The 576,716-nt window shown below is 38.6% G+C and overlaps 6 protein-coding genes and 1 pseudogene across 14 annotated transcripts; 6 read left to right on the plus strand and 1 right to left on the minus strand.

The window, feature by feature from the left end:
• Positions 1–3,158: 3,158 nt before the first annotated feature.
• ZFC3H1 (zinc finger C3H1-type containing) lies at positions 3,159–52,640 on the minus strand. 2 transcript variants are annotated; one of them, XM_022571511.3, is made up of 35 exons: positions 51,839–52,640; positions 46,545–46,961; positions 39,915–39,979; positions 36,582–36,777; positions 36,110–36,333; positions 34,183–34,306; positions 31,957–32,054; positions 30,297–30,506; positions 29,932–30,096; positions 28,863–29,000; positions 28,097–28,218; positions 27,532–27,681; positions 25,579–25,753; positions 25,206–25,337; positions 23,844–24,386; positions 23,649–23,758; positions 22,665–22,796; positions 22,437–22,558; positions 21,377–21,478; positions 21,053–21,172; positions 19,965–20,148; positions 18,449–18,635; positions 16,920–17,108; positions 16,039–16,276; positions 13,640–13,745; positions 13,359–13,557; positions 12,672–12,766; positions 9,329–9,439; positions 8,955–9,059; positions 8,658–8,823; positions 7,437–7,537; positions 5,174–5,275; positions 4,498–4,537; positions 4,170–4,232; positions 3,159–4,040 (listed from the first exon to the last, which is right to left on the minus strand). In XM_022571511.3, the coding sequence occupies exons 1-35, from the start codon at positions 52,434–52,436 to the stop codon at positions 3,903–3,905; spliced, it is 5,967 nt and encodes a 1,988-aa protein (XP_022427219.2). In that variant the 5' UTR covers positions 52,437–52,640; the 3' UTR covers positions 3,159–3,902. The 2 variants fall into 2 exon arrangements, with proteins under 2 accessions (XP_022427219.2, XP_022427218.2); XM_022571510.3 differs by having other exon boundaries at positions 36,582–36,780.
• Positions 51,526–66,494, plus strand: THAP2 (THAP domain containing 2). Of its 2 annotated transcripts, XM_022571514.3 has the most exons (3): positions 51,699–53,399; positions 59,435–59,630; positions 62,702–66,494. In XM_022571514.3, exons 1-3 carry the CDS (start codon positions 53,329–53,331, stop codon positions 63,089–63,091), a joined length of 657 nt encoding a protein of 218 aa, XP_022427222.1. In that variant the 5' UTR covers positions 51,699–53,328; the 3' UTR covers positions 63,092–66,494. The 2 variants fall into 2 exon arrangements, 1 of the variants encoding a protein (XP_022427222.1); XR_016394977.1 differs by lacking the exon at positions 62,702–66,494 and having other exon boundaries at positions 51,526–53,399; positions 54,031–59,551.
• A 3,237-nt stretch (positions 66,495–69,731) lies between these two features.
• FAABTP (fatty acid amide binding transmembrane protein) lies at positions 69,732–115,070 on the plus strand. 5 transcript variants are annotated; one of them, XM_089921044.1, is made up of 8 exons: positions 69,732–70,048; positions 70,413–70,451; positions 72,675–72,788; positions 80,111–80,248; positions 80,624–80,878; positions 81,876–82,085; positions 84,065–84,111; positions 114,857–115,070. In XM_089921044.1, exons 2-8 carry the CDS (start codon positions 70,424–70,426, stop codon positions 115,064–115,066), a joined length of 1,002 nt encoding a protein of 333 aa, XP_089777170.1. In that variant the 5' UTR covers positions 69,732–70,048; positions 70,413–70,423; the 3' UTR covers positions 115,067–115,070. The 5 variants fall into 5 exon arrangements, with proteins under 5 accessions (XP_089777170.1, XP_089777169.1, XP_089777168.1 ...); XM_089921042.1 differs by lacking the exon at positions 69,732–70,048 and having other exon boundaries at positions 70,058–70,451; XM_022571507.3 differs by lacking the exons at positions 69,732–70,048; positions 114,857–115,070 and adding an exon at positions 89,333–90,339 and having other exon boundaries at positions 70,060–70,451.
• A 238-nt stretch (positions 115,071–115,308) lies between these two features.
• On the plus strand, positions 115,309–158,850 carry RAB21 (RAB21, member RAS oncogene family). The gene is made up of 7 exons (XM_022571508.3): positions 115,309–115,459; positions 128,535–128,594; positions 129,560–129,667; positions 132,882–132,945; positions 139,257–139,311; positions 139,816–139,904; positions 142,636–158,850. Exons 1-7 carry the CDS (start codon positions 115,310–115,312, stop codon positions 142,776–142,778), a joined length of 669 nt encoding a protein of 222 aa, XP_022427216.1. The 5' UTR covers position 115,309; the 3' UTR covers positions 142,779–158,850.
• Positions 158,851–172,381: 13,531 nt separating this feature from the next.
• TBC1D15 (TBC1 domain family member 15) lies at positions 172,382–238,313 on the plus strand. Of its 3 annotated transcripts, none has more exons than XM_022571505.2 (17): positions 172,382–172,479; positions 193,854–193,952; positions 194,414–194,488; positions 198,749–198,887; positions 203,663–203,873; positions 211,262–211,364; positions 212,688–212,885; positions 213,942–214,070; positions 215,046–215,149; positions 216,125–216,219; positions 220,928–221,044; positions 226,511–226,611; positions 230,424–230,523; positions 231,273–231,370; positions 233,388–233,504; positions 234,018–234,104; positions 235,392–238,313. In XM_022571505.2, exons 1-17 carry the CDS (start codon positions 172,450–172,452, stop codon positions 235,611–235,613), a joined length of 2,025 nt encoding a protein of 674 aa, XP_022427213.2. In that variant the 5' UTR covers positions 172,382–172,449; the 3' UTR covers positions 235,614–238,313. The 3 variants fall into 3 exon arrangements, with proteins under 3 accessions (XP_022427213.2, XP_089777166.1, XP_089777167.1); XM_089921040.1 differs by having other exon boundaries at positions 226,571–226,611; XM_089921041.1 differs by having other exon boundaries at positions 226,574–226,611.
• Positions 238,314–238,420: 107 nt separating this feature from the next.
• On the plus strand, positions 238,421–249,199 carry LOC149748031 (E3 ubiquitin-protein ligase RNF114 pseudogene; annotated as a pseudogene).
• A 4,398-nt stretch (positions 249,200–253,597) lies between these two features.
• Positions 253,598–354,894, plus strand: TPH2 (tryptophan hydroxylase 2). Its single transcript, XM_089921046.1, has 11 exons — positions 253,598–254,225; positions 256,558–256,710; positions 259,266–259,449; positions 259,560–259,660; positions 264,429–264,496; positions 283,938–284,134; positions 289,310–289,445; positions 305,233–305,359; positions 333,360–333,455; positions 342,282–342,415; positions 342,541–354,894. Exons 1-11 carry the CDS (start codon positions 254,121–254,123, stop codon positions 342,713–342,715), a joined length of 1,476 nt encoding a protein of 491 aa, XP_089777172.1. The 5' UTR covers positions 253,598–254,120; the 3' UTR covers positions 342,716–354,894.
• Positions 354,895–576,716: the final 221,822 nt, after the last annotated feature.

Here is a 576,716-nt window from a genome sequence, read left to right on the forward strand (position 1 = left end):
ACAAATTGTCAGTTGTGCATAATTAGCACAAAGCCAGAGAAGGTTTTTAGGAAAGGAGCTTCAAGATGGCGGAAGAGTAAGACATCAAGATCACCTTCCTCCCCACAAATACATTAGGTTTTTAAATATTCACAGGTTTTTAAACAGTGCAAATCATCCTCCAACATTTAGGTGTAAGTGCCACATAATTTTTGAAAACAGTATTACCTGCCTCAAGTTTTCATCCATTTTATGACTTAGCCAATAATCCACTTCTATCTGGGAAGACTTTCCCAACCTCCAACCCCAAATTTGGAGCCCCCCTTGGAAATGCTTCCTTGGCATATACTCTTCTGTTCTGTTAGACTAAGGGACCTCTATTCATCCTTGTGTTGAGAGTGTCTTAGCACAGTGCTCAAATTGATTCTGGAATGAAAAAATGCCTGACTCTCCACTATGGGGCCTCTGAAAACATGTTGTTGGGTCCCTCTTGTCAAGGTCACTGAATGAAAAGTGGAGACAAATTCAATAGCCGTTTCACCATCTATGAAAGACAGACACAGCTTTCTAATATCTACCTCAAAGATGTCAGAGAGAAAAAAATGAAAAGCTCTTTACACATTTAATGCAGATATCTCAATCAAGTAGTACTCAAAAAGTATCACCTAACGATCACTGAGGAAGGCTATGTGAGTGGTGGTGGAAGATGGGAATGAGAGTAGGGTGGGGCCACACACCCTTAGGTGGCTGTTCACTGGCCCCTGAAACAGTGAGCACACAACTGAAGAACACCTGCAGAAAGTGAGGACATATTTTGGTGGTATATGGAATAGAGCCCTAAAAAAATTTCTTTTAATTAACAAAAACAAACTCTTTTTCAGCTCAGCTCTATGACCTACATTAAAAAGTACCATGACTTGGAAAGATAGAGACCCAATTGTGAAATTGTGAGGGACAAAAAAGAATATAAAAAATGTTCCTTAGAAGCCTACCTTTTCTTGAAAAGCTCTTGTTCCAAAATGCTCTGTATGATGGCTGTTAATTTGTACTGAGGGGCAATGATACATTTGCAGGCATAATCCCCAAACCTGCAAGGTCACTAAAATCATATTTCCCCATTCTTCCCTCGCACTAATGTTAACAGAGAGATATGAAAGCAGACTTAAGGGAATTATGACCTATCTGTGAAAACATGACAGCTTTCAGCAAGAATATTGGTCCTGCTTTGTATTATAGCCACATGTTCCTACTTTTTCAACAACCTTGAAAAATAAATATTTAAACTCCAATCTTCAATAAAGTCCCTCAACATTTGTTGTCAGCTTTTGCTTGTCTGCTTAGTGCCTTTGGTTCTTAGATGTTGCACCTGGAGATTCTTGCTTGCTTTATGATGTAGGTTTATAAGCCCTTTAATTGAAAGCAAACCGCCTTAGATAAGCCAGTGACAACAATGTTACAAGGTCCACTTTCCGTTAAAAGGCAAATAGAAATATTAGGCTGTTCTCTAAAATGAAGAAAAACACATAAAAATACACTGCAATCTGCCACACCACTTCCTTTATTGGAGATAAAACCCCATGGCCTAAAATGCCTCTTTTGTGTTTTTCCCCCCCTGACAGGAGTGGGAGAGTGTAAGGAACTACAGTTCTCAATGACTAATCTTTTCTCACTGTATAACATTTCTTTGCCCAAAGAAAGACTTTAGTCATAATGTTAAATATTATATTCATGTTACTATAATAACTATCAACTTTCACCCCAAGTTTTGTTTAATATTCCAATTATTACTTGTTCAAAGCACTTCATTAAAAAGAAAGTAAAAGTGAATATGGAAGGATGACAGGAACATATACCTCACTCATAAGCAGTGCTTGCTATTCTTTTGTGGAGGTTAAAGTGAGTCTGTAAAATGACAGGAAGAAAAGGTGACATTATCTTTAAGGCAATATAATTTCTATAAGATAGCTTCATGATTTTAAGTAGCAATACGACAACTGATCAAAAAGGAAACAGCTGCTTAACATATGCTAAGGCCTCTGCCTGCATGACTGTGAGCATGTGAACTGGGACCTCTGGAGCTGTCACAATTTACAGCCTGCATGGCTGGATCTTGCAGTTGCATTCTTTTTTTAAAAAAAGAGACAAACGTTACTGCTGATGGAATTGTTAATGCAACAAATGGTAGGTTTTAGTTAGAATTTACAAAAATTCAGCAGTCTCCAAAAAACTATTGAGACATTTCAATTAATACCAAAAATATTACACTATGGGGAGACAGACTGGAAATATTTTTCCAAGCACCTAACAGTGGTTTTCAAATAATCAGGGAAGGAAAAGCTTTCAAGGTTGAATAGTTAAATGCATACAATGGGGGAATACCCCTCTGGGATTACTATCTTCCACCCAAGTTTCTTTGGTTTTAGATAGAAACCATATAGCCTCTTTTTGGTTTAATGAAAGACGCTAGACAAATGGGTTCTGTTCTTGACCTCACCAAACAGCACTTACTAGCTAAATATGCACCGTCTGGTAGGCACATTAGTAGAGCATCAAAACATGGCTTTATTTTAACTAAGCATTATAAAAATGTACAGATGTACAAATGTGCCTAGTATTTCATGGGGCTGTTGCTCTGTCTTCAACAATTAGATTGCATTGTAGCTGTAAGACCAGATTTGTGGCAGTGTGTGTCATTAACAATTTTTCTACCAAGCACAAATAACCCACTACAGACTGAAAACAAAACAAAGCAAAATAAAAACAAAGTCACCTTTACATTTGGTCATATTGATATTCAACGTAAGACCGCATGTCACTAAGCAAATCATTCAAACTATAGTTGGGAGATACTTTCTAAACCCCGTGGTCGTAAGAACAAGGAATTGAATGATAGTGCAAGCCTATCTGTTCACTGTCCTCAAAATAGAACAGGACCCATCTTCTCGTGAATTTAAAAAGACACTGAAATGTTTTTATGGGAAAGCAGTTCAAAATAAGAAGTACTGATATAGTTATAGTGAATATCCATATCTCCTACTTCAACCCTTTCCCACCGGAATGTGAAAAGTGAATAAAGACAGCAACATTTTTCAAAAAGTTAACTTATATTAAAAATATTTTTATAAACAATTTTAATACTACAAAGTAGTATTGCAATACAAAGCAGTTCAAATATTAACTGTTCTTTAAACTGTTAAACTTTATTATAAATTAAAATTTCTTTACAAAAAAAATTGCACATAATATTTGACCACTCTTAGGTTCTGATGCACTGGCATTTGCAATAGTTTCTTTAATCTTCAAGTTAAACAGTCTCGGCAAGGAGTCCAGAACGTAGAAAGGGCAATAAACAACCCTGTTAGAGCATTCAAGTGCAACTAGCAGACTTGTGGCCATGGCAGTTACACTTTCCTTAAGATGGACTGCTTAAGTTTTAAATCCTGAAATGAAGAATCTCAAAAGGTTTAAAGAGGAAAAACTAAAAGGGACTGCCGGCTTTTTACTGTAAACACAGCCCTGGAAATTAAATCCCAAACAAGAATCTCTCAGGCATCAGAGAGTGTCAAGTGAATCAGGAATAGCACAACATAAAGGAAGGGGGAAAAGTAAAAAATAAAAACAAAAACAAAGCAAAATGAAAATAAATGTCAGTCACTTTGAGGAACTATACTTACGTACATGATGTTATGAGAATCTGGCAGGGCCTAGAAGCAGGCCAAACAGGAAGTTCATTTATCCAAGCGAAGAGGGTCATGTTCATTGCTTCCGGTTTTGAGGATAGGATATTGTAGGGGACTTGATATGATCAGTAATGCTTGTCTGCCTTACACAGACCTTAGCCAGGGATCAGCCTAATCTTGAAGGATCATTCAAATAATTTTTGGCAATTATTATAAGGACTTAGAACTGACTGCACCCAGTGTTCAGTGATTCTTGCTTTCTGTTTTGTAACTGTTTAAATTTAAGAGCTCATTTAGGCTGACTCCAATCTCTTGGCACTTGGAAACTAGTTTTCTCAGGTTATCAGTTTTACCTCCTTCTGACGCTTCAAACAAGAGTTGCTGTAAAAGACAGGGAAGCATAGAAGTAAGACTTAGCTAGATTTTGAGCATTACCACATCAATGGATATGGCACATGCAGAAAATTTATAGGAAAACTTCAAGATGAAATAAAAGATAAAAAGCATTACATCTTTCCACAGTGATGCACAAAGAGGTAACTTCTGTAAGGCTCTCTGATATAAACGGTGGACCTATAAGATAGATATATATACAATTCCATCAGGAAATGTGGTGGAAAACACCTTCATAATCCTAACTATTTGAATGGTACTTCATAATATAACAACATTCAAGACAACATGGTTATGCTGGATTTTGGAGTTTCCAAACATTTAGAGTTCTTAGGATGTTAACGTCTATGCTTTAATCCTTTTAAATTGAGAAGTCAACAAAAAGGGCAGAATAGCTATTTAAAAAAAAAAAAAGCAACCCATCTGATAGTCAATCACGGCTTACCTCTCTTTGTCCCTTTAGAACAATCTCAGCAGCAATGGCTCTAAGAAAAAAAAAAGGAATATAGAAAAGGGAAAAGAAAAATTTATATATCTTTGAACAAAATGAGATACTACCACTGGCAGAATACTGACTGTGGGAATCTGAGTACAAAACTTCCTGAAAGTAACAGGCTAAATTTCCAAGGAGGGTAACCTATAGTGAAAAGAAAAATTCAACAATTTTTATCAACTTTACAATAATAAAGCAGACCAGTGTTTTGAACATAAATAACGTTCATGAAAAATACTCATAATTACTAGTAAAAAAAAAAATACTTGGCACTAACACCTTTAAAAGAAAGAAGACATCAGATTATAATAGGGGGAAACCCCGCATTTCAAAAGAGATAGTCTTAATATGTGTATAGCAGATCTGTTTGTTTGGTGACAGTATTGTTATCTATATGTTCTCCTTCAAGGAAAATTAAAACTATCCATTTTGCTTCTAGAGGCAATTGTTAATGAGCACGCCTTCACTCTTGGTATAAAACCTCGGCAAGTGCCAAAAACAAATCTAAATTAGAAGAGAGATCTCTCCGGGGGGAAAAAATAGATGTCATTTCAGATTTACCTGTCTGGAGCAAACCTTATAAATAAAAGCAATAGCTATAAAAACATGTACATGATTGTTGCATTACATTTTCCAGGTGGCCAGGCATGTTGGGATATTATATGTAAACATCTTGGCTTGAAGTTTCAGAATCTGAACATTGCTTTCTTCCCATTCATGTTGAAGTAGCCTGTAAAGTACATTCAGGAAAATGAACAAAAGCATTGCAAGTATAGGGAACTCCAAATGAGCTCTATGAGCAGAATGTTTGATGAAGCATAATTTTTGGTCAGTTAAATTCTATCAAGGCTATTCAGCAAGTATTTGTAGAATGCCTCTTACAAAACTTACCCTGGGAAAGAAACATGCAAACTAGCAAAAGGTCTAGTCAAGACCCATACCATCTTCAACAAACTAAAATAAGGCTGATGTATTCCTACAGGATACTAAAGCATTCTCTCCAAATTACACTCCACATTCTCCCTCCCTGTAAATTTTCTAAAATAATGAATTGATATATTAGAGCAATTTCTTGGTATTTTTCTTTCTTTATTAAACACAGTATACTTAATTGTGAATGTTTCTTGAGCTAAAATGTAATAAGTACAGTGATTAATTATTAAGTTCTCTATTCTGAAAAAAAAAGGACAAGGATGACCTTAAGAAAATAAGAAGTATCAAAAGTAGAACTTTACCAACAAAACCAACAATTAAACTACCTATATTCCAAAATGCCTATCATTATAGAAACTACTCAAAACATCAGCACATTTTCTATTTCACATGTTTTATCAAAGGTGATGTTTTATAATACAAATTTCTATAATTAACTTTGGCAGATTAGCATGCTTATTACTAAGAATCTTTATTATAAAACGCTATGGCGTTATTTTGTTACTCTTATCACAGTCTTAAGCCTTTGAATTTTTTTCAATCTCTTATATCATTTTCCTACATACATGCTAAGTGGAATGTAAATGCTCTAGAACACAAAGGGATATTTGATAACTATTTTAGGCACCTTATAATCCATAAAACAAGCTTAGAAACATAAGACACAACTGATGCAGTGGAAATGACAGCACAAGTAGAAGCCAAAGCTTTAGTATGCAGTGTACGTTTTTGAATCAAAAAGCACAATTCCTGAGGGTTGAAATGGGTTTTACTCTATCAGAGCAGAAAAACTACAAAGAAATGCTCTAAAAAAATCTTGTAATTGAATGTATGAAATCCCTGGATAAGTGTTTCTCAAATGTGGTTTGAGGGCTCTAGCTCAGGAATCTGCATTTTAAATAACCATCCCAGGAGATTCTGATACATGCTAATATTTGAGAATGACTGACGTATATGAAAAGAAGTCATAGTCAGACTTCCCTGGTGGCGCCTGCCAATGCAGGGGAAACGGGTTCGAGCCCTGGTCCGGGAAGATCCCACATGCCACAGAGCAACTAAGCCCGTGCGCCACAGCTACTGAGCCTGCACTCTAGAGCTCGCGAAGCACAACTACTGAGCCCACGTGCCACAACTACTGAAGCCTGCGCACCTAGAGCCCATGCTCTGCAACAAGAGAAACCACCGCAATGAGAAGCCCGCACACCACAAGGAAGAGTAGCCCCCGATCGCCGCAACTAGAGAAACCCCACGCACAGCAATGACGACCCAATGCAGCCAAGAATAAATAAAAAATAAAATAAATTAATTTAAAAAAATAAGTCGAGACTTCCCTGGTGGCACAGTGGTTAAGAATCCACCTACCAATGTAGGGGACACGGGTTCGAGCCCTGGTCCGGGAAGATCCCACATGCGGCGGAGCAACTAAGCCCATGCGCCACAACTGTTGAGCCTGCACTCAAGAGCCCGCAAGCCACAACTATGGAGCCCGCGTGCCGCAACTACTGAAGCCCACGTGCCTAGAGTCTGTACTCCGCAACAAGAGAAGTCACCGCAATGAGAAGCCCGCGCACCGAAATTAAGAGTAGCCCCCGCTCGCCGCAACTAGGGAAAGCCCGCGTGCAGCTTATCTCTTTAACACTTAAAAACCTCTTAAGTAATACTCCTTTGCTGCATAAAACATGCTTTGTGCTTATAATGCATGTACTATGGACAGATGGTATGTGCTTAGGAGACACAGGTGAACTTTACTTGAATTATATGCCCCCTTATAATCTGCAGTTTTCTGAAGTGACTAGATCTCCACATTGACTTTTACACGAAGTTACATATTGCTTAACAACTCTGAAATTAAAGTGGAAATGAGGCAATAGCCAAAGAGCAGACTATTAGCAAGTTTTCAAGAATAATTTTATATGAAGAGCCTATACAATTGAGCTAAGAATTTTATTTTTTCTTACCTCAGTGCAAGTCCAGAATTAGTTGGCATAATTGAGCAAAACCGTTCCAAGGTTTTGGAATGCTGGATCTTTGGAATACAGCTCAAATAAAAGAAAATAACCTGTGAAGGTTGGGGAGGTGGGGAAAGGAATACAACAAAATGTGAAATCCAGTTACCTATGTGTTTTAATGAGAAAACCAAAATGGTCTTTAAGACATGAATGTATAAATTATAACAATGTATGATGCTGTGAGTTACAGTTCCTACCATTAATTATATTAGTGACTTTCCGAATATGAATTAGGAAATATGGTCTAGTGATGAGAGCCATGGACTGAGAACACTGACAAGAAGCCAGGAGTCCGGGTTTTCATTCCTGAGTCTACCTTTACTTGCTGTATAGCTGGGCAAGTCATAGGGCTAATAATACCTGCCACATCTTGCTCATGGAATGCCCGTGTGTAAATGACTTAATGTCCATAAAGTGGTTTGAGATCCTGGGATAAAGAATGGCATAGAAGTACAAAGCATAATAATTGGTTATCCCGGTAACAACAAAACCACCCCACCAAAAAAATAAATAAATAAAACACAGAGATGTTTTAGTCTATACTGAGCTTTGGTAGCTTTTAGCTTACACGCACTGAATAAAAGGGGTCTCTGAAAATAAACCAATTTTTAAAAAACCCTTTGCTTCACTGCCTATAAGAAGATGACCTTATAAATATATCAATATCCAGACTCTACTCTTAAAATTCCAAACAGCATCTGATTTCAGCTTTCTTATGTCCTATGTATAGCTATATCTGCTTGACAAAATACTGATAAAAAGAGCAGCTACAACATGTAAGCACATTCTTACTTATTTTGAAGTTATAGAATTTTTCATTCAGTAAAATTTCCAATTACTCAAGCAAAACATTACTGACATTATTACAATTACTTCTTTTGATCTCTCTTCTTTAATACGTATTAAACCTTAACATCTCTTCACTTTTGCTTCAATGCTAAATTTTCTTAAATAGAAGATAATCAATATGCACATTTTGTCTTAACTGAAATTTAAAGGGCTCTGTGCCTAGATTTTGAAGAGATAAATAGAAAACATGGTCAAGAACAACAGTAAATGCTAGTAAAGTGGTCCTAGGAAAATCTCTCGATATTAAACACGAGTTTTGCTATCATTTAAGTCCCCTACTTTTGTATAAATATCTAAAGAAAATAAGTTTTAAATTCTTACCCTATTATGAAATTCATAGTTGGACCAGTAATCAGCACTGCTAAAAGGAATGGGGTATCGGGCAGGGACTGTAACCAAACATCTATTCACTAAATCAGTAAAAAATCTGAATTCCTGGACTTTGTTTCTGGATCCAGCAGCTCTATTATTGGCAAAGACAAGATAACTGCCAAAAGAAAAACATCATAATTTAGAATAATTAAGCCAGTAATTCTCTAACAAGAAAGCTCATCAACCCTTCCCCAACCATATCCCCTTATTTCAAATCCCATTCTTATTAAGAGGAATTAAACTTACTCCAGCCAAATCTTCTGCACTATATCAGACTTCATGGCCACCCCTAACGCTGCCTCATATGCCTCCACTGTCTCTTTAATACTTGATTGAAGAGGATGACAAAGGCTGTTTAAAAAATGAAGGAAAACATTGTATGTCTACAGCTCAATTCGATCAGGTAAAGGAATGACAAAGTATAAACATTACAGATATTATTACAATAGAATCCTTCTTTTGATCTTTCTTTTTTTAACAACGTATAAACCTTAGCATCCCTTAAATTTTGCTTCAATGACTTTAGCAACAGGTTAATTTTAACACAGTGTAATTCAGTAATAAATAACAGATGCAAGCCTAGTATGCAACATTTCTCTCCACAGTAGATAATGTCTCACCAGTATATCAGCCACAAATAAGGAACTTGGTGGTTAAACATTTCATCATCAAAATTTCCTTTACGTAAACGGGCTGGAATATCAAGTGGTCCTGGGATATTTAAGAGATACCTGAGGAAAAATATCATGTTTGAAATTATGCCTATGTACACATGGATTACTATTGTTTTAAAAAAAATCCTGTTTCAACTAAAACTTCCTTGTTTATACAGTAATGAGACTTTATTTTCATGTGTATACCATACCGCTTTGGTCACATCTCTAGCATCATATATTTATTATCTTATACCTACTTGAATAATTCTTCTATAATGATTTTTTAAAATTTTATAGCCCAAATTAAACAAACCACCATAATCATCTAATGAAACCTAATTAAAAACAGAGAAGAACAAATGAGACTACCAAGTATCTAAAATTTTCCCACAAAATCTGTACTTTCTTGAAAAAAAAAAATCTTTGAGTTATAAAACTTGATATCTGAAAACAATTTCTCTCTCACATACACACAAATACCACTCTACATTTAATTTTAGACATGATATAAAAGCGTATTCTATAACATATTGGCCCATAAGGCACTTGTCAAAAAGAGGTCTATGATCAAATAAGATTGAGAAATACCACAAATTAAAGCCCCCTCTTAAAAAGCCACAAAACATATTAGGATATTAAAGGCTCTAAGAAGCCAATCAGTAAAAAAATCTATTTTACTTTGGTAATTCAGGTTTCCCCCCAATATATTTGAATCTGTGTGTATAACATTACCAGCATCTTCAGGAACAATGTTTTTAAAGGCAATATGTTGATTTCAACAATGACAACCTAGTATTAACTGTTCACAGTGAATTTAGCAATTATTTCAAGGAACTAAGTTTTAATGGATTAGAGAGGCTGTATGGCGGCTGGGGTGGGGGAGGTTGTGTGCTGGGGGCCGTAAGAAAGGGAAGAAATGGTACTTCTAGAAGACAGATTATCATCCTGACTTGGCCGTAACTAGCTGTATTACCATGAGTTAATCACTTAACTTCTAAGAATATTGACTTTTCTCAACTGAAAACTGCAATAAGTAAGAAGAGATAACTTTAAATCTAATCTATGTAAGACTACCCCTATGCCAACTTCAGTAAGGTGAATGAAATCCCCAAGTTAACTTTTATGGTTATCTACTAGTCTTCAAAATGATTTGAAACACACGAAAATTACTCCATCTCAATCTTTCTGTCTGTCCTTATACTAAATTTTACACATAAAATTTTCCAGTATAAAATTTATACTAAATGTTATATAGAAAGAGAAATGACAGACTCTAATTCTAAATAAATATTACAGTTCTACGTACTTTGCTTTACAATTTCTACTCATGAAATGAAAAAGTATTTTGAACTTATGAAGAGCAGACTTCTCCTATTAATAAGCTTCGGCTCTTTTATAAATTTTAAAAATTTCTATCAATACCAAGTAAGTGTGGCAATGCTGAAAACTCTCTCACTTACTGCCATTCTCTTAATATTTGATTTTTGTATAAATATCTAAAAAATAGATAGGCTCTCATCTGTGCAAGCTTTCACCGCATCTACCCAAAATAAGGACTTCAAATTGTCTAAATTAAGCACAGGATACCTTTTCCTCATAATTCTTGGCGAATTATGAATTATAACTTTACACAAAAAAAATAATAAAGCAAGATGACTTAGCAAATAATGAGAAGATTATTTGGAGGTAGCCCACTTTCACATTCTTATTGTCACTTATTTATTCTGCTTCATTAAGCTGACATCAAGAAGATCTGAAGATCTTTGACCATGGCACAAACTGGCAGCATCTTCTTCAAAGCTAAAGCAATTACCTCCATGCTGAAGGGAAGATCAGAACCAGCAAGTCTTTAAAAGTCTGGTTCAGCCTTGAATTTATCCTGTGCTTAAGTCTGAGATGTTAAAGCAATCTAATTTAAACAGGGAGAAAGTCAGCATGGGGAAGCTAAACAATCTCTAAATTTCTCATACAATAGTTCAATTTTTCTCTATTAATTTGCATTTCAAATTATTCTTTTGTAATTAATTATAAGATGTTAATCTATATGTAGCAAAGCAGAAAGACTTTCAGGAAGAGTACTAAAATCACTATGTCAATAAACTGGCTATCTACCGTAAGAGGACAGATGTAAAGACTCAAGTTTGGTAAAGAATGGTGACCCCAAACTTTTTGCCATATCTCAAATAAAACTGCCATGTTCACAAAATATTCTAGGGTGGATAGACCACTGACTTAACAAAATGTGGGTTATTTTTAAAAATATTTTTTTATATAACACTGCTATACTGTGGGTGGGTGCAGGGAGGGAGCACCTAAGAAAAGAAAAATATATGCAAACATTAGACTTGCATATATAAATCTAAGACTCTATCTTCACTTAGTATTTTCCACAAGAATATTTTTTTAGGAGATATCCAGCTTAGACCTATCTTCTCTCAGTTCTTCCTAACATACAATAAAAAAGTATGTCATGACAAATATCTTCCTTTTGATGCTGTTTTACTTAGGATCAGCAAACTACACCTACCTTCATAAATAAACTTTTATTGGAACATAGCCATGCCTATTCATTTATATACTGTCTATGGCTGCTTTCTTGCTACAAAAGCAAGGTTGACTAGTAGTGACAGGCCATATGGCTTGCAAGCCTAAAATATTTACTATCTGGCCCTTAAGGAAAAAAGTTCGCTGATCCCTACAGAGAGATGAGGAAGAAGGAAAGAGAATGTTAAAAGCCTCCAAAAAACCCCACTCTTTAGGATCTGAACAAGAACTCACAGGGAAGCAAATAAAGGTAGTAAATACAGAACTCTATATAAGCTACTGAGAAAGTGATGGTTGAGAAAAGAATTCTCCAAAGTTTCTTACTCAACAACTTTCAGAAGTTAAAGCAGTTCTCTTTAGAATTTTTTCTTAAAAAGGCATATTATTTACATTCACTTTAAAATCACCAATCCAATAAATTAAAACTCATTTTTTCGAAAATCACTGAGATTGTCTCAGGATAATTTGTTGCTACAGTATTAATTGCTAAAATTAACAATGACAGTAATTAAAAGAAGCATGAATCACCATGGTGTTAACATAAATTTAGTGTTCTTAATCCAAAGAATGCAAAACGTTTTACATCTTGTGTCTATTTTTATTAAATTCTACTGCCCTTATAACAATTCTGTAAGAGGGTATTCAAGTGTCTTAAAAAAAAAATCAGTCTAAAATATAATCAATCCACCAAGAAATTGGTAATCTTTCCACTGAGCTACACTATTTCTCATTGCTCTACAAATCAAGAGTTCTACAAACTTACCGAAACAGATCCAAGTTACTATACTTCTCAAACCCAGGTTTAAAGAAGGATGCGATAAATTTCCGCAAAAATGGAAGAAGATTATCTCCTCGATTCTATTTTTAAAAGAAAGAGGAGGGATACACATTAGGCTTACAATGTTTAATTAAAATCTTTCAAGGGAGGAAAAGCCCTCCCCCGCCCCCCCAACCACTGATTAGATTAGGTTTTTTGAGTAGGTGGAGGTAGAGATGACTTTTGTATTCTGATCTCCAAATTGAACTAAACATTAAACAGTTTAACACCCAATATACCACAAGCTCAAGTTTCACTCACCAATTTCACCAATTAGCCATTAAGCTCTATTTACATGTTTGGCACTGTGCTAGGTGTTGAGAGTAGGGGAGCTCTAAATCAGAATAAGACATGGTCCCTGCCCTCTGGGAGTTCTTAGAGTAGTATACAAAGTAGCTATAAGCAAAATTACAATGTAATGTAATTAAGTGCAATGGTAGAACTATGCATGAGGTATTATGGCAGAAAGAGAAGGAATACCTAACAGTATTGCAAAGGGCAAAAGGATCAGTAAAAGCATCCTGGAGAGGCTGATGCCTGAAACATCTTAAAGGATGAATAAACGTGAAACATAAAAATATCATATTTAAGAATTATGAAAAACAAAGAATTATGAGTCTTTTTTTTTTTTACCTGCGAGATGAAGAATTTGCACGTATGATAAAAAACCTCTGCATTCTGAAGATTTTTTTCAAATGCAGTAAGCCACACTGCCCTAGCTTTGTCGTGCTGATTTGTTTCCAAATATAAAGCAACAAGGGATTCCAACAACTGACAGTTCATGGGACATGATTCCAATAAATATTTACAAAGCTTCACTGCAGCCTCATACCTTCACAAGAAAAACACACATTTAAACACATGAAAAAATCAATTTTTAATATGAGGTTAACTGCTTGTCAATTAAGTTTTACCTCTCAAGAAGCTGGTGCAGAACAATCATGTTTGTGTAAAGTGGAACACAAGCCTCTACTCTTTCCTCAACAGTAAGGCTCTCATCTGTGCAAGCTTTCACCGCATCTATCCAAAAACACCACAATAACATGAATCAAACATAAAATGAATTATGTGACTGTGTTATTTAAACTCTAAGGTAGCCTATTCTTTTGTTTGACTACATCTTATTCACCTTTACTAAAACTCCTGGTTTTCACCCAAAGGAGGTATTTCAGATATCTCCAAACTCCTAAAATTGAATCTTTCACCCTCACTTTCCTGTTAAGAATAAAACACCCAATATGAGCTCTTGCATCTTTGCATTTATACTAAATTCCTGAAAAATTATGTCAAAGAAATTAAAGAATGAATTATCTTTTCATATTTCTCCAACCCACTTCAAGAGGCCTTGCTCTGCTGATCTACAGCCATTTAAACGTCTCCCCCTAAACTTGATCTTTTCCTTACTCCTTCAAAACACTTTTCCCTTTACTCGATCTTGCTACTTCTTAGAGAAAAGTCCTCCACTGTTTCACTTTGCCCAACTGTCACCATTTCCTCCTTGCCCAAGGTGGTATGACTTCCCAGAACTGCTGAGTTTAAAAATGAATGCCATTCTGAAACAGCACTTTTGAAGTTCACTTATAAGGATCCTATCTAAACAAATCTATCTCTACATTCATTTTATCTGATTAGCATTTGATAATGTTCTTCCTCTTCTTTTTAATTTCTTCTTGCCTCTGCTTCCAAGAGATTGTTTATATTTTCTCTTGGTCTCATTCACTGACTCAATTCTCCCTTTTACCCCTTACAGCTATACTTTAAAATCTCCATTTCCTCAAAGAAAGTATCTCATAGCTTCAGCTGGTGAATAACTTACTGGGAGTGCACATTAAAAACTGTAAAGCACTATATAATACAATAATTTCTATGTTGATAACTTTCAAATCCATTTCTCTATCCATAATTGTCCATTTAAGGTGCACTTCCTTATTTCCTTCTGCCAACAAGCATTTCCACTTGGGTGACCAATTATCATTCATAAATACCACTCCTACTACCAAAATCAGTCTTCCCAATTCACCAGTTTTCTATTAGTACCCTTTCCTTTTCCTGGTCTCAAAACCCTGAAATCATCTTTGACTATTTTTTCTCTTCTTCCCTGACATTTAATCCGTCCCTAATCTCTATATGGTAACTTAAAATGTCTCCAATAAATACTCTCTCTTTCCCAGGTTACTTTTTTTAATGCCTCAGTTATGGCTGTCAGCTTCTGGTTGGTTTTCCTACCTTTGGTATCATTTCTCTCCAGCATATTCTTTCTTTCTTAAAGAATTTCTATTGCCATCAAGCCTACCATACTTAAAAGTTCTTGAAAATCGGGTATCATTTCCACTTATCAAGCTTAATTCCTACTGTTCTCCAGCACAAAAAGTCTCACTTTGATAAGGACTCTCCCTTCTTCTAATCTCCCTTTAAATCCATTGCACCAATTCCTATCTACTTGTTGCTTTTTGTTTACTTAGCTCCCCTAACAGGAATGTCCTTTTACTTCCTTTCTTCCCTAGTTTATTCAATGAACATTTACTAAGCGCTCAGTATACTGCCAGACATTATAGGCCCTTGAGAAATATAAAAATAAGACAAGAGTCCCATCTTTGAGGAGGAGGCCCACCATGTCAGTCACATTACAGGTAAGCTTCAAAGTCCAGCTCCAAGTCCTATTTCGTCTGTGAAGACATACTTGATCATGCCAACCTGCAATAATCTCTTCCCTTCAGGTTTATGGCCTGTACCATGTAATTCTCTAAATCACAGATCCCAGTCTCTTCTCTAAGCACAGAATTTAGACTATATACTAATAGACAGTTATGTGGCCTCATATATTTATTAATTATTCAGATGTATAGATTTTATCTTCTGACTAGGCTATATACTTCTTATTAGAAGGGAACAGGCTTTATATCTTATATATGTTCCAAAGCAGATACTTCGGTTAGTACATAAAGGAATCAAACTCACTGATTGATGGAAAAAATATTAATTACTTGAAAAAATAAGATATTATCTTTTAACTTTCACCTTGATAGATTGCTTTACAAAAATTTACCTGGTTCTATGATTCAATCAACTCATTAAACCTATGTAAATATGCTATATTATGTACATATTTAGCTGATATCTTTTGCCATAATCAGAAAAACGTAGCTTTCATAGATGCCAATGCCCATCTTATCTGATTCAATCCTTAATTTTTTAAGCATTTATATAATAAAGTGTAAAACTTGCAATACATAAATTTGTTTCATTTAATTTTGAAGAATCATAATAAGCGATAAGTTGATGTTCTAAATAATTTATAAGCATTTATACTTACCTTCAAATACTGCTAACAACATGTCAGGATTAGTCTTTACATCTTGAACTGCTTGCCACGGCATTAGAAATGGTTCTATATTAACAATTCTTGAAGGATTGGCATTAGACGGATCATAAAATTTTGAAGGGAGAACGTTGAATTCAATAAGATGTATGTAGGCCAGCCATGCCAAACATCGATCACTTGTTTTAAGGTATTCAGCTACTATTCCATCATTAGCCAATTTCAATGCGTTCTAGGTAAAATGGAAAAATAATCTGAAGGTGTTTTTAAAAATATTCCTAATAAGATTCAACTGTGAAGGCAAAGAAGATTAAAAGTGTTTTATTTCTTTGGCATGGTTCTTAAATGCCTAAGTCAAAATTCTGATACTCACCAATTTTTTGAATGGAGAAACTCTTTAGAGCTATCAATACCAGATTAACATAATTTTTACTATGCTACGGTTTATGACATAATTAATGAAAAGGTTAAATTTATTTGTATATTTTAAGTATCTTGATATTCAAAATCTAATAAGATAAAGAGAAAAGAGTAAAAATAAACAAAAAACCTCACCACACCCATATAGAAGATTTTCACTATGGACTAATTTTTTCCCCTTATGGTTTGAATATTGAAGTTTATTCTGGTGGGTACTCAGCAAATATTATTTTCATTTAAACCTCATAAACACTCTAAATAAGGTATTATCCCTACTAAATAAGCAAAGGAGGAAACAGCTGTAAACTTACCCAAATTCACACAACTTACCAGTAAGTGGCAAAGATTCAAATCTAAAGCCTGTGTCCTTATCTTTCAACAATGCTACCTGTACTGTTTTAAACCTTTAAAAAATTCTCTACAGAATGTCATTAAATACTATAATAAATGTTTACCTGTAAAACTGCAAGTGCACTTTGGCATCTTCCAGTAAATATGTGTAGCTGAACTCTAAACAAAAGAGCCTCTAAAAGCTGAAAGGACAGAATATCTGATGTTTCCCGCTTGGCTGCTCCCATCAGGAACTCCACCATTCTCTCACATACGTAATCCTTTTCTTCAAAGGTGCTTTCTAGGTGCAGAAACTGCCCAAATGGATTTCATATGATTACTCCTGCTTCATAAGAATATCTAAAACTACAGATTTCTCACATTTCATTAAGAAACTATCACATATTAAAAATTCAATTTCCATAAAAAGGATAATTACAAATACGTATAAACCCATTGTACAGTACTATAACCTAGATTTCCCCTTCTACCACAAGTTGGAAAGTGGAATCAGATGAAAACTAAAACAATACAGATACACTCTCAGAATTATCACTAAAGCAATTTCACGTCTCCTTTCCTTGAATCAATAAATGGCAGCAAGACCATGATGGATCTCCAAAAGCTCACGTTTATGATCACATACAATCTGAATTGCTCAGGTGTGTGACTGTATAAAAATTTTGAGAATAGCATTCATATAAGAAATATGTGACAAAATAATTAAAAGATTTAATCTTTTAAAGAAATTAAGAGGTCCTTTAAAGACCAAACAACTTAAGGAAAAACATTACACCCTATAATTTGTGGTGATCAATAGCATTAATTTTGGTACAAGGCTGCAGGTTAAAAGCCAAGCATTTTTCATTGTCTAAATCTATTCAGTGAGTTAGGAGAGTAACAAAGTGGCAAGTTCCTTCATTAAGGGATACCATGTTATCCAAATCTGTCTGTTCTGAATTTCAGTTAGCAAGTAAATGACAGATCTGATAGTAACAGTTTATATGAAAGTTTATCTGAATCTAATAATTCCTGAGTTCAGCTGGTAAAAGTTCACATATTAATGAATATTTATTTTATAAGTGAATTAATCATAATTTTAAGTTTAAGCCTGGGTAAGAAACACCCCATTTCCTCAGAGAATGAGGAAAAACCCACTTTTTCACCAAATCTTTTAAACTTAGCAAGGTTCGATATTAGTATGATTTACAGATAAAGTTTTTTCCATAAGTAACAAGGGCATATAATAAAAAGACCAAATTATTTCCTGGCTTTCATGAAAATGTTATATAAGCATAAAAAGAATATTATTAAATTACTTTCAGGTGCTTAGCAAAAAATTCATTTAACTTTGCCCAAACCAAAACTACTTAAGAATAGGTTAGTGTAAAATGTTTTAAAATGTTTGTTTCCTCATTACCAATAAAGTAAACAACAACAAAAATCACCTCTTCACTAAATACTGTCTTGTTTAGTCTAAGTTAATCCTGACCCAGAGAAGTGGTTTTGAGGTTACTGGACAGTGAAAGTAAGGTTATTATTATATCTATATGCAGATAAAACATATGATCTATTAACCTACACATCAATATTTAAGATGACCTAAAGAATTATTGATAACAAACACACACACAACTTTATCTTTTCTACTCACAGTCCAAAAACTTTGATAATCAGGAGCATATTCAACAGCTGTTTCACACATTTCCTGCACCTCCTCCTTGGTTCCTCTTTTTGAGAACAATCTGAGGTAATGACACCAAATTTCTGGATTGTCTTTGTTGTTTTCCAAAGCTCGAGCCAGAACATTTAAAGCAGAATCCAAGGACTCGGAACATAGCCTACATGTTTGAAAGAAAAAGCAGGACCATTTTTTTTAACACTTGAAGATACTTTTTAAATCAGTCTAGTTCTAATAAGTCAACTTTTAAATTCCATTTTCTATTAGAACCTACCAAGAAGTTAGAATCACCAATGACAAAGGGAGGTAGATTAAGATTTTAAATCACATCCATCCAAAACAGGTCCCGATTTCCCACAGACCCAACAATTCCCTTTTAAGTGGATGTTCAATGCGCATTTACCAGATAAAAATACAGTATTATAAAACCACTAGATTATCAACTTCAAATGTGCTTTATGTCCATATTCAGCAATACCTTTTATGATTTACACTGGTCTGGGAATGGGAAAAGTTAAACAATTCTCCCTCAAGGCCAGCTACTACCAGCACAAAATAATCAAAGCTTTCAATATAATAGTTCTTTTCAACAGTCAAGGGCTCGCTATCTCTTGGAGGAGAAAACTGTCTCTCATGATCCTATTCATAAAATAATGTACAGTTTTTTGGCCTTCACTCAGTAAATGAGTCAGAAAAGAAAACATTGTAACTTATCCTATCAACATGAAAATGACACACAAGGTAAGTTAAATAAGCACCATATTCAGGTATGTGTGATGTATTAGCATTCTGCAGTGCTACCTTAAAAAAGTTTTTATACCAAGTTTTAAGACAGAGCAGCCTGTTTAAAAAAAAAACAAAAACACCTTACTATTGTAATTCTAAAATTACAGTAATAAATATTACTCCTGGTAATAAGAGATTATTCCTGGCAATCCTATCAACAAGTAGGAGTCAAAAAACACAATTATTTAATAGGAGCTGTCATTTTTGAGATAAATTACTATTTATCTTATTTGAATACACATAATATAACACCACACACAGAAAAAAGTCAATTCACCAGAATTTAGAGGTTCTTAGACAAGCTTTAAATCTCCAAATTAAAATTAACATAAAATTTAACCTGTTCCACTGTGACTTTATCACAATTTTATTGAGAACATGACTACCTGACGTATTAAAAACTCCAATGATTAATTCTTGGACCACTCAGAATTTACTGTTTTAACTGACACTACTTTGAAATAAGAGCCTATTAAAAACTGTAGCTAATTTATTACCCATACACTAAGCCATGCACATAACTCAAGATCTAATCTTACACTTTTTCTAATAGCTTTAAAACAATTAAGTGCTTTTGGCTTTGTCAAAAAAACAAAGACTCCATTGATAGCAGCAAGGAAACCTGATTACCAGAGATGAAATAAACTTCAAACATAAAAATATAAATGTGCACCAGTTTATACAAAGATAGAAGGGGACGTACCCCTCATTTTGATTCAAGTACTTGTATGCAAGCTTGAGCCAAAGTTGTACATGAGAAGGATTTTCAAGCACACTTGCTTCTAAATTAGCAATGTCATCAGTCTCATTTGTAAAGTATCTGACATCATCTGGAGTGACAACTGTATCCAAAGCTGGAACATTTATTCGGTTCTCTGGCTGGAAGACTATAAGAAAAAGCACTATTAGCTTCACAATTTCTCTAAATCCACAAACCCAAGAAAAAACGATTGGCCTTACCTTTAAAATAATCTAAAAATCTAAAGCTCATAGCTTTAAGGTAGAGCAATCATATAGTTTATTGTCCAAACCAGGACACTTCTAAGAGTAAAAAGGGATGTTAATACAAATTACACCAGGATGACAGGTATAAACTAGGACTCTGCTGGGCAAACCAGAAGTATGACCTCTCTACTCTAAGCGTAAATGACATCAACTGATAATTCACATTCAATAAGTTTTAAGAGAAAGTTATAATAATTTATGAAAATGATTTATTCCAAATTCCACTACATCTAAATTAGAGAAAAAGTGTTAATGTAAATAAGTACAGGAGAGCATATTTGCTAATCCACAAATAGTAGGCAATTAAATTATGCAAACTTGAGAATATAATGTAAGATGTACTCGACATAAGGCACTCATTTATACATTTCTTTGTTCACTCATTTAATTCATTCATTCTGTGAGCCTACTGCATGTCAGAAAACAAAGACTCAAAGATAAAACAAACAGAACTCCTGCTCTCAAGAAGGACACAGGCCAGGCAGTAGTTCTCAAATGGGAGCAGCACTGCTCCCCTCTCCCCACTCAAGTAATATTTAAAGCTGTCACATTTACTAAAGGGTGATCCATGCATTTACTGGGCAGGGGTCATGAAAACGAAACATCCTGCAATATAAGGCACAGTCTTCCCCAAGGAAGAACGAATTGCCTTAAATGCCAAGCAGCATCACTTTTTTGAAAACAGAAACTTTTAAAAGGCTAGTAGATTACACCAAAAGATTAGCAAAGTGTTAGCAAAGTATAACACGACAATTTAATGATTCTGGATCTTAAATTACTTCTTACCATACTTAATAGGTCCTGTAGACTGTTCCTCATCACTACTGAAATTATTCTCTGAAATAGGTTTTCTCCAAAACTTTGGCTTCCACTTTCTTTTATCTTTGTAGGTTGTAAATGGAGGTGCTAAAGTAGACAGGAGAAGACTGCTGGTTAACAGAACTAGTCTTTTATTGTTTTGAAGGATACCCAAATAGTACTCAAAAAGAGCTGAATTTATTCTATCATGTTACTCAGACATGGTATATATATATTTCTACATAATGCCAAAAAAATTGTTCTCATAAACTCTAAGGTCCTTTTGTGTGAGAGAAAGATACATATACTCACTATGGCCTTTACTTTCATTGACATTGCTCACAAGGAGAACAGCCATCTGGTCCATTGACATTCGATCTTTGTTTACTCCAAAAAGTTTCTCAACGTATTTTTCTGAAATTAGAGCAATGCTATCTTCATAAAAAGTATAAAAAATATGGATTACAGAGATGAGGCTAATTAAAGAGTATGAAGTAAAGAATAGTTTAAAAATTAAAGGTACTAGTCAAAAACACCTATGGCCTTCTAAAGGGCAGGGTCTACATTATCTTAACTACTACAGCAAATCCTACCATATCATGCACCCCAATGTGGACTGAAAAAAAGTATTTCCTAAAACAACCTAAACAAGTGAAAATTAAAGTCCCTAATTAGGAATGACTAAATAGATTCAGTGATGTTACAATCACTCTGAGTTGTGATAATACTGAATTTAACAAACACTAATTCCCCTACTTCGAAAAGACTTGTAGTTTAAGGTTTAATATTTGGCACTCAATCTGGGGAAAAGCTTAACAACATTTATTCACAATGTCTGGCAGTAATCTATGCTTTCTACAGTGTCAAAGTGTATAAAGTCCTTTTTTATTTCATTGTAGAATCTGAAACTATAGTCACCTCAACTTCTAATCCCCCTCTATTTTTGAAAATTAAATAGGGTCTATTTTTAAATCATTGGTAATATTTCTATACTATGTTAACATATTCTTCTAAATAAAGTGAAATATTTAGATGAGCTCCATCAAAAGAACTGTCTGCAATAATGGAAATGTCTTACATCTGCACTGTCTTACCGGTAAGCACTTACCAATACTGAGCTCAATAGTGCCTACTGAGCACCTGAAATGTGGCTAGAGTGACTGAGGAATCCAAATTTTTATTTTAATTAACTTAGATTTAAATAGCAACACATGGCTAGTGACTACTGTACTGGACAGAGCAGATCTAGATAAAGTGTCATAGATGAATGTATTGAATTATTATGGCTATTTAAAGATGTCAACAACTGAATATAAAACTTTTAAATTGCCTAAATTCAATTTTCACTTGGGAAACAAGAGGTCTTTAAAACCTGCTGCAGCAGCAATTTCTTCATCAGTGCTTGTCTCTGAACAACCAATCAAAGACAGATTATATGACAGAATGTCCTGGAATAGCTGTTTTCGGCTAAGCGTATAGTCTTGTGTATGCTGCCTAAAATAAAATAACAACACAGAAAAGATAATCATGTATATATCAAAGCTACATAACCAAGACTGCCTTTTAAATTATAAAATGTTAACAAATAAAAACTACTCACCACTGACAATCATCATCATTACATGTTCCTGTTAAATCAAAACGGCAGAAACACTGATCTGGTTCGATCATATTACTATATGATACTGAGCTTAGGGGAAGTTTTTCCTTGGTTCGATAGTATGGACTAAATCTAAGAAGAGAGGTAGAGAGGCACATTACGATGCTCCATAAACATTCCTCAGAAATTTTTTCATTTTTTCTTTCTCAATTAAAGTTTCTATACTTTGAGCTTACTATTTATCTAATTACTTAATGCCAAAATTAACTCTAGAAAACAACCAGAATATCAAGTCATAGGGACAAACTACTTTTATACCCAGACATAAAGTATCTGAAATAGAAAACAAAGAACAACAATATCCTGTATTCTAAACGTAGTGTTTTCCTACCACATAATAAAGTGCTGTATAACACTGGTATTTCTTCCACACATTACCAGCCAACCAAAAAGCTAGAGAAAAAGTCTATACTACCTGGTAGGTGTTGTACGATTTTACGATTAAATCATACCAATTTAATAGTCTCACAGCTTCTAAAGAGTCTTTAAAAAAAAAAGAGACAACCTCCCAAAGTTAATCATTGGAAAGTGTCAAATCAATTTTATGAAAGCTAGCCAATGCATTCCTTAGAATAACAATAAAATTAAAAAGCAAAAATTTTAAATTCTCATAAGACTCCAGTTATTTTTCCTAAAATCCTTAATAGATATAGTAATTCAGAATTCTCCACAATTTCACCAGTAGCCAGAAATTAGGATTTGATAAGAATTAGTAAACCCAAGTGTGAGTTAAATCTTAATTCCTATTTGGTTCAAGTTTGACAACAAGGCACTTAAATTTTTATATTCCCTAAAAGGACAGGTTCATTTCTAAGCAGCCATGATTCAATTTTTTTTCATGGTCATCACACATTCCAGATTAAGATATCATCAAGAACAAGGAGCAATCCTGAACCTCAAGTTTACTGAATCTTTCTTCTATACCTGTAAGACTTAAAAACTAGAAGGGGACTATGGTAGGGTCTAAACGGATATGGCTTCACTTCTGTTGTTTTACTCTGTCCTGTCACGAAATCCACATCCACAGAAATCTCCTGCAAAAGAAAAGAGAAATTTCATAAGGTAATAAAGGCTAGGGTGAATTCTAGATTTTATAAAGAATATGAAATGTTCAGTTACCTGACCATGCAAAACCTTGTCTGTAATGCCTGTGGTAGTTTTTAAAATCAGTTGTTTTAAGCTATCAGCTTTTGAATATAATTTCTGCAATTCACCAATTTTTAACCCTAGAAAAAGTTCTGGTTTTTCTACTGTATTCTTAGTAGGTTTGTTTATACATTCTTTGTTAGGTGTATCAGTGTGCTTAAGGTTAGGTTTAGTAAAAGAATTGGATTCTAAGAAGGATCTTCTTCTTTCTCTGTTTGACCCAGACAAAATCTCATCATCAACATCATTTTCCTCAGTGTCCAGACTTAATTTATCTTGAGTCAGATCGTGAAGTGAGGGTTGAGGCAAAGAAAATTCAGGTTCCTCTTCCACAAGTGGACCAATATTTTGCTGTTCCTTTGCTTTAAGGGCCCTGGCTTCTTTTAGTTTCTGAATTTTCAGGGCATATTCATATTCTAGCTTTTGCAATCGTCTTTTTTCCATAGCAATTAGTTCTGCTGAATGCTTTCTTGGACTTGATATTGGAGAATTGTCCAGTCTCATCATTTTGTTAGGCTGGGGGGAAAAATGATATCAATATTTTATACTGTTATGACTTTATAAACAATTTTGGTAAGATAATTGTGCTATCCCTACAATACAATGCCAACATTATAAAACTAAGTCAATAATGAGACTAAAACAGTTTTACAAAAGCCTCCAACAGATTTGCTAATCTATGAGGTACAACAAACAAACAAACAAAACAAGTCAAAATAAACCAAAAAAAAAGTTTCCAAATATGTGGGTGCCATTTAAAAACAAAACTTTAGGGCTTCCCTGGTGGCGCAGTGGTTGAGAGTCCGCCTGCCGATGCAGGGGACACGGGATCGTGCCCCAGTCCGGGAGGATCCCACGTGCCGCGGAGCAGCTGGGCCCGTGAGCCATGGCCGCTGGGCCTGCGCGTCCGGAGCCTGTGCTCCGCAGTGCGAGAGGCCACAGCAGTGAGACGCCCGTGTACAGCAAAAAAAACAAAAAACAAAAAAACTTTAATCTTGGGCTTCCCCGGTGGCGCAGTGGTTGAGAGTCCGCCTGCCGATGCAGGGGACACGGGTTCGTGCCCTGGTCCAGAAAGATCCCACGTGCCGCAGAGCGGCTGGGCCTGTGAGCCATGGCCGCTGGGCCTGCGTGTCCAGAGGCTGTGCTCCGCAACGGGAGAAGCCACAACAGTGAGAGGCCCGCATACCGCAAAAAAAAAAAACAAAAAAAACCTTTAATCTTATTCTCTTTAAATCTGCAGGGAAAAGCTTGAACTTTTTATGCATCTCTTACCCTCAAAAGAATAATTAAAACCTTCTCCTTTTCAAACATTAAATATTTCTACAAACAACTTACTCCAAGGTGATCTTGTTCCAGTTTACGTTTTCCTATTTCTTTACTAGCCACTGCTTTTGCACGAGCAAGTTCTTCTCCATACTTCAGAGTCAAAGCTTTCTTAACTGTAACACGCTGTTGAACTCTGTGAATCTGAAATATAGGGTAATTCTGAATATGTAAATCTTAGGAGAGGAAATACATTCTTAAACATAATTTCTTTAGGGTATTCAAATGAAAATTTAAAATATGCTAATATTACATCTCAGTGGAGAACAATGTACAGGTTACACATTTTGAGGGCTTTGGTTTATGGTTTTATTAAAAATTTGGCCCATAAAAATGTGTAGTAAACACGGGAATACAATATTTGAATTTAAGAAAAGAACATTACTTGTTCCTGAAGCTTCTTCAAAAACATTCTGTTGACACTGAGAATTTTCTCTGTTGCCTGAAGCTGCTCTGTAAGTTTTGTAATTTTTGTTTCAGCATTTCGAACAGATTCTTTCTTCTTAGCTTCTTGCTGTACTAGATTCTTTAAAACAGATTCATCTTTCATCAAGAGAATCCTAATTGGGAAATAACAAAAGTCTTATGAACGTTTTTCTAAACTAGTGGACTGACACCATCAGAATAAAAAACTTACGAAGTAATAGCTCATTTTTAAAAATATGTTTATGATACACAGAGGTGAATATTTAGAAGAATAAAATAAGTATTCAGATAGACACTGTTAAATTTTATGAAAGCAAATATGGGTTGGCCGTTTTTTTTTTTTTTGGCAGCACCACGCGGTTTGCGGGATCTTAGTTCCCCGACCAGATACTGAACCCAGGCCCTCAGCAATGAAAGTGCAGAGTCCTAACCACTGGACCACCAGAGAATTCCCTGGGTCTGATCTTTAAAAAAACAAAACAAAACATGCGTCTGAGTAATGTGAATTACAGTTGAAAAGCTATTAATAGTAACCTTCAATGTAGCCCTAAATAACTCCTGAAAAATGAGGACTTAAGAGGGCTTCCCTGGTGGCACAGTGGTTAAGAATCCGCCCGCCAATGCAGGGGTCACAAGTTCAAGCTCTGGTCCAGGAAGATCCCAAAGGCCGTGGAGCAACCAAGCCCGTGCACCACAACTACTGAGCCTGCGCTATAGAGCCCATGAGCCACAACTACTGAAGCCCGTGCGCCGCAACTGCTGAAGCCCACGCGCCACAACTACTGAAGCCCACATGCCACAATGAAGAGAAGCCCCGCTCACCGCAACTAAAGAACCCCCGCATGCAGCAACGAAGACCCAACACCCCCCCGCAAAAAATTAAAAACATAAAGAAAAAAAACCTCAAATAAAAAAAGAAAAATGAAGACTTAAGACAGAAAATCACTATGTTTAGTTTCATTTATAACGCTCCTAATAATAAACACACAAATAAACATCTAATAAACATAATCAAGCACATTTAATTAATTTACAAACCTCTAACTCATTTTATCTAAAGCAAAGCAAAGGAGAGAAAAAGAAGTCTAATTTTTAAACAACAGACGGATGTAAAGACTGGAACTGAGAAGTAAAAATCAGGACAAAAAGACAAATTTACAGATTTTCATCTTTTCAACTACTGAACATTATGATAAAAAAAAAAATGAAGCATCTTTCCCAGAAAGATACCATATTTCAAACAGTCACAACACATGACATCTAGAATGAATCATAAAAACAGAGAATATGTGATAAAGAGAATGGGGAATAGAAAGACAAAGAATTTTTAAAAATCTTTTCATTTGTTATAAAAGTTATTAAAGAAATGGAATCTAAATGAATTTATTTTCTTTTAAAACATACACAGTACCATTTCTCGTTGATAATTTTGGAGATTTATGGTCACCACAATATTTCATCTATGAGTAACATTTTTCAGATCTCTAACATCAGGGTACATCTTAATGTTACTGCATATCATAGTTTTTGTAATAACACAATATTTGACCATGTGTCTTACTTAACAGACTAAGTAATGACTATTTCCAACAATCAAGTCTACCAATTTTAACAATAAAAATATGCTTCCAATAAAGGTCTTTAAAAAACATGCCAGAGGTTTTAAAGCCATACATAAATCTGAAGGGGAAAACTTTCTTTTGAAGTCTTGGTATTTTTATTTAAACATTAATACTATTACTTCACGTAAATGTATAATTCGACAAAATGATAGCCTTCCCTAGGCCTATCAAGTATGAAAGAATTAGTAATCACACAGTATACTTATTACTGACATACACCACAAAAATATATCCCTCTAATATAGGAACACTTAGATACATGCAGTATTTAATCAGATAATGAGACTCACCTATGTTTTTTAAGTTTTGCTTCTGCATCTGTAACCTGCTTAGTAACCATTGCTATCCTGCCAATCCCATCAATTTCTACATCAGAGTTTGCTGGGGATGATGAACTTGTCTTCAGCTGATCTGATTTAATCAAACGCTGTTTCTCACGACTAAAACAATCAATAAAGATTAATAAATTACACCAAAAAATAAACTGAAATTATTTTTTAAGATGTATTCTATTTCATAAAATAAAGTAAAAATATTAACTAAGTGACTAACATATTGACTAATAACAATGATGACCAATATGCATGACCCAAGTTGGCATTCAGAACTGATAGTGTAGTTCTCCTTTGTAACAGCTTTTATCTTTTTCTAAGCTGTTTATACCTCGGTGCATCACTGCCTTCAAGCTTATAGATGATTATCTGGCTCCCCCTCCTGTGCAAGTTCTAAAAACATTAACTCTTCATCTTGGATAAAAATCATCATCTTCACTTCCCAATGCCAATAAACTGTATACAGATTAAGCACCGAAAATAGTACACATCTTTACAGCTAATTACATAAAATGCCACTTACTTGGCAATCTCTTCCTTTAACAATCTATATTCAATCTTCTTTTCTTCAGGCAAAGCTTCAGGTGTTCGCATGGGATCATTTTCTTTTTCAGATTTTGGAGGTACTTTCGGTTTTGAAGCTTGCTAGAAAACATTTGAAGTCAACCAGATCAAAAGCTTTTATAATCCCACACTAAGATCTATATTTTACATTATCCAGTGCACATTTATATATTTAGAAATAAATATCTTCATCATTATTTTCTATTCCGTTTAAAAAAACACAATGCTGGCCATTAACCACCAAATTAATTGTACAATCCCAGTAAGTAGTCAAGACTTATGGTTTGAAACTAATTGAACTATTTCATATCTAAGCAACTGTTGCAATTAGGAATAGGGATAAAAGTTGTATTTAGGTGATACACTTTGATAAAAACACTATTTTCTGGTAATATAACAAAATTCCAAAACAATAAATTTCCTTAGTACAGAGGACAATTATCCACACAATTTTACTATTTTGAAGAAAGGGACAGTCAACTGGAAACAAAAATAAAAGGAGTTTTTTAATAGTTAAACCTATCTAAATTTATACACACTTCATTATATAAACTCCTAATAATACAAATACTTATTTGTATTATTTATAATTTCCATAATTCTTATTTATATTTCCACAATTCGATATATTAAAAATCTAAACCTCTAAGGTCTAATTTCCAGGAAAAACAAACAAACTTTAATGATTGTCAATAAATCTTTTCATCTTTCATTACTGCACTTACCTCAGCAGTTCGTCTTGCTTCTTTAATCATGGACTCCAATCCACCAAAAACACTATTGGTTGACTTGGATGCCTCTCCATCAGATTCACTATCATCGGAATCATTTAGGGTTACAACCACTGATTTATGCTTTGGAAGCTGCAAAGACAGTATATTTGTTACTCTTGATGACAGAAGTATCTCTATCCTTTTCTTGGCTCTACCACAATTAGCTTCATGACCTTGAACAAGTCACTTTATCTGTACGAATTTAAATTCATAAAAATAACGGGTTTCAAGCAGACAGTCTATGGTTCCTCCTGTTTATATTGTATTAATTGACTTACTTTGTCCCACTCCACAGATACTGGTTATATCCAAAAACATAAAAATATTCTATTGATTATATTCTCAGTCTCTCTAGATACTACTATCATCATTTTCTTCATTAAGTTTTATTTTCTCCAACTTTCTATAAAGAAGCATAATGCAATCTAAATTAACCTTTTAAAGCAAAAGAAAAAAATTAATAATTCTACATTATTATTAATAAAACTTTTTGGCTTTTGTGCTTATATATGGAGAATAAGTTTACCAAACAGAGGCAAGATTTCAACTTGGCTTTGCTCCATTTATTTTACTTTAAACCCATTAGAAAACAAGGTAGAAATAAATTGTCATTTCAATCTCCTTAATAAACATTGAAAAACATCATAAGTTCTTCCATTATAGTACAGTCATTAACTGAAAAATTATGAGCCAAGATGGGAGAAATAAAAAATATATATAATTTGCTAAAACTGACTAGACAGAAAATCTAAATGTACCAAGTTATATGGAACAAAAACTGAGGAAATGGCAAAAAATACCACTCTGAGGAAAATAATGCTTCCCAAAAAATATTATCATGAACTCTACCAGTTTACAAGTGAAGAAGCTGCTCCCATTTCACTATTAATAAATAAAAAATAATACATATATGTTTGTATATAATAAACTAGGAGTTAGGGAATAGGACAGCAAAACTGCAGACAAATTTCTCACAAGCTGTTTAAATAACAATAAGACTAATTATTTTGTTTGTTTTTACCGAGATCACAGTTCGTGGAAGACGAGGTCCTCTGTGAAACTTTGGGTTCTGTATCCTAGGCTGAGATACTGTATTAATACTGACTATCGATAGATTGCTTCTTGGCACAGGCTGTGAATTGTTCAGAACTGGAGGTGAAGGTGGGTCACTATTACTGGATGTTTCCTAAAGAAGAAAGAGACAGATATGAAGCAATTTTAAATGAAAATAAATTTCTGTCACCTTTAAAGGTCTTGAGCAAAGTACTATCAGACTTATCCCCACTTTACTGAAAAGCCCAATGAATCCCAAACTAGCAGAGAAAAGTAGGGCTACCTAAAACTAAGCTCAATAGCACCACCTAGAGGTTCAGGTACCTAAATTACCTCTGGCTTGAAAGCTCTTTTATTCGCTAGAGATTTAAGTAGCTCTTCTCGAAGCAGCATTTCTTCCTCTTCTTCCTCATCTGCAAAAGGTGGTTTTGGAGGCTGTTCTGGATCTTCAGGTGGAAGAGGTGGTAAAGGTGGTAGAGGAGGTAGAGGTTCAAGAGAAACACACAAGCCTTCCACATAAGGCTGGCTCAAAGGTGGTATTGACTAGTTGTTTTTAAAAAAGAAGAAATAATAATTACTATGCAAATTTTACCCATTCCAAGTGTTTATCATTAGAGTAACATTAAATTAGAAAAAGGTATACAGGTTATTACTTTACTGTAAGCATAAGTGAACTAAGAATACTGGAAATCTCAAAACTAACCAAATCCAATATTCAGCCATGAAAAAGTATAATTTTTACAAAAAATCAACAATATTTGAAACATTTAATTTATAAACTTCAAGATAGAGAAATCAAACTTTACAGTGTCTATCTGCCTAGATGACTACCTGAAAACAAACAGATAACAAAAAATCAGATACATACGACACTTAAGTAAAAATCAAAACTTAGGAACCAAAGGGATTCTGGGTGGGCGTAGTCTAGAGTATCTCAAGAATTAATTGTAAAGAGTCACCACTACCCTCATAAAATCCTTGTGAAATGGCTTCTTCGAGATTATCTATAAAGACAATTTTACCCAAATCCTTGAATTTGCACATATTTTTGCTTCAAAGACCTTCCAGTATTTCCCTTGGCATATAAAACAATTCAAGGAAGAAAGAAAAAATAAAAATGTTTCTCCCTCACTCTCTGCTCTAATATTCCCCTCATCTTCAACTTCCTAGGAGGACACCAGATATCTACCTAGGAACTGTGAAATGGCAAGGTCCCCACTAACCTATTATGAGAGATCCAGTGTGACCTCTAGGTTCTCTCATCTGAAATAACTTCAGAAATTTTACTTTGTGATCCCCCACTTCCTTTTTTTTTCTTTCTTTTTTTTTTTAACGGGGGACTGGCAGTTCTTTCAAAAGGTAGGGAAAAGAAATTAACTTGCATAGACAATGCTTTTCTTTTACTGAATTTTCAAATTAAAAGTAACTATTTAATCAAAAGAGGAGAAAGGAAAAAAGTTTCTAGAAGCACCTTAATGCACTTAAATCCCAATTCCCCCTAAAAAAATCCAAAACAATAGATAATTCTTACTCTGCTTCGGAATACATTTTCTGAGGAACAAAGAGAAGAAAGAAGGAAACATACTAAGTACTGAAAGAAAGTCAACATGAGATTAAAAATTAGCTACGACCGCCTGGAAGGGTGGGAGGGAGGGAGACGCAAGAGGGAAGAGATATGGGAACATATGTATATGTATAACTGATTCACTTTGTTATAAAGCAGAAACTAACACACCATTGTAAAGCAATTATACCCCAATAAAGATGTTAAAAAAAAAAATTAGCTACGAAAAAAATCTACCAAATGGATAGTCTGCCAATAACTAATCAACTGTTTATTCCATACATTTCATAGCTATTAATTCTGATAAGCAATTTTGATTTTACGCTCTCTTCAAACCTAACAATTAATTACAGGCCAGCTTTTCAAAACAAATTAGAAAAGACATAAGGCTACAAAATTTTCGTAGAAATCATATCAATTCTCACTTACAGAAACCTGAGGTGGTGGAGGCAAAGAAACAGATGGTGCCGGAGAAAAATACCCCAATGAACATTCAGAGAAGAATGGTGGTTGCACTGGTGAAGGAGCTGTAAAAAAAATTTTTATAAGAGTTTAATAATAGATATATTTCAATAGGAATAAATTAAATTTATGATATTTTTGAAGAAATACAATTGCATCTAAGTAGAGTACAAGTGAGATTTTATTAATCTCCAATAAAATATTTGACCTCCATGAGACCACCTCCACCTATTTAAAATTGTCCTTATATCATTACAAAATCAGCCATCCACTTACGCTGATATTTAGTCCCTCAAAACTCTCTACTTTGTTCTACTTTTCACCTAGTGGTGGTAACAGGGAATAGAGCAGGAAAGGCTAGAAACACACTTTTTTTTTTTTGGAAATAAACATACTTTTTAAGAAACAGTAAAACAAAAAATTCCCCTGAATCTGCCAAAGTGTCCTAACCAAAGGAAAACAGTGATGTGGTGACTCCATTCCTCCCTTCATGTGGAGAAAAGTGAAGAAATGGACTATTTAAATTGGATAGAAAGCAAACAGGACTAGGAATGAAAAGAATTACCCACTGTATTTAATTATTAAAGTGTACACTTTTTCACATTTTAATAATTCTGGGGAATTCGCTGGTGGTCCAGCGGCTAAGACTCCCAATGCAGGGGGCCCAGGTTTGGTCCCTGGTGAGGGAACTAGATCTCACATGCCACAACTAAGAGTTTGCATGCTGCAACTAGAAGATCCCACATGCTGCAACTAAGACCCCAACGCAGCCAAATAAATAAACATTAATAATTCTGAAATAGTTACTGATGCATCTCAGTTAAATTGTTAGCATTTCTTCCTTGGCAGCAGCTAAAAATATTGATAATTGCACTTTTTACTGTCAGTGGTTTCTTTAGACTCACTGAAATCTGGCCGATTCAAAGACTACTCTTGCTACTCAATAACCATACAACCTTAGGGAAAACTAAAATTTCTTCTTTGTCCCCGTTGTCTCTCAAGTCAATATGGATATTAACCACATGCCTTATATGGGGCTGACCTGTGGCCCAAATGATGCCATTTGACTATACACTGACCTTTAGAACACTTTACTTCTTAAAAACATAAATATTTGTAATGAATATGGCAAAAAGTTAAAATTTACAAAATTGAGTAGAGTACATTCTCTGTATAATAATTTTTTACAAAATTCTTTTAAGAGGGTAGATCATAAAATTATTTTATAGAAAGAGTAATAATAATATTGTCAATACTTGGGAACTACAATGAATCATCTCCAAGAACCTGGAAATATGAAAATTAAAGATTGACCAAAGAGAATTAAACTATGAAATCAAAATACAAGATTATTAAATATGAACCGAAACACAGTAACCTGAAAATGAGCACTTTTATTAACATTACCAAATCATACAGATTTTGCCTTCTCTCTAGGCACACTAAAGTAGAATTCTAGTTTAATTTGGTCTCACAATATGACCACTGGAAGAAAAACACTGATCATGTGGCCTTGCAGGTAAGTATTCTAGTTCCTAGAACACCAACTGCATTTGGTTGTCTGCCTCAGTCTTATGTGTGTTAATTAGTAAGAGAACAGGTCTCTCACAGCTGATCACCACTGAATATCAACTAAAGCGAGCCTCCAGCCCGCAAGGATGGTCATACCCTAAAATGTGCAATCTAACTGAGGTACAGCCCTAACAGTTCTAACCAGCTGATCCTAAGACACCACTAGTATCACTTTCCATCTCCCTATTCCTACAGAGTATCATCAGTGGAAGGAGGAAGGAAGCCTAAAATCAAAAAAGATCCCCCCCTTTTTTTTAACTAAAGCGAAGAATGCCTTAGATACAAAGATATTAAGAAAGCAAAGGTTTGTTTATTTGTTTTTTAAAACAGTGTTCTCACCTTTCCCACAATCTTCACTTTTTAGATCACATAGTTAACAGTAAAACACTGCCTTCTTATTAAAATGCTATATAGAAAGAAATACTTAGAAATAAAGGTTAATATTACACATTTGAGGTTTGCTCTTGAATTATTTATAACACCAAATAATGTCTATGGTTGTACAGCCCACCAGCAAATCTCACTTTCATTACACATTTCTTTCAAGGTTTTGGGTAGCTTTGTGACCATTTTCTACTTAATAATTGTGAATATGCAAATGTTTTAAGGTTTAGCTCATACCTGGAGAATTGGTTTCACTATCTGTATCCATAGCAACTTCTTCATAGTTATCATATTGATAAATGCCTCCTCCACTATCAGTAGGTTGCTTATCTAAGGATCGTCTCAGGTCAGGATCTGAGGACTAATTACACAAGATTTTTTTTTAGTTTCACAGTATTTTCTGTCTTAATCTATTCTTAGGCTAGAAATTACAAAACAATTAATAGTTATATTTTATGTAGAACAGTATCAAAAATCATGATGATCCAGTTAGAAATGCCTATCACATCTGATTGGGGAAATTCAACATACATGACAGGTACACTGTGGTTGACATTTTACAACTGTCAGAAAATGAAACTAGCAAGTACTATATATACAGATGAAATCTCCCAGACTGAGCTGAGCCACTAAATAATCAGCTATTCCTCTAGAAAATAAGATGACCCCAAGCTCATAAATACTAATGGCCTCTCTCTGTAAGCTAAGAAATCAGATAAATGAATTCAAGTTTTATGTAATCAAAACTATATTTAGAATATTGCCCAAATAATCCATTAACATTTTAGTTATGAATAAACTAATGATAACTGAAGACTAAAAACTCTTGTCATATGCTCGTATGTTTTCTTTTTGTTTTTTTACTTCTTAAAATGTTCCACTCGGAGACAGTTTATAACAAATTGAAAACTAGCAAAAACTATCTGGGGCTTCCCTGGTGGTGCAGTGGTTGACAGTCCGCCTGCCGATGCAGGGGACACTGGTTCGTGCCCCGGTCCGGGAGGATCCCACATGCCACAGAGCAGCTGGGCCCGTAAGCCATGACCGCTGAGCCTGCGCGTCCAGAGCCTGTGCTCCGCAACGGGAGAGGCCACAACAGTGAGAGGCCCGCGTACCACAAAATAAAAAAAAACTATCCAGATGGATATAAGAGTAACATACAACTATTAATACAATACTTCTCTAAAAAAAGATTCTATCAAAGTGCTTTCTGGAAGTTCAAAGTATGAATACTTATATATTCCTTACTTAAGCAAACCTAACTCTTGACTTGCTACAATTAAATAGCTCTTATTCTTTAATATCCTTCTATTCTTTAATAATACACCCACGAGTGTATGGGACTACACTCGTGAGTGTATTATTAAAGCTCAGAATTCTGAAATTTGTCACTGCTAATAGCAGTAGATCAGTATTAAATCTCCAGTTTACTTCCTAACACCATCCATAAAAGACAATGATTTAGTCATTATCAATGACTTATACATAATAAAGGCTCACAAATGCTTGATAGCTAAAGTCACATGCACTAACGCTATTACTATATGACGATTTAACTTTCTTTAAAATAGTCCATATCGGGCTTCCCTAGTGGCGCAGTGGTTGGGAGTCCGCCTGCCGATGCAGGGGACACGGGTTCAAGCCCTGGTCCGGGAAGATCCCACATGCCACGGAGTGGCTGGGCCCGTGAGCCATGGCCACTGAGCCTGCGCGTCCGGAGCCTGTGCTCCGCGACGGGAGAGGCCTGCGTACCGCCCCCCCAAAAAAAAAAGTCCATATCAATTAATCATGACACACTTCTAATTCTACATTACTAAAAAATGGAAAACTAATAGGGAACAGTCATTTTAAGAATAAGTCCTCACTACAACTCAGTAATGCTACTTTCTTCTAAACAGAAAATGACAAAAAAGTCAAAAGGAAGCTTTTCTAACCATAATATATTAGCCTTTCATTTCTTTTATTTCTAATATCTATAACTATAAAAACGACTCATTCTCAATTATAACCTACCTTCCCTTCTTACCAAGAGTTATTTATATAATGAGCTCTATCAAACAAAAGAACGTAATACTTTTTCTTAGTTGACTGAATTTATGAAATAAGACTATAAGGACAGTTAAATTTGAGTAATATTTTGATTTTGTATTTTTGAACTCCTTACTTTACTCCTTGATCGCCTCTTTCCACCAACCAATTTCATGAATCGATTGTATTGCTCTTCCTGATTTGAGAGATCTCGAATTTTTCTGATTTCTTCTTCTCGTTTCCTTCTCTCTTCTTCTTCAGCTTGTTTCCGTTGATCCTCTTCTTTCTGTCTTTCCTGTTCTTTTTGTTGTTGTAGTTTCTTCCATGCCTTTGTTTGCTGCTTCCTCAATGCTTGTTTAGCTTTAAATAAAAAATACAGAAACATCAGTATCTATTAGAGTTAGAATTTTCGAGAAGATAAAAGAAAATAAGAGCTTTAACAATTTTTTTCATTATTAAGTCATATATACAGCTGCTCCTCTAACTTCATTTATATACGATTATACTTTAGTCAGGATATAATTCTCAGCTCAAAACTTTCTGAATTAAAATCTAAAAAACATACTGATATAGGAAATCAATTAAAAGAATTTAACAGAAATGATCACCTGTAGTGCTAACTTTTTTGGCCGAATGTGTTTTTGTACTGGTTTTAACTTTTTGCTGTACAGTTTTCATCTTAGTCAGCTTTTCTTTGCTTTCTTTCATCACCTGCTGTTCTTTCTGTTGCCATTTTTTACTGGCTGACTGAAGAGCCAAAAGACGAAGCTGCAATTCAGATAGCTCCTCTTCATCTTCACCAAGCTTCTTTAAAAAAAGAAACAGTTGCCATTTAAAAATTCTATTATTTGACTTTAAACATATTACAAAGTCAAATCTTTTATAAGATCAGTTAGTTAGTTTTAAGGCAAATACTTAAATGGTAAATATTAACACAAATAAAATAAGGAAACTGAATAACTTACCATAGCCCTATACTCTAATTCAGTCCCTGTAATACAAACAGAAGATCAATCTGTAGAGAGTATGTATGTATATGTAAGTGTGAAGGGTTAGAAGGGGAGAGTACAACTGATGACGAAAAAAAAAAGTTAAGGGTTAGAGATTGGCATTTAACTGCCTCCCAAACAGGAGTAGAAATCTGATGGCAGTGAATGCAAGAAGAAATCAACCCAGGGGAGGTAAGGAATGAAGAACGAAGTGGTTCCATAATCATGTGTACTTGTACTAGCCTTACAAGTACTACACAGAACAGGCACAGTGAATGTCAAGATACAAATTTGCAAACTTTTTAAAATATGTATTTTATAAATCTTTTATAAATCTTTAAATCAGTTTGTTTTTTTTAAGAAGACATTGATGAAGCATGGTGTTTTTTTTTTTAAGATGTTGGGGGTAGGAGTTTATCAATTAATTAATTTATTTTTGCTGTGTTGGGTCTTCGTTTCTGTGCGAGGGCTTTCTCTAGCTGTAGCAAGCGGGGGCCACTCTTCATCACGGTGCGTGGGCCTCTCACTATCGCAGCCTCTCTTGTTGCGGAGCACAGGCTCCAGACTCGCAGGCTCAGTAGTTGTGGCTCACAGGCCTAGTTGCTCCGCAGCATGTGGGATCCTCCCAGACCAGGGCGCGAACCCGTGTCCCCTGCATTAGCAGGCAGATTCTCAACCACTGCACCACCAGGGAAGCCCCCTTTAAATCAGTTTTAAAGGAAAAAATATGTAAAGATTTGCTTATATTAGAGCATTCCATGTTCTAAAGCTACAGATATTTATCTGAATATTGAAAATATTTTGAACACCCAAGACTTCTTCAGGGAAGCTAAAACAGGAAAACAGTTTAGGAACAAATGTATGAGAACTTTTTTTCAATTGAAGTAACTTCTTAATTTTTTCACTCTACTTTTTTTGAGTTAATTTTTAAAATTATTCTATTCTGTACATTTTAGCTAAAACATAACTGAAAATGTCAGGCAACCTAAGCAGAGGTTCTAATTTGGAGTCCATGAGACTTTAGTGGGAGGGAGATAAGGAGTCCTTTGGCATCCCCACTCCTTGAAGTTAAATACAAAGCTGTATATGTTTTTCCTTTATGTGCATATATGGAAAAGGAGGGGCGACTCAAAAGAGGCTAAGACTCAAGAAGGTTAAGGCCCGCTTACCTAGTAACTTTCCCTTATAGGTGAATTGTAATTACATTTTTAAAATCCAATAAATTACTTAATTCTTAAACATAAAAAAAAAACCAGTGGATCCTACCTAGTAGTTTAACCTTATATAGACTATTATAAATCTCTAATTAAACTACCAACACATATTTCAGTACTTCAGTTTACCCAAGCCAGGATACAGTTACTCTTTCCTTTTTTGGGAAATATATGTAACAAATGAGCTTAAAAATTATCATGAGTCTTTTTTACTCCAAGTCACTTAAACATATCAAATTCTACTGCTTGGTACTGAAGACCTACAGCCATGCTATCCAAAAATGGGACCAACAAGCCATGTATGGCTATTTAAATTTAGCTAAAATTGAATAACAACTTTATTTCCTCAGCCACACTAGTCACATTCCAAGTGCTTAATAGCCACATGTAGCTAATAGCTACCATATTGGAGAGTGCAGGTATAGAACATTTCCATTATTGGAGAAAATTCTATTGGACAGTGCTGATCCAGAGTTTAAGTAAAATAAAGCTATCATTACTGTTCCACTGAGACTTAAAAGTCTTTGATTATCTTTTGCTACTAACCCTTCTGGAATGAAAGAGACCACTGATTCTGTCATTCAACTATATGCTACTTAAAGCAGCTACTTGATCAGCAAGAGCACTGAGCCTCATTCAAACTCCTTGTTCTGACGTCTAAGTCCTATGTAACTTTAGGCAAGTCACTTAATCTACGCACATGGATCTTAGTTCATCTGTAAAAGAGATGTCAACCTACCTTACAGAGTTATTCAAAACCATACACATATAAATGCACGCACGTGTATGTGCACATGCATGTGTATCTATTATATTATCATCCTTAAATTCAGGACCCTCTCTTTCCTAAAGCTTCTAGGCTCTTTGCATCATTTCAGTTTACCCATAAAAAGCATAAAAAACTGAAATCTTAACAGAAGAAACTGCAGATATTTCAGATCTCTAATTCAACAAACAAAAGGCTTGGGCCAGTGAGTACCTATTACACGTCGAACACAGTGCTTGATGCTTTTGTACTTTATCCTGCTGAACCTCACAACAACCCAGAGAACAGATGACATTAAACTCATTTTGTAGAAAAGAAAACAGAGGCAAGCAAAGGCTAAACAGCTTACACAAGGATCACTCAGCTAATAAGAGGAGCTAGAATTGGATACCAGGTCAAGGTTTGTCTAACTCCAAAGCTTTCTCACACAGCATAATCCCCCAAAATTAGGAAAAGAAAATCTGTGGAAGAAAATGAGAAGTTTCAAAATCCAAAAAAGCAGGGCTTCCCTGGTGGCGCAGTGGTTGAGAGTCCGCCTGCCGATGCAGGGGACACGGGTTCGTGCCCCGGTCCAGAAAGATCCCACATGCCGCGGAGCGCCTGGACCCGTGAGCCATGGCCGCTGAGCCTGCGTCCGGAGCCTGTGCTCTGCAACAGGAGGGGCCACAACAGTGAAAGGCCCGCATACCGCAAAAAAAAAAAACAAAACAAAAAAGCAAAAACATTATCTATAGATACATATAACATTTCAATTAAATTAAGTGTAATCTAATTGAACCCAGTGGAGATACTCCAAGATGTCTCTCCAGATTTTCTTATCTTTAAGGCTTATATCCAAATGAAGGTATAGCAATGATGAAAAACAAAAAATGAGTGAAAAACAAGACAGAATTTCCCTTTCAAAAGAACAGAGTAAAGCACTGCAAGAATCAGTCTTACAGAGATATCCAATCTCACAAAGCAGTATCTTACCTTTTCAGATAGAATATCTGAGGCACTAATTCTTCTCGTTAAATTTTGTTCCTTATCTTCTAATCCTTTAAAATAAAACAGCATACTCTGAATGCTTTAAAAGGTTGCCACAATCAATTTAAAACAAAATGCTACATGATATTTACTAGTATTTATTTTAAACGGTCTCATTCAAGGGTCTCATTTTCTCACTCTCAACCAAAAGGAAAGAATGTTGTTAGAGAGAATGAAAATCTGAACAAACTTCCCACATCAGCCTCATTTCTGAAAGTTATAATGCAAAAACAATTCAAAATATTAAATTATAAATTAAAACTGCACTATGGTAAGAATGACTTCTGAACTAAAAATAATTATTTCAAATAAGAACAGAATTTACACAGCAGATAGACAAGAAACAAAGCTTCATTACTGAATAGATAATACACAGAAAAGAATATGTGATGATTAATTCAGACCTCAAAAGTTGAAATGAATTCAACATTTAGAGATTGTATTGGATTTACTCATTAAAGAAATGTCTTCGGGACTTGGCCAAAAAGTAGAAAAAAAAAGAAATGTTCTCTATTTATGCAGAAAAGCATCAACAGAAGTAGATTAAGTATCAACCAAATTAAGTCCTTCCACACATTTTCCAGAATTCTAGCCTTGGGCCCAGATTTCTGATTAAGCTATTACAAAATCTTATTTATATATTATCTAATCTATGACAGCTCTACAAATTACACAGTAAAGTTACAGTACATATATAATAGAAATGAGAGAGGCACTTTCATAGCTAAAACAGATTAAGTTAAAAACTAAGAAAATCTTTTCTCAAGATGACACAAATAAATTTGCAAAGCTAGGATTCAAACTAAGTCTAAACTCCAAGCCTAGTTTTTTTTTCCCATAATACCACTACCAGTATTCCAAATATCCTAATTTGATTGCTCAAGACCTACTGATAAAAGAATAGGCAACTTATTCAATACACAGAAAAATTATTATATCAAGTACCTAGAAAAAGTAAATGGAAGGCAATCACCAAACTTTGAGTTAGGTCAGTTCTGCCATAAGGCTTGTTTTGGAAATATGAATTTGTTGCAACATGATTGATATATTAGAAAATAATCTGAGGACAACACAAATTTCACATTTGCTTATGTACAATTTGCGTCCAAGAAACACTAAGAGAATGCAGAAAGCTGCACCCAGGTGATCCATGTAGGAATATACAAATCCTACACATGGTGATCAATTTACCAACTACTTCAGTTCACTGTATATGCACACCCATCCCCATCTGGTGTTGCAACTTACTGTCCAATTTCAAATAACCTTCCTTGTTCTACTTCACAGTAACTCATAAGCTGCAGATCTACTTCCACAAGCTCATTTTAGGTCTTTTCCAAGGTAAAGTGACATATTTATTGTAGTATTTCAAGCATTTTTACCCATTTAATGTGTAAACCTGCATTACCGTTTTTATTAGATTCCAATCTTTTTTCATGTGCCACTGACAAGGTTTTTGAGTGTTGTTTTCCCTAACACCATTTGCCCCTAGCCCTGTGCCTTTTATTGTGCAATTCTGCAGTGTAGTGATTTCCAGGAATGCATGTCACCTTATAACAAAACTGACCATACTTCAAAGAATAAGAGAATAGTAATAACTATTAGACAAAAATGAACAAGGAAAAAAATTAAGACAGACTTTCCACAATAAATGTACAAAGAACTTTTCTCCTATACTATGAGTCATCAGTCATGAGAGTTTATTAGTTGATGAGGCTCTCTTTCGTCTATAAAAGATGGCAGCACCTCCCTTTAAGGGAGCATAGAGGCAACTATCCACTAAGCTGGCAGCTACCTAATGAGCACAATGTCACCTGAAAAACAAGCACAAACCGTAAATTTCAGACCATAAATCTAACTTTACACAAAGATTAATAAAAGCAGGTTATGATTTAATTGACCAAACATGTAGTTTGGTCCTTCTGTCGTACCACTATCATGGATCTCTATAAAAATATTTCTATTTCAATTCTTACTCAATACTTCCGAAATGAAAATTGGTCTTGTGCAGTCATGCAGTATTTTTAAAATTATTACCTGAAATTCTAAACTGAGCTAGAGACAGTCAGGATATAGGTGGTAGCTAAAACCGTAATAACTGAGAACACCCAAGGAGAAGAGAACAGTGAGGACATCAACAGTTAAGAAGTTACATAGGAAAAGTATTTTTTTTAAAAAAAGGAAAATCAGAAAGTTGCAAGAAACTACTGATGTGTACAGTAGCACAGAAATCCCCAAATTTCAGGATTAGTGAGAAAAACATCACTGAATATAACAGATGTGTCTACTCCCTACAGGATACTCTCAACATAGCAGCAGTGATCCTTTGAGAATTTAAAACAAATTATGCCAATCCTTTGCTCAAAACCCTGCAACAGCTATTTCACTCAGAATAAAAACCATCTTACAAAATACTACATGATCTGTCCCAACTCGTTATCTCTGACCTCTTCTCTCCCAATACTCATTCCCCATCACTCTCTCTTCTTTAGTGGCACTGGTTTTCCTGTTATTCCACAAATATGCCAGTACCCTTCTGCCTGAGGGTCATTACTGTAGTTCAGTGATTCTCAAACTTTATCAAGTATCAGAATCAACAAGAGGGCTTCTTAAATACAGATTGCTGGGCCCCATTTCCAGAGTTTCCAATTTAGTAGATCTGGGGTAGGGCTTAAGAATTTGCATTTCTATCAAGTTCCCAGGTAAAGAAGGTCCAAGGACCACAGTTAGAAAATCAATGCTCTAGCTATTTATTCTCTTTGCCTAGAAACCTATTTCCCCCATTTGGCTATTCCCCCACCGTCTTCAAAGCCTTTGTTTAAATCTCACCTTCAAATTCAGGCCTCTCCTGATCACCCATTAATACTGCAGCCTATACCCACTATCTCCATCCTAACTTACTTACTGCTATGCTTTTTCTCTCTCTACAACTGTTATTTACTCATCATATTTACTGTCTCCTCTTCTTAAAATGCAAGCCCATGAAGGCATAAATGACTGTCTATTTTCCACTGATGTACTTCCAAGAGGCTGGAATAAAGTGCTCAACTAAATTTTGCATAAATGGAAGAATGAAATAAAAAAGGAATGAAAATGAAAAATGAATTTTGCCATTAGGTCAAAGTAACTGTGCCATGAGTAGTTTCAGTATTCTGGTAGGGTCAGAAAAGCAAACTACATTGAGTTAAGAAGGAATGACAGGCGAACTGAAAGGAGTCAGCGTAGATTAGCCTTTCCGGAAGTCTAGTTGAAAAGACAGAAGTTGGGCTTCCCTGGTGGCAGAGTGGTTAAGAATCCCCTGCCAATGCAGGGGACACGGGTTCAATCCCTGGTCTGGGAAGATCCCACATGCCGCAGAGCAACTAAGCCCGTGCGCCACAACTACTGAGCCTGCGCTCTAGAGCCCACAAGCCACAACTACTGAGCCCGCATGCTGCAACTACTGAAGCCCGCGCGCCTAGAGCCTGTGTCCTGCAACAAGAGAAGCCACCGCAAGGAGAAGCCCACACACTGCAACGAAGAGTAGCCCCCTCTCGCCAACTAGAGAAAGCCTGCGCACAGCAACAAAGACCCAACACAGCCAAAAATAAATAAATAAAATTTAAAAAATGTTTTATTAAAAAAAAAAGATTGATAGCTGACTTTTCAAAATCAACAATGGAAGCCAGAAAATATCTTCAATATACTGAGAATATAATTAACTAATCTAGAATTCTAAACCTAAGAAAATTGTCTTTAAAATAGGATAAACAGAAATAAGTTTTTCATATAGCAGACACAAACTAAAGGAAATTCTTAAAAATGTATTTTAAGCATAAGTGATTCTAGACATAGAAGGAAGAGTGAGCCAAGAAAGTGTTAAATACATGGGCAAAGGTAGGCAAATACTGGTCCTTGTATATCAAGGAAAGGGTAAATAACTTGATTAACTTTAAACACTGATAAGAATTCATGTTACAATTCCTAAAGGAATCAATGAGACCAAAAACTTTGTATCTAACTTCCAAACGAGTAAAAGAAAAAAAAATAGTTGTATTAAAAAAAAGTCAAAAGAGGCAAGACAGAAAAAAAAGAAAAGGAAATAAATACAAATATCAGTAATCATGAAAAAATGTGAACTATATGTTCTTGTTAAAAGACAAAGATCGTCAGGTTAAACTACAAATGAAATCCAGCTCCATACAATGTACAAGTAACATTTGGGACATGAAGATACAGAAAGACTGAAAGGATGGAAAGTGATATACAAAGCATATATACTTAACAAGAGAAAGATGGTGTGTTTATTAACATGAGACAAAATAGTCTTTTAGGCAAAAACATTACTAGAGATAGAGATCACTACATAATAATGAGAATAATAAGTCAATTCCCCAGCCTCAAAGTATTTAAAGCAAAAACTGAAAACTAGAAATCCACTACCATACTGGCAGATTTTAGCAAGCCTCTCAGCAATTGACAGATCAAGCAGATCAAAAAATGTTCATATCTTAGAAGGAAGATGTGAACATAAAAGCTTGATCTAGGGGCTTCCCTGGTGGCACAGTGGTTGAGAGTCCACCTCTCAATGCAGGGGACACGGGTTCGTGCCCCGGTCCGGGAAGATCCCACATGCCGCGGAGCGGCTGGGCCCGTGAGCCATGGCCGCTGAGCCTGCGTGTCCGGAGCCTGTGCTCCGCAATGGGAGAGGCCACAACAGTGAGAGGCCCGCATACCGCAAAAAAAAAAAAAAAAAAGCTTGATCTAACAATCCAAACATTCCTTTCAAACACACAACAGTTATGAAAATCAATCACATACTAGACAATAAAGCAAGTCTCTACAAATATATCAAAAGATTGCTACTATATAGATCTCATTCTCTGACAATGTGATTGACTTAGAATTCAATGACAAAATATACACCTAAAAAACCTACGTGTTTTGGAACACACTTCTAAACAGCCTACAGGCCAAAGAATAACAAAAATTAGAAAACACTTAGAACTGAATGAAAAAAATTTACAAATGACAAACTGAGATGCAGCTAAAGTAGAAGTTTCATAGCCCCAAATGATGTTAATAGTAGAGAGGCTAAAAATTAATGAGTTTTAAAAGCTGTGGACTTATTTCTGGGGAAATTTTTAAAAGATGACGGGAGACACAATTAATAACTGCTGTGGATAATAAAAAGGTAAGATTCTTCAGAATAACTTAGTATAAACTGTACAACTTACAGGAAACGAGCACATTACGAGAAAAATAGTTTACCTAAACTGCCTTAACCAGAAATAGAAAACATAAACAGTCAGTAGTTTAAAACCTTCCCAGAAAAAAAGCCATCCTGGCCCAGATAATTTTATCAGCAAGATCTACCAAATATCCCAGGAATGATTCCAACCTTAAAACTATCCCACAGAACAAAGAGGAAACCACTCCCCAACTCATTCTGAGCACCATAACCTTATAGTAAAACTTGTAAGGAAAAAGAAGGAACAAAATACAGACTATGAACCTACGTGAAAAACCCTAAACAAAACATTAGCAAACCTTTATCTATGAAGGTTTTGTAACTGCCCCAAACTGGAAGAACCAAATGTCCCTGAAGTGGGAAATGGATAAACAAACTGTAGCATAGCCATACAATGGGACATTCAGCAATAAAACAGAAATGAACTACTGACATAAGCAACCACATGGATCAATCTCAAATACACTATGCTAAGGGAAAGAAGCTAGGGTTAAAAGGCAATGTTCTACAAGACTCCATTTATATGACATTCTGGAAAAGGCAAAAGTATAGGGTCAGAAAACAGACCAGTGGTTACCAAGTAGGGTTGGTGGCATGAGGGAATCAGTGGGAGTTAATGAAACTGTTCTATGATAGTGATGGCTGGCAATGGTTACCCAACTGCTTGCATTTGTCAAAACTCAAAGAACTATACAGTTAAATGGGTAAAATTTTACTGTATATAAATCATACATTCATAAAAAAGAGGAAAAGAAAAAATTAACAAACCAAATCCATGATGTATAAAAATGATATATCATGAACTAACTGGATTTATCCCAATCATACAAGGGTGGTTTAACACTACAAAAATCAATTAATATAATCCATTACACTAATAAATTAAAGGAGAAAAATTAGATGCTCTTCTCCATAAATGAAGAAAAAAGATTTGATAAACTTCAAAATTCATTCATGCTGAAAATTTCAAACAAGGAATGGGGGCTGGGGTGGGGGTGAACACCTCCTTTACCCAATAAAGGACTCCTACAAAAAACTTAGCCAACATCATATCTAAAAGTAAATGGCAAAAGTATCCCCCGTAAGTTAGGGAACAAAGGTGCCCACTACCACTTATGTTAAAAACTGTATTATTAGTCCTGACCAGCACTTAAGGCCAAAAGTGGTGAAAGATCAGAATGAAACAAAACTTGTCATCACCCAACAATACGACTATCTACTATCTGAAAAAAAATTCACAGATAAAACACCAGAATCATTTCAATGAAGTACACTACCAAAATAACTAGTTACCCCTTTAGAGGAAGAAGCATATCATCACTAATTGAAATTTTAAATTCCATTACCTTGACTAGATTCAGTAGTGTCAGATTTCAGGGCAAGCTGTTTTGTTCCATCTTTAACTTTTTTCAACCGGTTCTTATCTCCTGGTAAAGTCAATTTTTGCCTGAGTGGTTTTAATTCAAATGCCTGAAAAGTTTTGACCTGTGTTTTCTCCTCAGGAGCTACTTCTTTACTTGAGTCCTTTATAATACTGACATTATCAGTGCTTGTTTGGTCCTCAAAGTTCAGTGTTTTAGGATCTTCTTGCACATTCTCCTCTTTGCTACTCAAAGCTAGTTTTTCATCCTTATTGATGCACTCTAGTTCCAACTGTATTTGCTTATACTTCAAAAGTAAATCTTCAAAAGTTTCTTCCCCACAGTTTTCACTTTTTGATGAATAATTCTGTTTTCTTGATGGAGATCTTCCAAAACTTTTAGCTGAACAGCGTATTAAGGAAACCAGTTTCCAAAATTTTTCCAGTTAATTTAACAAAAACACATTAGACTATAGATGAATTGTCTCCCTTTTTCATGTTTTTCAAGGAAGATGAATTGATATTTTAAAATTACTAAATGCCATTTAACATATGTGCTGCTAATGCCCACTTTCATTATGTGCCCATACTTTAAAATTAACAAGTATGCATATAAATAGTCCACTTACAAAATCACTCGTGTCACTTACTACCTGTTGTATCCACAGGTATTACACCTAGTTAGGTTATAGCATCCTTCCTTCTGCAGGTTATCAGGAAAGCCCATAATGAGCTGGATGTTAGAGATTCCTTTCTGAAGGAAGAGGGGAGAAACTGAATGGTTTGTCACAGATGTGGATAATTTACACTTCAGATAATCAGAAGAAAACGTTTCTTCTTTCTAATTAGTTTCTTGTCATGTCTCAAATTTTTAAAAAGATATAAAAAATTAACACTGACAATAGTTAAGACTAAGTTATGAATAAGAAACACTGTATTAAAAACCTAACAGATAACAAGTGCAGAGCTCATCAAGTACACTAACATCCAACATATATATAACTAAGACAATGAAGGCAGTTAAATAATTAAAAAAAAACACTTAAGTTGTATTCAAAATGTATCTTCTAATTTTCCCCTGAAGAAAAGGATATCTAAAACCAATTACTTTTTTTTTTTTTCTTCTCTAACATAGTGATACATAAAACTTAACTTCTTGGTTGGAAATGGCTACAAGGTTCCAAACTACAATTTTTATTCAAATTAATTCATACATATGAGAACTGTTCCACCTCACTTCTCCAGCCTAGAAATTAACAAAAGACAAGTAGTGGTTTTAATATGTCATTTACAGATCATTAAATTCGCTAAGATATAACATTACAGTTCCCTAAATAGTTTCTTATCTGTGTAACAACTTAACGGAAAAGCAATCTACAAAGATTTTTTTTTTTTTTTGCGGTACGCAGGCCTCTCACTGTTGTGGCCTCTCCCGCCGCGGAGCACAGGCTCCGGACGCGCAGGCTCCGCGGCCACGGCTCACGGGCCCAGACGCTCCGCGGCATGTTGGATTCTCCCGGACCTGGGCACGACGCCGCGTCCCCTGCATCGGCAGGCGGACTCCCAACCACTGCGCCACCAGGGAAGCCCCAAATATTTTTAAACTTCCCTAATGACCAATTTAAGAATGGGAATTACCACCAAATATTTTAGAAACTAAATGAGCACTACAACTGAAAATCTTTAACAGTTCTGCAGCAAAACTGTTCTAGTAAATCTGTTTCTCTGATCTCTTCAGAGCTTAGTTTCTTGAAACAATACTAGTTTCTCATTACCTGTCTTACTCCTCCACCAAATGGAATCTGGCTTCTGCTGGCTGAGTTTATCCACACTGACTTCTCTGCAGCACTAAACACTGTAAACTACTTCTCTCTTAGCTTCCGTAATTCTACTCTCCCTTTGTTTCCTTTTTTTTTTTTTGCCTGTAAGTCTTCATGACTCCTTTCTCTTCCAACTACTGCAAAAATGGTGCTCACCAGTGAGCTCTACTTAGTCTCTCTCTTTCAATTTTGAGCGTTCTAATGCACTCCCATAGTTTTGGCTGGTGATAGCCATTTAGGGTTCTATCTCCCACAAGCCATTCTCCATCCTATTGGTAGACTAATCTTTCTAGAACACAAATCTGATCAGATCTCATCCCTTGTTTTAATCTAAGAATAGAGTCCAAAATCCTTAAAATGGCATATAATGCTTTCATGATTCCTTTCCAATCTCACCTCTTCCATGTTTATCACAATTTATGCATAGCTTTGTGTCTAGGTTCTTCTGTTCTTCAAATTGACCCCAATTCAAATATCACCCACTATGTGAAGTCCGGCAATTACTTGCTCCCCCACCCCACCATTACATACTCTCTGTACATAAACTATGTAATTATCTACATTTACATCTCACTTTTCCAATGTAGCTACAGTAAATTAAATAAATATATATGACTAGAGTCCTTGGAAACATTCACAAAGGGAAAAGATTCAATACGCTAACAAAAAAATAAAATAACTAAAGGACAGAAAAATGAGAAGCAACTGAGCTATGACTAATTAATCTCCTTCAAGGCTAAATGAAATCTCCTACTTCTGTGTATGCAGAACAGCTATGATGATACCAGCACTTAAAAGATTTAATTTGAAATTGGTCAAGATGCAATTTCTAACTGAAACCTGGTTTAAAAAAAGAACAGCCATTCAACCTTTACAATTGCAGGTGAAACTGGAATGACTTTCTACTGATGAGACACTGGACTCATTATGTTAGCTTTGATCAGATTTGAAAGTTTAAATCAACAGCCATCCAAAGGAGATATATGCTAAGATTGACTGACAAAGTGTCTCTCACTAAGGAAAATTAAAAATGAATGAGAATGAAAATAACTACTGCAATAGAATCTATTTGGTGTATTAGATTCTGATAGAATCTAATATCTAAATAGAATATGGATCTAAGTAAAATAGAATCTAAATAGAATCTAAATAGAATAATGGTTATTCTATTTCTTTAAAGCTGCATCCAGCATACCTTAATTATTACAGAAAAAAAAAAGTTTTAAAAAACAAAAACCCACCTGCATTCATGCTACCTCACTTCTAGATTATGGAAGTGAGTCACAGAATAATCCTTATTCTTTCTTAATGCAGTATTTGTAAAATGTCATTATTACAATCATACAGTGGAAATATGAATTAAACTTAGTACAATCATGGTATTAAAGGAATTTGAATTAACAAAATTTTGTATTACAAATTTTGTTTGCTCACATTACACAACAGTGGCTGGGAGCTATGTTTTCCTTCACAGATTCTTATAAAGAATACCACCTCTAGGATGGATTAGTGATACTTCACAAGGAAAACAATGAGCAGAAGATCAAAACAATCATCCTTAAGTGCAGCATCTGTGAAAAGAAAAACAGCAAGAGAGCTCATTTCTGATAAGTTACTACAGAAATCAAACTGGATATTTTCCCGTACTTGTTTCACAACATCATGTGCCTGTTCATTAAAAAGAACATATAAGATTAACAATTAATAAAGGTATGTGGTAGAGGTATTGAATGAATGGACAGAAAGAAGGCAAAGGCAGGAGGTAGGCAAGTCCACGTACCACTTCCTTCTCTAATATAAAATAAGAAAAAACTTTAAGCTCCCATAGTACTTTTTACATACCTGAATTTGAACTTTTTACACTGAACTATAATTATTTACATTTGCCTCTCCAACACAAATTAGAAGTTACATCTTTGTATTCTTAAAAAATTTACATATTTGTACTTAAATAGCCTTTCCATTTTTAGGCTCAGAATTGACAACAAATCCTTGGTTAAAAAAGTATCTTGGGCAGAGGTTTTCTAACTTTATTGAAAGAGCATTCCTCTTTTTAAAAGTTAAATACCTACATGATTTTTTTTCTGAAACAATCCTGGAGTGCTCCTAACCCAACTTTTGATTGTAGAAGTTTTTTCAGAGCAGTAGCACCAGAAGCTCCTACTTCTTACCTAAACCTACATTTCTGGTCCCCTTCCAATCCCGACATCTGGGAAAGACAGTTTGGTCCTAAGTATTCTGTGAAAAAAATGTTGAGTGTCTCCCAAACTAATGTCTTTATATATAAGTTTCATATATAATGAATATATTAAAAAATCATTACACCATGGAAATTACAACCAGTAATAAATGTTCTAAGTAAACTATTTTTATGCAGTTATCATGGAATATGTCAAGACACAGTTCTACAAAAAATCTGAAAAAGTATATATTACATTACTACAATAAATTATAATATTATATATATAACTGAATCACTTTTCTGTACACTTGAAACACACGTTGTAAATTAACTATATTTCAATTAAAAAAAAAAGTTTTTTAAGACATAGTTCTACAAACACGTCTTAAAATGGCAAACCCTCAGATGAGTAAACTCAGGAATGTTTACGATAACTATGAATAAGATTAGAGGGGACAAAAACCAGATTATTTTGCTATTTTCCTTCTTAACCTCTCCATAGACTCCACCTTCCCATAAACCCCACAGTTTCCAGTATATTAAAATAAAAATGCTGTTAAGTTTCATTTTCTATCTAGCCCACATTTGTCAGCAGTAAGAGTTATAAAATGTCCAAAATGTGAACATAATAAATAGAAAAGTTAAGGAGGTAAAGTTTCCCCCAAAGATATGTGAATTTCAAACCTCTGAATTTGAGTTGGCGAGTAAGATACCAGTTCTTTTTTTTTTTTTAACTTTAAAAAAGCGGCAGTGTGTAAGAGTAAATCAAGAAAGGTAGAAACAGAATCACAAATAAAACCAGTAGGATTATGAACGATGAAACCTCACAATTTTCAATGTGACACTGCAATATGAAATAAGCAACAGTATTCCACAAACTTTTTATGGCCAATATTTTTTTTCTCCCTCTTAACAATCTAAGGCAACTTCACATAACAAAGTTCCTGTACTAGCAAAAACAAAGGCTAATGAAACTTGGGCTTCTGATGTAATACTGCAAATCTGATTTTACACTGTCTCAGATTCCACCAGTTTGGCCCCCATCCATAACACGTTCATGTTAAAAAGCAATACACCCAATAAAGCAATTTTAAGAAATAACGCTACAGTTTGACACATGGGTGGGGATTACCAAAGAACCGCCTACGTTAAGTATACTGACACAGTGAAAACAAGCGGTTCTGACGGTTCCGAAAAGTTACTCATCTCACAGATCTGAGAAGACGCTAAAGGGAACTTCAGTGACACACCCAGGGCAGACCGCCACGTTAAGGATACAACTCTTCCGAGGTGGAGAGGGCTCTCGCCAGCTCTGACTGCTGCCGAATCCGGATCCAGCTCCTCCTCCCAGAGGAGGTCTGCCCCCCGGCTTGCCTCCTCGCTCACCCCCTCCTCGCCCCCGACTCCAGCGACTCCCACCCCGGTAAGGCCTGCCTCGAAAACGGAAACGGTCCAAGGCGATGTGGCTCCGTTCCCAAAAGGACGGTCGGGGGCTGCTTTCGGACAGTGAGCTCGAAGGCATCCGCACGGAGGGCGGGTGAGACCGGAACGGCTCTTTGGGTCGGTAGCTGCTGTGTCCCCTGAGGTGGCCCCGCTCCGACGCGTGCCGCGAGCGTGAAAAATTCCTCAGCTGCTGCTGAGAAGAGGACGATGACGAGGAGGAGCCACCGCCTCCGCCGGATCCACCGCCCCGGGCCGGGTGAGGAGGCCTTCGCCGCGGGTACGGTAACAGCCCGCCGCCACTGCTGGTGCTGCTGCTCCGGCTCCGTACCTGGCTGTTATTATCGTCGTCGCTGATCTCCCCATCTTCAAGCTCCCCTTCTTCCTTGGGCGAGAGGCCACTGGAGGCCGGGGCCGGAGTATCTGCAGTCGCCATCCCGGGAGCAGCGCGTTCCACACAACCTTAGCGCTCTGTCCGGGGATCCGCCCGTCAGCTGCCTTCCTGCTCAGTTTCCTTCTTTCTCAACGGACCCGGTCGGTGCGGCCTTACCCTACTTGCTCACCTAGCGGGCTCTGCTCCCCAACTTCCCCGCACCCCAGCTCTTTCTCGCCGGACCGTCGCAACCCACTTCCCTGCCCTAGCGCCCCCTTGCTCCTCCGCGGTCTGGGCTCTTCCGCCTCGCGAGAAGAGAGCTCTGGAAGTGGCTCTGCTCGTGACGTCACTTCCTGCGGCACGCAGGAAACAAGGCTCCCAGTTCACGCGATAATAATTAGGACAACGTGATTCTCACTGGGAGTTGTAGTCTTTTTTTTTTGGCTCTCGCTTAGAGTTTGTCCTTCCAGTCTGAGGCCCGTCCCCACTCCAGACGCTGCTTTGGGGTTTTTGGGTGCGTGGCGGGGTAGGCGGGCCCGTTCTTAATCTCGGCCGTGAGAGTTTCAGAGTGATGGGGGGATGGGAGGGACACACGTCTTTTTTTTAATTGCTCGGAGGACAGTTGCTGAAGAGAAGCAGTAGTCCTACTCCCTTTTGGGAACCTGAGAGAGGACGGGGTGCGTCCGCCATGTTGGTGAAGGCAAACGAAGGGAACTAGAGCTCCAGGACTGTCGGCTCCTGTGGCTCAAGTCCGCCATATTAATAAAGAGAAAGGGAAGGCTGACACCCCCGCTCCCCGCACACATACGTACACCCTTTCTTCCCACCTAGCTCCCTCAGCTTAGCTGGGTGGGCCCTTCCCCAGCCTCGCTTGCCCAGTCTCTTCCCGAAGGAAGCGTAGCAGCCCGCGCCTCAGATTAGGCTTAAGACAGCGCCGAATGAGGGCGAAAGGGAAATGCCGACCAATTGCGCCGCGGCGGGTTGTGCTACTACCTACAACAAGCACATTAACATCAGCTTCCACAGGTAACCTGGGCAGGGAGTGGGGGTGACGGAAACGGGAGTTCCTAGGCTGGGTCTCGCTTGTGTGGAAAGAACAGGATTCTACTAATTCTAATAACTTCGCTAGCTAGTAGCAGGGACGCATCATTTTTGCCCTTTGTGTGTGTTTCTCAAATCTGTCCAATTTTTCGCTCCCTTCGGGGAAGGTTTACTCACTTTGTAAAAGAGAGTCAAGTTCTCTCCGTAATTACTCCTTCTCTAGAAAGTGACAGGAGGATACCTTAATTTTCTATTCTTTTACTCCCTATGTGTTAGACCAAGTTTTGATATTAATGACGCCATAAGAGGAAGCAAGATCTGCCTTTTCAAGTCAGCAATCACCTAAAAAGCCTGCTGTGTTCCCGTATAATTAGTCAATTCTCACTAGCTGGATTGACATGGGAAGCATTTAAATTTCAAATAGTCACGCACAGTAACTCTGCGGAAAAATTGAGTCATCATCGTAAGTAGCCGTGGAATTAAGCGATGTTAATGAAAGTGGAAAAAATAAGCTTTCTATTCTTACTAGAACAGAGTAGTATAAAAAGAACCCAGGTTATGTTTTGCCTTCGTTTGCTGGAAGAGCAATCAAAATTCTTTATTTCTGTCAAATCAGAACTCTGGAAAGCGCTTTGAACCCTACATGAAACATAATAAGTACTTGGTAAATGTTTACCTTCTCTGCAAGTGCCTGCCATATGCCTGAAGAAAAGAAGCATTCAAAAAGTTAAGTACAAACAGTTCCGATTTTATATACCTCACAACTTAAGATCTTAGAATGTAGAAAATGATATCCTTGACCTTTCTTCCTACTTCATTATGACAAAATGTACCCACTTATTAAAAGTTACCACTTAAAAAAAAAATCCTTGTGATGTTTCTGTTTTTCATCTACTTCATGCAAATGTAGTGCTTTATTCATTCATCCATCAAATGTGTACCAAGCTCTTATTTCCCCGACATGGTGTTAGGGATCCAGAGAATTCTTAACCTTCCTGGAGTTGGAATGAGAAAGACCAACATAAATAATTGTGGTCAAGTGCCAAAGAAGAGACCTTCAGGGTCTCTAACTTAGCCTTGGAAAGTCAAAGAACACTTCTCAAAGGATGTGAAATTTCAAACGAGACCAAAAGATGACATAGATTTGGTCCTGTACGATACTTAAAGGATTTTCTATTTTATCCAATGAGTACTTGAGAAGCTATGGAGGGCTTAAAAAGAATGGCGTGATTAGATTTGTATATTAAAAAGCCCTCAGGCTGCAGTGCAGAGAATTACAGTGTTACTTAAAGTGCTGGTCAAGCATCATCAAGAGATGAATTTGACAGAAAGGAGCTTATTACAGAATGTTGATGCACCTGCTATTTCACAAGGATATCCTGCTACAGCATCAACTGAACTAAATGTACTTCTGTTGCTGGCACAATCAGCACTAGATTAGAAGAGGTGAGCGTTGATAGAGAAAAAAGTTGGGAACCTGTAGTAAAACAATGGAGAGTCCACCCAGTGGCCTAGACTACAGTGGTACTGACAGTAGAGAAGGAAAGTGGACAGACTTGAGAAATGTTTGAGGAGAAACTACCGTATATGGTCATTTGATTTGGAAGATGAGGGGGAGGGAGGATTCAAGGGACCAATAATGACTGTTTAGGAGATGCACAGTGGTACCCTAACATACATACCTCCTCTCCGTGTTTGACTGTTTGCTATGAAATTAACATTTTCATGTGTAACCCCGGAAGTTTAGGTGTTAAAATAACATTATTTATAATAAAATTAATCCCTATTTCATAATTAACACTATTCACTCCTTTCCTAGGACATTGGTAGACTTCTTTATCCCCATGTACAGCTTATATTGCCTAAACTTACTGTCACCATTTTTCTTTTACTCAGCCCATTCCAGTCTAAGTGTTGCCAATAATAATCTTTTGAAACTGTTCTTGCTAACATAAATTGTCACTCCAGCGTCCTTTTTTCATGGCATATGATCATTTCCTCCTTGAAATACTCTCTACTTTGAATTATTTGATACTAATTTTGTGATTTTCATCTTACTTTTTTGGCCTAACTTCAGTCTCCTCTGCCACTCCACCCCCTGACCAAGGTCTTCCCACTCTTATCAGAAGGATTGCAATGGTTCCTGTGGTCTTGGTTAACATTTACCTGTTAATGCCTCCCAAATCAATACCTCTGGTCCAACTCTCTCTAATGAGTTTTAGACCTATCGGTAAAGTGTCTCAGTTATTTCCCTGGTCTCTTCAGTTCCTCACATTCAGCGTACTAAAACTGTACTACTGAACTTGCCCTTCCCCCAAACCTACACCACTTCCCATATTCCCTTTCTCAGTAAATGGAAACACCATCCACCCAGAAACCAGGAGGTCATCCTCCCTTGACTTCTCACCATTCCCTCTCAGTTGTATTATTACAACAACCTTTTAACTGGTTCACTGCTTCCATTCATGCACTCCTAACCGCTCTTCTATAATCAATAGTGTGTTGCTAAATTTTTAACAACAGGATTTCCAGGAAAGGGGGAAAGCCCTGATTTGTAATGTTTGTCCAATTTCCATGATATAAATACTCCCACCATAACTGGTTATAAGCTACGAATATGACATCACTGATCATGGAGTTGGGAAGAAACATGCAATACTACCCTATTCTATAGCATTTATTCCATACAGGTGTAACAGACATAAGTAACCTGAAGAGTATAGACAACAGTAAAATAATTAGGAAGTGATGGGTTTTTAGTATTTATTACCTTTGTTTTTAATTTATTTAAATGCAAACTTACATAATTTAATTTTTAATAATGGCTGTGTTTAACAACCAGTTAAAACATTTTCTGTTGACAGCTCTAAATTAGGCCTCTTAATGGCTTACCAATGCCATTTTGGATAAAGTTCAAAATTACTCTTTAACTTGGAAAGTCCTCCATCTTCGTTTCATGTCATAACACTCTTCCTGTCCCCAAGATACTCTTTAACACTCTTCACTACTACCATCCTAATTTCCCTAGCTAATTCGTACTGTCTTAAGGCCTCTTGACGAGATTAGCTCTTCCTGTTTTATGGTTCCGTGCAATCCTGTACTTACACTTTTATAAACTCATGACACTTGTAATTACTTTTATAATAATAATAAACAGCATTTATTTAGTATTTACCACATACTATGCATTGGGCTGAGCATTTACTCACAATGTCTCATTTAATCCCTAGAACCACACTAGGTACCATTATCACTCCACTTTATGGATGATGAAACTGAGGCCTAAAAAGATTAAACAACATTCTTAAAGTCACCCAGCTATTACATGAAGGAGCTGGGATTGATACCTGGTTTGATTACAGAGACTATTTTCAGCCACTCTTTTCTACTACATCAAGCTATTTGATTCTCTACCTTCCCCATTACAGTATACCCACATAGAAGGTAGACATCATAAAGGTAGATCAATTTTGTTTACTACTATGTCTTCAGTGCCTAGGACAGTGCTTGGAATGTAAGAGGCATTCAGCTGTTAAAGACCCAAGCAAAATAGCATTGTTAAAATACTGAGTGATTTTCCAAAACTACTAATGTTTCTGAAAGCCTGGTTCTATTATTGTGTAAACAAGAATATATCCATCTATTAATACCACGTTAATTTTTTAAAATTAATATTTACATGATTTATTATTACTTAAATTCAGTTTATGGGCTGCTTCTCCCACCCTTTGAATTTGCTGAGAAAAATCCAAACAACACGTGCAAAAACATGATTAAGGTTAATACTGTATAAAACATTATCTAAAATCAAATATAAAATTGTTGATTATTCTTATTTCAACACAGGTAATCTAAAGATTATTTAGTAATGCCAAACTAACTCCATTACTTTGTATATTCATTGATTCACTCAAAAAGTTCATTGAATGCTTACTAACAGGACAAAGTAGTGAAAAAACAGCTCCTAACCAGGAGAAACCTGTGATCTAGTGGTGGAGATAGAAAAGTAAACAATTAGAATACAGTTATATTAGAGCTATATGATATAGGAACATCTGACCAAGTCTTCTGATCATAAAAAAACTTGTTAGGAACATGGGATTCCTAAACTGAGTCTTAAAAGAAAGAAGTAGAATTTGATCATGTTAAGGTCCAATTGGAGACGTTGGTTTCATAATTTAAAACTTTTTTTTACCTTAAAAACGAGCTAAAAGGGGAGGGGGTGAAAGATAATATTTGAAAGAAAGTCTTCATATATCTGAAGAGTCTTATACAAATGCTAATACAATAGTGCTGATAGTACTTATTTGTGCTTGAAGTCCCAAGAAGAAGTGTGCTTATAAACTAAAGCTTAATTTTTAGCTTAATCCTCAGGAAACATTTTCAGATCACTTTGAGATGAGAAAGTGATCAGAAAGCTTTGAGATGAGAATACATTACTATTAAGAGGTGAGGGCTAGGCCGAGTAGATAAAGTCTCCATTAGAGAGACTTGTATTTCTAGTGAAATGCAAAACAACGTACATATATGAAAACATGTGAACTGCAGAGTGACACACGAATGTTATCCTCAGGTGAGGGTGTGTTTGGGGCAGTGGGGGTGGGGACATGAGATGGCAGGGTGTCTAAGTAAGTAAGTCTGGGCCTTCACCTCTGTGGCCCTCCCTGCTGGTAATTGAGCAAGCCTAGTATATCTGACACAGCCAAAGCTGTTACCTAATGAAGCTTCAGTTGGGGGCTTTTGAGCCACATGATCTTCTAACAAATTTAATGGTTCTTTTTAGGTACTAGTGAGTTCATATTTAATACTTCAAGGATAAGGTAGTCAAACTAAAGAAGAGTTCAGTTCAAACTTATTACATGTGAATGTTGATTCCTCTATTTGCAAGTCAGTCAACACAGTTACCATTTGAATTTTTAGACAGTCCCTTATATTTTTCTCTTCCTTAACAGGTGTACACTGGGTGCATATCAGTATATTTTATATCTGAAATAAATATAAAAGGAAAAACATTCCTGCTGGGCTTGTCATCAGCATTTTACTTTTTGTAGTAATTAATTATGCCTTCTACTGTACAACATAGCTTAAGAGGTCATTTTTTAAAAATATATGCAGTTTAACTTCATGCAAGTAATATAGTGAATTATAAATTCATATATTCTGTATTTATATTAATTAAGCAAATTTTTGTTGAGTCCCAACTGTTTGCAAGGCACTACATAAGTGTTAAAGTTAGATAAAAAGATAAAATGAGGGCTTTCCTGGTGGCGCAGTGGTTGAGAGTCCGCCTGCCGATGCAGGAGACATGGGTTCGTGCTCCAGTCCGGGAAGATCCCACATGCCGTGGAGCGGCTGGGCCCGTGAGCCATCGCCGCTGAGCCTGCGCGTCCGGAGCCTGTGCTCCACAACGGAAGAGGCCCCAATAGTGAGAGGCCCGCGTACTGCCAAAAAAAAAAAAAAAAAGATAAAATGATCCATGTCCTCGAGAAACTTATAATCTTCTTTGATTTCACTGGAAATTTATTAAAATGGAAAATTACAAAGCAATGTAGTAAGTATCATAATGAACACAGAGGAAGGAATACCAGAATCTGTCTTGATAAAATTTAATCTGTAGATGATCTGATTTGTCTTGACCACGTACATGAGCAGCAGATCAAAGCACTGTAAAATTATTCCTGCTTATAATGGATCTACATAAATTTAATCTAGATCAGTTTAGTCTTGTTTATTTTACTGCCCTTGTTAAGGACTAGTTTGGGAAGAAAGGTCTCTTTTTAAAACCCTGAAAAATTAAACCACTTAAGTTAGTTTTTTATTAACTTTTTTACAACTTATAAAAATGAGCATGAATTGGTTTCTGTTCCAGTATCTGGATACCGGAAATTGTTAAATTTTTATGTAAATGGAAGACACTTTAAATTGTTACCTTTCAAATTTTCTTTTAACCATTGAGGTACAACCAGAATTGTGATAGTTGGAATTTGAGTTGCCTTTTTTTTCTTTTTTTTTTTTTAAAGGTTTCCTTTGGATCCTAAAAGAAGAAAAGAATGGGTTCGCCTGGTTAGGCGCAAAAATTTTGTGCCAGGAAAACATACTTTTCTTTGTTCAAAGCACTTTGAAGCCTCCTGTTTTGACCTAACAGGACAAACTAGACGACTTAAAATGGATGCTGTTCCAACCATTTTTGATTTTTGTACCCACATAAAGTCCATGGTAAGTAATACTACTTTTACGCCATTTTAACCATTTTTAGAATCCATCCCTTTTTGTTTGTAACATGGAACAATTAAGAATATATTGAGGGCTTCCCTGGTGGCGCAGTGGTTGAGAGGCTGCCTGCCGATGCAGGGGACACGGGTTCGTGCCCCGGTCCGGGAAGATCCCACATGCCGCGGAGCGGCTAGGCCCGTGAGCCATGGCCGCTGAGCCTGCGCGTCCGGAGCCTGTGCTCCGCAACGGGAGAGGCCGCAACAGTGAGAAGAGGCCTGCGTACCGCAAAAAAAAAAAAAAAAAAAAAAAAAAGAATATATTGAAATTCATATATAATGCTGTGCCTCAAGAAAACAGCAAAACTGAAGTAAAGATGCAGGCTAGAATTAGTGCTCAGCACTCCTGACTCCAATATTCTTTCCCCAACCTAAACTGTTTTATTATATTGGAATTTTACATCATTGTTTATTATTATCAATAATTGACCCATTGGTAAAACTGAGAAATGGTAATGAAACCTCCAGCATCACTCTGCTCTGATTTTAAGATGATATGCAAATAATGTGTGTTAAGTGCTTTCAGGGCAGCACACCCAAAGAATACCAGAGTTACACCAAAGAATATAAGTTCAGAGGGAGGCATAACAGAAAACCTCATAGAGCCCAGGCATTTCGGCTGGGCTTGAGCTTGGAGTTTGGAACGTAGGAGAGGGTTCTTGACTTTGCACAGCACAGCTGCAATAGCATGATGAGAACAAAAGATAATGAGTTGAGGAGTGAATGGAAAATAAGTGTTAGCAAGTGATATTTAAAAGGAAGGAGACATTTAAGGTATAGTATGAATGTATTAAAACAATGTTTTATCTAGTTAGGGAAGATCTGATCAGAGGGGAAAAAGCTAGCTGAGAAAGACAGGGTCACTGAAAGGTTCAGAAGGGAGGTTGTCAGAGTGGAAATTGAAAAGTGCCTTTCCCTCATGTAAGAATCCTCAAAGAAATGTCAACAAAATAAAGAGTTTAGCTTTGAAAAGGAGGATAGACATCTTTTCCTCTCAGAGAGGAAAATCACTGCTTTTCTTGAGTTATTTTTGACAGTTAAATTTGTAAATCTACATGAGTTACTATCTGAATGGAAGAGAAGGGAGAGGAGATTGTGGTAAACCAATTATCACAGATATTAGAAAAGCTCCAGGAGGGCAAGCATTTCATTTCTGAATCCTCAGAACCTCAAATAGTGCCTGGTACATAGTACAAACTCATATATTTATTGAATTTGAAGTATACCTTGTTTTTGACATTTTGGTCATTTATTCATTCAACAGATGTTTACTAAACTTTACATTATGTCAAAATCCAAGTTAGATGCTGGGAATATACAGATCAAAAAAGAGTCCCTGCCGATTCCCCTAGACAGAAGGAATGCCAGTTGTAGGTTTCATGAAGACAGGAACCATATTTATCTTACTTGTTCACTGTTGTGTCCCCAGGAATTCATAAATGAATTCCTGTGTTTCAATAAATGTTTGTTGAATGAAAGACACAAAGCTATGAAATTAATCAAATAATCTGGGAACTATAAGTGGTTTAATATTATTGGAGTAAAAATTAAGATGGTGAATGGCAGCACTTCCCTGGTGGTGCAGCGATTAAGAATCCGCCTGCCTGCCAATGCAGGGGACACGGGTTCGAGCCCTGGTCTGGGAAGATCCCACATGCTGTGGAGCAACTAAGCCCATGTGCCACAACTACCGAGCCTGCGCTCTAGAGCCCACGCGCCCCAGTTACTGAAGCCTGCACGCCTAGAGCCCGTGCTCTGCAACAAGAGAAGCCACCGCAATGAGAAGCCCGAGCACCGCAACAAAGAGTAGCCCCCGCTCGCCGCAACTAGAGAAAGCCCATACACAGCAATGAAGACCCAACTCAGCCAAAAATTAATTAATTAATTTTTAAAAAGATGGTGAATGGCAGAATGGGGTGAGATCCTAAATGGTACAGTATGCCATGTAGATATTTTGGCATATAAAAAAGATATTTTTTTCTTTAAATAATAGGAAGGCAAAGAAGAATTTAGCCAGTATTAAATCATCAAATCTGTTAGAAAAAATTATTGTGTGGCAGAAAATAGACTAGTGAGGATCAGAATGAGCCAGAGATCAATAAAGAAGTTTTTAATATATTCAAGCCAGACATGAATGATATGGGCTTGATATGGATAGTAGCATTAAGAATGATGGAGAGGAGGGACTTCCCTGGTGGTTCAGTGGTTAAGACACCGCGATTCCACTGCAGGGGGCATGGATTCGATCCCAGGTCGGGGAAGATCCCACATGCTGCACAGTGTTGCAAAATAAATAAATAAAAATAAAAAATAAAAGAAATGAAGAGAGTGAAAAAAAAAAGAATGATGAAGAGGAGAGGATTTGTGATACAGATATTTAGGAGATAGAATTAATAGGACTTGATGACTAATTGAATGAAAGAGATAAAGGGAAAAAAGGGTCCTCAGGTTTCTGATTTGGAAAGAAAGTTTCTAGCCAGATTTTAAAACCTTGAGTGTATCAATAAGATATAACTGTGCATAATTAATAGGTAAATCTATTCAGGAGCTTGATACTTTGGAATATGTTTGTATTAAGTAGGACCACAGGTCTGAAATATTAATCAAATTGAGAGGATAGTATTTACCTAAAAAAGAGATCAAATCAGTATCACAAATAAACCAAATGTCTAAATGCATTCTATACTGGCCTTAGAATATTGCAAAGAATATTTTTAAGTCTCTACAGAATCATATTCAATAATTTGGAAGAGACCTAGGAAGTCCATTCTCTATTTCCAGACCAATGCTTTTATCTCTCTGAAGAGAAAAGACAAAAGGAAATAGGTGGCTGGAGTTAATTCAACCAGTTGAGAAACTTGAATCCATGACTACATGAGATAGGCTGCTGATGTTTCCTATCAAATTTTTAAAATCAGTTTTTAAAAGAGCAGTTTAAATACTGTTATCCAAAACAAAATTTACTTATTTGTGATATTCCATAATTTATGTTCAACCCTCTAATTTTATTCTGCTCAGAAACTCAAGTCAAGGAATCTTCTGAAGAAAAACAACAGTTGTACTCCAAATGGACCACCTAATTTAAAATCAAACATTAGTAGTCAGCAAGTACTACTTGAACACAGTTATGCCTTTAGGAACCCTATGGAAGCAAAAAAGAGGATAATTAAACTGGAAAAGGAAATAGCAAGTTTAAGAAGGAAAATGAAAACTTGCCTACAGAAGGAACGCAGAGCAACTCGAAGATGGATCAAAGCCACGTGCTTGGTGAAGAATCTAGAAGCAAATAATATATTACTTAAGGGCACATCAGAACACATTTTACCAACTGCCTTAAACAGTCTTCCTTTGGAAGATTTCAAGATTCTTGAACAAGATCAACAAGGTAAAACGTTACCAATTCTCTAACTGCAAAACAGACTAAAAGTACCTTCAGTTAGGATTTGATGCTTGAACTTCATTCTGTTCAAAGGTAAAGATATTTAAGGAAATTATTCCAAAATTGGGTATTTAATAAAGTTTTACCTGAAGTAACAACGTTACTGCATAATTTATTTATGAAGACTTGGTTGCAAAAAAAAATGGAGAACTTCTTATGAAACTTATTTGAACGAGAATGGAAGTGCCTTATGTGAGAATCATGTACTTAAAATTTTTTCTAGGAAATTGTATGTTTGTAAAGTGTTTTGTGTTTTTAAAAAAATTTTTTCCTGTACCAAAGTTGGGATATTACATTCTAAGTAATTTGCCTAGTAGGAGTTAACCAACATGAAATAAAACTTTAAAACTGCTGGATTTTGTATTAATTAAATTATTATTTTTGGCACTGTGATTGGGAAAAATTTTAGGAAAAAACCTGAAGTACAGGGCAAGTTCTTTTATTTAAACTTTTCATATCTTTTTATCAGTAAAACTGAGCTAATCATGGCCTCCCTCATAACAAAATTAGCTTTTGCAATAACTTGTAAAATATTTTGAAAATAGTATTTTCAAATGTGAAGTACCTTTGCATCATCCAAGTAACTCAGACTACTAAAAACAGGTAGCTGATTATATTCACCTTCTAAGAAAGTATGTTATGAAATAACAGAGATTGAGATCTAGCTTTTACTTTAAACAAAAAGATAAATGTATACCACATTTATTCTCATAATAAAAATATTACATATTCTATTTCAAAACTGATACATTAATAGGCAAACATGCTACACAGTTCCATGTTAGGAATACTCCCTCTGTCCCCATGTGTGTTGATACCAAAATTCTTAAGCTTTCTTTTTTTCCCATAAACCCACAATAGAATTGAATTATAGAAAAGTACTTACCATATTATATCTTTACAACTTATAACCTAAAATGAAGTCAATTTATCTTACACATCAGCTTGATTTTTGTCTCCTCTTTTAGTGAGAGTCAAATAGAGCAACCATACTGCATAACAGAAATAGAATGTAGATCTTTTTAAAAATACATGTGTCTCTGATAAAGCTATGCAAGTGCTAATTATTTTACAAAATAGAATATCAGAACTATTCTTATAGTTTCCATTTGAACAATTAAAGGGTTTGCCTTATTTTACCAGATAAATGTTTAATAAGAACCCTTTCCTTCAAACAGCTTTGGTCAAATCATGTAAAAATTTATTAATGTACAATCAGGTTACCCAGGCCTGATTTGAGCTTCTGACACCGCCATATGAAAGTAGCATATACATAATCACATATTACTGTAAATCCTTCCCATAAGGTAATGGCTACTTGGTGATAAAAATTTTTTTTTTTGTAACATTTGCTGAGATCCTAGCAAAAAGTCTTTTTATATTATTAGCACCCTTTCTTTTAATAAGGAATGCTTCCCAAGCAACTAGATGCACAAAGGCAGGAAACGTCTCTTTTAGTTATCATCAGGCACTTAAAATAAATATTTATGAAAATTCTTTTGTGTATAATGTAAACCTTGTTAGTCATGTTATCTTTTTTTTTTTTAAGTCATGTTATCTTTAATATTGGATGTAGCTCCTTGGAATTTGTCATTACATGTTTTCAACTATCTTTATGGTTTCAAACATACACATCAGCAAACACTTACTGACCATTTCTATTTTATACCTCAAAATAAGTTGGGCAAATAATCATTTAAACATAAACTATGTTTCCCAAGTATAAACTCTCACATGGTTCACCGCCCCTCCCCAATACAAAACAAAACACTAATGCGGGCTGATTCCCATCTACAATAATACTCTGATATCTTAATATAACATTTTTTAAATCACAAAAATAAAGCATTATAAAATACAACAAGCTTTTGGCAAAGTTACTTAGACTTCATTTATTAATATTTGAGAATACTGAATAAACTACCACTCAGTAATTCTAAAGTAAAAATTTTTGCTGGTTTTTCCATGTCATTTTCATGTTACTGTTCCAATAATATGCTCCAAACTCTCCCTGCATCAAATTATTTTAACATACATCTGTCTACCTTAAAACTACTTTCATTCACAGAGAAAAACATAAAAGGAATCTTTTAAAAATCGTGTTTTCAGTCTGTTGATAAACTTATGACTTAGCTCGTAGACCATAAAACTAATCAAAATTATAACAGTTCTTTGTCCTCTGCTTTGACACAATACATATTCTCTGTTTTATGCCTGTCATTCATTCTATGTCTACCAGGCACTAACCCCTACAAAGGACCAGCCAAAGGCTAGGATTTGATATAAAGATGAATATGACATGATTTTCTGCCGTTAAGTTGCTCAAAGTCTCTTGTGAGAAACAAATATTCATAATACAATATGATAAATGCTATGAAAGACGTATGTGTGAAGCTCTTTGAATTGGAATTTAATGAGAACGTGTAAACTTTAGACCTTTTTACAATGAACCAGTTTTCTTTTGAAACAAACAGATTTTCTTCTTATAATGACTTACCAAAGGAGATTTTCTAGAAGGACATGGGTGTTGACCTGAATCACATACAGTGTTTATTTAATGAATTGTAAGACTTTTTTTTCCCCGTTAAAATGAACACTGAACAAATTTGTTGTTAATGATACCTTGTTAAAAGGAAAACATAAGTAAGTAAAATATTATATCAAAGCCAAGACTGGAGTTTGACATTTGATGTTTTTACTAAACAACAAACCCTACTATCACGAATTTTTAAAAATAATTTTAACTCAGAGTCTTAAAGTGAACAAAGCACTATGGCACCAATTAGTTCTCTTACTTGCTCTTCACATATATTCTGTGCGGTAGGTGGTATTATCTCAATTTATAGATGAAGAAATCCTTGTTAATGTAATTTATTTATTCATTCAGACATTTATAATGTGTCAGCTGGCACAAGGGATAGAAATGCAGTAATCTAGGAAGTTCTAGATTGAATACTGGTCTTCAGCCTCCAAATCCTCTTCTCTGACCTCTACATTATAACCTTCTGTCAAATATATGAATCATTAAAATAGGACAGGTTATGTGTCTCAAAAAACTAAAATAAAAAATATTGTGTGTATATATACAGTAAAGACAGTCTGTGAAGTCATTGTTGATCTCTTCTAGGTAGACTTTATAATGTTGGATTTTTCTAATCTCATTTCTCAATGTTAGAATACGGGTAAATTTTAATTTTGGAATAATATAGAAAGTGGTTCCTCTTTATGTCGGAATATGGGATTCTTTTAGTATTTAGACAGTTGGAAACTTCATAAAATTAATGATTTTATAATGTATATTAAACAATTGCATATTGTTTTCACAGAAAATGTATTCTGAGTATGTTGATATTAAAAACTTTTCCAAGGAAATTACTGTCATGCCTATTATTTCTAAAATATGTACATAAACATTTCTGTGGAAATCCATCCCCTAAATTGATCCCCTAAAATACTTCTGTAGAAGTCTGCCTCCTTAAATTGAAGCAAACTGTAAGCAAAATAAAGATATGTAAAGCCTAGAAGAGGAATTATCATTTTCATTTTATGGCTCAAATTAAATCTAAACATACATTATAGTTTATTTGCACTGTTTTGAATACTGGTTATACAATCTACACCAGATATATGAAGGGCTATAAAAATGTTCTGTTTACCCTGACAGTAATTTGAGGCTCACACAGAGATTTATTTGTAGATATGCTTACCAAAGCATTATTTTAATAGCAAGGAAATAAGATGATTTTTTCTTATTAATTTTTTCTAAGTATTAAAATATTATTTAGTACTTTAATTTAAAAAACACTTTTAACATTCACTAAGAGACACTGAGCAAACTAGAATGAACCAGATGGAAATGGTTCCTGTCCTCAAGTCTACGGGGGGGGGGGGGTGGAAAGAAAATTCCATTTGTTTATTCCTGCCCTCACTGCCCCCTACCGTCTTCCTAATGCCCTTTCAGAATAAGTTGAATCTAAAACAACATACCAGTCTTCAAATTTCTGCCTAGGCTTTTAAAATTTGTGCTCCAAAAGCTTAAAAAAATAAAAACTTTGGGTTCAATGCCAAGAAAGCAGATACGTGCCTATCTCTCAGATGAATTTTCAGTTTAATTATTTAGCTAGTATTTCAGACCTTTTTATGTCTAAATCCTCCATTCTCATGAATTTCTATTTTCACTCTCTTAACCACCACATCTTTACATATTGCCCTTACTTTAGCTTGGTCATTTAGCAATCTCCCTGTCATCTTTTAAGTATTAGCTCTGATGCTCCCTCTCTCTCTGTGGCACTTTTCCTTAACGTACCAAAGTGACATAAGTGCTTCTTTCCTTGAGTCCTGTTTTATACATAACTTGGATAAAGTCATCATCTCATTATAATGTTATTGTCTACACATCTGTCTTCATTTTCTGTGTTCCTTCAAGGCAGTGTGTGTTTGTGTGTATGTTTTTTTCTTTTTGGGACTCAGGGGTCTGGCATGTATATATTAGCCATTCTAATATTAGCACATTTCTCTTTAGATTTCACAAAATCTAAATCACTCCTTTGGCTTAGATTCAAAGTGACTGTACATAGAACCCACTGATATTTTCCTAGCATCAGTAAGTGCTTTTTGCCATTGGGATGATTTGTACAATTGATATTATGTATCAAATGTCTATCCCAGAAAACGTTTATGTCAAAGAACACTTAAACATAAATAGGTATTTATATTGTGAAATTTAAAGATTATTACTCCAACAATGAATTTTCAGTCTGTTGCTCTGATTACAATAACAACTCTCAAACTGTAATGTTTTCTGAGGGAAAGTAATCTGTGGTAAAACAATTAACTCTGTTGGAAAGATTTAACAAAAGTGTTCAAAGTTTCTTAACTTCTCAGAGCCTTTAGTGCACTCTCACAGTCCTTTGAGGAAACAAAATTTCTGAACCTTAAATTTGATCAGAGGTATTTTGGAGGGGAGGTGGTGGTGGAGGGTAGCGTACCTACCAATATCTTGAGGAATATAGTTTAGAAAATGCTTAACCATAAAATTCTCTGTTGCTAGAAAGTGGCTTTTAAAGCAAATAGAAAAAGACTTTGTTGAAATGTTTTCAGATTAAGTCTCTAAACATTATCAGATTGTAAAATCATTGTTTCTTTTTAAAGAATATTTTAACTACATTAATTCCCCCAAATTGTTTCAGCCTTAAGCTCAAATAACTTGTTTTATGAAGAACGACAGCAATAATTGGACACCGGGAAAAAATGGAAGAGAAATATTCATTTGAAGAGTCAGTCACCAACACTGTTACTATTTAATATGCAATTTTAGCTACGTATTCATGAGAGAGAAAATCATCCGTGACATTCAGGAACTAGCCAGACAAAGCTAGCCTTCATTGTTGTTAGAAGATGGCCTGCACAGCCCATGGTTTCCTATTAGACACAAAAATCTAATAGAACACCAAAATCAGGCAAGATAACCCTGTAACTGTACTAAAGTGAAGGGGGGGAAAAAAGCAATACCAGTTCATAATTTTGTCTAAGCAAAGACAAAAATAAGGTCACTATGCAAACCACAAAAATATTAGGTTTTATTAATAGTAACTATGCCTAATTGTCTAGTATCACTAATATGGGCCAGTCAGCTTTCTAAGGTAATCCAATTACTTACCTGTGCTGAACAGAACCAGACAAAACTTAAGTGGGCACATAATTTCTGCATAAAGACCACATATGCATATAGTAAGAGAAGTCCACTACTGTTTAGTCCTACTTCACAAATTTGGTTCTCAGGTAATTAATCGTATGCCTTACCAAAGGAAAGGGCTTCAAATAGTCTTGGCATATAATACAGTGTGAGTTTTCAAAAAGTAATTACTTTTAGCGGGTTAAAACACGTTTGGGTACTATGTCTGAAAGTGAGTTGCTTCCTCTTTTTACGCTGTCAGCAATTAACTGAAAAAGTTCAGAATGTAATGTAATTATCAATTAGTTACTGTTAACCCAGCAAACAAAAATTAATTAAAACGTGAAATAAGCCACAAGATTCATTTGTTTAAGGTGACAAGCCGTTCTGCTTTCTAAGTGAATTGACTGAGTGCACAGACTTTAAATAGGAGAGGTGCGGGAACAATTTCCACAATGTTCCACATAATAATTACTTGAGAATTCAATAGCAGGAACTATGTCGAGCTATCTTTACATTTCCAGCGGCTAACAGTGTCCAGCACCTTACAGGTGCTGTTTTTAAGTGATCTTCTCAGTCATAAAATTCCCTTTCCACAGCCCAATATATCCCCCACCTCAAAGAAGTCCATAATATTGTATGCCATGAACTGTTCACAGACGAAAAAGCATTCGAATCTGATGCTTGACATGGTCTACTGGGTCTAAGTTCACTTGCTTTCATTCATCTATTCTGTTACTGCCTTGGTGGTGGTTTCACTTTTCAGCGTTTGGGTATGTGTTCAAACACAAGACTTTTATAGGTGTTCCAAAGGTCCAGACTCTAAAGAGCATTACAAACGTACAGAGCCCTGCCGACGGCAGTCCTCGCTTGGTCCTCTAGACCTTGGAGCCGCCCTTTAAACGCTCACGTAAGCGAGGCGACGCCCACGGGTGGCCGCGGCGCAGGCGCGCAGGAGGCGAGCCACGGGACGCTGACAAGCGGCGAGGAGCGAGCTGAGCTCTGGGTCCTCGGCCCTGGCCGCCTGGACCCGGCCTCTAGGGCTGCGCGGGCGGCCGTCGAGAGGGACCGCACTGCGTCACTCGGGGCTCGCCACCGGGACACCCCAAATTCCGGCACCGCGCCTCGCCTCTCTGCATTTGCCGACCCCCAGCGTCGGCGCATGGGCGGGCGGTGGGGGGCGGAGCTCGCCCTCCTGGGCCGCTGATTGGCTGCCTCCGCTTCCCTTTCACCTCCCGGCTGCGAAGTTCAGGTGTGAAGGGACCGCGGTCTGCGAGCCCGCCGCTGTCTGAGAGGTTGCGGTTTGCTCTCGCAGGGAGGCGTTAATCTCGCTCAGGCTTCTGCGGCAGCGCCCCACCAGCCCAGTTTCCGGAAATAGTTTGGGTTTATATTATTTTCTCGGACGGTGGAAGATGTTGGCATTTATGTTCGCCTCTACACGAATGTTTTGCTGGCAACTTAAATGACTATTTTTCTCAGAAACGCGAGATATTTCCCCCCCCAGGTGTTCATACTGTTATTTTTCATGACAGATCTTGACCACAATACATACAAAAAATACATAGAGATGATAACTAATATAGTTATATTGAGTCTGATCATTTGCATTTCTTTAGCTTTCTGGATTATGTCTATGACTGCAAGCACCTATTATGGTGAGTATGAATGTTCTAAATTGTCTTTCTATAACCTAATCGGTGAAATTTAGAAAGTACCATTGTGAAAGCCAAAACTCATATCTTCTGAATGGTTATAAACTGTTGTGTTTACTTAATTTCCACGGCCTGATTTGCATTTACTAACATGGAAATATGCAGTGCCTTGAACGTTTTAAAGCTTTTAGTAAATGCTGCTTGTCAGAATACTAGTTATACCGGTTCCAAAATGTCTTTTATTTCATGTAATTATTACATCTAGCTTGGTGAAAAATAAGTGAGGTTAAACATAATTTTGCAAAGCAATTGCAGTGATGCTTTTAATAAGAATATTAGTAAGGAAGTTTATCAGTTTCATGTGTCCTGTAAAAAATAAAAAGTAAAAATAAATGATGATACAATGTTTACATTTGGAGATTTGGAAGATTTGTCTGCTGTTTGGTCACTGCAAAAGAACAGACTTGTTTTAAAGGCTGAAGCCAATTTGCATAAATATGAGGTACTCTGAACTCAAATCTTTTTTGCGGTACGCGGGCCCCTCACTGTTGTGGCCCCTCCCGTTGCGGAGCACAGGCTCCGGACGCGCAGGCTCAGCGGCCATGGCTCACGGGCCCAGCCGCTCCGCGGCATGGGGGATCTTCCCGGACCGGGGCACGAACCTGTATCCCCTGCATCAGCAGGTGGACGCTCAACCACTGCGCCACCAGGGAAGCCCTCAAATCTTTAAGATTTTGAAACTGCCTTAGAGCATAAGTATGCCTTTGTACAAACTTCCTTGGTACCCCTTTATAAAAACAATACCGTTCAGTTCAAAGGAAAAGTGAAAAACAGAGTGAGAAAGTAAACTCTTATAAATGGTTTTATCATAAATGATTACCTTTTTAGACCTTAGTCCTTTTGCAAAAAAACATGTGAATAATCGAGTGCGTGTTCTCCAGGGTACACGTGCTTTCAAGGCTGTTCATTCATAATGATTCCCAGTAGGGGATGAGGGCTCGGGGAGGAGAGGTATGTGAGAAGATTCTCCTTAATGCCAGTATTAACTATGACTTGAACTACATAGAATAAATCAGGATTTGTAAATTGAAGTGACCCCTTGGGGCCAGGCACCTGATGCAGATAAGTGAAGCTCTCCAAGGCTTTACTTTGCTTATTAAACACATGGGAACAGTTTACACTTCTAGAAATAGGATTTTCCCAATTTTTTTTTTTTAACATTTCACCCTCTTTGTCTTGCATTTTCCAATTTTTGATAGAAACCTGGGCACAAGCAATAGTTCACACTTTTCTTTACTATAATCACTCAGCCTTGGTGTTTAAGAATCTGTCAGGAATGGCAGGGACTTTAAATGGGAAAGCCATGACCTGTCTAAAGGAGGTGACTTCTCTACCTGTAGTCAATTCTGCCATGTGGGCCTGAACTTCCAGTTTTTAAAACAGAAAACAAGAATCTGGATTTTTATACGAAATTTCCTAAACTTTAAATATTGATTCAAACTGAAAAAAATTATGCTAGCTAAACAAAACATCTGTGAGCTGGATGCAACCTTTGGAAAAACCAGTTGCTAACCTTTGAGTCCTGAGGTGTGTAGCCTGTGGGAGGATTTAAAAAAATCTCTGTGAAAGGTAGAGAGAGGAATAATTGGATCCTGTTAAGAAAGGTATTTGTTCTATACAGTTCTTGAGAATGAATACATGCCTCCTTTCCAAAAAAATAAAGAACCAGAGCTTCATTTCAGATCTCCAAATATCTATCAAATACCCATTATTATAAATAGTTGTAAATGGTTCTCTAAACTTGGACAGGACTTATTTGGTCATTCCCTACTAGGATTGTCTCTCTGAAAATATATAATTCTCAACATGAATATTTTACTTTGGTGGCTTTATCTCAGTTTCTCTACTTACCACAGTATTTTAATCCAGAATGCAGTTATCAAAACTTGCAGCCGGGCTTCCCTGGTGGTGTAGTGGTTGAGAGTCCGCCTGCCGATGCAGGGGACGCGGGTTCGTGCCCCAGTCCGGGAAGATCCCACATGCCGCGGAGTGGCTGGGCCAGTGAGCCATAGCCGCTGAGCCTGCGCGTCCGGAGCCTGTGCTCCACAACGGGAGAGGCCAAGACAGTGAGAGGCCCGCGTACCGAAAAAACAAAACAAAACTTGCAGCCAAAGCTAACCTGTGCAGGCTTCATACAATTTATGCTCTACCTTTATAATTTTTCAGGTAACTTACAGCCTATTTCTCCTTGGCGTTGGCTGTTTTCAGTTTTTGTTCCTGTTTTGATCGTCTCTAATGGCTTTAAAAAGAAAAGTCTAAATCATACTGGGGCTTTAGGAGGTATGTTTTTCTTTTGAATGTTTAACCATATAATAAGTGGTTGCTTATATAATTTAAACTCATGTTTTCTAAATTCTGAATATATGAGCCTATAAATCACAATGTTGCATATTTTAGACAATGATAAAGTTATGCATTACTCAACTTTACTATTCTGTCAAAATTTCAGATACTAACATACCCTTTTAGTGTGATGTACAAATTGAACCTTGTAATTGATAACATCTAGATTAGTAGGATAGACTTTTGAGGACCTTGGTTATTCTGCTCCTGAGTTGGTTTAAATTTTCTGCTAGCGGAAACATTGGAACATTTTTCCTCGAGGTAAAATAGAGGAGCCATTGAGAAGAATAGCACTTGGAAATTGCTATTAATAGCCTCAGGCAGAGTAGTCCCAACTGAGTATTCTTGATTCATTCTTCAGAGTTGAGATGGGGACAGGCCATTTATTTATTCTTCTAGCAAATATTTGTTGAGCAGTTACTGTGTGCCACTCTTCTAGAAACTGGGGATATAGCTGATTTCAGATTTTATGGAACGTTTATTCTTTAGTACAGATAGGTAATAAATAAAATACATAAAACTTTTAATATAACGATAAAGTTTATGAGAAGAATATTAAAGATAATAAAGTGTGTATATTGGGGAATGTGGGGCATTCTTCTGTGGATAGGGTCTGGATTAACCTTTCTTCTAAAGAGGTTGTTTTGAACTGGGACCTGAAGAAGTCAGAAATGAGAAGATCTGAGAGAAGCATGTTCCGCTGACAGAACAAGTAGAAAGGCTCTGACACGTTCAAGCCTGGCTTGTTTAGGCGTGAGAATAAGGCTCATTTGACTGGAAAATAGGAAGAAAAGGAAAAGTAGAGTAAGATAAAGTTGAAGAAATGGGTAAGGGTCAGATAATACAGGGCTTATCAGGACACAGTAAAGATTTTATCCCAAACTAGAATCCCCCCTGCCTTGAACCAGGGGATTGATGGGATCTGATCTGACTTTGGGATTTTCATATCCTACCAGTGTTATAAGCCCCAAGACATGAGGATTCCCCCCGCCCCACCACCAAATACTTCCTGTAGGCTGAAATCACTACAGGATAAGTATTATTTAGAACTGGCAGGTCTTGAAGCTGCCTACCTAGCCTTCAAAATGCTGATAATCATTAGCCCTAATGCACTGTAGAGACACCCTATCCCCTCTGTGTTCACATACAGCAGATGTTTCATGAAGTTTTATAAACTAGAGCAGGCCTTCACGGAGGCAATATAGCCTGATAGGTAAAAGAACAAGCACTAGAATCAGGCAGGATGAGTTTGAGTAATAGTTATGGCTTTGGAAAAGTCACGTAACCTCTCTGTACCTCAGTTTTCAGAGAAATGGGTTTTTAATATCTAACCTAGAAATTAACACAACATTGTAAATCAACTATACTTCAATTTTTTAAAATTTCAAAAAATAAATAAATGCTTCCTGTGCATAAAAAAAAAATTTAACCTAGAGAAGGACAAATCATGAAAGTAATAAAGCTTAAACTTCATGGCATTTCATTTACAATGGTACATTTCAAGGTTCTAGGAAGAGCCCTAGCAATGTGCTCTCATGGTCTTCTTGTTTTGTAAATTTTACAGAGGTAAAAGATATTTTTGTGCTTTTTTTTAAAAAGAGGGCCCCCAATTTATAAGCGTCAGGACCCACAAAATCTTGATCCACCCCTGATTTCATTCTTAGGATTGCAGTAAGAATTAAGTGAGATAATTACTATAAAGTTTTTAGCTCAGAGCCTAGCACATAGCCAACATGTATAGGGTGCTTTTTATTATTAGGCACAGTTCTTCAGAATCATGCTCATTTTCCTTCTTCATAATTGAGATACACTGTTCAAGTTCTGTTGAGAAATTGAGAAATCTGTTGTTAGCACTTTGAAATTACTCATTTATAACAAATAATTTGAGCAATCTCTATTTGAATATAACAATATAAAGTTATGCTTTGCTAAAAATGTCCTTTCTCAGGTAGCCTTGCCTTGGTTTTTCATTGTTCTTGACCTGTGGGAAGAAGCGTCAAGTTCTTCTTGAAGTACTGTCTTCCTTTGGCTTCCATGCTGTATATGATCCTGTTTCTCCTCTTACTTTTCTGATCTCCACTTTTTTTTCTTTCCTACTACCATTTCCTTTTCTGCCTCCTGGCCCTTTGGCCTCTACTCCTCTCCTACCTGGCTTGATTTAGAATTAGAAGATGTAGGAACGTCCCTGGTGTTCCAGTGGTTAAGACTTCACCTTCCAGTGCAGGGGGAGCAGGTTGGATCCCTGGTCGGGGAGCTAAGATCCCACATGCCTTGTGGCCAAAAAACCAAAACATAAAACAGAAGCAATATTATAACAAATTCAGTAAAGACTTTTAAAAAAAAGAATTAAAAGATATATATTTGAATTGTAGCATTGCCATCTGCTATCTTTGTGAACTTGTCCATGTCACGTAACTCCTCAGAGACTCACTTTCTTCATCTCCTATGAAATAGGTCCTTATGGACTTATTGGTGAGGCTCAAACAAGATAATGTGTGGGACAACATATCTTTTTAAACTATAAAGTATTATACAATAAACTCCCCAAAGACACAGAGTGTATCATATTCTTCTGTGTCCTAAGCTTTTTTGAATAGCGCTACATGCTCTTATAATAGTGCTTAGGAAATATATGTAGATTGATTTTAAAACCACTACCCTTTTCCTAATCATTGCATTCTGTGGAATTTTGGTATCTTTTTTGTTTGGAGCTTTTTTTTTTTCCTTAAGGACAAAAAACTGTAATGTTGATTCAAGGTATATCATAGTACTTGGGAATACTGTCCTGAAGTATAACTGCAAGTCACTTAAACTTTGTGTTATAATTTTCCCACCCATCAAATTAGAGGGAATAATATTATCTATAGCATTGACTTATCATGAGGAGTCATACGTGTAAAATGCTTAGCACAGGACCTGGCACTCATAAAATAGCAACATGTATTTTATAAATGTTAGTATTGTTTTCCTTCCACAACTACTATTACAGTCATAGGAATTTTACTAAGGTTTGCCATACCATGTCTTTAGTGTGCTTGGGATTGAGAAGAGTTTCAGAACTTCCTCAGGATCTGGGTATTTAGAGTCCTCTGTGACACAGGAACATATACCTCAGTGTTGAAGGAAGAGGGGAGGGGTTGAGGCATTGCTTAGGGTGGACACTGAAGTGAAGGGCTCTTGTTTCCTTGAGAGAAAGAATGCTTCTAGAATAAGGAGAGGATCACATGAGGGTTATGTGAGAATGTACTTGTAAACTGTAAAGCACTGTGCAGGTGATTTGCTCCAAGAAAGTGTTGTCTAGTCTAGTTTTTCAGTGTGTTCCTTTGAACATGTCTGTGTGGACAGTTTGTCATCAGTCTCTTGGCTTGACAAGTTTAAATTTAATTTCACTTGCCAAGACGCTTAGGCTTAATGGTTTCCCATTTTTTTTTATTCATTCATTCAACAAATATTTAGTAAGGGTCCCCTGTATGCCAGACATTGTTCTGGGCACTGAAGACTTAGTAATGAACAAAACAGATAAAAATCCCACTGTCAGAGGAGACAGATGATAAGTAAGATGGGTTTGAGGCATTTAATCCCCAGAAGGAGATGCTGTAAGTGTAATGGAAGTGCACAGCCAGTGAGGTGTTGTCAGGAAGGGCCAGTGGTTGTGCTCTGTGTGTTCTCACAAGGATGGCCTTACCTCTTTGGTTATCATAATTCGGGTCTGGCGTTCAGTCTTTTGAAATAGAAACCTCATTCTATCAGGTACCCAGAGTTGATTAGAGCCAAGAAAACTGGTTTATGTTGCCATTGTTATAAGAGACTAATATATGAGCCAGAATGCTACTTTATTAATCTGATAAAATGTAGAACTACTGGGCCAACTGGAATACAAACATCACTGTTCAGACATGTCCAGTTCTTGCAGTCAGACCACTTGAGAAGTCAGATTGTAATGAGAAGGTTGCTTTGGCAGAGTACAGAGTCTGAGAAACAGTCAGTAATGCAAATCCACAGGTCAAACAGTCCTGTCCCTTATATAGTATTTACGTCTGCCAACCTCTGGTTCTCTTGGCCTTCATATTCTATATTTTGGGCTAACCAGCCTTCTTTTGATTCCCATAGTCTTTCTCTAGGCAAATTACTTATAATATAATTGATTAGGTTTGAGTTTATTAAGTTATAAAATTCCAGTCCTACCTTTCCCTTTCCTGTCTCCCAGATATTATTCCCAGGTCCCCTTGGTTGGAATTTTGGGTAACTCTACTCCCACTATCAAAGACATTTGTAGACAGTGTTGTTTTACTTCCCTAGATGGCATCTGCCAGTTATAGAATTTACCTGTTTTAAGCTCAGAAGGCAGCCATAATTCTTGAGTCTTCACAGTCTTTGGGAGCATCCGATTGTTATGCAAATTAACTCCTTAGCACGGACGATTAAAGATGATAGAGGTGGGTTGAAGAGGTGGAAAAGACACCAAGTGGAGTTAGCAGTTACTAATCTAAAAGTTATCATAACTGGGAGATGCAAAAAGTTCTAAGATATTTTTTAGACTACATAAAAGAAATCATTCCTTCAAAGCACATTAGCTTCAATTTATTTCCTCATTCCGAACCTGTCATCAACTTGAACACTGATCACTTCATGTGATATTTTGAGGTGTTTGAAGTAAAAAGGATGTAGATTCCTTTTTGTAGCATATCAGTGTAGGTTTTTTTAGGGCCATCTCACTTTGGGTGTGCTTAAGACTGTGGAACAAATTGTTAACAGTGACTGACCATGGAGAAGGGATGGGAGTGGCGGTGGTGAGAGAAGGAGGCACTTTGACTTCTGTATGTTTTGGCTTTCCCCTCCAATACCCATGTAGTAATTTTGTAATAAATTTTAAAAAATTGAAAAAACTTAAAGGTTGGGTAACATAATAATATTCATCTTTGTTATTATAATAATAACACATAATTGCAATAATAATGATGTTCTTGTTGAGGTTTTGCCACTGTAACTGCCATTATTGCCAATGATATTAGATGACATTTATTACGGGCCTCTTACATGCTGGGTTTATAATAAGCATATTATAAAAATTATCTCATTTAACTTTTCACATCAAGCCAGTGAGGTAGGAATTCTTCTTCTTCTTGATACACCAATGAGAAATTGAGGCTTAAAGTTAGGTAACATCTAGTCATGCAGAAGTAAGTGGAAGAGTCAAGATTTTAACTCGAGACTGTTCAACTCCAGAGCTGAAGCACTTTATTTTACTTTATACAGCATTATAGCGACTTCTTGCACTCTCAGTAAAAAAGTACTAAACATAAGTAAAATGCCAATAACCGAGTATCTCTGGATGGATCAATCAGTCAGGATGGAGCTAACCAATAGAAAATTTCCTATTGCTACAGAAATAGGAACCTGGTCCCTTGTTCTATTATTTAATACTTACTTATTAAATACATGGTAACTTATTTAATAATTATTTAATATCTATTCTGTTACTTAGTAGAATTTTGCTTATTGTGTTATTTAATAAAAATAAATCTTCATATAGCAAAACTCAATCTATTTATCTTAAGAGTTCCAGAGAGCAGAAATTGTCAACCATGAACCCCATGGTTGCCACTCTTGGGTGCCACTGATCTGAGTACTCAGTGGCAGACTAGCACATTCTCTCCCTGAAAGAAGGAAGATAAAATTGTCAAAAGTGTGCTTGAAAGTTCAAAATCACATATAGAGAATGCTACCTTTTGTGTAAGGAAGAAGGAAAAATAAGAAAACATGCATATATCTGCTTATCTTCATAAAAGAAAACACAGGAATGATAAACTGGAGAACAATGATGTTGAATACATACAAAGAATGGAAAGAGAGCAAAATATAGAGGGAGGGGCAGAAGGGACATGGGAGGAAGTGACACCTCTCTAAATATACCTTTTTGTATAAGTGTGACTTTTAAAAGCATGTTTAAGAATATCAGTGAAGTTGGGAAGGGGGGGCATCTAAAACTGAAAGCAAACTAAAACAGATGAACCCAACTGTATTTTAAATGAATACTATAAGCTCACTGAAGGGAGAAAAAGAAAAAGAGTAACTTATGGACCCAGTATTTAACTATATTCTTTATTCCTTCAGTCTGGGGTTACAGGAAGGGGAGAATTACAAATTACTATTTTTAGTAGGTTTGTTTTTGTTGTAGTATGGGTGAAGCAATTCTAAAACAGTTTTTTAGATGTATTAGAGGATTGAGCAGATGAGTGAAATTGTCATTGTTGTTTGAGGCCAGAGTTCTAACTAAGGAAAAAGGCATACAAATATGGAATGGGGAAAAGCAAGAGAGAACCTGTGGAGATAGATTGGAATTGGAGTTACTGGTGTGATCTTGTGATTCCCCAAATATTTATGTGTATGTGTATATACATGTGTATGTGCCCATATATAAGCATGCATATATATGCATGTGTGTATATTTGTATGTGTGTGTATTCACTTGCTTTGTCCACAAAAAGCAAATATACTAGAACACACCATAAGCCTAGATTTTGACCTCTGCTCTCCATTCCCCACTGTAATGAACCAGAGCTCCTCAGAGAAACGGCTGCTTCCAGGGCTGGGGCAAGGTAGGTCTAAGATGAGCCTTGAGCATTTTGTTATGCCCAAAAGAAAAGAAATGCTAAAAAAAAAAAAAAGAGGGAGAGAGGGAGATCATGTCACATGAATGCTTTCTTGAGCTCGTCTATCTTGTCTGATATTAGTATAGCCACTGCTGCTCTCTTTTGGTCACTTATTTGCATGGATTATCTTTTTCAATCCTTTTACTTTCAGACTATTTGTGTCTTTGGATTTAAAGTGAGTCTCTTGTAGACAGCATATAGTTGGACCACGTATTTTTATCCATTTTGCCAATCTCTGTCTTTTGATTGGATCATTTAACCCATTTACATTTAAAATAATTACTAATAAGGGGAGACTTACTTCTGTCATGTTGGAATTTGTTTTCTATATGCCTCTCTCTCCCAGATTTACTCTTGGATGCTCTATTTATTGAATTTTCCTTGTAAAGTAGAAAAACATCCCAGGCTATGGGGGGAAAATGTAAAAAATAGAAACTTGAAAGACCCTATACTGTTTGGTAATATCTTAGTTGGTAAAAATGTAAAGGTATGGGAAATGAACATTTCCAGTTATAATATGAAAATAACTGAAAAAAATCATTCTTTTTTTCACAGCATTAATGTATGGACTAAGTGTAATTTTGTGTGTATATGTGTTTCTTTCAGGGCTCGTGGTTGGATTTATCCTAACCGTTGCAAATTTCAGCTTTTTCACCTCTTTGCTGATGTTTTTTCTTTCTTCCTCAAGACTCACTAAATGGAGGGGAGAAACAAAGAAACGTCTAGATTCAGAATACAAGGAAGGTAGAATGAATTATGTTTAACGTTACTTAAAATAGGAACCTTTATTGCATCTTAACATATCATAAGCTTTTAATCAGAACATGTTTAGACTATTGAAACATAAATTTTATGAGAATTACTTTAGTAGTAGCCTGATATAGTTTATTATTACTTTACCACAATAGCAATTGTAGAATTGTAGAAATACTGAAGTCTATCATTCATTATTCTAAAACAATATAGAATGTGGGCAAAGTTACCATCCCACTTTTAGTCATTTTTGAAATTTTAGTCATTTTTCTTTTAAGTTTTGAAATGTAAGTTCCTAAAAATGCATGATTTTCCTCCTAAGGAGAAAACATTTTTTGTCCTTTTCATTCCCTTGTTTGTTCCTAGGTGGGCAGAGGAATTGGATTCAGGTATTCTGTAATGGAGCTGTGCCCACAGAGCTGGCCCTGCTATACATGATAGAAAATGGCCCTGGGGAAATCCCAATAGATTTTTCCAAGCAGCACACTGCTTCTTGGATGTGTTTGTCTCTCTTGGCTGCACTGGCCTGCTCTGCTGGAGACACATGGGCTTCAGAAGTTGGCACTGTTCTGAGTAAAAGCCCACCGAGGCTGATAACAACCTGGGAGAAAGTTCCAGTAGGTGAGTCTTTATTTAAGTTTCTTTAAAAAACAAAAATGGGGAGACACAAGAGGGAAGAGATATGGGAACATATGTATATGTATAACTGATTCACTTTGTTATAAAGCAGAAACTAACACACCATTGTAAAGCAATTATACTACAATAAGGATGTTAAAAAAAAATGAACAAAAAGCCTCTTGATTTATTGTGTTTCTTATTTAAAAGCCTTTTAAGAATTTCAGTTTGTCTCCTTAATTGGAAAATTGCTATAGGATATTAAATCGGTGATAATAAATAATATTTGCAGGAAGTGTTATTAATTCCTAGATAAATAATATAGAAACATAGAGATTGGCCCACAGGCTTATCAGTGGGAAAGGAAAAGGAAGGAAATGATACAGTATTTCTTGGGAGCCTGTTATGTGGTTAGTGCTTCAATGTATATCTCATTTCCCCATTATTATCAACTACTACTACTACTAGTACTGCTACTAGTACTTTATCATTGTCTCCTCCTCCTTCCTCTCATTTTCCTTCTTTTCCCCTTCATCATCATTGTCATCATAATAACAGTTAACATATTTGAGTACCTACTATGTGCAAAGCAGTGTTCTAACTGCTCTCCATGGATTACTGTTTACTCTTAATAACCATGTGAATTGGTCCTTTTATTGTTTACATCTTACAAATGAGTAAACTAAGGCATAGAGAAGTTAGGTAACTTAGTTAAGTAACTTAGTTACTTCACCACAGTAACCAGACTTGGAAATGACAGGACTAAGATTGAAACCAGGCAGTCTAGCTCTACTAAACTATTCCACATCACTGCTTAGAATGTCAGGAGTTACTGAGGAGAAAAGCCTGTTTTCTAAGTAGGATGGTCTTTGGATTGCATCAAAGTGAACCCTTTCTTTAAATTAGTCTTGATTAGATAGGTACCAAAATATTTTGCTTTTTTTGACTTTATGTGTTTGCTGATTGTTAACCAGATGATTTTATCCATGCTCTTCTTTAGGGACCAACGGAGGAGTTACGATGGTGGGCCTTGCCTCCAGTCTCCTTGGAGGGACCTTTGTGGGCATTGCATACTTCCTCACGCAGTTGGTTTTTGTTAATGATTTAGACATTTCTGCTCCTCAGTGGCCAATTATTGCATTTGGGGGTCTGGCTGGATTACTAGGATCAATCGTGGATTCGTATTTAGGAGCTACCATGCAATTTAGTGGTAAGAACATTACCTTATTGTTGTAACTTATTGGTGTATTAAAGAAATGGGAACTCAGCCATGCACACTGGTGGCAGGGCCTAGCTGCTACAAAGAAGATATGTTTTAGACAACACTCATGTTTATGGGCAAAAAATTCGAGGACTGTATTTTTGACTAATTGTATAACAAGTTATTTTAGTTTCTTTTCTGTGGAAAGTGTAGAGCATTACAACAAGGATTTTTAATGTAGGGTTGTTTTTTTCACCCATGCTGTTGACTGTTAAATGCAGTAGTCTGATCATGACACTGAATAAATGTGTCCTTCAAAAAAATGGGAGGACTTCCCTGGTGGTCCAGTGGTAAAGGATCCGCCTTACAGTGCAGGGGATGCAGGTTCAATCCCTGGTCAGGGAACTAAGATCTCACATGCCTTGGGGCAACTAAGCCCACATGCCATGACTGCTGAGCTCGCACGCGTCAACTCAAGAGCCTGCGTGCCACCAACTACAGAGCTCTAGTGCCCTGGAGCCTGCACACCACAACTAGAGAAGAGAAAACCCGCATGCCACAGCTAGAGAGAAGCCCGCGCACCACAACGAAGAGCCTCCGTGCTGCAACTAAGTCCCTACGCAGCCAAAAATAAATAAATAAATAAATCTTTAAAAATAGAAAGAAATGGGGAAGAAATATGGAAAAGGAAAAAAAAGAGATGTGATAATAAAAACAATTGCCAAGACACAGGTTGTTGGGCGACCCAGAATGAAAGAGCAAAGTCTCCTCTACCATTTTGAATTTCTCATTCTTTTGTGTCAAATTGATTGAAAGAGAATTACTCCTACAGAGCAATGCGTAGAAGCTATGCAGGGAAGATAGGATAGTGCAGGAGACAGATGCTTTTGCTTATGGGACTTTACCTAATCCCACGGACGCAGAATTTTGGAGTCAGATCATTATAATGTCCCTCCTTCCATTTATTTTCCAAGTCCATTTGAGAAATAATTATTCTAATAATCTGACTATACACATATGATGTACTTTTCTACTGTGACATCATGTTTGCTATCCTCCCCACTGAGTTTTTAGTCCCACTCAATATATATGAGAGAGTCCGTTTTCTCCAGAATTTTCTGTGCTTTGCATCTAAGGCTCTCCTGTCATGTCAGTGTACTGACATGTTCTGTTAGGTGTGTATTTGCTCCACCCTCTAACCAACCACGTTTTCTTCTTTGATTCATCCAGTGAAGAGGCTAGACATCTGGAGAATGGTTCCCTGAATATAGTGCTCCCAATTCTCTTCATGTCCCAAGATAATCGACTTGTCCTTCCACTCCCCTTTCCACCATCAGAACATTTGTTCTCTCAGGTTCATTAGTCTTATCTAGATGCTGAGGAGGAAGCAATCTGATTTTAATTTATACCAAAGGGTTAGTAACCATATATGCACACGCACGTGCACACACACACACACACCCATTACACGTTTTTGTAAAGAGCCTAGGTTTTATTCTAAACTGGGCTCTAACTGGGAAGTTTCTGATCATATTGAGTGGGTTGGGGAAAAAAATGTGGGCTGGGGAGCAGAGTAGATTCATCTTTGTGTGCCTTCTTTGTGTAAGCACCTTGCTACTCCTGGGTATCCATTGTAGAGGCTCCTATTCTCAGGAGTCTCACAGGTTGGTCTTAGGAGGGGAGCCACTGGGAAGGCAAGCCCTGTCTGCCAGTTTCATGCCATCTCTGCTTTTCAGTTTCTCCCTTCTACTTTGGAAAGAACTCCAGCATTGTTGAGAGAGCAGCATTGAGGTGTATTGAAACCCATTTATTCAAAGAGACCTTTTGTAATCATGGGTTCCGTATCACTCATCATATACATTATCCTCTAAAGTCATTTTACGAATGGCTGAGAATCTTTGAAAGATTATCTCCTTTGGAGGAGAAAGCTAATTTTTTTTTTCAAGTCATTTGGATTTTCCACCTCACTTGCTTCTTTTTCATTGCAGGTTTGGATGAAAGCACTGGCATGGTGGTCAGCAGCCCAGCTAATGAGGTGAAGTACATAGCAGGGAAACCCATTCTTGATAACAATGCCGTGAATCTGTTTTCTTCTGTCCTTGTTGCCCTCTTGCTCCCAACAGCAGCTGCTTGGGGTTTTTGGCCCAGACAGTGAATTTTATTTCATTTACTAAAGTTAAAACTTCGGTAAATTCAGCTAAATTTGCAATTCCAAGTCTCATCCCAAGAAGAGTAATTGTAATGACAAAGCAGAAATGCCAGCTTCTCCTCTATTCCATTACAATGGAACTCCACGTTTTTCCTCTCTCTGAACTCCATTGTAACAACTAATATCTTTTTGGTGAAAGACAAGGCTCATAGAATTTATGCATATTTTTCTTCTGCTGAATGGAACTTGAGCAGTGAAACTATAATGTCCCTATATATTGAACTGAAAGTTCCTGCATGGTAGATATAAATTTTATTTTGTTTGTTTAAATCAGTAAAGGGACTAAAAGTAATAAAATTTTTAAATGGCTCAGTTGTGGCAGAGAAATGTCACCATGCCAATTATCCAAATGTTGTATCTGTTTTAAGTATTTAAACCGATGTGTGTGAAAGCCTGAATAAGTGTAGCATCCTGGACTTCTCCCATTACTTGCCATTTATTATTGTAAAAAGCGTGGAGTTGGGGCGGCTGGGCCCGTGAGCCATGGCCACTGAGCCTGCACGTCCGGAGCCTGTGCTCCGCAACGGGAGAGGCCACAACAGTGAGAGGCCCGCGTACCGCAAAAAAAAAAAAAAGTGTGGAGTTTGGTTCCTGGTGAGCTGTGAGGTCTACTCCATGTTTGTTCTTCCTTCCTCAGGGTTAGTGATGAAGAAAAGTAAATGTCTTTTTCATGTGACCATTAGAATGCATGAAAAAAATTTATTTTTAGGTAAAGGAAAAGAGATACGTCTAAAAAATATGCACCTTACTATATGTTTTAGTTTGTCTCTGAGCAGAAATTATCTTGAATTTAATATTTTTAATGTATTTTCTAGCTTTCTTTGAAATTTGTCTAGGAATCTGATTTACACTGGCATCTTGACCAGTTAAAGAGTCACTGGAAAATTATTGCAATTATTATTTCATTTGCTGTCCTAGAATTCACTGGAAAATGCTATGATTTCCTATTATGTACCTTCTAAGTTGTGCTCTCCTTTACATATAGCCTCAAACAAAGTGAATTCTACTTTTCAGTTTTGTTCTTCACTTTGATGTACGTACTAAAGGGGTTTAACATAGTATGGATTATTGTGCTAAAGTATTTTGAAATATTTCTCATGTGATTTCCATACCTTTCTTCCCCTTCCCCTTTTGCATTCATAAAAAAATTGAGGAGAGATTGCATGAATAAGCCACTGTCAGAGTGGAGAAAGCTTTATTTTCTTTGTTGGTGACCCTGCTACAGTGATTATCTAGAAATGACTTGGTTAAGGAAGAATTTTTTTTTTTTTTTTTTTTTTGCGGTACGCGGGCCTCTCACTGCCGTGGCCTCTGCCGCCGCGGAGCACAGGCTCCAGACGCGCAGGCTCAGCGGCCATGGCTCAAGGGCCCAGCCGCTCCGCGGCACGCGGGATCCTCCCGGACCAGGGCACGAACCCGTGTCCCCTGCACCGGTAGGCGAACTCCCAACCACCGTGCCACCAGGGAAGCCCCAGGAAGAATTTTTTAAAAAACAGTTGACACACTTAAGCCTTAAGCCAAGAAACTCAGTGGGTCGCAACCCATCTGCTTTGTGTATACATTCGCATCACCTGAGCATCTTTAAAAAAATTACTTGTGTCTGGACTTCACCCAAAGATTGTGTCTGGTCTGGGGTACAGCCTGGGTACTGGGACATTTTAAAGCTCTGGCTGCCCATTAGAGTCATGTAGGGAGTTTTTTAAAACGCTGTTGTCAAGGCTCCTTTCTAGACCAAGTAAATCAAAATATCTGAAAGTGAGACCCATGCATGGGTCATTTTTAGAAAGCTCCCTCCCTGGGATAGTCTAATGGTTAAACAGGTTGAGAACTACTAAATAAGAATATCCATACACAAATGTCAAATCATTGTGTTGTACACCTGAAACTAATGTTGTATGTCAATAAAAAAAGATAAAAAAGAAAAGAATATCCTATACCTAAAAGTCTCAAAAGAGTGGGAATTTTCATTTTTATGCAGACAACTATTAGCAGCAGTGCAGTATGCTGTCTTTATGGATGGATAGCTTCTGGTAATTATACAGTCTTACAGCTACATCACTTACCAGATCATTCCTGTGGCAGTTTTTTGGGCAGCCTCTTTACTCCTACAGCTGTTCTAACATGCCTCTTTTCTCTTTTCCTGGAGATTCATCCTCATAACATACTTTGGGGCAAAAATACTCATTGGAGCCATTTGCGGTTTGGTAGAATCACCACATCAGTAACACTTTGGGGACATACTGCTTCACAATCCTTTGTTTGAAAACCTAGGGTTAGTTGTGTTTTAGAATCAAAATTTTTCAGATTTTAGCAAGTGATAGGGTACCTATAAAATATTTTACTCAATAATCCCAAAAGAGGGCTTCCCTGGTGGCGCAGTGGTTGAGAATCTGCCTGCTAATGCAGGGGACACGGGTTCGAGCCCTGGGAGGATCCCACATGCTGCGGAGCAACTAGGCCCGTGAGCCAAAACTACCGAGCCTGCGCGTCTGGAGCCCGTGCTCCGCAACAAGAGAGGCCGCGATGAAGAGTGGCCCGCACTTGCCACAACTAGAGAAAGCCCTCGCACAGAAACGAAGACCCATCACAGCAAAAATAAATAAATTAATTAATAAACTCCTACCCCCAACATCTTCTTTAAAAAAAACAACCAAACAAAAAAATCCCAAAAGAATCTAGGATGGCACCCATTATCAAATGCAAATACCACCAATAAGTGTGTTAACTAAAGACTATGAGAGCCTCAGATCAGGTCAGATCAGTTTTTGTCGCAGAATTTAGGAAGAAACTTTCTGTTTTCAGAGCACTTTTGGATATGATAAGTGTAGATTTTTTTAAAAATGAAGCACTTTTTAAAAAAACTTATATGTATCTTACTGAAAGAGTAAACAGTTTGTGTAAAAAACACTTCTCATGGAAAGAGCTCCATGTAGCTGTATGATAAAATAATGTGTACTACTGCCTACCTAGGCAGCTTACAGGCATATATACTACTTCTTGCCATACTGTCACACTGTAGAAAAGAGCAAGGTGTATGTGGCTCAGGGCAGCTCCTGAAGGAGAGCTTTGAAGACTTGTCAAATGGAGCCGACAGAACAGTGAACTGCTACAACAGGTCATTCCATTCCTAGCTTTTCTCATTACTTGAGTTATCTATGCCTCAGCCTAGGGGCATATGTCTCTTTCTTTACTTTTTTTGCCTTATGCGGGCCTCTCACTGTTGTGGCCCCTCCCCTTGCGGAGCACAGGCTCAGCGGCCATGGCTCACGGGCCCAGCTGCTCCGTGGCATGTGGGATCTTCCCGGACCGGGGCACGAACCCGTGTCCCCTGCATCGGCAGGTGGACTCTCAACCACTGCGCCACCAGGGAAGCCCCATATGTCTCTTTCTTATTTCTAACTGCTTTACATGTAGGATGCTGGCTTCAGAAATGCCAGCCTCATCCCAATTAGGTATAGGCCTAGTATAGAGAAAAATCATGTGCGGTGACATATTGCAGACTTTGCCACATGCCTGCAATATGAACAGCTGCCGCATGTTTGCATAGTGGGTGACCTGGAGCCCCCATCATCTCATGTTCCTGATGCCATCGCAACGAGAAAAGACTGTACTTAGCTACCAAATCCCAGGTGGCTTGCACGTGGTTTAAACGTGAAAACACAATTATGCAGCTTAGCTATGGAGTACTGTTGCTATAACTCCAAGTGGAACATTTGGAAACTGAACTGAACATTTTAAAAATATGTAAGTGTTTAATATATGTATGTTTGTTAAGTTATTTGACGCTAATCAGTTCTCCCTTTAAGAATCACTGAAAGTTGATAATCAGGAATATATTTCTGGAAGAAAATTAAAAATTAAAAAAACAGTTTAGCTACCTGAATTTCAGAGGACTGAGATGGTGCCAGCATTTCTCAATCATGTGATGCATGTTTAATGGCTTTGGAACTAAGGAGTCAGGAACTGATTGTAGAAGGAGTGAGGGTGAGGCCAGGTTAGCAGGGCAAGGCTCCTGAAATTATTTTCCCTGCCAAGACTAGACATGTTCATTCTTTTACATTTATCATAACCACCCCCTTCAAAACTTATTTTATACATGTGGCAACTCTTTTTTTAATGTTTGGAGTTTTTTCTCTTTTTTTTAAATGCATAGCTAATACCCAGAATCTATCCTTCTTTTTAAAAAATTACAACATTAGAGGTAAAACTAAAATATGCTTTGCCTCCACTCCTCGGCAAACCTAGCTTTCTCCCACCTTCCCCAAGATAACTACTGCTAGAAATTTGAGATATTTTCCACGTAACATTTGTTTTGAGTGTACTTTAACATATATTCTTTTTTTTTTTTTTTTTTTTGGCGGTACGCGGGCCTCTCACTGTTGTGGCCTCTCCCGTTGCTGAGCACAGGCTCCGGACGCGCAGGCTCAGCGGCCATGGCTCACGGGTCCAGCCGCTCCGCGGCATGTGGGATCTTCCCGGACCGGGGCACGAACCCATGTCCCCTGCATGGGCAGGCGGACTCTCAACCACTGCGCCACCAGGGAAGCCCTAACATATATTCTTCTTAATCAGTGAAATGTTGTTATAATTTGTACTATCATTTTGCTGCTTCAAGTCAGGTACTTACACCCAAGAAAAACCTGTTTAGGAAAAAAGATTAGAAGGATGTATACCAAAACATTAATGTGTTATCTGTTAAGATTACAGATGATTTTTATTTTTGTTAAAGTAAATAATTTTAAGTTTATGGTATATGAATTATATCTCAATAAAACTGCTATTAAAATACTTATACAAAAATAATTTTAAATACTTTCCTAAAAAGTCTACAGTCAAATATGTTTCTTCTACAAATCAAAAAATGCTCAAAGTAAACAAAATAATCTCTGGGAATAACCCCTCTTCCCCACTACCCTTCCCCATTGTTATTTTAAATGGTATTCCTTCTCTTTATAAAAGACCTTATTAGCAGTGAATTTAAAAGTAAAATGGGGTTTAGCGCAACATAAATCCAGTGCAACATTCTCTTGGTGTCTCTATGCCTTAGGCACTGTGTCTGAAGCTGGTGAATCAAAGATGAAAGAGGGCTTCCCTGGTGGCGCAGTGGTTGAGAGTCCGCCTGCCGATGCAGGGGATGCGGGTTCGTGCCCCGGTCCGGGAAGATCCCACATGCTACAGAGCGGCTGGGCCTGTGAGCCATGGCCGCTGAGCCTGCGCGTCTGGAGCCTGTGCTCAGCAACGGGAGAGGCCACAACAATGAGAGGCCCGCGTACCGCAAAAAAAAAAAAAAAAAAAAAAAAGATGAATGAAACAAGGACTGTGCCATCCATGTGCGATAAGAGAGGGGAAGACAAATGTGTGTAACTAGCATGTTGAACAAATATGACATGTGGTCTGTGATTTTTCAAAGTGACTTTATTTTTGTCTTCTACTGGCCCTTTAAACTTCCCATAACCTTATATAAAAACTCCAGCAAGCCATGAACATTTCTTCTTATTCTTAGAAACAGGTAGGAGAACAGGTGAACTGTGAAAGAGCAAAGAACCGTGTTCCCCTTTCCCACTGCAGGCTTCCAGCTAAAGCAGGTCCAGGGTGAGGGTTGGAATTTGTTTTTCTTTGGTTTTGGGTTTGGGTGTTTTTGGCTTTTGTTTTTTACCCAGGTTTGGCTATTCTAAATGCTGAATTGAGACTTTCAGTAAACTAAAATTTTGCTAATGCTGGTTGACTGTTTGCCCCCCAAATTCATATGTTGAAATCCTAACCCCCCAACGTGATGGTGTTAGGAGATGGGGGACTTTGGGAGGTGATTAGGTCATGAGGTGGAGCCCTCATGAATGGGATCAGTGTTTTATAAAAGAAACCCCAGAGAGCTCTTTTGTCCTCTCCACCACGTGCGGACACTTGAGAAAATGGCCATCTGCAACCCAGAAGAGGGCCCTCACAGAATCTGACCTTGCTAGCACCCTGATCTTGGACTTCTAGCCTCCAGAACTGTGAGAAATAAATTTCTGTTGCTTATAAGTCACCCAGTCTCTGGTATTTTTGTTATAGCAGTCGGAACAGACTAAGACACTGCTGTACAAGTGGGAAGGGAGATAGAGGCAGGAAGAAGATAAATCTGTAATGATACTTTTGCCTCTCCAGGCATGGCAGATGGCAAAAGCTGGTGATATTGGATGAGTCTGGTATAGAAGGTTAAAATTGGTATTAGCTTGGGGGTGCTTTTGTGGGCTATTTGGAGGTTTCCTGCTGAGCCCCTCTTTTACAGTTCTTACACCAGCAGATGCATCTCTAGTTCAAATGGTTGCTTGCATCAGTTATCTATTAACGCAGACCACCCCAAAACTTAGTGGCTTACAGCAAAAACTGTTTTCTCAGTTTGTGGCTGGCTGTTTGGGTTGGGCTCAGCTGGGCAATTCGATTTTACGTGATGTCAGCTGGGCTCACTCACCCATGTTTGCAGTCAGTTGACAGGTCAGCTGGGAGGCTAGTTTTGATGGCCTCGTGTGTATGACTGACACCTTGATACTGACTCTTGGCTGGGCTTACGTGACCCATCTGTCATCCTCCAGTAGGCTTCTTGATGACACAGGCGTTCCAAGAAGGATAAAGTAGGGGCTGCAAGTTCTCTCAAGGCCTAGCCTTAGAAGTCTCATGATATCATTTCTGTGGCAATTATTGGCCCAAAATGTTAAAAGGCTACTTAGATTCAAGGGGTGGGGAAATGTACTCCACCTCATCATGGAAAGAGTAGTAGAGTCACACTGTAAAGGAGAAAGGTGACAGATGTGATGCATTGGGGGCCATTATTCTAACAAACTACCACTGTTACTTCTCAGCTCCTGGGCATCTAGCCTCTTTCCGCTGTGGTGTTCTCACCTCTCAGGTAACTGTATTGGATAGGATTCAAGACAACCTCATGATAAGGTTTCACCAGGTGAACTTCATGTGCTCCATGGGGAAAATCCCTTGCTTTGACAACCTCTGAAAGTGCTAGCCAGTCTCAGTGCAATCTCTGGCTTTACCATCAAAGAGGAGTCAGGCACTTTCTTGCCCCCTGGAGTCCCAGGTAGGAGTCAGCCCCCAGGATGAATGTTGGCTTTAACTTTCTCAGGCATGAGTCAGGCACGGGCCATCTCTCTCTCTCTCAACTAAACGAAACACTCTCCAAAGGTGCACTTGAAATTTCGTCCCCAGGTTGGGGACTCACAGCCCGGCTACCACTCCCTCTAAAGAAACGGTTCACTACTCTCCTCACAGAAGCTTTCTCTTCTCTGGCCCCATTTTATAACTCTGGTCTGGCTGAGGAGTCTAGGAGTTATGCAACAGGCTGTCAGGTTCTCTATGGAAGGGTGTGTGTGTTATCCTTACTTTAGTCTCCTGATGTCAATCATAGTAGCATCTCCATCAAAACCAGGCAGTTAGAATCATTTGCATCCTAACACCATGTGTTCACATATGTTACGATGTGTGGCTAGCGTATAGCAAGAGTATGACAAAGGCAGTGAGAACCCTGCCACTAGCTGCTTGGGTGATGTGGGAACACCTGGCAGAGAACATTAAGTGGGACATTACAAGATGAGTAAAAGTTTGCCAAGTCAAGATGGTGGGGACTCCCTCCCAGAGGGTATGACAACACATCCAAATACTGAATTGCAAAGGGTGTGACATTTTTGAGGGGAAAAAAAGTTCGCTGTGACTAGAGATTAGGTAGAGGGAAGTTGTATGAAATGAGACTAGAGAGGTCGTTTGAGATCCATTTGTAGAGGGCCCTAATACTAGCTATATGACCTTGGGGCAAAACATAGTCTTTCTGTATGGAAAATGGGGTTAATAGGCATACTTCAGTTTCACATATTGTTGATATCAAATCAGTCATGTGAGTGAAAAGCCTTTGAAGAAATCATGTGTTGTAGGCAGAATAATGGTCCCCAGAAGATGTCCATGTCCCAATCTTTGGAGCTTGTGACAACCATACCTGGCAAAGGAGGCTTGCAGACGTGATTAAGCTTAAGAACCTTGAGGTCGGGAGATTATCCTGGATTATCCTGGTGGATCCAGTCTCCTCACATGCGTCCTCAAAAGTGGAAAACCTTTCCTGGCTGTGATCAGAGAAAGATGTGACAACAGAAGGAGGGTCAGAGAGATGCCGGTTTTGAAGATGGATGAAGGAGGCCACAAGCCAAGGAATGTGGGCAGCCTCTAGAAGGTGGAAAAGGCAAGGAAACGTGTTCTTCCCTAGAGCCTCCAGAAAGGAAGGTGGCCCTGCTGACACCTTGATTTTACGACTTCTGACCTTCGGAACCATAAGGTAATAAATCTGTGTTGTTTTAAGTCACTAAGTTTGTGGTAATTTTTTCAGCAGCCACAGAACTGATAGACCATGTCAGCTTTGAAAGACAGCAAAATGCAGCACAGGCTCGGAGCTAGACTGTCTGGGTTCAAATCCCAGCTCTGCCACTCACTAGCTTCATGACCCTGTTTACTTAACCTCTCTGTGTCTCAGATTCTTCATCCATAAAATGGGGCTATTGTTGCCTTGAGGATCAAGTGAGTTCAGTCTTCTGACATACCTAGCACAGTCTCTAGCATATAATATGCAGTCCGTAAATGTTATCATTACTAGTTGACACATCTAAAGTGCCATGCAAATGCAAGTTGCTTCTACTTTTATATTTGGTATTATTGTTATTATTCTATGAAAAAGATAACTCCCAATATTATATGAATGAACTGGGTTCATGTAATTCATTTTGCAAGAGAGAAGAAAAGTATATTTTTTTACATCAAAATATATTAACCAAAACCTCATTCTTAAACTTTTGGGATGATTTTTCTCCTAATGAGATAATGGGTGCCTAATAGTAAGTACAAGTCTCCCTATGCTGTTTAGACTTATTAAGGTTATTTCCCTACTCATGCTTCATGCATCTGGGCCATCTGGACTATTAATAGTCATATATCCTATGCCTTTCGATATCTCCATGTTATTCCACACATTCTTACTAGAGGGTTCTTGCTTCTGTTCTGGCAGGAATTTCACTGGCATCTGTGAGAAGACATATGTACTTCCACATGATAAATTAGATCCTTGAGTGATAGGATTATGGAAAATAACCTCTGTGTCCACTTTCCAAATTCCTTTACTCTTTTACTTAATTTCCACCTCATATTCCCACCCCCAAATTCCTACCTTTAGAGCCTTTGAGGGAAGAAACAAGAGCTGTTACAAAAAGTAGAAGGTGCTGTCTAAATATCCAGATCACCATGGTCCCTTCTGGGCTTCCATCTGGTAGAAGAAGAGACACATCAACTAGCTTGAGAGGAAATGTCTTTGAGCCATCTTTGTGTCATACTTGCTGTCCCACTTTCCTTAAGAACTGGATGGCTCTCACCAATTTTTACATAATGACAGGTTAAAATGTGCTCCTGTAAGATTTTTCTCACTGCCCACCTCCCACCACCACATTTTTGTGTTCCCAGTTATAGTCAGGGTTGCTAAGATGACTTAGTGTGCAATTCATAATGCAGCCTTCACACGACACAAATGCTCTTATAATTAGCACTGTAAAACAAAACAAGCGATACACTTTTACACAAAGGAATTGGAAGCTTATTACACAAAACAGTTTGGTATTAGTTTTTCAACTTCTAAGTTTGGGATTTTCAAACACATACAAAGTAAACAGAATAACATAATGAGCCCTGGTATATCCATCTCCCAGCTTCAACAATTATTGACATTCTACCATTCCTGTTTCATCTATACTGCCACTCACTCCCAGTCTTCACCTGATTTTTTTCTTATGGTTCTATTTTTTGAAGTAAGTCTTTCTACACTGGAACACAAATATTTTTAACTGTATAACTTTGACAAATGATACACCCATGTGAAGCACACCCTTTCAAGATATAGAACATTTCCATCACCGCAGAAATCCCCTTGTGTCGTTTCCTGTCAATTCTTCCTCTTCCCAGGGGTAATAACCATAAAGTAGTTTTGCCTGTTCTAGAACATCATACAAATTGCATACAGTGTGTACTCTTGTGTCTGGCTTTTTTTTTTTTTTCATTATAAGGTCTGAGGTTTATCTATATGGTTACATGTGTATGTAATTTCTTCTCATCGCTAAAAAGTATTCCATTGTATGATGTCATAAACAACCTCTAAGATGGCCCCTGGTTTAGTCCCCTTTCATATTGAATAGAGTTGGCCTGTATTATCAATAGGATATGGAAGAAATGATAGTATGTGACTTCTGAGGCTAGTTCATAAAAGACATCACAACTTCTACCTTGCTTTCTTTTGGATCACTCATTTCTGGGGAAAGCCAGCCTTCCTGTCACAAGAACACTTAAGCAAGCAGTGGAGAAGCCCACATGGAGAGAAATTGAGAGCTCTTGTCAACAACCAGCACCATGTGAAGTAAATCCTCCAGTACTCTTCAAGCCTTCAGCCTGGCCAAAATTTTGGCTGCAATTTCATAGGGACTCCACCTAACTAAGATGCTCCTGAATTCCTGACCCACAGAAACCATGTTCTTGAGACATGTTGGTCTGTAGTTTTCCTTTCTGGTTTGGTATTAGGGTAACGCTACCCTCATCGAGTAAGCTAGGAAGTGTTCCCTCTGCTTCTATATTTTTGTAACAGATTATAGAGAACTGGTATCTTTTGTTCCTTAAATGCTTGGTAAAGTTCACCAGTGAAACCGTCTGGGCCTGGTGCTTTCTATTTTGGAAGATTATTAATTATTGATTCAATTTCCTAAATAGATGACCTATTCAGATTATTTCTCCTTGTGTGAGTTTTAGTAGATTGTGTCTTACAAGGAATTGGTCCATTTCATCTAAGTTATCAAATTTGTGGAAATAAGAGTTGTTTATAATATCCCTCTATTATCCTTTTAGTGTCTATGAGATTGGTAGTGATGGCACCTCTTTCCTTTCTGTTATTAGTAAAAGTCTTTCCCCATGTCAAAAGCTAGAGGAGGCTGGACTTGGGTATTTCCCCATCCCCAGGAGGGTTAGGCTTGGTGAAATCACAGTCACTTAGGTTCTAGTAAAATAGTTTTCCTTGAGGGACAACCTTGGTAAGGAAAACTGAAAGCTCTGGGCATATTTTAAATGGTTACTTTTCTCCTCCCCCTGGAGGGGTTTTCTCTGATCTTTACAGTGAGAATTTGGTATGGCTCTTGGAGGTAAAATTCAGGAAAGTATGGGGCTTCCCTAATCCGGGGCCCCCTAGGAGTTTTTAACTCTCAGGCAGTCTACACTGAGCTTCCAGCAGTTTGTTAATTACAGTTTAAAGTTTTTCTATTTATATTGGCTCCAGCTGCTGGCTTTTGCTCCTGGGCTGCTGTTCCCTGTTAGCTGTGATTCTCTGTATCCACCTGTCTGTCTCTCCAGTTTTGGGGGAAGTAGTTTGCCCTGTGACCTTGGTTCTTTGATAAATCAAAGAAGAGTTGTAGATTCTGTTAGTTCAGCTTTTTCCTTGTTGTCAGATGAGAAACTGGAATCCACCAATGTGGTTTTAACCCTTATGTTAACCATTTACAAACTGTGTGATAAGCCTAATTTTCTTTTTTAATTAATTAATTTATTTATGTATTTATTTTTGGCTGCGTTGGGTCTCTGTTGCTGCATGCGGGCTTTCTCTAGTTGTGGCGAACAGGGGCTACTCTTCGTTGTGGTGCGCGGGCTTCTCATTGCGGTGGCATCTCTTGTTGCGGAGCATGGGCTCTAGGCGCACGGGCTTCAGTAATTGTGGCACGTGGGCTCAGTAGTTGTGGCTTACGGGCTCTAGAGCACAGGCTCAGTTGCTCCGTGGCATGTGGGATCTTCCCGGACCAGGGCTCGAACCTGTGTCCCCTGAATTGGCAGGCTGATTCTTAACCACTACGCCACCAGGGAAGCCCAAGCCTAATTTTCTTATCTGTGAATAGTTACTTTGCAAAGTTGCAAAGAGATTTGGAGTTCATGTATGCAAAGCACTTGTAGAGGAATTTAATGACTGGTAGCTTTATTACTGATTGATGGTACACTTTTCTGAGGAACTGGGCACGTTCCAAATAGTAATCCAGTCTGAACTAAAGATTAACAAACTTTCGAAACAATTAAGCCTTTAGTCACTTCTGCTTTCACTTGAAAACTGAAACTCAGTTCAGTTTCCAGTATCTTCTAGTACTCACTTTACATTATTGTACAGTAAAAATTGTTTTTCTGAATGATGACTGAATTAAACTTTCATTCATTCCATATATCTAAATTACTTTCTTGATCCTCTTGTTTTATATCTGCAGCAGCGAATCACTTAATGCTAGAAAGTTCACTGGTCTGAGAAATGGGAGAAATGAGACCAAATCCTAATTCTAGAACTAATTAGCTGAATGATTTTGGGCAAGTCACTTAAATGCTTCAGTGTCAATTTCTTTATCCAAACCACAACCTATTCGAAATGGAAGATCAAAAACTCCTTTCAGGACTAAATTTCATTTATTCATTTATTAAATATTTATTCATGAGCTATTGGTTGTACAGATCTTCCTTGACTTATGATGGGGTTACATCCTGATGTACCCAATGAATACTGAAAATATCATAAGTTAAAATGCATTTAATACACCTAACCTACCAAACATCAGAGCTTAGCCTGGCTTACCTTAAACGTGCTCAGAACACTGACATCAACCTACAGTTGGGCAAAATCATCTAACACAAAGCCTATTTTATAATAAAGTGTTGAATAGCTCATGTAATTTATTGAATACTGTACTGAAAGTGAAAAAACAGAATGGTTATCTGGATACAGAATGGCTGTGTCGGTTGTCTACCCTCACAGTCGTGTAGCTGACTGAGAGCTTCAGCTCACTGCCACTGCCCAGCAACACGAAAGAGTATCCTATTTCATATCACTAGCCTGGGAAAAGATCAAAATTCAAGGTTCGAAGTATGATTTCTACAGAATGTGTATCACTTTTGCACCATCGTAAAGTAGAAAAATTGTAAGTCGAACCATCGTAAATCAGGGACCGTCTGTATTGTACAGTATTAAGCATAAGCATTGAGACAAGGAAGTAGGACAAAATAAACATAAAGCTTATAGTCTAGATAGGAGTTTAGGCATTAAGCCAATAATCCCACCAGTAAATACGTAATTACACATTGTGATAGGTGTTGTGAAGGAAACTATAATGTTGGTGAATGATTACAACAACGGGACCTAGAAGGACTGATTGTATTGGAAAGTCAAGAAATATTTTTCTGAGGAAATGATATTAGGCAATGGCCAGGTTAAAGAAAAGGAGGGGGGGCAGGGTGGGGAGTAGAGAGCATTCCTGAAACAAGAAACAGCCAGCAGAAAAGCCCTGAGGCAGGAAAGAGCTTGGCCTGTTAAAGGAGGACAAAGGTGTCTGGCCAGGCTGGAACATAGTGAACAGTGGGGAGAATGATTCAAGGAGGATGGGTGGAGCCCCCAGCAGACAGGGACTGGACCTCCATAGAGCCTTGCCTTGTCAGACTTTGGATTCTATCTCAGTGCAATGGAAAATGACTGCAAAGTTTTTCCAAATTTCCGTGATTCTGAAATTTAGCCTTACTCTGTAGTCCTCTCTCTAAGATCTGTATTCTGCAGAGCAAAAGAATCTGAGGAAACTCATTTGCAATGACTAATACATGAGGAGATCAATCTACAAACACTGAATTTTCTTTGGTGTAGGAGTTAAGGAGTTGGCTGCAGAGTGAAATCACCTGGGAAGTTTTGAAAACTCCTATTGCCTTGTTTCTCCTATGGAGAGATTTGATCTAACTAGCCTGGGGTACAGCAAGAGAGTTTCTAAAAGATTCTCTGTGATTCAAATGTGCAGCCAAAACTGAGTACAATTGAAAGGGAAAGCTAGAAAGCTCAGAGTTTTAACAGTTCTTGTTCACCACATGTGCATCTATTTTCAGAAGGAATTTTTAAAAACAACCCATATGCTTGCCAGGAACTGTTCTCAGTACTTCACAAAAGTAGACTCATGATTCTCACAATAAGCCCATAAGAATACTCATAAATAAGGAAATTGAAACATAGAGTGTGAATAATTTGCCCAAGACCACATCACTAGTAAACAGCAGAGCTGGTATCTGAGCTGAGGCAGTCTGGCTTCAAAGTATACATTCTTACCTGCTTTGTTGTAAGACCTCCGTGGAGTAAGAGAGGTGACAACCTGCCTGCTTTCTCCACCGCCAGTGTCAACAGAAAGAAAAACACACAACTTAAAAGTTGTAGGTTAAGTTTTATTCAGGGCCTCACTGAGGACTATAGACTGGGAAATAGTCTCTCAGTAGCTCTGAGGAATTACTCCAAAGAGGTAGGGAAGTATATATATATATATATATATATAATATCACATATATATATGATACGTGATATATATGTGATATATCTATCACATATGCATATATATATGTGTGTATGTGTATATATATGTGTGTATATATATATATATATATATGAATTTTTTTGGCTGGGAAATATATGTGGTTACACATAATAAGATTACTGATAATCACAAAGAACTCTCAAGTTCTAGATAGAGGAAAGGAAACACATTCAAGAGAGAAAAAGACCTAATTTTGTAAATTAAAAAGGCTCCCAGAATTCCAGGGCAGGCTGAATTGATAGAAAAGACACATGCACAATCTGGTAAAATTCCTGAACTCTAAAGAACAAATATTATTTGCTACCATTTAGAAAGAACAAGCTGCTGAAAAAAAGAATCACCTTTGCATTGGACTTCTTATCTGTAACACTAGTAGCTTCAAGGCAGTAGATTAGCATCTTTACAGAGAGAAAAAGCAAGATTCTTTACCTAGCTATGATACAATTAATCTGTCAAGTGAAAGAACGATCTTTGAGAATGTGCAATAACTCAGAGAGTAGATCATTCCTATGCCTCATCTAGAAAAATATTAAAGAAAAGACAACAAATTAATGTGCACAAATGCTTCAAAATAGTGAGAAACAGAAGAAGCAGAATGAGCAATACACATTGCTATGTATATGCACAGTTACATGTAAATAGATAAGAATAGATTGGGCATGTGTAAAGTAAATTTGTAATAGAAATAGAAAAACTTGAAAGGAAACTCTAAGAATCTAGAAGTAAAAATATGAAACTCTCAAAATCTAAGAGGGTTAGTGGAAGAAGAGAGGAATTAAAATTTCTAAGACCTCATGGACAGAGGGAAGAAGGAGGAGAGTGAAATTATTCTAAAGACCTTAACATATTGGTAAAGAGAAGTAGAGGAGAAACAAAGGACCAATTTAGCTCCACTGCTAAGATGGAACCCCTGAGATCTCTACTGAATGACCCATTTATTCAGTGAGGTGTGTTCACTCTGTCTGATGGACACTAGAATGATCCCAAGTCTTGTGTGAGCCCTAGGAAATTTCTTGCATCACAGCTCCTCTGTAAATATTCCCTCCTCAGCAGTTGTTCTTTGCCTCACCTCGTGGAGTTTTACCTTTCACACACAAGGCTGGAATTTAGTCTGAAAGAATCAAGGAGGGACATCTGTGAAAAACTTCTGGAGTTCTTTTTCTAGTACCTTTCTCTCCTATTCACTGTCCCACACATTTTAGCTGTCTTGGCATCCCTGAACTTTAATCTCTATCTTCTCATCTGAGTGAGACTTTCCTGCACTGATGAAAATTGTCCTTAGGGAGAAAGCCAGGGCATTCCTAGTGCTCACCTACTTTGTTTCCCTTTGCTGAAAGATCACAGTCCTGTGCTACCTGTTGTCCAGTTGTTTCATATTTCCCCCCTACTTTTCTTTTCTTTTCTTTTTTTTTTTTTTTTTTTGCGGTACACGGGCCTCTCACTGTTGTGGCCTCTCCCGTTGCGGAGCACAGGCTCCGGACGTGCAGTCCTAGATGTGTCTCCGGACATAACAGTCCTAGGTGCATATGCACCTAACAACAGAGCTTCCAAATACATGAAACAAAAACTGATAGAACTGAAAGGAGAATTAGACAAATCCACAACTGGAGTTGGAGATTTCAACGTAGAAGTAGTAGACAGAAAATCAATAAAGATAGAGAAGATCAAAATAACCCTACCAATTCACTTGACCTAGTTGACATTTATTAAAAACTTGACCCAGCAATAGCAGAATACACATTCCTTTCAAATACACATAGAATGTTCACTGAGGACCAGATTCCTGGTCATGAGACAGATTTAAACAAATTTAAGGAATAAAATCGTACAAAGTATGTTCTCAAACCATAATAGTTAAGTTTATAAATCAATAGCAGAAAGATATATGGCAATTCCTCAAATATTTGGAAATTAAATGACATTTATAAATAACTGTATCCATTTTCTATTGCTGCTATAACAAATTATCACAATTTTATTGGCTTAAAACAAAACAAATTCATCATCTTACAGTTCTATAGGTTAAGACATCCAACATGGGTCTCACTGGGCTAAAATAAAGGTGTTGAAAGGGCTATATCCCTTCTAGAGGATCTAGGGAAGAGTGTGTTTCTTTGCTTTTCCTGGCTTCCAGAGGCCACCTGCATTCCCTAGTTCATGATTCCCTTCCTACATCTTCAAAGTTGGTAAAAGTGGATCACATCACCGTGACCTTGTTTTTGTCATCACATCCTTTCTGTTTCCTGCTTGCACTTTTAAGGATCGTTGTGGTTACATTGGGCCCCCCTGGATAATCCAGGATAATCTCACTATTTTAAGGTCAGTTGATTAGCAACCTTAATTCCATCTGCAACCTTGATTCCCCTTTGTCATGTAACCTAACATATTCACAGGTTCCAGGAATTAGGATATAGACATTTTGGGGTTGAAGAGAGGGAGGAGAGGGACATAATTGTGCCTGCCACAATTACCCATGGGTCAAAGAAGAAATCCCAAAGGAAACGATAAAATACATATAGATATATAGTTTTTAACAGAATGAAAATGAAAATATTCAGTGTTAAAATTTATGGATGCAGCTATTATAAACACTTAAATAGAAAAGAATAAAAATCTCAAACCAGTAATCTAAGCTTCTACCATAGGAAGCTGGAGAAAAATAGAGCACATTAAATGCAAGCCAGCAAAAGGCAGGAAATAACAAAGATAAGAACTCAGTGAAGTTAAGAACTGAAAAATAATTGAGAAAATCAATGAAATCAAAGCTGATTCTTAGAAAAATAAATAAATAAAATTGATAAATTTCTTGCCAGACTGACCAAGAAAAAAACACAGAGAATATATAATAACCAATATCAGGAATAAGAGAGGGGAAATCACTATTTATGCACAGACACTAAAATGATAATGAGATCCTATGAACAATAATTTAAATTAAGACCAGAAGTAGACTAAGGAAAGTTTGTAATAGTGATAAAAGGGGGTGGGAGGAAGCTGAAGCCAGAAAAGTAAAAGAACTGACAGGTAGCGCAAGAATGAAGTTGATGACTATGATTCTGTATTGATGCACATAATCTAGATGGCTCAGAATAATTTTCCACAAGTTTACTTGAAGGTTAGCATTCTGTGATGATGCAGTAGACATATAAGGATATAAGAGAATCAAGAATGCTGGTAAGAGAGAGTTTAGATGCTCAGTAAGGAGTCCAAACATAGTGATGGAGGAGAGTGGGAATATGAGGGAGCTAGAAGTAGAGGGGATAGAGAGACCAAGAGAAAGCTGATAGATGGACTGGGAAATGGGGGTGAATTTTCTGCATTACAACTCCTCTGTAAATGTTCCTTCGTCAGCAGTTGTTCTTTGCCCTGCCTCATGGAATTCCACCCTTCACACACAAGACTGGAATTTCATCAAAAAGGTTCAAGAGAGAGACATCTATGTGAATGGAGGTTGGGAGTTGGTGACAGACGGAGGTTCAAGGAATTGGAGATTTGCACAAAGGCAAAAAAACCTTACTGAAAATGAAGGCCTAAGAGAGCTGGTATTTGGGAGGTTTGGTCAATTGTTTTGTATCTCCCATGTTCCAGGCATTATTCTGGACACAGGATATAATGGAGAGCAAGGCAGACAGATCTTTACTACCATAGAGCTTACAGCTTTAGTGCTGATAAATAAATAGGTAATTGTAATACTCAATGATACATGCTATGAAGTATTTAGAAAGTGGTATAGAGGAATGGTAAAATTTTAAATGAGACTGTACAAGGCAGGAATGAATAGCCAAGAGAAGAAAACACTCAAGCAAATGGTACTGAGTGCTATAATCCTCAGTATTTATGTGTACTACTTACGAATTTCCCATTAGACCATCCACAGCTATGAAAAAGCTCTCCATTCTCAACATCACAAATCTCCCATTAGAACCCTCAGCCAAATTATTTCACCAGGGCAAAACAATTTTTCTAAGAGGCTTTTCCGTCTTTACACTGATTTATTTCTCAAGAAGATGGAAAAGGACAGTCATTCAGACCTAGTTTAAGTGGACAAATCTCTTCAGAATTTCCAGTTCCATTTAACTACTGACATCTAGTTTTAAAAAGTGAGACTGACTCAGACTGCTTGCTACCTTTCTGAACGGAGCTTTTTAGTAGGGTACTTTGGTACACACTGCTGGTACACAATTCTATTGCCAAGCATGTCAAACGTACACTTCCATCTGATACAACCTCATGCTCTGGTTATTTCAAAATACACATACAATTTATAAATAGTAATATAAAATGCACATCACATTTAAGCTCTTTGGCTTCTTTGTTTGCCTTCCCTTTTTAACTCTTGAGGTTGTATATTTTTAGTATAAATTGGTAAGTTCTGAGAATCTGCAAGTTTGGCTTAAATTCCTTCTTTGACAAGAATATGTAGAGTTTCTTGAGACACTTTTTTTTTAATATACAGTAAGACACATGTTTAATAAAGATTAGGTACAGGGTATTAAAAGACATCTAACAAGTCTTGGGCTGGGAATAGGAGGGAAAGCTCCAGGTTGGTTTCTTTTCTTCTTTTTTTTTAAACATCTTTATTGGGGTATAATTGCTTTACAATGTTGTGTTAGTTTCTGCTGTATAACAAAGTGAATCAGCTATACATATACATATATCCCCATATCTCTTCCCTCTTACATCTCCCTCCCACCCTGCCTATCCCACCCCTCTAGATGGTCACAAAGCACCGAGCTGATCTCCCTGGGCTATGCAGCTGCTTCCCACTAGTTATCTATTTTACATTTGGTAGTGTATATATGTCCATGCCACTCTCTCACTTCGTCCCAGCTTACCCTTCCCCCTCCCAGTATCCTCAAGTCCGTTCTCTACATCTGCGTATCTGTTCCTGTCTTGAGACACTTTTAGTTAACGTTGACGCCTTAAGGATAAATGGCTTTCCTCCCTAGCCTATATGTCCCTTGGAATATTCTTGTTTTCTACAACTCAGAAGAGAATGTACTTCTAAGTCATAGTCTTGAATGTACTCTGGCCAACCTGGTAAATTTCATCGAGCTGCTTATGCCCCTTTGTGGCCAGTGCTTACAATTACAGCTCGGTTTTGTTTGCCAGGGAGAAGCATTTGAATTGCTGCTTCACATGCATGAACAGTGGCCTCTAAAAGCTAGAAAGAACCGCAGGGAGATGAGATCAGAACCAACCGGAAGCTAGGGGCACATAGCTGCACAGGAGAGAGTAGATGAGCAAGGACCAGATTTTGATTGAAAGGAGAAGGAATTGTGGATGCTGGGATGGCCACTACACCTCGTAATTACTTCTGTGTTGCCTCCCACACTAGAATATGAACTCCGTGAAGGCAGAAATATCTTGCCTGGCATTCAACAAAGGTTGCTGAACAACTGAGCAAATAAAGGAACAAATGGCTTTAGTTCACAGAAGTTTCACAGTAGATGATAGCTATTTTTCTTTCTATTGTTAATTATTCTTATTAGATGCTTAAGATGGAAAATGCTTTGATTTTATTTAACAAAGCCCCCTATGTCCAAGAGCATTTCTCAAACCTCAGTATTTTATAGGCTTAGCTTTATTTATTCACTTGCTTTTAATTAATAAATATGAATTGAGCACTACATTCCAGGATCTGGAGATACAAAAATGTGACAGACAGAGTTCTAGCCCCCAGTGGAAAGTACATCAGACTATTATATTGAAAATCCCTGTTTTGCTGCCAAGCACCAAATTTCAGCTCCCTTTGCTCTGGCAGCTGCAGGAATAATATCTTTAGTTTTGTTTCCTCTATTTCCTTTATCTCTATTATTGTATCCCTATTTTTTCCTCCACTTTATATCCTAATACTCAATATATTCTTTTTCAAATGATTGCATATTATAGTATATTAAACCCAAACGTTTTTTTAAAGCTTTTTAAAATAAATTTATTTAATTTATTTATTTTTGGCTGTGTTGGGTCTTCGTTGCTGCTCACGGGCTTTCTCTAGTTGCGGCGAGCAGGGATTACTCTTCGTTGCAGTGCATGGGGTTCTCATTGCGGTGGCCTCTCTTGTTGTAGAGCACGGGCTCTAGGTGCACAGGCTTCAGTAGTTGTGGCACGTGGGCTCAGTAGATGTGGCTCATGGGCTCTAGAGCACAGGCTCAGTAGATGTGGCTTACGGGCTCTAGAGCGCAGGCCCAGTAGTTGTGGCGCATGGGCTCAGCTGCTCCGCGGCATGTGGGATCCTCCCGGACCAGGGCTCGAACCCATGTCTCCTGCACTGGCAGGCATATTCCCAACTACTGCGCCACCAGGGAAGCCGAAACCCAAACTTTTTGTATTTGTAGAAAAGCTATACAGAAACAGTGCATCTATATTAGAATTTTCTATTGATATAAGTAGTTATAGCGGTATTTTTGAATTCCTTTTTTGTCCCTAAGGAGAAACCTAATTAGAATAAGAATGTATTCCCTGTAACAGTTGCTAAAGGAAGGAATGTTCATGGAGGATTATAAATGCCTTGGGGATACAAGATGATTCTACATGAAGAAATGCAGCTGAGAAAACACTTAAATGATTGTTTAAAAGATATATATAGATAATAGGGGCAAAGTTGGAAATAGTTTCCTGAGCTCTTGAGTTTCTCATTCTTTTACTACTTGTTCAGCCATGCTTTCTGTTGGCCTCAATAATATAATACACCTAGGGGATTTATAATTATGATGGGCTGCAAAAGTATACATACTTTATTAGGTAGGCTAAAGCAGGGTTTCTCAACCTTGGCATTTTGATATTTGGGGCAGGATAATTCTTCGTTGGGGCAGGGAGGGGAGTCGTCCTGTGCGTTATTATAGAATGTTTAGCCTCATTTCTAGCCTCTTCGCACTAAATGCCAGTAGCTAAAATGTCACCAGATGTTGCCAAATGTCCCCTGGAGAGCATAATTACCTGTAGTTGAGAACCACTGAACTAAATCAACTATTTTCAGTTAGTTCCTAAGCATTACAAGTTTAATTCAACCCCTACCTATTAAAACTGTTAAACCAAATCTCTAATTACTACACTGTAGCTAAACCAGTAGGCACTCACAGGTCTTTATTTAACTTGATTTCTCCAAAGTATTTCATGATTCCTTCTTTTTTAAGACCTTCTCTTCTCCTTAACGTTGACTTCTCCTAGTTTTCCCTTTACTTCTTTGGGTAGCCCTTGCAGTTCCTCTTTCTTTGCCCATCCCTTAAAAGTCAGTACTTTCAGGGTTCTGTCCTAGGCCCTGGGGCCGCTTACTTTTATACTCTTTCTCTGTGTGATCTCATCCACTCCTGTGGAGTCCACGTCCCTGTCTATATTGATGACTCTCTCATACTTGCCTCAAGCCAATATCTCTCTCCTATGCTGTCAGCCCATATAGCCAGGTATAAATACTAGATATTTCTATTTGGGAATTTCTCAGGGCTTCAAAATAAAAATGCCCCAAACCAAAAGAACAGAACCAATTTTTTTTTCTTCTGCTGTGTTTCTTATTTCAGTGAAAGGCATCACCATTTACCAGTTGCCTAAGCCAGAAATGCAGGGCTCCAATTCCTCTTTGTCTCTCTTGCTTTGCTTAACCATGTCTCCTAAATCAGTGCTTTACAAACTTTAGTGTGAATAAGAATCACAAGGAGGATTTGTTAAAACTCAGATTCCTGGATCCTGCCCCATTCTGATTTAAGGGGGAGGGTGAGAGTGGGGACTGAAAATCTGCATTTCTAACAAGCTTCCAGCTGATGCTGGTGGTCTGCAGGCCACACTTTTTTTTTTTTTTTTTTGCGGTACGCGGGCCTCTCACTATTGTGGCCTCTCCCGTTGCGGAGCACAGGCTCCGGACGCGCAGGCTCAGCAGCCATGGCTCACGGGCCCAGCCGCTTCGCGGCATGTGGGATCCTCCCGGACCGGAGCACGAACCTGTGTCCCCTGCATTGGCAGGCAGACTCTCAACCACTGTGCCGCCAGGGGAGCCCTACAGACCATACTTTGTGTCACACTGTCCTAATGGACTTCTCACTGTTTTTATGATAAAGCCCCAAATTTTTAGCATGACTTTCAAGGTTCTACATGATTTCATTTACTTCCTTACATTCATTTCTCACCATGCTCACCTCATTCCTGGTGCTTGTTTAATGGCATGCTGCGTCCTGAAATCTGAATGTTTATCTCTTTGCTTGGCTGATTCCTACTCTTCCTCCAACGTTCAGATCATTTATTTATTCTATAGAAGGCGCATGACCTTTGTCCACAAACAAGAAATTTAATTTTTCTAAAACTGAACTTATTTGACTTCTACTAGATAATAGAAACTAAATCTCAATGTGGGTAATCTTAGTCAGTTCAGAGTGTCCTTCACATCTTGCCCAGGTCGTATCAGTATTTGACCTACTGTTACTGAATCGGTTGACTGTACCCACGCCGGGGTCCTAGCCCGGGCTGAGACCCATTGTCTCGGCTTCTTTTTCTGCTCAGATTTGTACAGCCAATAAAGAAATTGATGCTGAGACTGGAACAGCACAAGCTTTATTCAATAGCCAGAGAATGGAGAAGCAGGAACTTTGTTCGCAAATCAACTTCTCAACCCGATTTGGGCGGAGACACCATATATATAGGAGGTTTGAGGTAAAAGGGAGGGAATTGGAAAGAGAGGGAGAAATATTCATAACTTATCGAAGAACAGGGGTGTGATTTGGACCCGAAACTGATGCAACACTCCTTTTCAGTCCTTGTATGTGCTTTTCCAGTTGCTGTCATGACAATTGTCAACTGTCATGGTGCTGGTGGGTGTGTCATTTAGCATGCTAATGTATTACAGTGAGCATATAATGAGGCTCAAGGTCTACTGGAAGTCAAATCTTCTGATATCTTGGGCCTACTTGGTTCTAACCAGTTCTTGTTTTACTCTTTGCAACTTCCTCCTGAAATTTAGATAAGAGTAATTGGTTTCCATTCAAGGGAGGGGCAGGGGGACGATTCTGGGGCAACAGACTTGGTAACACTATGAAATTTGGAGATGCTGGGCATCGGGGTCTCAGTTATCATCATCCAAACGTGCTGGCATCTGTCACCTATTGCATTCTCATAGCCACTTGGCCCTCAAGTACTGCTGTGTCCTCCTTGTCTTAGCCACAAAATCTCTTCAAGTAGGGTGACCAAGAATTCTGGTTTGTCCAGGAATGAGGGGTTTCCCAGGATGTGGGACTCTCAGTGCTCAAATCAGGACAGTCTTAGGCAAACTGGGATGATAGATCACCTTATCTCCAAGTCTAACCCTATGAGTTTTCCTCTGTAGCTTGTAGAATCATTTGAAGACTCTCTTAATACTGGCATTGAGGAAGCTCTGTAAGTTTATTTCAGGTTTTCTCTCTAGACACTTGATGCAGCCACCGCTACTCTATAGCTCCATGTCTATCTTAGATACAGGTGAACTTTACAAAGCTTGTTACCCTCTCGGGCTTTGTTGAGGAAAAGAGAAATTTGTTTCCTTCGGTCATATATTCCCCAAAACTATCTGGGATGCTATCATTATGAATATATTGGGCTGCAAATGACAGATAATCATACTACAGTGGATTATATAAATTAGATATTTGTGGATTAGGATGTCTATTCAAGACTATTTCTAATTTACTGCTCTGCCATCTTTAGTACATGATTTTGATCCTCAGAGTTGTAATATAACTCATAACTCAAAGACTATTAATTCAAGTGTTTTTCTTCTTATCTCTGTAGTAGAGGAAGACAAGGCAGAAGGGGTTGGAATGTTGGAGAAACATGAGTATCTGCCGCAGGAATACTCACCAATGTCTAACTCCCTTGCTTTTCCTCTAATTCTCCTTGACTAATACTTATTAATCAAGCAGTGACTCTGATTGCTTATACATTCTATTTAAAAAAAAACAAAACAGGGCTTCCCTGGTGGCGCAGTGGTTGAGAGTCCACCTGCCGATGCAGGGGACACGGGTTTGTGCCCCGGTCCGGGAGGATCCCACATGCCGCAGAGGGGCTGGGTCCGTGAGCCATGGCCGCTGAGCCTGCGCGTCCGGAGCCTGTGCTCCGCAACGGGAGAAGCCACAACAGTGAGAGGCCCGCGTACCGCAAAAAAAAACCACCAAAAAACAAAAATAAAAACCCAACAACTTTAAATACCAGTGGCTTGGGCTTCTAAAAATCAAAATGTAAAAATTAAAATCTTTGTTGTACTGTGTTCTGCTGTCCCTATCCTTCCTTGGTACATAGGAAGCCTCATAGCTTATGGAAATACTAGGGGGAAATTCCCATAGGTTAAAATATCAAGATATTATCCTACCTCAATCCATGCAACAAATGTTTATTGAGTGACCATTATATGCTGGGCACAGTGCTAGGCCCTGGAGACTCAATGGTATGCCAGTCATCAAGGTATCTGTTCTCATGGAGCTTATAAACATGGGAACAAATAAATGTTAGTAGTATGACAAAAGTATTGAAACTGAGCAGGACCTGTGGGGCCCTCCTGGGTACAAATCCTTCCTGTGTCCCCTGTTTCTTGTTTGCAGGAAAAAGGCTTCAGTCTCCTACACCTTCCTTGAGTTCCAAAGAGCATATTCAAACAGTTACTAATCAGGGAAGTGAGGGAATGCAGAAGCAAGGGAGGAGCAGTCAAGAAAAAAATAGTGCAGGATGGGGCAAGGTCCTGGTTCTTCCTCAAGGGATATATATAACAATATCTTTGAGTTCTTCTGCAGGAACTAAGACCCCCATCCAGGTGGAGGATGGCAACTTTAGGCTGAGGACAATATTCCTAGAGCACCACCCTGTTACCTCACCACCAACCAATCAGAAGAAACTCACACACCCTGCAGCCCTCACCCCAAATTTTGCCTATAAAAACTTCCCTGAAATTGGAGAGTTTGGGGTTTTTTGAGCATGAGCCACCCATTCTCCTTGCTTGCCCTGCAATACACCTTTCTCTGCTCCAAACAAGAGCCGAGAGGCAGGTAAGGACTAAGCCTATAAGACGATCAGAATGGAAGCATGTAAGACAGGAGCATAATGATAGGAAGAAAAGATTGGATGAGATGAAGGTGGAAAGTCAGGCAACATCCTCATTATGTAGGGACTTTATAGGTCATGGTAAGGAATTTGAGTTTGTTTGTTTATTTTTAAATTTACTCTGGCAGCTGTTTGAAGAATAGATTGCAGTGGGTAATAGCGCAAAAGTAGAGTCAGGGAGGCATGTTAGAAGCCTATTGTAGTAGCCTAAGAAAAAGTTGATTGTGGGTTGGACTAGGGTGGTGGAGATGGAGAACTGATGGACTCAAGATCTGTTTTAGAGGTACAGTTGACTAGATATGGTAGTGGATTGGATGCGAAGAGTAAGAGAAAACAAAAAGATATCAGCTAGGTTTTAGCTCTAGCAAATAGATGTATAATAGAACTCTTTACCAAGACAGGAAAAACCAGGGGAGGAACAACTTTTGGAGAGAAATTGAGGGATCCATTTTAAACTATCGTGTTTGATATGTCTATTTGACATTTGAGTGATGATGTTAAATAGGAGTTGCCTATACATATCTGGTGCACAGGGGAGTGATCAGGAGTGAAAGATGTACATTTAGGAGTAATGAATATGTAACAGATATTTCACACCAAAGGACTGGGTGTGATCACTTAGAGGGAGAGCTTTATTGGAGACAACTGAGTCTGGAAGCCCACTAGCATTTAGAGGTTGGGAACAGGTGGAGAAGCAAGCAAAGAGATGGAAAAGAAGCAGCCAGTAAAGTAGGGGAAAACTGGAAGACTGTGATGACCCAGAAGCAAAGGGAGGCACACATGCCACAAAAGAGAGAGTGGTAAGCTGAGTCAAATCTGCCCAAATACTGAGAAAATTGAAGATAAAGGAATGTGTCCATTTGATCTGATTTATCTTGTGGAACAGCTGGGTTAGTTGCTATTCCTATGTGGTTCCATAGCTCCTTGTACCTGTCCTACAGACCATTTACCATACTTTATTGTAACTGTTTTAATTATTTGTGGTGCCCATTAGACTATAAATTCCATAAGGGCAGAAGTCATGTCTGACAGGATTACATTTGTAGTACAGTATCTGACACATAGTAAATGCTAAATAAATACTTGTTCAATGATGAATGAACAAAGAATGAATGAAACAAGGATGTACAAAAGGCCATCGACAGTCACCCTCCCTCCCAAATGAACAAATAAACATTCCCTGACTCTTCAATGCTGGATAGTTCATCAAAATTCAACAATTGAGAGCCCCAGGTAGTCACACTAGAGACCATGAGGTTAGTCTTAATCCACAATATAGTATAAGAACAGGGAGAGAAAGAAGGGGCCATTAAAAAAACTAGGACTTACAGACTTTAAATGTAGTCCATAAACCCAATCTGATAACCACCACAAAACTGGTGGGATGATTCTTCCCCTTTTACAGAAGCTGTTAGAGCTACACATTACCTTTCTGTGGCAACTTTTCCCATATGATACTGTGCTACACATTCATGGTTAAGTAGATTTCACCTGTATAATTATGCTTGGGGTTTGGGGAGTTTTTTGGGTGGGTGGGAGAGGGAGGCAGGAAGACGATTGTTTTTGGTGAAAAGGAGCTATATGCTTTGGAATTTGCACCCTACCATGCCTCAGCCCTCACCAATCAGGAATCTATTTTGAGATATCTACTGACTGAGGAGTCCTCACATTTTTGTAGCTCCCATCTATGAAGGAACTAGAGTTCCAGTTTTTTGTGGCATCTTCTATCAAGTTTATACAGACCAATCACAGTTGACTCCAAAACTGATCTAAGTTCTTATGAGCACACAAGCTATCCCAGAATTAGCCTGAATTTCTTTCAATGCTTAGACTAATATAAGCCACTTGTGTAGCTCCAGTATACTTATGTATTAGTTTCCTATGGCTTCTGTAACAAATTATCACAAACTTAATGGTGTAAAACAACATATATTTAGTCTCTTCCAGTTCTGGAGTTCAGGAGTCCAAAATCAGTTTCACTAGGTTGAAATGAATGTGTTGGGCAGGGCTGTACTCCCTCCAGAGACTCTGGGGGGAAATCTGTTCATCTCTTTTAGCTTCTGGTGGCTGTCAGCTTTCCTTGGCTTGTGGCTGCATCACTCTAATCTCTGTCTCCATGGTCACATTGCCTTCTCTTTTGTGTGTGTAGCATCTCCTTCTGCTTTCCTCTTATAAGGATATTTGTGATTGCCTTTCGGCCCACCCAGATAATCCAAAAAAATTTCTCCATCTCAAGATCCTAAATTTAATCACATCTGAAAAGACCCATTTTCCAAATAAGGTAACATTTACAGGCACAAGGTATTCAAACCTGATGTCTTTGAGGGGCCATTACCAACCTGCCACAACTTACATCTATATTTGCCCACTCTGTGCTCAAAATTATGCCAAACTGACTTATTATAATCTGTGAACATTTGGCGCACATTCCTTAAATCCCAGTGTAAGCTAAACCTGGAAAATTATTTTAACTTTAAACTTATTTTATTTTACAATAAAAAAATTTGCATTGTTTTTCAGTGACAAATACAAAGTACTGCATGTAGATTCTAAGATGATCAAGCTATTAAATGATCTGGGATCCATATCATTTGAACAGTGGTTGAGAGCATTGGCTATATTGAAAAGAGAAGAGAAGAAAAAAGAAGGCTTAAAGGAAGATCAGACAGCTTTCTTCATATGTATACAGATGTTTCACAAAGAACAGAGATTAGATACATGTTGTGTAGGTTGAATGAGGAACAATTAATTGCAGTCAGAGAGAGGCAAATTTCAATCCAATATTAAGAATTCAGAATGGATAATGGAAAGGGCCCCGTTCAAAGTGAAGTTTCTTCCTTATTCTGGAAGAATTCATGAATATGCAAAGACCCTGAGAGGAGGAATGCAGAGAGAAGTAGAGGATATATATTTTTTAAAACATAAGGTCTCTTTAATGGCTGATTCTAAATAAATTGAAGTGGTATTATCCTTCTCCAATCCATTTTTCAAATTACAGCCAGAGTGATCTTTTAAAAGTCAACTCTGATTATATCAGCACCTTTAACTAAAACCCTTCGTTTGCTGAAAGGTCCTTTCAGTATTGATTCCTGGTTTCCATGCCAGTCTCATCTGAAGCTCTCCGTGTTCTCGCACTTGTTTCTCATCTTTTGATGCTCCTTCCTACCTCAAGGCTGTAGGACATGCTATTCTCTCTGCTGGCAAAGCTCTCCTTCCTTCTTGCCCAGGTTACTCCTACCCAAATGTAGCATTGGGGATATCAAAGGTAGCATACCAGGAGCTTTCCCTAGTATGCTAAACCAGTTAGGTCCCCATATACATCTGCAAAATACCCTGAACTGCTTTATCAAGATGAAAGCATTCTATCATATAATGACCGTGTCTGTCTTTCCTGATAAAGAGTAAGTTCTTGATGACGAAGACATTGTATCTTTTTTTTTTTTTTTTTTCCTGTTGCGGAGCACAGGCTCTGGACGCGCAGGCTCAGCGGCCATGGCTCACGGGCCCAGCCGCTTCGCGGCATGTGGGATCTTCCCGGACCGGGGCACGAGCTGTGTTCCCTGCATCGGCAGGCGGACTCTCAGCTACTGCCCCACCAGGGAAGCCCTCTATCTTTTTTTTTAAACCTCTTTATTGGAGTATAATTGCTTTACAATGTTGTGTTAGTTTCTGCTGTATAACAAAGTGAATCAGCTATATGTATACATATATCCCCATATCCCCTCCCTCTTGCGTCTCCCTCCCACCCTCCCTATCCCACCGCTCTAGGTGGTCACAAAGCACTGAGCTGATCTCCCTGTGCTATGCGGCTGCTTCCCACTAGCTATCAATTTTACATTTGGTAGTGTATATATGTCAATGCCACTCTCTCACTTAGTCCCAGCTTACCCTTCCCCCTCCCATGTCCTCAAGTCCATTCTCTATGTCTGCGTCTTTATTCCTGTCCTGCCCCTGGGTTCTTCATAACTTTTTTTTTTAGATTCCATATATATGTGTTATCATACGGTATTTGTTTTTCTCTTTCTGACTTACTTCACTCTGTATGACAGACTCTAGGTCCATCCACCTCACTACAAATAACTCAATTTCGTTTCTTTTTATGGCTGAGTAATATTCCATTGTATATAGGTGCCACATCTTCTTCATCCATTCATCTGTCGACGGAAACTTAGGTTGCTTCCATGTCCTGGCTATTGTAAATAGTGCTGCAGTGAAAGACATTGTATCTTGTTCAGCACAGTGCCTGGCATATGGTGGGCACCTTCAAATATTTGTTGAATGAATGAATGGACTATCTGGTTTGACGTGGGAAAGGAGTCTCATGAGAAAGAATATGTTTACCTAACTGACGTCACATTTCTAGTTGCAAACTTTTAGAAACACTAGTATGGTTCCTTGGAAGAGTGTATTTCATGAAAGAAAGGGGAGGCAGATAAGGAAATATAAGTGATGATCAAACAAGCCAGGTCTGTCAAGGTGGAGTCAATAGGGAAGGTCAGAAGTTTAATGGTGGGGGAGCGGGAAGCTTCATGGAAGACAGAAAAACTAGGAAACCAAGGCATAATGGCTTAAGATGTATTGTTTACTCATTCATTCCCAAATATTTATAGAATGCCTCTTATGTGCCTGGCTTGGAGTCAGAAAGTCAAAGCACGTCTCACCTAGTTCTTGTCCTTAACAAATCTACAGCCTAATAAGGAAAGACAAATATTCAGCAAAGTAATTTCCACGAAGCGTGGTAAGCGCCGCTAGACAAGGTATACCAGTGTTATGAAATACCTAACTTGGGTGGGGAGAGTGATGGAAGGACAGAGGGAGAAGGATGGGTGGTCAGGGAAGCCTTTCCTGTTTAAGCTGAGACCTGAAAGATGAGGAGTCCAGGTGGTCTGGGGAACTGAAAGAAGTTCAATAGCTAGGATTTGGGATCCCCCAGAGAAACACTGTCAAGGTACTGAAGGACACCTTGATAGATTCGGTTTACGGGGACCCCGGATGGGAGAGGTGGACAGCCCCTGGGCAAGAACGAGAACATTCTGCACTTCAATATTCCACCTGAGCTGGGCTTGCCTCTAATTATTCATTCCTTATTCCCGCAGGTTCCCACCAACTGCAGAGTGGTGGTGGCCCGCAGACGGCCTAGCTCTGCGGGAGACGGCCCAGACGTGGTCCCCTCGCGTCCAGCTCGCCCCCGGGAAGAGCGCAGAAGCCCCACCTACGTTCAGGCACGTTCTCCTGGGCCGAGTCCCAGGGGCCGCGGCGGTCATGTGACCCGAAAGTGTGACGTAGGAGGAAGGAGACGCCATTAGAGGGAGGCGGAGAGGGAGTGCTGTTCGCCTTTCCTCGGGTGCCTGACGTGGTGGCTGGGGCCCTTCATTCTCGGACTTTCCCTCGGCCTTTCCAGGCCTCGCCCGGAGGCGGGAGTGGAGACGGCGCCCGGGGCTGGCAGCTCCGGTGCGGAGGGGCTGCGCCGGCCGCGGCTGTGAAGGCGCTGCGGCGGCTGTGGAGAGCTCGGCGCGGCTCTAGGGCTCCGGCTGCGGGGACGCGACGGGATGGCTACGGCCGGCGGCGGCGGGGCGGCGGCCGGGCGAGCCTACTCGTTCAAGGTGGTGCTGCTGGGGGAAGGCTGCGTGGGAAAGACGTCGCTGGTGCTGCGCTACTGCGAGAACAAGTTCAACGACAAGCACATCACCACTCTGCAGGTGCGGGCCCCGGGGAGCGGGAGGTGGCGCCTCGGGGCCCCTACTCCTCCGGGTCTCTGAGGACTTTGCTGCCACCGTCGTCTGGGTGTGGGCTCTCACATCTCAGGCCTATCACCTCCGCGTTCAGATTGCCTTTCCGAATTCGCCCTGGGAACACGCGTGGTCGGGGCAGCCTGGACACGTAAGGACAGGCTGTTGGGAGGGGAGTGGAAGGGCCCTGAAAAGTCCCCAGTGTGGCAGCGCGTGTCGTGGAATCCCCATTGGTGCGCTAGTGTTTCCCCTTTGATTTGCTTCCGCTTGGGCCCTAGGTGCCTTCACCCTACAGTCAACCGAGTGTCAGCCCTTTTTCTTTCTTTCGGAATTAGGAATTTAGCTGCGGATTTGATTTTGCTAACTAGGTGATTTGTAACTTCAGCGCTTACTGATGACTAAGTGTTTGTGCAAGTTCCATTTTGTCCTGTCTTCGAGTAACGTGCTGATTGGCAAGACATTCCTCTCCGGAGGGTTTTTGAAATGACCGCTTGCCCGTGTGGGTTACGCAGTTCCATTGCTGACTTGTGAGTCACATATTCGGCGATGTGGGTCGACCCATATTCACATGGAAACATTATGTGAATACTGGCCAACAGTTGGTCCTCAAACTAACAGCTTAGCTGCTGCTGCTATTTATTTTCTTTGCTTGTAATGTAGGACCGGCTTTCACCTGCAGATACGTGATTGTTAGTCAGAAAAGTGTTAAAATGTAATCATTAATTGGGTGTGAAGTCAGGCCTTTGAGGTCGTTGGAGTCTCCCCCTCTTCCAAAGAAATCAGTTTTCACGTATTAGAAGAAATATACAGCGAATCTGCCTTGATCAATTCAGTCAGAGGCAGTCAAGTCTAATGAATTTTTGAGCCTGATTGTCTAGGTTCATTTCGCACCTCCACCCGTTTAAACTAGCTGTGTGATCTTGGCCAAGTTAATTAACCTGTCTGTGCCTAAGTTTCTTCATCTGTTAAAATGGCCATAATAATAGTATCTAGTTCATTGGGTTGTCAGGACAGATATACATAAAAGCACTTAGGAGCTGGTCCAGTGTAAGCTCTCCATGATTATTATTACCCTAAATTGCACAATAGATCTTAATTAGTGATTGTGTAAGTACATGGACACTATTTAATAGAATGCACAGTCTCCTGATTGTTGTGACATTTGATGTTTGATGCTATTATTAAACCACTGAGTCTAGAATTTACAAAGATGCTCTGGTTCTGATTCCATGTTCTATTTTTACTCCTATATAAAGCATACTATCTGAAAAAGTGAATGTCAGGAACCTGCATTTTTCCCCTACATTCTTATACAAGGTCACTTAACACAATTTTGATAATTACAGTTGAGTGTTATTAGTGAGATCAAGGAAATTCTTAGGGTAAATACCTATGCTCAGTTGGAAATTTAGAAATTCATTTAGGTAAAGTAATAACAATAGCTAACATTTAGTGAGTTCTTACTGTGATGAGTATTTTACTTTTCTTCTGTCTTTTAGTTCTTATGACAGCCTTTGAGGTGGATAGTTTTATTAACCTCATTTTACAGGTGATGAAACAGGCGTGGTTAAGTTGAGTAATTTGCTGGTTATCTTATTGCCACAAGTCTTGGTGCCCAAGCTGAAATTTGAATCTAGTTATGACTTCAGATTTTGAGCAATAAGTCACACTATCTCTGGATATTGGTAAACCACCCCTTAGTGGTTTCTTTTGTGCTACAGACCTTAGAGAAAAGAGAAGACCATTGTAACTGAGCTCTTAATTTTTTTAAAGATAATTTAGCCCTTCAACCTAAAAATTACACTTTCATTATACATTCCAAAAACATCCTCGAAGCTAAAAGCTGGCTAAAGATTTTAAATATCTGAGAGGAAACCACTGAAATCTATTGATACATAGGAGAGAATGAAGTTATGGTAGATCTCTAGTATCAAAAGCATAGCATATAACTGTCATCACAAACGGTATCTGGATTATGTTCCAGAATTGAGGATTTTCCCATACCAATGTATGGAAACAGCATTATATTCAATCTCCTTCTCTTAGATATCAGTTCATTTCATCTTTTTAAATAATGTTTTCAGAGAAATTTGACTTCTGTCAGACCCATAAGACACAGTCTTGTATGCCTTTCATTTCCAGATGGAGAGGAGCTAATGCATCATGAGATATGAGGGGAAGAGTTTCTCTTTTTTCTTGTCAGCGGAACTACCTACTACCTATCTTTGTAAAATATTTTATGCTTTGCAAAGTACACTCTCATGCATTCCTATTTTAAAGACTGAGAGGAACCCAAGATAATTTATGGTTCACTAATTCAGTCTTTTGTTTAATATTTCAGTCAAGTGATTGTCTACTTTAGTCTGAACATCTTGGAGGTGAGATGAACTGTTATAGAAGGTGGAAAACTCTATGTCCTGAGGTGGCACATTTCATTTTTGGACAGGTCTACTTTCCAATTCATTTTTCTGCGTCTAGAGACAAAATCTCTTTCCCTGCTCTCTGAATCTTAGTCATACATGGCATCCCTTCTGATAGTTGAAGATGGCTATTACATCCCCTTGAGTCTTGTCTTCTTTTGGGTAAACAGCTCTGGTTCCTTTTGTGGATCTCCTATAACATTGTTCTAAATCATATCACTATTTTGACATCTCTTCTAGACATTTCACTAATCATTGTCCACTTTTCTTAAAATATGATGCCTTCAGCTGTAGAAATGATTCCAAGTGTGGTTTGATCTGTGCAAAGAAGTGCAGTCTGTCACCTCCCCTGTGGAGAATCCTTTTCTAATACTGAAGTATTACAGAAAAGATTCTTTGAGCTTTTGGGCAGCTGTCCCATTGATTAATATTGGGCCTGCTGTCTTAGACTTATTTGCTGAAAAAGAGAGACAGAGGGAGGGAGGGAGGGAGGAAGGAAGGGAGGGAGGGAGGGAGGAAGGAAGGGAGGGAGGGAGGGAGGAAGGAAGGGAGGGAGGGAGGGAGGAAGGAAGGGAGGGAGGGAGGGAGGGAGGAAAGAAGAAAGAAAGACTTTACATTTGTTCATTTTCCTTTGATTTTGTAGTTAAATCTTTTTTTCCCTAATGAATTTGATCCATTAAAGTTGGCTTTGATAAACTTGCTCCAGTGGTTAGTGTCTGTTAATATCCTTTTGAATTTTGATTTTGTAATTCAAGAAACATTGATGGAGCTCCTGTGGGTCAGCCACTAGGTTGGGTCCTGGACATGCAAAGAAAAATAAGGCATGGTCTCTACTGCTGGATTAGCTGCTCATTTTAACTTTGTCACCTGAAGATTTGGTAAGAATGTCTTCAGTGTTCTCATCAGTCACTAACAGACTCTGAAAGAAAGGGGAGAGAGAGGGCCAAGTACAAAGCTCTTCACAAGTCTCACTATAGTCCAGTGACACGTGACCGGAGGTATCTTTCTCTTTAAATATGCAGAATCTTAGGGTGGGGCTTTTTCCAGACCATGCACAGGCCACAGTCCTCTTTCCTCTTGACTGAGAAACAGTTATAAATGGAGTGTTATACATATTAATGGTAATAGAAACAGGAAACAAGACTGACTGTTGTGGGCTGCTACCTAGTGGACAAGAAGCCTTTAATGAAAATGGCTACTCCAGCGTTACAAATCTAACTTTTTTTGCCCTAGCTACATCAATCTTGCCCATAGGGGATATCATGAGATACTTTGTCAAATGCTTGGAAAAGAACAAGATACATTGTTTTTTCTGCATTAGGAGGCCATATGATGTAGTAAAAAGGGACAGGACTTTGAAGTTAGTTTGAATTTTTGGCTCCTGATTTTTAGCCGTCATGATTTTGGCAGATTATTCTACTGTTTGTAGCTGGCTCTTTATCCATGAAATGGGAGACTCTCACTCATAGGATTTTTATGTGGATTAGAGAGCCATAGTATTTAAACCTCCTGGCACAGTGTTTGTTTAAGGAATGTTTGCTGTTGCTGTTTGATGAATAGATGGTGCTTAATTTGTGTTGGTTTCTTTCATAGTAACCCAGTCGAAAAGGTAGTGGGGTTAATTTGACATGAATTATTTTGAGAATGCATGTGGTCTGAGGGACTGCTACATTTTATATTTTTATGCATACATGTGTATTTGTTTATTATCCATTCTACAGTTTTGTCTGGGATTAACATTTATGGAAAGTCACTTCTGTTTTGAAAATTGTGACATTTGCTATGCTTTGGTGTTTTAGTACTGCTCCCTTTTTGCAGACGTCCTCCTAGGTTACTGATAATTATGAAGTAATGTTGTAGGTGAGCTCTCTGAGAACTCAAGATCCTTTACCTTGCTTACAAAGAAAACTTGATCTTATGTAGAGTCCTCAAAGCTTTCTTATGTGATTTTCTCATTGGTTTGGGGTTATGTTAAACTTGACAGAGACAAGAAAGACAGTTGGAGTGAGGGGCTTACTGATTTTTCTCTGGAATTAGCTGCTGAACCTAAGCAGTCAAATTCAAGAATTGTTTATTTCATACCTGTTACATGTCAAACATTGTGCCAACGGGGGAATATAAAGATGAGTAACGTCCAATAAAGATGTTAAAAAAAAAGAATAGAATTTTTGGTAACTTACCTTTTAATATAAATAAGGAATTCCCTCCTCAGTTCCATTTTTTAACATTTAATATGTAATTAATTAAAATTATAGTACCTTCACCAGTAAAATAAATAAATAAATAAAATAAAGATGAGTAAGGTACTTTAACCAGCTGTTAGCTTTCTTTATTCTTAAATGCTTGTGCCATTTCTATTGTCTTTGGTTTATCTCTCTATATTTGTGCTCCTGGGTGATCACTTCCTTTTCTTTAGCTGAATCCTCTTTTTCCCCTTATTGTAAGATTATGCACTCTAATTTAAATGTCTTCTATCACTTTCAACTAGTCTCCTGTGTAAAAGTAACTTTCTTTATAATCAGAACCATAAATTATCTTCCCTTTTAGAATTCTAACTGGAATTCCACCTATTTGCCTCCTGAAGTCTAGGGTAGGTGCCTGTCATTTGTTTAGCAAAGCAGTGCTGTAAAGTTGGCTGGGAATACAGATAGTATGCTAACAGTTTGGCAAATGAGGAAACTAAGACTTGGATTAGATTTCTGAGGTCCCACATATAGTAATGGTGTACCATTTTTTCTTAAGCTAGGTCAACTACTTTTTTTTTCTTCCATACACCTTAACCTCCTGAGCAACACTTGGCATTCAGGTTCTAGCAGTTGGTTTTATACTTGGTGTCACAGTCCCCTGGTCTAGGAATCTTAATTTCCTTATTTGTAAGATTAATGTTTTGAATGTCTGAAGTATCTTCTAAGTAGTTCTTGAAGCCACTTTAGTGTTGATTCAGCCAATTTGATTACAATATCTTCATAAAATACAGTAGTTGAAATCTTTCCTTTTTCCCTTAGTATTTTTACTAGAGTATGTGGGCTATAGAAGGGTGGATGATCTTTTTTTTTAAGAAGAGTTTTTCTGAGTTATGGCTTTGAACTCCTAATATATAAATATTCTATATCTGACTGCTGTTTTCTGCTTTGTGTTTTGAGCCAGTCCTTAGAAGTGATTTTTTGACTCTCCTTTTCAAAGTGTTTAGTTGGACTCTAAACTGATTATAATACCTCTTTTTAGAAGCAAAGGACAAGAAATGAAGTATTCAAGCACCCAGCTTGGTTTTCTTTCTTTTCTTTTCTTTTCTTTTTTTTGCGGTACGCGGGCCTCTCACTGTTGTGGCCTCTCCCGTTGCGGAGCACAGGCTCCGGATGCGCAGGGTCAGCGGCCATGGCTCACGGGCCCAGCCGATCCGCGGCATGTGGGATCTTCCCAGACTGGGGCACGAACCCGTGTCCCCTGCATCGGCAGGCAGACTCTCAACCACTGCGCCACCAGGGAAGCCCCCATCTTAGTTTTTTGATAGCTAATTTTTATTGCCTTACTACAAAGGACTAATTTTATGAATTATCTTGCTGAATCTTTTCATGTCCATGTCTTAAGTTGAAAGTAGTTAATAGATACTTTATTTTTCCTTTTTTTTCCTGCTCGCAGGATCTTAGTTCCCTGACCAGGGATTGAACCCAGGCCACGGCAGGGAAAGCGCCAAGTTCTAACCACTGGACTGCCAGGGAACTCCCAATAGATACTTTAAATACTTAAGCCTGAAACAATGTTAGTAACTGTAGCAAAAATAATATAACTGTTTAATTATATACACACATATTATTTTTTTTTTCATACTGCAGGTTCTTACTAGTCATCAATTTTATACACATCAGTGTACACATGTCAATCCCCATCGCCCAATTCAGCACACCACCATCCCCACCCCACTGCCGCTTTTCCCCCTTGGTTTCCACACGTCTTTTCTCTACATTGCTGTGTCTCAATTCTCATCCTGCAAACCGGTTCATCTGTACCACTTTTCTAGGTTCCAGATACATGCGTGAATATACGATATTTGTTTTTCTCTTTCTGAGTTACTTCACTCTGTATGACAGTCTGTAGATCCGTCCACGTCTCAACAAATGGCTCAATTTCGTTCCTTTTTAGGGCTGAGTAATATTCCATTGTATATATGTGCCACATCTTCTTTATCCATTTGTCTGTTAATGGACACTTAGGTTACTTCCAGGACCTGGCTATTGTAAATAGTGCTGCAATGAACATTGGGGCGCATGTGTCTTTTTGAATCATGGTTTTCTCACGGTATATGCCCAGTAGTGGGATCGCTGGGTCGTATGGTAGTTCTATTTTTAGTTTTTTAAGGAACCTCCATACTGTTCTCCATAGTGGCTGTATCAATTTACATTCCCACCAACAGTGCAAGAGGGTTCCCTTTCTCCACACCCTCTCCAGCATTTGTTGTTTGTAGATTTTCTGATGATGCCCATTCTAAGTGGTGTGAGGTGATACCTCATTGTAGTTTTGATTTGCATGTATCTAATAATTAGTGATGTTGAGCAGCTTTTCATGTGCTTCTTGGCCATCTGTACGTCTTCTTTGGAGAAATGTCTATTTAGGTCTTCTGCTCATTTTTGGATTGCGTTGTTTCTTTTTTTTTTCTTGCGGTATGCGGGCCTCTCACTGTTGGGGCCCCTCCCGTTGCGGAGCACAGGCTCAGCGGCCATGGCTCACGGGCCCAGCCGCTCTGCGGCATGTGGGATCCTCCCGGACTGGGGCACGAACCCGTGTGCCCTGCATCGGCAGGCGGACTCTCAACCACTGTGCCACCAGGGAAGCGCTGTTTGTTTCTTTAATATTGAGCTGCATGAGCTGTTTATATATTTTGGATATTAATCCTTTGTCCGTTGATTCGTTTGCAAATATTTTCTCCCATTCTGAGGGGTGTCTTTTCGTCTTGTTTATGGTTTCCTTTGCTGTGCAAAAGCTTTGAAGTTTCATTAGGTCCCATTTGTTTATTTTTGTTTTTATTTCCATTACTCTAGGAGGTGGATCAAAAAAGATCTTGCTGTGGTTTATGTCAAAGACTGTTCTTCCTATGTTTTCCTCGAAGAGTTAAACACACATATTATTAATGAAAGTCTATTGAACTTAGATAAAGACAGGAAAGTATTTGTCCACAATCAGTTACTGTGCTGCATTAGGTATTTTGCTTTGCCAGTGATTAGCAAGAACAAGTGATCTGGTTAACAAAAACATTGATGAAACAAGTTATGAAAAGACTTTCATTTGGCAAGTGTACTTTGTTCTTATTTTATCTCTCCTATAATCTTATTTTTTTAATAGCGATTAAAAAATATTCACTGTGATTTCAGTTAAGATGTTGGGTAAATAAGCATCAGGTGCAGATGACAGATGTCTAATGAGATTGTTAAGTCTGTCAGTACCCCTAAAGTTTGGAAGATGAAATCATTGGAATTAGAAGAAATAGTGGTGCTGTAACTCCGGGTTTGGAGGAGTAAGGTGGGAAATGTACCATTACTTTCATCCTCATTACTTTGTGCCTACCCTGAGAATATTCTGGGAGATGAGTTGGTGTCCAGGAACACTTAGTGTCCAAGTGGAGGAGTGCCAAGTTAAGAATGTGTGTATGTTCTGGAATAGGCAGCTTTGTGCAATGGAAAAAGCACTGTGGAGTCAGACAGGCTTCCACCCACTGAAGTACCTGACTAAGTTGGCTGACCTTGGGTGAGTCGCTGTATTTCCTTAAATCTCAGGTTCACAACTGTAAATAGGGCTAATTACCTACTTCACAGGGTTGTTACAAAGAATAAATGAGAAAGCCAAAGCATGGTGGCACACAGTATGTACTATTTTTTTTTCCTTCCCATATTCCTAGAACCTTTGAATTGACGTTGTTTATGCCACTGTCCCCTGCTCTTTCTAGATGGGGTTCTTCACTGAGATATTGCCAGGGATTTATAAATCCCTTGGGAAAGTGTGGGGAAAAAATTTTATATGTGCATATGAGCAGTTTTCTTGAGAGTGAGTGGGTTCATAGCTTTCATCAGATTCTCAAAGAAGTCTATGATCATGCCTCCCTCCCACTCTTACTACCATGTAACAGAATTAAGAACCTCTGCCCCAGAGTAAGTATTATATAACCATGAATGGTATCTCAGTAGTCTGGCCAAATTAAGTATGCGTCATAGAGGTAGTAGGAAAAAAAGACCAAAACAGATTTCAACCATTTGATCGTTTGCTGCTGTCTTGATGTTACATAAAATCTTGCAGCTTTATTCTCAAATATAATTGTTTTTGTTTTTAAAACAGATGTTTGTTCTTTAAGAAAATATCTATAAAATATTAAAAACTTAGGGTTTATGTAAAATGAGATGATTTGTATTACAGAAGGACTCTTTCCATAGAGTGGGACTTAAGTTTTTTGTTATGAAGGAAGAAAACGATACAGTGGGGACCCTATGGTAATGTGCTTTACTAATGCATCACATATTTGAGTTAAAATAATTTGGTTTATAAGGAAACTTTTAGGAACACATCTTTTATGTAAATTGAGTTATAGGAGTCACATTGTGGATATGTTTATCTACGGTAACAACATTTGCAAGTCCGCTGTGGGCAGCACTATGGTTCCCCCTGCCCCCTCTATTAGAGAAGTGTTAGCTCACATCTCAGTCTGGGAGGTACCATAGCATAGTGGTTATGAGTCATGTCTGGAGCCAGACTGCCTTCATTTCAAATCCTACTCTGTCACTTGCTGTGTGACCTTGGACAATATACTTACCATTCCTTTGTCTCGTTTCCACATCTGTAATATTTGGATAATAATTATATCTAATCACAGAGTGTTACGAGAAGTGAATTAATATGGAAAAGCTTTTAGAACACTGCCCATTTCATTATAAACACTGTGAAAATGTTAAATAAATAAAAATATGTACTCTAGTTAACAGAAGACTTATGCTCATGAAAAGTTAACTTAAAATACAAGGTGGTATATGCTGTATATTACAAGATTAAGTTCCCTAAAGTTCTTCTGCATAGAGAAATTCACTGTGGGTTGTCTGGGTCATATGAGAAAGCTTAAAAATTCAAGGAAGAAGAGTGTAGGTCATGAACTGGTCTTGATAGGTGAGATCCAGATAGAGAAAGAATAGGCCCAAATTAGAGAGGAATTTTATCAACAAGCAGAATTGGAGGGAATGTATAATATAGACTATATAAAGTTTCTGAGTAAGTAGAGAAATACTGGACGCTTTCTTGGGTAGATAGATGTGGACAAATGGTGGAGGTCCTTGGATACAAAGATAGGCTTTGAGACTTTTATTTGTAGATTAGGGCTCCCTGACTTTTATAAAGGAGAAGCTTATGAATGATTTTGTAAAAAGTGCATAGCACAGTACTTGGTGGAAGGTAAGCATTCAATAACTGTTAGCTAGTATTAGCAATAGTAGTGGAAATGACTGCGTAGTGTCTCACTGTATGGATGGACTATATTTGTATATTTTTTAAAAATAGCCTATTGATGGACACTTAGGTTATTGTCTTTTTCTTCTTCTTTCCTTTTTTCTTTTTTTTTTTAATAATCGTCGCTGTAATGAGCACTTTCCATAAAATTGTTTTATACATCTGTAGTTCCTTAGGAGAGACTTAACACTGTCTCTGAACTTACCATGGGAGAGTGATGGTAAGTTTCAGAGGGAATAGTAGAAAGAAAATGATGGAGCTTTACCAGCTATAATTCACTCCCCAATGCTGAGAAATCCCCACAAAACTCACGACAAAAAGGCTATTATGGTATTAGCTGCCAGCAGGGATGTAGTTCAAGCATACTTATTAAAAATGATAACTTATTAGAGAGCTCAGCTATGGATATGATAATGGTTTTTTTGTTTGTTTTTAATCATGGAGGCTTTGGGAAGATAATTTAGCATGTAGACCAGAGAACCAGAGTGTGAGGTGAGACCAAAGGTATTTATATTATGACATAATATGAGACTGGTGGTCATAGAACTCCAGAGGAAATATAAAAGCAAGGGTTGGTAGGTTTTTTTAGAATATGGGATGACAGGGGAGGAAGAATATTCAGTGATGATATTCCTAAGATTCTAAACCTCAGTGACTTGGAGAATGTGATCAAAATACTAATGTTGGAATGGAAAGCTGATTTTGGAGGGAAGATCAGTTTAAATATGTTTGAAAGAAGAGAGGGAGGCATTTAAGTTTACTTACCTATTAAATATTAGGATAGGAGTCAGGTTTTGAGTTTCTTTATATAACATTGATATTGAAACAGAACAAATAGTTGAATTCAAATAAATTATACAGCTAATAAGTGGCAAAGCTAAGATTCAAATCCAAAGTTCTGCTTCAAAGTTTATATTCTTCACCCTTATGCTGTGAGTGGGAAATAGTCCTTTATTCATATTTATTGTCGTAACATGTATTTGGTCTTCTCATATTCCAAGTTATTTCTTTGTCATTTTGCCATTGAATTTATTTTATACCCTTTTCTATATAACCTGTGTTTTGTTTTTTTTTAAAAAATAAATGTGTTTATTCTATTTATTTACTTATTTTTTGGCTGCGTTGGGTCTTCATTGCACGCGGGCTTTCTCTAGTTGCCGTGAGCGGGGGCCACTCTTTGTTGCGGTGCATGGGCTTCTCATTGGGTGGCTTCTCTTGTTGTGGAGCACGTGCTCTAGGCACGCGGGCTTCAGTAGTTGTGGCACGTGGGCTTCAGTAGTTGTGGCTCATGGGCTCTAGAGCGCAGGCTCAGTAGCTGTAGCGCACGGGCTTAGTTGCTTCGCGGCATGTGGGATTTTCCTGGACCAGGGCTCGAACCCGTGTCCCCTGCATTAGCAGGCGGATTCTTAACCACTGCGCCACCAGGGAAGGCGCCTAACCTGTGTTTTATTTAGTAAAATATCTTGAGTGTAGCTTGGGCTTTGAAGGCAGACATTGCTGGATTTGATCTCAGCTCTGCCATTTGTGTCTCTGTAGATTCCTTAGTTAATCACGAAATCTGGTGGCCTTTTCTTAGTTTTAATTTTCCTTGGTATACATACAGCATAAAGTCCTTCCTGAAATCTAGGTTCCTTCTCCTTCAGTAATAATTCACCAGCCTAGCCTTTTATCTGTGTTACTTTCCATCTCTGCGCTTTCTTCTATATATATATACACTTAAATGTGACTGTCTTTGCATAGCTTTGAAGTTGGCTCTTTGTTCCTTTTTTAAACAGGTCAACTGACTCTGGTTTCTGATTATATTCCCTCTTCAATTACTTGATTCATTTTTCTCTTTTCTATCCTCATGCACTTAGTTCAGGCCCCTTATGTTTTTCTTTCCAACTTTAAAATAGACTCCTGTCTTCCAGGTCTAGTCCTGTTCTTTCTTCCTATCGTATTCATTCTCTTAAAATATAGATCTTATATGTCCTCACTGCTTAGAAACCCTTCATTGATTATCCATTGTCAACAGTATTATTTCCTAACACTCCTTTGGATGAGTTAGGGGTTTTTTTTAGGGGAAAAGAAGTCAAATGAGTTTGGGAAATGCTTGTATAAATGCAGTTAGTCAGCCTTCCTTTTGGCAGAATTTTAGTGTGCTAATGGGTACTGTGAATGCACAAAGGGGATATAGAGCAATATACAGCAGTCCCCAAATATACCTGACTGTAGTATACATTAAAAAACAAAAAACTTGTCTAGTGTCTTGGAACACGTTTTATTGAGACCCACAAGGTAAAGTCCATAGGCTTGGATATGGAGTCAGGACTTTTTTTTCGATTAATTCAACCTTTGCCTATCTTTGTAGTCTCATCTCTAGCGTCCACCAGACCAACTCGGAGTTTCCCATAGGGTGGGGAGTTATGTGTTTCAGGCTTCGGTGGCTTCACCCATCTGTCAGGAAAAACCCCTACTACTCCTAAAGGGGAGATCATTACCTTCTTTCTGAAGCCTTCTGTGACTTATCCAAGCAGGCTTTACACTTCCTTCCTCAGCATTTTCCTATAGTATACTTGGAAAGACCGTCCATTTTAACGATTATCACATGGTATTTTAATTCTCTTTATATTTTAGTTTCTGCAGTGGACTATAAGCTCCTTGAAAGCTGGAACCATTTCCTTTCATTTCTGTGACATTAGTACCTAGGGCAATTATTAGATATAGTTTAAATAATTGAATTATAAAATAATTGCAGGAAAATTTCCAATAATAATGGTATTCATACAGTTAACTATCAGTAAACATTTCTTTTATCTCATCTTAGAAGTCTCTTAGACGCTTTCTATAATGAGTAGGTAGGTGGCATCAAATTAAATGCGAAGAAAATGCTGTAATGAGGAAAAACTAAGAAAACATATTTACCCATTTTTTTGTACTTTTCATAACTTGTATTCATAAAACAAAATATCTTTTTCTTAGATTAGAGTAAAAATAATGTTCTGTCTTCAGTGGAAATAATGTTTAATCATTAATAAAAACTCAGTGATTACTTTTTCTCCCAGATAACTTATTTCATATTGATATGATTCATTCATCTGTAGTTTTGGAAATAAAAATGTTATTTTATGTGAAACATTGTTTAATGTATATCTCTCTTTTCTTAGGCATCATTCTTAACAAAGAAGTTAAATATTGGTGGGAAAAGAGTAAATCTTGCTATATGGGTAAGTTAACCTTTTCAGCTGTATGAGTGAAGGCCTAGAGTACCTATTCCTGGTTCTCTCATAACTAATTGGCTCAAAAATTTCTGGATTTATTTTAGTTAACTGAAGTTTAGCCAAATACTTTTTTTTGGCGGTACGCGGGCCTCTCACTGTTGTGGCCTCTCCCGTTGCGGAGCACAGGCTCCGGATGCGCAGGCTCAGCGGCCATGGCTTACGGGCCCAGCCGCTCCACGGCACGTGGGATCTTCCCGGACCGGGGCACAAACCCGCGTCCCCTGCATCGGCAGGCGGACTCTCAACCACTGCGCCACCAGGGAAGCCCCAAAACCTTTTTTAAATAAGCATTTTTTTTCTAAAACCTGGCTAAGAATTTTATCTTGCATGCAATTGTATACATGAATAGTTCTATCATAACTTTTTAGCTGGAGAAGGGTCAACTCAGAGGGATTCCATGTCAGAGAAAGGGGTGGACAGCCTGCCTGGCCTTTTTCCCCCCATCTCCATATTCTAATCCTCCAAGGGAATGGCCAGTGGAGAGTAGGGCAAGGATAATGCAGTAGTGTACCTGTTGGCAGGTGGTCCTGGTGCATGCTCTTTCTCCTTGTCTCCTCTCTCTGGGGAGAACCTAAATTTAGTGCAAGGCCTGTTCCTGGCTTATAATGCCATTGTGGCCCATTCTGACCCTTTGGCAACTGAAATGGTTTTTTAGTGAGGGTGGGAAGATTGCTGAGGAAGAGGAAGGTTGGGGAGGGGAGAAGTAATCTTTATATAACAGTAAAACATTAAATATTGATTATAACTTGACTTAAAAATTTTATTTGTAACCTGTTTTGTTTCTTTTAACAGTGTTTTGGGGTTATCTATAACTTTATACCCCACTTTCCAATTAAACAAAAGTTCACTGTAGTTACAATAACAGATGTATTTTTTCTTCTGATCTAATAAGAGTTTATTGCTTTATTTAGGATACAGCAGGTCAAGAGAGATTCCATGCATTGGGTCCAATTTACTACAGAGATTCAAATGGAGCTATTTTAGTTTATGATATAACAGATGAAGATTCGTTTCAGAAGGTATTCTGTTTACTTATGGGTAGATGACTTAATAGAACAACACTGATTTTTTCAAGTCTGCATTAACATCTTTTGTTTACTAATGTGATTGGCCTTGGCTTTAAAGGTATAGTTTGTGCATAAATGATGACCACTCATATTTTTTAATGGAGTATTTAATTCATGTTAACAATATGGATATCATTTATTAATAGTTTATTACATGGCTTTCTCAGATATTAGGAAAGGGAAATAATCTGAAGTAAAGCTTCAGAAAAATATAGAGGCTTTTTTTCTCCCTATTAAAGAAAAATCACATACATTTTTTTGGTTCATACACACTGGCCACCTGATAACTTGGTATGGCTGCATGGGCAGGTTCCATAATTGTGGGGAGGAAAATGAAGAACTAAATCAAGTTTAAGCTCTTTCTTCTCACTAAATTTCCTGGAGGATATAATATAAATTTTAAAAGGACAATCTAGGTAGTGTTCATTTTAAAGCTCCTCCATTTTTTTTAAACCCCTCTTTAAACATTCACCAAAAATAAAGAATTTTTATAGTTGTTTGGGACCAAAAATGAGTGACCATTAAACTTACCTCTGGATTCTCATCACAATTAGGATTGTGACTAGTTACTTATTTGACCTTTTCTTTGAAAGCTCTTCTTGGAATAACGTTGTCAAGGATGTTTAACTAAAGGGGGTAATTTCCAAGGTAGAAACTTTTCTTGCCTTGAGTTACAGGTTTGTACTTGTTGAAATTACTTGCCTTTTTATTTTTTTATTTTTATTTTATTTCCTAGTATTTAACTGATGAAGCAGATGTACAAGTTAGCCCTTGGATTATTAATGCCATGTGGAAAAACTTAGTCCAAGGAGTAGAAAAATGAAGCAATAGGTAGCTTTCAGATTTAATGACATTTTAAAAAGATATATATGTGGGGTGCTGTTTGTTATCCCTCCCTGCCTTTTTGGCATAAAAAGAAATGGTTTAAGTATTTTATTGCTTAAAAGAAGGTGGAGTCTATTAGGTTGAAAAGTAACCAGTTATCTCCGGCTGTATAACAAAACCCCAAAATTTGGTGACTTAAAACAATGAAATATTGTTTCTCGTGGTGTTTTAAGGGTTGACTGGGCAAGTCCTCTGCTCCATGTGGTGTCAGTGGAGTCAGTCATGCAGCTGCATTGAACTGGGGGTTTGGCTGGGTGGGAACCTGGATCCAAGAGGGCCTGGTTTTCCTCCACATGGCCTCTCACTCCATTTGGTGTCTCATTCTCCAGTACTCTCTCCACATGCTCTCATTATTCCATATTCCAGCCAAAGCTTCTTATGTGACAGCTGGATCCCAAGAGTGTAGCTGCCTGACCTTCCTAAGGCTTTAGTCTGGAATTGGCATGGCATTAGTTCTGCCACATTCTCTTGGTCAAAGCAAGTTACAAGGCTAGCCCAGAGTCAAAGAGAGAGGAAATACTCTTGGCAAAGAACTGGTGACCATCTTTAACTCATTACAGAGTGTATGGGGGTAATGAATAGGATGCCTGTGGAGGGGGATCTGATTGCAGATGAATAACAAATTCTTAAAAAATTGGCTAGATTTAGTAGGTTGTGATACTGTATGTACAGGGAGTAGGGTAATAACATAATTGGATTCTGGCATGTTTCCTTTGAAGTGATGAGGATGTACATTTTATACCAGTACTGTCAGATTTTTCTTATATGAAATCAACTAAGGGTGGAAGTTAAATGCTTCTCTGAACATGTTATACATATATGTGAGTGAAACAAAAAGATGGGACTGTACTGAGAAAAGTGTAGTTCAGTGCTACTATAAATTGTTGATTACCTTTGTTTTTATACAGATTTTGTGTTTACTACAGTTCCTTTGCATTCTTGCAGAGAATAGGCGTGTGAAACTGTTACTTTGTGCATAGGAACATATGCACAGTAAATGCTTATCACACATATTTAATGTAATTTTTGTTATTTGTAGATGTGTGTGTATTTTTTTTAGGAAGGTATATAAGTTCTGTGTCATTTGGTTACATATGTACTAAATTCCATTACACAAAAATGAAAGTAGGTATCCCAAGTTGGTTCTTTATCCTGTTTTATAGTAATCAATATATTTAAAATCATGAGTTCAAAAGATTACTTAATTTCAGGGACTTCCCTGGTGGTCCAGTGGTTAAGAATCCACCTTTTAATGCAGGGGACGTGGGTTCAGTCCCTGGTCAGGGAACTAAGATCCCACATGCCGCGGGGCAACTAAGCCCGAGCGCCGCAACTACTGAGCCCGCACACTCTGGAGCCCACGCACCACAACTAGACAGCACACGCACTGCAACAAAAAGCCTGTGTGCCACAACTGAGACCCGACACAGCAAAAGAGAGAGAGAGGGAAAGAAAGAAAGGAAGGAAGGAAGCCCAGCATTAAAAAAAAAAAAACAAAAACCTAATTTCAGTTTACTCCCCACGGTGCTTGCTGCTCTGCTCCATCCGTAGTGAAGAATCAGTTTGCCACTGGAGTCATTGTGCACCAGGAGCTCTCCACCAGGGGGCAGCAATGTCTAGAGACATCTTTGATTGTCCCACCTGGAGGATGGAACTGGTATCTAGTGGGTAGGAAGCCAGGGATACTGCTAAGCATCATACATTGCACAGGACAGTCCCTCACAACAAAGAACTATCTGAGCCAAAATATCAGTAGCGCTGAACTTGAAGAAACCTATCCTACACCAAAGGATGAAATTTTATTTTACTCTTTTTGGTACCTATATACATTTTGTTTTCCTTTAAATGTGTGACACAGAAGCTCCTGTGCCCTCTATTTGTGACCCAGTTGGGTTACAAAAGATTTTTAATTAAGCCCATGTTTTCTTAAGTCCAAAGTGATTCTCTATAAGCATCTATTATCAGAGGCTGGAATTGACATGCTTTTGCTTTGGTGAACAGCTTTGCTTGGATTTATGGGCAGTTATGAAAGTCTGTAATTAGAGATGCTTCTGTTTATTCTTATGTGTAGATATAGAGAGAAATCTTTCCATTGGATGTTTGTCTGTGTGTGTGGTTTGCGATATAAATGATCCTACAGTGAATCATTCCTAGTAATAACTAAACACATGGACTGTTAGACCAAATTTTGAGGTATTTTGACAGTGTTGAGTTTTGGGGTGTTGTAATGGTAGTCATTGTTACAGGATTTGTTTTAATATTTACTCTTTTGTGTACACAGGTTAAAAACTGGGTCAAAGAATTACGGAAAATGTTGGGAAATGAAATCTGTTTATGTATAGTTGGTAAGCATCATTACTTTTTAAAAATGTCCTTTGTTTCCTTAACACTTTATTAAAGAATAGTAAATCAGTAATTTTCATTTTAAAGTTACATGAGAAAAGAAGAGTGGTATTTTAGTATTTAATATTTTAGTATAATTTGGGATTTGGAAGTGATATTTCAGGAGGTTCAGACATCTGTACTTCAAAGAATGCCTTTGGGGAGCAAGTGGGAAGCCCTAAACGTGTAGGGCATCAAGTCCCCCAGCCTTGCTTCAACTTGACCCTTGGTTTTTCATCATAAGATTATTTTAGAAAAGAAGAGTTCAGCAACTACTTTACAATATAATTAAAATCAATGACTTAAGCTGTGTTCTTGTTCTGTATATTTAACTATACCCATTTTTGAGTTAAGAACAAATGTGACTCCAAAGATATAAGTAGATCATGATATACTAGACTGGAAAAATATCTTAAGAGGTAAAGTAAAACAATTAACTCTAGAATTCACTCTTGGACTTCTGGCATTTCTCTTTGGTTTCCTTTTTCTTTAGAGTATTATTTCTATGATATAACAGCTAATTATTGGTCAATAAAGTGTTCCAGACACTATGCTGTGTACTCAGTGGACATTATCTCATGTAATCTTCACAACCCTATGAGGGTTTTGTAGAGGAAGCTGAGCCCTGGAGATACGTACTTAATAACTTGCTTAATATCATGCAGCTATCAGAGATGGGATTCAAATTGAGTCATTCAGACTCCTCTGCTTATGATATTAATCCTTATGAATAGCCTCAGGCTGTTTTCTCTCTTCCTTTTTATGTAACTGATAAATGGCTTGGGAGAAACCAGGGTAGTTTTAGTGGAGGACATAGAATGGAGTAGTCACCGTGGGCAAATTCTGCTTTTAGCCTTAAGAATTTTTTTGTTTTAACCTGAGTTTACATTTCTTACATTTTGTCACCATTAGACTGGTAAACTTTACAGGTCCAGATCAGGGTGCAAGTTTTGGGAGAGGAACAGGAGCTGATCTGGCCTGCTTTTTAGTCTAGATGCTAGATGTTAGGCTAGATGATGGGACTATTTCAAACAAGAACACTGGAGTCGTAGACCACATAGGAGTTTGGGACCAAAGCTGCAGCTAGTCATTAGTGAGTTTGGCCTGCTTTTGTCTGTCTGGTATATTGGACTTACTGGGAGTGGAAGTGGTCACAGTAGGTGAATGACTAAAGATTTGATGATTTGGGATTCTGGTTATCTCTCAGAAGAGAGGAAGGAAGCAACACATTCTAAGAAACATAGCTAACATATTCTTAAGAAAGTCAAAGAAGGGATTTCCCTGGCAGTCCAGTGGTTAAGACTTCGCCTTCCAATGCAGGGGCTGTGGGTTCCTCCCTGGTTGGGGAGCTAAGATCCCACATGGCTTGGGGCCAAAAAACCAAAACATAAAATAGAGGCAATATTGTAACAAATTCAATAAAGGCTTTAAAAATGGTCCACATCAAAAAAATCTTTAAAAAAAAAAAAGAAAGAAAAAAGGAAAGTCAAAGAAGCCTCAAGAACTTGTTACTTGACCAAGGTTACAAAGTAACATTTAAAAAATTAGCTGGGTGGGAATTCCCTGGTGGTCCAGTGGTTAGTGCTAAGCACTTCCACTGCAGGGGGGCACGGGTTCAATCTATGCTACCGGGACCAGGGATCCCACAAGCCTCGCAGCATGGCCAAAAAAAAAAAAAATTAGCTGGGTGAATAAACTTAGGATAATTAACTAAACTTTGTATTCTTCATGTTCATATTCTTAGAAGGTTTAGTAATATTGAAACTGGTAGCTTACTGCCCCCAAGTAGGGTTAGATACGTCTCATTTCATGTTATATAATGTTTATTAATGTTTGGTATAAAGTATAAAAAGCTCTCACTCTCCCTTTTCCGTTGGCAAGTGTGACATGGAATTCTGTTTGTAATTCAGAGTTGGAAGAATTTTGAGAGCCCATTTACCACAAAAGGAAAATTTCACGAAGTTACCATATCTGTGTAACCAGTACATTAGAAGCCCCACCAGTACATTAGAAGCCCCCTTTCTTTTTTTTTTTTTCTTTTTTTTTTCTGTGCTCCCTTCTCATCCCAACACTACCCCAGTTGCCTTCTCCTCGCCCCAGACATAATCCTGACTTTTTACTGCAGGGACTGGTTGTGTTCTGAATTTCAGAAAATAGGATCATATGTGTATGGGAGCTATTTTGTCTGTTTTTTTGGCTTTACATTATGTTTACAAGATTCCTCTATGTTCTTGTATATAGTTGTACTTCATTTTACTCTCTTTGCTATCTAATACTTAATTCTATGAATATTCCACAGTTTATCCTTTTGCTGTTGATGGACATCTGCATTATTTTTTCCACGTCTTGATTTTCATTTCATTCTATATATGTTCAGTGTTTATTTTCTCTCCTGTTTTAAAACTAACTTCAAAATAATACTACCTCATAGGATTGTGATGAAGACTAAATAATGATTTGGAAAACACTTGGTATAGAGTAGGCATATGACAAATATTTGTTCCTTTCCCTTTACACAAGACAGTCCTTCAAACATTTGAAGCCTACTTGGATGGTTCACCTAAAATCTTCCCTAGGTTTTCAACTGTTTGGGCTAACTTTCAGACATCCTCATCATCCTGATTATTTTTTCCTAGGTTTATTTCGGTGTATCAGTGTGTCTCCTACACTTGAAATGAATACTAGAATCCAAACATTGTTGACTCAATGTATACCATAGCTCTCTCTTTTTTTAAATCTTCTTACTGTCCTTCTACCAGCATTGCCCAAGATTGGATATACTTTTTAGCAGTCATGTCAACTCAATTTCTCTTTTACGTAGATTATAGTTAACAAAAATCAGAATTCCTTTTTTATAAGTATTGGTCTTCTGTCAGGCTTTCCCCATCTTCCTACATAACTAAATTATTTAAACCTAAGTGTAGGAATTTCAACTTGTCATATGTTTCTGAATGTTTATGTTTGATATATAATCTACTAGCTTTTTCATGTGTAAATTAGATGCTGAACCTTCTAGGTCCTTATCTAAATCACTGATAATGTGTAAAGCAGGAAGAGAGAACGCTACTAGCAGACTTTTCCCTCTAGTTTTAGTTAATCCATTGATCAGCACTCTTGGCTGTGGTTGCTCTGTTTAATAGAGTATTTTGTTTCTAGTCTGTCCTTAACATTTGTATGTTTGTTAAACAAATATTTATTATTAATAATCCACTTATTGAGTGCCAGGTACTATTCTAAGAACTACACACTTATTTCATTTAAGCCTCCTGACAACACGGCAAGAAGGCATTGTTGCCATTTCCATTTTACACATGAGAAAATGGACTTAGAGAGCTTGATACTTCCCAAACTACACAGTATATAGAGATAGACCTGGGATTTTCATTTGGGTCTGTCTGCTACTTCAAGCCCATATACTTAACCAATAATGTATATTGCTGGCTATGTACCAGGCTTTGAGAATAATGTAGTGAATAAGTTAAAAAATAGATATGGTCCTTGTCTCCCCAGAGCTTATCATGTAGGGTGAGAGAGAAAAACAAGCTCTTATTGTACATTATGATACATGCTATCAAGGGGTTGGTGGTGTGCTGTGATAGCAAGGAAGCAAACCGAACTAAATTGGGGGAGGGGTGGTTAAGGGATTTCCGAAGCCAGCCAGGGTTGTGGTAGGAAATGTGTTAAGTATCATGAGTTTAATTCTCTCATAACAGTATTGATTTTCCATTTGATCATTCACTGTCATTTTCCATTTGATCATTCACTGTGATGGCTGAAAAGTACTCTATTGAACACATCCTATGTGCTAGACTTTTTACATATATCTTATTTTCACATTAACCTTGCAAAGTTTATTAGCTACATTTGTACAAAGTGAGACTACGGGGTTAAGTAATTTGCCCCAAATCTTATAGTTTTGAAATGAGCCAGGACTTAAAAACAAGTTTTATCAGATTTAAAAATTTCTTTCCACTAGGCCACACAACATCCAGTCTAAGCAAAATAAAGTTCTAGCTCTTTATTGCTATTAGGCCGTCTGCGCTTAGCAATGGGTGTATCCCTTCCATGTTCTTAATTCAAATAGGTATTTTTAAAGAAGACAAAATTTTTAGTATTCTTAGCAGGATAGCCTTTTCCTCTCCAATAGCTTCCGTCAGCTTTCCCCCCTAGCCTTTATTGTACTATACTTTCAAGTAGGTGCTTACTTTTGTGGTTATTCTTATTTTCAGGTGTTGTAAGCCTATTAGAAAGTTCCCAATGTGGCTGCACAGTAGTATTGAAACAGATATGAGCCTCAACCACAAGCTTTAGCTCTCTTGCTTTTAAAAGAACATAGCTAAAAAGGTCTTGAACTTTGGAAAGGTGTCAGTCACTGACAGGCAGTTTTGTGACTTGGTCTGTGCTGTTAATCCATTATGAGCACTTATTGTTCAAAGAAATAGTAGTTATTTAGTAGAGGGATTTTTTTTTTGTTTAAAATATTAATTATGTTATTAAAATAGTTAGCCATTTTAATAATAACTGGTTTTAGGGAACTCCCTGGCAGTCCATTGTTTAGGACTTGGCGCTTTCATTGCCGTGGCCTGGGTTCAATCCCTGGCTGGGGAACTAAGATCCTGCAAGCCGTGTGGCATGGCCAAAAGATTAAAAAACAAAAACAAAAAAATACTGGCTTTATTAAAGTTTAGTTAAGTTTAAAATGCTGTTAAATAATAAAGCAGTGTTAATAATTTTCCCCAGATATTCATGTGAGGCAACAAGGTGATTGTCTACTTTCCCTATCCTCAGTTTTCAAAAATAGATGTTGGTAATTATGGTGGATTTTGAAAAAAGAGACATTAAAGCTCTAACAAACCAACTCATAGGGTTTTAGTTAATTGCAACAAAAGTCTCCTTTGATCTATAGGAGGCTGTTTTACCTTTTTACAATGGCAGAATCTTGTGCCTCCATTTGTTGGAGCTGCCTGCCACTAGGTGGTGCTTTGTGCATTCTTCATAGCATGAAACAACTTACTCCACTGGTGACTGTTGGATATATTGGTTGTAATATTTAGCAAATTAAAATTTTATTGATAAAGTATAATGTGGGAAATCAGAACTGATATGTGTCTTCTTGCTGAGATAGGCTGATAACTGTTCAAAGAAGGAAGAGTTTATTACTGAATTTGTTAGTACCAGCTGAGCTTTAGTATGTCTGCTTCCCTCCCTCAACCTTAGGCTATGGTGTCAGATCATTGCTTAAAGCTGCACGTGATTAGGTGCTCAGATTATTTGAGGTCTTCATATACAGAACCTCTGGGCTTGTACCTCTCAGTTCTAAGCATCGCATCTTTCATTGGGTGCTTACTTCAATACTTTATCTGAAATTGTCTTCTAGACTCTCTAAGGTCGTGAGAAAAAATGACCTTATTTACAAGGTTTCCTTTTTTACCCCTATAGGTCATAATAGAAGAAATGAAAATATTTGTTTAAACTGTCCTTTCTTAGGGTATTTTTCCCCTTTTCTGTATGTTATTTCCATTGCCTTTAGCACTCTGTCCAGCCTACTTACCTTAATCTCTACCCTGTATATAATAAGGAATCTGCATTTTGCAGTTTCTACACTTTTGTTCTGGTGGCTTTATGGCATAATCTCAGTTTGGTTCCATTGTTTAAAGAGAGCTAAACTTATTTTCAGTAATTTAAAATCTGCATGATGTTCATATACTAAGTTGTCTCATGTTTTTAAAACAAATGTAGTTTCTTCCCCTGCAGTGGTGAAGTACTTCAAAAGCCATATATTTTAATGCTTTCTTTAACCAGTTAATATCATCGAGAAAACCAAAACATTCTTAGGATCCAAGAGGCTAGCCTAATATATTTTCATGAACCATAATTATTGATTGGGGACCATTTACACTTGGCTAAGACTCATAGGTTTATCCTTAGGATTCCCTAGTGAATCTTAGTCCCATTTATACCCTAAATCAAAAATAGTGCTTATCTCTTTGGAAAAGTTATTTTCTCTGACAGAGGCTGCAGCTTCAGGAGGGATGTGCATTGAGCCATTTGAGGGAGGCTGAGGCATTCACCTTGACAGTCATGATCAGTCCTCATATCCAAATGTCCTGAAACCTTACAGTTTCAGGACATTTAGAAGGACATTTAGAAGTCTGGTGGGGATTTGTATTATTTTTCCAGATGATTAAAATGGCAGTTGTATATTTAGAATTGGCTTAATTTCATTATAAAAATGAATCAATATTAAAGACTGGCATTTACATTTTCAAATTAGGTAATAAAATAGACTTGGAGAAGGAGAGACATGTTTCCATTCAAGAAGCAGAATCGTAAGTGTTATCCCTTCTCTTCCTTCCTTCAGTCACTCTCTGTAAGTCTTCCTCTTTGCACAATGTACTTTACCATTTAGTTATTACTCAAACCTCTTAATATAGATTGAGCTAGTGGATTCAGTGAAGTGAGTTTACACTGGCAATTTCTGGCTTTTGGTGACATTTAAAGTTATTCCACTTTCACTTCTCTTTCTGGTTTCAGTAAAAAGTATTAAGAGTGATGCAAAAGAAAACCGTCATGGCCAAATAGTCAGTGAGTCACAAAAACTAAAGTATTTGGGTTGCAAATTAACTTAGAATAAAAGTCTTGTTTTATTCTTATTTAAAAGTTGATTCAATATATAGAAACGTCAAATGGTATATAATCTTAATTTCACTAAACCTGGGTTAATTAGTAATAAGTCACTAAAATTGCTATTGTAAAAAAAGTTCAAATAGCAGTCATGACAAAAACATGAAACATATTTTTACTTCAATTACTGATGTTACTTTTTTTTTAAGGTATGCAGAATCTGTGGGAGCGAAACATTATCATACTTCAGCCAAACAGAACAAAGGAATTGAGGAACTTTTTCTTGACCTTTGTAAAAGTAGGTATATGGCTCTTTTTAAAATATTGGTAATATTTCTGGAGTGATTGTTTGTTTTTAATTTATTTATTTAATTTATTTATTTTTGGCTGCATTAGGTCTTCGTTGCTGCGCGCGGGCTTTCTCTAGTTGCGTCGGGTGGGGGCTACTCTTCATTGCAGTGCACGGGCTTCTCATTACGGTGGCTTCTCTTGTTGTGGAGCACGGGCTCTAGGTGCACGGGCTTCAGTAGTTGTGGCTTGCGGGCTCTAGAGCACAGGATCAGTAGTTGTGGCGCACAGGCTTAGTTGCTCCGCAGCATGTGGGATCTTCTGGGACCAGGGCTCGAACCCGTGTCCCCTGCATTGGCAGGCGGAGTCTTAACCACTGCGCCACCAGGGAAGCCCCTGGGGTGATGTTCTACAGTTTCCATTTTGACCATATTGATGATTTGTCGCATCGACCAGTATTATTATTTACTTAATATCTTTAACTCATTTTTTGAAGCTTAAATACCTTCTTTAGCCCTATTTCAAGTAGTAATCAATGGCTATGAAATCTTATGTGTAGTATTTGCTAAATACATATTAAAATATATGCATTACTATTAAAAATAAAAATGGAAGGGGAATGGACAGAATAAAACAGATTTAAGAGTTGTAACAACCTGTTGCAGTGGATGGACCTTATTTGGATCCTAATTTGACAAACTAGTGAAAAAGAACATTTGTGAAACAATTGGGACTATATGAACACTCACCGGATATTGATGATATTAAGAAATTATTGTAAATTTTTTTAGGCGTGGTTATTGTGTAGTGGTTATGCTTAAAAAAAGAATTATTTTTAAAAATGTTTTTATCTTTTAGAAATCATATTAAAATAATTTATGAATAAAATTATGTATCTGGGATTTGATTTAAAATAATGGTAGGGATGATTGCCAGGTATGGATGAAATTGTGTGATGGACATACAGATTTTCATTATGCTCTTCTTTCTACTTTTATATATGTTTGAGCTTTTCCATATTAAAAAAAGAGAAAGGAAAATGTTTATTATATACAATCTGAAAGTCATTTCTCATATCACCAATAGAATGTACACTATACTTAGGAAAACCCTAGTCTATAGAATAATGGATTGAAATGATTTTGTCAAATTATATTCCTTATAGTTATAGACCTCAGAATGATGGTTTATTGCTCTAAGAAAATGTACATATATACAAACTTTGAAGTAAATTTCAGTTTTATGTAAGCCTGAAGATCATTCATAATTCTTCTAGAGCATTAATTCCCTAAATGTGGTCCTGTAATCAGCATTAGCATCACTTGAGAGTATGTTAGAAGTGCAAATTCTTGGGCCTTAGCCCAAACCTACTGAATCAGAATCTCTGGAGGTGGTGCCCAGAATCTGTGTTTTAACCCCTCGTTATGATTCTGATGCATACTGAAATTTGAGAACCACTGGTGTACATATCAGTCACTAGGAGATCTTGTTAAAATGCATAATTTGATAAAACGGGTCTGATGTGGGCCTGAGCTTCTCTTTACTAACAGACACCCAAGCGGTAATGACACTAGTACTCAGACCATACTTTGAGTACTGAGGTTCTAGATCAGTGGCTTATAAATGTTATATATCATATCTTTATATAAAAGAATTGAATATTCTCTATACGTTTATTTTAAAAATTATAGAACATGTATAAGTACTTATGATTTTCCATATTGTAAAATATACATTAAAAAAAGAGAAATTTTGAAAGGTTAAGGAAAAATAAATTGAACGTTTTTCTAATTTTACCTCAGTGGATTATCCCGTATACCTCAATTTGGAAACCATTGTTCAAGAGCAATCTCTGGACCCAAGTTTAAGAAACCTTATTCTGTTTTAAGGACTCTCTTTTCTTTCCTCATCTTTTCAGATATGTATTTTGCAGCTATTTACTCCTAGTCTGTGTCTTATATTCTCATTTTTCTTAACTGTCTCTCAAAGAGCTGAAGTTCTAAATTTTAATGAGGTCTGATTTATCAGGTTTTCTGTATGAGTCATGTTTTTTTGTCTTACATGAGAAACTTTTGGTAACTCAAAGTCATAAAGATTTTCTTCTACAGAGATTTCCTCCTGTGTTTTCTTCTAGAAATTTGTTTTACATTTAAGTCTGTAATTAATTTTTTGTTAATTTTCTCATATGGTGGGAAGTATAGATTGAACTTCTATTTTTTACATGTAAATGTCCAGTTCCAGTACTGTCTCTTGAAAAGATTGTACTGGACCACACAATCACCAGTATCTCACTGTCATCATTCGAGCAACTTCTACTGTATCTTTAAATCAGATAATGTGAGTCCTCCAGCTTTGTTCTTTCTCTTTCATCTTAAACTCTTTTGTTCTTTCAAATGTTATTTGGTTAAAAGTTTACATGACTTACTGAAGAATAAATCTTGTACCCTAAATATTGCTTGTACTTGGAACAATTTGACCTTCTTTGACGTATTTCTAAGTATACTTGGAAAATCTTAAGGATGACACTTGTATACAGTCATTTGTTTAAATCAAAAACTTTTTTTCTCTGGTGATGTCACTGTGGCTGTTATACAACTGGACAAGTACGCTTGCTATTAATTTTATCTAGTTTCCTTGTTGGTTGAAAGTCAGAAATAGCTATCATGGTAGTAAACTGAAATTATAGAAACAGAAAACGCCAATTGTGGTCATAAATAATTTCTGCTTTCTCCCTCTCTTAGGGATGATAGAAATGGCACAAGTGGATGAAAGGGCAAAAGGCAATGGCTCCAGTCAACCAGGAGCCGCAAGGCGAGGTGTACAAATTATTGATGATGAACCTCAAGCCCAGAGCGGTGGCGGAGGGTGCTGTTCTTCTGGATAACTGTTCACCCCTAAGGAATAAAAAAACAAACTGTGGATCCTTGCCCTCAACACAAAGACTGCCATATTCCAAGTCACATTATTTTACCAATGGAATTAGAGAGTTAACAGTATTTTAAATTACGTTTATAACACTGCAGAGACCTTAAGTGCTAAACTTAGTGGGGTTCGTGACCAGAGAATTGGCATTTTCTACACATGTTAACAAAGCAGTTACCAATGGCCTTTTTACATATTTTTTTTCTTTAACAAGGAGTAATATGCATGTAGAAAAGACCTACTTAAAGGCTTCATTTATATTCTTTTAAATCAAATCTTTATTTAATAACTTATATATGTTGTTGGAATGGTATACATTTTTGCAGTCCTTTGTATTTTGTGGTAGTTTGAATTGTATCACTTCTAAACAGCAAACTGTTTTTGTTTTCTTTTTTTTAAAATTAGCAGATACCTGAAGTACTATTTTTGCAGGGTTTGCACAGGCCCCTAACTGTCTACTACACTTTGATATAATCTATATTCATCCTGTATGCTGAGCTGATAAAATACATTGTAAATTACATATTAAATATTTTATCTGCTTTTACAAGCGCAAGGTGCAAAAATATATACAGTAGTCTCATTGATGACTGTAAAGTGAATTAACATTTGGTGATAATGTCTAAGCTTTTTGACTCTGATCATAGCTCCCCTTCACTTTTGTCTTAACTTGGAAGTGGCGTGTTTAAATTTTCTCATATACTTTACTTGAATTATTGCTGTTGTCACATTTTTTGCCTCTGTAAATCCATCTAATGATTGAGCAACAGCATTTGCCTTTTGGTTTGGGTGGGTTTTTTTTTGTTGTTCTTTTGTGGGGGGTTTTTTTTGTTTGTTTTTTGTTTTCTGGTTTTTTTGTTTGGATAAAAGAGATGACTTCTGCTAATTTTGCTTTAGAATGGTTACCTTAGAAGTATTTGAGTGGAGCATGCTGAGTTTCACTGCTACAAGGCTTTAGTTTTCTATTAGGCTTTATGTGAGATGGACTCATTGGTAGGAGAAGAGAGGAAGAAGTCTCAGATAGTAGCCACTCACCAAGACTCATTCATACAGCATGTTAGTGGTAGTTTCTCCTCCACAGGCAGCACTTTTAGATCCTTTGTGAGCAAGCTGTTTCTGGTCACTGCTTGCCAGAGATGAACACAGAAAGCTTTGTTTCATTTTATAAGAGCTATCCTTCTGAGTTTCTTTGAAGGGAAACATTTCATGTAATGAAGTTATAACGAACACTGGAAAGATTTATTATAAAATTATATTCTTGTATACTTTGTAAATTAGTCTCTCATTAAGTTTTTTTTTTTTTCTTTCTTTAAGCATAGGACTGATAGAATCAGGCACTGCTCATAGGAGGAACACAAATTGTGGAAATTAACAAATTGTTCTTGTTCTAATATATATATTTTTCCATTTCTGTCATGCTTGGAAAACTAGTAAATGTTATGTCTAAGATAAAATGGAATGGTCCCTGAATTTACTTCTTATAAGATGCAATAGTATACAATAAAGTTGTTAGCATGAGCAATTAAAAGAATATAATGAGGTTATAGTTACTAAAGAAGTAACTTTCCTAGATGGGTTAAAGTTGAATAAATTGACACCTTGATGTTATGATATTAGAATTTTAACTTAGTATTAAGTATTCTATAAGGCTTCATTTTACCTTCCTTAATTATTGTCCTTGTCAAACTCAACCCACTGCTTCTCCACTGTGTGTGTTTAGAGAGGGCGGAGTGGAAAGAGTCTTCAGGAAGATAAGCTAAAATTGTCTGTGTAGTCTCTTGGTTTCCTGTGAAGTTACTGTTTGTGCAGGAGGTGGAGGGAGGCAGGGGAAATCATGAGTACAGATAAAAGAAAAAATTGTTTTTGCCCTCCTGGTTCTTTCAGTGGTAGTAAAGAAAGCCTTGTCATTTCTACTGTTGTAGATGCAGATGGGAAAGAAGCTCTTCTCCATTGGAGTGAAGTATGTTTTTAAAACTAATTAGACATGAAATTGAGCTTTATTCCAAAAAATAAAATCATAAAGCCTGATAATTGGAGAGTTGTACTCTCGATTTTTGACCCTATATTAATGATATAAAGTCCAGATAGAAACCTCTGCTCCAGAGTTGCCAGATAATTATTGATATGGTACAACCACTCTCGATGTTTTGTTTTATTTATTTTTTCTTTACTCTTCTTTGGTTTCTATGTACCTTTCTTTTTTTTTGCGGTACGCGGGCCTCTCACTGTTGTGGTCTCTCCCGTTGCGGAGCACAGGCTCCGGACGCGCAGGCTCAGCGGCCATGGCTCACGGGCCCAACCGCTCCGCAGCATGTGGGATCTCACGGACCGGGGCACGAACCCGCGTCCCCTCCATCGGCAGGTGGACTCTCAACCACTACACCACCAGGGAAGCCCTCTATGTACCCTTCTTAACCTCAAGCGTTTCATTCTTCTTTTTTTAACCTGTAATTTAAACTAATTCAGTAGCAACAATAGATAATATGTATACCTGACCTTGCTCTGAAGCCTAGAAGGTCTTTAGATAGGAATAGGGTGAAAGGGTAATGAAAGAGGACCAATCAATTGCAGCATGTATACAAAGGAAAGATAAAAAAATGATAAACCAAGGCTGAGGAAGTTTTTCTGATACTTTCTTCACCTTTCTAATACCTATCTTTTGTGTTCCTGTCCTTATAATTGTGCTATTAGGAAGAAGACACAAGTTATCATGTTGTGTATTAAAAGTAGTAGGTAGATAGAACCAATATATTTTTCAACTAGTAAGTGTATACTCTTCGTATATATAATTAAAAATTGGTTTAAGATAGTCATTAAGAAGGTATCTGAATATTTAAAGTATACAATCACTGTTTCTGTAATGATGCGTATTCTGCTTCTTGTTTTGCGTTGTGATTATAGAGGAAGATTATTGTTTTTAAATATATTGCAACAATTTTGGGGTAAACAGTAATCTGAAAAGAAACAAGCATCACATTACCATATGAAATGAGTGTTTGAATTTCTTTTCTTCTGGGGTTATCTCCTGAAAATAGCCTAAAGCTGTGGCTGTTACAGCTAAATTGAAATCTTTTAAAAAATATTAGCCATATATTATTAGTGATTACTTTTTATTTGGCATTAAAATAACAGAAGAATGATATTTCATTTTTAGATTTTCAGTAAGAAAAAGTAAAATTTGAGAAATAGACAAGGAGGGTAGTAAGAAGTAGAATGAAAGGTAGATAGGAAATTCTACAACCTGACAATTTTTAAAATCATTTAAAAGACTACATTACTTTTATCAGATGGTTTCTAAATAAGGCAAGTTATGCATTGTGCCAAATATTTAGAACATTAAAAAATGAATTGTTATACTGTTTATTTCTTTTAATACATAATTTGCAATTTTCTATATTATAAATGCTACCAGGGGTCTAGATCATTGATCTTATATTATTTTCAGATAATATAACTTACATTTATAATTACCACTTATGTCTAGAAGGGTTTGACTTGTGCCTTTGACTTTTGAAATTTATCTTTTGACTTCTGTTTGCCATTATAGTTTTCACAGTCTTTTTAGTGTGACAAAGAGGGATTACATAATTTGTGACCATTTAAAATGTTGAGATCTTCTAGAAAAGGGTTTAGATAGTAATGACCAGCAAGAGCCTTACAGTAATTTCTAAAGATATAGAGACTAAGTAAATCCTTAAGTATTCTTTTCTAAATTATAAAATGCATTACCTAGATTTTAATAATTAAAAGCTGGGATTCATTGAACATAACACATTTATTTGATTTCATAGTAGGCATTGATTGTAGTAAGTTGCTGTTCTGTAGTTTTTTATCAACCAAACAGAGGAATATATTTGGTGTTGTGGACTAAAATTCATGCTACACCTACATCTGACTTGGATGGCTTTTCCCTTTTCAAGAAAACAAATTAATTACAATTCTGAGCAAACTTTCCTAAATGTAAGTATTTTAGTATTAATCATATGTAATGAGAAAAATTTAGAAATACTCTTAAGAGTTTCCAATTTTAAGCAAAAGTACTTTGCTTCTAAACAAATATCACTTTGATAGATCTTTAGCACTGCTTGGGCTATCTGGGATTTATATATCATCTGTTTTCTAAGGAAGCCGAGTGTGCTTTTGAGTGTTAACCTTTCTGCAGTAGATAATGAACATGGCATGTTACATGGCCCACCCAGAAAGAATCTTATCTTAAAGCATCTCGTCCTCTCCAGAATACTGCACATATTTCCAAGTACATTACATTAAAGCCAAAGGATGAGCCTGCCTACTTAAATGACCTTTATTCCCAATGAATCAGTTCTCACTTTGATTTTGATACTTCCTGGCAACTGAATCATTTATTATCAAATACTCAAGAAAAAGCTAATATGCAAAAAAAAAAAAAAAAAACTAATATGATTTCCTTAAATTTGAACTTATGTAGAGCAATGAGAGAAAGGTGAGGGACAGCAGGGATAAAGTATGATGATGTTGAAAAACAGAACAGTGGTATTTGCTAAACTGTATCTTCAGTGGTAGCAAGCTCTTTTAAGGAAACCATCTTATGTAGTACTTCCTAGAAGTATAAAAGTTCCTCAGTTTGTGTTTAATTACCTAAGTAAGACTATATTCTAGGAAAAAATTAAAAATACAGATTATTATAGAAGTGCCCCTAGTGTACCCCCTCCCAAATGGTAACTATTGCTCTATAGTGTATACTCTTCAATCACCTTTTCTTTATGCATTTATATACATATATATTTACCTATAGAAATACATAATTTTGTGCATTTAAAATTTTTACATAAATTGTGTCTTACTATGCATATGTTTTGCAACTTGCTTTTTTTCTTACCAATATGTCTAGGAGCTCTTATGTGAATATATACACTTTCATTTCTCCCAAATCTCTTTGGGTGTATTTTGCCTTTTTATATAACTTCTGACTCTCCATAAAACCTTCCCCAGGGACTTCCCTGGCTGTCCATTGGTTAGGAGTCCATGCTCCCAAGGCACGGGGCATGGGTTTGATCCTTGGTGGGGGAACTGGGGTCCCACATGCCACGTGGCCTAAAAGAAAAAAACTTCCCCAAAGGAATCTGGTCAATTAGGTGGAGTTCACTGGAATCATAGAATTTAAATGCCAGCCAGTGCTTACCCTAGACAGAGCCAGGGTCTCTTTTAAGCATGTGAGTCAGGAAATTAGAAAGGCATCTGCCTACAATTCATTTGAAGTATTTTACTTTTGGCCCCCTGTTGACTGACTAATATATAAAATTCAGGAATTTAGCAGATTTTTCTTTATTCAGAATAGGTTTTTACTTGAGGGAAGAAGGAAAAAGAGGGAAGGTATAGTTGATAGGAAAAGAGGACAGGGCAAACTAAAACGAGTCTATACAACTTTGAGCAGTTACGTAACACAAGACTTCATGCTACCAAAAATTAAGACTTGTTTGATCTGTGCCTTTAATATATAATAAAAAATGAAAGTCCCTCTTCAGATGTCTCCCCACCATCTCACATCCCTCTTTAGAGGGATTGTTAACAATTTGGTATGTGTCTGTATCTCATATATAAATGTTTTAATTTATATTTGGCCTTTATAAAATTTCAATTCCCTGAAAGCAATTTCTACCCTATGTCAAATTCTGTCCTCAATCAACTGACCAACTTTCCAAGAACAAACCTGAATCATACCTTTTTTTAAAAAAATTAATTTTATTTATTTATTTTTGGCTGTGTTGGGTCTTCGTTGCTGCACACGGGCTTTCTCTAGTTGCGGCGAGCAGGGGCTACTCTTCATTGGGGTGTGCAGGCTTCTCATTGCAGTGGCTTCTCGTTGCAGTGGCTTCTCGTTGTGGAGCATGGGCTGTAGGTGCATGGGCTTCAGTAGTTGTGGCACACGGGTTCAGTAGTTGTGGCTCGCGGGCTCTAGAGCGCAGGCTCAGTAGTTAATAGCACACGGGCTTAGTTGCTCCGTGGCATGTGGGATCTTCCCGGACCAGGGCCCGAACCCGTGTCCCCTGCATTGGCAGGCAGATTCTTAACCACTGTGCCACCAGGGAAGCCCAGAATCATACCTTTTTAAAGAAAGTTAAATCAATGGTAACATTTCTTGAACTAGAAGTTAACTACCTGACTCTTAAGATGTTTTATGTTTATTGTAAATTAAGCTTAAGGAGTAACTGTAGCATTCTGGGGAAGTCAAATCAAATTTTCAGTTTCTGCCCCCTGTGGAAATGGTGCTCGGAAAAAGGGGTGAGGAAGTCCAAAGTCCTTGATACCCATGTAATTCTGGGTTGGCTCATTCTCTTGGTATATTTTCCTGCTTGGGGAGCATTGCAGTGTCCTCAGCAATTTATGAGTACTTCTCTGCACTGTCAAGGCTATAGCTTAGCATGTGAGTGCTGTGACACAAAGTTAAATGTATGTGCTCCAGAACAACAAATTTATTCATATTTGACTTTTAGTGAAAATAATTCAGAAAGCAAGTTAAGCACAAGTTTACATGATTTTGTTAATTGTTTCCATATGGTATTTAAAAGAATTTAAAAGATGTTCTGCTCATCATGACTGTTCTATCAATTTCATTCATTAATTGAGTGCCCAGAACATACACAGGGGAACCAGACTTCCTTTACAGTGAGAGCTTGGAGATGGGGAACTGATTACCATTGCTCATAGTCTAGGATGTAGATAGTTTATCTGTGGATATGAGGTCAGCCAAACACACATGTTCACATTCTGTATTTGATCACATAGATATATACCAGTCAAACTTGTCAGGTGCAGTAATTATAATGACAGTAGTTGAAGTTGATAGTGAATTTGACGTAAAGCTGACCAGACTGATTTTGAGTATTGCAAAATGATACATTTTCAAGCCAGATTAAAATAGAATAACTTGTTTTCTAGCCTCAAGTGGCAATTAAATGATCCTCAAGTCCAAAATGTTTTTCCAAATTTTCTTGTAGCACTGAAGAAACAGATGCCTTTTGCTTGTTTACATGGCTGCTTTTTTTTTAATCTAGAAAAAAATGCATTTAAAAAAGCAACTATATTTTTTTCTTTGCCTTTGACAGATGTTGCCTTGTTGCCAGATAGTAACCCAGGACACAATCCATTTCTGAGTCATAGTAGGCTCATTTGGGGACCGTAACATGATACAACATGTATTTCTAAAGGCACTTTCCAATTTGAGAGTATGGGTTGCCTTTTTCCTACCTGAAATTGAAGATATAGGCCAGAAAGATAGCTTAATGAATATCAGGATTTCCTAATAATCGTTCAAGTACCTTTTAAGAATATTTTTGATATTACAGTGTTGTTTTTTTTTTTGCGGTACGCGGGCCTCCCACCGTTGTGGCCTCTCCCGCCGCGGAGCACAGGCTCCGGACGCACAGGCCCAGCGGCCATGGCCCACGGGCCCAGCCGCTCCGCGGCACAAGGGATCCTCCCGGACCAGGGCACGAACCTGTGTCCCCTGCATCGGCAGGCGGACCCCCAACCACTGTGCCACCAGGGAAGCCCTACAGTGTATTTTTAAAGTTAAATTATCCAGGTCCCTTCTTGGTCCTTTTGGGAAGAAAATAGAGGGAAATCATTGTTTTGTTTTTTTTTAAAAAAACTATTCCATGAACCAGTTATCAAGAAGTAACTTCTATTCATCTGCATTAATTCATCTGCACTAATTCACAAAAGGTGAATACTTTTAATCTAGTGACAACCCTTCAAAATGTAAAAAGCCTATAAAGGAAAAACTATATAGTAAGAAGAAGATGCTTTGAGGACTTTTGGCTGTCTCCGGGGTGACAAAGTTATTCCTCTTGTCCAAAAACAATACAATGTAAGCTCCCCCCTCCCCATATTGCCGTTTTTAAACCTGAAAATGTTCTTTAGCTGAAGAAGTGGCATTTAGTAGTTCCTCCATATCAAAGATCTTAAGGCCAACAGTAGTGGCACAAGAAATTTATTTATTAAGGATATAATCCTGGATGAGCTTTATTGAAGGTTGTCAGGTATGGCATTGTTAATTTAGTGAGAACCTATCTTTGGTATGTTGCCTTGAGGTTGACATTTGACAGTCCTAATTCCTCAACATTTGGTTCACTGTTTTGCCACAACTACAGCTGTGCTGCTGCCTCTTCCAATCAAAAATGTAAAAAATTATTAACTGGATGTAGAATTATTTACAAAATAATCACCATATATAAGCAGTTCTCATCTATGGAATGCTTAACAAGGTTATAATTCTAAAATATGGGGGTGGGGGAGGGGGAATTTTCTTAAATGCAGAACTAAGAGCTAAAGTTCAAGAGTTGTGGTGTTGAGGGCTTCCTTGGTGGCACAGTGGTTGAGAGTCCACCTGCCGATGCAGGGGACACGGGTTCGTGCCCGGGTCCGGGAAGATCCCACATGCCGCGGAGCGGCTGGGCCCGTGAGCCATGGCCGCTGAGCCTGCGCGTCCGGAGCCTATGCTCTGCAACGGGAGAGGTCACAACAGTGAGAGGCCTGCGTACCGCAAAAAAAAACAAAAAAATTTCCAACAAACCAAAGCCCAGGACCAGAAGGCTTCACAGGCGAATTCTATCAAACATTTAGAGAAGAGCTAACACCTATCCTTCTCAAACTCTTACAAAATGTAGCAGAGGGAGGAACACTCCCAAACTCATTCTACAAGGCCACCATCACCCTTATACCAAAACCAGACAAAGATGTCACAAACAAAACTACAGGCCAATATCACTGATGAACATAGATGCAAAAATCCTCAACAAAATACTAGCAAACAGAATCCAACAGCACATTAAAAGCATCATAAACCACGATCAAGTGGTGTTTATCCCAGGAATGCAAGGATTCTTCAATATACGCAAATCAATCAATGTGATACATACACCATATTAACAAACTGAAGGAGAAAAACCATACGATCTCAATAGATGCAGAGAAAGCTTTCAACAAAATTCAACACCCATTTATGATAAAAACCCTCCAGAAAGTAGGCATAGAGGGAACTTTCCTCAACATAATAAAGGCCATATATGACAAACCCACAGCCAACATCGTCGTCAATGGTGAAAAACTGAAACCATTTCCACTAAAATCAGGAACAAGGCAAGGTTGCTCACTCTCACCACTATTATTCAACATAGTTTTGGAAGTTTTAGCCACAGCAATCAGAGAAGAAAAAGAAATAAAAGGAATCCAAATAGGAAAAGAAGAAGTAAAGCTGTCACTGTTTGCAGATGACATGATACTATACGTAGAGAATCTAAAGATGCTACCAGAAAACTACGAGAGCTAATCAATGAATTTGGTAAAGTAGCAGGATACAAAATTAATGCACAGAAATCTCTGGCATTCCTATACACTAATGATGAAAAATCTGAAAGTGACATTAAGAAAAAATTCCCATTTACCATTGCAACAAAAAGAATAAAATATCTACGAATAAACCTACCTAAGGAGACGAAAGACCTGTATGCAGAAAATTATAAGACACTGATGAAAGAAATTAAAGATGATACAAGTAGATGGAGAGATATACCATGTTCTTGGATTGGAAGAATCAACATTGTGAAAATGACTCTACTACCCAAAGCAATCTACAGATTCAATTCAATCCCTATCAAACTACCACTGGCATTTTTCACAGAACTAGAACAAAAAAGTTCACAATTTGTATGGAAACACAAAAGACCCCGAATAGCCAAAGCAATCCTGAGAAAGAAAAAGGAGCTGGAGGAATCAGGCTCCCTGACTTCAGACTATAATACAAAGCTACAGTAATCAAGACAGTATGGTACTGGCACAAAAACAGAAATATAGATCAATGGAACAGGACAGAAAGCCCAGAGGTAAACCCACACACATATGGTCACCTTATCTTTGATAAAGGAGGCAAGAATATACAGTGGAGAAAAGACAGCCTCTTCAATAAGTGGTGCTGGGAAAACTGGACAGCTACATGTAAAAGAATGAAATTAGAACACTCCCTAACTCCATACACAAAAATAAGCTCAAAATGGATTAAAGACCTAAATGTAAGGCCAGATGCTATAAAACTCTTAGAGGAAAATATAGGCAGAACACTCTATGATATAAATCACAGCACGGTCCTTTTTGACCCACCTCATAGAGAAATGGAAATAAAAACAAACAAATGGGACCTAATGAAACTTAAAAGCTTTTGCACAGCAAAGGAAACCATAAACAACATGAAAAGACAGCCCTCAGAATGGGAGAAAATATTTGTAAATGACAAACAATCTCCAAAATTTACAAGCAGCTCATGCAGCTCAATATCAAAAAAAAACCCAATCCAAAAATGTGTAGAAGACCTAAATAGACATTTCTCCAAAGAAGATGTACAGATTGCCAACAAACACATGAAAGAATGCTCAACATCCTTAATCATTAGAGAAATGCACATCAAAAGTACAATGAGATATCATCTCACACCCGTTAGAATGGCCATCATCAAAAAATCTAGAAACAATAAATGCTGGTGAGGGTGTGGAGAAAAAGGAACCCTCTTGCACTGTTGGTGGGAATGTAAATTGATACAGCCACTATGGAGAACAGTATGGACGTTCCTTAAAAAACTAAAAATAGAACTACCATACGACCCAGCAATCCCACTACTGCGCGTATACCCTGAGAAAACCATAATTCAAAAAGAGTCATGTACCAAAATGTTCATTGCAGCTCTATTTACAATAGCCAGGACATGGAAGCAAGCTAAGTGTCCATCAACAGATGAATGGATAAAGATGTGGCACATGTATACAATGGAATATTACTCAGCCATAAAAAGAAATGAAACTGAGTTATTTGTAGTGAGGTGGATGGACCTAGAGTCTGTCATACAGAGTGAAGTAAGTCAGAAAGAGAAAAGAAATACTGTATGCTAACACATATATATGGAATCTAAAAAAAACAAAAACAAAAGTTCTGAAGAACCTAGGGGCAAGACGGGAATAAAGACAGACCTACTAGAGAATGGACTTGAGGATACGGGGATGGGGAAGGGTAAGCTGGGACAAAGTGAGAAAGTGGCATGGACATATATACACTATCAAACGTAAAATAGATAGCTAGTGGCAAGCAGCCACATAGCACAGGGAGATCAACTCGGTACTTTGTGACCACCTAGAGGGGTGGGATAGGGAGGGTGGGAGGGAGGGAGACACAAGAGGGAAGAGATATGGGGACATATGTATATGTATAACTGATTCACTTTGTTATAAAGCAGAAACTAACACACCATTTTAAAGCAGTTATCCTCCAATAAAGATGTTAAAAAAATAAAGAAGGATAAGTTATATCTAGTCCTTTGTAAAGAGTAAGCTATTTTCATAAAATATATTAGAAGTTTTTTTTCTTTCAGATTAACTGGTTCTTGAGAGTATATTTGATGAAATGGTTTATCACAAGAATTGCCTTTTACATTCCAAAACAAAAGCATTAAATGAAAGTTGACTTTAACAGAAATGGATATTGCATTATTTCTTTCTCAAGTGCCTGTACTTTTTATTTTGTAATGATTTGTGTTCCCTGATATGCTTTATCTCATGCTTGACTGATTACAAGTGTGAAGGGAGGTTAAATGTATTCGCTGTTGGCAATTTAGCATTAATTGTAACACACTGTAATCCAAATTACAATCTGTCATTTCCAGTCGAATTGTGAAGCACTGTAATTGTATTTTAGAGTTCCACTGCCATTGATTATAGCTACCTCATTTGTGTTTTAATATACCATGACAAATTTGTGAATGGAAATACAATCCTGTAACAAGGCAGGAAACAAGTATTGTTCTTCCTGTTATAACAGCAATAAAATTATATCTTAACAAATGAAAAGAGAAGGACATTGTAAGAAGTAAAGAGGATTCATTTAAAGATGAAAAAGACAAAAATGACTAATTTTCAAGCAGTGCATAAAAGTAAATGAGCCATGGATTTTTGGAAAACATTTCAAAAATATTCTTTAAATTAAAATTTTAAAAATAATACTCATACTCATACTAATACAAATGCTCTAGTTTATTCATTTGAATTGCCATATGGCATTCCACAGACATTCTCTCCCTGGTGATCATTCAGGTTGTTTATAGGTTTTTACTACTACAAATTATGCTGTAGTGAACATTCTTGCACATGACTCTTCATACACGTGGAGGATTCACTAGGGAATATATTTAGAAGTGGGACTTCTGGGTTGTAGAGTATGCATATCCTCTGTTTTACTTTGTGTGTGTGTGGGGGGGTAACAACATTTGACATGAGATCTACACTCTTGACAAATTTTGAAGTATACATTTTTGTTGACTATAAGTACAGTGTTGTATAGTCACATCTCTAGAGCTTATTTCTCTTGCTTGACTGACACTTTTTGCTCATTGATTAAAAGCTCCCTGTTTACCCCCCACCCCACCAGTCCCTGGCAACCACTATTCTACTATTTGATTCTATGAATTTGACTATTTTAGATACTCATATGAGTAGAATTGTGAAGTATTTGTTTTTCTGTGACTGGCTTACTTCACTTAGAATAATGTTCTCAAAGCTCATCCATGTTGTCACATATTTCAGATTTCCTTCTTTTTTAAGGCTGACTAGTATTCATTGTATGTATATGCCACATTTTCTGTATCAACTTATCTACTGATGGACATTTAGTTTGTGTCCATGTCTTGGCTATTGTGAACAGCACTGCAGTGAACACTGGAGTGCCAATATCTATTCAAGATGCTGACTGAAATTCTTTAGATAAATACCCAGTAGCGGGATTTCTGGATCTTATGATAATTCTGTTTTGAATTTTTTGAGTACTCTCCATACCGTTTCCCATAGCAGCTGTACCATTTTGCATTCCCAAAAACAGTGTGCAAGAGTTCCAATTTCTCCACCAACATTTGTTGCCTTTTGGTTTTTATTGATAATAGACATCATGCCAGGTGTGAGGTGATATCTTATTGTGGTTTTAATTTGCATTTCCCTGAGGAATAATAACAATGATCATTTTCTCATATACCTGTTGGACTTTTGTATGTCTTCTTTGGAGGATTGTCTATTCGAGTCCATTAAAAATTTGTTGTCATTTAAAAAAAACATTAAGTTCTAGTACGTATATATTTTGGAGATTAACCTCTTTTCAGACATATGATTCACAAATATTTTCTCCCATCCCATTGGTTGCCTTTTCACTCTGTTGTTTGCATTGCTTTTTCAGAAGCTTTTCATTGACAATGAACAATGAACATTTCATTGTTCAGAAGTTTTTTAGTCTGATGTAGTTCCACTTGTTTATTTTTGTTTTTGTTTCCATGAAAGCGTTGCCAAGACCAATGTCATGAAGCTCTTCTCCTATGCATTCTTCTAAAAATGTTAGTTTCAGGTCTATGTCTAAAGTCTTTAATCCATTTTGAGTTAATTTTTGTATATGGTGTAAGATAAGACTACAACTTCGTTCTTTTGCATGTGGATATCCAGTTTTCCCATAACCATTTAAGAAACTATGTTTTCCCCATTGCATATTTTTGGGACCTTGTTGAAGATGAGTTGATCTTATATGTGTGGATTTATTTCTGAGCTCTCTATTCTGTTCCATTTGTCTATATGTCTATCTTTTTGCCAGTACCATACTGCTTTGATTACTGTAGCTTTGTATTGTAATATATTTTGAAACTGGAAAGTGTGAGGCCTTCAGCTTCATTCTTCCTTCTCAGTATTGATTTGGCTATTTGAAGTCTTTTGTGGTTCCATATGAATTTTAGAATTTTTTTCTATTTCTGTAAAAAAAATGCCAATGGAATTTTGATAAGGATTGCATTGAATCTACAGATGGCTCTGGGCAGTATGAACATTTTAACAATATTAAGTATTTCAGTTAATGAACATGGCATAGCTTTCCATTTATTTGTGTCTTGTTTAATTTCTTTCATCAATATTTTGTAGTTTTCAGTATGCAAATCATTCACCTCCTTAGTTTAGTTTATTCCAAGCATTTTATTGATTTTGATGCTACTGTAAATGCGATTGTCTCCTATTTTATTTTTCAGATAGTTTGTTGTTAGTGTATAGAAGCACAATTGATTTTTATGTGTTCGTTTTGTATCCTGTACTGTTACTTAATTCATTTAATAGTTCTAAGTTTTTTTATGGAATGCTTAGAGTTTTCTAAATATAAGATTATATTGTTTTCAAACGGGGACAATTTTACTTTTTCCTTTCCAGTTTTGACGACTTTTATTTCTTTTTCTTGCCTAGTGCTCTCACTAGAACTTCCAGTACTATGTTGAATAAAAGTGGGCATCTGTACCTTGCGCCTGATCTTAGAGGAAAAGCTTTCAGTTTTTTACCATTGTGTATAATGTTATCTGTGGGCTTCTAATTTATGGCTTTTATTATGTTGATGTAATTTCCTTATTTCTAGTTTGTTGAGAGATTTTATTATGAAAGTGTATTGAATTTTGTTAAATACTTCTTATTCATCAATTGAGAAAATCATGTGATTTTTATCATTTATTCTGATACTGTGGTGTATCACATTAACTGATTTTCGTATGTTGAGCCAGTGCTTGATCATGGTGTATGATTCTTTTCATGTACTGGATAGTATTTTGTGGAGGATTTTTGTGTCTATATTCATCAGGGATATTGGCCTGTAGTTTTCTTTTCTTGTGGTGTCTTTGTCTGGCTTTGGTATCATGGCCTAATAACATGAGTTTGGAAGTGCTCCCTCTTCTTCAATTTTTTGGAATTGTTTGAGATAGATTGGCATTGTTCTTCTTTAAGTATTGGTAGAATTCACCATCGAAGCCATGTGGTTCTAAGCTTTTCTTTGTTGGGAGGTTTTTGATTCAATCTTCTTACTAGTTATAGATCTGTTCAGACTTTCTATTTCTTCAAGATTTAATCTTGGTAGGTTGTATGTTTCTAGGAATTTATTGATTTCTTCTATGTTAAACAATTTTTTGGTATATAATTGTTTATAATTGTCTTATGATCTTTTTATTTCTGAAGCATCAGTTGTAATGTTTCTTCTTTCCTTTTTGATTTTATTTATTTGAGTCTTCTTTCTTTTTTTCTTAGTCTAGCTAAGGGATTGGCTATTTTGTTGGTTTTTACAAAAAACTATCTCCTAGTTTTGCTCATTTTTTCTATTTTCTATTTTATCTATTTTTGCTCTGATACGTTATTTCTTTCCTTCTACTATGGGCTTAATTTGTTTTTCTACAGGACTTTGATGAAAAAAATTGAAGGAGATACAAGTAAATGGAAAGACATACTGTGTTCATAGATTGAAAGAATTAACACTGTTAAAATGCCCACACTACCCAAAGCCACATATAAACTCAATGCAATCCCTATCAAAATCCCAATATCATTTTTCACAGAAATAGAAAAAACAATCCTAAAATTTTTATGGAACCACAAAAGATCCCAAATAGCCAAAGCAATTCTGAGAAAGAAGAACAAAGCTGGAAGCCTCACACTTCCTGATTAAACACTATAGTCTATGACCATACCACCCTGAACGTGCCCGATCTCGTCTGATTACAAACTATAATACAAAGCTATAGAAACCAAGACAGTGTGGTACTGGCATAAAAATCAACATGTAGAAGAATGGAATAGAATCAGAGAGCCCAGAAATAAACCCACACATATACGGTCAACTAATATTTGACAAGCAAGCCAAGAATACTCAATGGGCAGAGGATAGTCAATTTAATAAATGATGTTGGGAAAACTGGGTATTCATATGCAAAAGAATGAAACTGAGCCCCTATCTTACACTACTCACAAAAACTAACTTTAAATGAATTAAATATGTAAATATAAGACCTGAAACTATAAAACTCCTAGAAGAAAACATAGGGAAAATCTCCTTATTATTGGTCTTGGCAAGGATTTTTTGGATATGGCTCCAAGAGTACAAGCAACAAAAGCAAAAATAGACAAGTGGGGACTACATCAAACTAAAAAGCTTCTCCACAGCAAAGGAAACAATCAACAAAATTCCCAACCTATGGAATGGGAGAAAATATTTGTAAATTATATATTTCATAAGGGGTTAATATCCAAAATATATAAATAACTCATACAGCTCTATAGGAAAAAAATCCAATCTCATTAAAAAATGGGCTGAGGAACTAAACGGACATTTTCCAAAGAAAACAAACAGCCAACAAGTACATGAAAAGATGTACAACATCATTGATCAAAAGATGCTCCACACCACCAATCATCAGGAAAATACAAATCAAAAGCACAATAAGATATTGCCTCACACCTGTTTCAATGGCTGTCATCAAAATTACAAGACATAGCAAGTGTTGGCGAGGATGTGGAGAAAAGGGAACCCTTGTGCACTGTTGTTGGAATGTAAATTGGTACAGCTACTATGGAAAAGTGTATGGAGGTTCCTCAAAAAATTAAAAATAAACTACATTTGATCCAGCAATCTCACTTCTGGGTATATCTCCAAAGGAAATGAAATCAGTATGTTGAAGAGATATCTGCACTTCCACAGTCAATGCAGCATTATTCACAATAGGTAAAATTTGGAAACAACCTAACTGTCTATCTAGAGTTTAATGGATAAAGAAGATATGGGGATATAAATATACATCCATGAGAAAGAAGGAAATACTGCCATTTGTGACAGCATGGATGGACCCTGAAGACATTATGCCAAGTGAAGTAAGCCAGACAAAGACAAATACTATATGATATCACTTATATGTGGAATCTAAAATAGCCACACTCTTAGAAACAGAGTAGAATGGTTGTTTCTAGGGGCTGGAAGTTGGGGGAATTGGAGAGATTTTAGGTCAACAGCTTCAAACTTCCAGTTAAAAGATGGATAAATTCTGGGAATCTAACATGCAATGTGGTGATTATAGTTAACAATACAGTTAACTATAGTTAACACTTTTATATAATTGAAAGTTGCTGAGAAAGTAGATCTTAAGTGTTCTCACCACAAAAAAATGGCTACTACATGAGGTGATGTGAGGTATTAACTAATGCTACTGTCGTAACCATTTTGCAATATATATGTATCAAATCAACACATACATCTTAAACTTACACAATGTTATATGTCAATTATATCTAAATAATGCTGGAAGAAAGTATGAATAAAAATAAAATACCCAATATGAAAATTTTAAAAACACATGTAAAATAATTATGGGTCAAAGAAGAAATCATATTGTAAACTAAAAAATACTTAGAGTTGAATGATAAATGAAAATACTACATACCAAAACTCATGAAATGCAGCAGAAGTGGTTCTTTTAGGAATTTATAGATTTAAGGTTTGTACTAGAAAAGAGACAAGGCTGAATAGTAATAAGATAAAGTTTAAACTTAAGAAATTAGAAAAGGAACAATAGAATAAATCCCAAAGCGAGTAGAAGGAAGGAGATTAAAAATATAAAAGCAGAGTTCAATGAAAGAGAAAACCAAGATACCATAAAGAGAAAAAACAAGTTCAGAAATTAGTTCTATGAAAATCTTAAAATAGAAAAACTTTTGGAAATTTTTTCAAGGAAAAAGGTAAGCACATATAAGTAATATAATGAATGATAAAATATAACTATAGTTACATTAGAAATATAAAAGATAACAAGAAGATATTATCAATAATTTTATGCCCATAAAGTTGAAATGGATTAAGAATTCAGAATCTGTGGAAATATGACTTAGATAAGATTATAGACCACCTTTGTCAAATTGACTTAGCTATTTGAGGAAATTTTGCCTGGAATGGATACTGCTGTAAACAATAAATAATTTCACTTTAGAAAACCCTACAGATCAGTTTATCTGAGACAGTAGACTGCTCACTTCTGCAATTAGCTTTCAAGTATTTACAACAATTTATACTTATGACAAGTGACAAGAATCACTTCAATATCCTCCCTTCTCTTTGTCCACTAAATTTTGAACAATTATATCGCAAATTTGCCTGATCCCAATCAGCTCTTTGCCTTGAACGACCCATTTTAAACCACTTGAACTCAGAATCCAAAGTCCTATAAATATTCCATTTCTGACTTCCCCCTTCTGACACACTGCTAAGATTCTGTCAGGTAGTGGTCTCCCTTACTGAAGTAACTGCTAGTTATAGCTTTGCTTTAGTAATAGGTCTTGTGGTGCTTTGAGGAGTTCAGAAGGATACATTTCCTCTTTTTTTGAAACCCTATATACAAAAGATAAATTTCTAGTGCTCTTCGTTCCTTGCCAAAGCAAGTCACAAGTGTAGCTCAGATTCAAGGGGTAAGGAAATATATCCCACCTTTTGATTCCAGGAGCTGCAAAGAGACCTTGTAAAAAGGCATGCATACAGGAAGGGATAGATAATTGTGGGTATTTTCGCAATCTAACACAGGGATGGAGAAATCATCTAACTCAGTCCCTGTGTTTTACTGTAACCCCTAACTTAGAGATTGGTTGATTTGTCAAATGTTACACAACAGTTAAGTGGCAGCACTTCTCTTGAATCTGTTCCTAAATGATCCTCTTCAGGGCTTCTCCCATGTGTTCTTGATTCCCATGGTTCCTAGCACAGCATATTAACAGAATAGGCACTAAGAAAATATGAGTAGTGAATATCTGAAGAACTAAATCAATTATTTGGAAATTTTTACTATGATATCCAACTCTTCAAGTAAAATATTCAAATTTTTTTTGTATAGAATAAAGGGAGTGTTTGGAGGCTTGAATTTCTTGATTCTCCTCATTAAAAAAAGATACATACAGAATCACCAGGCATAGTGTCTTTAAAATATTCTGATTGTTTGATGATTTTGAAAGTAATATAGAGCCAGTGTCGTAGAGAGGGGTGGCTTTCTGTGGATTCTCCCAATCCTCCAATGCTATGGGAGCCTGGTGGGGTTCTTACAAGAAGTCAGCAGGAGGATGGTAACCCCCGCCTATGGCTACAGCCCCCAGAAGGTTCACACTCTGGAGCTGGTCCATGCTTGGCCTCCAGCAATTCATCCAGATTTCTAGTTTGGACTTCCTACTGGTTTGTGTGGCATCTGGTGGCTCTGTTCCAGTTAAGCTGCAAGGCTTCTGATTCATAGGAACACAAGTTCAGGATCTTATATATCATTGCACTGTCAGATTAAACTACTGACAGGCTGGCGGAACAAATATCAGAAGATTAAATCACTTGCCCAGAGTCATATTGCTGGTAAGGATTTACCCGAGATTGCCTTCATATATTACCAGCCTCCACTGATACCAGGAAATCCAATTTCAGTATAATACAAGAACTTTCTAACAATGAGGGGGAAAAAATAAACTGACTTTTAAAATTTCAGACAATACAAATTGCTTAAAGTAGAAAGTGGAATTCCTCTTATACTCCTAGGAGTTTGGTGTTTGGTTTAGAATCTGCACTGTAGATCTTTAGGGCTTTTTGTTTTTTCTCTTTTATCCTTTATGCCCTTAACAGGTAAGGAAACCAAATAGTTCACTTAAGTAGTTGGCTCCAAACATTCTTAAATCCCAATAACAGGATTAGAAGGTATGATTCCTGAATCTATCAGCTAATTGAATCAGGTTCCATGTATACTGTATGTCTTTTCTTAATGTTTAATATTGACTCAAGGTTGGGGGCATGAAGTAAGAGAAAGTACACTAATTATGCACACACATGCTGTTTGTAGGGAACATTCACATATAATGCCTTAACACCTTTTGCAGAGAAGCATACCCCCTGGAACTTTGGATGGAATAGTAGACTGTGACAACTGTTATTTTCAAGGGCTCAATTTATGCATATATTTGAATTTGCTAGTTTTGTTTTCCATTAGCTTCATCAGAGTACAAAAGAGAAATGCTGTACATTCATACCAATGTAATTTAAATGATTATTAATTACATTGATATTCCTTTTTCTCCCCAAATAGCTTATAAATTTCCTGTTTTCTTTCTTCATTTTATAAATAGTTTTTTTTTAAAGCATTTAACAGCATGAAGCTCCATGACACATTAAAGGAGAGAAAAATGTGAGTGGGTTAGCAATGAAGCTGAGAAGGAAACATTTGATACTGGGTAATATGTGCCTTGACAGGAGAAAACAAGAATACCTCCTCAGGCTTCAACAATAACTCCATTTCTCAATAGTTAGCAATGTTATGATTCTGAAATAAATGGAAACATTTTATGAATAATCAGCAGTTTGGGAAGCTATTTTTTATTGTTTGCCTAACAGGTCTTTCAATATATATGTGTGTGTATATATATATATATATATATATATATGTAACAGGTCTTTCATTTCCAAAGCATCATAACATCAGAGAAAAAATTATGGTATGTACAGGCTGTCACTGAGATACAAACAATTGACACTCACAAACTCCTTATATATAACCATGCCTCGGGTTTGAAGTTTTTGTTTAGTTTTTCAATTGCTCTTTATTGCTTTTCTAGCTCCCTCTTACAATTCTATCAGTAGAGACTCTTTTCCGTATCACTGCTATGACGAAGAATTGTGGAGAAGCCTTCCAGGAGAAAGATTGATATCCTGGTTGACTCTTAAAGGATGAGGAGCCATTTCCTAGTTGAAATGCATAGGTTTGGAAATGGAAAGCAAGGGCATGCCAGCCATCAGCAAAGGAAGAAATAGCATAGGGTTCAGAGAACCTAAATAGCTTGGGGTCATTAGAAGTTTAAGAAGATTAAGAAGATTGGGACTTCCCTGGTGGTACAGTGGTTAAGACTCTCCCAACGCAGTGGTCCTGGGTTCAATCCCTGATTGGGGAACTAAGATCCTACATATTGCAACTAAGCCCACGCACTGCAACTACTGAGCCCGCATGCTCTAGAGCCTGCATGCAGCAACTAGAGAGCCCGGGTGCTGCAACTAGAGAAGCATGTGCGCTGCAACAAAGACCCAGCAGTGCAGCCAAAATAAATAAATAATTAAAAAAGATTAAGAAGATCACTGAGCTTCATTGTGGGGAAAGGATTAGAAGGGAACAATATTTTAGGTAGGGAGTACAAGGCAGTTGTTGCAGTTATTCATGGGGGAGATGACAGTGGCCTTAGATATAACGGATAACTATAGAGCTATTACTTTTCAATTGCCTAAGGGTTAAACAAATTTTTCAATCCCAGCTGTACATATGGTGTTGCAGACATATAGGCTGTCTACCCAACAGCCATTTTTCCCTTTTTCTTTTAAAGGGAACCGCTAACTGGTTGCTAACTGCTTTCTGATATTGAAAGCCGTATATTCAGGGCCCTACTACATTTCCAGAGCCATACAATTTAGGAATGAGAATGAGATGCAATTCTGGCCAATATGGTTTGAGAGGGCAACTCCTGAGGTCTTTTCATTAGCCTTAAAAAAGGAATCCATGAAAGAAACTTTCTTCTGGCCTTTGCATGTTTTTGTAGAAAGATGTGATTAATGGGACTGCTGTAGCCATTTTGAGATTCAGTGGACAGTTTTAGGACAAAAGTCAACATTCTGAAAATGAAAGAGCAGAAATACAGCAAGAGGCTGGGTCTTTGATGACCAAGTTGAGGTGGTGAGTTAATCAACCCTGATTATCTTTTGAATTTTTGCTATGTAAGACAAAACAAAATCCACTAATTTTATACATTTTTATTTGAATTGTTTGCTACTTGCAGCCAAAGGCATCCTAATTGATATACCTGTGAAAATATACAACTGAATTAAAAAATATCTAATATACATATAAACTTTGGAAATTTGCAAAAAATCGTACAGGGAATTTCCATATACCTTTCACCCACTTTTTCCCAATGATAATATTTATATAACTGTAGTACAATATCAGAACTAGGAAATTGACTTTGATACAATCCACAGAATGTACTAGATTTCACCAGTTGTACATGCACTTATTTGTATACGTGTGTGAATAGTGACTTGAATATGCAACTTTATCACATGTAGATTCATGTAACTATCACTATGACCAAGATAACAGAACTGTTCCATCACCACAAAGCTTCCTTTTGCTATCCCTCTATAGCTACTCCCCTCCCTTTTTCCTTCCTCCCTAATCACTAACCCCTGGAAATACTAATCTGTTTTCCATATCTATAATTTTGCTATTTCAAGAATATTATATAGATGCAATCATGTAGCATGTAACCATTTTGGGATTGATTTTTTTTTCATTCAGCATAATTCTCTTGATCCATTCAAGTTGTTGCATATATCAATAGTTCATTCATCTTTATTGCTGTGTAGTATTCCATGGTATGGATATGCCACAGTTTGTTTCATCATTCATCTGTTAAAGGACACTTGGGATGTTTCCAGCTTTGGCTATTACAAATAAGGCTTCCATGAATATTAATGTACAAGTTTTTAGTTTATTTTAAATTTTATTTTTGGCTGCGTTGGGTCTTCGTTGCTGTGCGTAGGCTTTCTCTAGTTGCAGCGAGCGGGGGCTACTCTTCATTGCGGTGCATGGGCTTCTTATTGTGGTGGCTTTTCTCGTTGCTAACATGGGCTCTAGGCATGTGGGCTAAGTACTTGTGGCACACAGGCTCTACAGTGCAGGTTCAGTAGTTGTGTTGCACGGGCTTAGTTGCTCCGTGGCATGTGGGATCTTCCCGGACCAGGGATCGAACCTATGTCCCCTGCATTGGCAGGCGAATTCTCAACCACTGCGCCGCCAGGGAAGTCCAATGTACGCGTTTTTGTATGTGCATAGTTTTCATTTCCCTGGGATAAACGCCCAAGGGTACAATTGCTGGGTCATATGGTAAGTGTATGTTTAGTTTTATAAGAAACTGTCAAAGTATTTTCCAGAGTGATTGTACCATTTTATATTCCCACCAGCAATGTATTAGTGATCCAGTTTCTCCACCTCCTTATAAGGTTTGGTGTTACCACTATTTTTTATTTTAGCCATTCTAATAAGTATGTAGTGATACCTCATTATGGCTTTAGATTGCATTTCCCTAATGATTAATGAAGTTGATCATCTTTTAGGTGCTCATTTTGCCATCTTTATTTCTTCTTTAGTGAAATGTCTGTTGATGTGTGTGATAGGAAGAACAACTGCCTCCCAAAGATATGCCCTAGTCCCCAGAACCTCAAGAATATGTTACTTTACACAGCGAAGGTACTTTGTTGATGTGATTAAAGGTATGGACCTTGTGATGGGGAGACTGTCAAGAATTATACAGGTGGGCTTAATCTAATCCCATGAGTCCTTACACGGAGAACCTTTCAGGGGGAGATGTGACTAAGGAAGAAAGATTAGAGATGCAGAGATTGCAGAGAGATGGAATATTGCTAGTTTTGAAGATGGAAATAGGGGGCCATGAGCCAAGGAATACGGGTGACCACTAGAAGCTGGAAAGGCAAGGAAATAGATTCTCCTTTAAGAGCCTCCAGAAAGGGCTGTATTCATCCTGCTGACACCTTGATCTTAGACTAGTGAGACCTGTGATATCTAACTATAAGAAAATAAAAATGTGGTTTTTTTCAGCAACTATTGTGGTAATTTGTTACAATAGCAATAGAAAAATAATACAATCTCTTTTACCCATTTTCTAATTACACTGTTTCTTTAATGTCAAGTTTTGGGAGTCCTTTATATATTCTAGGTATTTGTCCTTTGGGATATGTGGTTTGCAAATGTTTTACCCTGTCTGTAGCTTGTTTCTTCATCCTTTTCACAGAGTCTTTTACAGAGCAAAAGTTTTAAATTTTGATAAAGTCCAATTTATTGACGTTTTCTTTATGGATCATGATTTTGATGTCAAGTCCAAGAATTCTGTTAATCCTATATCCTGAATTTTTCTCCTATTTTTTCTAATTATTTAAAAAATTGTACTATAAAAAACATAACATAAAATTTATTATTTCAGCCATTTAAAAATGTACAATTCAGTGGCATTAAGTACATTCACATTTCTGTGCAACCATCACCACCATCCATCTCATCATCCCAAAGTGAAACACTGCACCATTTAAACAATGATTCTTATTCTCCCTCACCAGCCCCCCACCCCTAGACCACTATGCTACCTTCTGTAATTATAAATCTGACTCTTCTAGGTACCGCATATAAGCAGAATCATACAGTATTTGCCATTTTGTGGCTGGCTTGTTTCACTTAGCATAATATTTTCAAGGTTTATCCATGTTGTAGTATGTATCAGAATTTCATTCCTTTTTAAGACTAATATTCCATTGTATGTATACATGACATTTTGTTTATCCATTCAGCTGTTGATGAATTTTTAGGTTGTTTCAACCTTTTGGCTATTGTGAATAATGCTCTGAATACTGGTGTGCAAATACCTGTCTCTGCTTTCAATTATTCTGAAAATATATCTAGAAGTGAAATTGCTGGATCATATGGCAATTCTGCTTAATTTTTTAAGGAACTGCCATACAGTTTTCTACAGTAGCTGTACCATTTCACATTCCCAACAGAAATGTCCTCTTTTGCATTAGACCCCTGTGTTTGTTTCCTGTTTTTGAGATTCCATGTTGCTCTCTTGTAATTAACTGCCTTGTTTTGGTGTGACACAGCCTCCATTTGCTTTCTGAGAAAGGGTGTGTAAGAGATACAATTTTTTTGAACTTGTGTGTCTGAAAATGAATTATTTTGCTCTCACACTTGATTATTTGGTTGAGTATAACATTCTAGGTTAAAAATATTCAAATCGTTTACTCCATTGTCCTACAGCTTCCAGTGCTTTTACTGGCAAGTTCAAAGATATATTTATTCTTGTCCTTTTCATGCAACATGGTTCCCCCTCTGCTCCCCCCCACCCCACCGTGCAAGGTTTTACGATTTTCTTTTGATTCCCATTGTTCTGAAATGTCACAATTATGTCCCTTGCTGTTGGTCTTCTTTTCCACTATGCTGGGCACTTAGTGCGCTGATACAGTTTGAAAATGCACATCTGACATTTCCGAGAAAATTTTTTGATTATTTTGTTTAATATTTTCCTTTCCTCCATATTCTCTGCTCTCTCTCCTTTATTTGGATGTTAGATATCCTGTTCTAATCCACTAATTTTCTTAACTTTTCTCTCTTATTTTCATAGCTTTGTCTTTTTGTTCTACGATCTGGGACAATTCCTTGGTTTATCTTTCAATCCACTTATGGGCTTTTTCATTTATGTTATCATGTTTTTAATTTCTAAGAGCTCATTTTAGTCCTCTAAATATTCCTTTACATGGCCTTTTTTTTTTTTTGGCTGAGTTGGGTCTTTGGTGCTGCGTGTGGGCTTTCTCTATTTGGGGCGAGCGGGGGCTACTCTTTGTTGCAGTACACGGGCTTCTCATTGCGGTGGCCTCTCTTGTTGCGGAGCAAGGGCCCTAGAGTGCATGGGCTTCAGCAGTTGCTGCACACGGGCTTAGTTGCTCTGCGGCATGTGGGATCTTCCCGGACCAGGGATCAAACCTGTGTCCCCTGCGTGGGAAGGTGGATTCTTAACCACTGCACCACCAGGGAAGTCCTGACATTTTATTTTTCCATGGATGCAAAGTTTTCTCTCATCTCTCTAAAGGAATTAATTATAATTAAAACATTTTCTTCTATTCTCTGCATTGTTTGTCTTTAATTGCTTGCTGTTGATTTGTTTATTTTAGTCTCTGCCTTTCTGCTTAAAGATTTTCTTCAAATGTGGAGTGATCCATGGTTCTCTGTTCATATGTAAGAGACTGGAATGAAAAGCTGATTGGAAGTTTTAGGTATATAGGTGGGGCTTGTTGATCTTTGTTCTTCGTGGTAGAATGACATGGTTGGGTCATTTCAAAGGAGATTCCCAACTGTCAATACTGGTCTGATTTCTTCAGCTGGTCAATTTATCCTGAGAGAACTCCAGCATTCTCTTGGCTGTCAGCAAAGTCTATGCTTTCTTCATGGCACTACCTTGTATAGTTAAGCGCTAAAACAAAATTTTTAGTCTGACTGTTGTAAGGGTTCAGGCAAGGTAGGGATCAACGAGTGGCAGCAATGTTGGGGGAATCTTAATAAGTGATGTGTGATGTGGGATAAGCCCTGAAAGACAGGTTAGTCAAACTGAGGCGAGAGAGAATCAAACTGAACAGTTAATACATGCTGTAGTTTAGAGAGGGGAGTGATCACTTTCAGATGATAGTGTAGCATGGCTGACTAAGACACGTATCTCTAATGAAGTCTCTATTCAGCCATAAAGCAGCTCATGACTTTGGCAAACCATTAATCTCTGACAGCCTCAATTTCTTCAACTGAAAAACCTGGGAGACTATCTCTAAAGTCCCGCCCAGGTCCAGAGTTTCTTTAAGGTACTTCTTAAGATTCTTTTGCATCATATGACTTTTTGAGTGATAAGTTATAATTAGTGAATGGCCATATAGTTTATGGGAGTGAACTTAGAAACTATAAAATGACTCACTTCCATGAAAACAGTCATTATTTTAAGTTACAGGTAACTTGACTTTATTTATATTAAACATATGCATGTGGCTTTAAAAAAGCTGTCAACTTGTTATATGTAAGTGTACTATGATTTCTTTCCTTCTATTGTAGTAAAAACCTAAAACATGAAACAAATTACATTGAAATCCTGACCTTCCTTCTTCCCTTTGCCTATAGACAGAGGATATTATTGAAAAAGGAAAATGGTCTCTTTCCTCTTGAATGTAAAGTATAACTGTGCCATTTCTAAATGGTGAAGGGGAATTAGTTGACATTAATTTGTTAAACCAACACTTATTTAAGTCTGCTGTGGGTCAGGCATTTGTGCCAGGTGCGGTGGTTGCACATATAAAAAGCATAGTCCCTGCTTTCCAATAATTCATAGCCTAGTAGGGAAAGAAAGGAAGTTCAGTAAACCACTAAGTATTTTACAGTGTGACACCATGAAAGTGCAGAAATGGAACCTCTGTAATTGATGTCTGCTTACTTGCTCAGAAGCCACTCCCCCTTTTTTCTGGAATGGTTCCTGGATTTTGCCCTGGGAATTATCCTTCTTCTCATTCTGTGTACTTTGACTGGAGCTGTGGGCATATAATTCAAATCTGGCCAATCAGAACATCATATACTTTGGGCCACTGTGATTGGCTCAAGGATGGTTCCATGATCCAAGCCAAGCCAATCTGCTACAGTGACAAGCAATCTTGGGACACAGTATGGAACAGTCAGGGTACAGCAGTTATTTGGTTATGGCTGGAGAGCTGGGTCTGAGTTGGAAAGATAAAGCTAAAATGGTAGGCAGCAACAATTTATGAAGGACCTTCTATGCTACACTGGAGAATCTGTACTCTTTCCTGAAGAGATAGGGAACCATTAATGGATTTTAAGCAGGGAGTTCACATGATCATGCTTATGCTTTAGAAAGATTAATCTGGTAGGAATATAAATGATGGAGTAAGGAGAAGATGAAGCCAAAAGCAAGAGAATGAATTAAGATGCCACAGTAGTTGTCCGAACCAGAGGTAATGAGAGACCTGAACCATAGGAGTGGCAGTGGGGATAGGAAGGAGAGACATAATAGGGATGTTCCCCAGAAGACACATCAAAAAGGGGTAACATGATAGCAACACTTTCCTGGAGAAATTGTGGTCTGACTGCATCTCTAGTTCAGCAAATGGTAGTAATTTTCAGAGAACAAAAGCAAAATTTAAGTTTCATTTAAGACCATGTTTCTCAAACCTTAATGTGTACACAAATCACCTGGGGGTTTTGTTAAAATGCAGATTTTGATGCAGTAGTTCTGGGGTGGAACCTGGGATTCTGCATTTCCAAGAAGCTCCCAGGTGATGATGGTGTTGCTGGTCTGCAGACTACACTTTGAGTAGTAAAGATTTAGGATTTTTTGAGGGGTGAGTGGGTCATTCAAGTAAAAAGGGGCAGTAGGTGTAGGCTCTAGATTTTAGTAAAGAAAGAGAGACTTGGGCTTGAGCTATTTGGCAGTCATTAGCATTTAGGAGGTGGTGATATCAGAATATGAAGATAATAGCCCAGGAACAGCTTTTGGAAAAAAGTAAAGAAGTCTAAGGATAGCCCATGAGTAGCACCAGAATTTAAGGGGCAGCTGGAGGATGAGGCTTAAGAATATGAAGTAGCAGATGAACCTAGGGTGCCAAATTTTCAATGAGAAATCTTTAATTCCCAAGCTTATTATATAAAATAATAGCTACCATTTATTGAGTATTTTATTCCTAGTACTCTACTAAGGGCTTCAACTTTTCTCCAAAACACAGGGCATAAGAAACGTCATTAAAACTTTTCGGTAACCACACCCTGTTACTCTGAGCTGGCGGAAAATTTATCCTGGGTCATTATCATGGCTCTACACATCACACCTAAGATTGCATGAAAGTTCTAGGGGCTCATACTTAGTCCAGTACATTTGGGGAAGGCCCTCAAGTCTTCATTCAATGTTGGTTACTGCTAATATGCTCATTTCCCCAGCTGGTTTATCCTTTGCAGGTGAGCTGTTTTGCCAAGTGAATGCCAAGCTTGGGCATGGGGTCTTGGCTATGGTTGAAATCTCTGATGCAGCCTTCCTAGTAGTACTACACATCCATTCCCATCTAAGGTCTTGCCACCTCCTTCCCCCATTAGGTCCCCAATATTCACAGAACCAGCAACTCTCCTCTTCTGTTATTCCCTTTGGTTGCCACTTACTCAACCAACCTCGAAAGCTTCTAACCTCTCTCCACTGTGAAGAGAGAAGTACCTCAATGGGCACAGGTGTTTTGGTACAAAGGGGCCTTTTATTCCGCCCTAGGGCAAGGGAAGTCCCAAATCTTGTGCCAGAGCTATCAGGGGTAGTGTCCAGTCATTCTTTTACAGCACTAACAAAACAAATTATTATCTTAATATCTCAACAAATCATCTTACCACATATGCACTGTCCCATGAAATCTTTACAACCACCCCATGGGTAATTCTCATTTTCCATCCTGAAGCTTGGATAAATTTAGAAACCTGTTTCCAAACAGCCATTAAGCAACTGTGTAGGAACTGTGAGCTACGTGCGATGGACTCTGGAGCAACGAGGGCGTGGTATCAAAACAGTTCCTATCAAAATACCTCGCTCTTGATCATGTGTGAGTGGTAGTTACCAGACTCAACTTCAGAAACTTCACATAGAGGCGAGAAGTCTCTGTGTGTGCGCCTCGGATAGAGGGCTGGGGCTCCTTTAATCTTCACCACAGCCCTATCTCAATTTCACAGATGAAACCCTGAGGCTGAAAGTGGAAGTGACTTGCCCATGGCCACAAAGCCAAGAGCAGGTTTGCTGGGTCCCAATATGCTGTCCTTTCCATCATACCAAGCTGAAGGGGCCTGCGAGCGGCTCGGAGTCTCGCCCCCAGCCAATCCCCAAAGCAAAAACACTTCAAATTACTTACCCTCCAAGGAAAACAAACTGGCACATGCGCAGTATGCACCAGCGACTCCACCCGAGAGGCCTCCGAGGCCTACTCAGTGCACATGCGTCAGGCGGCTCCTCCCGTCCCCGCCCGTCACTCCTCGCCATTCCCGCCACTCCCCGCCCCTTTCCCGCCCGGATATCAGCCTACTTTTGCCGGATGTTGTTGTGAGTCCGAGAGACACGTGAGGCGCTGCTACGTCATCAAAGGCACGCGCACCAAACATGGCGGCGGCGGTGGTTGTGAGCGGGAAGGTAGGTAACGGCCGCGGGAAACATTCCTGTTTTTCTTCGGGATGGGGCTGTTTTTGCTGCTTGGAGCCTGGCCGGAGAGGGATGCGAGGGCCTTTCTGTGTCAGGAACAGCCTGTGGAGGATGCAGGAGAAGATGACTAGGCGGTGTCAGCTGTTCTCTCGAGAATGCCGGCTCAGTCGGGGAATTAAGAGACCCGGCTCCTGCTCCAAGGCCAGCTAGGCCTCGGCGCTGTTCTGGTCGGCTCTGTCCCAGGGCGAGGGGCTTTTATTTGTATTGCCTTCTTAAGAGATAGGTGGTTGCCCCGTTGTTTTCTTTTTCTGGCTTGATTTTCTCTGACTGGACCTCTTTATGTCTGCTCTTCGGACTCCAGGATTTTTTCTCTTCCTAATCGAACTCGCCTTTGCTTCACTCTGGTGAAGGCATCTTTGTCCTCTTCGGGAAGAGCTGAAAACAGGTGCTTTGCAGCTGTGCAAACCAAGAGTGTATTGGATCCATTTTACCAGGTTGCCGAGTTGGTTGGTGATGGTGAACAGCAGGGCATGTTTCCCCTCAGGGAGCTGGAGATTTACAGCATCGCACGCTTGTCTGGGAAGGCGTTAGTTACGGTATTTATTTCCCAGACAAATCTGTGATGTTCCCGTGGGAGACTCTGTGGTACCGTCTTACGGAGGTGGTCATTGACCCCGTCGTGATAGTTCGTTAGGAATTCGGATTAGGTGCGGAGGATAGTTTATCGCATAGTGCCTGTTCATGTTCCGAGGACACATCTTAATGCCTGTTGGTTAGGACTGTCGTGGCATGCTACTGGAAGCATTTCCCATTGCGCGAGTATTTCGAAAACAGTTGGGTCGGGTAGTGACTCATCTAACACCAAGGACTACTTACTTTTCGCAGATAGCTTTCTCCGTTCCTTGAGTTTCACTCATTTTCTTTATGCTGCCCTCTCCATCCCATTTTGAATTATTTGACAGCGTTTGTGCTTTAGTGTATGGACCACTAGCCAGAATAACACAGTACTGTTACTCTGGAGGGTGACCTTGGGAAATTGAGCAAGCATGAATTCTCCGTCCTTCATTTTCTTTATCCCCAGAATGGATGTGGTGCCAGGCATTATTTCTTGTATTGGAGTTGCTAAGATTACATGAAATAATAAAAACTTTATAAAAGATTACATACTTCTCCATACTGAGTATTTTAAATGATGGGTTGGTCATCGTTTTCAGATTTTCACGGTCTTTGGTTGTCTTGTCAGTTTTGTCTTCAGGGTGGATGCTGATCTTCTGCTTGGCTCACTACATATTTTAAGGTTATATTGTTTGATTTTTTTTATCTAGGACTTTCCAAGAAGGGATCCCTTTCTGTTTGAACTACACTCTTTCAGGTGTGGATTGATTTTGATAGAACCCTTGAGATGAAGCAGAGTTGTAAAATATAAGACTTTTTCCACCCTTTCCTTCCAGTCATTGCCTTTCATAATGTGACTTATTAGTCTTTTATTTCTTAGCTCTGCTTCGTCACCTCATTTATTCTCACTCATTGCAAATTTATACCCATTCTCATCACTCCATCTAAATTATTTTTCCATGCCCAAAGCTGCCCTTCTGCCAAATAATTGTATGATGACCAGCAAAAGCCACTTATTCTTCCCTCAGCAAGTTCAGATCTAGTTTAATGGCATCATCATTCACCTGGTTGCATGTAAAACAAACTTGGAGACGTCCATTTCTATAACAACATCTAAGCAATAACCAAGCCCTACCAGTTTTACCTTAAAGAGGTTTCTTAGATTTGCTGCATCCTCTTCATTCTCAGTGCTTAGTTCATTCAGGCATTTAGTCTTGAGCTCTTGGCTGATTTTTCTCCTTGTCTGCAGTCTCTTTGCCCACCGTCTCCTCTACACAACCGCTGGAGTTATTTTCTAATGCACAAGTCTGATTGTCTCTTGCTTTAAAAAATAAACAAAAAATCTTAATTTTGTTATTGTCCCCATTGAAATAATACTCAAGGCTGGTTAACATGGCATAAAAAGCCATATTGTCTTTCTGGCTTTGTCTTATGCTTCCCTACTTCCCAGTCTTGTTTCTTTGGGACAGGGGAATGCAAAGAAGACACACACACACACACACATTTATGAAAGAGTGTGTATATGTGTGTCTCTCTGTATTTATTTATTCCTCACCCGCCACCCCAAAGGTTCAGCTAAGACCTGTCTAATTTAGAAACCTAGGGCAGTGAATGTTAACCAAGACTTGTAAGACTCACATGTGGTACTTTTAAAGAATATAGGTGCTGGGCCACAACCCAACTCTGTTGAATTAGAACCTCTTGGTGTTGAGATCTAGGATGTAGAGTAACTTTTCTACTAAGACTACTTTGCTTGCTTTGAACTTTGAGTGTAGGAAGTGATGGGGGGAGGAAGTTAATCTCTGTCATATGGAGAAGCAGTGTAAGATAACAGTTAAGAGCTTGGACTCTGGAGCCAAACAAGTTTCAAAAACTAACTTCACACTTGCTAGTGACTTCAGTCAAATTATTTAACTTCTCTATGCTTCAGTTTCCTTATCTGTAATATGGGGATGATAATAGTACATACTTTATGGGATTTTTAAGGTTAGTAAGTAAATGTATTAGAACAAAGCCTGGCACGTAGTAGATACTGTGTAGGTGTTATTCATCATCTTAATTTCCCGGCAAGTCATTGGTTGGGTATGGCAGAATTTTAAAGGTTTAGAATACGGTTTTTGGTATGGGTGTGAACTTCATTTTTGAAATTACTTCAGTTCTAACTCTCAGTGTTATTTTAGGATTTGAAAAATACCTTGTTTTAGAAGTCACATAGTTTTGATGAATGAAAAATCATCACAGTAGGGCAGTGGTTAAGGAGATGGGAACCTGATTGCTTGGGTTCAGAACCTAGCTCCACTGCTTTATAGTTGTGTTAATTTGGTCAAATTTCTTAACTTTCTGTACACCAGTTTTCTTATTTGTAAAATGGGGGTAATAATTATTTTCCATCATGGAATTGTAGAGAGGATTAAATGAGTTAATATTTGCAAAGCATTTAGAATAGTACCTGGCATCAGGTAAGTGCTTAAATTTTAGCTGCTATTATTACTATTGTTAAGGAAGATCTTTCAGACGGTCTTAAAGTTGTAAGGTTATTATTGATTTGGAAGTAGTTGAATGTTTATTTTTGCTGCCACTTTCTACAGAGAGATTAAGGCCGCTTACAAATATTAAAGCACTATAGTTATTTAAAATAAATCAGAGGGAAAAAACGCAAAAGGAAAGTGAATAAGGGTAAGAAAGGTAAATGGAACTGGAAGTGCGATTATTAAATAAACTTTATGCTTTAGTGGGCTACAGTTTTGCCAAAGAGGGGAACCTGATCAATAATAAGAATTACAGGATCTACAATAAAATAAAACCAGGAGCAAAACCCAAAAAAACTAGTTTCTGAAGATTAGATCCAAGGATAAACTCTTCTGTAGTTTCTTTATACTATGTACTATAATGAATCTGATTATATAGCATATTGTATCCTTATGGTTAAAAAACCCCACAACCCTATAATGCCCATTAGCATGCTGATGGTTTTATACCAATGGCTAGCTAAGCAGTTCAGTAAATACAGGGTACTGATTTGATGTATTTAGGTCTCTGATGATTTGACTGAACTCAGGGGTAGGTTGTTGTCAACATGAGTGGATGGATTCAGTGTTTCATCTATGTATATTTTTCTTAGCTGAGCCTGTGAAAGTGGGTTTGAGTTTGATTATAAACCCTGATTAGTTCTTGGAGTTCAGCTATTCTTTGTTGCTATGTATATATAGAACCATATGTTTTAACAATCAACCAAATAGGGGGGGAAGATTGACATTCTGTTGTGATTTTTTTTTTTCCTGGCTGTGATCTTTATTTCCCGCAGTTTTATTGAGAAATAATTGATGTACATCACTGTGTAAGCTTAAGACATACAGCCTATTGGTTTGATTTATATATATTGTGAAATGATTATCACAGTAGGTTCAGCTAACACTCATCTTCTCATATAGATCCTCCTGTGAATTTTTAGGGGAGAAATAGGGACACTGACTGCAAAGGCTATCCTGCTTTAGGATAATTAATGGAATGAGTTGAATTAATGGAATGAGTTGACTCATTGCAGAGAAGGCGGGAGAAAAGAGATAGTCTGAAATAGGTTTTGGCCTTATACCCAGTGCCTCTGATGGTTGCAGTTTACTTTTATTCATTTATTCAACAAGTATTTATTAAGTATCTGCTTTCTTCCAGGCACTGTTTTAGGCACTGGGGATACGTCAGATAGCCCCTTACCTTGGAGATTACAGACTTCAGTTCTTCAGAAGGAAAACATTCACTAAAAACCACTCGCTTGTTTAAATAAGAAAGTAAATATGAGTTTTAGGTCCTTGAAGTGGTGCTAATTTTAGTGAATGTTCGTTTTCTTGAGACTTGTAGACTGATCCTCATGAGGGCAGGGCCTGAAATGTTTTACCTGTGTCTGACAGACATTCTGGCATATAGTAGGTATTCAGTGAAGAAAAAAGGGCAAGAAAGTAGAAAAAAATGAAGGGAGACTAGAGGAAGAGAGGTGTGTTCACTAATAGCACTCTTGTTTTGGAGTTAAAAAGTCCTGTTTTAGTATATTTGATATTCACTTTAGGTCTGTGTTTTTACTGTGTTAGGCTGTGTTAGAATTTGGTTCTATTGAAAATAACTTGAAACAATTGGGAAATCACCTGTTATTTTTTCTTTGAGTTTTTTTATGGCATTTTTAGTAAGAATTTATTTTGTAGCTTAAATTTGGTCCCTTCCAGTTCCTTTTAGATATGCTTGTAGTCCTGTGAAACCCCTTGCTTAAGAAAGATTAATATTCTTAGTATCTAGCAGATTTTCCTGGAGAATTTTCTTAGACTAGATCTTGTAACATGGTAGTAACCTTCCTCGTGTAGGATACAGTATGAGTATGTCTTCTTTATTTTTCTAGCATTCTTTAACAAACATTTGAGTACCTTCTGTGTGCGGAGTCCTTTATTCTCGACACAGCACAGTAGTCTGCATCAAGTCATTTCAATTTGTGATTTAATAAAAACATGACTTTTTGGGGAAGAATTCAAAATGCTGCTGAGACTAAATGAAAAATTGTAACCCAGCCTTTTAATTTTCACTTTTTGGTGGAAGGAAATCCTTATGAAATCCATTTACTGTTTCTTGTGCAATCTATGGTGTGTCTGTAGTCGTTGGTATAAGAGAAGTCATTCGTTTAATCCTTGTTATACTATACCTTCCATACTGCCCTCCTGTCTGACATTGTTTGGCACACTGATACCCTTAAGATGCAGTAACAGTTCTGCTGCCTGCTCTTTATTGAGAATTGTACCATCCTCAGTATCTCAATATCTCTCTGTCTTCACTCTCAAAATTTGTGTGGTTTGTTACTCTTAAAACCACCTGTGTTCTGCATTTCTTTGAGTTACACAGTCATTACTGATTAACACACCCCAAATAAAACTCATTGTTTACTTTCTTCCTTCTGTATTCTCTCAGTAAATAACCGCATACACTCAGTTTTGTCCTTGACTCCTTTCCCTTCACCTCCCACATCTAATCAGTCACAAAGTCCTATCATTTTGACCTTCTAAATATCATTACAAGCCATCTGCCTTTCTTCATCCCTCTGCCACTGCCTTGGTTCAAGCAACCATGAATCGCTTCCTCACTGGATTACTGCAGCTGTTCATTCTCGGCTCTGCAGCCGGTGTGTTGGCTTAGAAAAGGCAGGTCTGACATACCATTCCCGTGCAAGAACTTTCTAATGACTTTCTAGTGGCAAATAATCATCTTCAGGGTGAATTCAAACTCCCAAATTCCTGAGCATGGCTTAAAAACCCGGTATGATCTGATCTGGTCTCTACTCTTGTCTCTAAACTCTTAGTACTGTCTGATCTGGGTTGCAGCCATGCACTGAACTACTGCTCTCTGTATAGAACATACAGCTTCTTCCAAGAACATATACCCTCTTCTAGTTAAAATTGCCATTCTTCAGGTCTCAGGCTATCTGTCACTCTAGTTAAAGTCTTCCTGATTTCTCATCCTGCCTGAGCCCCTTACATCTAGGTTAGCTATAATTTATTAGGGTCTGCTGTGGCAGCCTATTCAACCTCCATCATATGTTGTAATTGTCTGTTTTCTTGTCCTAATCCCCAATTAGATTGCTGTGAAGGCAGTGACTGAGTCTTATTTATTTATACCTAGAAGCTTACTCTGTGCCTGGCACATTGTTAGGCATTCACTGTACATCTGTTGAAGAAATAACTGAAATTGACATCTCATACAGGATCCTGTGCATACTTCTGTCACACTCTTCTGTGACCATTGATTTACATGACATTACTAGTTTAGTTAGACACTTTTTACGATGTATGTTTTTCCACCAGTACCTTTTACTCCCCACATCTAGTTGGTGCCTAATAAATGTGTATGAGTAAAGAAACTTCTAAATCAGATTAGGTGGAATGGGGGTGATTGGAAGTGTTGGACGGGCTATTGTGTTCTTTTGAAGGACTTCATAGAAGTTGTTTGCAGAGAGAAGGTATAAAAGGGTGTTCTAGGTAGAAGGAACAGAATGCACACACACAAAAAGGCACAAGGTTTTGAGGGAACAGGTGAGTTCAGAGGGGCCCAAGGCAGGAAGTATTGGGGAGTGTCAGGTGTTGCATAGCTGTAGATGTAAAGTGTGGTGTCAGAAGGATTTTGAGCTTAGGTGTGGATTGGTCAGATGTACGTTTTATTAAGATCATTTTTGGCAGTGGTTATACATTATACAGTTTACACAGATTACTGGAAGGTGATTAGATTGGGGAAGAGAGACCAGAATGTTATTTTAGTAAACCCAGGCTACATATGATGAGGGGTCAGTGTCAGAGAAGATTTGAGGGATTTAGGAGGTAGGATGAGTATGGTGAAAGAGGCATTTAGGATACTGCGTGGATGGAATGTCTTACAGAGTTGGGAATATCAGAAGAGCAGATTTAGGATAAAACATACTGAGCATAAGATGCCTGTGGATTATTCAAGTGGAGATATCAAGTGGCTGCTTAGATATTTGGGTGTAGAACTCATTAGAGTTTCAGGGCTTACACTGGCATTTCCTGGTGATACTGTCTCTAATCCAAAATTTACATTATTTATATGCTGAATGATTTCAAAGAAACTGAATTTTTGTAACTTTCTTGTTGTTAAATTTAGCTTATAAAATTCACAGTTCCTAAAGTTCAAGAATGTGTGTTGTGTATGGTAGGTGTTGGGTTTCCAGGTTTGGACAGAGATTTAAGGCAAGAATTTTATCCCTAAGCCTAAGAGTAAATTTCAAATATTTGGGTTGAATGTTTTCATTTATCTTTAGTTTTTGAAAATATTATAATAATTATAACACAAAAATCCAATCCCACTTAAGTGTAGGAGCAATATAAAAATTTATCTGCTACTATATTGTGCAACTTCATTCTAACTTTTGCTAAATTAGAGGTCAGTAAGTTTATTCTAAAACATTTGCTGTGGTCCCCAGAGCACCTTTAATGAGTTATGTCGGACATGGTTCCTTTGGAAGAAAAAAATCTGAATTTTCTATTGCCATCAGCAGGCTGTCATTGGAAGTTTTATAAATATAATTACCTGCTTATGCATCTTAGCAAATATTTAAGAATAAAGGAGAACTTGAAGGGCCTGAGACAATTTTATTCCAAATGGAGAACTTTTTTCCTTTCTTTAGTACCTTTACACATTGTTCTTTTTTTTCCTCCCAAGAGGGTGGGGAGCAGTTTAGAATATTCTAGCTTGTGTAAAGATTTTATCTTTTTTATAACATTGCCAGATACATACAGGCAAGGAACTTTATCTTGTTTATTTTTCTGTTCTCCATGGTGTCTGGTGCATAATAAGTGCCTAATAAAAGTTTGTCGACTCAAGTTTAGATAATTAGTTTAGCACCACCAAGTGGCAAGTGTTTGAATGTCCTTGATAGTTTTTGCTCCCTATGGACACTTAATCCACAATGAAAAACAGGTAGGGTGTGATTTTTTAATTTTTTTGAGGCAGGATCAACTTCTTTTTCTTTCTTTTCTGCTTTTTTTTTAAGTAAAATATCTTTACTTAACGTATTTACTTTTATACAGCGTTTTGAAGTTTAAAAAAATAGACTTTTCCTGTAAGTTATTTTTTATACAGCTTTATTGAGGTGCCACTTGACAAACAGTAAGTTGCACATAGCATGTATAATGTGCTAATTTTTGATGTATATATACACTATGGACCCATCAACAGAATCAAGAGAATGACATGTCTACCACTCAGAGTTTCCTCCTGACTTATTGTAATCTATCACTACCTTCATCCTGTCCACAGACAAACACTGAGCTGCTTTTTGTCACTATAGATTAGTTTGCATTTTCTACAACTTTATATAAATGAAATGATATGGTATGTACTCTGTTTTTGGTCTGACCTTCTTCATTCAGCATAATTATTTTGAGGTTCATTCATGTTGCTGTATGTATCATTAGTTAACTCCTTTTTATTGCCACGTAGTTTCCTGTCGTATGGGTATACCACAATTTGCTTATCCATTCACCCATTGATAGACATTCGGGTTTTTTCCACTTTTGGCTGTTACAAATACAGGTGTTGTGAACATTGATATGAGTATGTGTCATATGAGTATGTGCGTTCTCTTTTCTTGGGCAAATATCTAGGAGTAGAATAGCTGGATTGTAATGTTAGTTGCATGTTTAGCATTTTAAGAAGCTGCCAAACTATATTCCAAAGTAGATGTACCATTTTACATTCCCACTGGTGGTGTATGAAAGTTCCAGTTGCTCCACATCTTTGTCAGCATTTGGCATGTTGGGGACTTCCCTGGCAGTCCAGTGGTTAAGACTTAATGCTTCCACTGCAGGGGGTGTGGGTTCGATCCCTGGTTGGGGAACTAAGATACTGTATGCCACATGGTGCCCCCCCCCCAAAAAAGAAACATTTGTCACGTTTGTTTTTAAAATTAATAGATGGCTTCAATTTGCAGTTCCCTAATGATTTATGATGTTGAGCATCTTTTCATGGGATTTTATGTCATCCTTATGCTTTCTTTGGTGAAGTGTCTGTTCAAACCTTTTGCCCACTTTATTTTATTGAATAAATTGTTTTCTTCATTTTCTTGTCACTGAGTTTTGAGAGTTCTTTTTATCTTCTGGATACAAGTCCTTTATTACATATACAATATGATTTGCAAATATATTTTCTCTGCCGGAGCCTTGCCGGAGCCTAAATTCACTTAGTTTTAGTAGCTTTTTGGTAGATTCCAGTGGCTTTTCTACATAGACAGTCGTGTCATTTGTAAATAAGTTGTTTTACTTGTTCTTTTCTAATCTAGATGCCATTTATTTCTTCTTTTTTGTAGTGTCTGAAACCTCAAGTAAAGTGTTGAGTAGAAGTGGTAAGGGTGGACATACTTACTTTGTTCCTGATCTTAGGAGAAAGCATTCAGTCTTTTAAGTATATGATGGCAGCTGTACTGTTTCATAGTTGCCCTTTATTAGGCTGAAGAAGTTTCCCTTCTATGCCTGATTTGCTGAGAGTGTTTGTCTGAAATAGATGTTGGATTTTGTTGAATCCTTTTTCTGCATCTTTTGTGATGATTTATATGGTTTTTCTTTTTAAAATTTTTCATTGTGGTGAATTATAGTGATTGATTTTTTAATATTAAACCAACCCTAAGAGTAAACCCCACTTGGTCATGAAGTATTTTCCTTTTTACATATTGTTGGATTCAATTTTTATTTAAAATTTTTGTACCTAAGTTCATGTGAGATATTGGTCTATAGTTTTATTTTCTTGTTTTTGTCTGATTTTAGTGTCAGAGTAGTGCTGGGCTCCTAGAATGAGTTGGGAAGTATTCCTCCTCTTCATTTTCCTGAGTTTGTATAGGATTGGTATTACTTCTTTCTTAAATATTTGGCAGAGCTTACTAGTAAAACCATTTAGGCCTGGAATTTTCTTTGTGGGAAGGTTTTTAACTAAAAATTCAGGGAATTCCCTGGTGGCTCAGTGGTTAGGACTCCGTGCTCTCACAGCCAAGGGCTCAGGTTTGGTCCCTGATGGTGGAACTAAAATCCCACAAAACCTCGCGGTGTGGCCAAAAAAAAAAAGTACAGCAGAAACTAACACAACATTGTAAATCAACTATACTCCAATAAAAATTAATTTAAAAAATTGAATTTCCTTAATTTATACTGGGCTACTCAGGTTATCTTTTTCATCTGTGAGTGTTGATAGCTGTGCCTCTTAAGGAATTTATTTGTTTTGTCTAAGTTGTCAATTTTTTAAAATAAACTTATGTATGTATGTATGTATGGCTGCGTTGGGTGTTTGTTGCTGCACGGGCTTTCTCTAGTTGCAGCGAGCAGCGGTTACTCTTGTTGCGGTGTGCGGGCTTCTCATTGCGGTGGCTTCTCTTGTGGAGCACGGGCTCTAGGTGTGCCGGCTTCAGAAGTTGTGGCTTGTGGGCTCAGTAGTTGTGGCTCACGGGCTATAGAGCACAGGCTCAGTAGTTGCAGCACACGGGCTTAGTTGCTCCGTGGCATGTGGGATCTTCCCGGACCAGGGCTCAAACCCGTGTTCCCTGCATTGGCAGGCGGATTCTTAACCACTGCGCCACCAAGGAAGTCCGAAGTTGACAGTTTTATTAGTCTAAATTGTTCATAAATTTTCTTAGTATCTTTTTTACTTGTATACATTTGTAGTGATGTTAAAGTTCTAATTCCTAATACTGTTAATTTGTGTCTCTTATTTTTTCCTCATCTGTCTGGCTAGAGTTTTACCAGTTTTATACTCAAAGAACTAGCTTTCAGTTTCATTGATCTCTTCTCCCCTTCCCCGTTTTTATTTTTTCTATTTTATTGATTTCTACTCTGATTTTTCTTTCTGCTTACTTTGGGTTTAATTTGCATTTCTTTTTCTAGTTTCTTAAGGTAGATGATCAGGCCATTAATTTGAGGCCTTTTTTCTTTTCTAATGAAGGCATGTAATGCTATGTTTCCCAGTAAGCACTGTTTTAGTGGCCCTACGCAGATTTTAATACGATGCGTTTGCATTTTCATTGAGTTCAAATACTTTCTAATGTTCCTTTGATTTCTTCTTGACCCTTGGGTTATTTATAAATATGTTATTAATTTCCAGATATGTGAGAATGTTCTGAAGATATTTCTATTACTGATTTATAACTTACTTCCACAGAATATACTTGAATTCTTTTAAGTTTATTGAGATTTGTTTTATGGCCCAAGTTTTGATCTGTCTTGGCAAATGTTGTTGGGTGGAACGTTTTGAGTGTAAATTAGGTCCAGCTGGTTGATGGTGTTATCAAGTCTTCTGTGTTATTACTGATTTTCTGTCTATTGTTTCATCAGTTATTGAGAGAGGGGTTTGAAATCTCTGACTGTAATTGTGGACTTGTTTGTTTTTTCTTGCAATTCTATCACTCTATGCTTCATGTATTTTGAAGGTCTGGTATTAGGTGCATAAACATGTGGGATTGTTAGGTCATCTTGAGGCACTGACCATTTTATTACTATGAAAATATCTTTCTACCTGGTAATATTTCTTTGCTCTAAAATTTATTTTTGTCTGATATTAATATAGACATTCTAGCTTCTGATTAGTGTTGGCATATCTTTTCATCTTTTAATTTTTAACCTATTTGTGTCTTTATATTTAAAATACTTTTCTTGTAGGTAGCATAGATTTTGGGCTTTTCTATTCACTCTGATTCTCTCTTTTTAGTTGGAGTCTGTAGGTGATTTATAGTTAATGTGATTACTGATATGGTTAAGTTTAAGTCTATCATCTTGCTGTTTGTTTTTTATTTGTCCCATCTCTCCTTTGTTCCATTTTCTTTTTCTGTCTTCTTTGTGATTAGTCAAGTAGTTTTCATTATTCTGTGTTTATTTTTTATTTCCTTTGTTGACTAATTCACTATAACTCTGCTATTTCAGTGATTGCTTTAGGGCTTACAGAGTACATCTTTAGCTTATGACATTTACATTCAAGAGTTGTTATACTACTTTACATAAGGAATAAGAACCTAGAACAGTATACTGTCACTTCTCTTCTCCTGGCTTTTGTGCTATTTTTGTTATTTTAACTTTTGCATATATTACAAACCCCACAAAAAACACGTATTCATTTATCTGCTTGTTTATGTTTTAAAGAAGGGGATTTGATTAACAAGAAAAATATATTTATCCACATAGCTACTGTTTTCGGTGGCATTCATTTCTGTATGTAGATCCAGATTTCCTTCTAGTGTAATTTATTCTGCCTGAAACATTTTTTGTAGTGTAGGTCTGATAGTAATTATTTTAGCTTTTATATGTCTAAAAAAGTCCGTATTTTACCTTCTTTTTTGAATATATTTTCTCTGGGTATACAATTGTAGGTGAACAGTATTTTTGTTTTGTTTTGTTTTCATTACTTTAAAGATGTTGCTCCAAAGAGGAAGGAGGAAACTTTGGGAGGTGATGGATATGTTTGTGACTTGATGGTGATAGTTTCATGAGTGTATACTTATTCTCAACTTATCAAGTTATATATATTAAATATGTATAGCTTCTTATATGTAAATCATACCTCAATAAAGTGGAAAAAAAAAGTATTGCTCCATTGTTTTCAGTCTTCATTGTTTCTAAAAAGGAATCTGCGGTTTAATGTTTATTCCTCTGGCTGATTTTCAGATTTTCTGTGTATTACTGATTTTGCATAATTTGATTACAACGTGCCTGTATCTAGTTTTCTTTGTGATTCTTGCTTTCATTTTGGAGTTCATTGGTTCGTTGGTGTTTATATCTATGGGTTTATAGTATTAATCAAACTTGGGAAAACTTCTGCAATTATTTTTTCAAAAAAGATTTTTTTTCTGTTTCTTTTTTCCATCAACTGTTTCAGGTACTTCAGTTATACATATACTAGACCACTTGAAATTTCCTTGCAGCTCGTTGATGATTTGTTAAATTTTTTCTCAGTCCCTCCCCTCCCCTTTTTTGTATTTTGTTTTATATAGTTTTTATTGCTGTAACTTCAAGTTCATTATTCCTCTGCAATGTGTAATCTGTCCTTATCCAATTCAGTGTATATTTCATCTCAGACATTGTAGTTTTCATCTCTAGAAGTTCAATTTGGATCTTTTTCATGTTTTTGATGTCTTCTCTTAGCAAGTTCTAACTTTTCTCTAGTGTCCTGAACATATGGAATTCAGTTATAGTAATGTTTTAATGTCTTTCTCTTTTAATGTTATTATTTGTGTCATTTTGGGTCATATTTAATTGGGTGATTTTCCTCCTCATTATGAGTCATATTTTTCTGATTGTTAGCATGTCTGTTAGGTTTTTTTTTGTTTTTGTTTTTAAGCCAGATGTCAGATATTGTGAATTTTATCTTTTTAGGTGCTAGATATTTCTGTATTCCTATAAAATGTTCTTGAGTTTTATCCTGTAAGGCACTTATGTGGAAACAATTTAATACTTTTGGGTCTTGCTTTTAAACTTCGTTAGATGGGATCAACACAGCATTTATTTATTTATTTATGTTTTGTTTTGATTGGCATATAGTTGATTTACAAAGTTGTATTAGTTTCTGGTGTACAGCAAAGTGATTCAGTTAATGTATATATATATATGTATATATATTTTTTCTTTTTCACATTCTTTTCCATTATGGTTTATTACAAGATATTGAATATAGTTCCCTGTGCTCTGCAGTAGAACCTTGTTTATCAGCACAGCATTTGATGTGAAACTAATTTTGCCCCACTGCTGAGGTAAGACAATTCTGAGTACTCTACCTAGAGCTCTGTGAATTATGAAGTTTCCCACACTGATGGGAGCAGCTCTGTGTGAGTGCAGATTGTTTCTTCTAATAATTTCAGGTGGTTTTCCTCTGGCCTTAAGTAGTTTACTGACGCGCGTGCATTGATCAGTACTCTGCTGAATACTCGGGGATGTCTGCAGATCTCTTCATTTCTATCGGTGTACTTTTCTCTGTCTGGTACTCTGTCTTGGCCTTGCCCCGTTCCCAGCTCTGCGTCCTCAACTCAGGGAGACCACTGGGCATCTTCTGGGTTTTCTCTCCTTTGTCACAGCAGGGAACTCTCTCAAGACAATAATCTAGGGCAGTAGTATGACTTATCTCATTTGTTTATTTTCACTCAGCAGTCACCATCCTTCATTACCTGATGAAAACCATTGTTTGGCCTTTTTTTTTTCCCTTGCGGGAGGGTAAATCCAGTCTCTTGTTACTCCATCTTGGCTGGAAGCGTTAGCTGTTACAGGTTTTTTTTCCCGCTCTCTCTTTTTTTTTTTCCCTTGGCCCCACTGTGCTGTGCTGGATCTTAGTTCCCTGACTAGGGATCGAACCTGTGTCCCCTGCAGTGGAAGCACAGAGTCTTAACCACTGGACCGCCAGGGAAGTTCCTTTTCCTCTGTTTTTGGTGGGATTCTTGGCTGGAAGTGTAAGCTGTTACAGGGTTCTTTTCCTCTCCAGTTTTGGTGGGATTCATACCTCTTCTCATACCTCTTCTATATGCATCTCTTTTTTCCCCCCCTTCAAGATCAGGCTGACTGTTTTACCTTGTTCCAAATTTGTTTCCTTTGTTGTTACAAACTTTGAGATCGTCTTTTTTCTTCCAGAGTTTTTTTTTTGGGGGGGGTGGTACGCGGGCCTCTCACTATTGTGGCCTCTCCCGTTGCGGAGCACAGGCTCTGGACGCGCAGGCTCAGCGGCCACGGCTCACGGGCCTAGCCGCTCCGCGGCACGTGGGATCTTCCCGGACCGAGGCACGAACCCGTGTCCCCTGCATCGGTAGGCGCACTTTTAACCACAGCGCCACCAGGGAAGCCCGTCTTCCAGAGTTTTTGTTAATAAATATTTCTTTCTCGTTGGTCTGTATTCTCTTCTGTACCTTCTGAGAGGTGACATAGTTAGCAAGACATTCAAGAATTTTATGAAATGCTAAGTATTTAGAGAATTCCAGTATATATTTGGGTAGCTGAAGGTAATCATCACATTTATAGAGTGGGTTATAGCAGTTTGTAATTTATATTAAAGTTTCTTTTTTCCCTGTTCCATTGGTAGTCTCTACAACAACAGCATTCCTTCACCTGTCCCTGCCACCACCCCCTCCCCCCACCAATTTTTTTTGGGGGGGCGGCAGAGACACTTATTAATAGGTTGTGCTTTTCCCTCAAATCTTCTATTTGATCTATCCTTCTCCTTCTTCTCAAGACCTGTCCTTCCATTGTTGAATTCATGTCATGATTTGCATCTGACAGTATCCCTCTGTTATCCTTGAGATATGGTTTAAATTCTGTTTAAGACTTCACATTTTGTGTGTTTTTTTTTTTTGCGGTACGCGAGCCTCTCACTGTTGTGGCCTCTCCCGTTGCCGAGCACAGGCTCCGGACGCGCAGGCTCAGCGGCCATGGCTCACGGGCCCAGCCGCTCCGCGGCATGTGGGATCTTCCCGGACCGGCACACGAACCCGTGTCCCCTGCATTGGCAGGCAGACTCTCAACCACTGCGCCACCAGGGAAGCCCAACATTTTGTGTTTATCACCAGTAATTTTTAGCATTTTGGTTGTGAAACAAAACTTATATACAGAAAATCACACTTACATAACTTAATAACTCATAAGGCAAATGTCCTTGTAACCACCACGGTGGTCAAGAAATAGACCTTTGCAGGTACCCCTCTTCCCTAAGTAACTACTATCCTAACTTTTATAGAACTTACTTTCTTTCATTTCTTTATTACTATTAGCATTTTTTTAAACACTGCTATCCTGTTTTTTTTGGGTTTTTTTTTTGTCCTCCTTCTCTGTCCTCCACTTAGTATTACTAGGTACTTCTTCCAGTTTTGTTTTTCTCAGTCAGTTGCACCTTTGTCTTTCATGGTATCTGATATCTTATTTTTCCTTGAATCACGTTTGAATTTAAATTCCTTGTATCAAACACAATACTTCTTGATTTCAAAAGATTGGATATACAGGAATCATCAAAAAACAAAACAAAACAAAAAACACACCAAACCACCCAAATCCTGATTTTTGATAACAACTGTATGTTCTGTTGTGTACAGTTTTCATACTGAGCTTTCTCTGCCATATGAACGGGAAGATAAAATGAAAACACATTTTTGTTTCCATTAGAGATATACTCCAGATATGTTTTTGCCATGTAATTTGTTCCCTTGTAAAGTATCACAAATTAATAAGTTGTTAGGGTTGGAGAATTTGACATAGACCTTTAGTAATATCTCGGGTATATATGCTAGAGAATTGTTTAGACTGTTTTATGTTTACATTTAGTGCCTTTGTATCCCTAAGGTAACAATCATGGGAAGTCTTCACTGACTATACATTGTCTTGCTATTCAGGATGTTTGGTGCTGATAACTCGCAGAGTCTGGATTGTTTGCAAAAGGAGTCTCAAACAAGTTGTACATCTCTAGTAGTATAGACTTTCATTTCAGTCTTTTTCTTCTCATAGCTTTCCATTTGCCAGCTTCCTGACATTAGTTTTCATTGCCCTTGACCTCCTTGGAATATAATTTTTTTCTTGTCTGTCTTTCTGACTTACATATTATTTTCCTGTTATGCCTATGAACTCTTTGTCTCCCCTCAAATCTTAGGTAGTGGAAAGAAAGAGGCATTACTGATGCCCTTTCTTTGCTTCTTGTAGCACAGAGGACCTACTCATGTAGCTAATTGGTGACTGCTTTAGATTGGAATATGAGCACATAGGATACTGGAACAATGTTGTCAGTTCCACATATGCTAAGCCTTAAGTTGATGGCCTTTTACATTATGTACTGCTCGGGCAAATAAAACTTATCAGAGCAGACCTGAGTCTGAACCCCAAAGTAATGGGAGAACCTTGATCAAATCACTTAACTTCTTTGCATTTTTTCGCTCAATTACAAAGTGGGAGTGATATCACATATCTAACTGAGTTGTGAGGATCAAATGTGATAATGTAGAAATGCTTTGTAGAGTAATGCATTATAGAAATATTACATGGCCAGTAATAGCATTTGAACCTTTCTTTTTATTTTGCATTAGAGATTATGAACAAAACCAGAGTAAGGAAATTGGAAGCCTGTTTTACTGAAAGTATTATCTTAGATGAAATTCCTGATATCATAATTGTTCCCTGTAGCAAAATAATTTTTCATTTCAAACAAGCTTGGAGATAGCTTTTCAAGTATTAATCGTTACCGTTGATAAATGTAAGAAGCAGAATGTCCTATGGAAGAATGGTACTCCTTAGGAATCAATTCACTGTAGAGTTTAGTGAAGAAATATTATCTTCATGCTATTGTTATAAGATCAAATTGTTTTTTTTGTTTGTTTTTTGTTTTTGGCCTGTGGGAATAGGGATCGAAGCCGGGCCCTGGCGGTGAAAGTGTGGAGTCCTAACCCCTGGACTGCCAAGGAATTCCCTGAGATCAAATTTTTAATTGGATTTCTGTTTCTATATTTTGAGCTGTTTCAAGTAGTTGATACAATTGTATTTTATTACATACATGTATCCACAGACTGTGGTGATGAACATATATATGCTATGAATAAAAAAATAAGTAAACTCATTCCCTATAATATTAAAATGAATTATTCAAACCAAGATGCTATAAAAGGGACTAAGCTTTTTCTGTGGAATGTTTAGGAGTTCAGATGGGGGAGAAATTAAGGATTTTTGTTGAAAGGCCAAATTGTTAAATAGTTAGCTGCTGTATTGATTTATAAATTAAAGGCATTTAAAAATTGTTTTTAGGGAATTCCCTGGCGGTCCAGTGGTTAGGACGTCTTGCTTTCACTGCTGAGGGCCTGGGTTCAGCCCCCGGTTGGGGAACTGAGATCCTGCAAGCTGCGTGGTGCAGCGTAAAAAAAAAAAATTGTTTTTAGTCCTTTAAGCAGCAGCATTTTGTACATCTAAGCAATTTCAGAAACCACTTTCCTCTACGGAAGCCATGTAGAATTTTTCTGGTAGTTTCCTGAGACAGTTGAGATTTAATGGGTGAAGATGCCAGGAAATATGAAATCCACTCCTTCCTTTGATGTAAAGTCACTGAACAGGTCTGTGTCTCAGTTTATTTTTCTGTAAAATGGACATAGAGGTAATGAGATCTATTCTGACTCATTCAGTTTGGCTGTGAGGATTTAATGAAATCAGAGTGCTTTGAAAACAAAGTGCTATTCAGTTAAAACTTATTATCTTATATTTGAAATAAATTATGTACTAATACAGATTGTGTGTGTGTGTGTGTGTGTGTGTGTGTACGTACCTGTGCGCCTTTAAGTCTTATAAGACTTCATAATGTTTAGTAGCACATGAAGGTAAATTTACAGATTTTATTCCTTCTGCAGAATTAATTTGTATTGAGCGGGTAATATCTCAAGGGTGTAATATTGTAAGAGCATGTAATATCACACTCTTCAAATCAAAAAGCTGAACATGACCGCTTTCTAAAGACAGTACAAGTCTGGGTTTGGGATTGTGGAATTTTGGGCATGTAATTTGTCCCTCAAAAAGTGCTAAAAAGTTAAGAACACAGAACGTGAGATGAATGCAGTTTTGACTTTTTGTGAGGTACCTGGTACTTTAATACTTTTTAAGATATTTTCCCACCTAAATTACTTCGGAAGCTCAACTTTTTCTTAAATGAAAAAGAGAATAAGGCAACACTTCATTAACATATGTATGGGGAAGGAAGAGCTGCTTAATGTGCTTCAGTTACCTGAAGTATTTCATTTTCTTTAGGGTTCATTTATTTCATAGACTCTGGAATCTCTTTAGTATTAATAGTACCACAGAATCTTTGATTGTACTATTAATGATACCAAGCTTTTCTTGGCAAATGAGTGTCCCTTTTTCAGCTATAGAGCTCTTGATTGTTCTGATAGCTGAGTATTAGGTGACAATATGCTAAAGTGAAGTTTCTGGATATCTTTTGTCAAAAAAGCTTGAGATTTTAAGGGATTTTATTTTTCCCATAGCCTTTTCATACTTCTGTTTTGTGGCCCCTGTTTTATACATTGATAAACGAAAGTCCAGAAAGGTTATAGTTTATACTTCTGGAATTCCCTCTTTTTACTTTACTCATTAAAATTAATTTTTAATTATTGAAGTAATATATAACTATATATTTATACTTTGAAATTTTCAAATAAGTTCAGCATTAACATAGAAAGTTACAGTTCCTCTTTCAACCTTTCCCCATCCCATTATCTTTTTCAGAAGTAGCCTTTGTTAACATTAAAGTGTGTCCTTCCAGAGCTTGTTCTCTGTATTTTACACAGATATAGAGAAACTTTTAAAAGTATAAGTGTCATCATATTATGTATAATTGGAAGGTTTTTCCATATATGTCTGTCTGTTTAATCTACTTCTTAACTTCTGAATAGTATTCTCCATAGAATGAATATCACAGAATATATTTTATAATTTTCCTCTTTGTGGTCATTTAGATTCATACCTTCCTTTTCCTCCTTTCCTACTCTACCACCCACCATGTTATAAATAATACTATTGTGAATATTCATATCTTTGTGCACATGAGTGAATAAATCTGATTTTTCATTTCTATACAAACAGTATAGAATTGTTTCTCACCACTCCCCAACTCATGCTGTCCCCAGTCTTTGCCTTCTGCTTAATGCTAGTCTTGTGTTTAACAACTATTTCATTGAAGGCCATCTTGGGCTTTTGAGATCAAAACTTCTCTGGTGATCTTGATTACTGGAAGGACTCTTTCTTGACATGATGTAAGTCTATATCACAAGTGATTAACATAACAGGAGAGGCAGTAAAAGTAATGTGGGAGCTTTGTAGTGCAGTGGCTAAGAGAACAGTTCTCTGGTGTCAGACTGCCCAGGTTTCATACTCCACACCACCCCTTACCATTTGTATCGTTCTCTTTCAATTTTCTTGTTTACACAGATGGGCTCCTCATCCTAATGATGTAGTTATAATGATATAGTTATAGAACCTATGGTCTTGGGTTATTGTAAGGATTAAACTATAACGTGGAATTCTTAGTGCATAGGTGTTCCACAAATGTCAACTGGGGGGCGATAGTGATGGCCTGTGTTGCTTGTCCTGCGTTCTTGGTCCCCATGCTATTCTGAATAGAGATGTGATTGTGTTAATAAAAGGTTTACATAAATAGAAAGTACACTGTATTCCAAACTTATGTCAAAATTACATAAGTTTGTAATGTCTGGAAGTGACTACTTTATTTCCCTTTTACTTATTTTCATAATGAAAAAAATTTTTTAATAGTTTGAAATTGGTCCCAGGAGTAGAATCCTTTTTTTTAAATGTTTATTGTATATGTTACAAATATTTCTTCCCCATTTGTTCCATATATATATATGTAAATATATATATTTGTTGTTGTTGTTGTTTTATCCTTTGACCGCGCCACACAGCATGTGGGATCCTAGTTCCCCAACCAGGGATTGAACCTGTGCCCCCTGTGTTGGCAGCGTGGAGTCTTAACCACTGGACCACCAGGGAAGCTCCCTAGAATCTTAATATGTAACATTATGCCTTTAGAGCATAAGGCTTAACTTTATAAACGTTTCCGTTTACTCAGGAATTTACTTAAGTCTCCCTGTATTCCCATAGGACACTGTTCAGGGGCCATGTCTTAGTCATATTCTTATACCTACAGTCTTACATGCTTTTACATATAGAAGCACTCAGTGTTTGTGAGCTTGAACTAGTTTAAACTAGTTTTTCCAAGAAGTCCTCATCATTACTTTTTAATAGTCCCATCTTATTTTCTATGCCACTGTGCTACAAAAGCACACCAAAATAAACTTATGTGCTGTTATGAAATAGTTAGAAATCATTAATTTTTCATTATATTTCATCTGTTCTTATTTTTGGATATTTTCAGTTTGAACCCAATACTTTGCTTAATGTTTGTTAAAAATATATGTTAAGTGGAATTTGCGTATAGGGTCACATAACAATTAGCCTGACATCTTTGTTTAAGGAGAAGATCAAAATCATGATTATCACTAAACCAAAAAACTTGCATGCATAACAAAGCAAATATCCTTCTAGTTTATCTTTGTTTGAAGTGCTTTTAAGTCTGAGTAGTATTTTTAAGATAATACATTTTTATATGAAATAACCAGAAACTTGGTTCAGGCATTATAGGAAAATATCTCTTAAGTTTTTTTAAAACGTTGAAATAGTATTGAATAAAAATGGTGTGATTTAATCTTATTTTTGCCATTCCAGATTATATATGAACAGGAAGGGGTGTATATTCATTCATCTTTTGGAAAGACCAGTGACCAAGACAGCTTGATTTCAGGAATATTACGTGTTTTAGAAAAGGTATGTTTCTAGTAAAAGACTTCATTTAATAATTGTTTATGTTTAAATAAAATATAATTTTTATTTGTTTAAATAATTTAATAATTAATAATTGGGGCATTATCAGCAGGCTTGAATTTCACATGTAAGATAAAATTATGTAATTGAGCAATGGTTGTAAATTTAACATGGAAGTGATGTTAGAAATAAAATGCTTTAGATAAGCCAGTAAAATGGTATGGAATATTTTAAAACTTATGTAAAAGTTGCAGTAATATAATTTTTTTATAATGAAAGGCAGAGTTTAGAAATCTATATACATTGTTGTCAAATAGTGGTTTACATATGATATTCCATATTTAACGTGCTGATAAATTTAAGGGGTTAAAAATTTCATTTTAAGCTCAGGGAATTAAGTATAGGTGACTAAAAATATAAGATATTGCTGAATAGTAAATATGGTTAATAATTTCTTTCTCTAGGATGCTGAAGTAATAGTGGACTGGAGACCGTTGGATGATGCATTAGATTCTTCTAGTATTCTGTATGCTGGAAAGGTATTTAAGAAAAAAATGCATGACTGAAGGAATGCCATTTTTTTTTAATAAAAGCTTTATTGAGATATAATTCATATACCATAAAATTCACTCTTCTAAAGTATATAATTCAGTGTTTTTAGTATGTTTACAGAGTTGTGCAACCATCACCAATATCTAACTTTTGAACATTTACATTACTTCCAGAAAAGAAACTGTACCTCTTAGCAGTCACCCCTCATTCCCACTTAACTCCAGTCCTCTGCACCCATTAATTTACTGTCTGTCTCTGAGGATTTGTCTGTTGTGGACATTTTATCTATGGAATCATATAATATGTAGTCTTTTGTGACTGGCTTCTTTCACTTAGCATAATGTTTTCAAGGTTCATCCATGTTGTAGCACCTGTCAGTACTTTGTTTCTTTCCTTTTTTTCTGAGTAATATTGCATTTATGGATATGTACCACATTTTGTTTATTCATTCATCGGTTGATGGACATTTAGGTTGTTTTCATTTTTAGGCTTATGTAAATAATGCTGCTGTGAACGTTCATACTCAAGTTTCTGTGTGGATACATTTTTCCTTGAAAACCCAGGAATGGAATAGTTGGATTAACTTATGTTTAACGTTTGTATCGTGTTGACATCTCACTATGGAAGGTAGAGATTTAGCTCTATCTTATCTCTAATTCACCTTGAAACTATGGCCCAGTTGTCCACATTTCTTCTCAAAATATTTAATCACATAGATGATCTTCCAATGTCATCTTCTTAGAAACTTTTCTTCCAGAGCCTTCTTACAAGTTCCTTCTGAACTGGTTGCTCTTTTGGCTTGCTGTGCAGCAATTATCCTGGGGATTCTTTTTGCCTCTTTCCCATATTTTAATCCCCATTTCCTGTATCCTCTGCTATCTTATATTTTGGTTTACTCCCTAGTTTTGGTGCACCTCCAGTGCTTCCTGAGAAAAAGGGTGTATGAGAGCAAAAACATTTCTGTTTTCAGACTTTTCTATCCTTATTCTGAATTGATAGCTGGCTGGCATAGAATTACAGTTTGAAAATAATTTTCCCCTCGTAGTTTTGAAAGTTATTGTCTCAGGTTTGACTAATTTCCTTTATTGATGTTAAGTCTGCTGCATTCTAATTCCTGATCCTTGCTATGTTTTTTTCCTCTTTAGAAGCTTTTAGAATTGCCTTTTTGTTTCTAGTGTTGTAGATGTTCTGGAAATGTTGTGCCCTTGTGGTCTTTTTTATCCACTGTGTTGGGCGCTTGATAGGCTTTTTTTTAACGTGAAAACTTGTATCCTTTAGTTTTTAGGAAATATTCTTGAATTATTTTAGTGATGATTTCTTCTTCATCTCCATTTTCTATTTTCTTTCTTTCTGGAACTCTACATGCTTTGGACTGGTCCTGTAATATTTTAATACTTTACTATTTTCTAATTCTTTGTGTATGTGTGTATTATTTTCTAGGAAATTTCTTCAGTTTTATCTTCCAGTTCTTCTATTGCCTTTTTCATTTTTGCTGTTTTTTAGATTTCTAATACATTTTGTCATGTGTCCCCTTTCCCCTCTTTTAAAAAATAGCATCCTGTTCTTCATGGATGTACTATTCTTCCTTATTTCTGAGGAGTTGAAGGATAGTTTTTTAGATGTTTTCATCTCTGTATATAGTCCACCTCCTCTAATTGACTTTTTTTTTTTTTCGTGTTTCATTTGGACTTTATCTTTTATGTAAACACTTGCCTTTGACATTTGGTGATCTTTGTATTGTGGTGCTCATATTTCACAGCAAACACAAAAAACTGATTATACTCTCTCTATGTATGGGTAGGTTTGTTAATAGTTGGGACTTAGGGTGACTTGGCTAGGCTGTTTTCCTTGGGGAATCCCCGATATTGAAACCTGGGTCTTTTTTTGTGGGCTAGTCATTTGTCAGAGAAGAAACTACAGATTCCTGCCTGGAGAGGGAAAGCTGGATTCCACTGTTCTGGGAACTGAGTGGAGGAAGAGAGCTGGGAGTCTTGCCAACTTATTATATAGATGAACTTTCAGTTAATTCTCCTGTTTTCAGTGTATTATCTCTTTGCTCAGTGTCCCTGGTTTCTCCTAATCCACAGATAATCTGTTTTACCTTTTACAATGAATAAACCTTCAGTCTTCTCGACTTTTGTTAGTAGTCCTGTTTTCAGCTTAACCTTTATCCCAGTTTCCAGAAGTACCTGATTTACTAGTTCCAAGCCTTTGTGTGGGGTGGGGTTCTGTAAATGCTGCTTCGCTTTCCCTACTTTTGATGGGAAAGTTGGTAGTGATGGTGGTAAGGGTTGCATTTTTTTAAATTGGGCAAACGAGGAGGGCTCCCTGAAAAATGACATCAGAGGAAGGACTTGGAGGAAAAAACACTACACTTTATAACTTCGTTCATTCAGCTTTTCCCCGTATTCTTCAGTCTGCTTCTATTTCTTATTAATTTCTTTTGTTTATAATATATTGCTGTTCCTATAAATCTTCCTTTTTCCTTTTTTTTTTTTTTTTTTTTTTTTGCGGTACGTGGACCTCTCACTGTTGTGGCCTCTCCCGTTGCGGAGCACAGGCTCCGGATGCGCAGGCTCAGCGGCCATGGCTCACGGGACCAGCAGCTCCATGGCATGTGGGATCTTCCCGGACCGGGGCACGAGCCCGCGTCCCCTGCATCGGCAGGTGGACTCTCAACCACTGTGCCACCAGGGAAGCCCCCTTTTTCCATTTTTAAAAAGAATTACACACTAGCAATACACGAATACATTCTTGTTGTAAAAATTCAAATAATAGAAAGTTGAAGTCCTGCTTGACTAGAACCCTGTCCCTAATCTGTCCCTGTTTAATGTATATCTTTCCAGACTTTTATTGGTACACATTTCCTATCATATCTATCTATCCATCCATCCATCCATCCATTCATTCATTCATTCATCCCTGGTTTTCTCTAGTGTGTTTCTAATTACATATGTTCCATGTAGTTGTTATACTGCATACATTGTTTCTTAACTTCGTTTTATTTACTATTACATATTGAACATATATACACATGAACAGATATCAGTCTTTAAACTTCTGCCTAGCATTTTATTGGCTACCTGCTAGTTTATTTACTTATTCCTTCATTGATGGATGATAAGATATATTCAGCTTTTCACTTTTACAAACAATTCTGTGATGAAAATTCTTGTATCTGCCTCTTTGTATACATGTGTATTTCTCTAAAGTAGATGAGAAGAGAGTTATTGTGAAACACATGCATATTTTGAATTTTAATAAATATGACTCAATTATACATTTGAGTCAGTACTAATTAGCACTGTCATCAACAGTGTGAGATACAGCATTTCCTCACACTGTCTTCCATATTTTTATTTTTTAATTGAATGGGCCAGAAAAATTTAAATTCATCTTTACTTGCTTTTCTTGGATTGTTTCTGAAGTTGGACATCTTCCTTTGTTTGTCACTTCATATTTCTTCTTTGATTTGCTTGTTCATACCATTTCCTTATTTTTCTCTTTTGATGTTTGTTGATTTCTCAGTACATTGGTAGGAGTTGTTTTTGTATTCTGGATGTTTTTCTGTCATCTCCCATATGTTTTGGAAACATTTTCACACAGTTTTGCTCATCTTTAACTTATGTGTGGTATCTTTTGTTGAATAGAAGTTAAACTTTTTGGTTTAGATTATTAACATAGCATTTTAGACTTTTGGTTTTATTCTCTTTTAAAATAGAAAGTTCTTTAGAACTGAACATGTAGATATGGTATTTGTAGCTTTTAGCTAATTTTGATTAAGAGACATGTGCAACCAATGGTGGTTTAAATAAGTAACCACCATTGGGTATGTTCCTCAAATAACCAGAAGCCTGGAGGTTTGGAGCTATTTGCAGTGTTTGTCTTTATGATTATAAGGTGGCTATTATGTTTTTAGGCAGCATAGCTGCATCAAAAGCAGGAAATAGGGAAAAAGGGATGGAGCTTTTATTAGGAAAGCAAAAGCATTTCCAAGGCCCTACTGTTGACTTATGCTTATATTTCATTGGCAACCCTAACCGCAGGAGAATCTGGACAAGGTTTTCTTGTCTTTTTGGTCAGCTGAGCAGGGGAGAAAAGGATAGGAAATAGTGTTCGGCTTTCCCACCAGAGTTATCTGCCACAGCCTACAAACTTAATTTATATAGAAGCTGAGAAGACATTATTGATTGAAATGAAATTCTAGTCTTAGTCCCTAAATATCTTATATGTTATAATTATTTTAGGACTCCAGTTCAGTCGTGGAATGGACCCAGGCCCCAAAAGAAAGAGCTCATCGAGGACTGGAACATCTGAACAGTTACGAAGCAGAGTGGGACATGGTTAATACAATTTCATTTAAAAAGAAACCACATACCAATGGAGGTATGAATTAAATCGTTTGAAATCTTAAACTGATTTGCTACTATATAATATAAACAAAAGTGCAAAGAAAATCCTTTAATGTTTCTTAGAAGAAGGATGAGTTGGTGCTTTGATTAATATGTATGTTTCCCATTTTATTTATATTCCTTTTTCATCTTTTTGTTGGTTGTGACCGCATAAAAAGGCTTTAAAAATATTTGTTCTGTTTTGTAGTTATTAATGGCAGAAAATAGAAACACTTAAAAAAATTGCTTTGGCTATCTCTCATGCACATTTTTCTTAATCCAGTAGAATAAAAAAAAAAAAAATCATGTTATTTCATCCTAAAGCACCAGGGGGAGATGAAGTATACCACTAAACCATGCCGTTCTAATTTCAGTGTTTACTGGTATCTTCACAGCTCATTGCAACTCCCCTTTGTATATGTTCCGCATCTGTTCTCCTTTATATATACATTAAATTTATGTTTGCTGTGTGGTGACTACCTACATGTAGATGACAGAAAAGAGCCAACCTAGCAATCTGATAGAACATGTATACTACCCCAGATATGATCTAGCTAGCCCACCTGTGATGTGGCCCACCTATTTGTGATCTCTTTTAAAAAATATTAAACACTGTATAGAGTTAAAATTTTTTTCTATTGATTTCTTTGTGTTTTATAACTAATAGGATATTTTATCTTTCAGTGATTTTGATCTCAGTTTAGGATTTATCCGCATTTACCAGATTCAAAAAGTCTAGCCTAAATTGACTAGAATATGTATTGCTACGTTTATATAGCATTGTTACTAAGTAAAATTGATTTTCATGTATGGCCTGGGGAATCATTCTCATACAGTAGTTATACTTTGTACTGTATCATTTCTTGGGAACAGTGGCAATTAAGAAATAGTAAGTCACAGACTTTCAGTAACAGCCAGCTCATGCATATATGTCTTTTTTTTGTTGTTTTGCATTCCCATTCTAGGGAAGGTTCTTAACCAGAACAATGCAGAAATGTTAAGGAAGGATAAAACCACAGGATTTTAGTATATTTAACATGTGAGGGATTTTTAACTTCTCTAGACTGGATCTTCAGGATTGGTTTATGTGAATTGCTATTTTTTGTTTGCCTAATATTGTTAAATCCTTGAAAATGAAAAAGGTTACAGAAATGAGCAAAAGGAGTGAGTTTTCAAAATTTCATAAAAGAAGCATTACATGTTTGAGAAAAGCATAATCTGACAATAAAGGTCTTTTTAGATTAATGGTTTTTAACTGGCTGCACATTGAAATCACATGGGGAAGTTAGGCTTTTGAAAAAAGTACCAGTGCCTGGGTTTCATCCAGCAAATTAAATCATACTCTGGAGATGGAGCCTGGGCATCCCTATTTTTCTGTATTTTTCAAAAGCTCTACTGGTTATTTTAGTGTGCAGAGTTGAGAACCTCTGTGTAGCTGTGTAGCTTAGCAAAAAACCCACAGATCTAAATACTGCTTATGTATCTTGGCATTGCATTATGCCTTGTAAAGAGCCTTTATTTAGTAATTATTGAAAGTTAAGGACACATTTCTTTTTCTTTCTTTTCTCCGTTTAAAAAATTTTATGATAGCAGTAAGAAACACATTGCACAGTATGGCCCAGTGTGCATACACATGCACATATTTAACAGAACAAGGAGTTAATGAAGGTACATTTACTCTGTTTCATCTCATCCCATTCCATCCCATCTTATCCTAGACTGTCTACCTCATCCAATCATATTTCATCAAAACTCCTTCTTAAAGAAGACATTTTCTAATCTTGATGTTTCAGAATTTAAATTTCTGCCATAATTTTTTACGTTTTTGAAAAGGATTTTTTCAAATAAAATTTTTATTTATTATTATAAACTTCACATTTTTTACCTTTTTTGTGATTCACAGAGCAAAATGGGGACAAACCTTTAAAAAAATTGACTATTGAAGACTTTTTAAACTTTATATTTCTTAAATATACTGCTAAGTCTTTGTTTTTATATATTAGATCAAATGTTTTGAAAATATATCTTCCCAGAACAGCAGACTGCCGTGATGTTCTGGAAACCCATTCAGATAAAATGTCACGTCCTTGCTGTTAATTCTGTTGAAGACATATGGAGACTTACTGAATTGTTTTGTTTACTTTTTTGCTGTTATGGCCATTTTTCCCACGTCAGTGTGTTGGAGTTATTTTTTACATATATTGGGTAACACAGTAAGTTCATCAGAACTAATTAGCTTTATTTACCTTTGTTTAAGGAGAAAGAAGGAAATTTTGAGTTAACTGTTGGATTCTGTTAGTTTTCCTTTTTAACAACTTCTAATTCTGGTTAGCTATTATTGGTAGACCAAATTGCAGATTACTTTTCTGTTGACTTGGTTAGTAGATTATTCATTTATTTAACACATCTTTGACTACCTACTGTCTGCTAGTCACTCTTCTAGGCACTGGGGATATAGCTGTGAACAGAATTAAGTTCTTGTTCTCATGAAGCTTATACTCTAGAAAAGGGACTTCTGGGATTGACTTGTAATGTTTGTCTCATTGTTTATCAGAGCTTTAAGTGAGGAAGTATGTGAGGAATTTTCTTTTGTATTTAATATGTAATGTGTGTCTCTTCCATTAACAAGGGAAAAATCTGTGTAAAATTTTTACATTTGAATATGTGCAAACTTCTGATATGCCTGCATATATTATTTAATATTCTTCATATGATTTTCTTGCATGACTTTTATTAAATACTTTTTGTGGAATTTAAGATAAAAAATCGTATCTGGTTTTTCATTGCTGTTTTGCTGTGAAAATATTTTTGGTCTTTGCAGATAATCTAGTAGTATGTATCCTTTCTACGTAGTCCAGGTGCATTCACACTTAAGTGATTCATAAAATGTTGGAATTCTAGAATTGTTCTCACTTTGATATTAGTTTGTAATGGTGTTATGAGCTCTATAATATAAATTGCAGTGAAACATGATGTGTCGTAAAGTGAGCAAGTGGTACTTAATCTGGTATCAGCCTTAGATATGAGTTCACCGTCTGAACCAGTGTGGAAGTAGGCAGGGCACTGCATAGATAAGTTACTTAGCCTTTCTGGACTTTGTTTCAAATGATAACTTGCTAGTGTCCATGAAAGAGTAATGGTGTCTGCATTCCTTGCCAGGTAGAGGTTTCTGTAAGCTGTAGGTTTCTGTGTCAGTTTAGGAGATTTTGTTGGAGGTGATGGAGCTGTAGTGTTCTGACTATATAGGAAGGTGACATACATGCAGGTCAGTACTGACTGATCTACCCTTTGAGTAAGTTCTATAAGCAGATATTATCTATGCAGTTTATCTTTGTGGAATTGATAGTGTTGGGATGGAATTAATAAAGATTTTCAATAACAGGATAGTATGACACTTCTTAGGAAGTAACATAAGAGAAAAGGTCTTTTAAAATTTCAGAGACATGACATGCTTAAGTCTGCGTTAAAATGTTCAAGTAAAATAACATTTTTAGATTAGAAATTAAATGTAAGTATTAGATAACTTTTTTCCCTTGTTCTTTAAGTTTTTATTTAAATAGATAATCTTTACATTGCTTGTTATCAATTGCAATATTATTCACAAACCTAGGATTTTAAGCTTCTGTAAACAGCCCACACACACTAGGAAATGCTTTATTTTACATAGCTATAGTTTGGTTTGAACTGAGGTCTTAATTTAGTAGAAGGTTGATTTAGCAGGAAGATTGAATGTATTTATTCTCTTTGAAGCATTCACAACTTAGTTACCTTTTCATCCTCAATTCCCCACTGTTCTTTGGGTTTTTGCAAATGTCTGTCTGTGTACTCACTCTAACGTTACTTTTTTTTAAAATTAATTTTTATTGGAGTAGAGTTGCTTTACAGTGTTGTGTTAGTTTCTACTGTACAGCAAAGTGAATCAGCTATACATATACATTATGTCCCCTTGTTTTTTGGATTTCTTTCCCATTTAGTTCACCACAGAGCACTGAGTAGAGTTCCCTGAGCTATACAGTAGGTTCTCATTAGTTATCTATTTTATACATAGTATCAATAGTGCATATATGTCAATCCCAATCTCTCAGTTCATCCCACACACCCCCACTTTCCCCCCTTACTTTTTATACTGGTGTACTTTTACCTTCACTCAATGTAATCTAGTAAAAATAATTCCAAAAGGAAGTGAGGAATAAAGGTTGGTTTTGTTTTTGTTTTTTTTTGTTTTGTTTTAAATGCCTCTCCAAATGCATCATGCCATTTGTATTTGAGGGAAGTGGAAAAGATGAATATTTATTGAATATTTACTATATACTTGGCACTGTACTCATTAGTTGACAAGTATTATCTCTTTTAATTCTTAGGATAACATTGGGAGGTAAGTATAATTATCTCCATTTTACAGATGAAGAAACTGAGGCTCAGAGAGATTCAATTATTTACCCCAAATCATTCAATTAGTAAGATGGTGGTGCTGCAGTTTGAGTCTGGCCTGCTTGCTTCCAAAGCCATGATCATTTTGGGGCAAAGCTGATATTTTAAATAAGGATAGTATTTTTTTCAATTTGTATACAGTAAGATAATTATTTTAAAAACTATTCTTTTAAGAAAATGTATGTAGCCATTTCTAATACAGGTAGAAGCCATGGTAATATCAGTGCTGTAGTTGTTCCCTAGGTTCAACAAATATCTGTTAGGCAGTCATGAAGAGTGCTGTCAGTACCTTTTAAAAAGGTGAACAAAAATATTTTGCCCCACTTTCTTGTTTTTAAGATGCTCCAAGTCATAGAAATGGGAAAAGCAAATGGTCATTCCTGTTCAGTTTGACAGACCTGAAATCAATCAAGCAAAACAAAGAGGGTATGGGCTGGTCGTATTTGGTATTCTGTCTAAAGGATGACGTCGTTCTCCCTGCTCTGCACTTTCATCAAGGAGATAGCAAACTACTGATTGACTCTCTTGAAAAATATGTGGTATTGTGTGAGTAAGTATCAAATTATTTCCTACTTATCAAAACCGGATTGTTGTGATGGTCCCAAGGTAAACTATTTTTACTTGTCATTGGGTATCAGTGACCTATGTGCATATTAGGGCTCAAGCAGGTTTGTTTTTTCTGGAATATTGACTACTTTGGATGAGTGACTGAATAAAATTTTGCCATTTTAGTAATTTGGAACTGCAACTTATCACCTTATTAGTGTTTTAAAGAAAAGAATGGTTCAGTATTTTAATACACATTCAAATGAATGATGATACATCAATAATTTATGGATTATATATTTACCAGTTTTATCTTTTATTATGTAGTTTCTGTTAAACATAGAGTTTCATTTGTAATGTTACAAATTTAAGTCAGACAAATCTAAATAAAATTATTGTAAGTGTGGAAGTTAGGGCTTTCTCACTTTCCAGAAATCTTGTGTCTTCCATTTATTTACCCATGTGCATTTGTACACACATACTCTTTCTCGCTTTCACTCTGAGCAAATACAATTGTGGTATCTATTAAGTTCTGAGCACTGTGCTGGTTGTTTGATGTTTAGTAGTGAACAAAACAGGCATGTTCTTGGATATCTGAGAGTTTATGGTCTTGTGAAAGATGCTGACCAGTAAATAGCAATAAACTCAAGAAATAAGATGGAGGAAGTACAAGGAAGGGAGGAAGTACCAGGAAGGGAGGAAGTATACTTCATTCAGACTGGGGGTTGGGTAGGGGTCAGGGAAGACTTTCTGGAGGAGGTAACGTCTAGGTTGAGACTTGACAACTGTGTGAACGTTAGCATGAAAGGGAAGGAGATATTTAGACGGAGAGATGTTTTAGATAGAGGGAGGTATGTAAAACACGACGTAATCACAGAACAGAGTAGTTCAGTATCACAGGTCTGCATAGTGGGGGAAGGGAGGGTACAAGATTTAAAGATGAAGCCAAAGAGCTGAGTTAAGGCCAGAGCATGAAGGATCTTGTAAATCATGTTAGTAGGTTGTTCCAGTCATCTAGATGAGCTTGTAGTAGCATGAACTAGGGGAGTGACAAGAAAGAAGTGTTGGAGGAATATTTAGTGTTAGAGTTTGTGATTGATTGGATATGTGGAGGAGAAAAGAAGGGAGAAGTTGAGATTTTTAGTTTGGGGAATCGTAGGGATGATTGTTAACTTCATTAATAATGTCCTCACTTTAATAGAGTAATGTCATGCCTAAATGTAGATTATATAAAGCTAGGAGTAATGCAAAAGTTGAAAGATATTGACTCTATGTTTTTCGGCATGAAATTCTCTTCCCTTACCATGTTGACCACCTCTGGCTGGCACTAGGCATGCTGATTAGTACCTGTAATCATAAAGTCAGATCTGGTTGGTAGTATGTGGGTCTTGGATCTTGAAGTGAGAAGCTGTGAATAGGCTACCACCTACGGGGTTAAGTAGATTTCAGGAGGAGCATTTATCATGACTGGGGCATAAGGCTTGGCTGTTGAATAGCAGCTGTTAAAGACTTGGGGGTCTTAGCATCATAGCAAGCTCAGTATCAATCAGTGTTGTGATGTAACTGTTACAGAAGAGCTCATTCATTCTGAGACTGTTGATTAAAGCATAGTATCTAGAATGAAGTGGTAGTCCCTCTCTACTCTGTACTGATAAGATCATATTTTGGAGAACTCTTAGTTTTAAACACTTAGATTTAAACACTGCATTTTAGATTTTAGATGTGTTAGACTAACTATACTACGTGGAAAAAGATGGCTAGTGTAATGAGAGGGATCAAAATGGTATCATGGGGCTTCCCTGGTGGTGCAGTGGTTGGGAGTCCGCCTGCCGATGCAGGGGACACGGGTTCGTGCCCCGGTCCGGGAGGATCCCACATGCCGCGGAGCGGCTGGGCCTGTGAGCCATGGCCGCTGAGCCTGAGCGTCCGGAGCCTGTGCTCCGCAACGGAAGAGGCCACAACAGTTAGAGGCCCGCGTACGGCAAAAAAAAAAAAAAATGGTATCATGAAAAACGTGGGGATGTGGCGATTTAACTTGAAGGAGTTGTGGTGAACCATTAAATAAAACCCAAGCTGGGCTTCCCTGGTGGCGCAGTGGTTGAGAGTCTGCCTGCCAATGCAGGGGACACGGGTTCGTGCCCCAGTCCGGGAGGATCCCACATGCCGCGGAGCGGCTGGGCCCGTGGGCCATGGCCGCTGAGCCTGCGCGTCCGGAGCCTGTGCTCCGTCCGCAACGGGAGAGGCCACAGCAGTGAGAGGCCCGCGTACCGCAAAAAAAACAAAACAAAAAAAACACCCAAGCTTCTTACTATGGTCAGTGAGGGCCTGCCCTATCTTAGCTCTGTTTATTTCTTAAACCTTATCTCATGCCATTCTCTTCTATATTCTAGCCACATGGTTTTCTTTCAGTTCCTGAAATGCCCTAAACTCTTTCTTGTCTTAGGGTCCTATATGTATTTCTTTTGTCTAGAATATTCTTCTCCCTTTCTTATCCCTGAGGTCTCAGTTTAATGTCACTTCCTCAGAAGGGCTTTTCTGGATGCTTAGTCTCCCATTTAATGTAGGTTCCCACCCCCATTCCTTTTTGCTTTCTCATTCTCTTGTTTGCTTCCTTCATGGCCCTTAACAGAATAAAATCATTGTCTGTTTATTTCTGTTACGTTTTCCTCTAGAATATAAGCCCATAAAGGCAGGGATTGCATCTATCTTGTTTACACTTGCTCCTAAATTCCTAGCCAGAGTGCCTGGCCCATTTGTTCAGTAAATCTTAGTTGAATGAATAAATGGCATGGTACTTACCAGTTTTACAAATAATTTCAAAAGGATTGTTAAAAGAAATAGACTAGATTTGTTTTGTATGACTCCAGAGATAAACTAGAAGGAAATAACTCGAGGGGTAGGAATTACAAGGAATTAGCTCATGAGGTAGAGAGTTTTCTGTCCTGGATGGGTTCAAGGATAGACTCAACAATTACTTAGGTGCTTATAAGAGAATATGTACCTTAAATATGTGTTGGTGATGTTTTAATGACGTTTGTAAGTGAAACTATGTTTCCTTTTCTGTATTGGTTAGGCTTAGATATGTAGCATCATAATAATTCAGCCCAAATTAATGTTGAAGTCATCCAGTTATCATTTTTGGACAACCACAGGTCTCCCTAGTGAGGGCAGACCACTTATGACATGAATGAGAGCAGACTAGAAACCACCTTCTCTGTTGGCAGGCAGATCCAAGAGATAAAGAGAGCCTGGAAGGGGTTATGCCATGCATTCACCTTACTCTTTCCTGATCTCAGCAGTCAGATGTGTCCCTGTGAAGATTTTATTTAATAGGAGTGCATATTTCCACCTGGAAATAAGAAGCCATGGGAATGGTGTTCCCCTCTCTCTACATTTTCATTCAACAAGTATTTTTTTTTTGAGGACCCACTGTGTTCTAGACATCATACTAAGTGCTGGAAAGGAGCAGTTAGTCAAAAAAGATATTAGTGTCTGTCTTCATGGAGTTTGTACTATTGCAGAAAAGAAAAAGATCGCTTATACAAAAAATCATAAGTTTTCAGCTGTAATAAGTACTATGAATCAGGGATATAGCACGATGAGAGCATTTAGTAGGATAATATGTAGGTTTGTGTGTGTGTGTGTGTGTGTGTGTGTTAGTAGTAATTGAAGCTCTGAGAGAGAATGAGATTAACTAAGAAGAGGATAAAATGGGATAGAATGTAAGCATGTGATTAATTATAGCCTTTAATGACGTGGTCAAAGAGAAGAACCTAGCAGAGGAGTCTGACTTCCTACACTCTGTTTCCTCTCTTCCCACTAGGCTTAATTACATTTATGGTCAACCAAGGATGTGGCTGTTTCTGGGAGAGGAGATAGCTGTGTAAAGTGAGCTTTAAAAGCTTCATCCTTAGTACCAGCCACTTCTCCATTGTGTATTCTCCTGTGACACTGAGGGGCCAGTTTATTCTTTGCCCCCTGAATAGTCTGAAATGTGTAAGAATAGTACATCAAATATTTTATCCCCAATTGAAGGCCCCTTTGTACACTTGGCAGAAAATAAGCATCCCCCCATTCTCTTTCGCATCATAAATTATGCCCAACTGCATTATGTCATATATGCTGAGTCCAGGTGGTAGAATATAGATATTCTAGATAAACAGTCACCAGTATAAAAATAAATCCCACATTTGTATAAACCATCTTCCATTATCAGATTCTTAGGGAGATGTTAAAGGTTCTTGTTTTTTATGTTCATTACTTATGATCTAAATAAATGGAATTCACAAGTCCAAAGAAATGAAAAGTCCCAAATATCCCCCATTTTTTACTTTATTAGGTATCATTTCCTGTCTCTGGAGCAGTTATCCTAAGCAAAATGGTACTTCCAGAGTCATGTTCCTATGGTCGCAGATTGTTGTGGAGACCGGAAGAAGAAGGGTAGACCAGGAAAACCTTGGTGTCAGCAGCTTCGCTGGGATCCCAGCCACTCTGTTCCTGGGTCATCCTTCTTGTGTTTTCTGAGTTCAAAACATCAATAGAGGGAGATTCAGACCACATTATCTTTTTTTCTCTGATTAACCTAAATTGAAGAATGTGGCTTGCACCTGTGGCCATGATGTCTTCCTAACAGTCCCTGTAACGAATTAAGGGTCTTACCATACAGACAAACAGAAATTGCAGATTTGCTAGGGATGTGCAGCCTTGAAAGATCGAGGTAAAGGTTGGGTAACTATGCACAGTTCCTTCTTTCAGTCTCATTAACTGGATTAGTCAGTGCAAAATAGGCCAGCTTCTTGAGGCTTATTATTTCTCAAATGGTTTTCTTATCTACTGGGATAAACAAATTGTCCTATTCATTGATATTCTTTAGTGTTCTTTGACTTATCACCATTTAGAACATGGTATTCAGTTGGGTAAAAGAATGAGCCACAGATACATTTTTGTTACATTTCTGGAACCAAGTTGGTTGCTAGGATATGAATGAAAGTTATTGGTTCTGTTAAAATGATTTTATATATTGGGCCATTTTAAAACTAATACATAAATATCCAAGCAGTAAAATATTTCCTTAAAAAGCCAAGTTGGTTGTATCATCTTATAGCACCAGTCATTTATGAGATGAGGTCCTAGACCCTCATTTATTCCCTTTGTGAGATACATATATCCACACACACATACATATATACATACACATACACACACATATATATGTATAAATTATATGGATGGGAATAAACTATATAGTTTTGTTGTAAATATTCTGTACTTTTTATTAACCTTTTTGGCTTTATATCTTTTGCAATGATATTTTTATTTATTTCTTTAGCTTTCCATATTGGTCTTCTCGGTGGCAATATAAAATAGTTACTGTTACATCTCAGTGCACAAAAATTCTTCAACTGTTATAATTTCTGAATTGTGAAGCTTTTGGGAGAGGCTCACTCCAAAGTACTTCTGAAGTTTTAGTAGTTATGTGTCTGTAGTTGTGATATTAGACAATGGTTTTCTTTAAGCCCTTTAGTAGGATCTAATAGAATTGCTGATGTTAGCATCATTAAAAGTTCTATCTTACTGCTGCAATGAGTTTTTGAAAGCCTTGAATAATGTTGTCATGAGTGATCAACTTCCCAGAATCCATAATATCCCCAGAATATATAAATATAATATTTAATCTTCCCAGATTAAATCAGTGTGGTAACCTGGCAGGTGGAAATGTAACAATATTCTGGAATGCCAGCCCTCCTTTTGGTGAGCTCTGAAGTTCTTAGCAACATTATTACCTGTCCTCTTACTGATATACTTTAAAAAATGTTTTGTTGATTTCTTCAGTGTCAACCGAGTCTAATGTGACTTCCCCCAGCCCCTCATCACAGAGCATTAGGTATAAAAAAAAGAAATCCTTCCTTTGTAAAAAAGTATCTGTGGTTCTTTGTTGGTTGAGCAGTCATTTCTTCTTCCCATCTCCAGCTTTGTGACCATAGTTTTAGATCTGAAGCCATAATAATTGGCTGGGCACAGATAACTGAAGGTTGCGTATGTGTCCCCCTTCAGCATGCATAGCCAGTGTTTTGACTTTCATGATCATTTTTTTATTTGTAGTTTAAAGAAAAAATTTGACTTAATCTATTTTTAGAAACAAAAAATAATAACCATAGCACCAGCAGCACTGTGTTAGGAAAAAAATATGTTTCTATACTAGTTACTTTTCTTTTTCTGGTGCTATGTTTACAAGTTGACCTATCATTAAAAAATGCCTTGTGAGAACCTATAGGTCTTCATGTTAATAAGCATGACCCCCAGAAGATGTTCAGAAAAATGGTGATTAATGAAAATTGAACGTTTAAAAAGTTATTTTCTTCCTACTTCAAATGACTCAACCTTAGCTCTTTTAAGAAGCTAAGGGGCTTATTCAGCTACTATTGTCTTTGATGATCGAGTGCTGTTTCTAAGTAAGAATAAGATCCTGTTTTGGATTTCATATCCCCCCAGCATTGCTGTTGCATCCTGTTATGTTAGAATTGAGAAGAGATAACTGTTATTAAAGTTCTTATCTCAAACATTTATAATAAACTAGAAGTAGATAGCAGCAAAATAATGCATTTAATTTTTGTTTTTTAACACAAAAGTTGTGGATTTATTACAGCTGACTTACTAAATTATAAAACTTTTTGAAGAGAAAAAAGACTGGATAATTCATTTGATTACTTCAAATTAGATGTCTATTTGGAAAGCATTTTGTTTATTCTGTAGTTATTAGGAAGTGTGGAGAAAAACATATCCGGAGCTCAATAAGCAAGAACTAAAAATATACTGTACCTGAACTGTACGTTACAACCATGTGTGTTTATAATAATGGTTGGCATAATTAATGATCTTTAACAAATAATTAAGACATTGTATCTTGTATTTTTAACATCTTATATTGCAGTACTACCAAGCTGTGGAGTGAAGTTGGAAACCATTTCAAAATAGGACATTTTCCTGTAGTGTACATATTATATATACTGATGAATCCTAAAGTGTGTTTCAACTTTCTTTATAAGAGAAGATATATTCTTATAATGGAAGATATATTTGTAAGAATTTTCTACTATAATTCTAAACAAAAGTTTGGGTTCATTATAATTTAGTCCTCTTGGCTTTACCTAGAATAAAAATACACTTTATCCATTTGTTAATTTAATATTTAATGTTTATGTAGTTTTGGAACTCACTTAAGATAGTAAGTACTTGCTAATATTGAATTAATGGGAAACACTTTTAGAACTGGACATTTAAGGTTTTTTTGTTGTTGTTGTTACGGAAAAATAACTGTGCATTAGTAATTATTTAGGTAGTCATTGATGCGGAGTGCTACTGTTTTCTACAAATCCCTTCTTTTTATTACAGATCTCCGCAAGACAAAAGAACACTTCTTGTGAATTGTCAGAATAAGAGTCTTTCACAGTCTTTTGAAAATCTTCTTGATGAACCAGCATATGGTATAATACAAGTATGTTTCCTTAGTCTATCTTATATTAATCTGTTTGTCTGACCGCATCCTACCCCTCACTTTCTCAGAGATTATACAGAATGAGGCAAGTGTCTGCATGTGTAAACCTTATGGAACTATTTTCTGTAATTTTATAGAAAGAATAATATGTGTCATATTGTTTGTAAGACTCAGAAGCTTCCTTGGTTCTTAATTACTCTTACAGCAATTTTCCCCTTTATCATAATTGAAATTGGACATCAGATTTTTATTATCGTAGCTTGCACTGATTAGGTGAAAAGTCACTGGGTAAGCCACTTCGAATTAATCAGTGATAAGCTTATGCAAAAATCTGGTTTGAATTTTTATTTGATGTTTAAGTTGGTTCATTTGTGGTCATTTTAGTCTAATTCCTCTTAAAGTATTTGAGTATATTCTTGCATTTGGCTAAAAATGTGCCCTTAACACAGGCAGAGATAAAGATAATTTATTTTTCACTCAGGTTGCTATGTAAACTAATGACATTTTTGTTTACTCATTCATTTATTCACTTATTCATTCAACAAATGTTTGAGTGCTTCTTTGTCCCACATGGTATCTCTTTTTGGTTCTGAAGATAAAGAGGGAACTTTTTAGGAGGGAGGACAAAAGAGCTAAATACTGATTAAAATAAAAAGTGAGGGAACTGTTTTTCTTATTGTGAAAATAATCATTTTAAAGATAGACCTTTAAGAAGTAACTATTTTTGCTAAATATGAATAAGCAGGCAGTTTGGGATTTAGAAGTAACTCTAGCAGTAGAAAAACTTTTCTAGGACAGCACTGTCCAGAACAAATTACTCTTGTTGGCATGATTCACCAGTTATATAATTAGATTAAAATGTCAGCTAATATTTAAATATTGTGAGCGTTTAAACTTAGCTATCAAATATTTTGTGTTAGACTAGTGTGGTACTGCCCACTTCAAGAAATATTTTTTCTGTGAAGGCAGGACTGTTAGAGAGAAGAAAGCTGTTGTGGGCCGTCCATCAGTGGAAAGTAAGCACTGCAGATATTTCTGGTGTGTGCAGATTGAATGAAGCCTGCAAATCATGTGTTTATCTGCAATTCAATCAGTAGCATTAGCTTGCTATTTAATGTACTATTTTAACCAAATGAAAAAATTGGCTTAGAAAATTTAAATTTTTCTTCCCAGAAAAAAATAAAATTTTAAAATAATCTTAGAACGCTGTGTTTTAGTTCTGATTTCCCCCCCTTTAAAAACCTTTGCCCTTTTGCCTGTCATGAGGTATTTTTATTCTTTATCTGAATTAATTTTGCCAATATTTTTCTTTCTACTGCATAGAAGATTAAAAAGGACCCTTATACAGCCACTATGGTAGGATTTTCCAAAGTCACAAACTACATTTTTGATAGTTTAAGAGGCAGCGATCCTTCTGCACATCAACGACCACCTTCAGAGATGGCAGATTTTCTTAGTGATGCTATTCCAGGTTTAAAGATAAATCAGCAAGAAGAACCAGGATTTGAAGTCATCACAAGAGTGAGTGGAGTTTATATTAATATAGCTCTTGTATTTTAGCAGGAGAAATGCTTTTTAAAGTGTACTGAATGTTATAGAAATAGAAACTCAATTTTGGTCATACCTGCCTCTTCTCACAATCCTTTATAACTTTTGCTCACTAATATATCTAACAACTAATGCTTGTCCTGCCACCAAATTCCTGGTTTCTTCTTCATCAACTACTACTTCTCTGTTCATCAGTGTTGGATCTCTTTCTTTGATTACCTTTTTATAATAATGAACAGGTTTTTGTTTCATTGAGTGTATAGCAGTGAGTAAATAGTAAGCCTTGCATGTTGCCCCTAGTTCTGTTCTTCCTAATTTTTGTTTTCTCAGGCACTGCACAGGCAGCTAGTCAGGACACTACTCGTGGGCTTTTATTCTTATGTGAATCTTTTCTTTTTTAAGTAAGATGAATTTTGGCCTTGAATTATGGTAAATCTTTATATATGCTCAGCAAGACTTGAATTTGCTACAATTCTAGGCTGCACATAGTTAGAACATTATAAAATATCTAAATTGTAGTACTTAATTAAAGGGCTTATCTTGCAAATGGCATTTTAAAATTACCAACATCTATTAATTGAATGAAAACCTGTAGAAAAGGCCAAGTAGAGCTAATGGATCATGAATCAATTCTGAGAGCTACAAATTTTAGATTGGAAGAAAAGCTAATTTTAAATATGATTAATGGAATAATACTCTTTTTTAATAATATAGCGTACCATTTAGTGTGAAGGGTCTGTTTTAGAATTTACGTGTTGAATGTTCTGTACTTACGTAATTGAAACCCAAAACAACAAATGTTTTTTTGTTTCTGAATTTATAACCCAGTTATTTGTGTGTTTAGTAGGAGGGTAAAATGTATGGAATGCTATTGCAGTTTATAAACTAAATATTGGAAACTAAGGGAAAATATTAGAAATGTTAGAACTTAATGTCTGAGTAATAGTATTTTAGTTTTAGTTTCTGTATACCTTGATTTCATTTCACTTGTTAAAGGTGTACTCTTTATTGCTTATCTTTTTGTTTTAGATTGATTTGGGCGAACGACCTGTTGTTCAAAGGAGAGAGCCAGTATCATTGGAAGAATGGACTAAGAACATCGATTCTGAAGGAAGAATTTTAAATGTAGATAATATGAAGCAGATGATATTTAGAGGGGTAATTACTTTAGTATTTTAAACTGTTGGTGTTCAAGTTTTCGCTTTCTTTTGGGAGGTGGGAGAGATGAACTCCTGTTTGATGAGTGTTGCCTTAAAATCCGTGTAGGACAGAGTGAGGTGTTTGTGATGTCCCTGAGGGTTGGGTTGGAGGGATATACCATTAAGCCTATGGAAGGGTATTCTTTCTTACTTGAAGTTCTGTGGGTCATGTGAAGGAGGCATTTGTGTTCCTCAGTGGTAGTTCCCTTATGTAGTAAGGACTGGGTTTAGAAAGACTAATCAGTTCCACTGTCTGCTATACAGTCTACTCTTCATTGTTTACGCTTTCTGGCGGCTGCTTACATCTTCAGAATCTGGAAGTCAAAAACAAGGTAGTTTTTACTGAATTGAGTTATTTTTATGTACAGGCATACCTCGGAGGTATTGTGGGTTCGGTTACAGACTACTGCAGTAAAGTGACTATTGCAAATAAGCGAGTCACTCACATTTTTTGATTTCCCAGTGCATATGAAAATTATGTTTGCACTATACTGTATTAAGTCGATTAAGTGTGCAATAGCGTCATGTCTAAGAAAACAGCGTATGTATTTTAATTAAAAAAATACAAAACAAAAAAAATAATAATAACATCAAAGATCACTGATCACAGATCACCATATCAAATACAATAGTAAAGAAAAAGTTTGAAATATTGGGAGAATTACCAAACTGTGACGTGGAGACATGAAGTGAGCAAACGCTGTTATAAAAATGGCACTGGTAGACTTGTTTGGCACAGGGTTGTCACAAACCTTCAATTTAATAAGACATGCAATACCTGAGAAGTGTAGTAGAGCAAAGTGCAATAAAATGACGTATGCCTATATAAAACTATCTCTTAAATAGTAGTTTTTCTGTTTATGTGCAAGTTTTGTGAACTTAAAGTATTGCATTCATTTTTTACAAATGTGTTTAATATGCATGTTTTCTTCAGGGACTTAGTCATGTGTTGAGAAAACAAGCATGGAAATTTCTTCTGGGTTATTTTCCTTGGGACAGTACCAAAGAGGAAAGAACTCAATTACAAAAACAAAAAACGTAAGTAATGGTCTTTTGTGTGCTCATTAAAGAAATCCAAGTAACTCATCCATATAAAGTGGAATAGACTAGGGTAAGGGAACATATTTTTATTTTCATCTTTTTAATTTAAATATTGTGAGCACTGTAGTTAATTTCAAACCAGAAACACTTATTAAAGGGACTTCATTGCAGTTACATTAGTGAATATATAGAATGATGGTAAAAAAAATTCTAGTCCCCTTGTATAAACATTTTAAGCATACCAAGATATAGATTTTAAAATATATCTCATTTATCTTGATTCATTTTTACAATTTATTATGAAATTATAAAAATGGCTCAAAATTGTATTTGCTATTTAGGTTAATTACCTTTAAATTATTTTCCTGGTGCTCTTATAACATAAACTGGCCTTTTTTTTTTGGAATTGTGTTTCTATTTTTAAGTAATTATCAGACTTGAAAAGAAACACAGACCAACTTCCCAGGTATACTTATTCCCAGTTTGTCAGTCTAACCTTTTATTTAAAGCTCACTTTCAATCATTATGTGTATATTCAAATTCAGACAGTCCTTTCTCTTTTCAACATGTTTGCCAGTCCTTCTAAGACATTTTCACATCAACAAGTTTCTGTAGTAAACTGGTTGGAAAATGGTACTCTTATGTCACATTAAAAAAAAAAAAATCTCATAGGTTTGTAATTATTTGGAAACTTTAGTGGCTAAAGTATTTAATGACTGGAATAATTTTAGTTCTGATATTAAGGACTGAAGTAAATGTTTCTTTAAAATCATATCTAAATTATTCTAGTAGTTTAAATAAAGTTTATGACATGTATAAGGTTATTTTATTTTTCCTTTGATTGTAACTTTAAACATTTCACTATCATATTTATAAATTTACATCTCACTAGCACCATAAATGCTTTGATACATTAAATTTGTTTTTTAGGTGTTCAAATAACCTTTTTTGGTATAAAATTGTTTTCTATAGTGATGAATACTTCAGAATGAAACTACAGTGGAAATCTGTCAGCAAGGAACAGGAGAAGAGAAATTCGAGGTTAAGAGATTATAGAAGTCTTATTGGTAATTTTTTCTTAATTTTGAAAATGCATGAGAGGGTTGCATGGAAGTGTTGATAAGATTTAAGAAATGCAGGTATATACTACAGAGTTAGGGCCCAAATGAAAAATCAGAGGCTTGTGGCAAAGATTCTTACCACAGAAATACCTAGAACCTCCTAGGGCAGCCTTTAGAATGTGATTTGGGCACTCTTTCTAGCTGCAAAGCCTCTATCTGGCTCTCTAGCCCTCCAAGAAAGCTGACATTGTTGTGAACTTGGGCCAGATAATAAAGGTTATAAAACTTTCTCTCAGAGAGGAGGAGATCAAGATAGTGGAGTAGAGGATGCAGAGCTCACCTTCCCCCGCAAACACATCAAAAATCATCTACATGTGGAACAATTCTCACTGAAAACTAACTGGAGACTGGCAGAAAGACTCCTGTATAGTAAGAAAGATAACACACGATACTGAGTGGGAAGGAAAGAGAAGTGATGAAGTTGGGACCTGTGTCCCTGGGAGGAGACTCAGAGGAAAAGGGAGATTACGTGGGTGGAGAGCCTCCTTGGGGAATGAGTGGTCTGAGCCACATATTGGACACCCCGGTCCTGGGGTCCAGCAGAGGGAAGACAAGCCCTCTTGGCTGGTTGGAGGGCTGTGAGACTAACAGGAGGGCTGTGGGAAGCCTGGACTCCGCTCTTGAGGAAAGAGCACATGCTTTCTTGCTCCTGAGGCAAGGTGGAGGGGGTGGATTGAAGACTGTACAAGTGACTGCTTGGTTTTCTGTGACCGCCCCAGTGCACACCCTGGCTTGAGCTAAGCAAACACCCCAGCCCCACTTGGAAGATTGGCTGTGAGACACAGAAGCAGCTCAGACCTGAAGCAGCATATGAGCAGGGTGGGGGCAGCCATTACTGGCACTTACACAGGCAGAACATCAGAAGCAGTGTGAATGTCTGACCCTTGCTGGACCACCGTAGCCCATGCCCCTACACACTCGGAATGCCCACACCAGCCCTTCCTGTTCCAGCACTGTCCCCAGTGGAGGAGATACATGGGGGTGCACACTCCGAGGGGAGGAAGTGAGCTTGGACTTGGCCCTGGCCCTAAAAGGGAGGTGACAGCCACCAAGCAGAGGGGAAACCCCAGGTCACACCTGGCTCTGGCCCTAGGCCCTTCATCTCCAACCACACCTCCTACCAAGGTGATAGCTACCAGCATGCTCTCAGGAAAGATGTGACCCGTGTTCAAGTCAAATCCAGCTCTCCCTCCAAAGCCACTGGGCACACGCTAACTGTATAGGAGTTCTCCCACATAATGACACCCTTAAACGATTTCTCTATGAAACTAGGTGAAAGTTAAGCAAAATGAGAAAACACAGGAATTTGTCTCAGACGAAAGAGTAAGAGAAAACCCCTGAAAATAGTCATGAAATAGAAATAAACGATTTACCAGATAAAGAATTCAAAGTATTAGTAGTAAGAATGCTAACTGAAGTAAGGAAAGTAATAGATGAACATAGTGAGAATTTTAACACAGAGCTAGAAAATATAAAAAAAGAATCAGAACTGAAGAATACAGTGACTGAAATGAAAAACACCCTAGAAGGAATTAATAGCAGACTGGCTGATATAGAAGAACACATAAGTGGTCTGGAAGATAGGATAATGGAAATCATCCAATCAGAATAGCAAAAAGAAAAACAAATTTAAAAAATGAGAACAATTTAAGGGACCACTGGGACAACATGAAGTATACCAACATTTGCATTATGGGGGTCCCAGAAGGAGGAGAGAGCAAGAAGAGGTTGAAAATGTATGACATTTTCCCACAAAACTAGAACAAATAATCCTAAAATTAATGTGGAACTACAGAAGACCCCAAAATGCCAAAGCAATCTTGAGAAAAAAGAATAAAGCTGGAGGTATTATGCTCTCTGACTTCAGACTATACTACAAAGCTACAGTTATTGAAACAGCATGGTACTGGCACAGAAACAGACACATAGATCAGTGGAACAGTATAGAGAGCCCAGAAACAAACCCATGCACTTACGGTCAGTTAATCTACAACAAAGGAGGCAAGAATATACAATGGAGAAAAGACAGTCTCTTCAATAAATGGTGCTGGGAAAACTGGAAAGCTACGTACAAAACAATGAGATTAGAACATTTCCTCATAGCATATACAAAAATAAACTCAAAATGGATTAAATACCTAAATGTAAGGTGTGAAATCATAAAAATTCCTAGAAGAGAACATAAGCAGAGTACTCTTTGACATAAATTGTAGCAATATTTTTTTGAATCTGTCTCCTAAGGCAAAGGAAACTAAAGCAAAAATAAACAAGTGGGACCTAATTAAACTTGAAAGCTTTTGCACAGCAAAGGAAACCATTGACAAAATGAAAAGACAACCTACTGAATGGGAGAAAATATTTGTAAATGATGGGATTGATAATTGGTTAATATCCAAAATATATAAACAGCTCAGAAAAACCAGGCAGCCAATTAAAAAATGGGCAGAAGACCTGAGTAGACATTTTTCCAAAGAAGACATACAGATGGCCAACAGGCACGTGAAAAGATGCTCAGCATTGCTAACCATTAGAGAAATGCAAATCAAAGCCACAGTGTGATACTACCTCATACCTGACAGAAAGGCTATCATCAAAAAGACCACAACTAACAAATGTTGGTGAGGATGTGGAGAAAAGGGAACCCTTGTACACTGTTGGTGAGAATGTAAATTGGTGGAGCCACTATGGAAAAGAGTATGGAGGTCCCTCAAAAAACTGAAAATAGAACTACCGTACGGGCTCTAGGCACACGGGCTTCAGTAGTTGTGGCTCCCTGGTTCTAGAGCACAGGCTCAGTAGTTGTGGTGAACAGGCTTAGTTGCTCCATGGCATGTGGGATCTTCCTGGACCAGGGATTGAACCCATGTCCCCTGCATTGGCAGGCGGATTCTTAACCACTGCACCACCAGGGAAGTCCCTTGATATCATTGTTGATACGTTTTGGTTTCTGCCTGGCATGTCAGTACTAAATAACTATACAAGAGGAAAGAGAGACAGTTCATGAGGGCACAAATAACTTTTTACTGTGTTTAAAACACCTATTAATGCAGATATTCTGTATTGGCATTATGACTATGTAAATTGTCCTTGAGTTAATAAAAAATAACTTATGTACCTCTATCAACTATGATATGAGAATGAAACATTTTGGTGTTTTTAAATAAAATTTGACATTTATAGCATGATTTTTTGGTATTGCTTTTCCTTGTTTGAAAAATGTATTCACAGTTCTATAGATATATGCTATATTTATATTTATTAAGCTATTTTAAGATAGCTCAACAAAAAGCTAGAATATTGTTCTGCTGATTTTTAAAATGCCCTTATAGAATCTAAACTCATGTCATGAGTTTAGGTTGCTTTGTTGTAAAATACCTCCTCATCTCTTCACAACAATTATTGAGAATGTTTTCAGATTATTAAATTTAATGGGGGGAGAGGACAGTTATAACTTTTAAACAAAATTGATTATAGAGTAAATTAATCACTTTAAATTTCTTTAAATTATTTTTTCATAATTTACTGAGGGATTGAAGTTTGGGGAATGCCTTTTTAGTTGTTTCACAACAAGATGCATCTAGCAGGTATCAGTGTTTGTTAATTGAATTGTCAGTACAACTTGAGATACACTCCTGGTGATGTTTCTAAAACTTTTTAATGTCTTAAAATCATTTCCAGAAAAATGTGGATTTTCTTTTTTTTTCAAAATTAAAATAGATTGCTTATTTTATATGTAAACTATTTATTTATTTATTTTATATGTAAACTGAATAATGTATATATGAGAATAAAGAAGTAATTTGTCCTAAAGATGGTTATGGAACATGACAAAGAAGTTGACAGTACTTCTCATAATGAATGAAGCAATTATGAATGAAACAAATCTGTTTGATTACACTTGATTGCATAGTAACTTTTTTCATTACTGTTTTCAAATAATACTGCCTATCACATGTATTCATGACTGGCATTTTTTTATATATATAAATTTATTTTATTTATTTGTTTTTGGCTGCTTTGGGTCTTCGTTGCTGTACGGGCTTTCTCTAGTTGCAGTGAGCGGGGGCTACTCTTTGTTTCAGTGCACGGGCTTCTCATTGTGGTGGCTTCTCTTGTTGCAGAGCACAGGCTCTAGGCGCTCAGGCTTCAGTAGTTGTGGCTCACGGGCTCTAGGGTGCAGGCTCAATAGTTGTGGCGCACGGGCTTAGTTGCTCCGTGGCATGTGGGATCTTCCTGGACCAGGGCTCAAACCCATGTCTCCTGCACTGGCAGGTAGATTCTTAACCACAGGGTCACCAGGGAAGCCCATGACTGGCATTTTTATTGCTAACTAATGTGAACTATTACTTGGTGTTGGTTTTAATTAATTGAATGTATTTCCTACTATTCAATTAAAAGATTTCTATGTTTAGATAAAAATTGAAAAATATTTAAAAATATACCCAAGAGGAGGTTGACTGACTTCGGAAAAAAATTCCAAAATGTTACTTTATTGCATATCTGAAATGGAATTTGATGAATTTTTTCATTTTAAAAGCTTGGCAAGAGAGTAAGATTAATAACAAGAAGAATAACTCTGTACTTGTAAGATGTGAGCTTTATAAAAATCTGTTATTCTAAAGGTTTTCAAATATGTGATGATTTTCTTCCTCAGAAAAAGATGTTAACAGAACAGATCGAACAAACAAGTTTTATGAAGGCCAAGATAATCCAGGGTTGATTTTGCTTCATGACATTTTGATGACCTACTGTATGTATGATTTTGATTTAGGTAAGTTCTCCTCTAACATCCTAATTTAAAGATACTATGTATGTTTATTTTAGAATTTAAATTTATTAACCTGTTAGGAACATGTAAATAGTTCTGTGGCCTAGTTCTTATAGGGGTGTTCCACAGGGGACTGGAAACTTAAAAGGCTTTGGTTCCCAAATTGTGCACCAAGGAGCACTGGGTTGCTCATGCAAACTCATGGGGACAATGTGGGATATTTTAAATATTTGAGGGAAATATAGTGACATCTGTAGGACACTGCTCTAACTACTAACTGGAGTAGTTCAGGGTTTCATCATTAGATCACCAGACTCCTTCTGATGAAGTTATATCTTTACAAAGCAGAGTTTTTGGCCTTGCCATGATAAGCAAGTACTGTGTGAAAATAGATGAGGATGGTGGCATCCAATTGGATTCCAAGGTTTGAGTAGTGTAGTGCCCAACAGGTGCTAAGTTAAATAGGATATAAATATTAATTAAGTTGTTTGGATCTGTTTAATAAATGGAAATTGTTAGTAATATTTTTGAGCCTAGGGGTGCCTTGGAAAACAATTCCTGAGGCACTAAGGGTACTGTGAATTGAGAAAGTTTGGGAACCTTTTTTTGATAGGCTTATCCCTTGTGAAGAAAAATGCTGATTTGATATTATAGACAAATGGTGCATATAATTATCTAGGGCATGTGGAGCTTTACTCTCTTTTCTTGGTTAGTCTGTTTTCTACCAAGAATGAGTTGGAAAGACTGGGGTTGGTGGTGGGAGTTGGGGGGATTGCATAGGGAAGCGATGCTAAGGGATAGAAAGCCTAAGGAACCAATATTTTAAGGGACAAGAGAACTTGATCCAAAAGAATTCCTTTTGGATTCTTATATGTAAGTTAGGGGAAGATGTAAACTCTGTTGTGGATCTTGAGGCATCAGCCTCTGGTGACAGTAGTTGAATATCACAGATTTCTCTTTAAAATGTGAAATGTAGCCAGCAGTCCTGTCTATCACACCTATAGTGAGCCTCAAATTGGATTGTTGAAAATATTAGTAGATTGCTTCTTAGGTTACAGAATGTTGTTATTACTTAATTTTGATTTCAATTTTGATTCTATTAGAAGCCTTTTGAAGAAGTGGGGAAATAACCCCACTATATAAGTAAAGTTATATTGATTTAGACTGTGACTCAGGGTTGTACAAGTAGTAAATATTGGACTGGGGGTAGAGACCCAGGTCTTTATTGCAGCCTGGCATTCTTACCTCTACACATTCAGCACCCTGACCCATTACCATTTTAGTTTCTGTTAACCACTGTGGGGAATAGGGCTGTCGTCCTAGGGAACAAGAGGCATTGCCCTGTACTCTAAGTTGGTAATTTTGAGATAGGAATTAATGCATATTCTCAGAAGGAGTTCCTGAATGCTCAGTTTTTTCAGGAACTGGGTCCCAGACCAGCTATTTGGATAAATTGCTGTTCCCGTTTGTCTATATTAACGCCACATTCTTTCCAGTCAAATACTTTAAATTATTTGAAACATACCCAGGGATTTTATTAAGAACTCTGGCCTTGGGAGAAGCCAGGGTAGTTTTCATAAAGCACTGGACCAAATTTCTTGCTTTTTACTCATAGCAAAGTAATCCGGGCTGTAAATTTACTCTTACAGTTGATTCTTTCCTATTGAGTTGTTTGGCTTCTTAGCCCATAGATGAGATGTAGGTGTATTTGTGTTGAATATAGTTTCATTAATAGTGAGGAAGAAGATAAAAATTAACAAAAGCAGACAGAAGAACTCAAGGAAGAGTAATTTTTAGTTAGTGCAGACACTATATCTAAGTTGTTTCTATGGGAGGTATCTTTTTTTTTTTTTTTTACAGTGTATGTTCATAATCTGATCCTGAATAAGCAGTAAAAGGTTAAATTATACACAAAATACTGTATGTAAGAAGGCAGGAGAGTGTCTAGTTAAAAAAAAAATGATTTCCACCTCTTAAGATTTAAAAAAATAAAATTGATCCTCTAATAACCGAATAAGCTTCAGTTAACCTGGAATGTTCACCTGTATATAGATGAAATTTTTCTTTTCTCTTTAAGAATGTGTACACTAGGATGGTAAGGAGTTCATTTCTCACACCTCCACACTGAAACAACTTTGCTATGAAAATAATTTTGGGGAACTAGTTCAGAAATTTAGTAGTGCTGATTAAGATGCACATCAGTCAGCACTAGTGCAGAATTTGAGCATCACTGAATGCTAATTTAAACAGCTTTAATCTTTCTTTAATTAAAAGGAATTTGTACATTAATTCCACACCCACAACTCATGACATACCCCAAAGAACATCATGTATAAAATAAAATAGATTAAAAGCAACAAGAATATGAAGATTAATTTGACTGCTTGCTTTAACTAAAACTTTATGGTAGTGATCCCGTATGAAAGCTGAAGACTTAAAGGATTAAATTAGCTTCTTAGACATTTTTATTCATTATAACTTTATAATAAAGCACTTTTCCCCCCCCCAGAGGAAAGGTGCTTTGTAAACCTTTCGAACAGCATGCTTTGAAATATTTCTGTTACAGACTATATGTGGTCAGACCCAGGAAAGTGGTACTCTTTTCCACTTTGTTGAATTCACATAAATTTCCTTCATGCTTTAATTGGTTTAGCTTTTATATTTGTCATTGCTTTCACTGTGTCATTGCCATGTAGGAAAGTTCTGATGATAACAGTCTAGTCTTCCTTCTAACCTACTTATTCTTTCTTAAAAGTGTTGTATTAGTCAGGGAAAGAAGTAAAGAAAAAAAAGATTTCTTATAAGATACTGGCTCATGTGATTATGGAGACTGAAAAGTCCCACAGTCTGCCATCTATAAGGTGGAGACTCAAGAAAGCTGGTGGTGTAGTTTAAAGACCTGAGAGCAGGAGAGCCAGTGGTGTAGATGCTAGTCCTGAGTCTGAAGGCATGAGAGCCAGGAGCACTGAGGGCAAAGCGCTGTCTCAGCTCAACCAGCCAAGCAGAGAGCAAATTCAGTCTTCCTCCATCTTTTTATTCTATTCAGGTCCTCAGTGGATTGGGTGATGCCTCCTCACATTGCTGAGGGCCATCTGCTCTAATCAGTTCACCAATTCAAATGCTAATCTCTTCTAGAAACACGTTCACAGATACTCCCAGAAATAATGATTAACCAGACATCTGGGCATCCTGTGGCCCACTCAAGTTGACACACAGAATTAATCATGTCGTATGTATTATTTTAAAAAAAGCATCTGTAATAAATTTGTATAAATGCTTACATTTAGATATCATGTCGTATGCCATTTTTTCTAGCACTTTTCTCTAAATGTCTTGGTAACTCCATTGTTTGGTACTGTAATAATTGGATACCTGCCATGGGAACCTAAATTTTTTTGTGTGTGTGCTAACGTGCGTAGAGACATACTTTTCCGCAGGGTGTAGTGTAGACATAGTGAGGTTGGGAGGGATTAGGCGTAGCAGTAGATGGTATTGTAACTGAAAGTGGGGTCCGGCTGCTCGTTGCTCAAAAGCCAATAAAGAGGCCAGGTTGGCGGAAAGGAAAGTTTGTTTTGTTTTGGATACTGTCAGTGTGGGGGTCGGGGGGTGGTAAGGGCAGACGTCTGTCCAGAGGCCAACTCCCACCACTGACAGTCAGTGGGCAAGAGCTGTTATAGACGGAGGGAGGGGGCTACATGCAGAAACAGCACAGTCAGCTCTGACAGTCATCTTGAAATTGGTCATCGGTGGTCTGATCAGCATCATCTTGATTGTTTTAGGTACAGTTAATCTTCAGTTCTAGGGTCGGTTTGTTTCCATTTCTTTGAGGCCAGTTCTCAGAATTGTGGCAGCTCATGGCTGCAGCCTGGTCATCATGTAGTTAACTTCTTCCACCTGCTGGGGGTTTCAGCTTCTTTAAGACAGCTCACAGGATATGGCTCAGAATATTATCTACAGTTCTTAAGAAGGAACTAAAGATCCTTGACTGTGCTTAATGACTGAACTATTATTATTTGGTCTCCTTTGACTGTTTTCCTTTGTTTCAGCATTTTCTCACTTCTCTGATTAAACTTATTCTTTGGCTAAAGTTTTTCCACAGACAAAAGGCAGGTTGAGGATGTGGGGTGCAAGGACCGTAGGGTCCTGCTCCATTTCAACAGGGTAGAGGCTAAGAGCAGATAGAGCTAAACTTTTATGTGTAAGGAGATCCTGAAGTGAACTGTCTCTTTCTGTTATACTTTTAATCTGAGTTTTCTCAAGAGACTTTGGCTTACATGCTTCCTGGGGTCATTTTTAAAGTTGTCTTCCAGAATAGGAAGAGTGATGTAAAATTATGTATAACTGCAAGCAGAAGTATCCCCTCCCTTTTAAAAATGTATACTGTTTTAAATGGCTTCATTGCACACAGATATTGGTGAACGATAAGAATGTAAGTGTTGGTTCTGCAAATGAAAGACTGTATGTTTTCCACAGACTTCCCAAGCTATCACTGGGGAAAAAAATCTCTATGTGACTTTAATGAATGTACAAAAGTTACCAAAGTTGAATGATATGTATGTGAAAAGGCTTAGTAAGAGCTCTTGTCCCTTTGTGGATTCAAGAATCTGTATCTTAAGTCTGAAATCTAATTGTAAAACAATTAAGAAAATTGAGGATTTTATAAGATGGAACTAAAAAATAAGACGTTTGACATGGTCAGGTGAAAAGCAAAACTAAGATTTTTTGTTTGTTTTTTAAGTGAGGGGCCTGATTCTTTAACTTTCCAATTTTTCTTTTAATCTAGCGCTGCAAATTAGTGTCATGATGAGAAATTATAAGAGCACAAGAGAAAGGTGGTTAAGATGGTAGCTTTAGGTACAAAATATTGATTGGATTAAATAAGCCCAATTTGCTAGCATTGGTTGGGTCTAGAGTAACAGCAAAAGGAAAAAAGAAAGAGAACATAAATACAACCACTTAAAAGAGGTAATTTTGTTGTGATTCCTTTTGGGTAGATTACCAGTGTCTGGTTGATAAAGCAGTTGGACCCTTTTTAGTTCTTATTTTACTGGGCTTATTCATCGTAGTTTGGTGGTGGTTGACTACTCTGGCCTTGCAGCTTTCTTCCCTTTGACTTTTTTTTGTTTTAATATTTATTAAATTTGATATTCCTCTGGGTTTCCCTTCACCCCTCTTCTTTATCATAATGCTTTTGCACATTATTTTTTAATAATATTACCCTCTCTTGATAATGATATCTACACTAAGACACATACTAGCAGTTATGTATCTGTTGACGTCTCAGTACAAAACAACTCACCTTTCTCACCTGATTGCTAGATTTCCTCCTCCTTACAAACATCAGTATCGACCAGTTTCTGAAACCAAGAAAAACGATGCAGTTTTAAGTGAAATGGTGGTGGTATGCACAGATGGATACATAAAGCTTAGGTTTTTAGAGATATGATTAGTTTTTTCTGTTCTTCTTAGGATATGTGCAAGGAATGAGTGACTTACTTTCCCCTCTTTTATATGTGATGGAAAATGAAGTAGATGCCTTTTGGTGCTTTGCCTCCTACATGGACCAAATGGTAAGGTTCCATTCCAAACTAATTCTGAAAATTTTAGTTGCATAATAATCTTATAAGATTGATGTTTATATTTAGCCAATTATGGTAGAACTTAAAAAAACTGCTCTATGTTGTTTGTTTCTTTTTTAAATAGCCTTTTCAAGAGGCTTGGAAATACTGGTATTGTTTTTAATACAAAAAGTAGATAGTAAGTGCCTATAGAACAGGAATAATCAGGATTTAATATTGGTAAATGCTTATGATCTGCAGAAGAACCATGAGTCATTATAGAATATTGATGAAATAGATGATTTCAGTTCTTGTGAAGTAGTTGAACTTTCATATCATCTGTTTCAGAGATAAAGCTTAGTCATGCCAAGTAATATCCTTACCTTTTGTGAACATTTTGTATTTTGTCATTACAGTGGCTGATTTTTCTCCAGATGTGTTTGAACTATTTGTAACGTTGACAGCTTCTTAGTTTTTTCCTAAGCATGCGATTATTAGAGTTGAACTGTGTCTATATATACATATTATTATAAGGAACATTTTATCTATTATCATTGATATATCTTGAAGACAGAGTTCTAGGACAATAGTACAGTATTAACAGGAAAATAGAACAGTCTTCTCAAGTAATCTATTAGAAAGGGGAAAAAAAAAGCAAAGGGGCTAAGAGCATATAAAAGCGTATGAAATCCAAAGACCTGACTACATAGGTCACTGTACTGTTTCAAAATAAAATAAATATACTTGTTGCTGGGCCTTGATGGTTGGATATTGAAATGGCTTGCTTGCAAGGGAATAAAGATTTGAATATGTAGTCATATAAAATGTTTCCCTGTAGTGGAGAGTCTGGGATACAGATGTGAAATTTTTTGATTAGTTCTATTTTTTGATTACTTCCATTCTTCCTCTCTTGCTTGCCTGTTTTTTGTTTCCCCTTCTAATTTGTCCCAATTTTATCTGTTTCCTCAAGTCTCTTATCCATGGTTCCAACTCATCCTCACTTCTCCTAGTTCTTTTCCATACTTGATAAGATACCATGAATTAATGTTTTTGGATTATTTGGAAAGATTATTAATTGCAGTAATATGGTAATATCATAGTTTGTATTCCTTACCTTTTGATTGATTGATTTTACCTGCCTTCTTAGTTCCAATTACTCCCAGGTGCTCTAGAAACCTGAGGCATTTGTTATAAAGGTCTGTACAACTGATAACTAATTGTTTAGAAACTGTTGTCTGCTTTCCTTGTGTTTTTGTTGTTTATCCTCTTTTCACTAGAGCTAGTATGCACCTTGATAAAGGGGTCATGTCTTTGTTTAACTAGTTCTCTGATATGCTTCCAGAATTTTCCTAATGCCTGACATGAGGTTTTTGTTCAACAGATTTTTGTAGAATAAACACATGAATATTTCCCCAGTGCTTAGTTTAGACCTCTACTTACAGTAGGTATTCCAAGAGTTAGCACAAACACACGGCATTTAGTGTTTTACAGTAATAGTTTTCATAAAACTGAGCTAATATTGGCATGTTCAAATATATTGGCTTGTGGTGCCAAATACATACGTACATGCATATGTGTGCATGCATTTAGGTGTCAAATGTAAAGACTACTTTCTGAACATCTGCAGTGTACCACTTCACAGTCTATTTGTCATTTTTGTGTATGAAGGTTCAAGTTCTTTGTTCTGTCTCTTTCACAGTAAATGTTCTCTGTTTGCCTTTTCCATTGAGAATGGTCTGGGGATTTTTCTAGTCTTTATTCTAAAAAGATCTCTTAATATATTGTCTACTAACATCTTTTGCTTCATAATATTTGAATGAAAGGGCAGTAAGTTACAATCAAAATAATCCGCACAATTATTTTTCACTGCATTGCTATTGTTTTGGTGTCCTTGAATCTGTGCTGCTGTTTGACTCCTTTTTGTTTTATGGATTTATTTAACATAAGTTTTAACTACTTTAGTGAAGCTGAATTCAGTGTCTGTAGATTTACTTTTGTTGATATTTACTCACATCTAATGTAGGTCTAGGCATAGACTTTGTTTTCGAAATATAGAAATATTTGCAGAATGATCTGACGAACTTTCTTATAGCCACCATTCATTTTGCCATATAGTTTTGTCCCACCCTTCCTTCTCACCCCCATCCATATATACACACACACACACCTGTATACATGTACATATACATATATGTATGCATGCATGCATATGTGCATTCCTATGTATATGTATGCACACACATATTTATTTACAGTTACACTTGATGCCCTGTGTATATCCACTGTTGACCTCATTGCCCTTTCTCCAGGAGTAGCTACTTTTCTGAAGTCGGCTTCTGTCATTTTGGGAGTGCTGCTTTTTATAGCAGAGTGGGTAGCAGTGGCTATGCCATGTTGGTACTTCCACACCAATTTTAGCTTTTGGTCATGTCACAACAAAAATTATGCTGTTAATCAAAGAGTTAATTCTGCCTTTCCCTTATAGTTCCATGTGGGAAATGTGAAGAAACTATATCCCAAAGGCTTGCGTTAGTCTGTTAAACTATTTCGTTCACTAATTAAACTATTTAAATCACTGAAGAGAAGCCATTTTATTGAGAATCAGTAGCCCTTAATTTTCAAAATTTTTTTTACCAGGAATGAATGGTTTCTAATCAGATGGATACTTCTAATAAAGCACTATTATTGTCTCAGGAACGAAAAAAGAAGTGTGAAGGAGGGGATGTTGTTCTTAGGCTTTTCACAAAGGTTAGGGCAGTAGTTCACCATAAAGGGGTTAGAACACTAGGGTTAAAGGGATCAGAATCATCTAAGAAGCCTTTATTTTGGTGCACTCCCCATCCCCAAATCTTGACTGAAGTGTTGGTAGGGAATCTGTTAAACTTCAAAGATTATTTAAAACATGTGTAACCACAGTAGTTCTCAAACTTTATGATCTCAGGACCCCTTCACACTCTTAAATATTATTGCGGATTCCAAGAGCTATATCTATTGGGTTATATCTATTGATGTTTGTCATATGAAAAATTAATGCTAGGAAATTTATAAATATTTATTTATTCATTCATCTAAAAATGACAGTAAACTGCTACATCTTGGTATACATACATTTTTTTTTAATGAAAAATAACTTTTCCAAAAGTTTACTGAGAAGAGGGATTATTTTCCATTTTTCATTTTCTTTAATGTTTAGTTTAGTAGTTTAGTTTAATAGAACACAGCTGACTTGCATATCCGCTCCTGTATGCAGTCTGTTGCAATATCACACATCATATAGCCTTTACACTTACGGGGGAATTTAAAGTGCAAAATGCATAGATTGTGTTAGTGTTGTTATGAAATGGTTTTGACTTCATAGATTCCCTAATGTCATCAAATCTAAGAAATAATTAGCTAATTCTTTAACATGATATGTTAAAGCTAAAATTAATTTTATTTCATATGTTAAATTGAAGAAATATTTAACAGTGAAGTGATTTGATAAAAGTCTATTTTCCAATGTGTGTTCCATTCACCAAGTCTCTTATTTGACGTAAGAAATAAGTATTGATATATCAGTCAGTCTACCCCGCTGTCTCTGCATTATTCTTTATCTAAAAAAAAAATGAATAGAGGGAAAAAATAATTCTTAGTTTGAGACCAAAGATTCTCTTTCCTCCTTTTTGATGTTGCTTTAGCATTTTAATTAGTTGTGATTTTAAAATATAACCAGTGTGGTATAAATCCAGCATTTGTCATTATATTCATGGCATAGTTATCGGTGATTATGTACTGTAAAATATTTATTAAATATAACTTATGTGATAACATTTATTTTTTTAAAGCATCAAAATTTTGAAGAACAAATGCAAGGCATGAAGACCCAGCTAATTCAGCTAAGTACCTTACTTCGATTGTTGGACAGTGGATTTTGCAGTTACTTAGGTAAGTTTAATGAAACAAAACTATACCCAGCAAATTGTAAGGTAATACTAACAGAGAAAAAATGTAAAGAGCTCTTTTAAAGATGTATATACTCTACCAGTGTTGCCTGGGTTCCTCTGAGGAATAAAAGTGTGGGACCAAACAGTCCTTGTATAATTTTGCCTTAAAACAGTTTGTTTATAAAGTGAATTATAGTTGTCCCTCATTATTTGTGGGGGATTGGTTCCAGGACCCACCCGCCACCCCTATACCAAAACCTGAGGATACTCAAGTCCCTTACATAAAATGGTGCAGTATTTGCATATAACTTATGCACATCCTCCTGTAGACTTTAGATCATCTCTAGATTATTTATTGTACCTAACACAATATAACTGCTGTGTGAATAGTTGTAAATACAATGTAAAGACTATGTAAATAGTTGCTAGGCAAGGCAAATTCAAGTTTTGCTTTTTGGAACTTTCTGGAAATTTTTTTTTTCCGAAAATTTTCCATTCATGATTGGTTGAATCCACGGATGCAGAACCTGCAGATATGGAGGGTCAACTGTATTTGTTGTTATTTGGTGGTTTTCTTTTAAAGAAGTTAGCCTGCAAATTTAAATTGTTTCCTTGAATTAGTAGAAGGCAATTAAATTTATAGGACTTTTAATAGCCTAAGATGAATAGAAAAACTTGAGTTTGAAATAGGTCACTGTATTCTGAGATAATTAGCATGAGTAAGCCATATATATATTTTTTTCTGTGTAGAATCCCAGGACTCTGGATACCTTTATTTTTGCTTCAGATGGCTTTTAATCAGATTTAAAAGGGAATTTAGTTTTCTAGATATTCTTCGATTATGGGAGGTAAGTTCTTAAATTACTGTAAAAATTAATATTTTTTATGGAAACATTTTGTATCTGTAGAGTGTAAATGGATTATAATATCTTGACTGAAATTTCTAAAGCAGTTACGTTCTGAAAATTCTAATGGTTTGTGGTCTCTCCTTAAAAAAAAAAAAAATTAACCATCTTGAAATGAATGTGTGGTCTTTGGAGCTTTTTTCTGTAAATCAAATCCTTGTGCGATTGGGTGCCAGGGAGTTTCCCAGAACCAGTTCTCTGGACCACTTGTGCCTGTGTTCTTTCCTTGGAAGGCTTGACTTTATGTGAGGCCCTGCCACATTTGGGTGTAGATTTGAATAGAGTTAAGGAAGTTTTGGCAGGCCAGTCAATTGAGATAGTACTTTATTTGTAGTCTGAAATATTGGGAGGGAACTGACTTGTGTTTTGCTTTTTTAAAGAACTTTAAGTTATAGCAGAATACTAAGAATAATATAACAAATATCCCACTATCCACATTTAACATATGTAAATATTTTGCCGTATCCACTTCTGGTTTTTTCTCTTTCTTTCCAAGACAAAAAGTATTTAAAGATATAGCTCATATCTTTAATCACCACCCCAAGCCCCATTTCCGTCTTCCCCTCTCTAGAGGATATTCATGATCATGTTTTTGGTTTATATCCTTTTATTCCCTCTTGCACCCAGGGCAACTCTTGATGAAAAACAGAAAATTATTATTTTTTTCTTATACATCTATTAATTGTTAAGTTAACAGATGGATGTGCTTTTGAAATAGAATATTGGTATAATGACTGCTTGATGCCTTGTCTTTATAAAAGTAAAGATGACAGAAATATTCCCAAGGAAAGAATGGGGGAAATAATCTGTTTGGATAATAAATAGACTTGTATACAGTCGGCACCCTGAGGCTTTTACACCTGGAAATTGATTCCTGTACTTCTGGTGACTGTGCTGCCATTAGAGAAGGTGATGCACTGATTGAAGGATCACCACTTTATGGAGGATCACTTTCTTTGTTTGAAATTAGAAGGAAAACGCACATGTTCTTGACCCAGAATCATATTTTAAAGTTAATCAATTTTATTAAATTGTTATCTCAACTTCTTTTTAAAAAATTATCAACATAGCTGTAATAACTCCTTAGTCTGTGTTTACCAAATAAATTGGAACTTTTAATGAAACTTTTGAGGTTAATTGCATTGTAATTAAACTTTTAAGAATTGGATTTAGTCTGAAAATTATTCTGCTTAATTTACTTCTGGTAAAAGAAGTAAAAACATTTCAGGTATGCTTTAATAATAGTGTTTACATGGCTCTTTTGATCTTTCTAAAAAAGATATTATTAGGTACATTAACCGGGGGAAATTAAGAACTTAAGTTTTAGGGCATTGGCTATACTTAGGAAGAAGTGCAGCTATTGATCGAATGTTTTATACATTTGGGTATACATTTTGGGTGGTCAATTCAGTTTTTGTCAGAGATATTCTGAGTTATATAATATGATGTTTAGAATGTAGAGCTACCTCTGGGTGTTTTTAATTCCATGCAGTGTATAACTGAATCTTTATTCCCATGATTTAGCTCCCCTGTACCCCTCCCCGCCCCCCGCCCCACCGAGACTGAAGATGATTTAAAAGTGAAAAACTGAAGGTTCAGAAAAACACTGGAAATGCCTCTGGCCCTTACACTTTAACCTCATGACTGTGGCTCCTTAGTTAATACCATTTATCATACTGGTTAGGTTCAGTGTTACTGTAGTTACCTAAAGAGCCACATTTGGAACTCATCATATTCATATAATAGTTAATATTATATTAACTATTAATATAATAGTTACTTTGTAGGTAAAAGTAAGACTTTCCTTCCCCACACCTCATTTAACTAGAAAAAGAGTGGACTACCCCATCAAGGCAACTCGTGCTTTGCACAGAAGTCATTCAGAGTTCAGCATTGTATCTGTGAGGAAAATATTTTAGAATTGATAGAGTTTACTAAATAGGTGTTCTATTTTTTATAGGTAATGTGGACTGAACTACCATGTAAAAATTTCCATCTTCTTCTCTGTTGTGCTATTCTGGAATCAGAAAAGCAGCAAATAATGGAAAAGCATTATGGCTTTAATGAAATACTTAAGGTAGTTGTTACTTTAACTTAAATTTTAATATTTTGGCTCTTTCCTCTTTTTGGTGGTATTGATATACATACATTTCCTTGGAACATTATTGAATCCCTCAAGTAATTTAAATTTTATCAATGACAGTCAGTACTAGGACTGACTCTCTGAGAATGACAGTTCAGCGAGTACGTATTGCCAGTTATTTTTCCTAGCTAATTAGGAAGAAAAGGAAATTCAGCAAGTGCTCTTTTATGTAGTTCAATTTTCTAAAAAAATAATTCTTTTGCTTATAACTTGAGATAGTAGACTTGGGACAACTGCTGGATTTAATGTTCCGTAAGCTTATTAGCTATTCCTTAGCTTTAAAACTTGAAATGATCTAATGAAAGATATATTAAATTTCCTGTTCACTTGTAGTATGAGGGTGTTTTTATTTTAAGGATTTCATCTACAATGTAATATAACTGGTAATAAGTTGTATAGTAGAATATAATAGTGTTTCAGTTATTTTATTTTATTGATTTATTTTAGCATATCAATGAATTGTCCATGAAAATTGATGTGGAAGATGTACTATGCAAGGCAGAAGCAATTTCTCTACAGATGGTAAAATGCAAGGTATACAGTGTTTTAAGTAATTGTAAGATTTTTTTGTTCATATATTTTTGGTGGATTGAGGTCAAGAAAGAATTTTTCCTTTCAGAAGTAAAATTGGCAGCAAGTTGAAGGCAGACACAAAGCATTGGCTAGCATTTGTTTACCATTATAAATTTACAGCACTTAATTGAAAACAATTGGTTAATTATGCTAGATAGGAAACATATAATAATAAGGCAAAATGACAAAAGTAATGAAAACAATAAAGAGGCTGCAGAAGCATTGATAAATTACCTAATCAAAGAACACAGAATAGGACCTCATATTAAATATGTAGTATCTTTAAGTAAAGACATGCTAATCAGAAATAATTAAATGAAGAGTATTTGGTCTATGTCATTACATTTGTATCAGTCAAACTCTTAATAATCTCTAAAAACAAGGCAAAGTTGATGTGTTATGTTCTGAATTTAAACCAAAGTATTAGACTTTTGATGTATTTTGGTTTTCATATTTTTTATGAGAATTCTTATTTGGTCTTTGTGTCATTTGATCATGGTTCCAAATATTTATTTTGGTTCAGTTTTACACACAGTTATCTGATAGCTGTTCTGTTCAAAACCTGCCAGTGAGGGCTTCCCTGGTGGCGCAGCGGTTAAGAATCCGCCTGCCAATGCAGGGGACATGGGTTCGAGCCCTGGTCCCGGAAGATCCCACATGCCGCGGAGCAACTAAGCCCATGCGCCACAACTGTGAGCCTGTGCTCTAGAGCCCGCAAGCCACAACTACTGAAGCCTGTGCACCTAGAGCCCGTGCTCCGCAACAAGAGAAGCCACCGCTATGAGAAACCCATGCACTGCAACGAAGAGTAGCCCCTGCTCGACACAATTAGAGAAAGCCCGTGTGCGGCAATGAAGACCCAACACAGCCAAAATAAATTTTTTAAAAAACCCAAAAAACCTGTCAGTGAGATACTTCTTATGTTTAAGGAACTTCTGTGTATTGAGGGAGAAAGATGGTGTCAATAAGGAGAATGAAATAAATGCAAAATATTAGAAAACAATATGCTTGTGGGAGTGGTGGGATGGGGTGGAGAGTGGCTAATTCAGAATAGAAGGTCAGAGAACCACTTATTAAAAACAGTGGTTAAGGGTTTCATTTGGAGTGGAGAAGGATGGTTTGAGAGGGTGCATAACAATTACACTGTTAAAGCAAATGCTTAGATGTAGTATTAAATAGAAGTGTTAATTTGTGATTACTTTTCCTCTATGGTGAATGATGATTTTATATTTGATTTTTCTTATTCAGGAGTTGCCACAAGCAGTTTGTGAGATCCTGGGGCTTCAGGACAGTGAAGTTACAACACCAGATTCAGACAATGGTGAAGATGAAAATGTTGGCATGACTAGTTGTCCAACGTCTGCATTTCAGAGTAACTCCTTGCCTGTACTTGCTGCCAGTGGAGCCAGAGATGACAACCCAGCAGAGTTATCCATGTCCCCAAATGTCAGCAGAGTAACACCTGCATGATCATTCTTCTTGCTTTTTGAAGAGACACTTCATTGCAACTTCTTTTCAAGTACTGGAAAGGTGGAAATTTAAAATCCTGGTATTGATCATGCTTTAAGGTTTATGGAAAGAAAGTGTACTGATGTTCTTGCATTAAAGCTTTATGAAGATTTAAACTAATTATTTTTGTAGTTACTTCTACCAAATAGCCTTTCCTTTTCAATAACATTCCTTAGTATTTTTATAGCTAAGTACATTTTATTTTCTCGCTGATGAACTGGAATTGGATAAATATTACAAGTGGATGAGTTGGAAATTATGCACTTTGAAAACATTCACTTTGTTTACTCCAGGTTCAGTGGGTTTGGATTTGATTAAATGTTGAGCCTTTCTGTAGCATTCTAAGTTGAGAAGTAGATTGTTACCCAGTGATGAAATAAAAGAATTTGTTTTTCTCTTTTGTTTACAACAATACAGCTTAAATATTTATGCTGGTTGAATGTGATATGAATTGGACATTTTCATCAATGCAGTTTAATGTGTAGATAAAGAGCTATTTCAACCATAAGAAGTGGATTGGCAGTATATTTTTACATTGAATTTTTCTTCACTTGTATATAAAGACTGTATAAGTACTTATTTATGAGTATAAGAAAGGATAGGCATATTTTCTTTAACTGAATAAACTTGACTATTGATTTATATAACCTGATTTCACAAAGTTAATACATAGCTTCAATATGAGATCTTTTTCAAAACTATTTTCTTAACCAAACATTTATTTCACGAGACTACATCCAACCCTGTATCTGGTATAATTTTCAAGTTAATTGCTTGTAGTCTCACTTTACTAGTAATGTTTACTATCTTTCCTAATAATGTATTAACTGATTAATCAGGTCTTTAAATTTTTATGAAATACTCTTTACAAAAAGCTTATGTCAAAAATTTCAATATACTATCACAAGTCTCAAAATAATACTTTTTTGTATATGAATGAAGCTGTTGTTTTTACCATGCAGTGTTGCATGATATTAAGTTATGTGTAATTAACATAACTGATTCCATTTTAATTGTAATTTGTTAAATTCTGTACATATCATTAAAATAAATTTGAAGTTGAAGTAGTGTTTTCAGTTAAATTACACCTAGAAATAATCTGCTAGTTTTTCATCAGAAGAAAAAAATCCAAGATGGGCCCCAGTGCATCTTATATTTTTATGTTGTAGAAACAATCATTTGAATGAGTTGTGGAAATAAGCAAGAAACATGACCATTTATAGAACTAAAGAAACTTTTCATTAGCATGAAATTGGGCATAGTGTTGCCCTGGAGGATATAATTATCTGAATCAGTAAATCAGCTTCCTACAATTGATGTTAATAATGTAAAATAAAAGCTACACAGTTCTAAAATGGTCCAGTAGGTAGACTTTTTTTTCCCCCCAGAGAGCTAGGGAACCAAAAGAACTTTTTTCTTACTTGAGCATTAACTGACAGTCATGATAGTAGAACCATTAGATTTTTAGTTTTTAATATCATATGTGTGTTATCTTTCATCAGTTAATAATGAGTAAGCCTATTCAGAGAAAAAAAAAAGTAAACTGATCAAAGCCTTGGCATCTCCAGCCTTTCATTTCCTGCTGTTGAGGAAATTGCTGAGAACATCTTGATGTCCTTGTTCTTCCTGGACAGGGGCTTTTGGGGAGTTTTTTTCTACTATGTAATATAATATCTACTTCAGAGTTTTAAAAAATCTTAATACATTTAGTAAGTTGAACTTTTGTCAAGTTCTATTATTTTAAAGCTACTTGTTAAAAACATTTTTACTAAACAGTCTGAATTTCTCTTTAGCCCATTTTTTATATGGAAATGATACTAATGTAGTGCTAAGTAAAGTCTTACTTGATTAGAGTCCTCAAAATCCAGTTAGCAAATACCATGTGAACTTGAGCTGTTTGATATTGCTAAAATAGATAGTTCAGGTAAATGTCTTAGTTTAACTTTTTAAAGATTTGTTTCAGTTTTCATAAGATGCTCTGTCCATGCTGATAACATGTAAAATATTATGTGCTATATTATATGATATTTAAAGTTACAATTCAAGTAATTTAGCTGTAAAACATGTTTACAGTTCTGATAGGAGTCTATGGGAAACCTTTTTGCATTGGAGATCATTCCTATTTTGATTGTTTCATGTGCCGAGGATTCTTCACCTCTTTATAATGCTAGAAACTTGGTGATGACTAAAGCTTTTTTGAGTAAGGAAAACAACTTTTTGAGAATGACAGTGATTCTTGCTGAACCTGACCTTTCCAGCGGTTTTTATGGATGCCAAATAATTCTTATGGGAAATTGATGTAATTATGCCCATTATCAAAGACACTTTGTATAAAGTAACCCAAAATGTTTACTGAAGAACCTAGAATTTCACTTGACTTTGTGTGTAACTATGTAATAGGTAACATCATTCCAGCTTGCATTTCTTTACTTGGGCTTTCAGAAGATGCATGAACCTCTTATTGTATTTGAAATCTTGTGTGTATACATGCATATTTTGGTGGAAAGGTCATATAGTTTCTCAAAAGGTTCTCTGATTTTCCCCAAAAGTTGAAAACCATTGTTATAAATTGTACAATGTGAGGATAATGACATAATTTGACCCACGCTAATGATTTTATATGCTGAACCTCCATTAATTAAAATATGTTTAGAGTGCTCATTTCCAAATTCTTGGTCTGTATTGTCAAAATACATGTCCAGGCTCTACTTCAGAGCTACAGAATCAGAATCTTTGGAAGTGAGGTTAAGGAATCTGCATTAAAATGCTTCACAGGCTTCCATGTGGTTCCTGAGCCTCCCTGAAGTTAGAGAACTGGAATTATGTAGTGTATTTTATAGTTTAACATTTTGACTTATGGTCAGGTAGGCAAGTCCTTAAGTTGTTAGAGAGTAGTTCCTTGATTTTTCTCAGGTGGAATTTGCCCTAGTTCTGGTCACCATTTTTAGTAAAAAGTGATGACAGTCATCTTAGCCCATAGGTTCCCCCTCCATTCTTACTTTTTTTTTTTTTTTTTTTTGCAGTACGCAGGCCTCTCACTGCTGTGGCCCCTCCCGTTGCGGAGCACAGGCTCCGGACGTGCAGGCTCAGCGGCCATGGCTCACGGGCCCAGCCGCTCCGCAGCATGTGGGATCTTCCCGGACCGGGGCACGAACCCGTGTCCCCTACATCGGCAGGCGGACTCCCAACCACTGCGCCACCAGGGAAGCCCCTTTCTTACATTTTGAAGACAAACTTTCAGTGTCATTTTATTTCTGAACATGAAACAGGATTAAATTTGAGATGAATCTGGAAGGTTTCCATTAGTATCTAATGTGATTATCCAGTACTAAACATCTGTACTTAATTGTACTTTTGATGTGAATACTGCCATTTGAATGATATAATGTATTTGGCCTAATCTCCCTTTGGGTCATTATAATATGCGAGTTTTAAGTTGTAGATTTTTGAGTATTGCTCTGATTGCAAGTATTTTTCTCACTGTTTTATAAATAGACTCCTATTTTTCAGGTTATCTGTCTTGACTTAGGGAAAAACAGTGTGTCATCCTTAGATGCAAAGGTGGGGTGGGGTAGGGCAGTGCAATTGGACATACTTCTATAACTTTTGGGATATCCAAAAGCACTCTTTTAGCCCATGGGAAACTACATTGTTAACAAAGTCACTGTAAAGAAAAACTGATTGTAATCTAAGTCTCTTCTTCAAGAGCGCTCCGGAATCAAAAATATCATATTTGCCTAATGTAGTTCAATCCCTAAAGTTAGAATTGAAATGTTAGGATAATAGGTCAGCTGTTAAATATGTTTCTCCTCAAATATCTCTGTGGTATATTGTTCCTCACATCTCTCTCTATGTGAAAAAGTAGACAGAGTAAAAAGAACAAATTCCAGTAAGCTTAGCTGTGACCAATGAGCAGTCCAGTTCTCTTTCAGCTTTTTTAATTAAGAAGACTATTAACTTCAGAAATGGGCTTTTGCTGTAACAGTCAGTAATAGATATTTCCAACACCACACTAGTCTGGAGGTACCAGACCCAATGGGTTAGTAGACTGCTTTAAAAAAAAAACTAGAGCTGTGTTTAGATTGCTTTAGATGTTGTATGGCCAAATTGTATATCTCTTTTCCATGGGTGTTGCAGGCTCACTTTCATCTGCCGTAGTACGGGTTGAAGTGGTGGAGGCCACTTGAGTTGATATAGTTTGGAGATTTTCTTCATGTGAGCACAGGCTCATCCCTCACTCTATCATGGCATAATCAATTTTATGAAGACTTCTCATTCAAAGAGTGGGATCTTCTAAGGTCTCAGGTGAGCCTAAGGCTTTTTTCCCCATACTGCTACCTTTTTTTTTTTTTTAAATTCATTTGTAGATACTTAAAGTAACAGGATAGATGACAACTTCGTTAACTATGTACGTGACGTTGGTTTGTGAATATGTTGAAAAGAAAATGCTGTTATGTAGAAGCGTGCTTGAGTTTCTTAAAAGTTAATCATGGCAGGCTCATTTCATTTCCTTTTATTGATAGTATACTACCAAATCAAGAAAATACTTTAGCTATGGCATAAATTTATTTTGGTATGGTATTCATGTGGTTAGGTTGGAGGAATTAGGAGTGGATGGTAGTAATAGTGAACAATTCCTGCCAAAGAACCTAAAATGTACCCTGTAAGCTCTAGGAGTCAAATGTCAATGGGAAAAAAAATCCAACCAAACTGATTAGGTTGGTTTTGTGCTATAAAGTTCAGCCTTTTCTCTTCTATTCAATGTAGTTTAATCACAGAAGGCATACATATCAAATTTGCTTGTGACACAAACTTGATAGGCTGGAATGATGGCTTAAAACCAAAAAGACAAGCTACTTAAGGGAAAGAGATCAGACTTTGTGTTGATTCCCGATCTCAAAGTAATCACTATTGATTTTTCCCAAATATCTGCATGCTCTCACATCCCATATCTGTTCTTTAATAACTTCACCTGCCTTCTCCGTTCACCTTGGGGAATGACCAGGAGAATTCTTTCGTACTTTCAGTTTATTTCCTTTTATCCTTCCCCTCAAACACATTTCTTTACATCTCTGAAGCTTAGCTTTCCTTTGATGACATTTTATTCCCAGTTGGATTTTTATTTGGCCAGGGTGGTGAGGGTGAGTGGTGACGGAGGGAGGGAAGAGTAAGAAGTCCTCGGGGTCTCTCATCTTTTGCCTACAAATGGAAGTATGTGTGTGTAGTGGGAGAAGTTGATAGGAGTGGAAAGATTGGTCTGACCTAATTGTGCACCATGGATACTCCTTTGTTTATTTATATCACGTTTTCCATATCTTTTTCCTAGAAGTCTTCAGCCTCCTAGGATCTACTTCCATTTTCCAGGTGGTTTAAGGACTGGCTTATATTATTTCTCTCTTGTTTTTACAACTGTCTTCAGTAGGACAGATACCTACGTTGAGGACTCATTGATGTCCTTAACATAAAACTTCCTTAATTTCGTGGGCCTTGTCTCATCTGTCAGCTGTTTATCAGCATGTCCATTCACGATCACATGGCCCTCTTCATCGGTAAGATCTTGTGTTTGAAGGTCTCCTTATCTGGCAATATCTCACTTTATACTTTCCTACTTTCTGACTCTTGGGCTCTGTAACTGCTTGGTCCAAGCCAATTCTGTAGGCTCTTCTTACGATTGTTGGCTGCCTGGTTATCATGGACTATAAGGACAGTCACTTCATCAAAACCTAGGTATACGTATCTCCTTAATTTCTGCCAAAGATTCCAAACCAGTTCCCCTATTTATATCACTCTGGCTTCAGAATCAGTGAAGGATAGGGAGATAACTAACACTTTGAGCATTTTAATATCTGCCAGACACTGTGATAAGAACTTTATACACATCCAATTTAATCGGCATAATAGCCCTATAAGATGTAGGTATTGAGACTTCCCTGGTGGCACAGTGGTTGAGGATCCGCCTGCCAATGCAGGGGACACGGGTTCGAGCCCTGGTCCGGGAAGATCCTACATGCCGCGGAGCAGCTAAGCCCGTGTGCCACAACTACTGAGCCTGCGCTCTAGAGCCCACGAGCCACAACTACTGAAGCCCGTGCACCTAGAGCCTGAGCTCTGCAACAAGAGAAGCCACCGCAATGAGAAGCCCACTCACCGCAATGAACAGTAGCCCCTGCTTGCTGCAACTGGAGAAAGCCCGTGCAGCAACAAAGACCCAACGCAGCCAAAAATAAATAAATAAAATAAATTTATAAAGAAAAAAAATGTAGGTATTATTTCCCTGTATTACAGAAATGAAGGCTGAGAAATGTGACATAACATGTCCTCAAGCACAGCTAGGTAAGTGGCAGAGCTAAGATTTAAACTCAGGTTTGTCAAAACCAATGCCCTATTTCTCTGCAGTATAGTTTATTTTTAAAAGTTTTAATTTTTGTCATCAACATCACACATTGCACATGGTTTCCACAAGATTTGTTGTTATGAGAATTTTTTTTCCTTCTCCCTACCCTCCAGTTCCTCCTCCCAGTGGCAAGACTTTCAACTTTCAGCTGATTCTTTTGGTGTTTATTTCTATATCTCTCAATGCTGTGATATGCTTGTGTTGCTCCTACTTTAATTTCCAGTTTGAGGAATTATCCATTGACTCCCTGTCTTCAAAGATGGAGACTTAGCTTTCTTCCCCCTCCCCTCAGTTCCCACAGTATACCCTTCTTTATTGTTCCATCTTCCATATAGTTGATATAATATTGGTTAGGGCAGTGCAGTTCTTAGCTGAGATGTGTCTTTCTTTGGCCCTTTCATTTTTCTTTGGGGGTTAATTCTTACTAAGGTTTTTTGTTTTTGTTTCTTTGGGTGTTTTTTGTTTGTTTGTTTTTTTTTGCTGATGTTATATATAATTGTCACTAATCCAATCTACCAAATGTTTAAATTGGGGCTTGTCAACTACGGGGGCTTTACCATAGGGTAATCTGATTGCTCCATTTTGTTCAGAGCTCTTAATGTATTTTTAGGTTTTTCCTTTTTTCCTGGTCAGAGTCTCCAAGCTTTTCCCACTACCTGGCTGCAGGGTAAAATGCCTGGTTCTCAGCCTCCTGTGGTTTGAGTCTCAGTATCCAGGGCATGCATTCATTTAATCACTTCCCTTTCAGGGTGATACTATTCTCAACCACGTCTAGTGCCCTTCAAACCAGAGGCCCTCTGTTTTACCGTTCCCAGAGAATAAGCTCCATTCATCTACCTGGGGGCAGGAGGGGAAGTGGCTTGGCTATGTAGAATAGAAGGGAATATGGGGTTTTAACTGCCTTTAAAAAAATAACAGTTTCATTAGAATATAATTTATGTGCCATAAAATTCACTCTTTTAAAGTGTGCAGTTCACTGGTTTTTAATATATTCACAGAGTTGTGCAACTATTCCAATATCTAATTTTAGAATATTTTCATCACCGTCAGAAGAAACTGTACGCGGTAGTAGTCATTCCTACCTCCCGACTCCCTCCAGCCCCTGGCAACCACTAATCTACTTTCTGTCTGTCTGTCTGTCTCTCCTCTCCCCCATCCCTTTTCTTGTTTCTTTTTGCCTTTTCTAGACATTTTATATAAAGAATCATACAATATGTGGTCTTTTGTGACTGGCTTCTTTCACTTAGTATGTTGTTTTCAAGGTTCATTTATATCCGAAGACATTTCAGTACTTCCTTTATATTACCATTTATGGACATACCATGTTTTGTTTTGTTTTTTCAGTAGTTGATATTTGAATTACTAGGAATTTTGTTTTTTTGATTATGAATAATGTTGCTATGAACATTTACGTACAAGTTTTTGTGTAGACATATGATTTCATTTTAGGTGTATACTGAAGAGTAAAATTGCTGAGTCATCGTAACTCTAGGGTTAACTTTTTGAGGAAATGCCAAACGTTTTTCCAAAGTGACCACACCGTAGTAACATACATCAAGGAGTAAGATTGCTGGGTCATATGGTAACTTGATAGTTAACATGTTGAAGGACTACCAAACAAAGTGGCTGTATCATTTTTCAATCCTGCCAACAATGTATGAAGCTTGCAATTTTTCCACTTCCTTCCAGTACTTGTCTGTCCTTTTTATCTTAGCCATCCTAGTGGTTTATAAAGTGGTATCTCTTTTTGTGCTTGATATGCATTTTTCTAATGACTAATGATGTTGAACATCTTTCCATGTGCTTATTGTCTATGTAGTCTTTGGAGAAATGTCTGTTCAAATGCTTTGTCCATTTAAAAATTGGTTTACTTGTTTTTTCATTGTCGAGTTGGTAGAGTTCCTTATATATTCTGGATACTGTCTTCTTTCAGATACATAACTTATAAATATTTTCTCCAATACTGTGGGTTGTCTTTTAATTTTCTTGATGATGTCCTTGGAGGCACAAAGTTTTTAATTTTGATGAAATCAGACTTTACATTTGGTTGCTTATGCTTTTATCATATCTAAGAAAAAATTGCCTAATCCAAGGTCATGAAGATACTCCTATGTTTTCTTACGAGTGTTACAGTTTTAACTCTTAAATTTAGGTCAGTGATCCATTTTGAGTTAATTTTTGTGTATGAAGTAAGGTAGCGTAACCGAAAGCGGGGCCCGGCTGCTTGCCGACTGCTCGCTGCTCAAAAGCCAATAAAGAGGCAATCTTCAATAAGTGGTGCTGGGAAAACTGGACAGCTACATGTAAAAGAATGAAATTAGAACACTCTCTAACACCATACACAAAAATAAACTCAAAATGGATTAGAGACCTAAATGTAAGGCCAGACACCATCAAACTCTCAGAGGAAAACATAGGCAGAACGCTCTATGACATAAACCACAGCAAGATCCTTTTTGACCCATCTCCTAGAGAAATGGAAATAAAAACAAAAATAAACAAATGGGACCTAATGAGACTTAAAAGCTTTTGCACAGCAAAGGAAACCATAAACAAGGCAAAAAGACAGCCCTCAGAGTGGGAGAAAATATTTGCAAATGAAGCAACTGACAAAGGATTAATCTCCAAAATATACAAGCAACTCATGCAGCTCAATATCAAGAAAACAAACAACCCAATCCAAAAATGGGCAGAAGACCTACATAGACATTTCTCCATAGAAGATATACAGATTGCCAACAAACACATGAAAGGATGCTCAACATCTCTAATCAGAGAAATGCAAATCAAAGCTACAATGAGGTATCACCTCACACCAGTCAGAATGGCTGTCATCAAAAAATCTAGAAACAATAAATGCTGGAGAGGGTGTGGAGAAAAGGGAACCCTCTTGCACTGTTGGTGGGAATGTAAATTAATACAGCCACTGTGGAGAACAGTATGGAGGTTCCTTAAAAAACTAAAAATAGAACTACCATATGACCCAGCAATCCCAGTACTGGGCATATACCCTGAGAAAACCATAATTCAAAAAGAGTCATGTACTACAATGTTCATTGCAGCACTATTTACAATAGCCAGGACATGGAAGCAAGCTAAGTGTCCACTGAGAGATGAATGGATAAAGAAGATGTGGCGCATATATACAATGGAATATTACTCAGCCATAAAAAGAAACGAAATTGATTTTTTGTAGTGAGGTGGATGGACCTAGAGTCTGTCATACAGAGTGAAGTAAGTCAGAAAGAGAAAAACAAATACTGTATGCTGACACATATATATGGAATCTAAAAACAAAAAACAAAAAAAATGGTTCTGAAGAACCTAGGGGCAGGCCAGGAATAAAGATGCACACATAGAGAATGGACTTGAGGACATGGGGAGGGGGAAGGGTAAGCTGGGACGAAGTGAGAGAGTGGCATGGACATATATACACTACCAAATGTAAAATAGCTAGTGGGAAGCAGCCGCATAGCACAGGGAGATGAGCTCTGTGCTTTGTGACCACCTAGAGGGGTGGGATAGGGAGGGTGGGAGGGAGACGCAAGAGGGAGGGGATATGGGGATGTATGTATATGTATAGCTGATTCACTTTGTTATACAGCAGAACTAACACACCATTGTGAAGCAATTATACTCCAATAAAGGTGTTTAAAAAAAAAAGACAGTAAAAAAATTAAAAAATAAAGAGGCAAGGTCAGTGGAAAGCAAACTGCTTTATTTTGGATGCCGGCAACTGGGGGGTGGGGGTGGGGTGTAGGATGGACGTCTGTCCAAAGGCCAACTCCCCCCTACTGACAGTCAGTGGGGAAGAGCTGTTATAGGTGGAGGGAGGGGCTCCATGCAGAAACAGCACAGTCGGCTCAGACAGTCATCTTGAAATTGGTCATTGGTGGTCTGACCAGCATCATCTTGATTGTTTTAGGTACAGTTAATCTTCAGTTCTAGGGTTGGTTGGTTCCCATTTCCTTGAGGCCAATTCTCGGAATTGTGGCAGCTTACGTCATGGCTGCAGCCTGGTCATCATGTAGTTAACTTCTTCCAGCTGCTGGAGGTTTCAGTATCTTTAAGACAGCTCACAGGATATGGCTCAGAATATTATCTACAGCCCTTGAGGAGGAACTAAACGTCCTTGACTGTGCTTAATGACTGAACTATTATTGTTTGATCTCCTTTGACTGTTTTCCTTTGTTTCTGCATTTTCTCACTTCTCTGATTAAACTTATACTTTGGCTAAAGTTTTTCCACAGACAAAAGGCAGGTTGAGGATGTGGGGGGCAAGGACCGTAGGGTCCTGCTCTGCTTCAGTAGGAGTCTGACTTCATTGTTTTTCATGGGGATATCCAAAGTTATTCTTTCGCTATTGAATTGCCTTAGCACTTTTGAAAATCAATTGACCATAAACGTAAGAGTTTATTTCCGAACTGTAAATTCTATTCCATTTACCTGTATGTTGATCGTCTTGTAGTACCACACTGTTTTGATTAGTCTAACTGTTGTTAAGTCTTGAAATTTTTTCACAGCTTCTTAAACAGTCTTTGAGCCATTCTTTTTCCGTCTCCTCCATTTACCTCCACTTCTAGAGGTATTTGATCCTTTAGGGGATTCGACAGTGTTAACTGAGTTGCTTCTCAGTCTTCTTCATTGATAGCTTCGGGTTCAGCTTTCTCATGTCTGCAGAGTCTTTGATCATTTGTTCATCTCCTTTTAAGCTCTCAGTTTTTTGTTGCTGTTGTTTCTCCAATTTATGCTACTCTTCTGTGCCTTAAAAAGGAAAGGAAGTCTTTTACTGTTGCTTTAGTAGGATTTCTGGAGGAAGCAAAAATAGTGAAATCTACACTCAGAAAGTCCTTTAAAATCTCATACGAATGATCTAGACCTATTGCCTACACTTCGGCACCCACACCCTTTAACTCCTGTAATTTGGGTTTTATTTCCTCTGTCTTGTTAAAACTGCACTCTTTAAGGTCACCAGTGACAGTTTCATCACCAAATCTAGTGGTCTTTCTGTAGTTCTCATTCTTTTCCTCTTCTCTGTTCTAGTTGAAACCGTTGACCACAAGTTTTATCTTATCTCCTTTCTATGTTTCACCTCCTTTAATCATCTTTTTACTTTGATGACTTCTCTTTTACATTCTACCTTTAATTGTGAGCATCTTTCGTGGTTTAGTTCCTGGGTTCTCTATTTATATATTTATTATTAAAAAAAATTTAGATTGTGGTAAAATGCACATAACATAAAATTTACCTTCTTAACCAATTTTAAGTGCATGGTTCAGTGGTGTTAAGTACATTCACATTGTTGTGCAGCCAACCTCCAGAACTTTTTATCTTGCAAAACAAACTCTGTACCCCATTTTCCGCTCCCCCCAGCCCCTGGCAAGCTCCATTTTGCTTGTGAGTTCAACTGCTCTAGATACTTCATATAAATGGAATCATACAGTATTTGTCTTTTTGTGACTGACTTATTTCACTTAGCATAATGTCCTCAAGGTGCATCCATGTTACAACATTTGTCAGAATTTCCTTCCTCTTTATGGCTGAATAACATTCCATTGTATGTATATACCATGTTTTGTTTATCCCTTCATTCATTGATAGACACTTGTGTTGCTTCAGCCTTTTAGCTCTTGTGAATAACAATGCTATTAACATGGGTGCAGAAATATCTCTTTGAGTCCTTGCTTTCAATTCTTTCAGAAGTGGGATTGCTAAATCGTATGGTAATTCTGCTTTTACTTTTTTTTTTAATAGATTTATTTATTGGCTGCATTGGGTCTTCGTTGCTGTGCGCAGGCTTTCTCTAGTTGTGGCGAACTGGGGGGCTACTCTTCGTTGTCTTGCAAGGGTTTCTCACTGTGGTGGGTTCTCTTGTTGCAGAGCACAGGCTTCAGTAGTTGTGGCTGGCGGGGCTCTAGAGTGCAGGCTCAGTAGTTGTAGCGCACGGGCTTAGTTGCTCTGCAGCATGTGGGATCTTCCTGGACCAGGGCTCGAACCTGTGTCCCCTGCATTGGCAGGTGGATTCTTAACCACTGCGCTACCAGGGAAGCCCCATGCTTTTACTTTTTTGAGGAGGCGCTTTACTGTTTTCCGCAGTGGCTGTACCATTTTATGTTTCCCTCAATAGTGCAAAAGGCTTCCAATCTCTCTAGAGAGGGTTTTTCTCTATATATATTATTTTATTTGGAGAGTTCATGTCCTGCATCAGCAAACATCACTGAATTACTCTCAAATTACTGTTCCCAGCTCTAATCTATTTCCCAAATTCCAGTCTCACATTTATAATTGCATGCTGTTTAAAGTCACTTGATAGTACTGCAGTCAACTCAAATTCACTGTCCCTAAAACTCCTGTTTTTTTCCCAAAACGTATTCCTTCTTCAGAAATAGTGGAAATACTACTATTTACAACATGAAAGCTTGATAATTTAGTCTGTTTCTTATATGGGAATTCACCTATTTCAGAAGTAATAGGTCCTCGCCCCGCTCCATCCCGCTTCGCCCACCCCCAACCTCCTGCCTTTGCCCTGCGCACCCCGGGCGGCAAAATGGTGGCGCAGCCGCAGGACCGAGATAGGGTAGTGTGTTGCTGGCCAGGCCCGGGCCCGTGGCAGAGGCCGAGCCCCTGGGCCGCTTCCAGTGTCCCATGTGGCTAGAATACAGTTCAGGTGCCACATGGACACGTTCTTTGCTCTGCATGCCTGCAGGAATGTCTGAAACCAAAGAAGTCTGGAGTGTGTCACAGCACTCTAGCACCTGGCTTCGGAGCCCTGGAGCTCCAGCGATAGATTGACAGCACAAGCACAGAGACTTCTTGCCATGACTGCTCTGAAAACTTCTTCCCATCCAAGATCTGGGCGCACGTGGCTACATGTTCCAAATACCAGAATTACATCATGGAATGTGTGAAGACCACCGCCATGGATGCATCGCTTCAGCCAAGGAATGTCCCAAACCGTTATACTCTCCTTGTCCTTACTGCCCCGAGAAGAATTTTGATCAAAAAGGACTTGTGGAACACTGCAAGTTATCCCATAGCACAGACACCAAATCTGTGGTTTGTCCAATATGTGCCTCGATGCCCTGGGGAGACCGTTTTGTTCCACTACCTTCTGCCATTTTTCAGGCAACTTCATAATTCCGTCTTCCCAAAACTTTTTATCTTTTTGAGCAAAGAACTGTTCCAGATGCCATTTAGTCTTCCAGGAAATTGAAATTTTTTCCATTAAGAGAATTTTCTAAAGACCGAAATAAATGGAAATCCGAAGTTGCAATGTCTGGTGAATACGGCGGATGAATCAGAACTTCCCAGCCAAGCTGTAACAGTTTTTCCCTGGTCATCAAAGAAACATGCGGTCTTGCGTTATCCTGACAGAAGATTATGTGTTTTCTGTTGACTAATTCTGGATGCTTTTCGTCGAGTACTGCTTTCAGTTGGTCTAACTGGGAGCAGTACTTGTTGAAATTAATTGTTTGGTTCTCCGGAAGGAGCTCATAATACAGGACTCCCTTCCAATCCCACCATATACACAACATCACCTTCTTTGTATGAAGACCGGCCTTTGGTGTGTTTGCTGGTGGTTCATTTTGCTTGCCCCACGATCTCTTCCATTCCATATTATCGTACCGTACCCACTTTTCATCACCTGTCACAATTTGTTTTAAAAACAGAATGTTTTCATTACATTTATTCGTTTTGGTCTTTTAAAATTTATTTATTTTATTTATTTTTGGCTGCATTGGGTCTTTGTTGCTGTGTGCAGGCTTTCTCTAGTTGCAGCGAGCGGGGGCTACTCTTCGTTGTGGTGTGCGGGCTTCTCATTGCAGTGGCTTCTCTTGTTGTGGAGCACAGGCTCTAGGCACGTGGGCTTCAGTAGTTGTGGGACGCAGGCTCAGTAGTTGTGGCTCGCGGGCTCTAGAGCGCAAGCTCAGTAGCTGTGGTGCACGGGCTTAGTTGCTCCGCGGCCTGTGGGCTCTTCCCGGACCAGCGCTTGAACCCGTGTCCCCTGCATTGGCAGGTTGATTCTTAACAGCTGCGCCACCAGGGAAGCCCTCATTACATTTAAGTAGAGAATCACATGCGGAAATATGGTCAAGGAGGGTTTTTTTTTTGCTTAACTTATGTGGAACTCAAACATCAAAGCGATTAAAATACCCAAGCTGGTGCAAATGATTTTCAATGCTTGATTTGGATATTTTGCAGGCTATCTCCTGCGTGGTATAATGTTGATTGTTCTCAGTTAATGTGTCAATTTGATCACTATCAACTTCAGCTGGTCTACCTGACCGTGGAGCATCGTCCAGTGAGAAATCTCCAGCACAAAACTTTGCAAAGCACTTTTGACGCATTCAGTCAAGTCACAGCACCTTCTCCATACACTGCACAAATCTTTTTTTGCATTTTGGTTGTGTTTTTACCTTTCTTGAAATAATAAAACATAATATGCCGAATATGTTGCTTTTCTTCTTCCATCTTTAATATTAAAATGGCTACACAAAAATTCACCAATTTTGATGTCTTTTTTAAAATACATGCTGATATGACAGCTGTCACATACAATCTAACAAAATTGTTTTGAATGAAGTTAAAGACACCTAAGTGCTACTACAGCCATCGTATAGAAAAAAACCGAATGAAACTTTCGGCCAACCCAATACCTTAGGGGCGTTGAAAGAGGCTTCTAGGAGGTGTTGCCTGAGCTGAATATTTAAAAATAAGTTTGTATTTGTTGAATGGAATGGGAGATAGTAAGGAGGTGATTCCAGGTAGAGAGAATTAATATAAGAAAATATATAGAGAACTGTTGTTGCTCAACAATGATGGAGTGTGGCTTTGGGGCAAGGGTGCCAGTGAAAGATAGACTGAAGAGGAAAGTGGGATCCAAATCCTGATAAACCTTGAATGGCATTCAGTGGGCTTTTCACTTTATCACCTTATCCTGTAGGGGAAAGAGATCAATGGGAAGGGCTTTGTGCAAAGCAATAGCATAACCATACTGGTATTTTAGAAGAGTAGCAGCTCAGAGGAGGACTTTAAGACTGAAGGCCTAAACCACTTAGGAGTTGAAATATAGCCAGGAGATTATGACCTGGATTAAGGCAATAGCGTTAAGCATGCAGTGAGAAGAAAAAGAGACGTTAAGGTGTAAAATCCATAGGACAACATGTCTACTTGGATGTGGGAGCAGATAAAAAGGTGCCAGAATAACTCCCAAGTTTCTGACTTGGGGGACTGGTTAAATTATTGTGTCATTCATTGAACCAGACCACACATAAATAATAGCAATTTAAGAAAAAAAAACTCTTCGAAGTTAGATCTTATACATATTGCATGTGAATGGCCAAGTGAAGCTGTCCAATAAGCATTTGAGTATATGGGTTTAAAACTTGATGAGACCTAAGCTGGTTATAGAGATTCAGGTATTGTCAAATAACTGAATCTATGTGATATAGCTTCACTCACAATATATTGTTTGAGAAGAGAGTCAAGAATAAAACCCTGGGGAACACCAAATTTAAGAAGCAATTAAAAAGAAAAAGAAAAAACAAACACAAAAAAAGAAAATAAAAAAAAAATTGTCAGAGAGGTAGAAGAAGGAACACCAAGGGAAGATAAGTTTTTGGAAGACAAATATTAAACTTGAAAGACAGATTGAAGGACTGATTATTTGGAAATTCGAATGCCAGGATAAAAAATTTATATCTACAAAGGAAGCATTTATTATTTTTGTATTGGGACTATAGCCTAATGAAAATGATGCCTTAGTAAGATGTAGTCTAGGCAGGACAGTCTGTTAGAGGGAAGAAAATTGATAAAGGCTTCAACTAGAGTGGTGGCAGTTATGACTAGAAAAAGGAATGTCAAAATAAAAATCAACAAGTAGATGGTGACTCACTGAATATTATTTCTTTTTTTGGATAAATTATGAAATTTATTTATAAAATTTTTCCTTTTAAAAGCCAGAACATAACAAATATCACTTTCTGGAAACTCATCTTATTAGAAATATCAATAACATTGAGCAGTCTGTCCTCTGTGCTTCTAATGTCTTCTGCAGAGAATTCAATGTATTTTATTTCACTTATTTATTTGACGTATATTTCTTTCAGCTAGTCTGTGATTGCTTGAGGGTAGGTACTGTATCTAATTTATCTTTGCATCCCCAGGACTCAGTTTCAGTGGCTAACAGAGTGAGTGCTTAGCAAATCTTTACAGCTTCCCAAAATTACACAGCTTCCCAAATCCTGTTCTAGCTGAAGTAATCCATGTATGGTTTCTTGAGCCTACCTTGAGGGACCTTGTTACCTACTTTCTTGAAAGTTACCTACTTTCTTGAGTTACCTTGTTTGGAATACTCAAGGGGCTGTGTAATGTAATAGTTGAGAGCGTGGATTTTGGAGCCAGACTGCCTGAACTTAAATCCTGCCTCAGCCACTTTTTAATTGTGTAAACCTTTGGCAAGTTACCTAAATTCTTTGTGCCCCAGTTTCTCCTTATATAAAATGGAAACAGTAGTTACTGCATTGTAAGTGTGGTTGTGATGATGAATCACATTTTTATCTAAAAAAGTGTTTAGAATAGGAATTGGCAAATATTAAGCACTCAGTAATATTAACTATTATTATTATTACTTCAATCAGTGTATTTATTTAATGTTTATTTATTTATTTTATTTATTTTTGGCTGCATCGGGTTTTCTTAGTTGCGGCACGCGGGATCTTCATTGAGGCGTGTGGGATGTTTCGTTGCGGCATGAGCTCTTTGTTGTGGTGTGCGGGCTTCTCTCTAGTTGTGGCGTGCCTCTTCTCTAGTTGTGGTATGCGGGTTCCAGAGCACGTGGGCTCAGTAGTTGTGGCACCCGCATCCCCTTCATTGTAAGGTGGATTCTTTACCACTGGACCACCAGGGAAGTCCCAACCAAAGTATTTAAACTTCACTTTCCTATTAGGTTATCAGAGCTGATTTTTAGAGGAAATTCAAGCCAAATACTTAATATTTCAAAAATTAGATCAAGTAATAATTATGTCCCCTCCAGACTCCGGAAACAATTAAAATCCAGTTAATTTTTGCTCAGCCATTCCTGTTTTGAAAAAATTTCATCCTGTTTTCTATGTAGACAAGTAGTGCCAGTCCTAGGTTTTGTTTAGTTTTACAGTCAAACAAGTCCATTTGGTCAAGAGTCTTCCATCCTTCAGGAGGCTGGTAATATTTTCCATGGTTATTTTATGGCTTACTAAAGTTTGAATAGTAAGTACATCAGCTGATATGTGCATTTCAAATTGTTGGACTTGTTCTAGTTTCAAGTCATCAAAGGAATGACTATATGGGCATTTCATTTCCTTTTCCTTCCCACTTAGGAAGATTCTAGGGTTAGTGTCTCAACTATATCTATATGTGGCTAAATCACAGCCTCACATTTCCTTTACAATACAGTTGCCTGAACATCATTGCATAGTGGCATCACGTGATTGGAAAGCAGTGTATTTTATGAATGCCATCACACACACAAGTGCACACACACAGTCATAACACATCAGATCAGAAAAAGCTTATTAACATAAAGTACAATGGCTTAGGGATTCTGCATTTGCTGATCTTTCTTGAATTATTTTCCTTGGAAAACTTTGAATTCATAGTTACCTAAAGGCTGAGGTTAACTTGCCAGTAGCAGATTTGAGAGATGAGAGCTAATGTCAGGGGATAGATGTTTTCTTTTACAAATAACACCGTTAGATATTGTTCTCCACCACCCATGCCCAAACTGCTACTCGACCTATGAAACAAATAGCACCACAAACACAGATAACCCCAGGCTTCAGGTCTGTAATCTGACTGTGGCCATCGGCAGCCAGAAATGAGTTTCTTTCTAATCAGCCTTCCATCAGTCCCCAGTCACTCATATAAAGGAGCCTGGGGAGGGGAAGATTCACATTGCTTTTTCTTCAGCACCAGGGTTCTGGGCAGCGCTCTGAGAGGTCCACTGCTCGCACGCCTCTTCTCTCAATCTCCACCAGCGCTGCTACTGCCTCTCTAGTCCCCCCCTGCTGCAGAGAGAGAAAATTACATCGGAATCCATGCAGCCGGCAATGATGATGTTTTCTAGTAAATACTGGGCAAGGAGAGGGCTTTCTCTGGATTCAGCAGTGCCCGAAGAGCATCAACTGCTTGGCAGCTTAACAGTGAGTACTGGGTAGCTGGCACTCTCTAGAGGAGTGTTTTCTAGGGTAGCGATAGTTATCCTTGCCATTTGGACACCTGCTGTAAACACCTCAATTCTTTCCTCTATCATCTGTCTAACCTGCCTCCACTCTTCCTTCTCTCTCCATAAAGTAAAGTGGGTGTCCTGATCGCTACGTGCTAAACTTCCTTTCCTCAAAGTTTATAAGTTGAAAGTAAAGAAGTTCCCGAACGTTATGAATGAGAGGTTGTATAAACCAATGTCTTATATCAAAACCAAAAAAAAGTGTGCAGAATTTTGAAAGGCCATTTATTATGAGTTGGAACAGGGAGAAGAAATTAAATAGATTTCTGTGGTTCCTGCAAGATTATTGTGTCTTCTGTACCCCCTTCCATCTACAAAACCTGGTCTTTAAACACAAAGTAATATTTTCTGTTTTTGTCTGTAGGTGCTGGTTGTTGGAATAAGAGAAAGATCAGATTCCTCTCAAAAGTTTTCCTGTGTTCCTTATTACTCCATTATTTTTCAGTTTAACCGATGGAGTAATGAAAGCAATACACCACTTATTTCAATGTTTAAGGCAGTTTCTGTGTTTAAATAATAACAGAATAAAAATAATATTTTGCAGGATTTTAGATCCTGATATGGGGTAATAGTCATAGGATTTAATGAAAAAGATAGTGAAAGAAAAATGTATTCAGATTTCTAGTTATTAAAAATATTAAATGATATTTCATTACTGTCTACCAGAGTTTATCAACCAATTGAAATTTAGTCTGTATCATAGAAAAATCTGTTTTAGTATTGTAGCTCCGAATATGTGCCAGAGGGTTGTATTGTACTGGTATATTATCACTCCTAAAAATGTTGAAAAGTAATCAGGGCAAGTTTTGGAGAACTGTTTAAATCAATTTGCAAAAATGAGTCTAAAAACGTACATAGGTTTTCTAACATTTAAATAACATGTATATTTGAATGCAATATTACAATGAGGAATTCTGAAGCCACAATGAACTGCTAGAAGGAAAACAAGGAAAACTCAGAGTTATGGTTAATGTATAGTAATACTTTCATATAAAAAATGCTACTTAAATATATAAGATCTGTGGCAGATGTTCAGAGTACTACAACATTTGAGCTTTTAATGACTAAACAGACTGTCAAATGCCAATGCCTATATAAACTTCTTCTCTCCCTCAAGTCATAAATTATAAAATATTTATTTCTATGACATATAAACCTAGTGAGTGAGGCAGTAGAGACTGTGTGAAAATAAAGCCAGTAGAGAAATCAGAGGAAGAAAATAGCAAAGCACTATTCACTGGGTTCCATATCAAATGTACATTTTTCAGTTTCATGAGGAAGTAATAGATTGGAATGACTGCATTCTATTACTCTCTGCCAGGGAGAAAGTTCTGTTTGCCCAGTTCTTCATTTGCATATAAAGAACACGAAAAAGTACACTCTAATTTGATTTGTCTGTTAAGTAAAAGTTTCCAGCTTTTTAATTGTGTATTTCTGGCAATGCTATCTGAGTTTCTGGAATCTGCCATTTTTGTCTTTAGCTAATAGACTAAGAGTCATTACTTAGTCATGTATTATAGTATTTGACTGGCCAATAAAGTGGTAATCTTTTCCAGTTTCTCAGATTCTACTCTTGGCTCCTGATGATGAGCTAGTTCTTTCTTTTCTTTACTTTTTTCTTGTGGCTGAATTTTAATAGCCACTTTTCAGGTATCATCTGCTGACACAGATGGCCTCAATTGAATACACTCTGTGGCGAACTTCTGCAGACAGATTCACATTGACAGTGTGGATCTAATTACAGAATGTAAGGTGATCAATTTTAGTGCCTGTCCTGACATATTTCAGAACAAAACGAATATTTTGTTTTTAAGATTTAATCGAAACAAAAATTATATGTTTAGTCTTAATTTTGTTACGTTTAGTAATTAATATGCTTCTATATGATTCAGCTAGGCTAACAGATCAAATTTCATCCTGTAAAATAAACCTAGAAAGAAAGACAGGAATTATTCATACATGATACTTTATACTTTATGATGATCAGATTTTTGTTGCTATTAAAGTGAAGCAAGTATGATTCCCCTTTAATTTCAACCACTGGTGATATCTTTGAGCATTGGAAAATAGTGTCCCTGAGTAAATTAGACTTGTACGAAAGTTATGAGTGACTTGGCAACTTCTCCTCGAGCTTGTGTGATTGCTGGGGCTTCCAGTGTATAAATGGAATGTCTGAAGAAGAATCTAGTTGTAGAGAACTCTGGAATCCTAACTAATATTTGTGTGTGTGTGTTTCTACGTTCTTGAAGCTAAATAAAACTAACGCTGGCAAAAATGATGATAAAAAAGGCAACAAGGGAAGCAGCAAAAGTGACACTGCTACCGAGAGCAGCAAGATGGCCGTTGTATTCTCCTTGAAAAATGAAGTTGGTGGATTGGTCAAAGCACTGAAACTCTTTCAGGTGAATGTAAAATATCATTATCTAACTTTAAAGCCGTCTGTGTGCCGGGTTACAAACTTGTCATCTGCTATGAAATATTACTGAACCATTTCTGGGTAATGTGTTGCAAATTTCAAAGAAACCAAGCTTCATGAGGCTTTACAAGACAAGTTGGTCTGTCAAACAAAGAAATAAGCAGATTCGTGGAAACCGTGTTTTATTAATTCATCGTCAGCCTATTAGTAATTCTGCACACTGTTGCCAGGTGAGGAAGTTGGTAATTAAAAAGTGTGAGCCTCACACCTGGAAATGCAAACACAAAAGCGGTCAAAGAGGGTATCTTTAAACATCAAGAGCCTGCAGCCTGATTTGATTTGTTCATATTTGAATCGTGCACATGTCCTAGAGCACATTTATTGCATAAAATGAGATATATTAGTATAGGTACTCGATATTCCCCGAAGCCCCATTGTTTCAAGAACTTAATGTGTCTTTTGTAAAGATGAGTCATTCTCCTTATATATGAGCTAGGGCTAGCTCTCTTTTTATCTTGTAGAAATGTAGTAGCCTTTTCCTAAGCCCAGGTGGGTGGTTTGTAACCTCAAGAAAGAGCCCCGTTGAGGGGGAGGTTATAAAAGGCCAGGAAAACTGTTGCCTTTTTGCCAGGGCACACCTGATGGCTCCCCTACCCTTCAGCAAGCACCTCCTTTGCCAGTGCATTTTGTTTGGGGGCACGGGCTGTGATTAGAGCTGTAGGATAGGGAGCCTAGCTCTGCATGGTGCCTTGGGCTGCTGGTGCAGTGGAAAGAGGGTTGGAACTGCAGTCAGAGGATTCAGACCTGTGTTCTCCTGGCTTGGCTAATCATAGCTGCTTCCTAGGTTCAACTGCTTCATTTGTAAAATAGCAGTAATAATTCCCACCTAACAGGGTTGTTGTGATGAAATAATATGAGTGGAAGTGCTTTGTAAAGTGTACAGATATGAGGCATTATTGTGATGCCTCTCTGATGACCATAGAGGGGGAATTAGCAGCCTGTTTTTGCAAATATTTCCTTGTTCTCTTTTGACCTTGAAGAAAGGATCAGGCACCATAAAGAGTGGTAATGGAAATCTGGGGAAATATTTTACGCATAATTATATCATCCAGCATTGTCTCCATACAGTTCCCAAAGGCAGGGCAATTCAATTAGACAGCTGGGTGCAGTGGAAAAAATCCCTGGAGAAGGAGTGAGCAGCCATGAGTTTTCACTCGGCCATCAGCTAGTCATGGGGTCTTAGTTACATCACTTAACCCATCTGGACCTCAGTTTCCTTGTCTAAAAATATCCACTTTGCTTCAACCAAAGGACATTAAGAGCCCAAAGTGACACAGTGTGTGAGAAGACTCTTGAACTTTGAACCTAATGTTAGTCTTACCTTTATTATCTGCCGATTTAGAAAATATGGCATTATTGCAAAAGTTATTAAAAACAGAAATAGAGCATTTAGTGTCCTGGTCAAAAGACTAGTTTCTTTATACAGAGAAGGATGCCATCAGATTTTATCTTAGTCTGGTACCGGAAACTACCTATCTGCTGCTGTGCTGAAAATTCTGAGGTCATCCAGGATTGTATGTGGAATTGTGCTGATAATCAGAGTGTTATCATGGAGTGATGGGGAGGGATCTGCTTATTTGGGGGTGGGTTAGGGTGGAGAGGAGAACTTAGTCTTCAGTTAACTCAGGACAAAGGAAGACTATATCACTGGGAAAATTTAAACCTGAGGTTTAAGTATTAAATTGCTGCCCTTCTAGGAACACCTTATTGTAAGAGCTTTTACCCATGAAATCCATCATGATAGTTGCAGCAACATATCCTTGGATGAAGCTAGCCTGGAGGTTGCTGAAAGAGACCAGTTACTAAGTGGTTCCATTAAGGATTCTTCTTCTTTTTTTTGCCTGCAGAGATCCTTTCTTAGCCACTTTTCTTGCTTCCTTTTTTTTTGTTCCCCTACAATGGGGCCACGCCTTGGCCAGTGGTTCCCAAACTTCAGTCATTTTCATATCACCTTCCCAGTTTCTGCCTCATTTGCCTGCTATTCATACTATTAATTATTTTTTCCAAGATTTTAAGCTTTATTTCAAAAAGAGATGTTATACTACCAGAAAATCAGCAGTTTGAGTTTTAGGTTTTTTTGGAAAATATATAAAAATAAATAAATAAATCTGGGGATTATATGACAATAAACTAATTTCCTCCCAAACAATCATGCATACCACCAGTGGGATGTGGATTGATCTGGGAAATGATAAGGTTCATAATTATCACACATTTTATAGGGCCCTTTATATATCTTAATGTCCTCCCCTTGTTAAAAATGAGACAGGAAATCCTACACACAGTTAGTATTCTTATTAATAGAGACAATGGTTGGAAAACATTTCCATGTTTCAGTCAAGCAAATGGTGAGAAGGTTGTCTTTTCCTCTTTTGTGGGCACTTGGTACCTTTTTGCTTACGAGTTGGACAAGAGCAGCCCATGGCATCCGTTTTATTGTGCCCTGAAGGTGATTAAGAGATGTTGCTTATATTTCCACAGGAAAAACATGTCAACATGGTTCATATTGAGTCCAGGAAATCCCGGCGAAGAAGTTCGGAAGTTGAAATCTTTGTGGACTGTGAGTGTGGCAAAACGGAATTCAATGAGCTCATTCAGTCACTGAAATTTCAAACCACGATTGTGACGCTGAATCCGCCAGAGAACATTTGGACAGAGGAAGAAGGCAAGGCCAGTTTTTGCTTGTCGGGTGATTTTGCAAATCTGACAAATGTTGCAAAGGGGAAAATACAATCTGTGAGCTAATATTTTGAACCTGCACTGTGTTTCCAGCAGAGCTAGAGGATGTGCCCTGGTTTCCCCGGAAGATCTCTGAGTTAGACAAATGTTCTCACAGAGTTCTCATGTATGGTTCTGAGCTGGATGCCGATCACCCAGTAAGTGTGCAGTAAAATCCATTCCACATGTGCTCTTCCAGCTCTGCCCGTCTGCCAGGCAGTGTGCCATCTTCTGTGCTGTAATGCTGTATTATAGAGCAATTTATTATTTATTCCCCATAACTGAGAGTAGACTTTAAAATGATAGTTTCTCTGTACATAGGCGTTGGCTGGAAGCAGGTTAGAAGGATGGCATTTCCACCTAGCGTTTATTTTTAAAAGGGTTGGAGAGAGGAGGAGGGTATAAACCTTGGAGAATATTTCTGTAGAATTAGCCTGAAATATACTTGAAGATGGTGACCCTTGGAAAAACAATGAACTGAAATTGACCACCTCGTTGGGAAACTGGGAAGGACTGTAGGCATTAAGGGGCTCAGTGAGAGAGTAAAATTCTCCTTGCTATTTTCCTTGATTGGAGGTAGTAAGGGTAGAGTAATGTGGTGGACTTCAGTCTCAGTGGAAAGGCAGAGGGTGATAGAATAAGACCATAATGGAAGATGCCTCTCTTTCCCCATCTACCCTGAATCTATTTATCGCCATCTCTCCTCTACTCCAATAAAAATGACCACCTTTAAAGAAATATGATATGTAGTAAGCATTTCCCATTATTCCCTCTCTCCCCCTTTACATCAGTTTTTATTTAATACAAGAGGCCTGGAGCCTCTTTATGGTTGGAATGAAGTACAGTTAATAGTCTGGGAGAAGCAATCAATATACTCATTTGTTACAAGCAACTTTTTCCCCCGGTGCCCCTTCTCTAAAAATGAGCATATTAAAGGGTGAAACCCAAGCAGATTGGTCATGCTTATAGGAGACTTTGTGGTCTGAGGGTAATGGTTTTCAGATATTCATTTTATTTAAATGGAAGATATCTGGAAATCTGATAGTGAGACTGTAGGCAGTGGTTCTCTAAGTGTGGTCCTGGGACCAACCACATCAGTATCACCTGGGAGCTGGTTTGAACAAGCCCACACTTCAGTTTGAGAACCATTGCTTTAAAGGAAACTGACAACTTCAGCAAGAGGGAATTTCTCAGTCGAACCAGTCTTTTGGCAAAAATACACATTCAAACCAATTCATAGCATACCATTCAAACAAATGGTCAGAAAAACCTAATTCAATTTCATGATTTTCAAAAAGCTGAATTCGCTCAAAGACACAGTGTGTTATATTGCCAGCATAATTCCCAGCAGTTCACATGTAAGCTCCTGAACTTTAGAAAAATACTCAGAAGTGTTTTTAATAATCGTCCATTTGTTTCTCTTCCCCTTCTCCACCTCAGAGGAGTCAGAATTAGCACAGAAGCCTGATTTAAGAGCTTAGCAGTAACAGGACTGCCCAGACACCAGCTGTTAATTTGCAGGATGACCTTGGGCAAGTTCCTTTACTTCTGCAACTCAAATTCTTTATGTAAAAAGTGGAAATAAAATGCTTATTGAGCTCAAAGGGGGTGTTTGAAAAGCCTAGTTAATAAAACAACTGGAAAGCATTTTGGCAAGAGTGAATGCTTAATTCCAGGAAAGGAAATGCTGTATTAAATCATCCTGATCAATGCCTGGACAGTAAAGGATTTTTTGCTAACCTCTTATTTCCAAATGCTCCCCTTAGTCTAGTTTGGAAATTACTCAGCCTGGAGAAGGGGGTCAGAACAACCACAGGAACCACTGACCTTGCTGTGAAAAAATTTATTCTAATACCCAGCATAAATTTTCCTGGGCTTAATTTTGTTCCATTACTCCTAATTACACCCACCTTATGATACCTTCTCTTATTTTCTATGCAGCCATTTGAAATAATTGCAAGTACTTAGCAATCTCCTACCTCACTCATCATTTTTTTTTACCGTATATATTTCTTTTATAAGCACACCAAATATTCATTATGCACAATTTGATATTGGTAAGTTGGTGGTTTTTTATAAGTTATTATTTGATGAAGATAGAAAAAAGTTTCTAAGGAATTTTTGTGCTTGGGAATAATTCCAGTCCTAAGGCAGGGATTATTACATTAGGATGGCACTCTTGTGCTGAGATGGCTCAGAAGGGGCTTGGAATGTGTCAGGCTGCTGAGGCTCCCTAGAAAGGGTTAAATATGTAGGTCCATCCATCTTAAACTTTAATGGACAAACAGATCACGCGGAGGATCTTTGCAAAATGCAGATGGGTGCACCTGAGATTCTGCATTTCTAGTGAGCTCCCAGTTGAGGCTTACAGTGGAGATCTGCGGACCACACTTTGAGTAGCAAGGATCTACACTGAGAGGGTCTTTCAAAGTGTGATTCAACGTCCCTGCATAAGGTGCTTATTAAAAATGCAATATGTTGAGGCTCATCTGAAGCCTACTGAATGAGAACTTCCAGGGACGGACCCTGGAATCTGCATTTAAACAGATTTGCCGGAGATTCTGATGAACTCTAAAGTTTGAGAACTAATGTCCTAACTCAGTGATTTTCGGCCCTAGCTTTCCATTCAAATAATCTCTGGAGAACTAAAAAATTTCCTATGCCAGGGTCTCACCTCAGAGTGCTTAAATCAGAACCTCTGGGAATGTGTCCAGGTTTGGAGTGTTATTTAAAGCTCCGCAAATGATTCCAGTATTCCCCCAGGTTGACTTTTTGGGATAGCCAACGTACATTCAGCTGAGCACTTTTGGGTGCCAGCTGGGTCTTGATTTAAATCAAGTTCCTCTTGATTTAAATTGAGAGAGGAAGGGTGGTGTGCAGCAGATACTCTCTGGGTGCTAGTGTTGCCAGATTTAGCAAATAAAAATATACGATGCCTAGTTAAATTTGCATTTCACATAAACAACAAATTTTTTTTTGTATAAGTATGCCCCAAATATTGCATGGGTGTTCTCTATTTTTATCTGGTAACCTTATCACTGGCATCAATTTAGAATGGCTGGCCAAGGAATGCTGTGTCTCTGTAATCGCTAGTGTAGCTAGCATCCCTGCCTTGTTTTGCCAGTCCACAGTTCAATGCTGGAAGCTCTGGTTCACCCATAACACTTGTGTAATCACCGCCACACTAGGCTGATGAGGCGTGATGAGTAAATCACTCTCTTTCATGCCTGGAAAGGGTGCAGGTGTTTGCCAAGGAGAGATACTCGAGATTCTCTGGGAAGCCCAGCAGATTACGGTGCTGTTACCATGGTGTCCGGTTTGGCAGGAACCAGGGAACAGATGCTGAGCTTTTCACATAACTCTTTTCCTTTTGTCACGGGCTGTTTTCTTTTTGAGTAATCAAGGTGCTTGGAATTCTTGTTTACCACCACCAGGTTGCTTGGTGTGACTAGTGAGTGTTGAAATTCATACTTTCTAGCGACCATGTCTACCCTCTATGGCATAAGACCTTTTCTTAGCTCACATACCCATTTGTAAAGGTGGTCACACATTTTGTAACTATGGTCACGAATTTTGCATATACACATTTGAAGGCTCCGCAAGCCTGCCTATGAACTCCTGTTTAAAAACTCCCAATTTGTAGCAGAAGAAAGAAAGTTCTAGCTTTAAGGGCGGGGGTACTTCACTTCTGCAGGGCCTTTGGGTGACCTCAGGGCACTCGCTCTCTCCCTCTGTTAGTGACCTTTTGTCTTTCCTGAGAGAAAGGCTGTTGGCAATGGACGTTCTTTGTTTCTGTTCAGCATACGGTCCTGTGAAGATTTCTGACCTCAAGGCCAGTTCTCCTTCAGCTGGAAGAGAGAACAGAACGAGTTTCTCTGCGTTGAGGTTCCTCTTGAGCAGCCCCCTTGCATAAGTGTCTGAGTGGACACTGGGTGAGCAGAGGTAGTCCAGGCCTTTGTGGGCTTGTCCCAGTTCTCCTTCCAGAGCCCACGACCCCTGCAGCCTGTCTCCTTGCCTGGCCTCCCTTCTCAGACTGGTCAGCATGTCCTGGTTTCCCTTTGGGTTTTCAGGGTTGAGCAGGTAAGAAGTTAAATTGAAACAGCTCCTGCTGGGCTTCCAGCTGTCTGAACAAACAACCCTGCAAAGAACTGATTGTCTGAAACTACCTGAAGGAAAAGAAAATGGAAAGTCTGTTGACAAGAGGAGATGCTTGAGTAAACCAGGAAGTCCTCTTAGAAGGATTCCACTTGATGGGAGAATGGCAGACAGGATGTTTAATTTCCCAAGTGCATGATGATGGGTAAAATCTTGAACTTGGCTGAAGACTAGTCAGAGCTATAGGAACTCAGGGGAATGGAGCTAGCCTGCTGTCTTGTGTGGATCCCTTGTAATCGATTTTGCATTGTGTGGCTGTACTCATAACATACAGCAAAACCTCTTTATTCATCCTAATTTGGGGTGTTGATGATTATTCTGAATGATAGAATTTTAATACATGTGCACTTATTGGTAATTTACACAAAGCAATTAAATTTAGGTTCTTAGTGAAAAATCCATGTTAAAAGGACCTATTTTAATGAACAGATAAGATTAATTTGTAATTAAGATCAATTACATGTAAATGATACTTGAAAACCAAAGGATATTTGTCACAATATCAGTTTGCTTAACTAAGCCGTTCTGCCTACTTCATGGAAAGGTTAACTTTAGTCTGAATTCCCACACATCCCAAATTAAGACAGCCCCAATTTAATGAGGTTTTACTGTAAGTACAATTCGCTTCTGCCTGTGTCATCAAGGTGGTTATCCAAGGAAAAAAATTTACATTTGGACACTCAATAAACATCACAGTGATTTTTTTTTAGGTCTTCTGCAGCAAATTTTTTTGGCAGTCTGTTAAATAACTTAATCTCTTTTCTGTTTAAGGGATTTAAAGACAATGTCTATCGACAGAGAAGGAAGTATTTTGTGGATGTAGCCATGGGTTATAAATAGTAAGTACCTGTGTAACTCTTTCCTGTGACTTGTTGCTGGTGAGTTAGGAAAAACACATGCTGTGTTAAACAGACCTGTCTTCTCTTCACTTTAACTTTTGCAGAAAGTAGACATGAACCATTTTAAACACTCACCAGCTCTGTAGGCTTTAAATGCCAACACGGACATTTGACATCCGGGATATAATTGTAAAATAATGAGAGCTGTGGGCCACATACCAAGTGCTACGTTTTCACCATTGTACTCATAGTTCAGCTAAGGCAAGGAGCCATCTTTGTACACTCTTCAGGGCCTGGAAAACGTGTTTTCATTTTACTTTTTTTTTTTTTTTTTTTTTTTTTGCGGTACGTGGGCCTCCCACCGTCGCGGCCCCTCCCGCCGCGGAGCACAGGCTCCCGACGCGCAGGCTCAGTGGCCATGGCTCACGGGCCCAGCATCTACGCGGCATGTGGGATCTTCCCGGACCGGGGTAAGAACCCGCGCCCCCCGCACGGGTAGGCGGACTCCCAACCACTGCGCCACCAGGGAAGCCCTAATTTTACTTGTTTTTTTTTTTTACTTTCTTTTTTTTTTTTGGCGGTACGCGGGCCTCTCACTGTTGTGGCCTCTCCCGTTGCGGAGCACAGGCTCCGGATGCGCAGGCTCAGCGGCCATGGCTCACGGGCCCGGCTGCTCCGCGGCACGTGGGATCTTCCCAGACCGGGGCACGAACCCGTGTCCCCTGCATCGGCAGGCGGACTCTCAACCACTGTGCCACCAGGGAAGCCCCCTAATTTTACTTTTGACTTGACTTTTCAGTAACGCCCTTCCATGTCCAGCTTCCCCAGTGAAAGTAGAGGATTCAGCAAGAATGGTGAAAAGACTCATGTAAGCAGCCATAATAGAAATGTCTTTGCTTTACAGGAAAAGGGAAGCTTCCTATAAACTGGAGGGTTTATGGAAGAGTTTCATATCCAGTCTGGGATCAGTGTTGGGATGGAACTGGAGAGCCTCAGGACTGGGCTGAGGACTGTGCATAGTGCGTGGTGCTAAGTGGCAGTGACAGGAGGTTTGTGACCGGCAACAATGCAGTGGTCGTGACCGCAGGCCACACCTAGAAAGCTGGAATGGATGTTAGGCCTCTGTTTATTCTGCTCACACTAATAAAGCTTACAGACCATTGTAGCACAGTCACTGTCTTTCCTTTGGTATGTGATCACCTACATGAATCTTCTGATCAGAACAAAACGTAAATCCATACCTGGTAGGGAAGTGTCTTTCTTATTCTAGTTGAGACTAGTGAGAATCTTGACTGTCCTGTAGGGCAAGTTTGTCTTTGGTGAGAATTTAGGACATTACATGTGTTACAGCGGGTACCAGTGTTTGCTTTTTTTTTTTTTTTTAAAGGAATCTGACATATAGGTGCTTAAAGCAAAGTGAGAGGATTCCCAACCACACCTTTGATTGACAGTCATTTGCTCATTTCTAACCTCCTTTGATGCTTTGTTGCTCTTCTCTTCCTTCTCCCAGACATCCTTCATTCTTTCTCCACCATGCTTATTAGCATGAAAACCAAGATTCTTTGGGAGACGCTTTTCCACGTTTGTCTACTCCAGCCCCATCTCCATCTCCTCTGTTCCAAGCAGGCTCTCGACCCTCTTTAGACAACTGTGACTTTCTGCCCCCTCACAACATCAGCATGCTCATGGCTTGTCCTGGCCCGAGCCCAACCTCATGCCCCCTTTTTACCCTCAGCACCATCACTCACTAGATCCATCTCCCAGTGTTTCCCAGGCAAATGCCAAGAGAGGACTCTGATTGGCCACATTCACTTTTTCACATCAGGCCCTGATGAATGGAGCTTTAATACTAGTACCCCTTGGATCACAGATCCTCCCTGTGGAATCAGGTCATATCTGCATAGATGAGTGTAGGCAGGACAGGCCTTTGGGGCATGACCTGCCTAGGACTTGGTAAAAGCTCAGTTCTTGGCAGAGACTTTCTCTTTAGATAAAACAGATAGATAAAAATGTATTTTGTACATAGATGCTGTATGTAATGTATTATATATATAAGAACAAAATATGTATGTATGTACATAAAAGATTTTGTTAGCATGGTGACCAAGGGACTACCTCAAATATTAGTTATTTCTTCTTACTAGAGCCAAGAAACTGGACAAGGACAAGCTGATAATGTGGTGGCACTAATAAAACTGGTATGTGAGTCAACCAGTTTCAAGGAACATTGATAATGGGGGGGTCTTACGGTTTTAAAGAAAACATACTTATGTGGAGAGGAGAGGAAAAGAGCATATAGTTAAAACAATGGAGGGTGAGGCCCTCAGAGTGTTAACAAGAGTTTGCATTTGCCATTTTCCCTTAGCTAAAGCGTGAAATTGAGGTGTGGTGTCTATGGAAGACAAGTAAGAACTGGAGGTTGGACGTGGTGGAGGTTTTATACAAAGGAGGGCTGCATGCAGGTAGAGCATTCCAGGATCTGGTCCCGGTTTGGAGGTGCCTGACTCTTAGTTCAGGAGGCTGAGGTAGGCAGGGCACCACCAATTCGTCATTACACAGGGAGAAACCACTCTCACAGCATGCACAAAACTCCCCCTGTCATGACCCCAGAGAGGCCAAATTACACTATTCGGTGGATACAGAGTCAAAGCAAAGGGTGTTTAGCTAAGGGAGTTTGGAATCCAGGGACATTAACCCTCTCCCCTGGACAATGCTGGCTACGTAGAGTAACAAAGTGATTAAAACCTAGGGTTTTGGAGTCAGGCAATGTGGGGTTCAAGCTGTAGCTCCACTACTTCCTAGCTGGGTAAGCAGCCTCACTCTGCCTCTCAGGTCCTCCATCTGGGACGTATGTCAGGATCACGAAAGAGAATGCATATACTGTGTTGGGCACGGAGATGGCATATGATTTGTGATCATAAGTGCCTGTTACTGCTATTACATCCTCCCTCTCCCTTTCCTCAGGCTGTCTTCAGTTTCCTGTTGATCTGGTTTATTCTTTAGCTATGTTAACGCCATTGTTTATGCTCCACCTTAGCAAATACTATAGCTCAAACGTCCGTAGAAGTAATCCTTGAAAGGAAACTCCTCCAGTTTCTCATTTAAAGGCTGCTCATATACTGATACTTTTCGTGCTGACCAACCTCGCTCTTTATGGAGAGATTTCATAGAAAGCGATCGTATTCCCATTTGTGTGTGCGGGAAGCTGCCAAGATACTGAGAACAGATCGCCCGTTGCCTTAGGTGTTTCTTGTATGTGGACAGTGTGAGGAAAGTGCCTGCCAGGAGTGGTTAATCCTGGAAAACACAAACCTAAGACTTGAGGAAAGTAGAGAGAAAAGGATCGTTCCTTAATGCCCCTCATGCCATCATTGCTGTGGCTTCTCTGAGTATGACCTTGAGAATGGATAAGGGCTAGCCATTGTGTGTGTGTGTGTGTGTGTGTGTGTGTGTGTGCATGTGCGCGCACATGCGCGTGCAAGTTCATGCAATAGTGCTGGTGGGGTGGGGCACAGGTGCTCACAAATCCCAAGTGGGTCTGAGCCATAGTCTCCAGTGTGCCATGCAGTAAGGAAGGTTTCCTTTTGGTTTAACAGAAAATAAAGATGCAATTTCTAATTGCAACACGTATTTTTCTAGTGCTGATGGCTTTCCGAGTGAGCAAAGGAAAAAGACGTCAATACAATAATTACTTAAAATAAGCTCATTTGTGTGGCTTCTGGCAGCATGCTGCGATCTGATTTTCCAAACCAAAGCTTGGAACCACACTGGCTTGAAGAGAAGATTATCTGAAATTGGGGTGGTCCTGAAAAATCCAGCATGTGCCGTCTCTGCAAATATAGTTTGGTAATACTAAAATTAGGGACTGTTTGGACATGGGGAGAATAACTCAATTCCCTGTTGGTAATTCGTTCAGGCTTATGGGCACTGAGAAGAAGTCCAATATATGGTGGTGTATTTGGTGGTGGTGTTGTAGCAATTGGCAGGATGGAGTCTGAGGTGTCAAAAGATCAAGAGAAGGAAAAGAAGAGAAATACAGAATAATGTATATTGAAACCACGGCCAAGAAGCCCTCTGGAGAATTCGTGTTGAATACTGTATTTTCTATGATAGTCTGGAGAGGATAAAGCAGGGGGAAAGAATCAACACAAGCAGAGAAAAATGAAAACAAATTCCACTCCATGATGGGACAACAGCAGGCTCAAAGTCTGTGTTACCATGAAACCTAAAGGGGAGAGGGAGTGGGGATGTTCAGCCTGCTGGGAACTGTTGACAGGTGCCACTCAGGGGAGTTTCTGATTGACAGCGTTGCCAAGAAACAGGATTGATTACCCAGAGGCCCGCAGACAGACCTGAGCTGCGGGGCCACGAGGGTCTGGAAGGCCTAACTGCCTGACCAGTAACAGCAGAGGAAACATTCATTAATGCAAATATCATTCTCCATAGCAGACCTGAGAAGGAAGGCTGTGGATGGGGAGGGCACTGTTTCTAAAATAATTGGTGAGACAACGGGCAGATCACACCCCGTCCTCCTCCACCCAAATAAAAGAAATCCTAGTATAAACAGAAAAAGAAGCCCCCCGTGATTAGACAGTGTGAAGGGCCTATAGATGTGCACTTCAGATGAAATGGAAGTGCTTGGGGGAGGGGGACAGATGGCATGAGGGGGAAGAGAAAATTATGACTGTGATAGTGTAGCTGTTAGGTTTGTCTGAAACCCTCCAGTTCTCTGCCATTGGCCCCTTCATATTTTAAGCCTGGTATTAGCTTTGCTACGTTTCTGTAGGTTTCACCATTGCTGTATTGTTGGGGAAGAAAACTCAGTAATATATATTTTTTCAACTGACTAGATATAAACACCTTTTTCTTTGGGAGCTACTGTAATGATTATTCCTCAACAATGGGCATGCATATTTAATTTAATTATATCTTTGGTAGGGGTAGCCGTAGTTATTTCAATCCATCTTACTGTCTTGGAAAGAGGCCCCGAGCTCTGACTTTAATTTTGCCACTCTTGTTTGCTTAAATTGAATACTACTGTGATTGTGTTTTGTTATGAATGTGTTTTCTTCTGGTTGAAATTGAGGTGGTATATGAATCTCATGTTCTTTTCATGGGGTTGCTTCCTCTTTGATTTATTATTTTGTTAGTCCATGGAATCTGAAATGTAAACAGGTAAATGCAAATATCAATGAGTAAGGTAAACAAGGGAGTTCCAACATATCAGAATTTGCTGAAAAGTTGAAAATGCAAATATCAATGAGTAAGGTAAACAAGGGAGTTCCAACATATAAGAATTTGCTGAAAAGTTGAAAATTTGCTGAAAAGTTGAAAAAAAAAGTTGAAAAATTCCCTAATTTGCCAAGAAAACTCATTTGATTTCAGATTGAGGGATCCAAGTGATTCCTTAACATCACTCAGCCTCAGTAAAATAGAGACAATAGTATCTCCTGTGTAAAATGGAGATAATAGTATCTCTTCTGCCTCTCTCCTGGGAGTGTTTTAAGGGTAAAATGAAATCAATGGAACATTGCTCTATGGTGTACTTTATTATTACCTTTATCAAAACAATAATGAAGGAATCTAGACCAAAAGCTTGGGGTTTACTCAGACCCCTGATCCACTTGGAGGGCTTTTGTTGCTTTCTCCAGTTTCTCTTTTGATCTGAGAGACAGTGTGTGGAGTGGTTAAGAGTGCAGAAATTGGAGCTGGACTGCCTGGGGTGAATTCCACCTTCACCACTTACCAGCTGAATGATGCCTGCAAATTATTTGTCTTCTGTGCCTCAGTTTCCTTATCTGTAAAGTGGGGATAACTCTACCACTGCTCTGTAGGATTGTTGTAAGGATTAAATGAACTAATATATCAACAGCACTTTGAACACTGCTCAGGAACTGCTGTATAAGTATTTGCTACTACTGTTACAATATTTTTCTCACTTCAAACCATCTCTCCTTTTTTTTTTTTTTTTTTTGTGGTACACGGGCCTCTCACTGTTGTGGCTTCTCCCGTTGCGGAGCACAGGCTCCGGATGCGCAGGCTCAGCGGCCATGGCTCACGGGCCTAGCGGCTCCGCGGCATGTGGGATCTTCCCGGACCGGGACATGAACCCGTGTCCCCTGCATCGGCAGGCAGACTCTTAACCACTGCGCCACCAGGGAAGCCCCTCCATCTCTCCTTTTTGTCTATCCTCATGCACCAGATCTTTTTATTACCCTTTGGTGAATACCCTTCTTCACTCCCCTTGGCCAAGGCTTTCTTTAAGCCCTGACTTCCGTCTGATTTTTGTACTGTATCATTCATTGCTGTGTAACAAATGACCCCCAAATTGGGCGGCTTAAAACAACAAAGTTATTATCTCACAAAGTTTCTGAGGGTCAGGAATTAAAGAGCAGCTTGGCTGGGTGGTTCTGCATCAGGGTTTCTCATGAGGCTGGAGTCAAAGTGTTGACCAGGGAAGCAGTCATCTGAAGGCTGGACGGGGGCTGGAAGATCTGCTTCCAGTATGGTTATTCACATGGTTGTTGGCAGGAGGTCACAGTTTCTTGCCTGAGTGTCCTTAAGATATGGCAGCTGGCTTCCTCCAAATCAAGTGGTCCAAAAGAGAACAGGGCAGAATCTACCATGCTTTTTATAACCTAGCCTCAGAAGTGACTTACCATCACTCCTGATATACTCTGTTGGTTTCATAGCCCAACTCTGATACACTGCGGGAGGGGACTACGCACAGACATTGATACCAGGAGGTAGGGTTCATTGGGGACTGTCTTGGAGGATGGCTACCAAATACATTTAAATTGTGTTTAATTTTATTTCTTTAAGACCCTCCCTAACTGCTCTACCACAGTGGGTACTAATGCATTTTCTGCAGAACTAATTCTCATGAAAGCAGAGGTAGCATGGTGTAGCGGAACATGTGGCAGAATGTATAGGCTTTGGAGCTAAACAGAACTGGGTTTGAATTCCTGCTCCATCACTTACAAGCTCTGTGGCTGTGAGCACTGACCTAGTCTCTGGGTCTCAGTGCCCTCATCTTAAAATAGGCACAATATCTACCCTGTATGGTTGGGAGGATTATCAATGATTACAGGGCTGATTGGTACAAACTGGTGTTGAACCTGTGATAGATATGATTATTATTATCAAGTGTTAAGTAGCTGATGGTTCCTCGATTCCATGTAATCGTCTGTTAAGCTCACCTAAAATGAACAAAATACCTTAAGGAGTGAACGAGTTAGGGAATTTCAGGCTCCATGATGGACTGGGTTAACGGAGCTTTTAAAAAAATATGTGGTGTGTGTGTGTGTGTGTGTGTGTGTGTGTGTGTGTACACTACAGTTTCAGGTAACTCATGCACACAGCTTGCTTCTTCAGTCTGAAAAATTGACTCTCTCGAATGCCTTCGCAGGCCAGTGAGTCTCAGCTAAGGTTAAAGGGAGCAGATGGTGGCTGGGCTGTGTTGGACTCATTTCTGAATGGCTGATGGTGGTAGAAATGTTCACCAAAGCTGGACTTCTCAGCCGTCAGGCTCAGGCAGTTTTAGCTTCCTTTTGTTAAATTCCTGCCGCGTGCTGGACATTGTGTTTAACACGTTGCTTATGGTCTCTCATTAGCCTCACAATAAGCCTTTGAGATAGGTGCCATTACTGCTCTCATTTTGAAGATAAGGAAACTGAGGTTCAGAGACATTAAGAAACTTACTAAAGGTGACACAGCAGATTGTGTCACCTGCATAAACACCAGTTGTTGATGCTTTAATTTCTCTGAAATTGAGGAGTAAATTGAAGAGTAGAATGAAAGTAAATATTTTGTAGTTCTAGTTTTATTTCCCAGTGACCAGAATAGTTTCTGAATAAGATCACTTTCACGGGTACCTCTCTTATAGAATCTAAATGTCTTTCTTTGCTCAAGAAGGCACATCTTTTCTTTCCTTCTTCTCCTTTTTGGTCTGGAAGTGGCCATAGCACTTCCCTTTGACATAGGTGGCATCATACACAGGTTGACTGTAACAGTGACAGAACGAAGGGACTTGGCATTTTAAAAAGTCATTCTTCTCTTTACAGAATTCAGCATATTTGAAATGCACATTTCTTGTGTGTACTTAATACACTTCAGACTCTATGGAGACTGTCTGACTTCAAGGCTGCGCTGTCTCTCCGAGGCGCCCAGTACAGGCGCCCAGGACATCTGCCTGGCCCTGGTGTGTTAGAGCCACGTCCTCGCCCTGCACAGTGACTTTGTTCTGCTCTCTCAGGCCCTGTGCTCATCTCCTCCCAACCGAAGCCTGACCCTCGTGGGATATATATCGGCTGGAAATAAACACAGCTGGGCTGAGGCTTGAAAAACAATTGCCAGGGATTTGTCCCTCTCTGGCTTTTTCTAGTTGCTAGCCTATTTATTTCTTGATTTTTTGATTTACAAAATTGCACCCTTTGTGATTCATTTGCTTGGAGTGTAAGTACACAGCTAAACAGAGGCTCTAAAACAAAATAGCCCCAAATGGGGACTAGCATATTTGAAAAGTGCAATCACCCAGCCCAGCAGGCTCATTCAATTTGGGCGAGCTTGTGAATTTTCTACTCAGCCCCATCGGGGAGAGAGAGAGAAAATTCTCTCATTCAACATGGAATAGTGATGATTCTAACCTCCTCTCCGCATCAAAGCAGAGAGGGGCATTTTCTTACCACCTTCTTTCCTCCCACCCACAGCCCCAAATACCACGTGTTGTCAAGTGAAACCTTCTGGGGCTAAGATTCAGTAATATGCGGTGCATTCTAAGATGTTGAATAGATACATAATTGTGGAATGGATTTGCCTTGGAATAAACATATTGGGCTTCCAAGCCAACATCAGGAGGTCTCCTCAGTTTTCCCTTCACTAGGTGGCTCAGCAGGAGTCAGCCATAGGTTTGTACAGAAAAGGAAGGAAATGGATGATAGAGGCAAAGGCTCCAGACAGATACGGGGTAGAGCTGTTTGCTGCCCCTCCTCTTACCTCTGGATGCCCAATGCTGTGCATACTGGGGTTTCCCTGCTCATAGGTAGCTGTGATGATTTAGTTTACGTGTGAGCTGGAGGATTACTGATGCTGAGTTTTTCCTAGGAGGCATTTGCAATTATTGCAAATTGCAGAAAAATAACTGGGGTGGCTCCACCTCTCCACCTCTCCACCTTTCCAGAAATTTCAGTTGACCGTAGCATTTCTCATTTCATACAAGAAGAGGCATGGTTTATGGATCCTGCTTGGTTTTAGAACGTAGCTTAGAGGAATACATTACTAACAGGGCTCGTGAGTGCCACATTACCGATTTTTAGACAGACAAATCTTAATTGGAAACATAAATAGAAGGTAGAGGAAGAATGAAAGGGAAAAGTTATGCTTCCTTAGTGGGAAAAGAACTTAACGGGGGTTGCAAGTTTTATCCTTAATAACATTTTCCTTATCAGTTTCATTGGCAGATGGTCACCTTGATGAATTGTAGGCTTTATCGTGATGGGGGACCAAGTTTTAATTTTTTCTCTTCTCTGCCCGTTTGAGAAGAGGCACCCGAGAAGGCAAATGTGTTTTCTCCCCGACTGAGCTAATTTTATCCCGTTCCATTATCCTCCATTGATTTGCTTTCCCAGCTTTTGAACAAAGCTGAGATGTATGAGGCTGTTGAGGTACTTTGTGAGTCCTGCATAAGCACCAATTGTTGATGCTTTAATTTCTTTGAAATGGAGCAATAAATTGCAAAGCAGAACAAACCCAAATATTCGTTGTGCTAGGGTCATTTCCCAGATGACTTGAATAGTTTCTGAGGAAGGTCACATGAGGGATTTCAGGAGTCCCTCTCTTGCAGAATCTAAATATTTTTTCTGCCCAAGAGGCAACACTTTTTTCTTTTGGTTTTCTTAAAAGAAAATCTGCATAGCTACTTCCATTTGACATAAGTGGTATTATACACAAGTTGAAAACAAGAGCAACAGAATTAAATGACATGGGTTTCTAGAAAGTTATTCTCTGTATAGAATTCTCTGCATATTTGAAATGCACAGTGCTTGTAAGTATTTAAAAGACGTCAGGCTTTATGGGAGAATCATTTTCATGCCAAATGTTTCTCTCTACCTGGAGTTTAACTCAATGGCTGAAAAGGAAGGGAGCCTGAGAGTCGCAAAGAAAGACAAAAGGGAAAATTGATTTGGAAAAGGTTTCTCCGTTCCATTTTGGGGGCTTGGTGGGTTTTTTAGATGTGCGTCAATGCCTCAGTAGGATGTTGTCTGATTATAGCACGGCTCCCACAGCTGTGGAAAACATTAACACAATACGGCTTACTGACAAGGACAGAAGTTGCACCAAATTCTAATGTCTTTCACGGAGAATGAGGTATGAGTATTTTTACTTTGAAATGATTTCCACAAACATGAAGGATTAAAATTACTTTCACAAGTAATGTCTCAGAGGTGAATGGATTTATACGGAAGAATGTGGTTTTTTATCTCCAGACCTATTCCCGACCCTGCAGGGAAGTGATGACATTTTTTTTTTTTTCGTTTCTATACACCTGGAGGAAGTGAACCAACTATATGGAGTACCTGTTAGGTACTAGGCATTGGCCCTGGCACTTGGCTGATGATATCTCATCTGATACTCTGTGTTGTGTGGTTGTCTTACTTCCCTCAGTTTCAAATGAGGAAACAGAGGCCAAACTCAATGCTAGGTACTCAAGACCTTGCTCTGAGGTGTGTTGGTTTAGAGTGGGGTCTCTAGAGCTAGGCTTCCTGAATCCAAGTACCTGCTATGCCACTTACTAGCTGTTTCATCTTGGATAGATGACTATGTCTATAAGCCTTAGTCTCAACCATAAACAGTCATTTAATTGCTGTATAAGGTGAGCATTATATGACAAAATCCATGTCATGTGCTATTATATTATTGTTATTGCTACAGTTAGATGGATGGATGAATGGATGCTATTATTAGGCCTGTGAACTGTAGGAAAACTGCATTCCCTCATCTGCTACCGAAAGAGGGAGGTCAGGGCCCAGTGGTCAGCAACATTTGGTCCCTGTTGATCAAGATGCAAGATACATGGGATTGAACTTGGAGTTCTTGGAGACCCTAGCCTGTGTCTCTTCATCCTAGTGGCCTGAGCTTGTTGGCTGCTCTTAACTTGTAGTTCTTTTCTGGATGGCGTTCCCCGAGTTCCCCTTGTATATGTTGAGCATGCACGTGTTGGTGAATGTTAGACCCACTGTTGCTGCTGTTCATATTTAATTTCATGGTAGTTTTGGCAGAAGAAAATCACTCCTCTAGAATGTGACAAGGGCTTTCTGCAAGGTGAGAAGATGGTGAGAAGCCCTATCCTGGGGTGCACAGGACAAATAAAAACAAATAATTTCCAGGAGTTAAATCTTCCCTCTCCCTGAGGCTCCCTAGGTGCGGTAGTTTATTTTCATTATGTCTCTTGTAAAGGCAGCACCAATATTAACAATGTGAACAAAACAAACTAACGTTTCTGTTTGCTACCATCTGAAAGTTCCTTAGGGCCCGTAGACTCATTTACGAAAATTCAGGTGTGCAAAACTCATTTGCAAAAGCAAATAAAATATGTGATCATAAATGCTCTTTACCTGACTAGCCTAGGGGACTTGCTGAAAATGAGTTTGTGCCTTTACGTTTTCTTTCTGGTGTAATTTAGCTGTCCCAGTCTGCCCAATCTCCTCATCAAATGAACCCCTTATCAAGCCACTTAATGTCAGATGACTTGAATGGTTTCAAATCTTGGTATAACTCAAGATCTGGTTTGTGAGTTTCCTTTTTGAAAAATAGCATTTAATCATCGTGCCTGTGGCTTTGAGAGTTCATTCATTAAGATATCTAGCCAAGGAAACATCTCTGTGTTTATTTATGTCCCTTTGGGTTTGCATAGACCGCTTTCTTTCCAGGTGAAAATTTTGGCTATAAGTGTGATGGGTGACAATACCTAGAAAACCTGAGTGAGAAAATTAGAAAAGAGAAACCCCTACCTGTAAAGTAAGCAGGACATAAGGTTAATCGGAAGTTACCAGAAAACTTCTTAAAATCTTAGTCTTTTAAGAGTTGCTTTTTCCATAGCAATTAAAATACATGAGGTAGGGATGAGGTAAGACAAATGCCTATCTGCCAGACTTCCTGATAAACAACTATACTTTTTTCTCAAACTTTAAGTGCGTGGCTTGTTTTGGTCTGATTGGTTGATTTACATATTCAACGAATATTATTTATTGAACACCTGTCTGTTCTAGGCTTAATTCTGCGGGGCAGGGATATGAAAATGAGCAAAGCAAACAAAAATCCCTGTCTTCAAGGAGTGTACATGGTAATGGGGGGATAGATTTAGCAGAAGAGTAATTTTAGATATTTTACTTGTTTTTTTCCCCTGAGTATTACTGATAGTATTTTATCATAAAGTTATTGAGTGTCCTCTGTGGTCTGAATTCTGAAGTGTAATTTTATCAAATTCGAGAGCCTTAGGCTTTTCTCACTGACTCTTAAAAATCAGTAGATAAGAATGGCATTTGCTTTCTGGTTAAACTTTAATGGAATTCATCCACTCTACTGAGGATTTTTTTTTCTGGCTTGTAGCAACATTTTTTTCCGGTCTCAGAGGCGTGAGCCATCATCTTGTGGGACACTTATTGACTACATGGCTCTACTCTGGCGACACCTGGCTGCAGATGATACTGGTTATGAAGGGGGTACCTGCCAGCATAGTACTAGGTGACATTACGTCACTGGCTGTGGGTAAGCGTCAGTACTCGGTACTGATTGAAATTTCTACACATTGGTGTGTCACCTCAGTTGTTAGAAGTATAACAAATGCTGGGTAATAATTAATAATAAAGTTTTGTGAATGATGAATGTTTCCTTTTTAAAATTACATTAGGTCAAAATCAAGATTATTTTTAGAATAATGTTGGAATAATGTCAGTCTCACTTTTCTGTATTCTTATGTGCTTTCTAGAATGAGGAGAGAGGGTGAATTATAGATAGCTCCCTGGAAATGATGCAGAATTCAGGGTATGCCCATTGAGGAGTGCAGCACACACATCTCATAGTTCGAGGAAGAACAGAGGCTTCCTGCCTTCATGTTCCAATAATCGTTCTCCAAAGGCTTTGTCCAAACCCTTAGAGGAGCCGCTAATTGCTAATGAGTTGCGAAGATGGTGGATTTTTACATATTTCCTGTTCTCATTTCCCTTCGGCACCCCCAGGTAGAAGTGTCAATCACAAGAGAAATGCCTAAGGTGGGGAAGGAGAGAAAAGATGAGGCGGAGATGAGAGGGACGGTTTATTCCAGGCAGATAAACAGGTCTTGAATAAGTGAGGCATCTCCAGCCCGGAGGAACATGTAATGAAATAAAATAGAAAATGAGTTCATTCCTAACTGTTTCTACGAGATTCACTGGTCCCCCCTCAACCAATTCTCAGTTTCCCTTCTGCTCTGTTTAGTCCTTGCCACTGAGGAAATCCAACTGTTTCCAAAGAACACAGTCTGCACTGTGATTCAGTCAGTCTTGCCATCTTGATGTAAATACTATCAACTTCAGCCTGTCTCATCTTCCTCCACTGAATAGGGGAATTGCTTCCCCGCACTGGAGTTCCTTTAAAGATAACACAAGCAGAGAAACTGCATCTCACATTAGGAATTCTAGCAGCAAGGACTCCAGGAGGTAGCCAGGCTGTACCACCATAATCAAAGGTTTTCCAATTCCCCAAATTAAAAAAAAATATGTATAAGAAAAGGAGCTTGCTGTTGGACCTGCTGGAGGAGAAGATCAAACAAATAATTAAAACAAAAGCATTATTGCTTATTCATCTGGCTGGAGAGAGAACTCCCATAATTTCAGCCCCAGTGGGGTTTATGTCCCTGGATTTCAGTGTAAAAATGTGTTTGTTAAACAGCATTGTTCTAACAAGCTCAGGACTTAACAGAGAGTAACTCTATCGGTACCTGCCCCCAGTTAGGTTTGTCTATGCACTTTCTACTTTCTCCTCTCTGCAGGGAATGCGCAGGTTTTTCAGAATCATCGCCCTGCCTCTAGGAAGAGTGGGATTTAACCTTACAGGCAGAAAGATGCCTCCCACAGTGTTCAGTATTTCCAGAGAAAGTTCTTAGTCATCTCTTAGTCACATATTGCACCGGGAAGCTTTTCCTATTGTCGAGCTAAATCCTGACAGTGAAGGTTTCAGCCCTTTTCCTTGTGCTGTCTTCACTGAGCAATGGTTCCCTGTCGTGTTTGTAAAGTCTTAGTTTGCCATTCTTTGGCAAGAGGGCAGAATCTGCGCTGAGTGGAAACTGCTGAAAGTCACATCTGTTTTTCTCCAGTAAATTAGGAATCTGTGAATAATAATTTCGGTGGGTGTTAAGAATTCTGGAAGCGCAACTAATTCCATATAAGTGGAGGAGATTCCCTAGAGATCTAATGATAATATTCACTTGTAATTAGTTTGTTGAGGAGTCTCATCTTGTTGGGGTTTATACCAACGTAAAATGGTTTTATTTTCCCTACTCACTGCTTTCCACTGTATTGTGTTGAATCCTACTTTCCTGCTGGGAAGCAAGTTCCTTAGCAACAACTAATTTCCTTTCATTTTCAATTATTAGTAGAGTCTCATTGGGGTATTTAAGACCTAGTCCCATTCATTTAAAAAAAGATTAATCTTAAATTTGATTCAAAGTGTATTGTCTTCCTCCTCCGTTCTTTGGAGTGTGTGTGTGTGTGTGTGTGTGTGTGTGTGTGTACGGTTCTGAGATACCTTTCCTTCTCTCTTCTAGGACCTAGTTCCTCTGGGGTTGGGAGCTGAGAGGAGGCTGAGGGCTTTTGGCAGGAGCGTGAGAATGTCCGGGGTGGGCAGGCCTCTGGCCACTCTCGCCCCGGTTGGGACAGGTTCTTTCTGGTGCGGTGTCTCTGTTGAAATGGTCTCTGCATGGTGTTGTGTGTAGTCTTCTTGGGGTAAGACCATTTCCTCCACTTCCACCCCTGCAGATAAGCTTCCTGTCCTCCCTTGGCCTTTCAGTGCTCACAGCATTATCCTTTTCTCCAGGTTGGCCACATCGTAACTTGGGTACCCCTCATGCACCTGGCCTTTAGTACTTCCTCGCCAGGGATGAGGGGAGCCCCTGGAGCATTCTTCTGTCTCCTGAGAACTGAGCAGACCTGGATGGGGTGGGGCCTCCCCATCTTCCTACCAGGCGCACCACATTGGGTCCCATGGGAATTTCTAGATTTCACTGGGCATCAGGCTCCATGTTCACACAAACCTCAAGTTTCAGAGGACACCTGTCAAGGGTACCCTCGTCTCCCCCATAGCACGCCATACTGCTGGGCTTCCAGACGCTCTCCCAGGGCCTGTCTCTATTGCTCCAGTCTGGTGACAGCACCAGGGGGAGCAGGGCGTCCTGCTGCTATGCAAGCGTCCAGATGGGAAAGTAGAGGCCAGACCCTACTTCTTGAGGGCGCCTGCAGTCCTTACAAGTGATTCTTGTGGCACAGCCTTCCCCCCTCCAAGGAGAAGGAACGGGGCCTTTGCTTCTCACCCCAGCCTTCCCCACAATCCTGCATGTCTGATTCCCTGTTGGACTGGTAGGTGAAGTTTGGGGATGGGGTGGGAAGGGTAGTACGAGGGGGGTTTGTTGGTGGTAGAGCCATTTCTGCCGCTTCTTCACAAGCCCTGCAGGGAGATGGTTGGCTCCAACTGCTGAGAGCTTTCTCTAGAATGTGGAGTACTTAAGTGACTTTAGTTGTAGGCCAGAGCAGTTTTAGGACACTGGGATATGATGCTTATTACATACATGTTATGACATGTACTCAGAGATAGATGCATAATGATATGTGGGTATATGTCCTAGGCCCTAGAAAGATCAGGACACCCCTCTGTCATTCTTCTCATGTATAATTCACAAAAAGCCCACTAACCCACAACAAGGACAGAGAAGTGCAACACATTTTTATTTTTCTCATGACAATTTTTATTTTTCCAAATCTCAAAGTTTTAAAAAAAATAGGTGTCCCTGCATTCCTGGTACCCCAAGCACTACCTACTGGTCTTACTGAGAAGGTTAAAGGAGTGAAGAAATATGAAAGTATTTTATGAGATCTATACAAATACATGCGAGTATCATAATTACATGATTGTATATGAGATTTTCTATATATAAGTACATATACCTGTAAGCCTTATTTTAATTTGGTATGTGAAAATAAGCTGGTGCCTGGGATACATTTTTTATTTCATTGGTGTACATTAATCAGTTAAGACCACAGCCGGTCCTGAGCCTGACAGACTGGGTGTTAAGCTTGGCACCATGAGTTTAGTCAAACGGCTTAGTTTCTCTGAGCCCTAATATCCTTATCTGTAAAATGGGGGGGGGGGGTCTACCTCAACGGAGTTGTGAGAATCAAATGGGCTAAGTTATATAAAAACACTTAACTTTAAAAAAGTGTCTGGCCAATAGTAAGTTCTCAAAGATGAGCTATTATTATATACCTTGATTAACTACATGGAAAAGTGGGAAATTTCTTATTTTTTCTGTATTTGGGATATTTTTTAACAGAAATTAAATGGATAAAAGTAGCCTTTACTTTGTGTGAAGTTGATTTTTAAACATTTACCTTAAATAGTTACCCGGGATATGGGGGTCAGAGCGGTGTGAGAAATCTCTTGGCGTGACCAGTCAGACCTGTTCAGGGTAGCTGCAGGGCACTGCACCAGCTATTAACTTAAAAGAGCAGGCTCATTAGTTACCCAGGCAGGACAGACAAGTGGAAACAGATGAGACTGTATGCGTGGTCGTTTGTATTCCCAAGGTTGTGATGCTAGGAATTCATTATTAATACTGACAGGCCCATCTTAGGATGATTCCACTTCACCATGGTGTGAAAGTGAAATGCGTTCAGTAGAAACGTACTTCGAATTTGGACCTTTTTTTTTCAGTGCAATATGCGGTGTAATTCTCTCTTGTGATGCTGAACTGCGGCAGGGAGCCATGGTCAGCCCCCCCTCGATCGCCAGGGTGAACAACTGCTAACACCTACAATCATTCTGTAGCTAGGCAACCATTCTGTTTTTCACTTTCAGTACGGTATTCCATAAAGTACATGAGATGTTCAACACTTTATTATAAAATAGGCTTTGTGTTAGATGAGTCTGCCCAGCTGTAGGCTAATGTAAGTGTTCTGGGTACCTTTAAGGTAGGCTAGGCTGAGCCATGATGTTTGGTATGTTAGGTGTATTAAAGGCATTTTCGACTGATGATATTTTCAACTTACGTTGGGTTTATCACAAGGTAACCCCATTGTAAGTGGAGGAAGGTCTGTATAACTCCTTCTTCCTACCCAGACTCACACTCGTCTTTCTTCTGCAGCTTCCTGTTGTCTACGGTCAGTTCCCCTTTGAAACGCTGCATGTTTGCAGACTGATATCGAAAGGAAAAGTTTGACCTAATGATTCTTTTCAAATGGCTTCTCAGTATTTCATTTATTGTTTCAGCCTCATTGCTTTCCACCTTCTGATTGTGCACAGCCCTTATCAGCTTTATTGGCTTCCCCGACTCAAATTGATTTTGTTGAATTTTCTGGTACCAGAGGCAGACCGTTCATGTTTTTATTTCCTTACATCCTTTCTATTTTTATCTTTCCATTTCAAGCTTTCTTCTAAATTCATCACAGAGGCTAAGCCTTAGCAGTCTTGATCTTCTCAGCAAATATTTGTCGGGTTGTAATTTTTTATTTGTTATCAACAGCCATATTTAAACAAGGCTAATCTTGTTCTAATTTGGTTTGTCATAAGCCCTAGTTTTGATATGTAGAGAAAATAAATGTTAATTTCTGTTTTTTTCTTCAGTATGTGTTGTTCCCTCATCCCTCATGTACTGCAGTTAATTTTTTTCAGTAAAAATAATTTGAGGCAGTAAGAATCACATTTGGACCTGAACCTTCAACAGAAACGATTTCGGTAAGAATACTTTGAAGTGTGCAGAGGGCTGGGGGGACAGGGCTCTGCTTATGAGCCTGATCTTGTTACTGTCCTCCTGCCCTTTTTTCTACCTAAGGGGGCACTTCTGAATGACCCCAGCTTGCTGAAGGTGCCTGAGGCTGCAGCAGCCCTGAGGGCCAGTTGCTGCCTATGCAGGCTGGGTTACTGGATTACATAGCTCACAGGGGCAGAATCCCTAGGTTTATGTGTATATATTGGACTTCCATATGTCGTGTGGGTCTTTGCTGACTGCAGGGGCAGAATCTGTGACAAGTGGCCAGGGAGGGCAGTGGGGGACTACTGCAGGTCACTGTTGAGCAGGTCATGAAAAGTTTTCACTTTCAGGATAGGTTTCTTAATCAGAGGCTAAATTCAGATTCTGGCTCTTCAAGCCATAGTTTGCAAAAGCACGTGTACATATTCTCTCCTTTCTCCTGACCTCACGTGGCTTCAGGAGCTATGGTCCCTGCTCATGGCTGCTGGCTGCTGTTAGAAGAGCATTTTAAAACTCACCTTTCCTTCTGTCAGGGCACCTGCAGATCCTACCTGGCCAACAAGTCTCAGCTTAAGTTGTACCTTCTCCAAGGAAGCTCTCCCTGACCACCCCAGTCCAGGGCTGCCTCTCAATATTCCAAACCAGGCACTGGCTCCCTATGACTTACAGGCTGAATCTGGTCTGTTTTTGTAATGCAAGTTTTATTAGAACATAGCTATGTTCATGTGTTTACATATTATCTGTGGCTGTTTTCAAGATATAGTGGCAGATGTGGGCAGTTTTGATAGAGACTGTATGGCACACAAGCTTAAAATATTTACCTTTTAGACCTTTATGGAAAAAGTTTGCTGACCTCTCTCCTAACTGACAGGGCTTAATGTGTGCACCTCTCAGCATGATGTATAATAAATGTTCCAATTTTGCACTTTGCAAAACTCTCACTTAAGTTTGGCGTAGGCTTTTAGTATTTCTCAGACATTTCTCTCACTGAACAAATAACCTCAAAATTACACTAGGAGATTGGGGTGAGTTCCCTACAAAGGACAAAGGGGACCCACAGGCAATTTTATTTTCAAAAGACAACATCCATTTATTACTCTTGTCAGGTGATTGCAGAAAAGGTTCTCAGAGCACAGCTTTGGACCTAAACCAGCTCCTTCCAACCCAGAACTCTTGTTACTGATCCCAGTGTCAGAACAAGAATCTTATCAAATGTCCATAAGGATGTGTGAAGACGTAACTTAAATCATTTATATGAAAGTTTAAACACATACACAAAATTAGAAGGTTAGCATTTTCTTCAAAAAATAACACTTCGTGGGATCCTTTTGGACACTCAGGCATCCCACTTTACAGGAATCTGACTCACATAGGTATGAAGGTGAGAAAACACTTAGCCCAGTGACCCAGAGCCAGATTCATTCATTTCTCTTCTCTCCTGCCTAGTGGTCAGCCCATCCCCAGAGTGGAGTACACAGAGGAAGAAACTAAAACTTGGGGTGTTGTGTTCCGAGAGCTCTCCAAACTCTATCCTACTCATGCTTGCCGGGAGTATTTGAAAAACTTCCCTCTGCTGACTAAATACTGTGGCTACAGGGAGGACAACGTGCCCCAACTTGAAGACGTCTCGGTTTTTCTGAAAGGTAAGCTTCACACGGGCTCTCTCTTCCTACCCCACATCCTCATGGGCCGTCTAAGGACACACGTGACAGCAATCGCCCTTTTTCCAATTAAGAGCTCCCTTTGGTTTAAAAAGAGGAGCTCTGCACCAACAGTTGCCGGGCCACCTGTGGGAAGCAGAGCAGGGCCTCTGGGCGGGGAGATGGACTCAGCTCTTCACCCAGCCCAGGGCCTTGGTGAGGTCTCTCTGCTGGGCTGTTTTATACGGCGAACCCCAACCGACATTTGCAAGTTCAGCTTTGAGCTTTTTCTGATCCGGGAACGACTCTGTTGGGCTACATAGGCATGGAATGATCTCAAAGGTAGCTTTGTATTTGCTTTGCTAAGAATTATGTACTGGATGAAGAAATATCACGGATAATGTTGAGCATAGTGACTTTCCTCTGGGGAGGAGGTCAGTCAGTTAATCAGATCGCTATTGTAAAGTATAAATCGTGCCCGGAACGGTAGTGCTGGTGTGAGAGCAGGGAGCGAGGTGGAGCAGAGTCCCCTGGCGTCCACGTTCTCTGTGTGGTCACTCTCCTCACTGACCCTCCCGGGACAGCAACTGGGAAAACTTCAGGCTCTTGCGGGGATGGGGGTGGAGGTGAAGTTTTACAGCGGCCGCACTTCCTTCTGTGTCCTTCACAGCAGGTAAGTCCTCGGGTTCTCCTCTTTTCTCTCTCTTCCCCATTTCAAGCACAACAGTTCTAAAAGCTAAAGCCTTGCTGCCTACCTCTTTCCCTGGAGCTCCTTTCCTCACCTGTCTTCCCTGTTTCTATCGGTGATGATAGATTCTCTAGACTCATCAGGCTCTAGGGATTCCTGTTGCCAAAACTTGGCCTCTGTTCACTGGTGCCGAATAGAAACGCGGAGACAGAGTCTGGGGTGAAGTAGAAAAGAATAGGTTTATTGCTTTGCCAGGTAAATGGGGCCACAGCGGGCTAATGCCCTCTCAAGACTGTGTGCCCGCCCTGGAGGGGGTAGCGAGCAGTCTTACAGTGTTCAAGGAGCAGGGCGTGGTCGGCTCGTGGATGTTCTTCTGATTGGTCGGTGGGGACGTAATTGGGAGCCAGCATCATCAGCCTTCTGGCTTCAGCCCGTCTGGGGTCTAGTGCTTGTGGACAGCATATAGTTAACTTCTTCCACCTGCTGTGGGTTTCAGTATCTGCAAAACAGCTCAAAGGACGTGGCTCAGAATATTATCTATATAGTCCTTGAGGAAGAACTAAAGGTCCTTGACTTTGTTTAATGGCTAAAGTATTATTATTTTGTCTTGCTTGACTGTTTCCCTTTCTTTCTACATTTTCTCACTTCTGATTAAATTTATTCTTTTTTTAAATTTTAATTTAATTAATTTATTTTTGGCTGCGTTGGGTCTTCGTTGCTGTGCGTGGGCTTTTCTCTAGTTGCGGCGAGCAGGGGCTACTCTTCGTTGCGGTGCGCGGGCTTCTCACTGCGGTGGCTTCTCTTGTTGCAGAGCACGGGCTCTAGGTGCGTGGGCTTCAGTAGTTGTGGCTCGCGGGCTCTAGAGCGCAGGCTCAGTAGTTGTGGTGCACAGGCTTAGTTGCTCCGCGGCATGTGGGATCTTCCCGGACCAGGGCTCGAACCCGTGTCCCCTGCATTGGCAGGCGGATTCCCAACCACTGTGCCACCAGGGAAGCCCCCTCGTAGGGTTCTGCTCGGTTACACTACTCCTCTGAAGTCCTACCCCCACTCCCCTCCCTGCCACACTTAATCAGCCTTTGTATACGCTTCTTATTCAGCTGTAACACATTACCACAAACTTAGTGACTTAACATGAATGTATTATCTTACAGTTCTGGAGATTAGAAGTCTAAAATCAAGGACTTGGCTAGGCTGTGTTCTTTCTGAAGGCTTCTGTTCCCTTGCCTTTTCAGCTTCTAGAGTCTCTACCCACAATGCCTTGCCTCGTGGCTCCTTTCTTACCTCACTCCAGCCTTTGCTTCCATTGTCACAAGTCCTCTGACTCTGACCCTCCTGCCTCCCTCTTATAAGAATGCTTGTGATTATATCAGCCCCACCGAGATAATCTAGGATGATCTCCCCAGCTCAAGACCCTTAACTTAATCACATCTGAAAGTCCATTTTGCCATCTAAAGTAACATATTCCCAGGTTCAGGGCATTAGGGTAGGGGCTTATTAGGAGAGCCTAATTAGGACTGAGCTTACCCCAGTCTCCAGGTATTGCCACTTCTAGCTTTGTGACCCATGGTGAACCTGTCCTTTTCTTTCCATTCCGCTGCTACCATCCACATTGAGGTCCCCATCACTGCATCCTTGACACCTGTTTCTTCTCCTCTCTACTCGCCTGCCCACTGTTTCCAGATGAAGCTTCCTAAAGCATCTCTTCGTTCCTGACATCTCTGCTCGGAAGCTATCAGTGGCTCCCCTTTGATTTTACTGGGGTTGGCGAACTTTTTATTTTTTTGTAAAAGGCCAGATAGATAGTCAATATTTTAGACTTTGTGGGCCAAGAGGCAAAATCGAGGCTATTAGGTAGGTACTTATTATAACCGTTTATGTCTGCTGCTATGACTGCACTGCACAAACCCTCTGTTCCAGCTGTGGGTCTTCATACCACTGCTTAGGCTCTGTGCCTTGCTAGAAAAGCCATTCCTTCACCTGCTCAGATTCTACCTGTTCTTCAAGGCTCAGAGCAAGTCCTGCCTTCTTTATGAATCCTCATCATAGGAGCCACCACAGTTTCATCCTAGCTCATGTGTGTATCAGGAGAGAGGTAGGCATGGCCTGACAGCTGGTCCACTGAGAACCACACTTAGCATGATGGGAGGGCCCCCTGCGTGGATGTCATCCATGATACTTGTTACCGAGAGAAAGAGATTGAGGACCAGTGATCAGTGTCATTTAATTAGCGCCTAAATGCATAATGCCTTATGCTGTTGTTTAACTAGATTATATTCTCCCTAACGGCCCTGCCTCTGGCATGTCCCTCTGTTTCCCATGGAGTTATGTGCGTATTATATATTTACCATGGTCTTGATTATTCCTATGTGGGGATGCTTTTTACTGCTTTGTTTCTCAAACCCCAGGAATTAGATTACCATCTCGTAAGTTTTGCTGTATCTGTCACCCAACTTAATACTTTTATGAGGGGTACAGTACAGTACAGTTTCTGGATGCAGAATGCCTGGGGTTGAGTCATGGCTCTGCCGGTTCCTGGCTGTGTGACCTTAGATAGATGAATTGCCTTAACTTCTTTGTGCCTCAGTTTCCTCTCTGCAAACAGAGAAATAATTTTATCTACCTTACAGGGTTGGGAGGGGAAACTAATTGATATACCTTAAAGCCCTAAAGTTATTGCTTGACACATATTAAGCATAGCAGAGTTTTAGTTACTATTACTACTATTATTGTTATTGATTTTCACACCTTTGATGAACTGGGTACTGGGCACTCAGTTTGCATCATTCATTGGTACACAGCAAGCACAATGTAAATGTGTGTATTTTTATTTCTTTTAATTGACTCACTTTTAAAATACCAAATTTATTTTAATAGGAAACTTTTAAGCAATGGTAGTCACAAATTCAAATTTCTTGATGTGATAGATACATATATTTTTAAATTTATAAGAAAATAAAATACATAACTATTAAACTAAAGGATGCTTCCCCTGTACCCCACATGTGGGATACTGGCTTAATTGACATAAAATTCAAAAAGAAAAAAATACACTTATCTTTTTGATTTTCAGTGGAGAGCAATCAATCCGCCTGAGAACTTTTGGAATGAACTGAACACTGTTAGAATTACAGGTCTGAGGAGGCCTGAGAACAGGGTTATTTCCTTGTAGGTACCCAGAATCCCAGAGTGGACTTGTTTTATACGCTTAATTGGTTTTTATCTTTCAAAACCATTTCTAACCATTCTGAGATGCTCTTCTAATGAGCTGAGGTTTTCAGAATGGGAACCTTTACAGTGCTGATATCAGAAGAAGACCCCCTCCTGTTGAAATTTTCTGGGCCTTCATGAGCAGGAAGTATTAAGCAGTCCTTAACTGGGTTAGCAGTCTAGGCTGATTTCATAGATTTTATTGTATTCTGCTTATTTTGTTTTTTTCCTCTTACCATAAACCAACAAAGCATGCAGAGCCTTCGAGTACCTTTTCAAACTGCAGTAATTAATATAATTGTTTTCATAATATCACAGAAATGGGATATTGCAATGTGGAATGAAGGGGTTAGGTGGTTTTGACAATAGAAAGCTGTCGTGTGAACTGATTCCAGGATGCCCGTCAAGGGGGTGAATTAGCTTTGTGTTCACTGACCACATACACACAGAAAGAATCCCTATCTAGGTGTGTCTTTAGAAAGATATCAGGTAATCTGTAGTAAGCATCACTTTATTTATTTATTATTTATATTTTTTAGCAGCTTCATTCATTGAGGTATAGTTGACATAACATAAAATTTACCCACTGTAACTGTACAATTCAGTGATGGTAGTAAATTTATAGAGTTGTGTAACCATCACAGCAATTCAGTTTTACAACATTTCCATCATTGCAAAAAGTTTTCTTTTGCCCCTTTATGGTCAATCCTTGTTCCTACCCCTAGCCCTGGGCAACCACTGATTTACTTTCTATCTATAGATATTCCTCTTCTGGACATCATATAAATAGAATCACAACATATGTAGTCTTTTGCATCTGATGTATTTTTAAAAAATTATTTCTTATTGAGGTCACATTGGTTTAGAATATTATATAAGTTTCACATGTACAACCTTATATTTCTACTTCTATGTACACTGCCTTGTGCTCACCACCAAAAATTTAGTTTACATCACTTTAGATTGTAATCTTCTTCTGTGTATTTGAGCTTTCTTATCCTAATTCAACCTCTGAATTTAAATCCTTAAAGGTTTTTTTTGCCTTTCCTTCCATTTTAATGAATGTCTTATGCCCCTGGAAACCATCATTCGTGAGTGTATTTTAGTCATCCGAAACCACAAACACGATAGCTGTTAACAGTGTATGTCATTCAATTGTCAAGAGTTTTAGGACGTTGATTACTTTGTTTCTAAAACAGCCTTATAAATAATAGGAAGCCCTGCTTGGACCATCAAGTCCTGTCGGGTTAAAATTTAGTTGAGTCTTTCTGTTGCCTCTTTAGAAAGGTCTGGCTTCACGGTGAGACCAGTGGCTGGATACCTGAGTCCTCGAGACTTTCTGGCAGGACTGGCCTACAGAGTGTTCCACTGTACTCAGTACATCCGCCATGGCTCGGACCCCCTCTACACCCCGGAACCGTGAGTACCCACACTGTAAAGCTGGGCTGGATGGAGACCGCCACATTGGAAAGTGGTCAGGGCTCACTTCACTTGAGAGTAAATTGGGTCCAGGAACGCTAAAGACCACTGTTCCTTAGGCCGCCGAGGTTATCACTTTGCTTATGATGCTGTTTTACCTGAGTAGTCTTGTGATTAATGGGCTGCCAGGGTCTTCACTGGGGAGGAGAGCGCAGTAAAGTAGCTGATGGTGACAGAAGTGGGCGGGGATTAGAGCTGAGTCTCCGAAGTCCCCTCCTCTTCCTAGGGGACAGAGGCTCACTGACCAGCTGGGTACCCGGAAGGGTCACTACATTGTTCTTTTCTTTTTTTAGCTCCTTTCAGCATCCCTGAAAGTGTTTTCAGGGTAAACAAAGGTTACTTATAGGACTCCAGACACCGGGAGAGAAATGCTTCTTAGAGTGGATGAATGCTCAAAGGAGAGCTGTCAGAGCTAAGAAAGGCAATCTCTAAATCTAGCCCAGAGGGTTTACAAATAGCAGGCACTTTGTTAGTTGCCTTTGAATAACTGGCCCTCCTGAGACCCGTGGTAGCTACCAAAATGTATGCAGAGAGAGAGGGCAAAGAGATGAGATTTTAGCCACAGAGGTCTATAAAATTGGGGGAATAATGTGTTACATTTTTACCAAAGTACTTTCAACCAATTCATTCAGCATACATTTATGTGCAGTGCTAGCACGGAGGTACAGCGGATTCAAAGATGAATAAAATGTCGCAGCTGTTTTCTTAAAGCCTCTCGCATTCTGGCAGGGGAGATAGAAACATAAATAATTATGAAAGAATGTGTTTAGGCCTGTAAGGGTGTGTGTGTGCAGAGTATCAGAGGGGCAAAGGGGAGGGAACAGTCCCGAAAGGCATTTCAGAGAAAGTGAAAAATTAGTGGGGGTCTAGAAGGGTGGGTAGGAATTTCTTTTTTGGATAAAGCCGAGTGGGGAGGGAGGGGAAAGCTTTCAAGTCAAGGAAAACAACCAGTACAAAGATGTGGAGGCACAAAAGAGGCATAAATGAACAAGGCTTGTTACTTTAGAGGGGCCAGAACATAGGTATGTGTTAGGGATGAAATGACTCTTCTGTCCACAATGTAAGCAGTCATTTGTCAAAACAGGACCTTTGGGCTTAATTCTGTAGGCAGCAGGGAGCTGTCCAAGGCTCCTAAGCATGATCAGATAATCATCTTTGAGAAGGATGATGAGGGTGGGGACTTGGAAGTATGGAGAATGAACTAGCTGGAAAACCAGCAGGAGCTCCCATTCCAGTGAAGGGATACAGTTTATAAGCCATCAGTGGGATAGGACGAGAGGTCACCTCTGAGAAAGATCATCAAGATGGAATTAACAGTATTTGGTGACTATAATGAGGGCCAGGAGATGAGAGGGTCCCTAAGGCAATGCTAAGGTTTTGTTTGTTTGTTTGTTTGTTTTTGCGGGTACGCGGGCCTCTCACTGTTGGGGCCTCTCCCGTTGCGGACGGAGCACAGGCTCCGGACGCACAGGCTCAGCAGCCATGGCTCACGGGCCCAGCCGCTCCGCGGCACGTGGGATCTTCCCGGACCAGGGCACGAACCCGCATCCCCTGCATCAGCAGGCGGACTCTCAACCACTGCGCCACCAGGGAAGCCCAATGCTAAGGTTTTTATCAATAGATTGGGAAGCTGAATGGGTAGTTTTTTTCTAAAATATTGGAGGGGGATTAGGCTTGGAGGCAAGAGGGAATAAAAGAGGGAGCAAAGAGGAGGATTTGGGTTTGGAGCACCCTGTCTTTGAGGGGCCCATGGGTGGGACCTCCAGTTGGAGAAGCCCCTGGCAGTTGGAAATAAGAGCTGAGAGTTCAGAAGTGAATTAGACCTCCTGCTATCGATCTGAGTGTTTTCTTCTTCCATGACTCCTCTGACCACACAGTCAAGAGGAAGCTAAGTCAGAGCATGGAAACTCGGGATTCACTACCTTGGGGTTGTTTTGGCAGGCTCCTTTTTGTGGGTTTTATATCATTCATTTGATTCTTAAATTATTGTTATGATTTTATGAGTAGGTAACACATGCACATGATTTAGCATTCAAAGCTTACGAAAGGGCACGCTCTGAACAGTGACTTTTTTCCCTCTTCTGCTCCCTTGACACCTGTTGCATCCTCCCCAGGGGCAACCACCGCTACCAGTTTCCACTGCGTCCTTCCAGATATACTCTGTGCAGACACAATTCTCTGTAAAGGTCCCTTTAATGCGTATGTATAACAAAGTCCCAAGTCTCTTCCCAGCCACATGCTGTAGTTTGAATCTATGAAACACTAGATCGGGAGTGCTGTTTCCTGCCCAAGCACTTTCGCAGGCATTGTCTTTGAAATGCAGTCCCATTTCCTCTATTGAGAGCCAAGAGGGCAGCTTCTCCAATTTGTGAAGTTCAGCTTGGCTCCTGTGTTTGGTGCTTGTACGCGGCTTCCAAGTAACTGCTTCTAATTGCTGAACTGTTGTAGTTGAGGCAGCACTAATGAGACAGAGGCGGGCCCTGAAGAGGCAGCTAGAAATGGGAGTGAAAGGAGTGAAAATACATTATCCGAAAAAAGAATTTTGTTATTTTCCTCTTCAGTCTGGGAAGAATGTATTTTGATAGCCTAGCTCTCAACACATATGGGGTGTTAAACATAGGTTGTTTTTACCATTTTACATTTTAAAACTGGTCAGGTACTGGGGCTTGAATTTAAAAAGCAGTGGTAGATTGGGTTGCTTCCCTGGGGAGGTTCTGGCCTGGAGGACAGTGGAGGAAGTCCTGGAGAATCAGTGACTCCTGATTTTCTTGGTGGGAAGAGTTGCTTTTCCCTGTGTTTCTACTTGGATTGAAAGGTCACTGATTCTGCTAGAAGTGAGGCTCTTTCTCCCTTGGAGCACTGCCTGAGGCAGGGATTCTGCACACTGTTGTCGCATAGCTACTTATTTTGATCAGCTGTGATCGCAAGCAACTTTGTCACTAACCGAGTATTGAAGTTTACAAATGATTTCTTTAAAAAAAAAATCAATTGGGTCAAATTCAAGGTTATTCCAGTAAGAGCATCCCTCTCACTCAGTGGAATGACAGGGAAAGAGACAGAGCTCTAAGTTACATGGGTGTGCGAGCATCACCTGGTATTCGAATAGTGGCAGGACAAACATTTGAGAAGCCATCCCCCCAATCCCCTGCTCTCCTCTTTGCTTCTCTGGGAAGTCCATTGTGGTCTGTGTCATATTGCACCCTCTGGCCACTTTATCTTTTAGAACAGGGTTTCTCAACCTTGGCACTATTGATATTTTGAGCCAAATAGTGCTTTGTTGTGGTAGGATGTTTAGCAGCATCCCTGGCCTCTACCTGCTAGACGTCAAGAGTACACTCCCACCCATGCCAGGTGTGACAACCAAAGATGTCTCCAGAAACTGCCAGATGTCCCCAGGGGGACACATCTTCCCCAGTGAGAACCACTGTTTGAGAAGAAGCAATTTGGCAGGTCATTGTTGTTCTGTCTGACAGTTATTTTTCTCTTAGAAGCAACCTGTAGACTTTGTTTCCTTTCTAAAACACCAATCTGACTGTAGCCTTCCCTGGTTTGACCTCTGTTGGTTCCCTGTTACATACAAGGAAAAAGTAAAAAATGTTTGATATCATCAAATCACATCTTCTGTCTCTCTTTCTACCCCCTCCAAAACCTTATGCTCCAGCCATACTGGACTTCTCACCATCCCCATGAGCCTGTTCTTGCTTTTGCACAGGCATGAGCCAGCGCAGGTGGTTCATTTGGCCTGGAATGACTCTTGTGAAATCATTTTAATTCTCAGGATTACAGCTCAGTAGCAATCTTTTCTGTGAAGACTTTCCCAGGCAGAGCTAGATATTCCTGTAGTACTTTTCCTTACTTGTATTTTAACACTTACAACACTGCATGGTAATTATTTGTTCATGTGTCAGTCTCCTTCATCAGACTGTGATTAACTCAAGGCCAGCTGGCAAAGGCAATACGGGAACAAGAAGATCCAGACTGAGGTTGGAGTGGATCCCCGAACCTGGCATATAAAGTAAAAACTGAGTCCACAGTGGACTGAAGCCGTGAATGCCACTGCCACCAGGAGGTGCCAGGTTTGAGACATGCACAGAGTCCCAGGCTGAGTCTGAGATCTGTGGAGTGAAGAGAACAGGGGAAGTCCTGGCTGCACCCTGTGTGGTGGTAGCACCTCCATCTGCAGGGCTGCAGCCCCTCCACTCCTTCCTGCAGCTCTACTTTGATTTCAAGAACTGCTGCTGGACACTCCTCCATCAATAAGGCATTTTTATATATTCAGTGTCTTCAGGCAAAGTCATGAACCATTAATGGTGGGATTTTAGACACCAGTTGAGGCTGTGAGGATAGGTCACTTGGACCAGAATAAATCATACCCAGGAGGGGCAACCTGTTTTGCTCATCTGTTTTGCTTTGGGAATGAAGATCATTTCAAAAGAAAAAAGTTGTTGTTCACTGTGAAGCTGAAGGAGAGGAGGGAAAGGAAATGTGAAGCTTGTCCCCACCTCCCCCTTATGAAAATAAGAGAGAGAGAGACAGAGGCAGAGGGAGGGAAGGAAAAAGAGAGAGACCCAACTGCACTTCACATGGTGCTAAGAAGACATTTTCCCCCTTTGGGTAACAAACCCTGAATATAGTCTCACCTTAACAGTAGCAAAGCTCATTGCCCTCTCTTAAAAAACAGTGTCAGTCTGTGATGTGTTCTCAGTTATATTTGAACTTCTTAAATGTGATCAAGAAGATACGCTCTGAAATTGGCAAGCAGTGGTGCAGGTCCCTGCAGGACTGTCCTGTGTGTGGGTGTGCTGTGCATGTCTGAAGTGAGGGGGAGGACAGTGCACCAGAACAGTGGTAGGAGCATCTCTGGATTTGCCTCTAGAAGATTCTTGCTGGAGAGGGGCGGTGGAGATCCAGTGTGTTTCCTAAACTGGTCTTGGGCACACTGCAGGGAGAAGAGAGTTGGAGGGAGGTATCTTTCCCTCACTCCTTGGTCTTGCCTGGCCTGGTCTCGTCTCTGATGTCAGCCTTCTGGTGTTCAGAGGGCGCTTTGGATTTTCACCTGTCATATGCATCCTACCTGCCCACCCCCAGTTCCTCTTTAGGTCATTTGGCTTTTCCTCCCCGGACACTTCCTTCTAGGGGATCTGTGGTCTCTATTCTTCACAGTTTCAACAGACTTCTTGAATGTGTTTTGTGCAAGGTGGATGTTAAATACTTGCTCACTGAATTTGCATGTGCACATGTACTTGTGTATATGACTTTCAATTTTATCTGTAGTCCTGACGGCCAGTGGTATCTTAGAAGTGCAGAGCTCTTTAATAAGAAATACGGCTTAATCAAACCATATTTTCCTGGGGTCAAATCTCATACTTTTCTTCAGAAGCTGTGTGGACTGACAGAGGTCTTGGAAATGAAGGAGGGTAAGGCAAGAAGGTCCTATTTTCTAAGGTATTATTATAATCCAGTCTTGTTCTCTCCAATATAGGCCAAACCCACCCATCCCATCTAGATTTCTGGATGAAGACCAGAGGTGGCCAGATGCCTCAAGGTTCTGTACCTTTGGAACATAAAACATTGCCCAGAGCAGTGTTGAAACACACATCCATAGCACAACCCTCTTACCCCTTGTCCTCTGCTCAGGGAGAAGCAACCAGGCATTTTCAATATAAACAAACGTTCTTCAACATCAGTTCTTGGAGGTCAAGCCAGTACAATATCTGTCTTTCCAGTAGAGCTATCGCCAAAGTAATAGTGCCATTTTGCACCAGAAATCCCTTTAAAAAAATGTTTTAATGAAAACACTAAAAAATATGCTTTCTGTTTTGTTTTTCAGATGTTGTGCTTAATATACTAGTAACAGAAATATCCTTTGCACAGCATAGCATAAGCTTATTCAGCCAGGGAGTTTCGGATTCAGGGCGGCATTGGGATGATTGATGATTCAGTACAGACTGATGCGGGTCTGTCTTCTTCTGCTCTTTCCCGCCGTGTCACTTTTCAAATCAGAGAGCAAACTTTCACCACTAGGAAAAAAGTCATGTCACCATTAACTCATATTGCAGTGTTTACTGCCATAATGCAACTAAATGCATCTGCGTTAAGGAAAATCTTTCTTGTCATAGTTGGACACTTTAGGGGCCGTTAATGTTATTTTTAAATATAACTTTTAAAGTTTAAAAAAGGTTTTACAGTCAGGTGATTTTTCTTATCATTGCTGCTGTGTTCCACTTTTACAAGAAAAATAAAAGTGAATTATTTCTAACTTTAGTTTTCATCTATTTCTAAGCTAAGCAAGTGAATTTTATGCTTAGCCCTTGCTTACTAGAACAGAACCCGCTCTAAAACTGGCAGATGTCATTCATTTCCTTTTCCTGTGGCTCAGTCATTAATCCTGACATTATCTGTTAAATAACAATACCAGCAGGTGAAGACACAGGCTTTCAAATTTATAAGAAACATTGACAGCCCCTCTCTTGATCGAAGAGATGCCTTTCCCTAGGTCTGTAATGAGGCGGAAGATAGGACCTTTCCTTCTGCGACTTTCCCTCCTTGCTGCCGTCTGAGGGATTCTGGGTCTGTGAACTTGTCTGATTTAAGCCCTGACCGTGATGGGTGTTTTTAATATTGGGCCTTGCTAAAGTCACATCTGGGCAAGGTCTTATTGAAGAGCCAGGAAGATACGCCAGAGCTGTATAGAGTTTAACCTTCATTCCTATGAGCTCTGGTTTAGCTTAAACTTGCTCTTTCCCATGGATCACCCTCATCCCTGCCAAGCGCAGTGCCAGGCTTCCTGCCCAGCCAACTGGCTTCCTCCATGGTTCTATCATCATTTTGCTGTTCAGGAGAGCAGAGCAGCATCGTACCAGCGATTCTCAGAAAATGGCATGTTCTCAGAAAGCTGATTCCATCTGGCCTCCCTTTCCTGAGTTTTAACCCGGAGCTCACACTCCAAGCTTAGCAGCCATTGTCTCCCTCGGGAGAAACTTGGTTTGGGCTACACCCAGGGTCAGTTAAGACGTTAGAGGCCCTAAGCCGAGAATATTTTCACCCCTTCCATTCTCCAACATAGATAAGTTCAACAACAACAATAGCAGCAGAAGCAATAATAATATATTTTTTACTACTAATAGCCAACATGTATATATCAATATGTGCAGGCACTATTTTAAGTGTTGTATGTGGATGAACTCAATAATCACAACAACCCTCTGACTTGTGAGTTACTATTATTATTCTGAACTTATGGATGAGGAAATTGAGACACAGAAAGTTTAATTAACTTGCTCATGGTCACACAGCTGGTAAATAGGGGAGTCAGGATTTGAACTCAGGGAGTAGTGCCAGCATCTTTTGGATTAACCACTCTTCTATATTCAAAAGTAACACTATAGAGGAAAACTCAAACTTGTATATGTGCTGAAGTTGAATAGCTTCTTTCTTGATTTTCCAATTATAAATTTTATGTAAGATAGTTGAGAGTGACACTTTCTTTCTTGAATTTGGTGGCCCTGCTTTGCCGCAACCCTAAGTACTGGATGTGCTTATTGGATGGTCTAGTGCTGTGCTGTCCCATCCAGCGTTCGGTCCGACTACCAGGCTTTGTTAGAAGCCCGCTCTCTCCTCTGATCTTCACATGGCCACCATTAGTCTGCCCCTTTATCGAGAGGAGGCATCTTTTTGTTTGTTTGTTTGTTTTTGTTTTTCGTGGGCCCCTCACCGGCCACGGCCCCTCCCATTGCGGAGCACAGGCTCCGGACGCGTAGGCTCAGTGGCCATGGCCCACGGGCCTAGTCGCTCCGCGGCATGTGGGATCCCCCCAGACCGGGGCACGAACCCGCGTCCCCTGCACCGGCAGGCGGACCCCCAACCACTGCGCCACCAGGGAAACCCTAGAGGAGGCATCTTTTATTTCACTGGGAAAAAGAAGGGGAAAGTGCCTCACTACAGAGCAGTGATGCATCCTTCTGTCTGCATCCTCAGGCAGAAGGCCCTATGGACCACATGCCCAAACTCCAGGCCCCACTGTCAGCTCTCAGTGTGACTGTTGGTAAGCCACTTAACCTCCCTGTGTGAGGGCTGATGAAATAATTCTTTGATCTTTGCAGAGAAAAAGGCTTTATATAAATACCAAATAGGTTTACTCTTCCTTGCCACCTCTTAAATTCACGTGGAGGCTGAGGTGCCTTGTAACATTCCAGAGCATCCTTAGTTACAAGGCCCACGTTCCTAGACCTGGACTCCCAAGTTTTCAATCACAATACTGTGTCTAGTTTTGTGAGGTGCCTCAAAGCAAAAATAACCCCTAGGACTTTTTATGGGAGCCTTTTGTCTCCAAAGCTCTGAGCACTCTAACAATAGACATTCTATAAACCGCCCCCCCGCCCCCGCACACAACCCTATACATTATTTAAAACCTGTGCATTTTGAAACCAAATTTGTACCTAAGTGCCTGCTAGAGCCCTGTTGTTCTCTTAGGCTGTTAATGGTAGTGACTTGGGATACAGCTTTTAGCTTGTGTATGTATATATTTTAGCAGACTCAAAGCAGGATCCCTTTTTTTCCCTACCGCTCCACCCTCGCCAAGGTTTGCCTTCCTTGTGTGGTGCCTGTAACCCAAAATTAGCACTCATAAGCATCCACACCTGAGTCACAATTCATAGTCCCTCAGTGCCATGTCCTCAGGGAGAAGCTCACTTAGGTACTTTCAGGTGTGGAAGATGGAGGTGACCTGGGAAAAAAATTATTTTAGGAATATTTGCTTTTAAAAATTGCAAGTTCAGAAGAAATTCAAAGTGACTGAATTTTAGGCAAGGAAGAGGTAACCACTGGCTGTACCTCTTCACCACCATGTCGAGAATTATATCTATTGACAGGTAGAGAAGCCACCACAGGAGAGAAGGAAAAATGTCCTTTCTGACATTTCCCACATGTGCTCTGTTCGGCTGACGTCACTCCACTCATGGCTACGAGGTAGGCAGGATTGTCACCATTTTACAGATGGCAATTCCAAAGATCAATGAAGTCAGGTCATTTCCCTATGGACACACAACTAGAAAATAGCAAAACCAAGATCTAGTCCAAGCCCTTATGCTACACTGGAAATTAGGAAGACTATGCTTGGGATTCATTTAGATTCACCTCTGTATGGTACAGTAGAACCCCACCATCTCTGTTTGATTCTGTTGAGTCCAGAAAGCAGTTACTGAACATCTATTACGTGCCAGGCTTTCCTAAGCACCAGGAACCCAGAGATGAACATGGCATGACCTGTGTCCTGGAGAAACTTACTGCTGCTTATTTAAGTGGTAAAATATCTTCCAAAAGGGCAAAACCTACTGAAGTACAATAGACTCAGGTGTAAGTATAATTTAATGTGCAATAATACCTAACTTGTTGGGAATTTATGTTTCTAATGCATTATCTTATGATACTGTTTAAGAACTCCATGAGATAAGGACCCTTATAATCTCCAGTTTACAGACGAAAAAACAATACATCCGTGCTGTCCAATATGGTAGAGATGTGACTATTTAAATTTATTAAGTAAAATGAAATAAAACCGTAAATTTAGTTCCTCAGTAGTGCTGGTCACATTTAAGATGTTCAATAATTACCTGAACCAAGTGGCTTACCATATTGGACGATGCAGATACAGAATATTTCCATCATTGCAGGAAGCCCTATTGCACATCACTGCTCGAAGTAACTTGCCTACACAGGAATGTGCAACATGGACTTAGGGCTGACTCCTGACTATATACAGTTCTTATAACCCTTATGTGATATTACCTCCTTAATATCTAGTGCAAATTTGGGGAGGGGGAGCACACGGGGAAAGAGTTAAAAAATCTCTCATTTATTCAAGAGATAAGAAATATCTGAGATGAAGGGGAACTGGAGACCTATGGACAGTTTCCCTTGAAGCCCTTTTGTGGTACTTGTAAGAACTGGAAACTATTTCTTTCACTAGATCAGGAAAGTTAGTACTTGCTATTTGCTCTTTTATGGAACCATGAGGTAACTTTTGCTAAGGGTTATTCTAGGATTATGTCTTATTTACTTTTAAGTCTCAGTTCCTAACATAGCACTTGGTATGTAACAGGTACACAAAAATGCTTCTTGAACTAAATTCCAAAAAAAAATAAGTGTAATATCTTCTGCTAGTCTTAATAGAGTTGTACTGAAGAAGAGTAGCATTGATGGCCTTCCTTATGATTCCTAGGGGGAAAAAAAGAAAGAAGATTTCCACCAGGGCAATATCCAGGTGCTTGGCTTCATAAAAAGAGGGCCACATATGTATTTATCTATAACCTGACAGGGACATAAGGCGGAGTGACCCTCAGAACTGCCTAAAACCTTATCTTATCGGCCAGATTTTACAGTATGCTATTTTAAATCTAAAGAAACTCTGTATATGGCTCTAAAACAAGCACTGAAAACAATTGCCTCAGTACCAAATTAATTCCTGTTATTATCTCCTCAGTGAAGTGAAAACAAACCAAGTCACCCCCTTTTCAATGCGTCCCAGTGTGTTATCCCAGATTACTTGCACTTGCCCACCAAAGGTTGCGTGAAAGCTGAAAAAATACCCTATTTTGGCTTCCAGGTCCTCCTCCAGCTTCTTTTCATCAGTGCAACCTCCACCCCCCCATCCCCCAACCCCATCTTCCTTTTCCTCTCTTCGTGATTTAGCTAAAGTGTTGGCTTCCCTGTTATTTAGAACAAACAAAACCTATAGCAATAGGGTTTCAAAGACAGATGTGCTGATTTGGGACGGGAAGCAAAGGCTGCATGCCCACTCACTGCTTCTTAAAAGCTTTAATTTACAGCAAAAATAAAAAGTTGTTCAATGCGGATGAGTCAGCTTTGAAAACTGATAAGAGAAGAATGCCAGACCCATTTTGAATTTGAACTTAACAACTAGGACCCTTCTTTTCCCAGCAGCAAAGTGATTGCAGCTTCCTTAGAATGATTTAAGAATTCCCTGGAGGTATTTTGCCCAGGTCCCTTTGTAAGCTTTAGAATCCTCTTAACAGGGCTTATCAGAGAAGATTCCAATTTAGAGCAGCAAAAAGTTTAGTGTCTGATATCAGCTCTAGCTTTTCTTTTTCTTTCTTTCTATTTTTTTTTTTCAAAAGGAGACATGATGTTTTACAGTGTTAACAGTTTTGAAAGGTCCTACATTTCCAGTGAACACAGTGCTTCTGTGAAAAGAGCTCTGAGAAGCATTATTCAGGCGAAAATGCATCAAAGGGATGTGAGTTAAAAAGAGAAAAGTTTGCCGTTGTGGATGGAGATTGGAGGCAGCGTGTGCTGACAGGTGCAATTATAGCCAAATAATTGAATCTTTTAAGAGAGACCTGGTGAGATAAGGCAGTAGTTGTGGACTCACATCGGAAACCTGTTCATAATTAGATATTCAGGGTTCCAGCTGTGGATGAAACACCAGCATAGGGATCGTGAACTACTTTACAGACAGGACATAATAGCTATTGCACTTTGTGAAGCGGTGTGAGACAGCATGACTTCAGTCCCACGGAAATTAATTGATACAAAGTTTGGAGAGGAGGCTCAGGCTTCTCCTGCAGATTCCCAACAGTCTGGAATCTCTTTCAGCCCCTGAAAGCTAGTCAACCCAGCTTCCAAGTCCTTTGGTCTCAAAGAAACTAAAAAAAATGTCAACTTTTCAAAGTTAATAGATTGCTTTAATTAGCAACGTTAAACATCTTTCTTTGTTGTCTGAAGAGTTTCCAGGGACTTCAATTTCCTTTGTCTATACCACGTGTCTTAGCCAAAGACACTGGGATGAGAACAACCCAGTGTTTATTTCTGAGAATGTTCCACCAAAGTCACAAACGATAATAACGTTATTTATGGTCTTGAAATATAGGTGCTTGAGCCTTGACTCAGTGAGAAGTGGGGTTCCTGTAGGAACCGCATCTCTACTTGCTCAGAGATCTGAACAGCAGTTCCTTCTTAGGGTCTCTACGTGGAGACAGAGCGGAGAAGAAGGTACAAAGTAGCGCAATCATTTCTACTTAGAACAGGGCAAAGGCATCCCGAGCATTCCATTAGTAATTCTGTTAGAATTCTTGCTTCAGGCTTTCATTCTTAATGAAACAATATAACTTATTCTGCTGTGTTGTATGATTTTTTTCTTTCAAATTTATAATTTCTCTTCTGTGTATGGTTGGATTACCTTGTAATGCTTTTAAAGGTTCTTTAGTTGGCTGTGGGTTATAGGTTTCTGATAATTACACCTTAACTTAAATTTCAGGTGATAGCTCCTTTTCTACCACAAAGAATTGACTCCAAGTCTTTGGATCTCTCGTATTTTCCTCCTTCTTTCCTTTTTAACTGCCAACTTTTCGCTTTCCCTTCTACCTATAAGCCTTTGGACTCCATTGGTACTTAGGCAGGTAGAAGACTGTCTTCAAGTATTTAACAAGCTCAAGAGTAAACCCAGTTTTGCAACAAGAATCCACCACTGTAACCATGACCTGTCCCATTCTCACACTGGGAAGCACCCAGCGCTGTGCCTGGCCCATCGGAAGCATTCAATACTTCTTGGCCACAATAGTTGTTCTTTTAGCTACTGTTTAATTTATTTATTCATACCATGAGCTAATACTCACCATCTTTAGTATTTCCCTGGAGTTTGACATCTGGTCTAATTTTGAAATTATTGTTGTCATATTTTCTGCCTGGTTCAGTAGGAGTGTTTTAGTACTTACATCATAAGCTACAATGGGGGTACTCAGATTTATCCATGGTGGGCCTCTCAATTCCAACATTGGTGCAGACTGCATGGCCTTTAAAAAACTGATCACAGGAGCGAGTCTACAGGGTCCACTCTCAGCACAGAAGTATGCTGAATCAAACACCTTTAACTGATCTCTAACTGAGTCAAGTGCATGTGGAGGAGTAACTTGCTACCTAGTGAGCTTTCCTTACCACCTTTCGTTGTTCCTCAGTACGTATGTATGTTTGTATGATGTAATTTTAGTGGCATTAAATTTGGGCAGCTCAAAATTACATAATCACATTTAGCTTTAGTTTTAAGTACTAGTTGCTTGAAGCCTGTTCAGGGTGTTCCGAGCATCGTCTGTTACGACAGAGGGTCTCCACCCTGCCTGTGTCTTATACCTGCTCAGGCCTGTCCCAGAGAGTCTGACTGCATTGCTCTTCTGTAGCGCCCAGTCATTGTTTTTTTTTGTTTGTTTGTTTGTTTGTTTTTGCGGTACGCGGGCCTCTCACTGTTGTGGCCTCTCCTGTTGCAGAGCACAGGCTCCGGACTTGCAGGCTCAGCGGCCATGGCTCACGGGCCCAGCCGCTCCGCGGCACACGGGATCCCCCCGGACTGGGGCACAAACCCACGTCCCCCGCGTCGGCAGGCGGACCCCCAACCACTGTGCCACCAGGGAAGCCCCATTGGTATTTTTAAAATGGCTCCTCGGGTAATCTGGAGGGTTGAGGACTGAGTGGCAGGAAAAGAGACTTAGGACACACTGGCTACATTTTTACCTGTGCTAACCAGCTTGGTTAAATGTTCTCCACAACTGAAGCTGTGCCCCGCCCAGCCCTTCTCGTTTACTCCACCTTGTAAGTTAATAGAACAGAAGGAGCACAGCTTTGAGTCAGAGGAATTTGATTTCAAATCTTGTCTCTGTCTCTTATTAACAGTGTGTCCTTGGAAAAAAAATGCTTAAATTTACTGAATGTTAGTTTCCCCATTTGTCAAATGGGAATAATAAGACTTCTTTGTAAGTGAAGATGAAATTACTAATGGGATATGAAAACATTTAGCCCAGTACACAGCACATAATAGGAACTCAGTATATGTTAGCTTTCTTTTTTAATAAATTTATTTATTTATTTATTTTTGGCTGCGTTGGGTCTTCGTTGCTGTGCACGGGTCTTCTCTAGTTGCAGCGAGCGGTGGCTTCTCTTGTTGCGGAGCACGGGCTCTATGCACGCAGGCTTCAGTAGCTGTGGCTCGAAGGCTCTAGAGCGCAGGCTCAGTAGTTGTGGCGCACAGGCTTAGTTGCTCCGTGGCACATGGGATCTTCTTGGACCAGGGCTTGAACCCATGTCCCCTGCATTGGCAGGTGGATTCTTAACCACTGCGCCACCAGGGAAGGCACTATGTTAGCTTTCTTTTTTTCCTCCTTCTGTCTTTAATTTCTTCATAGGTAAAATGAAGGGCTCTGATAACATTTAAATTCTCCTTATGCCCTAAAATCCAATGAGTCTGATTCACCACCTTAAGGAGTGTGACTGGAGAGTAACCACCACATATGCTTTTCCACAAATTCAATTTCTGTACGAAAAGGAGGCTGTTGGCACACAGTTGATAGAGAATGAATTTGGAGTTTCTTTCAGTATCATGTCCACGTATTCATTTGGCTGCTTTTTCAACCTGATGTGTCTGGGAAGTGGCTGGCCAGGGTTGGGCATGTGGTTTGAGCTGTGGGAACAGAACTTTTTGACCAAGTAATGCCATATGTCTTATGTTGGCACCCATCGTCTGCCTTTGACCACCATTCCCTTGCTTCAGCCTCATGACCATCCAACTTACTTTATACTTGTGATATTGGTGGTAGTACCTGGCATTTATGTTATAGCATCTATTTGAAGTGATACACTTATGAGGAACTCAGGTGAAATTAGGAAACATCTTTCAGTTACTACCTGGCTCATTAGTTTTTGTCAAGAAAATAAAATATTGTTGCCTTTTGATTCATTTCCAGTCATATATTCCAGGATAGCTTGGTATCAGGAAACGGTTTGTGATTCATGGCAATGACTCAGGAAGGCATCCGCCTTGCTTCATTGTGACACATACCTGCCTTTGCCTGGTCTCTGGCTCCAAGTGAAAGCACAGGCAAATGAGAGAGGATGTAAATTTCTATTATTACCTAGTCCAGGCTAGTCAAAGCAGGGGACTGGGAGGGTCTTCCAGTGGGAAGGCTCAAAAGAGTTGCTTGTGTTATAGACAGATAAATGGTCCACGGGAAAAGACATCTGTTGATGACAATAGGATCTTCTGCTGTTTCCCAGTGCCCTGCAAAGTGTAACATGGGATGCAGTGTAACTTAAGGGTTGAGAACAAGAGTTTAGAAATCACGATAAGCTGGATTCAAGTTTTGGCTTTATCATTATCTGTAGCAAGAATTGGCAAACTTTTTCAGTAAAGGTCCAGCTAGTAAATGTTTTAGGCTTTGTGGGCCATATGGTCTCAGTCACAACTACTCAGCTCTGCCGTTTTAGGCAAAAGGAGCCATAGACAATACATTAATGAATGGGCATGGCTGTGTTCCAATAAAACTTTATTTACAGAAACAGGCAGTAGGCCAGATTTGACCTGCAGCTGTAGTTTGCACACCCCTGGTCTATAGACTATTGCACCAATAAGTTACTTTAATTCAAGTTTCTCTTGAGTATTCAAAGAGACAGTGCATGTAATAAAACACTTAACACATGTTTGGCATATGATACGCTCTTGAAAATAGTAGTCACTGTTATTTTGTTAGCATATTATATATCACATAATTTAAGATGCCATGGTTGTAAGATGTATCTGGATTTCAGAGTTGATAAAAAATCTTAGGATTGGTGAAATTTGGTAACATTAATTACAGTAGCAAAGTTATAATTAGAATTTTAGGACTTGTTCTGCCAGTGATAGCTTAACTTGTCTAACATTTCTCTGTGATGTTTTTCTTTTCAGAGACACATGTCACGAACTCCTGGGACATGTCCCTCTACTTGCGGATCCTAAGTTTGCTCAATTTTCACAAGAAATAGGCCTGGCATCTCTGGGAGCATCAGATGAAGACGTTCAGAAACTAGCCACAGTGAGTTCATTTTCAACCTAAAAACCGATTCTGTTTATGTCCATTCATAAGGTAAAGAAAGTTTTAGAGTTACTGACTATGAGTAATAAGGCAAACACTCTGGAGAGGGCATGGCGTCTTTACTCTTCCCCATGTGTGTTCCTTTGAAGCGCAATGTGTTCTTGGCCTATTAACTGTCAAAATCTTTGTATTTTATCCTTCTCATTCAGGGATTGGCTAGACTGTAAATATTTGAGGCTTGCAGGTCATGAGGTCTCTGTCATAACTACTTAGCTCAGCCAGTGTGGTGTAAAAGCAGCCACAGACAGTACATAAATGAATAAATGTGGCTGTGTTCTGATAAAACTTTATTTGTAAAAGCTGGCAGTGGGCCAGATTTGGCCTGTGTGCTGCAATTTGCCAACTCTTGTTCTAGTTCAGTGTTTATTTCCTAGAAACATTTGTAATAATGAAAATTATGCATTTATGGTAAAGTAGAGGTTGTACTTGGGATTATTTCTGATTAGTCAGTATGGGTTTGGTCAGACACAATTTGAGCCAGCAATAAGCAGCTCATGCTAAACAATTATTATAAGTGCAAAGCCAGAAAAAGAGTTAATAGTTACTATGGTCTCAGCAAGGTTCTTCTCAAAACAATCAGTATGAGAGGAAAGGTATAATGTTGGCGGCTACCTTTAAGCTGCTGAAGAGCCAGCTCTAGCAAGCTCATATGCCACATCCTAGCCCCATTTCAAGCAGCCCGGAGTAAGAAAGAGCAGGTTTAGCAAGCTCACTTACCTACAGGGTCCAGTCTGTTAGCCTTAATGAGCAAAGGTACTGGAGGAAGAAAATATAGGATCCCAAATTGTGTGTATTTGACACAGACACACATTGATGGCGTATTAGGCATGTAGGAATATTCTTCACTCCCGCCAAGAAACAACTGTTCTCCTAGATTTCTTAAGATGCAAAGCCCTTTCAGTATACCTTTGGTTTCCTAATTTTGATAGAGATACAGGAACTGAGAAATATTTTTCTACCAAAAGAGAAATAGCAGTGCAAAAGCCATGCTGTTGGCGTCAGTGTGGGGATGAGCAGGGTTGAGTGGGGACTGCGGTGGACTCAGGAGAGCATGCCTCTTCTACAGCACGAGGCTGCCAGATGGGAATGTGGGCCTTTGTGTGGCTGGATCTCCAAAATTTTGAGAGAGGCTGGAAATCTAGATTTCTAAGCGAAATTTAATGATTTAAAAATGTTGGCTCTTGGGCTTCCCTGGTGGCGCAGTGGTTGAGGGTCCACCTGCCGATGCAGGGGACACGGGTTCGTGCCCCGGTCCGGGAGGATCCCACATGCCGCGGAACAACTAGGCCCGTGAGCCATGGCCGCTGAGCCTGCGTGTCCGGAGCCTGTGCTCCGCAGCGGGAGAGGCTGCAGCGGTGAGAGGCCCACGTACTGCAAGAAAAAAAAAAAAAATGTTGGCTCTTAAAAAGAAATCTGTCATTACAAGCTGAGGAAAATATATTTGTAGACTGAATTAGGAGCTAGGCTTCCAATTTGTAACCTGTACTCCAGGGATTGTATCTCACATATATTGGCTATTACTGCGTAACAAGTAATTCCAAAATTTAGTGGCTTAAAACAATAAACATTTATTATCTCATGGTTTCTGTGTTCGGAGATTTGGGAGTAGCTTAGCTGAGTGGTTTTGGCTTAGGGACTTTCCTGTTGTTGGTGTTAAGATGTGGGCTGGGCCCATAGATGTCTTCAGGTTTGGGAAAGTTCTCCCAAGATGGCTCGGTCACCTGGCTGTTGGCAACAGGCTTCCTTCAGAAGAGAGAGAGACAGAGACAGAGACAGAGACAGAGAGAAAGAAAGAGAAGGGAAGAGACAGGCAGACAGAGATAGTTACTGAGGGAGGAAGTTGTAATGCCTTTTGTGGCTTGATCATATGCTGATCACATCAGCCACGTTTTATTCATTAGAAGGGACTCACTTCAGCCCATACTCTAGGGGAGGAGAATTCGTCTCCACTGTTCGGAGAAAGGAGCATCAAAATATTTGTAGATATATTTTAAAACCACCACAACATGAGTCCTGTTATTTAATTCTCAAACCTAAGCTCCGGCTTTAGACTCCACATTTTGGAACTTTTCTGTGCCTTTCCAATTTCTCTTGAAATGTTCTGGTTTCAGCCTTTGATCCCTGCAGTTTATACTCTTGATCAGAGATGAATGTTTTGCTTACTAGTCTTATTCTGAACAGCTACAAACTGGGATTCAACCCTGCCAGGCTGTGTGTGTGTGTGTGTGTGTGCGTGCGCATGCCCATGTGTCCAAAGAGAGGAGAAGGAATGAGGTAGAACTTCATGGATGTGAATGTAGGTAGATCCTAGTGAGTGATCTAATTTCTTTCTTAGAAAGAAAGCAGTTTTATTGTCCCTTTCATTAAATGATGATTGATTAATTGCATCATTCAAACTAACATTTATAAAGAATATGACAGGGTCCTCACTTTTCAAAAATTCATAGTCTATATAGATAAAACTAAGATTTGTCAGAGGAGAGGAACTTTGTGCTGAGTCTTGAAAGATGAGAAAAAGCCAGCCAAGTGGTGAAGGAGGAAAGGAAGAGTAGAGGGACAGTTTCATTTAGAATAAGAAATCTTTCTGGTTTGGGGGCTACACAGGGAATGCCAGTTCACCAGTTTAGAGGGCAATGCTGAAGCCAAGGATTGCCTTTTGTGTTCATTTTCTATCATTACAATGAACAAATTACTCCTGACTTAAAACAATATAAATCTGTTACAGTTTCATAAAGTTACAAGTCTGACACACTTCTCACTGGGCTAAGATTAAGGTGTCAGCAGGACTGTGTTCCTCTCTGGAAGCTCTGGGGGAGAATCTATTTCCTTGCTTTTTCCAGCTGCTAAGGGCTGCCTGCATTCCTTGGCTTGTGGCCCCCTTCCTCCATCTTCAGAACAGTAATGCTGCATCTCTCTGACCATCCTACCATTGTCACATCTGTCTCTCTCTCTCACTGACCATTGTTTTTTTTTTTTTGCGGTACGCGGGCCTCTCACTATTGTGGCCTCTCCCGTTGCGGAGCACAGGCTCCGGACGCGCAGGCTCAGCGGCCATGGCTCACGGGCCTAGCCGCTCCACGGCATGTGGGATCCTCCCGGACCGGGGCACGAACCCGTGTCCCCTGCATCGGCAGGCAGACTCTCAACCACTGCGCCACCAGGGCAGCCCCTGACCGTTGCTTTTAAGGACTGATGTGGGGTCTACCTGGATAATTCAAAGGTATTCATTCAAAGTCCATGTCTGCAAAGGTGACATATTCACAAGTTCTGGAGATTAAGACATGGATATCTTTGGGGAGCCATTATTGTTTCTATTTTTACACTTGCAAGATAAAACTAATAATTGAACCTTGAAACCTGTTTTACTAGGGCCAGTGAATTTGGAGAATGAGTAAGTTTTCTTTTGGAATTTATATTCTTTAGTATGGTTCCAACACCCCTGGCCATGGACTGCCCTAGCCCCAGTAGCCAAAACCACTTCCATCTATTAGAGATCATTAATCTTGTTTCTCTCACTTTCTTTTGTCCTCTTTTTCAGTTGTTCTTTGCCTAGAATGTACCTGCTTTTCTGTAGAAGCCAGTTCAAGTCAACAGATATTCTTTAAGTGGCTAAAGAATCCTAGGTACCATGAGGTAGGAATAGGGAAAAGACAAAGAAGTTGTACTTACTTCAAAGAACTCACGATCTAGTACACAAAAATACAGAAAACCCAGAGTCAGTGTTAACTTTTATTTACGTACATAAGCAGATATGTAGGAGAAGTGGATTTAAGGTCAGTCTTCTAAGTGTGTGTGAATTCTGAGTTCATTGTTGGAGACTGGGGCTCAGAATCGGGCAGGGACCAGCAGAGAGGTTCTTCTCTGTATAGAAATAATTGGTGACAGGTTAGGGAGGATCGAGGGTCTCCCAAGGGAGCCAACATGTCTGGAACCTCATAGTAGCTTTGACTTTAAGTCTTTTGAAAGTTTATACCAAAGAGAGTATAAACTTTCAAAAGACTGAAAAGATTTTGAGTCTCTTCTAAATGCAGTGGAGAAGTTCAGGCTGGGGGTGGTGCCTCACCAAGGTCTTGCCTGATCTGCTCATTTCTCTTTTCCTGATGTTGCATGTTGCCCCTACCTCAGCTCTCTTTGATTTTCTGTCTCTCACAAGCCTTGCAGGTCCAATATTTTCCAATGTTATAGACTGCCCACTTACTTGGAAAAGCGTTTTGCAGACCAAAGAGAAATTTGGAAAGCTTTTTCCATGTGATGGGGAGAATATGGAGGAAGATGGGCTCAGTGTGAGGAAGCTAGGGAGGTTTTTCTCTGAAATGATACTGTAACTGCCATTGACTTCTAGAACCACGTCCCAGTCCTCAGTTAAAAACAAAGTGAATAGAAAACTGCTGGAAGTTGGTTTTAAAAGAAAACACAGGGCTTCCCTGGTGGCGCAGTGGTTGAGAGTCCGCCTGCCGATGCAGGGGACATGGGTTCATGCCCCGGTCCGGGAAGATCCCACATGCCACGGAGCGGCTGGGCCCGTGAGCCATGGCTGCTGAGCCTGCGCATCCGGAGCCTGTGCTCCGCGAAGGGAGAGGCCACAACAGTGAGAGGCCCGCGTACCGCAAAAAAAAAAAAAAAAAAAAGAAAACACAGATTCCAGCCAGGCAGTTTCACAGTAAACCCAGGAATAAATAACCTACTGGATGGCATGCATATTAAGGACTGTCAAACCATATACTGAAGCTAGAAGACCAATTTAAGGACCCCATTGCAAGCACTAAGAGATTAAGAGATAAGCCCTCACTGGGAGGGGTAAAAAGGCCCAATCGTAGGGGAAGCGTGGTGGTTAGCGAGGCCTCTTGGCTGTCCAGATGAGAAATGGAGGTATTATTAGCTGATTTCCTCCAAGTTGTGTTCATTAAGTCCCCTGAAAAAGTACTTGAATAAAATGAGAGATGAGATGCACCAAAGGAGAAAAATCCATAGAGAGGACAAATGGAAAACCACAGAAATCACTATTTATGCAGAACAATGAGACAGCCCATATTATTCTTTTACTCTAGGTGAGATTTATATTATTAATGACTCTGTTTGTATAGTGCCTGCTTTTCCTTGTTTAGTGAATTTAAGCACTTTTGAAAAAGAAAGTCATGCCTGGTGAAAGTAGACACTTAATAACTTTCTGTGATGTGCTGTCAACCAATCCATCTAAGGCAGAAAACAGCCTCCCCCAAACATAATGGGCGCCGCCAAACTCTTGTCTTGTTCAAAGCTGCTTCTGAACTTCTGGGTCTGATTTCAGAGGGACTAGGTGATTGCCTATACCTACTGCCTCTTCTTGCTATATTTCTGCATGATATTTATTTTGACATTTTAATAATGCTCATTTTTGAGAATGAAGCTACCTCTGTTGTTTTATGTGGGCATGGTGCCTACTCCCTGAGAGCCGTTTAGATGAAACTCTTTTGTATCTGAAGAAATTGATGCTGCTGCTTGGTAACTGTATGTGAAATGCATTGTTATACATGTAAATAATTTGCCCTCTGGGGGATAATGAATAAGGCCGCTGGATTTGGCAGCTGCACCCTTTTCATACTCATCATAGCTGTCCAGGTTCTGTGCATGATAGATCTGCAAAAAGATGCCCCAAAAGGGTTGCACAGCGCGTGCTGTAATTTTCAGACCAGCCATTTCCCACTGTAGTACTGGCTTACGTGGATTTAATAGATTAGTGTCTTCTTTAAGGACGGTAATCGTAAGTGCCTTCAGGGGCCAGACAGGTAGCCAGTATGTGTGAAATAGCCTGATAGAAGATAACAAGGAGTACTGGAGCCTGTGGAGAACTAGAGAATACACATTACATTACACCTAAAGGCCTTCAAATTCAAAAGTGAAAATAAAACAAAATGTTCTTTGGCTGCAAATCATGTTTGCAAGCTGAACCAGAACTCTAGGCTCTCAGTTGCCAGCCCTTGTATTTAAAGTTAGACTATACATTATACTATACCATGCTGAGTGACCAGCCCATGCTAGATTCATCTTTATATCATATCGGAGGTTCTCAATGACTGCTTACTGGACAACTGACTATTTTTCCCAAGAAAGGACGGCTATTACCATCTTCATTAGAAATAAGTATCTTATTGCTATCGAGAGGTGACTGATTTTGAATTACAGCTTTAAACAGTCACAGGCATGACTGTCATACATGTATGCTGAGCATGTGTCAAAGATTTATTTAACTCAGTCATGAGGGAAAAGCAAGATGGTAAATGTAGCTCCAAGAAGAATTTGAGAGACAGACCATCCAGTCACTGGAAGAAAGAATCCTGGAACAAGGTGCAAAATGTTTTATGTTCTACAGGGCAAAGAACTGTAACCTTGAAGTTATCTTTTCTACCAGGCAAAAATCATTTACATGTCTAGTGGACAAAAATAACTTGCAATTTATCAGTCTTCATAAGATTAACAGCATCTGGGCCTCAATCAATATAAATAGGAAGTCAGACAAAGGGTATATTCCCTAGACCAGTGTTCTTCAAATGGTAATGTGTATAAAATAACCTAGGGATCTTGTTACGAGTCAGATTCTGGCCAAGTAGGTCTGGAATGGGGCCTGAGATCTGGCATTTCTGATAAGATCCCAGGTAAAGCTAATGCTCCTTGTTCAAGAGAAGTGGGTGACCGTTACAGTTGCACCTGTTAGACAATGCTTGAGTATGTCTTTCAAAAGGCATGTGGGGCTTCCCTGGTGGCGCAGTGTTTGAGAGTCTGCCTGCCGATGCAGGGGACACGGGTTCGTGCCCCGGTCCGGGAAGATCCCATATGCCGCGGAGCGGCTGGGCCCGTGAGCCATGGCCGCTGAGCCTGCACGTCTGGAGCCTGTGCTCCGCAATGGGAGAGGCCACAACAGTGAGAGGCCCGCGTACCGCAAAAAAAAAAAAAAAAAAAAAAAAAGGCATGTGGTAAGCTTTTAGCTTTATTTCCATATTCAATACTTTTGCTAAAAACTAAGCTAATAGGGTATTGCCAGGTAAATATTGTGCGGTGGGACATGAGTTTATTTAGGACTTATCCTGGGCCTGAAAATGGACCCTTGTATCTCTGAGTGCCATGTCACTGCTTCCATTTTGTGTATCTGCTCTCACACTTTCCCGCCACCTGCTATTTTGCCATATGACTTATATCATTCAATTTTACAGGAATGCACAAACAGAAACTTGCTGATCAGGTAAATTTAGGAACTAGTCCTAGAAAATTATTGATTTCTCTTTCCCCACATGTTAGGAAATGTAAAGGGACGCCTTTCACCAAACACTGTGTGCCATCCTATGATGCAGATGGCTTCAATTCAGTCTATTCACTTGTCACATCATAAAGGCATTTGAAACAGACAAAGCTGTGCATCATTTGTTGGAGAAAGCAATCAGTAGGAATACACCACAGATGTTTCCCAAGCAGAGTAAATCGGCCTCTGGCCCATTTGGAATTTTCCCTCTACAGAGAGTTTTAGGTTATCCATTCAGTTCTGTCAATCCCAAAACATGTTTACCTTCACTTCCTGATGAAGGGCTTCTGTCACTGGGTCTTGGTAAAGCTGATGAGCAAAGCATCTTGGCCGAGGGTAATGAAGGAGTAACCAGAATGTGTTACCAGAACATTAGTCACATGAAATGTTACAATGAGTTTTATGCCAGAAGGGATCAATGGGCAAATATATTTGGGAAAAACTGGGTTAAGTGAAGTAAACAGCTTTGTTTTCAAAGTATAGGATTTTCAAGCCCTTTAATAAGATAATGTGCAGAGCGAATCGTATTAAGTGGTAAAAATTTTATTTTTACAAACTGACCATGTTCCCTCCATTTTAAGATGCCATTAAATTAATAGTTCTTTTTTAAAGGGGAAAAAGATTCAACTAGCAAAATTTTTTGACATTGTTTGTGAGAAGCTCCATTTTAGAAACGTTAAAATGTGAACTTGAAAATTAAGAAAGTATGTTTTATGGTCGCTGAAGTCTCTTTTTATGGAAGACATATTAACATCCCAAGCTATTAATATTCCGAGGAGCACAGTTTAAGAGATACGAGTATAGAATGTTTTTTGAAAGGGTGAAATTCACTGTGAGCAGAGACCTGATCACCAGCTAATATTTTTGTAGGAAAGGGCTGTCAAAAAATTAGTAATATAGGGTCCTGTTTGTACTTTATCAAAGCAAAGAATTTATTAGTTCCAAGTAAAAAGTTTGCATTGTTTGGGGTTTTTGATGGCCATGAATCAAGTGTGTTTGAATTTCCAGGTATAACCAGGACTTTTTTCATGCTGAGAGCAGTAATGAAATATACAGTCAGCCTTAAACTAACAATTGACTATAATTCACATTAGAAGTATAACTGTAAAGGTAACCTTAGTTTATGAATTCCTAATTAATGTTTTCCTGTCTGTGGAGGACCTTAGCTTGTTTCCCGGTCTCTCATGACCTTGCCTACCTGGCTGGGGGTGGGGAACTTTCGGCTTTTAAGAGACTTATGCCCAGCTCTACTTCTTTCTGAAGATGGATGACATTCAAAATGACCATTTTAGGGCTTCCCTGGTGGCGCAGTGGTTGAGAGTCCGCCTGCCGATGCAGGGGACACGGGTTCGTGCCCCGGTCCGGGAGGATCCCACGTGCCGTGGAGCGGCTGGGCCCGTGAGCCATGGCTGCTGGGCCTGCGCGTCTGGAGCCTGTGCTCCGCAACGGGAGAGGCCACAACAGTGAGAGGCCCGCATACCACAAAAAAAAAAAAAAAAAAGACCATTTTAGTATCTCTACAGAAAGCTCAAAATAAGCCCCAGGCTTATTTATTCCATGTAGCGTCTTTGAACTAGTTCAGCTATTTGGACCATTTGAGACAAAGCTGACAAAAAGCTGGAAGGAATGCACTTTTATACATTCTTAATTGAGATGTTTGGGTGGATGGTGAGTTTGTGTGTTATTTGCAAGAGTAACTTAATTAAAAGTTAATAATATCTATTCCAACTCATTGCTTTCACTTTTATGTCTTCTGTGCATATAGAAAAGTGGTCTTGCCTTGCAAGGAGCCCTGTATTTCTTTAACTAGCCCCTTAGAACTTCACTTCTGTCCTTTGTCATTGTTTTCACTACCCCCTCCCTTGGTCTTTTTCTACCTGAGTGCTCCAAGGCCACACTTGCTTCTGACTATACTCTCGTTTGAGATCTTTGATATTGGAGCTAAGGGTATTTGGCTCTAGCTGTATGTTTCACTTACAGTATTCATCGTTGACATTACAGGTGTTTGTCATCTATTTATATTATGATGAGAATACCACCGTTATTTGGAATTAAAAAGTGAGCTCTCCATTGCTCACTATGTTTAGAAACAAATCTATTTGCAATCCGGAACAGGTGTACATTTTTTGCAGCTCACATCTTTCTTCATCATTTGTAACTGTATCCTGGGGGCCTCGGAGAGCTATCATACTACTGCAGACGATGGGAAAAAACCCGCAGCAACCTATTTTAGATATTTGGAAACTCATAAAAATAGAGCTGCTTTGGTAACTGTTCATTCTCTGTGTGCTAAGCTCTGTGCCCACTTGATTTTATCCTTACAGTAGCAAGTCAGCAGTTGGAGTCTCAGAACTTGATGAAGATGCTAGTAGGATGTTTTGATGGAGAGTATGGGGTATGTATGGTGTGGTGTGATGTGGTAGGAAGGGTCTGAACCTGAAGTGAGCCCAGCAGGGTTTGAGTGCCAGCTTTGTTTTTTTTCTAGCTTTATTGAGAGATAACTGACTTATTTAAGTTTAAGGTGTATAATATGTTCATTTGATATACTTATCTATTTTAGAATGACTACCACGATAGCGTTAGCTAACACTTGCATCACCTCATATAATTACCATTTCTTTTTTGGGGCGAGAACATTTAAGATCTACTCTTTCAGCAACTTTCAAGTATATAATACAGTGTTATTAGCTATTGTCAGCATGCTGTACGTTAGATCCCCAGAACTTATATATCTTTTAACTGGAGGTTTCTGTCCTTTGACCAATAGCTCCCCTTTCCCCCCAACCCCCATCTTCTGGTAACCGCCATTCTAATTTGTGTTTGTATGAGTTCAGCTTTTTTAATAAATTTATTTATTTATTTGTTTGTTTATTCATGGCTGCGTTGCGTCTTTGTTGCTGTGCACGGGTGTTCTCTAGTTGCAGCGAGCGGGGGCTTCTCACTGCGGTGGCTTCTCTTGTTGTGGAGCACGGGCTCTAGGCACGTGGGCTTCAATAGTTGCAGCACGCAGGCTCAGTAGCTGTGGCTCATGGGTTCTAGAGCGCAGGCTCAGTAGCTGTGGCACACGGGCTTAGTTGCTCCGTGGCCTGTGGGGTTTTCCCAGACCAGGGCTCGAACCCGTGTCCCCTGCATTGGCAGGCAGATTCTTAACCACTGCGCCACCAGGGAAGTCCGAGTTCAGCTTTTTTTAGATTCCACATATAAGTGATATCAAACAGTATTTGTCTTACTCTGTCTGACTTACTTTACTTAGTGTAATACCTTCAAGGTCTATCCGTGTTGTCGCAAATGGCAGGATTTCCTTCTTTCTCATGGCTGAATAATATTCCATATATATATATATATATATATATATATATATATATATATATACCAGGTTTTTATCCGTTCACCCACTGATGGACGCATAGGTTGTTTTCATATTTCAGCTATTTTGAATAATGCTGCAATAAACATGGGAGTGCAGATATCTCTTAGAAATAGTGTTTTCATTTCCTTTGGTTATATACCCAGAAGTAGAATTGTTGGATCATATGCTAGTTCTGTTTTCAAATGGTTTTTTTGTGTTTTTTTTTGTGGTACGCGGGCCTCTCACTGTTGTGGCCTCTCCCGTTGCGGAGCACAGGCTCCGGACGCGCAGGCTCAGCGGCCATGGCTCACGGGCCCAGCCGCTCTGCGGCATGTGGGATCCTCCCGGCCCGGGGCACGAACCCGTGTCCCCTGCATCGGCAGGCGGACTCTCAAACACTGCGCCACCAGGGAAGCCCTGTTTCAAGTTTTTGAGGAAACTCCATACTGTTTTCCTGAGTGGCTGCAATAATTTACACTCCCACCAATAGTGCACAAGTGTTCTCTTTTCTCTGCATCCTTGCCAACTCTTGTTGTCTCTTGTATTTTGATGATCTGAGTGCCAGCTTTGTTACTTCTTGATCTTGTACTCAGGGACAAATTACATTCCTTATTTGTGCTTCAAATGTCTTCTTTAAAATGGAGATGTTCTTCTACCACTTGATGCTGAGTGAGGAGCAAATGAGATGAAATACTTTTGTGATGTATGCTGTGCCATTATCATTCCCACGATCCCATCGATCTCACCATCACCCCTCAAATCCTAACTGCACTAAAGGCGTTATGTTGTTGATTAAATAATTTCCAAGTCATTTCAAGCCCCTAAATCCTCTGGATCCTCATCCAGAGCTAACTTCTTCCTGTGATTCAAAAGCCCTGACATTGAATCCTCCTTACTTTCTCTAATCAAAGATGGATTGCATTCTTCAAGCACAGAAGATTTGTGCAGTCATTTTAATTTCCATAAAGATGTACAAAAGAAGGAATTTTCTGGTTTAACTACAATAAATTAGGTTTTCAAAATCTTAGACTTGTATTAACAGAAATATCTGTGGTGTAATTCCATTTCTAGCAGAAGCAGAGAGAGATGGTTGAAATATTTTTTATGAAGAAGAATAGCTGAGGTAATGTTATATCGAACTATAGCAATTTAATTACCGCATTCCACAAATGTAGTTTTCAAATAAAGGAGTCGAAAGGATTTCCAAAGCTATTCTTCTGAACTGTGATATAACAACCCAGAACACATTTAGTAGATGTAAAATGCATTACTGTACATTATGAGCCACAATGAATGAAAGAATAATAAGAAAAGCGACATGAGATTGAACACACAGTGATTAAAAATCTCTTTGCTCCCTTTGTAGAAATATTGTAATTTGCTTAGAATTTCATGTATTTGTCACTGTAAGGATGGGCATTTCTGGAATATTTCTGATGGGTGGATATCATACTGGGGAAAGGTCTCCCGGAAAATGGAAATGCTCTCATTTGAGGGTTTCGGTACAGACTAGGTGTAAATAAGAAATGTTGGGGGGGTGGGGAGAATACATCACCTCAGGCCCTCATCATTCTTTTCAGAGTCTGAAAGTCTGTCCTTTATAGTGTCCATATAAAATCATGAAAGTTGTTAAGAGAGTAAATCCTAAGAATTCTCACCACAAGGAAACACATTTTTTTTTTTTGCTTTTTCTTTTTTAATTGTATCTATATGAGATGATAGATGTTAACTAAACTTCTTGCGGTTATCGTTTCACAGTATATGTAAGTCAAACCATTATGCTGTACACCTTAAATTTATACAGTGAAGTGTGTCGATTATACCTCAATAAAACTGGAAAAAAAACTATTCCCTTAGCAATGAAGAGACGGCAGGGTGAATTAGGGACTCTTTTACTGAGAAGTCTTTACAAATCTTTACAAAAACCTTCGTTTCTCTTCCTTATTACAAAAATGACACATATTCATTGTAGAAAATTTTTAAAAATGGATAAGCAAGGAAAAGAGTATAAAGATCATTTGTAACATCACAGCAGAAATAACCAGTGTTAATATTTTGGTATAGAGCCTCCTAGTTTTTCTGAAAGGTCATTTTGCCACGTCAAATAAGAACTTAGTAAAGGGGAGTCTTGGCTTTGGAAAAAGAAGCAGCAAGATGTTCATCCATTTATCAAACACTTGTGCTGTCAGGAGGGACTTTATCTTTTACACCAACAGAAGAAAGAATAAATTGGAAGTACTCTAGAAATATGGGGTTTATGACTTTTCACTCAGCTAAGTTGCAAAGTGTTTTAGTGAACATCAGATGTAGCTAACGAGTTTTGTTTGCTTTTCCTTTTATTGTTTTGAGAAAAACGTTAGCACATAGCACTTTTTAAAATTAAAATTTGGTTTTCATATACATTTTAATCTTCAGTCTTCAAATTTTGCATTTTTCTTGTCCCCATTAGTGAGTGCTACTTTTGTCTAATGAATATTCACCCCTCTTACTGTTCTTTTTTTGGGTAAGATCATGAACATCCTTCCCCATAGTACTTGATCTCAGATAATCATACAGGTAGGGAGGAAAAGGGAGAGCTGGAATGAAATAGAGTGAACCCTCCTATATATGACGACACTAGGTGGTTTTCCTTGAGCCTGTGCACTTTAGGGACTTGCTAGCGAGGCAGTATAGTGTAGTAGGTATTCAGAGTGCAGGCTTTAGAGTCAAATTACGTGGCTTCACATCCAGCTGTATCACTTACTGGCTGGGTAACCTTGGATAAGTTAGTTAACCTCTCTGTGCCTTAGTTTCTTCATCTTTAAAATGAGAAAAATAAGATACCAAGTCTTGTAGCGCTATTGGGGATTAATGAAATAATGCATTGTAAAGCTGCTTAGCACAGAGGTGTGTTCAATAAATGTGAGCTAGTGTATTTGACATGATCGCACTCATAGGCATCGAGGTGGCCACGTCAGTAAGACTCAAGTGCAGGAAAGGTCCCTGGAGGGTATTTCTACTCTTCGGGTGACACTGGTTAATTTTGTAACTTTCAACAACTCAGGTTTTCCCTTCTGAAATGCAGACTCTGCAGTTTATATTACAAAGGGGTTTTAGATGGAGCCAGCATGCTGCTTTGCAATGTAAAGTGTTTTAACCGTAAATAATAAAGGCAAGGCCTCATCTAAATGATGTCAAGCTTCTGCCTGGAGATGGAGGAGGCCTCCCCTGAGTTAATAGCATACCTCCCCTGAGTGAACATAGAGAAAGGCAGGTTGCAGGAGACCGCCGGGGAGAACAAATGAATAAATATTGTTTGTGCCAGTGAGAGCACGTGAAATAGGAATTCCTGACTAAACTTTTCAAGCAGATCAGGAGTGATGCTGTTCATTGGTACATGCAGCACTCCCTGAATAACTCAAGAAAGCCATAAATTTGGGGTTTCAAATCTTGGCTGCCCACTCCTTATGAGTTCAAGTTCCTGAGAATTTAAGACAGGTGTTTGCAGTTTGGCTCTAAGATGGCTGCATTAACACAAAAGTATGTAAGGAAGTTATTGGAAGAATTCCAGAAGATGTTGTTTGCTCTAGTTTTGAATGTGTCTCCATATTTATACACAGAGGTCCTAGGTTGGTGTCTAACTAGCAAGGCTTGAAAGTTCTCTGTAATAAAACAAGGGGAGATACCTTAAAATAACATACTTCAGAAACGTTTAAACGTTTAGCTCTCATAAACACTGTTTTTGCACTGTTCACCTTTTCTTCTCTCAAATCTAATTAAGAAGAGTTCTTCCAAGTCATGGCTATAACTGGCTAGAAAGGGGCATTGGACTCTGCTTCTTTGCACAGATGTTTAGCAAAGGCATGACCTTGCTGGATTTCTACTGCATATCTTTTCCATAGCTCTGATAGAATGAATTATGGCCCGTTCATTTATTCATTCAGTGAATGAGCATCTACTATGTGTCAGGCATCAGGAATTCAACTGTAAAACAGGTAGGCATGGTCCTGCTTCTTGGGGACTTGCAGTTTAGTGAGGGATACAGATAAGGATTTATTTATTTATTAAGTTTTTTTTTTTTTTTTATGTGAACCATTTTTAAAGTCTTTACTGAATTTGTTACAATATTGCTTCTGTTTCATGTTTTGTTTTTTTGGCCCTGAGGCATGTGGGATCTTGGTTCCCCTACCAGGGATCGAACTTATACCCCCTACATTGGAAGGCGAAGTCTCAACCATTGGACCACCAGGGAAATCCCACAGATAAGGATTTAAATATAACTTAAGTGCAAAGACAGGGAAAGGAAGGCGCTTGGGTCAGGTCAGGTTCAGGGAGAGGAATGCATGATCAAAAGTGGTTTCCTGGGAGAATACTTTCTCGGCAGTCAAGTTATTATTTTTTAATTTGCTGTTATATATGCTTACTGAGAGAATAGATGTTAATACTTCAGGGAACATTTGCATCTCAACAGGCTTTCTTCATATTGCAAAGTGCCTTAAATTGGGTTTCGGGAACTGTTGACCTGTAATTAAGCCTGCCATCGCCTATCCAGAAGGGGACTCTCTGTAGAATCAGAGTCCTGAGACAAGGGATGAGTCAGCCATGAACATGACTATGGTCTTAATCACCTCAGAGCAGGGAACCTTCACCTAAATTTCAGCTCTTACATTGATTTAGCATTTGACATGTGTTTATTCACTTGAGTCTCACAATGGCACTTCAAGATAGGCAGGACTCATATTATTATCCCCTGGCACACTCCTTGGTATCCACATGGTGCTATACACAAAATTGGTGCCCAGTAAAAATTTGGCAAGGAAAGGAATCTCCATTTTATAAATGAATAAAGGGAGGCTTAGACAAGTGAAATGACTTGCCCCAAATCATACAGTACAATAATGGCAGAGACTGAGCTACTAGATTTTCCGCATCCTGACCTGGTGCACCAACCCACTTCTCAGGAGTTTAGGATGTCAAGGCAACGCGTGATCAGCTGAGGCAGCAGAGACATGTGCTTGGTGTCCTGGAGGCAAGTTATTGTGACAGAAGTGGGATTCGGGCTCTTTAAATCATGCTACCCTCTAAAGGGATTACAAATTAGAGTCCTCTGCTCTGGTTAATGTCTGTGAGGAAAAAAAAAATAGAGTCTACACCTTGATTAAACTTAAAAAATGGCCTGCATTTCCACTTCAGAGGCTATCACATGACCATCTAGATTCCTAGCTTCTCTTGAAAAGACCAGCGCCTCTGGCAGTCAGACTGCCTTTACCCAAGGACACACTTGGCAAGCGCTGAGTCGGTGTCCCCATTAGATGGCATACGTGATACTGAGTTGGGAAGTGAAATTTCATCTCCAGTCACCTGCCCTTTACTGCTCAGGGGACTCTATTGATCAGGGGACGGTGGAGAGAACAGAGGGAATGGCGTTCTAGGCAGCAGCAAACATACCAGTTCTCTTGGTGGCCAGAGCCAGAGGGTAAGTTTGGTTAAATAGCTTCTCATGAGACACCAAAATATTTCAAGTTTACTGTCTCATGAATTCTCACTATCCTGTAGCAAATCTTTTTTGTGCCCATCAAATAATGCATCTGTATCCAATGTAAGTAGATTGCTGTAGTTTAAAGCAATACTATGTAGTATTTGGTTTTGTGCTGTGTAATATGTCTTTTTTTTTTTAAGATGTTGGGGTTAGGAGTTTATTAATTTTATTATTTATTTTTGCTGTGTTGGGTCTTCGTTTCTGTGCAAGGGCTTTCTCTAGTTGTGGCAAGCAGGGGCCACTCTACATCGCGGTGCGCGGGCCTCTCACTGTCGCGAACTCTCTCGTTGCGGAGCACAGGCTCCAGACGCGCAGGCTCAGTAGTTGTGGCTCACGGGCCTAGTTGCTCCGCGGCATGTGGGATCCTCCCAGACCAGGGCTCGAGCCCGTGTCCCCTGCATCGGCAGGCAGATTCTCAACCACTGTGCCACCAGGGGAGCCCTGTAATATGTCTTTTCAGCATAAACATGATGTATTTAATTTTCAACCCAGCCTCATTTATTGTAGTCTCAGCTCTCCTGAGCTGGGTTAGTTGCAGTACTGTTGCTCACTGGCAAGGCTCAGAAGACTGGGCTTCCTGTTATGGCTGGTTTCTAGTGTGTGTTCCCCACTGGCCCCGGGTAGGTCTCTGATGTGCTACTTGACTGATCTAGGGTCCACACCCTAGATTGAAGGCACCTAACCCAGTGCAAGCCAGGCCAGGATGACTGTAGGCAAGCTAGACAGGCCCCTATCTTTCCTGACGCATACCAAGCTCAGCTGTCACAAAGGTGACATAAACATCAGTTCTAGGGCCTGCAGTCGCTGAGAACAGAGGCAAACCGGATGGTGTAGTACAAACAACATGGACATTGGGGGTCAGGCACAACTGATTCCAGTCCAGCTCTGTTGCCCCCAAACTTGCCCAAGTAGCTCAGCCTAAGCCTCAGTCTTCCCATTGGTAAAATGGGGGGTGTGATTTAGCGCTGGGACATAATAAGAATTCAATGAATGTTAGTTATTCATTTGTTTTTCTCCATTTTACAGACACGGAACCTAAGGCTCAGAAAGGCTAGGTAACTTTCCTAAGGTCAGGGAAATGGCAGAGCCTGTCTTTGAACCTTGGTCTTCTGCTCCAAAGTCAAGCTCTCAAACCACCATATTATGTTACCTTCACATCGCCTGCCTCTGGGGGTTGTGGTGAGCATGATGTAAGGTGTTTAGCTCAGTGGTAGAGTGTAGGTTTCAGTCATTGGCAGTGATGATTAGAGGTAGGGGAGCTCAACTGAGCTGAAATTCTATCTAGAGCTTCAATTACCTATAGACCCTTGTTGTCACAGGGACCCCAGTTCATAGGTAAGTCTTTCCAACCCCATTTACCCATATAGATGGTTAGTGTTGACTCTGAGTGTGAGAGATGATGATGGTAGTGGTGTTGGTTAGTGAATGGAAAAGAAACATGACTTCATTAATAAAAGCTTAATATAGAGGACAGCTTAGTGCAATGTGGTGGTAAAAATGGCTCTCCCTGTTAAACGTACTTTTCTCTCCAGTTTTCAGACATACAATCACTTTGCAAGATTCTTGGTCTTGCCTGGAAATAAATAGGTAAGCAAATGCCAGCTCTTTAGTCCTAGTGTCTGGGAGGGCGCTGCTTTTCCTAACACAGGGATAAAAATAAAACGACCCTCTAGAAGTGGTGGTGACGACCCTCAGCTTACTTGGGAGTCAATGAGAACCTCATTTTTCATACAGGCATTCGAGAGCTGACCTTTAAAATCACCACATCTGGGGAGAATGTGTGATTTGATGCAGAACATTTTAAAACGTGCCAAAGGATGAATGGATGAGAATGTGTTCATCAGTTTTCTTCTCCTTCAAGGAGCTCAGAGTTGCTTAGGTTATAAAAGTCAGTTCTTGGGCACTTCCAAACCTATAGCATTTGCTTCAGTAGGTCTTCTGTGCAAAGTAGATTAAAGCACATATATACACGGAATGCTGATCCATGCACCTGATACGAAAATGATGGGGGGGGGTGTGTGTCTGTGTCCTCAGAGTGAAGTTTAGCCATTTCAAGGTAGCTAGTTATACAGTAAGTTCAACAAAGGGTCGTTTGGATAAAAGATGGAATTTCTCTACAAGAAGAGCCAAACTCTGTGAATCACTTTGTTATGGAGGCTCATGCACTACATCTAGGGTCCAAGCAGTAATTCTGAATATAAGACCAGCTTTTGATTTGTGAACCCAAATACCTGCAGGTTCAGAAGACATTAAAAAGAAGCTTATTTGTATTCCTAAAGCCCTTTTTTAAAGAGCCACAGACTTTTGTGGAAAACAGAATTGGACGCGTGGTCATCTCCCAAATTCATCTCCAGGAGAAAATAGTATCTGTCTGATCTCATGTGTCATCATCTGCTAAATGAAGGTCCAGGCAGGGATGCTGATAGAAATTCCTCGTGGGTGCTAATTCTGAACAGTCTGGGCAGTGAGGCACTTCAAGGGCGGGATTGATCACAAACTCCCCCATACCCCGACCAAGCATAGTTAGCATTTTTCTTGACTCGTTTCCAGTCTTAGAAACAGCAAACTGAAAAACTTTCCCCCGTATGTTTTTGGATGAGGATCCAGATGTCAGAATTGGCGAATTTTCAGAGTTGTTCCTTGTCACGAAGCCACTTAACCACAAGATTGCTGAGCTTCTGCAGGAGATACCTGCCAATCAGCCGTCATCCTGGCTCCTGAAGGCCTGCGAGAAGGCCGGTTCCTCCCTTCCTTACTGGCTCAGAGGCCCATTGGCTTTTGTCGAATGGGGCATAGAGAGAGGTCAAGGGACTGATCTATTTCTGAAGCTATAAGTAAAAAATGATTTGATGGCTACAGTAGAGAGGTTTTCATCTTTTCAAAATGTCTGTAATGTTGGAAAATGTGCTGAGGGTAGTAGTTACTGATCTGGAAGATTGGCATGGACACTGTTGGCTTAGCCTGCTGGGAAATTCTTCTTGCTTCACTATTTCCTCCCTTCCTTCAATATTTGCTAAGCACCTGCTACATGTCAGGCAGGGGGCTAGAGACCAGCCATGAAACAACAACGAAAACAAGTCAGACCCTGTCCCTGACCTCAGAGTCTGGTGGAGGGAGAGGCAAGAAGACTGGAGATTTCTTTCTGGATCTGGAAGTACAACACTGATGGTAGAAGAAGGGCACCTCATCTGGCAGACCAGCAGGAATTCGGCAAAGGGGCTGAGTAATGACAAGAGCATCGCAGGCAGAGCAAGGGTGGTGTGTGAAGGCCTAGATGGGAAGCTGAAAAGAGCGTGTCCATCTGCACAATTGCAAATTGTGCAATTCCCTGGGCGGGGGGGGGGGGGGGCGCTGGGGGGTGGGCAATAGCGAGGGAGGGGGCTGGAGGAGGCAGGGGCCCTAAGATCCCTGAGGGTCTGTTCTGCCGAACTATGGACCTGTACTCTAGGCTGGTGGCGACAGTGAACGTTTGTAATTGGGCCACCATATGGCCATCGTGACCTGACATTATGCCCTGGGGGTGGAGTGTCTTAGAGTGGATCCTGTCCGAGTTTTAGGGGTGGACCAACGGCTCAGGTGGCCCTGATATTAAGTGAATGCTTGCCATTCTGTTAGTCCATGAGCAGGGGGCAAGGGATGAGAGATGTTTCTTTTTTCTTTGTCTTTTTTTAAATTAAAAAATACCATTAAAGCCTGATGTAAAAACTAGTAAGTGTTACATGATACTAAGGCAGGTGGTCTCCTTTGAAGTTGAAAATGCTCTCAGATAAGCTGAAGAAGGGGCAATAAAACTGAAATGGCCAGAGGGCACTTAAACAAATCATCCATTTGTTCTTGAAAGCAACCAAAAAAGATATAGGAAAGGGTAGTTAAGAAACACACAGAAAAGTCCTGACTAAAACAGTGCTGCTAAAAATCGCCTGTGTCAATGTATTCTTCACTAAAAGTTGTCTTCTGCTGACGCTTCTTTTTCTCCCTACGGGTGTGCCTTTTATCTATGATGATCAGTTTTCCACAAGGATTGCCATAATGTTTCCTTCGAGCTTAGGTTTTTACATTTTAATTCATTCCATGGCTCTTCTTAATTGCTCTTTTCACAATTCAGGGTCATTGTTTTCTAGCAGACAGAACATACTCAAATCCGAACCCTCTTCTTTTTCTCAACTTGTTTTTGTCTGTCTCGGCTTGAGGAGAACCCCTGAAGAAGGAGGCGGTCTCTACCATTCAAGTGGAGCCTGTGATCTGGTCCATTCTATACTTTGATTTACCTTTAACTTCCTACGATTTGCACTTTGGGTTCCCAGAAATCACTCCCCTCCCCCAGCCCCTCGATGTTACTCTTTCCAACAACTTCCTGTCTTCCTGAAATCCCTCTGAGATCCCACTTATCCTTCAAAAAGTCCAACATAAACTTCATATTCCTCGTCTTCTGAGACAGATAAGCACACTGCAATTTGACAGAAATTTATGGTAGGATTAAAACAGCAGGACATTATTATTACTGTTGTTGCTCTTATTTTTACACTAGTCTTGTCTACCCGTTTGTATTGTACCTTTCTTGAGCATAGAGACCATATCTTTAGCTACTTTTGTAATCTCAAGTAGAGCTCGGCACAGTAGAATTGAACAAGTATAAATTTTAAAAGTGTATTGATTAAGTTGTGACCTGCCAAGAGCTATAGTGGTTTTCATTTAGAGGCTCGTGCAAAATATGAGTGTGGAGACAATCCTGCAAGGCATCTGAACAATAATCCCTAGGATCTAGACAGTGACTGGCCCTCGAATCTGTGAACACAGAGCGGGTGGCTTCCTTTGGCCAAGGGGAGGCTTCGAGATGGGGTGTGAGGGGCCAGTGGTTACAGAGCGGCTATAGCCCAGGACTGCAAAAAACCAATGTCTTCCAGCTCTAAGTTTCTAGCATTTCTTACATTTTTGTTTCACACCGGAGTAGCCCAGAGTAAACTAATGAAGCCTGCAAAATCCCCCTTTCTGCTATCTTTTGGAGCCCAGTTCCAGAGGATGTCTCTAGCCAGTAACCCTTGCTCTGCAAACAAAGCCCAGCGGGTAATCGTTGCACCCTAGTGTGACTTGGCTTTATGTGTGACTCCTGGCAGTTTAAATGGTCAAAGAAACAACAGCAAAAATTGATGTCTGGTGAGAAGTTTTCTATCTTGTGACATTTGAGTGGTGACCTCCATGGCTTAAGCAGGGCAGCCTCCATTTTCACTTTCGTTTCCCAGTGTGGATTTGTACAGTATTGCCTTAGCAGTTCTATTTCAAAGTTTCCCCCTTGGCTATCAAGCCTCATTTCTGTTCCAATCCTATTATTATTTGCAGTTTAATCAAGATTAAGGGAATTGTGGCCAAAGGTGAGAAGGTACTTGCTGCTTGTAAGCTGAAATTTGATGTGGCTAAAATCCAAACTCTAGTAGCTGGGGATTCATGGTAGAGGAGTGAGTGGGTTGGGATCTTGGACCCTCTTCACTGGTTCAACAATTTTTCAAGTGTATTCTTTGACATGCTAGTTGTTTGATGGAAAGATGTTAGAGAAAGGAAGGCTGTGAGACACATGGCTCTTTTTCTGTGTTTTTATCTGCACTTACTGAGGTGCAGATCCCTGGTGTAAGAACATCTTTGCATAGCATTCTTCCTTTCTGGGACTGATCCTCTTGTTATGACATGGGTACCAAATAGAACGATACTCGTCACACTTGTGTGGGAGCCGGGTCCTCTAGGCCCCAGCTTCATGGGTGTTGAGACCTTATTTTCTCGATCATGAAGAAGTGGTGGTGCTGGGGAGGGTAGGGGGAACAGAACCCAGGAGAGGGCTGGGGCAGCGTGGCTGGCTGAGGGCACTTGGGGAGTGTGGAGTCATAGCTATTTATACCCATTCTGGAAGTAGTTCAGTATTTCAGCAACAGGGACTGTTGTGCTAGTTTGACGGGCTGGTAGTGGCTCTGCACCTGTAAGTGCACTTGCTGGTGAGGAAACAAGGCGGGATCTGAAGTTAGGAAGCTGGAGTTTGACTCCTAGCTCTGCCAACCATGGGTCGAGGAATCTGGGCCGATCCCTTGATCATTGAGACTCAGCTTTCCCATCAGTACAATGGAAAAAATAGTAACTACTCTATCAAGTTAGTAGGAAGGGAGCAGACGTGCAGTAAGATGACATGTGTGCAAACACTTTGTTAAACTGCAGCTCTACTGGCTAAGTTTTCCTATTATTTTGATATCTTACTGTCGTGATTGAATTCTGTTGTTTAGTGAAAACTTCAAGTATGGAAGTGTTTAGGGTTGTTTAGTCAAACACCAAATATTGTATTTCTGTGCTTTTTGAGTTGTTGGATCTGCTTTTGGTATATTTTTCTAGATCCCCTCTCATGTTAGGGTGTGGGCTTAGAAGCTACATAACTGAAGTTTATTTGAACTGTGTACTAGATAAGGATAAATGGGGTCTGGTTGAGGGCCTGAGGGATTCTTTTACATGTAAAGCAAATCACATTTAGTGCATAACCTTTTGTTATGTTCAGCACATCTCAGTTAGGGCCGTTTCCGACATTCTTTGCTAACTTCTTGGTTCCTGTCTGTTCTGCCTATGTGGATGATGGAATTCTAGATGTGGAATGATGTATGTATGCAATTACTTAGAAGTATACATTATCAGTTTGAAAAGATCATATTTTTAGTGAAGGCAGTAGAGAATATACATCACTCACTGATTCACTCACTCAGGCATTTATTAAATGATGTGTATAGACCACTTTCCCAGACAAAGTAAAAGAAGTAGGATACCTGGCTGTTTTCCTAGGACTTTGCGCACCATTTTAATCCAATTTAAGAATACAGACTGACTCTCAGGAAGAGGTGATATAATTATTTCAAAGGATTCAGAGAGTTGGGGAACTGGGAGGCAACAGGACCCTTCCAGAGGAAAATTGGAACAATAAATTTCTTTTTCACCAAGAATTTGAAAAAGGTGTACATCTCTTTAATTGGAGTATGGTATGTGCCTTAGCAAGAGCTTCAGGTACCTAACACCAAACGTAAAAAGGATGTTGCATCGTGTCCTTTTGTAAATCACTATGTGGGACCAAGTGGATTTTGTTGGTGTGTTCAGTGTCTCTGGACGATGTTCCTTCCTGCTCTCACAATGTCCATTTGGCTAGGCCAGAACTGTTGCGAGAGTGGTGCACTACCAGTAGTGATCGGAAGATGGCAGCATTGGGCGACCTATCTCATTTTCTTAAGCACGCTCCCTGCTAGCTCATCCTGTGGCTGTGTTCCACAGCCGTGTTTGGATCTCAGATCGTCACTCAGACCTTCTTCTGCTTCATGACTATGTTTATGTAAATGACTCTGCTTTTCTTCTAGGGAAGAGGTCCGATATATAATTCCTGTTTTGGTTTTCAGTTAATGATTATATGTAATTATATTCGAATAAAATATTTATAAATAATTACTTATAATTAGTGGTATGTAGAACTTGGAATTCATGAACATCAGCTTTGCTGAAAGGTACCCTTCAATTTGGGAGGTGTTAATCTTAGTATTATTGTTTGTTTCTGTTTAAAAGACATTAGTGACCAAGACTCTGCAATCCTCTTTTACAGGAATTCTTATAGGGCTCAGGTTTTTTATTTTTTGTGGGGTTTTTTTTTTTTTTTTTTGATAATAGGTAGGATATTTATTTGGTAAATCTCTTGGGAATATATTACAGATCCACATATGGCAAGTGCTCTGAGGAAAACAAATTATATTTTCTTAAAATTTCAAGAAGCAGTTAGCTACCCTTGAATTTTGAAGGGTCTCCAGGGGTCATCCAGTCCAACTCTAAGTAGGCTTTGCACTTAAAACCGGGCAGAAAACACATGCAATTGCCCCCTCCTCCCCATTAGTGATTGTGCCCACGGTCTTCTGCATTTTGAGGTCTATACCTTATGCATTTTGAGGCATTAGAAACAGAAAGAGAAAAATTATCCTGAGCAAGTCCATAATTCAAATTTTGCCAACACCTGAGCTTCAGGTACATTTTATCATCCCTCTTTATCTGTTAGTCACACATGGAGCCGCAAATGGAAAGCTATCTCAAGGTGAAAGGTCTAATTCTCTGGTGAGAGGAGGCTGTAGAAGCAGCATCTAGGCTCATTCCTTGGTCGAGGACAGCAGGAAACCAGAGGGAAAGACAGTTAGGGAATGAGCAGATGGAACTGTGTAAGGTCAGAGTTTCTGGAAGGATTCCCAGATGAGGGATGGGGCCAGAGAGCATTCTAAGCAACGGGAAGGAAGACACCCAGTGGCTCTTCCCTCTGAGGTTACCCTGATTCTAGAAGCACAAGGATCGAAGACACACTGATAGATTTACCTTGGAATTTTTAGCCGAGTTGATGCAGACCTTTTAATTCCTGCCTCACACTAGGACGGGATGCCAGATCTAGGGGAAGCCCGTGAGAATGGTGCACCAGATTTTCTCAGGGACTCTCTCAGCCTGCTTTGTTTTGGATCATAACCATGACCGTGCATTATGTACGCATTGATATAACGTAAGCAAAATTAAAAATGCACACAATAGGCTGACCTAAATGCTCCTGTAGCTGGCTTCATATGTGTACTATTCTGGAGGCTTTTGAACATGAGAGCACATTTTTTCACAAACTCTTCTGTATTCAATGTTAAGGCTCCAAGGATTTCACATCATGTGCTATAAATGCAATACAAATTAGAGAAATCACCCAAAGACACACTAAGAAGATGTCATGAGATTCTGATTTTCCTGATTTCACCTTTCATTTCCCCAGTTTTTTGGTGGTAAGGAAAAAATCATGCATCTATTAATCTTTTACCTGGAAACTTTAAAATGTGACAGATGTTGAGCTCATAAAACACTGAGCTCTAGATCTCTTAAATATCACCATCTAGACCCGTCCTGGGTAAATCACTTCATCTCCTTAAACTTGAGCTTTCCTTTTGGTAAAGTAAGAGGCTGAACTTCCAGGTTTCCTGTTCTATGACTGTATGATCACTTTTCCACCATGCCCAAGACTGTGCAAAATTTTTTGGAGGACAGACTTGAGGGCTGTATTTTAACATTTCTTTCTTTTTTGTAATTGAAGTATATTTGACTTACAATATTATGTTAGTTTCATGTGTACAACGTAATGATTCATTGTTTCTATACGTTACAAAATAATCACCATGATAAGTCTAGTTACCATCTGTCACCATACAAAGTTATTACAATATTATTGACTGTATTCCCTATGCTGTACATTTCATCCTCTGTATTTTAACTTTTCAACACATCTTCACATCTCTTATTTTGGTTCTTCTCATGAGGCCTCTGTGATACTGAGTTCTCCCAACCCCCTGCTACCCCTGGCCCAAGTCATCCTCTAAGTCGCTCATCACCCTTGTCTTGACTGCCACTGCCTTCCAACTGGTCTCTCTGCTTCCACCCTTGCCCCCTATAATCTCTTCTTTACTGAGCACCAGCGTGATCTTTTGGAAATAAAATCAGAACACATGTGTCTCCAGCCTAAAACCTTCCAATAGCTTCCCAGACACCCTTGGAAATACACATCTATCCATGCCTCAGGGCCTTTGCATTTGCTATTTCCTTTGCTGGGAACACTCTTTCCCCTAGGTCTTTGTACAACTGGCTTGTTCATTTTCTTAAAGAAAGGGCCATTTTCAAGTAGGTTGCAGCTTAAAGATCACTCCTGCAGAGAGGCTTTCCCTGATCCCTCCATCTAAAACAGCCGTATCCTCTGCTTGCTCTCTGACACTTACATGATATTATTATTTATATAGCAGATTTATATAGCAGATTTCGCCTGACATTCATCCTGTATGTTGATTTTTGTTGTTGTTACTTGTCTCATCCCAGGAGCATACCTGCTTCATGGGTTGGGGAACTTTGTTCCCTTGTTCTCTGCTAGAGCGGAGTCTGGCATATAATAGGTTTGTAGGAGTGTCTGTAGAATAAGTAGATGAATGAATAGACGTCATAGGAAGGAAAACTACAACCCAGAGAGGTTGTGGTCACAGAGCTAATTAGAAGCAGGGGTAAGACTAGGACTCAGGCCTCCTTGTGTGTGTCTTTCCTCCATGTCCTGCTGTCACACAAAAAGCCTAATCTAGAAATACTTCATTCACTGTTTGTTTATTTGTTCACCGGATATTTATTGAGCCCTTATTATGTTTCTGGCACTAGTCTGTGTCAGTTGTTCTCAGCCAGGAGTGATGTTGCCCCTCTGGGAACATTTTTCAATGTCTGGTCGCTGCAGATGGGGTGGCGGGGTGCTACTGGCATCTAGGGGACAGAGCCAGGGATGCTGCTAAACATCCTCCAGTGTACAGGATAGCCCCCTGCAGCAAAGAGTTATCCAGCCCAATGTGTCAACACTGCTGAGATTGGGGAACTCTGTTCTAGATGAACAGACCGTGATACTGCTCTCATGGAGTTCATGGCTTTGTGGGGGGAGACAGATGACAAACAGTATATTTCATACATAAAGACCATGTCAAAAAAGTGATGGGACAGAAAAGAAAGACAAGTCAGAACAGAGTAAGAGGGGGTGCCGGTGGGTGCTGTGGGTGGTGACAGGGTAGGAATGGCTGTAATTTTCACCTCTTTGGGAGATGCATCAAGAAAGGAAATTTTGCCTCTGGAGGCTCAGCTCCATGACCTGGAATGACCAGGCCTTCGGGTCCAGCCCAGGGCTACAGAGCATTGACCACTCAACTTCAGAGATCGTCCACACATAATAAAAATATAAAACCCTGCAGAACCAAGGGACATCTTAACCTCCAGATAAAAATAGAGCAAATAGCCATGGGCTAGAAATAATTAGTATTTTCTGCTCCTTTTCAGGGATGTTTTCGTTCTCTTTCTCAACCCCTTCATTGCTCCATCATCACTAATGCAGGACAGTGTTAATTTGATGAAATTTTTTATTGCTCACTGTCAGCTTCTCACTTTCCTCTCGGAGCACAAATAGTGTAATTTCAGCCCCTCTCAAGAGTATCATGAGTTTTTTGGTTGTACAGAGATTTCTGTCTGTCTAGGTTGATTTCCTAGGAACTCAACAGAAGCAAGTGTAGATTTAAATATCTTGGGGAAGCTGTAGTAGTTGATGATGGTAAAACTCGGGCCAATGAAATCGTTCTTACTATATGTATTTAATGTATATGTATATAAGTATGTATACATGTAAGTGCATACGTAGGTATCCATTTAAGATTTCGCTAAGAAAATGGCAATTTGGTAGGTATATACTTGTTTTCTTGCTCTTTCCTGGTTTCTTCACCACAATTCTTTACCAAGCATTGGCGCATAGTAGGTACTCAACAAATGTTCGTTGAATGAATAAACAAACTGCAAAAATCAGTTTAGGATTACTGAATTCCAAGTTATTTTTCCACATTTACACGGTGCTACTGAACCACAACTTATTAAATATAGTAGCATATTCTTCTGGCATTATCACTGTGACATATTCATTCTTTCTAAATCTGTGTTTTTTTAAATTTTAGAGTCATTGCAAGGACTATGATTTGACTCATAGGGTTTCTGAATCCAGGAAGCAAAAGACTCTTAGTAGTTAATACTTTTTCCATTTACCTTTAAACTAGGGAGGGATTATTAGGCAATAAATGTCAATAAATCTTCTTGACTTAAACGCGTTTTAATTGACAGTGCTGAAGAAATTATGCAGAGTGCACCATTTTATTTTGGGTGCCATTTTATTTTACAGAAGAACTTATTGCCCATTTCACTGGCTGTGTGTCCACTTCTTTTTCAGTGCTATTTCTTCACTATTGAGTTTGGCCTTTGCAAGCAAGAAGGGCAGCTGCGGGCATATGGAGCTGGACTGCTTTCCTCCATTGGAGAATTAAAGGTATGAAGCTGTAAACGCAAATATCCTTCCCGAGCAAACTGGTTCAAGGTCATGGAAGATATTGATTTGTCTGTCTGAGTCTCTCTACTCGCAGATACCCCATGAATATTTAGTACAGGGGATTTGGTGCCTCATATGTGGGTGCTGACCTAACTTTTTGCACTTCTGAAAATGGGTCATGCCTTTCTGGGTTTGTGGTGTGACTCAAATGGATGAGCAGCCATGTGCACGAATCAACAGGAGTGACAAATGTATGCTCAGATGTTGGGTAACAAATGACTGGCCTAAATTTAGTGCTGAAAACTGGGCACTGAGCTAGCAGTGATCCTACTGATTGAAATTCCCTTGTAAGGGTGGCTTGGCCTCTCTCATTTCTGTCATCACCATGGCTCCCATGGATTCCCCAGCATCTGCTTCCCAAAGGAGAATTAGAGGTTATTTTAGCTTCTTCAGAATTAATGTAAATTAAAACATTTATGGGCATATACAATAAAAAAAAACATCTAAATAAATATGTGGTCCAAGAGGTATCTAATATGTGTAGTGATGCCTAAGGGATGCTTTTTTTTTTTTTTTTGTCTTAAAATACAGTTAAAAAATCATTTATTCAGAAATGTTGGAGTCTGGGGCATTCTGATCATTTAAATATTCTGGTTACTTAAGAATTGCTATCTGTATACCACTGGGGGATAGCAAGTTTTGATGAATTTAGAATGCATTGTGATATCTAATCTGGAAACGGTACTGAAAATAATTTAATCTTTCTTTGATTATTCAGACTAAGGTCAGGATTATGGATGATCCTAGGGTTTTTATTTTGAGTATTTATTATCTTTACATAATGTAACTGGGATATATATGATTACTGGAATTTTTTAGATGTTTGTACTTTCGAAAGATGCAATTTAACTGTAGTTTCATTGAGTCCATTCACTTTATGACTTCATTCATTCATTCATTCCACAAATATTTGGTTGAGCATCTACTATGCACCATGTACTATGCCAGGCACTGAGGATACAAGGACAAATAATGATGATGAAGAATAAGAATATGAAGAAGGTAACAACTGCCTCAAAAGACACTTAAATAGACTTTAGTATTTTAGGGGCTTTAAGCATATTAACCCACTTAATTCTCATAACAACCCAATGGGATAAATAACACCATTATCACAGATGAGAAAACTGAGGTATAAAGACATTAAGGAGCTTGTTCAAGGTCACACAGCTAATAAGTGTTGGAGGTGGTCCCAAGTCCAGGCAGTCTAGGCTCCAGGATCCAAGCCCTTGACCATTAGGCCCTATTGCCTGGGATCCCTGTTATCAAGGAGGTTACATTCTAGTGCAGGAGATAAATGACCAAGATAATACAGACAGTGTGACAAATGTGCCTGGCACATTTTAGCCCATGCCTGGGAAGGCTTCCTGATGAGGGTCCTGCTGCCCACGGTGATGCTGGAGGAGTGGGAAGGATGAATAAGGGATGGATGAGATGCTGGATCAGTCAGCACATAGCAGTGTGTGTGCTCTACCCAAAGCCTGGCCCATTAAGGGAGCTGCCTGAGGCCCTGTCTGGCTGGAATAGATGATAATATTTAATGTAACAAAAGCCTGATGTAATGTGTTAAAATTTTCTTTCTTTTTTTTTTTTTTTTTTTTTTTTACTAAATTCTCAACAACAAAAAAATCCATTTGGGGTTAATCTCAAAGCCCACAGCAATAGCATGATGTCATATGTCTGTAAGACCCGTGTCTTCTATAGATTGTTTCTTGATTTCCCTGAGAAAAGAATTAGTCAGAAAATTATGTAGCTCTTGAGCTACATCTATTTACATTCTCTTCAGAGGGCTTATAAATGATACCAGAAACAAAAGAAACAAGTCTCTCTTATTGCCCCAACTTTCAGCAGGGTCCTCTGGTCTGGTTAATGAGGCATGTGTAGGCAGCACTGGGGTGAATCTGTTGTTTTTGTTCCTATATTGGTATGGACCGAATTGTCTGGAAATGGAAATCAGCCAGAAACATGTGAAGGGCATTGTCTGCCATGAATCTTCTTGTTCTGGTCCACCACCTCTGGTCATTAGCATTCTTCCAATCCCAAATTTCAACACTCCTATGATTGCTACTTTAGACCATTTTTACAACTCAGAAATTCCTTCTATATGAAATGTCTTCTGACTGTTCACAGAGAATACGTAACATGAGACCTTTCCTTAGAGTCTTAGCTTTACCCTCACCCCATCCCTGCCCCGCTCCGTGTCAGCGTCCAGAGCCTTCCCCCAGCGCTTGTGAATACATCTGTCCAACTTTTATTTGGAAGAACAAATGATAGTTCTGAGCCCAGGTGGGGATAACTTTATTATTATTATTATTATTTGCGGTACGCGGGCCTCTCACTGTTGTGGCCTCTCCCGTTGCGGAGCACAGGCTCCGGACGCGTAGGCTCAGCGGCCATGGCTCACGGGCGCAGCCACTCTGCAGCATGTGGGATCTTCCTGGACCGGGGCACGAACCCATGTCCCCTGCATCGGCAGGCGGACTCTCAACCACTGCACCACCAGGGAAGCCCGGGGGATAACTTTATTAATAGCATTATAATAATTCCTGTGCAAACCCACTTACAGTTTTGAATGCAGTTACCTTTTGTGGTAAAATGTGTTTTTGCTGTTCCAATTATAGGCCATATGTAGGTCTCGGGTAAGTTGTTGGAGGTTTTGGTATAGTCCTTATAATTTTTACATAACTATGCACAGTTCATCTTCTTTCCTTGAACTGAACACATTTTAAAATGTGTGCTTTAAGAGGCTAAGTTTTCGGAGTGTAAATGTTGCACGTCAGAGCTGGCCAAGCACTTCCAAGTACTGTATCTATAGTTTGAAGGATAGCTTTCATTTTTCCCTCTTATTTTTTGACAGTGCTTATTTTTTATCTTTGAAGAGAGAAAAAAATAAATATGGAAATGCTTATAAAATCTAACATAAATCTGATAATTATAAAGACAATTTTTAAAGAATCTCAACAATGATTGCTCTCTCTCTTGTTCTAATTATTTTTTCGGTGATGTACTTTTATGAATTCCAAAAATGTATTTGGGAAGGGCCTTTCCATACCTTCATCACTGTGGGGAGCAGTTAATAATGAGCTAGATCATCTGGAAAACTGACTTTAACAAAAGGTTGAGAATAGAATAATTGCTTGCTGTTCACCCACAGTCTAGTATGTGTCTTTCCTTTAATGTTCTTTTTTCTCTCTATCTCAGAGTTGACCTAACTATGTAAGTCTCTCATTAAAAAATTTTTATTCACTCATTCATTCATTTATTTTATTCAACAAACTCAAAATTGAAAGTTCAGATTTCAAGAAACTTGGAGTCTCTAGAAGGGAAGGTCTAAGAAAGTGATGAATATGGGTCTTTGCTGAATCCAGTTCCCCTGGAGAAGCAACAGTGAGGAGATCTTGTTCACACGAGGTGGTAAGCAATTGATTACTAATCGATGAGCTGGCTGAGTCTTATCTCAAAAAGTTAATCCATGTCAGAGCAAAAGGCAATCTCTCCTTTTTCATGGGTGAGGGTAAAGTCTAGTTCTTTGTTTCCTTAAGGGCAGAGATTAGATTTTTTTGGTAAATGGCCTTAGCACCTACCCCATAGGAGTTGCTGGAATATTACATACAAATACACGTGTTCTGCTTTTCAGGTTTTGACAAAGCTGGTGGTTTTTAAAATTTTAATTATTATTGTATTTTGGCTTTAGTTTTAGGATATCCTTGTATGGTGAATTTATTGTACTGCTTTTATAGAGCTATTCATCAGCCTTCACAGAACAGCCTTATATTTATTACAATCGTTTGTATTTACAACCACTTGCAGCAACTCTGTGAGGTGGTGAGAATTACTGCCAGGCTGTAGAGAAGAGGCCCAAGGCCCCCGTGGGTTCCCTGAGGTCATCCAGTATGTCAGCGGGACTCTGAGAGCATCTGAGCTCTCACACCTTTCCTGCGTTCCAATGGCTCACAGCTCCCTTCCTCTTGCCTCTTCCTTTCCTTCAGTTAGCACTGTTAGTAATAACAGAGCAAATGCCGGACACTGGGAGCCGGAGAAGGGTCTTTGGCTTTTACACTGGGATTTCTTGAAGAGCGAGTTTGTTCCCTCCCTCCTGCAGCTTATTCAAACTGCTGAAACTTTCAACATCACTGATGAAAAGAAGTGTGATGCCATCATCACCCAGTTTGGCAATAGGGATGTTGCTACCACATTGTGCTCGGTTAGCAGGAAGAACATTCGAGGAAGGTTCAAAGATTTAATAGACACACATACGTACATACATATACAAATGTATATATTTGTTGTTCTGACGTGGGAAAGGATGATCGTAGTGTGAGTGTATGCAAATTTTTATTCAGAATCTAGGGCCCAAACTATCTAGACTTCACACTTGAGTTTTTTCCTAACTTTAACCAGTCCTAATATAGAGGGTGAGGATCACAGGTTTACATCTAGAAGAGGTGAGATAATAACTCTGTGTCATTGCAAAGACAGGTGGCTGGAAGGAAGGAAGATTTTTGAGCTGATGAACTCAGGACAGGCACTGTTGCAGTCTAGGACCTGGCAGCCTCATAGCTAGGGCCATGCTTCTTTTCTTGATGGGTTCCAGAGGAGCTGTACCAATGGTGGAAGGTGTGGCTGGTTGCATATGTACACCAAGCATCATCTGGAGACTGAAGTAGCAAGGATAACATAATTTACTGAACACGTCCCATGTGCCAGGCTCTTTGCATGTATTGCCTCCTTTAATTCTCACCATATTCCTGGATTATAGATAACTGTAAGTATTTCCGTTTTCCAGATTAACACAGGAATAGGCTGACAGAGGTGAAATAATTTGCCACAGATCATGTAGAAGCTAATTGGGTTCTGGGAAATTTTTGATGTTGAAAGAGATTTTTTATTTAAAAGACTGGAACTGGCAAATAAGTCTTAATTTGTGTGCTAAAGCCAATTAATTGGTAACGGCCGTCTCTGTTGGGAAGGGTGGGAAGGCCATGCCCAGGCCCAGTGGGAAAGGCTGCTATGGTGAATTTACACTGGTTGGGGTGGAGGGAGGGGATGGTGGTATGAGAGCCGTGTATTTGCAGGCCCTGTTAAAATCATATTGCAAGAAGAGCTTTAGAATTCATGTAGATATAACCTTTTCAGTTTATCAAAGAGGAAACTGCATCTTAACCTGCGGAATTTTCACTCATTTGATAAACCTGTGGGACAGCTGTGTTTAGAACCTAGGTCTCCTGGCTCCAAGTCCTGGGTTGTTGTCTTTGGCCCTATGGGTAAATGCAAAACAGTCCTTTTTGAGAGCATGTAGACGAGAGGTGATTCTCAAGTATTTCTGCACTTTAAAAATGGCTTGAGAGTAAAACACTGTCAGCCAGATTCTCTCAGCATTATAAAGCCTCTCTCTGCAGGAAGTTGGATTAATTCTTGCAGACTTCAGGATATCAGACTGTTAACACTTTGGAAAGGGTTCACCGTGAAGCTCTCTAGGGACATCAAGCAGTTTGTCTCAATGTTTACAGAGAAGCTACTCTGGACACAGAGGAGAGGGCATGATAGCTGCTCCCTAAAACCAAGGTCGCTTAGAGAGAGACATGGATAGGAGCTGAGAAGCAAACTCAGTAGGACTTTGCTCTACTGGACAGTGGAATTAATAAAGACATGAATGCTATTTTATGGCCCTTGAGCTATGCTTCAGTGTTCAGAAACAGGGGCCCTCATGGGCTGCATGCATGTTCCTGGCATTCATCACACAAGGGAGCTCCCCATCAGTAAATGAGACCACTTACAGGTGTGATCACCACCTCATTTGTTGGCCTCACTCCGTGGCTGCTCCCCCAACTCTGGGCTCTCTCCAGGCTAATCCTTGGGTGCCATTATCATTTCCATATTTGTAACAGCCAAGGGAGAGAACTGGTCCCATGCTCCATGGATGGAGAGGTCCCCAGCACGTAACCAGGTATGGGACGCAGCAGGATCTTGAGGATAGACTGCATTGTTGAGAGCTTAGAACAATGAGCTTCCCGCTTTCCTTTTGATTAGTACATTAGGCAAGCGTGAGATATATTACCTGATGGTCTTTGCTTCAAATCATATGCTGTGAATCCACTGACTTTTCTTGAAGTCTGGGGCAGAGCACCCTGCCCCCTGGGCTTTTTCTTGATCCACTCTCATCCCATTTACCTGTTAAAAAGATGAAATGAGCTCATTTGAGTATCCAGTAGAATCATAACATGATACATTTTTCTAAAACTACACTGATTTCGGTCTCTGTTATTACATACACATCTTCTGGAGGCATCCTCTACACAGGGTGACTGCTGAGGGTGCTAATGTCCTATCACAGCATTCCAGACCTAAGCAGACTAGTTTCACCCTCTTCCTTTGCTTGTCCTTGACCTAGTGAAAAGTCTGGCTCAGCTGGAAAGCCCTGAGGGAGCCATGGCTTAAATGTTCATATAGTCTATATTGCTCCCACTCTGCCATGCCCCTGAATGCGGGGCTGAGAACATGGAAACATCTAGGACTCTGGGTCAGTCACTGTCCTCCTTTTCATATGTACTGATGGATAAATGGACAATTAGAGTAACATACTAAATAAAACGCACCCAGAGTGTATGGCTGCGAAGAAAGGAACTTCTAGCTCTGAAAGCCAATAGGGGGCCTATTCTTTGCAGAGGAGCAACAGCTCTCATCAAAGCACATTTTGTTTCTTGAAACTGTGAAATTGTTTTTAAAATGTGGACAGAATTATTCGTCATGTGGAACCCCAAATCCCTTGATGTTCACTGCACTGCATTGAACCTAGCACAAATGCATTTGCTGGTGTAGTGACCTTCCGCTTACAGTGAAGTTGTTCTGTGGGCCAAAAACCATGAGTCCACTCCAAGGGGCCCTCTGCATTCCCTGATTCACATATGCATTGATCTGGACAACGGAACTTTGTGGGAAAGCAAATCAAACACAGGGTAGGACCATGTGCCCTTTCTCTTGCCTGTCAGTCCTTGGGTTCACAATTACATTTTCAAACTTAGGGAAGTATGTAGCCTTCTTCATGGAAGGCTGTAAATCATTCCATGCATTTTGAAATTGTTGGGGGAATGTACCAAGAATACTGAACAGGAAAGGTTTTTCAGCGTTTCTCCAGGAAATCTTAGCAGTTAGAGATTGAAAAGTGCTTTGGGTGGAATCCAGAGACTGGAATAGAGTGTCTTCAGAAATCACCCAGCCCAAACCTCTCACTTACACTTGAGGAAACGGAGGCCTAGAGAGGTGAAATCATTTGCCAAGGTTATCCAGTTAATAGCAACGCCTGGACTAGAGCCCGAGTTTTCTAATTCTCAGTTCAAGGCTGTTTCTGCTACCCCTTTCTCTCTTTGCCTCTCTCTCCCAACTAGTTTACCCTTTAAATTAAGAAAGAGAGAATCTAGAGGAGTATTTCTCAAAATATAGTTCACAACCATCTGTGTGTGAATCACTTTGGATGCCTTTAAAATGCAGATTTCTGGGATTTATCCAGACCTACCAAATAATATTGAGGCCTGAGTATCTGCATTTTCTTTCTTTCTTTCTTTCTTTTGGCTGCATTGGGTCTTTGTTGCTGTGCACAGGCTTTCTCAAGTTGTGGTGAACAGGGGCTACTCTTTGTTGTGGTGCTTGGGCTTCTCATTGCGGTGGCTTCACTTGTTGTGGAGCACGGGCTCTAGGCGTGCAGGCTTCAGTAGTTGTGGCTCGTGGGTTCTAGAGCACAGGCTCAGTAGTTATGGCTCACGGGATTAGTTGCTCCGCGGCATGTGGAATCTTCCCAGACCAGGGCTCGAACTCATGTCCCCTGCATTGGCAGGCAGATTCTTAACCACTGCGCCACGAGGGAAGTCCCATATCTGCATTTTCTACAAGCTCCTCAGTGATTCTTAGGCATATTCTGTGTGAGAACCGTCAATCCAGGGGCTATAAATAGGCAGGTGGCACCTGGCAGGAAATGAGCGCTAACTTTTAGCATCCCTGAATTTATCTTGAGAATAAAATCATTCATTGTTCCTTGCTCTTCTTAGTGCCAGTCATGTAGTGAGCTGAACGGGGCTAATGATGCTTCAAATAGTAATTACATTGGCTTTCCTGTTTCCCTAATGCCTGCTGTGGGCATAACTATAACTATTAATACTAGCTCTTTTTTTCCCCCACCTGGCAATGTTTATTTGCTGTATATTTCTCTGCTGTGCTTGGGGGAAGGTAAACGAATGCTTCGCACGTATCCTTGAATATACAGGCCTACTCCAGCCTCTGTTGGTACACAGTACCTGGCCTCAAAATGTCTCGCAATGAGTCCACACATAGTTCAGTCAGGGTCCCCATCACCTCTCCATGCAGGTAATTATTACTTTTGCCATTTAAGGGAAATTTCAGTACATTGCTTATAGCAATAAATTTAGGACCATATTTGTGCTCTCCTGCTTCTATTCATAGCATAGATCTAAAATTCCATTTCTATGGGGTTACAGCTCTGAACTGTCCTTCAGTATGAATTTTGTTGATAACAAATAAAATAATGCCATGTCTCATTTTTTTCCCTCAGCAACTAACAGACTTACAAACAAACAAACAAAAAACCCCTTAACACTCAATTTCCCCTGCACGTGGGAGAGTTCCATATTTCATGGTAGGTGAGTAGCTGAATAGTTCTGTAAAATGATTGAGCTGTGCTGTAGGAATGTGACATGGTGGCACTTTGGAAAGTCTCATTCTGGAGTTTAACGGGTTTTGCGGTATGTTTTGCAGCATGCTCTTTCTGACAAGGCATGTGTGAAAGCCTTTGACCCAAAGACAACTTGCTTACAGGAATGCCTTATCACCACCTTCCAGGAAGCCTACTTTGTTTCAGAAAGTTTTGAAGAAGCCAAAGAAAAGATGAGGTAAATTTATTTTTCTTCCATCTAGAGAAAATAACTTTTAATTTTTCTGGCTCTGTTCTTTCCTTCTGTCTCTTGAACCCGTGAGGATTGATCCCATATCCTTCTCTTTGCTGTTTATTTTGCAGGGACTTTGCAAAGTCAATTACCCGCCCCTTCTCAGTCTACTTCAATCCCTACACACAGAGTGTTGAAATTCTGAAAGACACCAGGAGCATTGAAAACGTGGTGCAGGACCTCCGCAGTGATTTGAACACCGTGTGTGATGCCTTGAACAAAATGAACCAATATCTGGGAATTTGATGTCTGGGACCTGTGTCATTGCCAGCCTGATCTTTCGGGGGCTTAGCAGCAATTCAGTCCATGTCATATAACACCAATAGCTTTCTGTGTCTTGGCTTGGCTAGTAAGCATGCAATTCTGTATATTTCTACCTACTTGCAACTTACTGTGATAATGTATGAAACACCATAAAGAACCTGATGACAGATAACCACTCATCGTATGAAAGATCGTAATACATTTAAATGTCTTAAATAGATTTGACATTCCAGCTTAGTGTCCTTAACCAAACTGCAGCTATTGAAAATTGGTAACAAATAGCCCTCTTATGATTCTAGCTTGTGACCTTTCCTTTCTCAGACCTGAGCCTTTCCTCTGTGTTCATTAGATAAAATGAAAATAGCAGTGAAACTGTTTCTATTTTCTCTAGTATCAGTGTTTCACAGCACTATTTGAGATAAACCCAGAATTGTATGAAACTTCCCATCACATAAACAAAAGATTCAGTATTCTGTTTCAAAAATTGAAAGCAGTGAGCACACTAGTTGGAATGGTTTTTAGGTTGATTATTTATACAATGTAAGAAAAGAGAAATTTCCACAAATAGAAAATATATGTTGCATTGACCTTGTAGAAACTGAGTTGTGACATGCTTCCCAAAGTATTTTGGAAGAAAACACTTCCAGAAAGGACATTATGAAAGACTAAACAATGGGGACAAATCTTGGGACCATGAATTTTATGCTGGAATAAAGTGATTATCATTCTCAGCTGGTTAACCCATTTCTCTTGGAGAATAATTATATCATAGAGCTTTGATTTCAATGACATAGAAATTGAGTCTCAGAGAGGTTAAGTGATTTGCTCAAAGTAGCACAGTTAGTGGTGCACCAACATTTACAGCCCATCACATCTCACTTTTGGGTTGCTAAGACATTCAACTTGGTGTATGTATGTATTTATGATGTGTAGTCATAGAAGGGAAACTAATGCTTATCAAAACTAATGTTTATCACTAAATAGGACTTGGCTTGTGATCAAGGGTTGACAGCAGTACAGAAATTTCCTCTCACGCCCCCCAACCAAGCTAGGTCTCTGGGAGTCTGTCCACTTTCCTAAAGTTTGGGCACATTTGGGTAAACGATAGTGATATACCACAAGTTTCAGTCATCTTTGCTATAAGAGGTATAATCAGGCGATTAAGTGAACAAATAAAAAATTGCTGAATGAGCGCATGAATTTTAGCTTCTGATTCCCTTAACAAACGCAACCACTGTTCCTCTAATTCTGCTTTAGTAGCACAGAATACTGGGTGGAGGAAAGAGGGGACGAGAAAAAGTAGAGAAGCATAAGATGACAAAATGACTTTTAAGTTAGCAATTCTAAAATATTTACTTGAGCAATTTCTAAGGATGTTCTTTAAATAGGAAACTACATGTGATTTCAAACTAATGTATACAGTTGTATGGCCCGTTGTGAGTCAGAAATTTTTGGACTAAATGTATTCAGGAAGAATATGAGAAAGAGTTAAAATATATATCAGGGCTTCCCTGGTGGCGCAGTGGTTGACAGTCCTCCTGCCGATGCAGGGGACGCGGGTTCGTGCCCCGGTCTGGGAAGATCCCACATGCCGCAGAGCGGCTGGGCCCGTGAGCCGTGGCCGCTGAGCCTGCGCGTCCGGAGCCTGTGCTCCGCAACGGGAAAGGCCACAACAGTGAGAGGCCCGCGTACCGCAAAAAAAAAAAAAAAAAAATATATATATATATGTATATATATATATATATATATATATCAGAGAGAGGTGAAATTGCAATGAAAAATCAGAGGCTTGACTATCGGTTATCTTGATTGAGGCTCTTTCATTTCTGAAAGATTCTCAGAACAATGGACTTTTTGAGAAGGCATCTGGTGCATAGAATGTGAGAGCCATGCAGTTTAAATGCTACGTTACGTGAATGAGACAGTGCCTGGAAGAATTATCAGTGGTAGAGAAATGATGAGCAAGCTGAACCCAAATAAAAGGATCTAGAATGATCAAGTAGTTGTCAAGTCCAATCATTTAATAAATCCATAAATACATAGTTTCTTACATCTTGCTTTGCTAGATCTAGATGACCCTGAGTAATTAGCTATTTATAAATACTAACCTAGAAAAATAACCCAGAAAAATGAATCCAGAAATTTCCAGTGAACAATAGCAGACTAAGAACAATAATTTAGAAATTTCCAGAACTAGTTGCTGAATTTTCTCAAAGGAGAAAATGGGCTGAGAAACTCTTAATGTCTGCTTTTTCTGTTGTTCCCATAATTTAGTGTTGCTTTAGATAATATTTTGTCTTTTGTGACAACATGGACGGACTTGGAGGGCTTTATGCTAAGTGAAATAAGCCAGATAAAGAAAGACAAATACTATATGATATCGCTTATATGTGGAATAAAAAAATACATCAGACTAGTAAATATAACAAAAAAGAAGCAGACTCACATAGAGAACAAGCTAGTGATTACCAGTGGAGATAGGGAAGAGGGGGATGGGCAAGATAGGGGTAGGGGATTAAGAAGTACAAACTATTAGGTATAAAATAAGCTACAGGATACAGGGACAACATGGGGAATATAGCCAATATTTTATAATACCTATAAATGGAGTATAACCTTTTAAAAGTTATGAATAACTATACTGTACACCTGTAACATATAATATTACAGCCACTATAATTCAATAAAAAAGGAAAAAACCCATATGTAGCCATCAAGCTTCCCCCTTCTAACCCCAATGAAAGGGGAGCTTCTTAGTTAAGTGTACTGAAGGAGAATTATATTTAATTGTAGACAAATTCCCTCAACAAAAAATAACATTTGAGCTATCTTCTGATTGACTATAGAGGCATCTTTAGTGTTCTTACATGTGCAAAATCTATGTTGTTTCAAAAATAGAAGTGCTGCAAAGTAAATGGGCTTTCCTGCAGAGCGTATATAGGATCATACAAGGAGGAGGAATTATTTGATTCTTCTTAGATTTGTTCTCCATTTGGAATAGCATGGTTTTTGCCATATGAAACAATGGAATCATGGTTTTCATTTGTTGTGAGCATTTAACACGCAAATGCCATTACAACCAATAGTGGGAAAAGTCCTATAAAATTTAACAGCCATCATAGGAAAAGTGTTGGCAGAAAAAGTCCCCAGATGGAAGTAGTACAACAAAATAATCACAGCCAGCTTCTTGTCATATCTGATACCTGCTCAGTGTAACCATTTGTCTCAGTTACGCCTCCTGGCTTAAAGCTAAATTAAATAGATCCAAGGGCAATTATACATGTAAAGACACTTGCTCACTGTCATCTCACTGTGAATCGCTACTTTATTTTGGCTTTGCGGCTGTCTTCTGTAATCTGCTAATCAGAAGTCAACCCAAGGTTCTTAGCCAGACCAGGTTTCTTCTGTATCACACCTTGCAGAAAACAGCCGGAATCTGATTAGTCCAGTGTTTTCCTTAAAGCATCCTTGTCTGTTACGAGTTGGGGTCAGGCAACCAGTATATTCTTGGATGATCAGTTTGTTTGGCATAGGGGATTGTTCATAAATTGCATGTTTTAAGAGTAGGGAACTCTGACCCAGAGCGGTTAAAAAAAATTTTTTTTTTTTTTTTTACATCAGTGTTAAGGGTTGTGAAACTTGGGTGTCTGGCTTAGTCTCATTTATTTACTGTGTAATTTAGAAATGATGCTTTATGGGCATGATATATCTGTGCTTGTCTTGCTTGCATAGTAAACGGGCCTGAGCCTAACGAATGTAATGTATTGCAACATTGACCAACATGAGAAGTTCTCAGATGAAAAACAGTATGCTTTAACATGAAAGCAAGTAGAAATAGAAAGTTTCCTTTTCAAATGGAGTCATGGCTCACATCATTTTCTTCATTTGAGGAGGAAATCATTAACACAAGATGTAGTTGTCCTCCAATTCATTTGATCTAATTTTCAACTTCTAAAGAATCAAGTGCTGATGCCTACTTTCATGAACCTTGTCTTACTTATAATGAAAAAGAAAGCAGCCCAGAGCTTTCCAGTGTGTCTTGAGTTCTTTTTTTTTTTTTTATTCTTCAATTTCCAAAGACATTCTCTTATTTGGGGAAATGATTGTTATGCAGATTGACTTTTTCTGGGAAGAGGCAAGGGAATTAATAGTGACTTATTCCTTCTTCTCATATTAGATTTGCATGTGTTCAAAATAAACCAGTTCTGAAACGTTGAATGGTGAGTCTTTATAATGTGACTTGAGGTCTCAAAACATTCATTCAATGGCTTAGACCATATCAGGGACTGTACCAGGCACTGTTCTAAAAACTGAGGATATAGTGGTGAATAAGGCAGAGGAAGTTTATGCCCACTTTGAACTTACATTCTTGTAGACAGATACCAGCACACACACAAAAAACATTATTTGAGATTGTGGCAATTTTATGAAGAAAATAGTTGGGGTGATGTGATAAAGAGCAGTGGAGAGGGGAGAGATTAAGGTGGGCAGGGAAAACCTTTCTGAGCAGATAGCCTTTGACTAAGAACCATGGGATGAGCAGAAGCCAGGCATGAAGAGAGCCATGGAAAGAGTGTTTCTGGAAGAGGGGACAGCAAGATCAGAGTCTCTAAGGCAGAAGATTGATGTGTTCAAGGAAGACAGATTGATTGCTAGTGGGCTGGAGAGGAAGGCTAAGATGGCAGCATGGGAGGCAAGGATGAGATAATACAGGGTTCCAGAGGGGGTCAGGTGGACCCTAAATGCAGTGGAGTCACTGGAGGGCTGTAAACAAGATCTGATTTACATTTTCAAAGGTTACTCAGGCTGCTGTGTGGAAACGAATTGTAGGGGGATTGGAGAGTGCTGTAAAACCAATTAGGAGACCATTGCAATATTGAGACTCTATAAAGTCAATATCTTACTGGATCATGGTGGACATCACTAAAAATAGTTGTAATTAAATAAGTTACAAAGTTAAGTAGGTGGCTCAGAACTGTCAGATGAAACACCAGGGAAAACTGGAATAACCAGTACCTGGGTTGATTATCATTGGGCTGGAGAAGCAGACATCCAATGATATCCTGTGTCTTTTGCAAATACGTAAAGCTTCCTTTGACAAAACAACATCATGTGAAACGTTTCCTGGACAGCTTTTAAGGATAAAAAGCCAGACTGGAAAGCAAATGCAATTTTTTTTTTTTCTAGAGATGCACAGATATTCACTGCATAAGCAAAAATGAAATAGAGAATGGGGCATTATTGGTGAACATTGGTAGTGCTGACAAGGTGATTCAGGACAACAAAGCTCCCTCACCTTCAGGCAAACTGAATAGTTGTGTTCACTGACTCTGGCCATTTCTATAGGAATAGGTCATATAAATGTAAGAGAATTAGTTAAGTCTATTTCCACTCTTCTCGCTGCTGTCATCTCCCCAAATGTATATTTGAGAGATACACCACCAGCAAGGTTCACTTGCTGTGATTTCTTCCTCTCTCTAAGAAGGATGGGTCTGGTGCAGCAGCTGGAAGTCTATTTCCTTCTTTGGGAGGATCGTAGTGAGCCTGCTGTTCAACCCAAGGGCACCTGTGGTTATGATGCCTGCAAACAGCATTCTCATAATCCAGTCTGGATACAGTTTTTATAATTGAACAACAAAAACATCTGACAGATGTGGGCAGGGTAATTTGAAAGCTAGTGGCACAAAGAAATCAAGTTCATTTTCTGTCAAAATCAAATCTTTAAAAACACTGCAAAGCTAACCCTCATTTTATAGGTTGAGAAAGCTAATATTAATTCTAAGAAGGTGGTAGGACTTTCCTGGTGTCTCCTTCACTCCTTCCCGATCCTTTGCAGTCTCCTTACTTTTTAGCTTGTTAATTTTCATGGAACCCACAAGATGCTGATTCAGTAGGTCTAATATTTCCAAAGGTTTGCAAACCACTGGACACATCTGATGTACAGCTCGCTCGATTTTAGTGAACAGCTAACTCCACAGACGTTAATGAGGCCAATTATTGGCAAGTGAATTTGAAGTGAAGAGCGCGTGAGGTTTGCAACTATAGTTATTTGTTTATCGGGATTGATTGAGGCAAACTTCCTTTTGATCATTACATCTGATTGATCACTGCACGTGGCATTATGAAAGAATGAGGTTCCCAAATCAGATAACTTGGAAGAAAAATCTCTGCCTTGCCGGGGCAGAACATGTCCCCCTATCCATTTCAGTGTGAAAGCCTAGCCATTAAGTTGGAATAGATCCTAATTAGCCGCCTTACAAATCTCCAAAACTTTTTGGTCTTTCCTGTTGAGCAGAACTTAAAAGAAGCCTAAATTCCTCCCTTGCCCACGTATAGTCAGTATCAAAGAAAATAACTTGCAGGGTTATACTTACTGCTGAAAACAAGTGCAGACATAGCAATCCTGATTTGAAGTGGCATTGGGAAGTATAATTTGATTCACCCAGCCAAATGATTACTGCAAGCACAGATCATCAGCACAGCCCACTCCAGCACATTTGAATTGGTGATCAGCTGACAGCTAATTGCCAGACTGAGTCTGCCTCTTGAGCTTCTGCCTGGGAACAGAGGGAAAAATTCACCACGACTCCTACCTAGCCTGGATGGAGGTATTTTTCCCATGTTGGAAATGTGCCTTGGAGGGTGGTTGTCCCTCTGCTTATACTACCAGCTGTTGTTTGCCCAGCATCCGTACCCTTTTTTGTCCAATAACTGCACCCTCTTTTTTCTTTTGTGAACACTCTCCTACTTTTAATCCATACCTGGGATGAGGCTGACTCCCCCTCCCAGTTCCAAGGGTTGAGCTTCTGACCAAGGCTTCGATGAGATATAGATATATTCCCCTGCCCTAAATGATTGGTGCCGGGCTGGGTCATGCTCTGAGGTGGGCCAATTAAGGTCAACCCCTGGACTTTTCTGGAACCATTGAGAAAGAGGTGTGCTTTCTTCTGTGGTTGGAAAGTGTAGCATATGAGTCTGGAACTTCTGGGGGGCCTCTGGGTAGGGAATGCAGGACCAAGAGTAAGAGATGGGCCAGAGTCTTAATGTCATTGTCAAACTCATGGATTTAGCTGTGCTGAAGCAACATGTATCTTTGGACTTTCCAGGTCTGGGAGCTAATAAGTGGCCCCTCTTCCCTTGCTGTCCTTTTCCTTTACTGTCCCTGGCACCAAAAAAGTGCTAATACCCAGGATAAAACACAAGAGGAGAGGCAGGAAATTTTATGTTTGCTTTTTTTTCACATTTTTCCTCTTGGTTTTAGAAATCACAGCTTCCTAAAGAAGTACTATTTATGTCCTTTTGGCTTAGCCCAAGCCATAGAAATTTGGGATGCCTGATCTTTTATCCTCCTCTAATTCTGGTAATGGTAGGACTTCTTCCAGTGAGATGTAGCCAGCAGAACTGCTCAGTAGAAGGTGCTAATTGGGTTCTAGGTGACCATCTGAAATTCAATCTCTAAGCCACTGATTTCGTCTGTGGGAAAAGGACATCAAAGCAAATTAAACTTAAGATAACTGGATAAAACTTTTTCTGTTCCAGCTTTTAACTGTAACTAGCATTAGGAGGATCTGATTTTCATTAGAATTGGGCACTTTTAAACATAAATTCTCAGAGTATAGCAAAGAGAACATGGGCTTTGAAATCAGGTAAACAGAGGTACAAATTCTCATTTTTCTGCTTACAAAGCTGGGTGATTTTTACAGAGTTACTGACATTTTCTGAGTTTTAGTTTTGTTTTCTGTAAAATGGGAATTAAAATACTTCATTTACATAGTTATCATGAAAATTAAACATTATACATGCCTAATCATAAAAATTACTTAACAAATGTTAATTTCCTCCTCTTTTCGTTTTTAAATCTAAAAGCTCTTAACCATCTCCAGCTTTTCCCACACTTTTAAATGATAAAATCATTGTAACTTAATGGCCCAAAGAAGTGTTATACCATGTTACGGGCCATTGTTTTTATTTCTATGACTTTTCATATTTTTATTTGACCAGATTTTAGTAGCACTGACTGAATCTCATTGAGCTGTGAATCTGTAGGACTGTGGTCATTTGCACTATGGCCTTAAATCATTACCTGGAAATTCAAAAGCAGTGGATACTAACTGATTCAGTGACCTCAGAGATGGTTTGCATTTCTATCTGGACATCAAAATTTATATCTATGAAATGGGAATAAAAATATAAAAACCTGTTCAAATTAATGAAACAATATAAAGGTTGGAACTTTCTAGGAGAATGACACTAAGCAAATAGAACTGTTATTCATAGTTCATTGGATTGTGGCAAGTTGACTCTGAGCCATTCCCCAACTGTCCAGCTCAGAAAAACTGGAATAGAAAGCAGAGTGGTTGGTAGGTATATGTTCCAGCCACCAGTCCAGGTACTGAAAGGCAGGCCCAGCCAAGCCCCTCTATGACAGAGGTACTGCACTCCCAAGGCTCCCCTTCAGAGAGCAATTGAGCTTAGGGTTGTCTCTGATGAAAATAAAGTCCTGGTCAGAGGGAACAAATTACATCCAGAATATAAACGCATTTTATTTGCAGAGCAGGAAAGGACAGTGCTAAGTGAAAATAGGAAATTGGAGTATTATGTGTTGGGAGAGCAATTCCTTTTATCCCTGCAGCTAATGGACTGAACAATTTGTTTCATGTGATAATTCACTAACTAACTGACAAGGTTTCCATTTCTGAGTCCCTTTCCACATTCAGCTGCTTGTTTTGTAGTGCAGTACTACAATTATCTGCCTATCTCTTGCATTGCATAAACGGGATGGCTGAAATATATGTGAGGAATAACCATAACTGCTTAAGCTCTTCCTGTTAAAGGAAGGAGGGAAGGAAAGGCAATATGGCGCGTCTTCTCCTTGCCTTAAAGTAGCCATCTGTTTCCTTTGTGATGTTCTCTTCTCTGGAGAGAAGACTTTTAGAGAAATACTGTATTCTGAAATGGGAAGGAGAACAGTAGCTGGGTTTAATTTCACTTTGCCTCCTTTTCAACTTTGTTGTAAATTGACCAACCTTGAATGGAGGGCTGGTTCTAACCACCAGCCTAGACACCGAGCAGTTACCCCCTTGTCATGCCTTTATGTGGCGACCTGGATGGGAAGAACTCACGTGATAGCCCACCCTCACTTCAGTAAAGATTATCATCAAAGATCGATCAACTATTAGCTTTATTTTCTATTCCTAAACATTACTTTGTTGACTTTTATTTGTGTATCTTTCGTATATTTTGGGTTTGCTTGGGAGCATCATTACTTAGGACTCATGAACCAACAGGCAGTGATGTAGAGGGCTTTCAAAAGAGACTGGAGCTGATAAGCAGAAGGGCTTCAGTTTCTGCTGTCACTTCTGCTTCTCTGCACATCTGTTCATTCTACTCTCTGGAACTCTGTTTTATTCTTCCTTTTTCTCTGCAGATGGGATTTTTCTACTTATGCATCTGCATGGTGGAATATGGTTGGCTCTAAAACTCAGGAGTTTTATGTGTTACAGTTTTAGCCAAAGACAGACTCACTGCCTCTGAATTCAAATTTCAAATTCTTGGGAAAGAGAATCTGATTGATCCAGTGTGGGTCAGCTGTTCATTCCTGGTCTGATTGACTGAGGGCAGAGTGGAAGGGTAAGGTGGTTTAAATATGGCTGCAGACATCCTGTCCTGTGGGTGGGGAGGCAGTTCTGGGAGAAGACGGGCTGGGCAGAAATCCAAATTACAGCCCAGGGACTTCCCTGGTGGTCCGGTGGCTAAGACTCCACACTCCCAATGCGGGGGGCCCGGGTTCCATCCCTGGTCAGGGAACTAGATCCCCCATGCATGTCACAACTAAAATCCCGCATGCCCCAATGAAGATCCTGTGTGCTGCAACTAAGACCCCACACAATCAAATAAATAAACATTAAAACAAACAAACAAAAAACAAATTACAGTCCAGACTACAACTCTTGTCCCATTTAAAGAAATCATGTTTAATGGATACTCTTATGCTTGTCCTTGGATCCTAAATGGTCAGACTTGGGGTGGGCCTTTACCTGCTATGTTTCGTTTTTATCACTCTTTTTTGGATTTGTTGGCTTCTCATCCAAATGTCCCGGTTTGTGGAGTGCATGAAGTGAACTCATGTTAGTGGTAAACACCACCTTTGGTAAGTCCATTCTCCCCCAGCTCTGCCCCCTAACAGCTTTGTACCTGAGGTCATCTCACATGCAGGCCGGAAGGCCCCTTGGGAGGCTCTTACAGAGAGGTGGTGGGCAGAGAGGAGAGACCATGAAACAGAGGACGAGCATCAAGAGAGAGAGGAGAGTCAGGAATGTGTGGTTTCAGAGCCAAAGGACAAGAGCTTTAAGGGTTAAGGAGCTGTGGACTCCAAAGGGCTGAGCCTCAAACTCCCCCCTCCCTCCCTCCCTCCCTCCCGGCCCAGTCCTCAAGTATGGATGGAGCACCTGTGCACTGAAGAAAATCACTGGCAAAGCCAGAGAAGTTCTACGCACGTGGACTATATGTTCCTCCTGTGACCCCTGCCTCATTCTGACAGTGGTATTTTTCTTTCTTTGGGAAGCGAGGTGAATGTTACTGTGGCCTAGTTTCTATCAAGTGTCAAGATACTACCTGAAAGGCAGGCTGACATAGCAGATCAAATCCCATTTGACAACCGAGATGCCACATATGTGAGAGGTTGTGGTATCCACTATGGGAAAATTTGGTCCTGCTTCCTTTTTTCTGTCTCAAACTTTCCCAGGATTTTTTTAAAAATTTGTATACTGTGACCTGTGATGCTTTGGGTTATATAACCTAGAAAAATAAGAAGCAGAGGGTCAAGCCTAACAGGTCTATAAGTGTCAAGTGCCTCCTCTAATCATAGAAAGAAGTTGATTGACTGTTAGCTTCACTCATGCTTCAGAGTGGCAGACTTTACCTTTACTTAAAATGTTGCCTTTGAATGACCACACTCTGTTTTTAACGATATTTATAGCTTCCCTCTCTTTCTTTTGAGATGTATGATATATTTAAAAAATGAGTCCATGTTTCACTAGCTAATCATAGTTTATCATTTAGAATTACCTATCTCAATCCAGGGGAAATTAGATAACTGTGCACTATTATTAATCAGTGCTTTTTGTCAGGATTAGTTTAATAGCCATTATTTTTAGTATAATTGTTGTACATAAAATGAAATCAAAGAGAACATAATGGTGGATTTGTCTGAACATGACATCACATTGCCCTATTTTTAGAGGCACACATAGGAAATAATTTAAAAGGTCTCTCTTTTATTTTATAGACTCATTTTCCTGGTTCTTTGTCCTGAATCGTTTGAAAGCTTGTAAGACAGTCAGTATTCTTCAAATGTGGATGAGGGGGCTTCCCTGGTGGCGCAGTGGTTGAGAGTCCGCCTACCGATGCAGGGGACACGGGTTCGTGCCCCGGTCCGGGAGGATCCCACATGCCATGGAGTGGCTGGGCCTGTGAGCCATGGCCGCTGATCCTGCGCGTCCGGAGCCTGTGCTCCACAACGGGAGAGGCCACAGCAGTGAGAGGCCCGTGTACCGCAAAAAAAAAAAAAAAATGTGGATGAGGAAACCGGTTTGCTTAGGCCTAGCAGCTATGTAGATTTACTTTCTTCTGTGTAGTGGTTCAGAGTGTAGAGGCTGTGGTCAGATAATCCAATTGTGTACCCAGTTTTGCTAGTAATGAGGATAATTGACTTAATCACACTAGTGTACCTGTGATATGGGAAATAACAATAGTGCTGATCTCATAGCATGACTGTGGACATTACATGAGATGATACATTTAAAGGCCACAGAACATCTATCACCCATCTCACAGAGTTCTTCCGAATCGAAAAATGTATGAAAAGCATTTGGCTCAATGACTGCCACATGACATTTGTAAACACCCAATAAATGTGAACTATTATTATTTTACACATTGTTCTTTTTAAACCACCTGGTTCTATCTTCATAACCTTTATTGTAGAATAAATATAATACATCAGTACATTAAAACAATTGGTTAAGAGTCTAGAATACAAAGGAGCGAAGAACAAAATATAAACATTCTGCTTTGCTCACCACCCCCATGCCTGCTCTCCACAAACTCGATTGTCAAACTTTCGTTTAGGGAGATTTTGGTCCTCTCATAATCTTGGTCAATCCTCCACACCATACTTTGATCGTGACACTTTCTATTTTTTCAGTTTATGCAAAGTTCCAAGCAAACAAAGCTTGGAGCTCAATAATACTTTTTGATGGAAGGTCAGGATAATGCAGGTTTGGAAACTAGTGTCACAGGAGCAGTACCTGAAGGAACAGGGTGATTTACCCAAAAGAACATCTACTGGTGGGTAGAACTGTCTTCAGCCATCTGTAACACCCACTGAGGGAACAAGATTAGTTCCAGGGTCTCAAAGAGGCTCTCCTTCCTTCCCCAAAGGTAGGTAGATGAAGGGACTTCATTTGGGAATATTACTTGGTGTTTTCGTGGTGCTTAGCTACCAAGATTCTGAAATAGTTGCTTTTCTCCCAAGGGTGTGGTGCTTTTCATTCTTAGAGTGTCTCCTTCTTGACCAATATTAATATCCAATTTTGGCTGGGATTTAGAGTAATTTAAGTTTTCTCATTATCCAGAGACAACTATTTTGCTCCTATAGTTTACTTTTAGAGCTTATCAAGAAATAGAATAACTATGGAGTTGTAGCCAGATCCTATACTTTTTAGGCAAATCTGCTGATTTGGAGGGCTGTGTTCTTGTATTGGCTGTGGCATTAACTACTTTGGGCAAGCCATTTCATCTCACTGAGCCTCAGTTTCTTTCTAAGTATAAAAGGAGGATTGAAAGGGTTGGCGAGGATGTGGAGAAATTGGACTCCCTGTACACTGCTGGTGGGACTGTAAAGTGATGCAGCCACTATGGACCATTTCTTTTTTTTTCTTTTTTTTTTTTTTGCGGTACGCGGGCCTCTCACTGTTGTGGCCTCTCCCGTTGCGGAGCACAGGCTCCGGACGCGCAGGCCCAGCGGCCACGGCTCCCGGGCCTAGCCGCTCCGCAGCATGCGGGATCCTCCCGGACCGGGGCACGAACTCGCGTCCCCCGCATCGGCAGGCGGACCCTCAACCACTGCACCACCAGGGAAGCCCTGGACTATTTCTTTAAGATTCAAGGGTGAAGTTCGTTGAACTCATTCATTTAACATATTTATTGAAATATTTCCATACATACGGAAAACAGAGTTTCCTCAGAAAATTAAAAATAGAACTACCATATGATCTAGCAATCCTACTTCTGGGTATGTATTCAAAAGAATTGGGATCAGGATATCAAAGAGATATTTGCACTTCTATGTTCATTGCAGCATTATTCACAATAGCCAAGGTCCACTGATGGATGAATGGATAAAGAAAATGTGGTATATACATACAATGGGATATTATTCAGCATTATAAAAGAAGGAAATCTTGCGATAGGCAACAACAGTGTTGAACCTGGAGGACTTATGTTAAGTGAAATAAGCCAGTTGCAGAAAGACAGATATTACATGCTTCTACTTATATGAGGTATCTAAAATAATCGAATTCATAGACGCAGAGAGTGGAACGGTGGTTGCCGGGGGCTGGGGGGAGGGGAAAATAGGAAGTTGTTCAATGGGTATAAGGTTTTAGTTATGCAAGGTGAATAACTTCCAAAAATCTGCATATACCGTACTGCCTATATTTAACAATACTGTATTATGCACTTAAAAAAATTTGTTAAGAGGGTCGATCTCATGTTAAGTGTTATTACCAGAAAACAAAAACAAAAGCAAAGGGGCATAAGGAAACTTTTGGAGGTGATGGATATCTTTATTACCCTGGTGGTGATGGTTTTGTTTCACAGGTGTTTACAACCTCATCAAATTATATATATTAAATATGTGCAGTTTTTTGTATATCAATTATACCTCAATAAAATTGTTAAAAAGTAAAAAATAAATAGGAAAAAAGGAGGATTGGATTATATAATTTCTAAAGCAACGTGCATTTCCAACATTCATTTAACGTATGATTCTGTGATTCTGTTTCTGGGCCAGTGACTAGAGGGCAGACTTTCCCCAGATTCCACAAATCTTCTCTGCCTCTCTGTTATATGGCTATAAAGGTTTTCAGAGCTGATTCATCTTCCAGAAAGTGTACTGAACACTTCTCAGTATCCTGCCACCATATTATATCAATCCTTCCCCTTGTATATCTCAATCACTCATTGCAACTTCCTCCCTCTAATCACCTTCAGGAAACTTCCAGAGGCCAGTTTGAGCCACAGAGGCAGAGAGATTTTCTTTCACCTCAGTCTCTTTTAAATTTTTGCTTTCTCATCTACCCATGTCCACAAGGAGCTCTCTCACATTAATAGTACATTCTTTTTCCATTGCTGCTGTAACGTATCATCACAAATTTAGTGGCTAAAACAACCCAATTTTATTATCTTAAGTCTCTAGGCTAGAAGTCTGACACCACTCTCCCTGAGCTAAAATCAAGGTGCCAATAGGGCTGTGTCCTTAATGGAGGCTCTAGGGGAGAATTTGCTTCCTTGCCTTTTCCAGCTTCTAGAGACTGGGGCATTTTTAGCTCGTGCCCCTAATGGAGGCTCTAGGGGAGAATTTGCTTCCTTGCCTTTTCCAGCTCCTAGAGACTGGGGCATTTTTAGCTCGTGCCCCCTTCCTCTATCTTCAAAGCCAACAATGGCAGGTTGACTCCTACCTTGCATCACTCTGACCACGCTTCTATGGTCTTATCTGCTTCTCTGACCCGTCTGCTTTCATTTTCCCCTTTTAAGGACTCCTGTGAACACACTGGGTCCACCTGGATAATCCAGGATGCTTGCAATAATTTGAGGCCAGCTGATTAGCAACCTTCATTCCATCTGCAGACTTAGTTCTTTTCTGTTATGTAACCTAAAATATTCACAGATTCTGCAGATTAAAGTAAGGACATATTTTGGGCATATTTGAGACATCGTCTCAAACTATAGACTTTCTACACAGCTTCATCCACATCTTGCCCTTCCTTACAAGACCGAATAGTGAAGAGGTTTGAAGGAATCAACAGCGGCACTGGCTGAGTTGCTAACAATTCCAGGTGGGTGGTGTTAGGTTTAGATATAGGGGAAAGCCTTCCCAATATTTCCTATAACTTACAAGATGAACACATTTCCAGTAAGAATCCCTTGCTTTCCGATCACCTACTCCCTCCTAGAATACAAAGTCTATTTGAGCAACGTTTCTCTTTTTTAATGGCCTTAGAGATTGCAGGGTCCTCATTAGTTAATTTAAAAAACCTTTATTTGAGTATCTTTGGGCTTACTCAGGTTGATGTTCAGTTTCCTCCTCACTAATGCTGACTAAAGGAGTACTAAATATGCATGCCCTCACATTATTAACTACAGTGCTAAGCATGGATAATGAAAAAATATCACCACATCACCTCCTAAAGTCATTCCTTCTTGGCCAGGTGCGTTCTACAGGCCTGACGTTCAGAGAAAGATCAGATAACTCTCCGCTTTCCAGGTGCCCTATGCTAATGGGAGGATTACAGGCAAGTAATGTCTTTAGTCCCCTTGTCAATCACAAGGCTTCCAGTAGGAGCAAAGTAGTTCTTTGCTGAAAAGAAAATTGGGTGGGCTCCTAGCATGTAATTTTCTTCCCTTCTTTAAAATGTTGTTTATTTATTGCCTAGTGACAAGAGATGGGCTTTGGAGTTAGACAAACCTAAGTCTGAATTTTATCTCTATGAATCACCTTGGGACCTTGGGAAAGTTACTTAATCTCTCAGAGCCTCAAATTCTTTATCCTTAAAATGGGGATAATATTATTTTTCTTATATTTTGGTACAAAGATTCAATGAAATAACATTGAATCCAATTACAATGCCTTGCACACGATAGATGTTTGATAAAGAGTATTATTATTAATGTAATATCTGGCACACCCAGACAAGAAATATGGCTAATAGAGAATTCTATTGGATTATTTTTCTGATTTGCTCTATCTTGCACTTTATCTAAAAGTATAAACTTTTAGAAAGTTTAGAAAACTTTCTATTAGAAAAGTAATGTCCTTTCATTATATGAAGTTTGGAAAATTAGAACAAAGTAAATAAAATGGCATGTACACCTACCTCATGGACATAGACGCTTTCGACATTTTGGTGTATTTCTTCCTGTTACTAGTGCTGTCTTACAGTCTTAGCTGGAGGTTTACAGCTGTAAGCAACAGAAACTCAAACTAGCTCAAGCAAAAATGGACATTTATTGAAAGGACATCTGTGAAATGGAAGAATATTAAGAAAGAATGGTACTAGTGACTGAAAAGACAGCAATAGCATTTAGTCTCTTCATTTCTCTAAGGCACAAGGTTTTCTTATCTTTGCTTCCTTTTGGTGTTTTTTGAGGACCAGCTTTTTCAGCTTTTGGATATACATGTGGTTACTTCAGTTCACGGCCTTTGTAAATTTTCACTAATGGCTGAGCTGCTGTGTCGAAGAGCCCCAAATACAAGTGGCTTAAAAGAAGGTATTTATGTCTCACTCCAGTTAATGGGCAGGTCTGTTCCATGCAGTCACTGTGGAATCCAGGTTTCTTCTCTCTTTTTGCTCTGCCATTCTCTAGAGCATTGTCTTTGTCTGCCTGGTTGAAGCTGGTTCATGGGCATATCTAAGTTCCAATTCTTGGGAGGAAGCGTGGGGAGCAGGAGAAAGAGCTTATCTTTCAGGTAGGAGACAATTTAGAGTTGCGTGCCTTTCTGCCATTCATAGAAACAAAGTATAAACGTATATGACAAACTAAATGATAACAAGACTAGAATTTTAGTTCGTCTTCACTAAGGGATGAGGACAAACCTCAGCTAAATATGGCTGAGAGGAACAGTTTTGGCTCCAGTTTTCTCTCCTGTACCATCCAAATTTTGGAATCCTTTTCTGTGTATCTCATGATGTTCTTGTCCCGCATCAGAAGGCTACTTCCTTTCAACAGGACATTTCTTATGATATGGAGCAAATTTTTAGTTTCCTTCTGCTTCTTAAAACACAGTCCATCCATCTTTGTCTTCAAAAGAGATTGCGTTCAAAGATCATGTCCTTGGCACTGACATCCTAACTAGTTAATGTTATGGGACTTACCTTTAGTGTTTGCTACTCACCAGCTTCACTACCAAGAGTTCCTAAAGAGGCTATTCTTGTGGCAAAACTAACTATAATTGCATCCTTGAAAAATGACTTTTGCCTCCTTTTTTTTATGCGTGTAAGTAGGAATGGAAAAATATAGTTCAAATTTAGCTAACATCCCTCTAAATTCTCATTGAACCGTATTCTCATTGCATCCAAGTAATTCCCACAGTAAAAAGCAGGAACTTCTGAGAGTATGTTGTTTGTTTTCCAGCTTTATTGAGATAAATTACAAATAGAATGGTAAGATATTTTAAAAATAATATATATTAAAAATACATTTAATAATATATTAAATATTATATTTAAATTTAATATATTAAATTTAATATATTTAATATTTTAAAAATAACATATATACATATATGTACGTATATGTGTGTGTGTAAGTGTGTGTGTGCATATATATATATATATATATATATATATATATATATATGAGACTGCTTTCGCCTTCTGCCATGCTGATACTGCCCATCTGTTCCTGACCACCCTAGCAACGGTTGCCCTGTTTTTAGAGTCCTCAGCAGAGTCTCTCTCTGTTTGGTGGATTGCCTGGTTATGGTGATTTCATCTAATGTTCTGGATTTGGGCAGAAATACTGGGTCAAATTGTACAGCGGCATAATCACTGTTTTTTCCTCTGTCACACTGTTATATATCCTTTTGAACTAGAGCAGGTCAGTTTAATTATTTATCTTCCTGCTTCATAACCCCATGCATGCAGCCTACACTAGTGAATGATGAATGTAAAGTTATAACATAATTTATTACATCACAACTCTTATTCAGATATAAAAGGAATCAAAGGGAAACTTCAAGGCAGAGATGCTCATTTATTTAGGAATTCAGGGGCAGCCTGCCTTAAAGGCAAGAGAGTGGCCTCCATACTTTTGTAACATTGTTCCCATTCCAGTAATAAGACTACAAAAATAACAATGAAAAAGAAAAGTCACTGCCCAGTTGGACCAGGTAATTTTTTTTCCTATGTGTATAAAGGACTTACTTAAGGAATGAATCATTTGATCTCTATGGTTTGCTTGTCTAAATTCTGGTCTAGTTTAAAATAACATCAGAAGCCCTTTAGTCTAATGAAATCAGGGCGGTAGTTAAAATGGTTAATTGAAGAAGTTGGTTAAAGCAGGGAATTATTTTGAAAAGGCACCTTAAAGATTTTACTTATCTCAAGAACATATAAACTTATACTCATTCATCGATATTTTAGTGTAGACCCCCGTCTTCATTTTGAGCACAGGTGCCCTGGTTGGAGTTCTGCATCTTCTGTCTTGCTCCAGCCACACCTGTAATTCATTGTGAGTTCTGGTTCGACTTTTCCAAGTGGAGCAATAACCTGAAGACATGGTCACAGCCACCTGAGGGCTGACCCCCTCTACGTTTTTATGATTCTTTAAGAGTATTTTACGATTGTCTCACTCACATCTAATCTGATAGAATATGTTTTAGTGACTTACCTTTATAAACTCTTTCTCTAGCGTTCATTATGTTTTTCGAAGAAGCCACGACTCTTTTCGCAATCACATATCACTGCCTGACATGATATGTCATTAAATCACGCAATTATGCAATTACAAAAACAAGTTTAAGGAGCCTAAACAGGGTTGGGAACAAACAACTGAGTCTTGGCAAGCACCCAACTCAACTGACAGGAGGAGAACTGAGTAAGCAGACTGGACATCAGTCTCTGCTCTGGGCTTCAACAGAAAAAGATTTATAGGGAGATGAGGGAGCATCGGGTAATCTGGTAAGTTAGTTCCGTAGAGGTGGGTTAAGAGAGTTCTACTGTACTTCTAAGATCCCTATGAAATGTTTTACAGTAAAATTTAAATGCTACTTGCTATGATTTCAGTTAAGGTGTGAAATAAATATTTAGCAGAAACCAAAAACCTTTTCATTTGACTTTCTGGAAGATTTTACCTTTTAGTTCACTGGCACTCTAACACTCATCTTGATGTCATTCTTAGCAATTTTGGAGCCCAGCTGAATCCTCCAATACACCGACTTCTTTCCTTTGCCTCCACTTCCTCAATACCTTGTCCTCACCCTCCTGCAGCTCTTTCTTCTCAAAGTCTCATCCCATCTTTGTTGTTGTCAATAGCTGCAACCTCTCCATAAGCTTGGTTTCAAACAGCTACTTCCTGTCACCACCACCCCTACTTTGCAGCTTCCTTCAGTAACCTCACTCCTTGATGTTGCTTGAAAATCAACCGCACTCATGCCTCAGGGCCTTTGCACGTGCTGTTCCCTCTGACCAAAATGCTTTTGCTCCACATATCAACATGAATTGCACTCTTACTTCCTTCAGGTCTTTGCACAAATTCTACCTTCTCAGGGAAGGTTTAATTATTTAATTTTCTACCCCCCAACCTCTCTCCAAATCTTGCCACCCCCAGTACTCTCTCATCATCCTTTCCCACTTTATTTCTCCATAGTACTTATCACCATCAAACATACATATATTTATTTTAATTTTATTTCCAGTCTTTACTGGAATGAAAGCTCTTTTCTTATACCCTATTAGCTGAGATCTTTTTCCCCCTCTTGTTCACTGTTGTGCCTTCAGTGTCTAGAAGAATGCTTGGCACATAGTAAACCTTCAATAAATATTTTTTGAGTGAAGGAATAATTGAATGAATTTTACTGTTTCATCAGTATTCAATTCATAACAGATAGAAAGATTATTTCTTTGCTTAATTGTGAATAATTACCAGTAAATATCTTAAGGATGTTTAACTTTCAAAATATTGTTATTTATAGTCTCCTGATGTCAGCTATGGATTTAGAAATTATTTTGTTAGAAAAATTTGTAATTTGGATGTTGATTAATTATTATTGAAGTACATAGTACAAAATATGTTAATTGAAATTCTTTTCAAGTGAGCTTCATTTTTATCTTTCCTCCTTCTTTAATACATAGTGTTTACTCTGGACAGCACAAAATCTTTATTCTTTTTAAGTTTTTAAATTTATTTATTTTTTACATCTTTATTGGAGTATAATTGCTTTACAATAGTGTGTTAGTTTCTGCTTTATAACAAAGTGAATCAGTTATACATATACATATGTTCCCATATCTCTTCCCTCTTGCGTCTCTCTCCCTCCCACCCTCCCTATCCCACCCCTCCAGGCAGTCACAAAGCACCGAGCTGATCTCCCTGTGCTATGCAGCTGCTTCCCACTAGCTATCTACCTTACGTTTGGTAGTGTATATATGTCCATGCCTCTCTCTCGCTTTGTCACAGCTTACCCTTCCCCCTCCCCATATCCTCAAGTCCATTCTCTAGTAGGTCTGTGTCTTTATTCCTGTCTTACCCCTAGGTTCTTCATGACATTTCTTTCCTTAAATTCCATATATATGTCTTAGCATATGGTATTGGTCTTTCTCTTTCTGACTTACTTCACTCTGTATGACAGACTCTAGGTCTATCCACCTCATTACAAATAGCTCAATTTCGTTTCTTTTTATGGCTGAGTAATATTCCATTGTATATATGTGCCACATCTTCTTTATCCATTCATCCAATGATGGACACTTAGGTTGTTTCCATCTCCAGGCTATTGTAAATAGAGCTGCAATGAACATTTTGGTACATGACTCTTTTTGAATTATGGTTTTCTCAGGGTATATGTCCAGTAGTGGGATTGCTGGGTCATATGGTAGTTCTGTTTGTAGTTTTTTAAGGAACTTCCATACTATTCTCCACAGTGGCTGTATCAATTTACATTCCCACCAACAGTGCAAGAGGGTTCCCTTTTCTCCATACCCTCTTCAGCATTTATTGTTTCTAGATTTTTTGATGATGGCCATTCTGACTGGTGTGAGATGATATCTCATTGTAGTTTTGATTTGCATTTCTCTAATGATTAATGAAGTTGAGCATTCTTTCATGTGTTTGTTGTCAGTCTACATATCTTCTTTGGAGAAATGTCTGTTTAGGTCTTCTGCCCATTTTTGGATTGGGTTGTTTGTTTTTTTGTTATTGAGCTGCATGAGCTGCTTATAAATTTTGGAGATTAATCCTTTGTTAGTTGCTTCATTTGCAAATATTTTCTCCCATTCTGAGGGTTGTCTTCTGGTCCTGTTTATGGTTTCCTTTGCTGTGCAAAAGTTTTGAAGTTTCATTAGGTCCCATTTGTTTATTTTTGTTTTTATTTCCATTTCTCTAGGAGGTGGGTCAAAAAGGATCTTGCTGTGATTTATGTCATAGAGTGTTCTGCCTATGTTTTCCTCTAAGAGTTTGATAGTTTCTGGCCTTACATTTAGGTCTTTAATCCATTTTGAGCTTATTTTTGTGTATGGTGTTAGGGAGTGTTCTAATCTCATACTTTTACAAGTACCTGTCCAGTTTTCCCAGCACCACTTATTGAAGAGGCTGTCCTTTCTCCACTGTACATTCCTGCCTCCTTAATCAAAGATAAGGTGACCATATGTGCATGGGTTTATCTCTGGGCTTTCTATCCTGTTCCATTGATCTATCTTTCTGTTTTTGTGCCAGTACCATACTGTCTTGATTACTGTAGCTTTGTAGTATAGTCTGAAGTCACAGAGCCTGATTCCTCCAGCTCTGTTTTTCGTTCTCAAGATTGCTTTGGCTATTCGGGGTCTTTTGTGTTTCCATACAAATTGTGATATTTTGTGTTCTAGTTCTGTGAAAAATACCAGTGGTAGTTTGACAGGGATTGCATTGAATCTGTAGATTGCTTTGGGTAGTAGAGTCATTTTCATAATGTTGATTGTTCCAATCCAAGAACATGGTATATCTCTCCATCTATTTGTATCATCTTTAATTTCTTTCATCAGTGTCTTATAATTTTCTGCATACAGGTCTTTTGTCTCCTTAGGTAGGTTTATTCCTATTTTATTCTTTTTGTTGCAATGGTAAATGGGAGTGTTTTCTTGATTTCACTTTCAGATTTTTCATCATTAGTGTATAGGAATGCCAGAGATTTCTGTGCATTAATTTTGTATCCTGCTACTTTACCAAATTCATTGATTAGATCTAGTAGTTTTCTGATAGTATGTTTAGGATTCTCTATGTATAGTATCATGTCATCTGCAAACAGTGACAGCTTTACTTCTTCTTTTCCAATTTGGATTCCTTTTATTTCCTTTTCTTCTCTGATTGCTGTGGCTAAAACTTACAAAACTATGTTGAATAAGAGTGGTGAGAGTGCGCAACCTTGTCTTGTTCCTGATCTTAGTGGAAATGCTTTGTTTTTCACCATTGAGGATGATGTTGGCTGTGGGTTTGTCACATATAGCCTTTATTATGTTGAGGAAAGTTCCCTCTATGCCTACTTTCTGCAGGGTTTTTATCATAAATGGGTGTTGAATTTTGTTGAAAGCTTTCTCTGCATCTATTGAGATGATCATATGGTTTTTCTCCTTCAATTTGTTAATATGGTTTATCACATTGATTCTTTTGCATATATTGAAGAATCCTTGCATTCCTGGAATAAACCCCACTTGATCATGGTGTATATCCTTTTAATGTGCTGTTGGATTCTGTTTGCTAGTATTTTGTTGAGGATTTTTCCATCTATGTTCATCAGTGATATTGGCCTGTAGTTTTCTTTCTTTGTGACATCCTTGTCTGGCTTTGGTATCAAGGTGACGGTGGCCTCGTAGAATGAGTTTGGGAGTGTTCCTCTGCTATATTTTGGAAGAGTTTGAGAAGGATAGGTGTTAGCTCTTCTCTAAATGTTTGATAGAATTTGCCTGTGAAGCCATCTGGTCCTGGGCTTTTGTTTGTTGGAAGATTTTTAATCACAGTTTCAATTTCAGTGCTTGTGATTGGTCTGTTCATATTTTCTGTTTCTTCCTGATTCAGCCTTGGCAGGTTGTGCATTTCTAAGAATTTGTCCATTTCTTCCAGGTTGTCCATTTTGTTGGCATATAGTTGCTTGTAGTAATCTCTCATGATCTTTTGTATTTCTGCAGTGTCAGTTGTTACTTCTCCTTTTTCATTTCTAATTCTACTGATTTGAGTCTTCTCCCTTTTTATCTTGATGAGTCTAGCTAATGTTTTATCAATTTTGTTTAGCTTCTCAAAGAACCAGTTTTAGTTTTATTGATCTTTGCTATTGTTTCCTTCATTTCTTTTTCATTTATTTCTGATCTAATATTTATGATTTCTTTCCTTCTGCTAATTTTGGGCGTTTTTTGTTCTTTCTGTAATTGCTTCAGGTGCAAGGTTAGGTTGTTTATTCGAGATGTTTCCTGTTTCTTAAGGTAGGATTGTATTGCTATAAACTTCCCTCTTAGAACTGCTTTTGCTGCATCCCATAGATTTTGGGTTGTCGTGTCTCCATTGTCATTTGTTTCTAGGTATTTTATTATTTCCTCTTTGATTTCTTCAGTGATCACTTCGTGATTAAGTAGTGTATTGTTTAGCCTCCATGTGTTTGTATTTTTTACAGATATTTTCCTGTAATTGATATCTAGTCTCATAGCGTTGTGGTTGGAAAACATACTTGAAACAATTTCAATTTTCTTAAATTTACCAAGGCTTGACTTGTGACCCAAGATATGATCTATCCTGGAGAATGTTCCATGAGCACTTGAGAAAAATGTGTATTCTGTTGTTTTTGGATGGAATGTCCTGTAAATATCAATTAAGTCCATCTTGTTTAATGTATCATTTAAAGCTTGTGTTTCCTTATTTATTTTCATTTTGGATGATCTGTCCATTGGTGAAAGTGGGGTGTTAAAGTCCCCTACTATGACTGTGTTACTGTTGATTTCCCATTTTATGGCTGTTAGTGTTTGCCTTATGTATTGAGGTGCTCCTATGTTGGGTGCATAAATATTTACAATTGTTAAATCTTCTTCTTGGATCGATCCCTTGATCATTATGTAGTGTCCTTCTTTGTCTCTTCTAATAGTCTTTATTTTAAAGTTGATTTTGTCTGATATGAGAATTGCTACTCCAGCTTTCTTTTGGTTTCCATTTGCATGAAATATCTTTTTCCATCCCCTTATTTTCAGTCTGTATGTGTCTCTAGGTCTGAAGTGGGTCTCTTGTAGACAGCAAATATATGGGTCTTGTTTTTGTATCTATTCAGCCAATCTGTGTCTTTTGGTGGGAGCATTTAGTCCATTTACATTTAAGGTAATTATTGATATGTATGTTCCTATTCCCATTTTCTTAATTGTTTTGGGTTCGTTATTGTAGGTCTTTTCCTTCTCTTGTGCTTCTTGCCTAGAGAAGTTCCTTTAGCAGTTGTTGTAAAGCTGGTTTGGTGGTGCTGAACTCTCTCAGCTTTTGCTTGTCTGTAAATGTTTTAATTTCTCCATCAAATCTGAATGAGATCCTTGCTGGATAGAGTAATCTTGGTTGCAGGTTTTTCTCCTTCATCACTTTAAATATGTCCTGCCAGTCCCTTCTGGCTTGCAGAGTTTCTGCTGAAAGATCAGCTGTTAACCTTATGGGAATTCCCTTGTGTGTTATTTGTTGTTTTCCCCTTGCTGCTTTTAATATGTTTTCTTTGTGTTTAATTCTTGACAGTTTGATTAATATGTGCCTTGGCGTATTTCTCCTTAGATTTATCCTTTATGGGACTCTCTGTGCTTCCTGGACTTGATTAACTATTTCCTTTCCCATATTAGGGAAGTTTTGAACTATAATCTTTTCAAATATCTTCTCAGTCCCTTTTTCTCTTCTTCTTCTGGAACCCCTATAATTCGAACGTTGGTGCATTTAATGTTGTCCCAGAGGTCTCTGAGACTGTCCTCAGTTCTTTTCATTCTTTTTTCTTTATTCTGCTCTGCAGTAGTTATTTCCACTATTTTATCTTCCAGGTCACTTATCCGTTCTTCTGCCTCAGTTATTCTGCTATTGGTCCCATCTAGAGAATTTTTAATTTCATTTATTGTGTTGTTCATCGTTGTTTGTTTCATCTTTACTTCTTCTAGGTCCTTGTTAAATGTTTCTTGCATTTTCTCCATTCTATTTCCAAGATTTTGGATCATCTGTACTATCATCATTCTGAATTCTTTTTCAGGTAGACTCCCTATTTCCTCTTCATTTGTTAGGTCTGGTGGGTTTTTATCTTGCTCCTTCATCTGCTGTGTGTTTTTCTGTCTTCTCATTTTGCTTATCTTACTGTGCTTGGGGTCTCCTTTTTGCAGGCTGCAGGCTTGTAGTTCCCGTTGTTTTTGGTGTCTGTCCCCAGTGTCTAAGGTTGGTTCAGTGGATTGTGTAGGCTTCCTGGTGGAGGGAACTCGTGCCTGTGTTCTGGTGGATGAGGCTGGATCTTGTCTTTCTGGTGGGCAGGTCCACGTCTGGTGGTGTGTTTTGGGGTGTCTGTGGACTTATTATGATTTTAGGCAGCCTCTCTGCTAATGGGAGGGGTTGTGTTCCTGTCTTGCTAGTTGTTTGGCATAGGGTGTCCAGCACTGTAGCTTGCTGGTCGTTGAGTGAAGCCGGGTGCTGGTGTTGAGATGGAGATCTCTGGGAGATTTTTGCCGTTTGATATTATTTGGAGCTGGGAGGTCTCTTGTGGACCAGTGTCCTGAAGTTGGCTCTCCCACCTCAGAGGCACAGCACTGACTCCTGGCTACAGCACCAAGAGCCTTTCATCCACACGGCTCAGAATAAAAGGGAGAAAAAGTAGAAAGAAAGAATTAGTAGAAGCGGAAAGAAAGAAAGAAAGAAGGAAAGAAAGAAAGAAAGAAAAAGGAGGGAGGGAGGGAGGGAGGAAGGAAGGAAGAAAGGAGGGAAGGAAGGAAAGAAAGAAGATAAAGTAAAATAAAATAAAGTAAGATAAAATATAATAGTTATTTAAATAAAAAAATAATTATTAAGAAAAAAATTAAAAAAACCAAAAACAAGAACAAAAAAACGGACGGATAGAACCCTAGGACAAATGGTTGAAGCAAAACTATACAGCATAAATCTTGCTCTCAAAGTGCACCTCCTCAATTTGGGATGATTCGTTGTCTATTCATGTATTCCATAGACATCAAGTTGATTGTGGAGCTTTAATCCGCTGCTTCTGAGGCTGCTGGGAGAGATTTCCCTTTCTCTTGTTTGTTCTCACAGCTCCCAGGGGCTCAGCTTTGGATTTGGCCCCGCCTCTGAGTGTAGGTCGCCTGAGGGTGTCTGTTCTTCACTCAGACAGGACGGGGTTAAAGGAGGCGCTGATTCGCTGGCTCTGGCTCACTCAGACGGGGGGTGGGGGGGTGGGTTGGGCACGGAGTGCGGGGCGAGCCTGGGGCGGCAGAGGCCGGCGTGACGTTGCACCAGCCTGAGGCGCGCTGTGCGTTCTCCCGGGTAAGTTGTCCCTGGCTCCTGGGACCCTGGCAGTGGCGGGCCGGACAGGCTCCCCGGAAGAGGGGTGTGGATAGTAACCTGTGCTCGCACACAGGCTTCTTGGTGGCGGCAGCAGCAGCCTTAACGTCTCATGCCTGTCTCTGGGGTCCGCGCTTTTAGCAGCGGCTCGTGCCCGTCTCTGGAGCTCCTTTATTCAGCGCTCTTAATCCCCTCCCCTCGCGCACCAGGAAACAAAGAGGGAAGAAGAAGTCTCTTGCCTCTTCGGCAGGTCCAGACTTTTCCCCGGACTCCCTCCCGACCAGCCGTGGCGCACTAACCCCCTGCAGGCTGTGTTCAAGCCGCCAACCCCAGTCCTCTCCCTGCGCTTGTACCGAAGCCCGAACCTCAGCTCGCAGCCCCGCCCGCCCCGGCGGGTGAGCAGACAAGCCTCTCGGGCTGGTGAGTGCCGGTCGGCCCTGATCCTCTGTGCGGGAATCTCTCCGATTTGCCCTCCTCACCCCTGTTGCTGTGCTTTCCTCCTCGGCTCCGAAGCTTTCCCCCTTCGCCACCCGCAGTCTCCGCCTGCGAAGGGGCTTCCTAGTGTGTGGAAACATTTCCTCCTTTACGGCTCCCTCCCACTGGTGCAGGTCCCGTCCCTATCCTTTTGTCTCTGTTTATTCTTTTTCCTTTTGCCCTACCCAAGTACGTGGGGGGTTTCTTCCCTTTTGGGAGGTCTGAGGTCTTCTGCCAGTGTTCAGTAGGTGTTCTGTAGGAGTTGTTCCACGTGTAGATGTATTTGTGGTGTATCTGTGGGGAGGAAGGTGATCTCCGCGGCTTACTCTTCCGCCATCTTCCCGGAAGCCCCCCAAAATCTTTATTATTTGTTCCTTTTCTTTTGCAAAATGACTGGTTTTGCAGTTTTAGCAAAGATGGCCTCAGTTGGCGAAATAAAGAAGTTTAATTCTTTAGGTTTTGAGATGATTAAAATTGAATATATTGGGATGTTTCTTTCATATGTTATTTCTTCAGCTTTATAATTTTATGTTCAAGCTAGTTTAATTTTTTCTAAGTCCTCCCTTTTCTTTTTCCTCCTCTTAGGGCAAAGTAAATCGCTTTACCTGCAGAAATGTGCCAGCAGCATCCTGCAAAATCGTAGAGGAAGCTTATCAATTGTCATTAATTTTGGAAGATTCATGGATTCCCTACAAAAGGTAGAAGAAGTCAGTGCTTGGAGGCTGCTGCTGATGAATTTTTACTTTTCTTCCCTTTCATATGCAAGGGGTGGGTGGGCACATTTCCTTAGTTTTAATGATAGTGATACATAATCAGAGGTAGTCATTCTTCCCTAATGGGAGGGAATGACTGCTCATCCGAAAAATAGAGCCCAGTCTGCAGTAAGAATTATGTGTGTCTGGATGAAAGGAATTGGTTTGGGTCTCCTGGCGTATATCAATAAGTTTAGTTTCCTTTGTATATCCTACAAAGTTACATTCATTTCTTTTACTTTATGAAAGGTGATTGAAGAAGAGGTTTAAGGGAACTAAATATATTGCTGCAATTCCCTGCAACTATTATGTTTCCTTCCATATGTCAGGCTGAAGACAATTATCAATAAAATGTATAGAATTATTATTTGGCACTGACACCAGTTATCAAACTGACACCAGTTATCAAACATTTATAAAGGCACAGGGGATATGTTGGGTTAGGTTTTCCAAGTCTTTACAAATAGCTCTTTTGATCTTTGATTGTTTTAATTCATTTAAAATGGTGTTTAACTCATATTTTTTAATGTTCGATTTTGTATAGGAAAAATAATCCTCATTATCCTATTTCTTTATGTTCCACATTCCTGAGGAGGTGTTTTTTTGTGGTTGTTGTTTTGTTTTTCACTTTTTTTTGTAGGGATGCATAATCTTATTTCTTCCCCCCTGAAATAATCAAATGATAGCTTTTCTTTACGTGGAATAATTGAACTTAAATGGTTCAGTTTAATGGCTGAACCATTTTTAACTGCTGGCATATATTACGAAAAATACTTCACATTCATTATTTGATCTATTTCCTAAAACCAAAAGCATTAGGTCAGTGAGTTTGTGAGAAAGACTAATCACTTTAGCATTCTCCTATGAAAGCCTTTTCCATTGGTCACTAGTATCTTGTGATATTTTCTCTGGGGCCCAAGGGATCCTTTACCCCCATGTCTCTTCCAGATAGGAAATAGGAGACTCTATTTTAAAGAAACAAATAGGAAGAAAAATAAACTGTTGTATCACCCTGGACATACTTGGCAGATATTTCCAGTTAATTTCTCCTGGAGGAAGGGCAGTAATCAGGCACTCACTTTGGAAGGTCAAAGTCTTATTTTTAGTCATTTAAAATGGGAATGTTGGGCTTCCCTGGTGGCGCAGTGGTTGAGAGTCCGCCTGCCGATGCAGGGGACACGGGTTCGTGCCCCGGTCCGGGAAGATCCCACATGCCGCGGAGCGGCTGGGCCCGTGAGCCATGGCCGCTGAGCCTGCGCGTCCGGATTCTGTACTCCGCTACGGGAGAGGCCACAAGAGTGAGAGGCCCGCGTACCACAAAATAAAAAAAAAAAAAAAAAAAAAGGGAATGTTAATAAGAACACAATTAGAGTAAACAGTCTACAGGCCATGTGAGAATGATCCAAGTTATGAGCAAGAGGAGGCATTTAAATGATAAACATAATTGCTAAAATCGTGTTGGAAAGAAAAAGAAAGATTAGATTGAGAATATGCTGTGGGGTTTTAATCAGATCTTTGCTCGTTTTTATACACCGCCCTGAACAGGCTTCCCCCAAGTATCAGGCAAGCTGTGGTCTTCCTCTTGGGTCTAGAGTGGAGGAAGGGTGACACTTCAGAGACAAGGTAGGGAACACACTTCCCACTCCCAGCTCATGTCACATGACAGTCTCCTGGCCCAGTTTACTTCTTGCTGGAGCCACACCCACATACACTGGGAGGGAATGGCATTTCCCTCCTGGGAAGGCACATGGGACTTTGAGGAGAGGTGTGCTGATAAGCCTTTCTTTGTTTCTCTGGAAATCTAAAAAGAGGAATTGGTTGGACTTCAGGACACCATTTTTAAAACTTAAAAGCACTAGAATTGGCACTGTTGTTGAAAACGGCTTTAAGTTTCTGCTTTTGGAGATTGTCAAGGAAAACATTTAGTTCAACGGCTATTCATTGAAGCTTAGTTTAATGTTCCAAGTCTTCACATCTGCTATCATATGGCTATACCAGGACGCTGAGGGCACATGGAACTTCTTGTTCTGCATGATTTAAACTTAGGTGTGGTGGAGGCACCCTGCCTGAAGGGCCCGAATAACACCCGACTGGTGGAAACCATGGCCTCTGTAGTCAGACTGTCTGCCTTTGAGTCCCAGTTCTCTTGCTCACAAGCTGTGGGACCTCTGTACCTTATCCAACCTCTCTGTGCCTCAGTTTCCTCATCTGTGATATGGGGGCAGTCATGGTATCTCCCTTGTTGAGTTGCAGTAAAGCGTTGAGAACAGCGTCTGACCCATTGTAGCTCGTGAGCCAGGAGTGGAGGAGGCTGAGAATAAGAATGAAACTACTTTGCATTTAATGTGAGATGTGACTGAACTGTACAAATTAAGGTGACTCATTAAAAAGTGCTACAACAGCAATGAATTTTATTCTACCCCAAAATTTAGGTGCAGGAAATTTCTTTTTCTTCTGTAAATCAAATTTAATCTGATCAGAGCCTGTATCTCATTATGTTGGATGGAAATAATGGCTCACTAGTTACTGGAGTTTTCTCTGTCTCCAGATTGGGCAAAGGTGCTGGTGAGGCTGGAATGGGTGGGAGGTGAATCCTATGGTGAGAATGTTTGGGGATGAGTCTCATGTCTTTGGTTCAAATAGATCTCTGCCCAAGATCACCTCTCACCTTGATAGGGAGAGGCTCTCCTGCTTCCCGCCATCGCCCCCAACCAGATTTATTGAATATAATTGACAAATAAAATTGTATATATTTAAAATGTACAATATGATTTTATATATATGTATATAGTAAAATTATTACCATATCAAATAAATTAACACAACCATCACCTCACATAGTTACTTTTCTTTTTTTTTTTTTGGTGGTAAGAAGCCTTAAGATCCACACTCAGTAAATTTCAGGTATACATTACAGTTTTGTTTTTTTTTTTTTTTTCTTGTACGCGGGCCTCTCACCGTTGCGGCCTCTCCCGTTGCGGAGCACAGGCTCCGGACGCACAGGCTCAGCGGCCAGGGCTCACGGGCCTAGCCGCTCTGCGGCATGTGGGATCTTCCCGGACCGGGGCACGAACCCGTGTCCCCTGCATCGGCAGGCGGACTCTCAACCACTGCGCCACCAGGGAAGCCCGATGAGAGCTTTTAAGATCTGCTGTCTTAGCAACTTTCAAGTATACATTGCAGCGTTATTAACTGTAGTCACCATGCTGCCTGTTAGATTTTCAGAACTCATTCATCTTATAACTGGAAGTTTGTACCCTTTGATCAACATCTCCCCATTTCCCCCACTCCCAGCCCCTGGCAACCACCATTCTATTCTCTCATAGATTTCTATGAGTTCAATCTTTTTTTTTTTTTTTAGAGTGCATATATAAGTGATACCACACAGTGTCTTTTGTGACAAGCTGGAGCCTGGGTCTTTGTGAGGCTGGGTACCTACTGTCCAGTCTCCCTGCATACACCAAGCCATCATTCCTTTTAGGGGTCCTGCCATTTCCTCACTTTGCAGAAGCTTTTTTGTTGTAGAATCCACAGCTCTCAGTTCCTTTCCTAGTCTTGGGAGAAGCTCTCCCTTCAAGCATTCACCTTATTTCCTTCTTTCCTTCCCCTGCAGACCTAGCCTAACTCCCTAAATGAGTTTAGACTTTTAGGGAAAAAAAAATCCAGAAAGATGCATAATCTTTAGGCAACTTCTGCTTGGGCCTTACAACGTGAGTTCCCCTGAGAAGAAAACATAAAGACCTGGTGGCCATCTTGTAACAGGGAGGGAAAATTATAGGAAAAAGAAAACACATGTGAATCTCACCATTTTAGTTTCAGCAGTGGTTTCAGAGTGTGGAACATGGGAGTTAAGTTTCTCTAGAGTTCCTTACACTCCTTTCACACTTGTAAGAACCACTTCTCAGTCCTCCTTGAAATCAACAAGTCACGTTAAAGGCAGTCAATGCAGTTTTAGTCATTTCTGACCTATTTTACAGCCCCTGTATTTTTTTCACTGGCAAATGCAGCATGATTCTTCTCACAACAGGGATTTCAGACGGTGGAAGTGCAGTGTATACCAGTGCAGATTCCAGGGAAGCAAACACACCAAGGTAACACTGAAGCAATTATATTTGACCTGAGTTTTAAAATAGACGTTTATTTCATAATATTGGAGAAGGTCATCCAGAGGTGGTGACTGCAATCTGACCCCTGATCTGGCCCCGGGCAATTGGAGGCTCCTCCCCCCACCCTTCTCCTTGGAATTTACATTCCGCCCACCATTCCACAGCCCGGGCTGTTTCAAGGATGCAGACTTGAGAGAGTAAGGTGGTGTTGAGACCATCTGAACTGAATATAGGACTGAACTCCTATATGAACTTTTAAGATTCTGGTGGCCGGGTGTCATCTTGCCTCCGCCCAAGACAAGCCTCGTAAGTTCCCTTGTTTATTAAACCTCATAAGTAAGTTTTCTTGCTTATAAAACCTGCCACTTACCAATCCGGAGTGGCCTTCCTCTTTCATCGGTCTCTCCTTGCCGTGTGTGTGTGTGTGTGTGTGTGTGTGTGTGTGTGTGTGTGTGCGCTGGGATTCGGGGTGGGAGAGGGGAAGGGGAACAATTTGCAAGCCAACACGTAGAATTGAGAGCCGTGTGTGTGTGTGTGTGTGTGTGTGTGTGTGTGTGTGTGTGTGTGTGTGTGCTGGGATTCGGGGTGGGAGAGGGGAAGGGGAACAATTTGCAAGCCAACACGTAGAATTGAGAGCCGTGTGTGTGTGTGTGTGTGTGTGTGTGTGTGTGTGTGTGTGTGTGTGTGTGCGCTGGGATTCGGGGTGGGAGAGGGGAAGGGGAACAATTTGCAAGCCAACACGTAGAATTGAGATAAGTCAATTACCTTAACTTCTGTAAAGTACTATGTACCAGATCAAACAAAACAAAACAGTAAACTTTGGTTGTCCATGACCTTGGCATATTTACGTGACCTCCAAGGAATCCCTGACAACCTGCCACTTCCCACAGCAGGCTCGTTGGTCTCTTTTTTTTCCTTATTATTTCCCCCCTTCCTAGTCTATTCTCTTCCTCATTATTTAATCTTTCTATCTCTCCATGTTCTCTGTCTCCTTTCTCTGTACTTTCCTTAATTTTCTATTCTAGAATAGTTATTTTCCAGCTCCACTGGGGACAATCAGACTAAAGAGGTTGTTAATTTCAACATGGAGCTGTTTCCTTTCATCTGAAGAACTGCTTTTTTTTTTCTCATTAAGAGAATGTCGCAGGTGTATAATACGGTATCCTTTTTTTTTCTAGCCCAGGTATCTAAACTATAATTTAGGGAACCAATATAATCTCAGTAAATACCATTCCTCGAGTTCTCATCAGAGAAAATAAGGTAATAAGACCAATTTTCTTTACACCAGCACAACTAGTTAGGTTTCTAAGTTGATACTCCCTTGGATCTTTTTAAGACCAAGCATTTCTATTGAGGTCAGGACTTTAATTGTGAAAGTCCAAAGATTTTTATTTCCATTAGGAAGCCACACAGAAAAAATGCTGTTGCTATTTCTGCAGCAGCATTTTTCTGGAGGTGGTTATTGTCAGACCACCTGACAATACACTTACATTGAAGCACTTACATTGCTTCAAGTAAATAAAAAATATGTATCAACAAAGATCAGAGTCCAAATATTTCAATTCAACAAACAACAAAGATGATAAAAATAATTTCTGTCCCGTGGGCCAAATTTAGGTCACTGCCTATAAATAAAGTTTTATTGGGACACAGCCATAGTCATGTTTTTCTGTATTGGCTATGGCTGCTTTTGTGCTACAGCAGCAGGTTAGAATAGTTGTGATAGAGACAGCATGGTTCGAAAAGCCTAAAATATTTACTATCTGGCCCTTTGCAGAAGATGTTTCTGACCCTGCTATGGATGCTAACATTTAGGGTGGGGAGTGGTGTGGAGAGTGGGCAAGGAGACACAGACTCCTTTTTGCTCACTTTTATTATATGTTATGCTGGATGAAGAGGCAAAGTCTGCTGTGTTTCCATTGTATCCAGTACATACTTCTTTTGTAGTACTTGTCACTGAGTAATTGCAGTTATCATTTTTAAATAGCCATCTCTTTTACTGTTAGATTGTGTTTATTCAACAAACACTTATTGAGGATCTACTTTGTGCCAGGCGTTGTTCTATGCATGGAAGATATGGCAGTAAGTAACAACAACGAAATGTTGGTTCTCTCTTTCTCTCTCTCACCATGGAGTTCACAGTCTAGATCTGGGATTGCAAATCCAAAGGACTCCAGAGACCAGAATGGTGATGTAAATGAGTGAAGCAGCCCAGGTGTCTTAGTCTGTTTGAGATGCAATGACAAAATACCATAGACTAGGTGGCTTATAAACAACAAACATTTCTTTCTCATGGTTCTGAAGGCTGGGAAGTCCAAGATCAGGGAACCAGCAAACTTGGTGTCTGATGAGACCCAGCTTCTCATTGACAGCCGTATTCTCACTGCCACCTCACATGGCTCAAGGAGCAAGCAAGCTCTCTGGGGCACTACTCCCATTCATGAGGGATACACCCTCATGAGCTAACCACCTCCCCAAAGTCCCAACTCCTAATATTATCCCCCTTGGGGGTTAGGATTTCAACAGATGAATTTTGGTGGGGACACGGACATTCAGACCATAGCACCAGGTGTAAGACGGATTCACTTGTTTGACTAGCAAATGTTTACAAATAGTTTTTACTTCCACAGAGTTTGTGCTGTTTCATGGTTTTCCTGAAACACGAGTTACTCTTGGATTATCCTTGAGATATATTTCTCTCCTATGAGAAAAACAACAGTGTATGATGATAACCTACATCATCATAGGGGGACTAACGCTTGGCTTCAGTGTCAAGGAGACATAAGGGACTGGTGGGGACTATGACACACTGGGGATGAATTCCTTCCTCAAAGGAGATACCAGCTTCTCAACTCCAGGGCATTACTGTTCAGTCTCCTCCTCTTCATCCTCTTCTCCTCCTCCTTTTCTTCTTTTTAGGAGAGTAATATAAGCTGGATAGCTGATCTGGATTTTATGTGAACTCCTAATCTTTAAATGTTGGCTCAACTAAAAAAGTACCGTGCAGGCCAAACTCAAAATATTCCAGTCGGATTTTGTTTATAGTTCATCAGTTTGTGCTCCCTGTGTGAGAACTGTGTAAGGTTCTTGGGAATAAGTACCTTGTTTTAAGAATCATAACAATATTCTCAATGATTCCTTAATTGTTATTATCCTTCCTATTTTACAGATAAAAATGAGGTTCAGATAGAAATAACTTGTCTGAGAGTCTGAAGGTCTCTTCCTCTTTCCCCAAGAAAATAGTACTGAAATCACAGGGCTTTTGTAAACATTTAGAGGTAATATTTGCAAAAGTTGTTTTGCAAACCATAACACATGGTATTGATGTTTATTTATAAAGTGACAAAGGAGAGCTTCCATAATCTCTGGAAGGGTTGGGGAGAGAGACAATCACTTGTTTTCTTGGCAGAGATGGACTTTGATATGGCCCTTCCCAGAAGACTGGAACTTTAGAGATGTGGACAAAGAGGGCATTTCAGGCAGAGGAAACTGCCTGGGCCAAGGCCAGGGTGTTATTTCCTGAACTGTTTCTGGGAAGCCCATTGGAGCACAGGGTTTGAGAAATGCTGGCCTAGTTGTATGTAGCTCAGGAGTCCATTTAGGGAACTGAGTGTAAGTATGGGACTGGGTGTCCTGGACACATGTTTGAAGAGGTAGGAAATTGCCAAATTGGAGAGGGTCTGAAGGGCCAGGCTGGAGAATCTGAGCTTTATTCTGTAGGAAATAGGCGTCATCAGAGGTTTGGGGCAGGCAAGAGATATGCTTATATTTGAGTTTAAGGAGGAATAATCTTCTTTAATACTGACAGGCATGATGGAGAGCTATGGGGAACTGACCAGAAGCTGGGAAGCCAGTTTGTCCATCTAGGAAGTCACTCAACAAGTACAAATGAAGCGTGAGATTGGGAAAACTTTTCCATAATCTTTCTCTTGTCTTCAATAAGGCTGGATATTTTACGTTTCTTGTACATAATAAGGAGGTATTTGGATCTAGGCTGTAGATTTCTTCAGGAGAACCTGAAGGACTTTTGCATGATTGAATTTCATCCTTCGATCCCCAGCTGTTTAAAGGAGAAAAGTGAAAGCTCTGGACAGAGTGGTAAATATAAGTTTTTGTTTGGAAAAATTTAACTGTGTGAAGAAAAATCCATATTGGTGGTACTACTCGATGTTCTGATGTTCTTGAAATCCGGTGCATTAGGTTTGTGTGCTAGCTCTACAATGATATGCTAGTTTACGCTGTCGGTGGGAAGCTCTCAAACTCTACACCCCACGCCTAACCTTTTTTTAGTGGCAGTAATTACTCTCTGCTTTATTCACTTGCTTCAGAATATTATCCAGTCTAGCAATTTATATGAACTTATTTTCTTACCATCATTTTGGAGTTGCTTAGGATGTTTTAGTTGTGGATTTTTTTTATTTTTGTTTTTTTGCGGTACACGGGCCTCTCGCTGTTGTGGCCTCTCCCGTTGCGGAGCACAGGCTCCAGACGCGCAGGCTCAGCAGCCATGGCTCATGGACCCAGCCGCTCCACGGCGTGTGTTATCCTCCCGGACTGGGGCACGAACCCGTGTCCCCTGCATCTGCAGGCGGACTCTCAACCACTGCGCCACCAGGGAAGCCCCAGTTGTGGATGGTTTTTAATGTTTCCTTTCCCCTGTAGGATTCTTTAATCTAACAGATCATAACTCATCTGCTTCTGTTGGAAGTTGGTTTTCCAGGTCTGCTACACACAGGCTCTTGGAAAAGACACAGTCAAAACACTATCTTTGTGATCTGTTATTCCCATGTTTAGGTCAGCATTCCGCATCCATAGACATTTAAATGTAGATGTCTGATAACTCTCTGTAAGTCTCTGATTTCTACTTTAGTTTGTAAATAGTCATCTCAAGAGAAAACCAGGAAAAAAAAATCCCGAGTGGAAGGAGTTTCTGCAGATGGATTCAGATTAGCATTATTATTAACCTCAGCAGTCTGTGCTGGTTAATAATCGCTAGCACACTGCACTTTGGGAGATTACTTATTAGGTGGTATAAATGTCCCTTCAAAGACATTCTTGCTATTTCATTTAAAAGGCAATGAATTAGCTCTGGACATCTTCCATCTATAATTTCTATCTAGTGGAACTGCGCTTCTACATAACATATTAGATTTTAGTGCTGGGAAAATTTCACCATCAAGTAGCATCTTGTTTCTCTAGCGAAGGAAATAATTGAAGACAAGGACAGTGTCAGGAGTGATGATAAAATTTACATATTATTTTTTGACACAAATTGTTCTAAATTTATTTTTAAAGTATCAAGTAAGTACATATTTAGATCAGGAAATATATACAATTTGACACATCATTTGAAAACAACTCAAATTTTATGGTATGCAGTGTAATAGTTTAAATTCTAAAGACATTCAGACCTGGGTTCTGTCTGCTCTCAATCACCTGTTAGATGTGACTTGGGTAAATTACTCAACCTCTATGAGCCTCAATTTCCTCAGTGCAAAAGGAGGATAATAACAGTGATGCTATACGATGTTTTTGAAGGTTAAATATACAGTGCTCGAAAAACCCTTTGCAGAGTACATGGCGCAGGGTCGGCCCTTAATAAATGGTGGTTATAATTATTATTCAGTCAAATTCTTCTAGGAATTAATCTATTCCTTGTTTTTAAGTTTGATGTATAATTTTGGAATAAATTCTTTTAGACATTACTTTGTAGAGTTTGAAATGAGAATGACTAGTTTAGAATTCAGGTTCTATCATTTGTTTAATTGTGTGATCATGGACAAGTCATTTGTTCATTCCCACATTCATCTACTTGTACATTTATTCAGTGTAATTTGTTGCCATTCTATGCCAGTTTTGAGATACTGGGGATAAAGAGATGAAGAAGAAAGACAAGGCTTTTATCCATATAATGCTTACATTTAAATAAGACACGTGAAACAAACAAAAATATAACAAAATAAATACAAAGTAATATAATAAAAGACTTTGAAATGATGTTATAAAGAAAATAAAAACAGGCCATTGTGTTGGCAGGTAATTGGGAGGGATAGCACTAGATAGAGTTGCAAGGTCTGAGAAGATGTATTTCACTTAAGACTTGATTCACAAAACAGCCAAACATGCAGGGATCTGTGAGAAGAATATTCTAGAGAGAACTATTGGGGAAGGCCATGTACACCATGGACGAGTTTGGATGCAATTTTAAGAATAATAGGAAGTCACTGGAAAACTTTAATCAGGAGAAAGGCATGTTCTGATTTTTATTATTTAATCTTTTGGGGGATCTTTTTCTTACATGTAAAAAGTGGACCATAATGGTAGTTACCAGATGGGATACCAGAGGATTACAAGAATAGTGCAAATAAAGCACTTGGCACTGGCATATATAACCACAAAGTAAAGGCTGACCATTGTTATTTTTGTGTAATTGATGTTGTTTTTAGTACAGCTGCTTTGGACTGAATTGTGCCCCCCCCATTCATAAGTTGAAGTGCTAACCCTGCGTTGTGACTGTATTTGAGATAGGGCCTTTAGGAGGTAACTGAGGTTAAATGAGGTCATGAGTGTAGGGCCCTTATCCGATGGGCTGGTGCTCTATTTTTTTTTTTTTTTTGATTTGAATTTTATTTTATTTATTTATTTTTATACAGCAGGTTCTTATTAGTTATCTGTTTTATACATTAGTGTATATATGTCAATCCCAATCTCTCAATTCATCCCACCACCACCTCCTCCCCATGCTGCCCTGGCTTTCCCTCATGGAGTCCATATGTTTGTTCTCTACATCTGTGTCTCTATTTCTGCCTTGCAAACCAGTTCATCTGTACCATTTTTCTAGATTCCACATATATACGTTAATAAACGATATTTGTTTTTCTCTTTCTGATGTACTTCACTCTGTATGACAGTCTCTAGGTCCATGCATGTCTCTACAAATGACCCAGTTTTGTTCCTTTTTATGGCTGAGTAATATTCCATTGTATATATGTACCTCATCTTCTTTATCCATTTGTCTGTCGATGGGCATTTAGGTTGCTTCCATGACCTGACTATTGTAAATAGTGCTGGCATGAACATTGAGGTGCATGTGTCCTTTTGAATTATGGTTTTCTCTGGGTATATGCCCAGTAGTGGGATTGCTGGTTTGTATGGTAATTTATTTTTAGTTTTTTAAGGAACATCCATACTGTTCTCCATAGTGGCTTTATCAATTTACATTCCCACCAACAGTGCAAGAGGGTTCTCTTTTCTCCACACCCTCTCCAGCAGTTGTCGTTTGTAGATTTTCTCATGATGCCCATTCTAGCTGGTGTGAGGTGATACCTCATTGCAGTTTTGATTTGCATTTCTCTAATAATTAGTGATGTTGAGAAGATTTTCATCTGCCTCTTGGCCATCTGTACGTCTTCTTTGGAGAAATGTCTATTTACGTCTTCTGCCCATTTTCTGATTGCGTTGTTTGTTTTTTTGATATTGAGCTGAATGAGCTGTTTATATATTTTGGAGATTAATTCTTTGTCCGTTGATTTGTTTGCAAATATTTTCTCCCATTCTGAGGTTTGTCCTTTTTGTCTTGTTTATGGTTTCCTTTGCTGTGCAAAGCTTTTAAGTTTCATTAGGTCCCATTTGTTTATTTTTGTTTTTATTTCCATTACTCTAGGAGGTGCGTCAAAAAAGATCTTGCTGTGATTTATGTCACAGAGTATTCTTCCTATGTTTTCTTCTAGGAGTTTTCTAGTGTCCAGTCTTACATTTAGGTCTTTAATCCATTTGAGTTTATTTTTGTGTATGGTGTTAGGGAATGTTCTAATTTCATTCTTCTACATGTAGCTGTCCAGTTTTCCCAGCACCACTTATTGAAGAGACTGTCTTTTTTCCATTATATATTCTTGCCTCCTTTGTCATAGATTAGTTGACCATAGGTGCATGGGTTTATCTCTGGGCTTTCTATCCTGTTCCATTAATCTATATTTCTGTTTTTGTGCCAGTACCATATTGTCTTGATTACTGTAGCTTTGTAGTATAGTCTGAAGTCAGGGAGTCTGAGTCTTCCAGCTCTGTTTTTTTCCGTCAACATTGCTTTGGCTATTAGGGGTCTTTTGTGTCTCCATACAAATTTTAAGATTTTTTGTTCTAGTTCTGTAAAAAAAAAAAAAATGCCATTGGTAATTTGACAGGGATTGCACTGAATCCGTAGATTGCTTTGGGTAGTATAATCATTTTCACAATATTGATTCTTCCAATCCAAGAACATGGTATATTTCTCCATCTGTTTGTGTCATCTTTGATTTCTATCATCAGTGTCTTATAATTTTCTGCATACAGGTCTTTTGTCTCCTTAGGTAGGTTTATTCCTAGGTATTTTATTCTTTTTGTTGCAGTGGTGAATGGGATTGTTGCCTTAATTTCTCCTTCTGATCTTTCGTTGTTAGCGTATAGGAAGGTAAGAGATTTCTGTGCATTAATTTTGTATCCTGCAACTTTACCAAATTCATTGATTAGCTCTAGTAGTTTTCTGGTGGCATCTTTAGGATTCTCTATGTATAGTATCATGTCATCTACAGTGACAGTTTTACTTCTTATTTTCCAATTTGTATTCCTTTTATTTCTTTTTCTTCTCTGATTGCTGTGGCCAGGACTTCCAAAACTATGTTGAATAATAGTGATGAGAGTGCACATCCTTCTCTTTTTCCTGATCTTAGAGGAAATGCTTTCAGTTTTTCACCATTGAGAATGATGTTTGTTGTGGGTTTGTCATATATGGCCTTTATTATGTTGAGATAGGTTCCCTCTATGGCCACTTTCTGGAGAGTTTTTATCATGCATGGGTGTTGAATTTTGTCAAAAGCTTTTTCGGCATCTATTGAGATGATCATATGGTTTTTCTTATTCAATTTGTTAATATGGTGTATCACATTGATTGATTTGCGTATATTGAAGAATCCTTGCATCCCTGGGAAAAACCCCACTTGATCATGGTGTATGATCCTTTTAATGTGTTGTTGGATTTTGTTTGCTAGTATTTTGTTGAGGATTTTTGCATCTATATTCATCAGTGATATTGGTCTGTAATTTTCTTTGTATGATTTTGGTATCAGGGTGATGGTGGCCTTGCAGAATGAGTTTGCGACTGTTCCTTCCTCTGCAATTTTTTGGAAGAGTTTGGGAAGGATGGGTGTTAGTTCTTCTCTAAATGTTTGATAGAATTCATCTGTGAAGCCATCTGGTCCTGTACTTTTGTTTGTTGGAAGATTTTTAATCACAGTTTCAATTTCAGTGCTTGTGATTGGTATGTTCATATTTTCTATTTCTTCCTGGTTCAGTCTTGGAAGGTTGTACCTTTCTAAGAATTTGTCCATTTCTTCCAGGTTGTCCATTTTATTGGCATAGAGTTGCTTGTAGTAGTCCCTTATGATGCTTTGTGTTTCTGCGGTGTCTGTTGTAACTTCTCCTTTTCCATTTCTAATTTTATTGATTTGAGCCCTCTCCCTCTTTTTCTTGATGAGTCTGGCTAATGGTTTATCAATTTTGTTTATCTTCTCAAAGAACCAGCTTTTAGTTTTATTGATCCTTGCTATTGTTTTCTTTGTTTCTACTTATTTCTACTCTGATCTTTATGATTTCTTTCCTTCTACTAACTTTGGGTTTTGTTTGTTCTTTCTCTAGTTCCTTTAGGTGTAAGGCTAGATTGTTTATTTGAGATTTTTCTTGTTTCTTGAGGTAGGACTGTATTACTGTAAACTTCTCTCTTAGAACTGCTTTTGCTGCATCCCATAGATTTTCGATCGTCCTGTTTCTGTTGTCATTTGTTTGTAGGTATTTTTTGATTTCCTCTTTGTTTTCTTCAGTGATCTCTTGGTTATTTAGTAACGAATTGTTTAGCTTCCATGTGTTTTGTGTTTTTTACATTTTTTTCCCTGTAAGTGATTTCTAATCTCATAGGGTTGTGGTCGGAAAAGATGTCTGATATGATTTCAGTTTTCTTAAATTTACCGAGGCTTGATTTGTGACCAAAGATGTGATCTATCCTCGGGAATATTCCGTGTGCACTTGAGAAGAAAGTGTAATCTGCTGTTTTCGGATGGAATGTCCTGTAAGTATCACTTAAATCTCTCTGGACTTTTGTGTCATTTAAAGCTTATGTTTCCTTATTAATTTTCTGTCTGGATGATCTGTCCATTGGTGTTAGTGAGGTGTTAAAGTCCACCACTATTACTGTGTTACTGTCGATTTCCTTTTTTATAGCTGTTATCATTTGCCTTATGTATTGAGGTGCTCCTATGTTGGGTGCATATATATTTGTAATTGTTATATATCTTTTTCTTGGATTGATCCCTTGATCATTATGTAGTGTCCTTCCTTGTCTCTTATAATATTCTTTATTCTAAGGTCTATTTTATCTGATATGAGTATTGCTACTCCAACTTTCTTTTGATTTCCATTTGCATGGAATATCTTTTTCCATCCCCTCACTTTCAGTCTGTATGTGTCCCTAGGTCTGAAGTGGGTCTCTTGTAGACAGCATATGTACAGGTTTTGTTTTTGTATCCATTCAGTGAGCTTGTGTCTCTTGGTTGGAGCATTTAATCCATTCACATTTAAGGTGTTATTCATATGTATGTTCTATTACCATTTTCTTAATTGTTTTGGGTATGTTTTTATAGGTCCTTTTCTTCTCTTGTGTTTCCTACTTAGAGAAGTTCCTTTAGCATTTGTTGTACCGCTGGTTTGGTGGTGCTGAATTCTCTTAGCTTTTGCTTGTCTGTAAAGCTTTTGATTTCTCCATAGAATCTGAATGAGATCCTTGCCGGGTAGAGTAGTCTTGGTTGTAGGTTCTTCCCTTTCATCACTTTAAATATATCATGCCATTCCCTTCTGGCTTGTAGAGTTTCTGCTGAGAAATCAGCTGTTAACCTTATCGGAGTTCCCTTGTATGTTATTTGTCATTTTTCCCTTGTTGCTTTTAATAATTTTTCTTTGTCTTATTTTTTGTCAATTTGATTACTGTGTGTCTCGGCATGTTTTCCTTGGGTTTATCCTGCTTGGGACTCTCTTCATTTCCTGGACTTGGGTGGCTATTTCCTTTCCCATGTTAGGGAAGTTTTTGACTGTAATCTCTTCAAATATTTTCTTGTGTCCTTTCTCTCTCTCTTCTCCTTCTGGGACCCCTATAATGTGAATGTTGTTGCATTTAATGTTGTCCCAGAGGTCCTTTGGGCTGTCTTCATTTCTTTTCATTCTTTTTTTCTTTATTCTGTTCCGCAGCAGTGAATTCCACCATTCTGTCTTCCAGGCCACTTATCTGTCCCTCTGCCTCAGTTATTCTGCTATTGATTCCTTCTAGTGTATTTTTCATTCCAGTTATTGTATTGTTCATCTCTGTTTGTTTGTTCTTTAATTTTTCTAGGTCTTTGTTACACATTTCTTGCATCTTCTCGATCTTTGCCTCCATTCTTTTCCTGCCACTATCATTATTCTGAATTTTTTTTCTGGAAAGTTGCCTATCTCCACTTCATTTAGTTATTTTTCTGGGGTTTAGTCTTGTTCCTTCATCTGGTACATAGTCCTCTGCCTTTTCATTTTGTCTGTCTTTCTGTGAATGTGGTTTTCCTTCCACAGGCTGCAGTATTGTAGTTCTTCTTGCTTCTGCTGTCTGTCCTCTGATGGATGAGGCTATCTAAGAGGCCTGTGCAAGCTTCCTGATGGGAGGGACTGGTTGTGGGTAGAGCTGGGTGTTGCTCTGGTGGGCAGAGCTCAGTAAAACTTTAATCTGCTTGTCTGCTGATGGGTGGGGCTGAGTTCCCTCCCCGTTGGTTGTTTGGCCTGAGGCAACCCAGCACTGTAGCCTATAGGTTCTTTGGTGGGGCTAATGGCGGACTCCAGGAAGGTTCATGCAAAGAGTACTTCCCAGAACTTCTGCTGCCAGTGTCCTAGTCCTCAAGGTGAGACACAGTCTCCTCCCGCCTCCGCAGGAGACCCTTCAGCACTAGCAGGTAAGTCTGGTTCCATCTCCTATGGGGTCACTTCTCCTTCCCCTGGGTCCCGATGCACACACTACTTTTTGTGTGCCCTCCAAGAGTGGAGTCTCTGTTCCCCCAATAATGTCAAATTCCTGCAATCAAATCCTGCTAGCCTTGAAAGTCTGATTCTCTGGGAATTCCTCCTCCCGTTGCCGGATCCCCAGGTTGGGAAGCCTGACGTGGGGCTCAGAACCTTCACTCCAGTGGGTGGACTTCTGTGGTGTAATTGTTTTCTAGTTTGTGAGTCACCCACCCAGTGGTTATGGGATTTGATTTTATTGTGACTGCACCTCTCCTACCATCTCATTGTAGCTTCTCCTTTGTGTTTGGATGTGGGGTATCTTTTTTGGTGAGTTCCAGTGTCTTCCTGTTGGTGATTGTTCAGCAGTTAGTTGTGATTTTGGCGCTCTTCTGGGCTGGTGCTGTTATAAGACTAGGAAGAGACACAGACCTTTATTGGCGATGAGTTTGGATGGAGTGATCTCTAGGCTTACTTGGTTTTCTATGTGAGGAGCAGCAAGCATCTGGGGAGACACACTGGCCAGGGATAGAGGCATTGTCCAAGGTTGTGAACCAGGAACAAGGTTTATTTTAGCTAATACTCTGAGCACATGAGCTAAGCAGTCATGACTTCTAGGTTCATTAGCTCTGAAGCAATGCTTTACAAGTCTGGCTGCATATACAATAACTGGGAGAATTTTCAAAATCACAGATTCCTGGATTCTGCCTACAGAGATTTTGATTTAGTAGTTCAGTGATAGAGCCCTGTAATACGTATTTTTGACACAATATCTCAAACTCTCTGCTAAGTCTGAAATGTACTGGTTTTAGAATATTTCTCAGTAACCTAAAATGATGTCATAATGTGTGTTCAAACATATCAGACTTGTATCTAGAGAACACCAGTCCCTAGGAAATTCTGATTATTTAAACTTAGAGTTTATGAGTTTTTTTTTTTTTAATGAAGTTCTGCTATGTAAAACATGCTTTTAAGAGGTTTATATAATGGTTTTGTACATGTCCTCTGGACATAGAATTTATAGACTGAAATCCCAGTGACACTACTTACTAGCCATGCAATGTTGGGCAAATTATTTGACTCATTTTATTCATCTATAAATGGGATGATGATGATAATGCCCCAAATCCTAGAACAAATCTGATTAACACCAACATAAAAAGAAATATAAAATCTGAAGAGTCCCATAACTATTAAATTAATTGAATCCATAACTAAAAACTTTCCCACAGATTAAATTCCAGCTCAGGTGACTTCACTAGTTTATTCCAGAAAATAATAAGAAATAATGTCAATCTTACACAAACTCTTTCAGACTATTATAAACCCTGAGAAGCATATTACAAAAAAAGAGTTATTAGTGGTCACTCTCAATCATTGTACAAAATAGCTAACATTAGCAGGCCTGAGATGCTATCCTTAGAAAGTCCTGCTTGCAAGGTTGGTGTTTGGCTAGCAACTGGAAAATTGGATTTCAGGAGTGGTCTCACCATTCCCTGGCTGACAAGAGTGAATGGTGGACCTAAACTGTTTGTACAAGCAACATTGTTAGTCTGGAAATCTGGAATTTTAGTATGTGCTAGGCAGAGTACCTATGGGACCAGTCCAGGATAAAGACCCTGGGCACTGAGGCTCTAATGAGCTTCCCTGGTGGACAACACTTCTTCTGTGTTGTCACAATGAAATGCTGGAGGAATTAAGCATGTCCTGTTTGACTCAACCGGGAGAGGACTCTTGAAACTTGTTCCTGGTTTAGTCCATTCTTCACCCCTTGTGCTTTTTCCCTTTGTTGAATTTGCTTTGTATCCTTTTGCTTGTATAACTAAATACTGAATTCTGTGAGTCCTTCTAGGAAGTCATAAAACCTGCAGGTACCCTTGGAGACCCCCAACAGATTCATGCCCTATAGCTTTAACCAAGTCAATAAGTCATGAAAAAGCAATAAAAGATATAAGAATTATTTGCATATGATCATGTGTGTAGAATTAAAAAAATAAGTTTAGCAGGGTTGCTAGGTACATCATCAAAAATTTTCAAATTGGCAATATTTCTGTATAACAGTGAAAGATTATAGGATAATCCAGTAGCATCAAATAGTATTAAGGACCCTAGAGTAAATCTAATAGATGTGTAAAACTCTTCACAGAAAAATATAAAATATTACTGAGAGAAATTAAAGAAGCCCTAAATATTTCAATGGATGTGCCATATTCATGGATTAGAAGATTCAGTATAATAAATATGAAAACTCTTCCCAAATTGATTTATAGGTTCAGTGAAATGTCAATTAAAATTCAAATAATTTTTTAGTGGAAAGTGTCAAGCTGATTTTAAAATTTAAATGGAAATGCCAAGGACCAAAATTAGCTAAGATTCCTTTGAAGAACAAGATAGGATGACTCATTTTATTCCATAGTGTCATAAATAAAAATATATGTATATGTATATATACAGATTGCATATATGTCTATGTATATATATGTACACATATATTTTTATTTGTGACAATGATTTCATTATGGTGAAGCAGGGAAAGAATAGCCTTCTCAATTAATGTGCTGAGTCAATTGTTTATCCATATGGAAAACAATATCCTAGATCCCACAGAAATCATCCCAGATGAGTTATAGGCATAAATATGAAAAAGTAAAACAATAAATAATAAAGCTTCTAGAAGAGGACTATTCAGTAGAACTTTCTGTGATGACAGAAATATTCTATAACCGTGCTGGCCTTTACAGTAGCCACTAGACCTGTGTGCCTATTGAGCCCTTGAAATGTTGCTAGTGTGAATGAGAAACTGAATTTTTATTCCTTAAAAATTTTAGTTGATAGAAATTTAAATTTAAATAGCCACATGTAGCTAGTGGCTACAGTAATGCACAGTGCAGTTATGGAGTATATTATAGGAGACTATCTTTATAACGTTGAAATGAGGAAAGATTTCTTAAAGAGGACAGCAAATGAGCAATTAAAAAGGGAAATATAATAAATTAGACTACGTTAAAATTAATAATTTTTGTTCATGAAAATTAGACCATGAGATAATAGTACTGTCTTATCAGAATATTAAAATTCAAAACACTTAAAAAACACCCAGGGTTAGTGATGATGCAACAGGAATCTTCATACCCTGCTGGTAGGCATATAAGTTAGTTCAGCCACTTTGGGAAACAATTTGGTATTTGTGTCCTGAAGTTGAAGATATGTGTACCCTATAACTCAATCAGTATTCTCCCAACAGCAACATAAGCACATGTGCTCTAAATGACAAGCCTAAGGATAGTTGAAGCAGTAATATTAGTTATAGCCCAAACCAAGAAAAAACCCAAATAACCATCATGAGTAAAACATATGTATAAATTATGGTAGGTTCATACAATGGAATTTTTTATAGTAATAAAAATGAATGAACTACAACCACACAAATAAACATAGATTAATCTTACAAATATAGAGTAAAAGGAGGGAGACTAAAGAGAGTACATAGGGCTTCCCTGGTGGCGCAGTGGTTGAGAGTCTGCCTGTCGATGCAGGGGACACGGGTTCGTGCCCCGGTCCGGGAAGATCCCATGTGCCGCGGAGCGGCTGGGCACGTGAGCCATGGCCGCTGAGCCTGCGCGTCCGGAGCCTGTGCTCCGCAACGGGAGAGGCCGCAACGGTGAGAGGCCCGCGTGCCGCAAAAAGAAAAACCAAAAAAAAAAAAAAAAAACCAAAAAATAAAGAGAGTATATAATGTCTTATTCCACTTACATGACATTCAAAAACAGGCAAAATGCAACTGTGGGATTAGAAGTCGGGATAGTAGTTGTCTTGGTTGAGGAGTGAAGAGTAGTGATTGGAAAGGGGCCTGAGGGAAACTTCTGGGCTGCTGGTGTTTTATTTCTTCACCTGGTAACTGGTTACATGGATATGTTTGCTTTGTGATGATACATTGAGCTATGCAATTATGTTTCGTACACTTTTCTGAATATATGCTTTACCTCCATAAAAATACAATTAACGAACAAATTAGATAATAAAAAGTGAGCTGCAAAATAGACTAAATATAGATATTAAGACACTTCATCTCAAATGTATAAAGAACATGCACTCGTTTCAGAAATAATAAGTAATATTATATCCTTGTGTTAATACCAGTGTCCACGTCCATGTTAGGTCAGGTTTTGGCTGATGGTGCAGGACCCACAGGTGTGCCAGCTCAGCTGGGCAGGAGAGAACAGGGTTGGCTTTCACACAGTGAGAGCTGTGAGGCAGGCCAGCAGGTGGGTAGCTGGTATCTGGGAGGCCTGGCAGTGGTCTGAGGACAGATGCCCTGGCTGGTGGCTTAGGGCTCTCAAACTGGCAGCAGGCAGGCAGTGAGTGTCCAAGCCGGCAGGTGGTCGATGCAGGGAGGACTTACAGCAGGTAGTACTGACCAGGCCATGGTAATAGGGCTCAGGGATGGCTTCCATATCTTGAGAGGAATGGGAGGGAAGAGATGCGATTCAATTCCCAGAGGAATATGGTACAAGTCAGGAAATCAGGAGGCAATTCAGTTCTTGAAAATAGGGTTCGATGTGGAGGTTTGGTCATGAGTCTCAGAGCCTGGAGCTATTTTGAGTCTACAGGTGAGAGGCTGGGCAGCTTGGAGGCTAGGAGAGGGAACTTGGCTGATATACAATTTTTAGTACCCAGGAAAAAAATAATAGAAACATAAAATATTAGAACTGGAGGAGAACTTACAGCTCACCAAATTCAACTCCCTCATTTTATAGGAAAGGGGACTAATATTATTGAAGACCACCCATTAACTCCTTTTTATAAGCAAATCCATGTGATCCTCGTAACTACCATGTGAAATAATAGTATTTTCTTTATTTTACACCTGGGTCAGAGAAGTTAAGTAACTTCCTCTGTGTCAGACAGCACCGTTAGTGCTATTTCCACTTTGTCAACTAGCAAGTTATGGCATAGTGGGGTCCAAAATTCAGCCCTCTTGACTTGTAGGGTTATTCTATTTCCAACATGATAGAAATGACTGTAATTTTATTTACATGGATTGACTGAAAAGGAGTGAATTAAAATTTCAATACCTCTCCTATCTCACTTGAGCTGAAAACATGGGTTGACTGATAATTTAAATGGGAAGCACTGGTTTCCTGTATTTGAGGGTTGTTGAAAATCCGACTTGTGCCCAGAATGGCCTCAAAGGCCTCAAATACAGAGGGATGCTTGAATGTATCATACTGCATCTTTGGGTACCAGTTGAATTTTACCTGTTCAGCTTTTAGGTCAGGAAAACCAGAGCATGTAAAGCCAAAAAAAAAAAAAAAAAAAAAAAGAAAAGGAAAAAATCAAGTAGGAAACTCTAGCCAGCTATTCTGAAGTTCTTTCTGGATGAGAAGTGAGGTGATGGACTGGGGGAGGCTAATGACAGCCTTGCAGCCTACGAGGATCACAGACCTATTAGCCCTGCGGTAGGAGTGGGGAAGACAATGGAAGCGCTCTGCTGGGATAGAGGAGGAGAAATTTCCAAAGCCACCTGAAAAGGGAAATAATTACAGAGAGTCACCTGAAATTTAGCCAGAAACATAGCATGGACCAGTCGCTTAACACCTTTATTCATCCTGTCTGAATTGCGGATAAAAGCTTTTTGTCTACCTACCTTATGGAGACACAAGAATACATGTAATTTTTGTTGTAAGATTCTTCCAACTATTTCACAGAAAACCTATCTAAAGACAATGTATTGTTATTACCTTTTCTTTCTGCTTTGTGTCTAGGGAGATTTTGAAAGATGCTACAAATGGATTAGGTGGGTCAGGGATAAAATGTACCCCATCCTCCAGGAGCTTGAAATCTGTAGACCACCGATCATTTTCTCCCCCAGCAGGTACATGTAGAAATGGAAATGAATACATAATAATATGTATATAATGTCAAGAGATGTCACTGCATTGTTATATTGTGTTAAAACCCTTGCATTAGTCCTGTGAGTTTTTATCCTGGAAGTTTCTTTTGCTTTGTGATGCCAAATACTTGAATTCCCCTGAACACCTGGAGATTTGGAAGATTCTGTTTAGTGTATTATCAAAAAACATATAGACATTCCATTTCAATCCAGTTTTGGAACAGGTGTCATAAATAAACAAAATGCCCCAGGGGTAAGAAACACGTGGTTCTCTCTGTCCAGATTGCATTTTCTCACATGATAAAATGTACTTACATAGAGAAAAATATTCACGACTTTGGTGTGAAAAAGAGACTGTGCCTGCTTGATGATGAACTCTTGATACCCAAACTAGGGTCTAGAGACAAGGTGGGGTGGTAGGAACTGTGGTTATTACTCACCATATGGAAACATGGGTCCAGTTTAGATATATTTTTCAATTTTTCAAGAAAATTCAGAAATTTCCAGTTTCAATGTGCAATATCCTCTTTTTCAAACATTAGCAATACACTAAAAATCTTTTGAAATACTCTTTAGGGCAAATAAAACATACCTGTGTGTCAAATTCTGTTTACAGATCTCTGTCTTCAGTCTTTGAGGTAAAATCTTGGTGAGAAATTTGGATTTTAGTAGCATGCAATGGGAAGCCATTGAATCATTTTAATAGCACTGATACAGTCTTATTTATATTTCCAAAAGAACCTCTTGGCCACAGTGTGGAGAGTGGCTTCTAGGTGGGCAAGAGTAAAAGAAGGTCATGGCCTTCGTCCAAGTGAGAGTTGATGGGCCTTGGTATGTGGAGGTAGCAATGGGAGTAGATGAATTTGAGTTACAATCAACAGAAAAAAAGAGGAATCATGGATGTCACATAGATTTGGGGCTGAAGCAGGGTAGATGGTGGTGCCATCTACTGAGATGGTGAAGAGGGGAAAGGATTAAGTTCCAGGTAGGAGCAGAACTCAATTCTGGATAAGTTCTTCCTCTAATCTCTTACACTGAATGCTTAGTTGACTTATTATTTCTTTCAAAATTGATAGCATTTCTGTTTGACCCTGTCAAGATTGTCATTTTTATTTTTTGGTGGTTTTCTTTCAATGGTCTATCATAATTTTTATTTCCTTTATGATCCAAACTCGTTTAGGAGAATATTTTAAAATAGCTAAGTGGTTCTGGCTTTGTTATTGACTTTTATTGCATTGTGGTTAGAAAATGGAGTCTGTTCAAAATCTCCTTTTATAAATTAATCAAGATTTTCTTTGTATCTAGTAGAAAACTGGTTCTTTTGGAAAGAAGTACATATTTTATATCAAATTTATTTTACCAAGGCTTCAATATCTCAGAAGGCTAATTAGAGTTTCTTACTCAGATCTACTTCAAGAAAGAATTATTGTTCTATTTAAACTAATGGTTGATTCTCTCTGTCAGTGAAAATAGCTAATACAAAATTAATCTCATGAGGTTGTCATACCATTTTCCACATGTGAGTTTTCAAATGAATACAGTGAACATTTCCTACAGAACTATTTACTTTAGATCCGATTTTGACAAAGGTGGGTTCATTTTGGACCTTGTCCAAAGAAGTTTGCCCTCTTCCAAGGGGTGGAAGCAACTGGAGGCTACAGAGAGTCTTCAGGACATTCTCATCTCAGGACTCTGTTCCCAGCCTTACACCACCTGCTTGTTCCAGAACGTGCTGCTCTTTCTATCACAGACGATTCTTTCTCAAGTGTGTACTTATTGTGATGCCCTCAGCTGCTTGAATCTCCTCTTTCTTTCACAAACCCTCATTTCTGTGAGTTCTTTGATAGCATCTATGAAGTCCTGAATCTCATGCACATCCGTTTCTTGGAACCTCCCTTTCTAATGAAATATCTTGCAGCTGCTCTGCAATAGAGTGACAGTCTTGTTACTGCCACTTTTAATGGGTTCTTTTAACCTCTTTTTAGTTAAGCAGATGAGCAGAGGAAACTCTTGCCAAACTCCTATTTCTCATTGTGTTCACCATTTTTTTTTTTTCTCTTCAGTTTTCTTTCCTCCTTAGGTTCCTATCTGAAACTACTTGGGAAAGTATAAAGTGTTTATTTCATAAGCATACTTAATATTTTATACTCATTATAATAAGATATTCAACAGTAAACCTGTTTGTTTATTCTATACTATTTTGGACTTCAGTTTACACATTTGTATATTCTCTCTGTGAATAGTTGAACTCAATTTTCAGTAGAAAGGGTCTAATGAATTGCCTTATAGCAAAAGTTCATGTAAGAGAGATTCTGTCTCATGCAGTTTCTGAAATATCACCAAAGTGAAGGTTGTGCTCAAGGTGAGGCGAAGTAAAGAATTAAATTCAAATTCTTTCCCAAACGGTGACCAATATTTCTAGTGTATATTGAAAATAAAGTAGCCTACCATCTACTAAGTAGGCTTGAATATATTATTATAGGAAAAAAATAGTATGGGATTTAAATGTCAGCCCAGGAGGAGAGAGGCCTAGGCTAGGTTTCTCGCTTCCTCTGGTCCCCGTTTAGCTGCAGCTTGCTTCTGAAAGAAGCAGTCAGCAGTGGTTTATGGTGCTCAGACATTTCTATGATGAACGCTCACTGAAAATCATTGATGTTTCTGCTTTAACTAGATTTAGCTACTTTGAGTTGAAAGCACTGTGCTGCCTGAAATCCCATTTTACTAAACCTGCCAGTGAGTAAAACCACTGAGTCCTTCAGGAAAATTCTACTGCACAGTTAGGGGAAGCTGTTAATTACAGCTACAATCAACTCTAAAGCTCACCTTAAAGGTACAGGAATTCTGCTGCTCCAGCTGGTCTTTATATCCAGCCCATGTGGTGCCATTCATGTGGTATCATGTGGCTTAGCCTCTTTTGATGTGTGTCCTGGGATCCTGTGATTTTTGTGTCCCCGCAAAAATGCTTTGCGAGCAAGCCCGCGAATCTTGCAGATATCTTTCTTTTCCATTACTGGGATTCTAGGCTTTTCCCATCTGCCCTCTCTGCCCCTCCCCTTTAGCAAAACAGCTAATTCTTAAAAAATAAATCTAAGCCAGCCCCACACTCAATTATTTGTAGAACTGGCCCCTTTGCACAGAATATGTTACCTTGGGAACCAAGACAAATTGTAGGCTTATGGATTATAAAGGTTTTTTTTTACCTTAATGAAAATTTAATTTGTTATGAATGGTTCATCATAACATATGCCAAGAAGAGCGTGCCAGAAATAACAATCTGAAGGAACACACGGGATATAACGCTTCCATACTTTTCCAAGAGTAAAAGAGATCATTGAAACAACGCATGTCAGATGCTATTACTGTCATGTTGTTGAGGCCATCTGTTAAAAACCAAGATCAGGACCTGCTGCGTTCATTGAATTTGCAGTTCTGGAAAGGACAATGTCAAATGAAATTAAGTTGATTCTGTTAAGAGGAGAGTACCTGAGGGATTAAAACTTTTTTTTCAGAAAGATAAGCCCATGTGATTTGTGTAAATGTGTATACAAATATAACAGCCTTTAAAAAAACCCCACTCAAACCTGCATCATTATGCTATTCAGTTTTTGTAACACAAAATTGCAACAGTAGTTCATATATTTAGATACATATTTGAATGTATGCATGTAAAGATGCAGACTATGGATACATATCTGATAAAGTTGCACTGAGAAGACTTGGAGGCTTTCAGAATAGATTAAGGATGATTGTAAAAGAATATCTGATAGTTTATAAATGAAAAAAAGTGTGCTGTTTCCTTTGATACTCTAATGAGGCCTGGAAGTGGAATTTAAGAGTGGTTTTAATGAGATGCTTACTCACTTTTCAGCCATTCTTGCTTTTATATTGAAATATCAAGCTGGTTTTATTAAACAATAACTAGGTGGGCCTCCCTGTCTCTTAGAATGTTTCTTTGGGCAGTATCTCAAGTATCCCTGCTAGCATTCCATTTGTCTGTATTCTATGCTTTTTCTCCCCCATTCTCCCCCAATACACCCTGCCCTCATACAAATAACGAAAGAATAAAAATTATGTTTCTCATTCTATTTCTTAACTCTGATCAGGTTCTGTGGCTGGGGTCCTTTAGTAAAAGTTTAGTTGCCTGACGCATTGGTTCTTAATCAGTGGCTAAAATGCATCACAGACAATCCTTCCATCTTAGTTTCTTCATCTATAAAATGTTTGGAGTGGATTTAATGATCATTCATGTCCTTTTCATCTCTAGAGGTCCAAGTTCCTAGGAACAATGAAGTACTGCCTATGTCTATAAAGTGATAAAACATGCCCTATTTAAATTTTATCTTAGCAGATGTTGTAGGGTTAATGATACATAGCAAAATTGCCAAGAAAATATAAGACTTCAACAATAAAGTTTGACATAAATCTTTACTCACTGAAGATCAGGACATACTTTCTGAATAGTTCTCATTTTTTTCTTCTTAAAAAAAAATCTTACTCCATGTTTCACCAAAAATTCATATATATGTATGTATGTATCCATGTATCTATGTATCTATGTATCTATGTATCTGTCAAATTTCTTTTAACATCATTAAATGACTTGGATGCATGAGACCTGTTTCTCACTTATTTTCTGTGTATGGGGGTCAGGGCTGTTCCCATGTTAGAATAATCTCAGGGAATTTTTCCCAGTCTTCACTTGCATGGCAGCTGAGTATGAAGGCAAAAAAAAAGCAAGTTGGGGACCGAGATTAAATGGCTGTGGATCCAGATGGTTAGAACTATATGGCAACACCAAAGCAGTAGAGGAGGCTGTGGGGGTGGGGAGAGGAGTTTCACTCTAAGGGTTTTGGATGGGGCTTCTGTTGCTGGAATTTATTATTTAGTATTCTCTTTCCTAGGGCTTCCAAAAGAGGGAGCACAGACACTAAGAACTGTATTTAAATAGACAATAATATCCGAGCAGTTGCCTGATGGTCCTGTCTAAAATGCTGCAGCACAAGACTTAAGTTGGGAAACTTAAAAGCAGATTCCCAATTCCCTCTCACCTGATAGTTGACCTGCAGGGCAGACCGAGTCTGACTCACCTGGCCACGAATTGGGAATTAATGTCTCTAATTTCACTTTAGTGATCCTGACCATTTGTGCAATGGATCCAGGGTCTGCCTCAGGCTCTGATTCATCTGTAACATTTTATGCCTTAGGTGGGCTCTGGAGAATTCAGCTAGTAAGGGAGAGGACAGTGGTGGAAGCACAGGCAGAAGTTACCCCTGTGGGCAGAGCAGAGACACAGGAGAAAGGCAGAAATGCCCCCAACCCCAGCAGTTCATATATAAATAGTAAAGATGGTGAATTTGGTTGATTGCTCAGTTTTTTGGTTCTACCTACAACGTTCAGGGAACCTGTTGCTTATTTTCTGCACTGTTTTTAGGATTTATCTTAATGAGATTATACTTGCTTACAAATGGATATTGGGGATCAAAATGATTTAAGCTTTCGGTTTTTTACTTGTAATACAGAGGAATCTGCTTATGCATTTGTATGGTCAGGCCACTCAAGATGGCTGTTCTCTTGCTCTCTGTACATCCCCCTACTTGACCAGGGCCTGCTTCACCTACACCTAACTCACAGGACTCTCCAATCCTCTTAATCATAGGGCTTAATCAGTAACTGCCTACGCGCTTGACCCCTGACCCGGGCACTGGTTTCCCTGGTAACTGATGAGTGAACCTGATGTCAATTCCCCCTATAAATGGTAGCTCCTTCTCCCGCTGAGAAGATTGTTGCTGTGTCCTGCCTGCTGTCTGCTGTGTAGAGTGGGGTGTTGCTCCAGGACTTTGCTTGCTTCTGACGTGTAAGATCCATTGATGTCTCTGTCACTGGGCTCTTTCTTCATTTTCATGTCTAGGCAAGTACAAGGTTTGCAGGCCTGCAGAGTGCAGCCTAACAGTGTTTGATTGAAATTTCCTGTGAACTTATTTTATTCTAGTAACATTACAAGATGCTGATTCATTATGACTCTTCATAGATTAAGAGATGGTCCCTAACCCACTAGGAGAATTTCAACTAGTTTTTACATATATTTGACCAAATTTGATAAAAGATCGCCTACTTTGGACAAGGCTCTGTAGGGTACATAAAATTAATTTTTTTGTTTGCTTTTGAGGATCTTACAGTTTGATTTAAAAATGTTAATACTGTACTTATTGATTCTAAGATACACATTTTAACATTTCTAATATTGGGATTCTTCTTTCAGTTGATGGCACGACATAGTGAATTGGCAGTATTTTAAATTTCTTAATGGTAAACAAAACTACATGTCTTACAGTTAATGTGTTCAGATTCAATGAGATATGATTAGCACGAGAAACTTCGGCAAGGTTACCTGCCATTACACTTGATAAGCATATATGATTGTGGGTTAGGGAATAGGAATCTGTAGTTCTATTGGTTGATTCAGTTTCCAGTTTTCACCTGCTTCTCATTGTGTGACATCTCACCAGCTGTAAGTGATTCTAGGATTTAAAGCTACATCATTGTCTTATAAGATGCAAACCGACGATCTCATTTGGCACTCAGTAAACAGATATGTATCTCTTGCAACACTGGAGTGAACACTGGGTTTTCTAGAGTTATTGAAGGATAACACAAAGGGCTTCAACCATGTGGCAATTTTCTAAGAGATTTTCAAAGGTAAATATGACTACATATAATTTTGTCCATCATAATTGAAAGACCATGTGAGATATTGTCTTCATTTTATACAAGGCAGGGTATGGTGTTTTTGGCATTGGTACAAGGATTATATGATGCCCAAGTTGTTTCCATGCATTTTTGTATTTGGAAAACATATTGAATGCCCTGTTATAGGCAAGGTGCCCACCCAGTCTGGGAGAGTATAATAGAGAGAGGCCAAGGTATATCATTACGAGTTTTGCCTTCAAGGACTTATATGATATGCTATATGATATGATGTAATATATGATATAATTATAGCAAAGTATATACGGATAATGAGTGAATATTTGTAATGGTTGATATTATTAAATGAGTCAGTATTTTAAAATGTGTTTAGAACAGCATCTAGGACATTTTAAGCGCTACATGAAAGTGTTGAAAGAAAGAAAGACACCCAAAGAATGGAAGCATAAACTATAGTATGGGGTAAGTGATCTAAGAATGGTACCCCAAAATGCTATGGAAATTCAAATAGATATGTTCCAGTTAGGGGTGATCATAGAACCAAGGGAATTTTTGAGCCAAGCTTGTAAAGAACAGTAGGATTCCAGTGGAGAGAATAAAAAAACACTCCTGATCCAAAGAGTGTCCGAGGAAAAGTCCACGTGCACTAGCTTATTTATTACACTAGAGCAGGTTTAATTGCTGCAGGTAGGAACCAGGGGAGAGAGAAAGGCTGAAGATACAGGAGCCAAAAGGGAAGAGGTAAGAGGTGATGAGATCCAGAGGCAAAGGGGTCAGTCTTAGATAAGAGAAGTGACATTTATTCCGGAAGGAGAGGCAGATGAATTAATTTTGGGAGTACAGAGTTTGTGACTGATGGCTTCTATTTTCTGTTTGAAATAGGAAGGAGATAAGGTTTTCTGATGATTTGGAGGGGGATGGTGTGTGTGGTGGTGGAGTGGGTGAGGGTTGATTAGAGCGATGAAGGCTTAGAATAGCCGCTCAGGGAATGGGAGGGAAAATAGAACCAAAAAAAGGAATAGGAAAGTCTTGCCCAGAAACACTGAAGGTCTGTTTGAGATTGGAAGTCATAACATAGCAGCAAGCTGTGCCGTGGTGTGATTCCCTTAGCAACCTTTAGCTGCTGAGGTGTACGAGCAGAGGAGTTGTCTTGGAAGCTGCAGCTCAATAGGGAAGAAAGTGAAGTCAAGCGGGTGTCCAAAGAGAAGAAGGAAATTGAGGGGTCCGGAATTGGAGGGCTTAAAGAAGTCAATCATTAACATTTATGGGCATGAGGGAGCGGGCTGTATGCAAGTCTAGGAGGCTCTGTTTGCAGAACAGAGTATCAGAATCTTGGGTACTTAGGCTGAGTCGGGTCTCAGCAGTGGAAAAGGGGCTGTTGGATAATCACCCACACTGCTACTGATTTATCTCGACTTCCATTGTCCTCAGTGGATCTCGAGAAGTGATGGGGAGGTCAATAGATGAGGATATTAAGGAAGGCTATAAGGAGTGATGGGGGATTCAAACATACCTTGAAGAAGCAAAGGCACATTTTTAAAAAACTGAAGGTAGAAAGAGCTAAGATGATCTTATGAGAAACAGTGGGAGAATGGAAAATGATGTCCAAATATTTTAGTCTTGAAGTACACGCGCTGCAGGAGAATGAGCGTTTGAGAGGTATTTTTAGGGGAGACACATGCCTTGAAGATTAGGTGGGTAGTGGTTCAGCATTCTAGATGACAGAATCAGACTAACCCGCATCAAGTCCAGAAGATAGAGCTGTGTGACCCAGGGCAGCATCAATTTGCTATGCCTCAGTGTTCTTATCTGTAAAATGGGAATAATAATAGTACCTGGTTACTGCCTGGACTAAATCCTATGGTATTTCTCTCCTACTTCACAGATCTCTCATCCTCAGTTCCTTTCTGTTTTTGTTTTTTTTTTTTTCTTGTTTCCCTGGGCTTTTTTTTTTTGCGGTACGCAGGCCTCTCACTGTTGTGGCCTCTCCCGTTGCGGAGCACAGGCTCCGGATGCACAGGCTTAGCGGCCATGGCTTACGGGCCCAGCTACTCCGCTGCATGTGGGATCTTCCCAGACCGGGGCATGAACCTGTGTCCCCTGCATCGGCAGGCAGACTCTCAACCACTGCGCTACCAGGGAAGCCCTCCCTGGGCTTTTAATGTTGGAGTGTCATAGGGCTCAGACCTTGTTCTGCTTTGTTTCCTCCCCTCCCCTCTCCTGAGCCAGCCTTATGGTTTTAAATACCCTCCATATGCTGATGACTCCTAAACTTTTATCTCTAATACAGACCTGTCTTTCAAACTCCAGACCCATATATCCACCTGCTTATTAGACATCTCATCAGATGGCTAATATACATTTCCTACAACTGTGACGTGTCCAGAACTGAAATCCTGAACCCTTTAAACCTGCTTCACCCACAGTTTTTTCCATCTTACTCATGGCAGCTCTCTCCAGTTGCTAAGGTCAAAACTACATACTATTTACTTATTATGATTCTTTATTGCTCATCTACCTGTGAAATGAAAACTCCATTTGAGCATCTTTATCTGCTTTCATCACTAATGGATATTAAGAACCTAACACGGTGCTTGGCAAGTGGTGGGTACTCAGTAAATATTTGTTCTGTGAATAAAACAATGAATAAATGAATGACTATAAAGCCCTTTCTATATACTGGACATTCTGCTAAGTACTCCATTAATGCTACCTGTTATTATTTTTGTTACTTTTTAGATGAGGGAGAGGAATGAAGAATACATTCCAGAAAGGTTTGATAAAAAGGAAGAAGGTTAAAGAGGAAGACTGTTAGGTTGACATAGGCTGGCAAGTAGATTATGACCTTAAAATAAACCCTATCAGGCTATTGGTTTCTCTGTAAGAGCTCTCTGGAAGAAGTCACCTTTGGGAGAGCATAGTTAGGAAATAATTTACCCAGGGATAATTATCACTAGCAGCAATGAGTCTTTTCCTACCCTGACTCACCCAATGGAGACTACTTATAAGTCATCATCTTGGTTAAGTGTTATTAATCTTTTGGCACAGAGCACAATGGTATACTTTATTGGAGGACAGTCTTCACCAATGAGGTTTTAAAGCTCTTGGGGGAGCATTTGAATGGGAATAGAATTTGATAGCAGGATTGATTTAGGAGTCATTCACATTTTCCTTCCTTTTTCTTTCTTTCTTTTTTTTTTTTTTTTTTTTTTTACATCTTGAATGTTTGGGCAATTAGTGAGCTTAACAGAGAATTGCACAATTTCAGTTCAGAGAATATGGGATTTTCTGATTACTTTTGAGTTTGTATGCCTTTTGAATTTTGATGCTTCATTCTTGTACTGCCCATTGATTTAAATATTGAAATGATTATTGCTTTGTTGGACCTGGAAGTTTTATGATACACCCAGGGATATAGGCACACTTTTTTTTCTTAAATTAACCTTTTATATGACTGACATAATTCATATTCATCATAGACAATATTGGAAATGCAGAAAAGGTTCAAAGAAGAAATAGCCCTTGTCCCTTCACCAGAGATAGCCACTGTTAGCCTACTGCTATATCGTACATGTTCTATCTTGAGTCATTTCAAAAGGTGGATATATTTCCCTTGGAATTTGTTTATTAGGCATCAAAACCACCTTGCTGTCTCAAGGTAGTGATTTGTAACCTTTTCTTGAATTATGGACTCTTCTGAGAATCTAATAAAAGCTATAGATTCCCTTCCCTTGAATCTTCATATGGTCATGCACAGAAATTTTGCATATTGTCAGAGGTTTTATGGACAATCTGAATCCACTAGTAATCTGTGGATTCTAGGTTAAAATCCTTGATATAAGACATAAGCCCCTTTAAAAAAAATTTAAAATCTGCTAAATGATGAAAAATTAAAATGCTTTCCTATAATGCTCACACTTGTTCAGATATAACCATAATGAACATTTGTTGCTTTTATCTGCCTAGCACCCATTTTATCCCTCTCTTCTGGTAACACTGTTCAATCACCTAGTCACAAGGATGGGCATATGACCCAGGTTGCATCAAGAAGAATATCTGACTTTAGCTAAAGTATAAATTGAAATTAAACAGACAGACATTTTACCAAATATGTAAAAATCTGTGTATCCAAATGTTTCTTTTCCGCTGTAATTACTTTGGGAGATTTCATTTCAATTATACTGTCATGGTTCAAAATATTTTTGTTTATTTTCTGGAATTGCCTTTAAAGCAGATTTTTGAGCAATATAAGCAAGTCACATTATGAAAACTTTTGGTTGAAAGTTATAGAAAACCCCCCCTTCAAATGAATTAAGTAAAAACGAATTTACTGGTCCATGTACCTGGAAACTTTAGGGGAAAGCTCTGTTTTCAAACACAGATGGAAAAAGAAACTCAAATAATATCATCAGGATTTTATTTTGTCTCCCTGTCCCTTGGGCCCTGCTTCCTTTGTGTTGGCTCCGTTCTCGGGCAGGCTTTTCCTGCGTGGTGGCAAAAGTGACTGTAGCATCCTTTCAGGCTAAAATCTATCAGAAGCAGAGAGCATCATTTCTGGTAGCTCCTAGATAAGTCCTGAGACTTAGACTGCATGCCCACAGTGAAACCACCTCTGAGGCCAAGGGAATGCACTGTGGCTTTTGGTTTCATTCTGGGGCATGTGCTTCCCCATGGAATCTTAGTTTTATGCAATATGCATGGAGCAAGAGTGGGGGAGGAGATTAAAAGTCGAAATAAGGGACTATTGCTGGAAGAAGGGCAAAAGGATACTGCAAATATTCATTCTACAGTCAATATGACTCTTTTAAAGTCACAATTTATTTGTGGCTCAAAACATCAACCTTCTTTACCAGACATGACACTAAATAACTGTTGATAACAGTAAAGGTAATTTACTACCATCAGAGGTATTCAGAAGAATGTGTTTCAGATTGTATTATTCATTCCAAGGGAGTCAGGGGTTATACCTGGGAAAATACAGTTTACTCATAGGAGTTATCGCCTAATTTAAGTAAAACAGAAGGAATAAGAAATAAGACACATAAATCATAAAATAGCATAAAATAGCAGGTAACCAAGTGTTGACTTTTAGCCTGCATTCTTAAAGGTCATCTCTTTAAAAAAGATTATGAAATTCTCAAGGGGGTCTGCAATATCGAATTATAGAAAAAATGCCAACCTAGTAAATGTATTATGTTTTGAAAAATGTGCTAAAATGTGAATTCTTGTGGGTGTTCCTGTGGGCTCAAAAAATTATATGCAATCTGTGTTACTGGTTACAACGTTCTGTGTGATCGAGCTTATTGTGGGATTTATACATTTTCTATTTGGCTTATTTTTTGTCTGTTGATCTAGCAGTTTCTGAGATAAATGTGTTGAAATCTTCACCTACAATTGTTGATTTAGCTATTTTTTAGTGATTAAAAAATATATATACATTTCAAGGCTACATACATATATATATTCATGATTATCGTATCTTATTGAGGTAATGTTCTTTTTACCAGTTTATGATGTTCCTCTTTTCCCTTGTATTTTTCACCATAAGTTCTATAACCTGCTTTATTTCTTATGTTCCTGGTATATTTACCATTCTATTATTATTATTATTTTTTAAAGAAAATTTATTCATTCTATTTATTTATTTTTGGCTGCATTCCGTCTTGCGCTTCGTGCCGGCTTTCTCTAGTTGCAGCAAGCAGGGGCTACTCTTCGTTGCGGGGCGCGGGCTTCTCATTGCCGTGGCTTCTCTTGTTGCGGAGCACAGGCTCTAGGCACACGGGCTCAGTAGTTGTGGCTCACGGGCTGTAGAGCGCAGGCTTAGTAGTTGTGGTGCCCGGGCTTAGTTGCTGCGTGGCATCCATTCTATTATTATTGATATTTCTGTATACTTTCTTTACTTTTTTTTTCCACTTTAATATTCACCCTGGGATTCTCTGTCTTTTGATTTTGATCCATTTATATTAAGTTACTTTTATTAAGACTTATTTCTGTAATGTTATTATTTTTTGCTTTCTATTTACAGTTCTTTTCACTTACTGTTTTTCCTTTTATATACTCCACTAGGTAGATGACATTTTTTCTTCTATTTTGAAAATATACATTTTATTTTTATACTGGTGGTGTATACTTTTTTACTCCCAACTTAGTAAGACTTAAAATTGTGCTTATTTTTCCATATCAAACAATGAGAAAGCTTATCAAGAGCTATGTTTTTTTCCACTGAACATGACAAGAACCTTAGTGCATTCTAACTTCTCTCATATACCTCTGATAATCTTCCCTCAAGCTTCATCATACTATTAGTATTGTTTAGAATTTTAGTTTTTATGAATATGCATTTATGGTTATTGCTTATTAGGTAAAAGTAAGTTTGCCTCATCCTTCTCACACCTTATTATTTGCCCCCTGGATTCATTACTTATTATGTTGGAGTATATTTTTTAAGAATTCTTTCAAAAAAAGTCGTTGTATAATAAATTTTTGTGACCTCTTAAGCCTGTGAATAACTTTATCTCATCATTACATTTAGGTGATAGTTTAGCTGGATATAAGATCACAGATTCATCATTTCTTTTTCTTCAACATTCTGTAGATTTTTATAACAATATTTTCATGTATAAATGTTACTGTTGAGAAATTTGATATCCATTTGATTTTTCTTACATTGTAAGTTATCTGCCTTTTCACTCTAAAAGATTTAAAATTTTAGAAAAATTTCAGTGTAACTTCACTAAGTATGGATTTTTAAAACTTATCTGTTTGACACTTTATGTTTTCTTCTCCTGTCAGTTTTATTAATTTTTCTGTTTAAAATTATTGGCTTACTTTAGGTTTTTTTTTTTTTTTTTTTTTGCGATAAGCGGGCCTCTCACTGTTGTGGCCTCTCCCGTGGTGGAGCACAGTCTCCGGACGCGCAGGCTCAGCAGCCATGGCTCACGGGCCCAGCTGCTCTGCGGCACGTGGGATCTTCCCGGACCTGAGCACGAACCCGTGTCCCCTGCATCGGCAGGTGGACTCTCAACCACTGCGCCACCAGGGAAGCCCTACTTTAGTTTTTGTATTGATAAAAGGTCTTCTATTTGTTATCTTTCTTTCAGAATGTGTATTCTCCTCAGAGGCTTCTAATATTTTTCTAGATGTATTTTTGCTCCTTTATAGATATCGGCTGCTTTGACTTGCAATGATGACATGGGGGGATGGGCATAAACTCAGGCCCTAGCTTGTACTCCTTTAGGTACTTTTAAGATTTCAGTGCATGGGGAGAGACCCTGGTGTTGTAATCTGGGTTTCACCCACCCCAATTTCCTCTGCTCCAAGTGTCACCATACCTTGCTCCATCCAGGGGCTGGCCTAGCACATTTTTATGTAATTGCCTAGCCCAAGGAGTGGGGAGGAGAAGAAGAAAAGGGAATATTCAGTGGCCAGTCCTTCTGCTAGGTCTCATCACTATAGGTTCTTTATCCTACCTGCATTCCAGTGCTACCCTGGTATTATTTCTTTAACATCTGTATCTCCACTACTGTAGTGAAATGGTAGTCAGTATTCTCCCAGGGCAATGTGGAAGAGAGAAAAAGAATTAATAGAAACTCTTGTAACCAGTTCTGGTCTGTGGCCTCAAACCTTCTCCGTCTCCAGCACACTCTTCTCCTGTAGTGGGAACTAGCCAACCTCTGACTCCCTAAAGCTTTTTTGCAGTTTATGTGCAAGCATGGCTCTGAGACCTGTCAACCTCCACACCTCCCCTGTGAGAAGATTAGATTTTGGCAGTGGGAGCCATCAGCACATAACCTGGAGTACCTTCTTATCCCGAGCATCTTGCTACTTTGTTGAAAACTGGAAATCATTCTTACTTAGGAATTTTTGCTACATTTATTTCTCATATTGCAGATAAAAGCAAGGGCAAAATGGTCCAATGAAACAAACTATGGCAATAACATGTTTTGAATATTTTATTCTCTCAATATATTTCTCAATATTCTGTTAAGAATCTTCATCAATAGCTGGAAGGTTATGTACTTAAAACACTTCTTAATCATTAATCACTAGATTTCTGAAAGACTGTATCTGAATATTAGAAAAGCCCTTATATTGAGTGACAAAAATTTTAAGTCACCTTGGAGTGGCATTCATTCTTCATTCTTCATTCTCCCAACATATATGTGAAACACCTATCATGTGTGAGACAATGTACTGAGTGAAGTGACAAACACAAAGGATGTGATTCTTGCCCTTAGGGAATGTGCACTCAACTAAAATCACCAGAACAGCTATAAGATATTTTAATTCAGAGCAGCCTATGATAATTTACACTTCCTGCTCTGTCATCTATCGCCACATCTTCTTTGTAATACCTATTTGCCTCTTCCCGTGTTACTTTTTTCCCTGTTAGTATATGTCCCTTAGAATGTATGTCTCTTGTAACAGTTATTTTTAAAAAATTTCTTTTATTGTAGCAAGAACACTTACCACGAGATCTGCTTTCTTAACAATTTTTAGGTGTGCAATATAGCATTGTTAACTATAGTACAATATTGTACAGCAGATCTATAGAACTTATTCATCTTGCATAAGTGAAACTTTGTGCCCGTTGATTGGCAATTTTCCATTTCCCTTTCTGCCCAGCCCCTGGTAACCACCCTTCTACTATCTGCTTAGAGAGTTTAATATTTTTAGATACCTCATATAAGTGGAATAACGCAGTGTTTGTCCTTCTGTGTCTGGCTTATTTTGCTTAGCATAATGTCTTCAGGGTTCATCTATGTTGGTGCATATTGCAGGATTTCCTTCTTTTTAAAGGCTGAATAATGTTCTACTGTATGTATATACCACATTTTCATTATCCATTCATCCACTGATAGACATTCAGGTTGTTTCCATATCTTGGCTATTATGAATAGTGCTGCAGTGAACATTGGGATGCTAACAGCTCTTCCAGATCCTGATTTCAATTCTTTTGAATAAGTACCTGGAAGTGAGATTACTGGATCAACTGGTAGTTCTATTTTTAATATCTTGAGAAATCTTCATACTGTCTTGCATAGCAGCTGTGCCATTTTGCATTCCCATCAACAGTGTAACTCTCCTATTTGATTTTTTTAAATCACATCTTAAGTGCTAAACATAAATGTGCTGTGATGGGAATTATAGGGGATAAAAGAGCATTTCTGTGTTGCTAGGAATAGTGAAAATGCTATTTGAAGTGGGTTACCTCTTAGCTTTAACTCAAATCCTCTTTCCTCAGGTAAGCTTTCAAACCTTTCTTGATCATCTTGAAATATCTCTTCCCTCTGAGCAGAAATTTCTCAGGAATACACCAGTACTAAGAGAAGGGCTGAATGCTTTTGTCATAATTTCTGTCTTTTGGATCTAACTTCTTTTCCATTGAAAAAACAAAATGTTCACCTGATACAGCTGAGAAAACCTTTCAGTGTGGGCTGCTTCTAGCAGTTCAGTGTCACCTTGGCTGGGTTGTTGCCAACACCCACGGACCCCTGTCATTGCTATTCTCAGCATCACACGTCCCACATTTATTTAAATAGCATAAAAACTGGAGCTGGAAAAGAGAACAACATCCAATTTGGCATTTGAAGTAAGTATTATAAACACAGACTGTAGAGATTCTAGGAAGGGGTGAGTTTAATGGTCCTTGATGAGAGAGGAGATTAGAAGCATGGCATAATTAAATGTTAGAAGGTATTTTGGAAATCACTAGTTTTATACCTCTCACCTTAGAGATAAGGAAACTGAAATCCAGCTTGGTGAAAGGACTTGGCTATGTTAGCACCAGACTTGTGACTGGAACTCAGGCCTTCTTACTGCTGGGGAAATGCTCTTCCTATCATATCCAGCTATGCTTATTGTGTATTTCAGACTTGGACGTCAGTGATAGCACACTGGGAGGATATTTTTCTATAGATCTCGATTTTGTAAGCCAGAAACATTTTAGTTGATGACCTGGAGAAATTTGCTAAAACTTGTTGTTCCTATATTTAGTGTGATCGTTAATTTTATGTGCTGACTTGGCTGGCATGGTGCCAGATATGTGGTTAAACATTATTCTGGATGTCTGCATGAGAGTGTTATGGAGATTAACATTTAAATCAGTGGACTTTGATGAAAGCAGATTGCACTCCATAATATGGGTGGGCCTTATCCAATCAGTGGAAGGTCCAAATAGAACAAACGACTAACCTCTGCCCAGCAAGAGGGAATTCTGCCGGCAGACAGACTTCAGACTTGAAGTGCAATTTTGGCTCCTCATGGGTCTCCAGTGTGATATCTCACCCTGCAGATTTTGAACTTGCCAGTGTTTTGAACTGGGTGAGCCAATTTCTTAAAATAAATCTCTTTCTCTGTCTCTATGTACACATCTTATTTGTCCTGTTACTCTGGAGAACTCGGACTAATACATTTAGAGAAACACTTGTCTCTCTAATCTGGCATTTGGACCTTACATATTTGTGACCAGACCACCTTGTTTGATGGTTTGGGTCATCATGTGGTATCATCTATCTCTCTAATGCTCTATAAACACAAAGATGCTTCTCTTTTATTTTGATACAAAAAGAAACATTTTAGTAATAGAGATCATTTCATAATATTATCCTGATGTGTGTTCATCAAATTCTGAGACTGGTGCTGCTGACTCTACCTGCTGAAGGGTGAGGCAGGTTTTTGGCTCAGGTGCCAGAGAAGGCAAGAAAGCAAGCATACAGCAACTCAGTTTTCATTTTTTTCTGAAAAATTGCTAGTTATTCTTCTGTCTAGTCCTCCATCTTGCTTTCCCAAGACACTCCCAGATTCTCTGAATCATCTTCCTTTTTATTGGTTAGGACATTTTCAGCCATGAGTAACAGTAAACTGACTTAAACTAGCTTAAGCCAAAAGAGAATTCTATTGGCTTATGTAACAAAAACAAACAAAAAAACAAAAACAAAAAAAAAACCGTTTGAGGGGGAGTCCTGGGGTAGGTGAATTCAGAACCTCAAATATATTCACCAGGACCCAGTCTTTCCCCATTTCTCTGCTTGGCTTTCCTATGTGTTGGTGCCATTTTCAGGCTAGCTCTTCCTTAGTATTGGCAAGATGCAATCAGCAGCTCCCAGCTCACATCCTTTTCATTTAACACCACAGGAAAAAAGAGAGTGCTGCCCAAGAGTTCTAACAAAAGTCCTGGGCCTGACTCTCATTGGCCATTTAGGTTATATATCTATCCCTGAACATGCTGATTGACTTACTGCTGGATCATATGGCCACCTTCATACTTAACTTAGGACTGGCTTTAACCAAGCCACATATCCAAAGAGCAAGGAAGAAGCAGTTTTCTCAAAGGAAAAGGGAAAATAGATTGCAGGGAAACAAAAGTGATAAAATACATGACAACATCCTTGTCAAGTTTGGGTAGCCAGATTGTGTCTGGCAGGTGGGTGAGGAAATAAGAAGCTCAGTCTTGAATAATTCAATTTCTTTATCTTAAAAAAATTATTTTTTGGCTTTATTAAAAGATAATAATTGACAAAATTGAAATGTTTATAGTGTACAATGTGATGATTTGATAAATGTATACATTATACATGTATATTTATACATACGTACATTCATATACATATACAAGTGCCTGTGAAATATCCCATGGCTCTGGGTTATTGAGATCTGGAAATAGTGAAAGAAGACTAATTACACTTCCTGGAAGGTTCTAAAGTTCTAGAATAGAGATTTTGAATATATTTTGTATTATATTTCCTTATGTTATAGAGCCATTTTCTCATTGACTACTTTATTGTCGGCATCTGGGCCTTCTCCTTGAGTCTCTTCTGTAGTTTGTCATAGTATTCAGAATGAAATACTAGGAGGTATGCTTCATGAGGAAAGGGGTTTAGTCCTTTGCTCACTGTTATATATCGAGTGCCTAGAAGAGTACCAGGCCCATGATAGGCACTCAGAGGATATTTGTTGAATAAATGGTTTGATAAATTGCATATATTATTTTATATCTGGCCTCACCATGAATGGGTAAATGTCATGGTAACAAGTTTTGTTTTGTTTACTATGCTTTTTATGATTCTTTCCAGTTGTTTTAAAACTTTATTTATTTTTAATAAATTTATTTATTTTATTTTTGGCTGCATTGGGTCTTTGTTGCTGTGCTCGGGCTTTTCTCTGGTTGCGGTGAGTGGGGGCTACTTTTCGTTGTGGTGCGCGGGCTTCTCATTATGGTGGCTTCTCGTTGTGGAGCATGGGTTCTAGGTGCGCGGGCTTCAGTAGTTGTGGCACGCGGGCTCACTAGTTGTGGCTTGCGGGCTCTAGAGCCCAGGCTTAGTAGCTGCGGTGCACGGGCTTAGTTGCTCCATGGCATGTGAGATCTTCCCAGACCAGGGCTCAAACCTGTGTCCCCTGGATTGGCAGGCAGATTCTTAACCACTGTGCCACCAGGGAAGCCCATCCAGTTGAATTTTTTTTAATTAAACTTTTTATTTTGAGATAATTATAGATTCACATGTCATTTTAAGAAATAACACAGACAGATCTCATGTACTCTTCATCCTGTTTCCCCCAATGGCAACATTTTGCAAAACTATAGTACAGTATCACAACTGGGATGTTGAGATGTTGCCATTGATGCAGTCAATCTGGCTGACCTTTTCTGTGTGTGTGTGTGTGTGTGTGTGTGAGTGTGCGTGTGTATGTGTGTTAAATTGTTTCATGGCCACAAATTCTTCCCACCAATATACATGTCCTTTTGCAATGTGACTTTGCTGTTCCTATACTCCAGAGATAAAGTCTCTTTTTCCATCCCCTTGAATTTGGGCCAGACTTGTTTTACTTTGATCAACAGAATGTGGCAGCAGTTAATGTTGTTTGAGACTTAGAGTCTTGGCCTCAAAAGACCTTGCATCCTTTACCTTCTCTCTCGATACATTTTCCTGAGACTCCCCCTGCATTTGAAGAGTATGGTGTAGTCTATGGGGGATGAGAGACCAGGAGGAGGCAAACTGAGGGGCCCCATCCAACAGCTAGAACCAATACTGGACATGTGAGTGAGGCGGTCTTGGACCTTCCAGTCCAGTCAACTGCCTTGCTAAATGCATGAATAAGCCCAGGTGAAACCACCAGAGGACCTGCCTAGTCAAAGCTCACATAATTGTGAGAAGTAATAAACCATTATTGCTTTATGTTTTGGAACGTTTGTTACACAGCAGAGGGTAACTGAGACAGCAGCATCTCACACTGAGAATTTTTAGGAATACAGACTCAGATTTTGTTCTTGGATTATGATATGGTCACTAGCAGATGAGGATCAAACTATGTGTAGTTTGAATATTTTCCCCTTAAATACAGTACTTGTCAGTTGCTTTCATCTTGTCGTGTTTCTACTCAGCTACGTATCTGGAAAATCTGATTAATACCAGCCTTACTTTACCCCTCTCTTTCATTAGCATACAGAAGTTTTAGTGGTATCTGACAAAGCAATTTCATGGTTTCATGTAGATATAGACCCAAGCCTGGTTTCTTAGGTTAATATTTATGTAGAGTCAAATCTAGCCAAATAAATGTTTCAGTAGAAAAATCTACATTACCATGTTATAAATATTGAAACCTAGAGTTCAGGCTCAAGAAGAAAATTTAAAGACTCTATGTTTTCTGAAAAACATTCAGCTCTTATTACCTTTATTTTTGTGTTGATCCTAATGTTAATAGCCATGATAAATCTTTAGATGTAGTCCAAAATAATGAAAACATTATTTCAGAAATCCCAAGAAAGTATCTGGACATGCAGATATTTCTATGGACAGTGAAAATATGAATGAGTTTATATACACTGGCTCTTTACATCATTTCTCTTTTAGATACGTTAAAGATTAATCATATAAACCACTAAATAGATATCTCTTTACATATAGTGGTTAAGAAGTCAGTCTTTGGAGTTAGACTCCCAGGTTTTAAAATCTAATCATATCACTTACAGAGTGTAGAATCTTAAGCAGGTTGCTTAATCTCCCTGTGCCTCAGTTTCTACATTTATAAAATAGGGATGATAATAATATGTATCTCAGGTTTGTTGTGAATATTAAGTGGGAAATGTACAATCCCTACCACATAGTAATCACTCAAATGTTACTTAATACTCCATCTCCTTTTTATTCCTCCTCTGATTGCTACCATCATTAGCCTTTATTCTCTCCTTGGTTGACCACTAATAGGAACTGTCTTATTCCTAGCTTCTTCTCATAATGCTAGGACTCTGAACATTTAACACAAAGTTCATGACTTGTTGTCTGACTTACGCTTTAGATTGTTAACAGTTAATAGATGTTTATGATGAGGTCAGCAATGTGTAGTATGGGAGAAACTCCATGGGTTCAACTGGATCACCATGGTGTGTTCGTTGTTGTCACAGTTTTATCTTCCGTGGATATCCCTTATTCTTTCTTATTCAGAAATAAATATTTCTGAAAATTGCTGCCTCCTAGTCCTTTTGGAATCAGGTGAAGAATAGTCCCCTTGAAGCAGAGATGACTTCTCCTTCTCCTGGTTGTACTTACCTCTCCTTCTCCTATGTATTGGGATCTTGACCCAGTCATTCTACCAAAGTGCAAGGCTCGTTTCCATTTATTGAATCATTGGCTGGGTCATTGACCCCCTTCACATACATGGTGGGGTTGTGTCAGTCTGGGAATGGATGACAGCTTAGGCCTTAACAAGATGCCTCATTGTTTTTTTTAATTTAATATAATTTAATTTTATTATTTTTATTATTTAACATCTTTATTGGAGTATAATTGCTTTACAACGGTGTGTTAGTTTCTGCTGTATAACAAAGTGAATCAGCTATACATATACATACATCCCCACATCCCCATATAAGATGCCTGATTCTTTATTCTGAATAGCCGTGATTCATTTTGGCCGCTAAATTCATCACAAGGTACATACATTCTAGGTCTCCCAGATGCACATAAAGCTGCATGGGATGTATCCAAATTCAGAAGTAAATGAAGGGTAAAGTGGTATGCTGACTGCAGTTGGACTAATTTGAATCTGTTTGCCCTCCATCATTTCTGTGTCACATAGCCATACCAAAGTGGATTCTGTGAAGCTGATTGAATCACAGCATCTAGAAGCTTAATAAGCGGCCTAAATGTAAATAATGATCCGGGGAGTTTTGCATGGCTAATGAAGGCAGAGTTCAGTGTCCATGATTATGTGGTGCAGCTTTACTGAAACAGCCAATAAACGTTTACAAATCCATTTGATCTACTCAGTTTGCCTGCTCATAGGTGGGGTGATTATATTTCAGTAACAGCCTAGCTCTTTCAGGGAGAATAGCACGAAGCAAGCGAAGCAGTAGACACAGGACGAGTCTGCACTGAGTCCAGGTTTTAAGGATGGTTAATGCACAGTTCTCAAAGTCTTCTGTTTTGTGATCACAGTATCATCTTTATGAACAAGGAGATTTCTGCCAATGAGTCCCTCAGATAGTTTTGGCTCTAGAAGGAAATGGAGAGGAGAGGGGAGGAAAAAAAGAATACAAATGCTTTGTGCTACGAATGCTGGATCTTTCCATCTGAAATCTGTAAATACCATATAGATTTTCCTGGCATTGAGTTAGGTTTGGCAGATCCTTCATTCCATTGATCTTGAGGGTAATAATACTTATCGTAGTGTAATCCTTAGTAGGAGCAAAAATACTTCTGACTGAAGAGACATTCCAGTTATTCAAGTCCCTTTGTTATTGTGCTTGTTATCTTTATGTTTGTTTTGTCTGACTGTTTCAGTGAAGAAACAGACTGAGAAAAATGTGAAATTTGAAATGGTACAGGGTGAATACCCTAGAAAATGATAAATGCATATGTAATTTTTTACTTTGAATTAGAGTCAAAGTTCATTTCCAAACTAAAATCATAATTAGTTATAATGACAGCCTGTTTTGTTTAGATCACTTTAAATTTCTAAGTGTGTTGCTAAATGCACAGATCCTTTGTTTTCCTCTCTTCTCTTGTGTCAATCTTTGCTTAAAGCAAGGAACTCCATGATAGAACAGAAGGGGTCTTTATAAAGCAGTAATCAAACATAATGAACACAATGGGGAGCTTAGGGACTTGGTGCAAATTATGCTTTTCTAGCCTTCAGGTGTATTTAGGTATCCGGACATGCTTAACTCACATCCCAGGTGCTAGGCAGTTTGGGTGTCCCCCTCCCCTCATATGATAGCAGGGCTTTGGGTAAGGCAGTATGAGAGGGATGGAGTGACATACTTGAACTCTCAGTCACCTCAAAGGAGGTTTTTCTAGAGTCAGACTGGCTCAGTCATCCACCTCCCCAAATCTGGTAGAAGGGTTTGGGTCCCAGGACAGAGAAAAATGCCAGTAATTTGACGGATCCATTGAATACTTAAATAACCTGGCTATCTTAGATGAGCTGAACCTGATTGTTAGACCTGAGTCTGCTGGGCTATCTGATTCTATGTCCTAGCCTAGCATTAACCCTAACTTAAGTTTGATTATTCATGCCATTAGATTCCCATCTTTATTTATTTATCTAAATTGAAGTATAGTTGATTTACAATGTTGTGTTGGTTTCAGGTGTACAGCAAAGTGATTCAGTTATACATACATACATATCTATTTTTTTCAGATTCTTTTCCCTTATAGATTATTACAAACTATTGAGTAGAGTTCCCTGTGCTCTACAGGAGGTCCTTGTTAGTTATCTGTTTTATATATAGTAGTGTGTATATGTTAATCCCAAGCTCCTATAAATTCCAATCCTGAACTTTAGCTAGTTCAACTGATAATAGGGAGCTCATGGGATTCCAGAAAATGTGTTTGGGGATTTGAATGTGTTGGCAAAAGCCTTGGGAGTCTAAGGGGAGGGAAAGGGGAGACCATGGGAATTTGCTGACACTGTGGAACTCTCCAACCCATAACTTTTAGAAGAGACTCCTGTGGAAGTGGCCATCAGGCTGAGAAATCAGACAGATCCCAGCGTACGAGGAATAGTGGGATGCGTTGTCTGGACCCTCTTTCAGCGGAGGGCTTGTTGCCCTAGCCGGTGGGAGTGACAGTCTGCGGGTCTTGATGGCCTCAGCAGCAGAGAACCAGTCGCCTCACTCAGGGCCACCTTCTCGGGCAGCCCACGTTGAGTGACTGATCTATGCAGGGGTGTAAAGACCTGAGCGTTTTGGCTCAGCACAGGACAACTCTGAGGGGGTTTTCTGGCTTCACATCTCCCTCTGGCATTGACCTGCTTTGATCTCCTTTTTCCCCAAAGCACTATCCACACACTAAATTCCGTCTCTGAGTCAGCCTCCTAGAGAGCTCAACCTGAGACACAGTGTGGGTATTTAGCGTCCAGTTGAAAATGCAGCTATGGTTTAGTGAGGAAGAAAGAAAGTGCCCTGATTTGACTTAATGGTTACCAGAGGTGATAAGTGGCAGGGGTAGTGGAGAGTAAATTAGGAGCTTGGGATTAACAGATACACACTACGATGTATAAAGTAGATAAACAGCAAGGACCTACTGTAGAGCACAGGGAACTATATTCAATGTCTTGTGATAATGTATAACGAAAAAATCTGAAAAAGAATTTGTTTACTGAGTTGGCCAAAAAGTTCATTCGGGTTTTTCTATAACATCTTACGGAGAAGCCAGAACGAACTTTTTGGCCAACCCGATATTATATATATAAAACTGAAGCACTTTCAGTTGTACACCTGAAGCTAAACACAATATTGTCAATTAACTGTACTACAGTTTAAAAAATGGGGCTTCTCTGGTGGTGCAGTGGTTGAGAGTCCGCCTGCCGATGCAGGGGACCCGGGTTCGTGCCCCGGTCCGGGAAGATCCCACATGCCGCGGAGCGGCTGGGCCCGTGAGCCATGGCCGCTGAGCCTGAGCGTCCGGAGCCTGTGCTCCGTAATGGGAGAGGGCACAACAGTGAGAGGCCCACATACCGCAAAAAAAAAAAAAAAAAAGGTTTAAAAAGTGCCCTACTTTGAAAGGTAGAGAAGGCAGAGATTAAAGTTCTTTGCTCATAGATCCTTTGCCATGTTACCTATGTCAGGTCTAGATTTTAAAAGTATTTTATCTTAGGGAACTATTGTACTAGAATATCACTAAACAATTACCTTTTTCAGTGAATTCATGGGAAAGCCTTCCACTTAACTCTATCCCCTAAAAGTGGGATTTCTTTAAGAAGCTTGCAACCTGGTCACAGGGAAAAGAGACCAGTATGGCAGAAGGGAGCGAGACATTAATAACAGCAGAAGTGAAAGACAAGGTCTGCAGCCTCCCCTGCCTGAAGCCCTGTTATATGATTTCTATTTGCTGTGAATCCTGTGGTTGGAGACAAAGCTCTTGAAGTCACAAGGAATTTTCTGTTTTCACAGTCCTTACTCCTTTATTAAAGGAATATTATTTGCAGCCTGGTCTTTTCTACTAGAGCATAAGTTCTTTAAGGGCATTGTCTCAATTTGGGTTACCCTGGAAGCAGACCAGGAAATAAAGATTTGAATGCAAATAGTGGTGGTTTTGTTTTTGTTTTTCCCCAGGGAGATATACAGGGAACACCAACAGGAGGTGGAAAAGTAATAGAGCAAAGGAGAGGAGGGCCAATAAAATGTCCATCATTAAGTCTGTTGTAGTGGGCCACCCATGTGTCTCGCCTTATGCTCCTCAAGTGTCATGGGAGCTGAGTATTTATATACCTCCTGTTACTCAAAGATTGAGGGCTGCTGGGGAGGGGGTGAGGGTCAAGGAGTAGGGGTGGAGGGATGGGAAGTGGAAGAGGCATTGGAGGTGTTAATTTCCTGGCACTTCTGGCTTTTGTGCTATGAAAGAGTATTGCTCTAGAAGAATTTCTCAGGCCCAGAGGTGTACATACTAGTGATGGAAGTTGAAAGACACCAAATCAGTGAAGTCCAAACACTATGGGTGTTGGGGGAGAAGCTGACAATGACAATGACTCAGGAATGAATTACATTATTCATTCTTTTCCCCCCAAATTAATTAATTAATTAATTAATTAATTTTGGCTGAGCCAGGTCTTAGTGGCGGCATGCAGGATTTTTTTTTTTTTTTTTTTTAGTTGTGGCATGCAGGATCTTTATTTGCGGCATGCATGTGGGATCTAGTTCTCTGACCAGGGATCGAACCTGGGCCCCCTGCATTGGGAGCACAGGGTCTTACCCACCGGACCACCAGGGGAGTCTCACATTATTCATTCTTATGTTTCCCCTGACGTGCACTGCGCCTGGTACACAGCGTGTGATCAGTTGTTATTCTTTCTATTTCTTAAACATGAGACAAGGCTCAGCTTTGCGGTCCTTGGGTACTGGGATCTGAGACTCCCAGTAGGCTTGGGAAAATGAATGTGCTATGACTCAGGTCATCTCTTGTTTCTGGAAGAGAGACTGGAGAGGGCCAAGCACACTCAGATCCAGTTCTCAGAGATTAATGTAATACTTGGTTTCCCTGATAAGCTTTAAATTAAAGTTGGAAATTGCCTAGTGCAATTCACAAAGGTGCATACACAAGAAGGGAGAAAAAAAATTCTGATTACAGTTTTATTTGCTGACACCCCTTAACAATTTATGTTTGAGCGCTGTTTTGCTAATTAATGGCTGCTCGAGAAATGCCATGTGTCAGCAATGAATCACTTACTTTTGTTGCTCTTTAGTGGTATATGGATAATGAACAAGGACAAGTCATATAATGAAAGCTGAAAATAGCCCAGCTGTGGGACAGAGGCTTGTCAATAGGAAAAGATATTATATTTGCCAGTATCCATACCAGGCTTTTAAAAGTTAAATTAGTTAAAGCATAAGAGGGAACTTTATTGACATCTGTAACCCAATAACCAAGGTACAGAGGACAGGTAGAGTTAGCCTCAGGGACATTTGGAACCGGGAAGTAGAAAACCATCTAGATTCCCACTTTCCAGCTCTCATCTCTGCCTCTTTCTGTTTCTTTCATTCTCTCACACTGGCTTTTACTGGGGTTTGGGGCCGTGGCTCTTGGTAGCTTTGGGCTCACAGCTAGCACCTCTGTGCCAGAAAGGAGAGGGCTCTTCTTCCCCACTCAATCTTGAAGTATTTCAAGGCAAGACTAACTGGCCCTGAGAGTCAAATGGCCAAGGAAGTGGACCCCAGTCTTTAGAATCTTCTCAGCAGAAGGGAGAAGTGCCCTTGTGGGTGAAAAAGACAAAAGATTATAAACTATAAGTAGCAGTGCAAGGAAGTAAGTGATTGAAAGTCCAGGTGAACAGTCTGGATTGAAACCGCCATTGTAGTTCAGAGAAAGGGAAGGGAATTGTTCAGGTGGTTGAGGAGGGCGGACTTGAACTGGATTTGATTAATGGGTAGATAGGAGAGAAAAGGGCATTTTCTATAAGTGATACTAAATGAACAGGGCATGGTTCAGGATTCAACGCGTGGTGCAGGGCACTAGGGAGACTGGCCTAGCCGAAGCAGGGCTGGTCTGTGCTTGGGAGGAGAAGGGAAAGTGTAGAAGAGAGAAAAGGACAGCTATGACTGTCAAGCAGGAAAATCACAATAGAATATTGAGCTAGAGTAATATTAATAATAATGGTAATAATAGCAAATACTTACATAGCACTCTGGGTCAGGGACTATTTTAAGTGCTTTATATAATAGTAACTTATTTAGTCCTTATAATAACGCTATAAGTACAATTATTCTTCTCTTTTTGCAGAGGTGGAAACTGAGGCACAGGTCTTCTATGGTCAAAGTCTTATCGCTAATGAGTGGCAGTCTGGCTCCAAAGCCTGTGCTTTCACTGCTATGCTCTACCGTTTAAAGGCAATACATCTGAAGCTTAAAGCTTAATAACACCTGATATTTGTATGGTGTTTTACATGCTACAAAACACTATTGCTTACATTACTTTATTTGAGTTTCATAACAATTCTGTGAATTCAGTAGAATAGGTATTTATTTCTGTCCCCATTTTATTTTTGAGACCATTAAAATACACCTCACTCATCCCAAGCAATCTCTCTAAATGTACATGGCTGGAAAGTGATTGGACTCAGACTAGAGTTCAGAGCTCCAGAGTCTGGTTGGGTTTTTTGCCTCATTGCCTGAACATTAACGTATTGCTGGTGGATGACATTGTAATGTGGGCTTGGGGAGGAACCAAAGGTGTACAGATGATTCAAGAGACGTTGGAAACATTGAAGGGAGAGGTGATAAGAGTCTGAGTTACAGTAATTTTGTTTACTTTCCAACTCAGAAGGAGGACATTTTGTAATTTTAAAAATGAAACTCAATGCTTATACCTCAATTAAAAAAAAATTATGGAAAAAAATTAAACTCAATGTCTTCTGATTTCCTGAAAAAGCAAAACTAATCATATGCAGATTTTTACTGAGGAGAACTCATTTAAGATATTGAAATTGCCTACTTTAAAAAATTAAACATTGCAAACCTACACTTTAATTCAATAACTGAAAAATACAAAAATATTCTTCAGTTTTTATTAATTTTAATTAAACAAAAAGGCAAATTAAAAAAAAAGAAAAGTGAAGAGAAAGAGTCAAAAGTGAGTCAAGGGCTTCCCTGGTGGCGCAGTGGTTGAGAGTCCGCCTGCCGATGCAGGGGACACGGGTTCATGTCCCGGTCCGGGAAGATCCCACGTGCTGCGGAGCGGCTGGGCCCGTGAGCCCTGGCCGCTGAGCCTGTGCATTCGGAGCCTGTGCTCCGCAACGGGAGAGGCCACAGCAGTGAGAGGCCCGGGTACAGGAAAAAAAAAAAAAAAGTGAGTCAAAAGGAAATATACATTGCGAGAATAACAGAGAGGGAAAGACAGGAGAGAGGAAAACAGGATGAATGAGGTTATGTACATGAAAGAAACTAGCACACAGCCTGGCACACATTGTCATACACACACTTCTCTCTCTATATATAGTTTCTAAATAACACCTGATATTTGTATGGTATACAATTATATACACAATTTGTATGATATACAATTATACAATTGTATGTGTATATATGTGTATATATATATATACACAACTTGTATGGTATTATATATATATAATATATATATTATATATATATTCAGTACATTTTTAGATGTATTTTGGCCTGCAAAGTTCCATGTAAATGACTTTTATAGTGTTGATTCCTCAGACCTTTCTTGCATCCTTGGGTATTTATGAATCCTATTCTTATGATAGGCAGAAGGAGCCAACATAGTAGACATTTCCACATTATAACAGCATTGATAATTTACTTATTCACTCCATTCATTCACTCATTCACTCACTCATTCCACAAACATCTCCCATTTGCCACATACTATTGTAGGTGGTCCCGGTGCTCATAGAACATTTTTTGAACTATATTAGAAAATATGATGGTCTAACAGTATACTATCCCCATAAATTTCCTTTAATACTTTTTTTAGGGTTTTTGGTTTGTTTGTTTTTTCATTGTCAGTCATCCTGAGACTGCCCCCTTGTTGACAGAAATCTGTCTGGTATTGTGATGCCTTTGGTACAAATGGAGTATATTTTCTACCTCACTTTGAGGAGCAAAATGCAGCAATAATCTAAATATCTGTCAAAATACTTGGGAGCACAGGACATGGGAGAAGCCTCCAGGGTGTAGCTGTGATACTGCGACTCCATGCCTGGATCCTTTTGTTGACTGGATGTAGGTAATGAGGTGAACTCGCTCTGAGCCCTCCAGAGTCTCCAGTGGAACTCTCCTGTTCCCTGTCTTCAGGGGACAGATCTACATTGGTGCAGCCTGGAGCTAATCCTAAAGGTGCCTGTGGCATTTGGAGATGCAGAATTTTCACCCTCAAAGCTACTGTGGTTCTTGAGTATCTGACCGAACTACCGGATACCACAGAGAGACTCTGCAGGACTGAGAAGTGGCAATGGCTTTGATCATTTGCTGAGAATTTAAAACGAACTTTTTATCGTGCTTCTTTAGACATTTTGGAAATGTATTATCATTTAAGCGATGGATTTAGGTAAACTTATTGAAGAGTGCTTCACTTTTCACTTGTTGAATTAAAGGATTGTTATACTTCCTTGGAACCAAATACTTTGATAGTCCAATTTATAATGTCACCTTTTGTTCTTCCTTACCCCCTCTGGCAGTCAAGTATGAAGAACTGGCTATACTTCAAATTACAAAATTATTGTTTCCTGGTAAAATGCCAGGGACAGTCCATTGATGGCATAGCACTGATATTCAACCAAGTGAACTCTGGGAAGTGGTTCCCATCCCAGTAAGTGAGAAAAACAAGCATGGTCTAGCCCCATCCCAGTAAGTGAGAAAAACAAGCATGGTCTAGCCCCATCCCAGTAAGTGAGAAAAACAAGCATGACTTATTCAGGAAAACAACAATCATTAACAGTGGAACTGACGATTACAGGGTGGTAAAACTGGTTTTTATCTGAAGAGACGTATTTGTAAGAACAAAGTTAAGGAGCTGACAGGCTGAATTTTCTTTTGGTAAATGCTGAAACTTTCAGAAGAGCAGCTCTTACCCTTCAATCCCGAATAGAAGAGAGGAAGGAAGATATGGATGGTTTTCAGTTTTTGCAAATGTTGACAGAATAGTCAAAATATAATATGATGGTTTTTATGAACTCAGAGCACCGATACGTATATCTGTTCACGCTAACATCATCTTATTTGCAAAATGGACACTGTTTGTTTTTGCAAGTAGTCAGCTGAGCTAATGTGAATGCCAGCTTCTTCTGTGATGTTTCAGCTTTAAGAGAATTGCATTAATGGAGAGCAATTATGGTAATTTGAATTAGGAATGGAATTATGGTAATTGAAAACTTCTGCGGTGACAGGTATTTGTGAGACCTCTGTGTTCTGGTGCAGTTCAGAACTGCTATTAAGCCCATGGTAATTAGCATTTTCCCCCTTGAAATGGTTGAAAGAATAAGGGAACAGAAAATTTGACAGTGTGAGGGGGGAACTGGCAACAACATCAGAACTTATGGTCAACACAAAGAAACACAAACACACTGATAGTCTTGGGTTTTTTAAAAAGAGAGAATCAGAAGAAAATCACAGCTTTGTTTGGGGCACTGGGGAGGCTAAGCATTTATGGTGTGGGTCTGCAGTATAGAGCAGAATTTGCAACAGAAAGGTGGAGCACAGAAAGCCATTCTTGTTTTCTGGCTTTATTTCCAAATCAAATTGTTGTAGAGAGCTTTTTAGGTCCTCACAGTCCAGAGCAGTAGAAAGCTATGACAAGCGAGCTGAATCACTCCGCCACATTCATGCAGCCTTTCAACCAATGTTTCTCAGTTGCCTACTATGTGCTGGGCGATGTGCCAGGAACTAAAGATGTAAATAAGACAAGGTTCCTGCCCTCACAGAGATTTTCCAGTCACTTGTAAAATTGAGATCAATTTGCTTCCACCTTAAAGGCAGGGAAGCATTCTCTCAGAGCCAGAGCTATATGCCTGGCTTCCTTCATCTTGGGAGGGCTAAAAATTCTATTTTAGCTCTTAATCCCTTAGACTTTGTTCTTATCTTCGTGATTTCTTTTGAGGTCTCTAAGGACGGCAAAATATTAGAGTGTCTATGAATTAGGATATGCTTAGCTGCAAAGAACAGAATACCTGACTGAAAGTATATATGTGTGATTTACTAAACTCACATAATCAGTAGGAAATTCCAGAGTTAGTGTAGTAGGTCAGTGGTATCACCAACAATCCAGGCTTCTACTCTACCTAATCCACCATTGTCTATGTTGGCAGTGTCTCCCTAATGGTAACGCGGTGGCTACCAAAGCTATAAGCTAACATCTTTATATAATAATGTTCTGAGCAAGGAGAAAGGGGACAAGAACAAAAGTACATTTTCCTTTAAGGGGGGGAATCATTCCTAGGGGAAAATTTTTTTCCCTCCTGAAACCACTAGGAGACTGCCCCTTATGTTTCATTGGCCAAAACTAGGTCACATGCCTACTCTTAAAACTTTAATTGGCAAATGGGAATAGCATTGGCATGACTACTTAGACAATTCGCTACTTATTGCCCTTGGCAGGGTACATCCCCCTTCTATCAAAATCCAGCTTCAGTTAACAAGGAAGAGGAAACGTGGCTTTGGTTACACAGGCATCTGTGTGGAATCAGAGATGATGGAAAAGCCTGCAGATACGTTTCCTGTCCTTATATATCTCTAATTTTTCCTCTGGGTCAAATGATCTTTCAAATATCTTTCTATAAAAATGCAAATGCTTCTGGAAATGGCACCACATATAAGTCCCTAATATCTCAGTCTGTTGGATAAACTTTAAGAGGGGAGAGTGGGTCACCACGCAATCACTGGGAATCTACAAATTTAAGATGAGGTTAGTACTGAAAAATGGGAAAATTATGTAGAAATTTGAGATTGAGAGTGCTGAGGAGACATTTACCTTTTGTAATAGTTTTACCAATCTTCTATGTGGAATTTGATGACCTTGTCCAAAAGAGGTCATTTTTATCAAACTTTTATTGTCCTTAGAGCACTACAATAAGTCCCCTACATACGAACCTTCAAGTTGAGAACTTTCACAGATGCGAACGTGCGTGCCGGCCCCTGGATGCCAGCTGCTGTGCTGTACTACTGTACTTTTCAAGGTACTGAACTGTAAGATTTAAAATGTTTTCTTTATTTTTTGCGTTTGTTTTTTTATGTATTATTTGTGTGAAAAGTATTAGAAACCAATTACAGTACAGTACGACATAGCCGATTGTGTTAGTTGGGTACCTAGGATAACTTTGTTGGACTTACGAACAAATTGGACTTACAAACACACACTCCTAATGGAACTTGTTCGTATGTAGGGGACTTACTCTATCTCGTATGGGCATTTAACCCCTATAACAATCAGATGAGATAAGACTGTCTTTGTAAGTGAGGAAGATAAGGTACTGAGAGATGAATAACGTGCAGGGATTCAAACCCACCCAGGCCTGAACCAAAGTCCACTTTTTTTCCATTGCACCACATTTCTTCTCAAAGCCCAGCACAGAAGTAAAGTCATTTGAGTCTGAGGAGGTGATTCACTAGGGTTTTCTGTCTGTTGTGAACTTCCTTGTTATTCAATGCCTATATAACGTACCTCTCTGGACCAGCATGATTACAAACACATTGGGAGAAAAATTTGAAACTGTACCTATCAGATATCTGAGATTAAATAACACTAGGTTCTTTTGATAAGATACAGGCAATTAATATCCTGACCCTAGGTGATGCCATCATTGCTGTCCTTCAAAGATTTATCTCATGTGAACCATGGGTAGGAGATTTTACCCTGAGCAGAGCTATTTCAATATAGAAAAAGGGAAGACATAGTGATCTATAGCTCCAGTAGAAATGGTAGTTTTGTAAACACATCTAAATGGCTAGTGTTACTGTTTTAATGGGAGAAAATGATGGAAAATAGGGTGAAATCCCAATTCACTCAAGTGAGAACTATGTTCTGTGAAGTTGGCAAGTGCAAGTGTGTCTCTTTTCCTGTCACTCCTAAGCAATCTCTTTTTGTGAGATGCTTCATGTAGACTTCAGTTCAGCAGAGGGTAATTGACCAAGTCAACTTTGCCACAGTCAATGCTTGTCATTACCAGCGATGCCACGTTTTCTGCCAGGAATCTGAGGCACAACTCAGTTAGTGGAGTCCCTCTTTCAAAGGACAAATGTTTTCTTGCTGCTGAACATTAACTCATGTTACAGATGTGATTGAAACAGTGAAGTAGCTCCATCTCAGAGAGGAGGGAGACTGGCTGGTTCTTTGATGACACGATTTCTGCATCCTGATGATTTTTGCCAGATATGTGAGTTTGCATGTGTTTGACAGCCCCTGGCAATAAAAAGACTGTACACAGAAGAAGAATCTATCGTGTATTAACTGTTCCTGCTCGTACTCTTTAACAAACAAACAAACATACAAAACATATAAAACCTTCCCTCAGTAACTCAGAAAGGTCACTTATTTTCCTTGAGTCCTTATAAGTAGAAAGCAGGATGAAACAGTTCATTGTACTGAGAAGAAAAATCTCATTTGGGAGTGTGAAAGAACAATTTGACAAGTATCTCCATAGTTCTAAGGTCTGAGGAAGAGAAATGACAACATTTTATTATAAAGTAAAGAGATGTATTTATTATTTATTTATTTCATTTTATTTATTTTTGGCTGTGCTGGGTCTTAGTTATGGCATGCGGGATCTTCGTTGAGGCATGCGGGATCTTTCCTTGTGGTGACTTGTGGTGTGCAGGCTTCTCTCTAGTTGTGGCGCGAGGGTTCCAGAGCCCACGGACTCTGTAATTTGTGCCACATGGGCTCTAGTTGAGGCGCGGAAGCTCAGTAGTTGTGGCGCGCAGGCTTAGTTGCCCTGCGGCATGTGGGATCTTAGTTCCCTGACCAGTGATCGAACCCGCGTCCTTGCATTGCAAGGTGGATTCTTTACCACTGGACCACCAGGGAAGTCCCTATAAAGTACTTTTTTTTTTTTTTTTTTTTTTGCGGTACGCGGGCCTCTCACTGTCGTGGACTCTCCCGTTGCGGAGCACAGGCTCCGGACGCGCAGGCTCAGCAGCCATGGCTCACGGGCCCAGCCGCTCCGCGGCATGTGGGATCCTCCCGGACCGGGGCACGAACCCGCGTCCCCTGCATCAGCAGGCGGACTCTCTACCACTGCGCCACCAGGGAAGCTCCTATATAGTATTTTTAATTTTAGTAATTAGGAGCAAGAGCACTAGTATTGCCTGAAAGACAGTCAGAAGGGAAATGGATTTCTGGTCGAGTTTGCTGAGCTTGGAGGCTCCTGATGAACTTTTGCAATAATAATTAATACAATACTTCTGAGACATTTTTAGCCTTACCAAAAATTATTTTTCTCTGCCTTGTTCTTCTTTCAGATAAAATAATAATGTTTACCACTTAGCTGGCATCTTTCATTCCGATGGGTCCCCTGGTTCTTAAACAATTTTTCTGTCTCCACATATGCGAATATGTGTCTACACAGAGTCATTTCAGCAATTGCCAAAAATTTCAGCAATCCCACTGGGTAGCATGTTGCAGCTGTTCAGTATGATCTGGCAAAGCTACATAGTGTTTGAGGGGAATAAAGTAAAAAAAAAAAAAGAAAAGAAAAGAGAAAAAAATCCCAAAGTTAAAGCCTAGTGTTAGTGTTCTAGGAAGAATCTGGCAGGCAGAAATGTGTATATACACAAAAGGATCTGCTCAGACTATATCTATTCCTGCTTCTAATACATGAACCATGGAATATCTGGGTCCCAGGAGGGGATTGCGAAGTTGGTTTTAAAGTTCCTGGAAATAGGCTGTTGTCAGCAGGAGGGTTTCCGGATGCTGTACTGGGACATCCATTCAGCAATGACACACAGCAGTGTGTGCCACTTCATTGAATTAGCAGTATACTTCCCGTAACATGCTGTTTTGCTTGGAGGTCTCACGCAAGGACTGGCCATCTCTGCTATTTAGGTTTCAGGAGCTGATAAGTAACTGTGATTAGCCATTCAGATTTCATCTGAAAAGCAATAAAATCATTTAATTGCTTTAAAAAGACATGTACATTCACAGCACTGGTGTACTTGGAATTTGAAAAATGGTGACTGATTTTCTCCAGTAAATAGAGCAGTGCTTGGCACATAGTAGGAACCATCTATTAAAGGAGTGAATAAAAGCTTTGAATTCCTGATGATAACAGCTCTCTCATTTATGTGGTGTTAAGTACTTTTCAGTGCACTTTCACGGATATCAACTTTTTTGATCTCAATGATATTATACTGGACTTAATGTGATATTGTAAATGTCAGAAGAATTTAACGTAAGAAATTCATCATACTGAGATCACCTCCGTTTCTCTTTGGCAAGCCATTACTAACACTCCTAGATGGGTTAAACTTCTAAGACCTGCTCTGCTCACACCTCATTCTATGGGAAACTGCCTGGTTCAGGGACTCTCTTGCCTGTCAAGACACATTTAAATGATTTGATCCTTTTCCATTTTGTTGCCTCTCAAGTCGGCTTCCTAGTCTTGTGTGGACCTCAGAGCAGGTATATTACCCAAGAGAAGCCATTGCGTAGTCTGGGCAGTGATGTTTGACCTGTGTCTCTGTTTCCAAAGAGGAGTTGAATTAGGTGATTTTCCTCTTAAGAACTTGAAATTAGAAGCATGGGGAAAAATTTCCAGCTACCAGGGAAGCTGAAAATGGAATGAAGGCATGAGTTAAGCGTTGGCTGGAGCAAACCAGAGCCATGTGATGACTTTGACAGAGTCAACCGAGAGAGCTGCTTCGTGGGGATGAGAAGGGAACAAATATACAGAGAATCTGAGACATCACATATTCCTGAAGGTCCCTGAGAAAGAGATGGAGAATCATGGTGACAACTTTTTCTTCCATCTGTGTGCATTTTTATAATGCACCCTTTATTTCATGATGTGGCATAATAAGGGTTCTTGGTCTTCACAGTCAAAAGAGTCAAAAGAGATGTTGGCATGATATGTATTTGCTGATGAAAATAGAGTGACCCATAGGAAAGATGATGATGATGGGCTTGAACTTCTCTTCCTGGGTGGGACGTTGCAGTAATTGACATCATGGCTTTGGGAGGAATAAATTAGCAATTGCCTTGTAAGATGGCATCAACTTGCTACAGGATATGGGTCCTCTATTTTATTCATCAGAGAGCTTAGGTGCTGCTCAGCATATGGTTTATAGCAGCTTCCTTTCCCTCTGGGAGCTTATATTCTAAGTCAGATAGTTCTTTGTTAAGATCTTACCTTAGAATTCTTTGACCAGCATCTTCATTGGCTCTTCCAGTCTCTGTGTGGTTGATCTTCCAGACCAAGGGTGACTTCAGGTCTCGTAAATTTAGGGAAATTAGGGGCCAAGAGTGATACCTTCCTACTTCTGAGAGGGTTAGTTTTATGCCACAGGCTCCTGGAACTATCATTTTGCAGCAACATGGAGGGTCCTAGAGACTATCATACTAAGTGAAGTAAGTCAGACAGAAAGACAAACACCATACAATATCACTTATATGTGAACTCTAAAGTATGACACAAATGAACTTATTTACAAAACAGAAACAGACTCACAGACATAGCAAACAAACTTATGTTTACCAAAGGGGAAAGGGGGTAGGGGGGATAAGTTAGGAGTTTGGGATTAACAGATACACACTACTTTATATAAAATAGATAAACAACAAGCTTGTATAGCACAGGGAACTATATTCAATATCTTGTAATAACCTATAATGGAAAAGAATCTGAAAAAGAATAGATATATGTATATGTATAACTGAATCACTTTGCTCTACACCTGAAACTAACACAATGACGTAAATCAACTATACGTCAATTTTAAAAAATTGAAGAAAAAAACGAATTGTAAGGAGCAAGGGGGGAGAATATGGGCTCAGGAGTTTGTTTCTATGGCGGCTTGTTCCCTGTCAACCTAACTAAGCCAGAACCGTGTTCCGCAGAATTCTTCTCCTGATATAGCTCCGGCATGGTTAGTGTTAACCAAAAGAGAAATGTGACTGAGATTTGGAAGGTGGAAGTGCAGCAGTAGCCAGGTGTCAGTGTAGGGCCAGATACTGTTGCTGAACTGCTTACCTGGTTGGTGTCAGGCAGCAGCCAGGTCAGCTCCGTGCTTCCTCTCTCCTTTCCTCTCCCCACACCCTCCTGTAGGTGTGGATAGGATAAAGGATGCCTATTATCCTGCATGTCGCGCATAGCATCCAGGATGGAGGTGGTGAGAGAAATGAGGGTCCCAGTTCTTGTAAATTCCGTTTTGTTCTCACAGCTTCCAGCTTGTTTTTGCTCTCCCCCACTTCACACCTGTATTTCCTTCTGTGCTATCTGCCCTCCCTACTGACTTCAGGCCCAGCACCAGAGGCAAAAGCAGCCGCTAGCACAGTTGCCTAGGTTTTCATCTCTACAATCAATTTCTTATTCTGTACCATTCATTGTGGTTCTGCTTCTCTGGTTGAACTCTAACTGATACAGCTTCTTATTAAATCAGTGCTCATCCATTGGTTTAATTTATTCATTGATTAGTTATGACATTAACATTTTGCACCACAGAAGAATTTTAGACAGGGATAAACAGACTGGCCACTTTTTAGCAAATATGTAGCAGCAATTTCTTTGCTGAAAAGATTTCCATATTTTAAGAAATGTTTTCCTGAAGTAGAACATCGTGTCCAAGAAAGCGACTTTGTAAAAAAGAATTTCCAGGGAGTTCTTTTTCTAGAATGATAATGTTTATATTTTAATTGCTTTATTAAAGAACAGGTGATTTTTCACTGTTAGCCAAACTCAAAACACTTAGTTGGAGCAACGTATGGTGGACATTTGAAAGAAAGTCACTTTGGATATTTGAGACCTCTGTGTACACAAGGCTCTAGAGGTTATCACTATCTAATCCCAAAATAGGTCTTCTATATGAAGGTGGAAATTTCTGACCCTAATTATATCTGTTTTTTAAAAAAATTATTTATTTATTTATGGCTGTGTTGGGTCTTACGTTGCTGTGCGCTAGCTTTTTGTAGCTGCGTCGAGCCAGGACTACTCTTCGTTGTGGTGCACAGGCCTCTCATTGCATTGGTTTCTCTTGTTGCAGAGCACGGGCTCTAGGCGTGTGGGCTTCAGTAGTTCTGGCTCGTGGACTCTAGAGCGCAGGCTCAGTAGTTGTGGCACACGGGCTTAGTTGCTCCGCGGCATGTGGGATCTTCCCGGCCCAGGGATCGAACCCGTGTCCCCTGCATTGGCAGGAGGATTCTTAACCACTGAGATACCAGGGAAGCCCGATATCTTTTTCCTTTTAATAACATGAAATTTCAAACCTAAATATTGTTTAGGGATATATTTAAATATATAATGAACATCCTTTTAAAATATAACTGCCTAGTATTTCTTACTTTAAAGAATACTGTGAGGGGAAAAAAAGAGAAAGCCAGCAAAAAGCCAGTAGTGTCCTGGATTATACTTCTAAAAGAGGGAAATATTCAGTTCTAATGCCTGGCTGCCACTGTTAAGCTGGTAGACAATCCAACATTTATGTATCTGAGGTTTTAAAAATTGAGTTTAAAGTATATGGTATGATCCTGTTTACTTCCAACCCGATGGAAACAAGTTATAATAGGGCTGCAGACACTAGCATGAACTGGATTTGATATGCTGGGCAATGGGAAGCTACTGTAGGTTTTCCCCCTCCCTCCCCCTCCCCCCAGCTTTACTGAGTTATAATCCACATATAACATTGTGTAAATTTAAGGTGTACAAGGTGTTGATTTGATACATGTATATGTTGCAAAATGATGACCACAATGAGGTTATTTAACACATCCGTCACCTCACATAATTACCTTTTTAAATTTGTGGTGAGAACAGATCTATACAATTATCACCTCTATAGGCTCTTGAACAGGGAAGTGAAAGCAACATTTCAGGATGATTAGTCCTGTGGAGACAAGAAAGATGGGTTAGAAATGATGCTTGAGTACAAGAGTAATTAAGTAGATTTTAAAATATTTTTTTCTATTGCAAAACTAATATATTCTTATTAGAGGAAATTTAAAAACTCATATAAGTAAAAACAAGGAAATAAAGCCCAGTAAATTATCATTGTTGAATCCCAATGTTAGTATTTTGGTATATTTTCTTCTATTTTTTTCCTGTTTATGGTTACATAGTTGTAATTATGATGTGTATATGATTTTCACCCTGATGTTCTTTTCATTTAATATTGTTGAACATCCTTGAAATTTATCAGAGATTCATATTGAAAGTTTTGATAATGTTTACATTCATTAATACCATTTGAGCATGTATTTTTACCTTTCTTTTTTACAAGTTTATTAAGGTAGAATTTTGTACAATAAATTTCTCATACATAAAGTAGGCAATCTGATGAGCTATGACAGATATATGCACACATGAAACTACCATCACAATCAAGATATGGAACATTTCCATCACCCCCAAAGGTTTTATCATGCCCCATTACAATTATCCCTCCCCAGGCAAGCACTCTTATTTTCTACCATTGTGTGCATTTTCTAGAATTTTATATGAAAGGGCTCCTACAGGATATACTGTGTTTTTTTTTTTTTTTCTTTTGGTCTAGCTTCTGTCATTCAGCCTAGTGCATTTGAGACTCATCCGTGTTGTTACATGTATCCGTAGTTTTTACCTTTTTATCACTGACTGGTTATGCTGTTGTACAGCATGTAATTTTCTTCATAAAATGTCCAGAGAACAACAAAACCACACTGAGATTCAGATGCCAGGCACCTCCTGTATACATTTGACTCATGGTGCCTGTAAATTAAATTCAGCCCTCAACATAATTATATATTTTCATAAGTCATAGAATTTGAGGTCATTTACAAATAAAGAAAATCCCTGACTTTAAATTCATTCACTTATTCATGTATTCATTCAAGATATGTAACTTTGCTAGGTACTTCTAGGTACTTGAGCTACATCAGCAAACCAAACAACTTTTCCTTGTTGAGATCATATTGTAGTAGGAAAAGATAGGAGATTATATTTCTAATAAGTAGTAAATATAAACATGTAAATCATCTAGTTTTGTAGATGTTCATAAGTTTTACATAAAAAAGAAAAAACTGAGCTGGGTAAGGCAGATTGGGAGTACCAGGAGTGTGTTTGGGGGACAGAAGTTGGTTTTAAGTTTAAATAGAGTGATCAGAATAAGCCTTAGTGAGGTCTGAGTTTTAAAATCTGACAAAGTCAGGGATCTGTCTATCATAGCATTTTCTACCGAATTCTTTGTAAACATTATGTGGCTATATAATATTCAGTTGAGTGGTTACATCATAATTCGCTTAGTTAGAGCTATAGATGGACATTCAGATTAGCTCTAATTTTCATTGCTATATATAATGTCTCTATGAACATTGCTGTGAATTAAGCTTTTGAATTGTCTATTGTGTCCTTAGGATAGATTTTGAAGAAGTACAGTTATTGTAAAAAAGGACATAAAGTTTTTTCTTTTACTTTTTAAGATTTTAAAAATGTTGAATCATTATTGTATTCCTAAGATTAAATCCTCCTTAGATATTATATATTATTATTTTCTAACATTGTTAGATTCACTTTGTTAACTTTAAATTATGATTTTACATCTATTTAAAAAATAAAACTGGCCTATAATTTAGTTTCTGGTGCTATTTTTTTTCAGCACTGGTATTAAAGTTACTCTGTCATGACACAAATGGGTAGCTTCTCCTCTTTTTTTCTATTCTTGGGAGTAGTTTTTGGTAGAGAGTTTTGTTCCTTTGAAAGTATGATAGAATTTACCTAAAATAAATTTTCTGTTCTGGATCCTTATGGTGGGAGAGATGCCTTTCAGATTATTTATATCTATTAAAAAATTTTTCTTTCACTTATATTTTCTTACAGTTGTTTATGTTATTTTTCTAGTTACTTGAACCAAATGCTTAACTCATTAAAAAAGAAATCAGACCTCAGGTGTCTATCCTAAAGTTGATCACATTCCTGGGATCAGGACAAGTGATCATCCCTGGGGGAGAACTTTACTCATTTAATCGTTTTGCTGTTCTCTTCATCTACCATCTCCTTTGTCCCTCCAACTTCCACTCCTATGTATTTAATATATGCCCTTCCATTCATTGTTCATAAATTTATAGATTTTTAAAAAAATAAATTTATTTATTTGGCTGTGTTGGGTCTTTGTTGCTGTGCACAGGCTTTCTCTAGTTGCGGTGAGCGGGGGCTACTCTTCTTTGCGGTGTGCGGGCTTCTCATTGTGGTGGCTTCTCTTGTTGCAGAGCACGGGCTCTAGGGAGTGTGGGCTTCAGTAGTTGTGGCGCATGGGCTTAGTTGCTCTGCGGCATGTAGGATCTTCCCAGACCAGGGTTTGAACCTGTGTCCCTTGCATTGGCAGGCGGATTCTTAACCACTGCAGCACCAAGGAAGTCCCTATGGATTTTTATTCTTGAAAAATATATTTTTTATGCTTTAAAATTTTACATAAATAATTTCTGGCCAAGATGGAGTAACAGGCATAATACCCTTAAACAAACAAAACCAAAAACTAAGACAAAATATTTTAGCCAAAGTTTACAAGGCACTGGACAAGACAATGAAAAAGAGTGATCCCTGAGAGATGAGAAGCAAACAAGGTGATCCCTCTGAATTACCTTGAGAGAGTTTCCAGACCATGATACAGGGGTGGGGGAACTCAGGTGGCTCCTGGAAGACTCCCTGAGTTGAATAGATGACACTGAGAATCTGGGAAAACCAAGATGGCTTGAGTTTGCAGGACAGAGTCCTAGAGAGGAGCAAGCTGCTCAGAAAGAGAACCCTGGATATCTGCAGAGGGTACCCCTTGAATATTCAGCAGAGTCCTGATTGGTGCATGTGTGTGAGGCCAGAGAAAGAATCATCAGAAAGAATTAGATGTACTCACACAGGGCCAGGAACAGTGTCTGTTCCCACCATCTAGTCTGAGAAACCTCACAATTCATGGGACATTGAGTACTCAGAAGGGTCTTGTCTCAGTTGTGGGGAATAATTAGTCCTAGAATAATCATTGTCCCAGGCCTAACAAATCTTAAAAACAAGATCTGAAATAATCAAAGTGTTTATAAATAACTTAACTTCATCCCAGAACAAAGCTTGACAACAATTATAGGAAAACAAATACAGGCAGTATGCAGAAAGGTAAAATTGGATACCTGTCATCCAATCACAGTTTTCAGACATGCAAAGAAGCAGGACAATATGATTCATAATCAATCAATTGAAACTGAATGAGAATTGACATGGATGTTAAAATCTCCATGTAAGGATATCAAAGCAGTTATTAAAACTATTTCACATATTTAAAAATTTAAATAGAGACATAGATGATAAGAAAATGACTAAATTGAACTTTTAGGGATTAAAACTAAAATGTGTGAGATGAAAAATTCACTGTATGAGATTAACAGCAGATTAGACATTGCAGAGAAAAAGGTTAACGATTTTGAAGGCATTCTACAGAAACCCTCCAAAAGGAAATGCACAGAGAAAAAGGGATTAAAAACAAAAAGAAAATAGTATCAGCTGTGAGACAACTTCAAGAAACCTAACATACATGTAACTGGAGTCTCTAAGTGGGCAGGGTTGGGGGGGGACAGAAGAAATACTTGAAGAAATAATGGCTGAAAAATTTCCAAATTCAAGGCAGAATATAAACTGACAGATGTAAGAAGTTCAGAGAACCTCAACAAAACAAAGACGAAACATCATGGTCAAATTGCTCAAAGCCAGTATTAAATAGGAAATACTAAGAGCAGTCAGAGGAAATGTCACGTATGTACAGGGGAAAAAAGATAAGGACGACAGCAGATTTCTCTTTAAAAACAGTGAAACATCTTTAAAATACTGAAAGGAAAAAAAGTCCACTTAGAACTCTATACCCAGCAAATATATCTTTTAAAAACAAAGAAAAAGTATAACTATTTCAGACATACAAAAGCTGAAAAAATTCATTATCAGCTGACCTGAACTAAGTGAAATGTTAAAGAAAGTTCTTCAGGCAGAAGCAAAATGTTTCCATTTGGAAATATGGATATACACAAAAAAATAAAGAGAAGTGGAAATTGGAAGTTGGGTAAATATATGAGTTTTTCTTTTTATTTAAATGTGTTTAAGCCATATTTACTTATTCATTTCTACAGTGATGAATACCTAGATGACCTCTAACATTTTCTTAACATTCAGACAACTGTGATAAATCTCACATTCTCCTGTGTATCTATGCAGGGTATTCCTAGGATGTATACTTCTTGGAAAACTAGAATTCGAAGGAAACTTCTAGAGGATAAAAGCTTTTTATCAAGAACATATTTAACACAGAAACTTTGGATACATTTCTCTTAATGTTGGGAAAAAGGTGGGGATGACCACTTTGCTACTCTCTACAGGTCCTGGATACTATAACAAATAAACAAAAAGTAAGCAATACTTTTATTTGAATAGGCAGATAAAATAATTACTTCATAGACAACCCAATAGAGGTCAGTAAGACTGCTGGATGCAAAATTCATTAGTATTTCCCTATACCAGTAAAGATCTATTAAAAATGTAATAGATACCATTTTCAATAGAACAAAAATTGTAAAGTACTTAGCAAATCACCTAATAAATTGTGCACAAGACCCTAGTAGAAAAATACTAAAAATTTCTATTAAGGGACATAAAATAATAATAAATTAAAAGATATAACATACTCATAGTTGGAACAAGTCATCATTTTAAAGATTTAGGTTTTACTTCAGACTATAAATTCAGTGCTAAGGTAATATTGGAAAAGAAGGACAGATATGCAGGTTTGCCTTACTAGATCTTAAAACATAATACAAAGCCATAGTAAAACAACAGTATGGTACTGGTAATGAACCCCACAAATAGGCCAATAGCAACTTGGTGTATGTTACAGTATAAGAGGGGGAAGGATAGATTCAAGTCTCGAAACAGATGAAAAACCAGGCAGAAGCAAATGGTGAAGCACATCTTCGTGGCCTTGGGATGTGGAAGGATTTGCTATTTGAGACCAAACAAACAAACAAATGAAAATCACTAGAGGTAATATGAATGGATTTGCCTACATGAAAACAAAAGGTTTCTGTCCATCAAAGAATACTACAAGGCTAACAACTGGGTGACAGGATAATATTTGTAAGGTAACAAGAAAAGCTGAAAAGATGCAATAGAAAAGTGAGCAAAGGAAATGGATAGTAAGTATATGAAAGAATTCTCAACCTCACTATTTATCAGAAAAATGCAAATTAATGTGTGACTGCAAACAATTTAAAACCCCTGAGCAAAAATTAAAGAGCTAGATAATATCAGTTGCTGGAGAAGAAAAGGGGAAACTAGAACCTTTATTACTCCTTGTGGGCTTATAAATTAGAGATGCTATTTTGGAAAGCAGTATGGCAGAAATAAGAATTTAGGGCTTTTTGTACATATTGCCAGTTGTTTTCCCAAAATGCAACGCCTTATGATGTCTGTTACTGTGTCCCTTATACTATTTTAATATATATTTTCAATTTTACAAAAACCATATTGTTCCTTTCATTTAATTTTTAAATTAATATCAAAGCTGCATATTTTACAATCTGTTAATAGATGTTTTCATTTTGAAATTTTCTATCTCCTTTACCCATTTATCTTTTGGGTTTTGGTATTTTCTTATTGATTTATATGAGCTTTCATATAAAAAGTATTTTTATTTTGATACGTTTGCCTAAAATGTTTTGATCTGTTGTATCTATCAATTGTGCTACAGTTATATATGACCTCAAAATGTCAGTTATACGTTGCCTGCTGGGTTGTGACTGCTCTTCTGAGATTTGCCAGGCTCTGTTCCACATGTGATCATCACCTAGAATCCCAGCTCAGGGAGGTAGCCTCCCTCTGGGGCATGCCGTTTTTTTGTGGTGGAGGGTTAAAGTCAGGAGAACTGGTGGAGATATATACTGGCTCTTAATGCTTCTGCTCTGAACTGGCATCTGGAATGTGTGCTCTTGTATCATTAGTCAAAGCAAAGCAGGGAAATACATTCCCCTTAGGGTTATGCACGGGAAGTCATATGGTAGTGGGCGGGAATGGATAACCCTCTCACTGAAGTGGAGTAATGGATAATAGAGAACAACAGCACACCTGTTAGAGAGCTTATTTGCAGATATTAATTAAAAAATGCAGCTCTTTTAGTTCATACTTGGCATTGATGTAACAAAGGAATAGAAGTGTCTTAGAGAAGGACATTTTAACAGTAAGGGTTATCCCTGGGACAGTATCCTGTTGTTTGGAGGTGGCAGCCTGCAGCTAACTTGGGTTGTTTAATCCAAGGAGGAGATGTGATAAGCTTGCTGGTTTGCCTGTCGGAGACAGGTGGAGCCAGCTGGTTGTCTGTAGTAGGCTGGCAATTCATAGCAACTGAAGAAAGGAGCGGGGGTTTCATAGCCAAGAAGAGCTTTGAGGGCTTAAAGGGTATAAATCAATTTTGGGAGACACTGGCATTCTTACTCTTTCAGGGGGGCATTGCTTTGGGAGAACTTTGGTGCCCAGTGGGAACCAGACCAGAAAGTCAAGTCAGACACAGTTGGGTATAGGATTGAAAAAAAAAAAAGAAAAGAAAAAGAGCACAGCGTCAAGATACAAGTAGTTCCTATTTCCAGTCCCCAAATCTCTTCTGATGAATAAAGTTCTTTTGATGTGACTGGCTCTGACCTCCTCCCACCAACCTTGCACTCACACTCCAGCACGACAAAAGTAGTGTCACAAAAAAATAGCACAGTCCTCCCTCCTCTAAATCTGCTCCACACATCAACCCTGGGTATTTGGGGAGATTATTTATTTTGGTAGGTATTTATGGAGTGCTTTCACATGCCAGCTCTATGCTGGGTGCTGGGGACACAGAGATGAATAGAACCTGTTGGCCATGGACACAAGCACAGATAAGTATCTTTTATTTTTTTATTTTTATTTTTTGTGGGACGCGGGCCTCTCACTGTTGTGGCCTCTCCCGTTGCGGAGCACAGGCTCTGGACGCGCAGGCTCAGCGGCCATGGCTCACAGGCCCAGCCGCTCCGCGACATGTGGGATCTTCCCGGACCGGGGCACGAACCCGCGGTCCCTGCATCGGCAGGTGGACTCTCACCCACTGCGCCACCAGGGAAGCCCACAGATAAGTATCTTTTAAGGTAGACTGACAAATACTACAAGAGAGGCCAGAGGAAGGGCATATTAACTCAGCTAGGAAGAGGGTGGATCAGATGCAGACTCAGAAAAAAACTACATTTAAGCTGGATTTTGAGGAAGAGGAGAGGTTTTCCAAAAAGAAAGGCAGCAAAAGCATGGAGATGAAAAGAAAAAAGGAAACACAAAGAGCCTCATGTGGCGAAAGCAGAGAGGGCAAAGGAGAGAGTGGTATAAGGTGAGTCGTAGAGGTAGACTGGAGTCATGACAAACAGTGGATTTTTATTTTTAGCCAATGGGGAACCACCGAAAGCTTTTGTAAATATACACACAGAGCAAAGCACATAGATCTGTGTTTCAGAAAACAGCTACTGACAATTTGAGGGCAAATTAGAGAATAAGAGTTTGAAGATTGGGGAACCAGTAGGGGGCTAATGCCACAATCCAGAAAAAAATTAATATGAGTTCTAAGGAAAGCAGATGCACTGAAAATAGAAAGGAAGGAGAAGGATTCAAGGGATGTATCAGAGATGGAATTGACAGGGTCTGACAACAGTTTGGATGTGGGGAGTAGCAAGGGGAGGAGTCAGCAGTGGCTGAGCTTGCTGCCTTGGGTAGAACAGTGAGAGCGGGCTTGGGAGAGAGGGAAGGGTGCTGGGGAAGATGATCTCAGTATCCCAGAAGTCCTGGCATAGGATGCCTCGGGTAGAACATGAAACACTCCAACAGTTTTCCAATATCTTATTTTTCCATCTGTTGGTTGAATTTCAGGGTGGACTAAAACTATACTGACATTATAGTGTTGATGCTGAACTTGTGGTGTAGATGCTGATTCGGAGGTCCGTAGCTGGGCCACTTGGTGTCCCTGATTACATGCAGAAGTCAGCCCATCTCCTGACCTGTGCTATAATGAGCGCGGGGTTCTCTGTGGAGTGTTTGAGTAACTTACTGTCCTTGTTGGTCCCGGGCTAGGTATACTGCTGGGACTGCAGAGACTGCAGCCTTCCTTTTTTGACAAAGCTGCATTTCCTTTCACTTCCTCCTCAGCTTTTCCCTGGGGGGCTGTTCTATACACAGAGAGATAGCAGACACTGGAGATAGGTAATGTTGCTGACTGCGAGGGGTGCAGACTGGCTTCTCCAGGTTTTTGTGCTGGCAGCTAAAGTTGTTAATTCACTTCTTGATCTAATTAAAATTAGAATGTGCCAGGTCCCTGGTCAAATTGTTCTTAGCAATCATTGTGAATAGATTGTGATGGAACTGACTTTCTTTATTACCATTTTTAAAAATTGGAGTATAGTTAATTTATAGTGTTGTGTTAGCTTTAGGGGTACAGCAAAGTGATTCAGTGATTCAGTTAGCCTAGTAAGTAGGCTACAGCTATCCATCTATCTCTTGGTCTATCTATTCTTTTTCAGATTCTTTTCCATTATAGGTTATTACAAGATACTGAGTATGGTTCCCTGTGCTATACAGTAGGTCCTTGTTGTTTATATATAGTAGTGTGTATATGTTAATCCCATACTCCTAATTTATCCCTCCCCCTCCACCTTTCCCCTTTGGTAACCATACGTTTGTTTTCTGTGTCTGTGAGTCTGTTTCTGTTTGTAAATAAGTTCATTTGTATCACTTTTTTTTTAGATTCCACTTATAAGGACTTACTGTCTTACAAATATCACTGATATCATGTGCTATTTATCTTTCTCTGACTTACTTCACTTAGTATGATAATCTCTAGCTGATGAGTTTCTTTAATTGTCACTGACACGGGCTGAGCTCTGATTTTCTCCCCTCTAGGATTTGGATCAGAAAAGTGAGCACAGTTCAAAAACTCAAGTCAAAAAAATTTCATTTTCCTTGGTCTTTTTTTCCCTTAAAGTCATTTCTTAGAAGTTTCTGGAAAGAGGGCTGGTCCTTATTAGGTTTCATAGCGTGTGTTCTGACATACCTGGAGAATCCATCTATTGCCCAGGTTCCAGAACAAAAGTGGTAGAAGGGAAAGGATCATGGGAAAAAATAGGGAGAGGATCCTAGTAAGTAGGCTACAGGGCTGTGTGAGGGAGAATGAGAGGCACGGAAATATCCCTGCCAGCCCTGTTACGTAGGGCTGGAGACAAATTTATTTTACGTTTCAGAGACTGTCATGCATGGGGGCCTGTCCAAGTTCCTGAGAGGGGCCCTAGCCATGTGTTGACATGGATATATATTTTTGAAAAACTTTGTGTATTCTCATTCTCAAAGAGGGCCTCCAAACTGTATAATCTATAGGCTCTATAAAAACCTGGATCTACTTCATTTACGGCCCGAGAAAAAGAAGAGAAAGAAAAAATCCTAATAGGTAGGTGTTCTCTGTGCTCCTTCCATGCTGCATGTTAGCTTTATTTGGCTCTCTATCATCCTACAATTCTAAATGCAGCTATTTTGAAAGCCAGAAATTTTGGGGCTTGGGGGTGGAGGAGGGAGTGGGAGACAGATTTCAGCTGGCTGGTTTGGTTCTGTCATTTGCATAATTCCAGATAAACAAATGACGAAAGCGGTGACTAATAGTCATTGTGATACTGCTTTAATTATTTCAAGCCAACAAAATGATAACATGTCATTCGATCCTAGACCCTTTTTTTTTTTAACATCTTTATTGGAGTATAATTGCTTTACAATGGTGCGTTAGTTTCTGCTGTATAACAAAGTGAATCCGCTGTACATGTACATGTATCCCCATATCTCCTCCCTCTTGCATCTCCCTCCCACCCTCCCTATCCCACCCCTCTAGGTGGTCACAAAGCAACGAGCTGATCTCCCTGTGCTATGCAGCTGCTTCCCACTAGCAATCTATTTTACATTTGGTCGTGTATATATGTCCATGCCACTCTCTCACTTCGTTCCAGCTTACCCTTCCCCTTCCCCGTGACCTCGAGTCCATTCCCTAGACCCTTTCTTTATGCTTGCTGTGTTTTGGATATGCATGTGAGTGTTAAAATTAGTTACCACCACATGTAAAGCACTGTTAAAAAGAAAAAAAGAGAAAAGAAAGAAAAAGGGAAGAAAGAAAGACTAGGCTGTGAGCATGAATGTAAACGTGCATTAAGCTCCAACATAAACGCAGATGAAAACTGGCAGGAAACCTAGCACCCATGGGGCTTTGGACTCTAGCTCAGCCATGCAAAATTGGCACTAAAGTGTCATTTTCCAGAGGCGTAATTGGAATGACCAAGTCTCCATAGCCTCTTCAGTGTTTTCAAGTCTCTTCTGTTTATTATTCATTCATCTTGTTTCCTAGTACTTCAGCACAATATTCTCATTGCAAGTACATTTGCGCTCATTACGGAGTTCTGTGGGACCCCCATGAGGAACCTTGGCAGCTTTATCAGCCTGGGCTTCTCTCTGGTGACAGGGAGACAGGGCAGGATGAAGAGACTTGCCTTTAGGTTTCACATTCAGTCAATACCCAGAACAAAGCTCAACAGTGGTGGGTAGGCTTGCTAGCCCTGTAACTGACTACAGGGACGTCCTGCTTTCATGGTTTTCCTATAGTGTGTGTGTGTGTGGGTGTGTGCGTGCGCAAGTGCGCGCGTGCGTGTGTGTGTGTGTGTGCGCATGTGCGTGCGCGCGTGCGTGTGTGTGTGTTTTAACCTACAAGTTACTTTTAAATAAAAGGACCAGGGGAAAATGTGTGCTTATCTTAGCTGCCTCGAGTCCCTGAAAAGACTCGCAAGGGCTATTTACTGGTGATGAAGTACAAGTACCTTGCTGTGAGAGGAGATCAATATGTGGCATTCTCTAGACTTCCAGCTGGACTCCGGGGAGATTAAGTTTGTTTTGCCTTCACTGAGGATTCTTCTCCCTTTAGAAGCAAGCTGTCGTGCTCCCATCCACATCTCGGGCTGAGTTATGCTGCTGGGACAGATGTGCTGCCCCCATGGCTTTGACTCTTTACAGCTCCGTTTTGTGACCTGTCCTGACATCATGGCACTGGACGATTCAATGGGAATCTTGGGACTCGTTCTTTCTGGAGACATCTGCTCTTCTGGTTTGCTGCTTGGTTTGATGTTGCTGTAAGCACGCTGTTCATTTGCATCGACAGGTCTACCGATGCCTGTCCTTCATTTGGACCAGGAATAGGTAATGAAAAGTTCAGGACTCAATTAATTTAGCTATTTCCAAAAGTTCTGAATTGCAGCCGGCTGGCGGAAGGGAGGATGTCTAGGCTTATTTTCAGTGTGGAATATAAGCAAGTCTGTGGTGTGAGGCTATATGAACATCTGCAAAATGGGCTCTTTATGTTTTTTAAAAAACATGCACTGTAGTGGAACAGAAGCATAATATAAACCCATTAGCAATAGTGTCAGCGTAACAGCCTCTGAATTGCATATTGGTGGGAAAATATTGATAGTAAAGTGTAAACAACTGCAAATGGGAAATTCAATAAAGCTCTCTTCATAGGACCCGTAATTTACAATTAAATAAGCTACATTGAAATGATATGAAGTAGAGGCATGTATGTCCAAAATAATGGGGAATTTAAATTAAGGCTCGTGTTTTCCCATTGACCTAGAAGAGGGTAAAAGAAGAAAGGAAATGAACTTAGTTAATTGTCTGGCGAGTATATGTTGATAATGGTTCAAGTAATATGTGTTAGGCATGCTTTGGGTTTGTGCAAATTTTTCAACGGTGGATATTCTATGCGCCCCTGTGCAATTTGCTTATAGCAATAAGGCATTTTGTAGGCACAAATGTATTCCATAGCCAGAGAATATGCCATTGAAGGGGAGTTTTCTCACAGATAGGCAGCTAAATTTTTGCATGAAGAATGACTGGTTCAGTCTAGTGAATTTGTGTTCACTCTTATAGAATTCCTAGGGCTTCAGTTTCCTCATCTGTACCTTAATGGAGTTGACCTAAATGAGTATTTTCATCTACTTTTTATTCTGTCTCTGCTGTGTCATGTAATAAAGTGACAATGGGTAGGATTTCTAGTCTGGGTCTTGGGAAAATAGTCAACTTCAGACTATTATGTGATTATCTGTTGATTAAAAAAACAGTAGCATTACAAGTTTTGTCATTCTGAGGTGAGGGTAACACTGCGGGGGCAAGGGGGAGGCCCCTTTTGGGTCTCATGCCTGATGTTGGCGACATGGGCCAGGTACAGATTTGAGATGGGGCCTGGGGGAAGCAGCGTCTCTGAAGGCAGATTTGGAGTGAAGGCTATTACTGACTCTCCAGGGTTCTTCCTTTTTCTTCCCTTGGACACCAATCATGGAAGGAGCAACTTCTCTGTTTGAGCCTCAGTATCAAAGGAACATGACTTGGATCCAGCCCTACAGGACAGTTCAGAAAGAAATCATGACTGGCCCTTTATCCCCAAGGGTAATAGTGTTCCCTCCCTGAGGCTGTGAGGAGGCTGGTTTGGACACGGATGCGTGGATGTGACTGAAGCTCAGAACTCCTTTCCACCTGGTATCTTGCTCTGTGGGTGTGCCCCAAGGAAAATGGCTTCCTGTGGGTCTCAGTTGAGAGCACTGTGTCACTACCCATTTGTCATACTGACAAGCGCCTCGTGGTTCCTTGATAGCGATAGGGGCAGTAGTTGCTTGGAGGAGGAAGCTCCCAGCACTTGCTTTTATGGCACATGATGGTGCCAAACCCATACCTGCTGTGGGGCTGTCAGGCATGGTTACTAGCTGACGGCAGTGCTTGTGGGGAGAAGCCTCCAGCTGCTGTAGCCTGAGCAAACACTACCATGCCTGGGAGAGCAGTGTGTGCCTCAGTCCCTCCAACAGGTTTCTGGACCCACCTGTCCTCCGCTGTGACATCAAAGGGCAAGGGAAACAGCAACAGTGATGAAACAGAGAGCAGACTTTCCATTTCCTCTCTGGGGACCATGCCCTTTGGGAAGGGTAAGTCCATAGGGTTTTGAACTTATCATAGGAAGACCTTCTCACAGTAGCAAGCTGAGGGTACAGTATTCAAATTGCATATTATAGGAGAAGTGGCTTAATTTAAACCCCAAGCTTGTGAGGCAGGACATTGTGGATTGATCCATATGTGGGATAGGCTCCCGGGAGTAACGGTACTCAACTTGGGTCACTGCGTAGATAAATAAGATAGATTATGGGTTAGGCCCAATTCCTTATATGCTAGTAAAAATGTCTCTATTTTCTTTCTCAGGGATCCTTTTAGTACCAGGCTGAGGTTAAGAACCTCGAGGGTCCTAAGTAATCCCTATGGCTCTGGTCATTTCACTTGTCCTTTGGAGAGAACCACTAGTGCCTTCCTAACCTCATAAATATTGTTGGGAGGAATATCAATAAAGGAGTCTTTCCTCAACAGAGGGTGCTGAAGGGAAAGGGAAATTAAGTAAGAGGGTGAGTGTGGTGTGATTGTATCTGGAAATGTTCATCTTTTGTGTTCTTCTTTTCTGCTCTTCATAGTATATCACCATTTCCTGATCAGTGGCAGAGCTGTCCTCCGTTAGGAGGATTACAGGCTATGATGGTAGAAAGGCAGAGAGAAAGAAACAGCCACGGTTCTGTTTGTGACTTCCCAAACAGACCCTTGAATTCCACCTAAGAAACAGTAGTTTTAAAAGTCAAAGCTTTCCATTTTCAAGAGCCAGCTTCTGCAAAGGAACACATTTTGAGAGTCCAAAGGGAAGGCCCTGAAGGAAGCTTGGCATATAGTTTACGCCAGAAAAAATAGATGAGAAAGGAAAAAAAGTACTGCTCTGAACCGGGGCTGAACCATAGAATCATCAGGGGAAGCTGTTAAAATGCTGGTCCCTAGGCCTTGCCACAGGCCAGTTGAGTCAGAATCTCTCAGGGTGCTCACTGGGCATTGGTACTCAGATGAAACCAACCAACCAAACAAACAAAACTCTCCGGATTTTTCTAATATGCAGTCAGGGTTGAGAACAAGTAAAACTGGGAAAACTCAAGACCATTCTGATCTGGGAGGGGGTAACGTGTACTTGGAGGAAGTATTTGGGAACTGAGATCAGGAGACTCCACGGAGAGGATCAGCTTCAGCTTGAAAAACTGTTCAACCCCATCTTCTGCTAATATCAGGGAGCTGTGTGAGATTGAAGCAGCATCCACAGGCCAGCGATACTGCCATTTGAGTATGTGACTCTCTGATGGGACACATTAGTCATGTTCCTCACTCTCTGGGGAGGACCTTTCATGATCTAGTGCATGTAGTTCATATCCTGAGTTGAACAGCAGAAGTGGCACTCACTTGTGCCTGGACAGTGCTGAGTCCTATCCAGACTTCCCTGGTAGACATTCCCATTTTCAGTGGCGCTGAAACAGAAGGAAGGTAACCTGGAGAAACACCTGGAGGTTTGGTGAAGTTACGCAAAGGGCAGCACCTGGACTTGGAGGATGTGGGGCTAGACCGCGTTGAAACTCAACCTCATTATATGAAGAAAGGGTATCTCAACAAAATCAAATGATGAGCGGTGGGTGAACTGTTTGAGTGGAGCCTTTGACGTGCATTTCCTTCCGCTAATTAGTGGTTACCATGGTGATTTTGAAACAATGCTTGATACACCTGGACATATATTAGGACTTGGCTCTCCAGTTGGGTGGAGTTGAGACGTTCTTTTTAATAGAGTATTTACATGTGAAAAGATTAGAAATTTGGTACATAATAAGCACTTAATAGAGGTTAGCTTCTATTTAAAAAAAAAACAGCATTTAAAATTATAAATTGTTGCAGAATTGAGTGTGAAAGGAAGCAATACAAACAAAAATGCTGGCAACGTTTCCACGTCTACCATCAAATTGTAAATGGCAGAACTGATTATTTTTAATGTGGTAAAATGAATTTTAAGAGTGAATTCAAAAAAATTTTTTTGCACATGTTTAGGTTTTTGAAAAATTTATAGCGATAAAATTCATAAAGATGATAATAGTCATGCTTCCATCTTAATAGGGTGATAAAATAGCAAGATGTGTGTTTTATACAGAATACACCTAAAGAAAGACATGAAAACCTTAGTAGGGGAACTTGGGGATTATTGAATCCTCCTTAGTGTCCATATGTAACCATTGTCAAATAGAAATGTTTTCAGCCTGAGCAGGAGATTGAATTTTCATGAAGAAGGAACCTTAGGAATTTCACAGGTGGTGGTGATGCTGAATAGGAAAAGAGAAATCTCTGTTCCGTGTGCCAAGTAGGCTGCCACTGAGATCAACAGCACTGTGCTTTCTAAAGCACTGCTGGATCAGGTCCTTATTGGAGATCAAATTAGGCTATTATGAGAAATAGTCCTATTTAATGAGAATATAATTATCCTTATTGTGACTAGTAACAACCATAATACGAGTGACAGAGTGTGTGAAGCAGCTGCTGGCTTGGTAATCAGGCTGGGAGTTCTCTCCTGCCTACTCCCTTCGACCCTTAGTTTTCTCAACTACACGCTAGGATAGTCATTTCAATGGATATCACGGAGTTTTGGCAGAAACAGTCAATGAACATGGTGCAGAAAATAGAAGTTTTTAAACTTTTAATTAAACTGGGGAGAGGATGAAGAAGGAATGTTAACTCTTGACGTAAGGGGCTAAGCTTCGATGAATTAGAAAACTCCTATAATGTAATAGTGTGCTTTTTTCAAGTATTTTTTTAACCAAATGAAAATGTAGGATGCCCATAACTTTGAATTACAGATAAACAATGATTTTTTAAAGTGTATCCCATGCAGTAGTTGGGATATACTTATATATTTATGTTTGGGGCATACTTATACTAAAATAAAGGGCATTTGTATTTTATCTGGTGACCCTAAACAGTGGTCACTTATGAAGTAAGACTTGAACAAAACCGCAAAGAAGGTTTCTATGTGTAAAATATTTTCTCCCATTTTCTCCTCTAGTGCCTGAAATGCTACTTTTTCTTAAAATTAATTCTTATTGGAGTATGGTTGCTTTACAATGTTGTGTTAGCCTCTACTGCACAATGAAATGAATCAGCCATACACATATCCCCTCCCCCCTTTTTTTAACATCTTTATTGGAGTATAATTGCTTTACAATGGTGTGTTAGTTTCTGCTGTATAGCAAAGTGAATCAGCTGTACATATACATACATCCCCACATCTCCCCCCTCTTATGTCTCCCTCCCACCCTCCCTATGCCACCCCTCTAGGTGGTCACAAAGCACCAAGCTGATCTCCCTGTGCGATGCAGCTGCTTCCCACTAGCTATCTATTTTACATTTGATCGTGTATATATGTCCATGCCACTCTCTCACTTCGTCCCAGCTTAACCTTCCCCATCCCCGTGTCCTCAAGTCCATTCTCTATGTCTGCATCTTTATTCCTGTCCTGCCCCTAGGTTCTTCAGAACTTTTTTTTTTTTTTTAGATTCCATATATATGTGTTAGCATACGGTATTTGTTTTTCTCTTTCTGACTTACTTCACTTCCCTCCCATTTAGGACACCACAGTGCAGTAGGTAGAGTTCCTTGTGTCCTACAGTATTTTCCCATCAGTTGTCTATTTTATACATAGTATCACTAATGTATGTGAGTCAATCCCAGTCTCCCAATTCCTCCCTTCCCACCCCTTTCCCCCTTGGTATCCATACATTTGTTCTCTACGTGTCTCTATTTCTGCTTTGTGAAATGCCACTCTTAAACCATTTCTATGAGTTAAGGAATAAATCCAAGATGTCTTTGTTTAAATGCAGATGTGTTACACATTATCACATTATTTTATCTTGGTTTACCAAAGACTCATGTTGTGAGTCCCCTCTATACTATAGCCTCCAATAGGTACAAAGAAAGTCTCTTGTGACCTGTAGGCTTAGCTCTGTCCAGTTGTTAACTAGTCCTGACGAAGACAGACAATTTGTTTGAAGTCTTAGAATGACCAGCAGTGGGTTCTGGAATTATTTTTGTGGTCATGGTCTCAACTTTTGGGGTGCCTTGACTTCTTTTTTTTAAATATTAGTTTTATTTATTTAGTTGGTTGTGCTGGGTGTTAGTTACGGCAGGCGGGCTCCTTAGTTAGTTGTGGCATGCAAACTCTTAGTTGAGGCATGCGTGTGGGATCTAGTTCTCTGACCAGGGATCGAACCCAGGCCCCCTGCATTGGGAGCGTGGAATTCCAACCACTGCGCCACCAGGGAAGTCCCTGCCTTGGCTTCTATTTAGCAGTTTTGTGCCCCAGAAACTGCAATCACTCACTCACTTACCATACATTTGTTGAGTCTCTCTCTGCCTGGCCCTGTGCTTATTGTGGATAAGAGGACTAATGTTAATGGTACTACTCTTTAATGAGTTTACGGTCAAAAACATCAACAACAGATAACTCTGCTACAGTATAGGGGATACAATAGAGGCTGGCTCTGGGTGACATGGGAGTATGTGAGATGAGCCCCCAAACCAGATTGGGGTTATTAGGGGAGGTGATGTTTTAATAGAGTTCAAGTGATATTTAAGAATTGGCCAGGTGAGGGGAGTGGGAATAGGAGGGAATGGGTTTCTAAGCAGGGATTAGCACACATAGGAAAACAAAAAGGAGAGAACACCATGTGTTCACAGAGTTACAAGTAGTGGCTTACGCTGAGATCTAGGGTGTCTATTAGGTTTGGGGTACAGGGTGTTGAGGGGTAACTCTGGACTAGCAGGAAGTAGTAGTCATGAGGATGTCTTTGTCATGGCGAAAATTCTTCCCCACCATTCCCATGTTAAATTGAATGACTGGGCTTCTGTCTCAGTTTTCCCTTCAGCATTCTTGGCAGTTTTCATGGCGACTAGAGTGTTGTTCTAACTCCTTTGGCAGGAGTTGTATCATCCTGCTTGGCTCTTTTCTAGTCTGTCATGATGGCAGTGGTGGTGATGATGTGTATGTGTGCAAGGGGAGAGGCTTAGGAGTGAGCTAGGATCCTGTCCTGAATTGCGTCCTGATACCAACATAGTATTGAGAAACCCAACACAGCATCCCACATACCTTTCATGTGTTTTCACTGGTTTACTGCTGCCACTATGTTCAATTTACTAGACTGAAAAATGGTTGTCACTGTTGATGAATTAACTGATACTTAAACTGATCACCCACTTTGGAAACTAGAGATCGGACACATTAACACTTTTTAAGGAACCAGCCTGTAGCTAGTTTCCTTGACCCAGTCCCATGCAGATCAAGTTTCCTATAAAGTCTTGACCTCTGGCATCTTGTCATACTTCAAAGCTGGGTTTCTGGAACAGCCAGGCGAGAAGCAGTGTGGTGGGAGCAGGGTGTTCATTTCTAGAGAGCCGAGGCAGAACTCAGTAGGATGACAAGTGGTTTTTGTCAGGCTCTCTTTGTTGCTCTCTCTCTGATCTCCCTGTTATGGTTCTGGATGGTCTGTCTCTCTTGGCATCACATCCAGCTATTAGCTTCTATTAATTGCTAGCCGATTGCTCTATTGTTTTTGATAATGCCCTAGGCACATCTTATTCCAAGGTCTAATCCAATTGAAGTCAGACCTGTTTGCCTTGGTAGTCTTCCAGGCCTTCTCTGGCCCCAGGAGGGTTCTCCTTAGCCTTTTCTCTTCCTGGTTCTCTGTTAAACTTTTAGCAAGTCTAGAGTTTTACCTATGACTGTCAGGGAGCTACCAGCCTCTTCTTAACTGCTCACCACCAAGATTTCCATTGTTTTCAATAATGCCCCCAGGCTTGAATTCACCTCTCTGTTGCAGATAAAGTCAGTCCCCTTACAGAGAGAGACAGAGCTTTCTGTTCTAAGGCCTGCCTCTCACTGGGAGAATGTCCATACCGCTGTTCTGGAGTTGGGGTCAGGGACTGAGGCCCACTTATCTCAGGCGACAGTCCTGTTCTATGAGTGGGCACAGGGGATGTGTGGCAGTGCCTGGTGTTCTCGGCTTGCCCCCCTGGACATTGTGGAATGTCCCCCTTATGAGAGAGCTGAAGTGAGGGTGACCAGGTCCCAGCATTTTCCACCTGCCATGCCTGCGGTGGAGCTTCTGCATATACTGGTGGGTGCTGATGGAGGAAAAGCCTCAGACCGCTGTGCCACTCTTTCTTGGAATAGAGTTTCTGCAGTGCAGATCGGGGGACAGGGCATGGTTGTGATAAATGCCGACAGACTCCCCTTTCTAGGGAGAAATGAGCCTGGAAGCTGGGGAAAAGGGAGCCCTGTTTTCTTGGTTGCATCTGCTTGGAGCAGAGCTTCCATCACAATGAGCTGTTCTTAGTAAGATTTATTGGATTTTCTTGAATAAATGTTTCTCCACTTGCTATATGCCCTTGGGACAATTTCCACAGACTTTAAATTGTTGTTGTTTTTTAATACGGTTTTCTCCAGTTACAGTTGTTTTGCTAAGGAGAAGTTCCAGAGAGATTCTCATATGACCATTCAGAAGTGTTTCTGTTTTATATCATTTTAAAAAATGGCATGGATTCTGTCTTGAGGAAGAACCATAATTTATTCAAGCTCTCTTTTTGTTTTGGGCATTTCAGTTACAACATTTATAAAAATACTGTGGTGATCATCAGTGTAGTTTGATCTTTGCATACATCTGGAATTATTTTTTTTTTTTTACGGTGCGCGGGCCTCTCACTGTTGTGGCCTCTCCCGTTGCGGAGCACAGGCTCTGGACGCGCAGGCTCAGCGGCCATGGCTCACGGGCCCAGCCGCTCCGTGGCATGTGGGATCTTCCCGGACCGGGGCACGAACCCGCATTCCCTGCATTGGCAGGCGGACTCTCAACCACTGTGCCACCAGGGAAGCCCTGGAATTATTTTTTAGGATTAGTTCCTTGAAGTTTCATAGATGATTCTAAGCTAGCATCTGGCTTGATTCCTACTGATGGTCCACATGGACTTGACGGTGAATACCATTTTTTCTGAAATTCTGTTTTTACAATATTAGTTTTATATTACAGCTGAAAGAAGACCCCTTGGCCCTCCTGTTTCAAAGATCCCAGTCCCTTCTGTATGATGCATTTCATTCTGTTTCCTTTAGGAAAGCCTCTTTCAGTCTTCAGCTCATTTGGGTAGGAAAGGTGAATTTTGAAGTCAGTAAGTGATTAGACTTCTGTAGTTCTGATAACTAATTCCTTCCAGTTCTAGAATTTCTCTTTGATATCTTTTTTTCTCAGCTGTTCCCCCAGTCAAGTAGTACCCAAATATCTTAAACAAAAAAAAACTTAAAACATATTATTTCCATCAAAAGTAAGAATTGTTTTTTCATAGGTTTTGGGAGATGAATTGGGGACTCCTAAAAGTAAACTTTCCTACTTTAAAATTTCCCTTAGGACATTCCTGGTACTAATCATATTTTTAAATTCTTCTCTCTTATCGTCAGGTATTTATCACTACTAGAAGTGGGCCACAATAATAAGGAAACAATTTACAATAGGACTGTGTGCTATTAAGTGTATTTAGGAGTGAGGTGTACTTGTGCCTTACTGATATAAGTGGCTAGACTAAATTGAGAAACTAAATTTCTTGTCTTGTTTAAACATTCAAGAAAACATATATACTCAGCTGTAACCCTTGTCCATATTGCTTACCCTTGGACTGTTTTAATAAGCTGTATTCTCTTTTGATTTCTAAATTATTGAGGAAATAATAATATAGCAATGATCTTCACAAAGCACCTTTTGTCTTGTTGGCACCCTATTCAAAAACCTTCAGTGTCTGTAGGGTATCATCACTTACTCGGTCACATTACACTGTGGATACTGCTCTAAGTTGATTGTTCCCGACTCCCTTGCAGAAACTCTCTTCTCAAGATAGTGTGGTCCTTTCATTTTCTCTGAGGATGTAATGTCCAGGCTTACCTCTTATTCCTGCTTTGCCGCCTCTCCACCTGGATTGCCTCCCTAATCTATTTGCATCTGTTACTCCTAATTATCTTTCAAGGTGTAGCATGATAACGTGGGGCAGCTAACTTTTCCAGATATGAATATATTTAAAATGAGGTAGAGCTAAATCAATTGTACAGAAGAAAGAGGTAAGCAATAGATATAAATACATAGAAAATTTGGTGTCCGAAAATTTGGTGGCTTTCAAATTAAATGGAAAAGATTGGGTTATTTACATGGCTACTCGTTTGGAAAAAAAGGAAAGCTATAATTTTACCTCATCCTTGTGCTAGCAAGGAACCTCTACTGGTCAGGACTCATGTTTCCATGAGAGGATTTATTTCTATAGAGTAACCCTTCCTGGCCTCTTGGTTGTGGCCTCACTAACACCTCCCTATGGAGGAAGGTGTAACTTAACCTGACTGAGGGATTTGGGGGAAGGAACTAATAAGCAGGCCCACTTTGGCTCCTTTAGGGCTCCTCTCGTTTGTGGAGAGCTCTGTTCTTGGGATGTGCAGGTTCCATTCTGCCTTGCTCCTGTTAGTGAGGCCTGCAGTTGCCCAAATCTGCTGGAGCTGAGAAATTTACTTAAGGGGATGTCGGCTGGCCAGAGACCAAACTGCATTTTATAATTTAATCTTATCTGCAGTAAAGCTGATTCAAAAATATATGCTTCTCTCTGATAACAGCATCTAGTTATCAATTGGCTTTGAACTTGGACTAGGAAAGAAATATGATTATTTATGAGCTTAAAATCTCAGTATCTAAACCCTGAAAGCCATGAAAAAGAAAAAATAAAATAAAACTGCTGTCCATCAAGGCTCAACTCTTCTCTCATCCTGGAAGGTAGTGATGAAATCTTTCACTTTCCATCTCCCGACACTACCCATTGCTATCTGTCGCTTGGCATTTATCTGTTGCTGTGTGTTTTTATAGCTTTAGTTGTGTTAAGTACTCTTCACTAGGAAGACAGTGTTGTCATCTTTGAGCACCTGAAGTGCTTCCCAAAGAGTAGATGCTCAATAGATTTTGAGTGATACCAGTTGTGCTGAATAGCTCTTTTATGATCGCTTCAAACTAGTTCCTGATACTGGGACTTCTCTTAAATAATAATGTTATTGAATTTGTTTTGTACTTTAGAATTTTCAAACTGCATTTCAAATGACATGGGCGTACTTTATTTAATCTGTAAAAAATCCTATGAGATGGGAAGACCAAATTTTATTTCCATTTCTTAGATATGACAAAAAGATCTCAGAGAGGTGAATTACTTGTTCAGGGTCACGGTGTTTATAGATTACAAAATCCAGTATTTCTAATTCCTAGGAGATAGATCTTTCATCCTGCCACACTGTCTCCTATATGATGGTGAAAACCTCAGGTGGCTTTCCAGAAATGTAAAGAATCCCATAGCATTAGAAAATACATGACATTTCCAAGCCCCAGTTGAAATTTGATGTGAAATTCCATCTGACATGTTTGTAGCAACTTTAATTATTTAATCAATTTGGTAACAGAATATTTAAAGCAGCCACAAAAATCATGGGCCTTAACAAATTTCATCCATTAGTCAGACATTTTGCACCTCAATTTTCACTCTTCAGTTCTGTTTGTGAACTAATTGGCAACACTTGATGAAAATTTAAGATAGAGACAGACGATAACAGGCAGAGCAATCACATCTTCACAAGGAACTTAATTTACACACACACACAAATACACACACATATTCATAGGCGCGGATCCTGCCAAGAAAAAGAGCCCCAGCAGTGCGGTTAGCTACAATTATGGCTAAGTGGCATAAAGGAATTTTGGCATATCATGGTGCCCAAAGGAATCGCAGTGATCTCTCAGTTCTTGGTCTTCCAAGCACGTTTCAATCTCATATGAATTCATCCTTGCAAGTTTTTTTTTTTTCTGTTTCGTTTGTCAGAAAAGTAATTTGACTGTATCCTGCTACTTGTTTTGTGATCTGGGGATGTCATGAAAGCAGTTCTCTTGCAAGCTGGACTAGAACAAAGTGTGTCAGTATAATTTATAGGAATGGCTGTGATTCTGCTTCGATGCACAGACAACTCCATATATGACAGTGTATATGCACAAATGCCTTTTTACAAGAGGCTGAGATGATCTTAAATGCTTCCATAATTACATGGTTATTATTGAACGTTTGAATAAAAGCAGTCTTTGATTACTTTGGGCCTTCTTTTTGGCGAATGCTGACATGAACTTTTCTGGCTTGACAATTGCAGGAAATAAATAAGTACAAGAAAGCCTCTCTGAGTTCAGATTAGACTACAGACCTGGCTGAAAAGAGTCTAGTGACTAAACATAATTTTCTCTAACACGGGATTTGGAGTATACTAGGAACACTGTATGAGGTAAGATGTGGGATGTGTACTAAGTAAGAAAACACAAAATTGGTGATAAGTCCTCATAGTTCATTCTTTCACTGGGCAAGATTGGGAGGAAAAAAAGACTTTGTTATTACGAAACATTCTATTCAGCTCTTCAGTCAGTATAGATTAGGAAGAGGACACTGTACTTGAGCCATCCAGTAATTGTTTAATTTTGAAGCTAATATAGTTTCAAATAGAAAATGGTACATGTTGGGCTTCCCTGGTGGCACAGTGGTTGGGAGTCCACCTGCCGATGCAGGGGACACGGGTTTGTGCCCCGGTCCGGGAGGATCCCGCATGCCACGGAGCGACTGGGCCTGTGCGCCATGGCCGCTGAGCCTGTGCTCCGCAACGGGAGAGGCCACAACAGTGAGAGGCCAGCGTAAAAAAAAAAAAAAAAAAAAGAAAATGGTACATGTTTAAGAAATTTCCACTGCTGTTTCTCTATTTCCAAAAAATCAAAGTCACTCAGCCTGGCATTTGTATGTTGTTTTAAAGCAAGAAGATTAGTGTTGTGCTGTATATTCATGGAGAACACCTGTGTTTCCCCCTTCAAAATAAAAGCTGATTATAAATAATAAATGTTCACTGTAAATGAACAAATTCAGACTATACTACATATGTATGGAAGGTAAATAGTATGTAACAACAATTGCTAATATTTTGGCAGATATCTTACAAGACATATAACTATACAGTCACAAACACAAGCATATTAACTGAAATTAGACCAAACAAAATATGTGATCTTTTTTCATTCATTAATGTATTATGGTCATTATTCCATATCAATAAATATAGATTTGTATTATCATTATTAATGGTTGCAAAGTGTTCCAGTGTATGGATACTCCACAAATATTTTAATTCTCCATTGATGGACTTTAGCTTATTTTCAGTTTTGAGTTTTATAAATAACATTGGTTCAAAGACACAAATGTATATGTATCATTGTACAATTCATTCAATAAATTTTTATTGGGTGTTTTCTAGGTGCCAGATAGTATTCTAAGTCCTGGTGATACAGCAGTGAATAAAACATTTGAGACCTCTGCTTTTATGGAACTAACATTCTCAGGAGGAGGTCAAACAAATAAGTAACCGAGATAATTACAAATAGTGATATGTGCTTGAAGAAAACAAAATAGGTAAATATGGTAGTACCTGAATGAGAGAGGTAACTTTAGCTAGTGTAGTCAAGAAAGACTTTTCTAAGGAAATGGGATTTTATCAAAAACCTGAACAAAAGGAGCCACGAAGAGAGAATTCTCAGGCCATTGTCTCAGCCCTAATTTGGGATGAACTTGAGTGTTTGAAAAACAGAAGCATGATTGGTATGGCTCCAGTGCACCGAGCTGCAAAGAGCAAGTGTCAGAAGAAGAGGAAGAAAAAAGAATGGAGAAGTCCACAGAGATTGATCCTTCAGGGCCTCGTGGGCTATGATTAGGAGTTAGATTTTATTGTAAGTAGAATTTTTTTTTGAAGTTCTCAATGCTGTTTGGGGAAATTAAGTGTGGTAGAGGTGCTGATTTTAGGTGAAGGAGCAAGGGAACCACTCATTTATTCAATCCATTTTTTATCAAGTATTTATGGAGCAATTGTCTCATACCAGCCATGTTCCAGGCCATAGAATACAGGGGATGCCACTCATTCAGTAATGACCAAAACAGAGGAAGTCCCTGCCCTTTTCAAGCTGACATTCTAGCTTCCTAATGTCAGGTAGAAAAGTATGTGAAAACTAAAGCAGGGTAGTGGGGTGTGTGTGTGTGTGTGTGTGTGTGTGTGTGTGTGTGTGTGTACACATGTTATTTTAGGTGGGGTGGTCTGGAAGCTCTTTTAGAGGAGATGACACTTGACTTAGATCTACAAGAAGTGAAAAGTAAGCCAAGCCAATAGGTGAGGGATAATTGTTCTGGGCAGAGGAATGGCAGGATCGGCAAGGACAATGGTTTTCTTCTAAATAGAATGGGAAGAGATTGGAAGGTTTCGAGCAGGAAAGCGACATGATATCACATTTTTTTAAAAAGGTTACCTTAGCTGCTGTATGAAAGGGGAAGTAATGGAAGTAAGGAGGAGAGTTAGACTCTGAAATTAGTCCAGGCAAAGATGATGGTGGCTGTGAGGTGAGTGATAGTAACGGAAGTGGGGAAACATTGTCAGGTTCAGAATGTACTGAAAAGGAAGAGCTAATAGGATTTACTGATGGATTGGATTTGGAGTCTTAGAGAAAGCAGTCAAGCTAGAATCCAGTGGCTTTGCCTTATGTATATGGTGAGTGGTGGTGCCAGTTTTGAAAATGTACAAGACCAGGAAAGGAGAAGTTTTGAGGAGGAAGATAAGAGTACATTTTGTATACGTTAAGCTGTAGATGCCTATTAGATGTCTACGTGGAGACGCTGAGTTGGCAATTGAATATACAAGCCTGGATTCAGGGCAAGGGTCAGGTCTGGAGACATAAATTTGGAGATATTAACATTTGGAGGATATTTAAACCTGTAGCAATAGATGAATGCATGTAGGGAGTGAGTAAACAGGGGGAAGAGAAGATGTCTGAGGAAGGAGTTTGGGGAACGCTGACGTTTAGAGATCACATGGAGAGAAGTGCTAGTAGGAATGGCCAGAGGTAGGAGGAAGCTCAGGAAGTTGTGGTATCTCAAAAGCTAAATGAATAAAGTATTTGAGGAAGGAGGCAAGATCAACAGTGTCAAATGCTGCTGGGGAGTCAAGTAGCAAGAGGACTGAGAATTGACTGTTGGGTTTAATACTGTGAAGTTCATGATGTCCACGAGGTTGTTTTTTTTTTTTTTTTTTTTTGTCCACGAGGTTTTGGTAGGATGTGTGGATGAAAGCCTGAAGGGAGAGGGTTTGAGAAAGAATAGAAGTGAGAAAATAGAGATGGAGGTTATAGACAATAAAGTTTTTTTTTTTTTGCTATAAAAGAGAGCAGAGAGGGCTTCCCTGGTGACGCAGTGGTTGAGGGTCCACCTGCCGATGCAGGGGACACGGGTTCGTGCTCCGGTCCGGGAAGATCCCACATGCCGCGGAGCGGCTGGGCCCGTGAGCCATGGCCGCTGAGCCTGCGCGTCCGGAGCCTGTGCTCCGCAACGGGAGAGGTCACAACAGTGAGAGGCCCGCGTACCGAAAAAAAAAAAAAAAAAAAAGGAAAAAAAGAGAGCAGAGAAAAAGCTAGAATAGGATGTGGAATAGAGGAAGGTTTGTTGTAATTTGGTAGTCAGATTTAAAGATGAGAGAAATTTTAGGACTTTGAGCATTTACTTTAAAAAAATACAATTTTTGATTAAAGGGCTTAATTTTGGCTTCAGTGTTGGGGTCAGATCATGAGAGTAGAAGTAAGATTAGTCAGGAAGCTATTTGCAGGGATGCAGAGAAAATATGATAGTGGTCTGGACTACACTGTGGACAGTGGAGAGGAGAGAAGAGGATGGATCTGGGATAGATTTTGGAGGTAGACTTGAAAAGACTTGTTGAGCTGGCTGGAGGAAGTGAGAAAAAGGAGGGATCAAGGATAATCAAGTTTCTTTCTGGAGCAGTTAGGTATCTGGAGGTGCCATGTAGTAAGATGGGAAAAATTGAGAGATCGATAAGTTTTGTTGGGAGTATAAGAGTTTTCTTTTTGTTTTGCTAAGTTTGAAATTGCAATTGACACATTATTTTCTTGGGAGAAATACTTTGAAGAGGAACTGCTAAGTCAAAGTGTTAATTTTTTAATATATATTTCTAAACTAAATCCTCTAACAGTATCTGAGATTGTCTGTTTCCCTACATTCTTGTCAGCTTTGGATATTGTCAATCTTTTAAATCATTGCTACTCTAATGGGTAAAAAAAATGATATTTCAGTGTACTTTATGCATTTGACTATAGTTAACACCATATACCCTATATATTTAGGGTTTTATTTGGGGGGGATGGGAGAGTAGGATCATTACTTGTTGTATGTGTGTGTGTGATTGTCTCTTTGTGTCCTTCAGTAACTTTCATTTTCTTATTGATTTATGAGAGTTATTTGTATATTACAAACAACAACCATTTCCAAAATATGTTGCAACTTTTCATTTGGGTTGTTATTTATTGTTCAGTCTTATTTGTGGTGACTATTACTTTCGTAATATAAGAGGTTTCAATTTGTACAGAGTCAAAACTATCCATTTTTTAAAAGTTCTTGCTTCAGTGTTATGTGTATGTAACCCAGATATCAGTTTCTCTTTCAGAATTAGGTAAGATTTGTATAATCCTCTATTCCAAGTCCGGGGTGAAGCCTTTCCTAAGACATCTGCAAATGCCTGATGGCTTATATCTTATAGTGTTTTGAGATCCTGCCACACTAAACTTTGACTTCATGCATATCTGATTTTCTGAATCTGTTTTCTTCTTTTTGTTCTGTGCTAACTTATTCACCATCCCCTGACTTCCTCAAAAGCCATTCACATAGGGGATGGTGCCTTATTATTTTTCCAAATGTCCAGTCAATGCATCAGGTACTGAATACTGCTCTGCCAACTTAAAATAATAATGCATGTATGCTTGGGTCTAATTCTAGACTCTAGTTTATACCATTTGACCTTACAGTCTAGAATGTGGTTTTAATTGTATTAATTTTATAATTCTTTATTAGTTCATTTAACACAATTTTTGATTAACTACTATGTGCCAATCACTGTAGTAGATGCTAGGAACACAGCGGTAAACAAGACAAACATGATTTCTTTCCTTGTGGAGTTTAAATTTTATTGGGAAGTTACAGATAATTAAAGACAGAATAATGTTTTGAAAATTAAAAAAGCCAAGGAACAAATAATTAGGTTGAAGTGATAATAATTTAAAGTCTGCTTTATAGAAGACGGTCAGGAAAGGGTTCTGAGAATTTGACATGAAACCTGAAAACAGAAGGGTGAGAATGACCCCACCATTGGAATTGTTTCATCAGGGCAGAGATGAGGTGAAGGCAAAAACCCTCAGACAGCACTTCAGTCATGTGAATTGAGGGGACATGATTCTTCTGCTTAGGAGCTCTTTTTTTTAAAAAATTATTGAAGTATAGTTGATTTACAATGTTGTGTTACTTTCAGGTGTACAGCGAAGTGATTGTTTCATTCATATATGTGTATATATATATATATATATATATATTCTTTTTCAGATTCTTTTCCATTATAGGTTATTACAAGATCTTGAATATAGCTACCTGTGCCATACAGAAGGTCATTGTTGTTTATCTATTTTATATATAGTAGTGTGTATATGTTAATCCCAAACTCCTAATTCATCTCCCCCCCCCCCCCCACTTTCCCTTTTGGTAACCATAAGTTTGTTTCCTATGTCTGTGAGTCTGTGAGTCTGTTTCTGTTTTGTAAAGAACTTCATTTTTTTAGATTCCACATATGTGATATCATATGGTGTTTGTTTTTCTCTTTCTGACTTACTTAGTATGTTAATCACTAGGTCCATCCATGTTGCTGCAGATGGCATCATTTCATTCCTTTTTATGGCTGAGTAATAATCTCAGTAATATACCGCATCTTCTTTATCCATTCATCTGTCGATGGACACTTAGATTGCTTCCATGTCTTGGTTATTGTAAACAGTGCTGCCATGAACACTGGGGTGCATTATGTTTTTGAATTAGAGTTTTCATCTTTTCCTGATATATGCCCAGGAGTGGGATTGCTGGATCATATGGTAGCTCTGTTTTTAGTTTTTTAAGGAGCCTCCATACTGTTCTCCATATATTAACTTGAACTTCCATTTCTTCAAGAGGCTATGTATTTTTTTTATCATACTTAAGATTTTTCAAATCAGAAACCTAGCTTCAATATAACATATTGAAAAAATTTTCATTTTCAAATTATTTCATTGTTTACTTCAGGTGAACATGTAGCATAACCAGAGGGAACGTCCCCCAACTAAGGAATAAATGGCAGAGAAAAGAGAAAACACACATTGAATTTATGCAAAAATCCTGTCCCCCAGAAGAAGGAAAAATAAAAGGGTGGCATAAAAATGACACAAAAATAGCACAATTGAGAAGAGATAATTCAAGTAAAGAAAGAAGTGTTTAATAACTAATTTGACCTCTAAAGGAAATTAGAGAAATCAAGAACTCTATAAAGCAAGAGATGAAAGATGAGATGATATGACATAGGAAATGAATAAATAAGAAGAAAAGAGAAATGGCAAAGGAAGTTCGGAAATGAAGGAAAAGAAATATCATCGGAGAAATCAGAGCATCCGAAGCAGTGAAAAGCAAACGAAATGTAGAGAAAACAAAATCTATAATGTAGAAGACAGGCTTGAGAAAGCCATGTCGAAATAGGAAAGGGACAATGAGAAAAAAATTAAAAGGGAAAATAATGGATACGAAGTAAAAGCAATAGAAATCCAATATCGTCAGTTAGGACACCTGAAGTAAGCAATGAAATAGTTGGAAAATGAAAAAATTTTTCAACATGTTCTGCTTCTTTGACTCCCACTGAATACTTCTCCTGGGAATTAAGCTAGAAGTCTAGATCAGGCACGGCTCTTATAGTGTGGTCCACAAACCATCGCATCGGCATCATCTGGGCACTTATTAGATATGTTAATTCTTCGACCCCCACCTGAGACCTCTTGAATCAGAATCCCTAGGGTGGGACTCAGCAGTCTGTATTTTATGAAGCCCCCCAGGTGATTCTGAGGCATACAGAGTCTGAGAGCCACTGGTTTAGGTGTGTTTTTTTCCCCTCCCAGTGGCTTCTATCCTATTTATGTTCATGTCACATTTCTAAATACTAGAATTTGGGGGCGATATATTTGAAATGCATTGCACTGTTCCCTTGGTAGCGTTTAATGTTATGTTGCTGTTTGAATAGAACTGTTTACTACCCTGGCATTCTTTCTCATATGCTTAACATCAGACGTTTTTGGGTTTGTTTTAGTAAACACAAAATCCTTTTTGGTTTCTCTCATCTCTCATTTATTGTACCTTTTATGTCTCATTGGCTGCACATTGTACCTGTGTTCTATGACATGCTTATCTCAGTTGCTGATAGACATTGCTATCCGTAGTATGTGTTCTCCATTGTAGCAAATAAAATTTCTTCACACTGATCCAGATTTGGAGATACATTTGTGACACTAACTACACATCAGTATTCTGTTATACACATTTAAGAACCAATGGTTTATGTTATCTGTCTCGTTATATTGATTTTTGTGGTGGGTAAGGAGAGAACTAGGGCTATGCCCCAACATGTTGATTTTTTTTTTCTGGATTATCTAAGAATGAACTTGAATTGTTGTACTGAAAGTTTAGCTTTTTGGATTTGAGAAAATATCCTTCTTTGTTGGAGAGGGTTTGGTTTGTTCCTCTATTTAAGAATGAGTTGGTGACTTATCTCGTGGTGCAGTGGTTAAGAATCCACCTGCCAATGGGCTTCCCTGGTGGCGCAGTGGTTGAGAATCTGCCTGCCAATGCAGGGGACACGGGTTCGAGCCCTGGTCTGGGAAGATCCCACATGCCGCGGAGCAACTGGGCCCGTGAGCCACAATTACTGAGCCTGTGCGTCTGGAGCCTGTGCTCCGCAGAGAGCAAGAGAGGCAGCGATAGTGAGAGGCCCGCGCACTGCGATGAAGAGTGGCCCCTGCTTGCCACAACTAGAGAAAGCCCTCTCACAGAAACGAAGACCCAACACAGCCATAAATAAATAAATAAATTAAAAAAAAAAAAAAGAATCCCCTGCCAATGCAGGGGACACGGGTTTGAGCCCTGGTCTGGGAAGATCCCACATGTAGCGTAGCAACTAAGCCCGTGTGTCACGACTACTGAGCCTGCGCTCTAGAGCACGTGAGCCACAACTAGTGAGCCCGCATGCCACAACTACTGAAGCCCGCGCGCCTAGAGCCCGTGCTGCACAACAAAAGAAGCCACCACAAAGAGAAGCCTGCACACTGCAACAAAGAGTAGCCCCTGCTCACCGCAAATAGAGAAAGCCCGCACACAGCAACGAAGACCCAACACAGCCAAAAAAAAGGAAAGGTGTGTAGTTTTCTTAAAAAAAAAAAAAGAATGAGTTGGCTAATGATGTAATGTCAAATTAAAAGAACCCCTATAGGCATGGGTTATAAAGGGACCTGGGAAAACTTTCGAGGCTGATGGGTATGTTCATTATCTTGATGTGTCAATGTTTTCATGGGTGTATACGTATATCAGAACTCATCGTGTTGTATACTTTATATATATATAGTATGTTGCACATCTCTTATACCTCAATTAAGCTGTTGAAAAAGCCCCATGAATTTTTGTAGACCTGTCAGTATAGTTTGCCTTATAGTGTAATTTGTGGATGTGGCTCATTGGTTCTAACTATGGCTCTTTGTAAATTTTATCTGTCTTCCCACCATTCATGGGGCAGAGAAAAAATAAGGCAAACTGTGGTGTCTTTTCTAGGCCTATCATTACGATTTTGAACTTTTTCTGACACACAGTGAAAGGAGAGGCTACAAGTGTTAATGGCGAACTCAACATCCACCCTAAACCCTTCTTAGTATACGAACACTGCATTCCCAGATCTCCAGAAGTCAGTTTTAGATAGGACTTACGTTTCATCAGTGAGATGCTATTGCAGGAGACACTGATTAAAAAGTGGACACAGGCAGGACGGGGAGAGTGTGAGGGCAGAGGTTGTGGGGAGAGGTGACACGGTTCTGGACCCCCTAATGTGGCAGATGGTTTTCCTATCAGCTGCTTCCTGTCGGGGGGTGGTGCCACTGTGTTCCCAGGGTGTCCATGTGTCCTGTGGTGGCAGTGTCCTCAGTCATGTCAGAGACAGTATGGTTTTGCAGTCATCAGTAGTACAAATGGACTCTTGATTTGTTACCTTTCTGGAGTGGTGGTGGTCACTTTCTCAATCACAGCAGAGACAGAGTGGTTTTTAGGGCTAGGAGTCAGTCCTGGGCTGTTAGCCTGAATCCTGCTCCTGTGCCTCTATAAAATTTCTGGAAGCACATAGTTCCCTATAATAAAGACTTTCTGCTTAAACTGGTTAAAGTGGATTCTGTTGTATGTGGCTGAGACCTGAGTGATAACCTGAGTAATTAGTACCAGCAGTGGTTATAGACGATAAAACAGGAAGGCAATGGACTTGATTTTGTTTAAGGGCACTTGCAGCACAGAATGAGCAATTACTTAAGTTATTACCTCTGGTCATCCGCTGTGATAGACCACTGTGGAGGACGTGAGGAAGAAAAGGACTTGGGAGTGGGTTGTTCTGTTTTTTTCTAAACTGTGCTGGTGAGCTATAAGAAAAAGGTAGGCTCAATATTTTACATTCTCAGCCCTAGAAACCATCTGAGAATCAAAGAATTTTTACAACGGTACTTAAAGAATCTCTCATCTTTTGTAGCCTCAAGACTAATTTAGATGGAAATCAGATGGAAAGTCTGATGCTGCGGATTGTTGGTTGGATTATAAGGTAGGTTGAATTGACAGTTTTTCCATGTATTTTTCACAAAGTTGAAAACATTGACTCAGAAAAAGTTGGACCCCATCATTGAAATGATATCATTTAGAAAGACTTGGATAAATCTGTATACTCTGTACCCCAAACCTCACCAAGTCCTCTACTGCTCCTCTGTTGCCTAATGATGTTGACCTTGCTTTGCTTGAAGACCCTGTAACAACCTTTTGTGAGGCAAGTCCCTTGCAAAGAAATACCAGTTCTCTTCTTGTAGCACCCTCCCTACCCTTATTGCTTCCACACTTATAGCCGGATCAGATCTCTGCATGTCCTAGGGAACAATTGCAGCATCAAAGCCCTAGAGGAAAAGGCTTACAAGCAAAAGGAGTTAAATGATTTTGCTAATATATTTATAACAGCCAAAAGCTGGGGATTATTTGTGGGAAATAGATTTTGAAGATACTAGACCAATGCTGTGATGGGGTGAATTTATTGGTATGGACACAATTACCAGAGATTTGGGATTCAATGTGTAGTCTGAGCATCTGAGAGTGTTTCTGTGGTCTGATGGCTGATTGACTCCTAGACTTAATGGTGGCTTAAGCTAATAAAATTGAGATGCCAGAAATTCCTTAGTATCATGAAAAAGAAGAAATTCAAGTATTAGGGAATTAGGAATGTTAGAATGGATTTAACGTGTGTGATCAACTCGACTGCCCCTAACTATGTCTCTCAAGATCACTCAGATCATTGATAAATACATCGATGTGAGATAGCCATGGCCGTTCTCTATAGGTTGAAAGTGAAGACAGAACATGCCATTCAATCAGAATCCCTACTTTAGTGGGAATGATGGAATTTTATGTAGCAGAGGCCAGTGTGGCATTAGCTATGCCAGAATGGCTGGGCATAGTTATCTCAGTAGGTAGAAGTGGTTTGATGGCAGAAATTTTTAGTGGTGACTTACTGATCTTGGGGCCCTGGGAATGAAATAGATGGGCAGCTCACTAAAAACTCAAGGTCTGGGAACAGAGGCCTGACTTGAGACACCATGGTAATCACAGCCTCCCTACCAATACCCAGACCTAAGTGAGTACATAGACCCAGAGCCTTTTGAGTGAAAGGGCATCATTGTTTGCTCTCCCTGCAACTTTGGATTCCTCCTTCTTTATTACAACAAGAAATTTCTGGGATCTTTATTCATCCTGGACCACCACTAAATACAAATTTTCAGTCAACCAATGATCAGTATTCTTGAAGAAAGACTACCAAAACATCACAAGTACATACTGTAAATCCTCCTCCCATTGCTGATAACAAAGGGATATTTTATGGGGTAAAGAAAGATACTGGACCTTTCAGTGATTATTGATACTGGTTTTGAGATAGCACTAATCCATGGGGACCGAGTCACCACTATGGTTTGCTGGTCAGAGTGGAGACTTACAGATTCTAGTGATAAACAGAGTTTTGGTCAATGTCCACCACAGAGTTTTTTTGGTAGGTCCATGTGTATATATTGTGTTTTTTCCCAATTCCTGAGTGTAGAATTTATATAAAATAAATTAATATATATAATATGTATAACTACATGTATATTCATATATGTTCAATATATTCAATAAGTAGCAGAATCCAAACATGCCACATTCTCTTTGGCAAGTAGCTATTCTCCTTTTGAGAAACAGCTCTTGGTGTGCTATTAGACTCTAGCAGAGACTGAATATATAACTGGAGGACACAGATATACACACAGACTGAGTACTGAGTTCATGCTTCTCATAGAACTGAGTGGTGTCTGATTTGCTAAATCATAAATTAGTGCATGTCTAGCAGCACTCTATTGTGCAAGTCTTTCTACTCCATTCTTCCCTCAACCCAGCCCCAGGAGCTCATGGGAAGTTCCATATAACCTGAGGAAGAAAAAAATTTAAGTCTGTTTACAGATGGTTCCTCATGATATGTGGCCTAAGCTGGAAGTGGGCTGACTGCTGAAACATCACAGCTTTGCACAGGGTATTATTGAAAAAGGGGGAAGGAAATCCTCCCAATGGGCAGACCCTGTGTTCTAGTGGTGTACCTTGTCCAGAGTGAAAGATGGCTGAATGTAGTATACATTTTGATTCATGGGCAACGGCCAGTGGCTACTGGGTTGGGAAATACAAGATTGGAGGACTTTTGACAAGGAGGTTTGAAGAAGAGATAAGTTGATGAACCTTTCAGATAGACCCAGAGGTTAAGTCATGTGTTCTTTTATTTTTTTTTCCTTAAGAAAAACACACTTTATTAAGGTATGATTGATATGTAAAAAGCTGTACATATTTAATGTGTATAACTTGATGAGTTTGGGGGTAAATATACACTGTGAAGGCATTACCACCATCACTTCCCCAAAACATATTCATCACCTTCCAAAGTTTCCTCCCACCGCCTTTATCATCATCATCATTGTCATCATCATCACTATTTTGTGGTAAGAATACCTAATATGAGGTCTATTTCTTAGCAAGTTTAAGTGTAAAAAGTGTACTAAGGGACTTCCCTGGTGGTCCAGTGGTAAAGAATCCTTCCTGCAAGGCAGGGGATGTGGGTTCGATCCCTGGTTGGGGAACTAAGATCCCACATGCCGTGGGGCAACTAAGCCTGCACGCCACAACTACTGAGCCCACATGCCTTAACTAGAGAGCCCTGCATGCCACAAACTACAGAGCCCACATTCTCTGGAACCTGCGTGCCACAACTAGAGGGAGAAAACCTGCAAGCGCACACCACAACTAGAGAGAAGCCTGTGCGCTGCAGCGAAGAGTCTGCACACCGCAACGAAAGATCTTGCATGCTGCAACTAAAGACCCGATGCAGCCAAAAAAAAAAAAAGTGTATTAAGAACACATACTTAATATGTTCTTATCTACTACTTTTTTTTGCATTTTTTTTTACCACACTTAAAAAAAAAAGGAAAAATGCACAATCTTTGGAACAAAAGAATCAATGGTAGAAATTGAAAGAAAAGATACATAACCAAAGAACACAGTGAGGTATAAAAAAGGGTTCTCTCTTTTTGTGTGTTTTGTTTGTTTTTCTTCTTCATCTCGCTGTAGAGTTCCTCTACTGATAAGTATATAAAGCATACAAAGTATATGGTACAAATTATACAGTATTGATAGCTATAAGTACTAGTCTTACAGTAGATCTCCAGAACTTATGTACTGTATCTTATTTATCCTGAGTCATGTGTTATTTATGACTCCCACTTTTGGAGAGCAGGTTCTCAAAATCATATGAACATTATGGTCACTCAGTGTATGACAAAGATAATCTTTCTCGAGCCACTCCAGTGTTTGCTCATTGGGTTAAAGAACAAAGTGGTTGTGGTAGCACTGATGGAGGTTCTACATCAGCTCAATGACATGAATTTTCTTCCACTGTAGTTGAGATGCAACTAAGTGTCCAAACTACCAGCAACAGAATAGTGCCCAGGTGATAGTTAGATTATATTAAGCCACTTCCATCATGGAGAGATCAGTGATTTTCCTCACTGGAAATGGATTACTCAATTTGGATTTGGATTTGCCTTCTCTGCTTACTGTGTTTCTGCCAGCAAACATCTGAGGACTAACTAAATAGCTTATTCACAGTATTCAACACAATTCTTTTTCTTAAAGAACTAATTTTAAAGCAAAAGAAATAAGGCATCATGTTCATACTTAGGAGACTAAATGGTAATATCCGTTCAGAAGCAGTTGCCCTTAAGAAATGGTGGAATGAACCACTGAAAGCTCAGTAATGGCAGGACCTAAGAAATAACATCTTGTGAGATTGGAATGCTGCCTTAGAGATGTGGTACTTACTCTGAACCTCTGACCAACATATTTCTCTCATAGCTGGAATAATAGGGCCTGAAAACAGAGTAAGAGACTAGGGAATGGTATCTCTTACTATTACACCAAGGTAGTACCGAATGATCGACTTAGAAAATTTTTCTTCTTGTTGCTGAAATTTGGGGCTCTCCTAGGTTAGAGCTCTTATATCTAAGAGAGGATTGCATCCTCCAGCAGATACAAGAATTTAATTGGAATATGAGACCATCAACTGGCCATTTTAGGAAAAGGAGACTAATCTTGTTTTATCTGCCATAATTGATCCTAATTATCAAGGGGGAAATAGAGAGATGAATATGCCTAGAACGCTAGTAATCCTCTTGAATGCCTCCTATGACTACTTGTCTATAGCTAGAAAACTGTACCTGATCGCCATGTTGTGGAGGTTGTTTTGTTGTTTGGAAATACAAGTATGGAAAGTAGGTTGTATATGGATGCCAAGTATATAGAAAGTAGCTTTATAAACAAATATTCCAATCTTCTTCTAGAATCAAAGGCTGAAAAACTTAAAGACCACATTTTCTAGCCTCCCTTGCAGGTAGGGTTCTGGACATGATTTAGATACATCAAGCAGAAGCATTTTTATGATACATTGATTAGTGATTGAGTCACATGGGTAAAGAGGCAGGATGTAGGGCATCCATTTTTGCTTGTATGGATAGAGAATGACAGAGGTTGCATGGTTCTGGAGTCATCTGTTAAAGCTTCTTAATTCAGAATGTGGCTCCCTGATTCAGCAGGTTCCTGCAGAAGCAGCTTTCCTGATCATAGCAAAAGCTGTTTGGCTTTGGGAGCTGTCCAGATTCAACCCCATTTCTCCTGATCTTCCAACAATTTTGTAAGAACTTAATTTCCTTCATCAAATCCTGTTCTTCTTCAAGTAACTAGAGTGGATTTTATTTTCTGCAGCTGAACCCTGTAGAATATATTTCCTTCCAATTTGGAGATATTAGTGGGATTTTTTTTTTTTTCAGAAAAATTTACACTTACCTTCAACCAGGCTGTACTATACTCTTGAGAAGGTGAATTATGTAGATTACTGGCAACTTCTTTTAATTTAGTACAAATTTAGACAGTGTTTCTCAAATGTTGTGTTCTCAGGTTAGGACCCTGTCTTGTTTACAGGGTTGTTAAAGATTTCATTGCTTATTTTGTTTCTTTCTTTGAAAGTTATTTCCAACAGAAAAATATGATATCTTTAATAATTCATTACAATAAAAATCTTTGATTTATTCTACAGTTATCTTAATTTCAAGCTCAGTTTATATTCTGTTATTCAAGCTGGCAAGCTATAACCATGTCTTATCTATTTGGGGATTCCTTGAATAGGAAAACATATACAGATATGTCTAAATCTAAAGATATCATTTCAAATTATGTCAGTGGGACAGACTTTAAAAAATAGGCCTAAGTATTCAATTTTACAAAGCAGGGACAGCCCCAGTGGTTCTCAACCTTGGCTGCACATACAATAATCTTGGAAGATTCTAAAAAGTGCGAATGTGAGGACCATATCTCAAACAAATCAAATCATTCTTTTAGGGATGTGTAATTTTTAAAACCTCCCCCAGATGATTGTATTAGTCTGATCAGGCTGCCATAATAAAATATCACAGACCAGGTGGCTTATGCGACAGGAATTTATTTTCTCATAATTCTGGAGGGTAGAAATCCAAGATCAAGGTGCCATCAGGGTGGTTTCCAATGAGGCCTCTCTTTCCTGGCTTGTAGGTGGCCACCTTCTCACTATATCTTCCCTCAACCTTCTTCTGTACACTTGAGTTGAAAAAGAATCTCTGGTGTCTCTTCCTCTTCTTATATGGATACCAATCCAATCAGATTAGGGCCCCACCCTTATGACCTTGCTTAACCTTAATTACTCCCTTAAAGGCTTATCTTTAAATACAATCACATTGCGGGGTTAGAGCTTCACCATATATATTTTGGGGGCACACATTGCAGTCTATAGCAGTTTGGCAACCACTGGTTTAGTGGAACCATTTGGTCATGGGGGATGGATTTTAGGAAATAGGAAAAAGTAGACAAGTCAAAATGATATACCAAGTTTAGTTTATGTGGCAACCTGGCGACTTCTGTTGGGTAAATGGACAGAAATAGCACTAAATAGGGAAAGGAATGAGATGGGGGCAGTAGTTGGTCAACCAGAACATTTAGTCTGGTTGTAGGCTCAACTCTAATGCAAACTGGCATAAGGTGTTTAAGGCATTATATCCCAGGGTGGGTTACAATATGGAGACTTGTTTAGTGCTAGGGTTCTTAAAGTCACGAATCCTGAAGTAAGTAACAAGAATTTGAGAATCAGGGTCCCACTTCAGTGATGGGAGCGGTAGGAAATTGATGTGTGGTCCTGTGAACTGGCTTTCAGGACAAAGTTCTTGACCTTGCGTGAAAACTGGAAAGCAAGTCTTGAGTCCTCAGGAGCCAACCAGGGCACACCTGGGGAGGTTAGAGAGAGAGAGCCTGAAGAAGACGAAATCAGTCCCTATGGTTAACTGATGTGAGAATAGCTGACTGTTGTTAAATCTCATTTGTTGGTGGAATGAAGAATTCTTTTTATTCTTTGATATGACTTTCATTGGTCTGGTATTTAGAGCAGTGGTTCTCAAACTTGAGCAAACATCAGGACCACCTGGAGTGGTATTTCAACCATGGATTGCTTGGCCTCATCCCCACAGTTTCTGATACGATAGGTCTGGGATGAAGCCCAAGAATTTGCACTTGTAACAGGTGTTCAAATGATACTGGTGCTGCTAGTTTGGAGACCCCTTTGAGAATCGCTGGTCCTGTTTGCATGTAGTAGATATTTTATTTTTCATGTGAACACTCTAAAATGTAAATCTGCCTGATATATGAATGCTTGTCTCTGTAATTTCTTTCTCTTTCTTTTTAATAAATAGCTAAATAGCAAAACTCAGAGAAGGCAGGAGAGTAACTTTTGATAATGGGAGACAGGGTGCTCTATAGATGCTCAGGAAGCTAAATCCAGCCTAGGAGCTTCTGAGTAATGGGAAGAATCCTTCAGCTACCACTCAACTGAGAAGTTATTGTTTCTCCCTAAAGCTAGAGAAGTCAATAGAACCTCTTCCATCTCAACAATGGCAGCATGTTTTAGCAGGGTTTACAGGCACTGTTCAGAGAACATATTATCAGAATTATTTGATATAAGTTAACTTGTGTTTGTTTTGCCTCCATTCCCCTTTTCACCTCTAAACCACCAAAGGTAGACTCCCCTCAAAGAGAAGGTTAGGGATTTAGAGAAGGCAACTTTGGAAAAAGAGGCCTTATCCAATGTCCAAGATGAAAGCAATGGGATTAATTTTTGTTGGTCTAAGAGTTTAAAGAAGAGGAGATAAGACCCAGGGCCTCTGCTTACAAATGAGCCTGTCTGCTTTGTGCAAATGCAAGGGCTGCTCTATTAACATGGCTTAGATTGAAAACATTACTGGATAGCTTTCTGATAGATGACAGGAAAGTATCATGAGGAAAGGGCCTTTTCCTAACTTTCATAAAGTCTCCATTTGCCTAGCAGGCCCCCCAAATTATCTCAGATTAGGGAAGAGAGGTGAGACAAAAACAGAAGAGTAGAATGTGGTGTGACAGTCCAGATGCCTAGGCCCCATTCTTGGACTGTGTTCATACTAGTTTTTCTGCTCAGAAGTTGCTGAGTAAATGGTCTGAGAGGAGGACCAATGAGAGGGACCTCTCTCATGCTCCAGAGCTGAGCAGGACCAGAGAAGCAACACAGATCCACTGCCTTGGGACAGCTTACCAGAAGAGGGTGTCCAGAGTGACTAAGAATCACACGGCTTATGTCTTCCAAGATCTCGCCTACTGATTGTCCTGTGTCTGAGTCATACTATTACCCTGCTCATGTCTGACCACTTGTTTACCACTTTTCTAGTTGTTCAGAAGGTGAGACCTTAGGCTGCCCGTATTCAGAGCCATCAAGTGAGTGGGAGTGATATCCTGTGTGAATGTTTAGTCTTCTCATAGCCACTGTTCAGCTACCCTGTGAGGATGCAACACCCATTTATACTCTTAAGCCACAAGAGGGCCCTGGACATTGGTAGAGCACAGGGGGTGGGAAGGACATACTGTAACTCTACCATTGGGCAGGGTCAGGGCACATCGGTCTTTTCTAAGAAAGGCAGAGAGAGAGGAGGGCATATCTCTGTTATACACAGAGAGCCACATTGCCAGTGTCTTGGTATTTCATTCATTAATTTAGTAGCAAAGAGAATAGAAGTATTTGGTTGAGTTGAAGTACAGGTAATGTACTGACCTTTGCGTGATTACAGACGTAAAGACTGACAGCCCTTCGTGAGGGCGAACATTTATTGAATAAACTTATTACATGCCAGACACAATGCTAAGCCTTTGATGAGTATTATGTCATTAAAATTTCCAGCAACTGCTTAAGATATTATTTTAATTTTCTCATCTTAAATATGGGGGAACTGAGGTTCAGGTCATGTAATCCACCTAAGGTCACACAGCTGGGGACTGGTGGAGCCAGGCTTCAGGTCTGCCTGACTCTAGAGCATTACGCTGACTCGGCTGTGTAGAGTTATGCAATTGTTGTATTCCAGTAGATTCAAGGGTGTGACTAACATGACACTGACTGGTATTCATGAGAGAGGGACACAGATAAGGATGGGAGGTGGGAGTAGGAAAGGTTACCAGTCCAGAACACGGAAGGACAGAGTGACGTGAAGTAGAACCAAACCTGACACCATCCTGTGGCATCCTAAGTCCCACAAGATGCTTCACACACACACAAAGGGTTCCATTGTCAAATACAGTTACCGCATGCTGCAGAGGCTAGCTGCTTCTTAAAGATGCACAGTGTAGGTTAGCTTATTACCAGAACCTGTTTAGTGTTGGTTTTACCCAACATTTTTCAAACATATTTGGCTGTAGATCTCTTTTATGTGTAACAACAAATTTTCCAGCGTGGTCTACTTGGTCTAGTGAGATTACTCAGGCTATATCAGAGTATTATCTTTGGTGGTTGTATTACATTTAAAATTTTTACCTTTAAATTTATATTTAGGCTCCTGACTAAATTTCTGAACTGTTTCTTTTATTGTCTCTATACTACTTAGTTAACTAAGTAAATAATATCTTAAAGTATTAGTAATTAGAAGTACATGTTTAGGGGTCCCAATGCCATTTGCAGTCATTATTCTGGTGCCACAGTTGGGCAGAATAAGGTAAGATGGAAATGGTATGACTTTGTAGCCAGATTGACCTGAAACTGAAAGCTAAGAGAGGTTGGTGTGACCTGATAACGGGTATAGAGGATTATCATTCAGGTGCTCACCACTCATTTAACTAAAGATTTTAACTGACATTAAAGAGAAATGGTACAACTTCCCATGATGCAGAATTCATATAAGGAAAAATATGCAAGTATGGGTTTAACTAAATAGGAAAGTATGCAAAACCTAGAACATAGGACACTCTTGTTATTGTCTCTCCAGCACTTTCCTTTAAGGACCTAACCTCTCATCCCATCCACAGTGTTCCTGTATGTGCTGTCATTCTATTATAACTCTGTGGTCATACTGAGGTGATTCAATACTTCATTGAGATTTAAATAACTTCTTATTATGAAATAATTATAAACTTAAAGACTTAACGAGAATAGTACAAAAAAACGCCCATATACCCTTTATACACATCATGCAGATTCAATAATTGTTTCCATTTTGCTACATTTGCTTCTCTCTCTGTGCTCATGCACACCTATTATTTTTTCCTGAAAACTGGATATCCACATGCAGATTAATGGAATTAGACCGTTATCGTACTCCATCCACAAAAATGAACTCAAATATGGATTAAATATTTAAGTGAAGACTTGAAGCTGTAAAACTCCTAGAAAAGCTCCTGAACATTCGTTCACCTTGGCAATGAGTTCTTGGATATGACACCAAAATCACAGGCAACCAAAGCAAACATAGACAAGTGGGATTATGTAAAACTAAAAAGCTTCTGCATGGCATAGGAAATAATCAACAAAATGAAAAGGCAACCTACAAAGTGGGAGAAAATATTTGCAAACCATATATCTGGTAGCAAGTTAATATCCAAAATATACAAGGAACTTACACATTCAATGCCTTTGATTTGATTTTCTTTAATCTGGAACTCTTCCTTAGCTATTTTTAGCATGGCTGACTTTTTTGAAGAGTACGGAGCAGTTGTTTTAAAGAATGTCTTTCACTTTGAGTTTGTGTGATATTTCCTTATGATTTTAAAGTAATGCTTTCTTTTTGCAAGAATACTACATAATGATCTTGTGTCCTTCTTGGTGCTTCATATCAGAAGGGACAGGATGTTAGTTTGTCTCATTCGTTATGTTAACTTTGACGTTTCATTAAGATCACGTCCATTAGGTTCTCTACTGTAATATTACCATATTTCCCTTTGCTATTACTAGATATCACCACTTCAGGTAGGGAATAAAGCAGTACATTAAGGAAGAACGAATTAGGACTGGTACTCTCAGTTCATCTGATATTATCAATACTCATCTAGAAACCTGGCCTGTAGTACATAGTATCAATGACACTGAGCATGGGTATTCTTTTTCTGTCAATCAGACTACACAGGCAGCCCGTCAAACCGCTGACTTGAAGGGTCCTAAAAATACCCCCATTAGAGCCATGGGCGTGGCTACACTCAGATGTGGGATGGCTTCACGTGGCTCACACCAGATTATGGACATTTGAGCTCCTAGGTATGCTTATGTTGGGAACAGAAAAACCGCTCCAAATAGAACCAACCCAGCTGTACCAGGAATATGGGATGGATATCACTAGAAATAGGCCTTCTGTTACATTCTGAAGATTAAAGGATTGTGACTGGTTTGGCACTGATGGTTGCACCACACAGGTATTTGTTGGGTAGCCTTGAATGGGACCTAATGGTTATGTAGCACAAATCTTCCACTTGGCTGGTTAGGCCGTTGCACCTTGGGTTTTCCTGGGCACAGGGGAGAATCTGTCCCACAGTAACAAAAATTGCCAACCTCCCTTTTCTCAGGACCAGATGGGTATGTTCTGATTTCCACTGGTACGACCATTTGGCCACTGTCTTTGTCCCCTCGACTGGCCTGGAGGACATTATAGCACACATAGAAGCCCTTGCTACGTGCACCCAGCAAGCCTCAAGTGATAGGAAAGCCTGTCTTTACTGAACACTGATATGTCTCTATTGAGGAAAGCTGTCCTATAAAATAGGGTGGGCCTTTGATATTATTACTTCTTGCAAGGAGGAACCTGTGTCATTATCCAAACAGGATGTTGGGGGGTCATATCTGGCGAGTCTGCTAATATATCATCTTTATTAAATCACATGAGGACACAAGGGAACCCTCTGAATGACCCGACCGCCAAGGTAAGGGACTTAATAAATCAGATCATGGGGCTCTTGGTGGGAAAAACTGTTACTTACATTGGGAATCATTATCTTAGTCTGTGTTTTATCTTGCATGTGCTATATGGTTACTATGCCATCTCCCTCCAATGCAACCCCTTCCATGCTGGTGGAACCCCTTGCTGACTGCTCAGGACATGTTGTATCAATAGAAGAGGGGGCTTATAAGATTATAAGAGCCGGTCCCGAGGGGTGAAGTGTTGGAGGAGCTTATGGAGAGGATGTGACTGCTAGTTGACCTATGCAAGCTGGACCCAGGTAACCCGAGGCTCTCTACTCCCTCCTGTCCTTGGAATGTATGTTCTGCCCACCATTCCCAAGTGAAAGCCATTTTCAGAGATGTAGCCTGGAGAGAGCAATGTGTTGTTGAAACCATCTAGAATAGACAGTACATGTGTTTGAACCCAATTAAGGCCTCTGTATCAACTTTTAAGATTCTGTTGGACAGGCACAGAGGTCTACTCACGTTGTGGCCACTCAAGACAAGCCTTGTACGTAAGTTCCCTTGTTTGTTAAACTTACCAGCTACCAGTCTAGGGTGGTCTGCCTCTTGGTCTCTCCTTGCCCTTGGTGCATGGGGGCCAGTTTCAGATTTCACCCAGGAAGCTCCTGAGGGTGTGAACTAACAGCATATTGCCTATCAGAGTGTCCTGGGTCTGCCTCAAACAGCCTATGCTCTGTACTCTCGCTCTGTGTGCAATATGGCTGGCCTGAGAAGGCTGGCTTCAGTCAGGATGAGTGACTCTGCAGTTGAGGCAGACCCTAAAGGAGCTGACAGTTGGAGGCTGTCTGCTGACCCCCCTCCCCGTACCTGGGTAGCAAGTCCTTCTGGACTGTTCATCTCTGCATCTACCACACCAAGATTCTCAAAAAGCGAGTGATATGTATTTCTATGAGTAAACATAAGCTGTCCTCAGTTAGTTAAAATCAATTGTGTGCATTACTGTAGTGGTATGTTTTTTTCTAAAGAGCTGTTATTAAATTTATGATGCATGCACTGCCAATGTCATCTTAGAATGGAAAAAATACAGCAATTGAGATTGAGTCGTTAAATGAAAAGTGGTCATTAACTTGTTTGAAAATTTCCTGTCCTATTCCATTTATTTCATGAAACATAAAGGAACTTTGAAAACTTTACTTTCAAAAGAGTTATGTCTCATTCAGAGGAAATGATAGTAGCAAAACCCAAATAGTCATTTTGGTATTTTGATACCAAGGTTCTTACGGATTTATTTAAAAGAAAGAGTTGAAAAATACCTTACAGAGAGGCAGAAAGCATGGAAGAAGAACAAGATAAATAATGGAAAATAAAAAGTTTTTTTTCCAGTGGTAAGGAAGGTTGGACAGTCCAATACATCATGGTGACAAGTGAGTGGTGATAACAATAAAAGATATTCTTGGAATGGATATTCCCACAATTCAAGTGACTGGCCTTAGTCCAGGTCTTTATTTCCAAGTCTTAAAAATGATATGTGTCTGAGCATCACCCAAGTTTTTTTTTAATTGGAAATTGCTATAACTAAGAACAGATATGATTGGAATTTGGAAAGCAGCATTTGTCATTGCTAAATTGGATTGCTTATATTTATAGTTCTTTCAAAAGTACCAAACATGGAAGGTTTCCACTTGCAACAATTCTACAATATTGTATGTTAGCTTAAAAAATATGAGATGAGGTAATTTTGAGACTTGATTTTATAAATACAGCTTGGCAAATACACATTGTACCTGGAAACCTGCTACCAAGAGGCCTGATCAGTTCAGGTCATTCAGTGGCATTTATCTAGGAATGTATACAAAACACAGGCATTTAGAAGAGGAAATAAATAGCTACGATAAAAATGCTCCAAACCACAGTCTAGCAAAACTATGACCAATAGGAATAAAATTATGAAATTCTATAAACATTATCTTAGGTTAAAGATACATTATAAATTCTACACATGTGTAATAAAGACTAAATGCCAAAATGTTTTCTACAAAACTAGGTTCATGGGATGCCACGATGAGGTGTGGGCTTAGACAATGAAAAGATTTTTTCTCTTTTAAAAAATGAATATTTTATACTGCATAGCTGCCTGAAACTTCAGTTATTGAACTGTGCCCCAAATGTGTAAAATGATTAACTGTCATCAACCAGCAATCATGACTTCCAGGCCTATGAAAGGAAAATAAACATATACAAAGGAATACTTAGAACTGTGTTCTAACCTTACTCCATATTGAATTTTGTTAAAGTAAGCTTCAAGATATATACTCCAGTCATTGACAGGGGAAAAGACCCCTGTTTTCTTTTGCAAAGGAAAAAACAGAGATGCTTTGAGGGATAAGTCTGGGGGCTATAATTGCCAAATACAGAAATGAAAAGTGTTAAATAGTTTTTTGAGGATGGTTGTTAGCATCCATTTCAGAAAATGAGCAATTTTTATGATGTTAAGCACCATTAATTGAAATGTTTGTGCCCTTGCTTTGATAAATTTGCCTCACTGACTTGATCCAGAAACTTTTCAAGTTAGATAGCTTATGCTTCTAAGTTGAAAAATACATAGGAGAAGTATTTATTTTGGCTTAGGTTAGCAGAATGGTGCTGTAAGTAGAATACTGTACTGTGATCAGGAAATTCAGGCTCAGATAGTGAATCTTCAGATAATATATTGCTATCATAAATAACAATATTTAAAATAAGAGTAATGGCAACAGCATTGATATCAAGCCCCAAATTTAAAATGCCAAAAGGTATAATAATTAATATATAAAAAATATAAAAACTGATTTAAAAACTATAAAAACTGATTTAAAAAAGTCTTGCCCAATAGACCAGGCAAATAAAGCTAATAATACAAAAGTGCTTACTCTTATAACTGTTGTAAATAGAAACATCTCAGAAACAGAGGGGAACAAAATTAGTGTAGCCTGTGGTTTGATACAAGATTTGATGAGATGAAAATTGAGGAATATTAAAATAGAGGTACTTATCTTTCTGAGTGGAGTGGTTTCAGAATGGCTGGTAAGAAATCTTACACACCTGGAAAACAGATCACACTTCAACATCAGTTTCAAAAGTTACTACTTCTAGCTACTTGTCCAGGATATTTATAACCCCAGTAGAAGATATTATAATGTATCTGGCCAGTATTGTTAAATTGACTTGAGAACAGATTTGTCTGAACTGCAAAAACTAATATAAAGTACAAATCCAGGGCAAGAAATATAAAAATGTTTCTTTAAAATAAACAAAGGAAATATCTTTGAGACTACTTATCATGAGAAATTGACTACAGACGTAATTTCTACCAACTGAAGATATATAGAAGCCACAATTTGGAAGGTTCCCAAATGTTGCTGAAGCAATATGGCCTTGAGAACAGACAAATTAGACAGATGGAACCATGCAGATGTCCCTTATTGGAAATCTGAATGGGAGGTGACTGATGTAATAAAAGCAGCTTGTAACCAGAAAGGTCAGGTCCTGACTTATTGCAGATTTCTGGTACAGGAAGTTCATGACAGTACTTGGACCTGGTGCAGGATATGTCATGAGTAAATCAGACAAATACTGGATTTAAGAAGACTTGAAAGCAAGTAACAATTGTAAATAACATGGTTTTGATGTCACTAAAATTTAGATCAATAACATTTTACATATTTTCTATAAACCATGGGCATCAATTTTGTCATAGAAGATTTGTCTTATTGAGAGGGAAGTATCTCCATTGATGAGCTTCAAGGGTGTTACTAATTATTAAAGAATAAATGATTAAACTATTACAGAGTTTATTTGCCTTTAGGTACCTCATTTTCCATCTAACCCACCACCCTCGCACACCATCTTTACTTTTCGCAGTTCCATGCCTTTGCTAATGCTCTCTGCTTTTTATTTTTCTCTCTACCTCCCCATTCTACATATCCAAATCTTACTTTCACGTGCTTTCACATACCACTTTCTCCATGAAGCCATTTCTAATCATCCCTAGCCAGATAAAATCTCTTCCTTGTTTGAAATTTACAGTCAGAACTCACTTATGGCCCTTTTGCTTTTGACCTCATGTTATAGCTCATTATGTACTTATACTATTTCCTTATTAAAATATAAATTCCTCAAGGGAAGAGTTTAATCTGAATCATTCCTATTTTCTCTGCAGCAGCTAACAATATCTGGTACATACAGTAAGCATTTGTTAAATGATTAAACAAATCATAGTCTAATTTCCAAATAATTAATAAACTAAGAAGTATGAGTCTACTCATGCTTTTTCTAGTTACTTCTAGGACTTTTAAAGGTCTCTGCCATTTGTCTCTTTGCATTAGGTTGTGCTTACTACCCATGTAGTTCATGGAAGCACAATGAATACTATCTATACTCATGCCTTCATTCTGAAGTTTATTTGTCCTTTTGTTAGCTTCAGCCTATGTAAACACGCATCAAGGTACTGAGTTGTATCTTTTGTTAAAAACTTAGTTTGTTTTTAGGGCCCAGTTAAATTTTTAAAGCAGTTTATGTACTTTTGGGTCAAATAGGGCATGCAAAAACATTTGTGTCACCTGCATATTATTTTTTTAAAGCATTGAATAGTTGCCAATATTTTAATGTTAGAAGAATTCACATTTAAAAAACTGCCCTAGATTTTTGGCTTTTCTTGAAAAATTAAATCTGACAATACTCTGTCCCCATTTTTTCAGAGCAACCATCTCTTGGATTTAAATATGGGGACATAGAATGCTTTCCAGTTTTGGACTCTTCCCATCAGGTCCCTATCACTCACTTATGTTCTTTATTTGGCCATTTTAGGTCTCTGAGTTCATTATTCCTATTTTAAAGCTTTTTTTGGAAAGATAGGGTGTGGAAGAGACTACTGGCTGTTCACTAAAGTTGGTTTCTTTGTCCTGGGCATAGAGCTAGACTATTTTTCCTAGCTTCCTTCGCAGTTATGTGTGGTCATGAGGTTGAGTTTAGCCAATGAATGAAGCTGAAGGAATATGTGCCACTTTCCAGCCTCCTCCGTGCAAACTTTCCATGCAGACTTCTCCACTGTCTTTCTCCTTCTGAGAGCTGGACGCAGGTGAACATAAGTCCCTATGTATTGGCAGAGCCACAAAATTGGAGGAGCCTGGGTCCTTCAATGACTCTGTCTGTAGGAGAGCCAACCTACTGGACTTCTATGGCCCTGTTATGTGAACAAGAAATACGTCTCCTTGTTTGTTCTGTTTTTTTATTTTTAAACTTTAATTAAATCCAAGAGATTGAAAAATACAAAGACATTTTTCTAGAATTGTACAGTGAATCCTAATCTTATAGTTTACAATTGTTGGAGTCCTATATAGGTTTATGGTTTGAAGTAGACTAGAAGAAGAAATATATTTCTCTGGTAAAACTTTATTCATTTAGGTCTCTTTGTGATGGTGGTTAGACCAGCCTAGATATTCCAGTACCCTAATGACCTGGTGATTGTTTATGGCAGCTGATCCTTGGTAACAAACGTCAACTAGGAAGTGGAAGAGTGAGAATGAATGGCTCATCTTTCCTGGTGGTGCAGTTGGTTCTGAGTGCCTGAGTTACTGGGCCTTGTAGATAAAATTTGGTAGTAGAAAGGAGTGAGGGAGAGAAATGGTGGGTCATTCCTGACCTTTAGAATGCTTTCTACTCAGAGAAGCCGTATCATTAGCATCATTACACATCTCTACTGGGCACCTGGTTTAGTGCTTTGAGTTCATCTCCAAGGTCAGTAGAATGATTTTGAATTTCTCTGCTACATTTATTGAAATTTGTTGAGAGAGAGAGAGAGAGAAACAAAGAAAACAACCCTCAGTTTTGACTTCCATCGTGCAGCTTCTTTGGGAGCCCTGGGCTGGTCAAATCATTTCACTACGTCTTTCTGAATTACTAGGTTGCAAGCAAAATTAATTTAAATTAAGTAGTTGATATTTATTATAGTTTGCATATTAGTTTTAGCCAAATTTTGAGGCTATAAAATTATTTACATACAGCATGGCTTAGAATTATATAGTTATATGCTAACAATATATTGGTCTTAGCATAATCATTATGTAGAGAACATCATACCCACTTATAAGATTTGAAGCATACTTTTAACTGACCAGAGACTAGTTTCTATGATCATTGTCTTTGAAGTATTTATCAGGGCAGGTTTCTGTGGGGAGAGACTTGGAAATTTCCAGCTGCTCTTCTTGCTACTGTGCATGTGTCTTTGACTTGGGGGATGAGGACAGCGAAGCCAGTCTCTCTGACCTTTGATGCATTGCACATGGTTATAATGTACTTGATGGCATACCATCCCCACTTGTACTATTGCTTTTATAGTTTGCTTAATGCCGGTCCACTTTATGACATAATTTCCAGGAACACATTGCAATAAAAGTGGAGAATACCTGAAATCCTTTAAATGTAGAGTTTGGATGGAAAGATCTTATATCTGTCAAATTGAGAGCCATCCTGTGAGGCCCATTAAATAATAACAGCTTTGGGGGTGTTATTTTAGAGTCCTGGGATGTTAGAACTCAAAGAGAACTTTGACCCTTGGTGGGGCTACCGAACTTACCATCCTTCTTTGAAATTTCCCCCATAGTTCCTGCTGAAGAGGTAGAACTAGGTTCAATTTACCTTACTTCTTTGGCCAACACTGAAGTAATTGTCCATAACAGGAATAGACACTTGATTTAAACTGAAGCAATCAAATTACCTCAGTCTCTTTTGCTTGAACTAAGAGCTCTAGAGACTGAAGCAGATACTTGGAGGCTCCAGAGCTGTTGTTAGAAAATGAATGATAATTATAAGTAATTCTGCTAAGAAAGAGACTCAGGACTTAAATGGGTACCGAAATGTTAGCTTTGTTATTAGTAACTCTGAGCTGGAAAATATCATCTGGATCCAAGACTGAAATGGGCTGGCTGGCTTCCTACTCCTTACTCCCTGTAGCTGAAGTTTGCTTCCAGTTGCACAAAGAGCAGCTAGAATTCTATAGCTCTCCAGCCCTGGAGGCAAGGGCTGCCTGGATGAACGTTCTGTACAGAGATGACAGATCCCTGGAGGGGAGAGAGCACCCAAGGCTTGTGGACAGGACAAACCCCCAAAGAAAAATAATTAAGAAGATCCTGGGTTCTACACACACAAGGACCCTCTTCTCAGCCTCACCAATTGAACAAGTCACTCCCAGAAAAGAAATGAGAGAAGGGGGTAAAGAGGGAGGGTGTATTTCCTCTCTAATATTCTCTAAACAGGGAAAATTTCCAGTTTTATAGACCAAGACAGGAATCTGGGGAGTGGGGGAGACTTATTTCCCCAATATGGCCTTGGTATCACGTTGGAAGCCAGTGTTCTGGGGAGTAGGAATTAGGAGTCTGCAGAGAGAGAGAAAAAATAGGGCAGGAGAAAAAGTGGGGTAAGTAGTTGCCTAACATCTCTATTCCCATGTAGCCAGCCTCTTCTTATTATGGGTTCTATGAGGACCCTCCAACTCGATACAACAAACCTCTATTACTTAACTTGATTTAAGAGCTTGCCTCTCATTTTAACTAAACCATTCCTAAGACACTAACTAGCCTTTAACGAGTTAGAAAGTTTATTATGTGCTAAACACTGTGTATGTACCTGATAATCTTTAGATAATTTGGTGAAAGACTGGTTTGTTATATAATGAATGTAAATAAAGATCAAGTAATTAAAGATCTAATATTTTAAAGATTTAGCATTTTAATAGCTCCATTTGCCCCAATATAGACTTCTAGCAACTGTGCAGAACATGGTAAGCAGCCCTTAAGAAAAATTTCCCCCCAAAAACCCATGTTCATGTGTGCAGAATTATTAAATGCTTTCTTCAGAAGAGATGTAATTCCACAGAATTGCTGTGAATACATTTGTAATAGTTCTAACATTTATTTGACATTATAAAATGGTCAAGTGCAGACAAAAAGATCATGATAGTAGGTTGAACCATAAAAAATTTTCTTTTCTTTTTTTGGTTGGTGGAAATGGTTGAATATGGGCAATTTTCTCTGAGTCAACCCCATTATACATTGTAATAGTATTAATGGTTTTGTGTATCTGAGAGATGAAGGGTTTCTTTATTCAGAGAACTGTCTAGGTACTAGTCTAGACTAAAGTCTAGGGAAGTGGTTCACAAACCCCAGTTCATTGCGAAGTTGGAACTTGTATGTGCAAAACGAAAGCAATAATAATAGTGTGAAGAATTTTTTTTTAAAAAGTTAAATTTCTTCAATTTAAGCATCCTGAGATTACAGGATTTTGGAGAGTTAAACTATTTTTTCTTTTGTAAAATGATGTTATAGTAGATGGTACTTTTAATATTTACTTACTTGAAAAAAATAATGGCAAGTGCATATCAACCTTCAAAATTGTTTTCATATTTTATTATTCTGTAAAAATCCAGATGTTCAGGAACCACCCCAGGGCACACAAAATAACTGGAAGCAGTATGACGCAAGTGTATGCAAGCAGGGAAAATCGAAGACCTACAGACCATCCATTCATTGTGGATTCTTTATTCTTTCATTTATTTAGGTGAAGACTTGCAGAGTGCCAAAGGTTATTTCTTGCTACCCTTAGGGGATGAAGGTCTTCGGTGCCTGGGGTCTTCTCTGCTGCTGTCCCCTGTATCTGTTCTTTGCTTGATAAACAGGTGTAGCTCCACCCTGTAATCCACTGTCAGGGCCAGTATCCCTCCTGCTCCCTTCTCCCCTGAAGCCCGAGCAAGATGATTCCAGAGAAGTTACCGTTCCATCCTTGGTAGGTACCTCCTACCTTGTCTTCTTCCCCAGCACAAGCACCTCTCTCACTATCTTGGATCTCTAAAACAGTTGGCATCAAATCAGAAAATAGTGTTTCTGTGTCTCAGCTAACAGGATCTTTCTTTGACTGAGTATTTATGCCCTGCTCTTCTCCACACCTCCAACTCTGCACCTAGTAGAGCTGGGATAGTAATTGTAAATTTAAGTGATTGTGAGAGCGCAATAGGCTACTTAAATGAAGGAGATGGGCCAGGTGTAAACAGAGACTGTTGGGCACTGAACGTGACCTTGGTATCTATCCCATCTATCTAGCCCAGACTCGCATTCCTTTGTCTGTGCTATGAGCTGCAAATCTCGTCCCATAAAGGTCAAGAGAAAAGCCTTTGGTGACAGACAGACCTGCCATTCAAGGAACTTACATTCCTAGTCATTTTTTTCTCCTATCTAAAATGGGGATTATAAAACTTAACTTCACTGTAGCTACCTTTATTATGCAGGGTCTTTATTATTTCACCATCTCAAATGTTCTGGCCTATTTCACTGATGACCTCATGATGGCAGGATGTGGTAAATAGGCAGTGACCGGTACTCTAGATGCCCTGGTAGGAAGTATGTGATTTGAGAGTAGGAGAAAAATCCAAAGAGAATTCAAGGCCAGTTACTTTGGTAAAATTTCTTGGAAACTAGTGATATGGGATGTGAAGGGATATCCCCTCCAAAGTACTTCTAAGAAGGAGGCACATTGCATTGTGGGTCACATTGAATTTTGGAGGCAACATAGCCCACATTTGGAATCTATTTACTGAGGGAACCCCTAAAGTTACCAGGTATGAATGAGGCCAAGAGTAAGACCAACCTTCAGTGCAGAGCTCTGTCATTTAGTCCTTATGAGTCAGCAGCTCCAATGGCGCTTGAAATATCTGTGGCAATTTGGAATGCCCTGTGTAGCCTGTAGCAAACCCTTAGAGGAGCATGATATACAAAGCAAGCCTGTAGTATTTGGAAGAAAATAAATATTCTACTGTTGAGAAACTGCTCTTGGTGTGCTGATGGGCCCTGTTAGACACTGAAAGCCTGACCATGTGAACTTAGTCTCCAGCGGTGTTGTAGGTATTTTCTACTCCACCAGGTACGAATGTTGTCTTCCATCATCAGGTGGGAATGGCATATATGAGATCAGACCTACTCATGTTCTGTTGGCACTAATAAATGTTAAGAGCCTGTGGCTCACATTCCCAATAAACTTAACTTCCATTGCAGTGTCATCTCTCTCTCTACTCACAAGTGCCCTCACGTCGAGTTTTCTGTAACTAGCTAACTGAAGAAGCAAAAGTTCAATTCTAGTTTACAGATGGCCCTGCCTTACAATAGAGCATTGGAAAAGTGACCTGCTGTAGCAATATAACCCCACAGAGGACGTGGGCCTGAAAGAGAAGAAGGAAGAGAAATCCTTCCAGTGGGCAGAAATTTGGATGATATAACTGATTTTCCACTTTGTTTGTGTGGAAGCAGAGGTGGCCAGAATCATGGGTCTATACCAATTCACGGACAGAGGCTAATGGTTTGGCTGGATATTCAGGGATTTAGAAAGATCATAATTGGAGGACTGGTGATAAGTAGGTTTGGGGAAGATATATGTGGATAGATCTCTAGTAATGGGCTCAGAGTATAATATTGTTTATATCTCATGTCAATATTCACATTAGTGCCCGTCCTGTGAAAAAATTTTTTTCTATAACCATGTGGACAAGATACTTTTATCTATAGATTTTATTAAGTTACTAGCCACCCCAGTGCTTGAACAATGGGCTAGTGAGCAAGTGACTGTGGTGACAAGGATGGAATTAAGGTATGGGCTCCAAGACGTAGAATTCCCTTCACTAAGTCTGATCGGGCTAATGCCATAGTACTGTGTCCAGTCTGCACCATGTTGAACAGAAATCTGGTAGCCACCTAGGGGCAGGTCAGTTAGATCAGACCCTTTCTGTTTTAGAAGGGGAGGCAACTTGTTCTCACTGGAAGAGTTATTTTTTCTGGATTTCGTTTTGCCTTCCCTGTTGCCACCTTTCTGCAAGCACTATCACCTGTGGACTTTCTGAATGCCTTAACCTCTGTGATGGTATTCCATAGAACACTGAATCTGACTAATTTTACATAAAAAATTAAGACAGTGGATGGACTTTCATGGAATACACTGACCTTAACACGTACTCCATTACTCACAAGACAGATGGCTCTGTTTTTCAGCTTTACTGAGGTATAATTGACAAATAAAATTGTAATGTATCTAAAGTGTAAAACGTGATGATTTGATACACATACACATTGTGAAAGGATTCCCCGCCATCGAGTTAATTAACACATCTCTTACCTCATATATTTACCTTTATTTTTGGTGAGAACATTTAAATTCTGCTATCTTAGCAAATTTCAATTATAGAACGCAGTGTTATCAACTATAGTCGCTGTGTTATACATTATATTCTCAGACCTTATTCATATTTTAGGTGAAAGTTGGTACCCTTTTACCAGCCTCTCCCTATTTCCCTCATCCCACTGTCCCTGGCAACCTCTTTTCTACTTTTACACTCCACGTCCATGAGTTTGACTTTTTTTTTAGATTCTGTATTTAAGTGTTACCATGCAGTATTTGTCTTTCTGTCTGGCTTATTTCACTTAGCACATGCCCTCCAGGTTCATTCATGTTGTTGCAAGTGACAGGATTTCCTCCTTTTTTTTTTTAAGGCTGAATAATATTCCATTGTGTGTATATATACATATATGTATATATATCACATTTTCTTGATCTGTCAGACAATGGCTTTATAGGACGCTTAACAGGCTCTGTTGAAGACTGGCTAGTGTGGATCACGGTAGAAGTGGTGTGATTCTGGAGCTAGTCGCTATTGCAGTGGATTCCTGATGCGATAGGCAGCTTCTTCATTATATAGTTCCTTGATTTTTGTCAGGACCAGCACCTTCCTTAGAGTCCAAGTTCTGTGATGTAATTTTGGGAGTCACTCCATTAATCTCAGTCTGCATTCAGTTTCTGCAGCCCTCCTAAAGACTAAGTCACTTAATATCCTGTAATAATTTCCATACTGCTTCAGTTAACTAGAATGGATTCTATTTTCTGCACCTGAATCCTGTCTGATACAGGCAGGAAAAGTCTCTCTCCAAATCCTAAAACTATGTGGACTCCTGACTCCATGCACAGGTAAAGACAATTTTAACCTGTGCCTTTCAACATGTAGCATTTTGAGAAAGTTTCTGTAACAGCTGATTATAAGGTACCCTGCAAATATTTCATTGTTGTCTTAATACCAAGCAAATTTGGGAATGGTGAAAAAAAGTGTTGGTATGAATTCTTTGGGAGTTTAAGTAAAAAATGTAAAGTTAAACTAGCAATAATAATGATGTTTACTTATTATATAACCATGTGGACAAGTCACTGAATATTTTGTAAATTCAGAATAGCAATTTGTTCTCTTAAACATGTCGTAAAACTATTGGAGATGTTAATGTGGTATTTTCGTGATTCATGACAGTGTGCTACAGAATAGAAGTATAAACAAGCCTTAATATAATGTGAAAATCATCTCTATTCATTAGTTTTTAAAATCAGTGACTGACATACTTTCTGAAAACAGAATCCTCCCACTGAAATTCAGCAGTAGTAAAAGCTGTCTGCCTACAAGTCTCTAAATAGAAGCTTTTCTGGGTTAGTTTTATAGATTGGAAAATTTGGGGGAATTTCAAAACCCAGTGAAAGCACTTCCCTGAAACTCACCTGGTGCATCTGATGACCTCCTTTTCTCAACACTATCATCGAGCACTAGAAGTTTATATAGTGTCGACTTGCAAATGACACTTTTGCAAATTCATTACACTTTTTTAGAATTTTAAAGGAGATTAGTGCTGGGTCTGTGTGAACCTGGATGATCTATTATTAATAGCAGTGCTTCTCAAACTGGGTACTTGTTTGGCAGGATAGGGAGGGGCCTGAATTTCTGCATTTCCAACAAGGTCCCAGGTGATGTTGATGGTTTTGGTCTGCAGATCACACTGAGTAAGAAGGATTTAAAGCTAAAATTTAAAATCTCAGTTGTTTTTTTTTTTTTTAATTAACAGCAAATAATCGGATTGATTCCTTCTTCTAATTCAGACAGATTATTTGGCTACTAAACTTAATCCAGTCTCATTGTCAACTCAGGATAAATATTTAGAAATGAAAAAAGGCAGAGAAGTTAAGGTAGTGATTTAAAATACTGGCACATTTTCAACTCTGGGCTAATTTTAAGGCTTTTCTTTCTATGTCGCAAAACTCTTCTATCATCTACTTAATAATGTGGACTCTGGAGTTAAGACCTGGATTTGGATTTTGGATCTACCTTTAGTGTTGTATGAATTTGGCAAGTTAAAAATATCCCTAAGCTTGGTTTCCCCATGTGGTTGTCATAGTGTCATAGAGTTGCAGTGAGGTTAAAAGGACAATATGGTATACTATGTTTAGTAGAGTGCCTGCACATAGAAAGTGCTCAATAAATAGTACCTGCTTTATTGTTATTATCTTCAATGAGCAAGTGAGCCTGGATCCAGTTTGATTGTGACTTTTATTGGAATAGGAATCCTTGACTAAGAATCTATTGGCTATAAAAATAAATAAAATAAAATTCAGGAAAAAAAATAAGAGCTGCAAAAAACAAAAACAAAACAAAACAAAAAAGAGTCTGTTGGCTATAACAGGTAATGAGGTTGCTTTGTGAAAACTAGTCCATCACCATCATCAGCATATCATCATATTATTATAAAATAAGAAGCTGATAATTGCATATAAAGTACTTTACCTGGAGGAAAAATTGTGAGTATCAAAATTGGATAAATGTCATTTTCAGATTACTTGTAATTGGAGGCCGTCTCATTTATAACTTTTGGCTTAGATCTTTAAGTATCAATATAATTATTTTTGTCATTGTTATGAATATATAAGGAAAATAAAGTATGTATATTTTGTCTTTATGAATATTTAGTTGGTATAGTTGCCCTAAAGCTGTGTAATGAGTTCTATAAACATACAGATTAATATTCAATACATCAAATGTTCCATATTTATCCAGCAAGTCGGACACTTTCAACCTCAGAAACTTTTTTTCCATCGAGGAGGCATTTGTACAATTGTTCATATCTGTAGAACTTCTAACACTGTATTTAGGTAAAATTACACTTCAGGATAATTGCCTATGTAATTAACATTCAGGAAGAAATTATTTATTCAGGAGAACATTTCACAATTCAGTTTCAGTCTGTGACAAAGAGGCTTTTTAATGTTAATCTTATGGGAAAAAAATGGAGCAAATAGTAAAGGCCATGGATTAGTGCAAGAGGCAGCTATGTATAGCATACCATTTTCTCTCACTGGGAATTACCTATTTTCTACCAGAGAGTGTAGGCGCATGTTTCAAATCTCACTGGGAAGTGTGGGGTTGAGTCTTATATTTTGTGCATGTTAGATGGTTTCACATCAGGTGACTAAATAAAAAAGTAAAATGGTTACAAATACATTTCTTCTTGAAGCTTCAAAAGAGGCAAAAAGAATAAATGCATGTTATGGTAGGGTTAAAAATGATCATGAATATGTAGAAAATAAAAATAGGAGGTATATTTTTTCAGTCTCAATTCTATGGAAATTTTCTGCCTTGGCTAATAATTCTTTCAGAGTTTATGAACAGATTCACACCTCCCTTCCCATCAGCTAGCTGTTAATTTTGGTAACAGTAACATCTCTTAAAAAAAACAAGGAACTATTTCTGTAGCATATCTATTATTGTGGAAATTGTTGAAAGTATGGGGAGACAAGATTTGTCAGAAATATTGTCATCTATTTGTATTTTTTTTCTGATTACAGAATATTATGTTGAAATAAGATTAAAGATGGACAAACACCCAACAGAACATTAAAACGTATGGGAAAGTTATTTTCTAGCTGTATTTATGATAAAAACTTAAAATTTTCTTTGTCTTTAATCATTCTTAGATATAATTTAGAAGTTTGAGTTTATTTGCAAAATAAATGTATGAATAAATACTTGTATAGAAAGATTATTGATAATGATACAAAGAAATGAGATAACATATATGCTTATTTAATTGTAATATAAAAATTCATCAGCATTGCCACTACCTTAGTCCACTCCAACAAAATCTTTTGTCTGAACAATTACACCGGCTTTCTTTCTGGGCTCCCTGCCTTCATACTTGTCCTATCGCCCACAGGGCAGTCAGAATTAACTTTCTTTTTTTGGCTGTGCCTTGCATCATGTGGGATCTTAGTTCCCTGAGCAGGGATGGAACCCGTGCCCCCTGTAGTGGAAGTGCAGTCTTAACCATTGGACTGCCAGGAAAGTCCCAGAATTAACTTTTTTTTTTTAAGAGTTAGCTTTTATTTATTTTATTTATTTTTTATTTTTGGCTGCATTGGGTCTTCATTCCTGTGAGTGGGCTTTCTCTATTTGTGGCGAGCGGGGTCTACTCTTCCTTGTGGTGCGCAGGCTTCTCATTGCGGTGGCTTCTTATTGCGGAGCATGGGCTCTTGGCGCATGGGCTTCAGTAGTTGTGGCGCATGGGCTCAGTAGTTGTGGCTCGCAGGCTCTAGAGGGCAGGCTCAGTGGTTGTGGCGCACGGGCTTAGTTGCTCCATGGCATGTGGGATCCTCCCGGACCAGGGCTTAAACCCCTGTCCTCTGCATTGGCAGGTGGATTCTTAACCACTGTGCCACCAGGGAAGCCCCGGTCCAAGAATTAACTTTTTTAATTAAAATTTTTTTTTTAATTTTAACTTTATTGGAGTCTTTATTGGAGTATAATTGCTTTACAATGCTGTGTTAGTTTCTGCTGTATAACAAAGTGAATGAGCTATATGTACACATATATCCCCATATCCCCTCCCTCTTGTGTCTCCTTCCCACCCTCCCTATCCCACACCTCTAGGTGGTCACAAAGCACGGAGCTGATCTCCCCGTGTGATGCAGCTGCTTCCCACTAGTTATCTATTTTCAATTTGGTACTGAATATATGTCAGTGCTACTCTCTCACTTTGTCCCAGCTTACCCTTCTCCCTCCCTGTGTCCTCAAGTCCATTCTCTACATCTGCGTCTTTATTCCTGTCCTGCCCCTAGGTTCATCAGGACCATTTTGTTTTTCTTTTTTTTTTTAGATTCCATATATATGTGTTAGCATATGGTATTTGTTTTTCTCTTTCTCACTTACTTCACTCTGTATGACAGACTGAAGAGGTCTGTCCTCTACCTCTGTAGAGGTCCATCAACCTCACTACAAATAACTCAGTTTTGTTTCTTTTTATGGCTGAGTTATATTCCATTGTATATGTGTGCCACATCTTCTTTATCCATTCATCTGTCGATGGACATTTAGGTTGCTTCCATGTCCTGGCTATTGTAAATAGAGCTGCAATGAACATTGTGGTACGTGACTATTTTTGAATTATGGTTTTCTCAGGGTATATAACCAGTAGTGGGATTGCTGGGTTGTATGGTAGTTCTATTCTTAGTTTTTTAAGGAACCTCCATTCTGTTCTCCATAGTGGCTGTATCAATTTATATTCCCACTAACAGTGCAAGAGGGTTCCCTTTTCTCCACACCCTCTCCAGCATTTATTGCTTGTAGAGTTTTTGATGATGGCCACTCTGACTGGTGTGAGGTGATACCTCATTGTAATTTTGATTTGCATTTCTCTAGTGATTAGTGATGTTGAGCATCCTTTCATGTGTTTGCTGGCAATCTGTATATCTTCTTCGAAGAAATGTCTATTTAGGTCTTCTGCCCATTTTTGGATTGGGTTGTTTTTTTTTTGATATTGAGCTGGATGAGCTGCTTGTATATTCTGGAGATTAATCCCTTGTCAGTTGCTTCATTTGAAAATATTTTCTTCCATTCTGAGGGTTGTTGTTTCGTCTTGTTTATGGTTTCCTTTGCTGTGCAAAAGCTTTGAAGTTTCATTAGGTTCCATTTGTTTATTTTTGTTTTTATTTCCATTTCTCTAGGAGGTGGGTCAAAAAGGATCTTGCTGTGATTTATGTCAAAGAGAGTTCTTCCTATGTTTTCCTCTAAGAGTTTTATAATGTCTGGCCTTACATTTAGGTCTTTAATCCATTTGGAGTTTATTTTTGTGTATGGTGTTAGGATGTGTTCTAATTTCATTCTTTTACATGTAGCTGTCCAGTTTTCCCAGCACCAGTTATTGAAGAGGCTGTCTTTTCTCCATTGTATCTTTTTGCCTCCTTTATCAAAGATAAGGTGACCATATGTGCATGGGTTTATCTCTGTGCTTTCTATCCTGTTCCATTGATCTATATTTCTGTTTTTGTGCCAGTACCATACTGTCTTGATTACTGTAGCTTTGTAGTATAGTCTGAAGTCAGGGAACCTGATTCCTCCAGCTCCATTTTTCTTTCTCAAGATTGTTTTGGCTATTCGGGGGCTTTTGTGTTTCCATAAAAATTGTGAATTTTTTTGCCCTAGTCCTGTGAAAAATGCCATTGGTAGTTTGATAGGGATTGCATTGAATTTGTAGGTTGCTTTGGGTAGTATAGTCATTTTCACATTATTGACTCTTCCAATCCAAGAACATGGTATATCTCTCCATCTGTTGGTATCATCTTTAACTTCTTTCATCAGTGTCTTCTAGTTTTCTGCATACAGATCTTTTGTCTCCTTAGGTAGGTTTATTCCGAGGTATTTTATTCTTTTTGTTGCAATGGTAAATGGGAGTGTTTCCTTAATTTCTCTTTCAGATTTTTCATCATTAGTGTATAGGAATGCAAGGAATTTCTGTGCATTAATTTTGTGTCCTGCTGCTTTACCAAATTCATTCATTAGCTCTAGTAGTTTTCTGGTATCATCTTTAGGATTCTTTATGTATAGTTTCATGTCATCTGCAAACATTAACAGCTTTACTTCTTTTCTGATTTGGATTCCTTTAATTTATTTTTCTTCTGTGATTGCTGTGGCTAAAACTTCCAAAACCATGTTGAATAATAGTGGTGAGAGTGGGCATCCTTGTCTTGTTCCTGATTTTAGAGGAGGTGGTTTCAGTTTTTCACCATTGAGAATGATGTTGGCTGTGGGTTTGTCATATATATGCTTTATTATGTTGAGGTAGGTTCCCTCTATGCCTACTTTCTGGAGAGTTTTTATCATAAATTGGTGTTGAATTTTGTCAAAAGCTTTTTCTGCATCTATTGAGATGATCATATGGTTTTTATCCTTCAGTTTGTTAATATGGTTGATCACATTGATTGATATGTGTATATTGAAGAATCCTTGCATTCCTGTGATAAACCCCACTTGATCATGGTGTATGATCCTTTTAATGTGCTGTTGGATTCTGTTTGCTAATATTTTGTTGAGGATTTTTGCATCTGTGTTCATCAGTGATATTGGTCTGTCGTTTTCTTTTTTTGTGACATCTTTGTCTGGTTTTGGTATCAGGGTGACGGTGGCCTCACAGAATGAGTTTAGGAGTGTTCCTCCCTCTGCTGTATTTTGGAAGAGTTTGAGAAGGATAGGTGTTAGCTCTTCTCTGAATGTTTGATAGAATTTGCCTGTGAAGCCATCTGGTCCTGTGCTTTTGTTTGTTGGAAGATTTTTAATCACAGTTTCAATTTCAGTGCCTGTGACTGGTCTGTTTATATTTTCTATTTGTTCCTGGTTCAGTCTCGGAAGGTTGTGATTTTCTAAGAATTTGTCCATTTCTTCCAGGTAGTCCATTTTTTGGCATATAGTTGCTTGTAGTAATGTCTCATGATCCTTTGTATTTCTGCCATGTCAGTTGTTACTTCTCCTTTTTCATTTCTAATTCTATTGATTTGAGTCTTCTCCCTTTTTTTCTTGATGAGTCTGGCTAGTGGTTTATGAATTTTGTTTATCTTCTCAAAGAACCAGCTTTTAGTTTTATTGATCTTTGCTATTGATTTCTTCATTTCTTTTTCATTTATTTCTGATCTGATCTTTATGATTTCTTCGGCTAACTGTGGGTTTTTTTTGTTCTTCTTTCTCTAATTGCTTTAGGTGTAAGGTTAGGTTGTTTATTTGAGATATTTCTTGTTTTTTGAGGTGGGATTGTATTGTTATAAACTTCCCTCTTAGAACTGCTTTTGCTGCATCCCATAGGTGTTGGTTTGTCGTGTTTTCATTGTAAATTGTTTCGAGGTTTTTTTTGATTTCCTCAGTGATCTCTTGGTTATTTAGTAGCATATTTTTTTAGCCTCCATGTGTTTGTGTTTCTTACAGTTTTTTTCGTGTAATTGGTATCTAGTCTCACAGTGTTGTGGTCAGAAAAGGTACTTGATGTTGTTTCAATTTTCTTAAATTTACCAAGGCTTGATTCATGACCCAAGGTATGATCTATCCTGGAGAATGTTCCATGAGCACTTGAGAAGAAAGTGTGTTCTGTTGTTTTTGGATGGAATGTCCTATAAATATCAATTAAGTCCATCTTGTTTAATATGTCATTTAAAGCTGGTGTTTCCTGGGCTTCCCTGGTGGCGCAGTGGTTGAGAGTCTGCCCGCCGATGCAGGGGACACGGGTTCGTGCCCCGGTCTGGGAGGATCCCATATGACGCGGAGCGGCTGCGCCCGTGAGCCATGGCCACAGAGCCTGCGGCTCCGCAACGGGAGAGGCCACAATAGTGAGAGGCCCGCGTACCGCAAAAAAAAAAAAAGAAAAAAAAAAAGCTGGTGTTTCCTTATGTACTTTCATTTTGGATGATCTATCCATTGGTGAAAGTGGGGTGTTAAAAGTCCCCTACTATGATTGTGTTACTGTCAATTTCCCCTTTTATGGCTGTTAGCATTTACCTTATGTATTGAGGTGCTCCAATGTTGGGTGCATAAATACTTACAATCGTTATATCTTCTTCTTGGATTGATCCCTTGGACATTATGTAATGTCCTTCTCTGTCTCTTGTAATAGTCTATTTTAAAGTCTATCTCGTCTGATATGAGAATTGCTACTCCAGCTGTCTTTTTTTTTTTTTTTTTTTTTTTTTGCTGTATGCGGGCCTCTCACTGTTGTGGCCTCTCCCGTTGCGGAGCACAGGCTCCGGACGCGCAGGCTCAGCAGCCATGGCTCACGGGCCCAGCCGCTCCGCGGCATGCGGGATCTTCCCGGATCGGGGCATGAACCCGTGTCCTCTGCATCAGCAGGCGTACTCTCAACCACTGCGCCACCAGGGAAGCCCTCCAGCTGTCTTTTGATTTCCATTTGCATGGGATATCTTTTTCCATCTCCTCACATTCAGTCTGTATGTGTCCCTAGGTCTGAAGTGGGTCTCTTGTAGACAGCATATATACGGGTTTTGTTTTTGTATCCACTCAGCCTGTCTATGTCTTTTGGTGGGAGCATTGAATTCATTTACATTTAAGGTAATTATCAGTATGTATGCTCCTATAACCATTTTTGTCATTGTTTTGTGTTTGTTATTGTAGGTCTTTTCCTTCTCTTGTGTTTCCTGCCTAGAGATGTTCCTTTAGTAGCATTTATTGTAAAGCTGGTTTGGTGGTAGTGAATTCTCTTAGCTTTTGCTTGTCTGTAAAGGTTTTAATTTCTCCATCGAATCTCAATGAGATCCTTGCTGGGTCGAGTAATCTTGGTTGTAGGTTTTTCCCTTTCATCACTTTAAATATGTCCTGCCACTCCCTTCTGGCTTGCAGAGCTTTTGCTGAAAGATCAGCTGTTAACCTTATGGGGATTCCCTTGTATGTTATTTGTTGCTTTTCCCTTGCTGCTTTTAATATTTTTTGTTTGTAGTTAATTTTTGATAGTTTGATTAATATGTGTCTTGGTGTGTTTCTCCTTGGATTTATCTTATATGGGACTCTCTGCACTTCCTGGAGTTGATTGACTCTTTCCTTTCCCATGTTAGGGAAGTTTTTGACTATAATCTCTTCAAATATTTTCTCAGACCCTTTCTTTTTCTCTTCTTCTTCTGGGACCCCTATAATTCGAATTTTGATGTGTTTAATGTTGTCCCAGAGGTCTCTGAGACTGTCCTCAATTCTTTTTATTTTTTTCTTTATTCTGCTCTGCTGTAGTTATTTCCATTATTTTATCTTCCAGGTCACTTTTCCGTTATTCTGCCTCAGTTATTCTGCTATTGATTCCTGCTAGAGAATTTTTAATTTCATTTATTGTGTTGTTCATCACTGTTTGTTTGCTCTTTAGTTCTTCTAAGTCCTTGTTAAACGTTTCTTGTATTTTCTCCATTCTATTTCTAAGGTTCTGGATCATCTTTATTATCATTACTCTGAATTCTTTTTCATGTAGGCTGCCTATTTCCTTTTCATTTGTTTGGTCTCGTGGGTTTTTACCTTGCTCTTTCACCTGCTGCATAGTTCTACGTCTTCTCAGTTCAGTTAACTTACTGTGTTTGGGGTCTCCTTTTCACAGGGTACAGGGTCATAGTTCCCATTGTTTTTGGCGTCTGCCCCCAGTGGCTAAGGTTGGTTCAGTGGGTTATGTAGGCTTCCCGGTGGAGGGCACTGTTGCCTGTGTTCTGGTTGGTGGGGCTGGATCTTGTCTTTCTTGTGGGCAGGGCTGTATCCGGTGGTGTGTTTTGAGGTGTCTGTGAACTTATTATGATTTTAGGCAGTGTCTCTGCTAATGGGTGGGTTTGTGATCCTGTCTTGCTAGTTGTTTGGCATGGGGTGTCCAGCACTGGAGGTTGCTGGCCATTTGGTGGAGCTGGGTCTTAGTGTTGAGATGGTGATATCTGGGGGAGCTCTCTGATTGATATTACATGGTCCCGGGAGGTCTCTGGTGGTCCAATGTCCTGAACTTAGCTCTCCCACCTCAGAGGCTCAGGCCTGACACTAGGCTGGAGCACCAAGACCCCAGTTACGTGGGGATTTTCTTGCCTTTTGGGAGGTCTGAGGTCTTCTGCCAGCCTTCAGTAGGTGTTCTGTAGGAGTTGTTACACATGTAGATGTATTTTTGATGTAGTTTTGGGGAGGAAGGTGATCTCCACATCTTACTCCTCTTCCATCTTGAAGGTCCCCTGGCCCAGAATTAACTTTTAAAACCTAACTTTGTTTATATCCATAGGCTCCCACAACTACATCTATCCACCTACCAGTATCTGTGTCACTCCAACCTCCTTTTCCTCCTATTTTTTGGGTGAACTCTTTATATCCTAGCCACAGCCAACCCTCCATTTGTGGGTGAAATGTTGTCTCCTTTCACTTACTAAATAAAACACCCCAGATATTCTCCCTTCTCTCTCTAGTATCATCACTTTACCCTTCCCATTTGGTCATTCTTATGAGAATATCTACCCAAACCCCTGTCTTTCTATTGTCCCATTTCTTTGCTCTCATTTACAGAAAACTTCCTCTCCATGGTAATTTATACTCAGTTCCTCCAATTCTCCCATTCTCTCTGAACGGCTTCCAATCAGGCCAATACCCACCATTAACTTACTGAAACTATTTTTGTTAAAGTTTGGCAATGACCTTCACATTGAATAACTCAACAGTCAGTTCTTAGCCCTCATCTTAACTGAGCTATAGCCAGAATTTGTCACAACTGATTATTCCTTACTCCTTGAAACAGGCTCTTCAGTAGGCTTCTGGGACATCACAATCTCCAGTTTTTCTCCTACCTCACTGGCAGTTTCTCCTTAGATTCCCCTGCAAACAGTCATGTCTTGTTTCCTCATTTCTTCCAAGTCTCTGCTTAAATATCACATCACAGTGAGGTCTTCCTATTTCACTTGTATTAGGATTCTCCAGAGAAACAGAACCCATAGGATACACACACACACACACACACACATTTATATGTGTATATACACATAGGATATATATATACACACACGTTTATATGTGTATATACATGTAGGATATATATATACACACAGGATATATATATATTTATATATATATATATATACACATGTAGGATATATATATATATATACACATAGGATACACACACACACACACACAAACACACACACACATATACATTTCTACAAGAGACAGACGGAGAGAGATATTTATTATAAGGAATTGGCTCATATGATTATGGAGGCTGAGAAGTCCCAAGACCTGCACTTGGCAAGCTGGAGACCCAGGAGAGCTGGTTAGGTAGTTCCAGTCTGAGTCAGAAGATCTGAGAACCAGGAGATGGTCTATGTTTCAACTCAAAGGCAGAAGAAGATCAGTGTCCTAGCTCACGCAAAGCTGGACTTTAGGCAGGTGAAGTTTCCTCTTACTCAGACTTTATTATTCTATTCAGTTCTTCAACTGATTGAATGAGGCCCACCTGTATTAGGAAGAGCAATCTGCTTAATTCAGTCTATAGATTCAAGTGTTAATCTCATCCAGATATAGACATACTCAGAATAATATTTGACCCAGTGTCTGGGCAGTCCATGCCTCAGTTAAGTTGACACATAAAAGTAACCATTACACCACCTAGTTTAAGATGGCAGCCCACACTGGCACACCCTATCCTTTCCCTATCTTGTCTCCATAGCACCCATCACCCTCCACATATTGCTGTGCTTCACTTATTTGCTGATTTGGTGACTGGTCCTTCCACGGGGTAGTCCCATGAGGGCAAAGAATTGTGTGATTGTTTATGACTGAACCTCCTGTTCCACAGCAGTGTTTGGCACATAGTAGATGAAAATTAAATTTATTGAATAAGTGAACAGATGTCACCCCCTTGCTTAAAACTTTTCAGTGGTTTTTTACTGCATTTAAGGTAAAATCCAAAATGTTTACCGTGTTCTACAAACCCAGTGTGGTCTGCTCATTCCTTCATCTCTAACTTCCTGTGTTCTCTCTCATGATCTCATAGATCTCATGCTCTATGAGGTCAGGGATCATGCTGTGTTATCCACCTCTAAATCCTTAGTGCCTCGCACAATTCTTGGCACACAGGAAACACTCAATATATATTTGTTGCTTGATGAAGGCTTGCAAGTCAGAGGTTGTGTAACCAGAGGCAACCTGCCATTTCAACTCATAATTCAGTGTGTGGAAATCATCCATCCACAGTGAATTATAATGTTAGCATCTGATCCTGAACTTCAGTATTGTGGGGGTACTGGGATCTGAGCTAAGACACCTTGCTAGAAAGCTCTATCTCTGCCTGAATTAGGTATGTGGCTTTGGGCAAGTTCTGAATATCTGTGAGCCTTACTTCTCTCCTCATTTATAAAATGAAGAGATTGGACTGGATCAGGTATTTTCCAAATATGTTCTGTAGAGATGAGTGTGTGGGGTTGCCTCAGGCCCCATTCCCTGCCTTTGACAAAAGGGACTCCAGTCCTATATGGTTTTTAGAGTAATAGGTTCCCACATACGATTTCATGTAAAAATGGTCATGGGAGGTATGCCAGTTCTTTAAAAAAATAGCTAAGAAAGCCATTGGACACACCAGAGGAAGGTCAAGCTGCTCTCAGCTCTGACTTTCTGTGATATTAAGTGCATTTGGAAGTCAAATGAGAAGGGAAGGGTTGAGTGCCAGTGTCTGGGGGGAGAGTTCTCAGCCAGATGATACCTGGGTGGGGCCTGTTGGCAAAACTGTGTGGAAACCATGTGTGCCAAGTAGTGGTGGCTTGTTGGAGGGACAAAGAAAAGACCACATGGGGGGAAAGAATATGATATGGATTGGGGCCAGATTGTGCAAGGTCTTGGATGCTGTCGCGCGCAAACTTCTGTAAATGTTAAGGAGTCACTACGGTGGTCTAAACAGATGACTTGATAAAAATGGCCTTTAGAAAGATAAGACATAGCACACTAGCAGGCCACTCCAGGAACTGAAATAAGCCTTCAAGAGGTAGGTAATCTGATTAAATTACTTTGTTTATTGTTCATTCAGTGATTTGAGGGCTTGCCATTTAATTCTTGAATTATGTGAAGATTTTTCTGGTCTCTGTACACCAGTGCATTCTGATTAGGGAGCTCATACAATTTTGGTGTTCAGATCCTAGTACGAATTTAAATTCTAAAGAGCTGGTCTGTTTGAGATTCCTTCTTTTTTGTGCTAAATGTCATCAATTGTGGTAAAATTAAGCTTGAACTCCTTTTAGTGTTTGTCTTCATATATCTTTTTTGGTGAGGAGGGGTGTTCGTCTCTCATCTAAATAGAGGGTGCCACTGAGTAGTCTTACTGAAATCCAAGGTATCCTGGGTGAATAACAGAGTGACTTGAGAAGCCCTCTGATCTCTAGTGTATTGATGGATGAAGATGTATTTCATATTGACTGTGTTCCTTGAAGGGAATAGGAACAATGTCATCCCTAATCCATTAAACTGACATCTCTTGTAATTGAAAGCCAAACGGGTTTGTATAGTAAAGATTGCTTGTGGATTTGTGTATGTGTTGAGGAGAGGCAAAGTGAGGTAGAAGAAAAAGTGAGGAGGGGAGACTGGAAAGTAGTTGTTGCAACCCCAGTGTATTTAAGGGGCTTGAACTCTGACATAAGAGGGCTCTATTGAGGGAGCGGCCCACAGATGTGGGCTAGAACAAATACCGGCTGCCTGAGAAAACAGGCATCTCATTTTGAGTTACATTTCCTACAGAAGTGTCAATTGTGATAAGGGTTTATATCATTTATTATGAAATAAAATTTATTCCCTGAGCCTAAGTGGAGAGTATTGACTACTGGGATAAAAAAATTAAGATGATAGTTAGAAAGTTCACTTTGGGGATGGGATTGGGAAGTGCAGGGAATGAAAAGGACATAAAATGGAGAAATCACTTTTAGGGTCCAGGTTGTGTTATTAACACCTAGTACAACCGTGAAGATGCAGTTGTCCGAACTGACAGCCCAAATTAAGCTTTAGGTATTGATTAATTCAGTCTCTGTGCGGCTTATCAGGCTTGCAAGGGTCTGGCTGTTTAGTGGAGAAGATGGAAAAATAAACAAATGCCTATAATACAGGTAGGGCCTAATTTTATAGGCTATTTTTGAGCTCACGAGGGCAGCACCTAACCCAACCTTGTGGGTGTGGGAAGCATTGGGAGTGGCTGTGAGCTAAAGAGAATATTAACAGGGAGTTTGGTGTAGGACAATGATAAAGGAAGACTTCCTATTTATATGCCATTAACTACATTAGTTTAGTATTCCTGGAGACTCTCTGTCTCTGCCTCTGTCTCTCTGTCTCTTAATGTGGAGGAGATCAATGTGAGAATGGAACTATGAAAGAATAGAAAGAGATGCAGTGGAGTAGTAAGCAGGGTCCAGGTTGTGAAGGTCTCACAAATATTAAGGAATCTTAGTCCGTGAAATGGAAATAATTAAGGGAGAAAAATAAAATGCTACAGCTGTAAACGACAACAAAAATAGCTGTAAAATCCAAATCCAGGAGCTTGGTACTTAACAATAAATGTTTTTAGAAAACAATTTTAGGGGAGCAGGGAAAGATTTTTAAAAAATGAAGTAAAAAAGTGGAATAAAGAGAGGTCTATATTTTGGGATTTTTTTTTTTTTTTTTTTGCGGTACGCGGGCCTCTCACTGTTGTGGCCTCTCCCGTTGTGGAGCACAGGCTCCGGACACGCAGGCTCAGCGGCCGTGGCTCACGGGCCCAGCCGCTCCGCGGCATGTGGGATCTTCCCGGGCCAGGGCACGAACCCGTGTGCCCTGCATCGGCAGGCGGACTCTCAACCACTGCGCCACTAGGGAAGCCCTGTTTTGGGCTTTTTAAAAAAATTAATTAATTTTATTTTTGGCTGTGTTGGGTCTTGTCACTGTGTGCGGGCTTTCTCTAGTTGCCGCGAGCGGAGGGCTACTCTCTTCGTTGTGGTGCGCGGGCTTCTCATTGCAGTGGCTTCTCTTGTTGTGGAGCACAGGCTCTAGGCGCATGGGCTTCAGTAGTTGTGGCATGTGGGTTCAGTAGTTGTGGCTTGCGGGCTCTAGAGCGCAGGCTCAGTAGTTGTGGCACACAGGCTTAGTTGCTCTGTGGCATGTGGGATCTTCCTGGACCAGGGTTCAAACCTGTGTCCCCTGCATTGGCAGGCGGATTCTTAACCACTGCGCCACCAAGGAAGTCCCTTGGGCTGTTTTTGATGTTAGTTTCTCCTCCAGTTTAAGCTGTTAAGCTCCTAGTTAATTCCATGAATTATCTCTGGCAGTACAGGATTTGGAAACACAAGGGATGACTCTGGGACCTCTCTAGGCTCCAGGCCCTCTGAGATGAATTTCAGATGGATTACAACAGGGGCCACCTCAAGTACTTGTAGGAATGGGGTAGTTAACCTAGTGGAGTGCAGCATGCTCGGATGGAACAAGCTGGGATCAGCATTCCCCGTTAAAGGGAGAAGCAGCTGCTCGACTCCAGCTGATGGCTGCCATACGGCAGCCTTGCCCTGGTGTTGCCACAGCTTCTGTTTTGTAATATATCGACAACTAAGTAAAATTTCCTCTGGTCCTTGTCTTTGCTTATATCACAGATACTGCTTATCATTTGTAATGTTAGAGTCATAAAACTGTTCAAGCTATTATGAATTTTCACTAAGAAATAACCAACAGTTCAAAAAGTTTCTATTTTTAATAACTCCAGAAGACTGTCTTATTAATTTTGAGTGAGAATATAAAATGCTAAGCGGAGCAGATATTTGCATTGGCCTCAACAGTGCTGCGTCTTTCTGCCAGCAACCTATATGGGAAGCCAATTAATTATGATGGTTGCCGAACCAGATTTGGAATGTAATTTGCATCCATCTCTGTGGTGGACCTAGGTCTTGGATGTGCCCAGGTTCTACGACTCTCCTTTTTCTATCGGTGTTTTGCCTTGTCCTCTGACTGTTGGTTACGGCCAGTGGGAACGTTGACAGAAGTTCTGGGGGAAGAAGAGTGGGGTCATGGTATTTATTCCCTTGGTTGCCTCAGGGAGTATCTACATCCTGAGAGTTGTTGCGACATTTAAATGATGTAAACTTAGTACAGTCCCTAGCACGTGTAAGCTGGCAGCAAAACTTCTTTTAATTAGTTTTTGTTTTTACAAGCATAATTGATGTGGTTTAAGAAGTCAAATAATATTTCTCTGTCTCTCCTGCGGAAAGTGGATCTTCCAAGGCGATCTGCTTTCCCCAGCTCTCTTTTGGGATTTTGGTCCTCCATCCATCCCATCTTCTTTTCAGTCTAATGGGGAGGTTCGTTTTAGCTTCACTGCTTCTAGTTTCAGATTTCTGCTATTCCCACTCAGAGGGTAAAAATGAATTTCTTTTCGAATAAACCCCCCTAGAATTGTCTTAATGTGAGCATGACATCCACTTCCTGTTGGATTTGCCGTCTCTTGGTTGGACTACTGCTCTATCTCCAGCCCTGTTTCAGGCAGAGCCAACATAACATGCAGTTCTGAATATACCACTTCCCTTCTAAATATCTCTCATAATCTACCCCCTTTAACTTAGCTTCGATTTATATCTTCTATTTAACTCTTTTTAAATTACTTTACCTGTCCTCGCCTTTCTCCAATCAGGTGGAACTAGAGCCTTACTCTTAAGCAAAGCTAAACCTCCTTACTTGAGTGGTAAATTCAAGCTTTCCCCTCCCCGCAGTCCTCTGAATCAACAACTTACATCTTACCAAATTCAGTGGTTAATTCTCTCCATCCGTCTCATGTTCTCTCTTAGGAGCATTCGAGTCAGTTGATTAATTCCTCGTTCTTGAAACACTTCTTTTTCTTGCCTTCCTTTTCAGTACACTTCCCTGGTTTTCTTTCTCCTTCACTGTCTGCTTCTTTTCAGTCTCCTTTAATGGCTTCTCATCTTCTTTTCTTCTAAATATTGAAGCACTCCAAGGCTCTGTCCTTGCCTTCCTTTTTTATATAGACTCTTCCTCTGGGTAACCTCACCCATTGCCTTGACCTCAAATACCATGTCTATGAAGAAGATTGCCACGTTTATCTCCTGAGACTTGAACACTTCCTTAAGCTCTAGACTTCTATACTTAATTTGCTATTTGACATCTTTACCTAGACATTGCATACTTATCTCAAACTTAACAAGTCCAAAATAGAACTTTTTATTTACTACTTCCGCTAATTTAATTTAAAACTTTCTCATTTTTTAATACATATTTAAGACTCTAATTTTTCCTATAAATACTACTATAGCTAAATTCATAAATGTTAAGTAATGATTCATTATTTTCTCTTCTAAATATTTTCTAGGATCCTTTATGAATTATTTTTGATCCATGAATTGTATAGAAGTTTATTTCAAATATTTCAAGTTAATGAGTCTTTTGGAATTAAATTTTGTTATTCATTTCTAATTTTATTGCATTTTAGTTAGAGAAGGTGGTCTGGATAAAGGCATCCAATCATTATTTTGTGTTGAGATTTGCCTTGTGGCCTAGTGCATAGTAAATTTTTTTTTTTTGCGGTACGCGGGCCTCTCACTGTTGTGGCCTCTCCCGTTGCAGAGCACAGGCTCCGGACGCGCAGGCTCAGCGGCCATGGCTCACGGGCCCAGCCGCTCCGCGGCATGTGGGATCCTCCCGGACTGGGGCACGAACCCGTGTTCCCTGCATCGGCAGGCAGACTCCCAACCACTGCGCCACCAGGGAAGCCCCCGGTAAATTTTTATAAATATTTGTTGTTTGCTTAAAGCAAGAGAGAAAGACTTCATGGTGCAGATTGCAGGAGAGTACCTGTAAAGCACATGATTCTGCGAGGAGCCCCAGAAATATCAAAAGTCTGAAGCTCATTTTATGTTAATTTCTTGGCTTTGGTCTTCTGGATACCACATACTACACAAGCCTGTTGTTTTGATTTCTCAGAAGAACTTTTTTGGTTGTTCACCTGCTTAGAGCTCAGTAGGAGTCAAGTTCCATCACTATCTCCCTGCGCTGGTGGGTGCATTTTTTCTAGACTACCCTTGAACTGAGCTTACAATGCCTGGAGTGCCCTCGGTTTACAAGAGTATCTCAGTAATCTCCACAACACACAGGCCAGATGCATTCTTTTCTCCTTGCTTGCGTGTCAGATCCTAAACTGGTTTAGTATGATTTTAAATTGATTTTTTAAAATATATTTTATTGGGCTTCCCTGGTGGCGCAGTGGTTGAGAGTCTGCCTGCCGTTTCAGGGGACACGGGTTCGTGCCCCGGTCCGGGAAAATCCCACATGCCGCGGAGTGGCTGGGCCCGTGAGCCATGGCCGCTGAGCCTGCGCGTCCTGAGCCTGTGCTCCACAACGGGAGGGGCCACAACAGTGAGAGGCCCGCGTACCACACACACACACACACACACACACACACACACACACAAAAAAATATATATATATAATTAAACAAGTTTTGACAAATATAATTGTATATGTTTAAAGTGTACAATGAGGTTATTTGATATACATATATATCCATTGTGGAAACATTACCAAAATCAAGATAATTAACACACTAATCTTACATAGTTAACTTTTTTGTGTGTGTAATGAGAATGCTTAAGATTTACTCTCAGAAAATTTCAAGTATGTAATACTGTATTGTTAACTATAGTCATCATGCTGTACATTAGATCCTCAGAACTTAATCTTCTTAAAACTGAAAATTTGTACCCTTTGATCTCTATCACCCCATTTTCTCCTCCCCCTAGCTACTGGCAATCACAATTCTAGTCTCTGTTTCTCTGAAATTGGCCTTATTTATTTTAGATTCTACACAGAATTGATACCATACAGTAAATTTGTCTTTCTTTATTTGGCTTATTTCACTTAGCATAATGCTCTTCAGGTTCATCTATGTTGTCGCAAATGGAAGGACTTTCTTTTATGGATATATGTATGTATATATATATACATATGTATATATACACAATGGAATATTATTATATATATATAACAGATATATGCTTCATTTCCTTTATCCATTCATCCTTTATAGGACACTTAGATTGTTTCTATATCTTGGCTATTGTGAATAACACTGAAATGAACATGAGGGTGGTGCAGATATCTCCTTGAGTTGCTGATTTCAAGTCTTTCCAGATATATACCCAGGAGTGGGTTTGCTAGATAATATTGTAGTTGAATTTTAAATTTTTTGAGGAAGCACCTTACTGTTTTCCATAATGGCTATACCAAATAACATTTCCACCCACAGTGTTTATAAGGATTTCCTTTTCTTCACATCCTTGCCAACATTTGTTATCTCTTGTTTTTTTGAAAATAGCCGTACTGACAGGTGTGAGATGATGATATCTCATTATTGATTTTGACTGGCATTTCCCTGATGATCAGTGATGCTGTCTCATCTGGGACTTTGTTAATACATTTCCATACCTTCTTGTACACCAAAATTTTACTTATTCTTCAAAACTCATGTCAAATGCTACCTCCACTCTGAAGCTGTGAAATTACTCCTTACTTCATGCTACTAAAGCACTGATTCTTTTTTTTTTTTAGGACTCTTTTTAACTGCGGTAAAAAACAATAACATAAAGTTACTTTCTTAATTTTAACTGTACATTACAGTAAAGCATATGCACATTGTTGTACAAAGATCTCTAGAATTTTTTATCTTGCATGATTGAATTTCTATACCCACTGAACAACATCTTCCCATTTCCCCCTCCCTGCAATCCCTGGAAACCACCATTCCTGTTTCTATGAGTTCGATTACTTTAGATACTTCATACAAGTAGAAACATGGAGTGTTTTTCTTTATGTGATTGGCTTATTTCACTTAGCTTATTGTCCTCAAAGTTCATTCATCTTGTAGCATATGACAGGATTTCCTTCTTTTATAAGGGTAATATACATTGTGGATCACATCTTCTTTATCCATTCATTCTTTGGTGGACATTTAGGTTGCTTCCACATCTTGGCTATTGTGAATAATGCTGCAGTGAACACGGGTGTGCAAATATCTCTTTGAGATTCTGTTTTATCTTCTTTTAGATAAATACCCAAGAGTGGGATTGCTGGATCATATGCTTGTTCCATTTTTAATTTTTGAGGAGCCTCCATGCTGTTTTTTTCCATAGTGGTTATATCATTTTACAGTCCTACCAAGTGTATAAGGGTTTTTATACGGTCTAATTTCTCCACATCCTCACCAACATTTATTATTTTCTTTTTTTTTTTGAAATAGTGTTAATCCTAATGGGTGTGAGGTGATATCTCATGGTGCCAAAGCACAGATTATTGTTTAATTCTATCTTGCACTTTAGTTAGTTGTTTACATGTTTTTTGCTTCCCTAACCATAGAGTAAGCACTGCCTGCTAACATTAACCTCATAGTGCCTTGTTGTAGATGCTCAATGCATACTAACTAACTTAATTCCTGTTGGCAAGTAAATATTATACATCTTATTAATTATACCTCTGCTAGCATATGTAGAAAGGGTTTATCTTTTTAACACAAGCCATATCCTTTATTTTTTAAAGTAGAGGAACATTCACTATGTTTCAATATTATTCCTTTTCCCATGGAATTTGATTGACTTGTTGGAGCTATTCTATTCCAAAATAAAGATTTTTAAAAGAAATAAACATAATTATATCATAATAATAAAGTAATAGCTTTAAGATAATATTATATGCTATAAATTCATGTGTAAATGCTTCCTTATGTGTAATGTGTATATCTATATATAGCAATGTATTTGGGAGAAAGTATTTTGCATATGAAAAATTGGACCTGCTAACTGATGGCAACTCATAGTAAGTGAATAACCTTCTTGAAAGCAACTGGAACTACATGATTTATTAAACACAATGGGATGAAAAGAAGACTTTTTACCTTTTCTCTTTTAGTGTTGTACTCTAAGGTCCTCAACATTTTCTATTACAGCTTGCTAAAGTGTGTCAATAAATCTTTACATATTACTTGCAATGTTATTTTATCTTCCTCTTGGACATCTGCTCATACTTCATCCTTTTGAGAATTTTTTAAAGGCTGTTTCCTCCCTAAGATTGCCTGCTACAGCTGATGACTGAAAAAGATATGTACAAAATAGAAAATAGAAGGACAGCATGGCTGTTACATATGGTCCAGTCATATTAGCTTAGATCAAAAGTGCTTATTCTGTTTTTTACCCCTTATGTCACCTGGTCCGTGGAATCTGACTTTAGGAAAACAAAGCACAAGTGCAGTGAGATAGTTAAAAGGTCATAGTTAAATTTATTAGGGCTTGAATGGAACCACATCTAGAGGGACAAGCTCAAGTACCAAGTGTTGGTATTTGTGGCAGAAATACACAAAGATTTGTACATTGCGAGACAAAATTCCATAACAGAAAGGAGAGCCACTTTAACCTATGGTTAAAATTCAATATTTATAAAAGTGATTACAAAAATAAAACCCCAACAGAAAAGGTCTTGATAAATTTTAAGCTATTCCAGCACAATGTTTGTGTTCCCCTTTTTTAGTAGAATAGGTTGGTAGCTGTGTGCAACACGATTGAAGGGGCTGGTGTATATCGCATCACTCTTGCTCTTCTCTGTTCCTGCGTGTCCAGCCAGCTAGGCTGTCACCCCGGGCCTTCCGTTCTCCACAAGCAGTGAGGTCACATTAACATAAATATCTGCAGCTTGCTGCTCGGTGGTGCTCACCTGCACAACTGTGGGGTCACAACTCTTTCCTGCTCCCGTTGAAAATCTCCCCTGTTGATTTCTAGGCATCTCTGGGAAAGTTCTCAGGAGATCTGAAGAGCAAGATCATTAATCTGCTTGTGTCTCTTTGCCGTCTCCTGCCCGTGAGTCACCCAGGGAAGCATCTCACCACTGTCACTTGCTGGTGCTGTGCTGAATGTCTCAGTCCCTTCTGTTGCCCTTTCCCCAGCTGTTCCACATTTTATCACTTGGGCTCCGCTCAGCCTGTATAAATCACAGTCTCAAGGAGTTCTTCCTCAACACAGCCCCCTCCAGCTCCACCTTCAACCTTCAGCTATTCTCCAGTCTCCACCTTCTAAATCCTACCCCTGCCCTTTACACCCACACCCCCCCCCCCACACACACACACAGTCCTCATGTCCTTCATGCAGTTCTGGCACTCAAAGGCCAAACCTCTCCAGCCAAAAAACAAGAGTCTTTCCTCATTTCAACTTAAGCAAGTGGGTTGGGAGGAGAAGAAAGAGGACATGCTCTGTATAATTGCAGTCATTTGTTCTGGTTCCGCCATGCATATCCAACCTGATATTCATGATATTAGAGAAAGGGGAAATCAGAGTGAAAGAGGTTAAATAGGGAAGGGGGGGTATAAAATAAGAAAATGAGAAGCGAAGAGCTCAGCCATTGCAGTTTCTTGGAAGGCGAAAGGAAATGAAAGGGGCGCACAGCAGTGGTGGGGAGAACAGAGGCTGGGTTTCACGTGCAGCTCTACCACTTACGTGACTTGGGGCAAGTCACCAAAATCCTCTGCACCTAATGTTTCTCATCTTCAAACTGAGAATAATCATAGTATCTACCTCACAGGATTATGTTGAGGATTGAATTAGTTAATATATGCAAAGTACTTGTTAAGTGTTATGTTAAGTATTGACCATTATTAATTATTATTTGCCATTGAAACTGTAAATGAATTCTAGATTCTATATCTTTGTCTCAATCAGGAGTTAAATTAACCTATACGTATCTGTTTTGAGGCCACAGTCCATGTCTCTCAGAAATACTTGTGTTCAGCAGGCCATTAAAACAACCCATTCTGCCCAGGATCTGAATCCCCAACCCAGCTCACCAGGGCTGCTCTCATGGCTTCTCTGAATTATCTGAGCTTCTGGGCTCCTGCCTTTCTACTTCTCCAAGCCTGCTACCTCTGTCTCCCTTGGCCTTTCCAAATCAGCCTCCTTGTCTATTTCTCATCATGGGTAACTTCTAGACCTCTTCTGCTTAGCTGGACTTATAGTCTTAGCCTCTCTGAGTCAGTCGTCTCCTGTTGTCAGTGGTACCCTGCCATGACAGGGTCGGATATTTGGAGACTAGAAACAGATGGATTATGATGAATATGATATATTGTGCCCTTGCTCATCTTGGTAACAGGTGGCTGCTCAGCCAGCTGGGGTCTTTTTGAGAACATCCTCCCAGGCCTTTTTCTGACCACATGCACTCCAGTCCAGATGGTGACATGGTTCCCTAGAGTCCTGAATCAACTTAACGGGAGATGGCAGAGCTATACTGATTTTGCCTAGGGTCTAATACAAGCACTGGATTTTCAAAATTTTACTTTCTAATTCAGGAAAAAGGAACAAGCCTTATGTGAAAGTCATGTTCACAACGTGGTTTCAAATTCTCTCACAGGAAACCTAAATTTATGTGATTAAATTAGCAGTCATAAATGCCAAGGCAAGAAAGCAAATTAATTTGTTTTTACTATTGGAAAAGAGTAAAGATGACTTTGGATAATCTAATGTATGAGGTCATTCACTTTGTCTCTCTGATTTCCCTTTGTAAACATTCCTGCTACATTAAGATGGTGGCAAACATATTTGTTATGTTAAGATATATTGAGTACAGGTTCACCTCGGTCAGAGATGTTGCCAAGTGTGTCACCTAAGGTTAAAACTCCTTTACACTGTATTCTGGAACTAACCTACTTTCCAACAAATTGTGGCTTATAAGAAAGTACATGTTTGCTTAAAGTTCTCTCTGCTTATCCAGTGCTTTCTGATGCATTTATGCAAGTGTTGATTAAACCCTTCATGTTGCTTGAATGCTTATGATCACTGAATTGTTGGTTAAGGAAATCAAGGAAAAGTGTTCCAAGTCCAAGGCATAGACATTTTTGTGGTTTAAGAATAAAAATAATATGACATCATTTAAGACTGGCTAAGAAATTTATAATAACCACAAAGGAATTAGCTTCTGGACTTTTCCCAGCTAATTAAAATATTTTAACTACTTAAAATCTTGATCTTAATATTTAGATATGAACTTTGGAATATCTAGAACCACAAAGATTCTAAGTTCTAGAAGATAAATTTAACTTACATATATATATATTTTTTCTGATAGAGTAGCATACCTATTTTATGGATGTGTATGTACCATTAATCTATGATATTAAAAGCTTCAGTAACGTTCTTCTGAGTAACATGGCTCCTAACTGAAACATGACAGAATTCTGATGGGGGCCTCCATCATTTCCTTGTTCATCATCAGTGTTAGATGTGCCTCCTATTTTCCATTTCTAACCCTGGAGATTAAGTTTGGTGAAGAGGAAAAAAAAAGTGAGGAAAGGGGGGAAAACCAATGAAGGACAGAAAACTCAGGGCAGCAGCAATAATATTGCCCAAATAATCCTCAGTATTTTGGAGGATCACGTTTTTAAAAAGGTAAAATCATGATTTTCCTACAAATATAAAATGAACATGTGTCAAAGATTTTATTTAACTCATTAACATTAATGAGGGAACCAGTAAGATGTTACAACTGGTTAAAAAAAGAGTTTAACTTACAGAGATTTACATTCTCTATTGGACAAAATCTCTTTGCCTTTGTGTGAAGAGGATTCATTCACATTGACTGTGGGCAAGACACATTTTCATTATGATCAGTTTTCTAAACAGGCTAGTCAAAGATAACCAAAAGCAGAGATAACCCTAATAATTGAGCTAGGCCCAACACCAATTTCTGTCTTTTTTTAAAAATTATTTTGAAGTCATTAACAATTTTTCCTGATATTTGTATACATAATACCTATTATGAACTGAATTGTGTCCCCCCAAATTAATATGTTGAAGCCTTAACCCCCAAAGTGACTGTATTTTGAGATAAGGCCTTTAAAAAGGCAGTTCAGGTTAAATGAGGTCATAAGGGTAGGACCCTAATCCAATATGACCAGTATCCTTATAAGAAGAGGAAGAGACATAGGTTTTCTTGTACACAAAGGAAAGGCCAAGTGAGGACACAGTAAGAAGGTGGCCATCTACAAGCCAAGGAAAGAGGCCTCAGGTGAAACTAAACTTTCCAATACCTTGATCTTGGACTTCAAGCTTCCAGAGCTGTGAGAAAATACATTTCTGTTGTTTAAGCCATCCAGTCTGGTATTTTGTTATGGCACTCCTAGAAAACTAATACAATACCTAAATCCCACTATAATATAAGTAGAGCAAAAAATTTCAAAGGGAGTGCTGCTTTATTCCCAAATTAATGAAACTGTGAAAACTTAGAAGCTGACTGACCAGATAATTGATACTGATGCATTGGTGCCACCTCCCTGCCAGCACATTTGTCCCCTCCCACTTAAAGGAATACTGTGGAAACAGGAACCCTCCCTCTCCTTACTTCTTCCAGAGACAGCTTTGCCTGCCAGTCCAGCACCCTCCTCTCTTATTCTCCATTTCACCCTCCTCACCTCCCAACTCTTCTTCTCTCTAAAAACTTAGCCTTTCCCCAGGGTCTAAGCAGAGGATAGGCACCAAGGTATATAGGTTATATGTCACTAAACTGAATTGTCTTGGATTTTGTTTTAATTTGGTTTCTGTTTGAAAAAAGAAAGAAAGCAAATGGAATCTTGCTGGCTGCTATTCACTACCCTGTGAACCTTGAAGGTCCATCTCAGAAACAGATCTGAGAGCAGCCCAACCCCTGGACAACTTCCGATCATAACTGTCCTGAAGATATTATCAACACAATCTGAAACTCTCATTGTTATTCTTCAAGACTTGTTCTTTTGGTACCTGCCTGAAGGCATCAGCATCCTTGGGCCTTTGCCTCTAGGCTCTTTTTTTTTTTTTTCTTCTCTTCAACTCCTTCCTTTTAAACCAAGAATTTTGAAATCTTCTAAGGGGATGTTTCTGAGCTGATAATGCTTTTTGCCCTAAAAGTTTACACTGATAGAAATTTCAGTAACACTTAAAAAAACCCATCATAATGGGAATAGCAGGGTAAGCAAATCAGTGGGCCCTAGACAACAGTTAACTGGTGAAAATTATAAAAAACAGTCATTTAAAGTCTCTGTGAATTATCCTGAGGGTATAGAGCAAATGAAGAAGCATGCATTTAAGAACATCTTCTAAATCTTGGTAAGAACAGCTTCAGTCTGTGGTATTTCAACCACAGTCTGCTCCATCACCACCCCCGTGTTATGAAAATCCACTTGGTGTGCTCTAATCTGGGCAGGTGTGGTCAAGGAGATGGGAGCTCCCAGTCTGGGGGTACAGTTTTGTCCCTGGAGGGGCAGGCTGCCAGCATTTCTCACCTCTCCTTCCCCACCAGCCCCAGCTCTATTTCAGACAGGCAACTGCTGAGAGGACCAGGTTGCCCTTACCCCATCCAGCCCCCATTCATAGGGTAGAAAATCTGTCCCAGGTGTGACAGGCCTTGAATACTGGGGCCTTAATCACCCCCTCCCCAGCAATCTCATATAGTAGAAGTTCCACACCAGGAGTGGTGAACTGAGAAGACCAGAGGCTGTCACCATAAAACTGAATTTATTGAAATTCCTGAGAGCCAGTGGAAAGAATTACATATAAGTTGAAGAAAACAATTGATTTTGTCATGATATAACCCACGTTATATGGACCACCTAACTAGGAACTGAGGCAGAAAAGAAAAAACTTTATATAACTAATACTGTTTAGATCTTCTTTACTTCTATATGCATATTTACTATGCTAAAATTGCAAAATCGAGGGCAAATTGAAACATGAATGAAAACAATAACAGCTTTTATAATCCTTGGTCACTCATATCTATAACCAGACATTTATATTTTTAAATAATTTAGAACTTTATACACTGCAGTCAGTGCAGATGGAGAATACATGAACAACCTTGATAATTTTAATACAGTTTATGGGAAAGTGCCTGAGAAATCATGAAGGGTTAATGCACTTAATAATCTCAGATATTTTGGAGAGGACATGCTGGTCTCCTGATCTCTGCCCGAGCTCTCTTTAGAGAGCACTGCCTTCTGAATGCTGAAACACAACACTTCCTGTAGTGTAAAGTAAAACCATTAGTTCTCTTTGACCCTATTCCAGGATAATTTGACTAGAAATTAGTAACTGTCAACCGGAGATATTTTGCTGGCACTAAGGCAAAATGATGCGTGATTCCTCCTTTGGTTGTGCACCACATTTACGTCGGAAGAGTTACTGGCTGGAGTGGGGAAAAGGATTTTTTTTTTTTTTTGCGGTACGCGGGCCTCTCACGGTTGCGGCCTCTCCCGTTGTGGAGCACAGGCTCCGGACGCGCAGGCTCAGCGGTCATGGCTCACGGGCCTAGCCGCTCCGCAGCATGTGGGATCTTCCCGGACTGGGGCACGAACCCGTGTCCCCTGCATCGGCAGGCAGACTCTCAACCACTGTGCCACCAGGGAAGCCCGGAAAAGAATTTTAATTTTCAAAACAATTATTGTTTTTTCTGAGGTCATGAATTTGGTTTTCTAGATGTTTTTGATGTTTTAAAGTGCTGCCTCACTTAATAGCAGAGGTTTTGGTTTTGGTGACTTTGTGATAAAGGGTTCAATGTTTTACATTGAACTGGGTTTTAACAAAACATTTTAAACAAAATTATCCCATGACTACAATATAAAGCAATAAAAACAAACAAACAAGTCAATGACATGTGTTTACCAATGCTGAATGTACTGGCATTTTCTTGAAGAAAAGAAAAATAGACACTGTAAGATAGTTTCAATTGTGATTGAAATCATGTAACTATACTTTTTCTCATCTCAGATAATTTATCTTCATCCTACCCCTGGCAAAAGAAGCAAGTTATTTTTTTCTTTCTTCATACATATTCTCCTGTGCTATTCATCCACAGCGGCAATAGTCCTGAATCTCTGAAAGCTTTGGAGACATCTCAGGGAACAAGAGTTTTTAAGTCTTTTGACTTTTTCATCCCACCAAATTCTCATTCATTGAGTGCCTTCTTTGTGTTAGGTGCTTCCGGGATGTGACCTCACTGATCTCCTAACACTTTGAGGTGCTATTTTAATCTTTATAGGAGAAAAATAAGGCTCACAGAGGTCTGGTAACTGCCTAAGGTCACAGAGCCAGTAATGGGAATCACATGGGTTAGAGCCAGCTCTGGTTCCTAAAGTCACTGCACACTTTCTGCCATGATATTCAACAATTGTTTGCCCATCTTCAACGCTTTTACCAAATTGTTATGACACTAGTGTAGTCTGATATCGCTCAGCTAGATTCTCAGGGCCCATGAAGATTTAGATAATTTGGGCTCATGAGGCAGGTTTATTTTGTGTCTTCATCAAGAGTTTAAAAGGACAGGTGGAAATGTACCCGTGGCCCAGCAGTGCCCTGGAATTCATTTGGATGGTGGCAGTGACACCTGAATTCCTTGGGGGCCTCAGAAATGATTGGAGACTGACAATCTGGAAACTAAGTGGCAAACTTTGAACACCGAAGAGGATTGTGGTTGTGCTTATATTTCACTTCTGAATCTTCCACTCCAATTGCACTTTAGCCAGAAGGAGAAATTTGGATGGGCTACTGATTTAGGTGGAAAAAAGTTTGGGCATTGCCACAAGATGTAGCTGGGTTTGCGTTTCATCTCTGCTGTTATTACTAAATGAAATCAGGCAAGTTAGCCAATATGAGTCTCTTTCTTCATTTGTAAAATGTGAATAGCAAAACTTGTTTCTCTGAGTTATCATGGAGAACTATAGGCTACACAAAGACTAGATAGTTGGCACTCAAATATCAGTAGGCTTCATACTTCCCAGAAATCCAGTGAATAAGGACAGTCAAGGAAAGACTGCTTGGGTAGATTTTGTACTTGATTCTATGAGACTCTAGTCTGGCAGCCAGGGATTCATGGGTAGCTACTAACGCATGCCAGCTCTGTAGTGTTTTATAACTTACCAAGCGTTTTCAACCCATTACTTCATTTGATTCTTATAAAATCCTTGTGGTAGGGGCATGATTGACACTCTATATGTCCACTGTTTAAACCCCATTTAATACAGATGAGGGGACTGATGCTCAGAAAGGTCACACAGCTTAGTTAAAGTCACAGAATTGTCAGGTAGAAAAGCCAGGAGAAAGGCCACATCTTCTGTCTTCATTAGGGGGTCTCTCCTGAGAGGTAGGGACATGATAGTGCTATAAGCATTCAGATCAACTTGAACCCACAATTCCTACTTCTCTCATTCCCTTGTGAAATATGTGCTTTAAATATAAAAAGCATACCTTTTAATGGACAATGCAGAATATATTTTCATGATATTTTTGTAAGCTTGACAATTTATGCTGATTGATTTGTTGTATCACCAAAACAAATGTCATTTCTATATTTTCAGTTACCATTTGCATTTCCTCTAAGGTTTTATACCAGTCTAGTCATCTAATGAATTAAATCTGTATTTATTTCACTTCAGAAAGGTGAGAGAATTTCCTATTATAAATAATTTAACTGAAAAAATTTACATAAATTGAATTTTGGCATTTTTTAAAAATGGTATTGGCCATGTAAAATAAACAGCAACCTAACTTGATGGGGTTTTTTTTGCACTTTTTCATTGAAAAGATTTTAAGGTAATGTTAGTTTTTTTTTTTTTTAAGTAAGATTGCATTAAGGGAATTATTCAGATGAGCAATTATAGTTTTCTGATTTCATTACATGTACCATAAATGATTTCTTTTGGCATGTCTGTTGGTGTGCTTTGTTACCTTAAGAAAACAAAATAGGAAGAGGATAATATTTACTGATAAAAAACATTGAAAAAAAAGCACTCAAATGAAGGTGTAGGGAAGGTAGTCATATACACAGTATCTCTACCATTTCCCACTCAGGAAATCAGACCTGGTAATGAACTTTGATTATTCCATTCAATTTCACCCTGTAGCCGTAATGAATCAAATTACTTTATAACCTCATTAATGCTAAATAGCTCTCTTTCTAGCCTTTGGTTTCCTAAATAACTATCCATCCACGTCTTGGTTAAGGACTTTCCCTAGTGCCTTTAGTAATTAATGGATGGTAGCATTCTTCAACAGATTCTTAAAAAGCCAGAGATCATTTACTGTATTTGGAAAAAGCCAGTGGATGTCTGACAGGACATGAAAATTCCTTACATCTGTCAGTCTCTTATTTGGTCACCAACATACAGCATGTCAGTTAGATGGTCTCTGTAGGAGAAAATAAGCATTGTTAATCTCTGTAAAAGCCAGAAATTGCTGCTCCATCAGTCCAACTTAACAGCTGATTTTTATGCTGGAAGAAAAGTGCATATACATTTAAAGTAGCAAGATCTCTGCAGATTCAACAGTATGCTAAGTGAAAGAGAGATGCTTTTGTTGCACAATATAATGAATCAGATACATGAGAAGCATAAAAAAAAATTTAAAACATAAGCCTAAGTGTCGGATTGCAGAACAACTCAACTTTTTTTTTACTATGTTTGATGGGAAACTGTTAGAACCAAATATTGGACTTATCTTGCAGAAACCCAGAGTCAAATATATTCATTACTCATTTGTCTGCATATTATTAAAGTAAACTTAAAATGAGTTTTAATTTCCTTTGTCTACAACAAAGAATGTGCATATGATTATGAACCATGATATAGCTCAGTTCATGATTTAGCAGTGGCCAAAAGAGTAGTCTACTACATCAGTAGCCCTGAATTTTACTTTCATTCATAGGTCAATAATGAAATTATATTATATATCTATTCAAATAAAGATACCAATGTAAGCTATAGGCAATATAGGTTTAGGAAGAAATGTGCAGTTAGTTTCTATATCATCATTATTTTATGTCAGTGAGTTTTTTTTAACATCTTTAAGTATAATTGCTTTACAACGTTGTGTTAGTTTCTGCTGTATAACAAAGTGAATCAGCTATACATATATCCCCATATCTCCTCTCTCTTGCATCTCTCTCCCGGCCTCCCTATCCCACACCTCTAGGTGGTCACAGAGCACAGAGATGATCTCCCTGTGCGATGCAGCTGCTTCCCACTAGCTCTCTGTTTTACATTTGGTAGTGTATATATGTCCATGCCACTCTCTCGCTTCGTCCCAGCTTACCCTTCCCCCTCCCCGTGTCCTCAAGTCCATTCTCTATGTCTGCGTCTTTATTCCTGTCCTGCCCCTAGGTTCTTCAGAACCCTTTTTTTTTTCTGGATTCCATATATATGTGTTAGCATACAGTATTTGTTTTTCTCTTTCTGACTTACTTTACTCTCTATGACAGACTCTAGGTCCATCCACCTCACTACAAATAACTCAGTTTTGTTTCTTTTTATGGCTGAGTACTATTCCATTGTATATATGTGCCACATCTTCTTTATCCATTCATCTGTCGATGGACACTTAGGCTGCTTCCATGTCCTGACTATTGTAAATAGAGCTGCAATGAACATTGTGGTGCATGTCTCTTTTGGAGTTATGGCTTTCTCAGGGTATATGCCCAGTAGTGGGGATTGCTGGGTCGTATGGTAGTTCTATTTTTAGTTTTTTAAGGAAACTTCATACTGTTCTCCATAGTGGCTGTATCAATTTACATTCCCACCAACAGTGCGAGAGGGTTCCCTTTTCTCCACACCCTCTCCAGCATTTATTGTTTGTAGATTTTTTGATGATGGACATTCTATGTCAGTGAGATTTTAAAAGCAAGTAATGAAAAATTTTATCAGTGTGGTTTCTGGATCAGGTATACGTTTGGTCAAACAAGTCTGATTAACATACAGCTTTTATAGCTGCATATAATTATCAGCTTTCAACTAAACGAGTTAGGAGTGCTATCACTTTTTTTTTTTTTTTGCGGTACACGGGCCTCTCACTGTTGTGGCCTCTCCCGTTGCGGAGCACAGGCTCCAGATGCGCAGGCTCAGTGGCCATGGCTCACGGGCCTAGCCGCTTCGCGACATGTGGGATCTTCCCGGACCGGGGCACGAACCTGTGTCCCCTGCATCGGCAGGCGGACTCTCAACCACTGCGCCACCAGGGAAGCCCAGGAGTGCTATCACTTTGATACTCTTCTTCTAGAATAAAATACCAAATACAATGTCATTTCTCAGACTGCAGATTCTTCCCCTTTCTTACATTTTCATAATGCCATTTTTTTGTCACTCCAATTTGAATAATTCCCTGTGTTAGTTTCCTAGAGCTGCCATAACAAATTACCACTAACTGGGGGGTTCAAGATAACAGGGATTTATTCTCTCACAGTTTTGGGAGCCAGAAATATGAAATCAATGTGTCGGCAGGATTTGTTCCTTCCAGAGACTCTAAGGGAGAATCCGTGGCATGCCTGGCTCCCAGCTTCTGGTAGCTGCTGGCAGTCCTTTGTGTTTCTTATGGCTGTGCATAGCTCAAATCTCTGGTTCTGCCTTCATATGGCCTTTCCATCTGTGTCTCTGTGTCTCAAATCTCCTTCTGCCTTTTTCTTATAAGGACTTCCACTGTTGGGTCTAGGATGGCCTCATTTCGAGCCCCTTAATGTAATTATATCTGCAAAGACTCTTTTTCTAAATAAGGCCACAGTCACAGGTACCATGGGCCAGGACTTGAGCATATCTTTCTGAGAACCAGTATTCAGCACACTACAATCCCTAATGCTCTAGTTTCATGAACTGGTTCAAGTCTAGCCTAAGTTTTATCAGCAGAGAAGTAAGAGAATCAATCACAATGAAATTAATTCTTCATAAAGTCAAATGAATTAAATATAGATAATGGCCTTTTGTTCTGAGATTACTCCTTAATTTCTTCTTGTTAAAATGTGATGATAATAATAGATGGCAGTTGTTTAAAAAAATGTTTTGAGGGGCGGGTCACATTTTGGTAAAAACTGTACTAATGTAATAAAGCTCCTAAACTGATTCTTCATGTTTAAGGAAGGATCTCACCTGGCTCAGCCTGGATTATGTTCCTTGCCCACACTTGAATCAATCGCTAGGACTGTGAGTGAGGTACTATGATTGACCCACCTTGGGTCACATGACCAGCACTGAGGCTCACATGATAGCCTAGCAGGAGGTGTAGACAAAAATAAAACATATCGTTAGTCCTCTGCTATTGGGACACTGAGCATTGCTAAAGGGCATCACAAAACCACTTTGGTTTTGTGCACTACAAATTCATGGGATTCAGTCCCAGGTCTTCACTGATAGTCTGTGGTTCTTTTGCCCATTTTCGTATTGATTTTGTACATTCATTCACTGGGGACCTGCTGAGATGTTGTGCTTGATGCTGAGGATATAGCAGTAAATAGTTTGTAGGCCCTTCCCACAAATAACTTTTGGGCAAGAATGATTTTAAACATTTAATTAAAATATAACTACACTTACTGGGGTATGAGAAAAGTACCATTTGCAGAGATGAAGAAATAACTAACCAAGCTTGGAATAGGTTAAGATTTACAAAGGAAAGGATAACTGTGGAGTGGGCCTTCTAGGCATAGATAATAAATGAGATGTAAAAAGGCATGGGCGTTTGAAAGGGCACCACATGTTTGCCCTTTAGGATGGTTTAGAAAAAGGGTGTGTGGTGGGGAAAGTGCCAAATAAGGCTAGAGGCTACGGAGTGGAAGCCTAATATGACTTGGATTGCATCTTTTAGCAAGCCTCTTAAATGTCTCCGCAGCCTCCAGATTCCCCTTTTTCAGTCCTGAAAGTTGTTATCAAGTTATTCTTAAGTTTGCTTTGCTCATTTTCCTGCTGAAAAGCTAACATAGGCATTCACGGCCTAAAACATATAGTCTAAGTTTGTCGCTGTGTTTTAGGGTTAGTACAGGTGAAGCTCTTGAGACAATGCTTGGCACATGACAAGGGTCCATTTCACGTTAATTACTCTTGTGCTTGTTGTTAGCCTGGCATTCCTGCACTCTCCAGGCTATTCCAGTTTTTTCTATCATTTCCCACTCTGTCCAAACCAGGCTACTCACTGTTCCCCAAGTATACTCATTTCTCTCCACCTTTGTTGATCTTCTGTATTATCTTCATGGGTTGGAATCTTAGCCATACTTCAGACTCCCACTCAAAGGTCACCCCATTTCCATTAGTCAGAAGTTATTTCTCCTTTCTGCTCATAGTGTTTTGCTTGAATTTCTTTGATGACATTTAACATGGAGTCTTCTACTGTAGTTTTTTACGCACATGGCTGTTCTACATCAGCTTGGCTCTAACTGGTTCATTTTTATTTATCTGCTTTCTCTTCTGCCAAAGAATGTTACTGGATATTTTTGATGGGGTCTTTTTGTTGCCTTTTCTTATTGTGAAAGATGGTAATAGATAGGATTGTCTCTAAGAGAGTCATAAAGAAATCTAACAACTTTAATTTTTTTATTTAAAAATGTATAATTATTGATTAATTTTTTCCCCTGAAATCTTTAACTAATGCACCAAGACAAGAAAATGAAATGAGGAGCAAGGAACATTGGAAAGGAGGCAGCAAAATTATAATTGTTTGTAGGAGATATGATTATCTAATTGGAAATATCAATCCAGTTTATTTGGGAGAATGAACTGAAAAACTGTTGGGATTATTTAGAAACTTTAGTGAGGTAGTCATGAATAGACAATACTTTTACAACATGGTTGTTAGAAATATGTATGTGTATGTGTTTGGGGAGAGGACAACAAAATCTAATAGTACTAGCAACAGAAATAGAAAATGCTTGAGAATAATTCCAAGAAATGTTTAGGACTATGAGAATAAACAAACCCAAGAATTACTGAATAGCGTGGAAGAAAACTTAAATAAGTGGAAAAATATATCAAGTTCCTTGGGACTTCTTAATATTGTGAAACAAGCTAATCTACCAATTTAAGACAAGCTCAATTAAAATTTCAGTGGTTTTGTTATTTATTTATCATTAGACCTTGAAAATGGTTCTAAAATTCACCTAGCAGACTAGAGACTTTTGAAAAAGGCCATTCAGGGTGGGAATAGTCCTACTCACTATTAAAATATATTACACAGCTATATTTAAAATAGCATAGAAAAGGTGCAGGGGTAGGGGCACAGATTAATAATTTAGAGGAAAAAGTCCAGAAATAGACCCAAGGAAATGAAAGCATTTAATATTGTAACCATGGCTTTTATAGTGAACAAAGAAAAGTTGAATTATTTCATAAATGGCATTAGGACGACTGGCTAACTTTGGAAAAAAATGATTTTATAGCACCAGAACACCATATGTTCAGGTATCTTCTAAATATCAGTGGCTTAAAACAGTGACAACTATTTTATTATCTCTCAGAGTTTATGTGGGTCAGAAATTTGGGAAGGACACAGATGAGTGGGTCTGGCTCAGGTTCTCTCAGGCAGTTGCAGTCAAACGGTGGTGCTTGGATCTGGAATAGCTGGGTATCAAAGCAACTGGGCTCTTTCCGAGCATCTCCAGTCTCAGGGCCTCTTGATATGATTTCTCCTTATGAGCTAGTCTGGGCTTCTTCACAGCATGTAAACCTCGGGGGCTAAGATTGCTTACTTTTTTTTTAAACTGGAGTTTAGTTGACGTACAATATTATGGAAGTTATAGCTGTACAATATAGTGATTTACAATTTTTAAAGGTTATACTCCATTTATAGTTATTATAAAATATTGGCTATAGTCCCCATGTTGTACAATATATCCTTGCAACTTATTTTATACCTAATAGTTTGTACCTCTTAATCCCCTACCCCTGTATTGCCTCTCTCCCTTTCCCTCTCCCCACTGGTAACCACCAGTTTGTTCTCTATATCAGTGAGTCTGCTTCTTTTTTGTTATATTCACTAATTTGTTGTACTTTTTAGGTTCCACATATAAGTAATATTATACAATATTTGTCTTTCTCTGTATGACTTATTTCACTTAGCATAATGCTCTCCAGGTCCACCCATGATGCTGCAAATGGCAAAATTTTTATTCTTTTTCATGGCTGAGTAATATTCCATTATATATATATATATATATATATATATATATATATATATATAAAATCACATCTTCTTTATCCATTCATCTGTTGATGGACACTTAGATTGCTTCCATAAAGATTGCTTACTTTTTTGGCATAAAGAATTATTTATTGACATTAAAATTTTACACATCAGTATATTATAAGGGTCTTTCACACTGTGGAGATTAAACTGACATTTAGTGATTATAGAATTTTATACTGCTATAGTGATGGGTGACATAGATTTTTGCATGCTCTGGGAGCATACTTTAACCTTAAGGGTCTACATGTAATGTTCACCCCTGCCCCCCCCCCCCCGCTGTACAGACCATGCTGACATGTAAGTCAGTGAGTGGAGATTTTTGTTTTAATATCTCTGATTTATTATGATTAGTAATTGGTTACATTGGATTCCTTAAAAATATTTAGGATTGTGCTTTAGGTTAAAAAGATAAACGTTTTATTGAATATGAAAATATGTAGTATATCAGTCTAAGAACAAAATATTACCCCAATAATTATTTTTTTAAAAATGAATGTTTCTTTTAATTGTGGGAAAGGGAAAAAAGTGTTTGGAAGGTTCTAGGTGTGAAGGCATTTTTATTTTCAGTTTCCCAGAGCTGTAAAAGTTATTAGATTATGTTCAGACTGCTAACACATTGGCTGAAGTCTTAAGAGAAAGTATTACAGCAAGCAACACAGAAGTCGAATTCCTTTAGTGACTGAGCTGTAGAAGTCACGTAGTATCTCTTCTGCCACATTCTATTGGTTAACACTGAAAGACAAGCCAGTCCAGGTTTAAGGGTAGGGGCCATCGACCCAGTTTCCTGATGGGAAGATAGTCAATGTCATTGTAAGTAGAGCATGTGGGATGGGAGATATTGTTCCAGCCATCTTTGGAAAATACAGTTTGCCACATTCTGTAACTTGTTGCTGATTGAAACCTCATAGAATAATCTGGGGGAAAGTTTCCCCATCTCTCTGCTCTGAGAGCCAGCATCATAGATCCATGTTTTTCAAACTTTAGCATGTGTCAGAATCACCTGGAGGGCTTCTTAAAACACAGATTTCTGGATCCCACCCCAGAGTTTCTGATTCATTATGTTCTAGGGGTAGGAGAGTGAGAATGTGATGCTGATGCCACCAGCCTGAGGACCACTTTTGGAGAACCATTATTCTAGATGATAGCATTTGTTCTTTGCTTACTACTGTCCCTTAGATGAATACTATGGGTCATGTTAAAGCAACTTTTTTCCATGTATTGAATTACTCTTCAGAATTATTCTAGACCCCATCTGCATTCATGGTTGGCCTGATTAGAGGGCTGACAAAATTAAGAGGAATTTTCAGTCTTTGTGAGTCTTAGTGGGCTAGTCTGCATCCCTCCCCTCTGGAGTGACAAAGATTCTTGAGTTTTTGGTGGAAGGGAATATCACAGAAGATAATTGTTGTTTTCCGACCACTTTAAAAAATTTTTGCCTCAGGTGCCAATGATGAAACTTCTTCACCCAGGGGGCTGCTGATAGCCTAAGACAAGTTCTATTCACATAGGTATGGATGACATCCTTGTAGTGTCCTGTGTGACAAAGGTTTCTTTATTGCCAAACACTCTTTATCAAGTCAGCATAGTGACCTGAGAAACAAATTAGAAGAGGCAGTCTGGGATCTCATCAAATTGAAATATTCTTATAATCTCCTTTCATGGCTTAAAAATTTCAAGTATGATTAATCCATGTGGGGGAACCCGAGTTTAGCTGTAAAATCAGAAAATGAGGACAGATTGTACAATATAGTCTCCTGAATTTGGTGTTGATTTCTTGGAGGCTCAGCATTCAGAGGACATCTGGAGATATATTTTCTCTAGTTTTGCAACCCAAGGTTAACAACTCTGAATTTTGTAGAAACCAGGATTCTCTGACAGTAAAACTTATGCACAGTTGACTTAAACACTCAAACCAAATAAATCAGGCACAGAGGGGAGTCTTTTCCCATGACTGTTCAAGGACAACTCTGATACTTGTCTGTATTAATCTAGGATTATATTCCTGTCTAGTTGGACTAGATAAAAAGTTGTTCACCTTTTTTTTAAAAGGATGAATAATTTCTAACCTCAAGTTATAGAGCTATTAGCTTAATAGAAATGTATCTCCTACCTATTTGCCTATCTATTATCTATCTATCTATCTATCTATATGTATCTATCTATATATCTATCTATCTACCTGCCTTAGTATATTCAGCAAAATGAACTCAGTAAGATATAGATATAAAATATCTTAATTTTCTCCTATAATTGACTTTAAACATATTCAGTTGAATTGCCCTTTTTCACCCCGTATCTACAATTGGACAGATCGCATTGTTTTCTAGTCTCTTCTAGGTATACAAAGTTCAGTTTAATGATTCTATCTTTCACTCAATTCAAAGCACTACCTATTCTCTAATTTGCCCTTGACCAGGGAGTGATCCTTGCTAGGGAAGGGGGAGGAGCCTATCTTCTTCCTTCCCCTCTCTTCTGGGCTACTGTGTATCCTTTGGGGTGTTCAGGTCTGGCAAGAAGAATGGGAAAAGGGGAAGTTAAGCAGCACTGCTATGGTCCTCCCTTGATGGCTTCTGTATAACAAGTACTCAAATCCTGGCTTCCCTATAGGATGTGTGTGTTTGTTCTTCAAGGGCTACATGGGAGAGTCTTCACTGCATCATCCTGACATGGGACATGGACTCCTGCGAGACCTCTTCCATGTCCCATCAGCCTTGGACCCCAGTGGTACAGCCTAGAGCCTCTCACTGCTGGGGCTCCCTTGTCTGTCAGTCAGCCGCTTTAGTTATCTTCTGTGGTGTTCCCTCCCACTGGAAACTCAAGCATCCTCAAATCCTTGCCGCTTCCAGTGGTAGGGGTGCAGGCTAGTGTACTGACCCTGCTCCCTCATTTCGCTTTATTTCATTCTAATTCCTTTGCCCCCGTCCACCTAGGCATGGGTGCAGATCACCTCATGTGCTATGTAAGTAGATATCCCATTGGGAATTGTGATACTAGTCTATCTTCTTTGCAAGCATTTCCCATCCCTACAAGTGGCTTTTACCTCTATCATTCTCAAAGGTCCCTTTTCATAACAAATACTTTGTATTTCCCTCTTTTTCTTTTATTATGAAATGAAATTCAGAGATAATAAAATATCATAAAGGAACATATTTTAATTAAAAAAAGAACAATTTAAAAAGAGCAATGTGATACTTTAACTATAAATAAAGGAAAAAGAAAAAGGAATGTAATTTATAATAAAATAACGTGGAATACATATTAATATGTAAGTGCTCAAGCACGATTATACTAGAAAACATAATGAAGTAGTCAGATGCTTGCAGCTACTTATGGTGAATACTTGGATTAAAGATAAAAAAGTCAGAAGCCATTCTGTATACAGGCAGGAAAATTAAAGGGCAGAGAAGCAAGGGAACCCTAATTAAAACTAGTGAAATGTTAAGTAATGATAACCTGACTTATATGTAAATGATAAGAGAAAAAGGGAAGACTTTGACAACGTACGATAAGAATGCCATGGCAAATTACAAACTGTCAAATGGAGAAAATGAATTAGCGAGGAGCTAGTCTTAGTTATAAGTGTAATGTAAAAATAATTTCTTGCATATGACGTAGGTTGGGTCAGTGATGAAATAACAAAGAAAACATATTTCCTATCTTGAAATGCTACCACATGTCCAAGCATGTGTTCGGTAGTTGAATGTCTGGGAAGACATGTTAAAAGTATGGAGGTGTGAAGCAAATCTTCATTGCATGGGACTCTCCCATGCTTTGAGGATGTCTGGCACACCTGGCTTTTTCCCACCAAATGCCTGAAGTGTCCCACAAACATAGCAAGAACAACCAAAAAACAAAAACCTCTCAAAATTTTCAGAATGCTCCCTTGTGGGAAACGTGTCTTAAAATCGTTTTTTGTTTTTTTTAAAAATTAAGGCAGATTATCTCTTTGATGTACCCCAGTAGGAACTGCTTTTGTTGAATTAAGCTTTAGTATGGTGCCACTGGTGTACCCTGAAACTTGACACTGCATTTTCAACAAATGTAGTATTGAGGATGCTATTCATATTACAGAGGGTCTTCTATGCAGGAAATAAGATGTATTTCTTTGTGACTCAATACTGGGATACTTCAGCTTCTCTTGAGTACTATTCACTTTGAGTCATGTACTACTCATGTTTTCTTCTTTGTGTTGGGCAAATGAAAGCTTAGAGTCAAATTTTTGATCTGTGTTCACAAGCTGATGGGATGGCATAGAATGCCTTGTATGTACTAATTTAGTTCTTAATTTTTAACTTATTCTCTACTGTCTTTCCTCTCTTACTTTTATCGCTTCATGAATGTATCTTTTTTAAAAATAAATTTATTTGTTTATTTTCAGCTGCGTTGGGTCTTCATTGCTGCACACGGGCTTTCTCTAGTTGTGGCGAGCGGGGGCTACTCTTTGTTGTGGTGCACGGGCTTCTCGTTGTGGTGGCTTCTCTTGTTGTGGAGCACGGGCTCTAGGCGTGTGGGCATCAGTAGGTGTGGCATGCGGGCTCAGTAGTTGTGGCTCATGGGCTGTAGAGCACAGGCTCAGTAGTTGTGGTACACGGGCTTAGTTGCTCCACGGCATGTGGGATCTTCCTGGACCAGGGCTCGAACCCATGTCCCCTGCATTGGCAGGCGGATTCTTAACTACTGTGCCACCAGGGAAGCCCCCTGTATCTGTTTTTAAAATAAACATTTTTCCCCCTTGGGACAAAATAACTCAAAATTACCAGTTTTAAGATTGCGGACTGAACACATACTATAATCTCCCCATCCTTGCACCAAATCCCTTCATAACTATGAGGATAAGATAAGAAAGGCAGCTTTGGTGGACCGGAAGCTGTGAGGATGGAAACCATTAAAAAGCTTGGGACCTTTGCAGGTGATGTCTACCCGAGAAAGGACCATAGAATGCAGAGCCCAGGGATAATGGGTGTGGTGCTGTGGGGAGGCCAGCTGGTCAGACTGATTTTTCAATATTACCTAATATTCCACAGCAGTTGCTATATGTCACCAACTGGACTTCGGTGAATGCAAAATATTATTTTTGCTTGGAATTTGGTGTCAGAACATCAAGACCACATGGTTCCCCAGTGAAAGGTTGTTGGGAGGGATTACTTTTTTTGTGTAGTATTAAGTTCTGTGTCCTTAGGAAAGAGTGTATTTGTCTGTAGATTTTCATCACACTGGTGGTTTCCCTAGATTGCTGTCATGAGTTGCTCAAAGATAGCAATCAATAAGCTTTACTACAGTAACAACAAAACTGACTGATAGGATGGAATGTCATACTAATGAAGATTTTGCAGCATATGTACCTTATAAGCCATCTTAAAATATTAAGGTGGGTCATAAACAATATTAATGGTGTGATTATTAGTCATATCTCTCCGCTAATGCAACTACATATAATGGTTACGTTTTACTCATCTTCATTCTTTTAAAAAATCCTGTTAGCTCCCTCAGCATTTCAGCATTTAATTCTAATGTTTATTCTATTTTGTTTATTAATGCTAGGTATAAGTAATTTTAGGTTTTCTTTGATATAATTTCCACTGAACTTAAGTCAACTTTCCTATTCCTATTGGTAATTCTGTGTAAGAAATTCTGCAAAGAAATACACCTCTTCCTAGTGAATAATAATGTAACAGCAGGCTGTGTGTCATATAGCAAAATGATGCAATTGACCAACTGTATCAGGAAATGTTCTCTGAAATCTGAATTACTCTGCTGGCTGTAGCTAGGGAGGAAGTCTTGTTGTAAAAAGAAATTTCTCTCTGTGAAGTCTGTTGGCTCCGGGAAGGACTGAATGTGCGACCTTAGCCTCCCCGCCCCCAATAAGCATCACACCCTCTAACCAAGTGAATTGCTTATATAACATTTATTGCTAGTACATACAATAATCTATTCTTCATTAAAAGCCTGATGCCAACAGCTTTCTGCATAGTGTTAATTTGGCTCCAGCTGTCTTGGGAGGTAGGGAGAAAAAACCTGTGGAAGATAGAAGATAGCCAGGAAACAGGAATGCATAATAGGATGAAGTGTAAGTTAGCTTTAAACACAGGCACTGAAATTCATTCAAAAGCTTTTTGTCTTGGTTTAGAAAAAACAGCTGTATTCGTTTCCTTATGTAAAAGGTGAGTTATTAAACATTTAATGTAGTAATATATGAAAATTTAAGTGTATTGTGTCTTTTTTTTTTTTTTTTTTGCGGTACGCGGGCCTCTCACTGTTGTGGCCTCTCCCGTTGCGGAGCAGAGGCTCTGGACGCGCAGGCTCACGGGCCCGGCCACTTTGCGGCATGTGGAATCTTCCCAGACCGGGGCACGAACCCGCGTCCCCTGCATTGACAGGCCGACTCTCAACCACTGCGCCACCAGGGAAGCCCTGGGTCTTTTTTTTATAACATCTTTATTGGAGTATAATTGCTTCACAATTGTGTGTTAGTTTGTGCTGTATAAAAAAGTGAATCACCTACACATATACATATATCCCCATATCTCGTCCCTCTTGCGTCTCCCTCCCACCCTCCCTATCCCACCCCTCTAGCTGGTCACAAAGCACTGAGCTGATCTCCCTGTGCTATGCGGCTGCTTCCCACTAGCTATCTGTTTTACATTTGGTAGTGTATATATGTCTATGCCACTTTCTCACTTCATCCCAGCTGACCCTTCCCCCTCCGCGTGTCCTCAAGTCCACTCTCTACGTCTGTGTCTTTATTCCTGTCCTGTCCTGAGGTTCTTCAGAATCATTTTTTTTAGATTCCATATATATGTGTTAGCATACGGTATTTGTTTTTCTCTTTCGGACTTACTTCACCCTGTATGACAGACTCTAGGTCCATCCACCTCAGTACACCTAACTCAATTTCGTTTCTTTTTATGGCTGAGTAATATTCCATTGTATATATGTGCCACATCTTCTTTATCCATTCATCTGTCGATGGACACTTACGTTGCTTCCATATCCTGGCTGTTGTAAATAGAGCTGCGATGAACGTTGTGGTACATGACACTTTTTGAATTATGGTTTTCTCAGGGTATATGCCCAGTAGTGGGATTGCTGGGTTGTATGGTAGTTCTATTTTTAGTTTCTTAAGGAACTTCCATACTGTTCTCCGTAGTGGCTGTATCAATTTACATTCCCACCAACAGTACAAGAGGGTTTCCTTTTCTCCATACCCTCTCCAGCATTTACTGTTTGTAGATTTTTTGATGATGACCATTCTGAGTGGTGTGAGGTGATACCTCATTGTAGTTTTGAGTTGCATTGCTCTAATGATTAGTGATGTTGAGCATCCTTTCATGTGTTTGTTGGCAATCTGTATATCTTCTTTTGAGAAATGTCTGTTTAGGTTTTCTGCCCATTTTTGGATTGGGGTGTTTGTTTGTTTATTTGATATTGAGTTGCATGAGCTGCTTGTATATTTTGGAGATTAATCCTTTGTTAGTTGCTTCATTTGCAATTATTTTCTCCCATTCTGAGGGATGCCTTTTTGTCTTGTTTATGGTTTCCTTTGCTGTGCAAAAGCTTTTAAGTTTCATTAGGTCCCATATGTTAATTTTTGGTTTTATTTCCATTTCTCTAGGAGGTGGGTCAAAAAGGATCTTGCTGTGATTTATGTCATACAGTGTTCTGGTTTTTCCTCTAAGAGTTTTATAGTGTCTGGCCTTACATTTAGTTCTTTAATCCATTTTGAGTTTATTTTTATGTATGGCATTAAGGTGTGTTCTAATTTCATTCTTTTACATGTAGCTGTCCAGATCCCAGCACCAGTTATTGAAGAGGCTGTCTTTTCTCCATTGTATATTCTTTCCTCCTTTATCAAAAATAAGGTGATCATACATGTGTGGGTTTATCTCTGGGCTTTCTATCCTATTCCATTGATCTATATTTCTGTTTTTGTGCCAGTACCATACTGTCTTGATTACTGTAGCTTTGTAGTATAGTCTAAAGTCCAGGAGCCTGCTTCCTCCAGCTCTGTTTTTCTTTCTCAAGATTGCTTTGGCTATTTGGGGTCTTCTCTATTTCCATACAAATTATGAAATTTTGTGTTCTAGTTCTGTGAAAAATGCCATTGGTAGTTTGATCGGGATTGCATTGAATCTGTTGATTGCTTTGGGTAGTATAGTCATTTTCACAATGTTGATTCTTCCAATCTGAGAACATGGTATATCTCTCCGTCTGTTTGTATCATCTTTAACTTCTTTCATCAGTGTCTTATAGTTTTCTGCATACAGGTCTTTTGTCTCCTTAAGTAGGTTTATTCCTAGGTATTTTATTCTTTTTGTTGCAGTGGTAAATGGGAGTGTTTCCTTAATTTCACTTTCAGATTTTTCATTATTAGTGTATAGGAATGCAAGAGATTTCTGTGCATTAATTTTGTGTCCTGCTACTTTACCAAATTCATTGATTAGCTCTAGTAATTTTCTGGTAGGGTCTTTAGGAGTCTCTAAGTATACTTTCATGTCATCTGCAAACAGTGACAGCTTTACTTCTCTTCCGATTTGGATTCCTTTTATTTCTTTTTCTTCTGTGATTGCTGTGGCTAAAACTTCCAAAACTATGTTGAATAATAGTGGTACGAGTGGACAACCTTGTCTTGTTCCTGATCTTAGAGGAAATGGTTTCAGTTTTTCACCATTGAGAACGTTGTTGGCTATGGGTTTGTCATATATGACCTTTATTATGTTGAGGTAAGTTCCCTCTATGCCTTTTTTCTGGATGGTTTTTATCATAAATGGGTGGTGAATTTTGTCAGAAGCTTTTTCTGCATCTATTGAGATGATCATATGGTTTTTCTCCTTCAATTTGTTAATATGGTTTATCACATTGATTGATTTGCATATATTGAAGATCCTTGCATTCCTGGGATAAACCCCACTTGATCATGGTGTATGGTCCTTTTAATGTGCTGTTGGATTCTGTTTCCTAGTATTTTGTTGAGGATTTTTGCATCTATGTTCATCAGTGATACTGGTCTGTAGTTTTCTTTTTTTGTGACATCTTTGTCTGGTTTTGGTATCAGGGTGATGGTGGCCTCGTAGAATGAGTTTGGGAGTGTTCCTCCCTCTGCTATATTTTGGAAGCGTTTGAGAAGGATAGGTGTTACCTCTTCTAAATGTTTGATAGAATTCGCCTGTGAAGCCATCTGGTCCTAGGATTTTGTTTTTTGGAAGATTTTTAATCACAGTCTCAATTTCAGTGATTGGTCGGTTTATATTTTCTATTTCTTCCTGGTTCAGTCTAAGAAGGTTGTGATTTTCTAAGAATTTGTCCATTTCTTCCAGGTTGTCCATTTTATTGGCATATAGTTACTTGTAGTAATCTCTCATGATCCTTTGTATTTCTGCAGTGTCAGGTGTTACTGCTCCTTTTTCATTTCTAATTCTAGTGATTTGAGTTTTCTCCCTGTTTTTCTTGATGAGTCTGGCTAATGGTTTATCTATTTTGTTTATCTTCTCAAAGAACCAGCTTTTAGTTTTATTGATCTTTGCTATTTTTTCCTTCATTTCTTTTTCATTTATTTCTGATCTGATCTTTATGATTTCTTTCCTTCTGCTAACCTTGGGGATTTTTTGTTCTTCTTTCAGTAATTGCTTTAGGTGTAAGTTTAGGTTATTTATTTGAGATATTTCTTGTTTCTTGAGGTTGGCTTGTATTGCTATGAACTTCCCTCTTAGAACTGCTTTTGCTGCATCCTATAGATTTTGGTTTGTCTTTTTTTCAATGTCATTTGTTTTGAGGTATTTTTTGATTTCGTCTGATTTCTTCAGTGATCTCTTGGTTATTTAGTAGTGTATTGTTTAGCTTCCATGTGTTTGTTTTTTTTTAACAGATGTTTTCCTGTAGTTGATGTCTAGTCTCATAGCGTTGTGGTCAGAAAAGACACTTGATATGATTTCAATTTTCTTAAATTTACCAAGGCCTGATTCGTGACCCAGGATATGATCTATCCTGGAGAATGTTCCATGAGCACTTGAGGAGAAAGTGTATTCTGTTGTTTTGGATGGAATGTCCTATAAATATCAATTAAGTCCATCTTGTTTAATGTGTCATTTAAAGCTTGTGTTTCCTTATTTATTTTCATTTTGGATGATCTGTCCATTGGTGAAAGTGGGGTGTTAAAGTCCCCTACTATGATTGTGTTCCTGTCGATTTCCCTTTCTGTGGCTGTTAGCATTTGCGTTATGTATAGAGGTGCTCCTTTGTTGGGTGCATAAATATTTACAGTTGTTATATCTTCTTGTTGGATTGATCCCTTCATCATTATGTAGTGTCCTTCTTTGTCTGTTGTAATAGTCTTTATTTTAAAGTCTATTTTGTCTCATATGAGAATTGCTACTCCAGCTTTCTTTTGATTTCCATTTGCATGGAATATCTTTTTCCATCCCCTCACTTTCAGTCTGTATGTGTCCCTAGGTCTGAAGTGGGTCTCTTGTAGACAGCATATATACGGGTCTTGTTTTTGTATCCATTCAGCCTGTCTATGTCTTTTGGTGGCAGCACTGAATCCATTTACATTTAAGGTAATTATTAATATGTATGTTCCTATAACCATTTTCTTCATTGTTTTATGTTTGTTATTGTAGGTCTTTTCCTTCTCTTGTGTTTCCTGCCTAGAGAAGTTCCTTTAGCATTTGTTGTAAAGCTGGTTCGGTGGTGCTGAATTCTCCTGGCTTTTGCTTGTTTGTAAAGGTTTTAATTTCTCTGTCGAATTGGAATGAGATCCTTGCTGGGTAGAGGAATCTTGGTTGTAGGTTTTTCCCTACATTACTTTAAATATGTCTTGCCACTGCCTTCTGGCTTGCAGAGTTTCTGCTGAAAGATTAGCTGTTAACCTTATGGGGATTTCTGTGCATGTTATTTGTTTTTCCCTTGCTGCTTTTAATATTTTTTCTTTGTATTTAATTTTTGATCGTTTGATTAATATGTATCTTGGAGTGTTTCTCCTTGGATTTATCCTTTGTGGGACTATCTGCAGTTCCTGGACTTGATTGACTATTTTCTTTCCCATATTAGTGAAGTTTTCAACTATAATCTCTTCAAATATTTTCTCAGTCCCTTTCTCTTCTTCTTCTGGGATCCCTATAATTTAATGTTGTCCCAGAGGTCTCTGAGAGTGTCCTCATTTCTTTTCATTCTTTTTTCTTTATTCTGCTCTGCGGTAGTTATTTCCACTATTTTATCTTCCCAGGCACTTTTCCCTTCTTCTGCCTCAGTTATTCCGGTATTGATTCCTTCTAGAGAATTTTTAATTTCATTTATTTTGTTGTTCATCATTGTTTGTTTGCTCTTTAGTTCTTCTAGGTCCTTGTTAGATGTTTCTTGTATTTTCTCCATTCTATCTCCAAGATTTTGGATCATCTTTACTATCATTACTCTGAATTCCTTTTCAGGTAGACTGCCTATTTCCTTTTCATTTGTTTGGTCTGGTGAGGTTTTACCTTGTTCCTTCATCTGCTGTGTGTTTCTCTGTCTTCTCATTTTGCTTAACTTACTGTGTTTGGGGTGTCCTTCTTGCAGGCTGCATGTTTGTAGTTTCCGTTGTTTTTGTTGTCTGCCCCCAGTGGGTAAGGATGATTCAGTGGGTTCTGTTGGCTTCCTGGTGGAGAGGCCTGGTGCCTGTGTTCTGGTGGATGAGGCTGGATCTTGTTTCTGGTGGGCAGGAACATGTTTGGTAGTGTGTTTTAGGGTGTCTGTGACCTTATTATGATCTTAGGCAGCCTCTCTGCTAATGGGTGGCCTTGTGTTTCTGTGTTGCTAGTTATTTGGCATAGGGTGCCCAGCACTTTAGCTTGCTGGTTATTGAGTGGAACTGCATCTTATCGTTGAGATGGAGATCTCTGGGAGAGCTCTCGCCATTTGATATTACGTGGAGCCGGGAGGTCTCTGGTGGACCAGTGTCCTGATCTTGGCTCTCCCACCTCAGAGGCACAGGCCTGACACCTGGCCAGAGCACCAAGACCCTGTCAGCCACACGGCTCAGAAGAAAAGAGCAAAAAAGAAAGGAAGGAAGAAAGAAAGGGAAGATAAAATAAACTAAAGTAGTTATGAAAGTGAAAAATAAAAAATTATTAAAAATTAAAAAGTAATTAAAAAAAAGAAGGAAAGAAGAGAGCAACCAAACTTAAAAAACAAATCTACCAGTGATAACAAGTGCTACAAACTACACACACACAGACAAAATCGACAGAACCGTATGACGAATGGTAAAAGCAAATCTATGCAGGCAAAATCACACAAAGAAGCATACACATACACACTCAGAAAAAGTGAAAAGGAAAAAAAATATATCTATTAAAAAAAGGAAGAGAGCAACGAAATCAATAAATAAATCTACCAATGATGATAAAGTCTAAATACTAAACTAAGATAAACATACAACCAGAAACAAATTAGATGCAGAAAATTAACCCGTAGTCTACAGTTGTTCCCAAAGTCCACTCACTCAATTTTGGGATGATTCGTTGTCTACTCAGGTATTCCAGAGATGCAGGGTACATCAAGTTGATTGTGGAGATTTAATCTCCTGCTTCTAAGGTTGCTGGGAGAGATTTCCCTTTCTCTTCTTTGTTCGCACAGCTCCTGGGGTTCAGCTTTGGGTTTGGCCCTGCCTCTGTAGGTCGCCTGAGGGCATCTGTTCCCCATCCAGACAGGACGGGGTTAAAGGAGCAGCTGAATCTGGGGCTCTGGCTCACTCAGGCCGGGGGGAAGGAGGGGTGCGGATGCGGGGCGAGTCTGCGACGGCAGAGGCCAGCGTGACGTTGCAACAGCGTGAGGCACACCGTGCGTTCTCCCGGGGAAGTTTTCCCTGGATCACGGGACCCTGGCAGCGGGGGGCTGCACATGCTCCCGGGAGGGGAGGTGTGGATAGTGACCTGTGCTTGCACACAGGCTTCTTGGTGGCTGCAGTAGCAGCCTTAGCATTTCATACCCGTTTCTGGTGTTCGTGCTGATAGCCACGGCTCGCGCCCGTCTCCGGAGCTCATTTAGGCCGTGCTCTGAATCCCCTCTCCTTGCGCACCCTGAAACAATGGTCTCTTGCCTCTTAGGCAGCTCCAGACTTTTTCTCGGACTCCCTCCCGTCTCACTGTGGTGCACTAGCCCCCTTCAGGCTGTGTTCACTTAGCCAACCCCAGTTCTCTCCCTGGGATCTGACCTCCGAAGCCCGAGCCTCAGCTCTCAGCCCCCGCACGCCCAGGTGGGTGAGCAGACAAGCCTCTCGGGCTGGTGAGTGCTGGTCGGCACCGATCTTCCGTGCCGGAATCTCTCCACTTTGCCCTCCGCACCCTTGTTGCTGCGCTCTCCTCCGCGGCTCCGAAGCTTCCCCCCTCCGCCCTCTCCGCCGCCTGCAGTCTGCGCCCACGAATGGGCTTCCTACTGTGTGGAAAGCTTTCCTCCTTCACAGCTCCCTCCCACTGGTGCAGGTCTCGTCCCTATTCTTTTGTCTCTGTTTTTTCTTTTTCCCTACCCAGGTACATGGGGAGTTTCTTGCATTTTGGGAGGTCTGAGGTCTTCTGCCAGCGTTCAGTAGGTGTTCTATAGGAGCTGTTCCACATGTAGATGTATTTCTGATGTGTTTGTGGGGAGGAAGGTGAGCTCCACGTCTTACTCCTCTGCCATCTTGAAGGTCTCCCCTCTGTATTGTTTGTTTTTTTCTGTTTATCAGAAGCATGTCATTCATCCTTGGCAGATGGGAGATCTCTTACTGTATTTCTAAAGAAACCAGGGAAATGAACAATTTCTTTTGTGGTCTTGAGGTTTGGCAGTTGGCTGTCTGATGGTCCAGTGTTTCATGGTGTGCCACACACACACAAAAAAGGACCAGAGTAAAAAGAGTATTTTTTCCCCCTAGGGGCTGGAGAAATTAAAGCTCTGAGGGGGTGGGAGAGTTCCCCAGAGAAGAAGAGAGCAAAGGCTGACTGCTTCTTGGGTTGTGGAGACCAGTGTCTCCCGAAAGTAGCCTAGGAGGTGTCATAACTCCCACGGAGAGTGCTTTAAGGGTTGTCACATGGGCAGTGATGATGTGGATGCTACCTGCAGAGCAGTCCACCTTGGCATGTGAATGGGTATGATGAGCATCTCAATTGTGACCAAGATCTTTCCTCCTAAGAGAGCAATGGGAGCTCTTTAAAATGACTGACAGTGCTGACCATGGCAAGTGGGGGCCCAGAGGTAGAGCTCGTTTGATATAATAAGGAAAGGTGACATTTCTTAGCACTTTGAGCATGAGGGGCAATGATTACACTATCATGCACACCTACCTTGTTCACTCCTGAGAGTTTCTAGAGGAATTGGTACAAAGGTGTGGAAACGGTCCTTTTATTTTCTGAAAACTCTTTAAAAAAGGGCCAGTTGATTTTAACTGCAGTGTATTTGAAGTGACAGTTATATTAATAAATATAAGTCAAATAGAAATTACTTCTAATTAGTAGAAATTCAAGTTGCAATCTACAACTTATCATGTAAAACAGACTGTAAACCTCATTGCTGATTTGTGAATTTCCAGAGACCAACTAGTAATTGTTTGACTTACAGTTCTAAAGAATGTACCTAAGTGACAAATAGAATCATCATTTAAATATGCTGAGGCTGGCATAACTGAATTTGTTATGGAGCTGGTATAAACTATTTAAAAATACTCTAAAATGGACGACAAACATAACCTGTGATTGAATTGGCACATGCTTCAGAAACTGCAGATTTTTCTTATAATTCTATCAAGAAATAATTAGCTGAAAAGATGACAATGGAATTTAAGATTAATGATAACATCAATAAGCTATTTGAACTCAATAGGCTAGGAAGGAACACATGGAACACAGCAATTAAGCACATTTGGTTTAAATAAAGCACTCTAACTTGCCAGGAAAATTACCCACTGCGTTTATGTTTCCGTTGGGAAATATTTCTTGGGATTGGGACAACCAAAGCCTTTCAAAAACAATGGGAACAATAACAGAGTTAAAAATACTTCAGAAAGAAAGAAGAAAGCCCTCCTGGCCATTATTAACTTAAATTCTTAGTAAAATAACGAGCGGATATTAAGAAAAAAAAGTATTATATATGCATCAAGAGAGCAGTGAAAGCCTGGGTGATAAACAGCATGGGCTTATACAGAACAGATCATGCCAGACATATTCAATTGCATTCCTTTGATCAAATTACAAAGTGGATGAAAGGAATTCAGTAGGTATAATATATCTGGACTTTACTGAATCATTTGATTTATGCCTTATGAAACTTACTTAAAATTTTAATTAAAATTAGCTTACCTATTTACACTAACACATAGCCTCAAAAGAACTCATAAATTAAAAAAAGGAAGATGAGATTTAGCAGCAAAATATATGAGTTAAAGAAGAGGGGGGTGGAAAGCTCCAAAATGGGCACTGGAGAAACAATTCATCCCTGAAGACAAGGAGAACTATTAAAAGAGTAGAAAGGTGAGATGCTAATACAGAGTTACAGAATGGAATGGAATTCTCAGTATTCATCTTAATGGATCTGGAAAAACTGGATATGTTTGCGATACAAGAAACAGTGTAAATAATTGTCAGTTTGTAGATGTGCTAGCAAGAGGGTCTCTGGTCTGCCACCACCTGATAGTTTTGTTCCTAGAAAAATTGTAGCTGTCAAAAGTTGTGTTATAATACCTGTTGTGTCAGTGAGAAAAAGGGCCTCAGGTCCTAAAGAGTTTGAAAATTACAGTAATGAAATATTTCGTCTAGAATGTTTAACAAATATTGCCCCAGATCGCGTCTAGGTTTTGGTCATTAATAATAGGCTTTGTGTTCTCATTACCATTAACCCTGCCATTAGCACAGTGCTTCCATACATTCCATTCATCCTTATTACCCCATTATGATAAAGAAAGCAGCTGTTGGAACAGGTGCTTCAATTCTTTTTCTTGCATCAATGTAAGAAATATGAATGTGATGGCATCCAGGCATTATCCTGATATAACTGATAATCTGTGTTTTGCAAAACATGTTTTCCAATTTATCAATCACATCATAACCAATTCAGAATATGAAAATTCACACTGTTAAATAAAACCTGTGTATAATAGTAAATTGTTTAGAAACACACCCAAAAGGCATCTCATTCAGGGTAGCTGGCTATAATTTTCAGTAGTTGCCACTACGTGGTGAAATCCTATGATGCTATAGTACAGTGACATTCTCACAACTTCCAGAACTCCTCACTCAGAGCCCAAAGCTTTCCCCAGAGTGGCTGATTGCAAAAGCTCTCAGAGCACCCTAGCAGCATGACCCATTGACCTTGTCAGGGCAGGGAGGTGTGTTTTCCCTCTACTCTCCTTGCTGTAAAATTCTCCCCAAACCCCAACATATGCTTATAAAAGTTGGCTATGCTTTATATACTGCCAAAGCTTATAAACCAGAAAATATGGTAATGTATTAAACAGATATGTATTCTTTTCCCTCCAGTAGCACAAAACTCTTTTTAAGGCAAACATATTGTTACTATGAATCATGATTCTGTTTTTATCACTCTATAGAAATGTAATTGAAAAATAACACACTGGGGTTATTTTAGGGCCAAGAATTAACACAAAATGTAAAAAGAAAATGGGTAAAAGAGATGATATTTTCATTTTTGGAATTTGGACATTTATCAACACTTGGAAGCCAGAAATCTGTTGTTGCCATAGAATTAATTCACATACTAGACAGAATTTTAGCTGATTAAGAGTTTGACTGTTTTTGAGATTAAAATTAAAAGTAGATAAAAATATATGTCTATTTGACAACCAAGAACAAACATGAAAATTAAAAAGAAAGCATCAAACCCCCAAACAAAGCATTTTATGTTTCACTAGTCATTGAGATGCCCAGTATTGGAGATCTGGTTTTTAGTGACTCTAGCATATATTTACTTTTATATTTTATTTATATTTACTTTTTTCTTCCACTCGAATTTTATAGTTAGCATAGTGTAGTGCGCACAATCAGTAGGGTCATAGAGGTGGGATATATTATTCAGTATTTACAAAATTTACTTCTCCAAGGAAGCCACCCTCCCCCCCCGCCCCCCCGCCCCAATCCCCTTTTGGAGGAATATCAAGTTTGATGAGATTTCTGTTGTCCAAGAGCTGGGAAAACCAGCTCATTGTTAAGTCTCCAGCCAAAGGTAAGGGTGGCCCATGAGGCTATTCCTGCCTTAGATGCCTTTGTCTTATCAAATCAGACACGTGGTTTTCTTAGAGTCCAGACAATGCAGAACCTAGAGTCTCCAGGGAAACCAACTTGTTATGGTCTGTAGATGGTTACCTCTGAAAAAACGACAAGATTTTTGTGCCACAGGGTCTTCTGGGCAGGATATATTTGGCTTGGATTTGGTCACTTCCTTAGTGAACACACTGCTCACAGTGAGGTGGTAGATTATGTCTGACTTCGGAGGCATCACATATATTAAGGAGTTAAATGGTGTGGACAGTTGGACTGAGGCTATGGAGTGATGGCAGGGGATTATGATCATATAATCAGACATAAAGTAGAATTTTTGTGCCATAGGAAGACTTTTATTTTGTGCAGAAAACTAAGTAATGTGCCTATTAGTTAGATCAAGGTAGACCTAGTCTGAATAGGAGCCATTACTAGAAAGAAGACTACCAATATTTTTATATTGAGGAATAAAAAGAATTCATGAGTTGTCCACTGGATGCTTGGTAAGAATTTATTTTAAACTGTACTTGGGATTTTGGTTTTATTCACGTATAATGTGGTCAACAGGTCAGAAGATGATCGCCATTGAAAAGATAGTTTGTTATAGTTTCCAAGAGAATAGAAGAACCCATCCTGTGCAGGGCCACATGAGCAAGCACCAGGACCAGTCAGGAGTAGAAGAAGCAAGGGGAAAGCATGAGCAAAAGCCTCTATTGTGGTTTTCCAAAGAATGAGTGGGTGAGGCAGGATAAGCAGCTGAGCAGGTATTGAATTGGATAGTTTGAATAAGTGGCTGGGCTCTGGGGCATGAGGGTAGTCCCTAGTTGTCTAGCACCTGGCCCTGGGGTGATTAGGGTAGAGGAATATTGCCTTCTGGAATGTAAAAGTCAGATAGTGGAGATGGTCCTGAGTTTGGGCTCTGGATTGGTTAATTTGCATGTGAAAAGTATACTTCCCAGAAAGTAGTTTGCTATCTCTAAGGACTGGCTAGCCCTGGCAGGGCAATCTTCCAGTCATCGAGGCTGTAGATGCCAGAACTTCAGGAATACAAAAAAATAAAGAAATACAGTTAATATAGGACTCTGGAATGAGGAGAAGGGTCTAAGTAGTGAGAAATTTAAGAGCTTAGCCCCAGTATTCTCTTTGCTATAACTCTAACGTTCCAGGGAAGCTCCCACCTCAGGGCCTTTGCCTTTGCTGTTCTCTTTACTTAAAGCATTCTTTCCAAACTTATCTCCATGGCTTCTTCCCTTATTTCTTTCATATCTTTACCTAAATAACACTGTTACAGTAAATCCTCTACCACTCTACTTGAAATTGCACCCTTCCCAAAGGTCCCTCTACCTTCCCTGCTTTATTTTGCTTGATAATATCACTCTATGACATATATTTTACTTGTTAATTTTATTTTCTCCCATAACTAGAGTGCAAGCCCTATGAAAGCAAGGGTTTTAAAAAATATTTTATTCACTACTGTATCTCTACGATCTTGACTAGTACCTGCACATGGTAGGTATTTAATAAATATTAGTTAAATGAATGAATAAATGAATGAACAACGATGTTCAACATTAAACGTAAAGCTGTTTTATGTTCCCTGAGACCTCCAGTAGCACTCTGTTGTCCACACAACCTTGGGTGATGGTGCTTTGAACAAGGAACCAGAAGTAGAGTCCAACTTGGGATGAAGTGGGACAGAGAGAAGGAGGTATAGTTCCAGGAGGAGGAACAACTGATAGGGATCAAGAATTAAGCAAAAGAAGGAATTCAGAGTAAAATTGAAGAGTGAGAGGTATCCAGGAGAATTGGAAGCAACTATACCCCAATTCTCAGGGGGGCAAAGAGGGATTTGGATTTCTCGAAGCATGTGGCATGAGCAATCAAATCACGTTTTCTGAATATTAAAAAAAAAGTGACTCTGAGAACTACAGGGCTGGGGTACATATGGGTTTCAATGACAACGCAAGGCAGTCTTTGGTAAAAGAAACATTTAAAGAAAAAAATATTTAAAAATAAGAAGGAAATCTGACTTTCTAAAATAAGTATAATTCACAGAAGAAAGGAAGCACATTGTGTTTTGTTGAAGAGTAAGGAGACAAGGTGATTACTAGCATCATTCTCTGTACTTCCTTGATGATGTTTTCAGTGCATTTCACTGAAACACAAAAGCTCAGCATAAAATTTCAGTTTGTGAGTCAACAGTGCAGGAACATATGCAATAACGCAGCAGCCTTTAGATAAATGAGAACACTGCTATTGTTTCTACCTGCCGTGGCAAAGTTATTCTCTTTTACACATTTTCAAGATTCCACTTTGCAGTTTTTTTTCCCCAGTCAGTGCAGTACTTGCTTTGTTTTGTCACCTAATTTTTCAATCACCTACTTCTAGCTGATAATAAAAGAAATGAATAATATCCTGAGTGTATGCTCAGTTCTGTGCTTGTATTTCCAATGGTAGGAACTACTTGTACATAACAATAGCAGATCATTTCTCTAAACTGAGGATAATTTAAGTAATTTTTATTTGTGATGTGACAAGTGTACTGTATACCTATGGAACAAGGAAACACTAAATTTTATTGTAAAGCTTGCTGATGAGATACAGTATACTTCAAACACATTTTAGTGTAAGTAAATAAAAGAAATAATTTTTTTCTGTAAGTGATACAAAGAAAATATTTAAGTGTTGAGTAAAGCCTTGTAATTTTTATGTTCACAGCTTTGTCAAAAAGATGTTATCTTCCCAGCAGCATCGTGTTATCAAAGATGCAAACCTTAAATCAACAGCTGTTACACCCCTGGCAAGTTACGGATTTTTCCTGACTTGTAACAATCGTTCTTTTTATTTCTCTTCTCAGTCAAGCAAGGAAATTAAGGTTGTTTTCATGTAGAAGATACACACATTGTGGCTTAGTATCACATATTATCCACATCTCTTACCTTTTAAATTAAATTGCTGTTAAGTTGAATGTGATCTGAGGGCTCTTTTTGATTAATACCAGAAATATTGTTAGTAAGTAGAAGGTAGAGACAACATTATTTACATAAAAGTAAAGAGAAGATAACACAGACATAATAACAGGCATCATTTTATGATTTTCATGATTTGTATTATACTGATACATCAGAACAAAATGAAAATAAAAGCTAAAAAGATTTATGGTAGTAGAGGAGAGAAACTGCTGTGGTTTTAAATGCTCATTTATTTATTTATTTGGCTGCGTCAGGTCTTAGTTGCACACAGGATCTTCCTTGAGGCATGCAGGATCTTTCGTTGTGGTGCGCGGGCTTCTCTCTAGTTGTGGCGTGCGGGTTTTCTCTTCTCTAGTTGTGGCGCATGGGCTCCAGGGCGTGTGGGCTCTGTAGTTTGCAGCACACAGGCTCTAGTTGAGGTGCGCGAGCTCAGTAGTTGTGGCGCTCAGGCTTAGTTGCCCCGCGGCATGTGGGATCTTTGTTCCCCGATCACAGATTGAACCTGCGTCCCCTGCATTGGAAGGTGGATGCTTTATCACTGGACCACCAGGGAGGTCCCTTAAGTGCTCTTTTGAAAAATATCCTCTGCCTTAAAAACATCAGAGAAGGGAATCTTTTGGTGAGTTTAGATAAACAGTACTTTGAAGCTACAATCCACTTCTTCACAAGCTGAAAGTGACCTGGTTGTTCTTAAAATTGTTTGCCCAAATGAAGAATAACTATTAAGTGTTTATAAGCATTATTTATTGTACTAAAATGCTTTCTGTAGAGCATCTACTATAATACTGACTACTCTGCTGAGCTAAGTACTGTTACAGTCCCCATTTACTGGTGAGGGAATTGAGACCCAGTGATCAGCACAGTGTCCAGGGTCCCAAATGGTGGAACAAGAATTCAAATCCAGGTCATTAAACTCATCAGAAGGAAGCCTCGACAGATGGAATTCTTTAAACATTTTGTAACATGGACTCCTGATTACAGGGAAGAATATCTCTGGGGGATTCAAGCATCCGTTGGCAGCAGCAGCTTCTTCTTGTTGGGGGTAATCTGCTGAAGTATTTATGGGTTACTGAGGTTTATTTTATCTCATAGACACTATTGCAGTGGCTGTTATGTGCCAGGCACTATTCCAAGCACTTTATAAATATTAACTCTATGAGTTAGGTACTACTACTACTACTATTATTAGGTACTATTATGAGATAGGTACTATTATCTCATTTTATAAATGAGGAAACAGAGGCATGGTTAAATAACTTGCACAAGGAAACGTAGGTAATAAATGATACAGATTTGACATGAAGTGTTTGGTCTTATAGTCTGCACTCTTGACCACACTACACTAAGGCTGCCTGTCTGTGTCATCAGCTATTGCTTTAACAAACCACCCTGAAACTCCATGGTTTACAATAAGCATATACTTTTCTTGCTCACAGATCATCAGGTTAACCGGGGTTTGGCTGGATGGCTCTGTTCTGGGTCAGATGACCTTCGCTCCAGGAGTGGGTTGGGTTCAGGTCTGCTGCATATGTGTTTTTTGAGGGGCTTATGCTGAACGGGAGCGTCTGCCCAGGGCATGCTTTCCTCAGGCAGATCAGCAGAGCGCTGCAGCCAAGCCCAAATTGCACAAACATATTGAAGGCCTATTCGCATCACATCTACTAACATACCGTTGGCCAGAGCAAGTTGGGTCCATGCACAACATCAGGAATTCAGGAAGTACATTCTTCCCACCATGGGAGGGAGAAGGTCGTGAATGTTTCCTGCGTAGCAGTCCCAGTGATCACTCTCTACCCTGGTCACCACTCAACCAGATTTTAGAGTGGGAGTGTGTATTAGTTAAGGTTACTCTAGTGACTAAGTTAGATACGTCCCCAAATCTCAACTGTCTAACATAATAATAGTTTATTTTTCACGTGTATGGCATTTGGACAACATTCCACATGTTCACTTATGAACTCAGCTAGGTCCTAAGGTATCCTGTCGCTACCTTCCTCTACGTTCTGAGACCTCTTCTTTCAGCCAGCAGATGCAGAAGAGCTGGCATGAAAGCTCATTATGGATGAAATCTGGAAGCCACATTCATTACCTCTCCACATTTTATTGGCTGGAACTCAGTCACATGGTCACTCCTACCTCCATGAAATAGAGTTGTGAGCTCAGCAAAAAGGATACATGGATTTGGTGAGAACATCTAGCCAGTCATTGTCATAGATGGCAAAGTACTGTTGAAAATGCAAAGGCATCCAAGTGACTTTACAACAAAACATGAGTATTTGAACTTGTGCTTCATGTAACCATAATATAGCCTAAACCAGAAAAGCTTAGATGTATTTAATCTATCTCTAAAATCAGGATAACATTTTAGTATGAAAATCATAGCTTTTTAATAAAGGAATCGATAAAATATTGGCTTTTGCGGGGGATGAGGTGGGAAGAACGGTCATGTAAAAGGAGGAAGCCATTGCTACCGATTCCTACCTAAATTTGACCTGTAAAAATGAGCTTGGAGTCTGAAAGCTAGAGTTTGCATCAGAATGAAGCAGTCAATATATGCAAATGGGAAGTTTTGAAATCCCAAAGCAGAGTATGAGTCATTGGAAGAAAATATTTTGTGACGGCGTGATTTTTCTGGAGCCATTCAGAACAGACATTTCTCTTTGGCTTTATGAAAGTGTACTGTTATTTTGCAGGGTTTGAGATAAGTCATACCTTCCCAAATTAATCTTCACTGTTTCTGAGGACCATGGCTAGTTAAAACTCTGCATCGTTACTTAACCTTATGGTTTTCCTTTTCTTTCCCTCTTTGTGTATTTTTAAAAATAAAGTTACTTGTATAAGACAGGTGGAAGATGAAAGATTAAATCTATTCTTCTATAGTGCCAAATCGAACTCAATTTTGAGGCAGAGCTGTAGCTATATTATAAAAACAAGTATTCAATTAAAGACGTTATTCATTGTATGACTCGCCAATTACTAATACAATTATTATAACTCTTGTTGCCATGAGAAGTTCAATTACATTACAGCAAAATTACTATAGAATACAAAATTGATATTACTTCCCTTTTCATCTTGACGAATTCAAAACATCTAAGTCACATCTTGTAGCTGTCAGTTCTCAATCATTATTTATGTCAGATGTATTATTGACTGAAGAAAGCCAGATTTTCCTTCCTCCCTTTAAAACACTTAGAATAGCTGCTTTTGTATCTTGCATTTTTGACAAGTACTTTTTGTGTCAAAAACATATTATGTCACAGCATAAATCACTGCTTTGGTCCCTGCATGCATGATTTTCTAAAAGGAGATAAAATCTGTTAGATTTCTTTAAAGTGAAAAACCTATAAAACAAAAACAAAATGAAAAAAAAAGTCTTCCACATGTCATCCACAACATTTTAGTTCTATTTATAGCATTTGCTTTGTACAAGTTATACAGCAAATTTAATTGGGAATGAGGATGAGGCATTTTTGTGTCAATAACATGATAATAATAACAACAACTCTAATTATGAGAATTCAGGCTTTCATTGATTTTGTTGTTCTCCTGGGAAATTCTGTATCTTGTACCTTAACAAAAGGAATCTTGCAATGTTGTCAAAACTTAGGTAGTTTTTTTGCATTGTCGTTTGTTTATTTGGTTTGGGTGGTCCTGAGAAAAGTTTCCTTGTGTTCTGTCTACCTCCTCTTTTAAGTAAAGTTGTTGGTTCATGGGAAATAACTGTTCTCTAGAGTTGAAGCAGCTGGTGCCTCAATATCCATATTTTTAAGCTGAAATAGCACAGTAAGATCATTATGGATAGAAAAGAAGGAAATAAATCAGCTTGTGAGATATTGTCATTCACTTTACATCGTGAAAAACAAATACAGCTGTCATATTCTAACATTCACCATAGATAAATTGAAAATGTATATCATTATTTAACACAGTGAAAAAAGAGAGAATATCTCTGACTATGTGATATGCAGTATTTTGGTAATGTGTCTTATTAAAGCAGAGTAAATTGGCTACTGGATGGTAAAATTGCAGAGTTTATCAAAGTGCTGAATCAGAGACTCAATGTATAGAAAGCAATCTTACACATTTATGAGTGAAGAACATGTTGGTGTTTATTAATCTCCGGAATACGTTATAGAATAGTGTGGCATTTTAAAAATATAAAAAGCTATTGAATTAGACTTTTATTTTTTGTCTTCTGAGTGTCTCTCATTTCCTTTGGGAAAAGGACTCAATTTCTTTTGAGGCAGTACTTGTCCCATTTATATGGGAAGAGTTGTTGTCATTTTGTGGCAGGAACCTGCATTTTTGACGGTAGTGACTGCTCTGGGGGTTGGGGGAGCCATCACAGTGTTTCATCCTCTTTTCCACAGTGGATGTGATTCAAGCCGGCGACAATAGGAATCAGTCCATCTCTGGGATTTTTTTTCCAACTACAGCTGCAATAGGAGAGAATAAGGCCAACCTGCAGGAAGAGCAGAGAAGAGAGAAGAAAGAATCTTGTTTGTATTTGAATTCTTGTGTCCAGGCTCTAAAATCCCAGAAGTTGCTGTGCTAAGGTTTGGTCCTTCATTTCTGTGAGACTTTACAGTATCTTTGCAATAAACACTCTGCCTCTTTTTTTTTTTTTTTTTCTTACTTCTGGAAGTTCAGCTTAAACTTCTATCACTTTCAACCAAAGGAATAAAGGAACCCTGACATTATATATATATATATATATATATATTCAATATATAACTAAGGAATGTTTTATAGAATATTTATTTTTCCTCAAGGTCCCCGAATATAAATTTTTATTTTATTTCATTTTGATATCTAGTGAGAAAACAAGTTTCTAGGCACTCATTTGTGCATTCATTTATCAATCAACATTTATTGAGATCTCCTCTATACTAGGCACTGTTCTAGGTGCTGGGGATATGATATTGAAAATGAAACAGGCAAGATGTCTGCCTTCATGGAGCTTATGTAAGTAATGACAGAATACAAACAGTAAACGTAATCAATAAGAAGGTAATATAGTATATCAGAAGGTGAAAAGAGCCATAGGGAAAAAAACACAAAACAAGGAAAGAATTTAAATGTGCTGGGGTAGGGCTACAATATTAAGTCAGGTGTGAGAGTCCTCAATGAGAGGTTGAGATTGAGCAGACTTGAAAGAGATGAGGCTCTGAGTCATGAGTAGGGTGACCATATAACATCATCCGAATGGGAACACTTTTAAGATTGTGTGTGTTAACGCTGGAATATCAGGCACAAATGGGGACTCTCTCAGGCAAACCAGGATATACGGTCATCCTAGCTATGGGGAGATCTGGAAGGAGAGAATTCCAGGTAGAAGAAAGGGCAAGTACAAAGGCCCTGAGGCCAAGAGAGTGCATGGCTGTTTCAAGGTCCAGCAAGGAGGCCACTGTGGCTAGAGCCAGGTGAGCAAGGGAGAGAACAGGATGAAGAGAAGAAAGTGAAGCATTTCATGAGGCGTCCTGAAGGCCATGGAAAGGACCTTGGTATTTACTCTGAGAGAAATGGAGACTCATTTTATCATAGGAGTGCCATGACCTGACTTGTGTATTAAAAGGATAGTAGAGTATATAGGTGGTCAAGACTAGAAGTAGGGATTTCACTTAGCTGCTGTTGTAATAACCCAGATGAGGAGAGATGGTGAGTGGGACTGAGTGTGGTCATAGTAGCAGCAATGTTGAGAAAGTGGTCAGATCTTTGGTTTATTTTCAAGGTAAAACCAACAGTATTTTCTGATGGATTTGAAGGCGGAGTGTGAGAAAGAGAGAGGAGTCAGGGATGATTCCAGAAGGGTTGGCCCAAGTAACAGAAGGTTGCAGTTGCTATTTCCTGAGATGGGAAAGACAGTAGAAGGACCAGGTTTTAGAGGAAAAGATGAATTAACCATTGGACATGGTAAGTTTTAGAAGTCTATTAAATAGCCAAAGTAGTTTCCCAAAGTAAAACCAGGCTGCTGTCATCAGAAAGAAGGAAGTGTTGAACAGGTCAAATCTGAGGACATAGCAGCCATCACTTCTAGTAGTAACTGTCTAGAAAAGAAAATGAGGTTTGTCTGTCATGACCTATTTTTAGTGAGCCTAAGTTGGGATCCTAGTAGTGTTTCTTTTCTGAATTCTCCAAATCTGTTCTTCCAATTATTAGGTGTAGAATCTTGCTATAGTTCAGAAGATGACATTTCTTTCTTGAAGGCTAGAACTACTTTTGCATATGGTCTCTTCTATAAAATTTCTTGCAGTGCTCTGGGGTGTATTTCATTGTAACACATAAAATCTAGGTGTTCTTCTAGGACCTCCTCACCTGGAGCTTCTATTTTCTTAAAGTTCCTTTTACTATCTTTTCCATTTTAAAATCACTTACTTGTTCTGTTTTACTTTAAAAGCAATACATGTACATTATGGAATATTCATGAAATACATATGCACAGCAAAAAAAAAAATGAAAATCTTACACCTAGAAATAACAACTGTTAACATTTTAGTGTATGTCCTTCCCATATTATTTCTATGCACATACATATATATCCTTCCCATATTATTTCTATGCACATATATATGTCTGCTTATCTATTTATCATCTATCTAAAATTGAATTATGTTGTACATTCTGTTTTTGTAATACCATTTTCACTAATATAAAGTCATCTTCTTGACAGATAAAATGGAGGCATAATAACAATTAGATAGTTCCATGTTCTCTCTGTCATCTGTTAACCTTATACCATCTGCCCTTAGCAGAGGGCTTATTGCTTCCTTGTTTTTGCTCCAAATAATTTTTAAAAATCAAATTTATTTTTACATTATTTTTCACACATCTCAATTCAATCTAGAATTTATCCATTGTGACAGTTTCTAACAGATCTAAGCCACTCTCTTACATTTATTTGTCTTTTATTGTATGCTTATAGTTATATACATCTTCTTTGGTGAAGTGTCTGTTCAAGTCCTTTGCCTATTTCTTAATTGGGTTATTTTACTGCTGAGTTATGACATTTCTTTATTTGTTCTGGACACAGGTCCTTTGTCAGATATACAACTTAAAAATATTTTCTCTGAGTCTGTAGCTTGTCTTTTCATTATTTTAACAATATCTTTCGTAGAGCAATTAAAAATTTAATAAAGTCCAATTCGTCCATTTTTTATGGCTTTATAGCTGTGTGTCATATCTGAGACCTCTTTGCCTAATCTCAGATCATGAAGAATTTCTCTTATGTTTTCTTCTAAAAGTTATATAGTTCTGCATTTTATTTTTACATCTTTGATCCGTTTTGAATTAACTTTTGTAATAAGTGTGAGATTTAGATCAAAGTTCTTTTTTTAATAGATGTCTAATTGTTCCATTTTATGAAAAGTCTATCCCTTCTGCACTGAATTGGCTTTCCACCTTTGTAAAAAGATCAGTTGGCCATATTTGTGTGGTTCTGTTTCTGTTCTTTCTATTCTGTTCCACTGACCTATGTGTGTTTTCCTTTGCCAATATCACACTATCTTGATTACTGTATTTTATAGTAAGTCTTAAAATTGAACAGCATGCTTTCTCATACTTTATTCTTCTTTTTCAAAATTGTTTTGGCTATTCTAGTTCCTTCACCTTTCCATGTGAATTTTAGAATTAGATTGTCTATAGCCAAGTAAACATTCTGCTGGGATTTTGACTGGAATGCTTGCTTTGAATCTGATTGATTTGGGGAGAGCTGACATCTTTACTAGGCTGTGTCTTCCAATCCAAAAACTTTAAATGTTTTGTCATTAATTTAGGTTTTCTTTGATTTCTTTAATTAGTGTTTTATAGTTTTCAGAATACAGATTCAGTACATATTTTGTTAAATTTATACCTAATTATTTCTTTTTTGAGATATTTTAAATGGTATTACTTTAAAAATTTTGATTCTGATTATTGCTATTACATAGAAATATATGTATTATTAACCTTGTATCCTGTGACTTTGCTAAACACTTATTAGTTCTAAGAGTTGTTTTTTTTGCCTTTTTTTCTGTAGATTCCTTTGGATTTTTCTACGTAAGCAATTATGTTATCTGTGAATAGGGCCAGTCTTACGCCTTTCTTTCCCATCTGTAAGCCTTTTGACTCTTTATTTTATTTTTTGCCTGATTGATCTGGCTAGAAGTGATGAAAGTAGATATATTTGCCTTATTATTACCAAACTTACAGAGAAAGCATTTAATTTTTTCACCGTGTAATTATGATATCAGTGATAGGGTTTTTGTAGATATTCTCTACCAGGTTGAGGGAATTCCTATCTATTCTTAGTTTGCTATGGGTCTTTATAATGGATGTTGAATTTTTTTCAAATGTTTTTTTCTGCATAAATTGATGTAATCTTATGGTTTTTACACTGTTAATATGATGGATTACATGGGTTGATTCTTGAGTATTGAACTAGCCTTACATTTCTGAGATAAATTCCACTTGACGGTGTTTTATTATTTGCTTTATATATTGTTGCCATTGATTTGCTGATATTTTGTTGAGTATTTTGGCATCTATTTTTATGAGGAATATTGGTCTATAGTTTTCTTTTCTTGTATTGTCTTTTCTAGTTTTTGTATCAGGGTAATGCTGATTTCATAAAATGAGTTGGGGAGTGCTCCCTCTTCTCCTATTTCCTAGAAGAGTTTGCATAGAATTGGTGGTGGTGTTTCTTCTTTAAATATTTGTTATAATTCACTGATGAAACCATATGGGCCTGGAGATATTTTTCTCACAAGGTGTTTCACTATGAATTCAATTTCTTAAATAGTCATAGGACTACTTAAGTTGTTATTATGCATAAAAAAATTCATAGTATTTCCTCATACTTTTAATTATCTGGAGTGTTATCTGCTTTATCATTCCTACTATTAGGAATGATAGTAGGAATATCATTCCTACTATTATCATTCCTATTATTATTATCATTCCAAAATATTTCTGATTCATTCATTCCATATTTCATTTCTGATACTTTGTGTCTTTATTTTGGTCAGTCTTTATAGAGGTTTATGTATTTTATTGATCATTTCAAACAACCAGTTTTTGGTTTGAGAGTCTTTATTGTTTTTCTGTTCTCCATGTCATTGGTATCTGCTCTTATTTTATTATTTCCTTTTGATTGCGTTGGGTTTACTTTAATTTTTTTTCTTTTAGTTTATTAAGTTAGAAGCTTAAATGATTGGTTTAAAACCTCTCTAATATAAGCATTTAATACTATAAATTTCCCTCTAAACACTGCTTTAGTAGCATCCCTGATTTTTTGACATGTCAAGTTTTATTTTCATTATGATCAAAATATTTTCTAATTTCAATTGAGAATTTCCCTTTGAATCATGAATTACTTAGAAGTGTGTTGTTTAATTTCCAAGTGTTTGGGGATTTTCTTATTGTCTTTTATTAATTTCTAGTTTAATTTCATTATGATCAGAAAAATACTTTGCTTATTTTAATTCTTTAACATTTGTTTAGGTATTTTTATCTTGGATATGATATATCTTGACAATATTCCATGTTTAATTGGAAACAACATGTATTCTAATGTGGTTGAGTGGAGAGTTTTATAAGTGCCAATTAATCCAGTTTGTTAGTGGTATTTTTCAGTTCTTCCAAATTCTTGTTGATTTTCAGTCTACTAATTCTATCAGTTTCTGAGAAAGAAGTGTTGAACTCTAGCTGTAATTGTAGATTTGTCTATTTTTCTTTTCAATTCTGTCAATCTTTATGTATTTGTTTTGTTTTGTTTTTTATTTACTTACTTATTTCTTCATTTATTTGGTCATAACAGGTCTTAGTTGTGGCAGGTGGGCTCCTTAGTTGTGGCTCGCAGACTCCTTAGTTGTGGTTCCAGGGCTCCTTAGTTCTGGTTCACCAGCTCCTTTAGTTGAGGGATGTGGCCTCCTTAGTTGTGGCATGTGAACTCTTAGTTGCGGCATGCATGTAGGCTCTAGTTCCCTGACCAGAGATCGAACCCAAGTCCCCTGCATTGGGAGCACAGAATCCTATCCACTGCGCCACCAGGGAGGTCCCTCTCCATGTATTTTGAATATCTCTTGTTAGATGCTCACACTTTTTGGTTTGTTATGTCATGGTGAGTTGACTCTTTTATCATTATGTAATGTTTCTCTTTTATCCTGTTAATCTCTCTATTCTAGGTTTAATTTGTCTAATATTAACATAGCAATACTAGCTTTTTTTTGACTAGTGTTTGCATAATATATCTTTTGTTTCCATATTTTTACTTTAAATATATCTATAGCATTATATTTGAAGTTAATTTCTTATGGACAGCACATAGTTGGATCATAAAGTTTTTCAATTTTTTCTGACAATTTCATCTTTTGACATTTTTAGATCATTAAACATTTAATGTAATTATTGATATATTTGGTTAGAAGTTTACCTTTTTTTCGGTTAGTTTTCTCTGTTTTCTGTTCTTCTGTTTCCCCTTTCCTTTCTTTGGGTTATTTGAACATTGTTTTAGTACTCCATTTAAATTTTTTGATTATGTTTTTTAATATATATCTTTGTTTAGATTTATTTTTAATGGATGTTTTAGGCATTATAATATACATATTTAACTTCTTATAATTTATTTAGAATCAATACTTCAAGCAGGGTATATAAATCTTACCACAATATAGGTAGCTTTATCCTAACCATTTGTGATATAATTGTCATATATACCTCATTATTGAAAACCTATAGATAATGTTATAATATTTGCTTTCAACTATCAATCATATTTTAAAGAACTCAAGAGGCAAATAGTATATTACGTTTACCAAATTTTTTTTCATTTATGATACTCTTTCTTTATAAATAATGTTCCAAGTTTCCTCTGGTATCACTTCTGTCTGAATAAGTTTCTTTAGTAATTCTTTTACAGCATGTCTACTGCCAATGAAGTCTCTTAATTTTTCTTCACTTGAGAATGTCTTTATTTTACCTTCATTCCTTAAAGAGGTTTTCAATGGACATAGAATTCTGGGTTGACAGATCTTTTCTTCCAGGACTTTCAAAATGTTGTACCATTTCCTTTTGGTCTCTGGTTTTTAATGAGAAATCCACAGTCATTCTAATTGTTGTTCTGCTACAAATAATGTGTCATTTTTCTCTAACTGCTTTCACAATGCTCTTCTTTAGTTTTCAGTAGTGAGAGTATGGTGTGTATGAGCATGGATGTAGAGATACAAAAGTTTTTTTTTTTTTAATCCTGTTTGGGAGTCACCAAGCTTCTAGAACCTGTAAGTTTATACCTTTTACCAAATCTAGGAAGTTTTCAGCCACTACTTTTTCAAATATTGTGTTCTGCACTGCATTCTTTGTCTTCTTCTGGGATTCTGATGGAATGAATATTAGACCTTTCGGTATAGTTTTATAGATCTCTGAGCCCCTGGTCAGGTTTTCAGTTGTTTTTCTCTCCATTGCTCAGATTGGATGGTTTCTATTGTCATTAATTTCACAGAATCTTGCCTCTGTTGTCTCCGTTCAGCTATTGAGAATATCCAATGAGTTGTAAATTTTGGTTTTTGTATTTCTTTTTTGTTCTAAAGATTCTATTTGGTCTTCTTTACATCTTCTGTTTCATTGCTGAGACTTTCTATCTTTCCACTCATTTGAACAGTGTTCACCCTTAATTGTTGAACATTTTTGTATTTTAAATTCCTTGTCAGATAATTTCATAATTTGTGTCATCTCAGCATTAGCATCTGTTGATTGTCTTTTCCCATGCGGGTTGAGATTTTCCTGGTTCTTCATATGTTGAGTACTTTTGGATTATAACTTAGGCATTTTGAATATTAAGTTATGAGACTTTGGGTCTTGTTTAAATCTTACAGACATTGTTGATATTTTTATATAGCAGCCAGTTGACCTAGTGGGTTCAAGCCGTTAGTTCCAATTAGCTTTCTATAAGCTGTGGTTTCAATGCCAGTCTTGTCTCAAAACGTTTGCTGAGCTATGCAAATTTGTCCCATATCCAGTGGCCAGTCTGGGACCTGGATCTCTCAGTTCAGTTATCAAATCTTTGGTATGCTGTTTAGGGTCAGATCCATGTATGTACAATTCCAGGATGAGCCCAGGAATTCATAAATAATCTTATGGTGTTGCTTCCTCAAGCTCCTCCATCTCCATTATCTCCTCAGTATTTTAGACTCCCTGTGGCTCCCTTTCGTAGTCCTCTGGCTGGAAAGCTGGGGTTTTATTACCCTCCTCTGCCACATAGTTCCTGCAACTGTACCTAACTTCAGGACCAAACTGAAACTTGTATCAACTTTTCAGAGAATTCCCCCTGCGGTCATCTATTTTCATCTGGAGGACACAGAGTGAAAAAAGCAACAGAGTTTCTTGTTGCCTTCTTGGGAGCACAGCTCCTCTGGTCAGAAAGGAAAGTTCCTTTTCCTCAGTGTGTTAGGTGCCTGTGGACTCCTGCTGCTGTGACTGTTGCTGCCAGTAGTCTTTTTTTGCTCTTTGATCTTGGACTAGAGGGCTTCTTCTTGAGAGCTCTCTATCCACACCGAAGTATACATGAGGTTCTTGGCCTGCCTTTAAACCAGGCTGTAGGATTCTGGAGGAAAAAAAGAGTGAAACTCACTGTTGGTTCAGGAGTGATTTGAATCCCTATCTTCTTCCCAAATCTGCCTGCTGCTGTTCGCTTTTAAGAGTCCTCAAATATGTTTCATTTATATTGCCCTGGTTTTATTACTGCATTCAGTGGGAGAGACAGGTTGGAGAATGCCTATTTCATTTTATTCAGAACTCCCCATATTCACTTCTTGACAGTGATTGGTTAAAGGAATAACATTTAACTCAACTCTGGCCAATGAGATATGAAATGAATCCTACGGCAGGGGTGGGGTGGGTAGGGGGTCTCTTGGTAAAGTTTTATCACTACCAAGAGAGACACACAAGAACTCATGCTTCATTTATTTTACTTCTGAATGTGGTTGTATCAAAATGTAACATCTGGGACTGTTACTGATGTTTTGCTGCCAGCCTTGGGATAAAGGCAACACACGGATGACAGTGCAAAGACATGAAAAGAACCTGGGTCTTTGATGACATGACTGAGTCCGCCCCACTTCCGAACTTCCTCTGATGGCTGATACATATTTGACTTTAAGCCTGTTTGAGGTTTGCTGTGAGGCTTTTACTTGCTGCCAGAATATCTTAAAATACAGCATTATTCTTTCCATAATTTGTTTAACGTTTTTTTGTTTTTTGTTTAGTCTGCTCTCCACACAGAGAAGCCTCTGTAGTCATCTATTTTTTTAAACTTCTGCTGTCCAGTAAGATAGCTACCAGTCACGTGTGGCTATTGGGCCCATAAAATGTGGCTTTTCTGAATTGAGATGTGATGTAAAGTGAAAAATATATACCAGATTTTGAAAACGTAGTTAAAAAAAAAGGTAAAATATCTTGTTAATTTTTACATTTATTACTTGTTGAAATGATAATATTTTGGAGATAATTTAGTTATAAATATGCTACTAAAATGAATTTCACTTGTTTCTTTTAAGTTTTTAAAATGTGGCTACTAGAAAATTTAAAATTACATACATGGCTTGCATTATATTTCTACTGAACTGCACTAAGTCACAATTTTAGTATATGTGCTGCCGAAGCGAGCACTGCACTAGATCCCAGACTCATATATCCAACTGCCTATTCAACAGTTCTACCCGGAAGTAATAGGCATCGCAAACTTAGCATGTCCAAAATCAAATTCATAAACTTTTCTTCAAATCTGCTTTTTCTGTAGTCTTTCTCATCTTAGTAAATAGTAAGTCAGTCCCTTAAGTTGCACAGGTCAAAACTTTAAATTTGTCCTTGCTTCCTTCTTTGTCTTACATTTCATACTTATTGTTTCAACATTCAAAAAGTATTCATTATCCAGACCCACCCACTGCACTCTCTTCTGTATTTCCCCTTGAATTCATCTACCATCACCTATTGCCTGTATTACTGCAACTGTCTCTATTTTAAACAGAAACCAGAATGTCCCTTTTAAGAGGTAAGATTCTGCCACTCCTCTGTTAACAATCCTCCAATGGCATACCTTCTCACTCAAGAGTAAAAGTTAAAATCTGGACCCTGTTACCTCTTTGGCCTTATCCTCTCCAGCTCTCTCCCACATTCACTTCACTCCAGTCACATGGACTTCATGCTGATTTTAACTTGTCCAGCGAGTTCTGCATTGTCTTTGCACTTCATGATACATCTACTTGGAATGACTTTCTTCCAGATATCCATAGAATTTGCTCTCTTATTCCCTTTGGCTCTCTACCCAAAAGTCATCATCAAATCCCTCTACCTGGCCTTGCCATCTGTGGTATATTTTAATAATAATAATATCATTTGAATTAATGGTTTCTAGGATATTTTTCTAATGGTTTCTAGGATATTTTTCTAATGGTTTCTCAGTGTGCTCCCACAGTCAGGTGTATAGGGTATGTATGACATACAGTCCTACCCTGCCTTCCTTCAGATATATTTGTTCATTTAGAATACATTGTAGTTTCCATCATTTCACATCATTTTCTAAGCCTTGATGTTTAGGATGAGGTTCTATTTATCACACTATGTTATTAGATTTATTTTATTATCCACTGTTTACACATTGGTATATAGATATCTGAGACTATGATGTTACTGTTCCCTTTCCTAGTGACTTTCTCATGTGACCTATTGGACCTTCACTATCATTTTATGTCATCCTGACATACTCTGTAACAATGATTTTCAAACTGGGGCACACATAACCCTGGAGGTAAATAAGCTTTTCCAAAGGATATGGTACTAGAGGTAGGTAGTTCAATAGAAATGCATTGTGGATTCTATTGTAAATGTTGCATTTGACAACACTGTTTCTAAGTCCAGCTCTAATATATCTCTTCTTTGGCAGTTAATTTCCACTTGGCCTCTCATTATAGATGAAAGTAATAAATATCCATGCGTACATGAACTAATTGAAAAATAAAGAGCACCTTAATTTCAATGAGATGAATTTTCAGTAAAATTTTACTTTTTTTTACTAATTATAATAATTTTTAATATACTTGTTTCAATTGATAATGTACTAAAAGTTATTTTAATGATAATTCAATCCAGAAGGAAGGTTGTCATACTTAATGGTCTCATAAAGATTTTGAAAATTAAAAATATAATTTATATATATTTTATTGAAGAGAATATGACAGGTTGATCAATAAGAGACTTTCAAGCAGCAATATATTGCATTAAGATAAAATTCTTTGGTGATTGGAGAATAAAAATGTAAGTTCAGAGAGAAAAGGGAATATGTAAGATTTCTGACTGACAAAGGAAAGCTTGTTCATGTATTCTTCAGATTATTATGGCATTTGGATTCATTTGACTCAGATTAAACACGATAGAACAGTTCTATTTTGAAATGTCATTATTTAAAATTCACAAGAAATTATATCTTTTGCAACCACTTATACATATAATAAAATTTTTAGATGTTAACCCAACAGTGTGAAGGGGATGTCAGTAATTTAAAAAATTATTTTACAGGGTTCAGGAAAAACTGATGGTCTAGAGTAAAAATTGTCGTTTTATCTGGGCTTTTTTTTTTTTTTTTTTGCGGTACGCGGGCCTCTCACTGTTGTGGCCTCTCCCGTTGCAGAGCACAGGCTCCAGACGCGCAGGCTCAGTGGCCATGGCTCATGGGCCCAGCCGCTCCGCGGCACGTGGGATCTTCCCGGACCCGGGCACGAACCCGTGTCCCCCACATCGGCAGGCGGACTCTCAACCACTGCGCCACCAGGGAAGCCCCTATCTGGGCATTTTTTTCCCCAGCTCATCCTATTCAATATAAATTTCTCTTGAAGAAATCAGATGGTGTGCGGGTCACTATCTCACCAGTTGTGTGACATAAATACATTCCTAACTCACCATATCTGTAGTTTAGAAATCTAAATTCCATTATTTGATTTTATACCTATATTTACATCTATATCTATCTATTTAGCTACATAATCACCATATACTCCTTTTTTTCTCCCAAATCCCAACCTTCATAGAGAAAAAACAATGAAAGCACTCCACCATCCTGTAAGGCTACAAATCCTTAAGTTTTCTCCCCGAGATTTCATAGTCCCTCCAGAAGTCCTTTGTGTCTTCTGTGCGAATCTTCCATTCTCTGACCCCTATAAGAAGCAGCAGGATATTGCTTTCTTTTCAAAAGATTCACCTTTACTCATTTGGGTGTATTTATATATCCACACATATGTCAATATATCCATTTATCCATATATCTGCATATCTATATACATTCAATATTCAGTATCTTTTCCCCACATTTCATGCCCCTTCATAGGAAATTATTTAAAAAATTTTCTGGGCTTCCCTGGTGGTGCAGTGGTTGAGAGTCCGCCTGCCGATGCAGGGGACACGGGTTCGTGCCCCGGTCCGCGAAGATCCCACATGCCGTGGAGCGGCTGGGCCCGTGAGCCATGGCCGCTGAGCCTGCGTGTCCGGAGCCTGTGCTCCGCAGCGGGAGGGGCCGCGATGGTGAGAGGCCCGTGTACCGCAAAAAAAAAAAAAAAAAAAAAAATTTTTTTCTATGTATGTAAATTAATACACACCTCACACACACCTACATATATTTAGTTGAGGTATCTTTATACAATTGGGGGCATAGTATATATTCTGTAGACCCACCTCATTATTAACTACAACAAAGTACCACACTGTATTTAACCATGTCCATATTGGTGGGCATGCAAGAGATTTTCAGTGTTTAGTCTCAGTCACAAGGTTCCAAAGAACATTCTTCTGAATATATCTTCTTGCTCATATTTGATTATTTCTCAAGGATAGATTCCTATAGGTGGTATTACTTGCTCCAAGACTACACATTTTAACTTTTAATGGATGTTATACTCCAAAAACTGTGCCATCTTACATTCAGATAATAATGAAAGACATATGTGTTTCCTTATACTTTCATAAAAATGCATATAATCAACTTTTATAATGTTTTGCCAATTAAATAGGCAAAGAATGATTTCTTGTGGAAATTTTAATTTGCATTTCTTTGACTTCTGGTGCATTACTCTGTGAAAAGTAGCATGCACTTAATTTGAGTTCCAGCAATGCTAACTTATTCTTTCTCCCTCAGGTCATATTTATCTGCTCAGTATTATTTGGATATGGCTTTTGATTCCCCTCTGACTCCTACAAAACATATTTTTCGGTTTCCTGTTTTGGATCATTTCCTCTTTTCTATTTTTGTCTTCATCTTTCTTGATAAACTGTATAGAGAGGTCTTCCTCAAGCCTGCCTGGTTTCACCTCAAGCAGCTGACTTGCTTAACATAGCTGGATATTGCTTCTGGGAAGAACACAAACCTAGGACACTCCCTGAAGGGCCAGAGGAATAATCACCTCACCTTCCATTTCCATTCCTCCTGCTTTTGGTTAGTTTCTAACACTTTTCTTATTAAGTGTTAGAAAAGTTATCTTCTTCCTTATATTAAGGTGGTGTTTTTGAAACTTTTCCACTAAGTTGCTTTGATAAGCAGAGAGGAGTGAACTTGGAAATAATGATTTGTTTTCTTATTCCAAACCTCTGATTAAAAGTAAAACTGAAGGTACAGGAAAATTTGCTGTTTTATTGTTGGTTCTTTTACTCTCTGACAAAAATATCTTGGTTCAGAAACATTGTATTAAGTTGCATGTTCAAAATCATGATTAATTCAGTTCAATCCAATTTTACAAAAATGTGTATATTGCATGCTAACCTTTTATTCAGTTGTTATATAGGACCTAGGGGAAAGTTTTGACTTTTGCCCTAGTAGATCCCCTGAAAGGGTTGCAGGGACCTCCAGTGGTCCATGGACCACATTTTGAGAACCATTAATCTAGAACAATGGCTCTCCATCTGGCTGAACAGAAAATCATTTGGTTACTCTGTGTCTCAGCCTGAGATTTTGATTCAATTAGTTTGAGGTTGGCCTGGCCATTGGTATTTTATCAAAACTTCCCAGGTTATTTTAACTTGCAGCCAGAGTTCAAGATCAGTGCTGTAGAACATAGCATGGTGTCTTTTTCATTGTAGACACTCAAAATCTATTTTGAGTTTATATTGAGAAACCTGCAAGCACAAGAATATTTAAAAGACATGTAAATTACATAATACAATATTAGGTCATATTGTATAGACCAGGCTTATTTTGTGTGGAGAATGAGCCAGAGCAATTTCAAGAACCTCTTTCTTGGTACTGCAGATACCAGAATGGTGTTTTGGAACCTCATTTTTGTTAGGTACAGACCACTGGTATTTATCTGTCTATCTATCTCTTTATCTATCTATCTATGCATGTTTTTATATGTAAAACTAATGGAATGCATATTTCAATCAAAGAGAGAAATGCTTATCCACATGCATTTTCATATTGCATACATTAAAAAATGAAGCAATATTATAAGATGCTTTTCCTAACTCATTATGAAGCTCCCTCTGACTTCTCCTGAGACCATCCATTTTAGAGGATAAATCACTGGAAATATATTAGACTATTAGGGAAGGAGAGCAAAGGCAGCTTTAGAATCTACTAGTTGTATAGTTTTTTCCCCAACTCTTCAAATATGAGCAGGGGTGGAATTGTTATTGGGCTCTCCTTTGGTCACTTTTCCTTGTAAGATCTATTGTGCTGTGGGCATTTCAAGAGTAAAGAGAGGACCACGGGTGGAGTTCATAAGAGCATGATTAAGGTGGAAATTCTCATAGTTAATGCTTTTACCTTGGTAGATGTGAAATATGAATGTTTTACTAAGAAACTAAGCAGTTTATATATTTGGAACTCTCATTAATAGATATTAATATTCTTATTTATTACATTGATGGGTACATTTATTCTTTGGGTTTTAAAATAAAGCACTGAATCACTAATATGTTCAATTAAAATAAGTTTAATATCAATGGAGACAGAGGGAGTTGAGTTCTGGTTTTCATTATTATTTTTAAATCAAAGGATAATTAGAATGTATTATAGACCTAAATATAAAAGATCAACTATAAAACCACTAGATAAAAACACAGGAAGAAATCTTCATAGCTTTCAGGTGGGCAAAAATTTCTCAGGTAAGACATTAAAAGCACCAGTCATAAGATTTTTTAAATGATAAATTGGATCTTATTAAAATAGAAACTTCTAATCTTCAAAAGACATTTTTAAGTAAAATGAAAAAGTAAGCCATGGATTAGGAGGTAATATTTACAATCTGTGTACCTGACAAAGGCTTTTATCCAGAATACATAAACTCGATAATAACACAAATAATCCAATTAAAAAATGAGAAAAAGATTTAAGCAGACACTGCATAAAAGAAGATACATGAAGGTTAATAAGGACATAAAAAGATTTCAACGCTATATGTTATCAGGGAAATGCAACTTAGAACCACATGTTCTGCCACTACACACCCACTGGAATGACTAAAATTAAAAAGACTAAGCAAGTGTTAGTAAGAATATGGAACAACTGGAACTCTCATATGTTGCTGGTGGGAATGTGAAATAGTCTGGCAGTTCCTTATAAAGTTAAATATACACCTACTGTTTGATCCTAGGAGCCATTCCACTCCTAGGTATTTACCCAAGAGAAATAAAAGCATATGACCGCATACAAAGACTTGTACATGAATATCCACAGCAGCTTTATTTGTAATAGTTAAAAACTATAAACAATCCAGATGTCCACCAACAGGTGAGTGGATAAACTATCTACGTGTAATAGAATAAAAATAAGTACTAATACACACAACTGCCTAGATAAATATCAAAAACAGTATGCTGAGTTACAGGAGCCAGACACAAAAGAATACACACTTTATGCTTTTATTTAAGTAAAATTTTAGAATAGACAAAACTAAAATATATGGATGGAAAGCAAAATAATGGTTGCCTGCGGCTGAGGGCTGGAGAAAGAGGCCAAGGGAACTTGTTGGGGTGATGGAAATGTTCTGGAATTTAACTGTGTTATACAGTAGCGAATTCATTTCTCAACATGTATCAAGCTTACACTTAAAATGAGTGCTTTTTGTATTTTGCATATAAATATGGCTCAATTTTAAAAAACACATTAGCATACATAATAAATGTTACAGAAGTTCAGAGATAAGAGAGATCATTAGGGCCTGGCAGTTTAGAATGTAGAAATGTCAGGCCTGGCGAAACTCTGTGAAAGGTAGCAGAAGATGGCGGGAGGATCTCACTGGTCTGGGAGTCAGATAATCCAGCTTTGAAGTTGCTTTCTCTCGTCTAAATTTTGTTTTTTGGATTTTAAGGGGCTGAAAGATGTTTCTGTGTTATGCTAAAGGTCAGAGAGTAATTTGGAACTGGATAAAATGAGAATTCATTGTGCATGGTCAGAAGGCAACTTAAAATTTTTTTCTAATAAGTTGCAAACAGACTCTTAGAGGATAGTCAAAGAATGTGTGACATTAAGCTGCTTTGAAAAGGTATCAGAGGCTTCTCAGTCTAAGAAAGGCTTCAGAGTAGATCTGAAGACTTCTTTCCTTTTAGCCAGAGAAAAGGCCCAAGATAGTCTAAAAGATTAATGTTAAAGCTAAAAATGTTTGCTGCTGTTTTTATTTCTTTTGCTTTTGCCCAAAATGGTCTGTGAATTTTTTTTTTTGCGGTACGTGGGCCTCTCACTGTTGTGGCCTCTCCTGTTGCGGAGCACAGGCTTCGGACGTGCAGGCTCAGCGGCCATGGTTCACGGGCCTAGCCGCTCCGCGGCATGTGGGATGTGGGATCTTCCCGGACCGGGGCACGAACCCGTGTCCCCTGCATCGGCAGGCGGACTCTCAACCACTGCGCCACCAGGGAAGCCCCGTCTGTGACTTTTTAACATAAGTTACAGTTTTTAATTGTTTGATTTTTATTGCATACTTTCCCTTTCTAAAGCATAAGATTGCTCAAATGATCTGTTCTTCATAGGAAAGCCACCCTCCCTCTCTCTCTCATTATAATTTATTTTTTTAACTTTTTACTTTGAGATAATTGAGACTCACATGCAGTTATACAGAAATAATGCAGAAAGATCCTGTACATCTATCACCCAGTTTCCCCCAACATTAACATCTTAGACAACCACAGTATAATATTAGAATTGGAGAATTGACATTGAATACAATCAATCAACCTATTCAGATTTTACCAGTTTTATACACACTCACTTGAGTGAGTGCGTATGTGTGTATTTAATTCTATATGATTTCATTACATGTGTAGATTCATGTGACCACCACCTGTCAAGATACAAAACAGTCCCATCACCACAAAGATCCCTTGTGTTGTTCTTATATAACTGTGCCCACTTCCCTCCTGCTTGCCCTTACCCTTGTATGTAACTCCTGGAAACCATGAGTCAGTTCTTCACTTATATAATTTGGTCATTTAATGTATGTTGCACAAATGAAATCGTATGCAACATGAGAGTATGCAACCACTTGGGATTAACTTTTTCTCCACTCAGCATAATTCCCTGGAGATTCATCCTAGTTGTTGTGTATATCAATAGTTCATTTTTTAAAAAATTGCCCAGTTCTAGTCCATGGGATGGATATATGACAATTTAACTATTCACCCCTTGTAGGACATTTGGATTGTTTCCGATGTTTGGCTACTATGAATAACACTGTTCTGAACACTGATATACAGGTTTTTGTGTAAACATATATTTCCATTTCTCTGGGATCAATGCTGGAGAATAGAATTGCTGTGTTGTATGGGAAGTGCATGTCTAGTTTAAAAAAACCTGCCAGTGTAACAGTATCATCTTACATTCTTACTAGCAATGTTATGAGTCATTCAATTTCTCTACATCCTTGTCAGCATTTGGTGTTGTCACTTTTTAAAAATTTTAGCCATTCTGACAGGTGTGTACTGACAACGAATTGTGTTTTAATTCACATTTCCCTAATGGAATTGCATTAAGCCTACACATCAATTTGGGGAGAACTGACGTCTTTAGTATGCTGAGTCTTCCAATCTATGAACACGGTATGTCTCTCTGTTTATCTAGGTCATCACTCACTTCGTTCATTAGCATTTGCAATTTTCAGCAAGCAGATAGTGTGCATATATTGTAAAGTTTATACCTACGTATTTTTTTGGGAATGATTGTAAGTGTATTTTAATTTTGATGTTCATGTGTTTATTGCTACTCTATAGAAGTGACATTAATTTTTCTATATTGATCTTAATCCTGTGACCTGGATGAAATAACTTTTTAGGTTCTAGGAGTTTTACTTTTGTAGAATCCTTGGGATTTTCTAGATAGTCATGCAAATAGTCATATTTGCATGCAAATATGAACAGTTGTATTTCTTCATTTCCAATTTTGTATGCCTTTTATTTCATTTTACTGCCTTAATGCAGTGGCTAGAACTTCTAGTACTATGTTGAAAAGAGTGGTGAGACTGAATCCTTGCCTTGTTTCCCATCTTAGAGGAAAGCATTCTGTCATTCACTGTTAAGAACAACAGGTATAGTTGTTTCTTAGATGCTCTTTATTAACTTGAGATAGTTCTGGTCTATTCCTAACTTGCTGAGAGTTTTAAAATTATGAATGAGTATTGGATTTTGTCAAATGCCTTTTCTGTGTCAGTTGATACAATCATCTGTTTTAGCCTGCTAGTTCCTCCTCATACGTAAGTTGGGGGCTTTTGATGTTGAGGCTTGCTATGAAAATGGACTCTTGGTGGAAAGCTAGGTGTCAGTCATGGCTAGGAAAACGGAGAAGGAGTATTGGAAGAAAATATAAATCAAAGATTGGATTCATAATAGTACAGGAATTTCCTACTATACATTAAAGTTGAGTAAAGTATTGAATTCTTAATAAATGACAGCACAGAAAAGGATACATATATGTCTGAGTTCTGGAGCAAAGGGTATGTATTACCTATTAAGATACAAGAGGCATGACTTTCTGGGATTCACTGTGCCTTAAGTGCAGTAGCTTCATTTCAATAATTAATATGAAGCAATAATATTTCTTCAACTTTACAGGGACCTAAAATCTGTTCATTCTACCTCATTTTCATTGTCTTTAACCTTCACGTCCTCATTTTCCTCCCTACCAGTTTTGATTCCATGGTCTATGTTTAAAATTGCTCCCTTGCCAATACCCTTTATCTCCCTTGCCCCACTCTCCCTCCATGGCTGTTGCCTGACTCTGAATCCTATTAAATCCAACTCTCCAACTACTCCAGGCCTACACCTACATGGCGGAGAGTAGCTTCAAAAAACTTTAAATTTGTGTCCACTCAGTAATAAGAATGCCCAATAATCTCAATGCCCAACATTTCCATTTTCTATTTTCTATTTACTCACCCTCTCAGATTACTGTAGCATATTTTCACTTATTTCCTGAAAGGTTCAACGCCTTTTTACCCATCTTTACTCAGCTGATGACCTTGCTTCCTGTTTTCACTGAGAAAATAGAAACCATTGAGTGAGAATTTTCACAAGAATCCACCCATTTTCACAATGTTCCTGCTTAACCATCTTCCTACTGGTTCCTACAGATCAATTGTCCTCAAATCAAGGCTCTCCGCTTTACTTCTGGAACCCATCCCCTCCCACCCATTCTAGGACATAACTCCAGTAACTCTTCGCATTCTCTCCTACATTAAGATTTTCTCTCTGACTGCCTCATTCCCATCAGCATGTAAGTATGTTATAATGAACTCCAACTTGCCCCTTGGAAAAAACCCCATCTCTTAATCCTATATCCTCTTCTGGATGATGCTCCGATTCTCTACCATCCTTTACAGAAAACCACTGGAAATATTTGCCTGTACTCACCACTTACCACTGCTCTCTTCCCATTCACTCTTGAACCCTCTCCGGTTAGGCTTTGCTGCCAGCGCTCTCCTGATCTTGTTCACGTGAAGGTTACTAATGGTCTTCACATTGCCTAATATAATGACCAATTAATTCTTGGACCACATTTTTTTTTTTAATTTAAAAAAAATTTAAAAAGTTTTATTGAAGAATAGTTGATTTACAATGTCGTGTTAATTTCTGCTGTACAGCAAAGTGACTCAGTTATATATATGTGTATTCTTTTCCGTTCTGGCTTATCACAGGATATTGAACATAGTTCCCTGGGCTATACAGTAGGACCTTGTTGTTTATCCATCCTATATATGATAGTTTGTGTCTGCTAATCCCAAACTCCCAATTCTTCCCTCCCCCACCACCCCTCCCTCTTGGCAACCACAAGTCTGTTCTCTACGTTGGAACACGTAGTTTCGATGATCAGCAATGCAGGCATGAAAATCTGATCTTGCCTTTTCCTAAGTCTTTGCGTTATCAATAAATGTCAATCCCAACCTTCTAGCTTCTCAGATAAAATGTCATAGTGTCAACCTTGAGGTCCCTCACACATACCCCACGTACAGTTCTTTAGGAACACCCATCACTTTTCACCACCTCTGCTGCTACCACCCTGTTCTAAGCCACAATCATCTCTTTCACAACATATTATGTCATGCCTCAGCTCAAAACTTTCTAATGGTTTTCCATCACTCTCAGAATAAAAGCCAAAGTCTTTGCAATAGCCTACAAAACCTTATCCAGTCTTGCTTCCCCATTATCTTTCTGACCCCACCTCTTCTCCCTCTCTCCCTAACTTAACGCTATTCTAGCCACACAGTGCTTCTTGCTTTATCTCAGACACACGAGCCACATTCCTGTCTTTGCTCATACTGTCCCCTAGCCCTCAGTTATCTATATACCTTACTTCCTACAGGTCTTCATTCAAATATAAGGCCTTCCCTGTCATATATAATATTGCAACCTATCTTCCTGGGTCCAGCACTCTCTATATCCCTTCTTTTATCTTTTATTTTACTTAAAAATTTTTGCATTGTCTGTCTCCCCTATTAGAATGTGAGCTCCATGAGATCAGGACTTTTAGTCAGTCTTGATCACTATGCCAAGAACAGTATCTTGCACATAGCTGTTTCTTAATAAATTTTGCTGAATAAGTAAATGAATAAATACATAAATAAAAAACAAGGCTGATAATCTTGGGACAATTTTCAGAAAAGTAGTCTTGTGATCTAATGCTTGCATTAGTGGCTATGCTGAGGAGAGATCACTGTAAGTCGGGGAACACATCCCAGCCCCTTCCTTGTGGTACCCAGAATATCTCAGGAGAGCTGCAGGGCCAATCCAGGGCCAGAAGAACAGAGTCTCAGGATCGTCATCTTCACAGATATGTGGCTTCCTGAGAGTGGCTTCCCTGGATGAAGTCAAGTAACACCATTCACACCAGCTGTGTGTGAACACTGCATCATGTGAAATGATCGAAAATGTGGTATGCAGTTCAATTTGCAATACTTCTTGACTTTAGAGATATCGAAGGGAATGAGGATATCAGCAATGGTTTTCATGATGCCACAAATAGTGCTGCCTAGCTGCTTTGTTTTCATCATCATCACCACCACCACCATCACCACCACCACCACCACCACCATCATCGAATCAGAGTGATTATAAGGAGGAAAGCACCGGGCTATCTAATAGCATATTTCCCAAGTTTCTGTGAGGCAGATTCTGGCAAGAAAATGAAAATATCTGCCTCAAAATAACTTGGGGCCATTGTTTTTCAGATGCTTCTGATTGATGAATGTTGCTTGAGATCTTAGTCTCCTTGATTGTTGTTGCCTTCTTTCTACCTCACCTGTCATTACTCAAGAGTGGTGTCTATTTTAATGGTAGTCAAGGTAATTTGAATTTAGATCTTCTAAAGCTTCTTCTCTTTTAACAATTTCCCACATTCCTGACTGGTGCTGTTTAGATAGGCAGACTGTTTCATAGGCCTGACTTAATGCAGGGGAAGACGGTTTAGAAGGTTAAAAAAAAAAAAAAAGAGTTACAAAAGGGGTAAGTTTACAGTCCTGATTTCCTTTCTTTTTATGTTTTAAGTGAGAGGTTTGAGTACTTTAGATTATAGGGCAAGAAAAATCGTTGGAGGTCCACTTGTGTTTAATTAGTTTCAAGAACAGTTTTGATCAAGAACAGTTCAGAGAAGAAAGGAGGATAATAGTGATAAAGAAGAAGGGACGTTAAGACCTGCTGGGGGATGAAGGGGGAAGAGAGTGTGTAGTGATTCTTTTCCGTCTCATCAGATGCTACTTTGTTATGGGGGTGGGCAGGGTGAGGCAAGGGATTTTATGTTTAGAATCGGTTCTTACAGTAGGGTGAATGCTGCTTCCAAAATAAATTAAGGAAGAAAGGGAGGAAGAAAATGAAAGAAAAGAAAAAGGGAAAGGTAGCTGCAGACTCTATTCTCAGAATGTCTTTTGCTGTGTTTAAAATGGGTGCATGGAATATGTGAAGGGAAAAGTGTGGCTAAGCATGCTCCAGGATGCCAGGAGAGCAGATAAAAACCCAAACGGGTTGTGAAAAAATTGGTTGGTTGACATCATATGATTAGTTGATCTTTTTTGCCACCTTCCTGATGGTCTTATTACTCTTTCTCAACCAATCTTCCTTTTCTGGCTGGTGTAACTCTAGAGCTGTGTATTGGAAGTTTAAAAGAGTACCAATGAGGATGGAGTTTTTTTTTAAAAAAACATTTTCCTTTCAAATAATTTCCAACTCTCAGAAAAGTTGCATGAATGGCATGACAACTCCTGAATATCCTTCTCCCAAATTCAAGTTTTGCCAAATGTTCTAACAATGTCCTTGTAACAAAAAGTCCAATGCAGGACCACACAGTATATTCAATTGTCGTATCTCCCTAGGTTCCTTCAGTCTAGAAGAATTCCTCAGTCTGCTTGACTTTCAAGATCTTGACATTTTTGAAGGTCATTTTGTTGTAGAAGCTAAATTTCTGTTTATTTAATATTTCCTCTTGATTATAACCAGGTTATGATTTTGTTCTGAAATATTAGAGAAGTGATGTTGTTGTATTCTTCTCATTGTATCCTATCAGGTGCCACATGATATTGATTTGTCCCATTACTGGTATGGTTAACTTTGAACACAATTCAGATGGTGTTTGTGAAGTTTCCCCACTGTAAAGTGAATTTTTCTTTTCCTTTGTAATTAATAAACATTTTATAGAAAGATACTTTGAGACTGTAAGCCCCTTCCTCATCTTACTTTCATACTTTGAGACTGTAAGCTCCTTCCTCATCTTACTTTCATACTTTGAGACTGTAAGCTCCTTCCTCATCTTACTTTCACCCACAGTTTTGGCATTCATTGATGTGTCTTGCCTGAATTCCTTCTATATTTATTAGTTGGACTTCTAATCTAAGAAAGAGGTTTCTTTTCTTTCTGTATATCTGCTTACTTATATCAGTGTGCATTCATGGATTCCATTGTATTCAGTGGTTGTAATCCATTACTTTGTTACTTATTTTGATGCTCAAATTGTTCCAGATTTGGTCAGTGGGAGCTCTTTCAAGGTGGCTCCTGTGCTCTTTGGTCATGTGCCCATCGTTCTTTTGAGAACTTATTTATTTTCTGGCACACAAGCATGTTGAAAGCTCATCTTATTCTTTCCCTGACCCACCTTCAGAATCTCCAGTGAGCCCTGAAAAGATGCATTTATAAACCAAGACTTGGGCCTTAAGTTTGCTCATTGCTACTTAGGTCCTCTTAGTGGATACACACACATACATACACACAAACACATTTAAATATCTTTATTGATATATCTATATCCATATCTGTAAAACTATATGTTTACAGACACTTTTTCAGTTCTAATTCAATGATCCAAGACCACAGGGTTCATCTGACCTTTTCCCCTTTCCATATTTATACCTTCCTTCTCCAACACTAAAAATCTTGACTTTGTATCTGTTGCCAATCACCTAATTCCACCGGGCTTCTAACCTGCTCAGAAGCCCACCCTGTGTGGGCCCCGATTCCCACTAAACTGCTTTCCTGCCCACTCCAACACCCACTTTGTGTGGGCCTTGACACCCACCGTACTGCTCTCCTGCTGCAAAGAAAGGAAGGCAGCCATTACCATCACTTTTAACTGAACTTTCTGCATTGGCTGGTTATCTTGGCATCACAGAAACACAGTAGTGAATTGGTAGCAGTGTTATTAAAACAGCATATGGATAGTTTACTCAAATTCAATTAAGTATTGTATATACTGCACACATTTTATACTTACATCTGTGTGTACATATTGCTGTACATAGGAATGGGTACACAGAACTATGGTTTACTGCCTTTTATGGGTGATTTAGGGAGTTTTTCAAGGGAAAATTTGACCATAAGTGCTTCCTACCTTATAAACCTACTTCAGAATGTAACTCCTGCATAAAGTATGATTGCCACTGTGTGGCCTAAACTGTCTCAACATGTAGTCAAATTCTCCCTCTGGGAGAACACGTCACTTTGGTCTCCGAAACTGAAGCTGAGAGGATCAGAAGCTGATTCTAGATCTTACTTACTACTTGCTTATTCAGGGAAAATGATATAGTTTTTGTTTGTTAGTTCATTCCTTCTAAAATGTCGAAATGCTTTCAACAAGTGCTCTGACGCCACGTCTCTAGGCCAGAGCTAGGGAAGGGCAGGGTCTTGGCTATAGGACCAACTCCAGTAGGATAGCTCACTGAGGCCATACATAGGAGCCCAAGCTGAAGAGCACCCTCCCTAGGCATGGAGGCCAAAGAGTGCTGGGCAGGGAGGAGAAGAGAAGCCTTAAATCAGAGAGAGAAGTAATAGGGGCCAAGAAGCTGGTGACAAATACTGAATGGAGCATTCGTTCATTCAACATGTACTTATTAAGAACACAATATATTCCAGAGACTTTGCATGCTTTGCAGAGACATAAATGAATATATATGTCTTTTACCCTGAAGAAGCTTTAATTCTAGTAGAAGAGAGTCATGCCAACAGTTGCAATACAGGGTAGCTCAGAAGTCTTGCTACAGTTTTCAGATTTGTGGATTTTGCTAGCTCTTGCTATATTATTTTCCATAAAGTTTATACCAATTTGTAATTATAAAGTTGGAAAGTAATTTCTAAATACTACTTTTAAAATCCATTTCATACAATATATTATGTCGAAAGGCACAACTTAAGAAGGATTTAGATAAGAATTTTGACTTTCCTAGGATATTACCTCCCCCCAACCCCACCCTGAGCTGTTAAATAAGTACTGTACCAAGGAAAAGGATAATGGTTTTCTGAGAAAAAGAAAACACAGTGCCCAGTGGCTGTATTTTTCTATATCTTGATGGTCCTGGACTGGATTCCAAAGGATGTGAAAATTATCTTTCAGTTAAAGCACTTCAGTTAAAGCATCTTTCAGTTAAATTGTTATTTTGTTTACTCTTCATTATCTATAATATTTTTGAATGGCTATTGGGTAAATGAAGGGTATTCAGTTTGTTTCAAGTTGTCTGGACTTTACAAAACCAGGTGATAATTTCAGAAGACATTTCTCCCCAGGAGATTATGTGACTGCCAGAAACCTATTCTGAAGATTAGGAAGAAATTATAGATTACTCTTAAGTGGTTATCAATAAATAAGAAATGATGTCTGTGACATTTACCATCTGTAGAATTTGATTCTTTTAAATGGGATTTGGCTCTTTTCCCTTTACTTTTACATATTTTGTTGTATATTAGTGAGCCTTCTCTTATAGTCACTTCTTTGCTGACACACTTTCAGTTCTATAGAGTTTGTGGGCAAAAGGTATTAGAAAAACAAGTAAATCACCATGAGGCGCTATATATTACCTTTGCAAATAATTGGCTGGGCAAGAGCTCTAGACTAATAAATGAGGGCATGTGGATAATTTAGAATGTTTTTCTTTTTAGAACCAATTGCCTGGGAATTGAAAATTTCAAAGTGCTTTTTCATGGTGTTATTGTTTGAATTAATTAAGAAAAATTTCACTTCATTTGGACCTGTTTCTGTCTTCTCAATTTGTCCTCCTGAGGAGGAACTGGAGAATGTGGCAGTTTGGGAAAAATTTAATTAAGTCAGCTCACAATGGAACAGTAGAAGATAAAATTCCTCAGGCCTGATCCTTTTTGGAATTGTAGAAACTGACAGGAGGTGAAGATCTGCAGCCTCCCCCGACCCCCAGGTCTGCAGAACAGAAGCTCCCCTCTCCAGCGGGCAGGGATAGGAAGGCTGGTGAAGTGATGCTGAGGTGGGGACCATAGTTTGTTCTCTTCTTTTAATGCCATTTCAGTTTGCTAATATGTATAACGTGTGTCAGGAGCATTAACATTTTGAGCCTTAGGCAATCAGATCTGAGGGCTCATTCTGTTCAATTTGTAATATGGATTATATTTTATAGTGTTGCTAGGACTTGATTATTTGCACATCCTAGAAGGTATAGCTCCTGCTCTGAACATTTAGAAGTGAACTGCTATAGAACTCTGAACATTAAACAGAGATTTACTATAGGTAAATCTCATAGAAATAAAGAAATGATCCTATAATCATGGTTTTAGAATTATATATTTGGATGACTATCACATCGCAGTTTGATTTGGCTATCATGGCAAGCACTGAAAATGAAGGAGTAACACAGAGAACTATTTGTGTACCTTAGAACACTGCAGCTTAGCCTAGTGACTAATCACACACTTTTATTCAGACCATATGGAAACACAGTATACCTGTCTCATCTATTTATATCTCGCTCCATATCTTTTGAGGTAGATATAGATAAACAAAGACAATACACCCAAATAAGACACGATGATCACAGAAAGTGTTTGTAAACATTAATGTTAACTTGTGGACATATATTGGTTTTAAACACATCCTTTACTTTAAATAGCTTTGATTTTCTGTCTAGAAGACAAAAGAGAACATTAATAGCTATCACTAAGTTTACCTAGTTGAATGTTAGCGCCTCTAAAAATGAGACTAAAAAAAGTAAATATTCATTACTTTTTCACATTGAAAGATTAAAGGAATAAATGATCCTTTGAAACTGAAATTCTCAGAAATGTCAAGAAAATATTTTGCTCAGTCTTACTTTAAGAGGAAGTGAATAGAGATCACAAAAGCCTTTTGACATTAAAGTGAAAGGCTGTTGTTACATAATATAACCCAATTAATTAGGATCTGCTTAATTTGGAATCTGTAACAGAGAAGATATGAAATGTGTTTTGCTGCTTTGTAACTTGTTGTAAAAAACCCATCTATTTAAAATGAATACAATAAAAATGAAGAGAGGCTAAAATTCATCCCTGGAGTTAAAACTGTGTGGCAAATGGAGGTACCACTTACTTAAATATAGTGCAGCCCCTACCTTGCCAACAGTAGCACGAGTGTCCAAGGAATCTTGTGGATGGCACTATACAGCAGTTTATTCAACTTAAACTGAAGGAAGACACACCTTTATTATTAACAAGCTGAAGCTGAAGCTTAAGTGGGAAAATGGTCGCAAGTTTTTGTGGTCCCCAGATTAGAAAGTCCTTTAGCTAGGGTTTTTGGGTTTTTTTGTTTGTTTGTTTGTTATTTTTGGTTAAACTCTTAAGAACACTGACTTGTTCAATGGTAGCCATACAAAGGTTAAATGGAAAAAAAAAAAGGTTAAATGGATTATAGATTGAATGTTGTCATTCTAGGGCACCTTTTGCTCCTGTGCCAAATCCACTGGAAACTAAATATGTGTCAGAATATGTCATGGAGAAATTCAAATATCAAAGGGTACAAAAATTAATCATTAAAAAGCATTTCCTGAATTGGAAAACACAACTTATTACTTTTAGAGAAAAAGCATAAGACTTGTTCAAGTTAAAAATGACTAGGGAGTTGAATTCCAAGGTTTTCGCAGCCTTACATACTGATAGCGTTTGGCTGCTTGGTTCTATACTAAGATTTTAGCAAGCCTATAACAACACTGAGAAATTTTGTTGTTGTGCTTCCATCATAGATAACTGATAGCTTATAACATTCAGGTTAGAGGTCAAATCTGAGCTGAGGCCTTATTACACATCCAAGGAAAATTACTCTTTGAATAACACATGGCACAACCTTCTAGTCCTAATAGGGAAGGAAGAGTTCAGGTACGGACATATACACTTTCAAAGTGACCAGACTGTACGTGATTTTCACTTGCTCTGAAATGACGCCATAAATGCAATTTAGAGATTTATTTTTTCATCATACCACAAAAAAACTTAGCAATAAATTCTAACATGTTTAGGTGTTTTAAAGAGGAGAAACTATTCTTTTTTGTTTAGCTATTCAAAAGCTTTTTATAGCATTTCCAATATATGGAGTGTTAGGGAATATATAACACATTTCCTGTGTGTCTCTAATAAAAGAAAGACTTTCGACATACTATACTGACTTTTTCCTTATTTCCTTATAACTGCAGCATCATAATTAAAAAATGAACTGAATAAGGTAACTCAATGCAAATTCAATCTGGTATTAGAAGTAAGCTGCAAACAAGACTAAATCAGATATGTGAGTTTTTTCTAAACAGGATTAAACAGTGTTTCAAATCACCTAGAATCAATTCTCATAGGACACTATTGTAGAAATGATGATACTGAGTTAAGAAAACATTTTTCTTATGGAAAAAATCACAAGTCAGAGCTTGCCACTTATGTTATCCAAGATAAGTTTGGTGATTATCCTGTAAATGAACATCGATTTTTGTGTAGACTCCAATATTTCCAATCTCTGAGAAACAGTTCTGGTGTCTGGAATGGCCAGTTGCAGAATTACGGCAAATATCTTCTAGTGAAGTGGTTGCTTCTCTGAGAAAACAAAGAAATTGCTTCACATCTGAGTTTTACCACACTACTTTCTAAGACCAGCTTTGACACAGTAGAGGAAAAGAAAAAAAAAACCCTAAACTCAAAACCCTATACCGAATATTTATTGTTACTGGCTAACCC

This window comes from Delphinapterus leucas, chromosome 11 (genome assembly GCF_059928025.1).
Source record: "Delphinapterus leucas isolate spDelLeu-1000000601 "Yukka" chromosome 11, BTC_Dleu_Yukka2, whole genome shotgun sequence".
NCBI classification, from domain to species: domain Eukaryota; kingdom Metazoa; phylum Chordata; class Mammalia; order Artiodactyla; family Monodontidae; genus Delphinapterus; species Delphinapterus leucas.

Coding starts and splice junctions, on each gene's coding strand:
- ZFC3H1 (XM_022571510.3), bottom strand. CDS start 52,436: ATGGCGACTGCAGATACTCCGGCCCCGGCCTCCAGTGGCCTCTCGCCC. Junction 46,962..51,838: donor CTCTCCACCTCGGAAGAGTT/GTATCCTTAACG, acceptor TACGCTGTTCAG/CTAAAAGTTTTGGAAGATCT. Junction 12,767..13,358: donor GCAAATTCTTCATCTCGCAG/GTAAAAAAAAAA, acceptor TTTTAAAAATAG/AATCGAGGAGATAATCTTCT.
- THAP2 (XM_022571514.3), top strand. CDS start 53,329: ATGCCGACCAATTGCGCCGCGGCGGGTTGTGCTACTACCTACAACAAG. Junction 53,400..59,434: donor ATTAACATCAGCTTCCACAG/GTAACCTGGGCA, acceptor TTTTTTTTAAAG/GTTTCCTTTGGATCCTAAAA. Junction 59,631..62,701: donor GTACCCACATAAAGTCCATG/GTAAGTAATACT, acceptor TATTCTGCTCAG/AAACTCAAGTCAAGGAATCT.
- FAABTP (XM_089921042.1), top strand. CDS start 70,259: ATGACTATTTTTCTCAGAAACGCGAGATATTTCCCCCCCCAGGTGTTC. Junction 80,879..81,875: donor CTGGGAGAAAGTTCCAGTAG/GTGAGTCTTTAT, acceptor GCTCTTCTTTAG/GGACCAACGGAGGAGTTACG. Junction 82,086..84,064: donor AGCTACCATGCAATTTAGTG/GTAAGAACATTA, acceptor TTTTCATTGCAG/GTTTGGATGAAAGCACTGGC.
- RAB21 (XM_022571508.3), top strand. CDS start 115,310: ATGGCTACGGCCGGCGGCGGCGGGGCGGCGGCCGGGCGAGCCTACTCG. Junction 115,460..128,534: donor AGCACATCACCACTCTGCAG/GTGCGGGCCCCG, acceptor CTCTTTTCTTAG/GCATCATTCTTAACAAAGAA. Junction 132,946..139,256: donor AATCTGTTTATGTATAGTTG/GTAAGCATCATT, acceptor TTTTCAAATTAG/GTAATAAAATAGACTTGGAG.
- TBC1D15 (XM_022571505.2), top strand. CDS start 172,450: ATGGCGGCGGCGGTGGTTGTGAGCGGGAAG. Junction 194,489..198,748: donor GTATTCTGTATGCTGGAAAG/GTATTTAAGAAA, acceptor TAATTATTTTAG/GACTCCAGTTCAGTCGTGGA. Junction 233,505..234,017: donor GCTTTAATGAAATACTTAAG/GTAGTTGTTACT, acceptor GATTTATTTTAG/CATATCAATGAATTGTCCAT.
- TPH2 (XM_089921046.1), top strand. CDS start 254,121: ATGCAGCCGGCAATGATGATGTTTTCTAGTAAATACTGGGCAAGGAGA. Junction 259,661..264,428: donor AGCTGGATGCCGATCACCCA/GTAAGTGTGCAG, acceptor TTTCTGTTTAAG/GGATTTAAAGACAATGTCTA. Junction 264,497..283,937: donor GTAGCCATGGGTTATAAATA/GTAAGTACCTGT, acceptor TCTCCTGCCTAG/TGGTCAGCCCATCCCCAGAG.